At 41.8% G+C, this 576,716-nt stretch overlaps 1 protein-coding gene and 1 long non-coding RNA gene across 2 annotated transcripts; one reads left to right on the top strand and one right to left on the bottom strand.

The window, feature by feature from the left end:
• Positions 1-94,139: 94,139 nt before the first annotated feature.
• Positions 94,140-575,431, bottom strand: SVEP1 (sushi, von Willebrand factor type A, EGF and pentraxin domain containing 1). Its single transcript, XM_077475265.1, has 50 exons — positions 574,558-575,431; positions 436,707-436,962; positions 433,132-433,308; positions 370,629-370,787; positions 368,023-368,202; positions 355,699-355,878; positions 354,254-354,451; positions 353,645-353,763; positions 349,546-349,675; positions 345,826-345,933; positions 344,231-344,362; positions 342,451-342,645; positions 340,875-340,996; positions 336,602-336,710; positions 332,182-332,364; positions 328,178-328,411; positions 319,517-319,678; positions 306,445-306,606; positions 303,706-303,867; positions 293,147-293,238; positions 282,268-282,364; positions 271,451-271,564; positions 264,838-264,951; positions 242,742-242,943; positions 229,567-229,724; positions 226,033-226,234; positions 223,573-223,748; positions 223,156-223,280; positions 222,897-223,020; positions 222,639-222,809; positions 219,030-219,203; positions 215,604-215,723; positions 212,134-212,310; positions 206,146-206,230; positions 205,770-205,961; positions 203,987-204,154; positions 201,351-202,023; positions 186,672-189,442; positions 183,893-184,109; positions 181,394-181,549; positions 164,430-164,493; positions 148,989-149,165; positions 143,395-143,568; positions 142,257-142,430; positions 138,322-138,498; positions 135,726-135,896; positions 117,145-117,240; positions 110,774-110,869; positions 99,367-99,460; positions 94,140-94,686 (listed from the first exon to the last, which is right to left on the bottom strand). Exons 1-50 carry the CDS (start codon positions 575,062-575,064, stop codon positions 94,656-94,658), a joined length of 11,037 nt encoding a protein of 3,678 aa, XP_077331391.1. The 5' UTR covers positions 575,065-575,431; the 3' UTR covers positions 94,140-94,655.
• On the top strand, positions 355,512-452,718 carry LOC143974150 (uncharacterized). The gene is made up of 3 exons (XR_013272175.1): positions 355,512-355,597; positions 430,148-430,307; positions 452,046-452,718. It is a non-coding gene; the product is annotated as an uncharacterized LOC143974150 (long non-coding RNA).
• Positions 575,432-576,716: the final 1,285 nt, after the last annotated feature.

Genomic DNA, 576,716 nt, shown 5'->3' with positions numbered 1-576,716 from the left:
ACATTTGGGAGATTTTGACTCAGTTTCTGTCCCAATGACCACACTGGCACCAGGACTGGAAACAAGAAAAAAGTCTAACAGGCCGTTCACACCTGAACGTTTTGTAGCCCTACGCCTGAAGCTACAAAACGCTGGAGGGGAAAAAATCCATTATTCTCAATGGAGATGGTTCACATCTCCACTTCATGTCGCCTGAAGCCCTACGCCTGAAGCTCAAACAAGTTCCGGACCCTTTTTTGTCACGCGAATTGGGCTGATTTGGGCGTTTTCATTCCCATAGAAACTAATGGAAACGCTCGATTCGAGCGTTTAGCGCGACAACGAGCGTTTCTACGGGCGTTTTGACGCTGTATCTGCTCAAGAAAAAATAAGCAGAGGAACAATATTTTTCCTATTGGCTGAAAAAAAAAACGCCGAAGTTAAAAAACGCTCGTTGTCGCGCGTTGTAGTGTGACAAAACGCTCGTTGTCGCGCGTTGTAGTGTGACAAAACGCTCGTTGTCGCGCGTTGTAGTGTGACAAAACGCTCGTTGTCGCGCGACAAAACGCCGGTAAAAACGTTCAAACACGCTACGCTCAGGTGTGAATGCAGCCTTAGGGTCCTTTCACATGGGACGGATCAGTGGTGATCCGCCCCGTGGATATCCCCTTGCTCAGAGGGGATCGCTCCATTGATCCCTGCTGAGCAGGAAGATGACAGGTCTGTCTCTGCACACTGCACAGGGACAGACCTGTCACAGCGCCTCTCTCCCCTATGGGAGATCGGGTGACGACGGACTGCAGTGTCCGTCGTCATCCGATCCGATGATGGATGGAAAAATAGCTTTTTCCTCCGTCACACTTTTTTGGATCGGAGCGTCTCGGATGTCAGTGGACATGTCACCGCTGACATCTGACGTTCCATAGAGCTCTATGGAGCATCCGTTCAGGTCCGCCTGAAAAACTGACAGGAGGACCTGAACGGATCGTCCATGTGAAAGGGGCCTAACAGACACAATAGTAATAAATTAACTTTTTATTAGTAAACTAGACTAGAACCCCATTAGCCTTTTCATTGCTCTTTGTGATTCCACTGGAGTTTTCCCCAACACTCTATGCTATTGTGACAGTGTTATTATCAGGGAATGAAGTAAGGAGAAACCTCCTCAACAGGACACAGAGCAAAAAACAAGGACACTGCTACTGGACTGGAAACATTCTGTGTTTTAAATCCAAAACTAAAAAATTATTTGACTATAGATACACATTAATACATATTTATAAAAGATTCCTTATATGTTTAGTCTAAAAAACGTATCTACTGTTACTGTTCTGTAAAACTACTAGATTTTCTTTTTACCTTAAAGGCCTGTTCAGCTTGTTGTAACGCTCATGATCGCACCATTCCTTAAAGACCACCCTGGACATCATGAGATACTGCCGTGTACACACGGTTGGACTTTCCGGCAGAAAAAGTCAGACAGAATCATTTCATCAGATATTTCGATCGTGTGTGGGCTTCATCTGACTTTTTTTTTCAAAAATTCTGATAGACCTAGAAATAGAACATGTTTTAAACCTTTCCGATGGAATTAATTCCTATCGGGAAAACCATTCATGTGTATACTATTCCGACGGATCAAAAACGAGGCAAGGGCAGCTATTGGCTACTGGCTATTGAACTTCCTTTTTCTAGTCCCGTCATATGTCATCGTGTTGTAAATGAATGGAATTTGGTGTGATCGTGTGTAGGCAAGTCCGTTTCAGCGGAACGCCATCGGAACTCCGTCGGAAAGACCATCAGAGTTTATTCTGACGGAAAAAACGGTCATGTGTATGCGGCATTAGATTCAGATTAAAAAATATATATTTTTAAAATGGTACCAGATATGATTGCCCACCCAGAAAAGACTGACTCTGTTTAAATAACCCCTTCCCTACCTATATATGGGCTAACATGCAAACAAAAAAGTACCACACTTTGCCCAGGTATGTATAGGCTGGATAGGTGCTACAGATGGCATTCCCATACTGTACGCCTGATGCAAAAATCTTCTACTCTATGTCAGCACTCCACTATGGAACTTTACGGAACACTTTATTGCAAACCAAGGTAAAACATCAAAAGTGCAGTCCCCTTACATGTTTCTGTCCACAAAGGGCCTTAATCATATGAAGCGTAAGCGTACTGCACTTGTGATGTTTTACCCCTGTTTACAATTGCAATAAAGTTTTCCTTACCGTTCCATGGTGGAGTGCTGGCTTAGTTTGCAAGATTTTTGTATAAGCTAAAACACCTCTGCAGAAACTCCCCAGAAAAGTTCCATGTGCTATGTTCACCTTGGTTAGAGGCTGTAAATGGTAATAACAGGGGTGCCTGCTGATTTACCACTGTACGCTAAGAATGAGCAAATATAGACGAAATGCATAGCATATGTCCATCATATTAGATTCAGGAATCTAATATGATGGACAGATGGCTTCGGACTCGGCTTGCTCCAGAAATTTATGCTGTGTGTTATATGCTATATGAACATAAGGTTTCCCATTAAATTTGAACTAAATAATCTGTTAAAAATGTACTTAAGTAATTTTTTATTAAATAATTTGAGTAAAATTAAATAAAAAAAAAAAAACTTTTAACAGAATACATTCACACCTACTGAATATGAGCATAATTGTGCGCCTTGTAATGCGTTTCTTCAGATGCGGATGCTTTTTGGTGCACATCCATTTTCTCTAGGTCTTTATCTCATATTCAAACATAAAAAAATGAACACAGCACATTTTTTCCATCATATCGATATGCAGCCCAGGTGCCTCTTCGTGTATATATTGCTGTGTGTCAGGGCATTTTTAGCTGCATGCATGTGTGTTAGGCCGCGTATACACGGGCGGATTGTCTGGCCAACTAAGTTCGTCAGACAATCCGACAGACAGTCCGTTCAAAATTTGCATGAACGGACTTGACCACACACGATGAGCAGACAGTCCGCTGAAAGCGTGCGCGATGACGTCTACAGCACGTACGACGGGACTAGAAAAACGACGTCCTATACACTGCAATGCAACCTTCGGCCGTGTAAATCCTTTCTGAGCATGCGCCATACTTAGTCCGTCCAACTTGCCTACACACGAGCGGACTGTCCGCTGAAACCAAGTTTGGACGGACAAAACCAAGTTTGAACGGACTGTCTTACGGAAATTCCGTAAGACTTTGTTCATCAGATTGTCCGCTGAAAAAGTCCACTGAAGCCCACACACGAGCGGATTGTCCGCTGAAACACGGTTCAGCGGACTAAGTTGGACAGACAATCCGCCCGTGTGTACGCGGCCTTAGAAGCCCATTAGAAATAATAAAACTCACACATGAGGCACGTGAGTAATGGATGTGGACATGCATTACATAGAACATCCTTTTAACCACTTACCGACTTCCAGCACTACATTTACAGCTGGTGTGTGGCTCCCCCAGGCATTGCTCTGCCCCCCTGGGGTGTGTTGACGGCATGCTCTGCAACTGCTGTGTCCCCAGAACACAGCGGATTTTGGTGCTTGGTGTTAGGCCACTACGAGCAGTCCAGATACCACGTGATCAGTGTATGATCAAATGTCCAGTAGTAAACAAGAGTCATAAATGAAATCCATTCATGACATTGTTTACTACTGTGTGTGACCTGTTAGGGTCATTAGTGATCACATGGTACCTGGGCCAAACACAGCATCCTGTACCATGGGATAGTTGTGGGTCAATGAGTAATTTCTAATGAAAATGCGTAGGAAAAGAAAGTTTGTTAATTTTTCTAATTATTAGTGAGTGAAATTGACATTCGTTTTTGACCGCAGTGACAAGAAAATCCAAAGGAGCAGGATGGAAAATGAATGAATTTCTAACAGTGTATGCGTTCAGTAAAGTCCATTTGTTACAAAATCAGACTTTAAAAGCAAACGAAAACTCTTTCAAACAACATTTGAATGTTCTGAGAATGCTTTGAGAATTTGTGTACAAATTTTTCTTTCTCGTACACATGATCGGACTTTCCACCAACAAAACCATGGCTTTTTGGCCCAAAATTGTCTTGCATACACACGGCACACAATTGTTGGCCAACAATCACAAACATAGTGACGTACTACATGGTTTTTCAGCTCTTTAGCGCCACCCTTTGGGCTCCTTCTGCTAATTTCATTTTAGTCGACATTTGGCAAGTGTTGATTCGCACTTTTCATTTCATGCTTTTCAGTTTGTTTCTGATTGGCCGTTCGTCAACCAGACATGTTGCGGAATCAGAGGAGATAATGTGTTATTTATTATTGGCCTTGGAGTTATTGCTTTGACGTTATTTTTTTGGTTGAATAATGATTTGATTTGGTATATTTTCTATATTTTTGGATGCATAGAATGCACTTTTTGGTTAAGTTCTGTTGGCAGATAGCATGTCTATTTGTATTTGTTTTCTTTTTATGCACAATAAAAAAATGTGGAGAATAATACTTGGCTATGTGTTTTACTTCAAATGACAGTTTGGGAGTAGGCAGTTACATTTAAAAGAATACAATGTAAAATTGACAAGGAACACCAACATAGTTGTATCTTTGATCTTAAAAACGACGGGATATTGGTGTTGTGGTAACTTGGCCCAAAAAAAAAGAAAAGAAAAACGAATAATAATATTATTCTCTAATGTCCTGTACACACGGTCAGACTTTCTGACGGAAAATGTGCGATCGGATCGTGTTGACGGAAAATCCGATCGTGTGTGGGCTCCATCAGACTTTTTCTGTCGGTATTTCCGACACACAGAGTTTGAGAGCTGGGTCTAAAATTTTCCGACAACATGATCCGATCGTTTCAATTCTGATCATGTGTAGACAATTCCAACGGACAAAGTGCCACGCATGCTTAGAATAAATTACGAGAGGAAAGCTATTGGTTACTGGCCCATTTATAGTCCCGTCGTATGTGGTTTACGTCACCTCATTCTGAACGATCGGATTTTCCAACAACTTTGTGCGACTGTGTCTATGCAAGACAAGTTTGGGCCAAATCCGTCGGAAAAAATCCAACAGATGTTGACGTCAGAATGTCTGACCGTGTGTTCAGGGCATAATATTATTCTTGATATCACTAGAAAAAAAAGCCTTTGAAAATTAGTATGCAATAATTCCATCAGTATCATCAGCAAAGCAGCTTCATTATTATCCCATTAAAGAAGAAGAGAATGTGCGCTGCATTTGGAGATTTCATAATTTGCCACGTCCCAAATGTTAATTCTCCATTACGAACGCTAGTTTACAAGACCAACCGCTTCCGGCTTGTCCTTGCTTCTGAGCATGCGTGTTTGTACTTTGGACTTTTTTTTTTTTTTTTTTTTTTTCAAAAACATTTTATTGAAGATGCAATTCACAATACAGAAAGTATAAACAGTGCAAAATCAACAGGAGTCAATAAAGAACAAAAAAGAAGAAAAAAAAAATGAATCAATGGCATTTGTTACAACTTATAGGCGAACACAGGCGCCTTAAATGAAAGACAGGATATAATAGTAGACAACAGAATGTTCTGCGTGACTATAAAGGGGTGCACTAGCATATAAAAATATATACCATGTGACATACATAAGGTATCTAGCTTGCTACCTATGGATCATAGGTGTTTAATCGAGTCTCTGAGGATGTTATGTGTGATTTGGGCATCCCTGCTGAGGCACATTAATCGTTAAGAGTATAGACAGAGGAATAAAGCGATTTATGTGAATAACTATTGGAAAGTGTGTGTATAATATATCAACATGAATATTTAGCAAAATATATAAGGGGTTTTGTAGACTTCCGAATCCTGGGAATCTAAGAGGTTATGTGCTGTATTACAATAAATGATTTCATTTCAAGGGGTTAAATTCCTATGAGAGAGGTCCAAGCCTCATTCCTAGCTCTCAGGTCTGCATAAGACTTTTGTACTTGTCAGAGGTCTGAAAGTAAATCCAACAGGCCCATGTAGTTGTGAACTTTGCAGGGGTATCATTGGCCTGGTGTATTAGGTCCTCCATAGTCATTACATTGTTAATGCATTGAAGCCAATCCCTGAGTAGGGGGGTGTCAGGGGAGCGCCACTTCCGTGGAATGCAAGCTCTGGCAGCATTGACCATGTGCATGGCTAGAGACTTAAGGTAGGAACTATTTGAGTGGTCTGAGTGATGCAGCAAAAATTGTGCCGGAGTGTACTCTAAATGGTAAGTCGTAACTTCTTCTATTGTTTTATGTATTTCCGACCAATATGTTTGTATGGCCGGGCATGACCACCAAATATGCAAAAAAGTTCCAGTATCCGTGTTGCATCTCCAACACTTCTGGGAGATGGAGGGGTTAATTATGTGAAGTTTGTGTGGCGTAAGGTACCACCTGGAAGCTATTTTAAAGGCAGTCTCTTGCGTGTTGGCATTAACCGAACCCTTATGGACACATCTATATATACGATCCCAATCACTTTCAGAAACTTCCATTTGAAGGTCAGTGGACCATTTTTGCTGTATATGGAGGTTGTGCTTAGCGCTGTCCTGAAACAACAGTGAATATGTGTGCGAGATTAAGTGGCGTTGGGGTTCTTCCTGATTGCATAATTCTTCAAAAGCAGTCAAAGCTCTGGACCATTGTGGTCTGATTGTATGATTAAGTAGAAAATGGTGGATCTGTAGGTATGCCCATAATGGAAAGGTTTCTTGCTCTACGAGAGATGCCAAATCCTCCCTTGAGAGGATAACATTATCGCGGAAGAAATGTGTTGCTCTGACCGTCTTATATGGCCACCTTAGTGTAGGGAAGGATGGGAGGTTACCAGGTGGGAAATCTGGATTGCCGCGAAGGGGGGTCATTGGACCTTTTGTGGAAGAGATGTGGTGGTGGGTGTTCGCCCAGTGGAAAGAGTGTAGTGTTGGAGCTATCAGAGGGTGGGACTTAAATGTTCGCTTTTGATAGGTATGATCTAGCCATGGGAGAGAAGTTAATGGGTTAGGGGACATAGCCTGTTCGAGACGAACCCAATCCTTGAACGGAGCATGTATATGCCAATCGATAATCCTGGTAAGGTGGCAAGCCACCTGGTATTTGTAAATATCTGGGAGGCCTGTACCCCCCTTCAATTTAGGTAAAGTAAGTTTGGAGAAATTTAGGCGTGAACGACGTTTGTTCCAGACAAATTGTGTACATAATTTGCGATATGTGGAGAAGAATGTAGAAGGAAGTTTTATAGGGATAGTCTGCAATAGGTATAAAATTCGTGGGAGAATGTTCATTTTGATTATTGCTATTCTACCGAACCAAGAAAATTTTTCCGGGGACCACTTCTGAAGATCTGCCCCAATCTTTTGTATCAACGGGGCATAATTTAAGGAGTATAAGTTTGATAGAGAGGCTGGGAGTTGGATTCCCAAGTAAGTAATTGCAGTTTCTTTCCATTTGAACGAAAAGTTAGTACGGCATATCGAACACAACGAGTTAGGCAATGATATATTCAAGGCGCTAGATTTGTTAAAGTTGATCTGTAAGTTAGAAAGCATCTTAAAGTCCGAGAAGTCTTGCAACAAGTTGGGGATGGACGTCAATGGGGCGGAGAGGAAGAGGAGAATATCGTCCGCAAACGCTGCGACCTTGTATGTGTGATTTTTAATGTCGATTCCTCTAATGTCTGGGTTAGCTCTGAGCCGTCTTAATAGGGGTTCTAGCGTTAAAACAAACATCAAGGGGGATAGAGGGCATCCCTGACGTGTACCATTCGATATGGAGAAGGCGTCCGACAGACGGCCATTTACTCTAACCTTTGCTGTGGGGACAGAGTAAAGAGCTAGAATTGAATTCAACAAGCGAGGCGGGATATGTATAGCTTTCAGTACCTCAGACATATAGTCCCAGGCCACTCTGTCGAACGCCTTCTCCGCATCCAGTGATAGCATGAACCCAGGTGTCTTAGAAATTGATAGCCAGTGGCCTACATTCAGGGCTTTAAGGGTGTTATCCCTAGCTTCTCTTCCCGGAATAAATCCGACTTGATCTGGACTAATGAGTTGGGGTAGAAGTGGTAAAAGTCTATTAGCTAAGGCTTTGGCGTACCATTTAAGGTCTACATTCAGTAGAGAGATTGGTCTATAGTTCGTTACTGTCAGGGGGTCCTTTCCCGGTTTCGGTATAACCGCTATATGTGCTTGTAAAAATTCAACAGGGGGAGTGATAGGCTCAGCAAGTGAGCGGAAAGCCTTCAGAAAATGTGGTAAAAGGATGTCAGAAAACGTTTTATAATAGGCTACTGTTAGCCCGTCAGGGCCTGGGCTCTTCCCTGGTTTGAGCTGCTTGAGAGCTACAATGATTTCTTCTGACGTTAAGGGAGAGTCTAAATCTCTAGCTGTGTCATCTGAGACGGGATCGGGACTGTAGCGAAGTAAAAAGTCTTTAATTTTTCCTTGTCGTAAAGTCGATTGATCTTCCGTCTGTGTCGGGGGGGTTAGATTGTAAAGTTTTGTATAGTACTTAACGAACTGATTAGCTATTTCTTCAGATTTGTGTATTTTTCTGCCAGTGACATCGGACAGAGAATGAATGGTGTTGGCGGCTCTTCTAATTTGAAGTGCTCTGGCCAATAGCTTGCTAGTTTTGTTGCCATATTCGTAAAAAGATTTCTTGTAAAGAATATATTTGCGTTTGGTTTGTGTGTCTAACAATTCTAGGAGTTTTGCTCTAGCTTCCGTAAGTTCCGTAAGTGTAGCTACTGCTTGGGAATGTTTGTGGGCCGCTTCTAGTCTCTTAATTTGAGTGGTGAGGTCTAAATATATCTTCTTTTTTTCGCGGTTGCGTTTGGCCTTAAGAGCAATCATTATTCCCCTAATTACACTCTTATGTGCCGCCCAATTATTTAAAGGGGAAGTATCTTCAGCTTTATTTTCGGTAAAGAAGTGTTTCAAATGGGTATTGAGTTCTGCCTGAATGGATGTGTCGGTGAGTAGGGATGAGTCAAGTCTCCAAATTGGGGTCAGCGATTTGGCTATCGGGAATTGTAGGGTGATCGAAATTGGGTGGTGATCAGATATGACCATTGGGTCTATGGAAGCTTTTCGTAGTAGCGGTAAGTCTTTTTGTGTTAGGAATAGAAAGTCAATACGTGAATATCTATCGTGGGGGGCTGAATAATAGGTATAGTCTCTACAGTCGGGGTTCAAAGTACGCCAAGTATCATGGAGTAACAGTGTAGTTAGGGATGAGTTGATAGCCTTCAAGGCTCTATATGGAAGAGAGGACGTGCCGGTGGATGTGTCAAGGATGGGTACAAGGGGAGCGTTAAAGTCTCCTCCCAGGATCACAATTCCTTCCTGGAAGGAGATTAGTAAGGTCGTTATCTTTTTGAAAAAAGCCACCTGTTGAGTGTTTGGGGCATATATGTTGACTAAGGTAACTGTTGTGTCAGCATATTGACCTTTAAGGAAGATAAACCTGCCGTGTTCATCTATCAATTGATCAGTGAGTTGAAAGGGGCTATTTTTGTGAAACAATATTGAGACTCCTTTCGACTTCGTGAGAGGGGAAGTAGCGTGGAAGGCTGTAGGGTATTTATCATCCCGAAGTTTTGGGGTTGCGTTCGTCTTAAAATGTGTTTCTTGCAGAAAAATGATGTCTGCTTTATCCCTGTGCATAGTGAGGAGGAGTTTGGACCTTTTCTCCGGGATATTCAGACCTTTAGCATTAAGTGAAATTATTTTAGCTGTGAGGGGGACTGTTGGATTCAGGGTAGAAGACATTTTGAGATATTCCTCTGTCTATGTCGAGAGAGGGGATGCAGTGAGAGCCGAATCGACTCGAGGTGAGGGAAGAGGTTGAGTAACCGAAGTCTACCCAACTAAGGTATAACTGGCGTGGTAAAGTCCCTGGAAATCCTCAAAGGGACACCCGGACTGTGTATGTATAGTCGCCAGATAGGGTCAGTGGTGTTGTAGGGTAAGTGTTATTGTATACCTGAAAGGTACCACTGTAGTGGGGTTGACTCAACCCAGGACGAAGATGGAGCGCCTATAGAGTTGAAATTCTATCAAAATTGGTATTGTGACAAAAGGTCAACTTTCTCCGTTGGCCTGTACCAAAGAACTGAAATTTATACCTAAATCGGTACGGTATCCAAATCAATTGTAATCCGTCTAGCCTGCGGCCGGAGCAGCAATTGATAAAAAAGATTACCATCAACAAGTGTAGGGGATGTCATGCAAACCTCTGCTAGCCTTGCTATTTATGCCTAAGGTCGTGATAGGATATAATCCTCGACTTGAAACAGTAATGGGCTATCAGTGAAATAGATTACCTCCGCTCAGTTAGTTTAATTCTTGTGCATGTCGCTATGAGCGATGTTAGTGACATAGATTATCTAGGCCATAGATCACATCAATGTGTGAAAGACCTGGCCCGTGGACTTGTTATCAGCTACTTAGTGAAGCAATAGCTTGAAAAATAAGGTGTAAAACAGAAACCAGAACCAATGTCTAACTAAAATATTAACAAACAATATCAAAATCCCAAAAGGACTGTTTCACTCTCATGCGTTAATATCATCGTATAAACCCCCTCGCCTTTGAGATAATAACTCGGTTTAAAGAAAGACATAAATATGAGAACACTGAAGGTCAGGCGTCAAATATCACAGTGAAGAGGACAGCTCTATCATTATGAAAAATATTGTCACCTCCGGGAAGGCCCTCACATAGCATCATGGAGGAGCCCGGAGATGTCAGTGGGTGGCAATGAGCCTGTCACCCTTGTTGCTCCTGTGCAACTACTAAGCTCAGGCTTACATGAGGTCTGTTGTGTCCAACCCCTTGGGATAGAATAAACTTATCACTACCTCGTACCTCTTTAGCGTGGCTAATAGAGGATGGACACAGCAGAGCCCGCAGGCAATACTACATATGCTGTCCAAATCCCTAGTCTCAATAAAGCAGGATGAAGCCCCATTTACAAGGCGTTACCGTAATTCTGGAAATGAGCCCTTCAGTGCGAGGACATGAGCATAGTCCTATCCCTTGCGTCATATCTTCGAGTTTAGATGCAGTCTACGTTGCTGAATATGGATCCTGCTGTTTCCATGTATATTGAAGTCGGTCATGCTGGAAGGGTGCGGACGCCCATGTAAGGTATGGAGAGCAAAAGTTCGGATTAATGTTCAGGTTGTAACGACATCCTTCGATCGGAGGTGTAGAGTTCCGTGCATATATCCGTACGTGAGTACGTTCGCAGGTTAAGGTTCTAAAGTGTATCCTTCCGATCAAGTCGGTGGAAAGCTGTCCGAATGCAGCACCGACGGTGTATGACTGTCGTAGCGTCCGATCGAGTTTTCTAATTAAAAGGGACGTGTTCGATCTTGATCCGAGGGAACGCAGTTGAGAAAAGAGGTTCAAGGAGACGTGCTTGCGTCTTTCAGTGGGAATAGCTTGGCGAAGTAAACTGGTTAGTAACATTGAGATCGGATCAAAGACAACCATGTACATAGAAATTAGCGTATAACGGAGGGTATATACGAGAGTTTTAAATTGGAACTTTCGTGGTTTAACGACAGTCCGTAACTGGGGAATCAACAGTGTTAGACATGGGTTGCTCCAGAGGATGACATGTAGACCAACTTAACGATCCCTTCGTGCCCTTCTCGGTAGCGGTGCTGCGGAGGGGCTCGTTGGTGGGTGTCTGAAGCTGGAACCTCCTCCTGCCCTGCTTAAAGAAGGGGATCTGCGCCTCCGTGGATTCGGGGTTTGAAAGTCCATGCGTTCATGGTCTGGGTAGCTACGTACCGGGATTTGAAAATCCGCATACCAATTCGGGAGGTCTATGTACGGGATGTCCAGCACACGGCAAAACGAATCCAGCTCCTCCGGGACCCTCAGGGTGGCGGTGCGGCCAAGGTGTGTGGCTTGTAGAGCGAACGGGAACCGCCAACGGTACCGTATGTCCCTGTTCCTCAAGACATCCAATAACGGGCGTAAATCTCGTCGGTGCCTCAATGTAATCGCCGATAAGTCTTGAAAGATATTAATAGGGTTGTCCTCATATGTTAATCCTGGTCGGTCTCGGGCCTGTTTGAGGATCTCTTCTTTGATTGCAAACTCATCGATGTGACAGATTACATCCCTTGGTGGGTCTGCTTCTTTGCCTTTGGGCCTCAGTGCCCTGTGTATACGCTCCATAGCGATAGCAGTCTGTTGTGGCCTATCCAAGAGTTGATTAAATACAGAAGTCACAGCCGGAATCAACTGCTCTTGGTCGATGGATTCAGGTAGGCCGCGCACCCTGAGGTTATGCCTGCGGCCTCTATTATCAATGTCCTCGACGTGGCGCTGAAGGTCACGGAGCTGCATGGTATGAGTATCAACACGACGGTCGGTTCTGTGTATGGCCTGTTGGTGTTGTGAGGCCTGAGTTTCCACCGCGTGTACGCGGCCTGATATGTCATGGAGTTCTCGGCGGAGGTCGGAGATCGCAGCTGTAAGTGTGTCTTTTATGTCCGCCGCTACCGCCCTCAGGTCTTGTAGGCTGGGGTGTTGATGGAGCGGAGGGTGAGCGGGTCCTGGCGTTGGCGGTGTGTCCGTTGGAGTAAGTGTGATGCCGACATGGCCACGGGCGGGAGAGTTCAGCGCCATGTTTGCTCCTTGGGTCCGGAAAAGTTCCGGGATAGTAGGGGCTGAGCGAGTGCTAAGGTCTCTCGGAGAGCGGGAGCGGGATGTCGAACGGCTCCGGGAAGAGGTGCCCATGGTTTGAGCGGAGTGCGCTGGTGAAATTCCCCGGTAATCAAGTTATAGGCCACAGGCTAGACGGAGCTAAGGAGTCAAGCAGCCATCTTCATCCCAAGGCAAGCCACTGTACTTTGGACTTTTGTCCGGCGGACTTGTGTACACATGATCGGAAAATTCAACAACACACATTTGTTGGTGGAAAATTTGAAAACATGCTAGCCAACATTTGATGGTGGAAAATCAGACAACAATTGTACACGCGGTCAGATTTTCCGTCGGAAAGTCCAATCATGTGTACGAGTCATTAGACTTTTCCTAAGAATTTTTGTTCTTTTGAACCTAGGTTCAGACTTGTGCGATCTCCGACATCGCATGTGATTCAGGTGCCGATCACATGCGATGTCTGAGCAATGCGAGTTCAGCCAACTCGCATTAGATTCACACAGAAAAAGGTGCAGGGACTTGTTTTACCCCGCATCTGTGATCTGATTTCTGTACGAGTTCACAATTCGCACTGTGATCTGTAAACCGATCTGATTTTACTTTAACAGGAAGTAGAGGGGAGCACGTAAGAAGCTGCCCATTCCAACTTACAAGGAGCCTTTGGAGGAAAACTAACAGATAATACCAAGTCTAGTCCTGTTCAGTGCCTATCAGTTTATGTCTATGGGTACCTTTCCTCAGTTAATGCAGAATAAGGTCTAATAGCAGCCATATTTGGATCATAATTTGGCTGGTTCAGCAGAGACCAGCCTAATTTTTTATCCATTTATGGGCAGGCTGGATATACAGAGGTCAATCTATTGATCAACTTTAGTACAACCAACCTGCAGGGTCTTTCTTGATCGTTCAGTGTTGCCAACTATATCACTTATCACTGTATCCTGATGGCAAGGAATACAATGGGGGTTATTTACTAAAGACAACTCCACTTTGCACTGCAAGTGCACATGAAAGTAAAGTCACTGTAGATCCAAGGGGGACATGCAAGGAAAATAAAAAACAGCATTTTAGCTTACACATGACTGGATGATAAAAATCAGCAGACCTTCCCCTCATTTCAGATCTACCCCTCAGTTTTAGAGCGACTCCACTTCCAAGTGCACATTCAGTGCAAAATGGATTTGCCTTTCGTAAATAACCCCCAATGACTCAAAGGGAGTGATTCCCCTATACAAACGGGGGGTTATTTACGAAAGGCAAATCCACTTTGCACTTGCAGTGCACTTGGAAGTGGAGTCGCTCTAAATCTAAGGGGTAGATCTGAAATGAGGGGAAGCTCTGCTGATTTTATCATCCAATCATGTGCAAGCTAAAATGCTGTTTTTTATTTACCTTGCATGTCCCCCTCGGATCTACAGCGACTGCTCTTCTAAGTGCACAGTGCATTTTCCCTTAGTAAATAACCCCCATTGAGTGTGTGGTTGGGGAAATTGGCTCATTTTAAATACAAAAAAAAATGTATGGGCTGTCTAAATCTGACAGGGCAGACAGGTCTGATTGGTACACAGGTATCCCTTTTATTTCTTCTCTGCAGCCCTTAGTCCGCATAATAATTTCAAGTTTAATATCCGTAAGGTGTCTAAAGCACAAGTCAGTTGTTTGTCTTTAGATTCCACTAGATGTAAATTTGCATGAGAAGCTGTGTACTGCCATGGGGGACATATACTAATGCAAACAGTTTTTCAAAATACCATGAAGCAGGGAGAGGGTTTTTTTTAATGCACATTTGAGGCAACATTAAAAAATACACAAGACTTTTAAATAATAATCTTGGGGGATGCCTTAAAGCTGTATGTGGTGTTCTGTAATAGTATCATTTTCACAGACTCAATAACAGCATAAAATGGCAGCATATACAGTATTTGGCTGCGAAATAGATTTTATTTATTTTGCAAATGGCTTATCTACAACAGCAACTCTTAATATGAATAAAGTAGAACTAAAGACAACATTCTTCTTCTTTTTTTTTTTTTCACCAGCAATTTAAATTGGGCAAAACAGCCTCGGATCTCTTCTTCACCCTTCACAGAATTCACTCCGGATGACCATGCACCAGGATGCCAAAAAGTAATAAAATGCCACATAGCATAATGCCATAAAATAACTCTCCCATCGAAACAGCAATACCCAGGGTATATCCATTTTTAGCAGGGCTCGTCTCCCAGTCTTAATGGAAGGCAGCCATTATGTCCACCCGCTGCTAGTACTCCACTTACGTGTGAACTGGCTCAGCCCTTGATATTTTTCGCCAGAATGACGACTTCTTCTGAGGGTGACTAGGTGTAGGGTAAAAAAACCCACTAGATCTCCCCCCCCCAAACATTTGGCTCATGCTGCTGTTAGCCAAATCAGGAGGGAATGGGGACGTGACTGAACTGTGATGTGTGTCTATGGTGGAAACACACAGCCTGGTTTGGGTGCCTCCTTAGCACCTGACCACGAACCCAGTTCTTTTTCATGTTTTTTCTTTAATTTTGTAAATTTCTGTAAAGTTTTCCTTTTGTCTATTTTTACCTGGTGAGCCTGCCAATAACACATTTCCTGTCCTGTTACAACATTCACTCACTGTACTGTATGGCCCAACTGTGCTGTCACCCTAAAAAAGAACCCCCTTCCTCCAACATCTTCTCCAAAACACAGAATGGATAGCTTGGAGCAGTGGTAGCTGATAAGTCAGCACACACAGAGAGCACACACGATTTCTGTCAGGATGAAAAGGTGTCTTTTCGCACTTATCAAAATCCCTCCAATGGTATATTTAACAGAACAAAGGGGAGCAAATAAAAGAAATGTATTGTTAGTGTCATGTGAACTTTAAACATCATGGAGTGAAATTTCCCTATTTCTATAGAATGTCAGAGTGGCAAAAGGAATAATTAAAAGTGGAACTTCACCCTAAAGGAGAAGTTCCAATTTATGTCCTTCTCCTTTCTCCTCTACTTCATTTGGCATATAATAATTTTTTTTTGGGGGGGGGGGGGCAGGTACCTAGTTTTGATAAGTACCCACTTCCTAGGCGATCTGAGCAGAAGTACGCCCGCCCCCTTTGCCCACAGCCTTCTGGGACAAGTCACAGGTCAGAGAGGGCTGCTGAACCATTCACAAAATTCAGTGCATCTCACTGCGTAGTGGGCATCCAGATGTGAAGCCACAACAGTCACAGCTGGCTTCCCACACTACACATGCTGGTGCCTGGGGACCTGAAGACCGACGAAGAACCAGCCCCGATGAGGAAAGCGCTATCACTTTAAAGAGGAAGTAAACCCGACCAAAAAAATTCAAAGTCTGGTTTGGACGTCCTTTGCGGACGTCATTTCCGCCCTTAGTTAGATTTCCCTCAGGAAATCTCGCGCATGCGCCGTAGCGTCATAACAAATCCAAATCCAAATCCAAACCAAGGGATATCTTTACAACGCAAGACTTCTCCTCTGCTGCAATGAGGAGAATGCCTCGTATTAACAAAAGGCAGAGAATAAGGAAGATCAAAGGTGGCAATACAAGATACGCCGCATTCGCACACCAATACTGCGCAAGCGCGGCTGACGTCATCGACATCTAAACGGCGTTTTTTTCGAAAAGGACACAAGTAAGTGCACTTTCTCAGGCAGCGATCAGCTGCCTGAGAAAAGTATGATCTACTAAGCAAAACATGTTTAGGAGGGTTTACTTCCACTTTAAGTGTCCTTTAGTCAGCAGTTACATTATTTGTAGTTGTTTACTTTTTTTTTCTAGGTTAAAGATCCTGCTTAATATGGTAGATGGTTATCAGTTTATCAGTCATCACTATTTTGAAAAGTCTATGTCAGGCAAGTGTTTGTCTTTAAGGTGGCGGTGGTGTGTGTAGCGTTCTTTGTATTTATGATCACTTTTCAAGCACTTGTAGCATTTCATTTGAAAAGTGTATTTTGTTTATGCATTGGGTTTGATTATTGTATAAAAAAGCCAGTGTTTTGTAATGTAATTGTACTTTTCAATCACTATTCTATGTCTTAGATTAGCATTACATCTTTGTTATTCTACTAGTACATTCTGCTTCTACTGTGTGCCTAGCTAAAAGAAGTAGACTTTAATCATATAGTGAGCAATAATGTCAGAAGCTTTGATGAGCCTCTAGATCACTTTTAATGAACCCTTGATGCTTAAAATGGTAGATCATACATCTGTAAAATAAGTGCTCACAGCATTGACCGACCATCATATAAAGCAGGGATATGCAATTAGTGGACCTCCAGCTGTTGCAGAACTACAATTCCCATGAGGCATAGCAAGACTCTGACAACCACAAGCATGACACCCAAAGGCAGAGGCATGATGGGACTTGTAGTTTTGCAACAGCTGGAGGTCCACTAATTGCATATACCTGGTATAAAGTGTCACAGACTAGAGAGTCATTGTTCTCTCACTCAAGCCAAGTACATCTAGATAATGCTATACTCCTTATTGAGCATTACTATAACAGCTGCACCAGTTGAATTTAAGCGCAATGGGCATTTAACCATTGATTCTGAAGTGTCTCTGCTTCTTTTTGTAAGAGGGAAAAGGGTCATTTTTTTGGCCCATTGGACTGGTTAGTTAAGTGTAAAACTCATAGGTAATTACTTTTCTAAGAGGTCACTGTGCACCTTCTGGCAATGCCTTCATCTGTTTTTTCTTTGTCCATGATGTAATTTTCATTCAGGCATTATTCACTACTTTTTTTGTACTTGGATGCTGGCTCAGAGACTCAATAGTATAAATCCTGTTTCCTATGAAATTGTTATCTTTGTTTAAATGTACCCCCCCCCCGCCTCTCGCCCTGTGACTTCCTACATTTACAGTCTGATCATTATGGGAGAGGAGACTGAGGGATACCTGAAGCGGATAGATGACAACATCTCAGCCTAGGCAAAGTTGCATCACCTAGTGACGTCACTGCGCTCAACGCCTGAGTTCCACTATCGACCAGAGCCAAGCCTCGACCTAAGCCTCCAGAGACAGTTAAGGAAAGCCTGCTGGATGGGACTACCTACATTTATGGAATAACTATTCACAGGCTAAAAACGCTGGTTAGATGTCACTTAAAGAGGACAGTGTGCTGAAAATCTTCTTTCCTACATGTAAGTGAATGTATGCATTCGTTTATTTATGCAACAGACGAAAAAAACAAGCTCTGGACTGCCGCACTCCTCAGAAAACCACTTTCTTTTATTGGAAAATCACATCACAGCTCAACAAACACAGCGAACAAGGAAAAATTGCTGACGTTTCGCACTAACTGTAGTTCTTAATCATGATTAAGCATTACAGTTAGTGCGAAACGTCAGCAATGTTTCCTTGTTCGCTGTGGCGGCAGTCCAGAGCTTGTTTTTCATATGTTGCTAGTGGTAATAGCCAGCACCTGTGACTTCCCAGCTGAAGAGAACAGTTTACAGCCTGCATGTGCGCTCCTGGAGCGGTGAGATCCCTTCTCCTTCATATTATTTATTAAATGCAACTGGCTCTAATCTGGTGGCGCCTCTTCTGTAGGCAAAATTGCATTTTTTTTTAATGAGACATATCTTTTTTTATGGCTTTAAAAAAAAAGAAAAAAAAGTTTTATACTATTTTAACATTACTGAAAGGCCCAGCAAACACAGAGAATGAAGCCACGCACTGATGACATCACACAATGTAGTTTATTCAACCATACTGGCTTCCTACATAGTCCCCACCTGTAGCCACCCACCTCAGACATGTTTCACCCCACTTGTTCTTGCTTTGTGATTAAGCCCAGTTGGGGTGAAACGTGTTAGAGGGTTGTGGCTGCAGGCAGGAACTGTATAGGAAGCTAGCATGGATGAATAAACTACAGTGTACAACGGCATCAGCGAGCGGCCACGTTTTCTGTGGTTGCTGTGCTGTATTGAGCAGGACAAGCTTTCTCAGTCCACCATCTGGCACATTAAGGGGCTGGGAAATTGTACACAGGAGCAGCCCTTCCTTTTCTAAACCACATTACTGAAAGGCCCATTTTAATTTACACATGACCTGGGAGTTACTAAGCAGTATAGCGCTGCTCTAGGCCAGCCCACCATCTGAATCCCACACACACTTCCCACTTCAGTCATCACACTGAACACAATAAGAGCACCCAAATTTGGACTGATGCACTCCAAATAAAATCCATCTTTAATGTTACATAAAAGGCAACAAAATGCAACAAGGCACTGTGGGGGATGAGAACAAAATCAATGCGTTTCATGCTGTGTCAGCGCTTAACCCCCCTGGCGGTACGATTATTTCAGATTTTAGGTGCTGAAAGCAGTACAATTATTTTGCATGAAAATTTGGCGTTTTATATTGTAGTCTTGCAATTCTTAGGAATAACTCACTTAAATCTGTCCAAACCAGAGTCTAGCAGACATCCCGGGTATGATAAAGTTTGAAAAATTAAATCATAAATTATAATATAATAAATAGCTATAAATAATAATTTGCATATTATTTTATATATACTGTGATTCTGTACTTGCCAAATATGCTGCAGAAATCTCCCTCCACTAAGTCTGGCTGCATCCATTTGAAATGTGGGCAGCTGAAGCTGCTGCCTGTTCACTTCCTGGATTTACACACAGAGGCACACCTCCAGCTCTGCAGCTCTCATTGGCCCTCTTAAAACTCATCCCACTTTCCTTTCTGGCAAACTCTCATGAGAGGGAGAGAGAGAGAGCTATGCATGATGGCATAAGCCCAGGCTAATGACCAGACAAGAAACAGGAAATGGGCTGTATAATGTATTTACTGGCAAAAAAAAATGTTTTACTATCCAAAGTTAAAACAACAAGGGCAGAAGATTTAATAGATGGAAAGATGAAAAAATGCCTGAATTTCCACTTTAAAATCTACTAATTTTATTTGTTGACATATATTATAAAAGGATATAACCGTAGCAGTTACCATGAGGTCAGATTGTGTTATATATACAATGTATCCTTCCCATACCAAAACTGAAATACAGATGTTGTATACAGAAGCAAGGTCCAAAACAACACAGAACACGCACACAATGCCTTGTAATCATACCCCTTTATATTTTCCACATTTTGTCATGGTACTACCAAAAACCTAACATTTTTATTGGGATTTTATGTGCTAGACCAGCACAACAAAAAACCTCTGAGGGCTTCACAGAACAGCTGTATTTATACTGACATTAAATTACACACAGACTCTATTTACTAAATAGATGACTTCTGTAGGTAATTGGTTCCACTAGATTTTAGTTAGGGGTATCAGAGTAAAGGGGGCTGAATACAAATACACGCCACACTTTTCAGATTATTATTTGTAAAAAAAAATGTATTATCTTACTTCCACTTCACAATTATGCGCCACTTTGTGTTGGTCTATCACATAAAATCCCAATAAAATACATTTACGTTTTTTGTTGTTACATGACAAAAATGTGGAAACGTTCAAAGGGGTAGGAATACTTTTTCAAGGCACTGTAGCTACTGTATAATGGGGTAGGGATGCTGTATCCCAGCTTGTTTCCTTGTATACGCTTCTTCAGGGGATCTAAAGGTGCAATTGCCTAGAAAAAGAAGGTACAGTATAACTACAACACGATACAAAATGTGAAAATAATAAAAAAAATTTGTATACTAATATAATATATATATATATATATATATATATATTACTGGTATCACAATTGCAACGTGTGAAACAATACTCACATAAACCCAGAGATGGTGTCGTTCCCATCCTCAAAAAAAGCGGGCAGGAAAAAACAGGTGGAGACACAGAGAAAATGGCCCAGGGGAAGGAGGTAGGTCAGGCATAGATGTCATCCCAAGGCCCCAGCATTCCACAGGAGGTAAGTACTTCTAGAGTATAAAATTGAATATAATTGTATTTCATTTTTACACTACATTTTTTTTTTTTTATTGAACTTTATTGCTTTCACAAGGGATGAATAACATGGGCCATGACAGGTATTCTATATGGAGAGATCTGGGATCTATTAGACCTCAGATCTCTCCTCTGTCCTCCAAAGTAGCCAATCAAGCCAAGATCCTTCCCCCCCTTCTGTGAAACAGACCCCTAACAATAATGATTTTTCGTCACTTCCAGTAAAAGTACCTGCCTGGCGTTTGTTTTTAGCAGAGTCCAATATGCTATCCAATCTGGTGTACTAAAGTGTATGTATGGTCAAAATGTAAAATAATGTATTTATTTCCACATTGTATTTCAATTATTTCTAGCCTACACCTACTGTTTAAATCTGAACAATTTCAGAAATTTGTAAACTTACTTTGTGAAGATCCCCACACATTTACTTTCTTGAATTCTGTGACACCTGTTCCCTGTAAGTAGGGACTGCCCTGTCGCTGTCACACATTTCACAGAGCCTGCCTTCAGAACTACAGAGGTGCTAAGAGGAGGAGTTTCAGGAGGTGGAGTCAGTATAGGAATCACATCTTGCAGGCAGCAAGGTACCATGGGATATGTAGTCCTTAGGAATGTAAAGTAAGCAGTAGGAGAGAAGCTGCAAAGCATGCAGGGAATCCAGGAAGTTGTGGATGGCCAGCAGACCGGCAGCAATCACAACACGAAAGGAGAATTTTCAAATAAGCTTACATCACATTGTCAAAAATAACTATTTTTGTATTTCTATAACAATACTGATGTTATGAAATTGAAGTTTATGCACTGACCATAGATTTCCTTTAGGACTAGTTCACAGCACAATTACTGCATTGCGGATCTGTTTATGCATGCGTGTTTACATGCACTTTTGATACTTTTTTTGATGCATTTCGGTTTCCTTTTTTTTCATTTTTTTTTTCATCTCAATTCAGGACATATGTATTCTGGTATCTTTCCATGTGTGCCATGTGCATTTTCTATGCATTTTGCCATGTTCAAAATGCATTCCATACAGACAAAAATGCAGCATGTTCTACTCTTGTTGACTGCACTGGAACACTCTGCACTGGTGTAAACTAGATCCATTGGAATACATGGAAAACATTGTGCATGTGACTAAAAACGCACTGGACTGCATCTGGTGTGAACTAGCCCTTAAGATCATAAATTCTCTTTAGCAATCATGGTATTTTTGGAAATTTTAGAGCTCTCAGCTGCCAATTGCAGCTTCTTTTAAGGGACCTGTAGAGGGTGTCACTGAGTCAATCCTCCTCCAATCAAGAAAGGTGGAAACTAGGAGTGCTTAAGAATTTATTATAATTTAGAGGACCTTTCCTGAGGCCGGGTTTACACTATACTACACCACAGTAGAACGACTTTCATCCTACTTTGCTCTGCGACATCAGTCCTACATTGGTCCTACATCCATCCGACTTTCCTGAACAGGATACTACTTTGATCCGACTTTTCAGATAGTACGACTTGTCCTTTGACCAATCAAAACTAACACACAATGGGAGGAGCTAAGGCAGGGGGCAGGAAATAACACAATGTCGGATGCCAAAGTCGGATGGTTAGGACAAGAATCTGACTTTGATCCTAGTTCAGTGATAGTCAATGGGCTGAAGTAGGATCAAAGTCGGACCAAAGTAGTGCAGGGAGCATTTTCAAAGTCGGACCGACTTGTGTCAGACCAGTTAAGATGGCTCCCATAGGGAAACATTGATTTTCACACATCATGCCACATGAGCTCCCAATGTCGAAGCGTTTGTCGTACCAGTGTGAACCCGGCCTTAATGGCAGTTTTCTAGCTAATATTTCCAGCTGACCATATTTTACAATCCGACAACGAATGTAATATTAAATAGAATGAATGTCTATAGCCTGGCCACCATTCTTAGCCCTTGTACACACGGTCGGAGAATCCGTCGGAATGTGTCCTATCGGACCGTGTCGTTGGATAATCCGACTGTGTGTGGTATGCATCGGACTGATTCCGTCGGAATATCCGTCGGACCCAATTTTCCAACATGTTGGAAATATTTCCCGACCAACTGAGCCGATCGGACATACTCCGATCATGTGTAGAGAATTTTGATCTGACCAAGTGCCACGCATGCTCAGATCAAATTCCTACATCAAAGCTATTGGCTACTAGCCTGAATGTAGTCACATCGTAACGAAATTACGTCATCACGTTCTGAAAGATAGGATTTTTCGCCAACTTTGTCCGACCGTGTGTATGCAACAGTTTCGGACAAGATCCGACGGACAAAATCCGACGGATTTGGTTGTGGAAATCTCCGATCGTGTGTACAGGGGCTAAGGCTAGGTTGACCATACATTTCATCAGTAATGTTTGTGTAATATTTGTCGAGGCAGGTATCTGAACGCTAACTCCAATATCTGCAAAGAGTTCCAACATGGCAGAATTTGTGAACCATAAAATAACACCTTCACTTCACTGCCCACATGTGGACCATGTGGACTTCAAGAGTGTTGTAACCAAAGCACAGACTGAGATGGGGTGCAGACAGGGGGATTGATGTCAGACAGCCGAAAGAATATGAACAGGGCTGCATTTACTGGTACCAATCATCTTTCATACTGCAGCCGCTCTCCCTCCTACCTGGCATTCAGAGGCTGCAGGAGGAAAGAGGATCGGTGGGAGTAAATGCCACCCCTGCTGTCCAAGTTACAGGGGTGGCATGGGCGAACGTGGTCTACCCTTCACCTACCTGGGATCGATGGTTAGGTTGCCGATCCCCACAGTTGATGTTATGGTTGCATTCAATTTCTTTTTTTAGGCCTTTTCCCTCTGTTTTCACCTGGTTATCTGGCCAGTAACACAGCTCCTGTATTAGAGTGCCTCCATTCTGGATGAAGGAGCACAGAGGCGTCTTTGCATAGTATTATTGTTAATCTGGGGGCAAAAAAGTGTTATGCCCCCAGTCGTGTACACACGACTGGACTTTTTGACAGCAAGGTCTGACGGAACTAATCCGTCGGACAATTCGATCGTGGGCTCCATCGGACCTTTGCTGTCCAAAAATCTGACGGACTTTAGAAATAGAACATGTTTCAAATTTTTTGGCTGGAAATCCGCCAGACCCAGTTTATATTGAGAAATCCGTTTGTGTGTATGGTAGTCCGACAGACAAAAACCGATGCTAGGGCAGCTATTAGCTACTGGCTATGAATTCCTTATTCTAGGCTGGTCGTACATCATCACGTTAGAATCCGTCGGACTTTGGTGTGATTGTGTGTGGCCAAGTCCGTTCATTCTGAAAATCAGTCGGAAAAACCGTTGGACCTAGTCTGTCGAAAAGTCTGGTCGTGTGTACGTGGCATTAGATGTACTAGCTGATTTAGATTGAAGCAAAACTCCAGCTAACACTTTATAAGCAGTTACAACAAAAAAAATTTTTCCTTTTGAGATAAAGGTTATAGATAAATAAAAGCTGATCATTGTATGCACCCTTTTCAGTGGTAAATGGTTTGTCTCTTCCCTGTACATCTGCTTGAGAGCTTATTCTGTTGAAAAATAGCAAACTTATTGACTGGATCACCAGTTAAAAATAAGGGCAAGAAAGCCTAAAAAAAGAAAACAAATTCAGCCATGACATCGAAGAACTGGTAAGCTGCAATATAATAAATGTTGCTTTTGGGTTTATTGCCATTTTAATATATTTCAACAGTACAGCAACAGTGGTTTAAAGCACTTGTTTAACCTCCCTGGCGGTATGATTCAGTCTGGAATAAGGTGCTGAAAGCGGTACAATTATTTTGCATGGAAATCTGGCTTTTATTTTGTAGTCCTGTAATTCTTAGGAATAACGCTCTGAAATCTCTTCAAACCAGAGTCTAGCAGACATCCCGGGTATGATAACGTTTATAATATAATAAAGAATAATAAAAATTATTCAATAATGTAACCAAATCCAAAAAAAACTGAAAAAGGGACATGTTTTGGTTGCTATGGACAATCTCCAAATTCCAGGCAGTAAAAAACAGTATTTATAATATAAAAGTGCATGCAGGGCACTGCACAGACCACTAGGGACAAAGGGGGTGTGTATTTTTTACTACAGCACTGTAATCTGTAAGATTACAGTGCTGTGTGTGTTTTGTGTGTTTTTATTTTTTTTAATTTGCCGCCGTTCTCCGCTCCCGTGCGCCGTAACGTCGCAGGGAACGGAGCTCGGCGGCATTCGGCACTGTGAATCGAGCGGACAGCTCGATCACACAGCGCGGCGGACATCGCTGGATCCAGGGGACAAGGTGAGTAACGCTCCCTGTGTCCTCCCCTGCATCGAGCGATGCGATCCCGAGTCTGGCTCGGGGTTACCGCTCTTGTAATTAAAATCCCAACCCGAGCCAGACTCGGGATTACCGCTAGGAAGGTTAATTGCGTAGCGAGAACAACTTGACCTATTTACTAAGAAGAAGGCACTCTGCCAGTTCATACATTAATTGGTGCGCCGGAAAAGTAATTAATTGAACGTGCGAACCGTCACACATTGAAACGCAAATAGCGATAATAAATAACCACACATGTAACTGCAGCTGGAGCTAAGGTAATTGCAGTTTTTTTCATTGATAATAGCACACGCCCAATACAATTGGTTATTTTCATCTCATTGGATGTGTTTTGTTAGACCAGGGGTGCCCAACCAGTGGCCTGGGGGCCACATGTGGCCCACGGAGCACTCTGATGTGGCCTGCGACCTCCTGCTCTGGGATAGAATAGAAAGAATACTGTTATTAAAGGTCAGTTTATTACTAAAATCACAGTATATATATATGGCCATATCTTTTCTGCAGTGGTTACTGGGCTGCTTTCAAACTGATTCACAGGTGCAGAGCAGTTTACCTGCACTGAGCCATAGACTTCTATTATTACCTGTGAGTTTGGTGAGCTTTCTGAAAGTGCACCAAACCTGCAGAATATAATAGAAGTCTATTGCAAACTGCAGGAAAGCCAAAGGTAGACTGCATTGCACACATATTGCGGGTAAACCGCAGCACATCAGTGTCAAATCAGCCTTGGATCCCTTTCACACGGTCAGTCCGACAGTCCAACCAATTGGACCCTCAATTCACCTCTAAGTAGTGGCAGACATAAACCGACTTGTATTCTACCTCCAATATGATCTGCTAAAAAGTATCGTGGGCTGCTTCCGTGTCTGCTCTCCAAATGCAGAGTGGACACGGACATGCCATCCACCACTCCGCTCATTGTGGCCCGCGACCGGTTACCAAGTCGCTTAAGTGGCCCTTCCTCTTCAAAAGGTTGGGCACACCTGTGTTAGACAGTTAGTAGGTGTTCTCAGTTAATTAAAGCGGAGGTCCACCCTAAAATGGACCTCCGCTCATCGGAATCCCCCCCCCCCTCCGGCGCCACAATCGGCACCTTTCAGGGGGGAGGGGGGTGCAGTTACCTGGATAATCCAGGTAACTGCACCCACTTCCGGGCTAGCTCTCTGCGGAACGGGGCGTACGTTACGCCCCCGTTCCGCAAGCGCCCGCCCCCTTCAGCAAGTGCCCCGCTGCCTGCTGGGAAACACACAGCTCCCAGAGGCAGCGGGGACCGTCCGGATTGCGCCGCGCGGCTCGCGCATGCGCAGTAGGGAACCGGGAAATGAAGCCGAAAGGCTCCATTTCCTGATTCCCATACGCAAGATGGCGGCGGGACCCGGCAGCCGAGCGAGCGATCGGCTTCGGGTGCCGACATCGCGGGCGCGCTGGACAGGTAAGTGTCACTATTTAAAAGTCAGCAGCTGCAGTATTTGTAGCTGCTGGCTTTAAAAAAAAAAAAAAAAACGCGGAGTCCCGGTGGACTCCCGCTTTAACCCTTTTGATGCCAATCTCATTCCTATCACTTCTAATATATCTTTGAAATTTGTTTTTTTTTCTTTTTTTACCCAAATCTTTCAATACATTACAACGAACAGAGAAGTGTTTCTAAACCCAATAAATAAATATTTTCTGATCTTGATCTTTAAAGGTGACCATACACTGCAATCAGTTAGATCTTAAATTAGATTTAGTGCAAGAGCCTGTTTGATTTCCTATAATTTGAATTAATTGTTCAAATGCGTCTTCCTATTACCTACTTTGCCTACATATCGAGTTGTACAGAGATTGGCCAATCAGATTGCATGGTGCATGGCCATCTTAAGGGCCAAATTTGGAATGTAGATGTGCCATGATCCATTTGTATTTTCCTAATGATATTTCTTGGGCATTATACAAGGCACATGAAAAACCATCTTTTTTCAAGACATGCTAGAGTGATCAAGAATCTTCAAACTACGGCTCTCCAGCTGTTGTGGAACTACACATCCCATAATGCGAGCATATGTGAGGGCTCCTGCGCTGTATATGGAAATGGGAAAAATTATTCTAACTGACTGGGTGCTGCGAACACTTTATGAGTTGCACTCTCATATAAATATAAAATTGGTAAAAGAATTGATGTTGCGCTCCCACAAATAAACAAAGAATATGGGGAAAGGAAGTATATATCCCGCAGAAATATATCCTTATTTGAATAGTGTAAAGAAAAGGAAACTTATCCCACAGTTTCAGGTAAAGTGCTCAGGTGCATGGTATGTCTGTCTAAAATTAACAAAAATATCATACATAAATTAATAGACCAAAAAAACACACGCAATTAATGTGCAAACGGCAAAATATCACTCGTGCTGCGCTATAAAGCCAGTCATAGTGTAGTAGATTTAAAAGTTATTAATTTATTAAAATAATTAAAACTACTCCAGTGGAAGTCACGGGAAGTGACGTAACGCGTAAGATACCGGAAGTGACGCCTACACCCAAGCGGTACGCTCGTAGTCTGTTTACTGTGCGATCTATCCCTGATAGTTTGTGAGTAGTTTTAATTCTTTTAATAAATTGATAACTTTTAAATCTACTACACTATGGCGGGTTTTATATTTATCCTTTGAGTACCTATGCTGGCCTCATCTATGGAGTAACTATATGGATGGTGGTGACGCTATAGCAGTTTGAAGTCTTCTCCCTGATCCCCAGTGTCTTTTCCTCAGAGGCTATATATACGCTGTATACCTTACAGCAGTGAGGTAATTACCTGGTGCCTAGTGAACACGTGGATATCACCGAAGTGGAGAGAGTTTTGCACTGTGAATGTACAACTTCACTTTATATCTGCATCGTTTGTGACACCTTCACTTTATTACCCACCATTGGACTATCATATTGGTCACTTTGATTAATATTGTTTATTGTTGATTTGCTATAAGTGATACTATATGCACAACAACACTTTATTTGTTTGATCACTGGCTTTATATCACAGCACGAGTGATATTTTGCCGTTTGCACATTAATTGCGTGTGTTTTTTTTGGTCTATTAATTTATGTATGATATTTTTATTAATTTTAGACAGACATACTATGCACCTGAGCAACATCAATTATTTTACCAACATCCCATAAGGCATTGTAATATTCACAGACATGACTAGGCATGATGGGAATTGTAGTTTCTGAACAACTGGAGGGCCGTAGTTTAAAGACCCCTGTGTAGACCATTATTATGCCTTCAGAATTAGGAGTGTGGCATCTACCCAACTTAGTTAGCCCATGGATATCCAAGGGATTAGAGGGGGGAGACAAGAGCATTGGAGAATGGAGTGTGGAGTTCCCCTTTAAAAGCAAATGCTAGCCCAAGGAAATTATATGCATTAGAGGGGGAAGGTTAAATACCCTTTTAGGAGGAGCTAGAGGAGCGAGTCTTTTTACATCATTTTAACAAGGTGCATGTCACATGCTGGCAACGTGACATGCTAACATGACCTGTGTGCAAATCTCCTTAAAAAAATACATAAAGGGGAATAAACGTTAAAAAAAAAAAAAGTCAAGTTTAGAGGTGTGCCCGTTCAACCCACGTAATTGTATGTACATTGCTTAACATTCACTAAGATTTTGCCCACGCAGTGAAAAAACGCATGTGAATGAGCGCAACAGCTGCTTGTGCACAAGCACTGCTTACATTGATCTCACGCAGTTCTAAACGTACTTGCGGGCACAGCGAGCTTTCTCTGAAAAAGTTACTTTCTCAATCTATTTTGGGCATATTTGTTACTTGGGCAGTTGCTACTAAACTTCCTCACATTACCACATAATATTGGCACCTCCATCTTCTGTTAATATTGAATTGGAGATGCCGTGCGCCATGTTCATAGTGCATTCTATCGTGTGCCGAGATCACTATAGTAAATGGGGGATTCACGCTCCGTTACCAGCGCACCATTTCATAAATATGGAACTGTGCATTGCACCTCGCCGTGCGCCTCTACTGATGGTGCACGGCTTTCGGATATCAGCCCCACTGTATGAGTTTCACTTTGGCTATCTGTTAGGGAAACAAGTTAGCATGACTCTACTTAGTGCAGATATTATAAAATGCTCTATGAATCATTGTCCTTACCTGTACTATCTTATTGATTGTAACTGCTAGAGCAGACAAATGCATTATGTCTGTATCCTGCCAAGTTCAAACCAGGCTAATGACTGACAATCTCTGATCAGAAGCTTAGCCAAGAACATTTACCATAAATTTACATTACAGTATTCAGTAGCAAAAATGTCTTTTCATTTATGGGACATGAGCTCTCTGTCTATCTGAAAAAATTGCAATATTCAAAATGAATATATGTACCCAATCTACATATTTATCTCCTTCCCCTTATTCTGTTCTCTAATGATGCAATCATTTGTATTTTAGAACTGGCATAACCATATCTCAACATTGGCACATACCTGTATATTATACTGTATGTACACAGCATGTAAGAAACCAATGTAACCTATAGGCTTAATATGACCCAATTTGGGATGTAGAAGGTGAACTACAGTGCTAGTAGTGATTGGATTCTCCCAATTTGCCCATGTATATGAACATTACAATACCAGTCAGCCTATATGAAAGGACAGCTTTTACTGAAATCTGATTAAATATGTAGCATTACCCCATAGAGAGCTACTGGATTTTTGGCTCCCCCCTTTTCCTGCACAGCCAGGAAAAAATGCATTTTCCAACTTCCACACAGAGTCAGTGACCAGTCCATGGGCTTGTTTTTGTTCTTTTATTGAGCGAAAACAACTTGAATAGCTCAAAGTCCCAAACTGTATGCATGAGCACTATTGCCCCTTAGTAGAACTTCACTGTATGTAAGAGCTCTGTGTCCCCTTAGTAGAACTTCACAAAGTCCCAACGCTTGCAGAAAATATCTAGACTGCCTAGCTACCTTACAAAGTGTCCCAGAGTGGGGGATTTATGTTTAGCTGTGGCACTGTCCCTATAAAAGCATGCTGGATATTGCACTTGGCAGCCTTCTCCCTTGTAGGCCCTAGGGGTGTAAAGGTACTCACACTGTCCCTTGAATCCTGCTGCCCTGGATAAGACTGCTGTTCAGGCCTCCTGCTAGACAGATCTTCCCATACTGGACAGGGTGTCTCATGGATGAGACTGAAGGGTGGTGAAGATCCCTCCCTTCAGCTTCCTCTTCTTACTTCCTCAGCTCCAGTCTGACTATTGATGAAACTCTCATCAATATTCAGACCCTGCCTCCTTACCTCTGCCCACTAGTTTCTAGAAGTTTACATGGAGTTCCAGAACCTCCAGGTTTTAGCTCCCAGGGAAGCTTGATTTGAATAGCCTTCCAGCCTGACCTTAAGCTGAACCCACAGATAGTATCTCACAAAAATGAGTACACCCCTCCTCACATTTTTGTAAATATTTTATTATATCTTTTCATGTGACAACACTGAAGAAGTGACACTTAGCTACATGTAAAGTAGTGAGTGTACAGCTTGTATAACAGTGTAAATTTGCCGTCCCTTCAAAATAACTCAACACACAGCCATTAATGTCTAAACCGTTGGCAACAAAAGTGAGTACACCTCTAAGGCTGGATTCACACCAGTCTGGTGCAAATTCCAACCCCGTTTTCTCGGTGAAGAGAAAAAACAGCTGTTCAGCGGTTCCTCTCCATTGTAGGTGAGAATCAGCTGAGCAGGGAGAGGGGGAAGTGTAGTGAGGAGGGGGAGAGAATGCCTGTTTACAACGGAATGCATCTGCACTGACTAAAAAACACACACGGAGTGTGAATGCAATGCACATTTGTGAACCAGATCCATTCAAACTAATTGATTTTAAAATGTTATGCGAATTGGATGTGGTGTAATCCGCATCCAATTCCCATAGGTGTGAACCGGGGCCTAAGTGAAAATGTCCAAATTGGGCCCAAAGTGTCAATATTTTATGTGGCCACCATTATTTTACAGCACTGCCTTAACCCTCTTGGGCATGCAGTTCACCAGAGCTTCACAGGTTGCCACTGGAGTCCTCTTCCACTCCTCCATGATCACATCATGAAGCTGGTGGAAGTTAAAGACCTTGCGCTCCTCCACCTTCCGTTTGAGGATGCCCCACAGATGCTCAATAGGGTTAGGTCTGGAGACATGTTTGGCCAGTCCATCACCTTTACCCTCAGCTTCTTTAGCAAAGCAGTAGCCATCTTGGAGGTGTGTTTGGGGTCGTTATCATGTTGGAATACTGCCCTGCAGCCCAAAGGTCTCCAAAGGGAGGGGATCATGCTCTGCTTCAGTATGTCACAGTACATGTTGGCATTCATGGTTCCCTCAATGAACTGTAGCTCCCCAGTACCAGCAGCACTCATGCAGCCCCAGACAATGACACTCCCACCACCATGCATGACTGTAGGCAAGACACACTTGTCTTTGTACTCCTCACCTGGTTGCCGCCACACACACTTGACACCATCTGAACCAAATAAGTTTATCTTGGTCTCATCAGATCACAGGACATGGTTCCAGTAATCCATGTCCTTAGTCTGCTTGTCTTCAGCAAACTGTTTTCGGGCTTCTTTGTGCATCATCTTTAGAAGAGGCTTCCTTCTGGGACAACAGCCATGCAGACCAATTTGATGCAGTATGCAGCGTATGGTCTGAGCACTGACAGGCTGATCCCCCACCCCTTCAACCTCTGCAGCAATGCTGGCACCACTCATAAGTCTATTTCCCAAAGACCACCTCTGGATATGACGCTGAGCATGTGCACTCAATTTCCTTGGTCGACCATGGCGAGGCCTGTTTTGAGTGTAATCTGTCCTGTTAAACCACTGTATGGTCTTGGCCACCATGTTGCAGCTCAGTTTCAGGGTCTTTGAAATCTTTCTTTAGCCTAGGCCATTTTTATGTAGAGCAACAATTCTTTTTTCAGATCCAAAGAGAGTTCTTTGCCATGAGGTGCCATGTTGAAATTCCAAAGACAAGTATGAGAGAGTAAGAGCGATAACACCAAATGTAAAACACCTGCTCCCCATTCACACCTGAGACCTTGTAACACTAATGAGCCACATCACATCGGGGAGGGAAAATAGCTAATTGGGCCCAATTTGGACATTTTAAATTAGGGGTGTACTCACTTTTGTTGCCAGTGGTTTAGACATTAATGGCTGTGTGTTGAGTTATTTTGAGGGGACAGCAAATTTACACTGTTATACAAGCTGTACACTCACTACTTTACATTGTAGCAAAGTGTAATTTCTTCAGTGTTGTCACATGAAAAGATATAATAAAATATTTACAAAAATGTGAGAGGTGTACTCACTTTTGTGAGATACTGTATACACACATAAACATATATAGTTATTATTTATATCAAATCTCTAACCTCGTTGATGCTTATATTAGGAAGAAAGAAGCCCTTTTCCTCACATCACAGCTGCTTTTTACCCAGATTCTTTAGCTCTGGGCTGGAGAATTTGGGACGGAGATATTTTACAGAGATGGCCAGTGAGATCTTCAGATCTCACTTTCATAAACTGGTCATCTGTGTAAAAGGGAATGACCGAAGGTTGTGTTCTGTGATGAGAACTGAAGAACATGTTCTCCATTCCTCCCCTCAGCTTCATAAACTGGCACATCTGAGAAATCAGCTGTTATCATCAGGATCTCGGCTTTTCTCTGTTTCATAAATTTACACTTATACCTGGCCGGTGCCCCTGGAACTTGGAAATCAGTGATATCGCTACTCCTGTCATCTCGACTTGCTTCTGGTTCCCATGTTCGGCCACCCTCCTGCTAATACAGAAGGTTGGCTGCTTAGCATGGGCAGCATTCAGAGAACGCAAGGCATTCTCTGAATAAATGCAAAGCCCTCTTTGATTGTACAAGGTGGAGAGGTGGGGTGTTGACGTAAGTTAAAACAAAATGTCTCCATGTGCTCTATCAGCAAGCATCCAACAAAATCACATCACCTATATGAATAATTATAATTCCAAATCACGTATAGCCAGTGCTATTGTGGTGTGCAGAGGGTGTGACAGCAAGCAGTATCTGCAGGAAAAAAATATGGTGGGTTAGGTGGTTAGCACTTTCGCCTGGCAACATTGGGATCATTAGCTTAAAACCCAACAATGGCACTTCCTGCCTGGAGTTTACATGTCCTCCCTATGTCTGTGTGGGTTTCCTCCCACACTCCAAAGGCATGTTGGTGGGTTAGTTGGCTCCTGTCCAAATTGGCCCTAATACGAATGTGAGTGCGCCTTAGGTTGTAAGCTCCTTGAGGGCAGAGACTGATGTGAATGTATAATACATATGTAAAGATCTGTGTAAATTATAACTATACTGTATAAGTACCTGTAATAAATAAATAAAATATGATGGTGGGTAATATGTGCAGGAAAGTGTAGAGTGTATGAAAGAAACTTGGGATGTGTGATGTGAAGTGTGTGATGGTATGTGTAAGAAGGCAATCTGGAATATGTAGTAGTATGTGTAGGATAGAAATGTGGAATGTGTGACAGTATTTGGAGTGTGTACGGTGTTACAAAGGAGTGCAGAGAATATGACGGTGGGTAGTGTGCAGAATAGAAGCGTAAGAAGGGCACTTGTGGCGAGTATATGCAGGAGAGGAGTGTGAAGTGTATGATAACATGTAGTATGTGCAAGAGAGGGAGAGAAATGTGGAGTGTATAACAGCAGTTACTATGTGCAGGAGATGAGTGTATGATGGTGGGTAGTATCAGGGCCGGTGCTACCACTAGGCAAAATAGGCAGCCGCCTAGGGCGCAGTGCTGCCTGGGGGTGCCCGGCCACTGTGTCCCTACTCTCTTCTCTCTGCAGCAAGCAACTGAGTCTCAGCATCAGCAGGCAGTTGCCACTCCATTCGCACATAGTGTCAGAGGCACAGCGGTGGTGGAGGAATGTGTCCGACTTCTGAATTAATGGAAGCAAGCAAACATTAATTGATGGGCACTGGTAGGCTGCATTGATGGGTGCTAGCGAGGCTGCATTGATGGGCGCTGGTGAGGCTGCATTGATGGGCGCTGGTGAGGCTGCATTGATAGGCGCTGGTGAGGCTGCATTAATGGGCGCTGGTAGGCTGCATTGATGGGCGCTGGTAGGCTGCATTGATGGGCACTGGTGAGGCTGAAATAATGGGCGCTGGTGAGGTTGCATTAATGGGCACTGGTGAGGCTACATTGATGGGTGCTGGTGAGGTTGCATTGATGGGCACTGGTAGGCTGCATTAATGAGCGCTGGTGAGGCTGCATTATTGAGCGCTGGTAGGCTGCATTGATGGGGCGCTGGTGAGGCTGAATTAATGAGCGCTGGTAGGCTGCATTGATGGGGGCGCTGGTGAGGCTGCATTCATGGGCGCTGGTAGGCTGCATTGATGGGGGCGCTGGTGAGGCTGCATTAAATGGGCGCTGGTGGGTTGCATTTGATGGGCGCGTCATTAAAAAGGTGGGGTATACATGGGCATGGCAAAGGGGTGGAGCCAAAATGGGGCAGCAAAATGAGTCTTCGCCTAGGGTGTCAAAAATCCTAGCACCAGCCCTGGGTAGTATGTGAAGGAGAGGTGTGCGGAGAATATGACGGCAATAGATATATGCAGGAGAGAAGTGTGGAGTTCATGACAGTGGTTAGTATGTGCATGGAGAGGAGTGTGGAACTGATGACAGGGAATAATATGGGGAGGAAAAGGTGGGTGTGTCTTGACATAGCAATCTGGCTGTATGCTATGCACACAGCCACATCTACTGTGCTCATATAAGCACCCATTTCCATCTTAATGATATAATAATTTAGCTTACCTTCCAACCTATTCATCCCAATCACCAGACATGACCTGCATTCCTACATCCTCATTTCAGCCTGGCTGCTCCTCAGCCAGACCCCTCTGGTTCCCCATTAAAGAGACATCACCAGCATTCTTACATTTTCCAAACGGTCAGCATGTGTGTGCTCTCTGACCTCAACAAATCTTTTATTTACATTTCCACAGGAAGCCACGACCTGGAGGGTTTGCCTCCGACAGCTGAACACCTCCTACAAAGCTTGTGACCTCACAGCAGCAACACAGGATGTGAATGCCCATATAAGGACAATACAATGCAATACAGTAGAAAGTACCAATCACAGACATGTATACATTCAAATAGTCAGTGACGCAAACTGACAAAATGCTTTAAATGATGGAAACCATAAAAAAACAATGAACGATGACTACAATTCCGTTGATAGAAATCCTTAATATACATTGTTCCAGAGAACAATGTATAGCTGGATTATTCTACACCTCCTTGTGGATGGAAGGTTATCCACAGATGTGCACTGCCCATCTCCATGTGCTGATCAGACAGAGCAGAGACAATGAGCACACATCCACCTACAACCAATCCCTGCAGAGCAAGCATATGCCCCCAGACGATCGTCTGTACAGTGTACAGGTGCCATTTTGCTGGCGGACATACCCCCACTCTGCAAACACCTCTTTCCAATCCCAGGAAGTTATCCACTACCTAACGGATCTCAACCAGCGTCAGTCTGTCCCAGTCAGCTCTTTTAGAGCGGGCTAGGGGAGAATGAACACAGGAGGACTCTTATGACAATACATATAAAAATACATGTAAAATTTTCCACAACAGTCTGTGTGTGTGGTGTATGACAGTGGGTGATATGTGTAGGAGAGGTATGTGAAGTGTATGATGGTATGTGCATTAAAGGAGTGAGAGATGTATGGTGGTATATGCATTAAAGGAGTGTGAAATGTATGACAATATGTACAGAGAAATGGGTGTGGGGTGTATGACAGTGGGTATGTGCAGTAGAGGACTTAGCAGAGTACAACAGTGGCCATTATATACAGAAGAGGAATGTATGACGGCATTTAGTATGTGCAGGAGACAGTGCATAGTGCAAAGTTTTTAAAAGCAGGTGCAGGATTTATATCCACACAGTGTTAGTACAGGGAGAGGAGTGCAGATGATATGGAAGTGCATGGTGTGAATGAGCCCAAAGGGCTCTTTCACGTGGATGGCTGTGGAAATTGTAAAAACAGTTGGCTGAGGCATGGTTTTACCACCCCCAGCCCGCATACCTAATTTCTATCATCATAGCCTGACAGGGCAGCACAAATACCACAGTAGTGATGCTCTGCTTCACAGCCTCAACATTTTTAACTTGGGCACAGTTTGGCAAGCAGCACTGCCTGTCAAACTCGCCCATTGGGTTCAATGTTTATGCTTGGCTCAGCTCATGGTTGCAAAAATTGCTCAGAGGTTAAGAATCTGGGCCCAGTGGTGTATTAATTCAGTAGTAGCAAGAGCAGAGACACTGCAGCTGTATCTGAGCCTCTGATCCCAGGAGACAACTCTGGACACAACTGTGGCAGGACAGCTTACTGAAGAAAGGGACTGTCCTAGCGAAACCGGGACAGTTGGCAAGTATGCCTAAATGCTAACATTTTCCAAACGTTGTTAAACATTAAGTTAGGAAGCGAACCCATTCCCGCTCATATCAGTAACTAGAAGAAATTGCAGAAAGTCCTCCCTAAAGCCTCGTACACACGATCAGTTTTTCCACAGACAAAACCGCAGACTTTTGTCCGAAGAGCGTTGGCCCAAAACAAACATGAACGTCGTGACATACTACCTGTTTTTTCACCTCTTTAGCACCACCCTTAGGGCTCCCTATGCTAATTTCGTGTTAGTAAAAGTTTGGTGAGTGTTGATTTTTGCTTTTCATTTTGTGCTTTTCATTTCACGATTTTCAGTTTGTTTCTGAACGTCAACCAGCCATGTTGCAGAATCGGAGGAGATAACATGTATTATTGGCCTTGGAGTTATTGCTTTGACCCAAGTCCAGTCCAGGAACAGGAGGAGGAGGATTTCTTGGACAAAAATGAAAGCCCAGCTGGTAACACACCCCTAGGAACACTTAACCACTACACTGCCACCCACTGGTTAACCCCTTCACTGCCAGTGTCATTTACACAGGAATCACTGCATTCGTATAGCAGTGATTGCTGTATAAATGACAATGGTCCCAAAAATGTGTCAAAAATGTCCGATGTGTCCACCATAATGTCGCAGTCACAATAAAAATCACTGATCGCCGCCATTACTAGTAAAAAAAAATTATTAATAAAAATGCCATAAAACTATCCCCTATTTTGTAAACGCTATAACTTTTGTGCAAACCAATCAATAATCGCTTATTGCGATTTTTTTTACCAAAAATATGTAGAAGAATATGTATCGGCCTAAACTGAGGGAAAAAAATGTTTTTTTATATATTTTTGGGGGATATTTATTATAACAAAAAGTAAAAAAATAATGTTTTTTTCAAAATTGTCACTCTATTTTTGTTTATAGCGCAAAAAATAAAAACCGCGGGGGTTATCAAATACCACCAAAAGAAAGCTCTATTTGTGGGAAAAAAAGGACGTCAATTTTGTTTGGGAGCCACGTTGCATGACCGCGCAATTGTCAGTTGAAGCGACGCAGTGCCAAATCACAAAAAGTGGTCTGGTCTTTGGCCAGCAAAATAGTCCGGGCTGAAGTGGCTAAAAAATACAATGTAAAATTAACAAGGGACACCAACATAGTTGTACCTTTGATCTTACAAACTACGGGATAATGGTTTTGTGGTAGTAACTTGCACCAAAAAAAAAAATAACAAGCATAATAATATTATTCTTGATATCACTAGGAAAAAAAAGCCTTTGAAAATTTGTTTGCCACAACTCCATCAGTATCACCAGCAAAGCAGCTTCATTATTATCCCATTAACCACATAAGCCCCGGACTATTTTGCTGGCCAAAGACCAGACCGCTTTTTGCGATTCGGCACTGCGTTGTTTTAACTGACAATTGCGCGCTCATGGGACGTGGCTCCCAAACAAAATTGACATCCTTTTTTTCCCACAAATAGAGCTTTCTTTTGATGGTATTTGATCACCCCTGCGGTTTTTATTTTTTGAGCTATAAACAAAAAAAGAGCGACAATTTTGGGCCGTTACGTATTCTTAAACATATTTTTGGTAAGCGATTACTGTTGCTAGGCAGGGAGATGCTTGTTTACTTTAGCATCTCCCTGTTCTTCCTCCTTGTGAGACGATTGTGGGTATCCCCATGGTCGAGTCCACGGGACCCGCGATCGGACTCACAGAGCTCCTGACGCGCACGTGATGTCATGGCGGCAAATTTAAAGTGACGTACCTGTATGCCCATTTGCCTGTCCGTGCCATTCTGCGTGCGCCGGTCGGGAAGTGGTTAAAGAAGAAGAGAATGTGAGCTGCATTTCGAGATTTCATAATTTGCCACGTCACGAATGTTAATTCTCCATTACGAACACTAGTTTACAAGACCAACCACTTCTGGCTCGTCCTTGCTTCCGAGCATGCGTGTTTGTACTTTGGACTTTTGTCCGACAGACTTGTGTACACATGCTCAAAAAATCCGACAACAGACATTTGTCCGCAGAAAATTTTAAAGCTTGCCATCCAACATTTGCCGGCGGAATATCCAACAAAAATTATCCGATGGAGCTTACAAGCGGTCGGATTTTCTGCCAACAGCCTGTCATCACACAATTCCAGTCGGAAAATCTAATCATGTGTATGAGACTTAACTTTGGAATCAAAGTCAAAATACCAAACACAAAGAGAGGCCTGCTTGATCACCCTGATATCCACAGTCTCAGCAAGTAATACAGGAAAACACTGATTTATTAACTTTTTTTTACAAGTTTGCTGAGAAATATTGTATTATATGCTTTAATAGTTTTATTCTGCATAGTGGGGCTTGTGCATTTATCCCTTTTTCCAGAGTCTTCGAAAACTATTTTCAACTCAGTATGTACATTAGCCTGGTATCTTAATAATGGCTTTGATAATTATAGTCTGGCAGGTCTGAGCAATCGATCTTACTATGATACCTATTTCCTTTCAAAACAAGTTCTTGTCTTCCACACAAAATAATGGTTTCAATTATATGTATTCATTTTTTTCTGTTCTCAGCAGCTTTTCTCAGGTTTTCTGTCAATAGCTGTTTTTCTTTAGACTTTTCAGGGGGGTTTTTTTTGGCAGAAAAAAATCTATCTGCATCATGAATGCAATTTTGATGGTATTGGTTGGCAGAATGTTTTTCACAATATTCAATTACTTTTTTCCAATTGCATTTTTTTTTTTCTTACAGAGGCAAGAGGTGAAGGGCTGAGAGTTGATTCCAGCTCTTGATTTGGAAAAAGCCACAGTATTTGCAGTAAGCCCCATCCTCAGCAGCAGAATAAGATAACCACTTCCATCTAGACAGCTACTTGTACTGGAATCTTAACCTGCCCATTGATGGGTAGAATTTCAAAGTAAACAGTTTATGAAAAGAATGTTCTAAGAAAATGTGTTGATTTTTCTAATCATTAGTTGGTCAAATTGACTGCGGTGATGAGAGTATTTGAAAGAACAGGATGCAATATTTTTTACCGAATGAATGAATTTCTAACAGCGTATGTGTTTTTTTTTTTTGGTAAAGTATATTCATTCCAAAATTAGATGCTAAAGGCAAAAGAAATCTTTCAAATTACATTTGAATGTTATGAGAATTTTCGTACTAATTTTTAAAAATTATATCCATCTACGGCCAGCTTTAAATCTCAACCTTTCTCCTGATAATGTTTTGACAGTGAAAATAAATGTTTCATCTGAGACCAACAGATTCTGTCAAATGTTTCAGTATCGCTTGTGTTTTTCCTTTTTACAGAATTATATATGTCATTCTTCAATTGGGGTCGTGAACATAAATCAATAGTAGTTGATACATTATATTGCTCTGTATTTGCTGAATCAGGCGAAATCCCCGACAAAGAACTAGAGCTAGCTTGCTGGAAGGTTGATACATATTTTTCATCCAGTGATTCTCCTCTTGGTAGTTTATGGAAAAAGACAAACTAATTGGAGCTTTAATTTAATGTTTTCCTGTTGCTGTGTTCATTGTGGTCTCCTAAAACAAAACTTGGCAAAAAAGGGTCTCCTTATATTTGGAAACACAGTTTACATATAACAAATGGGCAACCATAATAATAGGCAGCAACTAGTGGGCAGTTATGACAATACGCAGGCAACAAATGAACAACATACGGTATTTCCAAACCGAAGTCAGCACCCCCTACAGATCTCCTTCCTAATAGACACAAAAAATAAATGACACAACCAAAAGCATTTACACAGTAATACAATCAGTTCCATACTAGAAATATGTTCACGGGGACTGAATCAGTACCCAACTGAAATATGCCCACACAACTAAAGCATTCACGGTGCATATGCATTACATAACCTTGTAGTGTTAAAGAAAAAAACTTGTATGGCTTAAAGGATAAGTTCACCTTTCATAACATGTTACACCCATATTAGGGGTGTAACATATAACATGTAATCAATGCACTGACCCCTGTACCTCCCCCGCTGTGACAGCTAGCGGGGGGATCTTCTCCCCGCTAGCTGTCAAAATTGTAAAAAATGACTCATTCACAGCACTCTGTGAATGGAAAAAGACAAGGTCTGGCAGCCTTTGCAATTGTCGGCTTGTAGTTTTAAAAGAACTACCATGGCGAGGCAGTTCATTCATTCTTCCTGTCAGAAAGTATTGGCTTCATCGTACGAGGTATGAGCAATCCGATACACTCTGATACAGATCTGCAGGAGACCTGCATGGCATCAGTGATCTGCTGATCACTAGTGCAATGCTTTACAGACTTCTAATACAAAAAATAATACATGCACATTTTTTTCACCTGAAAAAAAAATTTGCATTTATTATTTTTTGTCATAAGGTGAACTTATTCTTTAAAGATTTAGCTTAGGAAATATTTAGTACATATTTTCAAACCCTGGAATGTCACCTACATAAACTCCAATAAATTTGATAGAGCTAAAATTAAATATACAATAAATGTACAATACACATACATTATTTTCATTATAAATATACATTATCAGCAAAAAATTTAGCAATAACCATACAACATGAACCCTCCATTTGTCAAATGAAAGCAAGACAACAACACCACCATTCATGGATTCAGGTGTAATATTGTAAAACTAAAGTACAGTCCTCAGAAGATTGCACGAACTACACTTCGGTTCACGAACATGAGCCACAGCTGTCTTCCCTTCTTTAACACGTGGTCGTGACTTCCTGTAGGTGAGATTGAGGTCACAGAGAGACACTGAAAGTGTACTGTGAAGACACTTACAGTATTGAGAAGCTTTTTGGTGTGCTTTTTAGCACATACTGTACAGTACTGTACTGTACATCCCTGTGCACACTTGCTGTAAAGCTTTTTTTTGTGCTTTTTATCACATACTGTGCTGTACCAGACATCCAGTATGGCTCCAAAGAAAATTCAGAGCAAGCATGGTGGTAAGAAGAAAGTGCAGAGCAGTAATGAAGGTGACAAGACTGTGCAGAGCGCAGTAATGAAGGTGACAAGACTGTTCAGAGCAAGCATGTTGTTGAAAAGAAAGTGCAGAGTGGTAATGAAGGTGACAAGAATGTGCAGAGCGTGGTAATGAAGGTGACAAGAATGTGCAGAGCAGTAATGCAGGTGACAAGAATGTGCAGAGCAAGCATGGTGGTAAAAAGAACGCGCAGAGCGGTACTGAAGGCTACAAGAATGTGTAGAGCAGGAATTGTAAGAATAAGGTTGTGAAAGAAAAGTTCAGAATCGATTAACCTGATTTACATTGAACCCTATGGGAAAACTTTCCTCAGTTCGCGACCAATTCGGTTCGTGACCAGAGTCATGGAATGAATTAAGTTTCTGAGCCGAGATATCATTGTAGAGGAACAGTTGACAACTAGAGTTAAAGCAGAGTTCCACCCAAAAGTGGAACTTCCATTTATCTGATTTGTTTTGTTCCGCCCTCCGATACTACATTTGGCACCTTTTGGGGGGGGGGGGATGGGGTTGGGGGTAGAATATGTAGCTGCTGACTTTTCATTTTTAAAGGGGCGGGCAGAATTAGAGAAATAGAGAAAATAGTCCGACACCAAAAAGGCTAAAAACAATTTATCAGCAGGCCCTTTAGGTCTGGCATGGATTTATGAGAGACCCCATGAAAAACAACACCCCAAATTCCTTTTGAGCCTGTTATGGGGGAACCCTATGCAAACCCTATGCAAAGAACAGCCCAATGGTTGTTTGGGTCTGTAGGTTGGGGGCTTATTAGAATCTCAAAGCCCCCTATAAAAATAAGGGGGGCCCAGATACTTCCCCCCTTTGTGAGTGGGTAAGGGTAAGGTTAAAAATCATACCCACTGCATAATTTGCATAAAAGAAGGAAATTACTGGAAAACAGTGTTTAATACCATGAACGTCTGTTACGAATATCTGGGGATGCCCTTTGCCATCCGAAAACGCCCCAACAGTTTTCCAATACTTTATGCCTTTCTTTATGTTTTTGTAATTGTCTACCTGGATGACTCTCATGTTTTCCCCAGCTCTCCAGATCTCCTTACACGCTTTATGCTAAAATAGAAAAACGCAATCTACAATTAGGTGCCAGGTAGTTTGCAGTCACCTCCAGGGGTACTCCAGGAATGCATACATCCACCCACTATTAGGGCTGTATGTATAGAGTGCACTCAAGGACATTTATTTTTTTGGGGGGTTGGCTAATGTTGATACTTTTAACCCTGTTTCGTTGGTTAAAGCTTGGTTTAGCATTGCTGCAGTATATTTAATTGCCATAATATAGGCCGGTGTTCACCTTAAGTTCAGCATCTTGTTCAGTTGCCTGCCTACCGGGTTATGCCGTGTGTTTATCTTGCCTTATTCCAATATACTTTCTTTATCTAAAGCCTCATACACATGGTCAGACTTTGTACAAACTTTCCTGTGGACTTTTGTACAAAGGGCATTGGTCGTAAGTTTGTATTGCATACACCCGATCTGACTTTTTAGGCAACAAACACGAACATAATGTCGTTTCAACATACTGACGACACTTCAAAAGAGGATGTTCAATTACTCCAGCACCACCTTTGGTCAACTTCTGTATTGTTGTCTGATCTTTTGCATTGGTTATGAGTATGCGTGTTTGTAAAGTCCGATGGTTTTCTGTACACACTATCGGACTTTGCTCCATCGGACTTATGTTGTCAAAAAGGTTGTCTGTTCGCACAGCCAACAAAAGTCAGATGAAAACCAAAAAAGTTTGTCCGATGGATCGTGCACACGGTCGGATGTTGCTCCAAAACATCTCATTTGCATGTTTGTTGTCAAAAAGTCTGATTGTGTGTACAGGCCTTAACACCCAGCAGTCTGTGTACTATTATAGATTGGTAGCATACTAATGCTTATGTTACACAGATGTGAGCGGCCTCCAACTTATAACTAGTGGACTTTGAAAATGTGGACGAGATGCATTCATTTGACACTCAGGGCAAGTATTACAATACTCTCCAAAGACTTTGTACAACTGGGACAGAGAAAACTACTGATCTATCCACTCTTGTTTTTTTCTACCCTTAAATAACCATCCAACACATCGGAATGGGCCAGAGTCAAAACAATATTTGTATAAAACTGGGGTAAGACCAACTATTCCATAACTTGGTCCTGTTCTTTCTTTACACAATGCAATAAGTCATTAGTCAATGCAAATTTAGTATATAGCAAGCTAACTCGGCATCTGGAGTCTAATGATGCATCCCCTAGATATTAGGATATATTTGCCTTTCAGTCTCAGTTCCTAGGTGTGCTGAGGGAACAGGCTTGGTAAATAGTGACATATGCCTCCCCAGGTCACACTCCATTCTATGCTTACACTCAGGATGGATCGAGAGTGCGGCGTTCTCCATTTGTAATCTTGAGCTTGCCTATTTTTCCTCTTTTGAAGATAGGATACTCCTTGGCATCCTAAGGTTTGAAGTTAAAGAAGGCCTTCTGGGTTTTTCTTGACCATTTCCCAACCGATGTTTGTATATATACACCCTAGTCGGGAAGTAGTGATATCAGGATCATGACTGCATGCTGCTGTTTCTGGGCTCTCCCATCCTACCAGGTAGCCAGGGGACACTATGGGCAGTTGCGCTGGCTGACTATAGAGATGAAGGGGGAACTTCCATTCCCCAGTCATCTCTATGATGTATGAAACTGCAAGCAACAAGGATTTTTACACTTTTGGTTTTGACTGTTTGTTTATTAGCTACTACCGTCAAGTAAAACAGCCAATCAATCCAATCCCAGTTTGATTGATTGCTTTGGAGGGCAGAGGGGAGATCTGGGGTCTAATAGACCCCAGATCTCTCAGTAAAGAGTACCTATCACTGCCCATGCTAACTCAAGGGATGTTATTCATCCCTTGTGATAGCAATAAAGTTGATAAAAAAATGAAAGAGACAGTGTAAAAAACTCATGCTCACTTGCAAATGTAAAAATGCACATAGGTATGCACTGTGATAAATGATGTTTGCACCACACATGTTTGGTATCACCGCAAATGCTAGAGAGAAAATCAGTTCTAGCACCAGACCTCCTAATTTAACTTTAAACTGGTAACCTGTAAAGGCTTCTAAAGCATTGCCTATGTATAATTTAATGTACCATAGTTTGTCGTCATTCCACGGGTGCGCACAATTTTAAAGTGTGACATTTTGGGTAACTATTTACTCTGCAAAATATCATCTTTTATATCTCACAAAAAATGGCTATTATATTGTATTTGTGTTCCCTAAAATTCACAAGTGTATTTTTTTCCTGGAAATTTTTGCTGTTTTAAATATCATGCGGCATACAATATCGCAGTTACCAGTATTTCATTCTTCACAGCTTTTGCGGTCAGAAAATATATAATGTTTGATAGTTCTAAGTAATTTTCTAGCAAATAAATGCAGATTTTTACATGTACACTATATTACCAAAAGTATTGAGACACCTGCCTATACACTCACATGAACTTTAATGGCATCCCAGTCTTAGTCCATAGAGTTCAATATTAAGTTGGCATACTCTTTGCAGCTATAACAGCTTCAACTCTTCTGGGAAGGTTGTCCATAGAGTTCAATATTAAGTTGGCATACACTTTGCAGCTATAACAGCTTCAATTCTTCTGGGAAGGTTGTCCATAGAGTTCAATATTAAGTTGGCATACTCTTTGCAGCTATACCAGCTTCAACTCTTCTGGGAAGGTTGTCCACAAGGTTTAGGTGTGTCTATGGGAATGTTTGACCATTCTTCCAGAAGCGCATTTGGGAAGTCAGGCACTAATGTGGACGAGAAGGCCTGGCTCATAGTCTCTGCTTGAATTCACCCCAGAGGTATTCTATCGGGTTGATGTCAATGAGTTCCTCCACCCCAAACTCCCTAATCCATGTCTTTATGGACCTTGTTTGCGCATTCATGTGCACTCATGTTGGAACAAGAAGGGGCCATCCCCAAACTGTTCCCACAAAGTTGGAAACATGAAATTGTCCAAAATGAATTAAGACTGGGATGCAATTAAAGTTCATGTTTGTGTAAAGGCAGGCATCCTAATACTTTTGGTAATATAGTGTATGTGATAAATGTCAGAATTGGCCCAGTTTTAACCACCTAAGGACCATCCCACGCAGATTTAATGCGGCAGCGCAGCTCTCTTTCGCAAAATCACATACAGGTACGTGATTTTGTGCGCTGGGTCTGGGGCATGCGCACGCCGCCAGCGACCTGTTATTGCTGTGACTGAACACAAGGAAGCCAATCAACGGGTCCAGTGGCCACGATGGCCACTGGCCACCCGTGGTCGTTAACAGGAGGGGCAGAACGGTGGTCTGCCTATGTAAACAAGGCAGACCACCATTCTGTGAGGGAGGAAGATGGAGTTCTTGTGTTTCTGCTAAGCAGAAACATGGATCTCTGTGTTCCTCCAGTCACAGCATTCCCCCCCACAGTTAGAAAGCACTTCCTAGGAGCACACTTAATCCTTTGATCGCCCCTGATGTTAATCCCTTCCTTCCCAGTGTCATTAGTACAGTTACAGTGCATATTATTTAGCACTGATCACTGTATTAGTGTTACTAGTCCCCAAAAAAGTGTCAAAAGTGTCAGTTAGTTGTCTGATTCGTCCACTGCAATGTCACAATCCTGCTAAAAATCGCTGACCGTCGCCATTACTAGTTAAAAAAAAAAATCCATAAAAATATCCCCTAGTTTGTAGACGCTATAACTTTTATGTAAACCAATCAATATATGCTTATTGGTATTTTTTTTACCAAAAACTGTAGCATTTGGACTAAACTGATGAAGAAATTAGATTAAAAAAAAAAATTATTGGATATGTGCTATAGCATAAAGTAAAAAATATAACCTTTAATTTATTTAATTGTTTATAGTGCAAAAAATAAAAACCGCAGTGGTGATCAAATACCACCAAAAGAAAGCTCTATTTGTGGGAAAAAAAGGATATCAATTTTATTTTATGTACAGCACTGCACGACTGTGCAATTGTCAGTTAAAATAATGCAGTGCTGTATCACAAAAAATTTCCTGGTTATTAAGGGGGGTAAAACTTCCAGGGCTGGAGTGGTTAAAGGGGTTAAAAAGGGTGCTAGCACATCCGCCCACTGCTCCTTGGGTAGCTTCTCATGATTTTATCAAAAGGCATAGATTCAAAACCATCCTCCAGGGACGAATTTGGTAAAGTGTTCTGCACCAGCTGCCGGGGTGTAGACCTTGGCCCCTGTGCTATCATCTGTCTCACTAAAGCCTTCCACACAATTGGATTTTCTTCAGACAAAGCCTCTGACTTTTTTCCGAAGGGCGTTGGCCCAAAACTTGTCTTGCATACAAACGGCGCACAATTGTCGGCCAACAAACACGAACATAGTTCGAGACGTACTACGAGCCAATAAAGAGGAAGTTCAATCATCATACCCCACCCTTTGGGCTTCTTCTGCTAATTTCGTGTTAGTAGAAGTTTGGTGAGTTTTGATTTGCGCTTTTCATTTTGCGCTTTTTATTTTGCGCCTTTCATTTTGTGCTTTTCTGTTCATTTCTGAACAGCCATTCATCAACCAGCCATGTTGCAGAATCAGAGGAGATAACGTGTTATATATTATTGGCCTTGGAGTCCTTGCTTTAACCCAAGTCCAGGCCAGGAACAGGATGAGGAGGATTTCTTGGATCAAAAATTGGTTGCTTTAATAATCGTGACCAATTATGTCATATGCCTTTGCTGCGGGAGCTCCAGGAGAATAATCCAGATGATTTTTGGAATTATTTCAGGACAACGGACCCCTACTTTCATCAACTATTGGCATTGTTGACCCCTTATATTAAGAAGCAGGACACATGCATGAGGCTTTTATTTAATTTTTTGGTTGAATAATAATGATTTGATTTGCTATATTTTCTATATTTTTGGATGCATAGAATGCATTTTTTGGTTAAGTTCTATTGGCAGATAGCATGTCTAATTTTATTTGTTTTCTTTTTTTAATGCACAATAAAAAAATTGTGTAGAATAATACTTGGCTATGTGTTTTACTTCAAATGACAGTTTGGGAGTAGGCAGTTACATTTAAAAAAATACAATGTAAAATTAACAAGGGACACCAACATAGTTGTATCTTTGCTCTAACCACTTCAATACCTTCTAACCACTTCAATACATCTTCCTGCCCAGACCAATTTTCAGCTTTCAGCACTGTCGCACTTTGAATGACAATTGCGCTGTCATACAACACTGTACCCAAACTAAATTTTTATAATTTTGTTCCCACAAATAAAGCTTTCTTTTGTTGGTATTTGATCACCTCTGGGATTTTTTATTTTTTTTTGCTAAACAAATAAAAAATAGAACAAAAATTTGGACATTTTTTTTTATTTTTTTTGTTTCTGTTACAAAACTTTGTAAATAAGGAAGTTTTCTCTTTCACTTATGGGCACTGATGAGGTGACACTGATGATGGGCACTAATATGCGGGACTGATGGGGCACTGATAAGGCGGCACTGATGAGCACCAATTAGGTGGTACTGAAGATGGGCACTAATATTTGGCACTGATGGGTCACTGATAGGCAGCACTGATATGGAGCCCTGATATGCAGCACTGATGGGTACACATAGGTGGCACTGGCCACTGAAAGGCAGCACAGATGGGCACTGATAGGTGGCATGGATGGGCACCAATAGGCAGCGCAGAAGGACACTGATAGGTGGCATGGATGGGCACTGATAGGTTGCACGGATGGGCATGGATGGGCACTGATAGGTGGCACTGATGTACACTAATAGATGGTACTGATAGATGCCAATCAGTGCCAAACAATATTGCCTGACAATCAGTGATGCTCATTGTGGGCACTGATTGGCATCTATTGTGGGCACTGATTGGCATCCCTGGTGGTCTAGGGTGACATACCTGTTGGTGACTAGTTGTGGCATCCCTGGTGGTCCTGGTGGCATCCCTGGTGGTCCAGTGTGGGCATCCTCGGGGGGGGGGGGGGGGGGCAACGAGAGAATCAATCAGCACAGACCCGCCCATCAGAGGAGCAGCCGATCGGCTCTCCTCTACACGGGTCTGACAGACGCGAATGAGGAAAAGCCGATCAACAGCTCTTTTTGTTTGCATCGTGATCAGCCGTGATTGAACACAGTTGATTACATCGAAAAGAGTCTCTGTCAGAGACTCTTTACCTAGATTGGAGTTGCGGTGTGTCAGAATGACATACCGCAACAACGTTCGCTGTGATGCGCACCCCCGGGGGCAATCAGCGGCTTTATATCCTGGCGACATCATATGGCGTCCGGTCAGGATATTGAAACCACTTTGCCGCCATCATTTTGCTATATGGCGGGCAGCAAGTGGTTAAAAACGACGTTATAATGGTTTAGTGGTAACTTCCATCAAAAAAAAAAATAACAAGCATAATAATATTATTCTTGAAATCACTAGAAAAAAAAAGCCTTTGAAAATTTGTTTGCAATAACTTCAGTTATCACCAGCAAAGTAGCCTCATTATTATCCCATTAAAGAAGAAGAGAATGTGCGCTGCATTTTGAGATTCATAATTTGCCGCATCACAAGACCAACGGCTTCTGGCTCATCCTTACTTCCGAGCATGTTTGTACTTTGGACTTTTGTCCAACGACTTGTGTTAACACAATCGGAAAATCCGACAATTGCTATTTGTCCACGGAAAATGTATAAGTCTGCCACCCAACATTTGTCCACGGAAAATGCAACAACAATTGCGCGATGGAGCGTACAAACGAATGGATTTTCCACCAACAGTCTGTTATCACACAATTCCTGACAGAAAATCCAATTGTGTGTACGAGACTTAACAGTGCATTTATCTGCTATTGTGAGTAAGATATGCCGCGTACACACGGTCAAACTGTATGACGTACTTAGTCTCGCGGAAAAGTACGCCAGACTGTCCGTCGGAATTTCCGAACGGGCTACTTGCCCACACACTCACTTTTTGAGCGGACTAATACGGCGTACTAAGTCCGCCGTACTATCCGCCATACTTTTGAAATGAACGGACTCGCCCACACACGCGGAGGAAAGTCCGCTCATTTCGAGCGCGTCTCCAGGTAGGCGGGGCCCGCGAAGGAGACGTCGCTGGCCCCGCCGCCTGGTATGAACTTAAAGGGGAACCCCAACGCCGAAAAAAATCGGCGTGGGGGTCCCCCCCAAGTCCACAACAGACCCTTGTCCGACCACGCTACCCAGCCTGCCAAGAAAGGGGGGCGAGCGAGCGCCCCCCCTCCTGAGCCATACCAGGCCGCGTGCCCTCAACATGGGGGGTGCCTTGGGGAAGGGGGGGCCTCGCGGCCCCCCCACCCCAAAGCACCTTGTCCCCATGTTGATGAGGACAAGGGCCTCTTCCCGACAACCCTGGCTGTTGGTTGTCGCCGGGGTCTGCGGGCGGGGGGCTTATCGGAATCCAGGAGCCCCCTTTAATAATGGGGCCCCCGATACCGGCCCCCCACTATATGTGAATGAGTATGGGGTACAATGTACCCCTACCCATTCACCTGTAAAATAAAAGTACAAAAAAAACACAACACACGAGATAAAATACTTTATTGCACAGCTCCGGGGGTCTTCCGTCTTCGGGGGTCTTCTCGAAGGACTCCTCCGCTATCTTCTTGTAGCTCTTTTGCTAGCGGAGGAGTCCGGCTTTCTTCCTCACCGCCGGCCTCTTCTCCCGTCTTCGGGGGTCTTGTCCCCCTCTTCGGTTCTTCTGCCGGGCCACCGCGCCTTCTTATATCTCTTTTACAGGCGGTGGCCCGGTCTTCTGTCGCCGCCACGGCCGCTGCCTTCCGTTCTTCTTCTTCTTCTTCTTCTTCTTCTTTTCCTTCTTCTCCAGGAGATGTTGACTCGACGATCTCTCCGGCCACAATGCCAGGGCCGCGCTGTGTGGCCACTTATATAGGGACAAGGGGCGGTGTCACATGGCACCCCCCATGTTGAGGGCACGCAGCCTGGTACGGCACAGGAGGGGGGCGCTCACTCGCCCCCCTTTCCTGGCCGGCCGGGTAGCGTGCTCGGACAAGGGTCTGTTGTGGACTTGGGGGGGACCCCCACGCCGATTTTTTTCGGCGTTGGGGTTCCCCTTTAAGTCCATACCAGGCGGCGGGGCCAGCGACATCTCCTTCGCGGGCCCCGCCTACCTGGATACCCGCTCGAAATGAGCGGACTTTTCTCCGGGCGGGAAAAGTCCGCTCATTTCAAAAGTACGGCGGACTGGCATACACACGGCCGGATTGTCCGCCGAAATGCGAGTACGACGGACAGAATTTCGAAAAAAACAAAATTCTTAGTACGCCGGACTGCACGCTGAAAAAGTCCGCTGAAGCCCACACACGAGCGGACTGTCCGCTGAAATGTGTTTCGGCGGACTAAGTAGGCCATACAGTCCGCTTGTGTGTACGTGGCAATAGGTTCACTTGCTGCTGTCCCTTTCAGCAGGCCTGGTGGGCTTCAGTTAGTTTTTACAGCTGCTGGGCGTTTAAGCCCTTGTACACACGGTCGGACATTCCGACGGAAAATGTCCGATCGGACCGCGTTGTCGGATAATCCGACCGTGTGTGGGCTCCATCAGACTTTTTCCGTCGGAATGTCCGACAACAAAGTTTGAGAGCTGGATATAAAATTTTCCGACAACATGATCCGATTGTAGAGAATTCTGATCGGACAAAGTGGCACGCATGCTCAGATCAAACTACGAGACCAAAGCTATTGGCTACTAGCCACAACGTAGTCCCGTCGCAATGACCGAACGTCATCACTTTCCGAACGATCTGATTTTCCAACAACTTTGTCCAACCATGTGTATGCAACATCACTTTCGGACAAAATCAGTCGGAAAAAATAAGACCGTTTTTGTTGTCGGAATGTCCGACCGTGTGTACAAGGGCTAAGAGGTTTACCTCTTGCTGGTTAGCATTTGCCAATATGAGCTGTTTTACAAACCTCTCAGTTTTTGTTCAATAATAGGTGACTGCTAGCTTTCGAGCACAAGGTTGTAAAGAGGACAGCTGGTTTTGGCAGAAAGTAGAACCAAGCACAAAATAGGAACACTCACCATATTGGAATGGAGTGATAGAGATGATATATCGGATCAAACTTACATTAAACGCGGCATGCTGCTTACTTCACATCTCCAACTTTACCCTGAAGAAGTACAAAAACTCCCTATCCAGGCATTTGATAAATGCAGCCAGGTCGCTTATCCCATTATACTGGAAAACTACAAACACCCCCACCCTGAAAGAATGGCTACACAAAATCTCTTTTATATGTGAAATGGAAGATGCCAAGGCTCAATCAGAGGAAAAAGTTGAGCTCTACCATAAAACTTGGTCTCCCTGGTTTGAATATAGATTCTCTCGGGAGTACGAGACAATGGTCGGGTAACAAAGTTGATGATATATACTCGTTAGCCCTTTAACCTAGGGAAAATGTTGCCTAAGTACCAATCTAGAGAGACCTGTTAAAATAATTACCAATAATTCAATGGCAGTTTCCTCATTTAATGCTGCCCCAGGATGCAACATTGTATAGGAACCTTCACTTTACCTCTTAATGTACTTCTTTCTTTCTTTTCTATCCTCTCAATTCTGAACTCTCCACCTCTCACGGAGTACAGATCCATGCCCCGAAGTTCGGAGGCGATCATAACCCACACAAGCCCAATCTGTCTGATCTGACCTGCCAGCCTTGGTAAGGCCAGTCTGAAGGGCTACAAACCATCATTATAATGTAATTGTGTAAACAATAGTGCTTTGCTTGTTACTAAACACTTGTATGCGATTTACCTGTTTATTTGTACTTAAGTTTATATTTTTTTAATACTCTTCAATAAAACTTTTATGCAAAAAAACAAAAACAAAATAGGAACACTCAGGAACAGTCCAAATCAATTTTTCCTGTACTTTTGTTCAGCAAGGCCGCAAACAAACACAGTTTCCATGCAAGAGCACAACATAAAAAAAAAAAAAAACATACAAAACATAAGATAGTTCCTAACTGACAGGTTGTCCCATAATTTTTCCCCAAAAACAAACAGGCAGTACCTTTTTAGGCTCCATTCACATTTTTGCGCTGTGAGAATGCAGGGGTTCCCGCATACTTTTTGGGTTTAAATCTACTTTAAGTGTTTTGGGGATAGGGATGGTTAGAATTCTGCAAAGAATGTTATATTTATTTACAGGGATCGCATGTACTTATTAGATTTGATATTATATATATTTCTTTGACATTATATTTAAATTATGTTGTATCATTGAGAACACAACTATACAATTGGATAGCTCAGAACTTTAAGGTGGGCAATGCTTGCAACTACAGTTCAGAGACCTAGCTTTTGTAAGCTATCTCAGGCCTTTTGAACTCCACCTATAAATAAAATAAAATAAAACTTTAGGGTGCATTTTTAATTAGCAGCTTACTCACTGTTACATTTTCATTTCACTACTACATTGCATTTCTTACAGTTTTTATATTTTATTCAGTGTTTTTTGCTTTGTATTGTTGTTTTTGCTAAAAATGATCTCAAGTGCCCAGACAAGTGTATCATTTTCAGAATGATACTCTGTGCAGTAGATAAGTTCATGTGGCTCCTGGGATCCAGCACTGTGGCAGGCTAAGAACAACTGAGAAGAAAATGTTATCGCTAGAATCCTGAGGGGGTTTTGTAAATCTGAAGAGGATTTATGCAGAATAAAATCTCAAAGGCTGCAGAGAAATCACAGTCTAGTGCTTTCAGCTCTTTCCACAATGATTAGAACTCCCTCACTGATTCTTAATGGCTGTCAGTCTGCACAGGGATAAGATCAGTAAATAAATAATGCTGGTAGCAAACAAAAAAAACCTTAAAAGCTTTCCTAAATATAACACTTGAATTCAAAATAAAGTGATTTCTATATAGATATAGGCATGTATACATAAGCAACTATTACAGATACAAATTACTTTCATTTCTTAAAAAAAGGATAGAATAAAAGCTAGACGCACCCACCATTTAAGGAGATAAATATCGGCGATATGGTATCTCTAATTTGAAAGCCATATATCCAGAATAGACTACAAAATCAGAAAAGAACAACTATTTATTAAAGCTGAACTCCAGCCAAGATGTTTTTTTTCTAGATTTGGATAGGTTTGAGAAGGATTAAAACTTTTGCTAGGTTTTCATTGCTGTGTACCCAAAGGGGAGATTTTCTCTTGCTTCTTGTCTTCTTCTTCTAAGTAGGGTCGGGCCTGGTTAGTGCCCAGATGAGCGACCACCTGGAAATACCAGGTGCTGTAGGCTGGGTGCGCCGGAGCCACAGTTTATGGTTAATATCCAAAAATATACTAAAGGGAAAATCCTTCCTTCAGTTACCTGGGAAGTGGTTACAACATATGCCAGCCTTTTTTTGTTTAGGTTGGGAACAGTCCTGGAAGAGGCAACTGTCTAAGAGAAGTGGCCCAGATCAGAAATGACCTTTCCATTAACATTTTAGAAATTCAGGCAGAACTCTTGGTCCTTAGGGCCTGAACATTCAGTTTACAGTATTGTCCTGCCAGAATTTAATCTGACAATGCCACAGCAATGGCCTATATTAATCACCAAGGGGGCACAAGAAGTTGTGCGGGCCAGAGAAAGGTGAATCATATCCTATCTTGGGCAGAAAACAATGTACTTTGCCTATCGACAGTTTTCATTCTAGGAATAGAAAATTGGCAGGTGGACTACTTGCGTCACCAGCAGTTGTTCCTGGGAAAATGGTTCATTCACTCCGATATCTTCCTGTCAATATGTCAAAAATGGGGGATCCCAGACATAGATCTGTTTGCGTCTAGGTTCAACAAAGAAATCAACAACTTTTGTCAAGAACAAAGGATCCGCTAGCATGTGGAACAGATACCTTGCTATTCCCGTGGAATCAGTTCTCACTGATTTATGCATCCCTCCTATTCTGCCTGCATCCACAACTTCTTTGCAGGATCAAGCAGGAAGGGAAGTTGTTGATTCTTGTGGCCCCCAGCGGGGCCCAGGAAATCTTGGTATGCAGAGATCGTAAAGATGGCAGTAGGGGACCCATGGACCCTCTCTGAAGAAGCATGGTCTGTCAGGTTCAGTAGTTTCTACCTTGGTTAATGCAAGGCAGCCGGCCTCCATAATTATAGATTATGGAGTTGGGGAAGCATATCTCTCCTGGTGTGAAACCAGGAGTTGCAACCCCAGGAAATAAGTCAAAGGTAGAATCCTTGACTTTCTGCAGATGGGGTGAGAAATAAGGCTGGCCTTGAGTGCTTTCTAAGGACAGGTCTCGGGCCTTATCGGTATTATTTCAACGACCACTTGCTTTGCATTCTTTGTTTCGTAACTTTATTCAGGGGGTAACATGACTAAATCTGCGGCTAGGTAACCCCTGAACCCTTGGAACTTGAATTTTAGTTTTGTCGGCATTACAAAACAGCCTTTTTTTGTAACCATATCTGGTAACCATATCTGCTGCAATAAGTGTATCAGAATTGGCTGCTCTTTCTTGTAAAGAGCCATATTTTTATTGTTCACATGGATAAGGTAGTATTGCATCCTCATCCTAACTTTTTATCAAAGGTAATAGCAGATTTTTATCTAAACCAGGATATTGTTCTACCTTCTTTTATTCCAGGAATTTATTCTGTGGAAGAAAAATCACCACATTCTCTTGATGTAGTGAGAGCAGTCAAAGTCTACTTAAAGGCGACTGCTCAGATTCGAAAAATGGATGTTTGGTTCGTGTTGCCTGAAGGTCCTAAAAGAGGACAGGCAGCATCGAAATCTACTATTTCTAAATGGATTTAACAAGTAATCGTTCAGGCTTATGATTTAAAGAGGTAGTTCTACCCTCTCAAATCAAAGCGCACTCCTCTAGGGCTAATAGTGCTTTGTGGGCAGTGCATCACCAAGCCTCTATGGCTCAATTCTACAAGGCCGCAACTTCAATTCATACATTTACCAGATTCTATCTGGTGGATGTAAAAAGATGTGAAGATGTCGCCTTTGGATGCAGTGTACTGCAGGCAGCAGTATAAATATTCTGATCGCATGGTGTCCTACTTTGGTTGTGTCTCCCTCCTCTCAGTTGGCATTGCTTTGGGACATCCCACATAGTAACTACTATCGCTCTGTGTCCCGTGATGTACTTTAAAAGCAAAGGATTTTACAGGTAAGCTGTTCAAACCTAGAAGCTCTCAGATGCACCATGTTTCCCTTGAGGCCACGAGATTTCAACATGCGGACCCAAGGCGGTGACACAAACAGCAATGCGTCCTCCTCTGCAGGGCGGGGGCTCCTTCCCTTGCCAACAGATTGGCACAGATACTTTCTGGAAACTTTAGCACCCGTCTGTGTGCTTCTGCAGCATGCCAAATCTGGAATGGTGTCTGTTTTAACCTTCACAACACTGGCAGGAAGTGTCAAAAGACCAGGCTGATACTCTCCCATGAGCAATGAGACTTGTTGGTTCTTCCTCACATTGTTAGAATGCATAATAACACAGTCTATGAGAAGTACAGATGTTACTTGCCACTTTCCCACAGAGCCAGATGAAATCCCAATAGATCTGTGGCCGGTTGCTATGGGCAACTGCTGCGAGGATAATGCCCTTGCCCCACTTTGGAGGCCAAATGTAGCCAAGTCCTGGGTCCTCTTTGGTCTAATGAGAACCTCCATAGTTAGGACAGCTGACACAACTGACATCCTTCTGTGTAGAGTGGGTTATGAGGCATGGTGGGTGCAATGCAAGGTAGATTCATGGGTGCCAGACACTTCTTGAATGCAAACGAGATTTATTGTCTCACAGAACTGTAGGAGAGAGGATTTAGGGCTAGGACACCCTTAAATGGTTGTAATGTTAATTGGGAGAATCTGAGACTTCTATAGGTAGACAGCCAGACACCACATCTGCATGTATCAAGCGTCACCCCACTGGCCTGTTTGGTCCCTGGCTTTACACACAAGACTGCTCTGCAAGCGTCAACTTTGCTGGCTGGGTCCCTGGCTTGACACCTTGCTAAAGTTTCCCACTTCTTCACTGTCCCCGATTGGTGAGAACACTGCTCTGGTACTTGCTTCAGATAATGACTGTGGTCCCTGGTAATAAGGTAGATGCAAGCCGCAATCCCAACCCTACGCTGCTCTCTTGCTTCTGGATAGGCCCTCAGACAGCCTAACAGACAGATTTTCCTGGGATAGGCTTCAGGCTTTGGCCTAGCAGCCCTGGGCAGCACAACATATGTCCACCTAGACAGCCATCCAGGTAGCACAGAACCGTGACCAACTGACTCCACCCAAAAATATAGGTTCTCCCAGCAGGCCAAGGGATTTAAGAAAACCCCTGCTTATTGGCTGATATACCCCATATACACTTAATCTGTTCTTGCATTGCCCATGTCCTATCTAAGGTCGCCAGGTACCCGGCCACCTAGTGACAGAAGAAAGAAGTGCAGCAATTCCAGACTTAGGGTGAAGTCATGTGATCCCTAGCAATTAGCCCAGGCAGCTACACCTGGCAGGTAAATTTAAGAGCAATGCTGCCTAAACATCAGGGTGTTACATAAGTAACAGGGAGGATTATAACCTTAAACTGTTACTAACCCCAGGACTCTGCATTCACTATATCTGGTCTCCCACAGTACACAGAACATGGAATTTAAATTATTTTAGTAAATATAAACTGCTAAATATCTTTTCTCATCAGCAGTTAGAGCAGTCTTGTGATGTCTATCAGTGTCCAGCCAAGCACTAGTTAAAGCTTGTAGAAGGAGTTTTCTGACTGTCCCACCCATGAGACTGCAAGACCCATGACTCTCTGTCTGGACAATGCCGATTGGCCTAATGCTGATCACATTCACTCTCCCAAGAATAAAAAAAAACCTCTCTAGCAATACACACCAAACTGAGGACTCCATAGATTATGTGTTTTCAGGAAATTATTAGGGGGGCAGTGGAAGGAGGGGAGGATCACAGATGCCAGGATTAAACAGCCTTTTTACACAATGTGTGGGATTAAACCCTTAGGTTCCACAGTGAGTATAACAAACATGCTTTATTACATGTACAGACTGATTTTACTGTTGTGAGTTTAGTAACAATTTAAGGGGCCACTCACACCAAGTGCATTGGGATGGCGCTGGGCGGCCTTGCCCGCACGCACAGATCTGTACCGAACATTAGTGATAGGCCAAGGCACATATGGAGGCAACCATTGCTCCATTTGAAAGTTCTTGGTGTCCTCTACATTAATTAATTTCTGAGTTAACGACCAGAAATAGCATGCCAAAATCAACATGAAAGCAAAGTCAGAACTGATGATTTGCATTTTCCTTCTGGATCAATGACTCGGAATGTATTGAAGCCAATGAATTAGAATGACAGCCAGAAATAACCTACATAGTTTTCTTAATACAGGTTTCCATGAATTATCCTAGAGAACATTGTTTATGCATTTGTGGCCTTGCCAAAAATCCAGGCGTAAAACACATTTGAAACAGTTGGGTTTTTTTTTTTTGGCATAAAGTAATGCCTTGAAAGCGCCTCACATCTTTGTCTTCTTAGATCTGGGATTAGTTTTTACTGCTTAAGATTGTTTTGTGTACTCATTGTAGTATCTGTGTACGATTTGTATGATATAATCACCTTTCAACTCTCATTTTTTTCATGCTGCTGCTGAATAGTTGTATAGCAGAGATAAAAAGAAAGGGTATATGTACCAAACATTATTAGATAGTTATCGTCTCATGCCTGCAATTTCGACAGATTTAAATGACAATAAAGCACTAGCCTCCAGGATAGATAATGTTGTCACCGCTGTGAATACAACTGTAGGAATTTTGGAAAAGGATTGTCTTCTGTTCTCAATGTTATTACAAAGATAAGCCCCCATACCAGATTTTTTGCTCAGCGTGGGGTACTGTAAGGGCCGGTTCACACTGCAGGCGAGGCGAGGCGACTCCGACTTGCCTCGCCGCGACCTGCCGCGACCTCAGCGGCAACTTGCAGATGACTTCTGTATAGAAGTCAATGCAAGTCGCCCCGAGGTCGCCCAGAAGTAGTACAGGAACCTTTTTTCTGAGTCGGAGCGACTCGAGTCGCTCCTCTCAGAACGGTTCCATTGTACAGAACGGGGGCGACTTGTCACACTGCGGCGAGGCGAGTCGTGTCGCCTCGCATCGCCCGCAGTGTGAACCAGCCCAAAGTGAATTCTGTAATATACCTAATTCAAAGAAATTGCGCAGTTTTTGATTCACCTTACTATGTGTTTGTGTATTTGTCCAATCAAACATATAGGGGTTTATTCCAAAATAGTTTTTATTGAGTTTAGCGAACATACAACAATGTAAATACGCAGTAGGTACAAACGGTACTACAGGAACAGTAGTTATGATAGGTACAATAGGTACAATATAATGTTCATTTTAGTACATAACAGTCTATAATATCAGCTTATAAACAGCAATGATGGAAGGGCAAGAGATATAGGGGGGAGAGGAGTGGAAGGAGGGAGAAGAGAGGGAGCTTAAGGAAAGGAGGGGGGAAGAGAAGAGGAGGGGGGGGATAGGAGGGGAAGAAGCAAAAGAGGACGGAGAGTCATGGGGTTGTCCAGATTCAAAGAGTTAATCAAACATTGTGGTATTGGTCATACCATACCGACCAGGGATGCCAGAGAGTTTTAATGCGGTGATGGTTGTGTTTCCCTCTAGAGAGAACAATTTCATATGTATAGTGCGTTTGGACTACCATGATAATTTCATCCAGTGATGGGGCTGCAGCTGTCTTCCATTTTCTTGCTATTAAGAGTTTTGTGGCTAAGAGAATGTGTGTGGTGATTAAACGTAGGTCTGATGGAATGTCGTTAATGTTAATATTGAGGATTGCCAGAGAAGGAGTTAGTGGAATGTGTAGGCGCAGAACTTCATGTAGTAGTGTTTCTACTTTGGACCAGACTAGTTTTATACGCGGGCATGACCAGAAAATATGTAGGAGTGTCCCAGGCAAGTTACATTCTCTCCAGCAAGTATGCGGTGTTTGTTTGTTAAATTTGGCCATTCTATATGGTGTCAAGTACCATCTCATTGTAATTTTTTGGGCGAGCTCCCAAAGTGCGGAGCAAGCAGTGTATGTGTAAGTGGACTTAATTGCTTGTTGCCACTGACAATCTGAGAATTGTGTTTCAAGGTCTGTCTCCCAGTCTGTAAGGGGTTTGGACTTGTAAAACATGTGTTTTCCCTGCAAGGTGGAGTATACTATTGAGATCCCCTTAGAGATATGATCGTTAAGAAAGAGGAACTTCCAAATGTTTAGTGGTAGAGAACTTTCTAAAGAAGGGTGAGCAGCGAGGCAATGTCTTATCCTGTAGTATGTTAGATAGTCCGTCATATGGGTGGCCGACTGTTGTTGCTTGAGTGTATGCGAATTGGATTTAATTAGAGAGCGAAGTTCCGATGTGTAAGTTGCCATGGCCGATATCCAGACAGGAATGTGGAGGTCAGGAGTAAGTAGTTGTAGTGTTTCAAGGGGGATTGGAATGGGTCGTAGGGGAAGATTTGTCCAGTTAGTGTAGTGTAGTGTTCTCCAAGTTTTGACCGTGGCTTGTATGGCAGGTGAGTATAGAGATAATTGTGGAGTCTTAGTGGAGGTGCTAAAAGCCAGGTGGATAGATTAGTACCAGGTGTCATTGTGTTCTCTATAGCTCCCCACAGGGTGTTGGTGTGTGTGTTAAACCATTCTTTCGTTTGGGATATGATGGTAGCAATATAGTAATCCTTAATATCTATGTGTCCCATGCCACCTACTGATCTGTGTTTGATGAGTTTTGTGTGATTGCATCGTGGTTTCTTGCCTTGCCAGAGGAAGCATGTTAATGCAGATTATAGTGAGTTAAGATAAGTAAGCGGTACTGGTATAGGCAGTGTACGAAAGACATATAACAGTTTAGGTAACGCCATCATCTTGAAAGCAGCTAGACGACCTGCCCAAGAAAATTCATGTTTTTATATCTTTTCCATGTCTTGAAGTAGCGTTTGTTTGATGTCAGGATAGTTACGGGAAAAGAGTAATTTCGTAAATCTAGTAATATGTATACCCAGATAGGGTAAACCAGTGTCAGTCCAAGAGTAAGGGAACAAATTTCTAAGAAGGTTACCAGTGGTCGCATCCAAACCCATGTCTAGAATAACGGATTTATGTTCATTCACTTTATAATATGATAAATCACTAAACCTTTTCAATAATGATTGTACCGAAGCCAGGGAAGAAAGGGGATCCGTGATCATCAAGATGACGTCATCAGCAAATAAATTAATTTTGTGTTCTATTTGGCCAATAGTGAATCCTTTTATGTTGCAATGTGTTCTAATGTGTTCGGCCAGGGGTTCCATCATTAAGTTAAAAACTAGTGGCGATAAAGGGCACCCTTGGCGTGTGCCATTAGTGATCTGAAAGGGTTTAGATAACATTTCAGAGGTATATACTTGGGCAGAAAGTGACGAGTATAGAGCTAAAATTGCAGAGAATATCGTATCTTGGAATCCAAACTTAAGTAGGGTTGCTTTCATATATTCCCAATGTACTCTATCGAACGCCTTCTCTGCGTCTAAAGACAGAAGCAGAGAAGGCATTCTAGTGAGCTCAGCATGGTGTACCACATTAATTATTCTACGGGTAGCATCAAAGGCTTGTCTCCCCTTAGTAAATCCGGATTGGTCTCTATGTATTAAATGGGGCATTAAGTCTATCAGTCTGTTTGCTATAAGTTTGGCGTAGATCTTGGTGTCTACATTTAGAAGAGAGATTGGCCTAAAATTCTGTGGATGTGACGGGTCCTTCCCTGGCTTCGGCAATGTAATAATTAGAGCAGATAACATTTCTGGAGGTAGAGAGGAGGAGGAGGCAGCGTCGTTGCATACTCTGGAAAAGTAGGGACTGAGGAGCGAGCTAAATTTTTTATAGTATTCACCAGTGAGACCATCTGGGCCTGGATATTTGTTGGATGGCAGGGCAGAAATGGTGTTAATAATTTCCTGTGGTGTGAATGGAGCATTCAGTGACTGAAGTTGATCACTTGAGAGTCTGGGAAGTTTTATTTCTTGGAGAAAGGAGTCTATGTCCTGAGGAGAGGGTTGTGTGGTATTGGGGTCTGATTTTATAATTTAAAATCAGACCCCAATACCACACAACCCTCTCCTCAGGACATAGACTCCTTTCTCCAAGAAATATAGGGGTTTATTTACTAAAGGAAAATCCACTTTGCACTGCAAGTGCACTTGGAAGTGCAGTCGCTGTAGATCCGAGGGGGACATGCAAGGAAAATAAAAAACAACATTTTAGCTTGCACATGATTGGATGATAAAATCATCGACAGGAGTGATTTACCGCTCTGGCAATTCTGTGTAGCTGGCTTTGCTAGGGGGCAGTGTGGTGCATGATTTATCGAATCGCACTGCTCCCTTTTTTGTATGAGCTTTTTTTTGAAGTGTACAAAACGTACACTTCATTCACTGCAATATCCATCAGCACGCTGTGTTGCTTGACATTGCAGTGCTTTTTGGGCTGGTGAATTGCAAAAAAATGCGGCATGTATGCATTTTATTGCAGCATACTGCAGCGTAGGGCTAGGCTGCCTTGCAGTGTGAATGGAACACACAGGAAACACTTTTGTCCTGTGTGTCCCTGCAATGACAGATGTATGTCACTGCACATACTGTAGTCTGAACTGGCCCTTAGATAGAATAGAAAAGTCAAAATCTTTATCATTTATTTATTTTTAATTTATTTATACCAGTGTCCTGATGAAGAAATTTGACAGGAAGTAAGGGGAAATCTCCAGGGGGAAGGAGACAGCAATACAAACATTTATTCTATGCCTCTTCACCCTGCTAATAAAAACATTTTTTTATTGTCATCTTGTCCCTGTTCCTGTTATAGTGACATACCACCAGAAGAGCGAATGAGGGAAACGTGGACTTTTCACTATATCAGAATATTCTTAATTTACACTTCTGTTATTCAACTTCCAAGATTTTCCACTGATCCTTTGTGGTCACGAGTTCCCGCACTTAGATATCTCAAGAGTATATTAAACATAAAGAGAAGTAGAGCAAGGATTAGTTTCAAACGCTGTTTCAGTCAATACATCTTCCACCACAAAATGAAAACGAAAATACTTGCATTTACAGGATATGTTTATGCATAGTTAGTATTTCTCACAAAGATCACAGTGCTCCCCCTGACAATCCCTTCACTTACTGTTCTATGCAGAAGAGCAGAGTCATCTTTGGTCAGGCATCATCCAGAGTCATTATATACTTCCTGGACTAAGATGGTGGTTCACAGTTGATACATTCATGTAGCGCAACTTAAAGTGGTTGTGAACCCTGTAGTGCAACTTAACCACTTCAGCCCTGGAAGAATTTACCCCCTTCCTGACCAGAGCACTTTTTGAGATTCAGCACTGCGTCGCTTTAACTGACAATTGCACGGTCATGTGACGTGGCTCCCAAACAAAATTGGCGTCCTTTTTTTTCCCACAAATAGAGTGTTCTTATGGTGGTATTTGATCACCCCTGCAGTTTTTATTTTTTGCGCTATAAACAAAAAAATAGCGACAATTTTGAAAAAAACACATTATTTTTTACTTTTTTGCTATAATAAATGTCCCCCAAGAATATATAAAAAAAAAACATTTTTTTTCCACAGTTTAGGCCAATACGTATTCTTCTACATATTTTTGGTAAAAAAAAAATCGCAATAAGCATTTTTTGATTGGTTTGCACAAAAGTTATAGTATGTACAAAATAGGGGATCGTTTTATGGCATTTTTATTAATAATTTTTTTTTTACTAGTCATGGTGGTGATCGGTGATTTTTATTGTGACTGCGACATTATTGCAGACACATCGGACAATTTTGACACATTTTTGGGACCGTTGGAATTAATACAGTGATCAATGCTATAAAATTGCATTGATTACTTTAAAAATGTCACCGGCAGTGAAGGGGTTAACCACTAGGGTGCGGGGAGGGGTTAAGTGTGTCCTAGGGGAGTGTTTCTAACTGTCTGGGGGATGGATCAATGTGTGACGTGGACACTGATCGCTGCTCCCAATGGCAGGGAGCAGACGATCAGTGTCCTGTCATTAGGCAGAATGGGGAGATGCTGTTTACATCAGCATCTCCCCGTTCTTGAGCTCCGTGACACGACCGCGGGCGATCGAGTCCGCGAGTCCTGCGGGCGCGGTCACTGAGCTTGTGGCAGGCGCACGCACAGCAGGAAATTCAAAGTAAAGTACAGGTACATTACTTTGCCCAGTCGTGCCATTCTGCCGACGTATATATGCAGACATCGGTCGGCAAGTAGTTAAAGTGGTTGTAAACCCTGTAGCGCAATTTAAAGTGGTTGTAAACCCTGTTCCATATTATGCTCTATAACAAGGCTTACCTGTAGGTACCTTGAATATCTCCTCAACTTGCACAGTGGAAGAGATATTCAGTATATGCACTGCTGCCGATTTCATGGGAACATGCACACTGAAGAAATGAGCCGCTGGTGCAGTTTCTTCAATAGCTGTGCAGTGACCGATTGCTCCTGTGCACATGCACGGGAGGGACGTGGTCCCTCCGAGTACAGAGCAGACATCTTCCACCGGAGTTACTTCCGGGGTTCGTGGCTCCGGCTCTGTGATTGGCCGGAGCCACGGAGGGCCGACACCAATCCAGGGCATTGATCTAAGGTAATAATATAATAATGAGCTAGTATATGATGCATACTAGCTCATTATGCCTTTGCCTTGCAGGGCTTGTTTTCTTTGTTTTCCCGAGGTTTACAACCTCTCTACAATACAATAATATCCTCAAAATTTTTTTAAATATATTCAAAAATTGTGCAAATTATGTCACCAATGTGACATATATTGCTAAATGTGAATCCTCCACCCTTGTAGATACGCCTCTCACCTCACTGCTGTGACCCCTGTATTACCAGTAGGTCCCACCACATGTTTTTCCCTCTCTGGGGATGAAGACAAGCAGCTGCTACTTGAAAAATGCCTCTTTTTCAGATGGATAGGTTGATAGATATCTAACCCCCACAGGATGCATGCAGGAAGAAAAAGCACACAGACCTAGTGCTCTCCGTATAAAATTTCACATTTGTTTTTCAATGGGTTAAGTATTGCACTTACAAAGAATGGCACTGTAGGCAGTGCTAACCATAGATTGTGTGGCTGTCATATACAAGATCACTGGATGCAGAGATGGCTGCGGAATGACGTCATATACGTGAAACCTCATCCTATACGTACGTTACGTCCAAACCTCTGGACTTCCTTAGTAGTAGCCCCTAGGTGGAGCTTGGGGCATGCCGTCTCATACTGGATCTCAGCTTCTACAGCACCTAGAAAGATAGGACAAGGTTCTTTATGTACTTTGTAGTCTATGGGACATGAAGATCAAATAATATATGACGTGATAGTTTTTTTTTTTTTAATTAAGGAAGTATATGTATAGTTTATGTATGGCTTAAAGATTTGCTTTATTTGCATTGGCAACTTTTGTAAAAGGTGTACACATAAATCTGTTTTATTTTCAGGCGTATTGCTTGCCAATCGTCTGGGCTTACATCAAAGGACTAAAGCCATCTGTGAACTTTCCAGTATTGTATAGACACAACGAAGCAGTAATCTGATCCAGCAACCGACACACAAACATGGGTTCTTTGTTAATGGTTTGTCCACCTTGTCAGATTACACAATTAATAAGCACTACCAAGTGTACACATTATTATTTAATAGATAAGATTAACATACTGTATGCAAATATAGTATTTAATATATAGAAATTCTTTATTTTATTTTATATGTCTTTTTATATTGGCCTCTACATTTACATGCCAACAAGACAGGGAGGAGTTGGGACAAATTGTGACACTGGCAGCTTGTCAAAGATCAGCTTTGTAATGTCTGGCCAGATGTGGTCATGGAATTGCTGTGCGTCAGGAACAGAATCCAGTTCTAGGCTCAGGTGATGGCTCCATCAGTACCTAAGTTTCCAATACTGTATTACTATATAACCAAAATGCCTGTGATTACATGGGAATTTCTAGTGCAGGAAAGTCTTGGAAATTATAAATCAAAGTGGAGTCTAACTATAACTATTTCTAAAAAAAGTTACTTAATTTCCTGCCAACAGCGCTTCCCGTTTACCAAGCCTTTATAAACTAGTTAAACAAGTTAATTAGCATTTGAAAAAAGGAAACCCAGCTGTTTCAAGATGGTAGTTAAAATGTAATAACTCATATATTTATGCTATAAAAAAATCACGGCAATACAGCTAATTAAACTGCACATTTTCAGCACACAATTCATTGCTATGGGGCTCTGGAGTATATATTTACCCCCTTGCACAAAGACAAGTTGTGATCTGGTCCTCAACTTTCCATCCCTTTAACAATCTATGTATACAGCTCTTAACATTTTGGTATAGGTGACTTGTATTACACATCCTAAAGATAGCCCCCTGTAGCCTTAATGTATAACTTAACCCCCCCCCAGACTTTTTGACAGCAAAGGTCTGACGGAACAAATCCGTCTGACAATTTGATTGTGTGTGGTCTCCATCGGACCTTTGCTTGCCAAAAATCAGACGGACATTAGAAATAGAATATGTTTTACATTTTCCTGCCGGAACTCCGCCGGACCCAGTTCCTAGTGGGAAACCATTTGTCTGTATGCTGGTCCGACGGACCAAATACTTTGCGTGGGCAGCTAAGGCACCTGCCTGCGAGAATGTTTCCAGTGCGTTAGGTCCTCGGTGACAGGGTACTGTACATCTCGCACTGGCTGCAATAGGAAAAACACATTTTCCTATCGCAGCGAGCACAAGAGGGAATGCCTCTCCAAGGGCATACCAGGCCCTTAGGTCTGGTATGGATTTTAAGGGGAAGCCCCTACACCAAAAAAACAGTGTGGGAGCCCCCCCCCCAAATCCATACCAGACCTTTATCTGAGCATGCAGCCCAGCCGGTCAGGAAAGTGGGTGGGGACGAGTGAGCTCACCCCCGAGCCATACCAGGCCGCATGGCCTCAACATGGGGGGTGGGTGCCATAGCACCTTGTCCCCATGTTGATAAGGACAAGGGCCTCTTCCCAACAACCCTGGCCGTTGGTTGTCGGGGCATGCTGGGACTGTGACGTCATAAGGGGCAGGGTCACCGAGTGATCACCTCCTCAAAGCACCCACTCCCCATGTTGAGGGCTCAGGAGGGGGGGTACTCGCTCGCCCCCAGCCCCTTTCCTGACCAGCCGGCTGCGTGCTTGGATAAGGGTCTGGTATGGATCTTGGGGGGGCCCTTGCCATTTTTTTGGCGTAGGGGCTTCCCCTTAAAATCCATACCAGGCGATGGGGCTCGCAAGGTGTCAATCTCGCCAATATAAGTGGCAAGATGGACTTCCTTTTCTAGTCCCGTCATAACTCATCACGTTCAAAATTAATGGACTTTAGTCTGTGTGTGGGCAAGTCCATTCATTTGGAAGTCCTTTGGAACTCTGTCGGGAAGATCAGCGCACCTAGTCTGCCGGAAAGTCCAGTAAAGTGTGGGCAGGTCCATTTGTTCGGATTGACTTCCTTTTCTAGTCCCATCGTAACTCATCATGATCAAATTGAACTGACTTTAGTCCATTCATTTTGAAGTCCGTTGAAACTCTGGCGGGAAGTCTGTCGGACCTAGTCTGCTGGAAAGTCCGGTCGTGTGTACAGTGCATTATACTCACTGTGAAACCTAAGGTGTTCTTCTGTCTTCTGTGTGTCTTCTATATTGTGGGAAAAAAGCAGTTTGATCCCATCTTCTCTGATTCTCCCCTTCTTTAACTGTCCCCAAACCATCTCTTGATAGAACAGAGCCTTGGGGGCACATGCTCAGTTTGGTATGTATGAGAGTTTTTTTCTTGGGAAAGTGATTGGCAAAGGGCACGGTTCAGACATAGTCAGGAGTCAGACAGCCTTAAGCCCCGTACATACGATGATATTATTGGACACATGATTGTCTTTTTTTTTTTTTGCATGCTAATCTCAGATCGAATCTGATGCATGTACTAAAGTCACAAAAGTTCCCATACGACAGAAAAAAAATTCGGAAGTGATGTCATGTGTTGTAATGCATTTGTATTGCATTTTCGGACGATAGTTGTACTGATTAAACAAAAATCGTATGATCTGGCATCGTACGAAAAATATTTTCGTGGACGTCCGATAGAATATCAGATGAACTGTCATGATCACCTCTTGAAAGCTCTGTACTAACGATCTGATTATCGTATGATCGATTTGAAAGCAGTATTTTCCGTACAATTTTCTGATCGTGTATACGGGCCATTATAGGACAGGCAGAATGCTAAAATAATTGCATTGCTGGGTTTATATCGCTTTAAATTAACCTCTGTAATAGTTGGTGGCAGGTGACCCATATAGTACCCCTATTAACTTCATTTTTTTTCGGCTAGTCGTATGTGTTGGATGTCACCGTGTTTTTGACGTTTGGAATTTCCGACAACATTGTGTTACCATGTGTATGCAAGACAAGTTGGAGCCAACATCCGTTGGAAAAAAATCCCATGGATTTTGTTGTCGGAATGTGCGAACATGTGTATGGGGCATTAGAGGATGGTTCCTCTAACTTTGTGCAGGTTTCTTCTCACTTTCTGTTGTGTCTCTGGGATAGAAAGTCAATTAAAATCTCTTCAAGGGAGCACAGACTGCAAATAAGGAAATGAAACGAAATAAATAAATAAATAAGGGGTTTTAAACTCTTGTGCACTGTATTAAAAAAAAAAAAGGTTTTGTCTGTACATTTGTAGTGGAGCGGCATTTACAAATTTTTACACAACTACATGGGTTTCTCTACCTTCTCTACCGGGGCAGTGTCAGGACAAGGTCCTCTGGCATCAAAGGCAAAAGATGTCAATGTGTGCTCCATTCCTTCCCAAGCTGAGACAGGTCACTCTCCAGGACTGACAGAGGGTTCAGAAAGGACATGGACATGTTATACTTACCTGCGCTGTGCAATTGTTTTGTACAGAGCAGCTCCGAACCTCCTCTTCTCGGGCCCCGCCAGTGGTTTGAGTTCCTATTCCATTCTGAGCACCCTCATAGCAAGCCGCCTGCTATGTGGGCACTCGTGCATGCTTGATCCTGAGCTGGGCTGTGTGCATCTCTTTAGACACACAGCACTGCTTGGCCCCACCCCCAGCTTTCTTATCTGACAGCAGCAGGTGCCAATAGCTCCCGCTGCTCTTAGCGAAGCCTGTGAGAGCCAGGAGAGGGGAGAAGAGCTACTGCAGGCAGGGCAGTCCTGGATTGAGATTGGGCTCAGGTAAATTTTTAAGGGGGTCTGGGGGGGGGATTACTATTTTTACTAAATATATAAAGGTTTTTACTATATACTATAAAGGTTTTTTTACCTTGTAGCAGAAAATGCATTAGGATTAAAGCATTTTACCTTTACAACCACTTTAAATTAGTGTGACTAGCAGACAGTTTTTTTTTAAATTTCTTTTTCACAATATTGTTTTTTTAGTTACTTAAAGACCTCCACCCGTATATATACCTGTATGTCCTTTCGTGCAATAGATACAGTGGGAGCACACGCACACCCATTGAACAGAAACAAAGGAAGGTTTGGGACTTTAAATGAAGAGTGTGACCACCAATCGATGTAGTGTCCTTAACTAAGATATAAAACGCATATAAGTAGATGCACATGAAGGAGAATCTTTATTAAATTATCCATCAAAAATTGATGTGGAAAATGATGGGAAGCAATACATGAAACAGTAATTACAATATAATACAATACACAGATAAAATAAAAAGCAAAAACATTGATGTATATTAAAAGGAGTTCAAAGCATGATCAGTCAGTTAAAGTGGAGGGCCACCCTAAAAAAAAAGAAAAAAAAAGCATTAATATTCTTAAAAAAAAGTTTGAAAAAAATTGGAAAAAAAAAAATTTACCTGGCCAGAAATCCCTGTTGCTAGGCAGTCTTCCTAATCTGCCTTCTTCCTGCTCCTCGGCGATCTTCGTCTTCTCCCCTCCTCCGCGTTGTCTTCTGGGTAATGGGGCGCGCTGCGTTCTGGGAACTGTGTGTTCCCTAACACAGTGCATCCCATTCACAAAGCGCAGCACGACTCACGCATGCGCAGTAGAAAACGGGCAGTGAGGCCGCAAGGCTCCAATTTCCCTTAGTGAGGATGGCAGCGCTGGGACCCGAGAGCCGAGGGACATTTGGCTTCGGCTGCCGACATCGCGGGCGCCCTGGAAAGGTAAGTCTCCTTATTAAAAGTCAGCAGCTACTTTTGTTTCAGCTGCTGACTTTGAAAAAAAATTTTTTGGGGCTGAAACACTGCTTTAAAGCGACTCCATGCCGTATCGCAAAAAAAATGACCTGGTCATTAAGCGGGTAAATCCTTCCAGGGCTGAAGTGGTTAAAGAAAATACAAAGTCCACTTTACTAACAGCTCCATGTAGCCTTGGCTGCCTAATCAAAGCTGGGAATTGACTTTAAAGGTAAATTACGTTGGCCCCAGTTTCCCCCACTTCCTGTAGTAGCACATTACATCACTGTGTTTTACTGTTGGCAGCACATGATAGCAGAAGTCTATTCCCGTGGGATTGTGGTCCCTTTGCTTTCCCAGAAGGCAGCAGTGAGACATGCAAACAAACAAGAAGAGTACATTTTCAATATTAAAGCTTTTAACTCTACACCACTTAGTGTGCAGTAGAGTTAAAAGCTTTAATATTAAAATCGATTGCAAATTGGTCATGCACAAAATGAAAATAGAAAATGCATGTATTCAATACTCCCCAGTATGGGGGCTCTCGGTATTCATACTTGTAGTCCTGAATAGCAGTGCTATTGGGTGGAGGAATTAACAAAACAGATCAGAGGTCTGTACACAGGTACAGTACGTTGCAGTGAATCTCCTGGATAATGTCAAATGCAGTGGAGCAGTGGGTGTAGCCACACATTTTGAAGTACCATCTTCTTTGTCAAGCCTACCCAGAGGGAATACAGTAGTGTGATTGCCTTCTACAGGAAAATGGGGGGGGGGGGGCATGTCACAACACTGTAGTCTGATATTCTCAAATGCTGATGAGAAGAGCAGCCAGAGTCTAAGTATTAAAAAAAGAGAACAGTAGCCAGAGTAGTGATGGACGAACTTCCGATGGGACGTTTCGCGAACCGCGAACGTGGCCAAAAGTTTGCGAACCGCAAAGTTTGCGGCGGACCCCATTGACTTTAATGGCAGGCGTACCTTAAAAACCTACAGGTCATGTTTTCAGACACAAAATACTTACTAGCTTGGCACACATAGTCCCACAACATGGACACTGACATAACAAAAGTATTAAGTGAATCTGGGATCGACAACGACAAGCATTCTTTTTTTATCTGTGAAATTTTGACAATTCAGGAGTGCATGAAGGCCATGGAGGAGAGGCAAGGTCAGGCCAGGCTATGAAGGGGGTGCAGAAGATGATCAGTGCCACAGTCAGGGCAGAGCAGTCCTGTGCCAGTGTCCCAGTGTGCCAACCTGTGCTTGAGCCCCTCCCTCTTACCCCCACCTATGCAGGTCTCCACTGTGGTGGTCAGGAGGTGCCAGTCCAGTGCTGATCCTCAGCCATGGTGCTGGCACTGCCTGCTGATTGGCTTCTCCGCTGCTATCTCCCTCACTGTCTGAAACCAGCACCACGATAGAGACTGAGCACTGACACCAGCACCGTGATAGAGAGCACTGACACCAGCACCGAGATAGAGAGCACTGACACCAGCACCATGATAGAGAGCACTGACACCAGCACCGTGAGAGCACTGACACCAGCAATGTGATAGAGAGCACTGAGACCACACACCAGCACCGAGATAGAGAGCACTGACACCAGCATCGAGATAGAGAGCACTGACACCAGCACCGAAATAGAGAGCACTGACACCAGCACCGAGATAGAGAGCACTGACACCACCCTCAAGATAGAGAGCACTGACACCAGCACCGTGATAGAGAGCACTGACACCAGCACCGAGATAGAGAGCACTGACATCAGCACCATGATAGAGAGCACTGGCATCAGCACCGTGAGAGCACTGACACCAGCACCGTGATAGAGAGCACTGACAACCAGCACCGTGATAGAGAGCACTGACACCAGCACCGAGATAGAGAGCACTGACACCAGCACCGTGATAGAGAGCCTTGACACCAGCACCGTGATAGAGAACACTGACACCAGCACCGAGATAGAGAGCACTGACACCACACCAGCACCGTGATAGAGAGCACTGACACCAGCACCATGATAGAGAGCACTTATCTTTGGGGGTGCACACAGCAGAGAGTGAAGAGGGTGCAGAAGAGTAAGGCTGAGTGAGCCACTCAACCAAGTCTGGTGCATCCTTTGACGTAATCGCACGCACCTTCTGCAATTTTCCACTTTGGCTCAAGCCTGTTGCTCCCGCCCTACCCCTACCACCCCTGCAGAAGGGCCTGCCTCTTCCTCTGCCTGTCATTATTTAAATCACCCTGTGACAAAAGTCTCTAGAGAAGTGCAGTATGTATGTGGAAGAAGGTATATAACAACCCACTTCAATCTGTCGTTTTTGGGGACCACTGGTCTATCACCAGTTATAATACTTTTTTTAAAATTGCGTTTGTCACTCTTTGTAGTATCGCTGCAGAACCGCTCAGCAGTCACAATGCTGCACAGTGGAAATGCACTATACTATGCTTTCTATATGTGCAAGTATTTTATACGTGTATTACACCCCTATATACTGCACACCAAATAGTACACCTATACCAGTCCTTAAAAGGACCTTTGTGGACCTAGTAGCTAGTGATTTGCAGACTGTCCCTCAGTCCCTACACTGATAAAAGACAGCTGCAGAATCGGTCAGCACTCAGCTCAGCAGTCAAGTATAATAGGCTTTCTATATTTGAAAGAAAATATATTATAGGTGTACAACCCTATATACTGTACACCTATACCAGTCCTTAAAAGGACCTTTGTGGACCTAGTAGCTAGGGATTTGCAGACTGTCCCTCAGTCCCTACACTGATAAAAGACAGCTGGAGAATCAGTCAGCACTCAGCTCAGCAGTCAAGTATAATAGGCTTTCTATATTTGAAAGAAAGTATATTATACATGTACAACCCTATATACTGTACACCTATACCAGTCCTTAAAAGGACCTTTGTGGACCTAATAGTAATAGCTAGGGATTAAACTGACTGTCCCTGCTCCACACAGCGTCTTGTCCCTACACTGACAAAAGACAGCTGCAGAATCGGTCAGCAGTGCACTCAGCAATCAGCAGCACAGCAGTTAGCAGCAGTGCACCAGAACCCTTTATACTGTATACCTATACCAGTCCTTAAAAGGACCTTTGTGGACCTAATAGTAATAGCTAGTGATTAAACTGACTGTCCCTGCTCCACACAGCATCCTGTCCCTACACTGACAAAAGACAGCTGCAGAATCGGTCAGCAGTGCACTCAGCAATCAGCAGGACAGCAGTCAGCAGCAGTGCACCAGAACCCTATATACTGTACACCTATACCATTCCTTAAAAGGACTTATGTGGAGCTAATAGCTAGTGATTTGTGTCACTACAGTCTGTTCCTGCTCCACACAGCAACCTCTCCCTACACTGACAAAAGACAGAATGTAAAATGGCTGCCAGATCAGGTCTATTTATAAGGTAGGGGGAATGTCCAATTGTCCATGTGCTGAAATGTCTCAATTGGCTGTCCTGTACCCCATGATGGATGTGTCATCATGGATCAAAGTTCTTTCACAATGTAAACGCATATGTCCGCCGCGCGAACAGCGCCAGAAGTCCGCTGGTTTGGCGAATCGCTAACGCGCAAAATTCACTGCGATCCGAACGCTGGGCGAACCGCAAGGCCATCCCTAAGCCAGAGGATTAAATTTACCAACTGTACCTTCTAACATCTAACAATAACAAAAACTTTTAGTAAATGTACATAAAATACAGTGAACAAAAATGCTGTTTAGCATACATACAGTGTACTGGGCAGCAGCTGGCAGACTACATTACCCAGTGAAACTGCTGAGTTGGTGACTTGCTCAAAAATACAATAAATCTTAAAGTGATTGTTCACTCTGGGAAAAAAAAATCTGCACTACAAATCCTGTAGCTGCTGACTTTTAATAAAAAGAACACTTACCTGTCCAGGAGACCAGTGCCATCTGCACCCAGGCTGGTTCTTCGGGTTCTCTCTGCCAGCATCCTAACTGTGGGCAGCCGGCTATGCTGGTTTCGGCTTCACAGCCGGTTGCTCACTGTGCAAGTGCAAGCCACACTGTGCTTTGTGAATGGTCTTCTGGAATCTGTGACGTGTCCCAGAAGACTGCAGGGCAGGAGGGGAGGGGGAGAACCTCCGCTCGGATTGCCTAGGCATTCCAAGTGGAAGTGGGTGTGGATACCTGTCAAAACTAGGTACCCCACAAAATGATATGCCAAAAATGGCAGAGGATGGGGGAAGAGGACTTATAATGAAAGAGGGAAAAAGGGGAAGTTCCTCTTTAATAATATTTTTTATGTTATATATATATATATATATATATATATATATATATATATATATATATATATAAATATAGATGCCTAATTGTACTTATAAACCATATAATAACAAAAAAAAACATCCCCTTCAGTAGCCTTATGGGTTGGAGTTAGAATATGTCATCACAAAACTTTAAATATAAAAATTATAAAAGATTAAATAAAAAAAGTACTTTTTTATATAAAAATGCTAACTATGTAGGCATATGTTTTGTCTCATATGTCTATAATAAACTAAAGACATGATGTTAATTTGTAATTTGAAGCAGCACAGTGGCCAAGTGGCTAACACTTGCACTTAGCAGCAGCACCAGGGTCATCGGTTTGAATCCCAACCACAGCACCATCAGCATGGGGCTTTCATGTTCTCCCTTTACCCACATGGGGTTTCTCCAGTTTTCTTCCACACTCCAAAGATATCCTGGCAAATCAATTTGCCCTTGTCCAAAACAGCCCCAGCTTGTGTGTATGAATGTGAGCTAGGTATCTCAGACTGCAAGCTCCCTAAAGTCAGGGACTGTTGTGAGTGCACAACATACACGCAAAGCGCTGCATAAATTGTCGGTGCTATACAAATACTTGTGATAAACAGATAAAGAAATAACAATGGCAATTACTTATATGTGTTCTGCATATAATAGTCGGTACTCCAGCAGATCTGATACCAGATGTTTAGAACTGCAGCCAATCACTGTCATATGATGGTATCAGAACTTCCTGTCATTCTTCTGAGGTATCAGTAGCATGGTTGTAGACTATAATTTCCACCATATATTCTTTGTGTGTAGTGGTAGCAACACTAATACAATTGCGGTGGTAGAGATGTTTTTGCACCACCCTAACTCTGCTAAAACTTGCAATGTATGAAGTGGCTGCCTTGTCTGCCTCTGGGTTGACCCAAGACTGGTTTCTGGACATGCCCAGGAAGGATAAGTTCCTCTTTGTCCCTCCCTTAGGAGCTCAGAGAGCCCAAGTAATCTGCGGCCAGGTGAGGGGTCCTTTATTGTCACAACTTGTACGCAGGCATCCGGATCAGATCCTTATAGCATGCAGGTTCTCCAAAACACTCAGCTACTATGAGGAGTACCTATTTATATCAGAGCACTACAGTTCCAGTGGTGTTCCTCTTTGACTTGGGGCATGCATCCCTCCAGCTGTTCACTTGTGTTAGCAGAGCTACCCTGGCCTTCAATATGGCAGATGCTGTATATGGAGGTAATCACACGTAGTTGTGTATTATTTTACAGAAGTAGTGATTCTCAGCTTTATTCTCTGTTGTTATAAAGTCTTAGCCCTAGTACACACAGTCGGACATTCTGACAGAAAATGTCAGATCGGACCATGTTGTCGGATAATCCGACCATGTGTGGGCTCCATCGGACTGTTTCCATCGGAATAACCGACTGACAACGTTTTAGAGCAGGGCTATAAAATTTTCCAACAACATGATCCGATCGGACAAAGTCCGATCGTTTGTAGAGAATTCCGATCGGACAAAGTGCCACGCATGCTCAGATCAAATTCCTTGACCAAAGCTATTGGCTACTAGCCTGAACATAGTCCCATCGTAACAAAATAACGTCATCACGTTACGAACAACATCACGTTTCCGACAACTTTGTCCGACCGTGTGTATGCAACACGGACAAAATCCGTCGGACAAAATCCGACGGATTTTGTTGTCGGAATGTCCGACCGTGTGTACAAGGGCTTATAGAGACTTTGCTATGCAGCCACATAATTGTGTCTCAGAGACATTGCTATGAAGAGGCCATGTTTGTGCAACTTTCATTATTCTGAGGTGTACACATATATTTTTGCCATCCTGAACATGTTTTTGTTATTGCTTCTGTTTATTGTTTACTGTTTACTACAAGTTGCAGTTACTCTCTTTCTGTACATCCAACCAATTACCAAATTTCACTTTAAAGCCCAATTCCAGTATCCAAAGTAAAACATTTTGTTTTCATCTGCTGCCTATTGGGTAAAACAAACAAAGAATAAACTCTGCAATGAGTTATGTGTTCAAAACAGGTGAAAATATCAAAAATAAGAACATAATACTACCATTCAGGTAGGTCAGCGGGCAAATAAAAGAAGCGCCACAGTTTCCTTCCTGCTTTCAGAAACCATTTTGCTCTTTACAATGCTGGAATCCCGCCTCACATATAACAAGTTTAGTTTCAGGTCATATGCCATGATTCATTCCGTCTTTGTGTTCACAATGTAATTTTCTGTTTGAACATTGACATTGCTCATTGAGCTGCTTGTTGTGTTTTTTCGTGCTACAAAACAAGGTTTCAAGTGAGGCAAGTGGAAATCTGAAAAGCGAAATGTCTTTTATTTAGAAAGCTAGATTAGTCAGAACGGCATACAAATCCTGTGTGATGGGGCTAGCGCAGGGACGGACAGAAAGTAAAACAAATAATGTTCGCACAACATCAACAAAAGCTTATTTTACTCATTTTTATAGTCCTACATAAATGCAGCGGCTGGATTACATTTATTTTATTTCACGCACCTGCAGTCCTTAGCAAAAATGTAAAAAAAAAAACACAGCAGGTCTGTAGCAACTAATGTAATATGAGGACATGGAGATTTCACATTATTGTGACAAACAAGCACAGGCTAGAAGATGATTATGTTGTAAAATACATGAAAACCACAAAACTGCGAAGAAAATACTACATAATACATCAAAGCCGAACTGAAATATAATAGAGTACAGCTCCCTGTGACCTTTCGATTCAGTTTCTGGGTTTATAGCTATTTACCAGATACTGTATGTGTGTGCAACTGTTATGTGGTTCAGCTTTTGAAATAAAGGATATTAACAAATTGTAAATGTTAAGTCATTATTCAAAAGTTACAGCACCCAGTAAATTTCAGCAACAGTTGTAATTGATGGTATTTCGGATGTGTATAAACGTAGCGCCTAGATATATCCTACTACCTATCTTACTTTAGTAGTTACTCATATTTTATTAGCAGCTAGAATTACTATAACCAGACACTGGAAATGGTAACTAGCACCCAACCCATCCTCAACCTTCGCCATAAGTAAAACACTTTGCTTGTATGAAAAATTGCTGGCTTTAAGGAATGACGCCTACCCTATACAGGCAGTCCCTGGGTTACGAACAAGATAGGCACAGTAGGTTTATTCTTAAGTCGAATTTGTTTGTAAGTCAGAACAGTACCTTTTTTAAGTGCAACTCCAGTCTCGGAGACAGGAAGTGAGATTAAATCCATCTAATGAGGATACAGACAGCAGTAAAAACTTCAGTGGCTCCAACCCCACACCATACAGTACTGTAGGTACTAGCCAAAACTAATAAATAAATACAATGTAGACAGGTGTTTGCTTTAACATATGTTTTGCCACTGGAGATGTCCGAGCCTTGCATTCCCAGGAGCTGTGTTGTGTGACATAGGGCCCTCCCTCCTCCCTATGGCATTGGGGTGGGGGGCAGGAACCTGCTGCACATCGGTGCCACGCCCAACATACTGAATGCGCGGCATCATCTGACGCCACACGCCGTTGTGCTGGTCCTTCTATCAGCGTTGTATACATGGGAGGGTCGGTTGGTTACCACGTGACATTATATGTCCACAGGGGGTGTTTTTCTGGGTGCTTCTGGGTACACAGTCCTGTACTGTATGTAGGGGCGTGCAGTACATCCGCAGTACGAGATGTGTTCCGTTCTGCAAGATGTCTACTCTGCAGTTTCCGGGACCAGCGTGGAACTCAAGCGGCCGGCTGAGACGTCACACCGACTGTTCGCAAGTAGGACTCATTCGCAAGTCAGATGTTCGTAACTTGGGGACTGCCTGTATTTAAAGATGTGTGGAAATCCTGGTCCATTTGGATTGCTGAATGACTTCATTATGTAAAAGCTCTAGCTATTGACATTCTCTAGATATCGTCATATTCCATTTGATTCTTTTGTTTCTCTCAAACTGATCTTATTTTAATGATATTACACCACATAATTGTGCTTTTTTGTTTTTTGTATCTTCTTTGACAAATTCCACAAAAAAATGTATTTGCCAAAAAGAGAGGGAGAGAAAAACAGATCCCCAACGCCACATTGCAAGAGGTAAAAGCTCCTTTACATCTAGAAGTTGCTAAAAGCAGTTGACGGTCCTCTGCTCCTGCAGGCCACCTCCACACTGCAAAACTGGTCCTTGCGGTCTTCTCCACCCTATGCGCCAGCAGTCACAGGTCCTTTGCCATCATCGAGTCAGAGGACCTAACTTGATGATAGTCACCTGCTGGAACATGGGGATGTAGAGGAGAGTGTCAGCTGCTGCAAAGAAGAAGATCTGGAAAGTAAAACTGCTTTTTTGGCCTCCTACACATAAACAAGCATTTAACCCTTGTAGTGCAGGGGCAACTTGATCTTTCAGTTCCTGGGGGTGGGCTTTAAAGAAATGAGAAAGCAGACTTACCAGTTGGGAAGATAGGGTCACAATGTGGAATAATAGTATGCTTGTTCTGTGCCTGGGATTATAATACTGTTCTGATCAAAAATATTTGGGCACTAAGCCCTGGTTCACACTACTACTGCAGGTCGATATTTTTTTAGTCTGGTAGGGTAATGCTTATCAATAAAATGGCCACAGTGCTACTTAAAGAATAAGTTCACCCCACCCATATTCAGGGTATAACATGTAACATATTACAAATCCAATGGCCCACACACCTCCCTGGCTCCCCGATGTCACAGGTGGCAGGGGATCTTGCCCCCCCCCCTGCTCTCTGTCAGAATCTGCAGAGAACACAGTGAGGCTCCACCTGCCTGGATGCGTCACTTATTCACAGAGTTCTGTGCATTGAAAACTAGATGTTGCGGCAGCCTTTGCGGCTGTCGGCTTTTAGTTCTCAATGAACTACCACAGCGCTGTTGAGCGCTGTGGTAGTTCATTGATGCTTCCAGTTAATGTGTAATTGCTTGGCCATACAATGTATGGCCAAACAGCTTACACACACAGTCTACAAGAGCCCTGCATAGCACCCACGATCTGCTGATATTAAATGCACTTTTTTTTACCTGCAAAAAGATGTGCATTTATTTATTTATTTTTTAAAAGGTGAACATAACCTTTTCTTTTAAAGTGACACTAAACTCTGGTTCAGAAAGATTTATTCTATTCCAATATGTATTCTGAACTCAAAAAAGTACCTTCTTTTGCTCTTAACCTCTTCAAAATCTCCCAATTCCTTTTTGTTTTGCTTCTGTGATCTGACTTCCTTTTAGATGGTGGCTACGTTCATTCTCCATGGCCCCACTGTAAATAGTAGCGTAGCCACCTTCTCTCTCTCAAGCTCAAGATCAGGGCCGGTGCTACCACTAGGCAAACTAGGCAGCCGCCTAGGGCTCCCTGCTTCCTAGGGCACCTGGCCACTGGTTTTCCTACTCTCTGCAGCAAGCAACTAAGTCTCAGCATCAGCTGCCGCTCCGTTCACACATAGTGTCAGAGATGCAGCAGTGGTGGAGGAATGTGTCTGTGTCCCGACTCCCACAGCAAGCAAACATTAATTGATGGGCACTGGTAGCCTGCATTTGATGGGTGCTGGTGAGGCTACATTTGATGGGTGCTGGTGAGGCTGCATTTGTGGGGCGCTGGTGAGGCTGCATTTGATGGGTGCGGGTGAGGCTACATTTGGTGGGTGCTGCTGAGGCTGCATTTTATGGGCGCATAATTAAAAAGGTGGGATTTGCATGGGCAGGGAAAAGGGGACGGAGTCCTCCAAGGGGGGGCTTCAAAATTAGGTTTCGCCTAGGGCAGTGATGGCGAACCTTGGCACCCCAGATGTTTTGGAACTACATTTCCCATGATGCTCAGCCACTCTGCAGTGTAGTTGAGCATCATGGGAAATGTAGTTCCAAAACATCTGGGGTGCCAAGGTTCGCCATCACTGGCCTAGGGTGTCAAAAATCCTTGCACCAGCCCTGCTCAAGGTGATCTAGGGAGTAGGGACTATGGGAAGTGATTTTATTAAACATACATTACAGGGCTATTAAGTAGTTGATGCGTATAGATTATTTTTGAAAAATAGGGAAATTGTTTATCATCATTTTAAGGTAGCATAGTGTAGGGATCTGCTGCCCTCTACTGTCTGTTTTCGCTTGTTAAATACCACAGAGTTAGTTGATTACAAACAGGCACCTCCTGTTCCTGCTAGTTGGATCAGAACATCTTATTGGGAGACTGTGATGTTATATAAAGGGAGCTTCCAGGAAGTAAACACAGAGAACTGATCCACGTGACCCCACACACACACACAGGAGCTGGTGTATTTCAGCCAGGCCAGGAGCAGAGACTATTAGGCAAGTATTCCTATGTTCTACTGCAGCTGCCAATAGCTTCTTGAGTGTGTATCTAAAGCTGGCCATACAGTGGGTTGGATGGAAAAACGGATCCAATTCCTCCATCCGTGCATTGAATGTGGATGGGGGAATCAGAGTGATTCTGTGCTTTTGCGTTCAGAAGCGAGGAGCCTTCCCTGTTGCCGGCTATAGCCGATGGTGCTGATCATTCTGAAAAAACCCGACCCTACTGAATCGCTCAAATTTTAATCCATGTATGGCCACCTTAAAGCAGTAGTAAACCCTCATTAAAAAAAAAAAAAAAAAACTTTCAGTCCCCCTGCAATGGAGTATTAACATGTGTTAGTATGCATAACTAAATGTCATAATAAAAAAAAGTATATTGTAAAATGAATCCCTCCAGCAGCGAGCTGTCACCCCTTGCTTGGCTTCCATTTTCACCTGGCCTTCCTTCCGGGTTTGCGGGCGCCGACATTTAATGGCCAAGCCGTGATGGTGCCACTCCCATGAGCACCGGAGTCATGGTGACGGCACAGCTCCATGTCGTCCACTGATATCTCCTCAACAAAGCACATTTTGGACATATTGATTTTAAAAATAAAAGTGGCAGAACTGGACTTTACTACCACTTTAAATCTTTGTGACAGACTTATCTCTGCCCTGTTGTTATTATCTCCCATACAAAGTGGCAGATAGTTCTGTGATACTGTATGTGTAGTGGTCACCTTCCAGTATATTAATAGGTTAACCTGTTTATTGCAATAGAGTTTATATGCAGCTCCTGTTATTTTAGTTAACCCACCCTCTTCTGGTCTTGGATCCTATAGGTAGTTTTAGCTTAGGGCTTATTAACCAGCATTGGTTAGAGTCAGGTCCTATTGAAAGCCTGTGGCCTGCAAAACACACTCAAAAACTTCACCCGTGCCAAAAAAATGTGCACACACATAAATAGTGAAACACAAAAAAGTGCAATGGGTACACAAATCTTCTAAAATCAGAGGGCCTTGCCCTGAATCCCCTGGGGCGTTAGGCTCCAGACAGAGACAAGGACACTTAAAACGGTTAGAGGCAGGTTACACATTTGATGGCCACTTCTGGGGGTTAGAAGTCTAGTTGCATGACAGACTAGAAAGACGTAGAGTAGATTGGCTGACATTTCCAGTTCCAGTGACATCCCACAGTCTCTCTGGTAAGAATCTGCATTTCAGACTGGTCGGAACAACAGTTGGAAGATCTCCCCATCACTGCTGACCTTGTCTTCAGGCCTCCAACACATTGATGAACACTTAGGGGTCCCTGCAACTGAGCTTTGCTGCTACAGTCATCTGGAGGTAATAACTATGGTATATATACAAGGGTTTATGTGCACAATTCCACCAGTACTTCTGTTAGGCCCTTTGCTGATAATTTGTATATTGGATGTACTGGATATAAATCCAGTACATCCAATCCTCTACATCCATAATCTTTACTTATATATAGCTTGTATTATTTTCATATAATTGATATACCTATGGCTATGTTATATGCTGGTTGCAGTAGTTCATCCTGCCCCCAATTACTTTAAATAGATTACTGGTTAATTGCCCATGAAGGGAACACCCTCTGTTCACAGAGACCATGTCCTGGGTGGGCATTTTATTATCAAACACACTGTTCCACTTAGCGAAGGTTCTGGTTCTCCTATTTACCTACAGGTTTAGCGCAATATCATGTGTGGGATGGGTCGTTTCTCATAATCCCCACAAAAAGATGGTTGTAATAAGACTTTGCCAGTTACTGGGCAGGGAAGATTGGCAATTCAAGGCTGGAAGGTAAAGAAAGATTACACGCCTGTAATACTGAATGTGGCATAGGTTGAATTAACCAGTTTTTTCAGCTGCTAAAATCATTGTGCTTAGAGACAATGTGGAAAATATCAATGAGAGCCTTTTTGTTTTCACAGCACTTCAATTACAACCCCATATTTCAGTCTTCTTATCTTCGATCACAGTATCAAATACGTTTGAAGTCTTTGTTATCAGGTTGCTAACCAAGTCTATTATTCATTGAGAGTGAGTACTTTGAACATTGCTTAGATGCATGGCACACCACCGCTGCCAGGGATTCTACTAGCTGTCTTTTTTTTATTAAACAATTCAGAATTTCAATGCTGGATTATTTTCTGAATATTGATAAGCTTAATAGAGTTACCCCTGTAAGGTATATAAGTTAGTTCTGCGCAGTAGCATTTAACATTATATAGAAATATTCAGAACTAAAAAAAAATACATGTTAAATCCACACTGAGATATATATGAAAGTCAGCTTTTATAATCTGCTCTTTCAATACAACCAACCCTATTCAGCACAGATTTCATGACATCTCATATTTAACTTTATGCATAATTACTTTTTTGTGCTGCTCCAGTATCACAGCTAAGGGCTGTGTTATCATTACATATAATACAGAAATCATTTCTTAACCGTATTGAAGTCTGCCATTCTTTTCACATTAAGGAAGAACTCCAGGAAGCAATGTTAAACTGTTTCAAATTAAGTGTACTGCCAATGCCACAATAAATAGCACAGAGACATTTTAGACAATTGTGTGCTTCTAACCTTGTCTAAGAAGACAATTGTGTGCTTCTAACCTTGTCTAATAAGACAATTGTGTTCTTCTAACCTTGTGGCAACAGTTTGGTGAAGGCCCTTTTCTTTTCTAGCATGACTATGGCCCTATGCACAATGCCAGGTTTATAAAGACATGATTTGACGAATTGGGGTAGAGGAACTCAAGTTCTCACATTGCCCTGACCTCAACCCTAGTAACCATTTTGGGATGCATATAAAGGCGAGTTAAGAAGCAAGTTAAGAATCAGGTCTTCTCATCCAATATCACCAAACCACTTTACAGCTGCTCTTCTGAATGAATGGGCACATATTTTCACAGACACACTCCAAAATCTTTGTGGAAAGCCTTTCTAGTATAGTGGACGACATTACAGAAGCAGAGGAAGGGGCTAACTCAAGTTTCCTGGTCGTCCTCCCATCGGCACACTGTGGGTTAACTGTTCCTCATTAACCCTCAGGAAACCTTCCAGCATTATAAATCCCTGTCCCGCCCCCCCCCCCCCTCCTCGTGTTCTTTTTTCATTGGTCGCAAGGCCACCAGACTGAATTCCAGCTTACACCCCCATACCGAACCTTCCCCCACCCAGGTTGAGCCTCTCCTGGAGGAAGGGTCCAGAATGGATAGAGGTAAAACCTCTTATGACACTGGATGCCTTGTGTTAGGCTGTGGGCATCTGTTGTCTAAATTAGAAACTGTGGTGAGCTGAAGAGGATTTTACCTGCATCTTCCCCTCTGGAACCTAGGTCACCGCCGAATGACCTCACGGAGGGGTGGGGCTTAGCGGGAGCGGCCGTGCGTTGTTGGGGTAACCAGCACACTCTAAAGTCGGACACTACAGCAGTGGCAGGCGCCGATCGCTGTGTGTTGCAGAGGATTCTGGTAGGTGATTTCACGGTCCTTCTCCCCAAGCTTTTTTTAAATGACCTTATGTGCTTCTTACACTCTCCTCTTGCTCTTCCTTTCCAGCCAGGTTTGGCTGAATTGTTTGCTGTTACTATCATTGGCCTCTCTGTTATCCTGCACTTCTCAGCTTGTTGCTTGCTGCAGGTAAGATGGCCGAAGATTTAAAGAGGTAGGACACAAAAAATATATATATAGGGAGGGGAAAAGGATAGTTACTAGGATGTGTCTATTGTTTATCTTATTGTTCTCTTGTTCGTCTGTAGCTCAGATGAGCTTGCCACAGCAAGCATGAAGATCTACGGAAAGGTAGGATGGGTTTACGGGGGACAAAATACTGCAAAAAAGTGCAGCACACGCAAGTAACATGTTGCTTAATCTTTTTTTTAGGAGCAAGAGCCCTAAAAAAAGACATTCTCGAAATGTAAAGTCCCACCACCATTCTAGGTCCCACTCCAAATAGAGAGATCGATCTCCTAGTGGTCCAAGCTGCAGTAGATCCTCAGCGGTAGAGTCACGACAGTCCAGGAGACCGGCAGAGGGCTTATGCTGGGCTTGCACAGCACCAGCTATTGTTGGGAAACTTCTATGTGTTGAATGCATAAAAGATGTGGCCACAGATAAGGAAGCAGAAGCCCAGAGGGTTAAGGATTATATACTGGAGGCAGTGACTGAAAGTATGCAGCTAGCCTCCAGAGCATCCTGCTCTAAAGAGGAGCCTAGACGAGGCACCTCCACAGATCAAAGGCATCAAGGATCTGTGAGACCTTATCAGGTTCCTCATCAGAGACAGAGGACATGCCCAAGCATTTGTTCAACTATCGTCTGATTGAGCCATATGTTACGGCCATAAAGGAGGCCATAGAATGGGATCAGGACTCAAAACCTCCAGAGAAGGTTCTGAAATTTTTTTACGAATTTAAGGAAACAAGGGCCATCCTTCCCATTTATGGAAGAAATCCGGAAAGTGATGGAGGATGAATGGGAGAAGCCAGAGAGAAAGGCGAATCCAAAATAGCTTTAATAAACTCTATTCCTGTAACCCATCAGATGCCTCTTATTGGGAGTCGGCACCAGGGATTGATGCAGCCCTACAATGCCTTGCAAGGCATGTCTCCCTCCCAATGGAGGATTCCACAACATTTAGAGATCTGATGGATAGAAAAACAGACACTGATCTTAAAAGAATTTATGCTGTTGCAGGAGCAGCCTGTTGCCCATCCATAGCCCTAACATCAATCTCAAGAGCCCTAAAAGTCTGGGTTTCAAATGTGGAAATGGCACTTCAGGCTGGAGTGGAAGCAGCTAAAGTTATTGATGCACTGGAGGAACTTTTTGGCCGAGTCTTCGATTGATCTTGTAGGATTAATGACGAGATTGATGTCACAGTGACCGCAAAGAGGGCGTTATGGTTCAGACCTTGGATCGTAAATGCGGCATCTAAACAGGCGTAATGCAAACTTCCATACAATAGTAAGAAGTTGTTTGGAAAGACCCTGGAGGAGGCCATCAAGTGGGTCACAGGTGGAAAGTCGAGCCTGTTACCTCAGACCTCTAAGAAAAGACAGCAACCTTTTCGGTCAGGTCAGTTTGATTTCAGAAGACCAGGCTGGGAATACAATAGACCGCAATGGAGGGGTATACGGAGCTCTTTTCTGTGCAAAGTGAAGTTGGCCGCAGGACAGGCGGTGAAAAAGTCTGAAAAGTCTTTTTGACGGTCAACCCATCCAAACCCTCCTGGTTAGAGCCAGGTTGGCAAGATACTGGAGGAAATAGGCAACAAATGTGAAGTACTGCTGGACTCGACAGTCAAACATGGATGCAAGATAACATTTCGAAGGCAACCTCCAAACATCTTTGTCCAAACTCATTATCCACAGGATCCAAAGAAACACAAGTGTCTGCAGGAGTAAGTTGCCGAATTATCTCGGAAACAAGCAATTATGTCAGTGCCACAGGAGTGCCAGGGGAAGGGAGTATAATCTCCAATATTCCTAGTACCCAAAGCATCCAGGGAGCTCAGATCAGTGCTGGACTTGAGGTCTCTAAATCTTTTCATCATGCCCAAAAGATTCAAGATGGAAGCAATATATACAATAACATCAGTAGTTCAACAAGGAGATTGGCTAATCTCGATCGATTTGGCAGATGCCTACTTACATGTCCCAATTCAGTCCTGCAGACTCTTGCACACTGGTGGTATCTGACAATCAAGCTGGTCTTCTTGACAGCCAAGGGTATCGGAATTAGCAGCCTTATCCTGTGAAGAACCATTCTGCATTATTTATCCGGACAGAATGATCCTGAGACCCTCTTCAGCTCTAGCCTCTAAGGTAGTGTCAAGTTTTCATGTAAACTGGGAATCAGTGTTACCTTGCTTTACACAATCTACAGAGCAGGCAAACCAGTTAGATTTGAGACCTCTGGATATGGTTGGCTTGTTATTAACATATCTTCAGAGGGCACAATAGATATGCAAATTTAATAGTTTGTTCATCTTCCCTTCGGGACCCAAGAAGGGAGAGGCAGCACCATCCGGGGTCTTATCCACCTGGATCACAAGGACTATCTCCTTGGCATACAAGCAACAGCGCCTTGCTCCGCCGCAGACTATACGGCTCATTCTACAATAGGGATGGCAGCCTCTTTGGCATCCATAGCATGATCCCGGTGTAAGACATATGGAGGACTGCTAGCTGGAACTCCTGTGAGACTTTTACTTGGCACTACAAACTAGATTTAGTTGCCACTAGCTCTTTGACGTTTGGAGCAGCGGTAGTTTTGACTCCTTTGATCAATTAATTAATTAAAAGTGTGGTTAAGCACGGAGTTAGAAGAGTCTTTATCAAGTCTCTGGTGGGAGGCCGGGTTGCTGAGAGGGCGCCCCTTGCATCTGAGTGCAGACTACCCCTGGGAGTGGGACAGGGAATACGGTGCCCAAAGGTGCACGGGTTGCCAGGTATAGTTGTTGGGCTGCTGGGGAACGCAGGTAAGCAGGTTGGGCAACCGTGCGAGGACAGGTTCCAGAGGAGCAAACAGGAACAGGGTCAAGCCAGGCCAGGGGTCATACACAGCAGATCCGATCCGATACGAGGTACAGCAGGATGAATCAGGAGCAGAGTTGTAAGCCAGGCCAATGGTCAACATGTGTGGACAAGCGGAGGTACAGGAGGTGCAGGCGTGTGCGTAGTCAGGTCCAAGCCAGGGGTTGGTACAGGCGGAGATCAGGGAGAGTCAGGCAAGCTGGGTAGTAACGGGAATCAGGCAATCAGGTACAGGCAGCGGGTACAGGGAACATGGGAGCTGACGATAATCCAGCAACCTGCCTATAATCTGCAGCAGGCTTAAATAGACCAGCTGGCGCCAACTACCATGACCGTGTGCATGCACACGCGTTCGAGCGCGCCCGTGTGTGCACATAAGTCAGCGTGCGCGTTGGCGCGCATCCATGCGCACTGGCGCATCTGCGTGCACCTGCCGTTGTCGCGCACCTGTGTGCACGCATGCACCCGGGAATTTGCCCAGTGCGACCGTGATGGTTCCTGGCAGGAACGCCAGTTCTGCGATTGCATCCCTGACAGTCTTTGTCGTTTCTTTCCCACCCTATATTGAATTTGGTATATCCCATAGTGTGCTGACGGGAGGACGACAAGGAAAACGGAAAATTGTTATTAATACTCACCATAATTTTCATTTACTTCCAGTCCTCACGTCAGCAGAACTTTGCTTCCCTCCCTAAGCGGCCTATCACCTCTACAAAAGAACACGAGGGGGAGGGAGGGAGAGGGATTTATAACGCGGGAAGAAGGTTGTCCTGAGGGTTAATGAGGAACAGTTAACCCATAGTGTGTTGACGTGAGGACGGACCAGGACAGGAAAATTACGGTGAGTATTGATAAAAAATTTCCGTTATATTCCTAATAGCTAAAAATAATCCGAGTCAAGCAAAAATAGATGAAACCTGGCATTTCTTTGTTTCCCAACAGAAATCAGTATCTGCTTAAGTCACTAAAGGCGCATATTTACAAAGTACGTGATCATACAAATGTATATTTGATTTTCACTGACTCAGACAGAAAGTCTTTCCGCTAAAATATACTGTATATATGGGAAAAGTGCAAAAATGGTTGTTTCTACTTCCTGCTGGCACCAACTGAGTATGGTTTCTAAAAGCCCCAATCAGATTTAAACATGCACTGGAAATTATAGTTCAGTAGTATGATTCTGACTTGCTGATATCCATCTGGTTGTGTTTTCAACTCTTTTTCATGTGTTTTAATATGTCTCTTTACAGCTTGTTGGAAAAAAAAGCTAGTTCTTTACAGATCACCAACACTCAAGTGGATATGTGTAAACATACCAGACGGCTTAAGTGGGTCATAGATGGATAGAATTTTGCATGAATATTCTTAGGAAAAGAAAGTTCTAAGAAGGGTTTTTCATCTTTTAATCATTAATGGGTCAAATTGAAGTTAGTTTTCAACTGCAGTGACTGGAAAATTAGGAGCAGGGTGGAAAAATGAACACATTTTTAAAAGTTCATGTGATTTTCAATTGGTAAAGTCCAGTCATTCCAAAATCAAATGTTAAAAGCAAACAAAATCTTTTAAATGACAAAATAATGTTCTAAGAATTTTCGTTTGGGTTTTCCTAAGAATTTTTGTTCAAAATTCTATCCATCACACAGTACTTCAGTAAGCCATAATACTTGGGGAAATACTTGACCTCTAAACATTATTGGTTAGATGCCTAAACTGTATACTGTAAGCCACATGATCAATCATATCATTTGTATCAATGTAAAAATGCATACTTTTTGTCTTTATAGAAAAAGTTGCGCTACTGATAGATCTGAAAAAGCAATGAGTCAGCAGCTGGCATCCACAATATAGTGAATTGTACAAAAAGTTAAAAATATAAAAAATGCTGCGCTTGTGTAAAGTTAATAAAATCTCTAGGGCAACCCCCAGGGATGAGTATTGTATGGTACTCCAAACGGCATCTGTACCTTCAGTTTCTACTGACAGGTGACCTGACTAGGCTGGCCTTCTCATGTGATATACCATAGCAGTGTTAACAATAGACAGATCACAGTCAGCAGAAATTGGAGGTACAGATGCCGTTTGGAGTACCATACACCTTTTCCAGCTGGTGATCGACTTCCTATATAGGCATGTCTACCTGTTGGAGTTTCTGGTTTATATCATTCAACGTTTACCACCCCAGATGGGGTCATCGAGGTATATCATCATACCATTACCGATTCCTATTAAAGACCTGCTGGATCGGATGGTCTGAATGCCTGTTTGACCCACCGCTATAAGGCATGTGTGTCCATCTTCTGTGGTAAGAGTACCCAGTCTTCCTGTTATCTATGCATATTTGTGAATGGTATATGGAGAAATCCGTCCATCCTTGTCTACCATCATTTGAAGAGGCATTACTTCTATGTTTCCTTTAAATAGGACTATATATAGCAATTAAAAGAGGAAATTTTACTCACATTGTCTGTTTAGCACAGACTGTTTACTGGTCTGTTTTTTCACAGAAATTTTCATATTGTTTACACCACAGAAATATATATATTTTTGTTTCTTGCACATTGACACTTTTGTTGTATATTTGCATGATGCTGGTTTTTATTAATACGTAATCATCAGTACAAACTCATCCCTGGGGGTTGCCCTAGAGATTTTGTTGACTTTACACAAGCGCAGCATTTTTTTATATTTTTTATTTTTATAATTTCTGTCTTCACTGAAATCTGGTAAATTAGCTGAAAAGTGTCTGAATCACCCACTGGTTTCACAGATCTTCCAGAGATTTCTAGACTGCACAAGCACAATTTATCAAGTCTTCCCAAGGTGTTTCACTCTCTGCATATGCATAATTGTTTAATTAAAAAAAAAAAATGCAATAAGGAGGGTGCGTCACCCTATCAATGGTCACTAAAGATTAGCAACTGAGATCTGATGTGCAAAGATCACCACTGGAGTGTAAACTGTTGTAGGGAATACATTAGAAAGCAGTGGTGTAAACCAAGCCATGGATTCCAAAAATGATGTGTCTGTCAACTCTAAGTAAGGGTGTATCAGAAGCCAAAAATGAGATTTACCGTGGGAAGGATTAGATAGTCGGGCTAGGGCAGCATGTTTGAAACCATATTTAGGGAACTATTTTGCAGGTTCATTTCATTCTGCACCTGCATTTAATGTGTCATTTATAAAATGCACAGCACAGAGTGGAGTTTTTCTGTGCCAGTCAGAATGTACACTGGAGAGAAAACTCCATGATAGTAGGATATCCCAGTCACATGATTTTGACAGGTCAAATGACTGGACTCCCCGGCTTCTGACACATTTTCAAACCATTAAAATTAATTTTAGGCTTCCTTTGTTTGATGTCTTGAAGAAAATCAAAGTATAGTGCATATTCACATTTGCAGGGGGCTACATTTGCTGATGGGGTTCTTTCTATAAGTGGGGGTATTGATTTAAGTGGGAGCACTTCTGACTCTGCATCATCTGCTGTATCAGCTGTAGCTGACTCACATCACCTCAGAATTGAAAAACTGAAAAGTAATTGTTTTCCTTGTTTGTATGTTGCTATGGTATGTTGCAACTGACTCACATCCACCCACAATTGAAAAACGGAAAAGTGATTGCTTCTCTTATGTTTGTGTTAGTCTGGTATGTTCTTTCTGCTTAACCATCTGCAGCCCTCTCCCCATTCTGATGTTTATTTTTTTCTCCCTAATGTCTCACCTAAATTATGGCCTTTTATTATCTTTACAATTTTGCCCGTTGCTAGTCAGATTCTGAAGTGGAAATTTAGCCCTGCTGGGCAGCTATCCTTTATTAACTCCTGACTAGTAAATTGGCAAGCACCAACCCCACCCCCAACAGTATAAAACTAAAGCAGCTTTATGGGGAAGGCACATTTTCAAGGGGGCACATTTGTTGCTCGGGTTCTTTCTACAATGGGGGTATTTATTTAAGTGGGAGCACTTCTGACTCTGTACTTCAGCGAATGCACAAAGTGAAAGTACACAGGAAAATACTTTGAACAACACTACACAGCACGCAGGTGACCTTGTTTACCCCTTCAGCTCTCCTTCCACTCAACATGCACTCAATACCACTTCTTCTGACACTTGTGTCCTCTCTCCTTAAACTCTCTTTCCTTCATGCCTCTTCTTCACCCCTTCATCTCTCCTTCCACTCAACATGCACTCAATACCACTTCTTCCGACACTTGTGTCCTCTCTCCTTAAACTCTCTTTCCTTCATGCCTCTTCTTCACCCCTTCATCTCTCCTTCCACTCAACATGCACTCAATACCACTTCTTCTGACACTTGTGTCCTCTCTCCTTAAACTCTCTTTCCTTCACCCCTCTTCCTCACCCCACAGCTTATATATAATTCCCTCCCTCGCTTCTGTCTTTTCCTTATTACTGCAATCACCAACTCTTAATTCTAAATCCACAGCATAATAAAAACTCCAGGACACTGGGGCATGTCCCGTCATATAAATCACACTTCCACATTACCTCCCTCACCCTTCTGCTTATCCTAACATCTGGTGATATATCCCTGAACCCTGGGCCTCCATCACTTTACTGTACCCAACACACCCATCACCCTGCACCCTCTGACAGCAGCTGCAATCCACACAATTTAGTTTCCATTCCTCTTCTTCTTCCCAAAGCCAGACTCCCCTTCTCTTGTGCTCTTTGGAATGCCTGCTCTGTCTTTAACTAACTCACTTCTCTCCACGACCTCTTTATCGCTAGCTCATTTAATCTACTGCCATTACAAAAACCTGGCTTTATGAGTCCAACACTACTTCTCCTGCTGCCCTCTCTTATGTTTACCCTCTCTGGGCTCACTCCCACCAGACCCAATGAGTTGACAGAGCGTCCCCGTCAACTCTTCTCTACCTTCAACTCTCTACTTCCTCCTCCAACCACTAACTTACTCACTACCCAGGAGATCACCAATCACTTCAAACATAAGATTGATACAATCTGTGAGATCTCCACTGTACAGATACTTTCTCTACTTAACACCCTATGTCCCCATGTACAATCATTACTTCCTTCATTCAATCCCCCCACTATAGATGAGGTTGCTAAACTTTTCTCTAATGTCCACCTTACCACCTGCCCCATGACCCTGTTCCCTCACAAATTTTCACCCTATGTCTCTATTCTACACTCTCTAACATCTTCCCCAACTCTCTAAAACATGCATTAGTCACCCTCATACTTAAAAAGCCCTCACTAGACCCCACCAATCTTAACAACCTACACCCCATCTCCTTACTCCTCTTTTTATCCAAACTCCCTGAACGTCTGATCTACAACCGACTGAGCGACCACCTCACTGAGAATAACCTTCTTGATCCCCTTCAGTCTGGATTTTGCCCTCAACACTCCACAGATACTGCTCTCTTAAAACTCAAAAACAATCTGATAATAGCTAAATTCAATGGACACTTTTCTGTGCTTCTACTCATGGACCTCTCTGCTGCCTTTGACACAGTGGACCACACCTCCTCCTAAAAAAACACCACGCCTTTGGTCTCTGTGACTGTACTCTGCTGGTTCTCATCCTATTTATCCAACAGCACCTTTAGCGTTACTTACAATTCTACTTCCTCCTCTCCCTTTCTCTGGCGGGGTCCCCCAAGATTCTGTTCTTAGACCTCTCTTATTCTCCATCTACACCTCCTCCCTGGGTCAATACCATCTATATGTTGATGACACCCAAAACGATCTCTCTACCCCTCAGCTCCCTCCTTTAGTCTTCTCACGTATCACTAATTTACTAACAGATATATCAGCCTGGATGTCACACCACTTCCTCAAACTGAATCTATCCAAAACTAAACTCATGATTTTTCATCCACCACATGCCTCTTCCCCTGAATTCTCTGTCAATATTGATAGCACTATCATCAGCCTATCCCTGCATGCCAAGGTTCCAGGTGTAACCCTGGACTCTGAACTATCCTTTCGGCCCCAAGTCCAAACAGTCCAAATCTTGCAGCTTCAATCTCTGCAACATCCCCAAAATACGCCACTTCCTAACCAATGACACCACAAAGCTCCCTGATGAGGCCCTGGTCATCTCCTGCCTCAAATACTTCAACTCCCTCCTCACAGGATTACCTTTACATAGGCTATCCTCCCTTCAGTCCATAATGAATGCTTCTGCCAGGCTCATCCACCTTAAAAACTGTTTAGTGTTTGTCACCCCTCTCTGTTAATTCCTCCACTGGGTTCCACTCACCCAACAAATTAAATTAAAAATTCTAACAACACACAAAGCCACCCACAACTCGACCCCCAGCTACATCACTAACCTAGTCTCAAAATACAAACCTAATTGTTCCCTTCATTCCTCCCAAGACCTCCTCCTTTATAGTTCCCTTGTCTCCTCCTCCTATGCTCACCTTCAGGACTTTTCCAGAGCCTCTCCTGTCCTTTGGAACTCCCTACCCCAAGGATATGCAATTAGCGGACCTCCAGCTGTTGCAGAACTACAAGTCCCATAAGGCATAGCAAGACTCTGACAGCCACAAGCATGATACCGAGAGGCAGAGGCATGATGGGACTTGTAGTTTTGCAACAGCTGGAGGTCCGCTAATTGCATATCCCTGCCCTACCCCAATCTGTGCAACTAGCTCCTACTCTGTTTGCTTTTAGACGATCCCTGAAAATCCTTCTCTTCAGAGGAGCCAATTTTGCCCCTACCTAACAATTGTACTTTTATTTTCTCCATCAGATCATCCCCATAGTTATTACCTTTTGTTTCACTTGACCCTCCCTTCTAGATTGTAAGCTCTAATGAGCAGGACTCTTTGATTCTTCCTGTATTGAATTGTAGTGTAACTATACTGTCTGCCCTCATGTTGTAAAGTGAGGCGCAAACTGTTGGTACTATATAAATCCTGTATAACAGTAATAATATTCGTAAAGCACACCAATGTGCTTTATATGCACCTTTTTGTAAGGTCATACAGCTGCTTTATAACTGGACCCCTTACCGTTTAATATTTTGCTTATTCATTATTATGCAATGTAGTATATTAACAGAAAGCTGGGTAATTGAAATAAGCTACCATAACAAAAAAAAGTTCTGTCTTTTTATTATAAAATGTGTAATGTTTCGTATGATAACTGATATCAACAACACATTGAAAAAATAAAAATAAACAGGTTTTGTGCTGATTTCGGTTTTCAGTTAACAATAAAACAACAAAGATATATTAACATAGGTAAACATTAATCTTTTTCACCATACTAGTATTTGAATTGCAATTTTTTGTTTACTATAATTATGTGTCATCACAAGTATATTCCTTACAGTTGCCTTAGGCAGCAAAGTACATATAAACACACATAGTATTTAGATGAGCTGCAACACTGGGGGAAAATATATACACAAACCATCTTCAATTAACATTCAACCTTGAGCAGCATATTAATAATACATACATTTGCATATGAAAATACAGATGAACCTTAAAAAATACACAAGCATAAGAAAATATATCACATTATGGCACTCCAATTTGAATTAAAATGAACTCCAGATCAGATCCTGGGAAAAATAGAGTTTCTTTTGTGCAACAAAATCAATTTATGGCTAGAAAGGCGAAAACCCATTTTTTCTTTTCCTGAAAGAAACAAAAAAAAATGAGAGAAACAGTTAGGACGTGATGAGAACTACAGCTGTGGCACATCAAAGGGAAACACAAATTATATTCGAAAATAAATTAAAGCACACAAAAAAGTAAGGCAGTTGGTATATATTGCTATGCCGTGCTCATTTATATAAAGGGCTTTGTGAATCCAAAGTGAAAACCACAGACCTTGCATCAGACCTTGCATAACTTCCTATTTAATTACTTAAAACCTTCTAGTATTATAGGTCAGCGCAGTGGCATACTTAGGGGGGCATTTTTGTGTGTGTGGTGTTTAACAAAAAAAATCTGGGTGGCCACAGCACCCCCAGAGAGTCTGCACCCGATTAATATGGCACCCCCCAGGTGGCAGATATACTAGGCATGCCACTATATCAGGTATATATTAGTCCTGTTTAATGGAAACCTGTTTTTTATAGAAAAACGCAAACTACCATTACTGCTCTTCACTTCTGCAAATACTACAACCCCAATTTCAAACAAATTGGGATGCTGAGTAAAATCTACATAAAACAGAATGCAATGATTTGCAAATCTCAACAACCCATATTTTATTCAGAATAGAAAATAGAAACCATATAAAATGTTTAAACTGAGAAAATGTACAATTTTAAGAAAAAAATAAGGTAATTTTAAAATTGACAGCAACATGTCTCAAAAAAGTTGTGACAGGGCAACAAAGAGCTTGCAAAGTAAGTGGTACTAACAACAAAGAGCTGGAAGAATATTTTTCAACTGATTAGGTAAATTGGTAAGAGATCAGTAACATGATTGCGTATAAAAAAGAGCATCTTAGAGAGTCAGAGTGTCTCAAAAGAAAAAATGGTCAGAGATTCACCAATCTGTGTAAAAAAGCCTAAAAATTGTTCAACAATTTCAGAAGTGTATCATCATCTACAGTACATAATATCATCAAAAGATGCAGAGAATCTGGAGAAGTTTCTATGCGCAAGTGACAAGCCCAAAATGCAATATTGAATGCCCGTGATCTTCGTGCCCTCAGACGGCACTGCATTAAAAACAAGCATGATTCTGTGATGCACATCACCACATGAGCTCAGGAATACATTCAAAAATCTGTGTCTGTCAACATAACTTACCATGCAATCCAAAAATGGAAGGTAAAGCACTATCATGCAAAGAAGAAGCCATATCTGAACAAGATCCAGAAACACCACCGTCTTCTCTGGGCCAAAACTAATTTAAAATTGTCTGTTGTAAAGTGGAAAACTGTTCTGTGGTCAGACGAATCAAAATTTGACATTCTCTTTGGCAACAATTGGCGCTACCTCTGGACTAAAGAGAGGGACCTCCTGGCTTGTTGTCAGTGCTCAGTTCAAAAGCCTGCTTCTCTGATGGTATAGGGGTGCATTAGTGCATATGGAGCAGCTTGCACATCTGGAAAGGCCCCATCAATGTTGAAAGATGCATCCAGGTTTTAGAGCAGCATGTGCTCCAATCCAGATGATGTCTTTTACAGGGAAGGCCTTGCATATTTCTGCAGGTCAAGACTAAATTGCATACGTCTATATGACAACAGCATGGCTTCATAGTAGAAAAGTCCAAGTGCATAAATGACTTGCCTGGAGTCCAGACCTTTTACCAACTGAAAATATTTGGTGCCCTACAGTGAAGGAATGGCTGAATCAAATGGGTGATACTATCAGGCTAGAAAAATACATATATTAGCAGAGGGATAATGTGAAAAAAATCAACAAAATCTGGGCATCTTGGCTGGATGTTCCTGGTCTAGCTCCGGTTGATCTAATTATGGACCATCTGCTATTGTAAAGGGGATATAACAGTTAATGGAATGAGTATTTCAACTGGGGTCTCTATGCTTAATAGTCTATTGTTTGATTGTTTTTTTGTTCCTTCTGAGTCATATGCGGATGTACAGCTTTTATGTGATTTAGTGCTACATACCAATTGTTGAATATTTATGCTTAATATGTAAAAGATTTGGTATTCTGTACTGCTTCTCATTTATTGTTCGTTCAATACAGTTCTATTTGATGAAAAAAAAAATCAAAATATTTGGTGCACCTTGAAACAAAAATACAACAAAGAAGACCCAGGACTATTGAGCAGTTAGAACATTGTGTTAGGCAAGAATAGAACAACATTCCTACACCTTGTTAAATATCACCCTGTCCAAACTTTTTTGAGACGTGTTGCTGCCATCACTTTCAAAATGACCTTATTTTTCCTTAAAATTGTACATTTTCTCAGTTTAAACATTTGATAGGTTTTTTATTTTCTATTGTGAATAAAATGTGGATTTATGAGATTTGCAAATCATTGCATTCTGTTTATATGTAGATTTTATACAGCGCCCCAATCTTTTTGAAATTGGGGTTATAGTTGCTTGGCCATCCTGCCAATTTAATGGCTTCAGTGCTTTGTATTGCTGCTGATCTATTACAAGTTTACAAGAGTTTTCATTTGCTGCCTGTATGCTCAATTCAGTCCAGTAGCTGAAAAAGTATTAAATTCAAACACAGTCAGGCAGCTAGAAATCTTATGTCTGCAAAAATAGTTAACAATCCTTTTCCCAATACAGCTTTTCTTTAAATCAGACAGCAGTGTTCTTTGTAACTCTGCACTGGGCCTAAATAACAGAAAGGCTCTTTCCATTTACTGTTTATTTAAAGATGTATAGATCCTTTGATCCTGGAGAAGGATTCCTACCCCCTGATAAGAATATAATAAGATACCCTACCCCCTGATAAAACTATAATACGACCCCCCCCCCCCCCCCCCACACCCGGATATCCTACCCCCTGATAAGAATATATGCACTCCAGTGGCAATACAATGCATGCAATTGAAACTAAGCACCTTTGATCCAAAGTGACTGGAGTAATGATTGTTGTATACATTGTCCTGTTGTATATTAATGTGACACTCCAGAAATGTATCCATTTTGTGAAAAACGAAAGCGGACCTCCAAGCAAATCGCCTAATACCAGTTAAAACACACACACACATATACACTGAGCAAAATTATAAATGCAACACTTTTGTGTTTGCAACCTATTTATCACGAGCTGAACTCAAAGATCTACGACTTTTTCTATGTACACAAAAGGCCTATTTCTCTCAAATATTATTCACAAATCTGTCTAAATCTGTGTTAGTGAGCACTTTTCCTTTGCCAAGATAATCCATCCACCTCACAGGCATATCAAGATGCTGATTAGACAGCATGATTATTGCACAGGTGTGGCTTTGGCTTGCCACAATAAAAGGCCACTCTAAGGCTGGCCATACACCATACAATTTTCTTATTCAATTTCCTTTAGATTTACCTTCAACTGTGTAGTACAAGGGCCTGCCTGATTGCACACAAACTGAAAGTGTTCAGATTTGACCTCATTTTATATGGTTTTGGTAAATCAGCGGTAAAGTGGTGCTATTTTTAGCAGCGGTATGAGGCCACTAGCGGGGCGGTTTTAACCCCCGTTATTAGCCGAAAAAGGTTTAAAACCACCCGAAAAGCGCCACTGCAGAGGCACTTTGCCTGCGGTATAGCCGCGCTGCCCCATTGATTTCAATGGGTAGGAGCAGTGAATACACTGCTGCTTCACTGCTCCAAAGATGCGGCTAGCAGGACTTTTTTCACCGTCCTGCCAGCGCACCGCTCCAGTGTGAAAGCCCTCCGGCTTTCACACTGGAGTGAAAGGGGCCTGAAAAACGATCGGTGTGAAAGGGGCCTTAGAGGGCTTGCCATGCCCGTAGAGTCGGCGGTAAAACGTCGCTATTTTAAGTGCCGTTTTACCGTTGGATTTGAAGTGCATTTCAGCCGCTAGCGGGGCGCTTTTACACCCCGCTAGCGGCCGAGAAAGGGTTAAAACTGGCAGCAATACGCTGCAATAGATTTCAATGGGGATCAGCGGTGGAGGAGCGGTAAACACACCGCTCCTTTACCGCTCCAAAGAAGCTGCTTGCAGGACTTTTCCTGACGTCCTGCCAGTGCACCGCTCAGGTGTGAAAGTCCTCGGGCTTTCACACTGGAGACAATGGTGCAGCAGTTTGAGGGCGGAATGCAGGCACTATTTCTAACGCTATAGCGCCTGCAGAACGCACTCGGTGTGAAAGGGGTCTTAAGAGCCCTTTCACAATGTCAGTGCCCGAAAAATGTTTGTAAAGCGGCGCTTAAACTAGCAGCGCTTTACCAGCATTTTTTGAGCGCTATTGGGGCGCTTTTAACCCCTGCTAGTGGCCAAATAATGGGTTAAAACCCCTTTCCCACTGAGGCGTTTTGCATGCGTTTTGTAGGCGCGTTAGCGTTAAAAAAAGTGCCTGTAAAGCGCTTGAAAAAAGCCTCATCTGCAATCCCAATGTGAAAGCCCAAGTGCTTTAAGAGCCCTTTCACAATGTCAGCGCCCGACAAAAAATTGTAAAGCACCACTTAAACTAGCAGCGATTTACCAGCATTTTTCCAGCGCTATTGGGCGCTTTTAACCCCTGCTAGTGGCCAAATAAAGAGTTAAAAGCGCCCACAAAGCGCTGCTGACAAAATTGCTTTGCAGGCACATTTCAGGCGCTTCCCGTTGATTTTCTTGGGATTGTATTAACTAGAGAAGCAATGCATAAATTAGGCAGCATTTTACTTGAATGTTATTTACTATACAAAGATAAAGTACATACCTAGAACAGTCAGGTCCTGACCAGCTTGGAGGACAGTTGCACCTATTTGGTCTCACACATCGGCCGCCATTTTGACATGGTGTCTGACACACAGCTGTAATACAAAAATGTATGCTATAGTATGTGTATATAAAGGTGGCACACTTATTATGACAAAACTGAATGTCAATAATATGAAATAAATATTGAGAAATCAATGCGAGTGACTCTGTGGGGGAGATTTACTAAAACTGTCTCACACAGAATCTGGTGCACCTGTGCATAGTAACCAGTCAGCTTCTACATTTTATTGTCAAAGCTTAATTTAATAAACTGAAGTTAGAAGCAGATTGATAACTTTTCACAGCTGTACCGGATTCTGTGTACATCAGTTTTAGTAAATCCCCCTGTGTGTCACTAAAATTACTGATGAATACACAATATAGGAGTGTGATCAAATTTCACAAAGGGACATTTACTAAAATCGGAGCAATCAGAATCTCATTATTGATGTCTGTTTTGCAACAATGACATTTTAATTTGATGATATTGATACTTTGAGGGTCATTTACGAAAGGCAAATCCACTTTGCACTGAAAGTGCACTTGGAAGTGCAGTCGCTCTAAATCTAAGGGGTAGATCTGAAATTAGTGGAAGCTCTGCTGATTTTATCATCCAATCATGTGCAAGCTAAAATGCTGTTTTTTATTTTCCTTGCATCTCCCCCTCGGATCTACAGCGACTTTACTTCCAAGTGTAAAGTGGATTTTCCTTCAGTAAATAACCCCCTTGCATATTTGAGAATTTTGATCATACTATTATATTGTTTATTCATCATTACTTGTTAGTGACACACAGAGTAAGTTGCTGATCACCGCCATTACTAGTATAAAAACAATTACATAAATAAAAATTCCAATATGTGTCCCATAGTTTGTAGACGCAAACCAAACCAATCAATATAAGCTTATTGGGATTTTTTACCAATAATATGTAGCAGAATACATATTGGCCTAAATTTATGAAGAAATTTGATTTTACATATTTTTTTTATTGGATATGTTTTATAGAAGAAAGTAAAAAAAATATATTTTTTTCAAAATTGTCGTTTTTTTTGTTTATAACACAAAAAAAAAACAAAAAACGTAGTGGCAATCAAATACCACCAAAAGAAAGCTCTATTTGTGGGAAAAAAGGACATACATTTAATTTATGTACAGCTTTGCATGACCCCACAATTTTCAGTTAAAATAAGGCAGTGTCGTATCGCAAAAAACAGCCTGGTCATGATGGGGAGTAAATCTTTTGGAGGTCAAATGGTTAAAGGCTATATTTTTTTAGTAGACAAAGAAAAATTATACCTTCCTGTTCCTTGGCAGTCCCTTGCTGATGCTTTCTGCTCCTTCCTCCTCCAAGCACCCCTGTGGCAAGCTGGGTGCTAAGGGGCACCCATGATGGAGTGCTTATTAGCCGCGCTGTGTACATCTACAGACACACACACTGCCAGTAAGCCACCCCCACTCCCTCCTCACAGGAGTTTGTCTGATAGCAGCAGGAGTCTTCAAATAACTCTACACAAAAGTCACACGTGTCACTTGAGCCCTATACAGCAGCACCTGAACTGAAAGCAAAGAACTGGCAAATCAGATAAGTAATTTATCAGTTACTCATTGTTCTGCTTCCCGCCTGCTGCATGACGATATATGTTGGCAGAATGGCATGGGTGGGAAAAATGGCGTACATATACGTCCCCTTTGCACATCTACAAAGTGACATTTTTGCCCATTCTTCTTTGCAAAATAGCTCAAGCTCTGTCAGATTGGATGAAGAGTGTCTGTGAACAGCAATTTTCAGGTTTTGCCACAGATTTTCAATTGGATTTAGGTCTGGACTTTGACTGGGCCATTCTAACACATGAATATGCTTTGATCTATTCCATTGTAGCTCTGGCTCTATGTATAGGGTCATTTTCCTGCTGGAAGCTCCACCCCAGTCTCAAGTCTTTTGAAGACTCTAACAGGTTTTCTTCTAAGATTGCCCTGTATTTCACTCCATCCACCTTCCCATCAACCCTGATCAGCTTCCCTGTCCCTGCTGAAGAAAAGCATCCCACAACATGATACTGCCACCACCATGTTTTACAGTAAGGATGGTGTGTTCAGGGTGATGTGCAGTGTTCGTTTTCCACCACACATATCGTTTTGCTTTTAGGCTAAAAAATAAAATTTTGGTCTCATCTGATCAGAGCACCTTCTTCCACATGTTTGCTGTGCCCCTCACATGGCTTCTCGCAAACTGCAAACAGGACTTCCTATGGCATTCTTTCAACAATGGCAGATTCTCCCACCTGAGCTGTGGATCTCTTCAGCTCCTCCAGAGTTACCATGGGCCTCCTGGCTGCTTCTCTGATTAATGCTCTCCTTGCATACACTTTCCCTAAAAAAACTCTGAGGGCTTCACAGAACAGCTGTATTTATACTGAGAATGAATTACACACAGGTGGACTCTATTCACTAATTGGTTCCACTAGATTTTAGTTAGGGGTATCAGAGTAAAGGTGGCTGACTACAAATGCATGCCACACTTTTCAGATACAGTGGATATAACAAATCTACACACCCCTGTTAAAATGTCAGGTTTCTGTGATGTAAAAAATGAGACAAAGATAAATAATTTCAGAACATTTTCCACCTTTAATGTGACCTATAAAATATACAACTCAAATATTTTAGGTGGAGGGAAGTAAAAATAAAAAAAATAAAATAATATGGTTGCATAAGTGTGCACACCCTTAAACTAATAATTTGTTGAAGCATCTTTTGATTTTACTACAGCTCAGTCTTTTCGGGTATAAGTCTATCAGTATGGCACATCTCGACTTCTCTTCTTTGCAAAACTACTGTACTCCAAATCTGTCAGATTGCGAGGGCATCTCCTGTGCACAGCCCTCTTCAGATCACCCCACATATTTTCAATGGGATTCAGTTCTGGGCTCTGGCTGGGCCATTCCAAAACTTTAATCTACTTCCGGTGAAGCCATTCCTTTGTTGATTTGGATGCGTGCTTTGGGTTATTGGCATGCTTTAAGATGAAGTTCTTCTTCACATTTAGCTTTCTAGCAAAAGCCTGAAAGTTTTGTGCCAATATAGACTGGTATTTGGAACTGTTCATAATTCCCGCTACCTTGACTAAGGCCCCTGTTGCAGCTAAAGAAAAACAGCCCCAAAGCATGATGCTGCCACCACCATGCTTCACTGTGGGTATGGTGTTCTTTTGGTAATGTGCAGTGTTGTTTTTGCACCAAACATATCTTTTAGAATTATGGATAAAAAGTTCAACAAACCATAACACATTTTCCCACATTCTTTTGGGAGACTTCAGATGTGTTCTTTCTTCAAAAGAAAAGGCTTCTGTCTTGCCACTCTACCCCATAGCCCAGACATATGAAGAATACGGGAGATTGTTGTCACATGTACCACACAGCCAGTACTTTCCAGATATTCCTGCAGCTCCTTTAATGTTGCTGTAGGCCTCTTGGCAGCCTCCCTGACCAGTTTTCTTCTCGTCTTTTCATCAATTTTAGAGGGATGTCCAGTTCTTGGTAATGTCACTATCGTGCCATATTTTCTCCATTTGATGATGATTGTCGTCAATGTGTTCCATGGAAAGTCTACAGTAATGCCTTGGAAATTCCTTTGCACCCTTCTCCTGACTGATACCTTTTAACAATGAGATACCTCTAAGCCCTTGTACACACGGTCGGACATTCCGACAAACAAATCCATCGGATTTTGTCCGAAACTGTTGCATACACACAGTTGGACAAAGTTGTCAGAAAATCCGATCGTACTTAACGTGACAACGTTATTTCATTAGGACGGGACTACGGTCAGGCTAGTAGCCAATAGCTTTGGTCTAGGAATTTGATCTGAGCATGCGTGGCACTTTGTCTGATCGGAATTCTGTACACATCATCGGACAAAGTCCGATCGGATCATGTTGTCGGAAAATTTTATAGCCCAGCTGGAAAACTTGGTCCGTCAGATACTCAGACGGAAACAGTCCGATGGAGCCCACACACTGTCGGATTATCCGACAACTTGGTCCTATCGGACATTGTCCATCAGAATGTCCGACCGTGTGTATAAGGGCTAATGCTTTGGAAGCTCTCTGCAGACCATGGCTTTTGCTGTAAGATGCGACTTACAAAATGTCAGGAAAGACCTGATAGAACAGCTGAACTTTATTTGGGGTTAATCAGAGGCATTGAAGAAAAGGGAAAAATTGGTTGCGCACCATGAAAGGAACAGCTTCTGTAGAAAGACTTCTTTATTGACAGAGTGCCAAGGGACATTACAGGAATATTTGTAGATGCGTTTTGCACAAATAACTCGTGCTTGTTATTCCTGTAACGTCCCTTGGCACTCTGTCAATAAAGAAGTCTTTCTGCAAGAGCTGTTCCTTTCATGGTGTGCGACCAATTTTTCCCTTTTTTTAAATTACTATTGACAGTGGTGAGTCGGGGCCAGCACCCATGAGGAATTCTCTGCCTACAGTCTGAGCAGTGTTACACTCTTTCTGGACGTTAATCAGAGCCACTTTAAATGATGGCAGGTGTGTACTGACTCCTATTTAACATGGGTTTGAATGTGATCCCTTAATTATGAACACAGCTACATCCCCAGTTATAAGAGGGTGTGCACACTCTTGTAACTACATTATTTTTTTTATTTTTTTACTCCTCTAAAAGAATTCAGTTTGTTTTTCAATTGAGTTGTACAGTTTATAGGTCACAGTACATCCCTGGTGGTATTCCCGTGTCTGGCTTGGGGTGAGATTTCAGTACCAAAAGAGGTAACCCTGAGCCAGACTCCGGATTGCATCACAGGATCCATGTGGAGGTTACTTACCTTGTCCCCTGGATCCCGCAATGTCTCCCTGCTGTGATCTGGGAGCTGCCATGTCTTGCTTGATCTGTCACAGTGCCGAGCTCCGTTCCCTGTGAGCGTTGCAGCCTTGTTGAGGCCTTTTTTGTGCACTGGTGCACAGTCATGTTGGAACAGGAAGGGGCCATCCCCAAAGTGTTCCCACAAGGTTGGGAGCATGAAATTGTCCAAAATGTCTTGGTATGCTGACGCCTTAAGAGTTCCCTTCACTGGAACTAAGGGGCCAAGCCCAACCCCTGAAAAGCAACCCCACACTATCCACTCCACCCAATGATTTGGACCAGTGCACAAGCAAGGTCCATAAAGACATGGATGAGTGAGTTTGGGGAGGAGGAACTTGACTGGCCTGCACAGAGTCCAGTCCTGACCTCAACCCGTTAGAACACCTTTGGAATGAATTAGAGCGGATAATTTGAGCAAGGCCTTCTAGTCTGACATCAGTGCCTAACCTCACAAATGTGCTTCTGTCAAACATTCCCATAGACACATGCCTAAACCTTGTGGACAGCCTTTCCAGAAGAGTTGAAACTGTTATAGCTGTAAAGGGTGGGCCAACTCAATATTGAATCCTACGGACTAAGACAGGGTTGCCATTAAAGTTAATGCGCGTGTAAAAGCAGGTGTCCCAATAATTTTGGAAATATAGTGTATATATAATTTCTTTTTTTTCCCAATTTAATTATTTCAGCTCTCACACATATGCACTCCCTATGAAACAAAACTATTTTTATATTTCAGCTATGGGCCTGTTTATTTGGCAATAACTTCATCATTACTTAGAATAGCAAAATAATTAATGTATCTTTATTTTTTACTACAATATTTTCTTTTGGTGATACTGTCTTGAACCACCCCTGAAGAGCGAGTCACATCTCGTGAAACGCGTCAGTGTTACAGATGTTATGTATACTCATGTATTTCTAATGCAATGCGATCTTTAGGCTCGGTTCACACAGGGGCAACACGACTTTTGGAGGCAACTTGGACGTGACTTGATGTGATGTGACTTGACGTGACTTGGACGCGACTTACAACACTACTTTAAGTCGCCCCAGGCCAGGCGACTTGCCGTGACCAATCAGAGAATGAGCTCTCAGGTGGGAACTCCTTTTGAGAGCTGATAATTCTCTGAGAGTCGCCTCCGTATAGACGGAGATCCGACTTGGAGGCGACCTCCATTGAAATCAATGGGTACCAGTCGCCTACAAGTCGGATTGAAGTAGTACAGGAACCTTTTCTGAAGTCGGAGCAACTTCAGTAGTGTGCATTAAGACAGCTCTCATTCACTTACATTGATTTCTACATGTTGTGCGACCTGAGGTGACTTGAGTCTGAGTCGCCCCTGTGTGAACCGGCACTTACCATGTACAATTGTATCGGCTTTGCCTTTGTTTATGCTACTCTTTTATGTGAGATTATTTCTGCAATAAATGTTTTTATTGTATTTATATTTGTCAATTTCATTGGCCTATTGTGCACACCTCATATAAAGTCCCAAAGGGCGATACTTTTGTTTTTATTGAAATATCATGGATGTAGGTGTGTCACTGGTGACACCAGACCTTTCTTTTATTTACATCATTCCTGGGTTGAAGACACCCATTTAGCCCAACCTGGTCTGATGCCACCCTCATCCCCATAAACATATATTCTATACCACATGTTTAGTTCAGTATATCCATACAAATAGGCCACTTTTCTGCTGGTCAAAGCTTTGGCCTCTATCTGTTCCCCACGGCTGGCAGCGGTGGCTTGTTTGCGTGGGGAGCTGTGATGTGCACCAAGGGAGGTTATTCATACTTCCTGCTGTCTCCCTCTGCCCTTAGAGACAGACGGGGCCTCCAGCATATTGGTGATAGGTTTCCACGACCATCGCATGATGTCCACGGAAACTGCATCAATGCTCATGGGCATGGTTTGTCATCTAGGATGGTTGAGGGTAGCCCACTCTTGCGCACCCTCACTGGCAGCTGGCATTTCAGCGCCAGCGTGCCATGCCACCCCATACATGGTGTTAGGGCGGAGCCTGCTGGAGACCTTGTGAGGATTTCAATGGGGGAGCACACATGGCTGGGATTTCTTCTTCTTATTATATTCAGTTTAATATCACTCTTTTACTCTACATGGGACAGCTCATTCTGCTGCTGCAAGCCACTGATCTAACACAGGTACACAAACCATTTATCCTTCAAACCAAGCACTTCATGCAATGCCATGTGCCTGGCTATGTTTTTCACATTTTTTCACAATCCCTTTTCACACATCTGTAGCCTTGTACACATTCCTCCCTGGCCCCATTATCCGTCCTACCATCGTAATAGGTTGGTTTATATATACATTCATGCATTCCATTATATACTTCATGAACATTTTGCTAATTTAGCAATGGTCAATTATATACATATACGATATTATAGTTGATATGGGCGTCCGCAGGTAGGGGCAAGGGGGGTAAAGTGCCCCCCCCTCTCTATCAGGGTGCGGGCAGCCCTCACCTGGGTGCCACCCGCCAGTGGGGTGACACCATCAAGGTGCTGTCAAGCCCCCCCATCAGTGTAGTGTGACTGCTGGCTCTTTTCCCTGCTCAGTCCAGCCGAGAACTCTGCGGCGTTGTGACAGGAGAAAGGCGAGCTGCGGGCTGTCAGAGGTTTGCCCCACTCGCCTCTTCTCTCTCCTGTCAGGGAGAAGAGATGGCGGCTCTCACCAGGTTCCCCCACCCAGCTTCCTGTCCGCTCCTTTTCTACTGGCCATAACTGAGGGCCAATCAAAAGAGATTAGGTGAGGAGAGCATCATGAGACATGTAGTCTCAAAGACTGGTGGCCCCATTTTCCACAGGAAGGAGGCTACAGTTCGATCAAGAGAGAGATTGAGAGTGGTAAGAGGGCCTGTTGGCCATTATCCATTACTTATCCTAGGGACTGTACTATGCAGACTCTGACCATGATAATGTGATAATGACATTGTCGAAAAGGGGCGGTAAGAGGGCCTGTTGGCCATTATCCATTACTTATACTAGTGACTGTACTATGCAGACTCTGACCATGATAATGTGATAATAGCATTGTTGAAAAGCGGCAGTGCATGAGTGACCCTAAAATAATGCCCGCCCTGAAAAAAGTTCTGCAGACGCCCATGATAGTTGACACCTGAACTGATTATCCAGGGGCAGCGCCCGTTGGAGCCCTTGTGGGGTTATAAATGGGAGAGCATACATGGCTGGGATCTTTCATTTTACTCTCACTTCGCATAGGGCACTTCACTCTACTGCTGCAAGCTACTGATTCTACACAGGTATATATCTTTCATCCTTCTCATGCACTCTCTTGTGCCTGGTTATGTTGTTTATATTCATACTTTTTCACATTTCCCCTTTTCCTTTTAGGGTTTGCCTTATTTGACATCCCTTTTCACATATCTGCAGTTTTGAACACATTCCTTCTTTGGCCTGTATCTGTCTTACCATTGCAACAGGTTGGTTTATACATGCATTCCATTATATACTTTGTGTAGCAATGTTTAATTATATACTTATTATATCATACTATGTTATAGTTGACACCTGAATGGATCATTTAGGACCTCCAAGGTCTCTAATTTCCACCCATGTCATGTCCGCCTTCCCATTGTTCCTTGGTCGGGATTTTTGGCTGGTTGCACTCCCTCAGCTCCCTTCCCAAGCATATACAGTGGTGTGAAAAAGTGTTTGCCCCCTTCCTCATTTCCTGTTCCTTTGCATGTTTGTCACACTTAAGTGTTTCGGAACATCAAACCAATTTAAACAATAGTCAAGGACAACACAAGTAAACACAAAATGCAATTTGTAAATGAAGGTGTTTATTATTAAAGGTGAAAAAAAATCCAAACCATCATGGCCCTGTGTGAAAAAGTGATTGCCCCCCTTGTTAAAACATACTATAACTGTGGTTGTCCACACCTGAGTTCAATTTCTCTAGCCACACCCAGGCCTGATTATTGCCACACCTGTTCACAATCAAGGCATCACTTAAATAGGAGCTGCTTGACACAGTAAGGTCCACCAGAAGATCCTTAAAAGCTACACATCATGTCGAGACCCAAAGAAATTCAGGAACAATTGAGAAAGAAAGTAATTGAGATCTATCAGTCTGGAAAGGGTTATAAAGCCATTTCCAAAGCTTTGGGAATCCAGCGAACCACAGTGAGAGCCATTATCCACAAATGGCGAAGACATGGAACAGTGGTGAACCTTCCCAGGAGTGGCCGGCCGCCCAAAATTACCCCAAGAGCGCAGCGACGACTCATCCAAGAGGTCACAAAAGACCCCACAACAACGTCCAAGGAACTGCAGGCCTCACTTGCCTCAGTTAAGGTCAGCGTTCATGCCTCCACCATCAGGAAAAGACTGGGCAAAAATGGCCTGCATGGCAGAGTTCCAAGGAGAAAACCACTGCTGAGCAAAAAGAACATCAAAGCTCGTCTCAATTTCTCCACAACACATCTTGATGATCCCCAAGACTTTTGGGACAACATTCTGTGGACGGATGAGACAAAAGTGGAACTCTTTGGAAGGTGTGTGTCCAAGTATATCTGGCGTAGAAGGAACACTGCATTTCATAAAAAGAACATTATACCAACAGTAAAATATGGTGGTGGTAGTGTGATGGTCTGGGGCTGTTTTGCTGCTTGAGGACCTGGAAGACTTGCCGTGATAAAAGGAACTATGAATTCTGCTGTCTACCAAGAGATCCTGAAGGAGAATGTCCGACCATCTGTTCGTGTACTCAAGCTGAAACGAACTTGGGTTCTGCAGCAGGACAATGATCCTAAACACACCAGCAAGTCCACCACCGAATGGCTGAAGAAAAACAAAATGAAGACTTTGGAGTGGCCTAGCCAAAGTCCTGACCTGAATCCTATTGAGATGTTGTGGTATGACCTTAAAAAGGCCGTTCATGCTCGAAAACCCTCTAATGTAACTGAATTAGGACAATTCTGCAAAGATGAGTGGGCCAAAATTCCTCCAGGACGCTGTAAAAGCCTCATTGCACGTTATCGCAAACGATTGGTTGCAGTTGTTGCTGCTAAGGGTGGCCCAACCAGTTATTAGGTTTAGGGGGCAATCACTTTTTCACACAGGGCCATGATGGTTTGGATTTTTTTTCACCTTTAATAATAAACACCTTAATTTACAAATTGCATTTTGTGTTTACTTGTGTTGTCCTTGACTATTGTTTAAATTGGTTTGATGTTCCGAAACACTTAAGTGTGACAAACATGCAAAGGAACAGGAAATGAGGAAGGGGGCAAACACTTTTTCACACCACTGTATTGCTGCCATCCTCGGTGAACACAGCCAGAGGCACCCAGGCCTTGCCGATTGGTAAGTATGGGGTCTTTCCTTTTTCTTTGAGGCCCCTCTTACCGTTTGTCCACCATTTATTCATGTGTTACATTACCTTTTTGATCATTCATTTCCAGATATATTTTACATGCATCCACCCCTAAAGAGTGAGTGACATCTCGTGAAACATGTCGGATGTTATAGATGTTATGTATACTCATGTATTTCTAATACAATGCAATCTTTAACCATGTACTATTGAATCGGCTTTGCCTTTGTTTATGCTACTCTTTCATATGTGATTATTTCTGCAATAAATGTTTTTATTGTATTAATATTTGTCAGTTTCATTGCCTATTGTGCACACCTCATAAAAAGTCCCAAAGGGCGAGACCTTTGTTTTTATGATACTGTCTTGCAAACATCTTTTATTTTTAAGCAATCCATAGACCAATAACATGAAAAACTACAAAAAAAAACAACTTTTTATTTTGATCAAGATCAATCTAATATAATAGTGTCACTGTAGATAAAAGTATACCTTTATATTTGTTCTGTTTAAATAAAAATAAAATTTTGATTATGGCGCAAAACATTGCAATGTTATTTGCAAATAAAATAAAGGATTTTTTGTCCAATTTTGGGTCTATATTGCAACACAAAGTATCAGAAAGAAAAAAAATTGCTTGAAAATATTAGCTAGGGGAAAAATTAGTTAATTATGGTTGATTAGGGTAAACTAAATTTTTATTAAGAGGTCAAATACTTGTTATTTAAAATGTCTGCTTGCTTTAACCGACATCATATGATAGATCTCTAAATCCTGCAGCTGCACAGTATTTATAAATACTTTGACAGGTAGTATATGTCTGTAATAGTGGCTGTATTTACACAGCAAATTCCTGCTGTCATTTTTACAGCATGACATTTCTAGCAAATGAGTGGGGAGAAGGACAGTGCTACATGTGTATGCATACTTTAATAATGATTTTTGGGTGCGTGTAGCAAGCCCAATGTCCACAACTGGTTAATGTCAGATAAGTGTGAATATTTACCTCCATTCTGTACTTACTTTTTCAGTCTATAAAATATCAGAAAAATGCTTATGTTCAACTTTTAAACACTACATTTCCAAGCAGAACCATAAACAAAGGTACTCACCAAGATGACAGCGAGATCCATTCCATCCATTCAGACACTCACATTTGTATGGTGCTGTACAGCGACCACCATTTAGGCACGGTAGGATACAAATTGCTGCACAAGAAAGCACGCTCTGTTATTATTGTATTCATTTATCCTAACCATACATGCTACAGTCTTATTTATTATAGTCTGTTTTTATGGTTAATCTATAGAAAGTCATCAAAATGTTAATTCAACACAAGAATATTATAAAAATCATATTTAAAAAGCTAATGCAATTATATATGTAGTAAACAGATGTAACTTTTTAATACCTCTGCTATAATCAGCTTGAACCAATAAAGGTTTCAAAATCTCACAAGTAAAACTGCAAAATTTCAATTAAAGTGTGTAAGCTATTTTCCTGTTACAATAGATTTGTTCTTGTTACCAGGAACCTAGTGAAAATGATGCTGTTATTAAAGTTCTTCTGAGGAAGCCATAATTCTACTCTTGATATAAGTGAAATTGCTTTTTAAAAAGTAGCATCCATTAAAAGGCCTTAGTCTTTTCATGAACAATGGTATGTCTTAAAGCAATTCTAAATCATGTGTTGACCGTTCCATTCATAGAAGCCAAGAAACAAAGCCTAACAATTTCCAACCATATGCCAATTATGGTGCTTTACATCATAATGAAAAGTCTTTTACCCCATTATCCCTTTGGATGACAATATAGAAGATCATTCAGCTCATATGTTGTTATAGGAGGCACACAAACATGAGTGCAAATAATTTGAAGATACATAGTTTCATAGTTAGTAAGGTTGAATAAAGACACCAGTCCAACCTGAGTGAGTGTCTACAATTGTCCCTGTACATTGCATACTCACATCGGTCCCTACCCTCAAGGAGCCCACAATCCAAGGTCCCCATTCATATACTAGGGCCAATTTTGGACAGAAGCCAATTGGCCTACCTGCATGTCTTTGGGTTGTGGGAAGAAACCGGAGTACCTGGAGGAAACCCATGCAGGCACAGGGAGAACATGCAAACTCCAGGCAGGTAGTGTCATAGTTGGGATTTGAACCAGCGACCCTTCTTACTGCTATGTGAGAGTGCTAACCACTACACCACTGTGCCACTCATCATTCTCTAAAAAATGTCTATAGGGAATGTAAAGTAATTCTGAAGGAAATTTTTATTACAAAACAACAAACATGTTATACTAACCTGCTCCATGCAATAGTCTTGCACAGAGAAGCCCTGATCCGCTTCTTTTTGGGTCCCCCACTGGCGCTGCTGGCTCCTCCCTCCTGCCGACGAGTGCCCTCATTAACAAGCCTCTTGATATGGGGGCACTCGAGCAGGCTTGCTCTCAAGCTGCGCTCTGTGTGTTCATTCACATACAGAGTGAGGCTTGGCCCCGCCCTCACTCTCTCTTCGTTGGTTTACTGGCTGTGACTGACAGCAGCAGCTGCCAATGGCTCCCACTGCTGTATGAGCCAATGAGGAGAAAAAGAAATGGGAGTGAAGCTGCCCCCATGCACATTGCTGCATTGACTTGGGGCTCAGGTAAGTATAAGGGGGGGCAGGGGGGAGCTCCACCCAGAATTTTTTTTACCCTCAAGCATAGAATGGCTGTATTTCCTTTTTTTAGGCTTTCTTTCTTCTATTTTCATCTGGTAATCCAACCAACAAGTCTGTTGCATTTCACAGCACAAGCTCTCCAGCAGAATGTATCAGTTTACATGGATGAGACAAACCACTTAACAATGGCAGGGGTGATTAAAATAAACCGCTTTTATTTATTCATGAAAAAGCTTTATGCCAAAAGAAAAAAAAAATAAAAATAAACGGTTTGCTGCAACTGATTATAAAGTGTGAGCTGGAGTTTTGCTTCAAATTGTTAGTGGCTCTAAATCGGCGTATACATTTAACACTACCCTCCTCCTTGGACTGACAATGCTGATGTCTGCTGTATCTCCTGTGCTCAGTCCTTCAGATTTGTGTCTCACTAATACAGGAGGTGTGTTATTGGCCAGATCACCAGATGAAAACTGAGAGAAAAATGACAAAGAAAAGAAAATTGAAGTAGCCACCACATCTAATGATTGCTAAGCTGCAATAGAATACATTTTTGGTTTGGGGTTTAATACTGCTTTAAGAATTCAGGAATCCACCATATGCCATACAATTTGTAAAGCATCAAGATGCCTTAAATGGTGTAAAACACTAGAAAAACACTTTTAACTTCAATGTTCAAAACACATTTCTCTTAAATTACAGTGTCAATTATTATATTTTGCTACATCTTAGCAAATTTTACAAGCTTTTTTGCTTAATGGATACTTTTATTCTATGGTAGCATCTAGAGAATATACCAAGTACAAAACTCTTACAGGGAAGTTATCAAATTCAATAATAATTATGAAGGTAATTATGGTTCATTGCTGAACTGCAAACTTTTATTGGATCCCTAGGTAGAACTGTCTAGATTAAAATGAATTATTGAACTTACAGATCATTTTCATTATCGTTGGTTTAAGACATACTGGTCTTTGAATTTCAGAGACTTTTGGTTAAAGCTGAATTTCATGTATCAATTTTGTTGCATAGTTATATTGATCCAGCTTGGACCAATGTAAGTATGCATCTGCCATAACTTTGTGACTTCTGCAAAAGCAGAAAATCACAGTAGTATTTGCTAGTTCTACACTAAGCACAGCTGTCTTCTGGGTCCCATTCCAAGCGCTGGACTGATGCATAGTAACAAGTGGTCCCTCACTTGGCACGGGTGCAATAGCATTTTTCTTGAAGAATGGAAGATATTTTGTTATTGGTTGAGGTGGAGAGATGGAGTGGTATTGTCACAATCTCCACATCGCCCAATCAGAGAACTCTTTGCATTAAATGGCAGCCAGTGACCCCCTGTGGTTACAATGCAGCAGGGTAGCTGCTTCCAGACCAGGAAGACTTCTTCTGCTTCTGGACCAGGAAGACAATAACTGAAGTAGCAGCAACAACTACAGTATCTTTCCACTTCAACCGCAGTCGCACAGGTATGAGTATGCATACCCACATTGGTCCAAGCTGGACTAATGTAACTATATACAACACAATCCATACATGGAGTTCAGCTGTAACTAGGAGTGGAAGCTGAGACACATTAAGATTTCTGGGCCTGGCTATAAGTATGGAGCCAGCATCTGAACACACGATCCATGTGCAGAACTGTAGTCGGGTATGTACTGGGAAACTACCCAATGAGAATTTTCTAAGAAAAAACAAAGCTGACCTCAGTTCTCCATAATTCTTTTTCTTCTGTCAAAGTATGTACATCCTAAAAGGAACTGAAACATAGAACATTTCTTCTCACTGGTTATCCTTGCTGCTACAGGTTGGAGCTAAAATAACAATTTGTTTCTATTGACACCAACCCAGAATTTACTACATGATTAGCAATGAGCCCCCTATATTGGTAAGCCCAGATAGTACCCTTTTTGTACCTTTGCCTTTATATTCACTGCCTGAATATATAAAAACCCATTTTTTTACAGGTGTACTAGACAGGTGCTAATATACAACCTATAAACACAATATAAACTTCATTTATAAATTTTACATTCAGTTAATGGAAAAAATAAACACAAACATTCATAAATAAGAGAGATCTTTGCTTCAGTAAATTCCAGTAATGATGAGTTTTAAGCCTTTACTTGCAATAAATCTGGAATTTGTACTGTAGTCATTGATTTGCCTGTTTCCAAATCGTTTCTAGCTCCCTTCTCATGAAGTATCACTTCTAAAATAGTTTACTGCAACCTTTGCGATATGTCACTTCATGCTTAAATCATTGCTAAGAAATGATGCAACTGAGCAGTTTATAGCTGTAAAATACATTGCCGCTATGTCCTTCAACATATCTTTTCACAATACAAAGTCATTCGTTATTGACAATATAGATGTGATTTGTAATGTGTGTAGATCTCCCTGAAATTCAGTATTGATTTAACTTACACAAAAATTAAAAGATAGTCAGTGCAAGTATAAAATAGTGATTGTTTTAATGAATCTAACTACTTTTGGCAAAACTTTTTTTTTCACTTGTGTTGTTACCTTATTTTTACCGCATTGTCTCTCCTAGAGAAGAGGGAAAAAAGTATCCTTGAACATTACAGTATTGCATTGTCTTCAAAACTGGAGCTGCTTTTTATTAATAGTTCCAACATCTCATAAATATCTTCACCAAATCTAGCTTTCTCTCTCTCGCGCTTTTGAAGTTGAGGATTTATAATATTGATATCATTTCATTTTACATTGTATGTGCCCGTGGGAGGAATTATAATTGGGTAAAAATTTAGAATTGGAAAATATTGCCTTGAAATGCTACAGTACTTTTAAAGTTTTACCTTTTGCTCCTATTGTACTTCTCATTTGTTATCTGTTGCCTTTATGCATTAAAACATTGTTTTGAATGATTTATTATTTCTACTTTAAAAAATGTATATGCAGTTACGTAAAGTGTCTCTAAACCAAAAACAAAAATTTTAAGTAGTTCTAAACTCAAAACTTTTCTTATACCATAATGCATTTCCTGTATTACAGTAAAAAACACCCAACTACCTGTTCAACCCTCTCTTCCACATGCCTAAAGACTTACTTGACTCCCCTCACTGTTCCAGTGCTGTCTTGGCTGCTGCACCGCTCCTCTCACTTCCTGGTCTCACAGGAGACACTGAGAGTCTATAGACACACACAATCCAGTTCAGGAGCATGCATGCAAGGGTTCCCCCTGAGCACCTTGTTTTCTAAGGAAGCACCCAGAGCAGGGATAAGCAGAGAGCACCGGAGGGGGACTTCAAACGTGAAGGCAAGGGACTACTCTGTGCAATATCATCAGGTAAGTATAACATCTTTTTTTATTTTACGACACAAAAAATCATTTGATATAATTTTTATATTTGCACCCTTTTGGTCTCTTAAATAACCTTTGAAAGTGCTTGTTATACCTGTTTGATAAATAAAAAATATCTTTCAATCATGTCAGAAATTTTTATAGCTAAACTTTCTGTGCTCTCTGCCTATGCTGACTCTTAACATCTACATTGTTCTCAGATATCTCAGATGACTAAAGTACCCCACCCTTCTATATTATGTAGAATAGGATAAGGTAGGGTTTCACTGTACTATCTTGTTTCTATGGTCCTGATACAATCTGAATAAATGCTATCATGCTAGGACTAGAGCATGTTACTGGCAGAATTACCAGGTAAAAAAATTAATTCACATGAAAGAAATGCTGCTACCACAAATAAGCGCTGGTAAGATGCAATATAATACATTTTGTTTTTGAGCACCAATATGCTTTAAAAGGGGTTTTCCATATTCCAATAAACGTAGAAGTTTGATCCAGAGATCTCTTTGTAGTAATGTAGTGATATTACACCTACAATCATCTTGCATGCAGTAGTGGCACCCTGGTCCTACACTTGTTTATGTTGTCTCAGCTAGTCAGATATAACACCAATCACAGGGTGTCCTATAGATGAAATATAAGAAAACATCTTGCTGTCCAAAAAAAATGGAGTTTGGAGGGGAACAGCCCTGTATAATACACCTTGGAATAATGCACCTTGAAGGATGCTTAGCCAACCAAGATCACTCAATGTACAAATGGATTAATGGCATCCTGGACCTTTCCTATAACCTATCCAAGTTAAAATCCTTTAATAAAGAAAAAAACAACAAAAAAAAAACAATTTCATTGACTATTCTCTGACTGAGAGTGACTGTTACAAATGCTGGTTGCTTGGCTGTCAGGCTGGAATGCCTCCGGCCTGGCTGCATACACATGGTGAACCTTTTTAAATCCAGCGACCCCTCAAGGGGGTAGCGCTACAATAAAGAGCTGTATAAAGGCCCCACATACACAATATTTTATAGAGACCATTCTAAATACAATCTTTGTATAGCGCTCCCCCTACTTGTAATAACAGATATGGCTTAGTCCACTTTAATAAAGAGACATATAGGGGCCCCACACATACACTTTGTATAGAGCCCCCCCCCCCCCCAACTTGTTATAACCAATATGGTTTAGCCTACTATAATGGAGAGATGTATAGAGTGGCACACTTTATAATTTTATAATATATATGGCTTAGCTAACTATAAGAAAGAGACATATAGAAGCCCCACACACATTTTGTGTGTATGGATAGAGTCTGTATAGAGCCCCCCCACTTGTTATAGCAGACATGGCTTAGCCAACTATAATGAAGTAATGAAGAGACATGCAGAGTCGACCCCCCCCCCCCCCCCCCACACACACACACACACACTCCCCAAATAGTTATAACAGATAAGGCTTAGCCAACTATAATGAATGAGAAGATATATACATACGTTCTTCACAGAGCCGTCCCATCCAGCCTTCAGGGCATGAACATGCATTTGGTCTTTCACATACACCACCATTCTGACAGGGAAACCTGCACACAGCTTTAAAAAAAATTAACAAAAAATAAATAAACAATTTGTGGAAACCATAATATACTGACATAAAAATTGGCACTGTGTTTTCTGCAGACAGAGTATTAATCTTGGTATAGATGTACATTACACATAGTTTATTTGAAATCTGAAAATATTAGATATGAATTGATTAGCTAGATCTGTAGTTTTAACGACAATTGTGCTTGAAAATGCTTCAAAATATTTGGTGTTTCCTAAAGAACTAGTAAAATTATTCTAAAGTTGCAGTTGTACTAAGCTGCCTTTAGTAAAGTGATTACTTGCTGTAAAAGATAGCTTTGAATCAGATAGAAAATCATAGCATATAATTAACTTTTATTATATTGCTATAAGTTTAAATCCTGAGATTATACAAAGCATGAATAATATTAGATACAATTAAATTGCCATTTCTCGCAGACATTTGTGAGGTCTCTATATTCTTAAAACAATCAGCAGGGGTGCGATATCACATTGAGCGTTGCTCCTGATCAAATGCCATGGTATGTCTAGCAGAATTGTTATTTATTCAACAATATGAGAATGTACAATAGGCGATTATACTGTGTGGTAACCAACAGCAATTAATCAGAAATAGCTAATGACTGATTGAGCTATAGTAGACTGTAATCAAATTCCTATGGTTTACTACCACATTTACCACATGTAGTATTCCAAGGTTAATAAGATCATTGGTATAGGTCTCTGTGTCCGCTACTTAGGCTCCTTTCACATGGAGCGGAGTCTGCTCCAATTAGCAGCAGGTTTTGTGAGTAGATCCCCTGCTGATCAGAGCCCAACGGGATGGATGATACATCCATGCCTGTTCAGTTTCTGCCTGGTGGACACAGGCAGAAGGTGTAAATGGACCCCACTGTCCATTATCCCGGTCCAGCCCGAACTACATCCTTTTCCAGTTTTCTTCTTTTTTTTTTACCTGGACAGACCCGTAGGTAGGCAGGTGTAAACAGACACAAGTCTGTCTACATATGCCTGTCCATAGGGCTCCAAGGTTGACCTGAAAACTGATAGGTTGACCTGATCTGAATACCCATGTGAAAGAGGCCTTAACCTGAATATCATTAATTAAAATCTGTGAATTGTTGGTCTAATACTATACCTAATGCCAATGTGTAATTGACTAATAATCATTTCATTTAGTAGGAAGGAGCAGAAAGTGGCCTGTTCTGAACACATCAAACATAGCAAAGATTTTCATTAGTGAGTTGAACTATCATTTAATATCTGGCCTTATGAATGCAGAACTACAAGCTTCTAAGGTGGATCAACAGCTTTCAATTTATGACTCTGTAAACTGGGAAAGTGCTGGGGTGATCAAAAAGCTTAACCTGGGTATACACGGTTAGTTTTTTTTTTTTACTGTTCAACAGATTCCTCCATCCACATAAGGAATGTACATGTAAGAATTCTTCTGCTGTCAGAATACACTGAGCAGTGGCTTAAATCACTGATCAAGGAAAGTTTTACAAATTGTCTGTTCGTCAGAAGTTGGTCAAACGATAGACTTTTGTTGAACAGGGATGGCCAAGCACTGATTGAAATTGGGCAGAATTTCTTTCTGTCTATAGTCATCCTTATTCCCCAACAGTATGACATCACTCTATTGACTTTGCATCACACAGTACCGTAACATTCATTAGTAATCTGACATAGCAGTTGAAAATTACACGATTGGTAAAATACTTCACAATATATATCACATTATATATTACTGTATATGGTGTGCTCCCTATTGCACAATGGCACTGCTTTGGCGAGAGAACAATTTGTAATGTAACGATGTAGGGTGCCACATTAAAATACTGCATAGGCGACCAAGAAATTTAAGCTTCTGCTAAATCCTTTGACAGCACATATGTCAAATGTAGTGCTGAAGGAGTTTGGAGTAAAGTTGAGCTGGCTTTGTGGACTTGCCAATCAATATAAAGATGTATGAATTTTGCAGATGATTCTACTTGTCTGTTTACCTTTTTGTGCACCTGAAAATCCAACTATGGCAAGACAACAGCACTAATGGTTTAACCTAACAATGAAAGACTGTTTAATATTTCAGGCATAGCAAGGTAGCCCTAGTGATTTATGAGTCAGGCAGTCAATTATGCATAAGTCTTCTGTACATAAACCCAGGCTCTAACATACAAGCACTGCTGGCAAAGAAACGACTGAGCCCAGTGCCTGGCAATGATAGAAGGAATGTAAGGTATCCCCTGAATATTTTATATCTGTCAAGAGTTTAACTGCACTTGACTCTTTAATAAGACAAAACATCTTCTTACAGAAAAAGGTGGCTTATGATTTGTATAATACAGCCTTGCAAAAAGCTGTGAACTAGCAAATATATTCGCTTAAAATCTTGGATTACAATAATAAGTCTTTTGAAATGTAGCTTGAGGCATTTTTTTGCAGCCTGTGTCAACAAGAACAAAGAAAAATGTTCTGAATCAAAGCATTAGGAATGCCTGTTGCTTACTGCAGATATTCTAACAATTTGTTGTACAGTCCGATCTTTCTACTCGCCTGCCAGAATGTTTAAAGAACAAAATAAGAAGTAAGGAAGCAAGGAGAGTGCAGGAGGTGGGAAAAAACAGGTGAATTTAGTATTAATGGTTAGAATGTAATTGATGGGTATGCAGAGGTGTAAAGCATGTGTTTATAGTAGCACTTTCAACTTTCATAGAACAACGCAAAAACCTCTTTCTTGTAGTTATAGGAGCTTCTATGCTAATTTAGGCAGTGTGTGGTTACATAAATGCATCCCAATAAACTGAATGTATACACACTTTGGAACCTCTCTAATCTTGCAACTTTTTTAGATGGGAACAAGAGACACCTAGTAGCAAAAGTATGTAGGCATAGAGAAAATTATTAATTTAACCCACAAGTTTTTTACCATTACTATTTCTTTACACTGGCTTTTGAGATTTACAAATGCAACAATTTAGAATTTGGATGAAAGGTTTAGCACTATAAACACTACTTGAAATATAAATAGTGCATTTTGTATACAACTATATAGGTCAGACCAAAACTCAAGTTGGTTGCATCAAGACATTTTGCATGACATTCTCAGTCCTCCTTGAGTTATTTCCAGTTATAGTTTCAATAGTGATCTGGAAGGAAAAGTTTATGAACCGTAGAGTAACTTTGTATACAGATAACAAAGGTGTACTCTTTGCTATCAATATGCTACCATCTAAATCTGAACTGGTTATTAAACTGTTACGCTTCTTATGCCCTGCACACATGGTCGGACTTTCCGATGGAAAATGTGTGATCGGATCTTGTTGTCGGAAAATCCAATCATGTGTGGGCTCCATCAGACTTTTTCCGTCGGAATTTCTGACACACAAAGTTTTCAGAGCAGGATCTAAAATTTTCCCACAACAAAATCCGATCGTTTAAATTCCGATCGTGTGTAGACAATTCCGACGGACAAAGTGCCACACATACTCAGAATAAATTACGAGAGGAAAGCTATTGGCTAATGCCCTCTTTATAGTTTTGCCATACGTGTTCTACATCAGCTCGTTCTGAACGATCGGATTTTCTGACAACTTTGTGCGACTGTGTGTATGCAAAACAAGTTTGGGGCAAATTCCATCGGAAAAAAATCCGACAGATTTTGTCGTCAGAATGTCTGACCGTGTGTACAGGGCATTAGTGTTACATTGCATGAGATTCAATATCTGGTTGACAAGACACATATACAGAATACATAATAACATAGCTGACGCTTTATCTCGTTTACAGTTCAAGAGATTCTGGGAAATGGCTCCATTGAGGGATCTGTGCAGCACCCCTTGCCCAGAATTCCTCTGGGGCTTGATTTGGGATTGATATCTGCTAATCTCAGGAATTCTGTATCACAGAAGACATGGCTGGAATATAGGCTGGCCTGGTCCAGATGGTGTTCTTTTTGATCCATGATATCTCGTTAGCGTTTGTGTCCTTTCTAATTCAATCAAAGCTCAGTTAGTAAGGTATTGGCAAGTGTTTCATTTTTCTTAAATTTGCAGGCCTGCTAGCTTTGCCTTCCTTCTATCAGGTCAGCTTGATCCTCAAAGGATTCAGGAAATCATGCCCTAATCTGGATTCAAGACGTTATATTTCAGTTTATTTGCTGATTAACCTGCTTTCGATATTGGAAGCCATTTGTTTTTCTCAATATGAGCTCTTACTTTTTAGAGCAGCCTTTTCAGTTACTCTTTTTGGTGCTTTAAGAGTTGGGAAGTGTACAGCTCACAATAAATCATCATCTTCACATGTATCTCTGGAAGTGGAGTGTTTACATCTATTTATGTGTAGGTCAAAAACCTTTGCTTTGGGTAATGGTCAGTGGATCTCTCTGGGTAAATCTCCCAATCCTCTAGTGTGCCTGTTGTCCCATGTTGCCAGGTATATGTCGGTCAGACCCTCATCCAATAGTTAATTTTTTATCCATCAGAACTTGTCCCTTTTGACGAGATATCAGTTTTCTGCTGTGCTATCTTTATGCCTTCAGCACCTTAACCTCTCAGGTTTCAAATTCTCATCACATTCCTTTAGGATTGGGGTTGCTACTACAGCTAATTCATTGGGTTTCTCTCCAGTTGGTCTAAAAAGGGTCAGCCATTGTGCAAGTAGTAGATACAAAATATATGTCTAGCCAGAATTTTTAATTGTATGATTTTCTCTTTCAGATTCATTCAAATGCACAATCTGGATAGTAGGCCATTCCTAAGTTTTCTGGGCTGAGAAGTAGGCAGAATCCAGGATTTACTCAAGCAATTTAGGTCTGGATGTTAATAACTTCATCATTTTATGGTCAGGGATTAGGGGCCTAAGACCATGCAATCTTAGGGACCACTTAATTAATTTGTCCATCATTTGGCTTTCTCCTCAGGCTAGTTATTCACATCGAAGCAAATGACAGTAGTAACATTAAAAACTGGGAACTGTTATGCAAAATGAAAAGGGATCTTTAAGGGAATAGTCGTTCAGAATTGTCTGGATGGACACCGTGTGATATTTGTGTTGATGTATTATAGCCAGGATGGCTTCATAATTTATTGTTAATACATTATCAGGTTACACCTTGAACAACACCGTGGCCTATGTTACAATTTTGCCAAACAAATAAATATTTATAAAAGAAAAGAAATGGATGTTGGTCTCGGCGCTTTCACACTTTGAATGACAATTACTCAGTCCTGCAACACTGTACCCATATGAAATTTGTGTCCTTTTTTTCTCACAAATAAGGCTTTCTTTTGGTGGTATTTAATCACTAGTTGGTATTTTATTTTTTGTGCTATAAATAAAAAATAAAAAATTTTTTGTGAAAAAAACACCTTTTTCTTTGTTTCTGTCATAAAATTTAGCAACTTAGTAATTTGTCTTCATAAATTTTGGCCAAAATTTATACTGCTACATATCTTTGGTAAAAATAACCCAAATTAGTGTATATTATTTGGTCTTTGTGAAAGTTATAGAGTCTACAAACTATGGTGCCAATCGCTGAAAATTGATCACATCTGATCAGGTCTTCAGTACATCAGGTGTATCTCATTTCTTGAGACACTAACAAGTCTGGAAAGTACAAATACCCCCAAGTGACCCCTTTTTAGAAAGTAGACATTCCAAGGTAAAAATTACACCCCAAAATACATTCTGCTACTCTTCCCGAGTATGGTGATACCACATGTGTGAGACTTTTAGACAGCCTGGTCCAACACTGAAGTAGTACCTTCAGGCATTCTATGAGCATAAATGACACATCTCATTTCTCAACCACCTATTACACTTTTGAAGGCCCTGGAACACCAGGATAATTGAATTGCCCACAAAATTACCCCATTTTGGAAAGCAAACACCTCAGCGTATAATCTATGAGGCATGGGCTGCAGATAGGTACTCAGGTAATCTGATGGGCCGCAGATAGGTAGTTGGGTAACTTGATGAGCTGCAGGCAGGTACTCGGGTACTCTGATGGGCTGGTGACAGGTACTCGGCTACTCTGGTGGGCTACAGATAGGTACTCTGGGACTCTGATGGGCTGGTGACAGGTACTCTGAAGGGCGGTGACAGGTACTCAGTACTCATATGAACTGTGACAGGTACTCAGATGGACTGTGACCTGTGACAGGTACTCAGATGGACTGTGACAGGTACCCAGGTACTCAGATGTACTGTGACAGGTACTCAAGTACTCATATGGACTGTAACAGGTATTCAGGTACTCATATGGACTGTGACAGGTACTCGTGTACTCAGATGAACTGTGACAAGTACTCAGATGAACTGTGACAGGTACTCGGGTACTCAGATGAACTGTGATGGGTACTTGGATGAACTGTGACAGGTACTCGGGTACTCAGATGGACTGTGACAGGTACTCAGGTACTCAGATATACTGACGGTATTCAGGTACTCATATGAACTGTGACGGGTACTCGGGTACTCAGATGAACTGTGACAGGTACTTGGGTGCTCAGGTGAACTGTGACAGGTACTCAGGTACTTAGATGAACTGTGACAGGTACTCGGGTACTCAGATGAACTGTGACAGGTACCCGGATGAACTGTGACGGGTACTCAGATGGACTGTGTGTGACAGGTACTCAGATTAACTGTGACTGGTACTTTAATGGGTGATGACAGGTACTTTGATGAGTGGTGACAGGTACTTTGATGGGTGGTGACAGGTACTTTGATGGGTGGTGACAGGTCCTCTTTATTAGGGGGGCAATCAGTGTGTGTTGGTGTACACTGTAAGCCGTAATGAGATGTTACCGCATTCTCCTTCTCACACACGATCAGTGTGTGCGGAGGAGAACCTGGTAACATCTCGTTACCACTCTATGTTTCTATTTAGTGATCGAGCGTGAAAGAATCACAGCTGATCACATGGTAAACCGGCCAATGGCTGTTTACCAGCGTCGGTGACGAGCAGTGTTCCCGGGAACATGCTGCCACCAGCATGCATGTGCAGCGTGCTCACACGCATGCGCTGTGCAAAGTGGGGAGGTACCATCTGTGATCGGCCGTGACTTCATCATGGCTGATCACGTGGTAAACAGCCATGCTCAAGACCGTTCACCCCCCTCGGTGGCGAGCGGTGTCTCCGTGACATGCCGCCACTAAAGGTACAGGGCTTCATGGACACGATCGCGCGCATGCTCCGTTTAAATGGGCGGGAGCGCTTTTGCTCTATAAACAAAAAAAGAGAGACAATTTTGAAAAAAGCGCATTATTTTGTACTTTTTGCTATAATAAATATCCCCATTTTTTTTTTTAAAGCAAATTTTTTCACATTTTAGGCCGATATATATTCTTCTACATATTTTTGGTTAAAAAAATCTCAATAAGCGTACATTGATTTGTTTGCACAAAAGTTATAGCGTCTACAAGATAGGGGATATTATTTTTATTTTTTTACTAGTAATGGCGGCGATCTGCGATTTTTATCATGACTGTGACATTATGGCGAACACATCAAACTATTTTGACACATTTTGGGGACCACTGGCATTAATACAACGATCAATGCTATAAAAATGCATTGATTACTGTAAAAATGTCACTGGTAGTGAAGGGGTTAACACTAGGGGGAGATCAGGGGGTTAACTGTGTTCCCTGGGAGCTGACTCTAACTGAAGGGGGAGGAGACTGACTAGAGGAAGTGACGGAACGTGGTTCTTAACTAAAAGGAACACACAATCTGTCACTACTATCAGAACAGCATAGGGAAGTGTGTGTTTACATACACTTGTCCCTGATCTGTGTCTCCTGGTCATGATCGCTCGGGGTCGGTGGTCATCGTGAAAAAGGTGTCCTTTCCTATCTCAGAAAGCTGTGAGGTATGCATACAGCCGCAGCCTCATCATTGAGTTGTACAGGTGGCTGTACATAAACATCCATCAATCCCAGAACTATAACAAACTTCCCGCCTGTCTGGGGTCGCTACACTCACTCATCTATTCTATCTACATTTACTTTTTAAGGAGTTACAGCATTTTTTGTTTCCTTTTGTGATAAAGGTTTTACATAATTAATTAAAATCTGACCAGTACAAGCAGTGTTAAATGGTTTGCCTTGACTCTCTAGCTGCAACTTTTACTGTACAGCTTGGTTTGTTATAGAAAGCTGAAAATTCACAGACGTACTGGCAAGTTCAACAGATAATATAACTGTGTTATGGGGGGGATTCAGAGAAACAAAAAACACTGTGTTAATGGTAATGGTGTCATTTTTTATTTTGGCCATAGCTCCAGGTGTTTCTGATATCTTCAAACTCTTATGCCACGTACACGAGTGGACTTCTCATCAGACTGAACTCCGAAGGACTTTTCGATGAAGTTCCGTCTGAGTTCCGCCGAAATGGACTTGCCTACACACGCTCGCACCAAAGTCCGACCGTCTAGAATGCGGTGGCATACACCAGGTCCGACGAGACTATAAAACTGAAGTTCAATTGTGAGTGCACCACCCTTTGGGCCCCTTCTGCTAATTTTGTGTTTATCTCGTGTTAGCAGAAGTTTGGTGAGAGACGATTCACACTTTTCAGACTCGTGTTTTTTCAGATAGTTTAACTGGTTTGTCCAGTTTGTGCTTGTGGGGTTTATATCTGCTTTTCAGTGCGTGTAGTCAGTTTGCATTTCTTAATTCAGTGCCTTCTTGTCCGCTCGTTGCTGATTTTCAGCTCGCTCTTCACAGGCCTTGCTGTTCTTCAGTGCATTCTGTTAATTTCGTTCTGACCAGCCGACCGTTTTGAAGCCATGTTGCGTGTACACACTCGTTGTAGAGTTTGTGCTTTGCTTGGGCTTATTGTGTTTATATACATTTTTTCTTATTCTCTGTTTTTAACTTGAGCTAGTGTATATTACCTAGCAAATTTTTTAATAAATACCCTGCGGGTTTTACCTATAGTCGTTCCACCTTTCTTTTTTTCAAGCAAAACCCCACCATTATCCAGAGCTGTATTTTGTCCACTGCTAGTGGAAGAATATTGGGATTGAATCCAGACCGGGGGGCCACTCTTGTGAAACAAGAACTGGATGGTTCGGCATATCACCTGAAGAAAAGACCTAGACTGGGTAACAGCTATAAGCATTAAAGCATTGCAATCTGGTAAGCGCTTATTTCACTCATTCGGTGGTGGGACGCACTTATTAAGGTCACTACTATTGTGAAAAGCACTGGCTTTGACCATTCAACTATCAAGAACTGTGGAAATTCTTTGAACTATTGAATAATATATCACAGGAATGTATTGATTTTTCTTCACAGGATTATGTACGGACACTCTATTATATGGATACTTTGTAGCATGGATTGTTTCAGTTTGGAAATGCCTTTCTCTCACAGGATTCATTATAGGCATTGAAGAATCACGTTTTCACTTTTTTTGTGGTGTTGTTATATTTTTAATTTTAATTTTAATTTATTTATAATCTTTCTTTATATTTATGTCGTATTGTGTGTATCTCACGTAGTTTTGCGGCTTATAGATTTTGTTTAATTTTTTGGTCCAGCACAGTTTTTCTTTACTATACATATCAATTGACAGTAGTGGCCAAAAATGTTTGTCACCAGCTTGAAAAAATGCTGGGGTCAGAATGATACTCTTTTATATGTATTGACATTGAATTTGCCAGTCATGAGCTGAAAATTGTGTGTGATTGATGAACTAAAAACTAAAACTATGTCCCTTTTTTATACACAGGATGAGGTCACCCAGGAGGTGTGAAAAGTGGCAGGCAGGAAGAGGTCGGGCCCAGTGACAGCCAGGAGGAGGCCATGCCATCAGGGCACCTCATTAGGGAAGCTACGAATGTCCTCAGGAGCCCCCTCGACCCGAAGAGGCCTATGGCTGCTATATAGCCACCAGAATTCTAGAATTGGAGAGAATTATTTCTGATGCCTTTCAGAAAGGGCTGAGGGGCCAGCTAACTGAGACCAGCCAGATATCTGAGCAAGCCCCTCCTCCTCCTTCTCCTGCCACAAGTCCACCACCAGAACCACAGCCTCCAGGGAAGAAAGTGATGACCTGGGTTCAGTCTGGTCTGACAGAAGACGCTGGCTGGTGTAGTACCACAGTCTGGGGACATATATGTCATCTGCTGCTGGTCTTGATCTCTGGGATTCCTGGACCAGATTGTTGCTCCCTATGATATGGACTCCTCAAGATCCCAATTTTCTTTTCCACAGACTTGATATGTGCCCTGGGCCCAAAAGGCTTCACATATTCCAAAAATGTCCCCAGTGTTGCATCTTTATTTTGTTAACCAGAATAAATGGATATTTTATTTTCTGAAAATACTTGCCTATGTGTTTTTATTCAAATACATTTCTAAAAGACAATGTCAAATTAACAAGAGACACCAACCTCCTTGGGGTTCCAAAAAAATATATATATAATGTTATTGTGGTAACTTGACACAAAAAAAAAAAAAAAAACATTAATGTTATTGTGGTAACTTGACACACAAAAAAATAACAAAAAATATGGAGATCACTAGAAAATATTTTTTAAATAATCCTAAAAAAAGATCTTGATGAAGTCAAAAATAATAAAAGATGATTCTAAAAAAAAATTGTAAACATTATTATGGAGATTGGGCTTTTAAAAAATACAATATTATTCATGAGATCAGGAGAAATAATCCAGAAATCTGTTTGTGAGAACTCTGTGTGAATATGAGCAGCAAAAAAAACTTTGTTCTTCTGACATTATAAAGAAGACAATAATGCGCTGCATTAAACGATAACAGAATTTGCAACGTGAGGAATGTGCTAGCTCAATTATGAACACTAATTTTACCAGACCGAGCGCTTCCATCTCTTACTTGCTTCAGAGCATGCATAGTTTTTGGTCCGTCGGAACACCATACAGACGAATGGAAAGATTGGAAACATACTATTTCTAGGTCCTTCAGAATTTTGGAAAAAAAAGTCAGATGAAGCCCACACACGAGCGGATTGTCCGATGGAATCGTTCCGTCTGACCTTTTCTGCCAGAAAGTCCGGTTGTGCGTACGCGGCATTAGACTGATAGAAACATATTCAGCAGGAGGATCCATATAAATTAATATCCTTAGATTATCAGTCCAATAAACTAAAACATAAGCCATACTGCTTGGAGGACGCAAATTAAAAGTCACTCGCATACAAGCTATGTTGCCAACTCTCTGCAGAATCCCTCAGCATGCAGGTAATAAAGACTTTTAAGATTGTCTTTATATTATACATGCACAATGATACACATTGATTTAGGCTCTTAAGATTAATATTTACAGTGCTTGGAAAAAGTATTCACACTCCTTGAAATTTTCCACATTTTGTCATGTTATAACCAAAAACGTAAATGTATTTTATTGTTATAGACCAACACAAAGTGGCACATAATTGTGAAGGGGAAGGAAAATTATAAATGGTTTTAAATTTCTTTACAAAGAAAAATATATGAAAAGTGTGGCGTGCATTTGTACTTAACCCCCTTTACTCTGATACCCCTAACTAAAATCTAGTGGAGCCAATTGCCTTCAGGAGCCACCTGTGTGCAATTTATTCTCAGTATACAGCTGATCTGTGAAGCCCTCAGAGGTTTGTTAGAGAACCTTAGTGAAGCATCACAAAGGCCAGGGAACACACCAGTCAGGTCAGGAATAAAGTTGTGGAGAAGTTGAAAGCAGGGCTAGGTTATAAAAAAAAATCCCAAGCTTTGAACATCTCACAGAGCACTGTTCAATCCATCATCCAAAAATGGAAAGAGTATGGCACAACTGCAAGTCTACCAAGACATGGCCATCCCCTAAACTGACAGGCTGACAAGGAGAGCATTAATCAGAGAAGCAGCCAAGAGGTCCATGGTAACTTTGGAGGAGCTGCAGAGATCCACAGCTCAGGTGGGAGAATCTGTCTACAGGAGAGCTTTAGTCTTGCACTCCACAAATCTGGCCTTTATGGAAGAGTGGCCAAAAGAAAGCCATTGTTGAAAGATACCCATAAGAAGTCCCATTTTCAGTTTGCGAGAAGCCATGTGGGGGACACAGCAAACATGCGGAAGAAGGTGCTCTGGTCAGATGAGATCTATTTTTTTTTTTCCCATTAAAATTGTTATTGAAGATAAGCAAGGATAGTTGTACAAAATATCCAAATATAACAGTAGATACATGAGTCCAATGGATTGAAGATGTACACAAGTTTTACATTTTCCCAGTAAGAAAACAAGAACATCAACTGTGGTGACATCATAGCATATGGTGGTGTTTACATGAGGGGGTTATATTATGGGACCTATTGTGATCCGGGTTGAGGTTTAGATTTTCCATGTGGTGGGTTTGCCAGATTTATGAGAGGGTGCATACCTGTGGGGTATTATAGTCTTGGGCTGTGAACTGGTTTAATGAAATGTGCTGTATAGGTCTTTGGTGCTTTTGTGGGGAGGCAGGGTAGATATTTATCTGACCTTGGTTAAGACAACTGTGTGTGTCTTGTGTTTTGTGTAACAGTCACGGCCACCAGTCCAGCTGGTTGTCTTGGTTGATTCCATTGGTTGTGTGGGGGAAGATGGGGGGTGGGGTGGGGAATTTTCTCATTTGTGCATAGAAGTTGGGTTTATAGGGGGGGGTGTTAGGATGGGTATAGGATGAGTACAGCTGGGGAATGAGAGGGTGGAATTGGTCGAGTCGGGGGGGGGGGGGCATTTGCCTCCTATCTGGCCCCGGACTTCGACCCATTCCCCCCATCTCCTCTGTGTGTTTAGTATATGGAAGAGTGTTATGGGGATGTTGGAGGGATGTGGTAAGGAGTCTTATTAGCTAGCGCGTATTTGCATGATGTGTGTGTATTCTGGGGTGGTTTTGAAGTGGGACCAGCAGGCCCATCGGGTATTATGTTTGGTAATGTTTTCATGTGAGATGGCTATAAGTTGTTCCATTTTGGCAATTGTATTGATTCTCAGGAACCAGTCTTTGGTTGAAGGAGCCCAGGATTTACCCCATAAGACTGGGATGCATAGTTTAGCTGCGTTCAGCAAGTGCATTGTCAGGGATTTAAAGTATAGCCGCCTGGGTAGTGTGGTGTGATGTAGTAATAGTTGCACAGGGACAAAGTGCAAGGTAAGAGAAGTTATCTTTGATGTTATGTTGTGGACTTCCCGCCAGTACTTTTGGATTATGGGACAGGACCACCATATGTGGGTATGTAAGCCAGGTTCGGAATTACATCTCCAGCATAGATTTGAAGTTGTGGGTGTGTATTTGTTAACAAGGGTTGGTACTCTGCACCATCAGTTGAGGATCTTGTAGATGAGATCTAAATTTAACTTTTTAGCCTAAAAGCAAAATGCTATGTGTGGCGGAAAACTAACACTGCACATCACCCTGAACACACCATCCCCACTGTGAAACGTGGTGGTGGCAGCATCACGTTGTGGGGATGCTTTTCTTTAGCAGGGACAGGGAAGCTGGTCAGAGTTGATAGGAAGATGGATGGAGCCAAATACAGGGCAACCTTAGAAGAAAACCTGTTAGAGTCTTCAAAAGACTTGAGACTGGGGTGGAGGTTCACCTTCCAGCAGGATAACGACCATAAACATACAGCCAGAGCTACAATGGAATGGTTTAGATCAGAACATATTCATGTGTTAGAATGGCCCAGTCAAAGTCCAGACCTAAATCTAATTGAGAATCTGTGGCAAGACTTGAAAATTGCTGTTCCCAGATGCTCTCCATCCAATCTGACAGAGCTTGAGCTATTTTGCAAAGAAAAATGTCACCCTCTAGATGTGCAAAGCTGATAGAGACATCTCCAAAAAGACTTGCAGCTGTAATTGAAGCAAAATATGGTTCTACAAAGTATTGACTCAGGGGGGCTGAATACAAATGCACACTACACTTTTCACATATTTATTTGTAAATAATTTTGAAAACCATTCATCATTTTCCTTCCACTTCACAATTATGTGCCACTAACGCCACGTACACACGACCGGACTTTCCGGCAGACTAGGTCTGACGGTCTTCCCGACGGACTTCCAAACTAACGGACTTGGCCACACACGAACGGACTAAGTCCGTTCGTTGTGAACGTAATAACGTAAGACGGGACTAAAAAAGGAAGTTCAATAGCCAATAGCTTCCCTTGCGTTGTATTTGGTTCGTCGGACCAGCATACAGACGAATGGTTTTCCCAATAGGAATTGAGCCCGTCAGACAGAATTGAAACATGTTCTATTTCTAGGTCCGTCTGATTTTTTTTTATGAAAAACGATTGGATTAGCCCACACATGATCGGACTGTCTGATGGCCTGATTCCCCTTTGGACCTAGTCTGCCGGAAAGTCCAGTCGTGTATACGCAGCATTAGTTTTGGTCTACCACATAAAACCTCAAAAAAATACATTTACGTTTTTGGTTGTAAAGTGACAAAATGTGGAATGTTTTAAGGGGTATGAATACCCTTTCAAGGTACTGTGTCCCTTGCCGCTCCCTTTTAGTAATGTAATAGACATGTGCGATTAGTTTCAAACTAATCAAAAATTTATACGAATTTCCATAAATTCGTACATTCGGGAGGATCCGAAATACGAATTGCTATGCTTCCGAATTTGGTACAAAATTTAGTTGACGAATTTCGGATCCAAATTCTGTTACAACGGAGGGAGGGTTGGGAAAATGACCTTTTTTAATATGGGAGTGGGAGACTGGTACTGGTAGTCGATGGGAGATTCAGAATCGGACAAAATAAGAATGTTCATTAATTATGATTATTCGTTATGATGAAGTTAAAAACCCAGGAAGTCAGCACAGCACATGGATGGTGGGAGCCCCTCATAATGAGCACAGCACAGGGATGGTGGGAGCCCCTCATAATGAGCACAGCACAGGGATGGTGGGAGCCCCTCATAATGAGCACAGCACAGGGATGGTGGGAGCCCCTCAAAATGAGCATAGCACAGGGATAGTGGGAGCCTCTCATAATGATAAATTCATCATAATGAATGTCTGTAATTGTTATGGAAAGTTAACAAACCTAACGAAAATTTGTATTTTGCACAAATCCAAATTGAATTTTGGACATGAATTACGAAATAGGAATTAACGGCTAATACGGAACGGAAAGAAACAAAACAAATTTATTGATGACGCACATGTCTATAATGTGAAACATTCTTTTATCTGTGACGGAAATGGGTTTTTATATTGTGCACTTATCATTTTTATAGAATGGTATTTTGTTATGTTTGCAGAGGAAATTTTTACTGCATGATTTACAACATTCTCTTGTATTAGTCATTTTCTTACAGGAAAACACACATGTAAAACTAGTCATAAAATCAATATGCAATCAAGATGCAATCATAAATCTGATTACATTATAGGGTTAACAAGGCCCCAATTGTTTCTTTCTTGAGACAGAGCAAACCTGATTACAATATAATAAATATAATCACCACCTCTGCCTAAAACTGTATTTCTATTTTGTTTTTTTCAAACATGTTAAAGAGGTTGTAAACCTCCATTTTCAAGTTGTACCTATAGGTAAGCCCAGAATAAGGCTTACCTATAGGTACAGTAAATATCTCCTAAACGTGCACCGTTTAGGAGATATTTACTTTGTACTGTGCCGATGAAGTCAATCTGTTGGCTTCCTATATCTTTCAAGGAACCCAATGGTGAGCTATCTTCATTACAGTTTCACCGCTCCACGGTTTCACTTGCATCTTAGATTTCAGTTCTACTACACAGCCTTGGTCAACTAATGATGTCACACTTCCCCAAGAAAAATTCAGTAATGTAAAACAAGTGAATTGTGGAACAATCCAGCTGCAATAAGTGACAACTAACTGAACAAAATCTGACCATTACAAGCACCCCTGTCAGTGTTAATTGGTTTGTCTCGACTCTCTAGTTGCAACTTTTACTGTACAGCTTGGTTTGTTATAGAAAGCTGAAAATTCACAGACTTACTGGCAAGTTCAACAGATAATATAACTGTGTTATGGGGGGACTCACAAAAACACTGTGTTAATGCTTAGTGGTAATGGTGTCATTTTTTATTTTGCCTGTAGCTCCAGGTGTTTCCGATATCTTCAAACTCCTATGCCGCATACACACATCAGTTTTTCTGCTGATTTTTTCCTTCAGGTTTACCAAAACCATGTAGTGCAATGGCCTGCCTGATTGCATACAAATTGAAACTCCTAAGGTTTGACTTCATATTCTATGGTTTTGGTAAATCTGAAGGAAAAACTCAGCAGAAAAACTTATAGTGTGTACGGGGCTTATGGGTCCTTTCACACGGGGCGGATCAGTTCTGATCCGCCCCGTGGATGTCCGTTTGCTCAGCGGGGATCACTCCGCCGATCCCCGCTGAGCAGGGAGATGACAGGTCTGTCTCCGCACACTGTGCAGGGACGGACCTGTCACAGCGCCGCTCTCCCCTATGGGAGATCGGATGACGACGGACCGCAGTGCCCGTCGTCATCCGATCCGATCCGCAGACGGATGGAAAAATAGCTTTTTCCTCCGTCACACTTTTTCGGATCGGAGCGGGTCGGATGTCAGCGGACATGTCACCGCTGACATCCGATGCTCCATAGAGCTCTATGGAGCACCCGTTCAGGTCCGCCTGAAAAACTGACAGGCGGGCCTGAACGGGACGTTAGTGTGAAAGGGGCCTTAGACTGATAGAAACATATTCAGCAGGAGGCTCCATATAAATTAATATCCTTAGAATATCAGTGCAATAAACTAAAACATAAGCCATACTGCTTGGAGGACACAAATTAAAAGTCACTCACATACAGCTATATTGCCAACTCTCTGCAGAATCCCTCAGCCTGTAGGTAATAAAGACTTTTAAGATGGTCTTTATATTATACATGCACAATGATACACATTGAATTACTCTCTTAAGATGAATATTTATCCCTTGCCGCTCCCTTTTGGTAATGTCAAATATTCTTTTATCTGTAACGGAAATGGGTTTTTATATTGTGCACTTATCATTTTTATTGAATGGTATTTATTACATTTGCAGAGGAAATTTTTACTGCATGATTTACAAGGGATTAAATTCTCTTGTGTTAGTCATTGTCTTAGAAGCAAACACACATGTAAAACTAGTCATAAAAATAAAATAGTAAGTTACCCTGCTCCAGGTCCAATCATAATCATTAATCATTTCTGGGAATCATATCTGTTAGAAAGTTACTGTAATGCAGCACATACCATTTAATAGGCTCACTTAATAACAGCAGACAAAAAGCAATAGTAATGAGCAAACCACAGTAGCCCATAGCAACCCATCATATTTCAGATTGCTGAGGAAAAATAGAACAGGGCCATATTTTTCATATCTGTTGAGGTAAGCCTATATTTGGAAATGCTCATTTTCAGCAAAGCTGCAATTCATACCATTAAATGCAATCAAGCTGTAATCACAAGTCTGATTACATAATAGGGTTAACAAGGCCCCAGTTGTTTCTTCCTTGAGACAGAGACAACCTGATTACAATATAATAAATATAATCACCACCTCTGCCTAAAAATATATTTCTATTTTGATTTGTTCAAAAATGTTAAATCTGTTGGCTTGCTATTTGGAACAATGGTGAGATATCTTCATTACAGTTTCACCTCTCCACAGTTTCACTTGCATCTTAGTTTTCAGCCCTACTTCACAGCCTTGGTCAACTGATGGTGTCCCACTTTCCAAATAATTTGTTTCAGTAATGTAAAAAAAGTGAATTGTGGAACAATCCAGCTGCAAGAAGTTACACATTTAATAGGTGTAAAGAGGGCACTGCTGCCAACTACTATGGAGAGATTCCCTAAAGGTTCTTTGCCTCCTTCCAGAAATGTAACTTAAACTGAAGAACATTTTAGAAACTTAAAGTGATATTAAAGGCAATTATTTTTTTAACAAACATGTCATACCTGCTCTGTGCAGTGGTTTTGCACAGAGCAGCCCCTATCCTCCTCTTGTAGGGTCCCCCGCCAGCACTCTTGGCCCCTCCCTCTTGCCAAGTTCTCCTAGAACAAACATCTTGCTATGGGAGCACATGAGCAGTCTCGCTCCAGAGCTCTGCGTGTCCATTCACACACAAAGCTGTGGCTTTGCCCCACCCCCTCTCTCTCCTCATTGGCTTACTGGCTGTGATTGACAGCAGCAAGAGCCTATGGTTCCCACTGCTTTCTCAGCCAATGAAGCGGGAGAGTCCCTGGAGAGCCGAGGTTCCTGTGCACATCACTGGCTCAAGATGGGCTCAGGTAAATATTAGAAAGGGCTGTGGAGGTTGCTGCACACAGAAGGTTTTTTTACCTTCATGCATAGAATGCATGAAGGTACAAAACCTTGAGCCTTTGCAACCACTTTAAGGTACATGGAAAACCAGTCAGGTGTTAAACAACTATCCAGTTGCTTGGGAAGTATAAAACATATATATAAATGAATAATCGGTATTACCTTTACAGGATGGTGGTGTAGTCCATGTCTGATTTTCCAAGCAAACACTCCTAATTGATCCCTCTAACATATATCCACTGTAACAAGAATATGTCACCATGTCTCCATAATGGTGGAATAATCCACGCACCATTGCATTTGGCACATGAATTGGAGGGCCACAAGAAATTTCTAAGAAAGAGAAAAATAATACAAACATAGTCAAAATATTGTGTATTAATGAATAGCACAAGAATTTGAGGTCCACAAGAAAACTCCAAAAGAAAAGAAATAGTTATACAATAGAAAAAATTAATAAAAATGTTTTAATCAGGTAAACTGTTTATTGATAGGAAATAAAATACCTGTGAACACAAACAATCTTACATATCACATCACAGCGTATAGTATAAAAATAGACATAAATGATTAAAACAATTTTACAACCGCTTAAAAGCAATTAAAATTCAATAATCAAAGCAGCGCTCCAGTCAACATATACTATTGACATTAATGTGCATAATTAAAATATACACAAAAAGACTCAAAATAGTGCTGTAATCATAGTCATAAATACAGTGATAGATGTGTAGGAAATAAAACAAGTCAGTGAAAAATCTGAGTGGGTGAGTTTGTAGATAGATCAATCGGTAAGTACACTTAACACCGTTATCCTCAACACCATGCTCCACACGTCCCCCTAGGGGTTTAAACTCACCAAATTGAAGAATTCAACGAGCCTTACTCCACCAAACAAATCCCAGCCTCCACCTCTGGTTCAATCTCCAGACATCCGAAATAGCTGCAGCACATAAAAGAAAGCAAGCCGACTCCACATCGAGCAGATCCGTTTGATTCGTTTTATTTGAGTCAGAAAGCCTGCGACCCTCCTTGGTCAGGGAGGTCACACAGCGCTTCCAAGCAAAGAGGGTCGCAGGCTTTCTGACTCAAATAAAACGAATCAAACGGATCTGCTCGATGTGGAGTCGGCTTGCTTTCTTTTATGTGCTGCGGCTATTTCGGATGTCTGGAGTTTGAACCAGAGGTGGAGGCTGGGATTTGTTTGGTGGAGTAAGGCTCGTTGAATTCTTCCATTTGGTGAGTTTAAACCCCTAGGGGGACGTGTGGAGCACGGTGTGGAGGATAACGGTGTTAAGTGCACTTACCAATTGATCTATCTACAAACTCACCCACTCAGCTTTTTCACTGACTTGTTTTATTTCCTGCACATCTATCACTGTATTTATGACTGTGATTACAGCACTATTTTGAGTCTTTTTGTGTATATTTTAATTATGCACATTAATGTCAATAGTATATGTTGACTGGAGCGCTGCTTTGATTATTGAATTTTAATTGCTTTTAAGCGGTTGTAAAATTGTTTTAATCATTTATGCCTATATGTAATAGTGGCTGCTGTTTTGTTGCAAACCATATATGTATTTAATAGTTTGCATATTGTAGGTGGAGTGATACTTGAACCTTTAGCACTGAGGTGGGAGGAACTGGGTAGCGCGATTTTGAACTTTTCTTCCCCTGTGGTGTATAGTATAAAAAGGTTACAATGCACAGGTATGCCAATAAAAAGTGATTGATATGCTTATCAGTATAGAACCTACTTTAAACAATAATACTAAAACTTTTCAACCAACAGGGATGGCAATGTGTGATATTGAAAGAGAAGTATAGGTTTGGGGGTTATTGTAGAATCATAGTTATCTAGGTGGATGCAGCATGGGTCCAACTGCATCTGTCCCCCAGTGCCACTTTACTGAGAACAGAGCCACCAAACATTGCCGATGGCTCCATTCTCTCATATCCCCGAGCAGAGAGCTGCTGCCTGTCAATCAGCAGCTCTCCTGCTCTGTTCCTCCACGCTCATTGGAGCACTGAGCTGTGGAGGGATGGGAAGCCGTCGTCTCGGACTCCCAATGGCTTGCTGATAGGCTGAGACAGCCATCAGTCTAGGCATCTGAAAGATCCAAAAAGTCAGGATGACGCGGTGCCACTGATCTGTGTGATGTCAGCAGACCGCTCTCTGCTGAAAATGGGTCACAGGAGTGCAAAACGAATTGCACTCCTGTGACACATAGGAGAAGCCTAGCCAAATGAGCTCAGGCTGGACCTCTCCTTTAAAAGACTGTAAAATTGTATCTACCAAAACAAACATATAAGGAGTTGTTTTGAATACACCAAGAGTACCCCAAAAAATATTTGTATAGTTTGCTTTAGACAGATCACACACAGGTAAATTATTTTCTTTAATTCCAGTAAAGTATTGGAAATTCTGGCCAGGAAACAGTTCTGAGATGCATTTTTATGCATGTTCTACCAGGGTTTCCTGCTTACATCACTGACTACAATATCACCTTCATTATAATTTCTATAGTGGGGAATTATATAGTGCTTGCTTATTTATTAATTTGTAGTTTTATCCCAATGCGTGCCACAGATACAGAGGTTCTAAACAGCCATACAGTATGAATAGCACTTTCACTCAAAAAAACATAAATAGAATAGAATCTAATAGAATTATTCAGTTTGTGATCCTTCTAGTGAATTCTAATTTACACCTCCCTGAATAGCAGCAATTTATGGTCAACAATGAGAAGCTTACTTTCGCATTTGGCATTTGCTTCTGTCCAGGTTTCATCAGCATCGCACGTCATAACATCTTGGCCCACAAGTCGATAGCCCTTTCTACATTTTATATACAATTTCTGGCCAACATAAAACTCTGTCTCTGTCACAACTGAATTCTCTGGGATAACAAATGGCACAGGACAAGGATTTGCTGTTCAAAAAAAAAAAAAAAAGAAAAAAGTTGGATATTTGCAAGAAACAGTATTCACTAAGTCCTGATCCTTGTAGGGGTGGTTACTGAGAACTTGGAAGCAGAAGAAGTAGCTCTCTAGTGGCTCAATTTTATTAAGCTGGTTTAACCTCCCTGGCGGTATGATTATTTCAGATTTTAGGTGCTGAAAGCGGTACCATTATTTTGCATGGAAATTTGGCGTTTTATATTGTAGGCCTGTAATTCTTAGGAATAACTCACTTAAATCTGTCCAAACAAAAGTCTAGTAGACATCCGGGTATGATAAAGTTTCAAACATGAAATCAGAAAGGATAATATAATAAATAACTATACATAATTATAACAAATAATAATATAATAATAATAATAAAAAATATTCAATAATAATCAAATCAAAAACACAGAAATTTGCTCAGTTGCAGAATTGTCATGCCGCATACACACGACCGGACTTTCCGGCAGACTAGGTCCGACGGTCTTCCCAACGGACTTTTAGCAGAGTTGTGACGGACTTTCCGAACGTATGGACATTGCCACACACGAACGGACTAAGTCCCCTCGAAAGTCTGTTCGTTTTGAATGTGATTACGTAATACGGGACTAAAAAAAGGAAGTTCAATAGCCAGTAGCCAATAGTTTCCCCTACATCATATTTGGTCCATCAGACCAGAATACAGACGAATGGTTTTCCCGACAGGAATTGAGTCTGTTGGACAGATTTGAAACATGCTCTATTTCTAGGTCTGTCTGATTTTTTTTAACGAAAAATGATTGGATTAGCTCACACACAATCAGATTGTCTGACGGACTGATTCCGTCAGACCTAGTCTGCTGGAAAGTCTGGTCGTGTGTACGCGGCATTACTTTCATTACTTTCAGTGATTGATGATGGATTTCCCCACAAATCACTATTACTCAATTCTGAAAGTGATTCTTATTTATTATCACTGTGTTCTAGCTGGTCTAAAACCACTTTTGATGTAAAGGGACAGTTTTGGTCACTATGGACAATCTCCAGTTTCCAGACAGAAAGAACAGTATTTATAATATAAAACTGCAGACAGGGCACTAAAAAAACCACTAGGGACAAAAGGGATGTGAAATAAATTGATACAGTAATGTAATCTGTAAGATTACAGTGTACTGTATATGTATTGTATTTTTTACTTTTTGAACTTGGCACCGTTCTCTGTCCTCGTGCGTCGCAGTGCTAGCAAGGAACAGAGCTCAGCTCTTTGTTGAATTGAGCGGAGGACAGCTCGCTCACACAGCTGGTAGGACATTGCAGGATCCTGGGGACAAGGTAAGTAAGCTGTACCTGGATCCTGCAATGTGATCTCAGGGGTTAATGCTTCACCCCGAGTTAAACTCGGGAATACCGTCAAGGAGGTTAATGGCTGTGTGTTGAGTTATTTTGAGGGGACAGCAAATTTACACTGTTATACAAGCTGTACACTCACTACTTTACATTGTAGCAAAGTGTCGTTTCTTCAGTGTTGTCACATGAAAAGGTATAATAAAATATAAAATATTTCAAAAAATGTGAGGGGTGTACTCACTTTTGTTAGATACTATATATATAGTGGAACCATAAGCAATATGCATATTAATTATTAGGTTTTAGTGGTCCTGTAAGGAGACCGCGACACAAATTAGCCACCTTTTTTAACAACTATTTTGGAACTTTCACCAATCTTTGCCACTGCATATGCACATTCATAGTTTTTTAGATTGATTTATATGTCCCTTTTGCCACTTCCCCACTTTTCAACGTTTGCTTTAAAGTGGAACTTCACATGAAAAGGTAAGTTCTGCTCATCCTCGTTCTCACTTCCTCCTCTACCAGTTCTGGGAGTTTATTCATTTTTTTATCAGGAAGTATTTGTAGCTGCTGACTTGTAATAATTATTATTTTTTTTTTTATAACTGACTGCAGCTCCTCTTTAAGAACTGGGTACAGTAAAGCATGAGCAGAGCATAAGGTGAGTATATGCAGGAGGGGTTTGTTTTGCTTCAGGGATTCCTTTGGGCACTTAGGGCCACTTTAAAGGCTTAAAGTGGTATTAAACCCAAAAATGTATTATACTGCAGCTTACCATTCATTAGAAGTGGTGGCTGCATTCAATTTCTTTTATTTGGCTTTCTTCCCTCTGTTTTAACCTGGAGATCTGGCCAGTAACACACCTCTTGTATTACCGAGACACAACTCTAGATGAATGAACAGAGGGGGGCACAGCAGACAGCAGCCCTGCCAGTGTTAAGTGGTTTGTCTCATCCATGTAAACTTTACTTTCTGCTGGAGAGCTTGAGCTTGGGAAAAACAGCAGAATTAGTGGTTGGATCACCAGATGAAAATAGAAGAAAGAAACCCTGAAAAAAAAAAATTAATCCAGCCATAAAATCTAAGAAATGGTAAGCTGCAATATAATTAATGCTTGCTTTTGGGTTTAATAAAACTTAAAAAAGTATTGCCTTTAGAATAACTTTATATCATTTGAATTTAAATCTGCCAATACACACAAAGCATCATGTGATAGCAGTAGTTATAATACAGTAATAGCACAACATTTTCACTTTGTATAGCGTTAATCACGACAAAAATGGTAAAAAGAAAAACTGCGCTATGTAAAAAGGACCAAGCTGCAACTCAAAGCATTATATAATGTCTTTTGTAGTGACAAAACGCATAGGGGGGAGCGGCGTGCTGTCGTCACTGTGTGCTGCATGAGTCCAGGATGTGAACGCGCTGCTGTCTAGAGCCGGCCGGCTCAATTATTCTTTGCTGTTTTTATTTAACGAAACTGTAAGTGTCCATTTGACTTTTATATGATTAATAAATAGTGAAGGTTTTACACTATGCCAGCTTCCTTTTATTCTATAGGGATTTAACCTTCTGGCCTTACTTGGATGAGTACTACCGCTGTTGGGATAGAGGAATGTGGTGCTTGCCATTGAGATCCTAGGCTGGATTATTAGACACTTGCGCTCCCGGGTCCCCTGTAGCAAGGGACCATATTGTTCTGGTAAGTGGTAGTTTGTACTTAGGTGGAGGCACTTCTTTTTTCTCCTCACAGCTCTTGTGGTGTTTGGATTCATGTCACCGTGATTAAGTCACCTGTATAATGTGCATGGACATTCTTTTTGCGTTTATCAGCAATTATATGTCACATTGATTCACTGTTAGCTGATATTTTTTTTATTTTTTTTTGATTAGTGTCACATACAATTTTGTTTACTATTATTACTTATCATCTACCCATTATTACCATTCGTTATCACTCATATTATTGCATGATTGGGTTTCATTAACCACTTTGTATACACTCAGTGATGTTTGCGAATATATTTTTTCAATTAACTTACGTGTTTCTACTCACATACTGTCAGACTGTTTTTTTTTTATTAATTTTTTCAAATTAACCGTTTGCCAGTGATAAGTGCACTGCTCCAGCTCTCGTGGTTTTTTGTGTCCCATTAGTCACTCTTAGCGCAGCTTCATGCTTTTTTTAATTACAACAAAGCAACTTAGAAGGATGACATAAGTTTACCATTCATAGGGCTGGAATTTTTACATCAAATCACTTTTCTATACCGCTTACACAAAGGTAACCATAGATATACCTGCCACTCACTAACTGAGTTTTATGATATAAAGACTGTCATTGGCATTCTGTGAAAATATAAAAGGTGTTTCCACTATACAAATATAGGTATGTAAGATTTAAATAAACACACACGTTTACAGACAGGTGTGGGATAGCTCCATATTCCATTTCCTGTACACTCTGCTAGATGTTCACCATCCAGGCTATATCCATCAAGACAATGGTATTTTACACTGCTTCCAACAGTTACATTGTCATATTCAGTATATCCATTATCTAACTGACTTGGGGTTTCACATCTTGTTTCTGAAAGAAGAACATGTTGATTAGACCATATTACTTTGTGTACTGTATGTACATTTATATCAATGCAACTTTTCATGTTATTTTGCTATATATTATGAGACATACCCAAATGTTTGACTTGATAAAGATCAGTAATGCTTGCATTGTGTACACCATTAAGCAGATTCAATAAGGAAGAGTAAAATAATACAGAACACATCCTTGTAGCTAGGAATCAGCTTGACTAGTATAATATTTACTTTTTACTGGTGCTTACCTATGTTTCCTGGAACGCTGAGGTTGCTATGACCCATGAACCTTTGCTGCCAAACTCTTTTATACCTGATGTAAGCTTTAAATGATAGATGAGCTTTGGTGGGTTAAAGAGTAACTCTATTTTAAAGGATGCTTATTTAAATCTTACTTTTATTTGTATAATACAATTATCTTTTAAGTTGCCCCCATCCACCAAGCCAAAGTTTTACTCTCATCTGCCCACTGCAAGGTCTACTCGGTGCAGTCTACAGGGCACCCCACAGTCAGGCTAATACTTTTTGGGGTGCTGGGGGTAACTTTAAGAATACTTAAAGTATAAATAGCCTTTACTTACTTACTTAGCCTTTACTTACTTAGCTATCTATACTTACTTACTAAAGTATAGATAGCCTTTACACTAATCAGGAAATTATTTTAGCTCAGGCTCAGGACACTTTTATTGTTACATACCAATCCATTCTTTATCATGTTTAATAAATTAGATCCAAAAGGGAGATTAAGGCTCCATTGTAATGGGAACAGTATGTGTATGAAAATAAATCTCAAAGACAACACAAGAAATACAATTAGTGAATGGACCTGCTGTTGTCTCATACCTACAAATTATGCTAATAAAAAAGCAATATATGGTAATAATATTAACTGCAGATTCATTTCCCCCTTCGTCTGTAACCTCAATTCCAGGACTGGCCTAAACATCTACACTTACCCTTGCAAGACGGGAAAGGTTGACTCCATGTTCCATCAGCAAGACATGTCATATTCTCTGGCCCAACAAGATGATAACCAGGATTGCATATGTAGGTGATATTACTACTATATGTATTTCCTCTTGAAACAGAAATGGCATTCTCTATAACTGGGTAAGGCTCACAGGTTACAACTAAGCAGAGAAAGTAAAAAAGCAAGTTAATTTTCTTTGTAGGCTAAGCAATTATAAGAGAGAACATTACAGAATATTTAATCATAAAAAGTGAGGACCCATATAAGGCTCCAATTAATAAAATATTAATGTAGGCATATTTTCATTGCTGTGTGTTTTTGCTTGTTTTTCATCACATATGTAACTGAATGAACCATCTGTGCTTGTTATTTTATTGGTTGACTGTTCAAGTTAATTTACAAAAAATATTGCATTTGTTCTAACGTCTCAAAATACTGCTATTTATATATAACTACAAGATGGTTATAATCCAAAGCCAATCAGTTTAAATGAGGTGTATTTGAGGAAAAACAATGTGGCAAGTATAATCTGCCAAAATAAGCATTGGTTTCAGCCATGTGGCTGATATTTTACATAAGAAATAGCCTTAGATTTTTTAACATTGTTCTGCCTCCTGTGCGACAAAGTACATGTAGTATTAATCCAATTTAATTATTAGCCCCCTAAGGCTAAGTTCACACTTGGCATTAAAAGCAGACGTTTGAGAAGTGTTAAAAACGCCATTCAAATGCCTATGGAAATGATAAAATGGACAGCACACAGTGCTGTTCACAATAGCAACACATGAAATGTTAGCATCGCTACGCTTCAAAATTGAAGCCTTATGTCAAGTCAGGAGGCATTTGAGGCCTTTCAATGCCTCTCATTCTAGTCTATGGTAACTCTTCGCAAACGCTCTGGCAGGCAGTTGCGGTACGATTGTGGGGGATTCGTTTATGTCCTCTAATGAACTAGTTTATATCCTCTAATGAACGTTTGTAGAACAGCTTTGACACGCCTTAACTGTCATCAAATGCTTCAAAACTGCCCATAGGGTATTTTGGGAGCATATTTAACTTGTCGTTATCGCTTATAAAACAGCAGTCTAACACCCATACTAAAGCTCATTAACACAAGTCTAACGTCAATACTAACACTATAGGAACATTTGTTAAATTTAGTCAAGTGTGAACAAGCCCAATATCTAGTTATGAGGTCTGCCATGACCCCCCCCCCCCCACATAGGCTGTTCAACAAAAACTTGGAAGAATAGGTTACATCATAATGGCAGCTTGTCTCTGCTCAGAGCACTTTCCTGAGACATGAGGGATGAGGAGAGAGGGGTGAGGAATGAGGAATGAGGGGTGTGTGTCAGCCTCCTGTCTCCCTGCATTCTTCTTTCCACAGCTTGCTAAGGAAAATACTGAGCCAAGACAAGCTGCTGTTATGATGGATCAATCTCCTGCCTAGATGTTGTCATCTCCTCTCTAGATGTTGTGAGATTTGCCATGGGGAAAGGGGAGGGGGACAGGTCAGACTTCATAACTAGACTTAAAGTAGAATTTCACCCTAAAACTAAAATATGTAAATCCACTAGCATCCACAATCTAAGACTAACCTATCTAGCCCTGTCAAGAAGAAATCAATTTACATACCTTTTCTGAAGCCGATCAGGTTCGGTCTTCAGTGACGGAAGCTCTGTGCAGGAGACAGCCAACAACGGCTGTGAAGTGCCTGGAAAGTGACATCACCCATGAGATTATTATGGGGCTTCCGTTGTCAGCTGCCTCCTCTGCACCTGCCTACACAAAGAAGCTGGCGCTGACAGCTCAGTGTGGGACTGGCTTCAGAAAAAGTATGTATAGTGATTTCTTTTTTACAGGGCTAGATAGGTTAGTCTTAGATTGTGGATACAAGTAGATTTATTTTTAGGGTGAACTTCTACTTTAACCTCTTCATGCCGACCGTATGCAAATATGCAGCTTGGCATTTTTCTTCCCCAGGGGCTGCATATTTGTGTATCTCCCTTTGTGACTGGGGTCTTACAGAGAGCCCCGGTCCCTGCGACCCTGAACCCCTGGTTGGCCAGCACAGTGATCAGTCACTGTGAAGCCAGTCCCGTGTTTTCTGTGTCTGTGAAAGGATGAGAGAGATACATTATATCACTCTCTGTCCTTGCAAAGAGAAAAAAAAGTGTGTGTAGAAAAAAAAATAATGAAAAGAAATAAAATTACAAAAATACCTTGATCAAGGTTTCATCTAGGTCAGTGCCATGGTTAAGATGGACATTCATGGTCAAATTTCAAAATAATTTTCTTTTGAAAATCCAAAACTTCGTCATTTTGTGATCTGATGGTGCCATCATTGATTTCGAAATTCGACCAACCAAGCCTTCAATATCGCTATGCTACAGAAAAGAATTTTCGTGGCTGGGAATCTTGTTTTCTTTCCGGGAATTTTCTTTTCTTGCACATGTGCATTTATTTTTTGATTACAGTTCTCGCACGATTCCCCCATCACTGATTAGAAAATAGTTTGTTTTTCAAAAAATTTCCAACATGCCCGATTACTCAAATTTGATGGCCGCACAAAAATCCGCTGTTGCTGCAGCTCACTAATGGTGCAAAATTCGAATGAAAATTCTTAGATAAGATTTTCAAAAGAAAATTCTTTCTAAATTCGACCCATGTATAGCCTGCCTTAGTGTTTGGGTCAAAAAACGCGAAATGCGCACTATTGATTCTGTGCTGTACTACAGGTACAAACCACAACTAACATATACATATGTGGAAACATTGCAATCTTCAGGAGCAGGAGGATTTATTTAAGATTGTTGTTTGATGGTAGGTTATGGTAATAGCAAGAAATATACAGTTACATTTAAAAAACATTTTTTATATTTTGGTCCAGTTTTCCTTTGACAATAAAAAAAAATCAAGAAATATCCATTACCATTTGCCGTCAAATGAAAGCCCAATTTGTCCTGAAAAAAAACACGGTATAATCCACCTGGATGTACAAAGTAGTTGTGATGCTATGTACAGTTTTAATAATACATGTCAAAATTAAAAAATTGGGCTTAGGGATTTCAAATCATTTTACCCTTAGGCGCGAAAGGGTTAAACTGGGTACACATTGTGAGCTTTTTTTTTTTTTTGTTTTGTTCAAGCAGCAGACTGAATGAAAAAAAAAAAACTTCACAGAAGGGAGGTGGATGCAGGACTCTCCCCCACTACGGGGACTCCACCCCTGTCAGAATACACTGATTGGTGCTCCTGATCGAATGAAGGTTTTCCAGCAGGATCATTTAACAAAAGCTGATCTAACAACCGGTTTTGGTCAAACAGAGAGGGCTACGCACAAATCGAAATTCAGCTAGTTCCTGCTGAACCAGTCGAATTTCAATCCATGTGTACCCAGCTATAGGAAGCACCTAGCAACATGGCACAAAGTACTACATGTACTTTGTTACATGAGGGCAGAACAATGTAAAAAATTGTAATGGTAGTTCTACTTTAGGCTGGGTTCAGATTAGCTGCAGCCGCGGCTCACAGCAGGAGGTCCAGCAGGTGTCTGTTCACCAGTTCAGGTTCGAATCAGGTCTGAATTTTTGGCTGAATTCGCACCTGAAACTGGCCAAAAGACGCACAGGACCCTTCAAAAATTCCGAACGTGGCCGCCCCGGTTGAGAGCCAGTCACACTCTCCTGCCATACGAATTGGATGTGGAGCCCCGCGGAGTCTTCTGATGTGGCCCGCGACCCACTTATCTGAGATGGCGGGTCGGCAAGCCCAGATTGTGGGATGCTGATCTGCCATCCCAGAGCATCAGTGTAGTGAATGAAGCTGGCGGTAGAGGAAACAAGCGGCTGTGGAACAGAGCAGCATAAGCCGATGCCTCTTGTATAGCGCCGGAGTCACAGGCGGAGTGATACCAAATGCAATCTGCCTGGGACAGCAACAGCTGCTGATACCTGAATGAAAGACTGTTAATAAAGGACATTTTATTACTGAAATCACAGCCTATATACAGGCATATCTGTTCTGCAGTGGTTACTGGGGTGTTTTTAAATTGATCCGTAGGTGCAGAGCAGTTCACCTGCGGGTTACCTGCACTGAGCCATAGACTTCTTTTATTAGCTGCTGGTTTGGTGTGCATTCAGAAAGTACACCACACCTGCAGCGTATCAGTGTGAAAGCAGCCTTAGGCCCCTTTTACGCGATTGGTCGGACCCAATTGAACCCTCCATTCACCTCTATAGAGCGGCAGATGTAAATGGACTAGTGTCCATTTACACCAGCCTACCTCCAATCTAAAAAAAAAAAAAACAGAAGGGGATTGGATTGGAGGGCCCATAGAGTAGAGTGGGCTGTGTTCGTGTCCCCTCTGCATATGCAGAGCGGACATGGGCCTATCATCCGCCCGTTCCATTAATTGTGGCCCTTGACTGGTTACCAAGTCGCTTACGTGGCCCTTGTTCTTCAAAAGGTTGGGCACCCCTGCTTTATACTTTCAATAATTCAGCCACACCACAGATAGTATTATAGCTTTCTGAACTGAATCTTGTATTTACCAACCTAAACTTTTTTTTTTTTTTTTACAGTAAGACTAAGGGGACTGAACAGATAAGGGTTTAAACTATTCAATGCAAAAATGATCCAATTATTCGTAATGTATATGTATTCTGCTTATACAGCCACATTTAGGAAATATAGAGGGAGATTTACTAAAAGTTGAGCAAGCAAAATCTGTTGCAGCTCTGCGCAGAAACCAACCAGCTTCCAGGGTTTATTGTCAAAGTTTAATTGAACAAGCTGAATTTAGACGCTGATTGGCTACCATGCATGGTTGCACCAGATTTTCCCTGAGTCCCGATAAAAGGAACTCATAAAACTCTATTTAATATCCATCCTTAAGTAAGGAAAACTGTTCAAAATTACATCTTCTACCACAACTGCCATCACTGTAGGTATTCATGTCACACCAAATAACAGATAACAGAAAAAGGACTCCGCCAATCATAAAGTCTTATTTTATCATGCCCCGCTCAATTTTCCTTCACCCTTCCAACCTTTTTTCTTGCAGTTCGCTTACTCCTAATACAGTATATCACTCTAGCTCTTGGTGTCTTTCTTGCTTGACAGATACGTGGGTCCATTTCATTGAGTGATGAGAGACATTACTCTACAATCAAGCAGGAAACAACAGCCTTTCCAGATGACACACGGAGCTCTGATATTTCCAAACTCTCACGTTTTGAGATTTAGGCAGGGAATTTAGAGCTTTAGCACCAAAACAGGCTATGAAGTTAAATGTAATAACTACATTCAATAAGGGCTGACTCACTCATTGAGTAATTTCTCCTATTGCCCTGTGTTTTCTTCAAATGGGGGGAATGTAATTTCCTGACAGCTGTTGCACATAATTATGTTACCCGCTGAAAAAAAATAAGTAATTTCTCTACAAAGTGCCCAAGTAGTTGGAAGCATAGATAGTTATATATAAGACTGACGATAACATAAATATGAGCTCTCGAAGTAAAGAATAAACTTTTTGGAAATGTTGTTTCTTTTCACATAAAATGATCTTTAGTTACTTACTCACACACGTAGGAGGGGTAGAGGGGCGCCACAGTTTATCCACATGACAGATCCTTCGACTTGGCCCAAGAAGTTCATAGCCTTGATTGCAACTATAGTGAAGTTCATCTTCGTAAAAATAATTTATGCCTTGGATAATCCCATTCTCCAACGGTTCTGGAGGGTTGCAGGAGATTCCTAAACAAAAACATCTATTAAACAAAACAAAAAGTATGCTCCTCTCTCTGCATAATTATTTTTTCTCTTGGTGGATATTTTCTTATGTCTATATTTTAAGGGTGCTTTAATGGAAAGTCATAAAAAATATATATTTCTGAGTACACACTTTTTCAGCTGCCATTGTCACATGGGAAATTAAAACAAAATATATTGGAAAACTCCTTTTTTCAAAGGGTTACTCATTTTGTTACATTTTTGCTCAACAAATTGGCTTAGATTAGGAATCACATGCAATGCTTTGATATACCAGCAAAGCTTTCATAAAGTTAAATAATAAATGCTTTTTCCAAAAAAAAAAAAGACTCTTTGAGGGTGACATTAACATTTGATGCTCACAAGGGAAGGGTACGATTTCTTAGGTACAGGCACAAATTGGGATTAGGTATGAGAGTTTTTGCTGAAATTTTGTGAAATGCGAAAAGTTTTGGAGTCAAAGGGGAAGGCAAAATTAAGGTGTTGAGGGAGTTTTTTTTTTAGATCTCAAGAAGATACTTTGAATTATTCTGGACCTGCCCTTGTGGAAAAATCAAACATGGTATATTATAATGCCTTCTTATTTGTTACCTGCATATAGTAATACAGTAAATGTCCCATTTATTGCCTGTCTATTGTCATTGTGCTCATTTGGTGCCTACGTATTGTCACAACTTATTTTCCAGTGTATTGTGATGCCTGCCCCTTTATTACCCACATATTGTCACAATTGCTCATTTGTTGCCTGGATAGTGTCATAATTGTTTGTTTGTTGCCTGAGAAATGCCTTGATTACCCACATTTTTTAATTTCTGCTTGCGTGTTTTTATGATTTCCTATTCTTTGCCCACATATTGTAAAGTCTGACCATTTTTTGCCTGCATATTTTTTGCCTACACAGTAGACATGTGCAGAATGGAAAAATGTTTTAATTTCGGAAAGATTCATTATGTTACTGATCTCCTTTTTGTTTCGTTTATTCATTTTCTAAGGAAATGCAAATCTTCAGGAAACAATTTGAATTTGGATTGGTTCGACCGATTCAAACTTTGTGTGAAGAATAGCTAGTTGTTAGGGAGTGGGCCAGGAAAGCCATGTCCTTAAAAACCAATGACAGAACATGGCTCTGCCCTGCTCCCTCCTCACTGACTGTGATTGACAGCAGCAGGAGCCAATGGTCCTCACTGCTGTGTCTGAGCCAGGGAGGAGAGAGAGAGAGAGCCCCTGCTCTTATGTGTGGACCGAGATTGGACTTAGGTACATATTTGTGGGGGCTGGGGGGAGCTGTTTGCAGAAGGTTTTTTTACCTTTAGGCATAGAATACATTAAAATAAAATAAAAAACTTCTGCCTTTAGAACCACTTTCACTTTGCAACTTTCATTCCTACCAAAATTGTTACTCTTATGTCAAGAATAAGCGTATCTTCAATTATCAGTTTAAGGGTTATTAAGAGATACACAGACAAGGGACATCAAAAGGCATATTAAAGCAAGAAGCTGGAAGATCAAAGGACTACCCCTAGTGATGCGTTATAAGAACATATAAAGCATATACTGTAAACAAAGAATTGACTTACAAACTCTTTAGAATATTTGCCTGAAAAGCAGGTCCCCCACTCCCAGTTTATTTATATGCTCATCTATGTTGTTAGGCAAAGGTAAAGAAATTCTAGAATAAACTAAAGATGAGTGTGCAACTTTATGACTACAAAAATGTCCTTTGTGTTACAGATGATACGTTCATTGATGTCACATCTGTAAATGAAAAGCTGCAGTAATTTATTAGTTATGACAGCCCCACCATCACTTAAAGAATATCCAAACCCAAGCCTAAAACAATACTATATTTCAGTATATCGATCCCTAAATGTGGTGTCTGCTTTTGTTTTTTTAGGCTTATTTTCCTTTATTTTCACCTGGTGATCTGGCCAGTAACACACTTCCCTGTATAGGGCGTCCCTGCTCTGGATCGAGAAGCAATGAAGAGCCCTTTGGATGGCAGCATTGTCAGTCTGGGGAGAGTATTGTTAGATGCAATAGCAATTTTAGGAGAAATACTAATAAATTAAAGTTGAACTCCAGCTAACACTTTTTTTAACAGTTATAGCAACAGTTTTTTGTTTCTTTGGGGATATAGGTTTTACCTAAATGAATAAGAGCTGATCATTGTAAGCACCCCTGTCAGTGTTAAACAGTTTGTCTTGAACCTAATTGCCATTTTTCTGGGCAGCTTGGTCTGTTAACCCCCCTGGCGGTATTCCCGAGTCTGGCTCGGGGTGAAAATTTTCTACCATTAGCGGTAACCCCGAGCCAGACTCGGGGCCGCATCGCTGGATCCAGGAAGAGGTTACTTACCTTGTCCCCTGGATCTAGCGATGTCCCCCGCTGTAGGAGCTAGCCATCCTCCGCTCGATCTATCACGGAGCCGAGCTCCGTTTCCTGCGAGCGTTGCGATGCACGGGGGAGGAGAACGGCGCCAAATTCAAAAAGTGAAACACACAGTATACATACAGTATAATGTAATCTTACAGATTACATTGCTGTATGTAATTATTTCACATCCCCTTTGTCCTTAGTGGTCTGCCCAGTGCCCTGCATGTAGTTTTATAATATAAAAACTGTTCTTTATGCCTGGAAACTGGAGATTGTCCGTAGCAACCAAAACTGTCCCTTTACATCAAAAATGGTTTTAGACCAGCTAGAAAACAGCGATAATAAATTAAAATCACCATTCAATCCTTTCTAGCGGATATCAACCTCCCATCGCTAACTCAAACACAATTATCGAACCTCAACGAGCCCATTTCTCAAGTTGAAATTCAAAAAGCAATATACTCACTTCCACTTGGCAAATCCCCAGGCCCGGATGGACTTCCCAACGATTACTATAAGGCATTCCAAAATATTCTAACTCCTGCACTTCAAAAGATCTTTCCTCAATCCACATCTACCTCCTCTTTCCCTCCTGAGATGCTCAGGGCGTATGTGGTGACCATTCCGAAGCTGGGAAAAAGCCCTGATACTCCCCCCAACTTTCGTCCAATATCACTTTTCAACACAGACTTCAAAACTATGCAAAAATACTAGCCCAAAGACTATTGTATATCTTACCTACACTGATTAATCCAGATCAGTCAGGATTTACGGTGGGGAGGCAGGCGTCAGACGCTACCTGCAGAGTCATTAATCTCATTCACTATGCGAGAATCGGGTGCCTTCTCTGCTCCTATCTTTGGACACGGAGAAGGCGTTCGACAGGATACATGAGACTTGTTCTTAGTAAGTTTGGCTTTGAGGGCCCTATTTTGTCCGCTGTTCTAGCCCTCTATTCGTCGTCCTCAGGACAAGTATATACATCGAACATCCTATCCTGGCCGTTTCTCATCCCCAATGGAACAAGACAGGGATGCCCCCTGTCCCCCTCAATTTTTAATCATCTCATAGAGCCCTTAGCGGAAAAAATCAGATCACATGCCAAGGTCATGGGTTTCTCCTTTCAAGACCAGACCCACAAAATTAATCTTTTTGCTTATGGCATTATCCTATTCATTAATTCCCCACTTCAATCTCTACCCCATGCCCACCATATCCTAGACAGTTTCAGTAAGATCTCATACTATAAAGTTAATTATACCAATCATTAATTTTACCCATTGGCGTTCTATCAACGCTCCAGAGTAGACTGAGAAATGTGTTTCGGTACTCATGGAGCAGTGATGGAAATCCTTACCTAGGTCTTCAACTGACAACAGACCCACTCAAATTGGCAGATGCAAACTACTTACCATTATTGAATAAACTATCAATATAAACCAAACGATTATCTAAATTTGAACTAACTTGGTCGGGCCTCTTGACGTCATTCAGGATGCTTATACTTCCCCAAATTCTGTACATATTTCATACTTTACCTGTCCCCTTAAAACTTAGCCATCTTCAAACACTAAATATCCTCCTTATCAAATATGTGTGGAATCATAAAAAACCCAGATGCTCCAGAGTCCACTTAATTAAACATAGATCAGCAGAGGGTATGGGGTTTATTGAGCTACAAGACTACCCTAAAGCCTCCAAGCTTACCCAAATCAAAGTTTGGCTTACAAACACATCAGTTACTCCATGGCGCAGTATTGAGCAGATCTTTAGTCCCACTAAAGACCTTGCTACTACTTGATATGTGGAAGCCCTTTCCCCTAAAGCATCTCCCCGTAACCATACAAGCCTCGCTTATGGCCTGGAGAGACCTCTGTAGATATAAATCACCAACCATCAAACTAACGGAAATACCTATTCGTATCAATATATTAACCAAAGCAATTCCTGATATTATGATTAAGGATTGGTAACTCAGGGGTATTACCCATATTGCTGATCTACTTCAAGACAACCACCTTAAGGCCTTTAAGACTCTTAAGGCGGAATATAACCTTCTGCCTAGAGATGAATAAAAATACTTTCAAATATCCCATTTCCTAAACTCAGTGGACTCCCGGCGTTTATACCTACTAGACTCGATTTGGAAATTCTACACAACCCCATCCACACCACTTAAATGTATTTCTCTTTTCTATACTCTCCTTCAGAGTAAACTTGTTTTCACCAAGACTGCTCCCTTCCAGAAATGGGAGGAGGACTTGGGGAAATGTTTCACTCAACAGCAATGGAGAACAGCCCTTAACACAACCTACAAAGCCTACAAATGTGTAAATCATTGGGAACTGTCTCAGAAAATAACTCTGAGATGGTATCTTACTCCATATAGGATGTCTAAAATCTCCCAAACCAACTCTAGTCTGTGTTGGAGAGGTTGTGGTGACATGGGTAATATTAAGCATATTTTCTGGTCTTGTAGGCATTTAACCAGCTTTTGGCATAGTATCTTTCACCTACTTTCTTCTATTATTATTATTACTATTTAGTATTCTCATATCCCCAAGCCCTGAGTTAGCAATACTAAATCTTCGAATATACATTTTTCCCTCACACATTGGTCGTCACACATGTTCTCTTGGCAGCTAGATTGCTTATAACTAAAAATTGGAAAACAAATGTGCTACCTAATATATCTGATGTGATCCCTATCATACAAACTTACCACACCTTATTGGCTAACAGACTAGGCTCCAAGAGAAGGTGTGATGGGCAATGGAAAATATGGAGGCTAATATTTCAGTGATTGTGTGTGTGTACTTTGATAACATCAAAGACTTTATGTAAGGGATTATTGACCTAAGCAATGTTCATCTCTGGTTCTAGTTCTAGCTCTAGTTTTAACCTTATTCTAACTATAATGCTAACTCTGTTTCTAACTTAATTCTAAATCTGTGCTAAACTTTTACTCCAACTTAAACTCTACTCTACTTAATTGTGACAGTGAATCACCTAGTATCGTATCATCTGTTTGCTACCTACCATGTTATGTCATTAGGTTGTATTTCACCTAGAATATGTTTCACTCTTCTTATTACACTACATGTCAATCCATGTTAATACTGTTTGTTCCCTCTTTGTTACCTATTACTATGCAGGTGAAATTTGTTGGAGTTTGTGTTTTGTTTGTTAATTGACATCCACAGATACATGGAACCCTGGGCAATACCTTTCAATTATTGTGGCCTTGACATACTGTATATTCTGTAAATCTCTTAAAAATTCCAATAAAAATTGTAAAAACCAAAAAACATACTGGCTAACTGGATACAATGTTACCCGCATTTAACTGATTTAAATGCTCATATATATAAATACATAATGGAACACTATTATGTATTTGGCTTAAGGGAACAAGTATTTTTTTCTGTTCACATTTTGTTCAATCTACATGAATATCTTAAGGAAGTATGGAAAAATGTGTCAAGCTATAAATATGCAACAGCTTTGAGGTGTCTGACTCTTCTACCCCTCCTTCATTTTTCTTTTTTTGTCTCTGCCTCTATACTATATTATGAACTTTATTTACATTACATGGGTTGTAAAAATGTTTCAAGGTAGTCATTATTATTATACAGGATTTATATAGCGTCAACAGTTTGCCCAACAGTTAACAAAATGAGGGCAGACATTACAGTTACATTACAATTTGGTACAAGAGGAATCATATGGCCCTGCTCATTAGAGCTTAAAATCTAGGAGGGAGGGTCAATTGATACAAAAGGTAATAGCTGTGAGGGATGAGTTGATGGAGGAAGTAAAACAGTGTTAGTTAGAAGCAGGATAGGCTTCTTTAAAGAGAAGGCTTTTCAGGGATCTTCTAAAGATGAATAGATTAGGAAACAGTTGGACAGATTGGGTTAGGGAGTTCCAAAGGATGGGAGACACTCTAAAGAAATCCTGGAGGTGAGCGTGAGAGGAGATTACAAGGAAGCTAGAGAACAGGAGGTCTTGGGAGGACCGAAGAGAACAGCTTGGTTGGTATTTTGGGACTAGGTTAGTGATGTAGCTTGGAGCAGAGTTGTGGATGGCTTTGTAAATTATTGTTAGTACTTTGAGTTTTATTTGTTGGGCGAGTGGAAACCAGTAGAGCGAATGGCAGAGAGGGGTGGAGGACACTGAATGTTTGGTAAGGTGGATGAGTCTTGTAGCAGCATTCATTATGGACTGAAGGGGGGGGGGGTAGTCTATGTAAAGGTAATCCAATGAGGAAGGAGTTGCAGTAGTCGAGGCGAGAAATGACCAGGGAGTGAATTAGAAGTGTGGTGGTGCCATCGGGTGGGCAAAAGGGCATACAGGTAAGTCCCCTTTAAGATGCATAATTGTGGGCACGCGTGCAAGCCCGCCGCACACTCCATGACCGCGGGCCCGCAGACTGGATGTCCGCCGGGTGCCTGTGAACATGTCACAGAGCGGAAGAACAGGGAGATGCCTTGGTAAACAAGGCATTTCCCCATTCTGCCTAATGATATGACAGGGATCTACTGTTCCCTGTCATCAGGAGCAGTGATTGCTGTCATGTGTATAGTAGCTCATCCTCCCCACAGTTAGAATCACTCCCTAGGACACACTTAACCCCTTGATTGCCCCCTAGTGGTTAACCCATTCCCTGCCAGTGTCATATACACAGTAGTAAGTGCATTTTTATAGCACTGATCGCTGTATAAATGACAATGGTACCAAAATAGTGTTAAAGTTTCCGATGTGTCCGCCATAATGTCGCAGTCCAAATAAAAATCCCAGATTGGCGCCAATACTAATAAAAAATGAATAATAAAAATGCCATAAAACGATCCCCTATTTTGTAGACACTATAACTTTTGTGCAAACGAATCGATATTTACACTTATTGCGATTTTTTTACCAAAAATATGTAGAAGAATACATAGCAGCCTAAACTGAGGAAATTTTTTTTTTTTCTATATTCATGGGGGATATTTATTATAGCAAAAAGTAAAAAATATTGGGGGTTATTTACTAAAGGCACATCCACTTTGCACTACAAGTGCAAACTACAAGTGCAAAGTGCACTTGAAATTGCGCTGCAAATGCAGTCGCTGTAGACCCGATGGGGACATGCAAGGAAAATAAAAAAAAACTGCATTTTAGCCTGCATATGACTGGATAATAAAATCTGCAGAGCTTCCCCCATTTTTAGATCTACCCCTCAAATTTACAGCAACTGCACTTCCAAGTGCACCCTCAGTGCAATTTCAAGTTCACTTTGCGCTTGTTGCTTGCACTTGTAGTGCAAAGTGGATTTGCCTTTTGTAAATAACCCCCACTGTGTTTTTTTTCAAAATTGGCACTCTTTTTTTGTTTATAGCGCAAAAAATAAAAACCACAGAGGTGATCAAATACTACCAAAAGAAAGCTATATTTTTGGGGAAAAAGGGACATCAATATTGTTTGTGTGCAATGACCGCGCAATTTTTAGTGCCGAATCGCAAAAAAGTGCTCTGGTCAGGAAGGGGGTAAAACCTTTCAGGGCTGAAGTGGTTAAAGTAAAAGCCATTACATGGTGACATCTATTTGTTTAAATGCCATGCCAGTTCTTCTAAATGCCTGGACACTTTTCTTCAGCATTAATCTAGGGTACTTTGAAGTGCTACCTGATTCATTTATTATAGATGACACATCATGTTGCTGCATCAGGTCACGTCAGTTGTATTGCTCATTGTCATTATCTGCACTATAACACAACATCTAGACACTATATTTGACACTTGAATGTTCAGTAAACTAGTCCTATCTATGATACACAGAAGGAGGTGATGAACACATGTCTGTAATACTAGTTTAATATACCAAAAGGATACCAAAATTATTATGGCTGTAGTTATCTTAGTAAAACTAAATATAGTTTGCATTCAAAATTTCACAATAATTATTTAACTAGCTGAATCATATATAGTTTAATGGTAAACGGAGAGTTAATAATAGAGGGATACACTTTTCTTTACCTGGTGTATGATCATTCCTTAAAGAGGAAGTAAATCTTCCTGTATAATTTGTACCTATAGGTAACCGTAGAATAAGGCTTACCTATAGGTTCTGTAAATATCTCCTAAACGTGCGCCGTCATTGGCACATGTGCTCTGAAGCAACGGCTGTCCATGCCGTTTCTTCAGAAGTACGCACCGAATCTGCGGTCCCCGAAAGGAAGGAAGACGGGCAAAGATGGATGCGGCCTCCAGTGGGGACGACGCAGACTTTGTTTGCAGGTGTCACATAATGCAAGCCTGAAGCTACAAAATGCTTTCGGTGCTCTCACATTTTCAATGACAATTACTCAGTCATGCAACACTGTACCCATATGAAATTTTTGTCCTTTTTTTCACACAAATAGAGATTGCTTTTGGTGGTATTCAATCACCGTTTTTTTTTTTTGCGCTATAAAAGAAAAAAAGACTGGAAATTCTGCAAAAAGAATATTTTTTTTAAGTTTCTGTTAATAAAATTTAGCAAACTAGTAATTTTTCTTCATAAATTTTGTCCAACATTTATGCTGCTACATATCTTTGGTAAAAATAAGTACAAATTGGTGGATATTATTTGGTCTTTGTGAAAGTTATAGAGTCCACAAGCTATGGTGCCAATATCTGAAAATTGATCACACCTGAAGTACTGAAAGCCTATCTCATTTCTTGAGACTCTAACATGCCAGGACTTACATATGCATACGCTTCTTTTTCACTTTTTTTCCAAAAATTTCCCAAATTTTTTTTGATCACTTTTATTTCTATTACAAGGAATGTAAACATCCCTTGAAATAGGAATATGGCTATTTACAGTGAGATAAGACCCCACATCTCACCTCTAGGCTGGGAAGCCTAAAAAAATAAAAAGATCCTGGCTTCGATCGTATCGGTGAGTCGGTAGAAGCACCGGAGGGTGGGGGGGGGAGTCCCCTCTCGCCTCCCATAAGAATGATCCAGCAGTGGAACAGCCACTATGATCATTCTTATGGTGTAGGGAATCTCCGGCTGAAAAAGCTGATATGTGAATGATGCCTGTAGCATACGTCATATGACCATTTATACAATATTTCTAACACACAGCATGTACAGACACCCCAAAATAGATTCTCCTACTCCTCCTGAGTACGGTAATACCACATGTGTGAGACTTTCACAGCCTGGCCACATACAGAGGCTGAGTACAGCCGAGTATGGCAGAGCATGGCCGAGTATGGCTGAGCATGGCTGAGTATGGCAGAGTATGGCTGGGTATTGTAGAGCATGGCTGGGTTTGGCTGGGTATTGCAGAGTATGGCTGGGTATTGCAGAGTATTGAAGGGTATGGCAGAGTATTGCAGAGTATAGCAGGGTATTGCACAGCATTGCAGGGTATTGCAGAGTATGGCAGAGTATGGCAAGGTATTGCACAGGATTGCAGGGTATGGCAGAGTATTGCAGGGTATTGCAGGGTATTATAGATTATGGCTGAGCATGGATGGATGGATGTGGATCTGTGTCACAGAGCAGCACTGGGGGCACTACAGATCCAGCCCACAGCACGGCTGCCACCGATCTCTCCCCTCTCTGCTCACACTGGACGGAGAGGGGAAAGAGGAACCGGATATCACGCCGGTTTGTTTACATGCGATCGCTCCGTCATTTGACGGAGTGATCACATGGTAAATGGCCACTATCAGCCATGATCAGCAATGCACCGGGTCCTCTGGACCCGGCAGTCATGGATGTTCTCGGGTGCGCTTCCCAGGGGGCATGCGAGAGAGGGATTCTGGGAGGAGGTCACTGTACGCCCTTCCAGAGTTATGCAACCGCCCTATAGCTGTCAATTGGCTATGGGCCGGTTGGCAAGTGGTTAAAGGGGTTGTAAACCCTTGTGGTTTTTCACCTTAACTAACTTCAAACTTCTGTAGTGCTGCAGCCCCAACCCCCACCCCCACCCCACCCCCGTTTTACTTAGTTGAATGCTGTCATCCTCTGTCCAGGAATGAGCACACCATCTCTAGCTGGTGTCTTGTGTCCTGATTGGCTAGATTGATAGCAGGGCAGCCATTGGCTCCTGCTGCTGTCAATCAAACCCAATGACATGCCGTCGGGTGGTGGGGCCAAGTCCTGCATTATGTGTGAATTGACACAGATGTGGGACTCGGGAGCATGCCCGCACGGGTGTCCACCAAGGAGAGCCTTTCTCCAACATGGACACTCGATGCAGGGAGGAGCCAGCAGCGCCACTGAGGGACCCCAGAAGAGGAGGACCAGGGCCACTTTGTGCAAAACTAACTGCACAGTGAAGGTATGACATGTTTGTTATTATTTAAAAAAAACAAGGTCTTACAACCCCTTTAAGGCTGCATTCATACCTGAGTGTATTGTTTTCAGGCCGAAAAAGAAACGTTTTTACCACTTTTTTTGCTGCTATTTTGTACAGGTCAAAAGGTCACCAATGTAAAAAGCAGAAAAACGCCTGTAATCTGCCCAAAAAGAAGCCCATATACATTTTTGAGCTTCAGGTGACAAAACGCTCAGATGTGAACAGGTGCCATTGAAATGAATGGTTATGCTTGTAGGGCGTTTTTAAGGTGTTTTTTTCTGGTGTTTTACGAGCTGAAAACGCTAAGACCCCTTTCACCCCAGGGCGTTTTGCAGGCGCTATAGCGTTATAAATAGCGCCTGCAATCCGCCCTAAAAAAGCTGCACCACTGTTTGTAGTGTGAAAGCCCCGAGGGCTTTCACACTACAGCGGTGCGCTGGCAGGACGTCAGGGAAAAGTCCTGCCAGCAGCTTCTTTGGAGCGGTGAAGGAGCGGTGTGTTTACCGCTCCTCCACATTGAAATCAATGGGGCAGAGCTGTAATGCTGCCGGCAAAACGCTGCTATTGCGGCGTATTGCCAGCGGTTTTAACCCTTTCTCGGCCGCTAGCGGGGGGTAAAAACGTCCCGCTAGAGGCCGAAATGCTCTGCAAATCATAAAAATAGCGGCGTTTTACCGCCCACGCTATGGGCGGTGTGGTGTGAAAGGGGTCTTAGGTGTGAATACAGCCTGAATGTGTTAGTGATTTCTCATATTTCTACAGCAACAACATATTACATTCCAATTAATTACATCTAACCATTTACATAAATTCACAATCTAAGCCCTGATAACTCTTACCAAAAACACAGCTTACAACAAGTACAGCGCTAAAAATATTACCAATATCTATATGTCAAATCACACACATACTAAATAAAACTGCACTCTCCAGTGTATCACGGTGCAAAACAAGACAATATAATATTGTGAAAAAATATGTGGTAATCTGACTACAAACAGTCCTTGTAATAATCCATACAATGTTATCCTCTCAAGCAAGTTTCATACAACGTGTAAGATCTTCCCAAAAGTCTTCCCCACTCCAAAGGACTGAAGTGTCCCCACTCCAAAGGACTGGAACATCCTCACTCCAAAGGACTGGAACGCCCCCACTCCAAAGGACTGAAGCGTCCCCATTCCAAAGGACTGAAGCATCCCCACTCCAAAGGACTGAAGCGTCCCCACTCCAAAGCACTGAAGCATCCCCACTCCAAAAGACTGAAGCATCCCCACTCCAAAAAACTGAAACATCCCCACTCCAAAAGACTGAAGCTTCCCCACACCAAAGCACTGAAGCATCCCCACCCCAAAAGACTGAAGCATCCCCACTCCAAAACACTGAAGCATCCCCACTCCAAAGCACTGAAGCATCCCTAGTCCAAAGCACTGAAGCATCCCCACTCCAAAGCACTGAAACATCCCCACTCCAAAGGACTGAAACATCCCCACTCCAAAGCACTGAATCATCCCCACTCCAAAGCACTGAAGCATTCCCACTCCAAAGCACTGAAGAATCCCCACTCCAAAGGACTGAAACTTCCCCACTCCAAATGACTGAAACATCCCCACTCCAAAGCACTGAAGCATCCCCACTCCAAAGCACTGAAGAATCCCCACTCCAAAGCACTGAAGCATCCCAACTCCAAAGGACTGAAACTTCCCCACTCCAAATGACTGAAGCATCTCCACTCCAAAGGACTGAAGCATTCCCACTCCAAAGGACTGAAGTGTCCCCACTCCAAAGGCTGAGGCGTCTCCACTTCAAAGGACTGAAATGTTCCCACTCCAAAGGACTGAAGCGTCCCCACTCCAAAGGACTGAAATGTTCCCACTCCAAAGGACTGAAGCGTCCCCACTCCAAAGGACTGAAGAATCCCCACTCCAAAGCACTGAAGCATCCCCACTCCAAAGGACTGAAACTTCCCCACTCCAAAGGACTGAAACTTCCCCACTCAAAAGGACTGAAGCATTCCCACTCCAAAGGACTGAAGCGTTCCCACTCCAAAGGACTGAAGTGTCCCAACTCCAAAGGGCTGAAGTGTCCCCACTTCAAAGGACTGAAGTGTTCCCACTCCAAAGGACTGAAGCGTTCCCACTCCAAAGGGATGAAGCGTCCCCACTTCAAAGGACTGAAGTGTTCCCACTCCAAAGGACTGACGTATCCCCACTCCAAAGGGCTGAAGCGTCCCCACTCCAAAGGACTGAAGCGCTCCCACTCCAAAGGACTGAAGCGTTCCCACTCCAAAGGACTGAAGCGTCCCCACTCCAAAGGGCTGAAGCGTCCCCACTCCAAAGGACTGAAGCGTTCCCACTCCAAAGGAGTGAAGTGGCCCCACTCTAAAGGACTGAAGCGTCCCCACTCCAAAGGCCTGAAGCTTCCCCACTCCACAGGACTGAAGTGTCCCCACTCTAAATGATTGAAGCTTCCCCACTCCGAAGCACTGAAGTGTACCCACTTCAAAGGACTGAAGTGTCCCCACTCCAAAGGACTGAAGCTTCTTATATCCTCATTAAGGTTTCACATTCCTCCAATAGCATCCTGAAATGATACCTCAAGTTCTTCCCATATATCTCAGAACAAAGAATACCACTTTTAGCATGTGGGCTGTTATACATACTGTTTGTTGTGGGATTACAACAAATTATTGTTTCACGATATTGTATAATCTTGTTTTGCACTGTGATACACAAGAATGTGCACTTTGATTTATGTGTGTGATTTGACAGGTATTGGTGATATTTATAATACTCCACTTATATTGTTAGGTATTTTCAGAAGATGGGTTATTTATTTTGGGTGCACCATTTGACATTTACATACATACAATCAAAAATAATTTTTTGGTGAGTTTTAGCGCAGACTTTTTTTTATGCCTGATATTAAGATTGCAGAAGAACAATTTTGGAATGATGGCAATAAACCTGCCAGTGTAGCTTTGGATTGTGGGGAAACAACACTGCAAACATTCATGTCAGAATATGTCTATAGTATTCTGGCCAGGATTTGATCCTTAACGTGGTTGAAATCCCTTACATATAGCGAGTGAAGTGACTGGCCTCAGGTGATACACAGAGATGAAAAATCTCCCTTTATAAGTTGTATCTGTTTATTTGCAGCCATCTGTCCAGTACAGCCTTGTAAAACTCTGAGTTATAAAGGATTTTTCACAGACTCAGTGCAGGGGGCAGGGAGCTGAAGTTACATATTGTACCAAAGCTCTGAGAGATGACTGGAGGGAAGAATCACACCTCCCTCCTCACAGCACACAGACATGTTGCAGAGCTGAGGATATGAATCACACACTGTGTGCTGGAGCTCCCTCCCCATCACATTTGTGTCTCTTGGTGTAGGGAAAACTTGTCACACGTGACACATGCTGATAGCAGAGGTATGAAGCAGCAGACAGAAATGACACTTAAGCCAGCAAAAAGTGTCCAGTTCAGCAGGGACTGATCTATGGCTAGACTTGTGTACAACCAGTCTGTTCCTGAATGACCACTGCTGCTAGCTATAGCCAGCAACACTGATCACTGAACAGCGTGAAGATTCCCCCATCCACACTGAATGTGAATTTTTTTGTTTGCAGGTTAATCATGTATGGGCTGCCTTAGTGCTTTGGGCAGAGCCCAGCACACAGTATAGAAGGATATGTTTGTTCAGATTTAATATCTGAGGTTTACAAACTCTTTAAACCAAGCTGTCGAAGTATACACTGTTGTATATAGCTGATCAAGCTGAAGTGAATGTACAATATACATGTAAGTACCTGTTATAAATAAATAAATATGCTTAACAACTTAAGCATAAAGTTCCGTGCTGTGTTCAGATCCATAAGAAAAAAAAATAGAAAAATCTATGTCTGAGGTCCTGTGCATGGACCAAAAAATCTGCTGAATGCATGTAAACATTTATGCTAATGCTTACATGCGTACATTGTACAGCACAACCTACTCTATTAGATAAGAGACTCCTGTGTCCTAGCAAAAGGATGCTAGATAGCTTCCTTTAGTAGCTGTCTTTGTCCCAAATGTAACTGTAGGACCTTGCCAGCAGACGCCGCTTGCGGCTATGCAGCTTCTTTCGGAAGCCACCTGCAAACTAACAATGATGCTAGATACTAAACGCTGTCTGTGTCCTACCCACAGAGGATGCTAGGTGGCTTCTTTGAGAATGTACTGTACTGTAGCATAGGCTGTAAATCAGTGCTCTGAAGAAACTTTCTATTAGTAACAACAGAGGACTGCATATAGGATAACAAATATTGGCATTACAACTTGTAGTTTCAAACAGACAGTACAAGCTACAGGATGATAACACAGGAACACAGTTTGGAGATCATTGTCACCCCATAACAGCAAGTGCCTAAAAAAGGACCTTTATGGTAGGATCATTAGATGTTTAAATGCGGCAAATTTATTAAGCCTTTGTTCTTATCCATTTGGAAACCAATTGTAAATATTACTTTATATGTTACTGAGCAAAACATCTTACTTTTGCACTGAGGTTCTACTCCACTCCATGATTTGTTAGCTTCACAAACTCTTTCAGTTGGTCCCTGAAAAAAACAGAAGTAGGAATTAATAATATGCAAGTACACAGGTTCTCTCACATGTCTACCCTAGTAGGAAACCAACACTGCTCCTGATCACCTCTATAGTTTTATGACTATATACTACCAAACTTGGTCAACTGTATCGGTGGATCTGGAAGAGTTAAGCCCTCTCACAGCTTTTTTTATTGTCTAGAATATTCCAACAACTAGACTTGTCTTTAATAATTTCTTACCTTGCTGTAGTGCACCTCAAGGTTTTGGGTGTCACCTTGTGTGTGTTTCAGCTCATTCTGTTGCATTCTCAATAACATAAAATAAATAATAAATCTAACAGGTTGGACAGAAATGCCTCATAAGAGGCACAAAAGGTGTGCAGGTCCAGAGATTTCAAGGCATCATCAATATTTAATCAATACTCATGGAGATCTATAGCTGAACTCCAAGCATATAAAAGACACACATTAATAAGTAGTTCTGCAATCAATAATACATCATCAAGTAGTGGTAGTACCCACATTTAACTTGCATTAAACTGTACAGTGAAGCTAGTATGGAAGAGGGAAAAGTAGCACAAGGAACCATTCACCTGTGTCGCAGTGCTCACATGCTAACAAGGAACATGCTAATAAAAGGAGAAAGGTATCGAGAGACAGAGAGATGAGCTTATCAGTCTGATGATTCTCCTTTCATAGGAGGGGGAGGGACAGGATCTGTAAATGTTACTCAAAGCCCAACACCGGGCAAAAATGGTAACTAGTTCATTGTGCCATTACCCTGCTTACTCGATTCCAAACACCTTCCTAAGTTGTTCTGCAGTATAATGGATCTTAATCACTTTACGACCGGTGCACAACGATGTACGTCCATTATTTGAAGAGGGATATCTCGGTAACGGCAGCAGCTGCTGCCACAACCGAGATATCCATCTCTTCAGGCGCCGGTCATGTGTACAATAATGGTGGTCTCTTCGGCGAGTTCGCCACGTGATCACCATTATCGGCGGCGGGAGAGGTGCCACCCCCTTCCCACCGCTCTCCCACACCCTCCTAAGAAAAAAAACCAATATATAATGTTTGGGGGTTCTAAGTAATTTTCTAGCAAAAAAAAAACTGTTTTAAACATGTAAACACCAAGTCTGAAAAAGAGGCCTGGTCCTTAAGTAATTAATCAAAGTTCTCTCTATGGGCCAAGCTAATTTCCTGCCTTGGCCCTGCCTTTTATCTTTTTGGGAGCCAGTCCCAAAAAGAGAGAGACACTGCAAGCGTCATCTCTACTAATAGTAAATGTCCACAGCATGCAGGCAGTGGTGTGGACACCTGAGGTAAGCAGAAAAAGAGAGGAGTGTCATGTGACCATTGCTTCAGGTGAACAAAATGGGCATATGGATCGTTTTTTTTTTTTTCAGCATTTCTGAGCACTCTAACGCATCGTAAACACAATCAGATTTTCATCAGGGAATTGTGTGATGACAGACTGTTTGCCTAAAAAATGTTCACATGTTATCATGTTACAACCAAAAACGTAAATGTATTTTATTAGGATTTTATGTGATAGACCAACACAAAGTGATACATAATTGTGAAGTGGAAGGAAAATGATAAATGGTTTTCAAAATACAAATAAATATGGGAAAATTGTGGCGTGCATTTGTATTCAGCCCCCTTTACTCTGAAACCCCTAACTAAAATCTAGTGGCGCCAATTGCCTTCAGAAGTAACCTAATTAGTAAATAGAGTTCACCTGTGTGTAATTTAATCTCAGTATAAATAGAGCTGTTCTGTGAAGCCCTAAGGCCCCATTCACACCTATGCAAATAAGATGCGGATTACACCGCATCCAATTCACAGGACATTTTAAAATACATTCAAATGAATGGATCTTGTTCACATATGTGCGTTGCATTCGCACTGCGCATTGCACAGAAAACGTGTGTGTTTTCTGGGCATTGCGGTACGAATTACAAGCACATTATCCTCTATGGGAATGCATCTGATTCGCAGATGCATTCCGTTCTGAACACAAAATCTCTTTTTCTTTCTTTCTTTTTCTCACTACACCCCCCCCTCTCCCTGCTCAGCTGATGCCCACATAGAACAGAGCGGCACCACTAAACAGCTGCTTTTTCTCTTCACAGTGAAAATGTAGCTGGAATTCGCACCGCACTGGTGTGAACCTGGCCTCAGAGGTTTGTTAGAGAACCTTAGTGAACAAACAGCAGCATGAAGGCCAAGGAATATATCAGACAGGTCAGGGATAAAGTCATGGAGAAGTTTAAAGCAAGGTTAAAAAATAAAAAAAAATAACCCAAGGCTTGAACATCTCATGGAGCACTGTTCAATCCATTATCCGAAAATAGAAAGACTGCAAACCTACCAAGACATGGCTGTCCACCTAAACTGACATACCGAGCAAGGAGAGCATTAACCAAAGAAGTAGCCAGGAGGCCCATGGTAACTCTGTAGGAGCTGTAGAGATCCACAGCTTAGGGTGGAGAATCTGTCCATAGGACAACTATTAGTTGTGCACTCCACAAATCTGGCCTTTATGGAAGAGTGGCAAGAAGAAAGCCATTGTTGAAAGAAAGCCATAAGAAGTCCAGTTTGTGTAAGGCCATGTGGGGGACACAGCAAAGTGGAAGAAGGTACTCTGGTCAGATGAGACCAAATGTAACTTTTTTTGGCCTAAAAGCAAAACGCTATGTGTGTCGGAAAACTAACACTGCACATCACCCTGAACACATCATCCCCACCGTGAAACATGGTGGCGGCAACATCATTTTGTGGGGATGTTTTTCTTCAGGAGGGACAGGGAAGCCGAGTTGATGGGAAGATGGATTGAGCCAAATACAGGGCCATCTTAGAAGAAAACCCATTAGAGTCTGCAAAAGACTTGAGACTGGGGCAGAGGTTCGCCTTCCAGCAGGACAACAAATGGAATGGTTTAGATCAAAGCATATTCATGTGTTAGAATGGCCCAGTCAAAGTCCAGACCTAAATCCAATTGAGAATCTGTGGCAAGACTTGAAAATTGCTGTTCATAGACGCTCTCTGTCCAATCTGACAGAGCTTGCGCTATTTTGCAAAGAAGGGCAAAAATGTCACTCTAGATGTGCAAAGCTGGTAGAGACTTATTCAAAAAGCTGTGCAGCTGTAATTGCAGTGAAAGGTGATTCTACAAAGTATTGACTCAGGGGGGCTGAATACAAATGCACGCCACACTTTTTAGACATTTATTTGTAAATTATTTTGAAAACCATTTATTATTTTGCTTCCACTTCACAATTATGTGCCACTTTGTGTTGGTCTATCACATAAAATCCCAATAAATACATTTACGTTTTTAGTTGTAACATGACAACATGTGGAAAATTTCAAGGGGTATGAACACTTTTTCAAGGCTCTGTATACTCAGTGAAGTGACTATCCTCAGGTGATACACAGAGATTAAACAAATCCTCCTACATAAATTGAAACTTAGTGCTCTGGATTGGGACAAATAGACACTATGCTTTGTATTTATGTGGTTTACATCCACTTTCACATTATTGGAAGTATATGAAGTGTACATTGCATTTTTGTTTCCGCACAGCAGCATGGTGGCCTGTGCTGTGGTGGGGTGAACCTGTGGTGCCGTCCAGTTTTCTGCAGAAAAATTCAGCATTTCTGCATTTTTCTACAATATACATCAGTCTAGCACTAACCTGTGACGATCCTATGCAGAAAAACACCAGTTACTGTAGTACCATATGTGTGAATGAGCCCTCAAATAGATGATCAAACCCACAGAGTAAAACAAGCCTGTAATAGCTATATACAGTTGTGTGAAAAAGTATTTCAGATGTTTCTTTTTTTTTGCATATTTGTCACACTTAAATGACTCAGATCATCAAACACATTTTATTATTACAAGATAACCTGAGTAAATACAAAATGCAGTTTTTAAATGATGGTTTCATTTATTAAGGCAAAAAAGCTGTCCAAACCTGTGTGGCTTTATGTGAAAAAGCAAGTGCCCCCTAAAACTACCACCCTTGGCGTCAACAACTGTAATCAAGCATTTGCAATAACTGGCAAGGAGTCTTTCAGACTGCTGTGGAGCAATTTTGGCATACTCTTGTTTTAATTTAGCCTCATTGGAGGGTTTTCCAGCATGAACGGCCTGTGTAAGGTCATGTTACAGCATCTCAATTGGATTTAAGTCTGGGCTTTGACTAGGCCACTCCAAAACCTAAATGTTGCTTTGTTTGAACCATTTGGAGGTGGACTTGCTGTTGTGTTTCTGATCATTGTCCTGCTGCATAACCCAAGTGCACTTGAGTTTGAGGTCACAAACTGATGGCCGGACATTCTCCTTTAGGATTTTCTGGTAGAGCTCAGAATTCATGGTTCCATCATTATGGTAAGTCGTCCAGGTCCTGAAGCTGCAAAGCAGCCCCAGACCATGATGCTACCACCAACATGTCTGACTGTTGGTATGATCTTGTTATGAAATGCTTTATTCGTTTTATGCCAGATGTAACGGGACGCACATCTTCTAAAAAGTAACATTTTTGTCTCATCAGTCCACACAATATTTGCCTAAAAGTCTTAGGGATAATCAAGATGTTTTCTGGTAAATATGAGATGAGTCTTTGTGTTCTTTTTGGTCAGCAGTGACTTTGGCCTTGGAATTCTCCCATGGATGCCAATTTTGCCCAGTCGCTTTCTTATGGTTGAATCGTGAACACTGATCTTACCTGAGGCAGATGAGGCTTGCAGTTCTTTAGATGTTGTTTTGGGTTCTTTTATGACCTCCTGGATGAGTCATCGTCGAGCTCTTTGAGTAATTTTTGTAGGCCGGCCACTCCTGGGAAGGTTCCCCACTGTTCCAAGTTATGTCCATTTGTGGATAATGGCTCTCCCCATGGTTCACTGGAGTTCCAAAGCCTTAGAAATGGCTTTGAAACCCTAGCTAGACTATACATGTTTGTTTCTAATCTGTTCTTGAATTTTTTTAGATTGATGTGTGACTTTTTGTGATCTGTTAGCGTGCTTCACTTTGTTAGACAGCTTCTATTTATGTGATTTCTTGATTCAACAGGTCTAGCAGTAATCAGGCCTGGGTGTGGCAAGGGAAATGTAACTCGGCTTTCCAAAAAAATTGTGGTTAATTACAGTTCACTCATGATTCAGCATGGGAGGGAGCAATTACTTTTTCACAGGTTTGAAAATATTTTCTTCCCATAGTAAATTAAATAATTTAAAAACTGCATCTTGAATTTACTTCTGTTATCTTTGTTTAATATTATAATTTGTTTGATGATCTGAATCATTTAAGTGTGAGAAATATGCAAATACTTTTTCACAGCACTGTATATTTTGAGTTGAAGTTTAATTTTACAATTTTTGATTTTACTATTCTATTCCCGAAAACTTGAAACATTTTAATCTGTGTTCTGCAATGCTTGCAGATCGACCTGCTGGTTGTTAAGTTGTAACCGTGGCCATACTGTCACTTTAAATAATGTTAAAACTTTTTGCTGCTCAAACTTGTAAAATTATTAATTCACTACGTCAAAAGCATTCAGACTGTTCATAAAAAAAACATTTGGAGCTTTTGAAATATGCATGAGTGTAATTTATCATCAATTACTGTATTTGTTTAGCACTCACTTCAGAACTTCTGCTTCTGTAAATTAGGCAGTGCTTGGATGGTTGTATATGCATTCTGTTATAATATGTGAATTGAAATGAATCTTCAAAATGCAATAACGGCAGAAAATATTTTTTTAAGGTTAACAAGTCACTCTGAGAGAAAATACTGGAAAAGTTTTCAAGTTTACATTAAAGTAGAGCTACATGAAATAATTCAGCTTTAGCCGCATTTCAATGAAATCTTCTTGCATTGCTAAATACATTTTCAGACCTTTCCATCTGTGCTTTTCTCCGGCTTACATAGCTGGATCAGGTTGGAGTTTGCTTATCTTACCAAAACAAAGTTTATGATAATGTAGCACTTAGATGTTTGATGTTCTCAAAAAATAATGTTCTCATGGCATATTTCTAGCTGTGTTACTTCAAAAGAGTTATCTTTTTTCCAAGTCAGTAGGTTCACCTAATGGATTTATACCACTCTAGGCCAGCTCTGACAGTGGGTGAGACAGAAATAATGTATACGCTAACTGCAGTTGGTAGTACATGTTGGTTTGCAGCACAGGGTGTATCATAAATTTTAAATGTTGATATTCTCTCACCCCCACCCTTAGTGACCTCAGCTTGTCCTAATGCCAATAGCTGTCCAAGGCCTCATACACACAGTACGAAAATCAGAAGGGAAAAGTCTGAAGACGAGCTGTCTGCGGATTTTTAGATCGTTATTACGGTGTATTCGACAGATGATTTGACTTTTACATCAGACAAAAGCTGGATGTGCAGGCTGTAAAATTTTTGTCTGATGTGAACTTAACGTCTGATTTTCGGATGGTCAGTACAGAAATCCGTCACACAAAAGTCGAAAGTACAAACAAGAATGCTCGGAATCAAGGAACGACTGGGAAGAGTTTGGTCTTGTGAACTACTGTTCGTATTTTAGAGTTAACATTTGCGACGCGGCAATTGATGAAATGTCAAAATTCTCATCTTCTTTATTGGGATAATAATGAAGCTGCTTTGCATATAGTTATGCCAACCGTATTTTAAAAGGCATTTGTTTTGTACAATCCGAAAATCGCAAATAAACTTCTACTAACAAGAAATTAGTAGAAGGGACACAAAGGGTGGCGCTTGAGAAATGAACTTCCTCTTTATACTCTCATAGTACGTCACTATGTTTGTGTTTGTCAAACGACAATTTGCGGATAGTTAGTAGGCTAGGCAAAGTCCTGCACACGCCCTTTTGACAAAAATCAGACGCTTGGTCCTCCAACAATCAGACTGTGTGTATGAGGCTTTAGGCCGCGTACACACGCGCGGACTGTTGGCCCAACCTTGTCCGCTGAACAGTGTTTGGGCGGACAGTCCGCTCGTGTGTGGGCTTTCAGCGGACAGTTTCAGCGGACAGTTGGACGGACAAGGTTTTACGGAAATTCCGAAAAACTGTCCGCTGAAACCTTGTTTCAACGAACAGTCCGCCCGTGTGTAGGCTTGTTCGTCAAACTAAGTTCCGCGCATGCTCAGAAAGGATTTTCAAGCCGAAAGTTATAATGCAGTGTATAGGACGTCGTATTTTGCGTCCCGTCGTACGTGCCGTTCACGTCATCGCGCACGGTTTCAGCAAACTGTTCGTTCGTCGTGTGTGGCCATGTCCGTCCATGCTAAGTTTGAGCGGACTGTTCGCTCAAACTGTTGGACGGACAAAGTTGGGCCAACAGTCCGCGCGTGTGTACGCGGCCTTAGTCTCTCTTACCTTGTACTAAGGACAATACCTTTCTAAGTCATTGTTTGTATGGACATCATTTTGCAGGTAAAAATTCAAGCTTTCATGACATTTTTTAGGCACCCACAGACATAAGATGATTGTTAAATGAACTGCATTGGCATGGTCCCATAACTAATGCTAAAGTCTGATATCAGATCTACATGAAAAAAGATGAGAATGGGATTGGCCTAAATAATTTTTTGTGGTCTTAGGAACTAATAAAAGACAAAAAGTGATGATGCTTGTACCCGATTCATGTACCTAATTCTGGACACTCCTTTCTTGGTGCACTCTTTTCGCCCCTGGCCACTTTGCCCATCACACTGACAGATCCATGGATAATGGTTTGGTACTAGGGGTGGGCAGAGCCTGATGGGAAACTGAGAGACACCTATGGCAGTTGGAGGATTGATGCTAATTAGCCCAATAGGGGCTTTCAAATCCAACCATTGCCATGTGCTGGTAATCACAAGTAAACTGGACCTAATGGCAAACTAGTGCCCCATCAGGCTCGGCCCAACCAGTCTTTTCTCAAATATGGACATGTAATTTATTTATTTATTTATTTCAGGTACTTGTATAGCACCGTCAATTTACACAATGCTTTATTTGTACATTCACATCATTCCCTACCCTCCAGGAGCTTACAAGCTAAGGTATCTAACGCCCCATACACATGGTCGGACATTCCGACCACAAAATCCATCTGATTTTTTCCGATGGATTTTGTCCGTAACTTGTGTTGCATACACACGGTCACACAAAGTTGTCAGAAAATCCGATCGTTCTGAACGAGGTGACGTCAAACACTTACGTCAGTACTATAAACAGGCCAGTAGCCAATAGCTTTCGTCTCTTAGTTTATTATGAGCATGCGTGGCACTTTGTCCATCGGAATTGTCTACACACAATCAGAATTTATGCGATCGGATTTTATTGAAAATTTTAGATCCTGCTCTCAAACTTTGTGCGTCAGAAAATCTGACAGGAAAAGCCAGGTGGAGCCCACAAACGGTCGGATTTTCCGGCAACATGATCCGATCGCACATTTTCCGTTGGAAAATCCGACCGTGTGTATGGGACATAACACACATTCATACATATATATATTAGGGCCAATTTAGACAGGATCCGATTAACCTACCAGCATGTCTTTGGAGTGTCGGAGGAAACTGGAGTACCTGGAGGAAAACCACACAGGCACAAGGAGAACATGTAATGACATCACCATTATCCCCGGCTCCCTTGTTCACATTTAGTTTTTGGCAGAATGGGGCCGTGGATACTATATTGTGTGGGAAGTTGTCGCATCTATGCTTCTCACTATAGACATGCTCCACTCTGAGCACCTGGATACCTCTGTACACCAACTCAGAGCTGGTCTTAACCACAACAATTTTGGGCAAATTCTGACACTTCTCACATATATGTAAAAATCAGCATTTTTTTTGCTAGAAAACTAGAACCCCTAAACATTATATATATGCACAAAAACACAATATAATATCCAATTATTTTGTAAAATATAAAAGATGACGTTCCATTGAGTAAACAGATACGTAACATGTCATGTTTTTAAATTGGGCACGCTCATTGAACTAGGCCAAACTATGGTACTTAAAAATATCCTTTTATAATCTTGTGTCTCTCTTTAATTATCCCAGGTGGATGATATTCACCTCATGTATAAAAGGTATGGGTGGCAAACTTGACACAGACTCTTCCCTACGTGTTACGTCACAGCACACATGACTTCATCAAGGGTCTGACCCCTGATGAAAGTCACATGTGCTGTGATGTAACACGTAGGGAGGAGTCTGGGTGAAGTTTGATCTCCAAGTTACGGCCGGACCATGGGATCTACATTTATCGTGCATGCCGTTTATTTCTATATTAACTATGAGTGATATATTGTCACTTTTATTTCAATAATTTGCGGTTTTACACTATAGAAGAAATGTTTTCTTTGTATATGAGCTAATGTGGGAGAGACCTGGAGAAGAGTGATTGTACAGGACACAAATGGGCAGACCATTGGCATCATTGCCACTAAGGAGAGACCTGTAAACATGCGTGGTTTGTATAGACCACGCTTTGAGGTGTCCTGCCACCCACACCTTTTATACATGAGGTGGATATCATCACCCTGGGATAATTAATGGGAGACACAAGATTATAAAAAGAGCACTGTCACTGTAAGTATCCATTTGCACATGTTTAAAGTGGAGTTCCACCTAAAAGTGGAACTCTCGCTTATATGCTTCCTCCCCCTCTTTGGTGCCACATTTGGCACCTTGCAGGGGGGAGGGGGGAACGGGGGACCTGTTTTTGACAGGTCCTGTTCCCCACTTCCAGAGACGGGCCACGGCCCAATCTCCTGGAAATTTGGCCCCCTTCTTCCTTCCTCGTTGCCGGGCCAATTAGAAAGCACATTGCGCTTCATCCTCTGTGAAGCTGAAAAGGCTTCACTACTGGGTTCCCTTACCAGGAATGGCAGCAACAGCACCCGGGAGTCCAAGATCGACTGGGGTGCCGACATCGCTGGCTCCCAAGTGCCTGAATATTAAAAGTCAGCAGCTACAGTATTTGTAGCTGCTGACTTTTAATTTTTTTCACCCAGGCTGGACCTCCTCTTGAGGGATTTTTTTATAAACTTTTATTTGGAATTTCTTTCTGGGACTAATTAATTATACTGATTGAATCAATTGGAAAATCACAATTTAGTTGTCTACCCCCCACTTAGCACCAATGTTCCCCCTCTTCACCCACTTAGCACCAATGTCCCCCCTCTTGCCCTACTTAGAACTAATGCCCCCCCCTACCCTCCAATTAGCACCAATGTCCCCCCTCTGCACCCACTTAGCACCAATGCACCCCCACCCCCCACTTAGCACCAATGTCCCTCCTGCTCTCCCACTAAGCACCAATGTTCCCCCTACCCCCCACTTAGTTGCAATGTTCCTCCCCACCCCCACTTAGCACCAATGTCCCCCCTACCCCCCACTTAGCACCAATGTCCCTTCTCCTCTAACACTAAGCACCAATGTTCCCCCTACCCCCCACTCAGCAGGAATGCCCTCCAACTTAGAACGAATGTCCCCCCCACCCCCTACTTACCAGCAATGTCCCTCCCCACCCCTACTTAGCACCAATGTTCCCCCTACCCCCCACTTAGCACCAATGTTGCTCCTCTCCTCCCACTAAGCACCAATGTTCCCCCTACCCCCCATTTAGCACCAATGTCCCTCCTACCCCCCACTTAGCACCACTGTCATTTCTCTCCTCCCACTAAGCAGCAATGCTCCCCCTCCCCCACTTAACACCAATGCCCCTCTTCTCCTCTCACTAAGCACTAATGCCCCCCCCCCTACCCCCCACTTAGCACCAATGTCCCTTCTTTCCTCCCACTAAGCACCAATGTTCCTTCTACCCCCCACTTAGCACCAATGCCTCTCCTCCCACTAAGCACCAATGTCCACCCTACCCCCCATTTAGCGCCAATGTCTCTCCTCTCCTCCCACTAAGCAACATCACCACCCCTACCCCCCATTTAGCACCAATGTCCTACTGCTAAACACAAATGTCCCCCCTCTCCCCCCACTAAGCACCAATAATCCACTTAGCACCAGTTCTACCCTCATTTAGCACCAATGTCCTCCCTTCCTCCCCACTTAGTACAAATAGCTCCCTTCTCCCCTCCCCCACTAAGCACCAGCGCCCCCCCCCCCTTAGCAACAATAGCTCTCTTATCCCCCCATTTGGCACCAATGTCCCCCCTCTCCCCCCACTTAGCTCCAGTGGCACCTTCTCTTTAGACATGTGCATTCACTATCGTCCAAATGGATTTTTGTCCAAATTTCAGGGATTTTCGTGTTTGTTTTAACAAACGATAACAAATGCACAGAATCTGAAATCTGAAAGATCCTAAATAAAAAAAATGCTTTATTTTCTTATCCATTATATTTTTGCATCATTGCGACAGCAGTTCGATATAAATATATAGAAGATTTGACATGATGGTGACAATAGCGATTTGTGTCTATCGAACCTGCGGACGAATGTGCCTAACTTAACTCTATTAGTCCAAGAATATTCGACATAGAGAGAAAAGATTCAACATTATAGAGACAAGATTCGACGAAGTAGCTAAAGCCATACGATCGCAGCGAGCGTACATGTATGGTCAAATGCTCTGCCCATAGGCTATAGAAGAATTCTAATGTTTTTTGACTAGTAATGATAATGAATAATTAGAATTATTACTAGTCAAACAACATTAAAATTATACTATAGCTTGTGGGCGGATAATTCGCCCGGGAAATGTGCGATTGTAGCGTCGTAGTTTAGCTGCTTCGTCTAATCTTCTTAGAATATCCGACAGACACCATAGATCTTCAATTTACAGATTCTACCTTAATTAAAGGGGTTGTAAAGATAAACATTTTTAGAATGCATTAAGGTGAAGAAACATCTGACAGTGCCGGCCTCCCCAGCCCCCCTGTTTTACTTACCCGACCCCTCGAAAGTCCTGCGCTCGTCCCCGACATCCTCTTCGCCGCTCAGCCTGGCCATTGACTGGCTGGAGTGTATGGATTGAAAGCAGCGCAGCCATTGGCTCGCACTGCTGTCAATCTCATCCAATGACACGGCGCGGCGGGGGGCGGGGCCGAGTGATGCAGTGAGCGGCTATAGCCGCTGGCTGTATCACGGGAGCATGCCCGCAATTGCTTCTCACCATGCGAGGGAGCTCGCATGAACGTGAGAAGTACTTGCGGGGGGGGGAGCAGAGACAGCTGCCGAGGGACCAGAAGACCAGGTTCGGGGCCACTGTGCAAAGCGAGCTGCACAGTGGAGGTAAGTATAACATGTTTGTTATTTAAAAAAAAAATTCTCTTTACAACCCCTTTAATTCGGATTTTTTCGTACAAATGCATTTTAAACTAAACAAAATAAATAAAAATGAATTTCAGGAGTAAGTAAATAAATGTATTTTTTGGACGAAACCAAAATTCCGAAACAAAATATTTCAGAGTGCACATGTCTACTTCTCTCCACACTGGTACTGAATGTCCCCCCCTCTCTCACCGCTTAGCACCAATGGCCCCCCTCCTCCACTTATACCCAATGCCACCCTTCTTCCCCACTTAGCACCAATGGCTCCCCTCTTCCCCCACTTTTTCTCAATGTGCCTCCCTCTCCCACTTAGAAACCAATCTCTCCCCCCACTTGTCATCAATGTTCCCCCTCTTATCCAAATTAGCACATTGCCCCCCCCTATTTAGCACCAATGCCCCACTAACTTAGCACTAGTGTCAACTCTTTTCTCCCCTCTTAGCACTAATACACCCTCTCCCCACTTAACATTGCACTCTGCACTACTTTAAGTTGTAGCTGCTCTTCTGCAGCAGCCCCTCTCTCTGATATTCTGTAGGTGGGGGAAAGAGGATTTGAAGGTGGAAGAAGAGCTATGTACTATAAGAAGGAATTGTAAACTGGCCTGTGAGATATGCATTCCTGAATCCTGCACTCTGTATGTAGCGCACTTCTGAACCCTGCAGTCTGTACGCAGTGCACCTCTGAACCCAGCACTCTGTACGTAGCGCACTCCTAAACCTTGAACTCTGCATGGTGAAAATTCACTCGAAAAAAAATATCCAATCACGTACAAGGAAACAAAAAAACAATATTTTTGCTTGCACATGTTCAGATAAAGGAAGTCATCAGAGCTTCACCTCAATACATACAAAGTGAACAGCTTATTTGTCTTTTGTAAATTAACGCTGTTGTGTTTGTGAGTCATTAAGTATATTAGCTCTGTTGTGTCTGAGACTCATTCTTTAAAGAAGTAGATACGATTAATCTTTACCCTAATCAGCAGTCATAAGGATGCATTAAACCCTATGAATGCACCCTGCTCTCAATTAGATGCCAGAATCCTTTGATTAGCTGTGAGTAGGCAGCACTACAGAAAGCATTGGGAGGTTGCCAGCTTTTGCAGCTAATTGCGCCCACTTGATCATGCAGCGATCACATGCAAGTTAATGGCCCTGAACACAGACTGCCTGGATCAAGGACCGATCACTTGCATGTGGCCACTGGTTGAGAGATTACATGCAAGTGGGTGTGATTAGCTGTGAGAGCCATCAGCCCCCCATTGCTTTCGATGGGCTTGTCTACTCACGCCTAATAGGGTTCGAATTGCAGGCAGGGTGCATTCGCAGGTGTGAATGCACCCTTATGACTGCTGATTATGGGCAATATTATTACTGGACTAGTGGGCTCTCAGGAGACCCAGACACACACCTCCTGTGGAGCTTCTTTGATGCCATGGATGTTAGTGCAGAACTTCCCACACTTTATGGACTGGACATTGAATTACATACCTCCTGTTTTGGGTATGAAAGTGCATCAATTTTTATTGATGTTGCATCTAGACATGCACTCCAAGCTTGTTTTTCATCCATTAGAGTTTGAACCAATGTGCTTTTGCCACCCCTCTATACAGGTATGCTTTTTAGTATAAATATAAACATCAATAACAAAAGTGAAAATTAATAATCATAAACCACCTCAAGTAATAATCACTATCGCCATAAATTGAAAAAAAGCAGATAGTTGCAACAAAATAAATAGTGATATAAAAACATATAAAAAATGATAATAAAGTCCCACTTAGATACTAAAAAAACAAAAATATCCAGAGTCCAAAACAGTGATTCGTTCAGTGGAGAACTCCATCTAAATCCATATGCCAGAAAGCGGCTGAAATCTTCTACAAAGTTGTGACACGTCCCTTCACCAAACTTTTTTTGGACACAGAACAAACACCCCAACTGTGAAGATAAAGTTGTCTTCTTACCAGATGCTGTTGACTACTTTACTGAAAAAGATAGTCAAATAGGCTTATGCAGGTGAATTCCCTGCTCACCTGGAATGTGCTGGACCTCTTATGGAAAAAACCTTCTCCTCATAGATTCAGACAGGTCATAAAAAAGGAGAGCAAACAAAAACCATAGTGTGACACCGTTTAATAATAAAATAAATTAAAAAACATAAGGCCAAATGGCTGCTTACATATGCCGATGCCCGACCTGGCACTGGGGCTGCTCGCTTAAAACAATCGTTTCGTAATGGATGCGTAGTTCCTCGTTGTGTAGGGCGTGCGTTCCACCAGGAAACAGCCGACAACCAAAAATGACCGGAACTGTACGTGTACGAACATGACTAGGTACCGCCTCAACGTACGTTTCGTTTGACACGTCATCAGGAAGCGTACCTAGTCACAGAGTCAACGTTCTTTATGGTGTCTCGATCGATCAAACGGACCAATCGAGAAACACTTAATCTGGAACATTGCGGGCTAATTGATTTCTCAAAGGACAATATATGCGATTAAAACGGAACTGCGAGTGTCACACTATGGTTTTTGTAAAGTAGTATCTTTTTCAGTAAAGTAGTCAACAGCATCTGGTAAGAAGACAACTTTATCTTCACAGTTGGGGTGTTTGTTCTGTGTCCAAAAAAAGTTTGGTGAAGGGACGTGTCACAACTTTGTAGAAGATTTCAGCAGCTTTCTGGCATATGGATTTAGATGGAGTTCTCCACTGAACGAATCACTGTTTTGGACTCTGGATATTTTTGTTTTTTTAGTATCTAAGTGGGACTTTATTATCATTTTTTATATGTTTTTATATCACTATTTATTTTGTTGCAACTATCTGCTTTTTTCAATTTATGGCGATGGTGATTATTACTTGAGGTGGTTTATGATTATTAATTTTCACATTTGTTATTGATGTTTATATTTATAATTTTTCAGCGCCCCTACTATCACTTTATCTTTAGTATTACAAGTTTTTCTTCTTGTTTCTAGGGAGCAGCTATTAGTGTTTTCACTTGGTATATTTGATTCACTGATTAATTATTTTTTTATAAGTGGCGCGGAGTTTATTAGCTGTTGTTTTTCAGCCATATTTTCACATGCTTTTTAGTATAATCTACACTTTATACGGTGACCAAGTCTCAAATATGCTCCATATCAGTGAGGTGACGTGTCTTTTTCCTTTCTTGGTCTCCCCTTAGCCAGAATGCTATATAGATGTTTTGTGATTCACATATGGAAGATTAAGCCTTGAAGAAGCGGTAATGACTGCAAAACATGTTGGCATATCCCGTACAAGTCATGTGATACCATATTTGATATATGTGGGATATGTTCTTTACATATATTTGGGCTTTAGTTGCCTCTTGGTTTCTCTTTTATGAACACTATATATATATTATTAAATAAACTTTTTTTATCTTTATAATAATGATTGGTGTATATATGTTTTATCTTAACCATGGGGGCTACCATTTAAAAGTCCATCTTCTACAATACTTTTTTATTTCTTATATATATTGGGCTGGTGCCCCCTAGGTGTGGAGTGTGTAGAACAGGGGTTTCCCTCTCTATTAAGCCCTCATCCTAACAACCCAATATTAATATTATCTCCTTCTGTGAAGAATAATGCCGCTTACACACGACTGGACTTTCCGGCCGACTAGGTCCGATGGGATCAGTCCGTCTGACAATCCGATCGAGTGTGGGCTAGTCCGATCGTTTTTTGGGAAAAAAATCAGACGGACCTAGAAATAGAACATGTTTCAAATCTATCTGATGTACACAATTACGACGGACTAAAAATCAGGAAAAAACTGTTTGTCTGTGTGCTGATCCAACAGACCAAATACGACACAAGGGCAGCTATTGGCTACTGGCTATTGAACTTCCTTGTTTTGTCTTGTTTACGTCATCACGTTCAAAACAAACAGACTTTGAAACGGACTTAGTCTGTTCATGTGTGGACAAGTCCGTTCGTTTGGAAAGTCCGTTAGAACGCCGCCGAGAGTCCGTCGGGAAGACCATCGGACCTAGTCTGCTGGAAAGTCCAGTTGTGTGTACGTGGCATAACTCTCAGACACAACATGATTAATATACTAAATTACTCTCAAACACAAAGGGGGTTAATTTACTAAAGGCAAATAGGCTGTTCACTTTGTAAGGGAATTTTCACTTTGTATTGAAGTGAAGCTCTGATGACTTCCTTAATCTGAGCATGCACCTTAAATGTTGTGACATGTCTTTCACAAGAAAAGACATTTGAGTTCTGCAATCCTTGTGTATGTCTATAGTATAACAGAGAGAACATACCAGGTTCTGCAAATCTACCAGTATTGTAAATATAATTTCTGGGTGCAGTGATATGGGCAAATACTGATTTTGCAGAATCATGTATTCTACAAGAACTGGATTACCACTGCAGAAATTTTACATGTTTGACAGGAGTGAATTTATAATTAAAGTAAAATGAAATATAGCATTTATTTAGGTCTTTTCTGCAATATAAATATTTTTTTACTCCAAAGTATCAACTGATTTTTTTTTTTTTCTGGACGGAGAGGAAGTTAACCAGACAAAATGCAATTACAGACCGTGAATTATCAATTAGGTCAAATAATAATTTACCTCTATTTCATATCCGGCATCGCACTGGTACAAAACTGTGTCTTGGTACAGGAATCGCGTTCCAAGCACTGATCCATGGTTTGGGGCTGCTGGCTTTTCACATGATATCGGAGAGCATATGTCATCACTCAATGGAGGTAACCAGTTACCATCAGTCTAAACGAAAAAAAAAAATGGTGTTTTGGTCAGCTGAACTCAAACGTATAATATATGTATTTCTGCATAAAATCTCTGCCTTTCATAGACTGCATATCATCAGCACACTAATATGTTCCCTATGATGATCCCGGGGGACTCTGGCTGCAAAAGGGAAAAAGAATTTAGCAGTCAGGCTGTCTGTATATATAGTTGGTTCCTTAATCTAACTTTATTGTAAAGCCACCAGAAGAAGCAACATATAGTGTTTTGGGGCCATACAGGGTCCCCGGTATCAGGCAGATGTTAACTAGAACCGTTTGGTTTATGGCTGGCAACTCCTTTTAACTCCCTGCTTTCAGCCTTGCTCTAATTGATGGAAACCTCAGAATAAACCATTGGGAAAAGGATGACTAATGCCCTGTACACACGGTCACACTTTCCAACGACAAAATCCGTTGGATTTTTTCAGATGGATCTTGACCCAAAGTTGTCTAGCATACACATGGTCGCACAAAGTTGTCGGAAAATCCGATCGTTCTGAACACGGTGATGTAGAACACGTATGATGGGACTATAAACGGGCCAGTAGCCAATAGCTTTCATCTCGTAATTTATTCTGAGCATGCGTGGCACTTTGTCCGTCGGAATTGTCTACACATGATCGGAATTTAAACGATTGGATTTTGTTGTCGGAAGATTTTAGATCCAGCTCTCAAATGTGTGTCCAAAATTCCAACAGAAAAAGTCAGATGGAGCCTACACGCGATCGGATTTTCCAACAACATGATCCGATCACACATTTTCCATCAGAAAGTCCGAACTGTGTGTGCAGGGCATCAAATTTTGTGTCGGATACTCAGACGAAAAAAATGTGATGGAGCCCACACACGATCGGGTTTTCCGACAACACAATCGGATCGCGAATTTTCCGTTGGAAAGTCGGACCGTGTGTACAGGGCATTACTCCTCTAATTCAATCACTTGTCTATGTAAAGTTCAGATTTAGCTATGGCTCTCTGTATACAACAGGCTTTATACAACAACAGTGCTAAGGAGACAGGTGATAAAGGAAAATGTGAAAAATAATAAAGAGCTTTACTAACTGATGAATAGATTATATTATATTAATGTGTTGTTTTTTTCACATTTACCAGAAAAAAACTGGTTAAGATTGACAATAAACAAAAGTTTGCCACTGGCTTTGGGTACACTGGGAAGCTCTGCAAGGTATGTCAGCAGACATGTTAGCATCTCGATCAGCATGCTTTACATCACTAATGTCAACTTGTTGTGCCTATGTGGATGGACTTTTCTTCTTCTTATTATTATTATTACTATTATTATTAAACAGGATTTATATAGCGCCAACAGTTTTTTTGGTTTTTCATGTCAATATACATAAAGTCTAAAGCCTTGTACACACGGTCGGAGAATCCGTCGGAATGCGTCTTATCGGACCGTGTCGTTGGATAATCCGACTGTGTGTGGTATGCATCGGACTGATTCCGTCCGAATCTCCGTCTGACCCAATTTTCCAACATGTTGGAAATATTTTCCGACCAACTGGTTTGATCGGACATACTCCGATCATGTGTAGAGAATTTTGATCGGACCAGGTGCCACGCATGCTCAGATCAAATTCCTACATCAAAGCTATTGGCTACTAGTCCCATCGTAACGAAATTACGTCATCACGTTCTGAATGATCGGAGTTTTCGACAACTTAGTCCGAACGTGTGTATGCAACAGTTTCGGACAAGATCCGACGGGCAAAATCCGACGGGCAAAATCCGACGGATTTGGTTGGCAGAATGTTCGACCATGTGTACAGGGGCTTAGAAAGTAAAATTAGCTTGAAGCAGGTTAAATGCAGGTAGGTGAGTTCAAATTCACCTGTCAATGAATTTTGAATGATATCTGAAGTGTCTGGACTGATGCCAGCGACACAAGCCCAAAGCCTGTTGACCCAGACCTCTAAAGTAACCACAGGGTCAGGTTTATCATACTCGTTGCACAGATATGATATCAATGCAATATCAGTACAATTTTTGTATGAAAAATATATGGGTGAATTTGTCTTTTAATTTTATGGTACAGCAAATTCTGTGTATTTCTAAAGTAATATAAAGTAATTTACCTTTCTCGGGCTTGCCCATTGTTTATTAATAAGTTTACACTTTTATTATTACACAGAAATAAAATTAAACATCTACGGAAGTTTATTGCATCATAACCAACAAGAATAAAAATTTGGTTTAATTCACAATTATTAACATTATTTGTGCATTTTATAGATATAATTACGAGAAATGCAATTTTATTTCAATTACTTTGAACATTAAAGTAATAAAAACAATTTACCATACAAGTTGAGGTACTTGGTCCTGATAATGTATAGCCAGGTTTGCAATCAACAGTTATTGTTTTATTAATATCATAATCTGCCTTTAGTTTTACAGTGTTTGCCTGTAGTGTACATTTTCTGGGAATGCATAAAATTTCCTCTGTTGACCAAGAACCATCTTCCAGACAAGTTTTTGTTGCCGTATTTGAATCCATTATATAGCCATCTTGGCACCTTAAAGAAGAATTATAGGCATTAATAACATCTCTAATAATAATACTGTATACAAATGAAACCACATGTAGTCACTTCTGTAGTCAACAAAATCTAGCTGCAGGGTACAAAAATGCTCATAGATATTTACACCTTCCACTTTTGAGATGCACTAAGATTACTTCACTGTCCCATATATATAGTAATACAAAAGCTTATGGGCAATCCTCTGAGACTAGAGGATTGGGAACACACACAAGTCACTCACCTCTTCCTACTTCTCTGGGGTTTTATATGCACTTAAAAATGGAACTGCCCCTTTAGTTAGACAAAATGCACTAAACCATAGTAAACAGTCATTAATCATTGTAACAGTAATGAGGTTGAGACACTCTAAAAAACTGAACAAGAAAAATGAATGGTACCTTTACTCTGTTAAAAAAAAATCACCAATCTGTGGCATAAGTTACATTCAAATTTCTGTCTGTAGGAAACAGGCACAATTCATACACCTCTGGCCTACAGACATCCTGAGAAATTACAACCGATATGCCATTAAAATTGACTGAACATTTTTGAAAATTTAAAAGATCTTCTGTTTCTCCTCAGAAATGGCCATTAATAATTCTTCCATAACATGACATAGCAGACCACTGACAAACAGAGATTTGCTAATGAGGCCTATTATATAACCCACCCCAGCCTGTTTAGCCAGGCCTGGGTTATAAAATCATTAAGACATGTCATAAATACCTTGGCAATATCTCTGACCAATACCACGTACACACACTATCGGAATTCCAGCCAGAAAAAGACCGATGAGAGCTTTTCATCGGAAAATGTGACTGTGTGTATGCTCCATCGGAATTTAGCTGTCCGAGTTTCCACCAACCAAAAATTGATAGCATGTTCTCAATTGTGAGAAATTATATTATACAAGGCCACGCTTAGATTGAAAGAACCGGTTGCTGCCGCCCTTAAATCTACAACCCCCTAAAGGGCTGAGGATGTGCAAATTATATAAAAATAGGGTCAAATGCGCTACCTCAATGATGTTTAAATATAAATGTATGATTTATAATTATGGAGGGACTCCCTCCAGACACAACTCTTCCCCGAAATCATCTCAACCAACAATAAACCAAGAAGGCTGGGTGGAGGGGGAGAAGGAGAGGACTGGGAGTATCCAATCACTAATACGTTTCCCAAGGTTCAGAGGGCATACATCAAGAACCCTTTAAAACTTTTTTTATATATACTATTGAGGTATGCATTTACAATCCTTTGATTATCAGTTACCATGAGTGTAAAAAAAATGTCGATGCTAATAATATGTATGTCTGCGTACCTCATTCAATGTATGTAATCAGGTTTTTTCGATAGATAAATTAAATTTTCCTAGTAGCTACCTTTGTCTTTTATTCTTAACCCCATGCTTCATATAAAGTCCCGACATGTTCTTGTTTTTAATTTATGCTTTATAATGATAGGGATGGAGGCTATGACCTCATTTAAAGTGCCAATTTTCCCCATTCCCCTTTCCCTACTTATTTGACCTTTAAAACTGTGTTACCAAAGAAATGTGTTTAGTATACTCCACAGGTGCCCAAACTAAACAACACACACCTAAGTGTAGACAGCAGCTCATATAATAATGTGTGCCAAACCTGTAGTGTCCTAAATCCAAACACCATATATGCAATATGCACAATAGGAGTAAGCTAATAAGTCAACCATAGGTTATCCACCTGTTTGTCCCTAGATTAAACATATAATGCACATACCAGATACCATGCTATGTGATTTATTGTTTATTTATTGCTTTCCGATGAGAATTCCGATCGTGTGTACGTGCCATTAGTGTTTCTCCTCACAGAGTTTAAGGCATATCCTAAATGTTTTATACAGCAGTGGAATGCAGAATCAACATTTCATGGCTGAGATAAAATCTATACACCCATTTTGTGATTAAACTAGGTGAATTTAACAAAATGGAGCAGACCACTACTATTATTTTAAGACTAAACATCCTCATTTTATAAAGGGCAGCAGGCACGTAAGATACACTTCTTCTTAGGAAGGCACATTTCAAGGTTAGGCCACAAGTCATCTTGTTTAAAAAGTAATTTTATGCTGCACAATAAAATCTGGAATATTATACTGTGGTATGCGGTATGCTCAAAGTATTAATGCATTTGAAAAGCTGTATGTGAGGGAGTGGCTGCTGCATTATCATGAACATTTTGGCACTTTTTTATTTTCCATTTGCTATTTGCATATACACCTTGTGAATGCAGGAGATGTTCGAAGTAGTAAAACGGCTTATTACAGGTCAAGAAACATGAAACATTTTTGTCTCTTATTTGTTGTTCCATGTAGTTAAAAAGTAGCTGTGAATTTAAAGTAGATGCCCTGCTTCATCTTCTGGAATGTTTTAGTATTTTACAAAAATGATTGCATGCAATAAGGCAGTGCTTCTGCATAAGGCCCTAATTATTCAGGTAGCATAATATCTAAGTACAGCCCTGTCAAGCATATTTGTGTTATGCAAATTAAAACTCTATATATATATACTATTCTTACCGGTATTCAATAATGCTTCCATAGGTATAAGAATCACCAGTTGTAAAAGTATTAGGAAGTTCAGGTGGTGGTCCACAAGATAACAACAGACAGTTGGGATATAGTCCACTCCATTGCCCTTCTTCTGTGCAGATGAGATCTGATAATCCTTGCATTACATATCCAGTCTCGCAGCTGTATGAGATGGCATTCTTAGCAATTAAGCTGCTTCCATTAACAAAGGCATGAGAAATAATGGGTGGAGTACCACAAGAGACCTTACCACAGACTGGAAAACCCAGGCTCCACTTTCCAGCTGAGTGACAGCTGAGTTCAGAAGGTCCAAGCAGCTTGAATCCATCCTGACATTTAAATCGAATTAGTTGTCCACAGCTAAAATCTTCTCCAATGACCACTGCATTTTGAATAGAAGGTTTGGGGCATTCACAAGGTAGACAAGTGGGGGGAATTCCACTCCACAAACCATTTGCTAAGCACTGTCGTGTTGCACTTCCATGTATCTCATACCCAGAGAAACATGAATAGTGAACCTGTTCATTGTAACTAAAGCTTGAGCCGTTAAGAAAACCATGTGAAATATCTTCTGGAGGTCCGCAATCTATTGGTTCACAGAGGGGTTCCTGCGCATCCCATGTCCCATTTTCCTGACATGTAAGCAATGATGCACCTTTCAGGTCATACCCCTGATTGCATTTAAAAAGTATTTGTTTTCCAACACCGTATTCCATTCCAGCTATTTCTCCATCATTCAAAGCATTTGGCTTTTCACATATGATCTCTGAGCAGGATGGCATTACTCCACTCCAGTGTCCATTTTCAAGACAGGTCCTCTTTTTGTCTCCTTTAAGCATGTAGCCTTCATGACACTCATATTCAACATCTTTCCCATAACTATAATCTGTTCCTAAAACATGGCCATTTATCAGTGCTGGTGGCTGCCCACAGGAAACAGGAACGCAGATAGGTTCCTCTCCATCCCACTGTTTATTTTCTTGGCATGTTCTTATGCTTGGTCCATGTAATTTAAAGCCCAACTCACATTTATAATGTACTTCACTCGTAAATGAATAATTTAATGCTTCTGTGTATCCATTTAAAATTACATTGGGTACCTTACATAAGATCATAGCACACTGTGGCACTTCATTACTCCATTTTCTGCTAGACAAGCATGTGCTCTTATCTGATCCAATAAGTTCATACCCTGAATTGCATTTGTATTGCACAGTTCTATCAAGTGTTGTTTCTGTGTAATGTACCATGCCATTTTCAGGAGCTACTGGTATGCTGCATTCTATAGGTGCACACACAGGGGCACTTCCATTCCAAGTTCCATCCTCCTGACAAGCTAAAAGTGGTATACCCAGAATTTCATACCCATGATAACAAGTATATAAAACATATGTACCATATAAGAAATCTGAGACTTCATTGATCAGCAGGTTATTGCCATTTGGATTTTGGGTAGTTACTGCACCATCAAACATTTCATTCTTTAAATGTTCATTCAACATATATTCCTGAGCCTTAGTATATTGACCAAAGTCAATATGGGGTGGCAGACCACAGTCTGTATGCACACACGTCGGTGCAGAACTGGACCAGCCCAAGTCTTCACAAGTTTGTATGGCAGGCCCAGTCAACTGATATCCTGGCATACAACTATAAATAATAACAGCGCCATATCTATAGTCAGCTCCCTCTACAAATCCATTATCAATAGCTTCAGGAGGATCACAGAATATCTCTTTACAATTAGGGGTAACAGCATCCCATTCTCCTGTTTCCAAACAAGTAAGAACATGCTGTCCTTTAAGCCTAAATCCTTTGTTACATGAGTAAGTTACAGTTTGTCCAAAATGAAGGCTTTGAGAGGAACTTCTGCCATTTGGAATTTCTTTGGCTGGAGGGCATTTGATAGGTTTACAGACTGGTATCTCGCCAATCCAGTGACCATCTGCTCCACAGATTAATTTAGTGTTTCCCATTAATTCAAACCCAGGTTTGCAAGTGTAATGAACTGAGCTGAGAAAAGTAAGTCCTTGAACATCAACAATTCCATTGAGAATTTCATCTGGTTGAGGACACTCTACAGGAACACAGCTTGGAAGATCGGAACTCCATATACCATCTGCATTACATGATATTACAGATTTTCCTTTAAGTAAAAATCCATCCATACAAGAATAATTCACCTTGCTGCCGTAATGAAAAGTAGGCATTAACTCTGGCTCTTCAAAATTTGGGTCTCCAAAATCAACGTCTGGAGGCTGGGGACAGACTACAAGTTTACACACAGGAAAAGTGTCATTCCAGAGCTGAGAAGGCAAACATCGCAACACAGAGGAGCCCTGCAGAACATAGCCCTCTCTACAAGAAAATTTCACAACTCCTATTTCACTTGTTATTTCTTGTAAGACCAGCTGGTTTTCTAACAATGGTGGATCTTCACATTTTGATGGAACACAAGTGGGCACTTGTTTTCTGTCCCACTTTCCATTTTTTTGGCAAGTCCAACTAGTATCCCCAATAAGTTCATATCCCTCATCACACACAAATTCAACTTTTGAACCAACTTCGATAGTTGCTCCTTTAACATATCCATGTTTAATAGGTGGTGGTTTTTCACAGCTCAGTAGAACACAGCTTGGTGCGGACTCACTGTACCACTGTTTGTTAGACTGACATACTCTTTTAGGGTTGCCTACTAGTTTATATCCAGGTTTGCAGGAATAAGTAACCTCATCCTCAAACACAATTCCAGTTTTGTTCTGCAGAAAGAAAAGCATATTTAATATATAACTGAGTTGGTTCACAATGTGTACAATATAGTATATACAGATAACTATATACTTAATCACTATACTTAACTATAAGAAATGAACAAATATACCATTGTAATTTAAAAAATATAACATATTATGTTAATAAATGTTATGGAATGGAAAATACCTATATATATATATATATATATATATATATATACATATATATACACACATATATATATATATATATATATATATATATATATATATATATATGAATATATATATATATATAAATATATATATATATATATATATATATATATATATATATATGAATAATGGTCATATTAAAGAATGCCCAATGCTTTTAGACTGAATGCAGAGTATATATATATATATATATATATATATATATATATATATATATAGAACTGCCTGCACGCCACTAACCTGCTTCTCGCTAACGTTTTCTCAATCATAACACTGTGTAAGCAGCCTTATATAGTGTGGGGTGTGGACTTAGCCCCCTGAGCCATGATTGGCTGAAGGCACCCTGCCTTTAGCCAATCATGGCTCTCACAGCAGATCTCGTAGTTCATTATGGGGCGCTCCGCGTCGCTTGAATTTGCCGCGAACGCACCATATGTTTGTTTCCTTTGCAAGCAAATGAACACCCGATGTTTGGGTCGAACTTACGTTTGACTCGAACATCGGGACCATCCCTAATCTACATTATGGGGTTGATTTACTAAATCCGGAGGGTGCAAAATCTGGTGCAGCTCTGCATAGTAATCAATCAGCTTCTAAGTTTTTTTGTCAAAGCTTAACCACTTGCCGACCGCCGCACGCCGATGTACGTCGGCAGAATGGCACGGGCAGGCATAAGCACATACATGTACGTGATTTGCCTCCCGCGGGTCGGGGGCCCGATCGGGCCCCCGCCTGGTGCCTGCGGCGGTCGGTTTTCGTTCGGGAGCGATCCCGGACGAGGGGACGGCCATTCATTCATGGCCACCCCCTCGCGATCGCTCCCGACGAATGGAAATCCCCGGTGACATCACTTCCTCTCCTGTAATGTAAACACAGGAGAGGAAGTGATGTATTCTCTCCTCCGTGTCGGTATTTTTCGTTCCGACACGGAGGAGAGCGGATCAGTGAGTTGCACCAACACATCCCACACACAGTAGAACATGCCAGGCACACTCACACCCCCCCTTTACCCCCCGATCACCCCCCCAATTACCCCTGCCCCCCAGTCACAGTGACACCAATGTCATTTTTTTTTTTTTTTTTTGCATTGGTGTCATTTGTGACTGTAATAACTGTTAGGGCAGTTAGGGTTAGCCCCCTTTAGTTCTAATGTACCCCCCTAACCCCCCCAATAAAGGTTTAACCCCGTGATCACCCCCCGTCGCCAGTGTCACTAAGGCTGGGTTCACATTGCAGCGGTTTATGAGAACGAATGTGATTCGCACCGCACTGCAGTGCAAATCACATCCGATCTCTGTGCGATTCGAGTTCAGCCATTCGCCGCACCCGCCGCACCCGCCACACCCGCCGCACCCGCCGCAAATTCGCACGGGACCCTTTTTTTGGCCCGCAGCAGAATCGGATCGCATGGGTGTTCACACCATGCGATCCGAGTTTGCAGATCGCACTGCGATATGCGAACTGATCTGGGGGTGTCAGTAACATTTCACTGACACTCCCAGCAGTTCGCATAGGGCAGTGTGAACTGCCGCCGGGAGGCATGCGATGCGGGAACCCGCCGCAGATTCGCGGCGTTTCCGCATCGCTCCAGTGTGAACCCAGCCTAATAAGCGATCATTTTTCTGATCGCCGTATTAGTGTCACAGGTGACGCTAGTTAGGCAGGTAGGTATTTAGGTTCGCCGCAGCTTTTTATAGCGCTAGGGACCCCCATATACTACCGCATAAAGCCCCCTGATTGCCCCCTAGTTAACCCTTTCACCAGTGATCACCATATAACTGTTACAGGTGACGCTGGTTGGTTAGTTATTTTTTTATAGTTTCAGGGCACCCGCCATTTATTACCTAATAAAGGTTTAACCCCCTGATCACCCGGCAGGTGTCATTTGTGACTAATAACTGTTAGGGCAGTTAGGGTTAGCCCCCTTTAGTTCTAAGGTACCCCCCTAACCCCCCCAATAAAGGTTTAACCCCGTGATCACCCCCCGTCGCCAGTGTCACTAAGGCTGGGTTCACATTGCAGCGGTTTATGAGAACGGATGTGATTCGCACCGCACTGCAGTGCAAATCACATCCGATCTCTGTGCGATTCGAGTTCAGCTATACAGATAGTATGGCTGAATTCGTGTCGCACCCGCCGCACCCGCCGCAAACTCGCACGGGACCCTTTTTTTGGTCCGCAGCAGAATCGGATCGCATGGGTGTTCACACCATGCGATCCAAGTTTGCAGATCGCACTGCGATATGCGAACTGATCTGGGGGTGTCATTAACATTTCACTGACACTCCCAGCAGTTCGCATAGGGCAGTGTGAACTGCCGCCGGGAGGCATGCGATGCGGGAACCCGCCGCGCATTCGTGGCGTTCCCGCATCGCTCCAGTGTGAACCCAGCCTAATAAGCGATCGTTTTTCTGATCGCTGTATTAGTGTCACAGGTGACGCTAGTTAGGCAGGTAGGTATTTAGGTTCGCCGCAGCTTTTTATAGCGCCAGGGACCCCCATATACTACCGCATAAAGCCCCCTGATTGCCCCCTAGTTAACCCTTTCACCAGTGATCACCATATAACTGTTACAGGTGACGCTGGTTGGTTAGTTATTTTTTTATAGTTTCAGGGCACCCGCCATTTATTACCTAGTCTCACTAGTGTACCCCTAAATTTAGGGGTGTCTACTTTCTAAAATGGGGTCATTTGGGGGGGGGGGGGTTTGTGCCATCTTGGCATTTTATGGCCTTCAAAACTGTAACGCCCTTAGAAAGCCTGAAGGCGGTGCTTGGTTTTTGGGGCCCCGTACGCGGCTAGGCTCCCAAAAAGTCCCACATATGTGGTATCCCCGTACTCAGGAGAAGCAGCAGAATTTATTTTGGGGTGTCATTTCACATATGCCCATGGCATGCGTGAGCAATATATCATTTAGTGACAACTTTGTGAAAAAAAAAAAAAGTTTGTAATTTTCCCGCAACTTGTGGCAAAATATAAAATATTCCATGGACTCAACATGCCTCTCAGCAAATAGCTTGGGGTGTCTACTTTCTAAAATGGGGTCATTTGTGGGGGTTTTGTGCCATCTTGGCATTTTATGGCCTTCAAAACTGTAATAGGTAGTGAGAAGTGAACTCAAAAAATTACGCCCTTAGAAAGCCTGAAGGCGGTGCTTGGTTTTCGGGGCCCCGTACGCGGCTAGGCTCCCAAAAAGTCCCACATATGTGGTATCCCCGTACTCAGGAGAAGCAGCAGAATTTATTTTGGGGTGTCATTTCACATATGCCCATGGCATGCATGAGCAATATATCATTTAGTGACAACTTTGTGAAAAAAAAAAAAAAAAAAAAAAGTTTGTAATTTTCCCGCAACTTGTGGCAAAATATAAAATATTCCATGGACTCAACATGCCTCTCAGCAAATAGCTTGGGGTGTCTACTTTCTAAAATGGGGTCATTTGTGGGGGTTTTGTGCCATCTTGGCATTTTATGGCCTTCAAAACTGTAATAGGTAGTGAGGCGTGAAATCAAAAATTTACGCCCTTAGAAAGCCTGAAGGCGGTGCTTGGTTTTCGGGGCCCCGTACGCGGCTAGGCTCCCAAAAAGTCCCACATATGTGGTATCCCCGTACTCAGGAGAAGCAGCAGAATTTATTTTGGGGTGTCATTTCACATACGCCCATAGCATGTGTGAGCAATATATCATTTAGTGACAACTTTGTGTAAAAAAAAAAAAAAAATTTTTTTTTTGTCATTATTCAATCGCTTGAGGCAAAAAAATAAATATTCAATGGGCTCAACATGCCTCTTATCAATTTCCTTAGGGGGTCTACTTTCCAAAATGGGGTCATTTGGGGGGGTTTTGTACTGCCCTGTCATTTTAGCACCTCAAGAAATGAGATAGGCAGTCGTAAACTAAAAGCTGCGTAAATTCCAGAAAACGTACCTTAGTTTGTAGATGTGACAACTTTTGCGCAAACCAATAAATATACAATTATTGACTTTTTTTTTACCAAAGACATGTGGCTGAATACATTTTGGCCTAAATGTATGACTAAAATTGAGTTTATTGGATTTTTCTAATAACAAAAAGTAGAAAATATCATTTTTTTTCAAAATTTGCGGTCTTTTTACGTTTATATCGCAAAAAATAAAAATCGCAGAGGCAATCAAATACCATCAAAAGAAAGCTCTATTTGTGGGAAGAAAAGGACGCAAATTTTGTTTGGGTACAACATTGCATGACCGCGCAATTACCAGTTAAAGCAGCGCAGTGCCAAAGTGTAAAAAGACCTCTGGTCATTTACCAGCAAAATGGTCCGGTCTGAAAGTGGTTAACTGAACAAGCTGAAGTTAGAACCTGATTGGCTACCATGCAAAGCTGCACCAGATTTTGTACTCTCCAGTAAATTAGCTCCTACGTGTAAACTCTGAGCTAAGCCTACCACTGATTAAGCAGCAACATATTTGGGTGTATGCAACATAAAAAAGATAAAGTCTTTGTAAAAAAAAAAACCCTTGCCAGAAAAATTCCAGAGGTATGGCGATTTAAGATTTGAGTATATTAGCACACTGAAATATTAATTTTGGGTGGGTTTGCCCCTGAATGTTTTATAACTAATTGAATTAAAAGATAAGTACACATATTATCTTCCTAAACAATACTGCACCTATTTAACTTTATGTCTTCCCTGCTGGGAGAAATAAATAATAGATTCTATATCCCACTGTATTCTTAGAAAGTACATCAAATAACTAAATATAAAATATCAAGCAATGCAGAATAAAGCAATCTGAATACAGAATACAAGTTTGTCTAAACCCCAACTGTTCTTTCATCCCATATGAGTCTAACCAGTCAACTGTGGAAAGCCATTCCACAATGCAGAAATCCTGCAGGTAAACTGAAGTGGCGAGAAGTGTAGACTACAGATGGCTGAATGTAAATGAAGCAATGCTTACTGGGTCTGGTCTGGGCCTATGATGGAAGCTCTCAGTGAAAAGAATAGTTAAAGGTAGTAGGTTACATTTGCATTTTTAATTGGTGTCCCGGAAATGTTTTATTGAAAGTAAAAACAAACATGTATTCCATCTGTAGCAATTCTTAATGCTAAACTTTTAAATGACTGCTCTGTAGTCAGGATTTTTGATATGTCAATCAATACATCTAAAATTTATATTTTATATACAGTGGGGGTTATATACTAAAGGCAAATACACTTTGCACTACAAGTGCACTTGGAAGTAAAGTCGCTGTAGATCCGAAGGGGACATGCAAAGAAAATACAAAACAGCATTTTAGTTTGCACATGATTGGATGATAAAATCAGTAGTGCTTCCCCTCATTTCAGATCTTCCCCTCAGATCTTCCTTACAGATCTTCCCCTCAGATTTAAAGTGACTGCGCTTCCAAGTGCACTTTCACTTGCAGTGCACTTGTAGTAGTGCAAAGTGAATTTGCCTTTCGTAAATAACCCCCAGTATCTCACAAAAGTGAGTACACCCCTCACATTTTTGTAAATATTTTATTCTATCTTTTCATGTGACAACACTGAAGAAATTACACTTTGCTACAATATAAAGTAGTGAGTATGCAGCTTGTATAACAGTGTAAATTTGCTGTCCACTCAAAATAACTCAACACACAGCCAGTAGCCTACCTAACGGTATTCCCGAGTCTGGCTCGGGGTAAGATTTAAATACCATAAGCGGTATTCCCGAGCCAGACTCGGGATCGCATTGCTGGATCCATGAAAGGGTTTACTTACCTTGTCCCCTGGATCCAGCGATGTCCCCCCGCTGTGATCTGCGAGCCGTCCTCCGCTCAATCTGTCACAGTGTCAAGCTCCGTTCCCTGTGAGCGTTGCGACGCACGGGGACGGTGTTCGGCGCCAAATTCAAAAAGTTAAAAACACAGTATAGATACAGTATAATGTAATCTTACAGATTACAGTACTGTATCAAATAATTACACATCCCCTTTGCCCCTAGTTGTTTGTATAGTGCCCTGCATACAGTTTTATATTATAAATACTCGCAGAATTGAGCGATAGTAATTTGTGGGGAAATTCGTCATAAAACACTAAGTAATGACAGCGACAATTCTGCAACTCAGCATATTTCAGTGTTTTTGATTTGATTACATTATTGATAAATTTTTATTATTATTATATTATTATTTTTTATAATTATTTATAGTTATTTTTTTATATATATATATATATATATATATATATATATATATATATATATATATATATAATTTATGATTTCATATTTCAAATTTTATCATACCCGGAATGTCTATTAGACTCTTGTTTGGACAGATTTAAGTGAATTATTTCTAAGAATATCAGGCCTACAATATAAAACGCCAAATTTCCATACAAAATAATTGTACCGCTTTCAGCACCTAAAATCTGAAATAATCATACCGCCAGGGAGGTTAATTTCTAGACCGCTGGCAACAAAAGTGAATACACCCCTAAGTGAAAATTTACAAATTGGGCCCAATTAGCCATTTTCCCACCCTGGTGTCGTGTGACTCGTTAGCGTTACAAGGTCTCAGGCCGCGTACACACGGGCGGACTGTTCGCTCAACTTTGTCCGCTGAACAGTGTTTCAGCGGACAGTGCGCTCGTGTGTGGGGCTTCAGCGGACAGTTTCAGCGGACAGTTTGACGAACAAAGTTTTTCGGAAATTCCGAAAAACTGTCCGCTGAAACTTGGTTTGAGCGGACAGTCCGCCCGTGTGTAGGCCACTTTCGAAATGAGCAAACTGTTCCCGCTCGGAGGAAAGTCTGCTCATTTCGAGCGCGTCTCCAGGTAGGCGGGGCCCGCGAAGGAGACGTCGCGGGCCCCACCGCCTGGTATGGACTTAAAGGGGAACCCCAACGCCGGAAAAAATCGGCGTGGGGGTCCCCCCAAAGTCCACAACAGACCCTTGTCCGAGCACGCTACCCGGCCGGCCAGGAAAGGGGGGCGAGCGAGCGCGCCCCCCCTCCCGAGCCGTACCAGGCCACGTGCCCTCAACATGGGGGGTGCCTTGGGGAAGGGGGGGCCGCGCGACCCCCCCCCACCCCAAAGCACCTTGTCCCCATGTTGATGAGGACAAGGGCCTCTTCCCGACAACCCTGGCCGTTGGTTGTCGGGGTCTGCGGGCGGGGGGCTTATCGGAATCCGGGAGCCCCCTTTAATAAGGGGGCCCCCGGATACCGGCCCCCCACCCTATGTGAATGAGAATGGGGTACAATGTACCCCTACCCATTCACCTGTAAAATAAAAGTACCCAAAAAAAAACACAACACACGAGATAAAATATTTTATTGCACAGCTCCGGGGGTCTTCCGTCTTCGGGGGTCTTCTCGCCGGACTCCTCCGCTATCTTCTTGTAGCTCTTTTGCTAGCGGAGGAGTCCGGCTTTCTTCCTCCCCGCCGCCGGCCTCTTCTCCCGACTTCGGGGGTCTTGTCCCCCTCTTCGGTTCTTCTGCCGGGCCACCGCGCCTTCTTATAGCTCTTTTGCAGGCGGTGGCCCGGTCTTCTGTCGCCGCCGCCTTCCGTTCTTCTGCCGGGCCACCGCGCCTTCTTATAGCTCTTTTAGAGGCGGTGGCCCGGTCTTCTGTCGCCGCTGTCGCCTTCCGGTCGCCTTCCGTTCTTCTTCTTCTTCTTCTTCTCCAGGAGATGTTGACACGTCGCTCTCTCCGGCCGGAATGCCAGAGCCGCGCTGTGCGGCCACTTATATAGTGACAATGGGGCGGTGTCACATGGTATATGTCACATGGGTTGGTCACATGGTGACCCCGCCCCCTTACGATGTCATAGTCCCCATGTGACATCAACCCATGTGACCAACCCATGTGACATATACCATGTGACACCGCCCCATTGTCACTATATAAGGAAGGCGACAGCGGCGACAGAAGACCGGGCCACCGCCTCTAAAAGAGCTATAAGAAGGCGCGGTGGCCCGGCAGAAAAACGGAAGGCGGCGGCGACAGAAGACCGGGCCACCGCCTGCAAAAGAGCTATAAGAAGGCGCGGTGGCCCGGCAGAAGAACCGAAGAGGGGGACAAGACCCCCGAAGTCGGGAGAAGAGGCCGGCGGCGGGGAGGAAGAAAGCCGGACTCCTCCGCTAGCAAAAGAGCTACAAGAAGATAGCGGAGGAGTCCGGCGAGAAGACCCCTGAAGACGGAAGACCCCCGGAGCTGTGCAATAAAATATTTTATCTCGTGTGTTGTGTTTTTTTTTTGGGTACTTTTATTTTACAGGTGAATGGGTAGGGGTACATTGTACCCCATACTCATTCACATAGGGTGGGGGGCCGGTATCCGGGGGCCCCCTTATTAAAGGGGGCTCCCGGATTCCGATAAGCCCCCCGCCCGCAGACCCCGACAACCAACGGCCAGGGTTGTCGGGAAGAGGCCCTTGTCCTCATCAACATGGGGACAAGGTGCTTTGGGGTGGGGGGGGGGCGCGCGCCCCCCCCTTCCCCAAGGCACCCCCCATGTTGAGGGCACGCGGCCTGGTACGGCTCGGGAGGGGGGGCGCGCTCGCTCGCCCCCCTTTCCTGGCCGGCCGGGTAGCGTGCTCGGACAAGGGTCTGTTGTGGACTTTGGGGGAACCCCCACGCCGATTTTTTTCGCCGTTGGGGTTCCCCTTTAAGTACATTCCAGGCGGCGGAGCCCGCGACGTCTCCGTCGCGGGCCCCGCCTACCTGCACACGTGCTCGAAATGAGCGGACTGATGCCTCGTGTGTGGGCGAGTCCGTTCATTTCAAAAGTTGCGCGGACTTAGTACGACGAACAAAGTTTGCCGTATTTGTCCGCTCAAAAAGTGCCGTGTGTGGGCGTGTTCGTTCATTCAAAAGTTTGAGCGGACTGTTTGACGAACTTAGTTTCGGCAGACAGTCCCCGCGTGTCTACGCGGCCTCAGGTGTGAATGGGGAGCAGGTATTTTAAATTTGGTGTTATCACTTTCACTCTCTCATACTGGTCACTGTAATTTCAACATGGCACCTCATGGCAAAGAACTCTCTGAGGATCTAAAAAAAAATTGTTGCTCTACATAAAGATGGCATAGGCTATTAGAAGATTACCAAGACCCTAACACTGAGCTGCTAGTGACCAAGACCGCATTTTAACAGGACAGGTTCCACTCTGAACAGGCCTCGCCATGGTCGACCAAAGAAGTTCAGTGCATGTGCTCAGCGTCATACTCAGAGGTTGTCTTTGGGAAATAGACATATGAGTGCTGCCGGCATTGCTGCAGAGGTTGAAGGGGTGGGGGAGTCAGCCTGTCAGTGCTTAGACCATACGCCACACACTGCATCAAATTGGTCTGCATGGCTGTCTACCCAGAAGGAAGCCTCTTCTAAAGATAATGCACAAGAAAGCCTGCAAACAGTTCACTGAAGACAAGCAGACTAAGGACATGGATTACTGGAACCATGTCCTGTGGTCTGATGAGACAAAGATAAACTTATTTGGTTCAGATGGTGTCAAGCGTGTGTGGCGGCAACCAGGTGAGGAGTACAAAGACAAGTGTGTCTTGCCTACAGTCAATCATGGTGGTGGGAGTCTCATGGTCTGGGGCTGCATGAGTTCTGCCACCACTGGGAAGCTACAGTTCATTAGGGAGCCATGAATGCCAACATGTACTGTGACATACTGAAGCAGAGCATGATCCCCTTCCTTCGGAGACTGGGCCGCAGGGCAGTATTCCAACAGGATAACGACCCCAAACACACCTCCAAGACGACCACTGCCACGCTAAAAGGAAGGTGGAGGAGCGCAAGGTCTCTAACATCCACCAGCTCTGTGATATTGTCATGGAGGAGTGGAAGAGTACTCCAGTGGCAACCTGTGAAGCTCTGGTGAACGCCATGCCCAAGAGTTTTAAGGCAGTGCTGGAAAATAATGGTGGCCACACAAAATATTGACACTTTGGGCTCAATTTGGACATTTTCACTTTGGGGTGTACTCACTTTTTTTTTGCCAGCGGTTTAGACATTAATGGCTGTGTGTTGAGTTATTTTGAGGGGACAGACAATTTACACTGTTATACAAGCTGTACACTCACTACTTTACATTGTAGCAAAGTGTCATTTCTTCAGTGTTGTCACATGAAGATATAATAAAATATTTACAAAAATGTGAAGGGTGTACTCACTTTTGTGAGATACTGTATATTCATATTCATTTAAAACCACACATTTGTGCACAAACAAAAACAGAAAATAAGATTAAAGCAGCAAGCACAAAAATAAGATATCCCTTCTCGTGTATGCAATTATTTTCTAAGAAATAGCTAAAAGGAATTACTATGCTGGAATCTGTTTATGTGTGTACAACTGACGGTGTCCCTGCTCAGCACTGAGGCTGTTTGGAGGGCAACCTCAATGTCAAAGGAGATTATATAAGTGCTTTGTCACCATTCTTTATTTAAGGGGGTCATGGAAAGTTGGTGTGTACCTCATTATCACTTTGGATAATAGTGACTTTTGGGTAACTTTATCAATTCAGGAAGAGACAATTGCCAGCACATCTTTGATAGGGTCTTTCATATGGACTTTTTTTTCACTCGTAAGTTTTTTTTCACAATTCATGTATTATTGTGTGCTTATTCTCAATTTGTGCACTGTGAACATGCATTGTTTTATTAAAGCAGAGTTACACCCAATTCTTGAAGTTCAAGCCCCCCCCCCCCCGCTAATCACATTGCCATCAATCAACAGAATGTTTTTTTTTTCAAAGCTTATCAACTCTTATGGTGATTGGACAAGTGCACTTCTGCTGCACCTCACAGCAGAGAGGTACGTCATATCCGGCCACCCATTGGCTCCTAGGATATAAGTGTCATCAATCCCAGGAGTCAATGGGTATACTCTGCAATACAATGAGAGTGCCATGCTTTGTACGCAATGCACATGTGTGAGATTGGAAGGTGCATGCTGGGTAGCCAGCAGCACCGTATCCTGGAAGGAGCTTTGAGTGGACTTCAGATGCCCTCACTGAAGATAGGAGCATACTTGCTAAGGAGGTGACAGTGAGTAATTTGCAGAACTATCTTACAAAAAAGACTACATTTACTACATATGCCAGAATGTATTATATAAGATGCGACCATTGCGGGGGAGTTTGTTGGGGGGGGGGGGGGACTGGAACTCCACTTTAAATACATCTAAAACTCCGATCTGGATAATAGTTTCTATGGGGTACAGTTGTGGCTTCATAAAATAAGGACAGCTATTCTACCACTTCCAATGCCCCTAGGAATTAGATGGGAACTAGAGGTGCAACCTTCTCAGGACATTAGCATCACTTCTTCTTATAGATGCTGGTTGACAGTGTGGTTGCTCCCCAATCAAATCTCCTCCCAGTAGTAATCTGCCTAACTCACATGTTAACTTGAGCCTCTGCAGCAATCCTTTCATCTAGGCTTTGTTTTTGGCTATGGAGTCCTATTTTAGAAGATAATTTGTGGTACTTTTACAATTTATAAGTAAAGGTTAATGCACAACATCAGTCCCTCGTGAACTACTATATGTCTTTGTTCTTCCCTTCTGCTTCAAAGAACTAATAAACAAGTCTTAAAGGTGCATTTATCCTGTAATGATGGTCATTTTGATAATAAGTGTTACTTTATCATGAATGCAAATGTAAATTAATACACAGTATCAACAACAAAGTGATATTTAATAATCAGAAGTGAACACACACACCTCTATAACTCCATTTTCAAGTTCAGGTGGCTGACCACAGGATACTGGATGGCAAGTTGGCAAACGGCCACTCCATTCTCCAGAGGCTTGACAGGTTCGTTTCTTTTCCCCTTTTATGTAATATCCTTTATTACAGCTGTAAGCTACTACAGCATCAAAGCTGTAATTGTTTCCAATGACATAACCATTTTTCATCCGAGGTGGTTCTCCACAGCGGACAGGTATACAATGGATAGTGGATGGTGATGGGTTCCATTCTCCACCTCGCAGGCACTCAATTTTTCCTGTTGTGTTTAATACAAAGCCTTCCATGCATTTAAAGCTGACTGTTGTGCCAGATACAAACTTTGCTTTGCTGATAGATTCTAGGATGCCATATGGAACCTCCAAGGGCTTTTCACAGAAATCAGCAATGCAATGGGGTAGTGCTTTACCATCAGGTGGTACCCACTTTCCATGCGCATTGCAAAGCATTTTACTGTTATCAGCCATACTGTACCCATCAAAGCAGTAATAATATGCAGTATCTCCATACAGCCGATGTGCACTGTCTGAGGAAGCATGGTTCACATTTGGGGGCTCATCACAAGATACAGCCATACATTGTGGAATGCTATCACTCCATTTTCCAGAAGACAGGCAGGTTATAGTTTCTGGACCAATTAAAGTGTACCTGTATAAATAAATGAAACAACAGTTTATACAGTATTATGCTACATGATATCTATATTTAAGGCACTATTGAACATACAATATAATTTTAAATAATATATATACGCTTTTAAGCATTTAAATTAATGGTAACTATGCATGTTTCAACAAAGGCTTCTAAATAAAAATAAAAATTGCTGGTTGGATATTTAAAAAAATATAAACTACAACTTAAATCCATGGGTATCGTAGTGTATGTTAAGCCACAAATTTTATTTATTTTTTTGTTTCTTGTTTCTGAGATTTTCCCTCATGTCTTGCTGATAATGGTTTCACCAGACAGGATGATATGGGTTCTAATCCTTCCCCTCTCTATCAAAAACTAAGAAGAAAAATATTTTAACCACTTCCCGACCGTCTCACGTACTTTTACTGCGGCACAATGGCACTGTTGCACGAAACCCCGTACAGGTACGGGGGTTTCCTTTAAGAGCCGCGGGGGGGGGCGCAATGTGCGTGGCCGTCAGACGCGATTGCCACTGGCAACATGCGATCGTGTGCACGAGAGTCAGCACGGGGATTTGTGTGTGTAAAGTGTAAACACACAAATCCCTATTCTGTCAGGGGAGAGGAGACATATTGTTTGTTCCTACTAAGTAAAAGCAACGATATGTCTCCTCCCCCAGGCAGTCCTATCCCCACACAGTTAGAACACACAGAGTAAACACACATTTAACCCCTTGATCACCCCCCTAATGTTAACCCCTTCCCTACCCATGACATTTACACAGTAATCAGTACATATTTATAGCACTGATCGCTGTATAAATGTCAGTGGTCCCAAAAATGTGTCAAAAGTGTCCGAACTGTCCGTCGCAATGTTGTACTGCTAAAAGTAAAAAAATATATATAAAAATTGCATAAATCTTTCTCATAGTTTGTAGATGCTATAACTTTTGTACAAACCAATCAATATATATGCTTATTGCGTTTTTTTTATACCAAAAATATGTAGAAGAATATATATTGGCCTAAACTGATGAAGACTTTTTTTATTTTTTATTTTCGGGTTATTTATTATAACAAAAAGTAAAAAATATATTTTTTTCCAAAATTGTCGCTTTTTTTTGTTTATAGCGCAAAAAATAAAAACCACAGAGGTGATAAAATAGCACCAAAAGAAAGCTCTATTTATGGGAAATTTTGTTTGGGTGTAGCATTGCATGACCGCGCAATTGTTAAAGCAGCGCAGTGCCAAATTGTAAAAAGTGCTCTGGTCAGGAAGGGAGTAACATTTTCTGGGGCTGAAGTGGTTAACATCACACTTTGACGTTACTCAATTGTTTATTTGTAGACAGGTGCAGTCTACTTTCTCCACTGCAGGTGGTGCTTATTGCAGGGGGAGAGGAAGTCAAAAGGAACATGGTTCCTCTATGGTTTCCAGGGTCATTGGGGAATTTATCAGATTGGATGCTGCTGCCCCATGTGACTCTAGCAGCCACCTTGGGTCAGGCAGAGCCTATTTAAGACCATGACTCCCAGGTTTGGCATGCATTTCACATTTGTAGGTAGTGTAGAGACAGGTCACTCTTCTGACAGGGACAGTGATTAGCAACAGGGAGACTTTTCAGACGAGTAGGTTAGGGACATGCCATCCTTCTGGAGATCTCCCTATTTGGGCTTGGACTAGCCAGGCCACATTCCACCCCTTAAGATGGGAGCTGTTAGCATATCTGAAACCTGCTCTGCTACACATTGCTGTGATAAGCTGTGAGTGTTTCTGGTCAGGTGTCTACCCACCGGAGTTGTTGTGAATTACTGGATTCTGCATTAAAACATGCATTAATACATGTTCAGTTCGGCACAATGCTGCACCTCCCCACATGTTGATATTACAGTCTCAGACTCTGAAAAGCTTTATGTACTCATCATGGAAAGGAAAGTTTGCATTAAAAACAATGTCTAGTAAATCCTGATTTTCGTACCCTTCTTTGCAAGTGTAGGTCACTAAATTTCCAAATGTGAACTCTTTTCCTTTGGAGATGGCATCTTTAACAATTGGAGGAGGTCCGCATGATAAAAGCTTGCATGTTGGAGCATCATTACTCCATTTCCCTGAAGATTCACACACCAGAGACGAAGCACCCTGCAAGCTAAGAAATAATTATGTTAATCAAATCAAAACAGGCAAAGTTGATACATATACACTCACTGCCCACTTTATTAGGTACAACTTGCTAGTACCGGGTTGGACCCCTTTTTGCCTTCAGAACTGCCTTAATTCTTCATGCAATAGATTTAACAAGGTATTGGAAACATTTTTCAGAGATTTTGGTCCACATTAACATGATAGCATCACACTGTAGCCCATCTACTTCAAGGGTCGATGTGTTGTGCATTCAGAGGTGGTATTCTGCATACCTTGGTTGTAACGAGTGTTTTTTTCTTGAGTTACTGAGTTACTGTTGTCTTTTTTAACATCTTGAAACAGTCTGCCCATTCTCCTCTGACCTCAACAAGGCATTTTCGTCCACACACTGAATATTTTCTCTTTTTCGGACCATTCTCTGTAAACCCTAGAGCTGGTTGTCCGTGAAAACCCCAGTAGATCAGGAGTTTTGGAAAAACTCAGACCAGCCCGTCTCTCGCCAACAACCATGCCATGTTCCAAGTCACTTAAATCTCCTTTCTTCCCTGTTCTGATGCTCAGTTTAAACTTAAGCAAGGTGTCTTCACCATGTCTAGATGCCTTAATTCATTAAGTTGCTGCCATGTGATTGGCCGATTAGCAATTTGTGTTACCAAGCAATTGAACAGGTGTACCTAATAAAGTGGCTGGTGAGTGTATATATATATATATATATATATATATATATATATATATATATATATATATATATATATATATATATATATATATATATATATAGATAGATAGATACCGTAGATATAGATATATATCTATAGATATAGATATACCAATCATTAGATGTGGTGGCTGCATTAGTTTGCCATCTTTTTAGACTTTTCCCTCGGTTTTCACCTGGTGATCTAGTCAGTAACACACCTCCTGTATTAAAGTGTCCCCACTCTGGATGAAGGAGCACAGGGGACACATAAGATAATGGCATTGTCAGTCTGGAGGGGGGAGTGTTAAATGTACTATTATATTCAAATGCACTGACAAACTGAAGCCAAACTACGGCTAACACTTTATAATCAGTTACAGCAAACTGTTTGTTTTTTCCTTTTGAGGTAAACGTTTTACATAAATGAATATAATATGATCATTGTAAGTACTCCTTCCAGTGTTGCATGGTTAGACCCATCCCTGTAAAGGGCTGGGCTCTGAGGAAGAAGGCATTCCTTTGAAACGCGTCAGCCGGCAGTGGCCCTTGTTATCTCCTCCGTGACTTCTAGAGTTTAATATTTGTAGACCAATTGCTGCTATTCGGTGACTATTTACATTGCAAGAGTTCTACAGATGTTTGTGGGTAGTGTTCCTTTTATTTACTTTTAATAAAATATATCCAAAGGATAATGCACAAGGCTGGTGCGCCCTTTTTTTCCTTTTCTCTTCTACATCTAGATCAACGGACTTAATGGCTGAATAACCAGATGAAAATAGAAGAAAGAAAACCTAAAAAAAAAAACTAATAAAGACATCACATCTAAGAATGGTAAGCTGCAATATAATAAATGTTTGGGTTACTGCTTTAAGAAATACATTTGTAACGTCTTCTTCTTGCAATTTATCTTGTGCATTACCTGTATCCTGTGTCACATATATATGATGTAATTGACTGAAATGTTAAGCCACTAATGGTAAGATTTCCGAAAGCTATTTCCTTTGGTTTAGGGCATGTTACTGATTCACAGGTTGGTGCTCCATGACTCCAGGAACCATCGGCAAGGCACGTACTCTCTTCATGACCAGTTAGGATGTATCCATCATTGCATCTGTACAGCATAAGACAAAAATACTAGTCACAATTCTTGGCTCATACCAATGATTTAGGCAACGCGTTTCAACAGGTACAGTCACACCTCTTCCTGAACCCTAAATTTTTCTTCACGCTGTTGTGGAAACCAAATTTCAAGCTATACGCTACATTTCTAATAAAATAATAAAGCAGCAATTTACCTGAATATAACTTTTTTTCCGTAAGTGAAGTTGGAGCCCACAATGCTGCCATGTTCTGGAACTGGTGTTTGATCACAAGACACAGCTATATAAAATGAATATAAGCACAAACGTGAACCAGAGGGTTTCATAAAGAATAGAAATGTACAGACTACACGTATATATGCCTAGACTGCCACATAGAAGATATCTGCCTATGAAAAAACAAACAAAAAACACTGAATACTTCTAACAGCTAATAAAACTGTATGCCTGCATGATTCATATAAGCTGTGACGATCCAGGAAAAGTAACCAGCAGCATGTATTAAATTGTTTCCATTGGGAAATTTAGAGGGTATTTGAGGGAGATGAATAAGGGGATTTTTAACAAATATTTTATTGCTTTTTTCCCATTAACAAATAAAATGAAGACATTGATTTGTGACAGAGTGTAGGATAGTTAAATGACATGTCTCAAGAGATGCCTCTTCTGAAAGAACAGAAAAGCTACAGCTCGACATCAGTAGTGCGAGGTAATAGAATACTATTATTATCTAAGGGGATTGTATAGCGCCGTCAATTTACGCAGCACTTTACATATATATATATATATATATATATATATAAAAATTATTTATATATATATATATATATATATATTCACATCAGTCCCTACCCTCAAGGAGCTTATAATCTAAAATCCCTAACTCACATTCATACATAGTAGGGCCAATTTAGACAGGATACAATTTACCTACCAGCATGTCTTTTTTGGAGTGTGGGAGGAAATGGAGTTCCTGGAGGAAACCCCACACCCAGGGAGAACATGCAAACTCCAGGCAGGTAGTGTTGTGGTTGGGATTTGAACCGGCTCTTACACACCACTTTTCCCTACAGGTAAGCCTATTATAAGGCTTACCTGTAGGTACTGGAAATATCTCCTAAATCTCCAGGATTTAGGAGATATTTACCATATACGCTTGCGCCAACCCCATCGGCACATAAGCACTGAAGAAAGGGCACAATGGTGTCGTTTCTAAAGGGCCCGTGCCGAGACCATCGGCTCCTGCGCGCATGAGCGGGAGTGACATCACGCGACTCCGGCCAGTCCCAGAACCGGAGTCCATGCCCTCGGAAAGAAGGGGGGTAAAGATGGACATTGCGGGCTTCGTTTTTCAGGTAAGTGCAACATAATGGGCTAATATGTGATACATACTAGCTCATTATGCGTTTACTTTGCAGGGGAAAAAAGAGGAAGTAAAACCCATCAGGGTTTACTTCCTCTTTAAGTAACCATTTCCCAGAACTGTAAATCATTGAGGCAGTTCCATAGGACAGATAAGAGGTCAAAATGTTTTGAAACATTTTATGAAAAAATATGGAATGCATACATTTTTTTAAAAATCTTATAAAAAAAATATGGGATGCATAATATGTTCTGTATACTAAGTCAAATTAGGTTTCCCTCTAAGTTTAATAAAGGAGATTTTTAATGTGTCACAATATATACACTACAGTGGTGTGAAAAAGTGTTTGCCCCCTTCCTCATTTCCTGTTCCTTTGCATGTTTGTCACACTTAAGTGTTTCGGAACATCAAACCAATTTAAACAATAGTCAAGGACAACACAAGTAAACACAAAATGCAATTTGTAAATGAAGGTGTTTATTATTAAAGGTGAAAAAAAATCCAAACCATCATGGCCCTGTGTGAAAAAGTGATTGCCCCCCTTGTTAAAACATACTATAACTGTGGTTGTCCACACCTGAGTTCAATTTCTCTAGCCACACCCAGGCCTGATTATTGCCACACCTGTTCACAATCAAGGCATCACTTAAATAGGAGCTGCTTGACACAGTAAGGTCCACCAGAAGATCCTTAAAAACTACACATCATGCCGAGACCCAAAGAAATTCAGGAACAATTGAGAAAGAAAGTAATTGAGATCTATCAGTCTGGAAAGGGTTATAAAGCCATTTCCAAAGCTTTGGGAATCCAGCGAACCACAGTGAGAGCCATTATCCACAAATGGCGAAGACATGGAACAGTGGTGAACCTTCCCAGGAGTGGCCGGCCGCCCAAAATTACCACAAGAGCGCAGCGACGACTCATCCAAGAGGTCACAAAAGACCCCACAACAACGTCCAAGGAACTGCAGGCCTCACTTGCCTCAGTTAAGGTCAGCGTTCATGCCTCCACCATCAGGAAAAGACTGGGCAAAAATGGCCTGCATGGCAGAGTTCCAAGGAGAAAACCACTACTGAGCAAAAAGAACATCAAAGCTCGTCTCAATTTCTCCACAACACATCTTGATGATCCCCAAGACTTTTGGGACAACATTCTGTGGACCGATGAGACAAAAGTGGAACTCTTTGGAAGGTGTGTGTCCAAGTATATCTGGCGTAGAAGGAACACTGCATTTCATAAAAAGAACATTATACCAACAGTAAAATATGGTGGTGGTAGTGGGATGGTCTGGGGCTGTTTTGCTGCTTCAGGACCTGGAAGACTTGCCGTGATAAAAGGAACTATGAATTCTGCTGTCTACCAAGAGATCCTGAAGGAGAATGTCCGACCATCTGTTCGTGTACTCAAGCTGAAACGAACTTGGGTTCTGCAGCAGGACAATGATCCTAAACACACCAGCAAGTCCACCACCGAATGGCTGAAGAAAAACAAAATGAAGACTTTGGAGTGGCCTAGCCAAAGTCCTGACCTGAATCCTATTGAGATGTTGTGGTATGACCTTAAAAAGGCCGTTCATGCTCGAAAACCCTCTAATGTAACTGAATTAGGACAATTCTGCAAAGATGAGTGGGCCAAAATTCCTCCAGGACGCTGTAAAAGCCTCATTGCACGTTATCGCAAACGCTTGGTTGCAGTTGTTGCTGCTAAGGGTGGCCCAACCAGTTATTAGGTTTAGGGGGCAATCACTTTTTCACACAGGGCCATGATGGTTTGGATTTTTTTTCACCTTTAATAATAAACACCTTCATTTACAAATTGCATTTTGTGTTTACTTGTGTTGTCCTTGACTATAGTTTAAATTGGTTTGATGTTCCGAAACACTTAAGTGTGACAAACATGCAAAGGAACAGGAAATGAGGAAGGGGGCAAACACTTTTTCACACCACTGTATATTTAAAAAAAGTATTGGGATGCCTGCTTTTACATGCACATGCAACTTTAATGGCATCCCAGTCTTAGTCCGTAGAGTTCCATATTGAGTTGGCCCACCCTTTGCAGCTATAACAGCTTCAACTCTTCTGGGAAAGCTGTCCACAAGGTTTAGGGGAGTGTCTATGGGAATGTCTAACCATTGTTCCAGAAGCGCATTTGTGAGGTCAGGCACTGATGCTGGACGAGAATGGCCTGGCTCACAGTCTCCACTCTAATTCATCCTAAAGGTGTTCTATTGGCATGAGGTCAGGTCTCTGTGCAGGCCAGTCAGGTTCTTCCACCCCAAACTGGCTCATCCATGTCTTTATGGACCTTGCTTTGTGCGCTGGTATACAGTCATGTTGGAATAGGAAGGGGCCATCCCCAAACTGTTCCCACATAGTTGGGAGCATGAAATTGTCCAATATGCCTTGGTATTCTGATGCCTTAAGATTTCCCTTCACTAGAACTAAGGGGCCAAACTCAACCCCTGAAAAACAACCCAACACCATAATCCCCCTCCACCAAATGATTTGGTGTATGTTATGTATATATCTTTCTTCACAATATTAAAAATACATCATTATATAGGATAGATAAAAGGAAGTTTTGTAATATATGTGCACACCTCCTTTTTTGAGAAGCATAAACTGAGCATTTTGAGCTCAATATAAACACTCTGTCATGCAAGTCAGCACACTTTATCTCGCAGAATGCATACATGTTTTGATTGCAAGGTGGTAGTTATATGTTCAATTTTTTTAGACCCAGCCTGCTTCATCAGACCATATGGGACTATAAAAAATCATCATAAGGTATGCCTATATAGTAGCATATGAGGATAAACAACCCCTGGGAGGACTGCAGGGGACACAGAACTTAGTGGAACATATTCCTCCAGGAAAATTGTCAGATTATTTTCCAAGATATCACATTAATATTACTGATACATTTTAGGGGTACATTGTTTCACTAAAGTAGAGGATGGATACCTATTTAAAGGTTGTCACTAATATATGCCATTAATCAGGCTCAAAGGTTGTAAACTGGATCAGCCACAAGAGGTCAGTATTGTCATGATGTATCTAGGAGGGTCCAAGCAAATGTCCGCAAGACACAGGAGAGGAGGAAGCTAAACTCCAACCCCCTTGTGACCGATTCGGTTTACAACCTTTGAGCCTGGTTAAGCACATATACTAGTGACAAGCATGGAAAAATGATATATAGCCATCCTCTACATTATTATATCAATTTGGCCCTAACACTTACCAGGGGGAATTTATACAAGCTGGAGCAGACACAATCTGTAGCAGCCACACATAGTAACGAATCAGCTTCTAGCTTCAGCTTGTTACGATAAACTTTTAAAGTGATGGATAGAAGCTAAATAGATGTCATATACAATTTCTCTAGATTCTGTCTGTTCCTATAGTACTAAAGTCCCATCACAATATTTCGCCCAGTAGTTGTGCGCTCTCTCTGGTCACAGATATGGACCCACATTATTTTTTAAGTGGAAGCAGTTGATAAGTGAAAAGACATTGCTGAAATGTCTTATTCAAAATCCCAGTTTGCTCTGAAAACTGAAAGTTATGGGTATTTATTGTTTATTCGCATGCAGCAAAAAAAAAAATGTATTAAAAAAAAGTAAATAATATTGGCCAACATCCATCAGAGTTTCCCATTATATTTATTTGCATGTACTAAAATTTTAATTATTCACAAACATAAATGCACGTAACATCTAACCCCTATGCCTTAATGATTCATAACTGCTTGCTAAAAATAATGCCCCGTACACACGGTCGGACTTTCAGATAAAAAATATGCGATCAGATCTTGTTGTCGTAAAATCCAATCGTATGTGGGCTCGATCTGACTTTTTCTGTCAGAATTTCCGACACACAAAGTTTGAGAGCTGGATATAAAATTTTCCAACAACAAAATCGGATCGTTTAAATTCGGATCGTGTGTACACAATTCTGACGGACAAAGTTCCACACAAGCTCAGAATAAATGACGAGACGAAAGCTATTGGCTACTGGCCCGTTTATAGTCCCGTCGTACGTGTTCTACGTCACCGTGTTCAGAACGATCGGATTTTCCGACAACTTTGTGCGACCGTGTGTATGCCAGACAAGTTTGGGCCAAAATCCGTCTGAAAAAATCTGATGGATTTTGACGTCGGAAAGTCCGACTGTGTGTACAGGGCATAAGACTTTTTTGAGTTAAAGGGTCATTCCACCCAAAAATTATATTTTAGTCATCACTGGATCCTAAGTGGCTGAATGAGACAATCGCTTCTTATATCTTAGTTATTGTAACAGTAATAGCTTCCTAATTCCAAACTCTTATACCTGGGATGTTTGCGTGTTTCCACCCACCTTTGTGTGTTCCAGCACCCAACTGTGGCATTCTCCATAGTATAAAGTAACTTTTAGAAAATAAGAAAGAGAGCATGGCAACTCCTCACAATGACCACAGCAGGTGTGCAGAGCCAGGAACAAAATCTAGGCATTTTCATACAAACAGTGGCACCAAGAGATATAACAAACTGTTGGTTTACTTTTACAGAGTCTTCCAAAAAAGACATATCAGTTTTGAGTGGACTGATCCCCTTCAGGGTGGATTCACATCTATGCAGTTTTAGTGCTTTTTGCATTTTGCAGATTTGCACTACAGTCCATTTACCATGGTTTCCTATGGAACACGTTCTGTAGTGCAAATCTGCAAAATGCAAAAAGCACTAAAAATGCATAGGTGTGAATCCAGCCTGAATGTCTTTTTTTTATCCTGGCTAACACAGTGCAATTTACTTTTTACCTATGTAATTCAGAATTATTATGTACCTTGGCAGTGTGGTATTTCAGCATTCCAGTTACCCGACTCCAAGCATATCACCTTATCTCTGCCAATCAGGATGTAACCCTCATTGCATGCAAAGGTCAGCTCACTCCCAACACCAAACTCTTTACCAGTAAAGTTACCATTTTCAAATTCACCAGGGTCTTTACACTTCAAAGGTTCTAAAAAGATAGAATTACATTTTTTTTTTAGGTTTACATTTCACGCATATACACAATCAGACACACACACACACAGCCATGAAAGAACACCAAGATTTGTGGGTAGGTAACATGGGGAAAAGCAGTATGAGTGCACTGCCTTTCCCTGGATCATTTTGTAAAGATTTATCTTGATTCTATTATCTACTCCCAGCATTAGTGCACTGGAGGGGCTGATGTTATCGTATCATACAAAAAAAGGGATCCTAGTAGAAACTGCCCAGGAGGAAAGTGGCTACTATGGCAACAAAGGGTCAATACAACATTTATTGAGTTAAAAAATTACAGCTAAAATTACGTGCAGTGTGGAAAGCAATACTGTTGCAACTTCACATACACTAGATCAAGAATTAAAACACTACAATAATGAAGTGTAGATATGGACAGAAGACAAAAAGGGCATTTCACTCAGTATCATTTAGTCAGCTGTTGTCTTGCAGAGGATGCAATGTTTACATGGACATTCGATCTTTTATTGATCTTGTTATAAGGTAAGTGGAGATCTGAATACTATGGGGTGCATAGTCTTTAATAATCAAACCCAATAGATAGCCTAAAGATGGCCAAACATTGAGCACATTTTCACCCAGTTCCTGATGAACTAGCCAAAATTGGAGCCATGGGTGACCTTTTGGAAAATTGTGTGTGAAACAGCAGCTGCATCCAATCAGATGAAGCCACTGTTCAGGGTATGAAATTTATCAATGTTAGGCCAGCTTCAGTCTCCCAAAGGCTAGAATCAATTGTGGGGTAATGGGTTTAGAAAAGTGGGAAAAGAGAATACAGCTCCTGATTGTCCTATATAGATTGTTAACTAAACCTCATTTAGAGTACCGGGGTTGGGTTACGAAATCTGGAAAGTGCAAAATCTAGTGCAGCTGTGCATGGTAGCCAATCAGTTTCTAACTTCAGCTTGTTCAATTAAACTTTGACAAAAAAAAACCTGAAAGCTGATTGGTTTCTATGCAGAGCTGTACCAGATTTTGCACTCTCTAGTTTTAGTAATTCCACTGTGTCCAGTTCTGGAGACCTTACTTACAAAAAGATATTGATAAGATAGAATGAGTCCAGAGTTGGACAACAAAAAGGGTGAAAGGTCTGGGGGACAAAACATATAAGGATAGACTTCTTGAGGAAAGAAGGGAAAGGGGAGACACAATTGAAACCTTTAAATACATCAAGGGGATAATTGCGTTTCAGGACAGTATTTAGATAAAGAACATGGGGGTATGACCTCAAACTAGTAGGAGGAAAGTTCAAAATTAATCTTAAAAAGTATCATTCTACTGAAAGAGTAGTTGATGCTTGTAATAGACTTCAAACAGAGGTAGTGAGTCATTCAACAGTAAGTGGATTCATACATTCTTGGAACATACATACTGTAGATCTATACTCTACTATATATACTATATATATATATACATATACATACATACATATACATATATATACATACATATATATATATATATATATATATATATATATATATATATATATATATATACATAGTATCTCACAAAAGTGAGTACACTCCTCACATTTTTGTAAGTATTTTATTCTCTTTTTATGTGCCAACCCTGAAGAAATGACACGTTGCTGCAATGTAAAGTAGTGAGTGTACAGCTTGTATAACAGTGTACATTTGCTGTCTCTTCAAAATAACTCAACACACAGCCATTAATGTCTAAACCGCAGGCAACAAAAGTGAGTACACCCCTAAGTGAAAATGTCCAAATAGGGCCCAATTAGAAATTTTCCCTCCCCGACATCATGTGATGTGTTAGTGTTACAAGGTCTCAGGTGTGAATGGGGAGCAGGTGTGTTTAAATTTGGTGTTTTCGCTCTCACTCTCCCATACTGGTCACTGGAAGTTCTACCTGGCACTTCATGGCAAAGAACTATCTGAGGATCTTTTTGCCCTACATAAAGATGGCCTAGGCTATAAGAAAATTGCCAAGACCCTGAAACTGAGCTGCAGCATGGTTTCCAAGACCATACAGCGGTTTAACAGAACAGGTTCCACTCAGAACGGGCCTCGCCATGGTCGACCAAGGAAATTGAGTGTACGTGCTCAGTGTCATATCCAGAGGTGGTCTTTGGGAAATAGACGTATGAGTGCTGCCAGCATTGCTGCAGAGGTTGAAGGGGTGGGGGGTCAGCCTGTCAGTGCTCAGACCATACGCTGCACATGGCATCAAATTGGTCTGCATGGCTGTCATCCCAGAAGAAAGCCTCTTATAAAGATGATGCACAGAAAAGCCTGCAACAGTTTGCTGAAGACAAGCAGACTAAGGACATGGATTACTGGAACCATGTCCTGTGGTCTGATGAGATCAAGATAAACGTATTTGTTTCAGATGGTGTCAAGCGTGTGCCAGCAACCAGGTGAGGAGTACAAAGACAAGTGTGCCTACAGTCAAGCATGGCGGTGGGAGTGTCATAGTCAGGGGCTGCATGAATGCTGCCAGCACTGGGGGGGCTACAGTTCATTGAGGGAACCATGAATGCCAACATGAACTGTGATATACTGAAGGAGAGCATGAACCCCTCCCTTCGGAGACTGGGCCGCAGGGCAGAGTTCCAACATGATAATGACCCCAAACACACCTCCAAGATGACCACTGCCTTGCTAAAGAAGCTGAGGGTAAAGGTGATGGACTGGCCAAGCATTTATCCAGACCTAACCCTATTGAGCAACTGTTGGGCATGCTCAAATGGAAGGTGGAGGAGTACAAGGTCTCTAACATCCACCAGCTCTGTGATGTTATCATGGAGGAGTGGAAGAGGAATCCAGTGGCAACCTGTGAAGCTCTGGTGAACTCCATGCCCAAGAGAATTAAGGCAGTGCTGGAAAATAATGATGGCCACACAAAATATTGACACCTTGGGCCCAATTTGGACATTTTTACTTAGGGGTGTACTTACTTTTGTTGCCAGCGGTTTAGACATTAATGGCTGTGTGCTGAGTTATTTTGAGAGGACAGCAAATTTACACTGTTATACAAGCTGTACACTCACTACTTTACATTGTAACAACGTGTCATTTCTTCAGTGTTGTCACATAAAAAGAGAATAAAATACTTACAAAAAGGTGGAGTGTACTCACTTTTATGAGATACTATATATATATATATATATAAAAAATGGTGGAGACAACTTGGTCCTCTTTCTGCCATCAATCTTTTATGTTCCTATATTAAAAAACAAAACAAACAAAAACAGTACAGCCCACCCTTTTATTTTGAAGTTACCTAAACATATTTTTCCATCGCCAGTATAAGGAGAGATACAGGTACATATGTAGGAGCCTTCAGTATTTGTACATGATGCGTGTTTATCACAATCCGACCCAACTGCACATTCATCAACATCTTAAAAAGAATACATATAAAACAAATAAATTACTTATTTATATATGAAGTTGCTGGTTATTTTTTAACAAGTTATTCAATTCAAGAGCATTTCTCCAGGTGTCATTTAACATCAAAATTGCTTTTTGTTTTACAGGTATAACATTTTATTTCTAGGTAATATTTAAGCAACAGATAAAAAACATTAAAATACAAGAGTATGTTTTTTTTTTTACAAATTGTAATTTCATACTTCAACAAAAACCAGACAAGAGGGGTCATTAATAATAGCAGTGAAAATAAAAATCATGGTTCCTGCTCAGCAAGCGGGCTGCAGGTGTAATTTTCCATAAATTATTCGAGCGTTGTTCTATGTGTATTGTAATAATTTTTCACCCAGTCATCGAGTGATGAATTAATTCATAGGACTTCCATGTCAAAAGCAAAACCATAATTGATAAGTACAGTATTTTTATTTAGCTATTGCTTGTTTGCCTGGAAATAAACTGCATTTATGAGTAAAAAAAATGGTCAGCATTTTCTTAAAGTTGAACTCTTTGCTAGCATAAAATATACCCCTCCAGTGCCCCCCCCCCCTCCCCCCAAATCACTGCATGGGTAAATGCTTGTTTTGTCTAGATGGTGATGAGCAAGGTGAACTACTTTATTTTTTGCTCCCCAGGTGCTCTTCTCCTCTCTCTGACAGTCCCAACTGGTCAGCAGGCTCTAAAGTCTCGTACACACGGTATGATTGTTGGGCAACCAAGAGTCTGTTTTTTTGTTCAAAAGGGCGTGTGTGGGATCTTGTCTTGGATACTAACGGTACACAATTGTTGTGCCACAAACACTTACAGAGTGACGTACTACAAGGAATTTCAGCTCTTGAGCGCCACCCTTCGGGCCCCTTCTGCTAATTTCATGTTTGGTGAGCACTGATTCCGAGCATGGATGTTTGTACTTTTGACTATTGTGTGACGGATTTGTGTACTGACCATACGAAAATCTGACATCAAACCGTTATCCGCCGAAAATTTACTAGCCTGTCATCCAACATTTGTTGGCTGAAAGTTGGATGTCAAATTGTCAAAAGGAGTGTACTAACGGTAAGATTTTAGGGCAACAGTCTGTCAACAGACAATCCCCTGCCAACAATCATACAGTGTGTACGAGGCTTTAGGGTCCTGATGGTTCTGCATTGTATGTGATGTTGGGCAGCTGTGACCGGCTGAGTTGCAAAGAAAAGGTTTCATCAGACCAGTCAAAAAGCCTAGAGCAAACCTGTTGGAGCTAAGAATAAGGTAAGAAATTCACCATATTCATTGTCCTCTAGACAAAACAAACATTTAACCCATGCAGTGTGCCAGAGAGTGGGGGTAAGGGGCTATACCATGGTTACAATTTACAGCAGCCTGAAGTGGGGCTTAAAAGATTACATCTTGTAGTTTGGACTAATGGCACTGGTTTGGTTCAATGGTACTTTTCAGACACTAGTAAAACGGTTCAGCGGTTAGTCTTGAAATCTTTTGTTTCAGTGATGGTGACCACTGCTTATAAAAGCAGATGTCAGCACTAATGGAAGGTCATTAGTTATGTAAAAGAAATACCGGTATATATCAAAGAGTAATACTTGTTTCTACGTTTTTTAAAAAGAAAAATTGTTGCATTCCTGGGTTACTCATCTTTGCAGTTACTTCCTGTCTAGATGTATGCACTTTTGTTCACCAGTGGAATAATGTGTAACAGGGTGACTGTGACAGTAGATCAATTGGGAGTACTGTCACCCTAAAGATGCCTTAACAAGTACCTTAATGGCAGGATTACCAATTAAAATTTTAACCACTTGCTGCCCGCCATACAGCAGAATGACAGCGGCAAAGTGGTTTCAATATCCTGATTGGACATCATATGACATGATCCGGTTATTAAGCCGCTGCGCGCCCCCGGTGGCGGGCAACGTGGCGATCGTTGTTGCGGTGTGTCAGTCTGACACACCACAACTACGATCTCGGTAAAGAGTCTCTGACAGAGACTCTTTATCACATAATCAGCCGTGCCCAATCACGGCTGATCACAGTGTAAATAGGAAGAGCCGTTGATCGGCTTTTCCTCACTCGTGTCTGTCACTCTAGACCACCAGGGATGCTAGTCAATGCCCACAATGGTTGTGGGCATCACTGATTGGCATGCATTATTGTTTGGCACTGATCGGCATCCATCCGTACAATACTTTACACTACAATGCCACCTATCCATACCCATCCGTGCCACCTATCCATGCCCATCCATGCTGCCTATCCATGCCAATCCATGCCACCTATCAGTGCCTATTTGTGCCACCTATCAGTGCCTATCTGTGTCGCATATCAGTGCCACCTATCAGTGCCACTTATCAGTGCCACTTCATTGGTGCTACATCATCAGTGCCGCCTTATCAGTGCCCGTCACTGCAGCCCCATCAGTGTCCATCAGTGAAGGAGAAAACATACTTATTTACAAAGTTTTGTAACCGAAACAAAAAAAAACATTTTTTTTTTCAACATTTTTGGTCTTTTTTCATTTGTTTAGCAGAAAATAAAAATCCCAGGGGTGATCAAATACCACCAAAAGAAAGCTCTATTTGTGGGAACAAAATGATAAAAATGTATTTGGGTACAGTGTAGCATAACCGCACAATTGTCATTCAAAGTGTGACAGTGCTGAAATCTCAAAATTGGTCTGGGCAGGAAGGTGTATACAGTAAGTGCCCTGTATTGAAGTGGTTAATGACAGCAGCATATTTAAAAATATTAAGGGTCCATGCACACTGGTTTAAAGAATGCTGCTTCTACAGGAGTTTTGTGTTTTGCCTGTAGAAGCAGCTCACATTAGGACATTTAGAGACATATTTTAATCTCAGCATTTATAGACAGGAAAAACACCCTTCTTGTTTGCGTTTTTCTGGCAGGTAAAACGTTAAACATTCCGAAGCTCTTCTAAACTCCTCTCTCCCTCTCTATATAAGCATTTTTTTTCTGCCAAGGGAGCAGGTATTTTTTTAAGCCCAGTGTGCATGGAGCCTGAAAACGACTTTTAAAATGACATTAACATGTTTAAGGCATGCAGTATATGAGATTGTAGTAACTTGGCATCGTTTTTACCTTCATGTTCACAAATTTCCTTTGTGGTGTGAACCACATAAAGGCACTATGAGATTTTCAGAGTCTGACAGACAGATCTCAATTACCACCACTTACATTTGTTTTTTACCTCTGTATCTATATGCTAATGGTGGACATCACAGCTGAACATGTATCTATTACAAAGAAAAACAAGCAAAGGTGAACATACCAAGACATTTAGGTGAAGTGCCAACCCAGCTTCCATTATCTGTACAAAACATCCGGGAGTCTCCCAGGAGGTAGTATCCACTGTTACACTGATAGGTCACCGTGCTTCCAGCAAAGAAATCTTCATCACTGTTAATGCCATTTCTCAAATGAGGAGGTTTTCCACAGCTGATCCCTTAGGGAAATTAGAATTTATGGAGCAACAAAACAAAACTGACACATCATTAAAAATGAAGCAGAAATGTCAGACATATTCAGTACAGGTATTTAGAGGTTCTTGTAAATATATGTATACATGATCACAAATACTTCATGTAAGTTAAACATCCAGACAGGCTCAAAAATTAATTGATTAATTAATCCAAGCTATATATGTATTCTCATATCTCCAAATAGTCCTGAATCCCATGTATCTGGGCTATTTCACTGTAGCAGCTGAATACTGGAATGCTCATTTCTGCACCTAACTTCAACTACTTTGCTGTTCTGTCGATGGGTGTGATCTCCTGCCCAACATGAGCACTAGAGCTCCAGCGGAGGGGAGTAGCAGAGCAGAAAGCAGAGCATAAACAGGTAAGTAATTCATTTAACACCAATGACCCCCACAGTCACCAATTTCCACCACCCTAACCTCAGAAATCACTAATGCCCCTTCCACCTCCACAGTGTGCCAGCGTCCCCCCCCCCCCCCCACGCAAAGTGCTGGGTCTCCTTCTTTTGCCCGACAGAGCACAGAAGTCCCCCCTCTCCCAAGACTAAGCACCAATTCCATCCTCCCCTACATCCACTAAGCATCAATGCCTCTCTCCCCTCACCAACCACCAGTGCCCCCTCTTCCTCCATCTGTGGCATTTTATCTCCAGTTTACCATCAAAGTCAAGCATTTAATTTCTCACACTGACTCCGGGCAGCTTTTCCTTCCACTGACCACCAATACCAGGCATTTTTCCCCATGTTGACCACAAAACTTCAGACCAAACCATGACTATTCAGACAAAGCCATAACCGAGTCCTTACCAACCAGTGACATCCCCGGTTGTATAAGCAAAGGAGCTGAAGATAGTTTAAAAAAAATGTATCTATATAAGTCGTGCCGCAACGTGTCCCCGGCATTACAGCGGGAGAGAGCATCATGTCAACATCGGAAGAAGAGAATAAGGAAGAAGAAGATGGCGACGACGAGCGAGAAGACCGGGTCAATGCTAGTAAAAGAGCTGGAAGAAGATAGCCGAGGAGCCCGGCAGAAGAACCGGAGAGCAGGAGAAGAGGCTGGAAAGCGTGGAGAAGTCGGAAGAAGACCCCTGAAGTTGGAAGAAGACCCCCGGAGCTGCCTAATAAACTACTTTAAAAACCTGTGTAGTATGTTTTTTTGTTGACACTTTTTCCCCCAGGTGAATGAGTAGGGGTACGATACCCCATTCTCATTCATATAGGGTGGGGGGCCGGGATCTGGGTGCTCCCTTATTAACCTCCCTGGTGTTATGATTATTTCTGATTTTAGGTGCTGAAAGCGGTACCATTATTTTGTATGGAAATTAGGTGTTTTATATTGTAGGCCTGCAGTTCTTAGGAATAACTCATCCCAGGTATGATAGTAGTTTGAAACACAAAATCAAAAATTATAATAAATAACTATAAATAATTATAGCAAATAATAATAAAAAAAATATTCAATAATGTAATCAAATCAAAAACACTGAAATTTGCTCAGTTGCAGAATTGTCGCTGTCATTAGATTTATTTTTGATGACGAATTTCCACAGAAATCGCTATTGCTCAATTCTGCAAGCGATTCTAATTGATTATCGCTGTTTTCTAGCTGGTCTATAACCACTTTTGACATAAAGGTACACTTTTTGGTTGCTATGGACAATCTCCAAATTCCAGGCAGAAAAAACTGTATTTAGAATATAAAACTACATGCAGGGCACTGGGCAGACCACTAGGGACAAAGGGGGGTGTGTAATTTGTTTATACAGTACTGTAATCTGTAAGATTACAGTACTGTATGTGTATTGTGTGTTTTTACATTTTTGAATTTGGAGCCGATCTCCGCTCCCGTACGTTGCAGGGAACGGAGCTCAACAGCACTTGGGCACTCTGTAAGTAACTCTCCCTGTATCCTGCAATGCGATCCCGAGTCTGGCTCGGGGTTACCGCTTATGGTACTGAAATTCAACCCCGAGCCAGACTTGGGAACACCTCCAGGGGGGTTAAAGGGGGCTCCCAGATTCCGATAAGCCCCCCGCCCGCAGACCCCGACAACCAACGGCCAGGGTTGCCGGGAAGAGGTCCTTGTCCTCATCAACATGGGAACAAGGTGCTTTGGGGTGGGGGGCCGCAGGGCGCCCCCCTTCCCCAAAGCACCCACCCATGGCATGCAGCCTGGTACAGTTCAGGAGGGGGGGGGGGGGCGCTCGCTTGTCCCCACCCCCTTTCCTGACGCTGCATGCTGTTTTTCGGAGTAGGGGTTACCCTTAAAACCCATACCAGGCGACGGGGCTCGTAAGGTATCAATCTCGCCGATGGAATAAGCGACATTGACTTCCTTCGCTAGTCCCATCGTACCTGAAGTCACGTTCAAAAGGAATGGACTTTAGTCCGTGTGTGGGCTAGTCCGTTCATTTTGAAAGTCCTAGTCCACCGGAAAGTCCGTTCATGTGTGGTCGTGTGTGTGTGCAAGTCCGTTCGTTCGGAAAGTCCGGCGGACCTCCGCTGCAAAGTCCGGCGGATTGTCCGCCGGACTAAGTCCACTGGATAGTCCGATCGTGTGTTCGGGGCATTAGTAATACACTGATAATAGTAGCAGATCCCACACCCAGTGCAGTTTAAACGTGGTGCTGGAAAAGCGCAGGGATTGTGGATTTCTCACTCCACATTCTGTGCCCTCAAGCTAAAAAAAAAAAAATGAATCTTTAAAAGATATGCATCATAGCGCAGCAAATATTTTTACAATCTTTTATGTAAAATAATAACTTTTTTTTATAGCTTCTTACTGTTCGCATGTTCTGCATGCTGCTATGCCCCATACACACGATCAGTGTGTATTTGTGAGTTTGTGTGAGTTTTGGTCAGAAATTCTGGCCGTGTGTATGCTCCATTGGACTTTTGCTGGCAGAATTCCAGCCAGTAAAAGATTGAGAGCAGGTTCTCTATTTTTTGGTCAGAAAAAGTTCCTATCAGAAAATGCATTAGTCTGTATGCAATTCGGACGCGCAAAAATCATGCATGCTCAGAAACAATTTGACGCATGCTCGGAAGCATTGAACTTAATTTTCTCGGCTCGTTGTTGTGTTGTACGTCACTGCGTTCTTGACGGTCGAAAGTTCAGAGAACTTGTGTGCTGTGTGTACACAAGGCAAGCTTGAGCGGAATTCCGTTGGAAAAACGTTTTACGGAATTTCTGATCGTGTGTATGGGGCATTACTTTTAATTTATTATTTATCATGTATTTAACCATGAGCATCTGCTAACATTAACACAAATTTCTACTGCTCACAAATATCTATAAACTTGTACCACTAAAAGCCTCCAACATTACTGCATAATGCTGCCCCAATCCATGCTCATTTCTATGATATTCTACCATTCTGGGGAATAGGATACTAACTTTCACATCTTGGCCGGGGTTGATCCCATTCTCCCAGATTCTGGCACCGTTGTTCAGAACTGCCTACAATCTGATAGCCTGGGTCACAAAACAGACTGATCCTGGAACCTGGCTTAAGGTCACTGGTCAACATGTGCAAATGTGGTGAAAACGCCTCCAAGGATGGACAGTCTGCATGGTATATAAAAGGTAACATGATAAATGACAATAACTCTTGTATTGAAAGAAACAGGTAGGAAAACATTTCTACATATTTACCTGAGCAGAATTTACTCTTGTGGTCCACTTTAACCCTTCCAACTACGCCTGGGAGGAAATCAGCCCAAGCCAACACATTTCCTTTTTGGAGGTCATGTGGACATGATGTAGCTAAAGATCTCACCTACAGTAGTAGCATACAGATTACTCAATTGTCAAACAACTCTGTGTCATTAATTATTTTTCATAGGCAAGTTGTAATTCTTGATAGTTATTTATTACATCTACATCATTATTATGGCTTTTTTTACTCATTTACCTGTTCTGGTGAAAGTGGGTAATCCCAAATATTAAGCTGACTGAGTGATCCCACAAAAGATTCGGCTGGGTTAAAACCTTCTCCCCTTTGATCTTGCTCTTGTGCAAGGACTAATGCTCCCCCACCTAGATGATCAGAATATCACATCCAACATTAGAAAGTGTAAAATGAAAGGATAATTAAAATAGGAGAATTACAAGCACATTAAAAATAACAAACTTTTGCTTGCTCTGCAGGTGCAAACACTAGTTAAAATAAGTTTAGACTGGAAGGTTTGCTCTAAGCTACAAAATAACAGCAGTTTGACACCTCACCAGTGCTTGTATAAGCATTGACTTAATTGTTGCAAAGGCAAACGATACTTGAGCACACAACATTTAAATAAATGTGTAATAATAATCTACTACTTCTACCCACCAGGGATGTTCATTCCTACAGATAGTCCTTTTCCACCATCAGACAGTCTTCCATCAATGTACACTTTCCAAGACCCATCACTATTTGTCCAGGTGACTGTAATGTGATGCCATCTACCATCATTCACTGAAGGGCAGTCAGTTATTCTCTCCTTGCCATTGACATAAAGTACCCACCTGCATAGTAGGTAGTTACTGTTCGTTAAATGAATTAGTGTAAAACTGTACACACATAAACATCTCTTTAAAAGGCAGAGTATGAATTTAGAACACATTTCAAATGAAGGTCTTTTGTCAGTAATATAGTAATAAAATATGTGTCCATGACTCATTGCAACCATTCAACACATCTGCAGGCTATGAATCCTGCTTAGTAGAACTGCAGAATGATTGTGCTTTAGGGAAACCTACACTGAGAGAAACAGGGGCTGACATGTTTTACCTTCTTTTCAAATACTAGTTATCTAGTGAGCTTCAATGCTTTTTCAACTACTAACCTAGAGCAATTATTTAGATCAGGCCTTTCTATGACTTTGTGGGATATTACCAGAGGTTTATGTCTAACTTCTACTATTGCAGCTCCACTTACTCATCCCACCAAAAGGAGCACATGGTGGTTCCATGGTGAAATGGTATGAAGAGGTATTGCCTTTGGGGAAGACAGTTTAGATTGATTGCAGACTATTTTTTACTACAGTGGATTAAGACTTTAACACTTATGTAGAACACAGGCTTGGGATCCAGAAAGAAAAGGCTGATGGAATATCATGAGTCCACTGTTTACTGGCAAATTGTAATCATCCCCATCGTTTGAGCCTGAGGGAGAGAGTATGTGAGGCACTGTCTGGTAGAGTTGTGGATGGTGTCACCTTGATCCTTACCAACATATGGTGAGGGTCTCTAGGGTTTGTGACTGATATGGAGAAAATAGGCTTTTCGTTGGCTCTGAATCTTAATAATTTGCTGTTCTAGGTGTTCTAAGTTCTAGACCCTGGAGACTTTGAAGAGCTTTGGGTATGAAAAGGTCTCCATTCCTAGGTTTACATCTTACCTCAGATATTGTGATTAGTCTCAGCTGTGCACAGGTCTTTATAAATGTGAGCTAACTAATGCTCAGGGCTCTCTCTCTGTCAGAGGATTAACAGAAATCCACATTGCCAGCGTTGGCGCTTCCCTGTGCGCCTGCGGGGTAGAACTGCGCAACAACACAAATGCGCCAGTTAGCAGGTTCGCGCACAAGGGTGCATGATTCAGTGGGCCGGAGCACGCGGGTGTGCTATGCGGCGCAACAGCGTGCACACGATTGTGGGCACAACGTGAATCCCCCTGGCAGGCCTATAAAAGTTAGCTCTGTTTCCTGTATCGTTGCTGGTTTGTCTTTTCAACTCCAGTATTCCTGTACCTTGCCTGTGTTCCTGTGCTTACCTGTTGTGACCCGGATTGACCTGACTACTCTTGAATCTCTCCTACACCTGACCCTAAGCTCACCTTAAGGACTTCTCTACCTGCTTGATACCTGTTTTTAACCCCCGGCTTCCTGCCGAACCTGCTTCTGTCTGCTCCTTGTGTTTGATGCTCGGCCTGCTGCTTGACTACTGTGTATGACCCTGGCTTGCTTCAAGACTTTGTTCCTGTTTGGACTTTCTTGTGTTTGACCCCCGGCCCCCTCATCTGATCCTGCTTCAGGCTCCATCACCAGTTCCAGGTGTTTGAGCCTCAGCTCAGGCTTACTCCAGCCCAGTGTCAAGTTCGCCCTGCACGGGTCTCCCTTTTACTAGAGGACCTTCCAGAAAGCCTCACCTACCCGTGCGTCTCTGTGCCTAGTACCCGCTGTTCCACCCTCAGGGGTACCGTACACCCAGCTGAAAGGGGAGCTGTTCTCAGCAACTCGGCCCTGGTGAGTACCTGGCACTCTTTCTTGTTATCCCCACTATAAGAGCATGCTGCTGTGTGAAAAGACTAACTGCTCACAGAACACTAAAATGTGTAAGTGTAATTTGCTTGTTTTGAGGAACCCACTGGGGCACACCCTGTTAGTCAACAACTGACCCGAGTTTAATTTTTTTCTTTTGCTATGGACTTGATATACAAAGCCCTCTTGCACCTGACATCTTTGCAGGTGTGGGCCCCCAAATGCACTCTGTCTGCATTTATGGACATGCAGCTGTACCTGCACCAATGTCAAATTTGGACCGGGGGCTGATCCATGCAGTCACTGCATCCCAATTGACATGAAAGGGATTATCTGCACACGGAGGCATAGAAAACCCGGGCATCCCATGCAGACAAAGACATCCTTTAGTTGGGTGTATGCATTGAAAAACCCTATGTGAATGAGGCCTTAAATACAAAACTGAACCTATTTGTTTAAAGATTGCACTGTAAACAAAATATTATTCAAGCATTTAAAAAACAAGTATACAAAAAATGTATTCATTGATATATATTAAACTTTATTTACCCATTATAATCTGTGAGTAGGAACGCGTTATCACTGCCATTTTCAATGGCATATGATATTGGTGTCCCATAATTTGTGACATCTGTGGACCTCATCCAAAAGGCACAAGTGATGGCATCCAACGTAGGTAAATGGTTATCAAGCATGACATAGCCATATATACCAGAAACCTCAAAATCCAGATTAAATCCAGAAGGCTGTTCTGCAGCAAACAAAAACATATCAGCATTTCTGTGAGAGTATTTAGAATAAACTTGCTTAAGTTTATGCACTGGATGCATTGAGTTGCATGTAATACCAGGATATCTTGGGGCATAGTCACGCAAAGATTTCTGACATATAGAATAGTCAGAGTTGGAAAATGTCACCCTATTCTGTCAATGTTTTAATCTAATGCTTGACAGTTAGCCTCCACCATTATCATTAATCTAACTCTTAGCCCAACCCCTTCAATTCTTCTTTCTTAACACACAATAGGATTGATTTACTAAAACTGGAAAGTGCAAAATCTGGTGCAGCTGCGTATGGTAGCCAATCAGCTTCTACCTTCAGCTTGTTCAATTAAGCTTTGTCAAAAAAAACTGGAAGCTAATTGGCTACTATGCAGAGCTGCACCAGATTTTGCACTCTCTAGTTTTAGTAACTAGAGAGTGTAACATGTAACTACCTCCCCTAAACTTAAACCCCAGTCTCAACCTTCTAACACCTACAGGTGCATCTCAAAAATTAGAATATCATCAAAAAGTTAATTTATTTCAGCAATTCAGTTCAAAAAGTGAAACTCATACATTATATAGATACATTACACACAGAGTGATATGGGTATGCAAAAAGGAAAGAAGAGGGGGATTTTTGCGGTGCTTTTGTACCAAGAAATAACGAAATGTAATAAAAAATGTATATAGATTTATTGATACAATAAAAACAGCATAGATAATATGCAGTAATAAAGAAGTATATTGATATTGGTGATTAATAATGGATAAATCACCATTAATCACCAATATCAATATACAATTGTGTATGTAATTTTTTGTTCTTTTGTATACTAAGTATTATAAATGTATTGCTAGTTTGCACTTCCCCTGATGAAGCTAATTGCGAAACATGTTGGGACAAGGTGCCGTCTGCCTCTCAATTTTCACCTCTGGGATTCCTTCCTTCCTTGAGTAATTGTTTGTGCAGAGTCTTCTGGATTACTGCATATTATCTATGCTGTTTTAATTGTATCAATAAATCTATATAAATTTTTTATTACATTTTGTTATTTCTTGGTACAAAAGCACCGCAAAAACCCCCCTCTTCTTTCCTTTTTGCATATCTGTAACTTTTAGGGGATGAGGTGCCTATCTTTTTGGGTGTCATTGGGTTGACAGGACCCAGAGTGATATATTTCAAGCATTGCTTTCTTTGATTTTTTATGATTATGGCGTACAGCTAGTGAAAACTCAAATTCCAGTATCTCAGAAAATTTGAATATTACATAAGACCAGGCAGGTTTGCTGGGCAATCAAGCAACTTGCCATTGATATGCTTGGATACAGCACTCTGTGAACAGCCATCTTCATTAGCAATAACCTTTGGTGACTTACCCTCCTTGTGCAGGGTGCCAATGACTGTCTTCTGAACAATTGTCAAGTCAACAGTCTTCCCCATGATTGTGTAACTGACTGACCCAGCCTGAGAGACCATTTAAAGAAAGGAAACCTTTATTTTTATTTATTTATTTCAGGTACTTATATAGCGCCGTCAATTTACGCAGCGCTTTACATATACATTGTACGTTCACATCAGTCCCTACCCTGAAGGAGCTTACAATCTAAGGTCCCTAACTCACATTCATACATACTAGGGACAATTTAGACAGGATCCAATTAACCTACCAGCATGTCTTTGGAGTGTGGGAGGAAACCGGTGTACCCGGAGGAAACCCACGCAGGCACAGGGAGAACATGCAAACTCCAGGCAGGTAGTGTCGTGGTTGGGACCTTTACAGATATTTTGAGTTTGTCAGCTGATTAGAGTGTGACACAATGAATCTACAATATTGAACTTTTTCACAATATTTAAATTTTCTGAGATACTGAATTTTTGGTTTTCACTAGCTGTAAGTCATATTCATCAAAATGAAAAGAAATAAGTGCTTGAAATATATCACTCTGTGTGTAATGCATCTATATAATATATGAGTTTCACATTTTGAATTGAATTACTGAAATAAAATAAGTTTTTGATGATATTTTAATTTTTTGAGAGGCACCTGTAAGTCAAATACTAAAGCAATCAAAATCAAAGCATAATGGAGACAGCACTTCTGGAGAAAAAGTCTTTATACTGTTTATTCCAATATGACCATGTGCAAAATGGTGAGGGCTAACGCGTTTGGGCTGGAGCCTTGTTCACAGAGATACTAAAGCAATCTCTTACACAATGTAACATATTCTACAATACAGTCAGCTCACCCTGGAAGGTGACTATCATGGCTGTTCAGAGCTCCTAAGCGAAAACTACAAGAGTGGAGAAATCCTGGCACTAGAAGCTATTGATCCACAATTAGTACACATGAAAATAGTTGTGTTCATTACTTGAGTGAACCTGTATTCCATTTACACAAAGTCTTACCTAAGACCAAACACTCTAAGATGCCTCCATTTTTTTTTGTATCCGTCGTCTGTTTTTTTAAATATGTAACTGAGGCCTGACTTCACTTATTTAGACCATACATTATGCAAATTTCTTTCCTTCAATCACAGGTTAAACGAAAGAAAATTGCTTGATTCTTCCATCCACACAGTCAGTGGGGATGGGGGAATCCCCCCACTGTGCTATGGCATTCTGACAGAGAGAGGTTTCCCAGCTGTCGAAATACAATGATCAAATAAAAAAAATTACAGGCTGGTTGTACAAAAGTCAATCTACAGATCGACTTCAGTACAACCACCCTGCCCATAGATGCTAGCTAGGCTGTTAAAATTGCAATTCTATTGTCCAAATAGTCTGCCCAATTGGACATAAAGAGCACACTTATCGGACAATGGCACATTGGTTGGGGCAGCTTAGCCTTAAACCACACACATAGATCATAACCAAATTAGACTGAATTAACAATTGTTTTAGATTGTATGTGTGCCTCTTGATAATGCATGTTTCTTAGTTCCTGTTACAGGATCAAAAGGTGCAGCAATAACTTGTATCGGCATGCTTCTTCTACAGTGTTACTGATTAATTCACTTTAGCTGCTGCCCCAATGTGGGCAAAGCAAGACCTGGCTAGCAGCATATTATAATATTCTGGTAAAATAATTGGTAAACAACCAAAAGGGTCTAGGAATCCTATCAACCACATTTATTGAACCAATGAAAAAAAAAAGTTAAAATATCCTGAAATGTCCCGGGTGTTTGGCCGGCATAATTGTCTGGAGTAAACTTGCTTACAAGACAACATATGAACATGTTATACAATGTAGTAAATAAATAAATCATTTAATAGATGTAAAACCAGTGCTTTTACTGCTGCAATCAAAGTGAGAAATACCTGTTTCACACCTGCTTCCAGAAAATCCTGGTGGGCATTTACAAATGTAGGAGTTTATGCCATCTATACATTTTGCATGGTTAAGACAGGGGCTAGATACACATTCATCAAGGTTAATTTCACAGAACTGTCCAGTGAAGCCATCAAGACAACGACAACTGAAAAAAATGTGAAAGGAAATAAAGGACAAAACTTGATGTTGCAGCAATTTACAAAGTAGCAATCTGTCAATCTGTAAAACATTTCTTGTATACCATATTTAGAAGAACATAAGGGATGAACATTTCTATGGTTTTTCTTTGCTCTGTTCCTATATGTATATACAGGCAACATTCTTTATGAAACAATGAAAACTCAGAAGAGAAGGCAACTTAAAGCAGTATTAACCCCAAAATCAAAAAAGGTAATATATTGCAGCTTACCAATCATTAGATGTGGTGGCTATATTCGTTTTTTTTTTTTTTTTTTTTTTGGGGGGGGGGGGGGGTCACTTTGTTTTCAAATGATGATTTAGTCAGTAACACACCTCCTGTATTAGAGTCCCTCCACTCTGGATGAAGGAGAACAGGGGACACCTTTGGACTGCAGCATTGTCAGTGTTAGCCCACGTACACACGGTCGGAGATTTTGGCAACCAAATCCGTCGGATTTTGCCCGTCGGATTTAGTCCGACGGATTGTGTCCGAAACTGTTGCATACACACGGTCGGGCCAAGTTGGTGAAAAATCCGATCTTTCAGAACGTGATGACGTAATTTCGTTACGATGGGACTACATTCAGGCTAGTAGCCAATAGCTTTGATGTAGGAATTTGATCTGAGCATGCGTGGCACTTGGTCCGATCAAAATGCTCTACACATGATCACTCATGATCGGATTAGGTCCGTCCGGCCCAGTTGGTCGGGAAATATTTCCAACATGTTGGAAAATTGGGTCGGACGGAGATTCGGACGGAATCAGTCCGATGCATACCACACACAGTCGGATTATCTGACGACACGGTCCGATAAGACTCATTCCGACAGATTCTCCGACCGTGTGTACAAGGGCTTAGATATACACTCAGTCAGTGTTAGATATACTAGCAGATTTAAATACACTAATAAATTGAAGCCAAACTCCAGCTAACACTTTTAACCACTTGCCTACTGGGCACTTTTACCCCTTTCCTGAATTTTCAGTTTTCAGTGCTGTCACACATTGAATGATAATTGCACAGTCATGCTACACTGTACCTAAACAACATTTTTATTATTTTTTTACACAGATATAGTTTTCTTTTGGTGGTATTTAATTACCACTTGGTCTTTTATTTCTTGTTAAATAAACAAATAAAGACCGAAAATTTTGAAACAAAAACGTTTTCATGGTTTTGAAATTTTTAAAAGAGGTAATTTTTCTCCTTCACTAATGTGCGCTGATGAGGCTACATTTATGGGCATTAATAGGCTGCACTGATGGGCATGGATGAGGCAGCACTTATGAGGTGGCTCTAGCGGCAATGATGGATACTGCACTGATAATCAGGACACTGTAATCAGTGCCCTGATTATCAGTTTAGATGTCCCTTTTAGAGAAGTCAGTTATCGGCTCTCTTCTCTTCCTTTTGGGATAAAGGTTTTACATACATGAATAAAGGTGATCACTGTAAGCACCTCTGTCAGGACAGCCTGTTCTCTTGAGAAAAAAAAAAAAAAAAACACTAGCTAACCAGGTGAACATAAAAGAAAGCCTTAAAAAGAAAACAATTGCAGTTGTTTTGGGTTTAATACTGATTTTAGCTTTCGTGCTGGCTTTGTATTCCTATAGAGTGCAAGTGCACTGAAAAATCTTGACAGTGCTGTTGGCTTTGGTCTTGCCCCCTAGCAGGTGGCTCTAGTTCTGCCCCCTCCTGCTTCATAGACATTAATAATATTTAATGAAGATGTCCGTCACATAGATGAACTAACAGCAGTGTTCATGAGGTGGGAAGGCAGGACCAAGGCAGAACCAATGGGGCTGTGTAATACAGCATAGCTTGGGTTTTGGGGTACTTGGGGGCTATACAGAAGACGAGGAATGAGATATGGATTGGGGTCATCATGAGTTCAACCTGAACTGTTCATCAAAAAAGTGAACTAAATGGTCAGGTTTGTCCAGTTTGCCATTACACCAGACTCTCTGCCTTCTGCAGCTGGAAGTCAGTCATCACTAAACGACAATTTCCAGCCATTACAATTTAAAACAAGCCAGCGGGCATCCCAGGTGAAGTCACTGACCAAGCATGGCCATGACCATAGGTTATCAATAAGATCAGTCAACATCCGTGGCTGTTTTGTTGACAGTCAGCTGCTAGTTGGGGAGCTGCCATCTATGGCAACAGTCCAGCAGGAAAAGATCATCAGCATGGGTCATGAGAATTGCATCAGTGGATCACTGTTTATCTTGATGGACAATGAATCTACATCACTGATGTTGGATTTACATCATGGGACTTTTTTTGTTATAAAATAACTTACATGGTGCTTATGTGTTAATTTAACTTATTTTTTGTGAATGATTAATAATGGGTACTATACACCCAATACTCATTAATTTAGAGGGGGGGTGGGGTAGTGTGTGTGTGTGTGTGTGTGTGGGGGGGGGTCCGATATCTATGGGCCCCCAATACTAATGAAACTGCCAGATTCTGATATTTCCCCTCCCATCCCACAGACCCCACATCCATCGGGCTAATGATGAGGTCCTTGTCCCCATCAACATAGGAACAAGGTTACTTGTCAGAAGAGGGGTCCTTTGCAAGGCACCCTTCCAATGTTGAGGGCATGTGGCCTGGTATGGTTTAGGCCTGGAAAACAGTACTGTATGTCCCCATATCAATTTTGGGGAACCTCACACAACTTTTTTTGTGAGAAATCCCTCTTAAAAATCTATTTCGGAACATCTGATATGGTTTTTAAAGTGGGCCCAATACAATTTTATTTTTGCTGGGGATGTGGCCTGGGAGGATGTCCTGTCAGAAGAGCCCTACCCTGGCAAGGCACCATGTCACAATGTTGATGGTTGTGGGTGGGTGTGGAAGTCTGCGGGGGGGAAGGATTATCAGAATCTGAAAATAATCTGTTGTTACTCACTGACAAAGTAAACACAAGACACCATTAAAACAGTTTATGGTATTTTATTTCACAAAAATGTCCCATGATGTAAATCCAACCACAGTTATGTCATCCAGCCATGTAGATTCATTGCCAATCATAATGAACGGTGGCCAGCTGACACAAACATGACGTTCAACTATTGGCTGACATCACTGACCACTTGCCCGCTTTGTTTACAAACAGAGGCTGTCATAGGAACAACTGCTTTTTTTGTTTATTTATTTCTTTTTGCTGGAGTACATCCTACACAATCACTACTTCACATGCAGGTTTAAGACATCCTCTAAGCATCTCTTTAAAGGAATTGTCTATTTTTAATGTTGACTTTAAGTCTTATTTAAAGTTCCACTCCCTGCTAAATGGTATTTTTTTTTTATTGTTTCCTCTTTTGCCAAATATGTGCAGGCCAGAAAATAAAAATAACAGAATTCTGCTTCCATTGACTTCAATGAGGTTCAGGCACTATGTTCAGGGTTTGCAGATTTCAAGCTGGGTTCACGAATATTCCCACAAACGGATCCCAGGCCAATTTTCTCATCAATACAGAGAACCAGAGCTGGGGTGCCTATTGTTCAGAGTAAGAAAAAGTTTATAACATTTTTTGGTATGCGGCACTGCGTCGCTTTAACTGACAATTGCACAGTCGTGCGACACTGTACCCAAACAAAATTGATGTCCTTTTTTTCCCACAAATAGAGCTTTCTGTTGGTATTTGATCACCACTGTATTTTTTATTTTTTGCGCTATAAACAAAAAAAGAGCATCAATTTTGAAAAAAATAATGTTTTTTTACTTTCTGCTATAATACATATCCAAAAAAACAAAAAAAAACAAAGTTATTCATCAGTTTAGGCTGATATATTCCTCTACATATTTTTGGTTAAAAAAAAATCGCAATTTATTGGTTTATGCAAAAGTTTTCACATTTACAAACTTTGTGATCGATTTAGGGGCTTTTATTTATTTTTTTATTGTTTTTACTGGTAATGGCGGTGATCTGCAATTTTTTGTGGGACTGCGACATTGTGGCAGACAAATCTGACCCCAAATTGCACTTTTTGGCAACCAGTGATGTTATTACCCTGATCAGTGCTATAAAAATGCACTGATCAATGTAAAAATTACACTGTCAGGGAAGGGGTCAACATAGGGGGCAAACAAGGGGTTAAGTGTGTTCCCTCAGCGTGTTCTAGCTGTAGGGGGGGCGTGTTTACTGGAACATGACAGGGATCACTGCTCCCAATCACTGGGAACAGAAGATCCCTGTCATGTCACTAGCCACGGGGGAATGCCTTATTTACATAGGGAGTTCCCCGTTCTGCCTCCTCGCCATGATCACGGGCCACCAGCGGACAATGAGTCCGTGGGACCCTGCACAGGAGAATTATGCTGCCCAGGTATATTGGTGTGAGCCGGTTGAAAAGTGGTTAAAGTTAGCATATAAAAACCGGCATAATGTGATTTGCTCTTGTAAATGGAACCCATGCCAGTTCGCTCATACCTATAGAGAACCAGAGCGGAAGTGCCTGTTTTTAAGGGTAAGAGAAAGTTTATAATTTTTATCTTATTCCATACACTTAGCATATTGAAACTATAGTATTTACAAAATCTGCAAATGTGAATTAAATACAGGTGCATTTAAAAAAATTGAATGTCATCAAAAAATTTATTTATTTCAGTAATTCAATTCAAAAAGGGAAACTCATATATTATATGAATTCATTACACACAGAGTGATATATTTCAAGCATTTTTTTCTTTTATTTTGATGATCATGGCTTACAGCTTGTGAAGATCCCAAATTCTAATTTTAATACATTACATAAGACCAATTAAAAAAGGATTTTTAATACAGAAATGTTGTCTTACTGATGAGTATGTCCATGTACAGTATAGTATGCACTGAATACTTCAATACTTTATCAGGGCTCTTTTTGCATGAATTACTGCATCAATGCGGCGTGACATGGAGGCGATCAGCCTGTGGCACTGCTAAGGTGTTATAGAAGCCCGGGTTGCTTTGATAGTGGCCTTCAGCCCGCCTGCATTGTTGGGTCAGGTGTCTCTCATCTTCCTCTTGACAACACCCCACAGATGGGGTTTAGGCCAGGCGAGTTTGCTGGCCAATCAAGCACAGGGAAACCATGATTAAACCAAGTATTGGTACTTTTGTCAGTGTGGGCAGGTGCCAAGCCCTGCTGGAAAATGAAATCAGCATCTCCATAAAGCTGGTCAGCAGAGGGAAGCATGAATGGCACTAGAATTTCCTGATAGAGGGCTGCTCTGACTTTTGATTTGATAAAACATAGTGGACCAACACCAGCAGATGACATGGCTCCCCAAATCATCACTGACTGTGGAAACTTCACACTTGATCTCATGCAACATGGATTCTGTGCCTCTCCACTCTTCCTCCAGACTCTGGGACCAAATGAAATGCTACATTTACTTTCATGCAAAAAGAGGACTTTGGGCCACTGAGTAACAGTCCAGTCCTTTTTCTCCTTAGCCCAGGTAAGAGACTTCTGACATAGTCTCTGTTTCAGGAGTGGCTTGGCACACGGAATGCGACAGTTGTAGCCCATGTCCTGGATACATCTGTGTGTGGTGGCTCTTGAAGAACTGATACGGTAGTCCATTGCTTGTGAATATCCCCAAAATTCTAAAATGGCCTTTGCTTCACAAACCTCTCAAAGCTGTGGTTATCTCTGTTGCTTGTGCATCTTTCTCTGCCACACCTTTTCCTTCCACTCAACTTGAGTGGACTTGACTTGACTCTACTGCATTAATATACTTGGATACAGGGCTGGTGCAAGGATTTTTGACACCTTAGGCGAAACCTAATTTTGCCGCCCCTGGCTCCACCGCTGATTCCATCCCCTTTTCCCTGCCCATGTATACCCCATCTTTTTTAATGAAGCGCCCATCAAATGAAGCATCACCATCACCCATCAATGCAGCCTCACCAGTGCCCATCAATGCAGCCAACCAGCATCCATCAATGCAGCCTACCAACACTCATCAATGCAGCCTACCAACGCCCATCAATGCAGCCTACCAATGCCCATCAATGCAGCCTACCAATGCCTATCAATTCAGCCTGCCAACGCCCATCAATGCAGCCTCACCAGTGCCCATCAATGCAGCCAACCAGCACCCATCAATGCAGCCTACCAACACTCATCAATGCAGCCTACCAACGCCCATCAATGCAGCCTACCAATGCCTATCAATTCAGCCTGCCAACACTCATCAATGCAGCCTACCAACACCCATCAATGCAGCCTACCAATGCTCATCAATGCAGCCTACCAGTGCCCATCAATGAATGTTTGCTTGCTTCCATTCATTCGGGAGTCGGGCCACAGACACAGTCCTCCGCCGCCGCTGCACCTCTGACACTATGTGCAGAGATGGCTGCCTGCTGATGCTTGCTGCAGAGAGAAGAGAGTAGGAACACCAGTGGCCCGGCGCCCCCAGGCAGAAGTGCGCCCTAGGCGGCTGCCTAGTTTGCCTAGTGGTAGCACCGGCCCTGCTTGGATACAGTAGTCATTGAACAGCCAGTTTCTTTAGCAATGACCTTTTGTGACTTACCCTCATTATGGAGGGTGTCAACGACTGTCTTCAGGACAACTGTCAAGTCAGTAGTCTTCCCCATGATTATGTATCCTACTGAACCAGCCTGAGAGACCATTTAACCACTTCCCGACCAGCGCACGACGATGTACGTCGACAGAATGGCACGGGCAGGCATATTGGCGTACATGTACGTCCAATATTCGTTGCCGCCGTGCCATCGGGAGCGCGCCGCCGGCGGCGCGCTCCCGCGCTGGTCGGGACCCCCGTGAGTCCGGTCGCAGGACCCGCGGACTCGATTGCCGCGGGCATCCCCGCGATCGTCTCACGGAGCGCGCCGAATGGAGGAAATGCTGTATAAACAACATTTTTCCATTCTGCCTAGCAACTAGTGACGCTGATCTCTGCTCCATGTGATTGGAGCAGAGATCAGTGTACACTAAATGAAAGCCCAACCCCCCCACAGTTAGTAACACACCCCTAGGAACACTTAACCCCTACACTGCCACCCACTGGTTAACCCTTTCACTGCCAGTGTCATTTACACAGGAATCACTGCATTTATATAGCAGTGATTACTGTATAAATGACAATGGTCCCAAAAATGTGTCAAAAATGTCCGATGGGTCCCCCACAATGTCGCAGTCACAATAAAAATCGCAGATCGCCGCCATTACTAGTAAAAAAAAAATAATAAAAAATCATTAATAAAAATGCTATAAAACTATCCCTATTTTGTAAACGCTATAACTTTTGCGCAAACCAATCAATAATCGCTTATTGCGATTTTTTTTACCAAAAATATGTAGAAGAATACGTATCGGCCTAAACTGAGGGAAAAAAATGTTTTTTTATATATTTTTGGGGGATATTTATTATTACAAAAAGTAAAAAATAATGAGTTTTTTTCAAAATTATCGCTCTATTTTTGTTTATAGCGCAAAAAATAAAAACCGCAGGGGTGATCAAATACCACCAAAAGAAAGCTCTATTTGTGGGAAAAAAAGGACGTTAATTTTGTTTGGGAGCCACGTCGCACGACCGCGCAATTGTCAGTTAAAGCGACGCAGTGCCGAATCGCAAAAAGTGGTCTGGTCTTTGACCAGCAAATTGGTCCGGTCTGAAAGTGGTTAAACTAATTAAACCTTTACAGGTGTTTTAAGTTAATCGGCTGATTAGAGTATGACACCATGAGTCTACAATATTGACCTTTTTCACAATATTCTAATTTTCAGAGATACTGAATCTTGGGTTATCACTAGCTGTAAGCCATGATCATCAAAATTGAAATAAAGAAATGCTTGAAATATATCACTCTGTGTGTGTAATGAATCTATATAATATATGAGTTTCGCTTTTTGAATTTAATTACTGAAATAAATTACCTTTTTGATGATATTCTAAGCTGCACATAGTTCACCAAAAAGAGAGGGATGTCGGAAAGCATATGTATAGCAAAACAGTAATTGATACTAAAATGTTCACTAACATGATCAATATTCAACAAGTATATTAAAACTATGCCAGCAAGACTGTAAATACAATAATTGAATGGTTAAATAGTATCATCATATTTTTCGCAACAAATTACATGTGCTATGTAGGGTGCTTTACTTTTCACATCTCTAATTTGTGTTAATGTCCCCTGCATAGCTGTCATTGTAGGTGAAAATCTTCTGCAGGTGTGAAGACATCTGGAACTTTCATAATAACTGCAAACACAAGTCTGACAAGGAATAAACTTTAAATATGCAGTTTATATGACCTAAATTTTTTTATTATCTTTATCGCATCATAGCAGGTAGGGAAATTAATATTGTTCTTCAAAATGAAAATCATAAAAAAAAAAAAAAATAACCCAAACTTACTATATTAGGTGCAGAGTAAACGTTTAGCCCATGAATGTATTTGTTATAGCTAAATTAGGTTGCACCCACAGTCAAAAGATTGCTTAGCAGCCCACTTCTCCAGGTCGACCACTGAAGGCACATCTACTGCTGGTCTCTGGAGCCCGTCCATGTCCGTGTGAATATAATTTCAAGAAAGAAGGGCAGGGGCGCCACCTCCCCTATCCATTCATCTGGCCCCCTAATCTACATGCTGGGTGCCGGACACATGGATTCCAATGTTTTTTTTTTGTTTCTTTTTAAACACATGATTAGAGCCGGTGTCTCTAGTAGGTTTCAAAAAAGGGTGAGCTCGGGGTGCAGAGCCCACCTAGTTGTGTGAAAATAGCAAATTAATATTCACTATTGTCACACTGATTCTACTCCTGGCCAATCATGGAATCGTGAGACCTGTTTCCTGATTGGTCAAAAGGAGAAGCAATCATATTGGTCTAGGAGGAGAAGGGAGGAGGTGAGAGGAGATGTACAGCCACCGTGATGCCGAGGAGGAAAAGCATTGGAAGCTGTCGCCCAGAGGGAAGCTCTGCCAGCGCCATAGGTGGGATAAGTGCGGGCTGGTAACCAACTGTGGGGGGGGGGGGTGTGGGTGACATGACCCATGGAGGAGGGACTGGGGTGTGGGTGAGGAAAAAAAATGGAGCACACCGTTGACATCACCAGCATGGCCAAACGTGTTCAGCCATACAAGCTATGCTGCATAATCTAGTCCATATCTGAAGACCGCACCTCTGATGCACTTCACCCTTACTGGCTTAATTGTAGAGTCCTAGGCAGTGGTAGTGTTATATTTTGTGGGGGGATGGCTGTGGGTGCATTGTTTTCCGCCCTCTCCCCCCAAAAAAAAAAATATAACACCAGCTGCCACTGCCTAGGACTCAACAATTAAGTGGTCTTCAGGTGGGGACTTGCAGGATAGATTGTATGGCTAAATACATTTGGCCAAGCTGGTGATGTCAACAGTGTGTTCCCTTTCTTTCTCAATGTACGATGCACCTACGTTTACTATAAATCATTAGAGTATTAATTAACCCAAAACCAAAAATTTTATATATTGCAGTTTACCAATTCTTAGATGTGGTCGCTGCATTTTTTTTTCTTTTTCCCCTTTATTTCACCTTGTTTTCTTCCTGTCTTAGCCCTTGTACACGCGGTTGGACATTCCGACAACAAAATCAGACCGATCGGATCATGTTGTCGGAATTTTTTTATATCTAGCTTTTAAACTTTGTTGGTCGGACATTTCGACAGAAGTCTGATGAAGCCCACACACAATCGGATTATCCGACAACACGGTCCGATCAGACATTTTCCGTCAGAATGTCCGATCCTGTGTACAAGGGCTTAGAGTGTCTGCGTTCTGGATGAAGTAGTAAACCAGACACCATTGGACAGCAGAATTTTCATTCTGGGTGCAGGGTAGTGTAATGGCGCGTACACACGATCAAATTGTCCGGTGTACTTAGTCCGCCGGACCGCATTTCACCGGACAATCCGATCGTGTGTGGGCTTCAGCTGACTTTTTCAGCGTAAAGTCCGGCGGACATAGAAAGTAGTTTTGCAGCCCAATCTTTCCACCGGACTTGGGTTTCAGTGGACAATACGTTCGTGAGTATGCTAGTCCGGCAGACTAAGAATGACGCATGCTCAGAAGCAAGTATAAAAAGGAAGCTATTGGCTACTGGCTGTTGAACTTCCTTTTTCTAGTCCCGTCGTACGCGCTGTACGTCATTGCGCTAGCAATCGCCGGACTTTCCGTGCGCCCGTGTGTGGCCAAGTCCGTTCGGTAGAAAGTCCGCCGGACTATCCACCGGATTGTTTGCCGGACTAAGTACGCCGGACAATTCGATCGTGTGTACGCGGCATTAGATGTACTAACAGTTTTAGATGGATAGCGTAACAAACTGAAGCTGAATCCGAGCTAACAGATTACAAGCAGTTACGGCAAACTGCTTTTTTCCTTTTGGGATAAAGGTTTTACATCTATGAATAAAAGCTGATCATTGTAAGCATTCCTGTCAGTGATAAATGGTGCCCCAACCCGCTGTTACCTTGTCTGGACAGCCTGGTCTGTTAACCTCTTCAGGTCTACGCCTTAGCAGTTTTACTGCTATATGGTGGCAGCTGTGTGCCAGGTCATGTGTATGTATATATCTATATATATATATATATATATATATATATATATATATATATATATATATATATAAACCAATTCTTCCGGGTAGGGAAGCGGCGGGTACCTATGTAAAGGCAGAGCAACTTTCTGTCAGTAGGCCAAGCATTGATCCCATGTCTCTGCCAAGCAGCCCCCATTCCTTATTCCCCCTCCCAAATCTCTACTTTCGATATCCTTTATGGAAATTTTTACCTACAGACTCCTAACATATATGCACACCCCAGCAAATGTACAATCACACCTACTTTCAACCTAACCACACAGACCGCACTTAACGGTACTCAAGCCCACATTTTTACATGCTGAGTTTTTGGGAACATAAGTGGAAACTCCGCATTTATAGTAAGCTAAGCTTCCACCTGCTAATATGACCCAATGATGAGTTTGGCTCCTAAGGCCCCTTTCACACATGGCATATCCATTTTGACGGACTCCGCTTACTCAGCGGGGGATCGATCCGATGATTTCCACTGAGCGGGCGGATGACAGGTCCGACTCTGCTCACTGTTCAGAGACAGACCTGACAGAGTCTCGCTGTCCTCTATGGGAGAGCAGATGAAAATGGATGTGCCTATCTGTTTTCATCTGATTCCATCTGATGCAATCCACCAGACGGATTGAAAATAGCATTTCCATCCATCTGGATTTGGTGGACCAGATCGGATAGCGCCATAGAGGTGAATTGAGCATCCAATCAGATCTACCTGAAAAATAGACAGACAGACCTGATCGGACAGCATGTGTGAAAGGGGCCTAAAGATTGTAGGATATAGCTCTATACATCTTTATAGATGTATGTTGCACATCCTTGGGGACGAATCCTGATATCAAGAGGAAATTGTAATTAATGTTCAATGTTTTTTTGTTTGTTTTTTAACATGTACAAATTAACACATTTTCACAGCTGTATTTGATTTATTTGCAATGCGATATATTTGCTTTTGACAAATAAAGATTTTGGGAAAGAAAAGAAAGTAAAGAAGCCTGAAAAAAAAGAGAAATAATGCAGCCACCATCCAAGAATTAGTAAGCTGTAACTAAATTTAAATTTTAAATAAACAAATTTTCTGTAGAATCAATGCCACTTTAATGGTTCATGCATATGGAGATTTTTAGGCAATTTATTTGTCTAGTGCAAATATACCAGTACTTTCTTCCCCATGCCCAGGGAGACACATGTTCTGCATACAGCCTACCATACAAGTGAACAGCTGTATGAGGCTATACTCTTGTAAATACTGGTGCTTCTTTGCATCGGGGTTTACTACACATGAGGGTCCGATGTATTTTCCTGAGATGCAAATACTGCATTTAAAGCTGTACTCTTGGAATTTGACAAAGTCTTAAATGCTCATTTCCTATATGGGTGCAGGGATAAGGTATAACATGTACTGTATTTCTAGCTTCAGCAGACAAATCCCGTGCTGCTGTCTCTCTACATCCCGCCACGTTTGCAAGCTTGCCCCTAACGTAGAGTGCAGGGTTAACCTTGTACTACAAGTGATGAAGCTTCAGGCAAATTAGAACAATGCTGAAGCTTGCCAAACTGAGCAATGTAGTAAGTAATGCAGTTGAACCCACGGACTAAATGAGCATTTAATCTTTGCAGGGCCTGGGGGCCCCACTGCAAGGGTAGATTGTGTCTAATTCCCAGAATGCAGAGCTTTAAAATGCTGGTTTGACTTTCCCGAAGGAGTTCAAACTGAAGTAACTAAAGACAGCAATAACTCTGAATCTTACAACACGAAACAATCTCCTGCGATCAGGAGCTAAGTCCATATGTAAGTGGTGTAGCCAACCCTTTGGATAAAATATGGAAAGTTTCAACTCTGAAGCCCCATACACGCTATCATTTTTTTCTGCTGATTTTTGTCTTCAGATTTACTAAAACCATGTAGTGCAAGGGCCTGCCTGATCGCATACAAATTTAAACTCCTAAGGTTTGACCTCATATTATATGGTTTTGGTAAATCTGAAGAAAAAAGAAATTTAGGGTCGGAAAAAGTTCATAACGGTCAGAGCTGGCGATCTGCCTAAAATGTATAAACAACCTATATTACTTTATAAAAATACATGAAATGTTGTAATTTAGTTTACAACACATGGATGGCAAAGACATTTTGTGTCTGCAGAAAGACTGCAGCGTCTGCATGGGGGGGGGGGGGGGGGGCATCTGAAAAGTTGGCATACTGAAAAGTGGGTGATTTGTGCACATTTCTATTTCTGCTAAACCATGTCATTTATAATAAATGTACTTTCTTCTATTGTGTGAGGTAAATACTGAGCTGAATTGTATTTCATTTGAAAGGTGCAGAAAAAAGCTTGGATTTCAAGAAGCCCTTTACAAGACTCAGTTCTCTAATGGACAAACAGTCATCACCTGTAGCTGTCAATTCCATCTGTGCAGGTGGCTCCATTCTTGCAAGGACCACTGTGGCACTCGTCAATGTTCCGCTCACACACTTTGCCCCCATACCCAGGAGGACAAACACACTGGAAATCTCCTTTCAGGTCTCTGCATTCTCCATTGTTTAGGCAAGGCTTTGACAAACACTCATCTATTTCTATCTCACAACGCGTACCTGGAAAAGAAAAAGCATAGCCTAGTAAGACTACTAAAAAATGAACTTATTAAAAATAAACTAAAAACACCACATCACTTGCCTAGACTCTTTTCACAATCCATGTATTATACATATTTATAAAATCTTATTTTTCTCATCTTCCTAGAGCATGTGTAATGAAATTGGATAGATTTGCTACCAAAAATGTTTCTATTTCAATTCAGGGCTGTACATTTTGGGGTTTCATGCTGCTTTCTGCATTAGAGTCAATGGTATAAAAGACAAAGTAGTAAAGGTGAATCTCACCACCTGGGTCATAGATAATAAGAACCTGACAGGGGTTCTAACCCTTACAAACTCTAACCAAAACTCAAATAAAATAAAAATGTTGGGCTTTAGAACAAACTATATGGTACATCTTTTTTTATCTTGCTCATCTAAGCTGCCGTTCTCCCAAAGAAAAAAAAATGGTGGCACAGATGTCCCAAATGTGTACAGCCACACCAAATAACCATGACTGTCATAATTTGCCATCAAGCTATCATAGATAGCAGAACGGTCCACCCGCATTCAACAAAGAGGAGTGTCAGGAAGTGTCAGGAAGCCCGATCCGACACAACATTTGAAGACTCACTTACATCATTCCATACAGTGGGTATAGGAAGGAATCCCCCCCAACACACACTTTAAAATAATCACATTCTATTGCTTTGCAACCTGAAATAAAAACAGACACCATTTTTGTTTTATGCAGCTGTATTTACTAGTGCAACTTATAACATCCAAGTGAAAGTTATAACACCAACATGTTACAAAAAATAAATGAAAATAAAAAACTGAATCACTGAGTTGGAAAAAGTATTGCCTCTCTTATGTCATTATTTTGTTGGACCACATTTTGCCTTATTTACAGCCTTTAGACTGTTGGGATATATCTCCACTGGTTTTTCACATCTAGACTTTGCAATATTTGCCCACTGTTCTTTGCAGAACTGCTCAAGTTTGGTTACATTTGATGGTGACCATTTGTGGTCTGCAGTCATCAAGTCATTCCACAGATTTTCAATGTGTTTTAAGTCTGGGCTTTGACTAGGGCAAGGACAATCACCATCACCTTTTTCTCCTTCAACCACTGTGTGGTCATTTTTGCTGTGTGCTTTGGTTCATTGCCATGTTGGAAGGTAAACCTTCTTCCCATTGACTACTTTCTGGCAGAGAGCATCAGATTTTCCTCAAGAATTTGATGACATTTTGACCTATCCATTTTTCTTCTATCCTGGCAGGTGCTCTAGGCCCTACTGCCGAGTAACACTCCCATAACAGGATATTACCACCTTCATGCTTTACTTTAGGAATGGTGTTATTTGGATGGTGAGCTGTATTGGATTTCTCCCAGACATTGTTTGGTGTTGAGGCCAAATAATTAAATGTTAGTCTCATCTGACCACCTTAAATGCACCTTGAAGATTCCGAGGTCACATAGAAAAAGGTGTTATGGTCAGATGAGACTAAAATTTAATTATGTGGACTCAAAACCAAACAATATGTCTGGCGGAAATCCAATACAGCTCATCATACAAATAACACCATTACTACAGTAAAGCATGGAGGTGGTAATATCCTGTTATTGGGTGTTTCTCTGCAGCAGGGACTGGAGCACTTGTCAGGATAGAAAGGTAAATGGAAAATATCATGAAATTCTTGAGGAAAATCTGCTGCCTGATTAGCTGAGACACACGCTTTTTTTTTTTGCCCATATATCGCTTAAGAATAACCACATGCTGATACCTACCGAAGTGTCTGCATTCTACAACTTTTGACTAGTAGTACATGTACAATATATATTAGATTTTCCAGAACATAACATGTATGACCAGCTCAAACTTGCCCCTTAAAAAAATAATACATAAAAAGTGCTACATAAAATAATAACATATCCTACTCTTGTAAAACATGACAGCACATTCCCACAATGGCACTGAATCTTCAGTGCTTTTTCAACTATTTTTTATTCAGATAACTGATATAGGATTACAATGTTCAGGTATACTAGCTAATGTAAGCTCCTTGGGGGCAGGGACTAATGTGAATGTATGATATATAAGCGCTGCATACATTAATGGCGCTATATAAGTACCCGTAATAACAAATAATAAAACGTCTTATCGCAGTCAGGGATGTAAGCAGGGAACCATAGGGAGCCACCTCATAGTTCCCTATGTCCCACAAATCCTTTTTTGCCAAGACCTTTGAGATTAAAAAAAAAGGAGGTTTAACCTAAAAATGTACTAAAAATGTAGAACTCCCTCCCCAAGAAGTGGCACTAGCTCTTAGCCCTTGTACACACGGTCGGAGATTCCAACCAAATGTTTCCTATCGGACCGTGTGTGGTCTGCATCGGACTGTTTCCGTCGGAATATCCAAGTTTTCCAACTTGCCAGTAAAATTTTCAGACAAAATGCTCCTATCGGACATACTCCGATCATGTGTAGCCTAATCCGACAGACAAAGTGCCACGCATGCTCATATCAAATTCCTAGACCAAAGCTATTGGCTACTAGCCTGAACGTAGTCCCGTCGTAACGAAATAACGTCATCACGTTATGTACAATCGGATTTTCCGACAACTTACAACTTAGTCCAACCGTGTGTATGCAACATCACTTCCGGACCTCTTCCGGAATTAATCCGTCGGAATTACTCCGACGGATTTGGTTGTCGGAATCTCAGACCGTGTGTACAAGGGCTAAGAGTGTTGACAACTTCCAAAAAATGTCTAGATGTTTTCCACAGGAAGTAGAATATTCAAGGCTATTGTTAGAGGATAAAAATCACACATAGATACACATAGGCTGAACTGAAAGAATGCGCCTTTTTTCAGCCTTATAAGCTATGTAACTATGTAACCTCCCCTCCTTCCCCAACTGAACACTGAGAACACTCCAAAGATTAATTGGCTTCTGTCCAAAATTGGCCCTGGTATATGGGTGTGAGTCGGGGACCTTGGATTGTGGGCTCTTTGAGGGTAGGGACCGATGTGAGCGTGCAATGTATGTGTGGAGCGCAGCGGCGCTATATGGGTACGTTAAATAAATAATAATAATAATAGATGAGCACAATGTACAGGGATAGGGCCAGTTGTAGACATGTACCCACCCTCACTCAGGTTGAACTGGGTGGACTGGTGTCTTTATTCAACCTTACTAACTATGTAACTACAGGCATACCCCACTTTTAAGTACACATTGGGGTTTATTTACTAAAGCTGGAAAGTGCAAAATCAGGCTCCCTTCAGCATAGAAACTAATGGGCTTCTAACTTTGGCTTGTTCAATTAAGCTTTGGTAATAAAACCGTGAAGCTCATTGGTTTCTATGCAAAAGTGAGCCTGATTTTGCACTTTCCAGCTTTAGTAAATAAACCCCATTGTGTACTTAAAAGTGGGGTATGCCTGTATGATGTTAGGGGTATTAATATAATGGTCCTCTACGGTTTATCCCGCTGGGAATCAGAAGAAGATTTAACAACACAGTTTACACTAAAATTCTAACTGAAAAATACTATTGAAAAATAAAAGCAATAGAACATTTTTCAATACATCTATATTTATGTAGCACACTTGGGTGTGTACATCTGTTAACTTTTTTAAAATCTCTCTGTAGTGCCTATGGACAGTACTGTACATATTGCATGTTACTATTCATTTAGGCAGGCATCTGATTAAAATTCCGAGCTTGAATGCAACATGACTAATTATCTACATGCATATGTTTCCAAAATAATTTGTTAGCGATCAATCATGCAAAAACGTAGAAGCAATCTCATGAAATATAATTATCGCATAAAACTTTGATTTGATACAGCAGGCTCCATATCACAAAACATAAATATCGTAAGGCTTTCAAAAGCAGGATTTGTCAGTTAAACAGTAGAGGTGGTGTAGTGTCCTGGTGGGGATCGCCAACTGACAATTGTATCATGTGAGCATCATAATACACCACTCACAATTGTTACATAGTACCCTCTATTTGTATGATTTATACCTTATCCGTGGTTATCAGACATGCATACAGATTGTTTTTCTTTGTCTCTTGAGAAACCTTCTGTATTAGACATATACAGAAGCTTCAGGTCATACTATCTGTTCTGGCAAGTGTTATTGCTGGCATAAATTGGTACGTTATAAATGAGTCCGCCAGGCTGTATATTTCAAATGCTATAACACTAATCAATGTTTTATTTGCTCTGGTCATAAACTGCACATAAACACCACTTAATTCAATCCAAGGTCACTTGATTCATGTAATATCATGGAATAAGTAACCTTCAAGCAAGGGATGCTGTAGGATCATAACAGCTATTTTGTCTGTTATTGAGGATTAATGCTGAGAGCAGACAATAGACATTTGCAGTGAGCCATGGTGCTGAGAAAATTGGCATTTACTGCTCTTGCTCTGCGGGTGCCTAAGACAGAATATGGAAGCCAGTTATATCTACAGGTTGTTATTATGTGTCTCCTTCATTTTTTTTTATACCTTTAATATTACAGTAAAAAAAACTTTTATGATTGTTTTCCAAAAGTCATATCATTTACCTTGTATGCATGAATGCTACAGTACCTATGTAAAAAGAAGGATTATCTAACAAATAAAATGTATTTTACTTTTAATGGTTAAGGTATTACAATATTCACCAAGGTGATCTGATTAACATTGAATATCAGCAGGGTATCCTGGGCTTAAGCCGCAACATACACACACATTATCCTACAGCAAGAGTTAATTTGAGGCCAAGGCATACTTTTTATATTAGAACAAAGATAACCTACATAATCAGTCTAGAGTAGACTATGGAGATTAGGTAGGACAAAGAGGATGCCGGATAGAGAGGCATTAAGCATTAAAGTGGAACTTTCAATAACTTGCATGAATTCTCTGCATGAATAAATTCCTGACATGTCACTGCATTAAGTAATAAAAAAGTTGTATCCCTTGCCATTGGAGGTCACCCTCACTCCCTACGAAAAAAGAATGGTTCAGAAGGATTAATTTTATTGAAAACATTGAGGAACTTATAAGTATTTCACAAGAAAGAATGTTAAACTTTACTTCAACCTGGTCGACATGGCTTGCATTCAAAGATACGCAGGAATATAAGTCTTTCATTTAGTAATGACTGCTGTTGAACCTTCATCATATAGGTTACTTTTTCGAGGACCCAACAACGCTGGCCCGTTGCTTGGGAACTCTCCTTGCCTACTCCTTTCTTCTGCAACTATATTAAACTAATTCCTTACCCTCTTCCTTGCTTCCCCTCTCCCCCCTTTTTTTTTTTTTTTTTTCTTTTCTTCTCTTCTCCTCTTTCTCTCTCTCTCTCCCCCCCCCCCCTTTTATACGAGTGATCCCGACTTATCACTATATTTGCTTAAGATTTCTATCTTATCCATAATGTTAAATTAATCGCAAAATAGTCATTAATGGTCTACTGACGATTGTCACTTATATCTTGACAGTTCAAGTTACTGTTTCTACACCTTTGTAACCACCTGTAACAATGTTTTACTATGCTACCATTACTGTGCGATATATTGTCGATTGTAATTTCCTGCAATTCCTCAATAAAACTTTTGTGAAATAAAAAAAAAAAAAAAAAAAGTCTTTATGATATTAATTATTATTTTTTATTAAATTATTTTTTTATTTTATTTTTTTATTTTTATAAAAAAACAAAAAGGGGTTTATACTTACCTGCTTTAATGACTTTGCGACTTCCTGCTATACATATACTGCGGCAAGGTGGCTCAAAATCACGTATCTGTACGTGATTTAGTCAATGGCCACTGGGGGGGGGGGGCATGTGTGCGGTGCCAGGACCACGATCACAAACTGATTTGACACAGGACAATAAGAAACATGGATTAGAGTGTCCATGCAGTGAGCCCATTCCCCCACACAGTTAGAAACACACTGAGAGAATACATTTAACCCTTTGATCGCCCCTGGTGTTAACACCTTCCCTGCCAGTGTCAGTACAATGTCAATGCATATTTTTAGCAATGATCACTGTGATATTGTCACTGGTTCCCAAAAAAAGTGTCAGCTAGGTGTCCAATTTGTCTGCCAAAATTTCACAGTCCTGCTAAAAATTGCTGATCACCACCATTACAAGCAAAAAAAAAATCCATAAATATATCCCCTATTTTATAGACATTATAACTTTTGCACAAACCAAACAATATACACTTATTGGGATTTTTTTACCAAAAATATGTAGCAGAATACATATTGACCTAAATTGATGAAGACATTCGATTTTAATTTTTTTTTTATTGGATATGTTTTATAGCAGAAATTAAAAAATATATTTATTTTTTTCTCAAAATTGTCCTTTTTTTGTGTTTATAGTACATAAAAAAAAAAACCGCAGAGGTGATCAAATACCACAAAAAGAAAGCTCTATTTGTGGGGAAAAAATGACATACATTTTGTTTGGGTATAGTATCGCATGAATGCGCAATTCTCAGTTAAAATAACGCAGTGCCGCATCCCAAAAAATGGCTTGGTCATTAAGGGGGTAAAACCTTCCATGGCTGAATTGGTTAATGGTATTGCACAGAACGGTACCTTACATCCTCCTCTGTAGACCTCCCGCCAGAGCTGGCCCCCATAGCAAGCCATATGTTATGGGGCACCTGTGCAGGTGCACTCCCAAGTCAGACTGTGTGTATCCATAGACACACACAGTGCTGCTTGGCCATGCCCCTTGCTCCTTCCTTACAGGATTTGACTGACAGCCCATGGATCCTGCTGCTGCCTGTGTCTCCTGTGAGACCAGGTAGTGAAGGCAGACCTGCAGCCAGGACAGCACTGACAGGACTGACAGTTTTGGTCCGAATACAAATTTGGACGCATTTCTGTTTTTTCGGAGATCCGTGTTTTTTTGGTGCAATGGGCAACATGATTGACGATGGATTTACATGGGGGGGGCATGTTTTTTTATTTTTTAATAAACAAATTGTTGAAAACTGTCTTTCAGACCCCCACAACTACCAGCCACGGTTGTGGGGATGAGGCCCTTGTCTCCATCAACATGGGGACAAAGTGCTTTGGGGTTGGGGGAGAGTCTGTCCTGCCCCAAAGCACCCACTCCCCCATGTTAAAGGCATGTGGCATGGTATGGTTCAGGAGGAGGGGGGCACTCTCTCATCCCCCCCTCTTTCCTGTCCTGCTGGGTTGCATGCTCGGATAAGAGCCAGTTATGGATTTTGGGGGGACCCCACACCATTTATTTTTAAAAAATGTCAATTGCCGGAAATAATATAGTATTGCCGGAAATGTAAATATGATTTCATGCATTGTTTTTCTTAAGAAATATAACTTTTGCTGCAGTGTGTTCTATACATGCTATCAATGCGCCACTTTACAGGAAGACTAAGGGGACCCCCCTAGACACAATATTTAAAGGAATTTTTGATTTGTATTGTTTCATTTAAAGTGGGAACCCCACTTTAAGTGGAACAATAAAAATGAAAAGTTCCTTTAAATAGGTTCAAATCACATTTAAATTGACTCGCGGTTGCAATTGCTGGCCCAGCTATTTAAAACAAATAGAAAGAAAGAAACGGCATTGCCCCCCCCCCCCCCCCCCCCAAAATCCATAACAGACCCTTATTTGAGAAGCATGCAGCCTGGCAGGTCAGGAAAGGGGTGGGACAAGCGAGCCCCCCTGAACCATATCAGGCCACATGCCCTCAACCCCCCACTCCAAAGCACTTTGTCCCCAAGTTGATGGGAACAAGGGCCTCATCCCCACAACCATGGCCAGTGGTTGTAGGGGTCAGCCTGAAGGGGGCTTATCAGAATCTGGAACCCTTTTAACAAGGGCCCCAGATCCTTCTCCCCCCAATGTGAATGAGTATGGTGTACATAGTACCCCTACCCATTCACCAAAAAAGTGTTAAAAAGTAATAAAAACACAGAGGCAGTTTTTGACAATTCCTTCCATAGTAAACTGTGTTTACATCTTTGAAAGTGAGGCTGCAAAGAAAGGGACTGACACATATATATCTTTAGTCAATTTTGGCCGGGTGGGGGGTCCTGTCAGGTAGGTTGTATGGAGCCTCGTGATTTCTAACAGCAGCCCTAGTCCTGCCACTCCACCTTGTTCAGTCAGAGAACACTTTGCATTTGCAGAGGGACCAACTTCCTGTATTCACAATGCAACTTGTTGGACGTTCAACACAGGCCGGTCCGCTGTTAGGAAACACGGACCCCCATACAGCCTACCGGAGCCCCCCCCCCCATGATATTTTCACAAAAAGAAAATTAAAATCATCATTAGTGGGCACAAACATTCTGTCTCACCCCAAAAAATCACCTGCCTAACACACATAAGACTTTCTATCCTAGCACAAATCTTCTCCCCCAAATCCCCCCTCCCAGCACAAATCTTTGCCCCTCCAATCCTGTACCCCAGCTCAAATCCCCCCGAACCCCCCCTCCTAGCACAAACATCCCCTCTCCTTTTTCAACACCCGCCCTCCCCCAAACACTCCTCCTAGCACATATCCCCCCTCCCCAAATCCACATTACTTTTCCCAACACAAATAGCCACTCACCCCCCCCCCCCCAACTTACAGGGGGAAGCCACTACAAAGCCAGCAGGAGGTGTGCTGTGTTGTGCAATCCCTTCCTGTCAGAATACAGCACATGAGATCAGATCTTACTGTATATAGGTCTGCACTGTATACACATAGCGCCCCAGACAGCAGATCTGCTAAGGAAGACCAATCAGAGGTCGATATGCATGCAGATGGGGAGTAACCAAGCCTGGGACGTCACGCAGCCACTGTGGTGAGCCAGCGGACACTCTTATAAGTGACTGTGAGTGTTTGTTTTTTATCTTGTAAGTGTCCTCTCAAGTGGTATTTTAAATAAATTTGAAAAACAGAGAGCACTATGTTTGCTGTATTTTTGATTACACAATACTGGAAACGAGAACTTATGAGTAGCGGAGAGTCTAAGGAGAGAGGCTTTCTGTATGGGAGATCAACCCTCTATCTATGTGAATCACATTGGGAGTAGCTGAAACTGCAAAAAGGGTGGATGGTGAACAGCTGATCCACAGTGAAAGCGAGAGATCATTGAGGAGTGAAAAACAAAGAGTTATGTTTGAGTCTGCCTGACTCATTATTGAAGTGAGCAGGTAAAATAGCTGGTGGATGTGTGCACAATATTAAGTGTTTAAAGAAAAGCACAGTGGTGAAAGAATATCACAGAAAATCACAGCAATCAAGAATTGGGTAAGGACTTTTAAGTTGTGAGATATTGTGATGATTGTATTTTTATAATTGCGTACTATTTGCACAAGGTGGGGTATTACACACATATATATATATATATATATATATATATATATATATATATATATACAGTATTTTACAAAAGTGAGTACACCCTCAATTGTTTGTAAATATTTTATTCTATCTTTTCATGTGACAACACTGAAGAAATGACACTTTGCTACAATGTAAAGTAGTGAGTGTACAGCTTGTATAACAGTGCCAATTTGCTGTCCCCTCGAAATAATTCAACACACAGCCATTAATGTCTAAACCGTTGGCAACAAAAGTGAGTACACCCATGAAAATGTCCAAATTAAACCCAAAGTGTCAATATTTTGTGTGGCCACCATTATTTTCCAGCACTGCCTTAACACTCTTGGGCATTGAGTTCACCAGAGCTTCACAGGTTGCCACTGAAGTCCTCTTCCACTCCTCCATGATGACTGAGCTGGTGGATGTTAGAGACAGATGCTCAATAGGGTTTAGGTCTGGAGACATGCTTGGCCAGTCCATCATCCCACAGATGCTCAATAGGATTTAGGTCTGGAGACATGCTTGGCCAGTCCATCACCTTTACCCTCAGCTTCTTTGGCAAGGCAGTGGTCATCTTGGAGGTGTGTTTGGGGTCTTTATCATGTTGGAATACTGCCCTACGGCCCAGTCTCCGAAGGGTGGGGATCATGCTCTGCTTCAGTATGTCACAGTACATGTTGGCATTCATGGTTCCATTACAGTACATGTTGGCATTCATGTAGCTCCCCAGTGCCGGTAGCACTCATGCAGCCCCAGACCAAGACACTCCCACCACCATGCTTGACTGTAGGCAAGACACACTTGTCTTTGTACTCCTCACCTGGTTGCCACCTCACACGCTTGACCCCATCCGAACCAAATAATTTTATCTTGGTCTCATCAGACCACAGGCATGGTTCCAGTAATCCATGTCTTTCGTCTGCTTGTCTTCAGCAAACTGTTTGCAGGCTTTCTTGTGCAGTTCCCTCTAGGACGACATCAATGCAGACCAAGTTGATTCAGAGTGTGGCGTATGGTGTGAGTACTGACAGGCTGACCCCCCACCCCTTCAACCTGGAGCAATGCTGGCAGCACTCATATGTCTATTCCCCAAAGACAACCTCTGGATATGACGCTGAGCATGTGCTGAGCATGTGCACTCAACTTCTTTGGTCGACCATGGCGAAGCCTGTTCTGAGTGGAACCTGTCCTGTTAAACCGCTGTTTGGTCTTGGCCGTCATGCTCAGCTCAGTTTTAGGGTCTTGCCAATCTTCTTATAGCCTAGGCCATCTTTATGTAGAGCAACAATTCTTTTTTTCAGATCCTCAGAGAGTTCTTTGCCATGAGGTGCCAAGTTGAACTTCCAGTGACCAGTATGAGAGAGTGAGAGCGATAACACCAAATTTAACACACCTGCTCCCCATTCACACCTGAGACCTTGTAACACTAATGACACCAGGGAGTGAAAATGGCTAATTGGGCCCCATTTGGACATTTTCACTTAGGGGTGTACTGACTTTTATTACCAGCGGTTTAGACATTAATGGCTGTGTGTTGAGTTATTTTCAGGGGACAGCAAATATACACTGTTAAACAAGCTGTACACTCACTACTTTACATTGTAGCAAAGTGTAATTTCTTCAGTGTTGTCACATGAAAAGAGTGAGATACTGTGTGTGTGTATATATATATATATATATATATATATATATATATATATATATATATATACAGTATCTAAAGTGAATACACCCTTCACATTTTTGAATTCCCTTATTGATATCTTTGGTCATGGATCCTGCCTTTGTTACATATGTATGGAGATTTAAAGAAAATTAGGTTTAAATGATTTCAACTCCGACAATATTTTGCCCATCTGCTCATACCTACAGTATAAAGAACTATGTACATAGTTACGCTGGTCCAAGCTGGACCAATCTAACTACAATATGTAAAAATATACCATGCCTGGAATTTGTCTTTATACTGTAGATATGGACTGATGGGAAAAATATTCTCAGAGATGAAATCATTTAAACCTAATTTTCTTCTCCATACATATTTAACAAAGGCAGGATCCATGGCCAAAGATATCAATAAGACAATTCAACATACGATTGTACTGAAACTGCCTGTGTGGTTACTGTTAAGCTGGCCATAGACCTGATATGGTGAGAAGACAATATTACTTCTGTAGCAGTAGCTTGTGACTCACTGTGACGTTTCTACGAGGAAACAATATATATCAAATAGATTGAAACAAACAAACAGATGAAAACCTTGACCAATTGTTTTTTTTATTTCCTGATAAACTGTTGCCAGGAACTGTCAGCCTGTGCTCGCTCCTCCTTCTTAATCCATTCATGTTTATGTGACAGCTAGCCAATAGACATGTCTTTGTGCAGTCAAATCCTTCATGACCTATTGCCATTGCAAATCTTTTTTGACATATCACATATCAAATCATCTTTCATATGACATCTCATGTTTTTCATACTAAATAACATCGCATGTGCACAAATTGTTCTGTAATTCAGCAGGAACAACAAAGAGAAAGCCAAAAAACTTAAGTAGAAATACAAGCTGTAACAAAAAGGGAAATCATTAGGAAAGATATATGGGAGCTGGCAATGCTCACTTTGGGGATGTCAATAAGTTCGAACACAAACATGTATCTAACTCTAGAAAAGCAATGACTAGCGTCAAGTAGCTTAGCTTAGTGTTTATCCACCTTTTTTTCAGTCAAGGCACCCTTTTGAATCATGCACAAGCTCGTGGCAAACCAGTCTAAGGGCTTGTTCACACTAGGAGGTGCCTCCATGCTTGCTTTTTTAGCATTCTTGTGCGTCATATTTTTTAATGGGGTGCCCTAGGCATGTGAAAGACAAAAAAAAAAAAAAGCTGCACGCACAATTTTTAAAACTGTGCCACACAAAAATGCACAATACTGCAGTGCCCTGCATTTTAGCAGGCACTAATTCATGTGCATTTGCTAGATGCATGGGCACACCATTAGAAACTCATGTACATCTTTAAAAGTCAAAGTGTTGTGGTGTGGGAAATAGCGCCTGGTATGGACAAGCTCTAACATGTAGTTTGTGAGGCAGAGTTCAGTGGTCAGTAGGTTGTTATACAGAGTTGCCTTGTAACTGCAGAAATTAAAGAACAGCACGTGGCAGCAGAATAGGGCAGCATGCAGTGGTAGGGTGGTTAGTGAACAGTAAGTAGTGGCTTTCAGTGAGTTCAAACAATCAAAATCTCCTGCACCACAAAAGTGATGTGACGGCAGTAGATCTTGCCTAGGATTTCTATGGCTCCCAGTAAATGCACAGACCTTGCTGCCCTCTAAGTGTCGGGGACACCCAATGGAAACACTGTAAAAAAAGAAAATGAAAAGTGAGTGCACCAACCTTGCACATTGCTCAAGTGGTGTTTATTGGTATAAAAAGAAAGGATATATATTCACAAACAAGTAGCTAATTAAAACATTTCAAAGTCCACAATGGACACAAAGCGACCAGGTCACCGGGACCGTGTCCATCACGCCAGAGATCAATCCAGATGGCTAATGCGTTTCGAGGGGAGATCCCCTCTTCCTCAGAGCCCCTTCCTAAGAGCCTTTCAGTGAGTGGTATGTAGTACGGGCATATGCAGTTTTAAAGCATGACATCTATTTTATTTACTCACCGTAACATAATCTTTTATATTCTACCAAACGATCAGGTATTATATCGTGTTTTTGTGCATTTAAACTTATTAAAGTGTATTTTTTCCAAAATAATTGTGTTCGAAAAACCATTGCACAAATATCGTGTGACATAAAAATATGCAACACCCACCATTTTATTTTCTAGGGCTTCTTCTAAAAATATATATACAATAATACAATAATGTTTGGGGGTTCTAAGTAGCTTTATAGCATTGTGGGAGTCTCAAATGAGCATCCATGATGCCCCAGTTGAAGACCACTTGTGTCAAAATGCCTCGGGCTTGCTCATTTGAAACTCCCACATTGGTTTTTTATTGTTTTTATGTTACCGTGTCTTATTTTGGATTGTCCCTTTTTTAGGTGTCCTTTGTTGTGAGAATATATTCCAATAAAACGTTAATTGTTGATCTGCACTATATGGAGCTTTTTTCTCCCATCTCTTATATTTCATTTCACCACCCGTAAAACTGGATGAGTTGGAGATAACCCCCGGATGTTTGTCCACGTTCCTATGATGTGCCTTCTCGGATTAGGATCCGCCTTCCACATACTCCAGGTGTTACCAACAGGAAAACCACAAGCGCATTTGACCCACTGCCATATGGTACGTGTGTCCACCACTGCTGGTAAGCGTATCCTATCGTGTGCCTATAGTTTCTTGGGATTCAAGCGATACACTTCTGTGCCTATAGTGTCTTGAGATTCCAGTGATATATCTCTGTTTGCACCTGAGTTCAGGAAGGGAGACTCCTATGAACTGTTTCCAATCATTTCAATCACTGTTCACTGGACTTTGTTTCACATTTATATGTATCATTTTCACTTTATTTGTCATGTGTATTTGCATGGCCTTAATTTCATAAGCGCTACACATTTATGTTTCACATGCTTGTTTGACTTTGTTTGAGTGTTAGCAGCTTCATTTTTCAACTTATTTTAGGTTTAGCGGTGTAATATTCCCCCCTTTTTATCAAAACTCCACTTTTGGACTTTTACCTACAGGTACACCTATAATAAGGCTTTCCTGCAAGTACAGTGAATATCTCCTACACTTACACTCTTTAGGAGATATTCACAAGCGATGCTGCCGGTAATGCCACCACACATGCTTTCTGAAGGGATGGTATACCGTCCGACATAGTGATGCCACCGTGGCTCCAGCCATTTATGCAGCCGCAGTCCGTGAACCCAGAAGGAAGACAGGGTGAAGATGGCTGCACTGGGGATCCGTGACAGTGCTGAATGGGAGGGATCTGCTTTACAGGTAAGCCTGCCATGCAGAGCATACTAGTACATTATGACTTAACCCTAAAATAAAATATATATAAATATTAATTTTAGTGGCAGTTTGCTACCACTTTAAGTTCCTGAAGTCTTACCTAATATGTTTTATCCCTCAGACCATTCACCATTTTTGTTGCCTGTCTCTGGACTTGTGTCAGTCAGTGAGCATTATGTAGTGCAAGTCAGTGGACACATGGAATTCCTGCTCCCTATTGGAATCCAGAGGACTTTCTTGACAGCCCGGCAGTTAGCGTTTTCAACCTCTGTATTCCTCTGATTTATGATTACAAGAGCTCATGTTTAAAATCAAGGTGAAAGAAAAATGGGGGTGTTGTCTATAGCAACTATATATAGGAAGCTGCAGTTAATAAAAAAATAAAATAAAAGCATATTACTGGTTGCCACTGGCAATATCATCATTTTCCTTTTCCCCTGTTATTATACATCTGCAAAATAAAGCAGAGCGCAGTCTTTCTTCAGTTTGCTCCCATGGGTATGTATTTCAAACTCATTCATGCAGCACCAAGCACATTTCTCAGACTTGCCAGCCGCCATTCAACCATGCAGAGGCCTGATAAAGAGAATGCAGTTCTGGTATCTGTCATACATCTGACTAACACATTTCAACAGATTCAATAGTCACATCTCCTTTGTACTGCAGACCGGCTTCTGCTTTACAATTAATTCCTAGAGGAGTGTGTGTATGATTTTCTTTGTTAATAAACGTCATAACAAAAGCAGTTGAATCTATTATATATTGTACAAAGAACTATCATTCAATGTGACCCATGTAAATAGAACAGCTGTCATCTGTTAAAGTGGGCTGCCTATTAATTAAGGGGGAAAAAAAATGCAAAACAAAATCCGGTTTAAACTGTAAACACACATAGGGCTTCTTCACATATGTGTTGGTTATGAAAAATGAAGCAATGCTCATTAACGCTACTATAGCATTTATGATGTGTTTATGAAGCGCTGAAAAAGCACGAAGAACGCTTGAAAAATACTCATGGAGATGTTGCCTTTCTAGTGAGAAGTGCTTAAAGGGATGTCATAGCAGACATTTTGTGAATTCTCTGCAAGATGGTTTATATACTTTGAACTCTATGACACTTGGTTTGGACCAGCTCAACTTTGCTGAAACAAAAAGCTTTGTACAGGCATACCCCACTTTTAAGTACACAATGGGGTTTATTTACTAAAGCAGGAAAGTGCAAAATTAGGCTCACTTCTGTATAGAAACCAATGAGTTTCCAGGTTTTATTACCAAAGCTTAATTGAACAAGCTGGGGTTAGAAGCTCATTGGTTTCTATGCAGAAGTGAGCCTGATTTTGCACTTTCCAGCTTTAGTAAATAAAGCCCGTTGTGTACTTAAAAGTGGGTTATGCCTGTAGCTGGTTCTCTCCCTTCTCAATGCTAATGACTGGGGCCCTGATCTCTGTATTTAGGTCGGATCCAACAGCTATGGGGCCGCCCAGCATTTCAATTCCAGCTGCCCATCTTCCATGGTGTGTTGGTTGGCTGGAGCGCATGGAGGACAATCTAGGAGGTGCTCTCTCCCTGGCTGGCCTCTCCTTTGCCGCTGCCTCATCGGCCCGTCACTACTCGCTGCTCAAGTGACATTGATGACTGCGGCACATGCGCGGCTTTTGGGGGTATGTGCAGTGGCTATTGACTGGGCCAGATGCCGCCATTACTGGCTACACCGGTCGAGCGTCCCGGCTGGGACAGATACACAAATAGGCGCATTGGCGCCCTGTACAGTCACCATTACCACGCTGGATGGTACATGGATCGGGGGATGTCATAAGCGGAGGCTCTTTCTTTTTGGTACGTCACCAATGCTAGTCCTTAGTGCGACTCCTTGTTTGATACAGGAGTGAGTTTGTTCTTGCCGCTTTCCTGTTCTTATGGGACCAAATGATTTTCCCTTCTTGGTGTCTTGGGGCAGCCATCTTATTACCATAGGCTCTAAGGGCCACTTGACCTAACCTATCAAAATTGTAGCTACTATACAGGACCTGTATTCTGCTATCTTGCTACTGTTAATTACCAATGGTCTTCGGTCAAATATTTCCCCTATACCTGCTGGGTAAGTCGTTTTCCCTATATTAGAGAGAGAGAGAGACTGCTTGACACTACCTGCACAAGGAGAGAGAGAGAGAGACAGACTGACACTGCCTGCCCAAAGAGAGAGACCGCTTGTCACTGCCTGCCCAGAGAGAGAGACCACTTGACACTGCCTGCACAGAGAGAGAGAGAGAGAGAGAGAGAGAGAGAGAGAGACCGCTTGATACTGCCTGCCCAGAGAGAGAGACCGCTTGACACTGCCTGCTAAGAGAGAGAGATGCCACTTGACACTGCCTGTACAGAAAGAGAGATACCACTTGACACTGCCTGCACAGAGAGAGAGAGAGAGAACCACACCACTGGGCAAGCAGAGCAGCCGAGAGTCAGAGGGAGCGCAGCACTCTAAACATGCAGGTCCTGCTTTCTCCAGATTCCCCAGGCTGAGGGCTCCTCCTGTGTCAATTGTGGGTAGTGAGAAAGGCACATGCAGGCACAGGCCATTGTGGGCTTGGTGCTGCAGTGGAGCAGGTTTAGGAGTGGCAGGGATATGAGGTAACGTCATATCCCAGCTCTCCTCTTACTGGCCACCCTCCTGTGTTTCCAGGAGCCTGTGCTGGCTTGTGCCCAGACTTGGTCGCAGCCACACAGGTGTAATACTAGAGAAGCCTGGCATTTGATTTACCAAGCTTCCGTAAGAGCCATGTGTTGGTGTGTGTGCTCTGAGGTGAACATTTCTAAGCCATCAGAATACAGAATACTATAGCAGCCAGCAGTGATTACCAAAAAAAAAAGACACTGGTTGTGCTAAAGTCAATTGATAGATCGAGTTCTGTACAACCAGTCTGCACAAAGATTGAAATTCTGCTGGTTCAGCAGAAAATTCAATCTGCCTATGGTGGCCTAAGTCCACCAGTCTCTGGGTTTAATAATATCTTCAAATCTTCTGAAAGAGGTGCTCCACTTATGTGTAGAAATTCACTTTGAACTCCGCCTTATTTCCGGAACTCTCGTTGGGTATTAGCTGTTCAAACAATATGGTGAGATCATTTCTAATACCTATAGAGAGTAATGGAAATAAGGTGGAGTTCAAAGGGAACCTGGCATTAAGGGGGTTAAAACAGGCAAGGAGGAAATTAGATATCAACTCCTCGCTGCCTGTCACTTTTCAGAGGAGTGGCAGTGCCTACTGCAAGTGAATACAAGCCTTTGGGCTCACACTGGTGTGCTGCAGCTGTGGGTGTACTGGTGGGTTTCCTTAGCCGCAGTCCCTCAGTCTTCTTTTAGGGTGCACATTTTTGCTGCATTTTCTGGAATTTCACCAAAGATGCAGCATGCAGGATGTTTTGTGCACTTTCAGAACATGCAGTAAAAATGTGCAACCTCTACGGGACCAGGGGCAACATGCATTAAACTGCCAGTACACCAGCACTGCAGCCAAACCGCAGCATGCCAGCGAGAGCCCACATCATACCACCTAGTGCATGGTTCTGCACAGGCTGCTAGAACAAAAAAAAACCTCTTTAGCTGCAGAGAGGGGGAGGGAGGAGGAGCTCACTTACTTGGACGGTCTCAGCTTCCCAGGAGACTCACTGGATTCGAGCCGACTGCTCAGATCTAACTTTCCCGCCCATACATCCTCTTCACAGACAGCACACGGGCTGCCCAAGGTGTGGGCGGGGAAAGAGAGAGCAGGTCCTGCCTCTGCCAGCCATTCGTGTGTAGGAGGGAGGGGCAACCCTGTGACAGAGAAGGCATCACTGGCTCACAGTACTGGATGGAGCTGCCGCACTCGGCCAGCTCAAGAACTGCGCATGTGCGGTTCTAACCTGACGACACAGCAGCCTTTATACAGCACATAAAAGCGGCCCACTGGGGAAATTGCATCCCTGCCCCCTGGCCCAGCCCGCCCCTGATGTCTTGGTATTTTGGACAGCTATTTTATTTAAGAGAAATTCCCAAAACATGGCCTGTTGGGGGTACTTGAGGACTGAGGTTGAGAACCACTGGTGTAGGTGGAGGGGTTGATACATGCTTCTTTCTTCACTGCCCAATCACACTTAACCGCTTAGACTGTATTAGAAGTCTGCAAAAAGATCCAGCAACTGGCAAGGTTTATTGGATCACAAGACTGGCTGAAAATCATTTTAAATATAAAGCAGTTTGTGTATATTTGTTTAAAATTCGTATTTTGCTGTGTGCATCATGGAGTGATTGTAAAGGCTTGATTTTTTTCACTAAAATAATATGTTTTTTTTATACTTACCTGCTATGTGAAATGTTATTACACAGAGCAGACTCCAACCTCCTCTTCTAGGGTCTCCCGCCAGCACTCTTAGCTCCTCTTCTTCTGCGTGTGCTCCCAAAGCAAGCTGTTTGCTATGGGGGCACACATGCAGGATAGAATCTGACCTGGGCTCTGTGTGTCCATAGACACACACAGCATGTTGGGCCCCGCCCCCTGTTCCCTCAATGATTTGGTTGACAGCAGCAGGAGGAACACAGACCAGCATCGCTGCAGGTGGGCACAGTGCTGTATCGAGAAAAGATTCAAGTAAGTACAACTTTATATAGGGTTGTGAGGGGGTGATGTAAGTAATGGGACATTTTTTACGTTAATGCAAGAAATGTATTAAGGTAAAAAATATCATGCTTTTACAACCACTTTCCATTTTAATGAGAAGTCTGCCTAGAGTGTATCACAGGAAAATGAAACACAGCTTACTGGATAAGTGAGCACCACCAATACAGCATGACTGAACTTCAAAGAAACAGTATACGTTTACAGCTTTCATTAAAACTTACATTTTATAACACATTCCATAAAAGAGTACAGTGAGTAAGCAGACTAGTTCCAGCATAGTACTGTTTTTGTGCAGCATGTCAAACTTGATCATTGTAGATATACATATGAAAGATGGTTTTGAATGGAATATATAAGTTACTTAATTTTAAACATGGCTCTTTACTCTACACATAATCTTAGTTAACACTTATACTAAAATATTCAATTATTACATGTTATCATCTACAAAGATGCTGAAAAAAATATTGGTTCAAGAATGTATAGCTATTGGAAAAATATACATCACACTGGAGAGGTAGCAATTTAAAAAGACACATCCCCTGTCAGGAAACCCGGTGGATTTATGACTTAAGTCATATAGTCCCCTGGGTCTCAACATGGAATTAATTGCTATATTAATAATAGATAATATCCAGTTAAATATCCTGATATACACGTATGGTAATATAATATCCCATAGAGATGCCTGTGGATTTGGTAAATTTGTTTTAATATTTTTTGTTAGTATATATAATCCTTCCCTAGTTTGTTCCTATATAGTTATTTGATTAGGGATATTACATGTCTAGGATGGGGTATGTTTACTACAACCCTTATATACTTTACAAGATTGCATTTTTAAGGCGTTAGCTGTATGTGTATGCGTGATGGTTAGTTTTTATGCAGTATGCATAGTAGTACTGCTATAGAAAGATAGTATGCTGATTAGGGGGATGTAAATAATATATAAATGGATGATTTTTGGGGATTAGAATAAAGGAAAATTCCTCTATTCCTCCCCTTTCTATGTATACAGTTGTTTTATATACATTTGTTTTATTTTTTAAATTATATATTTTGTATGATACATATATATATATATATATATATATATATATATATATATATATATATATATATATATATATATATATATATATATATATATTTTTTTTTATTTTTATTTTTATTTCAATACATTTTTATTTACGTATAATGAGTAACAATACAAATATACATTTTCAAATACAATATTCAACAATTATAGTGATAATATATTTTTTTGAATTTATCATGTATATATTGGAGCATGTTTTATTTAAAGTACCTTCCGGATGGATGCCACATGGAATATTTTTAGAAAATACTTTCATAAAATATTTCCATTGCTTATATGTTTTTGCATGTAAATAGAAACTGTTGGAATGATGTTCTGTAAAGTACTTTTGTTAGGCTTAAATTGTATATGATGTAAAATTTGGATGCTGAATGTAAAATTCTAGTATTCAGGTGACACCGAAGCAGAGGAGCTGATATCGGCAGTTCCAGTGTCTTTCCTGCCTGTTATAACATTTAAAGTGTGGTGAGTGATGTCTCAGGAGAGCCTCCATTCCCAGACGATGCCTCTTACAGGAAATATGTGGGGTGGAGCCACATTCTGTGATGTCACCACATACAGTACCAGCCTGCAGACTAGTTCTGTATTTTATTTTTGTGCTTTCTTAAGTTTGTCCTGATGTAAGTGTAATGGTTACTTTTAAATAAATGGTAATTTTACATACTGCACTATGAAGTTTCTTCCTTTTTAAACCCTCTATGTTGGAGAACTTCTGCAGTAGGATGACCCGTGGAGCCAGAGATGTTTGAAAGATATACTGTATACAAGTGAAGCTGACCTCTTACCAGGCAGGAGATTTCTCATTGGGGCCTTGGGAGTGGAATACCCCAGCTGGCCAATATAGACATGAGCGAGTTAGATCCTTATTATTTGGGATCCAGCTTTTCTGGTAAGAGGCAGACAGTTTTTTTTTTTTGTGGGAGAGAGCACCATATGAAGCACTGATGTTTTGTGAATCACTTTTCATCTGCATAAGAGCACCTCAAATTGCCTTTTTTTTCACTGGGATTTTTCCTATGATGGTTTCCCTATATGGACTCAATAAGCTGTTGAATATTTAGCATTGGCATATACATTTATTTTAGGTTGCACACTTATCTGTTTTATAAAAGAATGTATTCTTAACTCAAAAAAGTACCTTCTCCCAACCTCCTCTCAATCACCAAATTCCCTTTCTCCTTTTTTTTTTTTTTTGCTGCTGTGATCTGACTTCCTGTTAGAGGGTGGCTATGTTCATTCTTCATGGCTCCACTGGTGGAGATTTACTAAAACATGTGTACTGTATTCAGAATTTGGTGCAGCTGTGCATGGTAGCCAATCAGCTTCTAACTTCAGCTTGTTCAATTAAGCTTTGACAATAGAACCTAAAGTTTATTGGTTACTATGTAGAGCTGTTCCAATTTTAGTAAATGTTCCCGTTGTGTGTAGGAAAATATCCACCCTCTCTTGCTTGCTACTCATATACACTATGGACTATGGGATGTGCAGTGTGCATAGAGCAGTGAACGTCACCGAAATTAACATGCACTGCTCATATCAAACAAAATGGAAGTGAAGTGGAGAAGGAGAGGTTTTGGAGCCCATGGAGGATGTGGAAAGGTGGCAGAAGGACACAATAAGAAACTATTTCCTCAAAAATTGATTACAGGGCCATTAAGTGTGGGATGTATATGAGTTATTTTTGGAGAATAAAGATATTGTTTAGTGTCACTTGTTTTCTAAAGTCTATAAAAATACCAGTGTTCAGTTTGCATTTCCTAGTTTCATGTACTAGTTATTTTTTTTAAATCCAACGATAGATCATTACACTTACCCAGAAATCCATTTGGACATCTACAATGAAACATGTTTACTCCATCCACACAGCTTCCCTCATTTGTACATGGATGTGAAGCACACTCATTAATGTTTTCTTCACACAAGGCACCTTGGAAGGAAAAAAATATTGTTCTTTTAAGAAAGAACTGCAATAACATCATATATCAAATATCAAGGTTTGTGTAAGGCTGAGCAACAGTCTCCAGTGAAAACACAGTTTATGCTGCAGACCATTTCATTGTTTTATGTGGTATGAGAAAAAAGAGTTATTGTTTTACTGAATAAGTACTTACCTTTTATTTTGATGATTTGATTTTCTTGGCAAAGCAGCTTTTACTTTATATTTGAAGGCAGACCATGAGTATCTACTCAGAAGATATCACCTCCATAAAAATATAAAGTTCCCTTTACCAATCCCCATTAAAATGCATAAAAGGTTGCAATTAGTTCACTCGTTGGAAAAATTGGAACCAGGAATGTTGCTGGCATCCTATGGGTCCTCGGGTATTTCTTGGCCTACTCTAGAGGGTGCTTTGCACCAACCTAAGGACTTGCCCAGAGCCATATTAAAGAGAAAGCTTAGGTATGATATTTTTTTACATAGTTACAAAGGTCTAGCTTGGGTCAATATAACCATGTATGTGTCTGGCCAATGCTCCTGGAAGCTGAAAATCACTGAAGTAGACATTGATACTCCAGTGATCTCCACTTGCTTCTGGGTCCCATGCTTAGTGGCCAACCTCCTGTGTTCATGATGCCAGCCACTCAGCATGGGACTCAGGAACTAGTGGAGATCATTGAAGTAGCAGTGTCTACTTCAGTGATTTTCAGCTTCCAGGGGCATCGGGTATGCAATTCACATAGTTGCACTGGTCCAAGCTGGAGCGATGTAGCTATTTAAAAATATACCATGGCTGGAATTCCCAACCTCGTATTTTTTTGTTATTATGGCCAATTCTCTTTCCGATTCTCTGGTAGATTCACAGCAGGATCACTTTTAGAAGCAGCGGGAGGGGTGTCCCCTCCCCCTGTCCACCCTCTCGTTCCCAGGCTTACCTAACGGATCAGTGAAGCCCGGAAGCAAACTGATGTGGCCATTAGCTGGGTATGGAGAAGAGTTTAAAGCATGGAATGTTAGGTATCTAATTACTCGGCACAACATCATCATCAGTATATATATATATATATATATATATATATATATATTACCTTGGTTTTTCAGTACATTTTACATTCTAAAGGCTCGTACACACTATAAGAAAATCAGGAAACATTTTCGTCCAAGATTTTTCGCATGATTTTTGCATAGTGTGTACCCAACTTTCAACAGCCGATTCTGACTTTTCGTATGAAAATTCCCAAAGGGACAAACTCTAAAATGTTTCTTGTATGGGAACAGAACGCACGATTTCCGTTTAATGTGTATCGTTTATATACAATTTTTGTACAAGAAAAAAAAAAAAAGACTGCGCATGATCAGAAACAATAAACACCAACAATAAAAAAAAGCCTTTGTCGTACAAGAATTTTCGTATGCCTTTTCATTCATCAGTTCTGATTTGTAAAACTGAGGAAAATCAGTCGATCGTTCACCTGATTTTCTTATAGTGTGTACCCCACTTAAGTTTTGCCTTCAGTCTACCCCTTTCTAACTGAAAGGTACATAGCACTAAAGAGAAAACTGGTTGTAAAAGTAAATTGTTTTTACCTAAATGCATTCTCTGCCTTAAAGTAGAAACCCTTTCATGTTTTTGCACCCCTCCAGCCCCCCACCTAAATACTTACCTCAGCCCGATCACAATTCAGCACTGTGTCCGAGAGCCGCTTTCTCTTTCTCTCTTCACTAGACATGGAGGCAGCAGCAGGATACATTGCCACAGCCACAGCCTGCGAGGAGCAATTGGGGGGGTGAGGCTGAGTCACATTGTGTATGTCAATAGGTGCACACAGCCTGGCTCTGGAGTGAGCTTATATCAGTACCCCCAAAGCAAGCTGCTTGCTATGGCGGCACTTGGAATGGAGGGGAGGCCAGGAGCAACAGGGGACCCCAGAAGAGGTGGATCAGGCCTATTTTGTGCAAAAAAACATTTTCCAGAGCAGGTAAGTATGGTATGTTTATTAGTAAAAAAAAAAAAAAGACATAGCTTTACAATCACTTTAAGCTTCCCATACACTGTTTAAATCTTGGCTGGTTCCTGATAAACTATTTGATCATTATTTTGTCAAAGGACCCTACTGGGATGAAAAGCAGCTGCATCCAATCAGACACAACCATTGCGTGCGTATTTTGTCAGCTCCTGGGGCTAGTTGTCAAATTACAGCAGGTATGACAGTAGATTCATCCATCCGTACTGTATAATCTGTTGGATGTTTTATTTTTATTTTTTCCAGCCTGCAGTGTCTTGACAACTTTTAATCAGCTGAGTGTGCTATTCAGCTTGATCAGAAGCAGTTATGATTAGTCTCAAAACATGTAACAATGGGGATTATTTACAAAAGATAAATCCACTTTGCACTGAAAGTGCACTTGGAAGTGCAGCCGCTTTAAATCTAAGGCCGCGTACACACGCGCGGACTGTTCGCCCAACCTTGTTCGGCAAACAGTTTCGGCAAACAGTCCGCTCAAAATTTGCATGAGCGGACTTGCCCACACACGAGCGGACTGTTTGACGAACAAGGTTGGGCAAACAGTTCGCTCAACTTTTGAAATGAACGGACTCGCCCACGTAAGGAGGAGGCAAATCCGCCCATTTCGAGCGCGTGTACAGGTAGGCGGGGCCCGCGAAGGAGACGTCGCGGGCTCCGCCGCCTGGAATGGGCTTAAAGGGGAACCCCAACGCCGAAAAAAATCGGCGTGGGGGTTCCCCCCAAGTCCACACCAGACCCTTGTCCGAGCACGCTACCCGGCCGGCCAGGAAAGGGGGGCGAGCGAGCGCGCCCCCCCTCCTGAGCCGTACCAGGCCGCGTGCCCTCAACATGGGGGGGTGCCTTGGGGAAGGGGGGGGCCGCGCGGCCCCCCCACCCCAAAGCACCTTGTCCCCATGTTGATGAGGATAAGGGCCTCTTCCCGACAACCCTGGCCGTTGGTTGTCGGGGTCTGCGGGCGGGGGGCTTATCGGAATCCGGGAGCCCCCTTTAAGAAGGGGGCCCCCGGATACCGGCCCCCCACCCTATGTGAATGAGTATGGGGTACAATGTACCCCTACCCATTCACCTGTGAAATAAAGTACAAATAAAAACACAACACAGGGGGAAAAAATATTTTATTGCACAGCCGGGGGTCTTCCGTCTTCGGGGGTCTTCTCGCCGGACTCCTCCGCTATGTGTGTGTAGCTCTTTTGCCAGCGGAGGAGTCCGGCTTTCTTCCTCCCCGCCGCCGGCCTCTTCTCCCGACTTCGGGGGTCTTGTCCCCCTCTTCGGTTCTTCTGCCGGGCCACCGCGCCTGGTCCGGTGGCCCGGTCTTCTGTCGCCGTCTTCCGTTCTTCTGTCGCCGCCTTCGGTTCTTCTGCCGGGCCACCGCGCCTTCTTGTAGCTCTTTTACAGGCGGTGGCCCGGTCTTCTGTCGCCGTCGCCGCCTTCCGTTCGTGTTCTTCTTCTTGTTCTTCTTGTTCTTCTCCAGGCGATGTTGACACGTCGCTCCCTCCGGCCGGAATGCCAGAGCCGCCCTGCGCTGTGACTTATATAGTGACAATGGGGCGGGGTCACATGGTATATGTCACATGGGTTGATGTCACATGGTGACCCCGCCCCCTTACGATGTCATAGTCCCCATGTGACATCAACCCATGTGACCAACCCATGTGACATATACCATGTGACCCCGCCCCATTGTCACTATATAAGTGACCGCACAGCGCGTCCCCGGCATTCCGGCCGGAGAGCTCGTCGAGTCAACATCGCCTGGAGAAGAACAAGAAGAACAAGAAGAAGAACAAGAACGGAAGGCGGCGACGGCGACAGAAGACCGGGCCACCGCCTGTAAAAGAGCTACAAGAAGGCGCGGTGGCCCGGCAGAAGAACCGAAGGCGGCGACAGAAGAACGGAAGACGGCGACAGAAGACCGGGCCACCGGACCAGGCGCGGTGGCCCGGCAGAAGAACCGAAGAGGGGGACAAGACCCCCGAAGTCGGGAGAAGAGGCCGGCGGCGGGGAGGAAGAAAGCCGGACTCCTCCGCTGGCAAAAGAGCTACACACACATAGCGGAGGAGTCCGGCGAGAAGACCCCCGAAGACGGAAGACCCCCGGCTGTGCAATAAAATATTTTTTCCCCCTGTGTTGTGTTTTTATTTGTACTTTATTTCACAGGTGAATGGGTAGGGGTACATTGTACCCCATACTCATTCACATAGGGTGGGGGGCCGGTATCCGGGGGCCCCCTTCTTAAAGGGGGCTCCCGGATTCCGATAAGCCCCCCGCCCGCAGACCCCGACAACCAACGGCCAGGGTTGTCGGGAAGAGGCCCTTGTCCTCATCAACATGGGGACAAGGTGCTTTGGGGTGGGGGGGCCGCGCGGCCCCCCCCCTTCCCCAAGGCACCCCCCATGTTGAGGGCACGCGGCCTGGTACGGCTCAGGAGGGGGGGCGCGCTCGCCCCCCTTTCCTGGCCGGCCGGGTAGCGTGCTCGGACAAGGGTCTGGTGTGGACTTGGGGGGAACCCCCACGCCGATTTTTTTCGGCGTTGGGGTTCCCCTTTAAGCCCATTCCAGGCGGCGGAGCCCGCGACGTCTCCTTCGCGGGCCCCGCCTACCTGTACACGCGCTCGAAATGGGCGGACTTTCCGAGCGGGAACAGTCCGCTCATTTCGAAAGTACAGCGGACAGGCCCACACACGGGCGGACTGTTCGCTCAAACACAGTTTCAGCGGACAGTTTTTCGGAATTTCCGAAAGACTTTGTCCGTCCAACTGTCCGCTGAAACTGTCCGCTGAAAGCCCACACACGAGCGGACTGTCCGCCCAAACACTGTTCAGCGGACAAGGTTGGGCGAACAGTCCGCCCGTGTGTACGCGGCCTAAGGGGTAGATCTGAAATTAGTGGAAGCTCTGCTGATTTTATCATCCAATCATGTGAAAGCTAAAATGCTGTTTTTTTTTAAATTTTCCTTGCATGTCCCCCTCGGATCTACAGTGACTTTACTTCCAAGTGCACTTGCAGTGCAAAGTGGAATTTTCTTTCGTAAATAACTCCCAATGTGTCTAGAGATCAACCTCACCTAACCATATGCAATATTTCACACTGGCCTGACTAAATAAATATTTAAATGTGCTTTTTAGCCCAGAACAAATATTTAAAAAATATCTACAATGATGCATATTTCAGAGGACATAAATGGAAATAGTGCTTCAGCTGGAAAGTCTTTAGGTTTGTACACTGCACATCACTGCACTAGAGTATATTAGGGCAATCGGAACCAGACATTTTTGGAGATTTCCAGGTTACTGCAAGGAGTCATATACTTCTGGTGAGTGTGGGAAAAGTTGGTGGGGGGGGTCACAAGGAATGAGCAGTGAAGTTTGGATACCGAGCATATTACAAGCAATCTTCATTTTTTTGAAAGTTTTTGTTGGACTAATGGGAAATAACAGGTGACACTGAGCACTTAATGTGTAGATTTATGTTACAAAGACATTGGTTATGAGTTTAAAGTACTGTCTGTATTTGCACAATATGTCGGTATGTTTGAGTAGTATAGCTTGGGTAGATAGCTCTTTATCTTTTATTGTTATTCTATCAAGTAGATTAGGCATCTTGTGATAGCAGCTGTCCGGATAGTAGTTATCAATTCACATCACACATAAGATTCATTTATATTGTGCAGGTGTTTTTAGTATTCTTTTGAGTTTTCTCAAAAAACAAAACAAAAAAAATGAATCTTGCCAGAAATCCAGTAAACTCCTAATTCATTGTTTGAGCTGACTCTGCCTCTACAGCACTGAAATCCTAAGCGGTATTATTAGCCCTGCAGGGACAACAGAACTCCTTCTCCTTGTGATATAAAGACAGGGAGAGTGGAAGCTGTTCTGTAGCTCAGGAGATGAGAACTTGGCTGGGTTGACAACACTGCCTGTGATTTTAGTGCAACAGATACACTGGAGGTTATTTACGAAAGGCAACTCCACTTTGCACTGCAAGTGCACTTGAAAGTGCAATCACTCTAAATCTAAGGGGTAGATCTGACATGAGTGGAAGCTCTGCTGATTTTATCATCCAATCATGTGTAAGCAAAAATAAAATTTTTTTATTTTCCTTGCATGTCCCCCTCGGATCTACAGCGACTTTACTTCCAAGTGCACTTGCAGTGCGAAGTGGATTTTCCTTTAGTAAATAACCCCCACTGTGTTGTCACTTCAAACAAGCTAGGAGCAAGATGGAGTACTGGTAGATCAACAGGTAAAGTCAGAATTTTTTTTAGGGGAGAAAATGTTAAAATGTGTATGTATTGCAGACCTGTAATGAACTGGTTTTATTTTTGCTCAGACATGCAGCTAAAGGACAGCAGAAAGACCACAGTAGATAACATGTATAAACTATGCCTCAATACACTGTGTGAACTGGGCCTGTCTTCGAGTATTTGTTTTTCTTGAATGTAAATAGGGCTATTATTTTTACCTTTAAAGCCAGCAGCGCATTGGCATTCAAATTTTCCAATGCCATCTTTACAAATTCCATTGTTTCTGCAAGGCATGGATTTGCAGTCATCAATGTTGATTTCACATTTTGTACCTGGAAGAATAAAAAAAAAACTCTAAAGCACCAAAGCACATAAACAGTTGGCTAATAAGAGAAAGTGCATGCTTCAAACTGCTGAAATGAATGTACTCTGCAAATGTGCCATTCCAATATAGATATTTCGGGTTCACAGCCAAGGGACAATAATCATTTGTAGAAAGGTAGTGTTTTATTAATAATAAATCCATGCAACATATTAATTTATGTTGCCTTTTATATTTAACCCTAGATCCAAATTTCCATGGTTGTTAATTGTTGAGCACAGGCATATTATCATTTATTTCCACAACAATAGATGCAAATGGAGCCTTGGAAAGTAGTTCAGAGCAAAAAGAAAGTATTATTTAATTAGAAGGATACTATAAATCTGCCAACCATCCTCTCTAGAGGCAGATTTCTAATGGTGACATCACTAAAATGGCTTTTCAGCCATCTGCTCCTCACATAAAACATGAATTAAAAAGAATAATGTTTATTTCTATGTGAAACTTCAGCATAATGTCCTAAAATGAGCTTCACGTTCTGTCTGATTCCTACTCGTGATAATTCTTGTGTTTGAACATAACTTGTTGGCAGCATCCAGGGCAGTGTTAATACAGAGGCCAAAAGGAAGTGCGCTTTGGGCACACGAAAACAGCTTGCCCATCAAGACTTGCGAGTAACTAAATTTCACACAATAGAATGAACGGACTCTAATTCTGTCAAACCAAAATCCACTCATGTCAGGATAGATTCTTACTATTACTGAGGCAGCTGGAGGCCTTAGATGGCTGAGGAATAGAATAGGTTATATGACTTTTCATCAACTATCATTTGGTGTTAAAAATGTGATCCGTAGCTCTAAAAGTTTAGTATAAAAAAAGTAAACCTGTACTGAGGAATTATGGAACTATCCTTGCAACCTCTCTTTCTACACATTTTCATTGCCTATGTTCTTATTCATTTACTTTAATACTTTGATGCTCTGTCCTGGAACAAGACGTTTTAAAAAGTATCTAAGCCAGAAACTGCCCTTAAAATTGTACCTTTAGAAGGAGTTTAGTAATAACACTTTCCTTATTTCTGTCCTCATAGGTTCTCTAAGTGTAGGTTAGGTCTAAAGCCTAGTACACATGGGTCCAATATTGGCCAGCATCCCAGCATTGGTCTGTTTAATAGAAACCAGCCGACATTTGGCCTGTGTGTATGGCAGCTGGTCCAACTGAAGCCGGCTTCTGTCGCAGACTAACAGCCAAAAAAGGTTTGCTTACCAAAGTGTTCTGGCGGGAGGGGGGGGGGGGGGTTATTAGTACAGCGGCTCCGACCTGAGCTGTCAGTTTTTTTAGTATAACCTGCTGGGTTGAATGAAAAAAAAAATAGTGGTTTGTACAAGGCTTAAGAGGCTGAATAACTACTGAAGTAATGTTTACTCTAGCCCAGTGGTGGCCTGCTTACTAAATAAAAAGAGACCTGAACTGTGACCCCAGATATAACCATAATATGACTGTTAGGAGCATATCATATGCTCCTGCACCATATTTCTCTGCAACTCAATTTAGATTCTAACCCTAGTTACCTAGACTTGACCATTGCCTGCTACTGGATTATTTTTTTAAACTTCCTCCCCTGACCTCTGTCTGTCACTGTGCTGCATTTATAGTCTGCCTGATCTCTGCCTATCCATGGATTACATTTTTTGTCTGCTGACTGCCCTGACCTTTTGCGTGCTCCTGGTTATGTTTATCATCTGTTACCTGCACTGAACTTTGTGTGTACTTGAATTAGGCTTATCATCTGCTGCCTGCCGTGGCTTCTGCCTGTCTCTGGATTACACTTACCACCATCTCTGACCACCACTTGCCTCTGGATTTTGTTACTGGCTACTCTCCTCCCTGCCTAATGCTCCTAAAAATCATAATATTCTACCCTTTATTTTTGCTCAGTCCCCTGTGCCACTTAGCAAGAGACTATAGCACTGTATACTAAGCCCTAGGGGCATCCATTACAGTAGACCTGCCTGCCTTAAAGTGGTTGTAAACTCTTACAAACCACTTTGACCTACAGGTAAGCCTAGATTAAGGCTTACCTGTAGGTCCAAGAAATATCTCCTAAACCTATATGGTTTAGGAGATATTTGCCCGAAAACGGACACCGCTGTCTACGGTGCATGCGCCGTAGACAGCGGCGCGCAGGCGCACTGAGCGCGGCATTTCCAAGAATGGAGCTGCCGTGCGTGTCGACTCCTGTGCGCATGCACGGGAGTGACGTCATCGCGGCTTCGCCGAATGACAGCGGCGGAGCTGCGAGACGCCACCAACAAGATGGATGCGGCGGACTACAGGGGACAGTGGCGACTTCGCTGGCTCCTGTGTCAGGTAAGTGACACATAATGGGCTACTATGCGATGCATAGTAGTCCATTATTCTTTGCCTTTGCAGGGAATGAAAGAGGAAGTAAAGTCATCAGGGTTTACTTCCTCTTTAAGGAAACAGGGTCTGCTAGAGGGGAAGTTAGACTCGCCAGCTATAGTCTTTGACCTCTGCTACTAGGGTGAGCATTGTGTAAAGAAAGAAAAATGTGCAACCAAAAATAAATATAAATTATGAATTGTGATGTTAAAAAGTATTACCAACAATGTAACAATGAAACTGTGAATAAACACTTAGTGACAATTGCCGAAAAAGGGTGGAGCTATAGATCTTGATGTATCTTTCTCATGCTGGATGTCAGTGCTGATGGAAAAACCCTTTTTTTGAATAAAACTTTCTTAAAGTACTGCACCATGAAGCCTCTCTCTTCTATTTCATAATATACATCCTTGCATGGAGTGTTTCCCTTGGAGGATCCAGGAAAGTAATACCGCAGCAATGCTGAGTGGGAGTAGGAGGAAGGTCTTTGTCACCGCTGATCGTTTCATCCTTTGCCGAACCCTCCCCCACGTGTGCTCGTATGATCTCTATAATTTGAGCTCCACCTGATCTGATAAGTGGCACTGTTTGCCTTGATTATTGAGGAATGTTTTTTGATGCCCCATGAAGTTTTATGTTTAACACCTATAACACCTATAGCAGTCTATGGACTATATTATATAGGATTGTTCTATCTTTTTTTCAGAAATTGCCACTAAGTGTTTAATCACAGTCATATATATATATATATATATATATATATATATATATATATATATATATATATATATATATATATATATACATATATATATATATATATATATATATATATATATATATATATATATATATATATATTAGTTTCAATTGCTACATTGTTGGTATGTTGGTAGTATAAGTATTTGTTCACCTTTCGGATATGACACTTACAGCAGTCTATGGACTATATTAGATAGGATTGTTTCATTACTTTTTTTGGAAATTGTCACTAAGTGTTTAATCACAGTTTTCATTGTTACATTGTTGGTAACACTTTTCACATCACAATTCATAATTTATATTTATATTTGGTTGCACATTTTTCTTTCTTTACACATTTCTATAAGCTTGATTTTCTGGTTTTGTTTGATGCTGCACCTCCCCTTTTCTTGTCCATGTATTCATTTCTGTATATTTTTGTATCAATTTTTTATATGCACACAGTTGAGGTTTAATGCAGATTGTCCCCTTTATTTACTAGGGTGAGCATTACAATGACATACTATTTAGTGTATGCAGCGTAACAGTAGTAGCCTTTTAAAGACATGCACATGCTACAGATAAGGCTGAAAACAGGACATGTTGCAGAACACAAACAGAAGCCAAGGTTTTGGCACATAAGACTACTAAAGATTGTTACAATTACAGCTTTACAAAGCATAGCTCTCACTACTGACTGCTGGGGCCTCTGGAACACACAATACAAATTAAAGGGTAGTAAGCGGCCCTTTGAGGTGCATCTATGGCACCTGGGCAATGTACTGGCTCCTGTGTCAGGTAAGTGACACATAATGGGCTACTATGTGATGCATAGTAGCCCAGTATGCTTTGCCTTTGCAGGGAAACAAATCAGGGTTTACTTACTCTTTTTGGGTGTTGCTAGGAAAGGAAGCAAACAGGCTGTGAAGTAACATGTCTGCAGGCAGGCTTGAAGCCCTTAAACCTACTTTTAAGTGCAAGGACTACCTCTCTGCAAGCTCTCTGCTTGAAGCTGAACCCCAATATATATATATATATACAGTATCTTAGAATAAAATCTTTACAAAAAATGTAAATCACTATCTTTTCATGTGACAACACTGAAGAAATTACACTTTGCTACAATGTAAAGTAGCGAGTGTACAGCTTGTATAACAGTGTAAATTTGCTTTCCCCTCAAAATAACTCAAAACACAACCATTAATGTCTAAACCGCTGCCAACAAGAGTGAGTATACCCCTAAGTGAAAATGTTCAAATTGGGCCCAATTAGCCATTTTTCCTCCCCGGTGTCATGTGAATCATTAGTGTTACAAGGTCTCAGGTGTGAATGGGGAACAGGTGTGTTAAATGTGGTGTTATCACTCTCACTCTCTCATACTGGTCACTGGAAGTTTAACATGGCACCTCATGGCAAAGAACTCTCTGAGGATCTGAAAAAAAAGAATTGTTGCTCTACATAAAGATGGCCTAGGCTATAAGAAGCTTGCCATGACCCTGAAACTGAGCTGCAGCATGGTGGCCAAGACCATACAGCAGTTTAACAGGACAGGTTCCACTCAGAACAGGCCTTGCCATAGTTGACCAAAGTAGTGAAGTGCTCAGGGTCACATCCGGAGGTTGTCTGTGGGAAATAGACATATGAGTGCTACCAGCATTTCTGCAGAGGTTGAAGGGGGGGGGGGGGGGGGTCAGCCTGACAGTCCTCAGACCATATGCCGCACACTGCATCAAATTAGTCTGCATGGCTGTCATCCCAAAAGGAAGCCTCTTCTAAAGATGATGCACAAGAATGCAATTTGCTGAAGACAACAGACTAAGGACATGGATTACCAAAACCATGTCCTGTAGTCTGATGAGACCAAGATAAACTTATATGGTTCAGATGGTATCAAGCGTGTGTGGTGGCAACCAGGTGAGGAGTACAAAGACAAGTGTGTGTTGCCTACAGTCAAGCATGGTGGAGGGAGTATCATGGTCTGGGGCTGCATGAGTGCTGCCGGCACTGGGGAGCTACAGTTCATTGAGGGAATCCATGAATGCCATCATGTACTGTGTCTTACTGAAGCAGAGCATGATCCCCTCCTTTCGGAGACTGGGCCGCAGGGCAGTATTCCAACATGATAACAACCCTAAACACACCTCCAAGATGACCACTGCCTTGCTAAAGAAGCCGAGAGTGAAGGTGATGGACTGGCCAAGCATGTCACCAGACCTAAACCCCACTGAGCATCTGTGCGGCATCCTCAAAAGGAAGGTGGAGGAGCACAAGGTCTCTAACATCCACCAGCTCTGTGATGTCCTCATGGAGGAGTGGAAGAGGACTCTAGTGGCAACCTGTGAAGATCTTGTGAACTGCATGCCCAAGAGGGTTAAGGCAGTGCTGGAAAATAATGGTGGCCACACAAAATATTGACACATTGGGCCCAATTTGGACATTTTCACTTAGGGGTGTACTCACTTTTATTGCCAGCAATTTAGGCATTAATGGCTGTGTTGAGTTATTTTGAGGGGACAGCAAATTGACACGGTTATACAAGCTGTACACTCACTACTTTACATTGTAGCAAAGTGTCATTAGTTCAGTGTTGGCACATGAAAAGGTATAATAAAATATTTGCAAAAATGCAAGGGGTGTACTCACTTTTGTGAGATACTGTATATACAGTATATATACATTTGTTTTCATCTAAACATTTAATAAATGACAAAGCATACCAAGAGCACTATGGGTTAGCTTAAGATATAGCACAGGAGAAAACACCTGCCTTCCAAGTATACGTATCTGTTTGCAACACTGAGCACAGTCCAATAGAGGAGGGGGGAGAGGGATGCATCACTGCTCTGAGTCTACACTCTGGAAATAACAAACACTCTTAGAGCCCATTCACACAGGGGCAACACGACTTATAGGCGACTTGAGTCAGGCAACTTGGACACGACTTGAGTTAAGATCACAGCGCGACTTGGGACGACTTCAAAACGACTTGTGATGACTTCAAGCGAGACTTGGGACGACTTACAAGTCGCCCCAGGCCAGGCGACTTTTGCCGAGGCCAAGCAGAGAATGAGCTCAAGGGGGAACTCCACGGCAAATTTCTGAAAAAAATTTGGCGTGGGTTCCCCCTCCGAGAGCATACCAGGCCCTTAGGTCTGGTATGGATTCCAAGGGGAACCCCCTACGCCGAAAAAACGGCGTGGGGGTCCCCCCCAGATCCACACCAGACCCTTATCCGAGCACGCTACCCGGCCGGCCAGGAAAGGGGGTGGGGACGAGCGGGCGGCCCCCCCCCCTGAGCCGTACCAGGCCGCGTGCCCTCAACATGGGGGGGTGCCTTGGGGGAGGGGGGGGCGTGCGGCCCCCCCACCCCAAAGCACCTTGTCCCCATGTCGATGAGGACAAGGGCCTCTTCCCGACAACCCTGGCCGTTGGTTGTCGGGGTCTGCGGGCGGGGGGCTTATCGGAATCCGGGAGCCCCCTTTAATAAGGGGGCCCCCGGATACCGGCCCCCCACCCTATGTGAATGAGTATGGGGTACAATGTACCCCTACCCATTCACCTGTGGAAAAAAAGTACAAAAAAAAACACAACACAGGGAAAAAATATTTTATTGCACAGCTCCGGGGGTCTTCCGTCTTCGGGGGTCTTCTCGCCGGACTCCTCCGCTATCTTCTTGTAGCTCTTTTGCTAGCGGAGGAGTCCGGCTTTCTTCCTCCCCGCCGCCGGCCTCTTCTCCCGACTTCGGGGGTCTTGTCCCCCTCTTCGGTTCGTCTGCCGGGCCACCGCGCCTTCTTATAGCTCTTTTACAGGCGGTGGCCCGGTCTTCTGTCGCCGCCGCCGCCGCCGCCGCCGCCGCCTTCCATTCTTCTTCTTCTTCTTCTTCTCCAGGAGATGTTGACACGACGCTCTCTCCGGCCACAATGCCAGGGACGCGCTCCGCTGCCACTTATATAGGGACAATGGGGCGGTGTCACATGGGTTGATGTCACATGGGTTGATGTCACATGGTGACCCCGCCCCCTTACCAGGTGACATCAACCCATGTGACCAACCCATGTGACATCAACCCATGTGACACCGCCCCATTGTCCCTATATAAGTGGCAGCGGAGCGCGTCCCTGGCATTGTGGCCGGAGAGAGCGTTGTGTCAACATCTCCTGGAGAAGAAGAAGAAGAAGAACGGAAGGCGGCGGCGGCGGCGGTGACAGAAGACCGGGCCACCGCCTGTAAAAGAGCTATAAGAAGGCGCGGTGGCCCGGCAGAAGAACCGAAGAGGGGGACAAGACCCCCGAAGTCGGGAGAAGAGGCCGGCGGCGGGGAGGAAGAAAGCCGGACTCCTCCGCTAGCAAAAGAGCTACAAGAAGATAGCGGAGGAGTCCGGCGAGAAGACCCCCGAAGACGGAAGACCCCCGGAGCTGTGCAATAAAATATTTTTTCCCTGTGTTGTGTTTTTTTTTGTACTTTTTTTCCACAGGTGAATGGGTAGGGGTACATTGTACCCCATACTCATTCACATAGGGTGGGGGGCCGGTATCCGGGGGCCCCCTTATTAAAGGGGGCTCCCGGATTCCGATAAGCCCCCCGCCCGCAGACCCCGACAACCAACGGCCAGGGTTGTCGGGAAGAGGCCCTTGTCCTCATCGACATGGGGACAAGGTGCTTTGGGGTGGGGGGGCCGCACGCCCCCCCCCTCCCCCAAGGCACCCCCACATGTTGAGGGCACGCGGCCTGGTACGGCTCAGGAGGGGGGGGCCGCCCGCTCGTCCCCACCCCCTTTCCTGGCCGGCCGGGTAGCGTGCTCGGATAAGGGTCTGGTGTGGATCTGGGGGGGACCCCCACGCCGTTTTTTCGGCGTAGGGGGTTCCCTTTGGAATCCATACCAGACCTAAGGGCCTGGTATGCTCTCGGAGGGGGAACCCACGCCAAATTTTTTTCAGAAATTTGCCGTGGAGTTCCCTCTTGAGAGCTGATAATTCTGTCAAAGTCGCCTCCGTATAGACGGAGATCCGACTTGGAGGCGATCTCCATTGAAATCAATGGGTACCGGTCGCCTACAAGTCGGATAGAAGTAGTACAGGAACCTTTTCTGAAGTCGGAGCGACTTCAGTAGTGTGCATTAAGACGGCTCTCATTCACTTACATTGCTTTTTAAATGTTGTCCGACCTGAGGCGACCTGAGGCGACTAGGGGCGACCTGAAGTCGGATCAGGAGTTGCCCCTGTGTGAATGGGCTCTTAATAAGGAGATGGGGAGAAACTGGAATGTGACCTGACCATAATAAACAAATACAATTTACACATAATCATCACACCTTCCCCTTTAAATACTGGGGAGGGTGAGGGGGGTTCACGGCTGCACATTGCTGTACATTGCTAAACAACCTTGTTATTAACAGTGAAGGCTCTAAGCCCTGGTCTTAAACTATCCTACATTTTAACCAAAATCAAAATAAATGCACAGAATAATTCCTACATAAACAATTAACAGTTAGGACACATTTTATTAAATGCTTTATCCATACTGTAGCTTAGTATTAATACTGGAGGTATTTTTTTCATGCACAGGACATTGAAACAAGGCTAGGCGACTCAACTTTGCACAAAAACATAGGAACAGGGGTGCAGAAAAATGTCAGCAGGTGCTTTGGACTAATGAGTGAAAATCTAAAATCTTTGACAGTAGCAGGAGGGCTGGAGATTGGTACAATAATGAATGTAGGCAGCGGTGATGCATGGTGGAGGTTCATTGCAAGTTTGGATCTGCATTTCTGAAAATGTAGCTAGAGATTGGGTCAGGATCAATTGTGTCCTCAATGCTGAGAAATATGGGCAGATATTTATCCGTCATGCCATACCATCAGGGAGGTGTATGCTTGGCCCCAAATTTGTTCCTCAGCAGGACAATGACCCCAAACATGCAGCCAATGTCATTAGGAACTATATTCACTGTAAAGGAGTCCTGGAGATGATGGTTTGGCTCCCACAGAGCCCTGATCTCAACATCATCGAATCTGTCTGGGATTACATAAAGAGATTCCTGCTGAATCACTTAAAATTTTGAGCTGCCGGTGGCCCTTTTAGCACCATCCTGTTTGGCAAACTTCAACTGGAAAATGGAAGGTGGAAAATTGTTGGGTGAATAATGACGGCATTCTATCAGATGTAGTCACTATCCAGGTATTGTTGTTGCTGTCTGAATGAAATACCTGGCAGGGGATATTCCTCCATTTATGTTGTTTAGCATGGATGGAGGACTCTATTAGACTGATTCCTGATTGGCTGGTCTGATGATTCCTTTGATGTTACATAAATTAAAATAATCAGTTGTGTACATCATCAACCTCGCTGCATTAAACAAAATTGTTTTTTTCGAGGGAAAAGCTTTCATAGCTATTTCCGTTGTGTAGTCAATGAAAACAGTTTTAATTAATACAGGTCCAACTGGTTAGGATCTTTCTCACAACAAATACCTACCTAGTTAGCCTAAGACTTGGGTGTCCTAAAATATTAGCAGCTTGCCAATATATAGTATATACATACTATATTACCAAAAGCATTGTGACGCCTGCCTTTACATGCACATAAACTTTAATGCCATCCCAGTCTTAGTCTGTAGGGTTCAATATTGAGTTGGACCACCATTTTCAGCTATAACAGCTTCAACTCATCTGGGAAGGCTGTCCACAAGTTTGGAGTGTGTCTATGGGAATGTTTAACCATCCAGAAGCGCATTTGTGAGGTCAGGCGCTGATGCAGACGCGAAGGCCTGGCTCGTAGTCTCTGCTCTAATTCATACCAAAGGTGTTCTGTTGGGTTGAGGTCAGGACTCTGTGCAGGCCAGTCAAGTTCCTCCACCCCAAATTTGCTTTTATGTGTCTTTATTGACCTTGTTTTGTGCACTAGTACGCATTCATTTGGTGGAGGGGGGATTATGGTGTGGGGTTGTTTTTTAGGGGTTGGGCTTGGCCCCTTAGTTCCAGTGAAGGGAACTCTTGAGGCGTCAGCATACCAAGACATTTTGAACAATTTCATGCTCCCAACTTTGTGGGAACAGTTTGGGGGTGGCCCCTTCCTGTTCCAGCATTACTGCGCACCAGTGCACAAAGCAAAGTCCATAAAGACATGGATGAGCGAGGTTGGGGTGGAGGAACTTAATGGTCCTGACCTCGACACCTTTGGAATGAATTTGAGTGGAGACTGCGAGCCAAACCTTCTTGTCCAACATCAGTGCCTGACCTCACAAATGGGCTTCTAGAAGAATGGTCAAACATTCCCATAGACGCACTCCTAAACCTTGTGGACAGTCTTCTCAGAAGAGTTGAAGCTGTTATAGCTGCAAAGTGTGGGCAAACTCAATATTGAACCCTACGAACTAAGAGTGGGATGCCATTAAAGTTTGTCGAAATGTGCGTGTAAAGGCAGGTGTCACAATACTTTTGGTAATATTGTGTATATATATATATATATATATATATATATATATATATATATATATATATATATATATATATATATATTGCAGGCATACTTACAATCATAAATATCCTGTAACTTACAACAACTAAAATACCTGTGTAGCCTTTAAGACATGTGCAAGTGTATCCACTTCCAACTTGTTTGCAAGTTCCACTGTTTTGGCATGGACTTAAAAAGCAATCATGAAAAACCTATTAAAACAATATATAATTGCAGAATATTAGCAAAAGAAAGACAAAGTTTAGCACCATTAAATAGCTTGAAAAAGTGCATACTGCAATTTTAATAATTTCGGTATTTAAAGACGAATTCCGTACAGCACCATTTGCATCAAAACTGTCCAAATATCCCCATTGTAAAGTCAGCAAAGACCCTTTTATACATCATGTAGCGCACACATTTTCATTAATTAACACGCATTGCCTAGGATATGTTGTGGAAGGGAGGTGGTTATACACAGGATGAACCATTTCAATCCCTGTCGAACTAAAGTGGTACCACCACCAGGAAGCTGTTTTTTTATTTTCACAAACAGGGTTGCAATTTTTCTATAATTTTTATGGTGTTAAATAATGCTTGATATAGCTTTATTATAAATGCACAAATGTACATTGTAATTACAAATGCAATACTCATAGCAACAGAACTCCCTTTTGTACAGGCCTTCACTTGGTTCGGTGCTTATTTAATAAGACTGTCAAAGTTAATCTGCTAAATGTGACATAACTTCAGTGTTGTCGAGCCAGTGTAGAAAACAAATTTACTTTTAAAAATAAACCTGTCACAAATCTTGGCAATTCAAACTGAACATATAATAAAAAGGAGAGGTTATGTTCAACATAAATCACAATTCAAAATTATTAGTAGATCCGTAAAACGGTATAGTTGTAATTATAGGCAAATCCTGTTTAGTTTTTTTTCCTTCGAAAGTCAGGATTGCTCCCAAGTTTTCCAACTGGACAGTAAGGCTCCCTATCACATTAAAGCAAAGACGGGCATGCCCATGCAGAGCAAGCCAACATGATCACTTTAATCTCCCTACTCCCTAGTAGCACATACTCACCTTGCCTTTGTTCCCTTTGGCAGTTTTCACTGAAAGTAACATCTGCGTAAGCATTTTTACACTTTTACCTAAACTCGCCCAGACTTGGTGTAGCGATGCTCAAACCGGAAGAATAAATGGTTTATTAGCTTTGTTTTACCTGAACATTTCCATGAATATCTGCTTATTCTGTGAGAAATCATGCAATTTAGGAATAGTGTTGAGCCAAAAATACCTTGGTTCGGTTTGGAACTAGTTCACAGAACATTATTTAAAGTGGAGGTTCACGCAGAAATTGAACATCCACTTTTCAGAACACTCCCCCCCTCCAGTGTCACATTTGGCACCTGTCGGGGGGGGGGGGGGGGGTTGCAGATACCTAAGACAGGTATTTGCACCCACTTCCGGGCATAGACTCCCACAGGAGTCTACGTCTCTTCCCGTTCCCCCCACACTGTCTGCTGGGACACACACGGGTCCCAGGTGATAGCGGGGACCAGTTAGGACACAGCGCGACTCGCGCATGTGCAGTAGGGAACCAGGAAGTGAAGCCGCAACGCTTCACTTCCTGATTTCCTAACCGAGGATGGCGGCGGCAGCTGCCGAGAGCTGAGCGATTGATCGGCTTCGGCTGCCGACATCGCTGGACCCCGGGACAGGTAAGTGTCCATTTATTAAAAGTAGTATTGTATTGCAGTATTTGTAGCTGCTGGCTTTTAATATTTTTTTTTTTTTAAGTGGACCTCCTCTTTAAGTTTGGGAACCAACTCTAAACCTCACTGAAGTCAATAGGAGACGAATCTTAGGAATCTTTTCTATGAAAGAGATTGTCAAACAGAACAAATTATATGGGGATAAGGGGGTATATGCCAAAGTCAAATAAAAATAAAAAATCAGTTTGGCAGGGGACAGCAATATTAATAATGTGTAAAAGCTGAACTCCAGGCCGTGGCCACATTACAAAGGTTAGTTGCTCATTTTTGTCTAGGGGAGAGATTGTCTGATCTTCCTGACACAGGACCGGCTCCTGTACGCAGCTACCACACCCCCATGCTCTAGCGCAGTGTTTTTCAATCTTTTTTTCAGTCAAGACACCCTTTAAAATTCTGCACAATCTCAAGACACCCCATGCTAAAATGTGAAAAACTAAACTGCAGTAATTGTTTTCCATAACGCAGCAACATCCACCTATGAAGGACATCCAATGTTAGAGGTGATTTATTCTTCCAAAACAGATACACCTTGCACACTGGTACTGACTAATACTCCAATATTTTTCTTCTTCCTCAGTTTTTCTTCCTCACTTCACAGCCAATGTGAACCCAGTGCTGAGGGGGAGGGGCAAACAAGGATGTTCTGTAGGAGCACAATGTCCTCCTTATCAACCTATGACGTCATTGGTGGTTAGGACACTAGCAGCTAGAAGGTTGTAATGGTGAACAATGAAAACCTGACTTTGAATAAATAAAAGGCAGACTTTATCCACCTGCAGAATTGTATATGATGTTTGGGCAATTTGTAGGCATTTTTCCAAGGCACCTCTGAAGAAACATGAAGGTCGCCCTTTCTGACCTAGTGGTCTTGAGCCCTATAGACCAACTCTGGACGTGAAAACGTCAGGAATAGTCCACCACTAGATTGCAAGAAGAGTGCCGTTTGCCAGTGGAGCAGAGAATCAGCTGAGTATAAAGCTTTCTCCTGTCCCATAGACAAAAAAAACACTTAATTCTTGCAGTGCGGGCACGGCCCCACTCCAAAACTTTTTTTGCCAAGAGATGGGCTTTAAAATGCACAATTTCTTTAAATATCATACTTAGGGGATGGCCCTAACCTGCCTGTAAAAAGGTACATCTGTATAATCTATACAACCTACTACAACTAAAGTGGCATTTGCAAAGAAAGAAACTTCTGTATAAATTGAAACTCCCGGCTGTCTCATTCTGTTTGTAAACAAAGCAGTCAGGGATTCCCTTATCTTTAAATATATCTAAAGATAATGGAATCCTAGATAAAGATCTGGCATAGATGATAATGGGGGACCCTACACACAAAAATGATGAAGGTTGTTGCCCCAAAATTTCATACCAGACTTTAATTTAAAGGCAACACCACATAACAAAAAAAACAAGCGTGGGGTGCACATCAAAATCCTTACTAAACTCTTATTCAAGTATACAACTTGGCATGCCAGGAAAAATGGGGGAGGGGGGGTGACAGTGCATCCCTATCCTTCTTCCTTCTGACCCATACTAAGTCACATGCCCTCAGCATGGGGAGGGTACCTTGCCAGGGGGATACCCATGGGAAACCACCTTGTCTCATGTTGATGAGGACAAGGGCCTTTTCCCTACACCCTGGCCCAGTGGTTGTAAGGGTCAATGTGCAGGGGTTTTTGCAGAATCAGGAGTGCCCCTTTAAAAATAAGGGGGCCCTCTTATGATCAATTAAAGGGTGCATAGCAGCCCTACTATTTCACAAAAAAATGAAATAGTAAACAAAGTCTTGCTATTTAACAAGTCCCTTATTAAAAAATAAAGAAAATTCTAAAATATCCTACTATGTAAAACTATTGTCAATCACGTCATCCAGCATGCCCAGCTTTGCTTTAATGTGATAGAGATCCTAAGACCCTATATACACTATTAGATTTTCTGCAGATTTTTGTCTTCACATTTACATTTACCATGTAGTGCAAGGGCCTGCCTGATGACATACAAAGTTAAACAAATTTAAGGTTTGACCTCATAATATATGGTTTTGGTAAATCTGAAAACAAAAATCTGCAGAAAATCTATTAGTGTGTATGGGGTCTTATTGTCCAATAGGAAAACTCGGGGCACCATTGAAAACAATGTGATTTCCAGTGTCATATAATCCTGTGCAACTCACATCACATCTATAATCACACTAGTGTGAACAAGCCTTAAAACATGGCATGACAGCTAAGATCACTTTATGGAGTTAAAAAGTTCAGAAGTGTGAAATAGAAGTAAATCAAGCCCATTCGTTGCCTTCATTTTTTTCCTTATGTTTGTTTCACTCTTCTCACTGAACATTTCCCAGACAAATCATGCATATCATCAATGAGAAGTACATTTTTGAATAGGGTGCTCCTTCACATATTGCATAACATGCATTGAGCTTGGGATAGGCTTTGTTTCTGTTGGCCTAAATGTGAAATTATTTCTTATTGCTACAAGAGCAAATAAAAGGAAAAACTAAGATAAGCCACAATCACACAAACATTTACACTAAGATATTATACTAAAATCACTTCTACAACTATGAGTACTTTAAAGGAACCTGAAAATATATCGGGTATATATATTTCCATTATAGGCCATTATAGGCCTTCATAGACAGCTTATTAAAATGTAAGTATTACCATAGAAAATACGAATAAGCTCCTGTTACTCAACCAACATTAATATTCAAGCAATGTTTCAATACATGTATTTTGCAAAAACACATTAATTATTATAATAACCGTATATGACAAAGCACAATGATGTCACAAATTATGTGTACATGCTGTTTAGAGTGAACCCAGCTGGCTATCAGAAAAGGAATGCCAAATGCAACACCAAAGTGAAGTAAGTATATGCATATCACCTGATAATCAGATACTTGTTTAAAATCAATGATACTCAAGCTAGAGAAAGAAGTATTGGGATGATAAATGTTTTTTTTTTTTTTTTGCATTTTTTTTTTATTTTGACTAATCTTAGGATTTAAATTAGCAGGAGATATAGATGCATATTTTTAGTGTATGCATTGCCAAAACTATTTTTCTTCAGTTTTGGATACTGTAGGAAAGGGTTAAAACCGCTGCCAGTTTATTTGCTACTGTCTGTGTATCACTGGTTGAAATTTCCCTTCATTTCCTGTCCCAGAGACGCAGGATGGAAGATAGAAAAAAAATAGGGCAATTTTCCTCTTAGAAAGTTGTCCCCAGAACAGGTATCACTATTGGAAGATTTACCCTTGTTTCTTGTTTTGAGGACACGTTAAAAATAAAAAAAAAACAAGGTTTTGGCTACTGAATCAAATATTTTTTTGAGGGGGCAGAATATGACAGAACTATATTATACAATGATACTGCTTACCCTTGCCCTGTCAATGCCATGCACTTCTTAGAAATAATGATTAAAATAAAGCATTTGCCAAAAATGTTACCTCTACCAGTAGACCCTCATACACACTATTAGATTTTCTAAAGATTTTTGCCTTCAGATTTACCAAAATCATATAATATGAGGTCAAACCTTAAAGGCCCGTACACACCATATGAAAAACAGATGGGAAAATTCATATGACGAGCTGTCTGCCAAGTACGGTGCTTTCGACAGCCGATTTCACTTTTTCGTCAGACAAAAGCTGGATGAGCAGACTAGTAAATTTTTGATGAAGGACAGCTCAACATCCGATTTTCAAATGATCAGTACAGAAATCTTCACACAAAAGTCAAAAGTACAAACATGCATGATTGGAATCAAGGAACGACCTAGAAGAGTTTGGTCTTGTAAACTACAGTTCTTAATCTAGAATTAACATTCCTGGAGCAGCAATTGATGAAATGTCAAAATGCAGTGCTATTCTTATCTTCTTTAATGGGATAATAATGAAGCTGCTTTGCTGGAAAAATTGATGTAGTTATGTCAAACGTATTTGTTTTGTAGTGATATAAATAATATTAATATTATGGTTGTTGTTTGATTTTTTTGGGGAAGTTACTACAACACCATTATCCCTGAGTTTTTAAGATCAGAGATACAACTATATTGGTGTCCCTTGTTAATTTCCCATTGTGTTGTTTTTAATCTGACTGCCTACTCCCAAACTGTGATTTGAAGATCAGGGACGATCTGAAAACCGTGAATCAAGGCGCATCAAACATCTACTAACACAAAATTAGCAGAAGGGGCCCAAAGGGTGGCACTCGAGAAATGAACTTCCTTTTTATACTCTCGTAGTACGTCATTACGTTCGTGTTTGTTGAACGTCAATTTGCAGATAGTTAGTATGCCAGACAAAATCCTGCACGCACGCTTTTGACAAAAATCAGATGCTTGATCGTACGTCAATCCTTACTAAACTCTTATTCAAGTATACAACTTGGCATGCCAGGAAAAATGGGGGGGGGGGGGGGGTGACAGTGCATCCCTATCCTTCTTCCTTCTGACCCATACTAAGTCACATGCCCTCAGCATGGGGAGGGTACCTTGCCAGGGGGATACCCATGGGAAACCACCTTGTCTCATGTTGATGAGGACAAGGGCCTTTTCCCTACACCCTGGCCCAGTGGTTGTAAGGGTCAATGTGCAGGGGTTTTTGCAGAATCAGGAGTGCCCCTTTAAAAATAAGGGGGCCCTCTTATGATCAATTAAAGGGTGCATAGCAGCCCTACTATTTCACAAAAAAATGAAATAGTAAACAAAGTCTTGCTATTTAACAAGTCCCTTATTAAAAAATAAAGAAAATTCTAAAATATCCTACTATGTAAAACTATTGTCAATCACGTCATCCAGCATGCCCAGCTTTGCTTTAATGTGATAGAGATCCTAAGACCCTATATACACTATTAGATTTTCTGCAGATTTTTGTCTTCACATTTACATTTACCATGTAGTGCAAGGGCCTGCCTGATGACATACAAAGTTAAACAAATTTAAGGTTTGACCTCATAATATATGGTTTTGGTAAATCTGAAAACAAAAATCTGCAGAAAATCTATTAGTGTGTATGGGGTCTTATTGTCCAATAGGAAAACTCGGGGCACCATTGAAAACAATGTGATTTCCAGTGTCATATAATCCTGTGCAACTCACATCACATCTATAATCACACTAGTGTGAACAAGCCTTAAAACATGGCATGACAGCTAAGATCACTTTATGGAGTTAAAAAGTTCAGAAGTGTGAAATAGAAGTAAATCAAGTCCATTTGTTGCCTTCATTTTTTTCCTTATGTTTGTTTCACTCTTCTCACGGAACATTTCCCAGACAAATCATGCATATCATCAATGAGAAGTACATTTTTGAATAGGGTGCTCCTTCACATATTGCATAACATGCATTGAGCTTGGGATAGGTTTTGTTTCTGTTGGCCTAAATGTGAAATTATTTCTTATTGCTACAAGAGCAAATAAAAGGAAAAACTAAGATAAGCCACAATCACACACAAACATTTACACTAAGATATTATACTAAAATCACTTCTACACTTATGAGTACTTTAAAGGAACCTGAAAATATATTGGGTATATATATTTCCATTATAGGCCATTATAGGCCTTCATAGACAGCTTATTAAAATGTAAGTATGACCATAGAAAATACGAATAAGCTCCTGTTACTCAACCAACATTAATATTCAAGCAATGTTTCAATACATGTATTTTGCAAAAACACATTAATTATTATAATAACCGTATATGACAAAGCACAATGATGTCACAAATTATGTGTACATGCTGTTTAGAGTGAACCCAGCTGGCTATCAGAAAAGGAATGCCAAATGCAACACCAAAGTGAAGTAAGTATATGCATATCACCTGATAATCAGATACTTGTTTAAAATCAATGATACTCAAGCTAGAGAAAGAAGTATTGGGATGATAAATGTTTTTTTTATTTTTTTGCATTTTTTTTTTATTTTGACTAATCTTAGGATTTAAATTAGCAGGAGATATAGATGCATATTTTTAGTGTATGCATTGCCAAAACTATTTTTCTTCAGTTTTGGATACTGTAGGAAAGGGTTAAAACCGCTGCCAGTTTATTTGCTACTGTCTGTGTATCACTGGTTGAAATTTCCCTTCATTTCCTGTCCCAGAGACGCAGGATGGAAGATAGAAAAAAAATAGTGCAATTTTCCTCTTAGAAAGTTGTCCCCAGAACAGGTATCACTATTGGAAGATTTACCCTTGTTTCTTATTTTGAGGACACGTTAAAAATAAAAAAAAACAAGGTTTTGGCTACTGAATCAAATATTTTTTTGAGGGGGCAGAATATGACAGAACTATATTATACAATGATACTGCTTACCCTTGCCCTGTCAATGCCATGCACTTCTTAGAAATAATGATTAAAATAAAGCATTTGCCAAAAATGTTACCTCTACCAGTAGACCCTCATACACACTATTAGATTTTCTAAAGATTTTTGCCTTCAGATTTACCAAAATCATATAATATGAGGTCAAACCTTAAAGGCCCGTACACACCATATGAAAAACAGATGGGAAAATTCATATGACGAGCTGTCTGCCAAGTACGGTGCTTTCGACAGCCGATTTCACTTTTTCGTCAGACAAAAGCTGGATGAGCAGACTAGTAAATTTTTGATGAAGGACAGCTCAACATCCGATTTTCAAATGATCAGTACAGAAATCTTCACACAAAAGTCAAAAGTACAAACATGCATGATTGGAATCAAGGAACGACCTAGAAGAGTTTGGTCTTGTAAACTACAGTTCTTAATCTAGAATTAACATTCCTGGAGCAGCAATTGATGAAATGTCAAAATGCAGTGCTATTCTTATCTTCTTTAATGGGATAATAATGAAGCTGCTTTGCTGGAAATATTGATGTAGTTATGTCAAACGTATTTGTTTTGTAGTGATATAAATAATATTAATATTATGGTTGTTGTTTGATTTTTTTGGGGAAGTTACTACAACACCATTATCCCTGAGTTTTTAAGATCAGAGATACAACTATATTGGTGTCCCTTGTTAATTTCCCATTGTGTTGTTTTTAATCTGACTGCCTACTCCCAAACTGTGATTTGAAGATCAGGGACGATCTGAAAACCGTGAATCAAGGCGCATCAAACATCTACTAACACAAAATTAGCAGAAGGGGCCCAAAGGGTGGCACTCGAGAAATGAACTTCCTTTTTATACTCTCGTAGTACGTCATTACGTTCGTGTTTGTTGAACGTCAATTTGCAGATAGTTAGTATGCCAGACAAAATCCTGCACGCACGCTTTTGACAAAAATCAGATGCTTGATCGTACGTCAATCAAACTGTGTGTACGAGGCTTAAGAGTTTCAATTTGTATGCAATCAGGCAGGCCCTTGCACTACATGGTTTTGGGAAATCTGAAGACAAAAATCTGTAGAAAATCTAATAGTGTGTATGGGGCTTTAGTGTGTATTGCAAAGTATGGTTAAGGAAGGTTAAACCAAATAAAAAAAGAGAGAGGGAAAAATCGAGAAAGAGATGAGGAAAGGTAATGAGAGGAAATGGGTGAAGATTAAGGGAGGTCAGCTACCATTTGGCAGAAGCCAGCAGTCCCTGGCAAATGTCTATAAATAAAACAAAATATCAATATCTGCAGGAAAGTACAATTTGTCTGAGGCTTCCATATTTGTGAAAATTTAGATATGGAAAGTAAAAGCTTAGTCAAAGGTCTTTTCATTAACTTCTTTCAAGCAAGACTCACTTTGACTTAAGAAAAGTTGATAGAAGGGGAATGTTGTAGCTTTTCAGTCTTCCCAAGAATATATGTTCAAAGAAAGCAAGAAAAAAAAGACAGTGCAAAGAAAGTGAAATTGTGACCCAGCCCCATGCTCTAGTGGAAGGAATAGTGCCCCATCACTGGTATCAGTGGAAGGAATAGTGCTCCGTCGTTGGTGTCAGTGGAAGGAATAGTGCCCCATCATTGGTGTCAGTGGAAGGAATAGTGCCCCATTGTTGGTGTCAGTGGGAGGAACAGTGCCTTACAGTTGGTGTCAGTGAAAGCAATGGTGCCTCATCATTGGTGTCAGTAGCAGGAAATGTGCCTCGAGGGCCAAACCAAGGCAAGCAAAGGACCCCATTTTGGGGACCACTGACTGGCTTAGAGGATACAATACACATCAAAGACTGAAAGGGTACAACTTTGATAGTATTACAAACATGGAGCTCTCAGTCTGCAACAGAGTGTGTGGGTAGGGTGGGCTGCCTCTAAGTTCCACTTCCTGTTTTTCTACTTTACCATAACTAATTTATACATAATAATTACTTAATATCAAAATAATATGTTCTGTTTAATTTATATTCCAAAATGCAATAATGTGCATTGCAATTTCTTTAAAGAATTGCTACACATACAGTAGCTGCAATTGTGCCCCTTGTTATTCCAGTTTGTGTACCATGCCAGATATCTGAAGATGACAAAGCACGCAGGCACCAATGGCCACTGTGCAACTCAATGACAACTACACTAACCTTGTCTAAGCATAGCCTCTTCTGGTAAGGAGGCAACTTTGTCTACTGCAGCTATCGATATGCTATTCATTAGCGTTTGCTTTTTTGTAACAGTCATTCATACATTTTTATAAATGCGTCAAGTTCTTCATATCATGTAAATAACAAATGTAAGAGTGGTGGTCAGGCAATTTCCCAATAGCTTTATTCGACACAGATCAGTGCTATTTTACATATGAATCATGTTTTATTCTCCAATACAAAGCTACACAGGAGAAAGCTAAGCCTAAAAGCTGAACAAAATGTTGATTTAATAGTTAATTTTTTTTTATTAGAAGGGAATTTGCCAACATGTTGCTTTGAATTGAGCCTATGCCGTATTTCTGTAGCTGTGTGACAGTCTTATTTATATTATAATTTCGGGGAATAATGCTCTGGCTCTCTGCGTTATTGTTTTTTTGTAATATACAGCGAATGTTTATCAAGCTCAATGTGCCCGAATGCATTTCCCACAAAGCATTAGGCTATCATTTTAATAAACTTCACACTATCATTGGAATTAAATCTAGCTGGTTTGACTTTAATATTAAAACATTGATTCAGGTAAAGAGGTTACAGTTACATTAGCGTTATGTATTAGTTGCTTAGCTTGGCTAATGTATTCAAAATACTCGCGTTATCTGACTTTGCTGCTAGACCATTAAAAGGAAACACAATGAAACAAATGGTATCCTTGCCTGACTGCTGACTTTGTATTTGCTGTTGACATTTTGTGGAGAAATGGGAATCATTACGCTTTCTTCCGCTGCTGAGAAGCTGGAGCCAAAACCTACAAAATAACATTATGCGAAACACGTGTTATCAATCTTGTGATTAGTTATAACATCTGTGATTAAAGTACAAAGACCAGCTCTTCCTTTTATAGTAAGGAAAGGGAGAAAAGTGCTATGCCACTAAACCACTATATTATTGCCATTTGTCTTCACAGCTTCATGCCAGGTACATAAAGAAGTTTTTTTTTTTAGGACCACATGAACTATGACAAACAATCGAGCTAGCATGCTGAACATTTCAAATCGCCTTTGGAATTTACTTGGCAGCCACTTTGCTTTCTTTCAATGTGTTACACAGAAGTACTGTATGTTCCAATGCTACGAAAAACATATTTTCACACACCACAATTCATTTTTTTTTGGAGAGAAAACAAAGCAGGTCATGGGATGATGCACCTTAAAGACACAAAAGTATATGTCTATGGTAAATAAAAAGTCAAATATTGGCAGTTCTGAAATGCTCATTTACTACTGAATAAAGAAAACACATCATTTTCTATTGGTTATGTGGACATATTCGAAATGAGTGGGACCCATATCTGATTATGCATAATCACAGCAAGTTGCATTTGTAAAAATACAAAAAAAAAAAAAACACATAACTGTTAAGAAGACTTATTTCAAGTGGATGTATCATTAAAATTCAATGTCCATTTACTCCTTGTACAGTGCATTCATTCTAGAGTTTGGTACACTCAGAACCAGACTGCTAGCAGAATAGGGTAAACGTCTACCCTGCTTTTGTAGTTGTGAACTTTAGTAAACTAGCACAGTGCAAATTAATTGCGTCTTACAGTTTTTTGGGCTCTCAAATCTTTGTGAGCCTTATGGAGCTATGGTGTCTTTTTAGCGTGATCATATGGCTTGTCTACACACTGGGGTAAGAGACAGCACAAGACAATTACCCTATAGGGACAGAAAGTATTAATCACCAAGGATTATGGAACCTAGAGTAATTTATATAAAATATTTTGTCAATAACATAATACATACCGTAAGTTAGACTATTGTTTTCTCAGCAAAGTTTGTATCCCCTCTAAAGAGAACACCCAAGTCATAGTTTTATTTTGCCACTGGGAGATATTGCCTCCTTTACACCCCTTTCACACCAGGGCGTTTTGCAGGCGCTATAGCGTTAGAAATAGCGCCTGCAATCCGCCCAAAAAAAGCTGCACCATTGTCTGTAGTGTGAAAGCCCGAGGGCTTTTCACACTACAGCGGTGCGCTGGCAGAACGTCAGGGAAAAGTCCTGCCAGCAGCTTCTTTGGAGCGGTGAAGGAGCGGTGTGTTTACCGCTGCTCCCCATTGAAATCAATGGGGCAGCGCTGTAATACCGCCGGCAAAACACCGCTATTGCGGCATATTGCCGGCGGTTTTAACCCTTTATCGGCCGCTAGCAGGGGGGTAAAATCGCCCTGCTAGTGGCCGAAATGTGCCGCAAATCCGGCGGTAAAACGCTGCTAAAAATAGCGGCATTTTACTGCCCACGCTATGGGCGGTGTGGTGTGAAAGGGGTCTTAGTGAGTTCTCCTCTTCCTTCCTCTTCTACTCCCCATCTTTTCCACTTTATTGGCCTATTAGACATCCAACGGTCTTTCCATCTGATTATCATCCAGCCCCTGTAGTTCTCCTTCTACTAGTACCTGGAGATCCTGTAGATCCTCTGACCACTTGCTTGAGGAGGATGTCAGCCATTTCCCCATCTGGCCAAACCCTCTTCCTGAACTATAAGTAAGCATCACTTTATCACTGAATACTTCCCTGCACTCTCAGGCAGTTTTCACTGTACTCTGAACACTGAGCCCCAACCCCCTTTGCAGCAAGTCTACAGCACTTCCTCTCTTACCATGTACCTGAAACTCACCGTGCCTGAACAGCCTTCTCTCAACACCCAATGTGGGTGTAGCCCTCCTTTTCTTAATACCCAGTGTGTAAGCACACCTTCTCTCAACACCCCTTAATTCTTCCACCCCCTTTCTTTCACACCTATCACGTTCTTTTCTACTTCTTTTTAAATCCACTGTGCCTGCATTCACTTTTATATGTATTCAGTACAACTACAGCCCTCCTTCTCTCATCATCCACCAGGTTTACAACCCCATCTGCTCACCATCCACAGCACTTGCAGCACTCTTTCTCTCACTACCCAACATGTTGCACCCACCTTCTCTAAACATGCCTGCAGCCCCCCATCTCTCATTAGGCTTACACCCTCTTCTTCAAGAACTCACTGAATCTGCCCCCATCCTCAGCACTCACAACCTTACTTATATCAGCATTCACTGCACCTGAAGTCCCCTTTTGCATAGCTCCTGCACTCCTTTTTCTCACCATCCTCCACACCTGCACTCCCATTCTCTCACCCCCATTGATGCCTGCAATCCCCCTTCTTACCACGCCTTGTACCTGTGCATGTTCCCCCACACTCTTACCAATACACCTGCATCCCACTTCTCTCTTACCACTATTACCGTGAATATCACCACCCAATGTCTGCATACCACCTCCCGTACCCTTGCTACTGTATTGTACCTGCATACTGCTCTTACCCCCATGCCAAAAACCCCATTACCACCCCACTCCCAACATCATCTGATTCACATAATCCACCCTCTTGCTCTCAACACCACACCTGTACAACCAGCCCCCCCCCCCCCCCCACCATTTCACCACTAAGCCTGCACAGCCATGCTCTTGAAACTGCCATAACTGCCATGCTTCTTAAGCCTCATACACACAGGCCAAAAAAAAGGCAGACATTCAGGATGTGTGTATGTCGGCTGGTGCTGGTGCTGTCAGACGAGCATGCTGGAAACCCAGCGGCTGACTGGCTCCCGATCAGTGCTCTCAGCCAATAGGAGCGCTGACCAGAATGTTCTGGCGGTCAGAACACAACAGCTCAGAGGGGGAGATCGTTGTACTAGCATCTATTTATTTGTACAGTGGCACCGAATGGAGCTGTCAGTTTTTTTTTGTTTTTTTGCTGTGTTGAACGAAAATAAACTATTAGTGTGTACCAGGCTTTACTCCCCTTACTCCATGCACAATCCACCCCTCACTGCACCTCTGTTCCCATACATTCCTGTTTCACTGAACCCCTTCACTCTCACCAATGCACTTTCACTGCCATTATCTCACCTGTAGGCCCATCTCTCCCCCTTTTGGTAATCATATACTGTACATCAGCTATATACAAAATAAAATGCATACTGCACATGTACACCTGTAGCTGTCAAAATGTGTGTAATTCCCTTCAGCTAGTTTTGTAATTCACATACCCCTGTCACACTGCAAAGATAGACAATGGCACCAATATCTTCTAATCAAACTTTTCAGTTTCTAGTGTTGTCACACATAAATTCTGAGGATGGGTTCACACTGCCTTGCGGCTCACGGTAGGGGTCTGATGCATCCCTTTTCTCCATTTCAGGGACAAATCAGGGCAAAATTTTAGCCTGAATTTGAACCTGAAACGGAGCCAAAGACACACACAAACTCTGTGCAATCCGCTCTGCAGCTGCCACAGAGATGTGTGAACCAGCTCCATTGGGAGCCAGTCACAATTTCCTGTCATGCGAATTGGATGTGGGGATAAACCACATCCAATTCGCAATACTGTGAATCCAGCCTGAAACAACACTGTCAGCTAATTCCAATATGCTGAGTATTGACACTGAAAGCTGCAAAATGAAACCAAAAAGGATAAGACTGATCTTTCTGGCAATGCAGTATGGGAAGGGTTTGCAGATCACAAAATTGTCTGGATTTCAAATATTTTTGGTAAAGCAGTTAAATATGGTGAAGCAGGCAATGCCTGAATACACCACAAAACTAAAGCAATATCCAATAGAACCATCAATGAGCACTCAAAAGGGCTGGACAGAAGACAAAACTGTGTCTTTATTGTGGGCAGCCTGGAGAAAGGTGGGTTTGCCCCACCAAAACGTTGGATGTCAATTTTGTCTAGTGTCAAGTCCTGATGAGTGATCGCTGCTTAAAATTGAACATCTTCACAGTTTAAACATTTGATATGTTTTTGATTTTCTATTGTGGATAAAATATGGGTTTATGAGATTTGCAAATCACTGAATTTTATTTTTATGTAGATTTTACACAGCATCAAAATATTTTTTGGAATTGGGGTTGTATATATAGTATATAATATCTGTTTGCCTGGAGTTCTGCTTTAGATATGTCTTTTTTAATGTTGACTAAATAGGTAGCAATTTCAAGCAGAGAAATCAATTTACTTTTAACGTGGGATTTACATTTATATTGGGCCTAACCACACTTCCGTTAATCCTGCCAAAAATTACCTGTTAGTTTAGGGAAATGCTTGCTATATTCTACATATTTATAATACCCATATATAAAGAATAAAAATTGCAGTTTTCAACATAGTCATTTTGAACTTGTGGGTATAAATAGCTCTTTAAATAAAACTAATGTCATACTTTGTACTGTAATTATGTCCTTAAATCTACTGTTTGAAAAATCCTATGTCTCCTACAGGGCTGTGTGCTGTATAGGAAATCATTTAATTCCCGTATAAGTTTTGGCATAGTTATGACAGAAAGGATGTTTTTTTTTTTTTTTCCCACTGGCACGGAGTTTTGTTTTCTTTACCAGTGATATTGATGCCAGGACATTCTTACTGCTGCTATCCACCAATGTCAGGGGATTCTTAAAGCGGATCTCAAATCCAGTACATTCACCTCCCCTCTAGCAATGTGACCTGCCTGATTTTCATTCGGCCTTCTTTTGGGTTCAGGATTTTCTTGATTAGCTCAGGATAGTGTAGCTCCTGCACATGCACCCAAGAGTTGATTATTCTTGGTACAAGGGCAGACTGAGAATGTAAACTGAACTGCAGAGGTGCAACTCAGTGTACATTCTAAAGATGTTTTCAAGCAGGAGGGTAAAAAAGGTTATATTGCAGAAGAGACGTATGTCTTTTCTACAATACAATGTTTTCCTGCTTGCATTTTTTTTGTTTTAACCACTACAGATCCGCGCTATTGCCAAATGACGGCATTAGCGCGGACCTACATTTCCGGGACTACGTCTATTGACGTAGTCCTGGTTACGAGCGGCCTGCGCGCCCCCTGAGGGGCGCGCGCGGCGCGCTCTGTGATCGGCGAGTCCGTGAGACTCGCCTGATCACCGATCCGTGTAAGGGGTCGATCCCGACCCCTTATCACGTGATCAGCTGTCAGCCAATGACAGCTGATCATGTGATAGAACGGAGCCGGTAATCGGCTATTATTCCTCCTCGCGCTGACAGCGCGAGGAGAGAAAAAAAAAGCCGATCGCCGGCGGCCGTGATCGGGACATCGGTCCCGATCACGGCCATGAAAAAAGGGACCACCTGCCACCTGCCTGTGCCCACCTGCCTCCCGCAGTGCCATCCTGAAATAAAATAAAAGCAAAAGTAAGTGCCCCCCGTCAGTGCCCCCCCTCAGTGCCCACAGTGCCCACAGTGCCACCCACAGTGCCACCCACAGTGCCACCCACAGTGCCACCCACAGTGCCACCCCACAGTGCCACCCACAGTGCCACCCAATCTGCCTCAAAGGTGCTGCACCCCAGTGCCGCCCATCAGTGCCCAGCAGTGCCGCCCATCTGTGCCCAGCAGTGCCGCCCATCAGTGCCCAGCAGTGCCACCTATCAGAGCCACCTATCAGTGCCACCTATCAGTGCCCATCAGTCCCATCTATCTGTGGTACCTATCAGTGCCCATCCGTGCCACCCATCCGTGCCACTTATCTGTGCCACCCATCCGTGCCATCTTATCTGTGCCCATCTTTGCCCATCAGTGCCGCCTTATCTGTGCCCATCGGTGCCGCCTTATCTGTGCCTATTAGTGCCGCCTTAACTATGCCTATCAGTGCCCACCGGCGCAGCCCATCAGTGCCCACCGGTGCAGCCCATCAGTGCCCACCAATGCAGCCCATCAGTGCCCACCAATGCAGCCTATCAGTGCCGCCTAATCAGCGCACTTCAATGAAGGAGAAAAATGACCCGTTTGCAAAATTTTATAACAAACTATTAAAACATGATTTTTTTTTTTTTTTTTTTTGCATCTTTTTTTGTTTGTTTAGCAAAAAATAAAACTCCGAGCTGTAACTAAATACCACCAAAAGAAAGCTCTATTTGTGGGAAAAAAATGATAAAAATTTCATTTGGGTACAGTGTTGTATGCCCGCGCAATTGTCATTCAAAGTGCATCAGCGCTGAAAGCTGAAAATTGGTCTGGGACTGAGGGGGGTTTAAGTGCCCAGTAAGCAAGTGGTTAAAGATAAAGTTCTACTCTAACCCCACTGATTACCAATGCTGGTAATAATGTTGAAGTATTAGGTTTTACAGTTATTTGCTAAAAGTCCTGCGAAGCAATATCAGAAGCACAGGGCTGATTTGTTCAGCTACTAGGCTAGATGCTGGATCACAGCTGTCACTGACTGTTAACAGTTTTATCCTGTACCCAGGACCTGCACTGGAGTTGCCATTGACTCTGATTCCTGGTACCATTTTAAAACAGCAAATAGCACTCAAGCATTAAAAATATATATATATATTTTTTTTTTTATAAAATAGAATATAGACCATGAACTTTGTCTGAGCCTGCATTAATGAATCCCATGGTTCATTAATGTAGGCTCAGAGTTCATGGTCTATATTCTATTTTATATTTTTTTTAAATGTTCTTTTTGATCCATTCATGTCTGTGAAACTCTCACTCATAGCATAGTAATGTAGGTGTTCTTTGTGGGTACAGGGACTGTGTACAGTGTATGTTATAGACCAGGGGTGTCAAACTGGCGGCCCTCCAGCTGAACTACAAGTCCCATCATGCCTCTGCCTGTGGGAGTCATGCTTGTAACTGTCAGCCTTGCAATGACTAATGGGACTTGTAAATCTGCAACAGCTGGAAGGCCGCCAGTTTGACACCTGTGCTATAGACTCCGTTTAACCCCTTCTCATCGACTGGCTCTTTAAGAGATTCTAAATGCTGGGAGGGGGAGGAGGGTATTCCAATCATGTGACCATTGTGATTGGCAGTCACATGATCGTAAAGCTCGCAATCGCTAGTATACATTGTGAACTTTCCAGTACCTGTAGTTTACTGTGCTGGGTGCGCACAGGGATTGCACACTCAGTACAGTAACATGTTTACATAGGGCTGCATATATGTGGCTTCTTGGTGTTAAAGCCCACCTCCTGAGAGTCGGCATATATGTACAGCCAGCAGGAAGAGGTTAACAATGCCCCTTTAAGCCATGTACGCTTTCATTTCAGAATGTTGCACCTGTTTTTTTCCCTTTTCACATGTGCCTCTTTATTAAGTTTTGATGTTGAAAAATATGGTGCAAGTGAAACTTCACCCAGAAGGGGCAGTTCCATTTCACGTCCTCCTCCCCTTCCCCTTTTTCTTTTGGAACTTCTTCTATACTTATTTTTTTTTTTGGGGGGAGTACCTACTTTTCTCAGGTACCCGCTCCCACTTCAGCTGGAATCACCTAGGCGATTCCACCGGTAGTCTACCCCCAGCCCCCGCCTGCAACCTTCTGGGACATATCACAGGTCTCAGGAGGCTGCAGGGCCATGTACAAAGTGCATCATGGCTTACACATGAGCAGTGGGATACAGGCTGTGAAGCTGCAAGAAATCACAGCCACCTTCCGACACTAAACATGCTGGTGCCAGGGACCTGCAGACTGGAGAAAAAAACAGTGGTCGATCCCTGGACAGGTTAGCCTTTGTACACACGGTCGGACATTCTGAAAACCAAATCCGTTGGATTTTGTCCGACGGATTTTGTCCGAAACTGTTGCATACACACGGTCGGACAAAGTTGTCGGAAAATCCGATTGTACATAACGTGATGACGTTATTTCATTACGACCGGACTAGTAGCCAATAGCTTTGGTCTAGGAATTTGATCTGAGCATGCGTGGCACTTTGTCCGTTGGAGTAGGCTACACATAATCGGAGTATGTCCGATCGGAGCATTTTGTCGGAAAATTTGACGGACAAGTTGGAAAACTTGGTCCAGTCTGATGGAGACCACACACAGTCGAATTATCCGACAAAACGGTCCAATAGGACACATTCCGTCGGAATCTCCAACCATGTGTACAAGGGCTTAGTGTCCTTTTATTAAAAGTCAGCAGCTACAGTATTTGCAGCTGCCGAGTTTCATTTTATTTAAACCTGACTGAAGAACTGCTTTAAGCAATACAAAAGCCCACTCTGAAAACCTACCTTGATTGGTGATTAAATAATGAGTAGTAGCTCAATAATGATATCACCCTTCCTTTTCTAATATGTATACGGGGCAGACTGACAGCATTTAGAAATGAAATTGGCAAGAGTTCTGACTGGCTCAGGACACGGGATGTTGATATTAAGATATATTCAGCTATAAATGCTATTTAAATGTAAAATGACACTTTGATTTTAATTGATACTACACTATTTGAATTAAGCTGTTTTTATATTTGTATGGCGTTCCATTTTAAATAAGTGACCTGGGGCAACACTACCACAACAATTATATCTAATTTTTAGGCATTTCATTCTCAACTCTTTCTGCCTTTTATGAGTTTTGCACTAAAGAATTCCAAATTCTTTGGAATAAATCTCTCTCAAAGTGGCTTATGATGAGTGGGAAACCATACATAGTTTTGTAATAGCCTTAATCTCTATTTGTATGATTTGCTTTAACATTCTGCCCTATTACTCATAGGCAATTCATAGGCAACGACATCTACCAAGAAGCATTTTGCTAATTCATAAAGCAGACATCATTGTTATTTATTGTTCCTGAGAAATCCGCATGGGCCACATTAGTGCATTTAACATCATTTATCACTGGGGCAAACACAGAGTGAGCTGTTTACAAACCAGGAGGTTCCATTTGTCAACCGACCCTCATCGTATTATGATTAATCTATTGTAGAGTGAAAAAAAATCACTTAACACATATAAACTTATTCAGTATAGCAGCGCAAAAGCAACAATCATGTACAACTTACTTAAATTCATAGCAATCAACAATTCGGTTTTAGGCAGTCACATCTCTAGCAATTAATGTTGAATTAAATAATGTTGAGCTCTAAGCAAACAAGTAAATATGCAGACAAAATACAAGCTGTATAAGGGAGCTGTGTTACCTGCCAAAAGATGTGAATTTCTGCCATTCTAGTCCTGAGAATTACACAGCCCCTCCTTTTGCTGGAGTTCCCTACTCTCCCCTGTAGCCCAGCTGGCTGAGACAGGGGAGCAGGATCAAGTGAAGAGACCAGAGTGGCCTGTAAACAGGTAAGTATACAGATGTTTCTTACACCGTTTAGTCAGCACAGGTGTTAGGAGGGGGGGAAGGGACAGTTTTAAGGATAGTTAAGGTTTGGCTGGAATTCCACTTTAATTCTTGGTAGTACATTGGCACTAAAGTATGAATGATTTCCTTGTGCTGTATCCCCTTTTCCCAGTCTATAGCCGGGCATACAGTGACTGCAAGCCTCTACCATTAAACAAACACATCTATAGATGTATTAAGGAACACAAAGCTTTTTACTGGGACAAATTACGTTTTGTGTCTTTTCTACCTGTAAAACAGTTTATACAGTTAATGGCACATTTAAGCAAGTGATAACATATGGATATATTAACAAACTGCACTTTATGAATGCCAAACATCTACAATTCACAATTACAAATACATTTCAAATTACAATTACAAATACATTTCAAATATGCACATAGTGCTATTTGTTCTTCTAGATTTTTTCTTCTGTAAGTTCTGTGCATTTTAATATATTCGGAATACAGTGACAATGCTGCACAGAACATATAAAAGCTTTGTATTTTACATTTTACTTTTTACTTTTTAGCTTTTTACTTTTACTTTGTATTTTGATATGATGCACTTATCTGTACCCTGCCAGATTAATGGGCATTCAGAATAATTCTACAAATACCCGATATATTATGTATAGGCGGTACTGAAACTGTGCTATTACAAGTTGTAATTTTTGCTCTGTTCTTTCTCAATAAAAACCTTTGTGAAACAAAAAAAAAGAACATATAAAAGCACCGCTATAGTCCCTTCCCAAAACCTTTCCTTCTTTCCGAATAATATAAAAGCATTGTTCACATCATTGTATGTGCAGGATGCAACAAATATAAGTGCATGTAACATTTTTTAAGAATTAGAAACACGTCCATCATGATAGACATAGCACAAAGTGAATCCTACTGCATTGCATTGATGGCAATGTACCCTGACAGATTAATAATACTCTGTAATAAGAAGTATGGTTTAAAGAAATATAACTTACTCAAAGAACTAATTATGCTTTTAGCAAGATATGCTACCTGTATAGCTCAATTCATCACACAACAGGCTAACAAGTTCTGCTAACACAGACACAGAATTTCAAAGAGTACAAAAGGCAGCTTACTTGAACAGTCTGTTATCGACCTGGCACCAGTCATAGTTGTTGTTCCGTAAAACGGACATGACAGGCAATACGATTTCCCTGGTTCTGGCTGATAGTAGTCCCTGGGACAAGGATAGCATGGCACCAATCCAGTCCGAGAAAATTCCCCAGCGTGGCATGGAACTTAAAATAAATAACGGATGTTAAAATCAAATGCTTAAATCTCAATCTTTCATAAATAACAAAAATGAAATAATTTGTTCCGTGAAATAAATGCAATAGCAACAATGAGAAATTGTGATTACAGTCACAATTTATTTAAGTACAGGCAACACACTAGATTATCTACTGATCAAATAAAAAAACAGAATGCTCATACTGTATATATATATATATATATATATATATATATATATATATATATTTATTTATATATACAGTATCTCACAAAAGTGAGTACACCCCTCCTTACAAAAGTGAGTACACCCCTTATTATATCTTTTCATGTAACAACTCTGATGACATGACACTTTGCTACAATGTAAAGTAGTGAGTGTACAGCTTGTATAACAGTGTAAATTTGCTGTCCCCTCCAAATAAAACACAGCCATTAATGTCTAAACCACTGGCAAAAAAAGTGAGTACACCCCTAAGTGAAAATTTCTAAATTGGGCCCAATTAGTCATTGTCCCTCCCCGGTGTCATGTGACTCATTAGTGTTACAAGGTGTCAGGTGTGAATGGGGAGCAGGTGTGTTAAATTTGGTGTTATCGCTCTCACTCTCTCATACTGGTCACTGGAAGTTCAACATGGAACCTCATGGCAAAGAACTCTCTGCGGATCTGAAAAACGGAATTGTTGCTCTACATAAAGATGACCTAGGCTATAAGAAGATTGCCAAGACCCTGAAACTGAGCTGCAGCACGGTGACCAAGACCATACAGAGGTTTAACAGGACAGGTTCCACTCAGAACAGGCCTCATCATGGTCAACCAACGAAGTTTAGTGCACATGCTCAGCATCATATCCAGAGGTTGCCTTTGGGAAAAAGACATATTAGTAATGCAAGTATTGCTGCAGCGGTTGAAGGGGTGGGACGGTCAGCCTGTCAGTGCTCAGACCATACACTACACACTGCATCAAATTGGTCTGCGTGGCTGTCGTCCCAGAAGGAAGCCTTTTCTAAAGATTATGCGCAAGAAAGTCATTAAACTGTTTGCTGAAGACAAGCAGACTAAGGACATGGATTACTGGAACCATGTGGAACTGAGACCAAGATAAACATATTTGGTTCAGATGTTGTCAAGCATGTGTGGCAACAACCAGGTGAGGATTACAAAGGCAAGTGTGTCTTGCCTACAGTCAAGCATGGTGGTGGGAGTGTCATTGTCTGGGGCTGCATGAGTACTGCCTGCACTGCCTACAGTTCATTGAGGGAACCATGAATGCCAACATGCACTGTGACATACTGAAGCAGAGCATGATCCCCTCCATTCAGAGACTGGGCCTTAAGGCAGTATACCAACATGATAACGACCACAAGCACAGCTTCAAGACAACCACTGCCTTGCTAAAGAAGCTGCGGGTAAAGGTGATGGACTGGCCAAGCATGTCTCCAGACCTAAACCCTATTGAGCATCTGTGGGGCATCCTCAAATGGAAGGTGGAGGAGTGCAAGGTCTCTAACATCCAGTAGCTCCGTGATGTCATCATGGAAGTGTAGAAGAGGACTCTAGTGGCAACCTGTGAAGCTCTGGTAAACTCCATGCCCAGAGGGTTAAGGAAGTGTTAGAAAATAATGGTGGCCACAACAAGGTGTACACTCACACATATGTATATATATATATATATATATATATATATACATATATATATATATATATATATATACATATATATATATATATATATATATATATACATATATATATATATATATATACACATATATATATATATATATATATATATATATATATATATAGCTGTCAAGTCTTTTTTAAGTTTATCCATGTACATTGTTGCAATTGTCATGTATTATAAAGTATACCTCTGTGCAGATAATGTAATATTTATCACCAACCTTCATGCCCTCCTTCCTAATAATGGCTGTAGGCTGGCTTCCAGGTAGTGATAATGTGGAACATGCCTACAAAATTTGTGTTGACTTGCCTGTTTACAGTGTTTATAAGTGGAGCATGTGACAGTGTGACAAAGAAGGGCATATTTGAGAGACAGAACATAGACCTTCATGGCAGGATCACCAGGTATAATTATAAAGAAGAATCCCAGGTATGGATATGTTATACATGGTTACATTGGTCCAAATGTGATGTCACTGCCCTGCCCACTTCTTTCAATCAGAGGCCACTTTCCATGCATTTAGAAAACTGTTAAGCATTCTCAGAATGGCATCTGTGCCAAGCGGCCATCCTCCTTAGTTTAAAATGCAGCAGGGCAGCCACTCGGCGTGGGAACCGGAAGGAGATCAGTGCAGAAAAGTGCAAATCACTGGAGTAGCGATACCACAATGATTTCCAACTTCCAGGGAAAATGACTAGATAAGGTATAATTGGTTCAAGCAGGATCAATGTAACTATGTAAAAAATATCCAAAGCTGGATTTTTTTAATGAAAGCTACAGATATAAAAAAGGCTAGCACCAACATTTAGGATAACAGAATTACATAAACCATTTACTGTATATGTATTTGTAGTACCAAAAAGGTTATTATGCCTTATTAATTATTTCTCATCGTACCTCCACATTCCGAGACATCCACAGATCCCCTTTTAACTGTTGACATTCCTTTTGGACAGGCGAGACAGAACTTAGATCCCATCACTGGCTGGTATGTGCCATGTGGACAAGACTCACAGGTCTCTAGACCATTTGATGAGTAAGTGCCTGGCTTGCATTGAGCTAAAATAAATCAAAGATTAAATATAAGAAAACGTATGTGTTTACATTTTACAAGTGTAATTTATATCTGCTTTATCTGGTCATGGCGATGTTACTCCTTTTTATTTTATTGACTGCGTTCAAATAAAAAAAGCTGTGGTGAGCCAGACTAACTGGAATTAAAAAGATAATTCTAAAAAGACCATTACAACACCATATTCTGGCACCTTATATGCATGTGTAACTGATTTTTTTTTACACTTTACATTGGCTTAAATACAGCAATATCACACCAATCTGATTGATTTCAACTTGAAAAAAAATGTTTTTTTGGAACAACTGGCTGTGACGCTAAATTTTTATCAAGGCCTGAATTGACTAGTAAAAGTAACAGCAACAATAGATCTAAAAGGTATAGGAAAGCTTCCTCTTAAAAATTACAGCCAAATAAAGCTAAAGTTCCAAACTTCATACACAGTTTAATAGAGTAATTTGTAAGCTTTGTTTGTAGCACCACACTGCATTGTCCTAATAGTTTAGTTTACATAAAATATTCATAACCACATCCCCACATTCACTAACCCCTTCCCATCCTTGTATTTCCAACTATTTCCCAACTATTGAAAATATAGAATTTTCATTTGCAATATTTTTTATTAAAGAGATTGCAGAATGTACATAGTAACAATAACGCTCAATGTGTATGTGGTAAAATAAAAAAATAAAAAAGGGCGAAGACCATAAATATTGAAAGAATAATTAAAATCAAAGGCTAATGCCCCATACACACGGTCGGAAATTCCGACGGAAAAAATCTGATCGGATTATGTTGTCAGAAAATCCGATCATGTGTGGGCTCGGAAATTTCTGACAGAAAAAGTTTGAGAGCCTGATTTAAAATTTTCCGACAACAAAATCTGATCTGACTTTTTCCGATCGTGTGTAGAGAATTCCGACGCACAAAGTGCCACGCATGCTCAGAAAAAAATTGGAGATGAAAGCTATTGGCTACTGGCCTCTATGTAGTCCAATTGTATGTTACGAACGTCACCCCATTCCGAACTATCGGATTTTCCGACAACTTTGTGCGACCGTGTGTATACAAGACTAGTTTCGGTCAATATCCGTCAGAAAAAATCTGACGGATTTTGTGGTCGGAATGTCCGACCGCGTGTATGGAGCACAACAGAATAATGTTTTCTTATAAAGAAACAGTTATGCCGCGTACACACGATCAGACTATCTGGCGGACTTAGTCTGGCGGACAACCCGCCGGACTTTGCAGCAGAGGTCCGCCCACACACGACCTGTCTTTTGAAATGAATGGACTTGCCCACACACAGAGTAAAGTCCATTAATTTTGAACGTGGCTCCAGAACGGGACTAGCGCAGGAAGTGAATGTCGTCGCCTTCATCGGTAAGATTGACACCTCGCGAGCCCCGTCGCCTGGTATGGATTTGAAGGGGAACCCCTATGCCAAAAAAATTCCATAGCAGATCCTTATCCCAGCATCCTCCGGGACTGTGACATCATAAGGGGCGGGGTCACCATGTGACACTCACGATGACCCTGCCCCTTATCCCTATATAAGTCGCCGCACAACATGTCCCTGCCATTAAGGCTGGAGAGAGTGTCGTGTCAACATCGGAAGGAAGAAGAAAAGAAGAATGCGGCAGTGACAGCGACAAGACCGGGCCAACACTAGTTAAAGAGCTGGAAGAAGAAAGCGGAGGCCCGGCAAGAAGAACCGAAAAGCGGGACAAGACCCCCAAAGTCGGAAGAAAACCCCCGAAGTCGGAAGAAGACCCCCGGACGGCGGCGACAAAGGAGAAAGCCGGGCTCCTCCGCTAGTAAAAGAGCTAGCAAAAGAGCAGAAGATAGCAGAGGAGCCTGGCGAGAAGACCCCATGAAGACAGAAGAAGACCCCCGGAGCTGTCTAATAAAGTACTATAAAAACCTGTGTTGTGTTTTTTTATGTATACTTTTTTCCCCAGGTGAATGGGTAAGGGTACATCGTACCCCATACTCATTCCCATAGGGTAGGGGGCCGGACTCTGGGGGCCCCCTTATTAAAGGGGGCTCCCGGATTCTGATAAGCCCCCGTCCGCAGACCCAGACAACCAATGGCCAGGGTGGTTGGGAAGAGGCCCTTGTCCTCATCAACATGGCGACAAGGTGTTTTGGGATGGGGGGGCCGCAGGGCCCCCCTTCCCCAAAGCACCCTCCCATGTTGAGGGCACGTGGCCTGGTACGGCTCGGGGGGGGGGGGGCGCTCGCTCATCCCCGCCCCCTTTCCTGACCAGCAGGGCTGTATGCTCAGATAAGGGTCTGCTATGGACTCTCACCGATGGAGGCAGCAACATTCACTTCCTGCGCTAGTCCCGTCTACCTGGAGACACGTTCAAAATAAATGGACTTTACTCCATGTGTGGGCAAGTCCACTCATTTCAAAAGTCTGGCGGGCTAGCACACAGATGGGTGGTTTGTCCGCTGCACTGCCGAGACCGACGGACAATTCTGAGTCAAGACTTCTTTCAAAGTTTGGGAAGAAAAGGTCCGCCGGAGCCCACACACGGGTGGATTGTCCGCTGGACCAAGTCCGTCAGATAGTCCGGTCGTGTGTACACGGCATTAGTCTTAAATGGGGAAAGGATAGGGGCCCAAGCCCATCTTTACATGTATTATGGACAAACAAGCAAAATATAGACTTTTTAGAAATTGGCAAACATCAGGAGAGTACACAGGTATTTGAATAAGCAGCAAATAAGATATAGTGTATTATCTGGGAGCCAAATGCCACAAATATTATACAGTCACTTGACAACATGTAAGCAGTTTAGTTAGGCCACAGTATAAGAGGGATAAACAAGGCACATTTTATCTTGAAATACACATTAGAATCTATTATCCGAAAGACAATAGCCACATATATTTTTGAGTGCTGGAGAACCGGAGCAGGCGCAACAGAGGATTTACATTGCAGTAAGCATTACAAATTTTGCAGCTGTGGTTGAGCTGCGGAAACACTATTAAGCACCTTTTCAATGCTGGGGCACCTGGACAGGCCACAAACTCTAAACGCGCAACACAGGATTTAAAGCTGCATTTGAGCTGAAAAAACATTATGTGGCATATTTAAAGTGCCAGACCACTGAAACAGGATGCAAACTCCGAGGCTGAATGCAAGATTTACCCTCCAGCAAAACAAAAACATTTTGATGCTGCAAGCAAACTGTATAAACATTAAGTGGCAACCAGAATATTTTGCAAATGCTGGCAGGAGCTGAAAATAGCGGTAGGTGGTATTGATGTTACTTAATCAGCAGAAGGGGTTCTGTAGTTACTGGTAATCCAATATTGGTTCATTGTAATAAAAGTGAAAGGAAAAACAGGAAGCAGCTAACAAAACCTCTTGCTGAACTTCCGGTTCCGGCGCCGCATGGAGTAGCTGTGCCTCTCACAGCTCCCGCAAACCGCCCTCCACATCGGCCTGAAAATCGGCGTTTTCCGCCCCAAAAAGCCCCACCAGCCTTCTCCACGTCCCCGGCCACGGGATGGACCGGTTCGTCGAAAAAACCGGGCCGCGATCGTACGCGGCCGCCGCCGCGCGGCCGGCCCAGCCGCAAATCGAGGCCCCGGCTTCGGCCTACACGGATCCGGCCTGTGCGGCCCAGCCTGAGGAGACGTCGCCTGCTATGGAGGTAGGGGAACGGCCTGCTCATCCATCCAGTATGAGTGACTCTTTACTACCACAGATCCAGGCCCCCCCTCCTCCATCTAGCCCTGAAACATCTTCCTTCATCCAGCAGCCACACTTACCTCCACTGCCACGAGACCATCACACAGAACTCCTGGCACAGGCTGTGGCTGCTCTCCTCTCTCCTATGATAGCTGCATCAGTGGAGAAAGCTGTCAGCTCAGGTATGCAGAAAGTCCAAGCCCAGCTGGGGGAACATGCATCCAGATTGAATGAAGCAGAGCATCGCATATCCACCATTGAGGACGAGCTTTACCAGACGCAATCCCTGGAACATGCACAGGACAGAACGAACAAATTTATTCTGGAAAAACTCGATGACCTCGAGAACAGGTCCAGGAGAAACAACCTGCGTTTCGTAGGTTTTCCTGAATCGCTCCATCAATCTGCCCTAATGGAATTATGCGCTCGTCGCATCCCTGAAGCTCTGGGTCTGGGAGGCCCGTGTATCGTGGAGCGCGCTCACCGCATGGGGGCTTTCAATTCGGAACGCAAGTTACCGCGCCCGATCATAGCCAAATATCTCAACTACTCGGACAAAGCCGCCATACTGCAACAATACCGGCAAGCAAGATCCCTACAGATAGAAGGAGTCCGCATCCTGATCTTCGCCGACTATTCGGTAGATGTTTCTAAACGACGCAAAGCTTTCCAGCATGTTTGTGCAGAACTTCACCAACGGCAATTCAAATTCACATTGGCATTCCCGGCTACCCTACGGATCAAAACACCCTCCGGTGAACAACTATCCTTTCAAGACCCGGAGGAAGCATCTGCCTACTTGAAATCGTCGCGCTCAGGATCCCTCCTCAGCCCCACACCTAAGGCCCCACCACTCAACCGGGCCCTGGATCAGAGGAGCCCGCGCAAGGACTCTCCCAAGCGCTTCAGGGCCTCGGGCCCAACTCATCATGGCCTCACTACACGCTGAGGGGCACGCACTGGCCCCGCTGTTTCCACACGCAAGTGTTTCTTTCTTTATGGCTCTGTTTGGCCTTCCTCCGTACCTGGTCAAGGTGTTCTGAACTTTGGACTCTCCCTCCTGGACAGTCCACACCTCACAGGTAATATCTGTTACTACTTGTTCGGACTTGTTGTTCTGTCTGCATACATCTTGAACTGACTCTTTGCTGACGAACTTTTTTGTTATGTTCCACTTTAGTTGTATTTTCACCCTTCCTCAGTGGTTCATGGCTATAGAGGTATTTTGCTTAACATGGCAACTTATGTACTCTAATTTGTGGTATCTATATCTTCATTTTTGTACACATTCGTACCCTCTTCCCCCTGGGTTCTCTGTGCAGACCTGCGTCCATGTGCTGCTCTCCCGCATGCCCTGCCGTTGCCTTATACTCCATCTCTAAGGGGCGGAAGCCTCTGACATGATGCAGGGCTGGTTATGGGAACTGGTCTTCGCAGTGATCCCCATGCGGAAAAAAGTTGGTTAGCGATTATGTTTATTTCTGCTTATCTTATCTTTGGCTACTGCGACAGTTTTATCCTTCCCCCTCCTCTCCTTTTCCTCTACCCGATAGGTTTTCTATTAGTGCACGCATACTCATCATCCCCCTTCTTAGGGCTTTGATCTCATGCTCCAGTATAGATAACTACTGCTCACTACACTTAACCACACACATCCGAATGATTTCACTACTAGCACACCATATCCCCATCCTAATCCCATCATGCTGCGAATAATTTCGTGGAATGTGAAGGGCCTTCGTTCCCCTGCTAAGAGAATGAAGGTTCTTCGCCATCTCAAACGGCTCAAAACAGATATAGCTTTGCTTCAGGAGACACATCTTTCTTCAACCGATTTTGTTCGGATGAAGAAACTCTGGGTGGGGGCGGTGGCGGGCTCAGAAGCTCTCGGCCGTAAAGCGGGAGTCCTTATCCTTATTCATAAAAATCTCCCTTGTACCATACTGTCAACGGATACGGATACTCAGGGCAGATTGCTCTCTATTCGTATCCGCATTGGGACAAAAGAAATAGTGATATCCAACATATACGCCCCAAACAGTCCTACGAAGCAATTCTTCACCACACTGACAACCTGGCTCCTGCGCTACCCCTCCTTACCTCAAGTCGTGGGGGGAGACTTTAATTCCGTAATACACCCACTAGCTGATAAATCTTCGCAACGACGACTTGACTCGTCCTTGACACCGACCAACACTACATTGTAAGCGGACACAATGGAATCCCTTCGTCTCCTTGACCTATGGCGCATACACCACCCGACTGATAGGGAATTCTCCTTCTACTCCCATCCACACAACTTATTCACTAGAATTGACTACATATTTAGCTCGCATGACCTACTCCCCTTCATCCCGGACGCGGAGATACATGATATTGCTATCTCTGACCATGCTCCTATATCTATATCTCTAGAGACTCCTGATATCCATCCGAATCCCAAAATTTGGCGATTCCCCGCCTTCCTCCAGCACAACGCGGACTTCCACACCTACATCACCAAAGAATGGCGTTTATACGTACAAACTAATGCGGACCATGCGGACAACCCTAATCTGCTATGGGACGCAGGGAAAGCTTTCCTCCGAGGACGCATTATCTCTTATGCATCCTCCTTCAAAAAGAATGCACATCTTAACTACACTACGGCCAGTTCCAGACTCCATCAGGCTCAACGTACACTCTATACCCATGACACACCTGAAAACCGGGAAGCTTGGCGAATAGCCAAACAATCCTTTGAAACTTGGGCCGACACACTAGAATCGATTAAGAGAGCTCACTTTGATGCCACTCTCCACAAATTCGGGAACAAAGCCGGTAAACTGCTAGCCAGACTATGTAAAGGAACCTACCGCCCAACTATCATATCTGCTATCCGGGAGCCCGACGGCTCTATAACAACGTCGCAACAGGGCATAAACTCTGCCATGCTGCGCTACTATACGGCCTTGTATGCGGCCGACCCTATCGACGAGCAAACGGCACACGAATTTATAGGCAAAGTGACTCTGACTCAAATATCCCCCTCACAACTAGACTCCCTGAATGCCCCCATATCTCTCGCGGAAATAACCAACACGATTCGGACTCTAGCCTCTTCCAAAGCCCCTGGCCCAGATGGACTAACGGGCGAATTTTATAAATCCCTCAATTCACTCCTAGCACCCACACTTGAAAGGGTGTACCAACACATGTGGACAGGGGGCCCCTATCTACCCACAGGCAACCAGGCGATAATAAAACTTCTAGAAAAAAAGGGGAAGGAACCTACAGAACCAGGCTCTTATAGGCCCATATCGCTCCTAAATCTCGATGTCAAGATTTTATCCAAAATCATAGCCACAAGGCTAGCTAACATCATCCCTTTTCTGATCCATCCTGCCCAGTCAGGCTTTGTGAAAGGCAGAACGGCGACGATCAACATCAGAAAGGTGATGATGGCACTAGAGCACGCTAGATGCAACCCGGACGGGGACTTTGCCATCATTACTCTTGATGCCGAAAAAGCTTTCGACAATGTTAGTTTTGAATGGCTGTCTCTGGTTCTGAACAAAATGGGTTTCACCGGCCCTTTCTTACATCTAGTAAAATCTATGTATACCTCTCCGGCCGCCAGATTGGTTGCAGCTGGCCTGCTCTCAAATGAATTTCGCCTCCATAAGGGTACGAGACAAGGCTGCCCCTTATCCCCTCTCCTCTTTAATTTGGCCCTGGAACCACTATCTAGGTTTTTGTCCACAGTAGCCCCAATCCATGGCATTCCGATAGGCGAGCTACAACTGAAGACGTCTCTCTTTGCAGATGACGTCCTCATATTCTCCGCAAATCCTTCCGCAGATATGCCCACGATAAAGAACACATTTGATCTATTCCGAAAATGCTCCGGTTTACGCATAAACTATTCCAAGAGCGAGATACTGCCCCTCGGTTCCCTCCCACCTCCGGCCTGGTCTCACAATTCCATCTTCTCGATAGCTAAATCACACATCACTTATCTGGGTATTAAAATAGGGAAGCTTCCCTCCTCACTTTACCATCTGAATTATCCTCCCCTTTTTAACAAGCTCACTCTGGAACTTGAAAACTGGATGGATCTGCCCCTCTCGCTCCTGGGAAGATGTCACCTGATAAAAATGGTCAGTTTCGCACGCCTGCTATACCCTCTTCAAACGATACCTTTACTCATCAGACACAAGGATATTCAAATTTTAAACTCTGCAATATCAAAATTTCTTTGGCGAAACAAAAGACCGCGCATTGCCTTCTCGAAACTTCATCTTCCCAGGACCGAAGGCGGTATTAGTCTTCCGAACGTTAGACTGTATAATTTAGCATGTCTCTTGAGGGTGAGTTTAGACTGGATTACCCAAAAGTCCCAATGTTCAAATTTTCACTTGGAAACGGCAATGGTCCATCCCTATTCCCTTACTGCCCTTCTTCACTGCAAGTGGAAATCTCTAGCAACTCCGCATCAACACAACCTCCTGCTGAGGGACACTGCCATTGCCTGGAGGGAGGTAAGGAAAAGTCTCCGTCTCTCTCCTTTCATCTCTAAATTTCTTCCAATTCAAGGGAACCCAAATTTTACTCCGGGTTTGGAACGACAACCTTACGATGAATGGCGCCAAAAGGGTCTTGCTACATTTTTCTCCATGTGTGATCCAGATTCTGGCAGGGTGCTGCCATTTAGCTCCCTAGCAGCAAAATTTTCTCTTCCGGATGCCTCAAACTTCCATTATCGCCAATGTGTCAGCTTTCTTCAAAAAACCTGCAGGACCGAATCCGTCAGATTCACTACATCGTTCATGGAAACTCTCATCCGGAATGACACCTGCAAAATTTCTGACATATACAAACCACTACTTTTGAAAATTACTCCATCCTTAGCCTCGTCATCAGTGCTGAATTGGGCGAAGGACTTTCCAGAGGAGGACATAGTAGACAAAATCCTGCAAGGCCTCAATTCTGTGTACAATCTGATCCCTAATGAATTATGGAGGGAAACCCAGCTGAAAATCGCCCACCGCGCCCATATTCCTTTTCTTCCCACTCCCAACCATTCTTCGGCCTCTTCCTCTCCGTCACTGTGCCCAATGTGCCAACAACCCAAACCTTCTCTCGTACACCGGTTCTGGACTTGTAACTTTATTGCTACTTTCTGGGATCAAGTTTTGGCCTATATCTTCAGGATTACGCTGTTGAAACTCCCCAAGAATCCGCTCCTCCTCATCTTTGGGCATTGGGACTACACTCTACTTCCCTGGTCAACCGCCCCCAGCCCACCGGGAAAGGACTGGTCCTTGATCTGCCTCCTATTAGCCAGAAGGGCCATACTGGCCAACTGGACCTCCGCATCCACGCCCTCCATTTCACAGGTCGAAAGGGATCTCCTACAACTCCTTTTTCGGGACAAAATTAATGCCAACCTGGACCACCAGAAAGCCTCCAAACGCTTTCATGACAGATGGGACCTTTTTATTTCGATGCACCTCTCTCCACACGACCGTACGCTCCTTGATAAACATTCATTTGTGTACAAAGATCCTCATCAAACGTGAACTCTTCCACTATTGGATGTCTTCCTTCAATGGAGTATTGGACCTAAGCCCACTTTCCCCCCCTCCCCCCTCTTCCTCCCCCCCCCCCCCCCTTCTCCCATCCCCTCTCCTGTTTTTGCCATATTTGGTTAGTTCCATGAGGTTAATTTTAGAGCCTCCGGGCTAGTTAGATCCATCCAGTTACAGTCTCCTCATGTCTGTCTAATCCTATGAGGGAGTGGATTAGCGTCCGCTCTCGTTCAAGTTTTTAAGTCTTTTGTTTTTCCTTTCTTTTCTTTTACACGCCTTCAAGATGATGAAAATCTCGTCTTGTGTTATAGTCTACTTTGTACACTGTACTTATATAAACAAGAAAACACTTGTATCTGCTGATGATGATTTTATGTACTGTTCTAACACTTTTTCAATAAAAATTTATTCAAAAAAAAAAAAACCTCTTGCTGCACTGAAGCTCTTCTTAGATAGCATAGTGGCTGCAGGGCAAGCCAGAAGCTACTGTGTAACCTCTGGTCAGTAGTCCAGCCCAGACACCTCATGGGGGCCTCACTACTGAGAGTTTTCATGCCAGCCTGGGACCCACTGTAGTCAGCAATCATATGGTTCTGGCACTGCCTATATGGGCTGCCTGCAGCTGGGACTTGGCTGCTGTGGAGTAAAATAACCATGAAAAGCAGAGCTGAGGCACCACTGCTGCACTTCCTTTTAGAGATCAGAGAATTGGAGGCATCTTGGTCATTCTGCCACTATCAGGCAACAAAGCAAAGAGGTTCTTATGCAGCACCTTTTCAAAGTGCAGCATTTTGGACTCTGTCATAAACTAGAAGTGACCAGAACTGTGTGACTGCGACAAAGCGAACCAGGCATAAATAGGTGAAAGTAAGTTTATTAAAGTAAATGCATATAAATGTGAACACACCACCAATACAAAACTGCGTGAACAAACCAAACAACCAAACAGTGAAGATAAACAAACACACCAGCATATGTAGCAAAAGGGAGTACCAGAATCGTAGTCAAGCCAGGCCAGGGTCATAAATAAAAGGTCAGCAGATGGGGGGACAAGGAGAAAGGGAACAGGTTGCAGGATAAGGTTCCAGGGATGCAGGAATAGATAGGATCAGGTACAACAGGTTCAGGAGGCAGGAGCAGGATGCACGAATCAAGGTTCAGGATCAGGTATCAGGTAAACAGGCTGCAGGTCAGGGCACAAGGATAATACCAGGGCAAGGTGTGTGTGCACTTACTGGGTATTTATATAATGGCTGCTATCAGTCATGTGACGCCTGACTGCAGAAGGTAATACCTGCTCCACACTGCCAGGATCCCTCTGCTGGTGGACGCCAGTACTGTGGACCAACGATGACCTAATTTCAGCAGGGAAAGCTCTTCTGACAGCTCCAAACTGCCAGGAGACACCTGCTGGTGGATCTCAGTACTGCACGCCAAATGATCGCTATTACCAGCGGAGGGAACCTTTCCTGACAGACTCCCTCTGGGACAGTGCCAGCATATTAGCCATTTTATCGGGTGTCTAATAGGGTGGCTACCCAATAGTGATCCCTTACCTTGATGACACAAATTGAACACTAAAAGACTCTATTTCACAAGACATCCCCTGCAGCATAGGACTCCGAGTCCTTGTGTTGCTTAGTACAACATTGTTCTCAATAATCTCACCTCATTCATATTTAACATTTAGAGTTTGGAAGGTAGGAAAATCCCCTGGAAGACTGCCCAATTTCCTCGTCTTTGCCTTACAGAAATGGAGGAAGTAGGAAAAAAAAAATTCTTGCTGGCCTTCAGACAGCCTTCTTCTTGCTGCTGGGCCTCCAGTGCCCAGTCTATCAGGCCACATAGTGTGTGCTTCAGGAGGAACATAAGATAGAATACCCTCCTTAGCATGGCTCACCATTTTGGTTGCCAGTTTGATATCAAAAATGCTACATGCATCCTAAATGTTAAGCCATTTGCCGATGGGTGATGGGAAAAAAAATCACAGCTCCCCAAAGCCTGGCAACATATCACAACTGCACAGTTATTTATAGACTGAACACTTCTACAAGTGTAACCTCTGAAGTATAGCCAGCGTTGAACTCTTTTGTGTGGGGGTGTCACAGATGAGGTGGTTTGCAGGCAACTGATGTTGAACCTGCCGGTATAGCGCAGTGATGGTGAACCTTGGCACCCCAGATGTTTTGGAACTACACTTCCCATGATGCTCATGCACTCTGCAGTGTAGTTGAGCATCATGGGAAATGTATTTCCAAAACATCTGCAGTTCCAAGGTTCGCCATCACTGACCACCTAAAGTAACTATAAACTCTTTTGGTCTGACAAATAAGTACTAGCCAGAGTTCTTTAAAATAGGACAACCACCATTGAAGAATGCAAAAAGCATCACAGGCAGTGTGGGGTACAGTTAAAGTTGACGCGTTTGGCGCTGTGACTATCGCTTACTCACAATAATCATATGAGGATATTAGTAAGCATTACTTTTACTGCACCTCGCACTGTTTGTGATGTATTTTACATGAAGTATCAATAAAAGTGAAGTTTTGCAGCGAATTTCATATTTCTTTTGATTGTCTACTGTTTGGAAAAGACTGATGGTTAGTTGTAAAATTATTGTTAAAATGTAATTGTCTCCACTATCAACAACCAATTTTCCAGTTACAGTATGCCCATAACTGCATAATGGAATAGGTTATGAGACCTTTCAATGTCCCTCTCTTTAACATGTAAATGCACATAATCACCAGCACATCAAGGATCTTCAAATGTCGTCCAGAGATTTTTATTGCAGGATGATCACATCCCAAGTGAAAGTGCAATGTTTTGGAGCCTCACAGGACCCGTTCGTCAGGCTTTTAATGATTATTACACGGTAGTCACTGCAGCACCCACTACTGATGAGCCTTGTTCCCAGGAACGTGTGCGAGGGGAATATAGACAAGACTCTATGTAACATAGCTTGTAGTTACTGAAATATAGTTGATGTAAGGTTAGGCACAGGTGTCTGTGTCTTAAAAAGAATATTAACTGCTAGGCTTACAGAAGAATCTGAGTATTCACTCTTGAATCATCATAACTTTGCAAGCTTACTTGTAAATCATTGTATGTGCCCCACAATTTCCTTAATTTAGGTACGTTGTCCAGAGAAAACTCTGGAGTGGAGAATCCCCTTGACATTACAGTTTCTACTTTGGCAGCTGCCTGCTTTATACTAATGGCACGTCTTCCATATTAGCTCTATAGTTAAAAGACAATGCCAGACAACTATTTGTGATCCATGTATACAATCCAGTGAACACTACAACAGTGCTAAAAAAAATAAAAAAAATAAAAATAAAAAGGCTCGCTCAGTTTCCCTTAATCTTCTCATCAAGTCTAGACAAAACATAGGGAGCAAACGGTGACTGGAAGAGTAGTTCTTTGATGTCTGTGCTGCTTCCTATTATCAATAATATTCATGGTTCTTCTGATTGGTGGCCATGTGTACCTTTTTTGTACTGGCATTTGTAAAATAGTATTACATTTCAACTTTATTGTCCTGTTATTAATACATTTCACAATATATCAAAATGATAATAGATAGCAGTTAATAACTAGTTTCCATTGTGTTTTACATACCTTTGCATTCAGATATACGCTTTGAGTGGAGGTACTCGGTGTAAGTGCCAACAGGGCAGCTTTTGCAGTCCATTTGGCCCTCTTCATCCTGGTATGAGCCAATCCAGCAACTTTCACACATGTTATGTTCAAGGGAATAAAAGGTACCCTTTGGGCAGTTTACTGTGAAAACAATGAAACAAGGCAATGATACATTCATGAGACAATTCATGATACATAAAGACTGGAACAAATATTACAGAGCTGCAAGTAACCATATCAAACACAAATCTACAAAGTCTTAATTGCCTTTCTTTAGTTAGATCTTTGTAACCAGAATAGGAAATTCACTAAGATTTATTACAGGTGCTCTTAATTTTTAAGTAATGGTTATCTGTCTATTCTAAGTTGCCATCAGAGATATCAAATGAAGAAGGACAGTAATGGTAGGATGACTGTCGCTGATTTATCTTAATCCTGTAATGTGACTCAAGAGTTCAGTATTTCACATAGATGAAGACATTCTAAGGGAAAGGAGCATTGTGTTTCTCACTATTTATCAAGGTATTCTGTTATGTTGCAGCACTTTACAGATTATGGGGGGAAAAGTGCAGTGGTGAAAACATTTAATGTGCCCTAGATATACACCTAGGGCAAAGGTGAGCACAATAAATGGTTGTGCTGAAAAGTGCAAAAAAAAAAAAAAAAACTACCCAAAGATATTTAAAAGTGTTTTTGTGAAGGTGAATATTAAGTGCACCAAAAATAAACCCAATGGGTCACAAATGTCAACAGGTCAAATGACATTGCATGATCTATTGATACTTTCAAACTATATAATCTATTAATACTTTCGTACAACAAATATATATAGAAACCAATCATGGGTGTGATGTTACATTAGAAAGAGGAATATGCATATAAACTTTGAACTCGAGACAATGTCAAAGTCCATCAAAAAGTAAACAGCATAGTAGATTCAGCCATCACAAGTCATGGAAGGCATGGATCACAGATATTGGTAAATCTCTAATGCGTGCAAGGTGATATTCACAAACGGCACCCAGTACTCTACTTCCAACACCCAGGGGAGGGATCGGTACTCTTACCCTAACATGTGGACACACTCGCCAGCAGTGGCGGGTCAACCAAGCATGAACGGAGGTCAGGATCACAAGCCACAAACTCCTATAGTTGGACTGATGTGAGCATAAACTTGCACCAATCCAATCGGACCGCAATCCAGGGAACAAGGACCACGATATTCCTGCTACATGTAGCTCCTTCCGTCAAGGAAAAAGTCCAACTATAGGAATTTGTGGCTTGTGATCCTGACCTCCAACCATGCCTGTTTGACCCACCGTCGCTGGTGTGTGTGTCCCCATCTTAGGATAAGAGTACCCATCCCTTCCCTGAGTGTTGGAAGCACAATCCTGGGTGCCTAATCAGGTCACCTGAGACCGTAGGAGTCAGGAGTGCACCGCTAAGGTACTGGACCCTAGGACTGACTGCTATGGATTGAAACCTGGGAGGTTCAGGAAGCAGATCTATTAGATCACTAACACAGATCCCAGTGAGAGCTAGAGCATAGATTCCCCAGGGCGCAGAATCTAAAAGCCAGCAGGTATTCACCAGAGCCTCTAGTGGTGAGGATGGACTGTGCTGCAGTCTGGCTCCAGGTTGCGGCCCCCAGGGTCGATCAGCTCACGCTCACGATAGACTACAGGAGATAGAGGAAGGAAGCAGCAGACTGGAACAACAAGGATAGTAAGGGAATATACAAAGGTCAGGGTGACTAGCAGACGAGAAAAAATATAGAACACGCCAAGGGTCAGGGTCACAAGCAAACAGGGATAGTCGAGAACAGGCCAATATCGATAACTGGAATCAGACATAGGAGACACAGCAAGTAGCACACAAAGGCTAAACACACAATGGTTGATCAGCAAGGCTGGCTTTCAATGCACAGGTTAATATAGTGTTCCTAATTAGAGGCTGAGGTGGAGCTATGCTGAAGGAAGATCATATAAGCAGTCAGGTGAAAGTGGCTGGGCCTTTAAAGGTGAACACATGAGGAGAGGTAAGCTGACAGACAAATATTACTGCATAACCATGACAGCCATGTGTGAATATCACCTTGCATGCTTTGAGACTTTCCAATATCTGTGATCCATGCCTTCCTTGGGTCATGTTGGATGAATCTAATATGCTGTTTACTTTTTGATGTACTTTTTCATTGTCTCATTGAGTTCAAAATTAATATGCATATTCCTCTTTCTGATATAACATCACACCCGTGATTGGTTGCTATATATATGTATTGTACGAAAATATTAATAGATTATGTAGTTATATGAAAGTATCAATAGATCATGCAATGTCATTTGACCTGTTGACATTTGTGATTCCATTGGGTTTATTTTTGGTGCACTTAATATTCACCTTCACAACAACACTTTTAAATATCTTTGAGCTATTTTTTATTTTTTGCATTTTTCAGCACAACCATTTATTGTGCTCACCTTTGCCCTAGGTGTATATCTAGGGCACATTAAATGTTTTTAGCGCCACACTTTTCCCCCCATATTTGATATGCAATTAGTCTTACTGCTGGCAGCTCACTTCTCCTTATATGAGTAGCGCAATAATTTTCTATATTATCACTTTACAGATTAACCTGAACATGCACATTATGGAGCAAGATTATAATTAGGATGCAAATCAAACTTTTACAAGAGTTTAGTAAAAATATAATGGAGGAATTTAAAGAGAAACTGTCAGGACTTCAGGCAATGGTAGCGGAGGCCAAAGCACATTCACATAGTGAATAATGACTGCTCCATAATTCACTCAGTAAAATTTCCTTAGACAACATACTATCATTAGCTAAAACAATCAGTCCTACATAATATAAAAGTTACACAGTGTGTGTGTGTGTTTACATATAGCAAAAGTATCAGGACACCTGCCTTTACACGCACATGAACTTTAATGGTATCCCAATCTCAGTGTGTAGGGTTCAATATTGAGTTGGCCCACCCTTTGCAGCTATGGAAAGGCTGTCCACAAGGTTTAGGAATGTGTCCATGGGAGTGTTTGACTATTCTTCCAGAAGTGCATATGTGAGGTCAGCAATGATGTTGGAGAGAAGGCCTGGCTTGCAGTCTCCACCCTAATTCATCCCAAAGGTGCTCTGTCAGGCTGAGGTCAGGACTCTGTGCATGCCAGTCAAGTTCCTCCACCCCAAACTTGCTCATCCATGTCTTTATGGACCTTATTTGTGCACTAGTGCACAGTCATGTTGGAACAGGAAGGGTCAATCCCCAGACTGTTCCTACAAAGTTGGGAGCATAAAATTGACAAAATTTCTTGGTATGCTGATGCCTTAAGAGTTCCCTTCACTGGAATTAAGGTGCCAAGCCCAACCCCTGAAGAACAACCCCACACCATAATTCCCCCCTCCACCAAATGATTTGGATCAGTGCACAAAGCAAGGTTCATAAAGACATGGATGAGTGAGTTTGGAGTGGAGGAACTTGACTGGCCTGCAAAGAGTGCTGACCTCAACCTGAGAGCACACCTCTGGGATGAATTAAAGCGGAGATTGCAAGCCAGGCCTTCTTGTCCAACATCAGTGCCTGACCTCACACATGAGCTTCTGGAAGAATGGTCAAATATTCCCATAGACACCCTCCTAAACCTTGTGGACAGCCTTCCCAGAAGAGTTGAAGCTGTTATAGCTGCAAAGGGTGGGCCAGCCCGATATTGAACCCTACGGACTAAGACTGGGATGTCATTAAAGTTCATGTGCGTATAAAGGCAGGCATCCCAATAGTTTTGGTAATATAGTGTGTATATATATATATATATATATATATATATATATATATATATATATATATATATATATATATATATATATATAATTTAGCATTAATCAAGACCCTTTTGAGAAACATAACACTTAGCTAATAGTTGATGATTCTGTTAGTTTTTGACGTACAACACCCTGGGTAGTATTAACATATATTACATTCATACCTGAGACTTTTTAAAATACAATTATATATAAAATGTAGCATTAATCGAGACCCTTTTGAGAAGCATAATATTTACTTACAGCCCCTATGCAAATAGTTGGTGACCCTGTTAGTTTTTCACGTACAAAATTCTGGGTAGTATTAACATATATTACTTTCATAACTGAGACTTTTTAAAATACAAGAACACGTTTAAAGAACAATGGAATGAAGTAATTCTAAATACAGTGTGTGCATACTTAAAACAAGATTTTTCCTTACGTGCTTATGAACAATGCTTGCTATTTATTACCAATTGAATTCAGTTCTCTTTGACCCAGAAGTGCCCAGATTTTTCACCTGGGACACATTAGGGACTAGCAATTTTTGAATCCGGAGGCAGATTATGAATTCCTTATTTTGTTTTCTATTTAAAGATTTCTACCAGGTTTTTGCACAATGCGCTTAAAAAATGCTTGATTAATGTTTACCTTTCAAAACCTTCCGCTTTATCTATACTAGTCATGAGCAAAAGCTGTTTACTGTGATAGCAGGCGAAATGCAATGTTTTACTGCAAAGAAATACTGCCATCTGCAGTTTGAATGCAAGCAGTACTGGCATTTTGTTTTCAGCAAGCCTGTTCTTCAAATAAAACGAGTACAAAAAATAAATAAATAGTGTCTATTTTATAGTGCATGTATAGTGTCGTGAATCCCATCTTTTTATCTATTTAGTTAATAAAAAACCTTGAGCATGGAATCAAGGTCACTAATTGCTGCTGCCACTAGACAAGCTAACCTCGGGATTCTTTTAAAACATTTTACATAATGATACAGTATAATATAAACGATATTGGGCTGATTTAATAAAAAAAGTATCTATTCTCCCCCATAGCAACAAACACATTACAGCTGTTGTTGTTGAACAAGTTACATTTTAGAAGAATTTACATTGATTTGACTGGTATTTATGGGCAGCTCAGAAACCTTTTTTACCATCATAGTTTTTTCAAGTAAAATACAACCACAATAAAAAAAAAAACAACGGACTTTCAGTATAAGGACTCTGGAGCATTGTATACTGCTATTAGGCTCTCTGCCAAACAGGCAACCTTCACACCGATCCAGTCATATGCTATGCTGATATTCCTTTGCTCACCACATGGGTTCTTTGATAGACAACTGCAGGGTAGCATTGTTAGAGGTAGGGCATGTGACCATTCATTTCAGCATCGCTCTTCAAGTTTTTGCAGTAAAATGCATACGAGTTGCCTTTACAGACGTATGCCTCTGCTAGACTAATAACCTCAGAGGAAACTTTATTAGTGATTAAAGGTTATAAAACAGTAAAAACTCCAGGTTTCGATGGCTTCTTCAACCTTTTCTATAAAACAATTCCAATTAATCACTAATATGAAAAGGTTGTTTCATAGCTTGCAAATATGAAACTCACCAGAAGCAAACCTTCTAGAAGTCTATATTGCTTTACGACACAAAAAACTCAGGCACTTATAATTAATTACAAAGATCAAAAGATACCTATAAAGACCCTAGTAGGTAGCTTCAACCCTTTGCTGCCTCGCTTTATGCACTCAGACCAGGTAGGATTTATATTAGTTAGGCCAACCCAAAACAAGGTCATCAAAGGCAACTCTAGGCTACTATCTATAGATGCCAATAAGGCATTTGATAGGGTGTTGAGTAGTGTTTTTCTGTTTGTAGTTCCCAAGAGCTAAAGCCTGCCAGACTCTTGTTTCTTTGCAAATGTCCTGTTTTCTAGCCAGAAATTTAATTTTGCACAATGGGAGCACTGTCTCTATATTTCTATATTCTCAATGGTACTTGACAAGTGTGCCAACTTTCTCTTTTACCATTTGCACTTTTCGTTAATGATGGGGCTTAGGTTTTGTAGCCACACAGGAATTACACAAACATCAGTATGGTAAGCAGGTAAAACTGAATAAGGTGCACCCCTACTCACTGAGTTGAACCTTTGGCTACAGTCAGAAGTCATTCAGTTAGTGGCGGTATTACTACTGCCACAAAATTATAACCTTTTACTTTGCAGACTGCACGTGTCTTTGGATGCTAGAATGCAAGCGGTCTGATGGCTGCCTGCCTGCGTTCTAGCAGCCAATAAAGTAATTGATTGCGAGGATGCCAGCAGCTATATGGTTATTGGTTGTTATGGTAAAAAAAACAAATTCCCACAAAATTCATACCAGACACTTAGCCATTAACATGCGGAAAAGGTGCTATGCCAAAAAGGTCTTTCCTGGCAAGGTATCATCTCTATTTTGAGGGCATATTGCCTGGCATGGCTTAGGATGGGGATGCAAGCTTGTTGCCTTCCCACCCTTTCCTTGCAAGCCCAACTGCATGCTATGTATCGGGGGGGGGGGGGGGAGGGAGTTGGGGTTGGTTTCTTGTTTTATGTGTAGGTTCCATCCCAAGTTACATGCCAGACCCTTATCCAGGCATGGGTATGCCTGGCTGACTAGGAAATCAGGTTTATGTTTACAGTTTTCTATCATGACTATAAACACATTATTGCTTCTTGTTTAAGACTACCTGTAATGTACAAAGAGCCTGCACCCACCCCACTTGAATCATGCCAGGCCATAAATCCATTAATTCCTGAACTTCAATAAGAGATGAGGCTTGTAATAGTGCTTCTGCAGTAACTATCAAGAAAAATGCCTTTAAAATACTGTAGAAAAAGAAAATTAGTTCAGTTAAAATATTGAAGATCTCTAGTAATCTTCCATCTGTGTTCTTTAGGCTTGGTTTCTGCAGTTATTTTTTTTTGCAGTGCCTTTTGTGTTTTTTCACACGCTTTTGATGCATTTTTCACACTTTTTTTTTTTTGCCTGATTTGTTGTTGGGTGGATTAAAAAATGCTAATTGAGGTAGAATTGTGGCAGAAATGCACTACGTGCTTTTCTGCTTCTTCTCCATTAAAGTCTATTGAACCAAAAATGCACCATTCTGCTTTAAAAAAAGTCCCTGACCCTTTCGAAAAACACAGCAGCTGAAAAAAGCATAGATGTGAATGTGTCCCATAGTAAACTATGTTAAATGGATTGCAGTGCGTTTCTGCAAAAAGCAAAAAACATAAAAAAAAACATAGGTGCCCCCAAGGCTCTGTATTATCAGGAGATGGATTAAGAACGGTGGAAGAAGAGGAGGATCAGAGAAGACAGGATCACACAGCCTTTTTAAACAATGCACAGGATGAACCCCTTGGGTTCCACAGTGAGTATAACAAGCATACTTTACTGCATATACAGACAGATTTTACTGTTGTGGGTTTAGTAACAATATAAGTCCATCTTGTTAGAGGCTGTTCAAACAGATGTCCTCTTACCATATCAACAATATCAAAATGATTTATTTATTGAATTTTTTTTTTTTTTATAAAGTATTATATGATTTGAAACATCGGACACATTTTACAAATAATTGACATGTTTCATACTAGTTGTGCTTAGAACTTATTACACAGAACCCTATGCTGCCAAAGTAAAAGCAACATTACCACCAGACGGCAAATAATATGCAAAATCCCTCACATTAATCAGTTTGAGTAAATGAGATCCATTAAGGATGATAAACCACCAAAAATATTTTGAGATGGTTTTACTAATGCTGTGCTTTTTCATTTCTGTCTAGAAGCTTTTGAAGTCTTAGCTAAGGTATATACCGTATTCTTACAATTAAAGCCAAATATACAAGGCTCTTCACAGCAAAGTCTAGTTCTTACTACTTTTTTTTTTTTTTTGTTTCAGTCTGTATTGTTTTTAAAACCTGATGCAATTATCATCAAACGTTTACTGAATATTACAATATAGCATAGAAGTATTGCCACACAGTACATTCAACTGTGTGAAGTAATTGAAAGACAGTCTTCAGCCCAAATCCCCGCTCAGTGGTCATGCTCTTCTGACATGTTTCCTCTGCGTTTAAGCTGAGTGTGGGTGAAACATATCCCAGAGGCGTGACTGATGGACAGGGATTTGAGCTGATTTCATTTATTTCACACTGGAGTTGGATACAATGTGCGGTGGTTCTTGTATGCTATATTGTATCTTGGAGCGAGATGTGCTCTGTCTTTGTCAACGCCTGAATGCAGAGTGTAAACTGCAGGCTTTATGCCAAAGAGGATGGTATTTGTATGTACTGAATGTTCTTGCTTTAATAAAATAAAAATTAAAAAATGCATTAATTTCTGTTTTAAGGTTTAAGATCCATATTCTGAAGGCAAAAAATTCTATTGGTGAAGTATCTTCATACTTTTAACTATCCCCTCTTTGGCACGTCAATTTTTTTACATGAACATGTGTCTTTTGTGTGTTCATTATAATTTGTCTGGTTTTGCTCTTTACTGGGGTTGTACTAAAAATGTTTATTTAAACATCAAATTTTAGGGTTAAAAAGGCCCCTCTTTCCAGCATGCTACTTGGCTTTTTCTGTAAATAATTAAAATGTCAGAATGTCAGAACACATGGCGGTATTAGGAATGTACTTTTTTTTCTCTGTTATATGTACTTTGTGCTTTGCTGAAGTGCGTAATAAAAAAAAAAACTATTGTGAAAAAAAGAAAAACATGGAGGTGAATGAAATATTAGGCAACATTTTGCACATAAAAGAAAAGTTCCCTTACCGCACATCCGTCCTTTTAAAACAGAACCTGGCCTGCAGAACAGAACTGCTCTTCCTTCCTCCAGTGAGTTACTATCTGCAATAATCATCTCAGAGGAAAACTGGAAGGAGTAAAGGGGGGCCTTTCGAAGAGTCCTCTTTAGCCGATTTGTTATGGTTTCTAAAGTTTTAAGAAGGCGCTGTTGGTTATCTGATTCTAGAGAATCATTCCTTCTATTTGGCAAAGGTACACTTGCTGTAAAAAAAAAAAAAAAAGAAATAGGGTCAACACATCATAATAAATATAGTTTTTTATTCCTGAAAATTACTGACACACATATATTTGGGTGGCATAGTGGTGTAGTGGTTAGCACTCTCACCTAGCAGTAAAAAGGGCCACTGGTTCAAATCCCAAACACAACACTACCTGCCTGGAGTTTGCATGTTCTCCCTGTGCCTGCATGGTTTTCCTCCCACACTCCAAAGACATGCAGGTAGGTTATTTGGCTTTTGTCCAAAATTGGCCCTAGTATATGAATGGGGACCTTGGATTGTGGGCTCCTTGAGGGTAGGGACTGATGTGAGTGTGCAATGTACAGGGATAGGGACAATTGTAGACACTCACTCAGGATGGACTGATATTATTATATGTTTTATGTCAAATATATTGCAAGGCTATTTTTTAAAGCAGCCTAATGACTAATAGACACTAACACACTAAACTTGTGCCTGGAACGACATCCCTTAGCTAATTTTTTTTTTTTATAATTTTTTTTTTCTTATTTCCCCATTTACTCGTCAGTATGATGCAGCATGCAACTGTCTTTATCTAGGCAGATTTTAAAATGAATAAGTATGATGAAGTGTGAGCTCTGAGACTGGTGCAAACTGGGATTGACAGTTCAGGCTTGTGACTGGTGATTTTATACTCAAAAGAAAAAAAAACATAGCCACATTTAACAGCTAACTTTTTTTTTGTGGTGAGTACAACTATCAGTAAGCTTACACTGTATTTATTCTGGCTATTGTATTATTTCTACACCTTTTCCATTTTTCTTTCCCAATTATAAAACTGCCGGAGATGTACTCCTGGTAAATCAATTTGAAAGCATGTCAACCTGACAACTCAAGCATGCAGTTTGTGTTTATATAAAAATACAAGAACTTATTGCTGAAAAACTCAAAATCAGCTGTGTTTTTTTTATTGTTGGACAAAATCACCTCAACTCTTTGGTAATTATGTTAAGATAACTCTAGATGTACGACACAGACTAACAGAGAGTAATGATGCATGAATATGAATATTATATACCATACTTTGTACACCATATGCTGAGTTTTGAAAAGTAATGCTGTGACACCAAGAAGCCGATTTACAAAAAGGCAGTGATTTGTTTTGTATGAACTTGCCGGCAATTTCTCCAGCAAGGCGTAGAGCTGCAAAACCAAGGCCACCAAACTCTAGCAGTAAAAATGTGAAGAGTCAGTATATTTTTTATGTCAAATTGGGTGACAGCATTGTAAAGATGCCTGTTTTTTTTTCATATAGAATATTAGTTATAAAAAGAATTATACTAATAAACAGTATAAATAGTCCCAAGGTAATGATGATTATGATAATAATAATAATAACAATAATATCCATATTTTTTTATGGAAAAAACGCAATAATATTAGCGATAATAATTATTTATATTATAATTATTATTATTTTAAATTATATTTACAATTATTAATTTAAATTATATTTTAAATTGTAATAATCTTTTAAACTTGTTAGTTCTATAATTTACCCATTAATTTCCATACAGAATCACCTTAAAGTAGATCTTTACACAATCCCTTCTCTCCACCCTTCCTCCGGTCCTCTGCAGGAATAGGACTGTTTGTTTTTTCTTTATTTACCATTTCCATTCTGTCCATCCCCCTCCCCCTTGCATGTCATTTGCCTAGACGAATGACATGCACTCTCCTTCCTTTGCTTCCTGGGATATGCATGTCACAAATCCAAGGAAGCATAGCCTTTAATTGAGAAAAGGAGATGGGGCAGGCCTGTTAGCGCATCATCGGAAGGTATGTCGGCTGAACCTGGAACAGTCAGCAGCCTATCGATGATGTCACAGGAAAACATAGCAGCGTTGGACCTAGAGCTGCCAGAAGAGAAGAGGATCTCAGCTGCACTGGATCCACTGGGTGGGTGAGTATCTAAACTTAGCAAAACTCACCACCAGGTAAGTTGGGGGGCTTAAAAAATGGAGGGGGGTGGAGGGTGAAATTCCTCTTAAATGTTCTATTACCATCCACTTTATGACAGCTAAATCAAGTACCAAATTCAATTAAAAATGAGAAGCAAAACCATTTTAAAGTAAACAAAAACTACCTTTGTCTTCCCTGACTGAGCCAAATTCTCCTTGATTTGTGTCGCAGACCCTCCCTCTCCAAGACACTGCAGCCCACAGTGGGATAGCAGCAAAGGCAGTTCTGCCAATTCAGAAAGGGTAATTGGGCAAAACTAGGGTGTGGCCATGTGCTCAATGGCAGGCTACAGGCTTGTGAATCAGCAGTGGCAATGCTAATAGCTACATCCCCTGCAACATCTTCTTGCCCCATTGTAGTTCAAGCAGCCCACAGCCTACATGATAGTGACAACTCTGCTCTGAATTCAGAAGCAGTTAAGCATCTTTGCCACCCCATCACAGGAAGCTGTGTTAGAAGGAATTCACTGACAGATATTTGTGAGAACCACTTCAGCTCTGTCGCACTTGCACCCTAACAAAATTTTTATCATTTTGTTTCCACAAATAGAGCTTTCTTTTGGTAGCATTTGATCACCTCTGCGGTTTTTATTTTTTGCTAAACAAACTAATAAAAAACACAATTTTTGAAGAAAAAAAAGTTTTTCTTTGTTTTGGTTATAACATTTTGTTTTCTCCTTCACTGATGGGGCGGCACTGATGGGGCAGATGAGTTGACACTGATGAAGTGGCACGGATGAGGATGCGCTGATATGTAGAATTGATGGGCACTGATAGGCAGCTGTGATGGGCACTGACAGGTGGCACTGATTGCCAGATAGGCGGTACTGATTGGCAATGACAGGTGCCACTGATGGGCAGCACTGATGTTGAGGTACTGACAGGTTTTACTGCTGGGCACTGAGATGGGCACTGACTGGCACTGTGGTGGGCACAGATTAGCACTGATAGGCACTCTGATGGGCACTGTGAGCTGTGTTTTCATGGGGCACTGCCAGCTTATGGGTACATTTTAAAAGGTGTGGCACATCTGAGGGGGCTGATAATCAGACCCCCCTCTGGCAAGGATAGTCACAGATCGGCTATCCCTGTCAGCGCAACCCAAGAAATGCCATTTATCGGCACTTCCTGGTTCACACCATGATCACCTGTGATTAGTCACAGCTGATCATGTGGTAAGAAGCCTCTGACAGAGGCTTCTTATCACGATCGGAGATGCGGGGTGTCAGACTGACACGCCACACTCGCGATCGCCGTGCTGCGTGTCCCCACGGATACGCGCCAGCATGTTATCCTGCTCAACGTCATATGACACCCAGTCAGGATAACAGAGCCACTTCCCAGCCGACATTCTGCATAGCTCTGCTTTAATCCCAACAGACAGATGTGCATATATCAGAAAATATTTCTCTATAAAAAGAGGTTCCCCTATTTTAAAGTGCATTAAAGAATTGCTTCTTACCAAAAAATACCTGGAATTGAATGACTAAGAACAGGAGAATTAATGGATTGAGTACTTAAATTGATATTCTTTATAAATCGCTCCAACTGAAATATGTTTAACCCATGGGGAACACTTACTGAGAAAAATTATATTACCTTCAGTAAAAAAAAAAAAAAGGTATGCAGTACATTTAAATAAAGGTATGTTCTTTTCTTCTCATGTTGATATTGATATAACGTTCCTGCTTCAGGATTCAGACATGTTTATTCATCTAAAATGTTCTATAGCTCAATCTAAAAATGTGTTTCTAATGGAACCTGTACGAACCTGTTATGTTAAAAATAAACTTCACTTTCTGATCGGTGGCAGGGATATTCAGTTTTTGCCTTTTCACTCTTAGTAATGATGTAGAATCAGATGCAGACTTTTCCCTCAGTTCATCCTCTGTCACATCAAAAAAGTCACCATAGGAATAATCTAGTTTATTGGCAGCTCCCCATCCACCTGGTCCTGGAAGAATAACAATTAAATGTATGTATCAATAATGCAGCATATCCTCAATATTTGGCTAAACACCATTTCAGTCTTACAGAATTTGGCTATACTATCACAAGACCATATATTAATTTACTGTTTTAAAGCTAAAATATACATTTTATAAAAAATAAATAAAAAAGATGAAGAAAGAATGTTTTGAGATCTGACACAACAGATTTTACCGCATTAAAACAGAGATTTGAGATCTAATCAGTTCATTGTTAGGTGACAGGTGATTGTTCATTCCCTTCACTAAAGATAATATATACCTTATTGGCCATAGATTGTGAGACCCACAAATACTCACCTACCATTTGGTAAGTACCACAAGTGCCAGATTGATCATATACTATATATCCTACTGTGAATAAGTTCTCAAACCATTTTTTGTTATGCCAAGACACATAGTGAGTTATGATTTTCTTAACGTCTCAACTTTTCTCAACTATTAATTATCTATGAAGGGTACAATATACTTATACATATATTTGAAAGATCTGCAACCCATTTTACAGCTTACCTAATAAGATAAGCAGCCTAATTCAATAAAAAGTCATGATTCTTAATAGCTGATACCTAAAGTAGTCTTACACCCACTAGAAAACATCTCTCCCCCACACCAACTTTTTTTCATATCGCAAAAACTACCACTACCTTCATCAGCTATGACCTGTATGTAGTGAATAAGCATAGTTTGGCAGTACCCTAAGGAAGCCAGATACTCTTATGCTATGTAGACACGACCGAACTTTCCTTCAGAATGAACTCTGACGGACTTTTCGACTGACTTTTTGATGGAGTTCCGACGGAGTTCCGCTGAAACGGACTTGCCTACACACGATCACACCAAAGCCCGATAGTTTAGCGCAATAACGTATGACGGGACTGAAAAAAAAGAAGTTCAATAGCCAGTAGCTAATAGCTGTCCTTGCGTCGTTTTTGGTCCGTCGGAACAGCATACAGACGAGCGGATTTCTCCATAGGAACTGGTTCCGGAGGAGTTCTGGCGGAAAGATTTGAAACATGTTCTATTTCTAAAGTTTGTCAGATATTTCGACAGAAAGGTCAGATGAAGCTCACATATGATCGAATTGTCTGACGGATTCGTTCCGTTGGAACTTTGCTATAGAAAAGTCTGGTTGTGTGTACACTGCATTATATACTCCTACCATTATGGGGCTTCCTTGGAGTACTGCATGCTATGCTTGCAGTATCTACCAGTACCTTTTAATCACAAGAGCAGATTATGGTCCTTCAGACTGTTGGGGACCATGGAGTTAGTGAAATAAAAAAATTGTTCTAATATGGGTTTGCAGTAGGTGAGATTGGATACACTGTGGGCAAGCTCCACAGCTTGCCCACAAACGTTGCAGTTTGCCCTGTTTTATATGTGCAAATTGCCATTTTTTTGTTCTGTTTTATAATTGCAGGTTTAACTTTTTTATATGCTGTACATGGGTTGGCCTGGTTTTAAATATGCAGGTTGTCTTGATTTATATGTGCAGATTGCCCTATCTTCTATCTGAAGATTGGCCTGTTTTATATCTGCAGGTTGCCCTGTTTTATATGTGTAGATTGCTGTGCTTTATATGCACAGGTTGTCCTGTTTTATAGCTGCAGGTTTCCCTAGTTTAAACCCAAAGATCACTTATATCACTTTATATCTGCAGGTTTCCCTGGATTATATATAAAGATTGCTATATTTTATATCTGCATGTTGCTTTGTTTTATATATGCAGTTTGCTCTGTTTTATAGCTACAGATTGTTATGTCTTATTTCTGCAGGTTGCCCTAGGCTATTGTTTTTATATTAAGGTTGCCCTGTATGTGATTAGCATGCAGAAACCTTCACTGGAACCCACAATCATTAAGGGGACTGCAGGCTTGGAGAACCACCTGACTTAAGTCACAGATTTGTGACCTGTCCACTCCACTGTACTCTTGCTGCACATTCTGACACTGTATTAATGAGTAGTAAAGCACTGGCAGCAACATTAGAAGGTGACAGTGCTGGTTTGTAGTAGCAGTCCACAGCATGTTCTTCCCATCTTTCTGGCTTGTGGCTGAATGGATGGGTTACCTTCACTGCTGCTACCACGCTACTCATTCATCCAGCGTTAGGTTGCGGCAGCACTCCAGAGCACACTCCTGTGTTTTATTATGGACTCCAGCTGGATGCATACATTGCATGGCAGCTGAAGTAACAGTGAGGACCCCTGTTGCTTTTGTTTACTTCAAGAAGCTTTTTCATTCCCATACAAACAAATGAAATGCAAAACCCACTTGAAGTAGATCAACTGGAATGTAGTCAACTGGAGGTCAAATGTACTTGTTAATGAATTCTGAATATTTGCAGAAGCATCTCAAACAAATGTCAAACTGTTTCCACTGACACAAGCCCAAAGCTCATAGACAAGACCCTAAGGTTACTGCAGGTGTTTAGCAACCTCATTCTATCACTCACAAGCAGAGAAAAAAATGGGAGTAGGTCATATGTCCCAACCCACAGGCTGTAGTTTGAGGACAGTTTATAGTTATAGTTTTCTGGGTGTTTGGTGTACTCCTATAGCTTTAATTAAGGGTGGCACCCCTTCAGTCCACCTGCCCTCATCTATCATGCATGTGCCTCCACTGTGGGGACACTCGTATTTTAGTGTTAGGACCACAGATACCAGGGTGCCATGACATGGCTCTGTGGCTCACGCATGCGTTTGCAAATGCGTGCGGACTAGACCCCTGTTTTTAAAGCATACTGTTAGACAGGTTTTTTTCGGTTGTCTGAGAGCTGCTGTGAGTAGGCTTTGGTTTTTTTTCCTGGGCATTCCCCAGGCTTTTGTTGTTACCTGTTTTAGCCCTCCATTGCCACTTACTGTGATAGCCAGCTATAGATGAGGGTGGTGGCAAGTTTTTTGTTATAACATTGGTGTTTGTATTGGTCCAGCAATGCACCAGCACCTTTGCAGCCATTGTGCTATTTGCTGGGTGTTTTGTGTGCTCCTGTACCTTTGAGAAGGGCTGGCTCCCCCTCACTCCACCTGCCCTCATCTATCCATCAGAATGCATGTGCCTTCACTGTGGGGACACTCATATTTTAGTGTTAGGACCACAGATACCAGGGTGCTGTGATGTGGCTCACGCATGCATTTGCAAATGCGTTCAGACTAAACCCCTGTTTTTAACGCAAACTCTTAGCCCTTGTACACGCGCTCAGACATTCCGATGGACAATATCCGAAAGGACCGTGTTGCCGGATAATCCGACAGTGTGTGGGCTCCATCGGACTGTTTCCGTCGGAGTATCCGACGGACCAAGTTTTCCAGCTGGGCTATAAAATTTTCCGCCAACATGATCCGATCGGACTTTGTCCGATCATGTGTAGAGAATTCCAATCCGACAAAGTGCCACGCATGCTCAGATCAAATTCCTAGACCAAAGCCATTGGGTACTAGCCTGAATGTAGTCCCGTCCTAATGAAATAATGTCATCACGTTAAGTACGATCGGATTTTCTGACAACTTTGTCTGACTGTGTGTATGCAACAGTTTCGGACAAAATCCGACGGATTTGGTTGTCGGAATGTCTAACCGTGTGTACAAGGGCTTAGACAGGTTTATTCGGTTGTCTGCGAGCTGGTGGTAAGTAGGCTTTGGTTTTTTCCGATAGGACCGTGTTGCCGGATAATCCGACAGTGTGTGGGCTCCATCGGACTGTTTCCGTCGGAGTATCCGACGGACCAAGTTTTCCAGCTGGGCTATAAAATTTCCCGCCAACATGATCCGATCGGACTTTGTCCGATCATGTGTAGAGAATTCCAATCCGACAAAGTGCCACGCATGCTCAGATCAAATTCCTAGACCAAAGCTATTGGCTACTAGCCTGAACGTAGTCCCGTCCTAATGAAATAACGTCATCACGTTAAGTACGATCGGATTTTCTGACAACTTTGTCTGACTGTGTGTATGCAACAGTTTCGGACAAAATCCGACGGATTTGGTTTGTCGGAATGTCCAACCATGTGTACAAGGGCTTAGACAGGTTTATTCGGTTGTCTGCGAGCTGGTGGTAAGTAGGCTTTGGTTTTTTCCTGGGCATTCCCCAGGCTTTTATTGTTATGTGTAGTTTGAGGATGCTTGTCCTAAAGAGTACCAAAAAGTAAAAATGTTTTAATTTGTAAAATTGTATAATATATATTAATACTGTTAAACGTTACCTATAGCAAATCCATTCTCATAGTCATAGTTGTATTCAAGACACTGCCTTTGATACTGATCCTCAAGTCGACAATCAATATCATCAACATCATTGCAAAAGGAAGGGACCTGTAAATAAGGACATGATTTGTATACTTGAGTCAAAGGCAAATATATGTTCTTTAAATAAAATAAGTTACATATCTTGTATGCTAGGGAGTTGTGGATTAAAAGAGAGAGCCATACAAACAAATGTATTGAAACTAAAGATAAACAAGAGTTATAAGCTAGTATAAGTATGTAAATTGCAATGCTATACCCAACTTATTTGTAGGGTACACATTTTGGCTTATTATGCTGATTATCTGGTTGGGTTTAGGAAGAAAACAGCAGCCACAAATGATCCATATAGACATTTTGTCTTGGACTACCAAAACAGAACACAACGACATACTATAATCATAACAGATTTCTCATCTGATCTTGCCCACCCTTCCCCTCCAAGGCTGCATACTTACCTAGCTCTGGTACCCTGTGATGCATTCTCCTGCCATAATGTTTACCTCTGCCCTGTCCTCTGCTTCCCACTGCCTGCATGTGCATAGTCTATGAGTTCTTTCATGCCATAGGAAGTAGAAGGCCAATTGGCAGGAACTATACAGTGGTGTGAAAAAGTGTTTGCCCCCTTCCTCATTTCCTGTTCCTTTGCATGTTTGTCACACTTAAGTGTTTCGGAACATCAAACCAATTTAAACAATAGTCAAGGACAACACAAGTAAACACAAAATGCAATTTGTAAATGAAGGTGTTTATTATTAAAGGTGAAAAAAATCCAAACCATCATGGCCCTGTGTGAAAAAGTGATTGCCCCCCTTGTTAAAACATACTATAACTGTGGTTGTCCACACCTGAGTTCAATTTCTCTAGCCACACCCAGGCCTGATTATTGCCACACCTGTTCACAATCAAGGCATCACTTAAATAGGAGCTGCTTGACACAGTAAGGTCCACCAGAAGATCCTTAAAAGCTACACATCATGCCGAGACCCAAAGAAATTCAGGCACAATTGAGAAAGAAAGTAATTGAGATCTATCAGTCTGGAAAGGGTTATAAAGCCATTTCCAAAGCTTTGGGAATCCAGCGAACCACAGTGAGAGCCATTATCCACAAATGGCAAAGACATGGAACAGTGGTGAACCTTCCCAGGAGTGGCCGGCCGCCCAAAATTACCCCAAGAGCCCAGCGACGACTCATCCAAGAGGTCACAAAAGACCCCACAACAACGTCCAAGGAACTGCAGGCCTCACTTGCCTCAGTTAAGATCAGCGTTCATGCCTCCACCATCAGGAAAAGACTGGGCAAAAATGGCCTGCATGGCAGAGTTCCAAGGAGGAAACCACTGCTGAGCAAAAAGAACATCAAAGCTCGTCTCAATTTCTCCACAACACATCTTGATGATCCCCAAGACTTTTGGGACAACATTCTGTGGACCGTTGAGACAAAAGTGGAACTCTTTGGAAGGTGTGTGTCCAAGTATATCTGGCTAGAAGGAACACTGCATTTCATAAAAAGAACATTATACCAACAGTAAAATATGGTGGTGGTATTGTGATGGTCTGGGGCTGTTTTGCTGCTTCAGGACCTGGAAGACTTGCCGTGATAAAAAGAACTATGAATTCTGCTGTCTACCAAGAGATCCTGAAGGAGAATGTCCGACCATCTGTTCGTGTACTCAAGCTGAAACGAACTTGGGTTCTGCAGCAGGACAATGATCCTAAACACACCAGCAAGTCCACCACCGAATGGCTGAAGAAAAACAAAATGAAGACTTTGGAGTGGCCTAGCCAAAGTCCTGACCTGAATCCTATCGAGATGTTGTGGTATGACCTTAAAAAGGCCGTTCATGCTCGAAAACCCTCTAATGTAACTGAATTAGGGCAATTCTGCAAAGATGAGTGGGCCAAAATTCCTCCAGGACGCTGTAAAAGCCTCATTGCACGTTATCGCAAACGCTTGGTTGCAGTTGTTGCTGCTAAGGGTGGCCCAACCAGTTATTAGGTTTAGGGGGCAATCACTTTTTCACACAGGGCCATGATGGTTTGGATTTTTTTTCACCTTTAATAATAAACACTTTCATTTACAAATTGCATTTTGTGTTTACTTGTGTTGTCCTTGACTATTGTTTAAATTGGTTTGATGTTCCGAAACACTTAAGTGTGACAAACATGCAAAGGAACAGGAAATGAGGAAGGGGGCAAACACTTTTTCACACCACTGTACATCATGGTAAGATGTGGCTGAACATGGTACCAGAACTAGGTAAGTATGCAGCTCATAAGGGGGAGGGTTGGGTAAGATCAGCACAGTGGGGTGGCAAAACCAGTTAGTAAACAATATCATTTTAATTGTACTTTAGTAACAACTAGCTATAAGACACATATAGTGCCCCATTTATTCTACTTTTATTTCCCTATATCCTTGTGATATACTGTAGTTACAGCTGCTGTATATACTGCATAGTTAGACTGAATTAAATACACACATTTTTGGTTAATAATTCTATATAGCCGGAGAGAAAAAAAAAACAAGCATTTCAAACATTAAGGTGTGCTTTTCTAAATTCTTTATTCTAATTTTAAATATAAAGACATTGTAGTTTTTACAGATGCAAGAAGAGTAATCAAAAATCAGGAGCAGATTAACCAGCTATTGCTCCTTATTAGTGAAACTGACCTTTTTCCCCAATATAAACTTCCTGCTCCGTTGATTTTTTTCTTGACAAATGGCTAAAATGAAATTGTGCCTGAAGTGTGATCACTATATTATTATCTAAATGTATCCTATTATAGCTGAAGTGATCACTGGGTTCTAATTTTCTTTACTTGAGGCTAGCCCATAGGCATATTCAAAAGGCTCAGAGATCTTGAGAAAAATGTAAAGTTAGGTTCCTTTGTTTTTGTCTTTATGAAGGCAATTTCAGCCCTGGAAATGCATGTTTTTGTAATACAACTGGGGGGAAAACCATCTTTATATAATTTTCTTAAGCCTGTTCAAGGCAAATAATACATGTAAATAAAGGAGTTGAGGGAGCGAGAAATCATACTTTTTCTGTGCAGGTTATAATGTGAGCTTCTTTGAGGGATTTCATCCTAAACAATCATGGTCGAGGGCTTGGACGTTGCAGGCTCAGTAGCAGCAACTTCTGCAATTACACCCTACATTAGCCATGCACTGCAAGTTTTGCCACAATGCAAATTAACTGAGTCTTATTAGCAACAATTTCCTAATGTTGAATATAACGCAGCCATACAAGAATTGTATGAGTTGAGGTTTATATTTGCTGCCCTAAAATCAATTGACAAAATGTCCAGATGTCAGTCATCTCTTTGCGTATATCAAAAATCTGACAGTGTATCACAGGATTACTGCTCGCCACACTGGATTGATTTAGTAAGCGATGGTCAGCCAATCCTTGGTGAAAAAATATTAAATGCTATATAGCTCCATATCTTATACTTCCAGCTTCCATCATTTATGGAAAGGAAAACATTGCAAGTAAGCATTTAGAATTCTTGATTTTATTGTGTTTACCTGCTTTTTCAAAATTTGATGAGATGATCTCTTTAAAGTATATTTTAAGCCAGATATTTTTTTTTTAAGTTTTGGGTAGAGTGGAAAGGGGTTGTATGTCCTATTATGCAGTCTTGATTAGAGAGATGTCCCTGTACTTCCTTGTCCTGACAACATTTATCAGGCAAGAAGTAGGGAAATTTCTCCAAAAGTAATACATACAAACATAAAACACCTTTCGTTTGTAAAAGAGTAAAAGGTAGAACACCTGTCAGATTATTTCTGAATGTGTCTCTGTTGCATATTTTTCCTCAATTCCTTTTTGGTAAAACATCAGAGCACAAGAGGAACTGATGGACAACCTGTCTAACATAGCCCCATAACAAAAACCTGATGGGAGTTCCTTGTTCTATTCTTGTTCTATCCAAAACTAAAAAAAAAAAAAAATCTAGACATACACATTAACTGTAGTATTCAATGTTTTTAGAATGTATATAACAGTTTGCACAGTGCTATACAAAATGGAGGGAGACAGTACAGTTAGAATACAATATAACACAAATGGAAATGGAGGGTCCTGCTTGTTAGGGCTGAGAATCTAAAAGGATTATAGACAACTGCATATGTTATAAGAGTACAGTGTTACTGAAGGGTGCTAATGGCACCTTTCTGATCTCGCCAACAATAAACAAATTTGTGTAACTAATTTATTACCAACATACCATTTTACCTAGTGACGTCTGAAAGGCATCTGCAAAGTTCTTTAGTAGGTTGGAGTCATCACATCGTGTGGCCTTATACAGCATTTCAAAGGATTTAAATCCATGATTAGCAAACCGCTTTACTGAAATTATAATCATAGCAACATAAGGACATGGAAGTAATAGTAACATTCAGCAATAGATAACCTATCAAAGTAAGAGAGTTTAAAAAATAAGGGTTATTGATATTTCGAGGCAAGAAGAGGATGTCTTCTCAGGTGGTTCTTATTTGTACACAAACATTTTGCAACCATACCTCTTGGCCCCCTGGTCTGCCTACTCCCATGTACACTGGAAAACACAGTGTGACAATGGAGTGCCTGCATCTGCCCATAAACTTGAATTTGTGAAAACCTGACAGATTCTTGCCACCATTTTTTCAGCACATAGTATAAAATAAAGGGTATAATCTGACCTTTTTATTGCCTTTTCCAGTTTTATTTGTGTAGTTAAGCTTAATATGCAGCCAACAGGATTATATTATTCAGGTTTTAAGCTCAGCCTTAAGGCACCAAAAAGCTAAGTATTCTTTTCTTAGTTATGAACAGGTGTTATCACATAGTAAAATCATCAAATTATGACCTGTTTTGGGAGAGCCAAGAACTGGACTTGGTGATCACCTCAGTTTCATATAAGTCATATGGTAATCTTGCAATCACTGTACGTTATAATATTATAATAGTATACTTCTTTAATGCTGTTGAACTAAATATCCTATTAGGTTGGGACTTGGTTCACCCTCATTGGATAGGCACCTATAGCAGAAATCTTCAGTTGTAAATTTACTTAATTAGGTGAACAGCTCTTTTTTACTCATCCTACCTAGCATTGCTATAAATGTGTGCAACAAACCTCTTTATAATGCAATTACTTTTCCCAAACAGGTCAGCTGCTAAAAATGTTAAAGATTCTCCAAGAATCTGATAATTTTTCTATATCGAGCGAAGTTCAATTATTAAAAGCTTCAGCTTGCATCATCCAGTTAAAGAGTAAGTCCATGTTTAAGATGACAACAAACTACCGTGGTGCACCTCACGCCTGGTTAAAATTACCATTTCTATAAACTTTCTATCAGCTTTGTAAAAAGTTAAATTACTCATGGTAAGGAAGGAAAAATTGACAGGAAATGTGTTCTGGACTGCTATGAAAGGAGTCATCCCTAGCGGTCCTTTTGACAGAACACTCCAATTTCATCACTGACAGCTAATCAGTGAGCTACCCCCAAGCAGCATGGACATCTAAAGGGATGATGGGGGAAGCAGAGAACCTAGTATCTGCAGATGGATTTATTAGGAACAAAAGGACATTTCAACTGGCAGGACTTTAATGCGCCAAGCAAATTTGTAATGGGAGGAAAAAGTGAGAGTATCTATATGTGTCGGAAAGTTGAATTTCCTTGACAGTATTCAGGAGCTAAGGTATTTTAAAATTGCCTTTATGCTTTAAGACATTTTGTTACCGCTTTATTTTTTTTTAAACTAATAAAGATGATACATTATTACAGTAACATAAGATGAAATCAATGTTCAACACTTACCAGAACAATCTGGCCAGTCTGCTGACTGAGGTGGCATCCACAGACCATCTTTAAAAGTGCAGTAGAAATTCTGGATTGCCCCTTCTGCAACTTCATATCCCTCCTTACACTGTATTGTGCAATTAACGCCATCTGTATCCTTCGAACAGACAAATTCTCCATTCTGAGGAGTGGTGGGAATCTCACAAGGTGAACCTGTAAGTTGACACCCAAACAAATGCATTTATTGAACAAAAAAAACAATATTATTAGTCGACACAAACAATTACTGTAAGGGCTGGAATAGCTATGCACATGCAGCAAGCATTCACATACATTTAACATGCATTTTAGGTGCTTCTGGGATCTTCTGAGTTGCTTCTGACCTCCTTGGAAAGTAAAGCAATTCGGATGCATGCTAAAACCAATGCACAAAAAGTCTTAGATATCCATGTAGGAAAAGCCCAAAACCCATTATTTAAATGCTTGTTGGGTTTAAAGTGATTGTAAAGGTTTGTTTTTGTTAAAAAAACAAACATGTCATGCTTACAAGGGTTTTGCACAGAGTGGCCTCGATCCCCCTTTTCTGGGTCTGTGTCCAGATGCCGCTCCTGGCTCCTCCTCTTCATAAGGTGCCCCCACAGAGAGATGCTTTCCCTGGGTGCACCCGTGCGGGCACGTTCAGCAGGACTCGGCCCCGCCCCCTGGTTCCAGTGTCATTGGATCTGATTGACAGCTGCAGGAGCCAGTGGCTCCTGCTGCTATCAATCTATCTAATGAGGACTCGAGACAGCGGCTGGAGCTGCTGGGCTCGTGCTTGTCCCTGGAACGATCAGGTTCAGGTAAAAAAAGGGGGGCTATGGGGGGCAGCTGCAGCGCAGAAGGTTTTTCACCTTAAAGCATAGAATGCTTTAAGGTGAAAATCTTAAGGGTTTTACAACTCCTTTAAACTATTTTGTGCTTTCTTATACTTCTTCAGGACTCCAGAGGTTAGAGCTCTGTGGATGAGTTTCTAGCGCTCTGCCTCTGTCAATGTGAATATGAGGAAGACTCATATGAGAATACTGCAAGAGAATTCAAAAACACTGCTGCTTTATGGAAAGGCATAGGACTCCAGGCTGGGTATGAATGTAACCAAGACAAGCCTCATCTTCCATTGTGGTCAGGTAACCTTTAAGGTCTGTAAATACCTATTATTTTGTTGGCATCACAATGTATTTAAGTAGTTATAAACCCCAGTCATGAAATCTGAGCAACGCACATATATCTGTAGTGTTTAGTTCTCTCTCTCCAAAGCTCTAAGTGTAATTTCTCTCTGGTGCCCCGTTCCTCTGTTATCCGCATGAGTCACTTTTGAGAAGTTTTCCTGACAAATGAGATAAAATTTGTGTCGGGGAGGGAGCTTAGCATGCAGCTTATTCACAACAGGGTTCTTTTGCTGTGTGAAGAGATATGCGTTTGTTTCCTCCAATAAGCTCTCACACACTGTAACTGCAGCCTCTCTGCCCTCTCCTCTGTGATACTAACAGATGAAGAAAGATTATAACATGATTCTGCCCTTTTGAAGGGGTGTAGGGAAGATAAAACTGCAGATAAACAAGTAAAACCTATGGAGCAGGATATGTTTCTTCTCTGTGTATTTTCTGAAGCTGTTCACGTATGAGAGAGTTTACAACATCTTTAATCTTTCTGTGCATTAAGTATTTACTAAAAGATTTATAACAGCATATTGCTAATTTTACATTTTGGAATATTATGTATACAAGTCAATATCCAGAATAAACTTAAGGTTGCACTCTACCTTTAATGACAATATGAATTTGACAAGTTCTGCTGTTGCCAGATGGATCGGTTGCAACATACTCCACAATCGTTTCGCCTTGGGGGAAAATATCTCCAGGTGAGTGTGTTTTTGTAATAGTTAAAGGAGAACCTAAAACACATTAAATAAATGCATTAAAGAAATGTATCATATGAGGGTGGAATTATATTATATGAATTAAGGTAAAGAATATAAAAGACATCAGTTTTTTCATACTATTTGTAGTTTGTTTTTTTTGCAAACACCCACAACATCACTTACATAAAATACACAAATTCATTTAATTAACTATAAAAGAGGAAAAGAAACTGCACTAGGGAGAAAACCATACCAGAGTACAGAAAAATATAAAAATAGATGGATCTATTATATAAATATATGGGAAGCTGCGACTCTACTGTACAAATATATCTTACAGTGAAAATAAACTAGAAACGAAAGAGCTGCGCTAGACCCAAATTACCGATGTGCAAAAAATTATGTGAAGGAATTCTCATGGAATTTTATTCCACACGGGTGTGGAATAGTTTTTTCTCCCATATATTTTTTTAATAATTATTTTTATTTTAATTTTAATTTTTTATTTTTCTGATGAATGAGACATCTCAGTTCACTATATGTGGGATTATATACAATTAATTGATGTATTTAACCGTATTGTGATTCACAGTTGTAGATGACAATTGTTTGGGTAATTTTTTCACAAAATTTCCTGAGAATTCCTTCACATAATTTTTTGCACATCGGTAATCTGGGTCTAGCGCAGCTCTTTCGTTTCTAGCCCATTTAATTAACTAAATCTTCAATAAATTCTTGCATGTATTTATCTCCACTTGAAAGTTTGCCCCTCACTTCCTATCTGCAGAAGAGGCAGATGATGCAAGAAGTTGCAACAGAAATAAGATAAAATAAATGGGGTGTTAAATTTAATATGCTATGATTTCCTTTAACTGCAATTAAAGAATTCATTGGCAAGAGGAACAGTGTCAACAGATAGCTATTCCTCTTTAAAGTTATACTTACCTACCTATACCCCCATTCTGCCTTCCACAGTGCTGGAGCCCTCACTAACAGGGCAGGGTTTCCAGGTATAAAGGAGCACAGAACTTCCTGCATGTGACAGTACTTTTTCTTTAGTGCATTGTGCCTATATCTAAGCTCTGACACCAGCCAACCTCAGAACTTAAACAGTCTAGTGCACTGCAGTGAGGTGGGAGCACTGCTCAGTAGAAAAGTCGGTGGGCAGACACTGTCAGTTTGCCCTACTTTTGTGACAGTATCTCTTTAAGTAGCACTTGTGGGTCCTGTTACTCCCCAGTCTGTGACAGTGACATAACAGTGAAAGAAAATATTTCTCAACTAGAGAGGAACCAACAAATAATGTAAGGAAATAAGACTTCATGAGTTAAGCTGTTTTGGAATTTTATTGATTTTTAATTCCAAAAGTGGCTGAATGTCAACAAATAATAGGAGGGCTGTGTGTGACCCAAAAATGATCAGTGTTACATGTTTGCTCTATCAGAATAAGCTTTGTGATGCTAACATTTGCAGAAAAAACTTTTATCGAAGCTCACCCGAGTTGTCAGAGAACTGTGGCTCCTCCCATGTTGCACGTTGCTTGATGTCAGTAGCTTGAATTGCTGGAGGTGACCTGCATCTGTCAATAACAGGAGGGTCTACATCTAAAAAGGCATACAATACAAATCAGTTACTATCCAAACCAACCATGTACAACAGTGAGCACATAGGGATTGATTTACTAAAACTTGAGAGTGCAAAATCTGGTGCAGCTCTGCATAGAAACGAATCAGCTTCCAGGTTTTATTGTAAAAGCTTAATTAAACAAGTCGAAGTTAGGAGCTGATTGGCTACCATGCACACTTGCACCAGATGTTGCACTCTTCGGTTTTAGTAACTCAACATCATAGTATACATTTATGATGTGCCATAGTGTGCAATTGTACATACTCACTGAAAATTTGTTATTCCTGTAGCTACATTGAACAGTTTAAATTAAGAAATTGTATGGTTGTTGTTATAGGAAACCAGGCTCTCAAAATCGAAAAAAGGAAAAAACATAACAAAAAGAATAGAGCATTTCTATGTTGCAAATTATGTACACTTTTCTCAGTCAATGGGGTGAGTATGTGTTTACTCTGAATACCAAATCACGTACACACACAAATCCCGTTTTGTATTTTATGTTCCTTGGACATGACTCTGTGTGAACCTTACCATTTGAGCATCCCTTAAAAAAGATATATGGGTTTTGCTTTTTTTCCCCCATTATACTTATTTAGGTGGATGCAGCAGAGGTTCCAATGCTGCATCTGTCTTTCGCCATCTTTACACTGAGAACTGAGCCACCGAACATCGGCGATGGCTCTGTTCTCACAGCTCTCTGAGCGGAGAGTTGCTGACTGTCATTCAGCAGCTCTCCTGCTCTGCTGCTCCATGCTCACTGGACAGCTGAGCTGTGGAGGGGCCAGGAGAGGGCGTCTCAGCGGTTCACTGAGAGGCTGAGACAGCCATCAGTCCAGATGACACAGTGTCTGGACTAATCTGTGTGACATCAGCAGAGAGCTGACTTCAGGCGAAAATGAATTACACTCCTGTGACCCGTAGGAGAAGCCCAGCCAAACACGCCCAGTCTGGACTTCTCCTTTAACCATATGAACTAAGCTAAGGGCACATTCACCTTGGTAAGTCAACATCTGTTGATCCAATGGTAAATCAGTCCTAAAGTGTGCCAAGGGCATTTTGATCTGACCAAGATGAAGTAGTAGGTATTACTACATGCACAGAGTGGATTATATCATAGAAAGAATCAATGAAGGTGTAAACTGTAACCAGATTGAAGTCTGCCCATCTAAGAATCAAGACAGAAGTTTGGAGTTGTGAAGAGTGAAAGGTGAAGGGATGGGACACAGAGAGAGTCAGATAAAGTACAAGGACAGTATATTTAAATGTATCCACTAAGTGTATTTCCTCAATGGAATGTCAACATGGTGACATCTATATTACAGCATTCCTACAGAAAAGAGTGAGATCTAAAACTCCACATTTAAAAAAAATATACATATAGTGTGTGTGTGTGTATATATACAGGGCTCAAAATTTCACATCCTGAGCCACTTGCCAGGTCTTAAGAGTTACTTGCCACCAATTGCCCCTCCCAACCTCTCCCCTGCCCCGGCTCTAAGTCCGCCCCTAAACACGCCCTTGTAAATTATCTCATGAAATTACACTGTTAAATGTTTTATGCACAATGAGGTTCCAAAAGTAAATATTAACAACAATATTAACATAAAGCATATCAGTTCATCCTCATCAGTGCAACCTTACTGTGCCTATCAAATGCAGCTTTATGGTGCCCATGAATGCAGCCTCACTGTACCCATCAATGCAGCCTCACTATCCCCATCATTGCAGCCTCACTGTGCCCATCAAATGCATCTTTACGGTGCCCATGAATGCAACATCACTGCCCGTGAATGCAGCCTCACTGTGTCCATGAATGCAGCTCACTGTGCCCATAAATGTAGCCTCACTGCCCATGAATGTAGCTCACTGTGTCCATGAATGCAGCTCACTGTGCCCATGATTGCAGCCTCCCTGTGCCAATTATTGTAACCTCACTGTGCCCTTGATTGTAGCCTCACTGTGCCCATGATTGTAGCCTCACTGTGCCCATGATTGTAGCCTCACTGTGCCCATGATTGTAGCCTCACTGTGCCCATGAATGCAGCCTCTCTGCCCATGAATGCAGCCTCACTGTGCCCATGAACACAGCTCACTGTGCCCATGAATGCAGCTTACTGTGCCCATGAATGCAGCCTCACTGTGCCCATCAAATGTAGCTTTACGGTGCCCATCAATACAGCCTCACTGTGTCCATCAATGCAGCCTCACTATGCCCATTATTGCAACCTCACTGTGCCCATCAAATGCAGCTTTACAGTGCCCATGAATGCAACCTCACTTCCCGTGAATGCAGCCTCACTGTGCCTATGAATGCAGCTCACTGTGCCCATGAATGCAGCTCACTGCTCATGAATGCAGACTCACTGCCCACGAATGCAGCTTATTGTGCCTATGAATGCAGCTCACTGTGCCCATGATTGTAGTCTCACTGTGCCCAATATTTGAAACCTCACTGTGCCCATGATTGTAGCCTCACTGTGCCCATGAATGCAGACTCTCTGTGCCCATAAATGCAGCCTCACTGCCCATGAATGCAGCCTCACTGTGCCAATGAACGCAGCTCACTGTGCCCATGAATGCAGCTCACTGTTCCCATGATTGAAGAATCCCTGCCTGTAAAAGCAGACTCCCTGCTCAGGAATGCAGCTCACTGTGCCCATGAATGCAGCCTCACTGCCCATAAATGAAGCTCACTGTGCCCATGATTGTAGCCACACTGTGCCCATGAATGCAGTCTCACTGTGCCCATGAATGCAGTCTCACTGTGCCCATAAATGCAGCCTCACAGCCTGTGAATGCAGCCTCACTGTGCCCATGAACGCAGCTCACTGTGCTCATGAATGCAGCTCACTGTGCCCATGATTTTAGCCTCACTGCCCGTGAATGTAGTGTCACTGCCCATGAGTGCAGCTCACTGTGCCCATGAATGCAGCTCACTGCCCATGATTGTATCCTCACTGTGCCCATGATTGTAGCCTCACTGTGCCCATGAATGCAGCCTCACTGCTCATCAATGCATCTTACTGTGCCCATCATCAATACAGACTCACCATGGATGATGGATCACACACACAGCAGGCATCTTCCGCTGTTTTTCATGGAGCTGGGTTCAGCAGTGCTGTAACAAGGTCCTGCCCCCTAGACCGGCTAGTGTGATAGGCGTAACACTAATTCACTCCGTCATCCATCTACTATCACATGAGCCGGTCTAGGGGGGTGGGACCTTGTTACAGCACTGCCAAACACAGACCCAGCTCCGTGATACACAAGAGGAGGAGGAGAGAGGGAGGGAGGGGAGCGCTGCAGACTCAGCTCAAAGTGGCCCCAGGGCACTTCAGCTGACAGTTTCCTGGCTGATCGCTTCTGGCAGAAGCAGTGCAGGCTTTTTTACAGGACATCAGAGCAGCGGGGGGCAGGGAATCCCCCTTCCAGGCCGCTCTGATGTCTGCACCGCCTGCATCAGCCAGGAAACTGTCAGCCTGGTCCGCCCCTGCTCCTCACTCGTCCTGCACTAAATCCCACTCAATGTATATATATATATATATACTGTATATACTGGAGAATAGGCCCACATAATGCTGGAAACTTACCTATTACCTTGATGTTAAATGTGCAGCTACCTTGATTGCCAGAACTGTCAGTTGCTGTATATGTCACAGAGACATTACCAATCGGAAGCATGTGAGGTGGTAGAAAGGCTGGGCTGACCTCAATTGTCACCTACAGATATATGGAACATACAAAATGTGAGAAACAAAAAAGTCCCCCCTTCCCTACTTAACATACCCTGTCTAACAGCACATCCAATATTTTTCTCTATTGACCCAGCTACTACTGAAGAGGTTACCCAACTTTTCTCAGATGCCCACCTAACAAATTATCCCCTGGATTCTGTTTCTTTGGAAATACTATGGTCACCCTCTTCTTCTATCCTATGTTCTCCCACTCAAATCTTCAATCAATCCCTGTCTACTAGCACTAGTACTTAAAAAGCCCTCACTGGACCCCACAAACCTGAACAATATAAGCCCTTGTACACACGGTCAGAGAATCTGTCGGAATGAGTCTTATCGGACCGTGTCGTCAGATAATCCGACTGTGTGTGGTATGCATCGGACTGATTCCGTCCGAATCTCCGTCCGACCCAATTTTCCAACATGTTGGAAATATTTCCCGACCAACTGGGCCGGACGGACCTAATCCGATCATGTGTAGAGCATTTTCATCGGACCAAGTGCCACGCATGCTCAGATCAAATTCCTACATCAAAGCTATTGGCCTGAATGTAGTCCCATCGTAACGAAATTACGTCATCACGTTCTGAAAGATCAGATTTTTCGCCAACTTGGCCAGACCGTGTGTATGCAACAGTTTCGGACACAATCCGTCGGACTAAATCCGACAGGCAAAATCCGACGGATTTGGTTGGCAAAATCTCCGACCGTGTGTACGTGGGCTAAGACCAATCTCCTTGCTCCCATTCACCTCTAAACTTTTAGAATGCTTAGCCATGAGTTCCTACCTCATTAAAAACAACCTTCTTGACCCTTTACAGTCTGGTTTACAACACTCCACAGAAACTGCCATACTAAAACTCACTAACAATGTATTAACCGCTCAAACCAACAGCCACTACTCCATATTCTTACTACTAGAACTTTCTGCAGCCTTCAATACTGTTGACCACCCACTCCTCCTCAATAAACTCCACTCCCTTAGTCTCCAAAATGTTGCTCTTTCCTGGTACTCATTGTTGCTTTCCCTCAGTATTACCTACAACTCTGTCTCCCTCTCTCCAATTATTCACTCCTTGAGTCTCCTCCCACATTTTTAATGTACTAGTTGACATATCAGCATGGATGTCACACCACTTCCTAAAACAAAATCTTTTTAAACTACTGATCCCTTCCCTCATGCCAGGGTACTAGGTATAATCATAGACTCGGACCTTTCCTTTCTACCCAAAATCCAACCAATCCAATTCCAAATCCAACCGCTGTCAAAATCTTGTAGACTTCACCTTCATAACGTCTCTAAAATTCTCCCCTTTTTAATGAATGAAACCACCAAACTACTCATTCACTCCCTTGTTATCTCTCGCCTTGAGTATTGTAACTCCCTTCTCATAGGCCTACGTCAACATAGGCTGTGCCCTCTTCAATCTATCATGAATGCTGCTGCCAGATTCATCTACCTCTGCCAATCCCTCCCCTAGCTTTGGATTTTCCAGTGATTGAAATTCAAAATACTAACAACATCATACAAAGCCATTCACAACTCGGTCCCGAATAACATCACCAATCCTGTTTCCAAATATCACCCAAACCACCCTCTCCACTCCACCTAAGACCTTCTCGTCTGGAACTTTCTACCTCAATCTGTATGGCTCCCACTCCGGCCACCTTTAGGCAATCCCTGAAAACGTATCTCTTCAGGGAAGCCTATCATGCCTTGAACTAACAACTGAATTTTTAAGGCTGAGTTCACACTGCCATAAGAACGGGCATTTGACAGGCGTTAAAAAACGCCCCTCAAATGCCTATGCACAATATTCAATAAACAGCACATTGTGCTGTTCACATTACAAAAACATGAAGTGTTAGCATCGCTTCGCTTCAAAATTGAAGCTTCATGTTCAGGAGGCGTTGAAGCTTTTCAATGTCTCCCATTCAAGTCTATGGTAATGCTCCGCAAACGTTTGGCAGGCATTTTTGCTGTGGTTGTGGGCCAGTTGTGGAGCATTAAAATCTGTCACTTTCCATTGTGGAGTAGTTTTAATGCTCATCAAATGCTATGAAACTGTGCATAGGGCGTTTAGGGAGCATTTTAACGTTTGGAAAATGTCCCATTCTAAAGCGCCTGTCTGATGCCCATACTAACACTTTACAAACACTATAGGAGTAAACGAGCCCTTACTCTTCCATCAGCTCATCCCACGCAGTTATTACCTTTTGTACCGCTAGTCCCACCCTATGTGATTGTAAGCTCCTTTCAGCAGAGCCCTCTTAACCCTCTTGTAATTTATTTTATTGTAATTGCACTGTCTTTCTATTTATTGTAAAGCACTGCACAAACTGTTGATGTTATATAAATCCTGTATAACATTAATAATAATAATTCAACAAAGGCGTGTCAACGCATCAGAAAAGTGTAAACCTGTGCGCCAAAGGTATTCAAGCATAACTCCAGATAATTGTATTTATTTTTTTGTTTTGGATAGACGAGGGAAGATTTAATATATCTATTAGGTTTTAAATTCTAACTGTGACCCAACTGAAAAGGTCCCCCTACCTTCTTGTTCCTACAACCCCTGTTTATGATCTGGAGGGAGTGACAGTGTTCATGAAGGCATAGACCAGCAATTCAGATATTTTCATAGATTATAACCCTTCATCTGCATCGCTAAAAATTTGATTATTTTTTCATCTGTTCCCCAATTTCAAGAAATTCCTCATCACTATCTGTTCTGCCACAACATGGCCATAAATCTCCTTATTAAGACAACATTAAAAACCTAACAGAGGATCCAACCACTGCCTGGAATCAGGCTTTAATATAATGTGATAATCTCTTATACTGAATCTAAAATATATAAGGTTTATTTATGCCTGAGATTTTTCTTATTAATCCTTTTTTTTCCATTTCATTTACATCTTTTTCCAGTGAGTCATGAAAAGAGTGCATAATAGAACTGACATCTACACTCATCTTAGGAAAAAAAAAAACAGGAAAGCAAAAATAAAAAAAAAATCGATAGAATTATAGTGCCATAATAATTATAGAATTATAGTGCGTAATACAACCACTGTAAAACTGAAGAAATTATTAGGGATACAGTATACCTACACATTACACAATATTGAAGCGTTTCTTTTTTGTTATTAATTCATTCTGTCATATATATATATAGAATCTCTGCTATAATGTATTCTATTAAATCATTTAGTATGAAATGAGGGTGAAAGACTTTTCTAATGTATATATATCAGACAGCGGGCTGCTGTGAGCATATGATTAATAGATTTTTGTACAGAAGGGCACAGAGTCTTTAAAGGTTAAAGATAATAAAAAGGGAAAAGGATTTAAAGGGGTCATTGGGTTAAATTATTACTGTTCATGTTAATTATGTCCCATACTTTCTTTTAGGCTGGGACTAAAGGGTGAAAGAAAAAGTTAGGATGCCTGTTACTGAGTAACAACTTTGCTTTAGTTTCTTTTGAGTATACAGAAAGGTTAAAGCTGGTCATACACTGATCAAAATTTGGCCGTCTCAGAAGGGATTGGATGGATTTTGATTAGTGTGTAACATTTGGGACAATGTTTCACCAGACAAGAAAATATGGGTATCTTTTCAACAGCAACACAAACAGAAATAAAAAATACTTTTAGTTAGTAGAGCTGGGAAAAGCTAAAGCTTCCGGGAGATTCATATTGCTGTCCTTGTCCCTATTGTTGATTTTGCTCTCACTTCCTGCCTAGGCAAACCATTGACAACTGGACAGGAAGTAAAGATATACAGAGCCCCTGGTAGCACCGCAAATCCACCAGAAGTTCTAATCCTTCCCAACTATTATTAAAACTAGTAAAAATTAAGAAACAAAATTAAAATTAATATTTCTTTAACTACATAGTCAAATAATAATAACATAAACAGTCAGTACAGGGGGGTTTGAAATCTTTTGCAGTCACCTCTTCTCCAGAATTATCTCTTGCTTGTGGAATTTCCCAATTGACTTGGGCTACATTCTGATGCTGAATGTTCTCGATATGAATATCACTTGGACATGTGATTTCGGGAGGTTCAAAATCTGTAAAATAGAAAGAAAGTGCATGAACAGCATACAGAGTAATGCAGAATGAGAAAAGCAAAGAACAAGATGGTTAATATAACATTAAAATTGAAAATGAAAACAAAATTATATACATATATACATACACTTTTTATTTTGTTTTATTACATAAATAACATTTCTAAACTGCTGACAGCAAAGAAAAATTAAGCGGTCCATTCAGTCTAGTCATTAATATTTTCAAAGTAAATAATATGGATTAGCAAGGACTAGCATTTACTTGACTACCTGAATAACTACAAAGGACAATATTTTGTTTGTAGTGATTAATTGGTCTCTTATGGGCATGATGATGCTGACTAAGACATTTTTTTCTTATCCCAGTTGTAATTTGTGGTTACATAGCGTGTACATATGTACTGGATATATTCAGAATGATAATGAGCTAAATGCATGCATAATACATCTATATCAACCCTTTACATCAGTTTAGATGACTGAATCTCACCTTTGCATATGCCGATTTGGACATCTTCACTCCATTTACCATTGGAAAGACATTTAATCTCTTCCCTGACTCCAGATAATACAAAGCCCTTTTGACATCTCAGATAACAGACTGATTCATATGATGCAAGCGCTTTGCCACAAGTTGTTGGTAATATTAGGATATTTTTAGGCTTTTTAAAAACAGGGCAATGAATCTCTGCACAAAAAAAAGTAGTTCAATTAGATGAAAACATAAGAATTTTATTCCATTTTGAATATGTCAAAAGTCCTTAACTGTTAACTCTAAATGGTACTATTTAGATTATTTTAAAATGCCTCACTAACCTAACCTAAGCAAAAGTGATAGTATTTTTTTTATGTACAGTGCAACAATATAATCAAAATCTTGTAATGAAGATCTAAACCCAAGAACAAAAGTGCAATATTTTTACAGTACTGTATGAAAGTCCTTATTATGTAGTTTATCAGTCCTGATTGCTAAATTTTTTTAAACCCTTTTCCCTTGAAAATCTTCTGACGATCCTCTCTTTATCATAGTGTGACACTGCTCACTCACTGTACTGTATTTATAGATGTGTAGCATTGTCATCTTAGTAAAGGAAATTACATTATTTTATGTATTAGGACAACCAAACACGCCACTCTGTACAATAGAGGGGATATGTTCTATTACTTTATAGACCAGAGTTCTATTATATTATAGTTCAGGGTTCCAGTGGTCAATACTGATACCCAAGTGTTAATGGGTCGATAAAATGGCTGGGGGTCGCAATGTGGTCAACAAATGATGAAAATTATTATGAGTCAATTCATCTTTTGAGGTCCCTGTGGAGCCACACCACAGTGCTTAGTCCCAAAGGTGAGGTAGCTAGGGGGAAGTGTTATATAGGATGGACTGGTCAGCCATCAGCAAGAGTGAACTTGAGTTGTCTCTATCAGCTGTGTTGTTACTTGCCTTGTTTACCTGAGTGCTTTGCATTGTGTGTCTATGACTTTCTATTATTATTTTAATATTATTATTAGTAGTGTTATTTAATGCAGCATTTATTAAACTATTTCCATAAGATAAATGCTCGAGGGTATAAAAAGAACTACACACTTCATGAAAGACTTGATGAGCTGAAGAGATTGGAGACCAATGTTATAGACAATATGTTTTTTTTTCAAGTGAAGTGAATATTTACTGACCATGGTAATTAATAACTTGCTGCCCATGTAAAACATATGTGCACCAACAAGGAAGGTGAGCTTTAACAACCACACACAGCACATATGCATCCACGGACAGCACAAGTTTCTGTGCTGAGAGTGCGCTCACGGCGGAAGGGGAAAAGGAGTTAAGGTGAGCCCACCTTTATTTTGAATACAGTTTTTCCTTGCCCATGTTTTTTTTTAATGCTCAGTGAACATTCACTTTGCTAATGTGACACTATGACAGTATACCTGTGCAGCGTGGTTCCCTTGCATCCCACTGTGCGTTTCCTTGGCAAACCAGTTTAGAAGTCCCTTCCAGCTTATATCCATCCTTACAAGTTACAGAGCACACAGAGCCATAGGATGTATCACTGGATGTACAGTTTGTTCTGCCATTTTCAATCTGCCGTAATGTTGGACATGTGCGAACTGTAAAAAATCAAAATACATTATATATCTCCACGCTCTTTTAGATCTGTTGTTATTCATGTGCTATTAGCAGCCCGTTTGTGTGTCGAAAATGGAAATTGAATTACTTACTCAACATCTCGGAAGTAATACTCATCTAGCAAAACTATACTTATGAGCCCTAATGGATATTAACTCCCTTATTCGTGCAAAATTTGAGCAGGCTTGGTGATATGGACAGATAAATACAATTGGTTAATTAAATAAATATAACCGTTGAAATTAATATACCACTGTTATTATTGTCTTTATGTGTACCATATCCACGTACTGGCTGAAGTGCATTATCTTGACTTGTGTACCTACCCTGTTTGTATAACCTTTAGGCCTCATGCACACTGGAGGTTATAAAAACACCAGTAGGTTTGTAATACGTTTTTCAACGTTGTTTAGCTTTTTTCAGCATTTTTTAACATTAGCATTTTTAAGCATGTTTTTTTTCAATGGGATCAAAAAAAATGCTGGTGAGTCACGTTTTTGAGCATTTATCAGCATTTTTAGGATTCTTTTAACATTAGAGCATTTTTACAGTTGAAAAACTCCTCTGAGAACCCACTAGTTTTGTGTTTTTTTCCAGCCAAAAACAGACTATGGACACGTAGGATAACATGCTGGAGAGTTTATTGACTATAGAAAAAAATGTCTGAAGCCAAAAACAGCAGCTGTAAAAACGTCCAGTGTGCATGAGGCCTTACATATTTCAATAAACATTATTGGTTAAAAAAATACAGAAAAAAAAAAATCTGAAAGGTATTTAGTAAATGTACTACAAAGGAATAGCGGAGAGGTTTCCCCTATCTACCTCAAATGTGTGGATGGGGAATCGGGTCACTTTTTTTGTTCAACCCCCTTGCTGAACGAAAAAACTGACCCATTTATGGCCAACTTAAAAGTCACAATGACTCCTAAATAACATTTCCTCTATCATTTCTGAATTACATTCTTTTCACTAAAGTTGTTGCTGGTGATGCCACAGGCATAACTTTACCAAGTTCTCACCATAAATCTCAGGAATTATAGAAATACAAATTATTTGCAGGTGGAACAATTCCTTTATATGTACTTAATCAGTGGATTTAGCCATTTGTCAAGTGTTCTGCTTTAATTAAGAGGTGGTCATGGTGGATAGACCTGGGTGACTACACAGCTACTCAACTTTACGGCATATTATTAATAAAAATTGTACATATTTGTTTTCAGATAACATGTTTGGAAAGTAATCAGTTCCTTTCTGTTCCTGTAAATGAATACAGATGTGGAAACAGTAGCAGTATTCAGATTGCGTTCTGTTTTTGCAGCAAAGAAGTGTGAACATGCATTAATAATGCTACTGCAGACTGTAACCGAATGACCAAATGTATTATTCCTTTCTGTCAATGATTATATTTCTATTAAGCTCACTAGAGTTTCAGGGCAAAGTCTGTTCAACGTGATTCACCTTAATATAACTACAAAACAAAGCATTTGAAAAAAGAATAGCACATAGGAAAGGTTCTGACAGTTTAAAAATTGATATAATACGTAACCCAAATGGTGTATGACATATTTACAATATACTAAATTAGCTTTGACAGTCTGAATTCAGTTGTTTGGTTTTTGGCCGTTTTGGTTTCTGCAGCATAAACTTTGCTTAGTGACGGTAGCTTGCAATTACAATCTTTAGTACTAAATATTATGGCAAACACATTGTAGAGATATTATAAAGATGTTTCAAGATATAATAAAGATATCTGACAAAACAGCTTAAGTCCTCCATCAGCCTTTTTAGCAGATTTAATACTAAGTTGGGTTTGCTTTCATGAGCTCCATCTCATTCAAGCTCCATAGCTCCTGTGCTATTGTTATTTAAAGGGCAAGTCTAGTGTGTTTTCATCTAGCATATATTTTGAGTTGTTTTTGCATTATTTATCGAAAATAAAAATGTCAAGAATAATTGCACCCTTGTAATAAAAGTAAAAATTAGGTTTTATTTTTCCTTGTTACCTGGTTGAGTGGATGGCTTAAAGTGGTAGTAAAGGCTTTTTTTTAAATGTTATACCTACAGGTAAGCCTATAATAAGGTTTGCTGTAAGTACAGTAAATATCTCCTAAACGTGCACCATTTAGGAGATATTTACTTTAGCAGTGCTGGTGATGTCACGGGCACATGAGCACAGCTCTCTCAATAGAGGTCATACCGTCCATAGAGAGCAGCACCACGGCCGTAAGATGGACGGCGAAGATGGAAGCCTGGTCAGCAAACTCAATTGCTTTGACAATGCTAAAATGTATTTGCTCTTGCCAATAAAGCTACTTGAATTAGAAATGTAAGAGGGAGAGAGGAAGAGTAAAGGAAGGAAAAAAAGATAGAGTGGGAGGTATGGAGGAAGAGAGGGAGAGAAAGAGAGGGAGAAAAATAGGGAGTAAAAAGAGAGAGGGGTATAGAGGGAGAGAGAGAGGGGGAGGGAGAGTGAGAAGGAGAGGGAGGGAGAGGAAGGGAGGGGAGATATAGAGAGTGGAATAATATAAGGGATGGAGGAGAGACGGAGAGAGAGAGAGGGGGAGAGAGGGAGATGGGTTGGGAGAGAGAGAGCGGGGGAGGGAGAGGGGGAGATGGGGTGGGGGGAGAGAGAGGGGGGAGAGGGAGATGGAGTGGGAGAGAGAGAGGGGGGAAAGAGAGAGGGGGGAGAGAGGGAGACAGTAACAGGGAGAGAGAGGTGAGAGAGGGAGGGAAGAGGGGGAGAGAGGAAGAGAGGGAGGGGAGAGAGAGGGAGGGGAAATGGAGTGGGAGAGAGTGAGAGAGAGAGAGAGAGAGGGGGAGAGAGAGATGAGGGAGAGGGAAATGGAGTGGAAGAGAGAGAGTGAGAGAGAGGGAGGGAGAGAGGGAGGGAGAGAGAGGGGGAGAGGGAGGGAGGGGGAGAGACCGAGAGGGGGAGAATATAAGGGAGGGAGGAGAGATGGAGAGAGAGGGAGGGATGGAGAGAGAGAGAGAGAGTAGGAAGGGGAGGAAGAAAGGGGGAGAGAGGGAGATGGGTTGGGAGAGAGAGTGAGGGAGGGAGAGGAAGATGGGGTGGGGGTAGAGAGAGGGGGAAAGAGGGAGATGGAGTGGGAGAGAGAGAGGAAGAGAGAGGGAGGGGTGGGAGAAAGTAAGGGGGGGAGAGAGAGGTGAGACAGGGAGAGAAGGGAGAGAGAGGGAGATGGAGTGGGAGAGAGTGAGAGAGAGGGGGAGAGAGAGAGGAGGGAGAGGGAAATGGAGTGGGAGAAAGAGAGTGAGAGAGTGGGAGGGAGGGAGGAAGAGAGAGAGGGAGGGAGGGAGAGAGAAAGGGAGAGAGAGAGAAAGGGAGAAAGAGAGGTAGGAAAAGAGAGAGGAGGGAGGGAGAAGGGAAGAGAGGGGGTATCGTTTTTCCTGTTTTAGTATTCCAATACATGTACAAGATTCTCTGCTTATCATTATAAGCAATTACTAAGCTAGACTAAGTAGCACATTTAAAAGGACTGCAGAGATGTAATTTTCAATTTACCTCCAGACCCTGAAAGCCCAGTGTCAGTGCACAACTTTCTTAAGAAACAGAAGGAATCTAACAGCTACGTAAGGCTCTCTATTTGCTGTTCTCATAGAAGGATCTTATTCTTCTTTTTGTACATAAACATTAATTACATTTTTCGTATTTGCCTTGGAATGCAACAGCAGTCAAATTTAGTCAAATTTTGTGTGCTGCAGCAGAAGTTAAGATTCTAAACTAAGGGGTAGGAAACTTATGCAAGTAGATCTTACCACATAAAATCTCAACTTGCTACATCTTTGGAGCATGTTTGGGGAGCTAAAGAAAACGCACCAAAAACACTCCTCTCCGTTAAAACGAATGGAAACCGCATCAAAAATGCCCCCACTAAGCATTTTTGGTGCCGTTTTCACATGTCCTTTAAAAACCGTACCAAAAGTGCAGCACAGGTGCTCCATTAACACATAGGTGTTTTACAGGCAATTTTAAAGCGAACCAGTGTGAAAGTGCCCTGAACTCCAGGAAAACAGCTTAATACACAGTATGCAAGTAGTAGAAGTACCAAAATTTGACCTAATATTAGCCCTTTGCACTCCCTGTATTGTAACGCTGGTAAAGGCAGGGGATGGACTGGGAGCAATTCAGATGTGCTGCAAGCAAATGTGTTGACAAGGAACATGATAATGTTCTGCTGTCCGCTGTTTTACCTACCAAATGATTTTCCATTTACGTAGGATTACTGAGATTTACACAAACACCTTTCGCTGTACAATATCACAATACAGTGAAAACCTAGACTTTTTTTTCCACTATCTCTGCGCTGTGGAGTTATTAAATGTTATAAAAATTTAGACCATTCAGTAATCACAGTGATTTGGTTTTTCACGGTGATTCAAAGCGTCAGCTTAAAGTTCAAAATGCAAAACAATAATCCATACAATATAGTAAAATGTCCACAGGTACTCCAAAGGTGCCTCTGATTACTGAAGCAGCGCTACTGTCATTGCTCACTATGGCCTGCTTTCATATGATAATGGCACATGAGAAAATTGAAGAATGACAGATGGTGATAAAAGTCTAGGAAGACACAGATGGTGGTCCTAATGTGGTATTAAAGAAGTGTACCTCACACCAGAATCCGCAAGTTGTGACTAATATTGCAGCTGCTGACTTTTAATAATATCACACTTACCTGTCCCAGGTTCCAGCGATGTCGGCGGCAGATAACGAGCGATCGCTCGTCTCGCTGCAGCCACCGCCGCCATCCTCTGTCAGGGAATCGGGAAGTGAAGCATGAGGGCTTCACTGCCCGGTTCCCTACTGCGCATGCGCGAGTCGCGCTGCACTTCTCTTATGGTCCCCCGCTGTGTCTCTGGGAACTGTGTGTTTCCCAGAACACAACGGGGGGGCGGAGTCATGTGGGGGTGGGCGGAGCCATGCGGCGGTCTGGCCGGAAGTGGGTGCAGATACCTGGATTATCCAGGTAACTGCACCCCCTCCCCCCCCCGAAAGGTGCCGATTGTGGCACCGGAGGGGGGGAGGGATAATACTAGCGGAACTTCCCCTTTAGGGTGAAGAACCGCTTTAACCACAGCTGTCATACACATCATGGAAGGTGTCAGAGCTTGTACTGGATCTACAATCGGAACTCAAAATGACATGTTCCATAAAATCCATCAGTCAATTAGGTCTTAAATTATCAGCACTATGCACTACATAGTTGAAGGTAAATCTGTACAGCCAGTCAGCCAATCACCTGCCAAGATATGAGATTCTGTGCCATTACCATATGAAAGCTGGCCATAATAAGCAATGGCAGTAGTGCCGCTTTTGTAATCAGAGGCACCTTTGGAGTACCTGTGGACATTTTACTATATTGTATGGATTACCTTTCACTGTACAGCCTGGTGAATAACACTACTAAGTGTCTACTATTACTACTAATGCCACGTACACACGATCGAATTGTCTGGCAGTACGCCGGACAATTCGATCGTGTGTGGGCTCCAGCTGACTTTTTCATCGTAAAGTCCGGCGGACTTAGAAAATAGTTTTGACTAAAAATTTGTCCGCCAGACTTGGCTTTCAGCGGACAATCCGTTCGTCAGTGTGCTAGTCCGGCGGTCTAAGAATGACGCATGCTCTGAAGCAAGTACGAGAAGGAAGCTATTTGCTACTGACTATTGAACTCCCTTTTTCTAGTCCCGTCGTATGTGCTGTACGTCATCACATTAGAAATCACCAAACTTGCAGAGCATCCGTGTGTGGACAAGTCTGTTCGTTATAAAGACAATTTGATCGTGTGTTAAGCGGCATAACACTCATTGGTGTCCTCTCTCCAATCCCAGCTTTATAATGGAGGGACTAAGGTCTCATTTGGGCTCCCTTAGCTCTTTCCTCCTATCAGCATGCATTCAGAACACCTGGTTGGTTATCAGTCCTTCCTGTTTGAACGCTACTGTATAGGGGCGCCAAGAGGCTAATAATATAACTATAGGTACGTATACAAGTTGCAATTTTTAAAGTATATGCTTTATATGTATATGTTTTTGAGATATATGTATATATATATACACACAGTGGGGGAAAAAATAATTGATCCCCTGCAGATTTTGTAAATTTGCCCACTTACGAAGAAATTAAGGGTCTAGCATTTTTATCATGGGTGTATATTAAATGATAAAGACAGAATATTAACCAAAAATCCAGAAAAATCACATAATACAAATCCTATAAATTGAGTTGCAATTCAGTGAGTAAAATACTGTAAGTATTTGATCCCCAAGCAAAACATGACTTAGTACTTGGTGGAGAAACCCTTGTTGGCAAGCACAGAGGTAAGATGTTTCTTGTAGTTGGTTATCAGGTTTGCTCACTTCTCATGAGGGATTTTGGTCCATGCTTCTTTACAGATGTTCTCTAAATCCTTAAAGGAGAAGCTCATTTGTTTTGCACTCCTGTAATCCATTTTCAGTAGAGAGCAGACTGAAGTCCGTTTTCAGCAGAGAGCAGACTGAAGTCCACCCTCTGCTGATGTCACGGATATCAGTCCAGGCAACACAACAATGGAAGTCTGGATACACCAGGTGCCTTGACTGACACCTGTCTCAGCAGCTCATCGAGACACTGCGAGCCTAAGACTGCCCGTTCCGCCCCCTCCACAGCTCAGCGCTCCAATGTGCATGGAGGGAGATAAGCAGAGAGCTATGACTGGCAGTCTATAGCTCTCTGCTCATGGAGCTGTGAAAACTGAGCGATCTGCTCGGTTTTCAGAGCAGAGAGGCCAGGGGACAGATGCAGCATCCTCCTAGGTAGGTATGAATAGGAACAGTAAAAGAAACCCATATTTTTCTTTTAAGGTTTCTTGGCTGTCGCTTGGCAACTCAAATTTTCAGCTCCCTCTATAAATTTTCTATAGGATTAAGGTCTGGAGAATGGCTAGTCAAGTCCATGACCTTAATGTGCATCTTTTTGAGACATTCCTTTGTTGCCTTAGCCTTTTTTTTTTTGCTCATTGCCATGCTGAAAGACCCATCTACGACCAACCCATCTACAGTGTTCTGGCTGAGGGAAATAGGTTCTCATCCAAGATTTTACAATACATGGCCTCGTCCGTTGGCCCCTCAATGCGGCAAAGTCAGCCTGTACCTTTAGCAGAGAAACAGCCCCAAAGCATAATGTTTCCACCTCCTTGCTTGACTGTAGGGATGGTGTTCTTAGGGTCATAGTCAGCATTTTTCTTTCTCCAAACACGATGAGTTGAGTTAATGCCAAAGAGCTCAGTTTTGGTCTTATCTGACCATAGCACTTTCTCCCAATCCTTCTCTTTATCATTTAGATTTAGATGTTCATTGGCAAACTTCAGATGGGCCTGTACATGTACCTTCTTTAGTAGTGGGACTTTGCAGACACTGCAGGATTTCAATCTTATTGTGTTACCAATGGTTTGGTTGGTGACTGTGGTCCGAAATGTCTTGAGATCATTCACAAGCGTCTCCTGTGTAGTTCTGGGCTGATCACTCTTTTCTCATGATCATTCTTACTCAATGAGGTGAAAGCTTGCATGGAGCTACAGAACAAGGGCAATTGGTTATTTTCTATTTCTTCCATTTGCACATAATAGTTTCAACAGTTGTCTCTTTCCAACCAACCTTCTTGCTGATAATCTTGTAGCCCATTCCAGCCTTGTGCAGTTCTACAATCTTGTCCCTGACATCCTTTGCCCATTACAGTGAGGTTTGAATGGAAGAAAGATTTTGTGGACAGGAATCTTTTATACACACAAGTTGTTGTAAGGAGCACTTTCTAAAATTGACAGGAATAACATGAGCACTAGACATGTGCATTCGTTTTCGTCCGAATGCATTTTCGTCCGAATTTCAGCTATTTTCGTTTTGACAAACGATAACGAAAGCACAAAATCCGAAAAACGAAAGATCCGACATAAATAAATGCTTTATTTTCATTTTCATTGTTACAACAGTTCGATATAGAATAGGAGATTCGACATGACTCTGACAACAATCTGTGTCTATAGAACCTGTGTTCGAATGTGCCTAACCTTACCTCTATTAGTCCAAGATTATATAGAGAAAATATTCGACAGAGAAAAAAGATTTGACAGAGAGAAAAGATTCTGCAAGATACTGTCCTAAAAAGTGTTTGGGGACCCGGGTCCTGCCCCAGGGGACATGTATCAATGCAAAAAAAAGTTTTAAAAACGGCCGTTTTTTCGGGAGCAGTGATTTTAATAATGATTAAAGTGAAACAATAAAAGTGTAATATTCCTTTAAATTTCGTAGGGGGGGGTTGTCTATAGTATGCCTGTGAAGGGGCGCATGTTTCCCGTGCTTAGAATTGTCCCTGCACAAAGTGTCATTTATGCAGGAAAAAAAGTCCTTTAAAATCACTCGCAGCTATAATGAATTGTCGGCTCCGTAATACAGAGAACACTCATTGAAAGTCATTGATAAAAAAATAAATAAATAAATAAATAAAAAAGCGTGGGGGTCCCCCAAATTCAATTACCAGGCCCTTCGGGTCTCGTATGGATATTAAGGGGAACCCTGCCTCAAATTTAAGAAAAAATTTGACGTGGGGTTCCCCCTAAATATCCATAACCAGACCCTTCAGGTCTGGTATGGATATTAAGGGGAACCCCGCGTCAAATTTTAAAAAAAATTGACGTGGGGTTCCCCCTAAAAATCCATACCAGACCCTTTATCCGAGCACGCAACCTGGCAGGCCGCAGGAAAAGAGGGGGGGACGAGAGAGCGGCCCCCCTCCCTCCTGAACCGTACCAGGCCACATGCCCTCAACATTGGGAGGATGCTTTGGGGGTCTGTGACCCCTCAAAGCACCTTGTCCCCATGTTGATGAAGACAAGGGCCTCATCCCCACAACCCTGGCCGGTGGTTGTGGAGGTCTGCGGGCGGGGGGCTTATCAGAATCTGGAAGCCCCCTTTAACAAGGGGACCCCCAGATCCCGGCCCCCCCCTGTTTGAAATGGTAATTTTTTGCATTGATCCATGTCCCCTGGGGCAGGACCCAGGTCCCCAAACACTTTTTAGGACAGTAACTTGCAAATTAGCCTTTAAAATGAGCACTTTAGATTTTGAACGTTGGAGTCCCATAGACTTTAATAGGGTTCTAAAGTATGCTATATACTAGCTCCGTCGAATCTTCTTTATACATTCGACAGACACCATAAGCCTTCAAAGACAGATTTGACCGTGATTCATGTGGATTTTCGGACGAATGCAATTTTTGAACGAAAAACGAAATAAATAAAAACGAATTTCGGGAGTAACTAAATAAATTAAGTTTTCAGACGAAAACGAAATTCCGAAACAAAATATTTTACTCTGCACATGTCTAATGAGCACATACTTTAGCCAGTATGTGGAAGCCATAATTATTGTTGGCTGGTAGAGGATCAAATACTTATTTTACACACTGAACTGCAACTCAATTTATAACATTTGTACCATGTGCTTTTCTGGATTTGTGGTTGATATTCAGTCTCTATAATTTAAAATATGCCTATGATAAAAATTAGAGACCCTTAATTTCTTTGTAAGTGGGCAAACTTACAAAATCTGCACTGGATCAAATAATTATTTTCCCTACTGTACAGTGCCTTGCAAAAGTATTCACCCCCTGGGCTTTTTACCTATTTTGTTACATTGCAGCCTTTAGTTCAATATTTTTTTAATCTGAATTATATGTGATGGATCAGAACACAATAGTCTAAGTTGGTGAATTAAAATTAGAAAAATATATACATAAAACTATTTTTCAGAAATAAAAAACTGATAATTGGCATGTGCGTATGTATTCACCCTCTTTGTTATGAAGCCCATAAAAAGCTCCGGTGCAACCAATTACCTTCAGAAGTCACATAATTAGTGAAATGATGTCCACCTGTGTGCAACCTAATCTGTCATTACATATACACACCTTTTTGAAAGGCCCCAGAGGCTGCAACACCTAAGCAAGAGGCACCAATAACCAAACACTACTATGAAGACTAAGGAACTCTCCAAACAAGTAAGGGACAATGTTGTTGAGAAGTAAAAGTCAGGGTGTTAGGTTATAAAAAAAAAATATCTAAATCTTTGATGATCCCTAGGAGCACCATCAAATCTATCTTATCCAATTGGAAAGAACATGGTACAACAGCAAACCTGCCAAGACACAGCCGCAAACCAAAACTCACAGACCGGGTAAGGAGGGCATTAATCAGACAGGCAGCACAGAGACCTAAGATAATCCTGGACTTTGCTACAATGTAAAGTAGTGAGTGTACCGCTTGTATAATGGTGTAAATTTGCTGTCCCCTCAAAATATCTCAACACAGCCATTAATGTCTAAACTGCAGGCAAAAAAGTGAGTACACCCCTAAGTGAAACTGTCCAAATTGGCCCAATTAGCCATTTTTCTTTCCCGTTGTCATGTGACTTATAAGTGTTACAAGGTCTCAGGTGTGAATGGGGAGCAGGTGTGTTAAATTTGATGTTATTGCTCTTACTCTCGCACACTGGTCACTGGAAGGTCAACATGGAACCTGATGGCAAAGAACTCTTGGAGGATCTGAAAAAAAGAATTGTTGCTCTTCCTAAAGATGGCATAGACTAGAAGAAGATTGCCAAGACCTTGAGACTGAACTGCAGCATGGTTGTCAAGACCATGCAGTGGTTTAACAGGACAGGTCCCACTCAGAACAGGCCTCGCCATGGTGCACCAAAGAAGTTGAGTGCACGCGCTTAGCGTCATATCCAGAGGTTGTCCTTTGGGAAATAGGCGTATGAAAGCTGCCAGCATTTCTGCAGAGGTTGAAGGGGTGGAGGGTCAGCCTTTAAGTACTCAGACCATACGCCATACACTGCATCTAATTGATCTGTATGGCTGTCATCCTAGAAGGAAGCCTCTTCTAAAGATGATGCACAAGAAAGCTCGCAAACAGTTTGCTGAAGACAAGCAGACTAAGGACATGGATTACTGGAACCATGTCCTGTGGTCTGATGAGACCAAGATAAATGTATTGGGTTCAGATGGTTTCAAGTGTGTGTGGCGACAACCAGGTGAGGAGTACAAAGACAAGTGTGTCTTGCTTACAGTCAAGCATGGTGGTGGCAGTGTCATGTTCTGGGGCTGCATGAGTGCTGCTGGCACTGGGGAGCTACAGTTCATTGAGGGAACCATGAATGCCAACATGTACTGTGACATACTGAAGCAGAGCATGATCCGCCGCCTTCGGACACTAGGCCGCAGGGCGGTATTCCAACACAACGACCCCAAGCATACCCTCAAGACAACCACTGCCTTGCTAAAGAAGCTGAGGGGAAAGGTGATGGACTGGCCAAGCATGTCTCTTGACCTAAACCTTAGTGAGCATCTGTGGGGCATCCTCAAACAGAAGGTGGAGGAGCGCAAGGTCTGCAACATCCAACAGCTCAGTGATGTCAGCATGGAGAATACGAAGAGGACTCCATTGGCAACCTGTGAAGTTCTGGTGAACTCCATGCCCAAGAGGGTTGAGAATTGACACTTTGGGACCAATTTGGACGTTTTCATTTGGGGGTGTACTGACTTTTGTTGCCAGTGGTTTAGACATTAATGGCTGTGTGTTGAGTTATTTTGAGGGGACAACAAATTTGCACTGTTATACAATCTGTACACTCACTACTTTACATTGTAGTGTAATTTCTTCAGTGTTGTCACATGAAAAGATATAATAAAATATTTACAAAAATGTGAGAGGTGTACTCACTTTTATGAGATACTGTAAATATATACATGTCAATTTGGATGTTTTGTCTATTATACCTGCTTGGAGTTCAACTTTAAATCTTCATATACCTAAAGGCTAAAATATGATTACAATGTTCTATACCTACGATAAAATGCTAAATTACAGCATTCACGTACTTTTCTTTCTGCCTAAATGCTTTGCAAACCCCTATACAGAGTATCTAAAGTGTCTTTTGATAAGGATGCCAGTTCTTGGTGAATACCAGTCCAGATTTGTTTGTTCAACCTTGCATTATAAGCGACTCATTGCTCGTTATTTTGCTACCGTGTCTCCACTGGAAAAACAAAAGTTTATTCATTGCTATCTTACCTCTGCAGGTGGCGTCTGAGCCAGACCATAGTCCATTTGGTTGACACAGCCGAATGCCGCTTCCAACTAATTCAAACCCTGTCTTGCATCGGACTCCACAAGCTGCATCAAATTGATTGTTGCAGATGTTCTGTATGAAATAACCATTCTCTGGGGGCAGCAACTCAGGGCAGCGAACAACTAATGGTGTTTAGAATACAAAAACAATTGTTATATGGGAATGATTTGCATTCCTATTAACCTAGAATGTAATCTGCTTTGTGTTAGCACAAGTTTAATATACTGTAAGAAAATACTTTCAGATTCCACCTTTGTGTAACTTGTACGCCTTTATGTTATTAAATGTGTCATTGCAGGGAAGATTTGCAGGCAGCTACAATTTATTGAAGAAAACATCACAGAGATATACTTGGATGATTTATAGTCACGCATAGAAAAAGAAAAAAAGAAAAAGAAAAAAAAAAGCATTTATTTTAATCTTTGCTTTTTATTATCTCTTATTCTCAATTTTTTTTTCTAAAACAAGATTGCAGTTAAGCACAAATGTATATGTTTGTTATTACTAGGAAGGTGCCACCTTATTGTTTGTAAGTCATGGGGGAATGAGGCACAATATGGCTTACTGCTAGATGTTTTTTTTTAACAGTAAAATAATAAACAATGAACTGTGAAAATATATGGTATTTCATTGTCCCTACTGGGGTAAGCCTCACTCACTCCTAAAGTGGACCTTTCCACCCAAAACAATAGAAACACAGTTGCATGCAACTCTGCATGCCCTTCACTAGGCAGAAAAAAACTGAGCTGCAGGAAGCAGGCTGAGGGGTTATAACCAGAGGGACCGCCCCCTGGGCGGAACTGTATGGTTCTGTTTTTTTTTCACATGTATTACATGTTCTGCCTAGTCCTCTCCTGAAGATGGCGTAATAACCTACGGTCAAGATTACTGGAGCTGTGTCAGTCAATGAACGAAAGAGAAATCCTTTTTTACCATAAACATACAGAATTAACTTCTATACTTCCACCACTCCTGGAGCACTGGTGACATAGTCCTGACTTTCCAACTGCCTCCTGGGAAGGTTATGTCACTAGTGCCTTCTAGGAAGCTCTTGATGCTTTTTGCAGCTAAACTTATCTTGAAAGATTCTGGGAATGTTTCACGATATCTGGTCTCCCACAGTACACAGAACATGGAAATAGTTTAGTAAATACCGCATTTATTGGCGTATAACACGCACCTCCAATTTAAGAGGGAAGTTTCAGGGGGAAAAAAAACTTTTATTTTAAATAAACTACTTTGAAGCAAAATAATGGTCAGTTCCCATCATTGCAGCCTGATCAGTGCCCATCTGCAACCTTGCCAATTATTGCAGCATGATCAGTGCTCATCTGCAGCCTTGCCCATCATTGCAGCCTGATTAGTGTCCATCTGCAGTCTTGCCCATCATTGCATATGATTAGTGTCTATCTGCAGCCGTGCCCATCATTGCAGCCTGATTAGTGCCCATCTGCAGCCTTGCCCATCATTGCAGCCTGATTAGTGCCCATCTGCAGCCTTGCCCATCATTTCAGCCTGATTAGTGCCCATCTGCAGCCTTGCCCATCATTGCAGCATTATTAGTGTCCATCTGCATCCTTGCTAATCATTGTAGTCTGATCAGTGCCCATGTGCAACCTTGTCAATCATTGCAGTCTCATCAGTGCCTATCTACAATCTTGCTCTTCTTTTCAGCATGATCACTGCGCATCTGCAGCCTTGTTATTGCCGAAATAAACAGAGCCGGATCTCCTGTGTACTCGGCTCATCTCGTAGTCCCGTCCAGTCCCACCCCTTGGCCCAGCTCTTATGATGGACATAACACCGGTCCAATGGCAGAAGTCAATGCTAGGAGGCAGGACTGGGCATGACTACAAGCACAGCCAGGTACACAGGAGATTTGGCTCTGTCTATTTCGGCTGCTCTCGTTCCCTCCTTCCCCTCTGAGGTAACCGTTCAGTAAATAACATGCACACACAATTTTCCCCCGATTTTAAGGGGAAAAAAGTGTGTGTTATATGGCAATAAATACGGTATACACTGCTAAATACCTTTCTCATCAGCAGTATATAGCAGTATTGTGACCTCTAACAGTGTCTGTTTAAAGATTGCAAGAGGAGTTTTCATTCTCCTCTAACTGTCCTGTGAGCCTGCAGGACCCCTGACCCTCTGTCTGGACATTGCTAAGTGGCCCTAAACCGATCACATGCACTCTCCCCCCCCAAAAAAAACCTCTCTAGCAATACACACCAAACTGAGCATGTGCAGAGTGCCACCAGTGCTCTATACTATCAAGAGCTGGGTTGGGGACTGTAGAAGAAGGGGATGATCAGAGATGACAGGATCAAACAGCCTTTTATCCTGGTATTTAGATAATAAACCATATAGATGCGTTTGACTCCTGCTACCCAACAGTGAGGCCAATGTACGAAGTGGACAAACGAGAAGTTTGTGCTGCCAATATCAGTTAATTAAGAGCTAGTAAAGATGCAAAGCTGCACGTATTCTCTATAATTTGTGACTAGTAAAATGTTAGGAGCACATTTTGAAAAAGAAACATAATTCATACCTTTGCAGGTGGGGCCATCTTGTTCATATCCTTCTTTACATACACAATCCTCCACTGATGTGCTTCCAGGTGGTGATGTGTGATTTGGATCAGGACAAGAAATGCAGGTGCTCACTCCTCCAGGTGAACCCTCAGGTTTGTAGGTTCCAGATGGACAAGCTAATTTAAGGAAACAAAATCATTACTAATACTGCTCATACAGTATATCACCTATAATTGGTTTTACAGCTACAGGGCTGCTCCAAAAAATTACAATTACAATTAATAATGCAAACATATAGCTATATTTGCCAGTTAATGATGAACATCCTTTAAGTCTGTGTTCACTATACAACCAACTTCTGTTTTTATTTTATAACCCTACCCTAGTCTAGAAATGGCCTCTGAATGGCTGCTATAGGCAGTTTCCAGACTTTTTAAGACTTGAATTTCAAGATGAATTACAGTGAGTTACAATGTTGTACATGACAAATAGACTGTCCTTTGAATTATTTTGTTACAGTGGGAACCATCTATTTCCACTGGTTTGCGTTGCGTTACACGCAGTGCTGATCCCGGCACATCGCACTGTTCAATTTTATTTTTTATTCAATCAAACTTTATTTGATTTTAAAAAATCTAACAGCCGGGGCTGGAATAGCCGCCCGAATAGCCGCCCCATGCAGTCCCACCACACTTAGTGTGAAGAGCTTCTCTAATCATTTCTAAAACAATTTCTCGCAAAGCATTTTCAAGAATTTTAGCTGCAGTTTACCCTGTTTTGGAAAAACTTACATTTTATTATGTCATAGAAACATTGATGAGTGCTGATAGGAAAAAGACAAAGAGGTCCATCAAGTCTGCCCTTTTTTCTTTGGAGGTTTTTTTTTTTCTGGTCTAAATATAGATCTGGATTTGGCAGGGATCTGGGAGCAGCAAAGCACCCCCGTGTTAAGGGAATGTGAGTTGGCATGGTTCAGGAAGAGGGGGCGCATGCTTGTTTCCTCCTCCCTTTCCTGGCCGGACATGCTGCTAAGATAAGGGTCTTGCGTGGATTGTAGGGGGACTCACATAATCTTTTAAAACATTTTGGCATGATACTGCCCTCCCCAAAATCCATACCAGACTCAAAGTGCCTGGTAAGGTTTGGGGGGACGGGAACCTCACTTTTTTTGGGGCTCTTTTGTTTATATTCTGCTGTCAGCAAGGAATCCCTGCTGACAGCACATGAGTCACTGGTTGGTAAAGATGCAGCAGGTACAGGCTCCTTAACAACTAGCTATACACTCTTCATTAAGGATGCCGGCAGGTACTGGCTCCTTAACAACCTGCTAATATTCATTAAATAGCACATGGCTAGATTGTGACAAATGCTTTTGTTTATATTTTGTTAGTGAACTGACTTTTAACTAGGTGTATACAGTATTTATCGATTGTTTCCTATTTTGGGTTAAATACCACACAAACCTATAATAAATTGAATTTTTCAATATCGCTTGTGATATTTGGATAAATGACCCAAATATCGCATGTGAACTCTATTAGTGAATTGAGCCCAAACCACTATAAAAGCAAACATAATGAGGTAGCTGGGAAACAATAACATTATAACAACAAGAGCAAGTAGTAATACTTGAAGCAATCCATTAAGTGTAAGCTTTCATTTTTTTATTTTTATTTTTTTTGCACCTGCACTAGAAAATGACTAGCTTGATAATAAGGCAACATTTGTTACAAATTGTCTGGAGCTGTAGAGTTCAAGTGGAAATTGATTAGCTTGTTAGTTTGTGACGATGACAAAATAGGAAAAGATAAAGAGACCTTTCTACTGAAACAAAAGCTGAAGTTTATTCTGCTTAAAGTGGAAGTCCAGACTAGAAATAACTAAGCGTAAAACTGCTCCAACCCTCCTTCTAACTGCTATACTAACTACCCTGTAGAAGGAAAATGCTTATATTTACCTATTCTAAGAGCGTTCCAGTCTGGTCACGTGATCTCCCCAGGGGGCGGTTTCACGAGAGAGGAGAAAGCAGCAACAATGGCTGCAATGCCTGGGCATTGGCGGCTGACATTGGCGGCTGTCCTTCCTCTCTCTTAAAACTGCCGCTGGGAGACAATCACTTGAGCGGACCCGAAAGCTCAGAGAATAGGTAGGTATATGCATCTTTCTTCTACAGCAGTGGTCATCAACCCTGTCCTCAGGGCCCACTAACAGGCCAGGTTTTATGTATTACCTTGGGGAGATGCAGACTAGAATACTGCAATCACTGAGCAGCAAATGATATCACCTGTGATGTATTTCAGTTATCTCGCAAACCTGGCCTGTTAGTGGGCCCCGAGGACAGGGTTGATGACCACTGGTCTACAGGGTAGTTAATATAGATATAAGAAGGTGAGTGGGAGTAGTTTTAACCTTAGTTCTAGCACAGACTTCCACTTTCATTTTACATTCTCTTCCCAGACTGAAAGTGGGGCTGGAAGTCAATTTTAAATGTTGATCGGTATTTGAAAGCAGTACAGAAGGGGTACTTAAACATTCATTTTTATTTAGCTCCTAAAAATACATTGTAGACTTTGTATACATTTCAACAGGAAATATATTTACAGAAGGATTGGAAGCAGGTATTAGGTTTTTATGCGTAGAATAGCACTAAACACACACAATACTTGGGTGTATATTTCTAAATGTGTTTATATCCATACACCATTCATCCTGGATTCACAGGTTTTCCTAATTGGATTTAATCGAAAGCAAATGTGTAAATCCTGGGTAAAAGCTATGATGGCCTTTTTCACTGAAAGAAAACCAGACACCACCAGGACACATAGAAAACAATTGTTTTCTAAAAGCCTTGTTCTCACTACAATGCAATCCGGAGGTGCGGTGCAGTGAGGTGAGATGATATGCAGACAGTATAGGTATGAAGTGAGGTGCAATAATGTGCGTATGGATCAGTACGCACTTGTGAATGAAACCTAATGCCCCATACACACGATCAGAATTTTGGTCGGAAAAAGCTATGATGGTTTCCCCGACGGAATTCCGATGGGATTTTGCTCAAGCTGTCTTGCATACACACGGTCACACCAAATTCCGGCGCAGTGACGTACAACACGTATGACAGGACTAGAAAAGGATGTTCAATAGCCAGTAGCCAATAGCTTCCCATCTTGTAGTTGAATCATGCATGAGTTTTTGCGTGTTGGAATTGCATACACACAAACGGAATTTCCGATAGAAACTTTTTCCTTCTGAAAAATTGAGAACCTGCTCTCCATCTTTTGCTGGTGGAAATTCAGCCAGCAAAATTCTGATGGAGCATATACGCGGTTGCATTTTCTGACGAAAAGCTCTCATCTGTCTTTTGCTCACCGAAATTCCAACCGTGTGTACGCGGCATAAGGGTTTAAAGAGGCACTGAGAAACACCTGCCCATGTCTTTGTATGTTTCCTTGGGACCCCTGAACTTTAAATCCAAAGTAAGCTATTTTCAGTTTTAAAGCTGAAGCCTTGTTCCTCCAAATTCCTAAATGTAATATGTGTTGGTTCTCTTGCCAAAAAGGAAAAAGCACCTTGAAAGGTAATGTGCCTTCTGAGTAAATAGTCTATAGCAGGGGTCTCAAACTGGAGGCCCTCCAGCTGCTGCGAAACTACAAGTCCCATCAAGCCTCTTCCTGTGGGAGTCATTCTTGTAAATGTCAGCCTTGCAATGCCTCATGGGACTTGTAGTTTTGCAAGAGCTGGAGGGCTTCCAGTTTGAGACCCCTGGTCTATAGGGTTCATTTACAAAGGCATTTGAAACTGTTCTCTTAGCAGAATGAATGAACCCATGGCTGCAAGGAAGAAAATCACTTCATTTATGACTTGCCTAAGCTTGGTGAACAATCAAAAAGTTCAAATATCTCATCCAGTAACATGTTTATAATGGATACATTTCAGAACAACCAAGAGTCTTCTTTTACAGTAAAAGTATGTGTTTGTTGGCTGAGTAACCTGCAAAGCATTTTTCAGATGGTATGTGTGTGTGGCTGGAGGTTTTTCCTTAAAACTTGCATCTGATATTTATACTGCTGAGAATCAGGTTTATAAACTCAAAACAACAGTCAGCTATTTAAATATGGATATTTTCTCAGTGAGAAATTCTCACTCCTTATCTGACCCCTTATGTTGTGAGAAGTAGCCAGTTATCTGGCTGGAACGATCGGGGACTGAACGATGTCTGGGCGTTTCTCAGTTCATCACGCTGGACCACAGTTCACCCTATTAACCGTAATTTCACATTTTTCCAGGAGCAAGCTTAAAGAGAAGGAATCTCTAGAGATCATTTAGCTATCATGTTAAAAAAAAAATTCACAGTGGTTTCCTAACAGGCCAAAGTGAATATAACTCATAAACTAATTAGTAATTTATAGACGAATAAGTATTACAGAGTATACTAAAATAGAGTTTCATTTATAAATTTGTTTTCTAGTAAGCTGCTTTCTCATACATTTTTCACTAGATCCAACAGGTAGGTCAGATACCTGGTATTTGTCTTTAATACATACCAACCCAGCCAAACGCTTTACAATTGCTGACATGTTTGTATTGTGAGAAATAAAATAAAATAAAAATTAATGGGAAAAAACATTTTATTCTATAACTCCACCTTTAAAGTCATCTTTAACCACTTAAGCCCTGAACCAATTTGCAGCTAAAGGACCAAGCCCCTTTTTGCGATTCGGCACAGCGTCGCTTTAATTGACAATTGCGCAGTCGTGCGACGTGGCTCCCAAACAAAATTGGCGTCCTTTTTTTCCCACAAATAGAGCTTTCTTTTGTTGGTATTTGATCACCTCTGCAGTTTTTATTTTTTTGCGTTATAAACAAGAATAGAGCGACAATTTTGAAAAAAAATCAATATTTTTAAAATTTTTGCGATTTTTTATTGTGACTGCGACATTATGGCAAACACATCGGACATTTTTGACACATTTTTGGAACCATTGTCATTTATACAGCAATCAGTGCTATTTAAATGCACTGATTCCTGTGTAAATGACACTGGCAGTGAAGGAGTTAACCACTAGGGGGCAGTGCAGGTGTTATGTATGACGTTATGTGTTTTTTTTATTGTAGGGGGCGTGGCCTGGCATGTAACATCACTGATCGTCCTTCCCTATAAAAGGGAACAGACGATCGGTGACAGCCACACTAGGAAACACGGGGAGAGGTTTGTTTACACAGACCTCTCTTCGTTCTTCAGCTCTGTGACCCAATCCCGGGACACCAGCGGCGATCGGGTCCGCTGTTCCCGCGGCCACGGTCACGGATCACAGGTCCGGGCCGACCCACGGCTGGGCACTTAAAAAGCAACGCACAGGTACGTGCTTGTGCCCAGCCATGCCATTCTGCCGACGTACATTGCCGTGAGGTGGTCCTTAAGTGGTTAAGCAATCATGCTTTATATTAAAAAACTAAGTGACAAATTGTTACAACTAACCACAAAAATATATTGATAATTCCAACCTATCAAAAGGGCGGTAAACAAAGTTCCCCATTAAAAACGCACTTCCCCCTGCAACATAATACACAACATCCAATATACACTAAAATACCAAAAGTATAGGGACACCTGCCTTTACACGCGCATGAACTTTAATGGCTTCCTAGTCTTAGTCCATAGGGTTCAATATTGAGTTGGCCCATCCTTTGCAGCTATAACATCTTCAACTCTTCTGGGAAGGCTGTCCACAAGGTTTAGAAGTGTGTCTATTTGAATGTTTGACCATTCTTCCAGAAGCGCATTTGTGAGGTCAGGCAGTGTTGTGAATGAGAAGGCCTGGCCCACAGTCTCTGATCTAATTCATCCCAAAGGTGTTCTTTTGGATTGAGGTCAAGACTCTGTGCAGGCCAGTCAAGTTCCTCCACCCCAAACTCGCTCATCCATGTCTTTATGGACCTTTTCTTTATGCACTGGTATGCAGTCATGTTGGAACAGGAAGGAGCCATCCCCAAACTGTTTTTACAAAGTTGTAAGCATGAAATTGTCCAAAATGTCTTGGTATGCTGACGCCTTAAAGCCCCGTACACACGAGCGGACTTTTCAACATCCAAAGTCCGTCAGACCGAGTCCGTCAGACTATCCGATCGTGTGTGGGCTGCAACGGACTTTAGCTTCGCAAAAGTCTGACGGACTTTAGAAATGAAGCATGCTTCAAATTTTCCCGACGGAACTCCGCCGGACCCGGTCCCCTTCGAAAAATCCGCTCGTGTGTATGCTACTCCGACGGACTAAAACCGACGCTAGGGCAGCTATTGGCTACTGGCTATGAACTTCCTTATTCGAGTCAGGTCGTACGTCATCACGTTCGAATCCGTCGGAGTTTAGTGTGATCGTGTGTGGCCAAGTCCGTTCGGCCGAAAAGTCTGTCAGAACTCCGGCGGAATTCCGGCGGAACTCCTTTGGAAGTCTGTCGGACATAAGTCCTCTCGTGTGTACGGGGCTTAAGAGTTCCCTTCACTGGAACTAAGGGGCCAAGCCCAACCCCTGAAAAACAACCCCCCACCATAATCCCCCCTCCACCAAATGATTTGGACCAGTGCACAATGCAAGGTCCATAAAGACATGTATGAGTGAGTTTGGGGTGGGGGAAATTGAGTCCTAACCTTAACCCGATATATAACACCTTTTTTTCGATGAATTAGAACTGAGACTGCGAGCCAGGCCTTCTTGTCCAGCATCAGTGCCTGACCTCACAAATACGCTTCTGGAAGAATGGTAAACATTCCCATGGACACACTTCTAAACCTTGTGGACAGACTTCCCAGAAGCATTGAAGCTGTTATAGCTGCAAAGGGTGGGCCAACTCAATATTGAATCCTACAGACTAAAGCCCCATACACACTATCAGATTTTCTGCTGATTTTTATCTTCAGATTTACCAAAACCATGTAGTGCAAGGGCCTGCCTGATTGCATACACATTGAAACTCCTAAGGTTTGACCTCATATTATATGGTTTTGGTAAATCTGAAGGAAAAAAATCAGCAGAATATCTGATAGTGTGTATGGGGCTTAAGGTTAGATTCACACCTATGCATTTTTAGTGCTTTTTGCATTTTGCAGATTTGCACTACAGAACTTGTTCCATAGGAAACCATGTTATATGGACAAATCTGGAAAATGCAAAAAGCATTAACCTCCCTGGCGGTATGATTAGTTCTGATTTTAGGTGCTGAAAGCGGTACAATTATTTTGCATGGAAATTTGACATTTTATATTGTAGCCCTGCAATTCTTAGGAATAACTCTCTTAAATCTGTTCAAACCAGAGTCTAGCAGACATCCCGGGTATGATAAAGTTTATAACATAATAAATAATGATAATAAATAATAATAAAAATTATTCAATAATGTAATCAAATCCAAAAACATTGAAATTTGCTCATTTGCAGAATTGTCGCTGTCATTAGATTTAGTGTTTGATGACGGATCTCCCCACAAATCGCTCAATTCTGCAAGTGATTATAATTTATTATCGCTGTTTTCTAGTTGGTCTAAAATCACTTTTGACATAAAGGGACACTTTTTGGTTGCTATGGGCAATCTCCATATTCCAGGCAGAAAAAAACTGTATTTATAATATAAAAGTGCATACAGGGCACTGCACAGACCACTAGGGACAAAGGGGGTGTGTAATTTTTTATACAGTACTGTAATCTGTAAGATTACAGTACTGTGTGTGTTTTTACTTTTTTGAATTTGGCGCCGATCTCCGCTCCCGTGCGTTGTAGCGTCGCAGGGAACGGAGCTCGGCGGCATCCGGGCACTGTGTGAATCGAGCGGAGGAGCTCGCACACACAGCGCAGGGGACATCGCTGGATCCAGGGGACAAGGTAAGTAACTGTGTCCTCCCTGTATCCAGCGATGCGATTCCGAGTCTGGCTCGGGGTTACCGCTTATGGTACTGAAATCCCAACCCGAGCCAGACTCGGGATCACCGCCAGGGAGGTTAAAAATGCATAGGTGTGAATGCATCCTAAGACCGGGATGCTATTAAAGTTCATGATAGAACAAGAAAACCCCCTGAATGGGACTCTGACAGACCACCAACACATTGAATAGGACTAATAAAATATTGATTTTTATTGGTACAAAAAGTCAAAACTTCACAGGCTAAAAACAGACCACTATCATCTGAACAATGTGCAATACAATACAAATGGACAATAGGACATCACAAATAACACTTATGCTCACATTAGGGTAGGAGCCTTCTTTTTTGTCTATTAAAGTTCATGTGTGTGTAAAGGCAGGTGTCCCAATACTTTTTTTATTGCATAAGATGGAGCTGTATATCCATGCAGCATAGACTCCTACTGGTAATGTATGGTATATATGGTTTGTATATGCATCTTTTGTAGACTGTCTGTTAAGCAGGTCTTTCTTTTCCATTTTTTTGTGGTATATTGTTGTAGGGAGATTTTAATACAGAAGTAAAATAGTAATTGAAAGGGTATTTGCTTTGCGTGAAACTTATTGTAATTGGATCTGGATATCAGACTTTGAAAGTGAAAATTATTCCATCGAAATAAGAAAACAGCACCAAGAAAAGTGTATTTCCCTTCATTCATTTTGTGTCTGTGCCATTACATTTCTTTGATACTGACATAGTACGGTAGTATGAGACAGCTACTATAAAGTTACAGCTTGTGTTCTGTTAATAAGAAAATTCATCTAGTGTGACAGGGAAAGAATAGATTCTAATTTCCACCACCTGCTGAGCTAAACCAGTAGTTATCAGTGAATTGGAAATACAGTTATTCATGTTATTTAAAAAAAAAGCACAGGGCTTGTCTGACTACTTTAGAACTAGGCACATTTATTATTGAAATATCAACATATAAGTAAATGAACAAAGAAATATTTAGCTAACTATTGCTTGACTTTCTTCTGATCTAATATGCAAGACTGTTTTAGTAAATGTTCAAAAAGGGCATTTGCCCCAGCCACTGGGGGACAGTGGGCCCAGCCAACGTTTCTACTTTTTCTTCTGTCGGTAAATTTTGTAACCAAGTATTTTTTCACCTTCACTGATGTGCGCTGATGAGGCGGCAGCGGTGGGCACTGATAGGCTGAACTGGTGGGCATTGATGAGGTGGCACGTATGGGCACTGATGAGGTGGCACTGATGAGGAGGCACTAATATGCCGCACTTGTGGGCACTGATAGGTGGTATTGATATGTGATACTGATAGGCGGCACTGATGGGCACTGTTAAGTGGCACTGATTTGCACTAATAGGTGGCACTGGTGGGCACTAATTGGCAGAAGTGGCGGGCACTGATAGGTGGCACTGGTGGGCATGGATAGGTGGCATGGATAGGCAGTACAGATGGGCACTGATGGGCATTGATGAACAGCAGTGATGGGCAGCACTGATAGGCGGCACTGATTGCCCGCACTGACTGGCATGGCTAATGGGCACTGATTTGTGGCACTTGTGCGCAGTGGTGGGCACTGATTGCTGCCACTGGTGGGCACTGTATGCTGGCATTGATGGCCACTGTATGCTGGCATTGGCGGGCACTGTATTGTTACACTTTATTTGTTTATTGTAATCTAGGCACTGATGATCAGTGCCCTGATTACATCCCTAGATGTCCCCCTGTGAGGAGATGCTACTGATTGGTTCTCCTTGCTTTACACACTGTCAGTGTGAGGCGAGAAGAGCCGATTGCTGGGATCTCCGTGTTTACATGGGACCGGCTGTGATTGGACATGGCTCTTTACACAGATCGGGGTCGCGGTGTGTTCTAGCAGCGTGGGGCAGCTTTCGCACCCCCGTGGCCGTTCTGGGCCGCCATCATATGACGGTGTCCCAGAACAAGAGCTGCACTGCTCCGCTATCATTTGACAGTGGGCGTGTGGCAAGCATTTAAAGCCCCTTGATTTTTCCTCACTTGTTTTTCTGTTTATGAAATCACGGTGAAACTAAATACTCTTCATTGATCTAAAAAAAGTAAACATGCAGTAAGCATCTGTCCATGGTCCTGATCTGACACCTGGCAGAGCATTTCAATTTGCCAGCCAATCAAGGCTATAAGGGAAATCTGTCCATTACTATTGGCCTGGTTCAAACCTATGCATTTTTTGTGCATTTTTTTAGTTTTGCGGAAACACACTACAGTCCATTTATCATGGTTTGCTATAGGCCACGTTCACATCTATGCATTTTATGGAAAGGGCCAGGGACTTTTTTATAGTTTTTGGTTCCACAGACTTCAATTGATCTAAAATGTGTATTTAAAAACGCAAAATGCACCTGGAATATGCAAACTGCATCCTGCATAGGTGTGAACCAGGCCTTAGAGGTAGTGGAACCTAGGAAACACTAGTGGGCAGAATGTTTATTCACCAACATCAAACTAGTTGTTTCAAGATATTAGCAGGATTTAAAGCATCTTTCTATATCTCAGGTATGCTGTATGATGCAATGGGGGTTATTTACGAAAGGCAACTCCACTTGCAGTGCATTTGGAAGTGCAGTCACTCTTAATCTAAGGGGTAGATCATAAATGAATGGAAGCTCTGCTGATTTTATCATCCAATCATGTGCAAGCTAAAATGCTGTTTTTTTATTTTCCTCGCATGTCCCCCTCGGATCTACAGCGACTTTACTTCTAAGTGCACTTGCAATGCAAAGTGGATTTTCCTTTAGTAAATAACCCCAATGAGTAATTTCAATAAATACAACCAAACTCATGAGCCCTAAACTATGTATTTTCTTTAATGCTCATAAGATACTCTCACGGGGTGCTACCTGTTTGACAAAGCTGATGTGTTTGGCCCACTTGCATCTTGAAACCATGCATATTACTCTTACTGATTTCTTTATAGGAATAACTACAGATCAAAAAGAATCTATATGGCCACACTGTTATTAGGTGGAGCAAAATGCAATGATAGATGGTGGAAGCAGAATCCATGCAGGGGATATTACTGCCACACGTTCTGCCTGCTATAAAAAGGGCAAAGGGTGAACCTGTACTCAAGCAACTTTCTCCTTCAAAAAGTGTATAACAACTGATTTACAGCAGGCATTCTGCAGATGCCCTTTTACTTAGGGCCACTTGTTCATCCATTCCGCAGCACCTTTTTGAACGTGAAGCAGCCAACATATTAATGGAGCAATTACCAGACAGCTTTCCTTGTTCCTGGAACCTACCCCCTGATGACATTATCAATATAATCCAGTACACAGATGCAGGAGTGGGTGGGACAGGCATCTAATAATGTCAAAGTCCTGACAAGCACCTGTGAGGCTAGAAGAATAGAAGATGTCTAGGCACAGTCGAATGTGATTAAGTGCTCTGCTTCTTCGAGCCATGGATTATGCTAAAAGTATGTTCTTTTAGCGATTACTTTGTCACAATAAACTGTGCTAATGAGTCCCTGTTAGACAGCCAAACTTTAGATTTTGAGTAATAGGTCTGCCTTAGACCTGTCTATCCAACGCTATGTTATCTTTTTATGCAGATTTACATTTGAATTAAAAGAGCTTTTGTGAACGAAGGCCAAGAAGCCCCAATCCACATACTCTGCTAATATTTTCTTGCTGAAAAATATGTGCATTTTCATGTAACTTTCTTTTATTTTCAGGATACTTTCCTCTTTTATTTCTGGACCTTCTAATTAAGCCATAGCATCACCTGCTACTTGTTAAACAGCAGCAGCACTCCTTCTACTAGTAATATGGCATGCAGGGATAATGATTCCTGAAATGCCATTTCAAAATGAAATCTATCAGGAGCCAGGTCTCATTAGCCTGGCAGGCTCAACTACACAACATGCTATGACTATAAAAATAGCAAATTAATCACTTTGCTAGAAATACAAGTAATGCATTACTTTTCTTTATCCTATCCATTACACACAGAAAGCAAGAATTGTAAAAGAGGTAAATATGGGTGTTTTTAAACAAGTAAAAATTGTTCCTATTTTGTACATTCTAAATGAAAAAACAAAAAGAGACGCCGTCTAGAGTGTAGGCTCCAATGAAATCAGATTTACCAGAAAAGGAAGTGATTAGGCCTGCTGACTCAATAAATGACACTGTATAGATGGCCTTGTTCCTTACAGTAATTCACAAACCTTATCTAGTTAGAAAGTAAGCAAAACCATAGGCTATTACGAAATGCCATTTTGGAATACAAGTGTTACTAATGATGACTGCATGTGGTTATGCAGCTGATAATAATGAAGCCAAGACATGCTTAAACCTCTTTCCTATTGGTCTGGATTAGGCTAGAACAACATTATCAGGTGAAAATTCCCTTTAGGATTAAGCAGACTTCCTAGTGCTAAACCCAGACTGGATCCTGCTTAATATATAGAACAGTGACAGTACAACTTTTTATTAAAAAAAAAATGATGTTGGTAAATTAAGAAAGGAAAAATAAATAAAATGCTTAATTATATGAGGTGTGTCTAAAAAGTTTGGTGAATGGTGTCAGAAAACAAACAAAACAGAAGATACAAACAAATTACCTTTATTGACTTTCAAAGTTAATCGCCATGCGTTACAACACACTGTTGGCAATGTTCATAAAGCTTCTCTCGCTCAAAGGTCTCTTTAGGAATTGATCACAGAACCGCTGTCACGCATTCTTGGATTACTGCTATGTCCAGCACTTTTCAGGTGGGGAAACAGAAAGAAGTCACACGTGCCAGATCAGTAGAGTACGGTGGATTCTTCTAGGATACTAGATCGAACTGGTAGCACCAGGTCTCAACCCCTGTTCGGATGGTTTGAATAAAGGATAAATCCTGGTCACACATGGTAATGAAATCTCCCGCAGTTTCCATCTGTTTTGCTTTCCGTTCATCTGTCAGCTTGTGTGGCACATACCGGGAACAGATTTTCCTCTTTCCAAACGATGGTGCGCACTGTGTTCTTGCTAATGTCCAATTCCTCCACCATCAATCACAGAGACAGTAGCTGATCTCGTGCCAGAATTTGTCGCACTTGCTTGATCATGCCTGGGGTTCTGCTTGTCGATGGCCGCCCCACATGTGGCTCATCCTATGTTGTTTCCTTCCTGTCACAAAAGCGTTTGAACCAGTAGTAAACACATTTTCTGCTCATGGCTTCTATCCCATACACATTTCATGCGTCTCCAATTTTCTCCAATTTGTAGCAGAACTTGATGTTCACTTGTTGCTCCATTATACTGACTTTGTTCGACTGCCTGCAGTGGGTTTACCCTGACTGTGACGTGTACTCCATGCTAGGTAGCCCTTTTCGATGTGTCTTTGCATACACGCACATCTGCTCCATGTTGACATTGAGATATTGAACCATTCACCAAACTTTTTAGGCACACCTCATATTTTAAATCTGCACTGCTACAGAAGATGTAGAACCTCCAGATGAACAAATTTAAAAAGTTAAATAAGCACTAGTCAGAAAGAAACTAGCTTTGAATGAATCATAAAGAAAAACATTCATATGTTCCAGAAGTACACATTCCAGTCTCTGCTCTCATTACTATTATGAGAGATATGCACACTGTTGCAGCGGGTATATGGAATTTGGCAAAGGTGCATTTAAGTATTCAATACCTTTTGATCCCCATATCAGTATCCTCAAAACCTGAGGTGCTATGTAGTTCTAATATCAGCCATCTTCTTTGGTTGCTGGCTCTGGACCATTTCATCCTTTCATTAATGACCTATTCCAGTGATGGTCAGCCTCACTAGCCAACAGTAAAATGTAGCATTCAGCAGCATGCAGTTAGAGATCATTATAGTTGGCCAGAGTTTGAATTGCACAACACCCTGAGTTTGAAGGGTACAGAAGGATCAGAAAGGGCATACTGAGGTTGTGGTATGGGTGATGAAAAGGAATGAGAAGCAAGCCATGGGAGAGAGGGCAATAAAAGAGGAGACGAGATAAGTAATTTAGAAGAAACAGAGAGAGGAGAATTTCTCATGGTATATGTTAAAAGCATAGGGCCACCTAGATTTATGCCATCTTTATTTTTCCATACCACATGTGTCATGTCTGAATGTGAGAATATAAAGATGAATGGATGTTTGAATAAGAAGATAAAAAAATTATAAAACAAAAGGGCATACATGCACATGTCCCCCCATCCCCACAGATTTGCATTAAAGTATATCTAAAGCTAAAACATTTTTATTAAAGTAGGGAAGAATTGTTAGAAGCCCAGTCAGTTTTTTCCTGTCTGTGTCCCATTGAGAATATTTCTCTTAACATGACACTAAACTCTAATTTAAAAAATATATTCTATTCAAGTATATATTCTTAACTCGAAAAGTACCTTCTTTTGCTTTTAGCCTCCTCCGTATCTCCAAACTTCTTTTTTTTTTGCTGTTGAGATCTGATATCCTGTTAGGGGATGGCTACATTTGTTCTCCATAATCGCACTGTAAGGAGCATAGGCATCCTCTCTTTCTAAGACAGGCCATACGCGGTTCAAATCTGCAGGAACTGGCCAAGAATGTACCAAGTTGATTGATCAATTAACTTGGGTAGTAGAACAAGCCTGATGGATTTTCTTGTGATTATCGCTAGCGGCTGCTATAGCCACTAGTGATAATTACTGTCTCCTCCCGGGCGGGGGTGGCTTACATGCAATCCATGGTTGCTGGAAAGAAATTTGCACCGTGTATGGCCTGCCTAACTGTTGAGATAGACTTTGGACTATGGGATGTGTAGTGTGCACAGAACTGTGCACATGACTGCAACTAATGTGCACTGCTTGTTTAAACCAGAAGTGTGGGGGGGGGGGAGAGTTTGGGAGCTCACAACTGGGCCCCCAACTATATCATAAACCTAGTCTCAAAATACCAACCTACTTGTTCCTTTCATTCCTCCCAAGACCTCCTGCTCTCTAGTGCCCTCGTCATCTCCTCCCATGCTCGTCTCCAGGCAGAAAAACACATTAAGAAATTATTTAATAAACAGCAGATTACAAAGCCACTTAAATAGTGGATATACATGGATTATTTTTGAAAAATAATGATATCACTTAGTGTCTCTATACCTTCATGTCTTGGAGACACAACAGAAAGGGAGAAAATCTCTCCAAATTGAAAGAAAATCTCTCTAAGCCCTTGTACACACGGTCGGACATTCCGACAACAAAATCCGTCTGATTTTTTGTCTGAAACTTTTGTTGCATACACACAGTCGGACAAAGTTGTCAGAAAATCCGATCGTTCAGAACGTGAAGACGTTATTTCGTTACGACGGGACTACATTCAGGCTAGTAGCCAATAGCTTTGGTCTAGGAATTTGATCTGAGCATGCGTGGCACTTTGTCCGATCGGAATTCTCTACACACAGTCGGACAAAGTCCGATCGGATCATGTTGTCAGAAAGTTTTATAGCCCAGCTCTAAAACTTTGTCCGTCGGATATTCCGACGGAAACAGTCTGATGGAGCCCACACACAGTCGTATTATCTGACAACACGGTCCGATCGGACATTTTCCGTTGGAATTTCCGACCGTGTGCACAAGGGCTTAGACAGATATCCCTGTAAAAAATTATTTACATATATTTTTGATTCAGTGTTAGCTCCCCAAATCTTTTTCCTTCAATATCAACCACTGTGGTAATAGTCAGTAAGACAAAGAGAGGGGTAAATCTTCCCAGAAAAAACCTACATTCTTTTCAAGATGAAAAAAAAGTTGGCTTCAGATGCACTTTAATGAAATGGTGTTTCTATTTGCAAGTTTAAAAAATACTGTTTTTACTGAGAACGATGGCTACTGGGATTTTTTTTCTCGCTATATTTAAGAGCATTAAAGCGTTAGAGCAAGAGCGTTCATAAGCATGTGTACTTTTTTTTTGTATCTGATATACAGAAAGGTTTGCTTTAATGAGTACATAACTGCAGATATTTTTCATATCTGTATGGAGTCAGGCTTTGTGCTTCATTCAGTCTATTTAGTGCATTTTAATATTATTTTTACGTCACTGTGTTAACCCCCTTAGCTTTTTTTTGTCTACTTCCAAAACAAAAAATATAATTATATTCTCTTTTATATTACCTCCTTACAAGAAATATCAAAGACTTACAATAAAAGAAAAAAAAACCTCATACATTATGTCTAGCAAAAAAAGCAAAAAAAAAAGCATTGTTATATCACTATAGTGTACAGCAACCCATTATGTTGATTTAAAACACCATTTACATTTACAGTACAAGCCAATGTGGTCTATAATAAGCCGTGTATATGCATGAGGATATTTCCCCATTAGAAGTCTGCTTTATAGGTATCTTTAAAAGACTTTAAAAAAAGGTAATGGGAAAATATTACAGTAACTGTTTTCTAAAGCTAGCTTTTATTAGCCAAGTCCCATCAAAAATCAGTATCTAAAGTGAACTTGAAAGTCAAACATTCATTATAGGGTTTTTCTGTGTAACTAGTTCACAAAGAAATCTTAAAATAATATTCTTGGAGGCTAAGAATATTCATGCATCATGCATCTTAGAGGGAATACAACTGGGGGAATCCGTGGTGGAGTAGGATCTGGGGGTTTTGGTAGATCATAAGCTCAAAAATAACATGCAAAGCCAGGCAGTTTCCAAAGCGAGCAAAGTTCCTTCTTGTATTAAGAGAGGTATGAACTCCAGAGAGAGAGATATCATTTTGCTCCTGTACAAATCATTAGTAAGACCTCATCTGGAATATGCAGTTCAGTTTTGGGCACTAGTTCTCAAAAAAGATATCGGGGAACTGGAGAAAGTGCAGAGAAGGGCAACCAAACTTATAAGAGGCATAGAAGAGCTCAGCTATGAGGAAAGATTAGAGGAACTGAATCTATTCCCTCTTGAGAAGAGGGGATTAAGGAGGATGTAATCAACATGTACAAATACATAAGTGGTCCATATAGCGAACTTGCTGTTGAGTTATTCACTTTAAGGTCATCAGAAAGGACAAGGGGGCACTTTTTACGTCTAGAGGAAAAAAGATTTAATCTCCAAATACGGAAAGGTTTCTTCACAGTAAGAGCTTTGAAAATGAGGACTAGACACCATCAAGAACTGGTTCTGGCCCGCTCAGTAAATTGCTTTAACCACTTGCCAGCCAGCCACCATCATTATACTGCAGCAGGTGGGTGAGTTCCCATGAGGCGTCGTAGCTGTATGTCGGCCCTCTAAGCGGGGATAGAAGGCGCACGTGTGGCTGCGGTTGCGATGACCACGCACGATCGCTGGCATGAGAGCCAGAACAGGGTTGTTTGTAGACACGCACATCCCTGTTCTGTGAGGAATGGAGAGACAGATTGCCTGCTCCTACTAGCTAGGAACAATTATTTGTCAGTTCCATCCCCCTACAGTTAGAATACACACTAGGGAACACAGTTAACCCCTTGACCCCCCGTGTTAACCCCTTCCCTGCTAGTGACATTTACACATTAGTCAGTGCATTTTTGTAACACTGATCGCTGTATAAATGTCAATTGTCCCAAAAATGTGTCAAAAGTGTCCTGATCTGTCTGCCATGTCACAGTTCCAATAAAAAATTGTAGATCACCTGCCATTACTAGTAAAAAAATAATAATATTAAAAATACCATAAATCTTTCCCATAGTTTGTAGAAGCTATAATTTTTGCGCAAACCAATTAATATACAGTTATTGCGATTTTTATTACCAAAAATATGTAGAAGAATACATATCAGCCTAAACTGAGGAAAAAAATTGCTTTTTTAAAAAACAAAAAAATTGGGGATATTTATTATAGCAAAAAGTTAAATAAGAACCGCAGAGATGATCAAATACCACCAAAAGAAAGCTCTATTTGTGGGAAAAAAGGACAATTTTATTTGGGTACAAGATCGCACGTCCACGCAATTGTCAGTTAAAGAGACGCAGTGCCGTATCCCAAAAAATGGCCTGGTCATTAAGCAGCCAAATCTTCCAGGGCTGAAGTGGTTAAAAAAGGCCTGTATTCTTTCCTAAATGTACATAGTATAACTGGGTACTAATTTATAGGTAAAGTTGATCCAGGGAAAATCTGATTGCCTCTCGGGGGATCAGGAAGGAATTTTTCCCCTGCTGCTTGGAACATGCTTTGCTGTGTATTTTCGCCTTCCTCTGGATCAACTGTGGGTGAAGGATTGCGTATATGGGATTGTATTTTTTCTTTTTTTTGGGTTGAACTAGACTGGACTTGTGTCTTTTCTGACTAACTATGTAACTATGTACATACCAATTTAGCTTACCGTATATACTCGAGTATAAGCCGAGATTTTCAGCCTCTTTTTTGAGGCTGAAAGTGCCCCCCTCGGCTTATACTCGAGTCACCGCTGTCTGACTGCCCGAACAGCGTGTCGAGCAGACAGACAGCGGCCATTCTACCTTTCAAAAGCCGCGCCTCCGCCTCCGCCTGTGATAGGCGGAACACTCAATTTCCCAGCAGTCAGTGTTCCGCCTATCACGGACATCGGCTCATCCTCGGATGAGCCGATGTCCGTGATAGGCGGAACACTGACTGCTGGGAAATTGAGTGTTCCGCCTATCACAGGCGGAGGCGGGGCTTTTGAACAGGGGAATGGCCGCCAGGGCGCCGACGAAGAGCGGCGATCCTGGCATGGGACGACACGGAGGCTCGGGACGGGACGACACGGAGGCTCGGGACGGGACGACACGGAGGCTCGGGACGGGACGACACGGAGGCTCGGGACGGGACCGGACGGGACCGCTCGGGACACAGGTAGGCTGGACACACAAGGCTGCACGGACACACACACACACACACACACACACACACACACACACACACACACAGGGATGGATGGATGGATGGACACACACACACACACACAGGGATGGATGGATGGATGGACGCACACACACACAGGGATGGATGGATGGACACACACACAGGGATGGATGGATGGACACACACACAGGGATGGATGGATGGACACACACACAGGGATGGACGGACACACAGGGATGGACGGACACACACAGGGATGGACAGGCATATCTCACCCTCGGCTTATACACGAGTCAATAGGTTTCCCAGTTTTTTGGGGGTAAATTGGGGGCCTCGGCTTATACTCGGGTCGGCCTATACTCGAGTATATACGGTAACACAAAAATACAGCTTCGCCGTTAAAACAATTGCCTTGCAAAGGAAAGAGCTAATAAACAGTGGTAGTTAAACAGTGGTAGTTTCAGTGTTCTAATTACATAGACTTGCAAAAAAAGGTAAATATTAGGTCCCCTATACAACACAGGGTGAAGAAGTGTCACTAGCACACCAAAGATCCAAAGATTTATTCACATGGTTCATATTCGGCAAAGTTTCAGCGCCACACAGGTGCCCTTCATTAGGCAGGTGACTTGCTTGACAAAGGGGCCCTGCGTGGCTCCAAAACGTTGCCGTATGTGTACCATGCGACCATGCGAATAAAGCTTTGGATCCTTCTGAGGAATTCTTGGTGTGCTGATGACATTTCTTCCCCCTGATTGTCTGTGCTTTCCAGCTGGTGGTCATTACAGCATTGTTAAAGCCATTTTCATGAATGTGTGTGTGGGGAATATTGTGTTTAGACTATACAAGACGGAATATTTCATATGTTGATATATTGAGAAGACTTTTATGACTGGTGCAATAAACCCTTTAATGCAGGTGTTCTAATACAGCCGTTTTCAACCAGGGTGCCCAGGCAACCAGGGGTTCCTTCAGGTTTCTTCAGGGGTGCCTTGGTAAAATGCCTGAAAATTGCTCAAAAAATGTTATACAATACCACAGGTGGCTCAAGCCTTCCTTTTAGTTACACAAAGCCAGCAGTTTTTAATACACACAGGAGGAGGTTTGGTAATTAAAAAAAAAGTTAGTGGCCATTATCTTAGTTCAATGATGCTACAGTGATGACAAGTCTTAGTTGCTGAACCTGTTTGTATTTTTGTACAGTACTAATTCTAAATGCCTTTTGAACTGTGAGTTTAGCGATGTATTCCATGCAGTTTTCCCATTTTGCATTCTATTTCATAATTTCAGTAGGATTCTGTGCAAAATTGGGTGTATGTTAAGCATATGTTAGCTATCTTTTATCACTACAAATGAAAGTTACAACTATCCACCAGTTCTTGTATAGTGGGATTTTGTATAATTTACCTTTTCTTCAGAATTCTGTTATTTTGCCAAATATGCTTATACGGGACCTTCATTACATCATAATATATTTTGTACAACAAAATAAGAATACCAATTATTTTAGATAACAGTATTTCAACTTACCAGAGTCAGTTTCACTTAGTAAGATGAGGAACTAGTATATTGACTTTCTGCACAATGTAATTAAAATGAAATCAGTTTTATTGCATTATTATATCATTCTTTATTATAGGAGCTTTGCTCTGATGTGCATCTCATTAGTTTAAGAATATAATAGCAGAAGCTGTAGACATTCCTCCATCAGGAACATTCAATGGTGCCCCATACGACACTTAGAGCATTGTTCCCCCTTCTCTTTCATTCTATTCAAATAGAACCCAGCCACTTCATAAATCAGAGACTGATTTGAAAAGTTATTTCTGTCCTCTCTATTATGTCTTGCTAATAAGTTCCCATCTGTAATGAGTGCCTTGTGACTAAACTATTTCTACCAGACTCAAATATAGAGAAGTTGGGTGGAGTTGTCAAGTGATAAATAGACTTAGGAAGTAACTTCATCTCTGCCCCCTCCACAATGTGCTTGTTAAAAAAAAAATTGAAGAATTGATCCCGTGCAACATTGTGCAAGGTGTCACTTAAGAGAAAACTGTCATACAACCACAAGTGCTCTAGAAGCCATGACATCTTCTAGTGCTAATGAGTTTGGTACCACACCAGAGACGTATTCTATGGAACTATGCTTAGGCACACCATAGATGATGTGAATTTCTTTCCTGCAGCCCATGGAAATAAAATTGCTCGACTGTGTTGATGGGGCAATGACTCCCGCTAAGCTATTGGGAGAACACAGGGATTATTACTAACGGCTATAGCTACCGGTAAAAATAACATGTAAAAATCCAACATGATGATTGTAGCCAAGTCGATTGATGAATCGACTTGGGTACAATTAGCATGCCAAAGATGGATTGAATCTTGGCCAGTCCCTTCTGAACCAGACAAGATTCAAAACATCTAGGGCCTACTGGCCCAATATTATACCAACAATCAACACTAAGTACTGCATATCAACATCTCTGCTCTTTGAATAATCTGTCAATTCCCTGGCTTTCTTTTAATATGTGCTTAGTTCAAACCGACCTGTGAACTTTTAATTTCCAACTCATTTCCACATATCCCCTCCTAATACCTTGTGAATATATTGTGCCACACTAAAGCTAGGTACACACTGTAAGAAAATAAGGTGAACGATTGTTCGGTTCTCTTTGATGTTTCCCAGCAAGTCAAAACTGAGGATGGAAATAATGTACACAAATTCTCATATGACAAAGGCTTTCTTGTTGCTGTTTATTGTTTCTGATCATGTGCAGTCTTTCATATCTGATTTTTCATAGGAAAACCACACAAAAAACAGTACACATTAAAGGTTAAGTTCACTTTTAAAAAAAAGTATATGCACATTTTTTTGCAGGCAAAAAAATGTGCATTTATTATTCTTTGTTGAAGGGAGCCTGTAAAGCATTGCACCAGAGATCAGTAGATCGCTGGTGCCATGCAGGTCTCCTGCAGATCTGTCAGTGTATGGGCTTGCTCATACCTCGTATAAGGAAGCAGATACATTCTGACAGGAAGACTCAATGAACTACCACAGTGCCCCCAGCGCCGTGGTAGTTCATGAAAACTACAAGCCGACAGACGCAAAGGCTGCCGGACCTTGTAGCTTCCATTCATAGAGTACTATAAATGAGTGGCGTAGCCAAGTTGGCGGAGACCCGCACAGGCATGTCATGCGGGTGCACAGAAGATCCCTGGTCTGCTGTCACAGCAGGAATTAGGAAGGAGCGGGCCCCAGTGCATTTATAACATGGTACATGTTACACCCTGGATATGGATGTAACATGTTATGAAAGGTGAGCTTATCCTTTAAATGAAAATCACTCATTCTGTTCACGTACAAGAAAAATGTGTCCATTTGGAAATTTTTGTTTGGAAAGTCTGAATAGGATGTCAAAAGTTGTGTACATACTATACGAAAAACAAACGCTCATGCTTCGTATAGAATTTGTTTCCAATTTTCTCATAGTGTGTACCAAGCTTTAGTCTTAACTATCAGCATGGTGCTCACCTCTGTTCCTTGCATAGGATACAAAATGGAGACCACTTTACTAAAAATTGGAAAAATTGGGATATATGATGCCAGTATCAACCAAGTTGCTAAAGAGAAACCTTTTTAGTTACATGTTTTAAAATATCTGCTTCATTTTGCCCTTTATATGATTCACTTTTTGATAAATCTGTTATATTTTATTAATTGGCAAAAATATGTTTATAAGGGTCTCTTATAGAAATCACAAGTTAATGCAGGCCATACATGGTCGAATTTCAAACAAATTTTCTTTTCAAAATCAGAAAATTCTTTTTTTTTTGTGATCCGATGCCACCATTGATTTTCGAAATTCGGCTGACCAAGCCTTCAATTTCACCTCATGTTGCTACAGAAAAGAATTTTCTTGGCCGGGAATCTTCTTTTCTCTCCGTAAATTTTCTTTTATCTCCGTACATTTTCTTTTCTTATTACATTTCTTGCACGATTCTCCCATCATTGATTAGAAAATTGTTTGTTTTTCAAAAAATTTCCAACATGACCGATTCCTCAAATTTTATTTCCACACGAAAATCGCCTGTTGCTGCAGCCCACTAATGGTGCAAATTTCATACGAAAATTCTTAGATAAGATTTTCAAAAGAAAATTCTTTCGAAATTCGAACCATGTATGGCCGACATAAGTAATAATAAGTTCTGTTCAGTTTAACCACTTGCCGACTGTCGCACGACGATGTACGTCGACAGAATGGCACGGGCAGGCATATGGGCGTACATGTACGTCCCTGCCTTCCCGCGGGTGGGGGGCCCGATCGGGCCCCCCCCCCGGTGCCAGCGGCGGTCGGATTCCGTGCAGGAGCAATCCGGGATGAGGGGGCGGCCATTCATTCATGGCCACCCCCTCGCGATCGCTCCTGACGAATGGAATTGCAGCATTGCATCACTTCCTCTCCTGTAATGTAAACACAGGCAGAGGAAGTGATGTAATCTCTCCTCCGTGTCGGTCTTTTTCGTTCCGGCACCGAGGAGAGAGGATCGGTGAGTTGCACCAACACTACACTACACAGTAGAACACGCCAGGCACACTTTCACCCCCCCTTCACCCCCCGATCACCCCCCAAATCACCCCTGCACCCCCAGTCACAGTGACACCAATTGCATTTTTTTTTTTTTTATTATTGCATTGGTGTCATTTGTGACTGCAATAACTGTTAGGGCAGTTAGGGTTATCCCCCTTTAGCTCTAGGGTACCCCCCTAACCCCCCCAATATAGGTTTAACCCCGTGATCACCCCCCGTCGCCAGTGTCACTAAGGCTGGGTTCACATTGCAGCGGTTTATGAGAACGGATGTGATTCGCACCGCACTGCAGTGCAAATCACTACCGATCTCTGTGCGATGCGAGTTCAGCCATACAGATAGTATGGCTGAATTCGCATCGCACCCGCCGCAAACTCGCACAGGACCCTTATTTTGGTCCGCAGCAGAATCGGATCGCATGGGTGTTCACACCATGCGATCCGATTCCTGTCCGAGTTTGCAGATCGCACTGCGATATGCGAACTGATCTGGGGGTGTCATTAACATTTCACTGACACTCCCAGCAGTTCGCATAGGGCAGTGTGAACTGCCGCCGGGAGGCATGCGATGCGGGAACCCGCCGCGTATTCGCGGCGTTCCCGCATCGCTCCAGTGTGAACCCAGCCTAATAAGCGATCGTTTTTCTGATCGCTGTATTAGTGTCACAGGTGACGCTAGTTAGGCAGGTAGGTATTTAGGTTCGCCGCAGCTTTTTATAGCGCCAGGGACCCCCATATACTACCGCATAAAGCCCCCTGATTGCCCCCTAGTTAACCCTTTCACCAGTGATCACCATATAACTGTTACAGGTGACGCTGGTTGGTTAGTTATTTTTTTATAGTTTCAGGGCACCCGCCATTTATTACCTAATAAAGGTTTAACCCCCTGATCACCCGGCGGGTGATATAAGTTTGAGGGTCAGATAAGGTCTGCGTCGCCCCAGGCAGCGTCAGGTTAGTGCCAGTACCGCTAACACCCACGCGCAAAGCATACACCTCCCTTAGTAATATAGTATCTGATCAGATCTATATTAGCATCGCCAGCAGTTTAGGTTTCCCAAAACGCATTGTTAGCGGGATCAGCCCAGATACCTGCTAGAACCTGTGTTTAGCCCCTCCGCCAAGCCCAGCCCAGCCCACCCAAGTGCAGTATCGATCGATCACTGTCACTTACAAAACACAACACACATAACTGCAGCGTTCGCAGAGTCAGGCCTGATCCCTGCGATCGCTAACAGTTTTTTTTATAGCGTTTTGATACAGTCGCTGACAGCCTAGGTGCTTTTTTACCTGTGAGTCTCACTAGTGTACCCCTAAATTTAGGGGTGTCTACTTTCCAAAATGGGGTCATTTGGGGGGGGGAGGGTTGTGCCATATTGGCATTTTATGGCCTTCAAAAATGCGATAGGTAGTGAGGAGTGAAATCAAAAATGTACACCCTTAGAAATCCTGAAGGCGGTGCTTGGTTTTCAGGGCCCCGTACGCGGCTAGGCTCCCAAAAAGTCCCACACATGTGGTATCCCCGTACTCAGGAGAAGCAGCAGAATTTATTTTGGGGTGTCATTTCACATATGCCCATGGCATGTGTGAGCAATATATCATTTAGTGACAACTTTGTGAAAAAATAAATAAATAAATAAAAGTTTGTAATTTTCCGCAACTTGTGGCAAAATATAAAATATTCCATGGACTCAACATGCCTCTCAGCAAATAGCTTGGGGTGTCTAATTTCTAAAATGGGGTCATTTGTGGGGGTTTTGTGCCATCTTGGCATTTTATGGCCTTCAAAACTGTAATAGGTAGTGAGGAGTGAAATCAAAAATTTACGCCCTTAGAAAGCCTGAAGGCAGTGATTGGTTTTCGGGGGGCCCCGTACGCGGCTAGGCTCCCAAAAAGTCCCACACATGTGGTATCCCCGTACTTAGGAGAAGCAGCAGAATTTATTTTGGGGTGTAATTTCACATATGCCCATAGCATGTGTGAGCAATATATCATTTAGTGACAACTTTGTGAAAAATAAATAAAGTTTGTAATTTTACCGCAACTTGTGGCAAAATATAAAATATTCCATGGACTCAACATGCCTCTCAGCAAATAGCTTGGGGTGTCTACTTTCTAAAATGGGGTCATTTGTGGGGGTTTTGTGCCATCTTGGTATTTTATGGCCTTCAAAACTGTGATAGGTAGTGAGGAGTGAAATTACAAATGTACGTTCTTAGAAATCCTGAAGGCGGTGCTTGGTTTTCAGGGCCCCGTGCGCGGCTAGGCTTCCAAAAAGTCGACCACATGTGGTATCCCCATACTCAGGAGAAGCAGCAGAATGTATTTTGGGGTACAATTCCACATATAACCATGGCATGTGTGAGCAATATATCATTTAGTGACAACTTTGTGTAAAAAAAAAAATATATATTTTTTTTGTCATTATTCAATCGCTTGAGGCAAAAAAATAAAATATTCAATGGGCTCTACATGCCTCTTATCAATTTCCTTGGGGTGTCTACTTTCCAAAATGGGGTCATTTGGGGGGGGTTTTGTACTGCCCTGCCATTTTAGCACCTCAAGAAATGAGATAGGCAGTCATAAACTAAAAGCTGCGTAAATTCCAGAAAATGTACCTTAGTTTGTAGATGTGACAACTTTTGCGCAAACCAATAAATATACAGTTATTGACTTTTTCTTTACCAAAGACATGTGGCTGAATACATTTTGGCCTAAATGTATGACTAAAATTGAGTTTATTGGATTTTTCTAATAACAAAAAGTAGAAAATTTAATTTTTTTTCAAAATTTGCGGTCTTTTTACGTTTATATCGCAAAAAAAAATCGCAGAGTCAGTCAAATACCTTTAAAAGAAAGCTCTATTTGTGGGAAAAAAAGGACGCAAATTTTGTTTGGGTACAACATTGCATGACCGCGCATTTACCAGTTAAAGCAGCGCAGTGCCGAAAATTGTAAAAAGACCTCTGTTCATTGACCAGCAAAATGGTCCGGTCTGAAAGTGGTTAAAGATGCCCTATCAGAAAAAGGTGTATACATACAAACACTACTCCTCCTGCCTGCCTTGTCAAACACCACTCCCAGCGAACCTCTTTCTTATGTTTTATGTTCATATCCCCTGCGTGGGAATTTGTCACCTGGTTCTCTCTTTTTTATATTTCAATAAAAACATTGTAAAAAAAACACCACTCCCATCATGGGAACTTTTCCTCTCCAGTCTGTGAGAAACCAACACTTCCAGTGGTTTCTCCCAGCCATCTCTTTGTAACTACATGAAACAGCAGGACGAAAGCAAACAGCACAGCATGTGACCAAAAAGGTTGACACTGTCAAGAAGAGTTGGTTTCACAGCAGGCTTTAGAGGAAGGTTTGACTTTAACACAGTTTTTTGGAAAAAATGTTTGGGGAAATGTTTGTTCCTGACATGGTCACTTTAATGGGAACCTGTCATGAGTACAATTGTTGACCTTCACTAACAAAAAATGATAGTTCCCTGGCTAGTATACTTTGAATACCTGGCCCAGAACAAGTATAAATCTAAGAACTTCTGATCTATCTTTGACTCTCCAGATCTCCATACTTTTTTCCAGCTCAGAAACTTTCAAGAGACTGAACCTTGATGTTTTTAGCATAACTTCCAGGCAATTAGCATTTTCAGAAGGAAATCAGCCATGGCAGCCTCATCTTTCTCTAATGAGAGGTTCCTTTTAACCGATATGAGATGTACTGTACGTGGCAGGAAGGAGCTACTGCCGCTGTTCAGGAATACTGGGGAAAAAAAGCAAGCTGAGATCCTTAGTTAGCACTGTGGAATGTACCCCCTGGCTGCTTTCCTTGTAGGAAATTGTACACTTCCTGATGAGTACAAGCACAGTCTCACAGGACAACATAAAGAAAGTGATTTCTTTGCTTTGTCATACATATTGCCGGCAGCTGTTTCCTACCACGAGAAATCAGCTTTATAGTCATGCGGAGTACGGCATCTGCAAGTAAATGTGAGAACAGGGAACTGCCAATAGTATTATTATTATTTATTTATACACTGGGAGCTTTCATAGTGAGAATCTATGCAAAGAAACGTGAAACAATAGAAATGTGATAAGTGCCCAAATGCATTCTACTCTAAATATCATTTATAATTATTGTAAGCACGCAAATTCAACAATAGAATATACACACCTGACACAGTCATATCTGTGTCCAGCTGTTTTATGAACACGATGTATGGAAGCTAGTCTCATTCACATCAGCATTCTTTGAACCACCTGCTGCTTTGATGTAATATACCAATCTATATGTTCTGCATTAGTCTTATGTTACCATACTGTGAACAGGATTACTGCCAGAAAAAGCCGTCTTTCCATTGGTACTGTATCTATTAGGCATGTAAATCAGAACAGCATAATACACAGTTTCACGTACCATACAATCAACAATCCCACTACTGTCTTTGAGGTTCCAAGCTTTTTTTTTATCATTCATAATTACTTTTATGCCTCTTTTTAGAATGTATACAAAGCAAAGCTCCCATTTACCCCCACCCCCTTTTTGATTGACACTAAATGCAGTTGTTACTTTATTATAATTTCTAATAAAACTATATATATATATATAGATAGATAGATATACAGATATAGATATACTATATATATAGTATATCTATCTATCTACCTATACAGAATCTCACAAAAGTGAGTACAGGCATACCCCACTTTAAAGTACACAATGGGGTTTATTTACTAAAGCTGGAAAGTGCAAAATCAGGCTCACTTCTGCATACCCTGTTTCCTCTAAAATAAGACCTAGCGTGATTGTCGACGATGGCTGCAATATAAGCCCTACCTCCCAAATAAGCCCTAGTTAAGTCCTTCTAGGTCTTATTCTCAGGGTAGGGCTTATTTTCGGGGAAAGAGGGTGGGGCTTATTTGGGGGGTAGGGCTTATATTGCAGCCATCACCGACACTCACGCTAGGTCTTATTTTAGGGGAAACAGGGTAGAAACCAATGAGCTTCTAACCCCAGCTTGTTCAATTAAGCTTTGGTAATAAAACCTAGAAGCTCATTGGTTTCTATGCAGAAGTCTGATTTTGCACTTTCCAGCTTTAGTAAATAAACCCCATTGCATACTTAAAAGTGGGGTATGCCTGTACACCCCTCACATTTTTGTAAATATTTTATTCTATCTTTTCATGTGACAACATTGAAGAAATTACACTTAGTTTAATGTAAAGTAGTGAGTGTACTTTATAAAATAACTCAACACACAGCCATTAATGTCTAAACCACTGGCAATAAAAGTGAGTACACCTCTAAGTGAAAATGCCCAAATGTGGGCCCAATTAGCCATTTTTGCTCTCCAGTGTCTTGTGAGTCATTAGTGTTACAAGGTCTCAGGTATGAAAGAGTAACAGGTGTGTTATATTTGGTGTTATCTCTTTCACTCTCTCATACTGGTCACTGGACGTTCAACTTGGCACCTCATGGCAAAGAACTCTCTGAGGATCTGAAAAAAGAATTGTTTCTCTACATAAAGATGGCCTAGGCTATAAGAAGCCAAGACTCTGAAACTGAGCTGCAACACAGTGGTCAAGACCATACAGTGGACAGGCCAAGACCAAGACCAACAGGACAGGTTCCACTCAGAACAGGCCTCGCCATGGTCAACCAAAGAAATTGAGTGCACGTGTTCAACGTCATATCCAGAGATTGTCTTTGAGATTTAGTTGTACGAGTGCTTCCAGCATTGCTGTAGAGGTTGAAGGGGTGGGGGGTTAGCCTGTTAGTGCTCATGCCATACGCCACACACTGTATCAAATAGGTCTGCATTGCTGTTGTCCCAGAAGGAAGCCTCTTCTAAAGATGATGCACAAGAAAGCCCCCAAAAAGTTTACTGAAGACAAGCAGACTAAGGACATGGATTACTGGAACCATGTCCTGTGGTCTGATGAGACCAAGATAAACTAATTTGGTTCAGATGGTATCATGCATGTGTGGTGGCAACCAGGTGAGGAGTACAATTGAGGGAACCATGAATGCCAACATGTACTGTGACATACTGAAGCAGAGCATGATCCCCTCCCTTTGGAGACTCGGCCGCAGGGCAGTATTCCAACATGATAACTACCCCAAACACACCTCCAAGATGACCAATGCCTTGCTAAAGAAGCTGAGCATAAAGATGATGGACTGACCAAGCATGTTTCCAGACCTAAACCATGTTGAGCATCTGTGGGACGTCCTCGAACGGAAGGTGGAGGAGCGCAAGGTCTCTAACATCCACCAGCTCCATGGTGTCGCCGTGGACGAGTGGAAGAGGACTCCAGTGGCGACCTATAAAGCTCTGGTGAACTCTATGCCCAAGAGGGTTAAGGCAGTGCTGGCAAATAATGGTGGCCACACAAAATTTTAACACTTTGGGTACACATTTGGACATTTTCACTTAGGGGTGTATTCATTTTGTTGCCAGCAGTTTACACATTAATGGCTGTGTGTTGAGCCACAGCTGGGCTCCACCCCCTTTCTCTCCTGATTGGCTCAGTGGCTGTGACTGACAGCAGCGGGAGTCAATGGATTCCATTGCTGTCTCAGTCAATGAGGAGGTAGAGTTCCTGGAGAGTCAGGGCACTCCACCACATTGCTGGATTAAGATGGGGCTCAGGTAACTATTGGGGGGGGGGGGGGTGGAAGACTGAATACAGAAGGTTTATTACCTTTATGCACAGAATGCATGAAGGGAAAAACCTTGAGCCTTTACATCTACCTCAATAGCCAATACCTCATAACCTATATGGTATGAAAATGCAAGTCTTTACACACAAACGCACATCCAATTTTCTCTGAACTTAGAAAATGCTACTATTTGACCTTATGGTTAAGCTAGAATGGGATTGTTATAGTAAAAGTGGTTGAGAATAGTTTTGGTCCTTTAATGATATTACTTATCTCTAAGGCTTAGCTCAGACATTTGCTCAGAAAATGCTCCTATTTGCCCTTATGGTCAAGCTAGGATGGGTTTGTTCTAGTAAAAGTGGTTGAGAATTGTTTTGGTCCTTTAATGACATTACTTATTTCTAAGGATTAGCTCAGACATGTTTGTACGGGCCAGTACATGAGACAGCTTAAAGGGTAACTCCACTTTTGTGGGGAAAAAATGCAAATAAATAGAAATAATATAGCATATACAATTGCTAAACAAGTCATACTGTATTTGAATGTTTTCTAGAACATTATTTCCTTTTAAATTTTCAGCACTGTAATTTTCTACAAAATACAATGCATTGCAGATGGTGTACAGAACTCCCCTCAGATATGTCCTTTCCTGTTTGTGTGATTGGCTCACTGATCTTCCCAGAAGTCTGCACTAAGATACAAGTCAGATTTCTGGCATCTCCTGCAATAGAAATTGAATTTTTGGTGAAATACGCCCAAAGGGAAATCCCATCTAAAGGGATACAGACTCTGCCATTTTCCTTGTTAGAACCCTGCAAGTGCAGCAGCTGATTGATAATTATAAAAACACCCCCATACAGATTCATTTTCTCATAGACACAGACAAACACACAGCTATTTCTTCAGAATAACAAAAGGTAGGAATCTGCAGTAAGGTTTTGTTAAAATCCTTGAAATGTACATGGATCACCCAGAGGGGAATGATTTTCTCAATAAAAGTGGAGTTACTCTTTAATGGCAACCTTCCCGACACACCCAAGCTCTTCACTACTTATTGCATATGTGTTTGCAGTGACCAATGGCAAATGAGGGAAGTAGGTTTATCAAAGTGAACAATACAAATGCATTAAACAATCAGTGTGTGTGGCATTTAGGCTGGATTTGCAGTACAGCATTAAAAGAGGCACATTTTACTATGATTTTCTGCTCTTTGTCACATTTCCTTCAGTTTTTCTTCTATTTTATGCATTTTGCTACATTTATAAGATGCAGTATAACACACATTAAAACCTGTTCTAAAAGAAAGTAACAGTCACTACATTATTATTATTATTATTATTATTATTATACAGGGCAGACACAGGAGGAACTAGAGGACCCTGCTCGTTAGAGCTTACAATCTAGGTGGAAGGGTCAAGTGATACAAAAGTTGGTAACTGTAGGGGATGAGCTAATGGAGAAAATAAAACTACAGTTGTTAAGTGGGGGGCAGAATAGGCTTCTCTGAAAAGGAGGGTTTTCAGGGATTGTCTAAAAGTAAACAGAGTAGGAGATAAGCGGACAGATGGGGTAGGGAGTTCCAGAGGATGGGAGATGCTCGGGAAACGTTCTGGAGGTGAGCTTTGGAGGAGGTGAGTGTGGGAGAAGGTGACGAAGGAGCTAGAGAGCAGGAGCTCTTGGGCAGAAGGAAGAGAACGAGTACAGTAGGTTGGTACTTTAAAACTAGATTCGTAATGTAGCTGGGGGTCAAGTTGTAAATGGCTTTGTAAGTTGCTGTTAGTATTTTGAATTTAATTTGTCAGTAACTTAAGGATTGTATCTGTTTTTTCTTTTTTTTTTTTTGTAAATGTCGATGTGCAATACTCACTATTAATCATTCTGTTTTAGCCCCTTGCACTTTCAAAAAAATACAGAGATTACACAATCTTGAAATAAATGAATTGCCTTATCATGCTGTGTTCCATTGCATCATTGGTATGGAAATTGCATTATGTGCATACAACAACCACACACATTGATAACACCAATTTACCGTTGGTGTGTAAGTAGTGATCACAGGCTAAATGTGCAGAGCCAGTCTGTGTGGCCCTGTCCTTTGTGATCGCTGTGATGGACAATGTTGGAGCTAACATAGGATGATGATGTCCTCCTGTGAAGGAAAAGTTTGGGTGGCTGCACTGCTGAAACCACTTTTATTAAGAATAATCCAAATGAACAAGTAAAAACATCAAACAACCAGAGAAGGGTAAGGAAAACCCGTAAATGTAGCACTTACTCCTGCTGATCTCATCCTCGCAGTGTTTGAGCCTGGTGATATACACTCACTGCATACTTGGAGGTGTTCACGTGCTCTGTTACTGTATAACCAAAAGCTCTGGGTATATGTGCATGCTTTGGTCAGGGTTTGGCTATGGTAAAATCATATTTTCATTTTTATTTAATAAATTTGTTCCTTATTTTAATATTTTAATTAAAACAAATAAAATACAAAATAGTACAAGCCTAGAACCATTTTTGATCTGATTTCTTTTATATACACATTGCCAATGCATGTACCTCTAGGGCAGTTCTTCCAATGTGATCAAACTGACGACATACAAGCTGATTTTGGTGCCAGAGAAAGGACCTGAAAGACATTAGAGCAGCTATTTCTGTGCAGGAATAACGCTTGAATGTAAGAAAACCTGAGTTTCGAGTTCCTGAAGAACAGCATTGATCACAATTTCACTGTCTTACCACTTCCATCGCCCCTCAAAGTAAAGAGGTTAAGAAAACATACTTCTCTGGTACATGGTTCATATCAGCGTTCTCTAATTAGCTGTCTTGTATTGCAGTATTTATACATTTCCTGTCTTGGGCTTGGATGAAAGTATATAGAACCTTGGCAAGTGGTACAAAGCAAAGAATTTTACAATGAGCCTTTTGCTAAGAGTCGAAACAGATAAGACAAGATATTTGTTCCTCGTGACACTTAAGCTAGTCAGCAAGTATCTTATATTTGAAAAGAAATAGTACAAATGTTGAAAAACTGTTTTCATGCTGGGAAACAATTAAAATGCTATGAAGTACAATAAAAAGAAAAAAATCATTAAATGAAATGGCGCTGAGAGGTAAATAAACCCTAATGGCTAGCTAAAAGTCCATAAGTAAAAGTCCATATATATAGTGGGTCCATAAATGTATAGACAAATATGTAAAATTAGGCAACGCCAGCGGCAACTCCCCATAGAGTGAAGTAATGACCCTGTAAAAAACACAAATACAGTGATTACTGCTAAAAATATACACTGTCACTGTACTAATGACACTGGCTGGGAAGGGGGTTAAACATTTAGGGCGATCAAAGGGTTAACTGTGTTCCTAGGCAGTGTTTTTGTGTACTGTATGTGGTACTTTTACTAGGGGAAGAGATTAATTTTATCCCCTGCTTTGGAGGAACACAATATCCATCCCTTCCCCACTGTCAGAATGGAGATTTGCCTTATTTACAAAGGCAAATCTCAGTTCTGTGTGTTTTACTGATGATCAGTGGGTGCCAGAGGACATCCAGTGACCGGCACTCGCAGATCGGCTTCTGTTGTGATTAATCACAGCAGAAGCGGCCTGCCAGAGGCACTCGATGCCCCCTGTAGCCAGAGGATGATCAGTGGGTACCAGAGGACATCACGTGACCGACACTCATAGATCAGCTTCTGCTGCGATTAATCACAGCAGAAGCGGCCTGCCAGAGGCACTCGATGCCCCCTGTAGCCAGAAGAGCACAATCACGTATACAGGAGGGCCATCCTGTAGCAGTATATCTGCTATGGGGCAGTCCGAAACTAATATTGCAAGGAGTTTTTTTAGTACTGTGAGCTTGAAATAGGGGTTTGGTGTGGATACCTCCTCTCACAATAGAAATGGTCATATTATATAGCTCACATATATAAAAGTCCAGGGGTCTTTGTGTACAACAGCCTTTTTTGAACCAAGGTTCTCAGGCACCCTGGGGTGTCTTAAGGTTTCTTTAGGGGTGCCTTGGCATAATTTCTGAAAATTGCCCAAAAATGTATACAAGCAAGTAGGTGGATCAAGCCTGCTTTTTAATTACAAAAAGCCACAGGTTTTCATTGAGCACTATAACATTTTTAGCCGCCGATGTCCTAACAACCAATGATGTTATTGGTGTAGATGGAGGATGTTGGGCCCCTGCACAGCATCTCTGTTTGCCCCTTCCCATCAGCACTAGGGTCACATTAGCTGAGTGAGGGAGAGAAACTGAGGAAAAAGAAAAACTCTAGAATACTAGTCAGTATCAGTGTGCAAAGGGGTGTTTGTTCTGGAAGAATACATCACTTCTAACATTATACGTGTGTGGATGTTGCTGCATTATGTAAAATGTTGCATGTTTTACATTTTAGAATGGGGTGCCTCAATACTGTGCAAAATTTTAAAGGGTGCCTTGACTAAAAAAAAGGTTGAAAAACACTCGTGTACAACATGCTGTCCTGGTCACGTCACTTTTCATAATATATATAGAAGCATTTTCTAATGTTTTTTTTCTGCCCAAGCCTTCCCAGTGTACTTATCTCTCACTTACCTAGTCCATGGCAGCTTTGAATTTTCACCTCTCAGTTCAAAATATAAAAAAAAAAATTCTGAGACCTGACTTCCTGTTTTATCACGTGTCCGGGAACTTAATATCCCTTCATGCACTTCCTTACGTGTCACAGAAAGGGTGTATTTACCACACTGGACAACATTTTTTACCACGCGTTTGTCGCACGTTTTTGCACTCGACAAAATGCATGTTTGCTTCCGTGTTTCAGGTGATGTTAACAAATAATGGTACTGAAAGCACAACTAGTTCATTTTAGGTGTATAAATGTGGCCATCAGTGTTGCCAACCATCAGTATTTTTAATGGCAGTCAGTAAAAAAACAGGCACCTTTCTCTTGGCAGTAAATGCCAGTGAAAGGAAAAGGCTGCCAGTAAAAAATACAGCTGTGATGCCCAGCCAAGACCATCCGAGTGCCTGCTACAGTGTGTTCAGGCGGCACCAGCGGACGCAGGTCTGGCAGAGATTGTGCCTGAGCTTGTTGTGTGACATCATGGCGCAAGGAAACCTGAGCGGAGCGGCCGGACCCTTGTGTTCAGGTCTGCGGGCGGGAGCAAGGGTGCCTGCCCATTCTAATTTATTTTGCTATATTGAAAATAAAATAAGAAATATGTTTTTGTGCCCTAATATCTTCCTTAAATCACATTGCTGATTGCATATCCTACTTGTTTGTAGCCTAAATACTAAAATTTGCACTTAAAACATTTATTTTTGTAACTTTTGGAAAGGCCAGTAAAAACTTGGCTGTGCCAGTGAATTTTGGGTGCTGTGTCGGTAAATTTCAATCTGGTAGGTTGGCAACATTGGTGGCCATATACGATGCAATCTGACTTCTCCTTTAGGTTTACCAACACTAATGTATATAATAGGAGGACACATGTATCTATTCAGTCACTCTGTAGCCAATCAAGCAGGCTCTTGCCTTACTTATTTGCTGGTAGATCTAAAGGAGATTGTACAATCAGATTGTATAGTGCATGGTGCGCTTTACAGACTTCAAGGGACACACTTCTCCCTCCTATTAGCTGCTCCACCTAGGCTGTTATGTGATTGGACAGCTCCTGCACACTCTGTCAAATGAATGATCTATGCAAGAAGAAGGTACAAACAGAGAACAGTGCTCACAGGCACGGTCTGTATTGAAGAAGCATGAAACTATGGGGGGGTTTGAGGGAGCAATCTCCTGGAGGGGGAGGGCAGGTGCAGGGTGTGTGTTAATCAGGTCAGCTGTTAAACTCCTTTCTTAGTTCACAGTTTTCCTGTCTCAAATACCAAATACCAGGAAGGAACAGGAAGTAATAAAGGAATATTCTATAGGAGACACTGCTGTAAATTCTGCTCTAAAATATAGAGAAAGCTTTTTCATTTCTGCAAAAGAGGTACCTTAATGGTATATTGGTGCTTAGCAAAGGTTGAATTTAGAAAAAGAAACTATAGCCTTTCAGCTCAACAGTTTGTTCTCCTCTAAATTTAATTTACCAAATTCATGTTTAAATGAAGTGCATATCAAACCCACTGAGAGTATATAAAAACAAACATAATCTTATTTTTTTCTAGACATTCGCTAAGCTAGGATGATGCCAAATACTGTTTATAATGTTTTCCTTTATAAACCATTGATAATTTCCCCAGTTACTGGGAAAATATATTATGCTGATATAATAGCACACAGTATCTTTAGCAAACACTGTACAAGTTTCTACTTATTTTTCTTAGTCGCTGCAAGCTAAACAAAGCAAGCCTATGAAAATATAAGCAATGAAGTCATAAGAAAGACAATTTATATTTTGTTATAACTGTATGATAGATTGTAGATAGATTGTAGATAAATATTAGACGCATACTTTAGCCATGCGATAATTTTTCTTATTCTATATAAACTATTACATGATTAAATAAGCCCCATCTGTCATTACTAGATACGATGGTTTACATTACTTATGCATCATGTAATAGCTAATGAAATAGAGTATAACTCACTTACAGGGCATAAATGTAATGGTCACTTGGGCATGTTTAGGACCAACAAACTAAAAAACAAATGTCGTTGACCTGATGATACCCTAAAATAAAGTAGATTGATCAGATTCCCATAGTTTTTAGTCTCTCGATAGCAACGATACAAATAGTCAACAGAGGTACAGAACAGGAAGTTATAAAAATGTACGCAGGTGTCATAAGAACAAATATTTTTTCATACCGCTGCAGGCCGCTGCAGGCCGCCATCATTACTCCGCTGACTGGCAGCCAGGTGGGAGGTATATCTCCTCTCACCTAAATCAAAAAGCATAGGTGATTCATGTGCTGAATGGATTCTATTTCCTTATTTTAACTAAGCTATTTCTGAACTATTTCTTTGATCATGTGAATCGATGTTGATGTGGATAAGGTTTATGAAATCAGATTGTTGAGATGCAATTATCTACTATTTTGGACAAAGATTGAACACAGGCAATGTTCCAGTCTTCAATTTTCTCTATTTTCCCTGAAGAAGTGGATGCTGGTCAAAGAAACGCATAGAGATTTTGTATTGTTGTTGTTATATGATTAAAGTGATTCTAAAGGCAGAAGGTTTTTTTTTTATCTTAATGCAGAGATAAAAAAAAGTCTTCTGTGTGCAGCAGCCCCCCTCAAACTTATCCGGGCCCTGTCTCCATCCAGTGATGTTGCACTAGAGACTCAGCTTTCCAGGACTCTCCCTCCTCAGTGGCTGAGACAGCAGCAGGTGCCATTGATTCCCGCTGATATCAATTAAAGTCAGTGAGCCAATAAGAAGACACAGAGCAGCGGCTCAGCTTGGGTGCCCCCATAGCAAGCTGCTTGCTGTGGGGGCACTCAGCAGGAGGGAGGGGGACAAGGGACCTGAGAAAATTAGGATTGGGGCGGCTCTGTGCAAAACCACTGCACAGAGCAGGTACAGTAAGTAAAACATGTTTGTTATTTTTAAACAAAAAAAAGCGAGACTTTAACTTTGAAAATAAAGTTGTATAGCACCCTTGTTATAGAAGATTCATAACACATAATAATATACAGTACATGTTTATAGGTGTATAATATATAATAACATAATTTGTAAAAGTTTGTTTTCTTAGATGTATAAGAATAAACCTCTGCGTAGCTGCATCATCTTTTCCCCAGAGCCGGGTCTCCTAGGTCTGTGACGTGAGGAACGGTGAGTACTCTGGAGGGGAACCTCCAGATGATACAGCTGCGCAGAGGAGGGTAGGCGGAACATTAGGCTCCGCCTCTGCCAGTTACCCTACCCTACGTAGACCCGGTATGTCTGGCCAGTCATCAGCCATCATGGGGGCGCCTGTCTTTCCCCTCCCCAACGCCAGTGCTAGGCCAAGTAACTACTTGCAATGCTAGGTGAAGTGCCATGCCACGCTCCAGCAGGCCAGCCGCAGCGCTGGGGGCTAGATTAGTGCGGGAGTTGGTCGCGAGAGGACGGTCTGGACTTTTTTTTGTGTGGGGGGAGGCTTTTTTGCCACCTCCACCGCATGGCGCCCATGGCACATACCATGGCTGCCATAACTTGTATACACCACTGGCTCTGAAGGAACGGCCACCCAGGCGGTTCCTTCAGAGTCCAGTGCCATAAATGGGGGTGCCATCGTAGCTCTGGCCACTCACAAAGCCGGAGTCCTGTGCCAGAAATGGTGATGTCATTGCAGCTCTGTCCACCCACAAAGCCGGAATCCACGAACCTGGAAGTAAGACTGGGTGAAGATGGGAGTGCCTTCAGCGGTGACAGCCTGCTGCTAGAGCGCTTAGTTTTCAAGTCAGTTTCACATAACGTGCTAGTATTTGATGCATACTAGTACAGTATGACATTGCCTTTCAGGTTTTTTGAAAAAAAAAAAACACCCAGTGGTTTACTACCGCTTTAAATATGGACTGAGCCAAATAAAAAAATATTGTTCAAAAAGTGACAGCTTTGATGGGAGTATGGAACATCTGTTGTTGTAGTGCAGTAGGAAAAAGAAGGAAAAAGGCTGGGTTGGGCATGTAGTAGCACATTTTTAGTTGTATGTCTGTATACTGCATTTGGTATAAGCAATACTCTTTGTGTTGGAGTAATGAAAAGATGGGCTATGGGTTGATTTATGAGATGTCTGCCCTGGACCTGCTAAGTTGTCTATTAAGGTCCGTAAATATGGCACATTTGTGCTTCTGCAATTTAGGTAATCTTTGCAATCTTTTGACCTGTGTTTCCTTCATACATACTCTGTGTACTGTAATATTTTCCTTTAACACTTTGTGAAGTGCTATCTCGCACACTAAGCAAATCTTTATAAAATAAATGTTACACTGTATTTATTTGAGTAATTGGCTTAGAAATGTGTGCATGTTTTATTTCTTAGCCTTCGTCACAGTCTGTGCCCAACTGATCCAAAGTGCCTGTTCTCAATCACGATCCAAATAATCAACAGATGTTTTAAGCACAAAAAGGATTTTGGTGTTCTAGCATTGTTGGAACTGTTCAGTAGGTTATATGATGGTTTATAACATAGTGCTACATGAGTTGTGTGTCCTTAAAGTGTGTAAACAGTGAACTTCTCACTTGCCATCTTCTGCTTTGTTAAAAATACAATTGAAAGCTTTTTGTCGTATCTGTTGATGCTGTCAGATATCCAGCAAGCTTTTAATTTCCTGTGTACTCTTAATCATTTAAGAGACATTTCAAACATTTCAAACATTATCAAGACTGCTCAGTTCACCTTTGTGGCCTAAAGAACACCTTCCTCTATTTTATGGAAAGGGGGAGGTTTTCTGTAGTCCCAACACACTTCCTGCCTTAGGCCACTTTCACCATGAGGCGCCTTACAGGCGTTTTAGAGATAAAAATAGTGCCTGTAAAGTGCCCTGGCTTTCACACTGGAGTGGTGCACTTGTAGGACGTTAGAAAAAGTCCTGCAAGCAGCATCTTTGGGGCGTTTTAGGAGTGGTGTATACACCGCTCCTAAAACGCCCTGCCCATTGAAATGAATGGGCAGCACTTCCGAAGCACCTGCACAGCACTTTGGCAGCACTGCTACATGGGCACTGTTAACCCCTTCTTTGTCCGCTAGTAAGGGTTAAAAGCTCCCCGCTAGCGCCCAAAAAGTGCCACTAAAATGATGGTAAAGCACCGCTAAAACAAGCGTCGCCTAATGCCGCGTACACACGACCGTTTTTTCCATCAGAATAAACTCTGATGGTTTTCCCGATGGAGTTCCACTCAAACGGACTTGCCTACACACTATCACACCAAAGTCTGATAGTTTAGAACGCGGTGATGTACAACACGTATGATGGGACTAAAAAAAGAAAGTTCAATAGCCAATAGCTGCCCTTGCATCGTTTTTGGTCCGGCAGAACAGCATACAGACGAACGGTTTTCCCGATAGGAATTGATTCCTTCGGAAAGATTTAAAACATGTTCTATTTCTAGGTTCGTCAGAATTTTTGAAAAAAAAGCCCGCTGAAGCCCAAAGACAATCAGAATATCCAGCAGGCAGGACACAGTGACGGCATGGCACTTCACCTAGCATTGCAAGTAGTTACTTGGCCTGACACTGGCATTGGGGAGGGGAGCGTCAGATGCCCCCATGATGGCCGATGACTGGCCAGACAGACCGGGTCTACGTAGGGTAGGGTAACTGGCGGAGCCTAATGTTTCCCCTACCCTCCTCTGCGCAGCTGCATCATCTTTTCTCCGGAGCGGGGTCTCCCGGGTCTGTGACGTGACCGTGACGTGAAGACTGGCGAGGACACTGGAGGGGAACCTGGAGGCTGGAGAAGAAATGAGAGTGACCAGAGAGGAAAAACTGGATGACGGGGAACCCCCAGGTAGCAGTAACTGCAAGGATTGGCATTGCAGCCGAGCAGGTACTAGTACTTAAGTCATCATGATCTTGATCATCATCATCATGTGCATGTGTACCAGTGCCAACTGCCAAGCAGAAGTGAAGCAAGCAGCCAATCAAATATAGTGCTCAAACAATATGGATTAAATAAATATGCTTAGCCATAGATATCATAAATAAAGTGTAATAAAGTGATTTGTGCAGGTAGTACCTGCTGTTGTACAAATCACTTTTTTACACTTTATCTATGATATCTATTACTAAGAATATTTATTTAATCCATATTGAGCAGTATATTTGATTGGCTGCTTGCTTCTGCTTGAGCCTGGCATGCACGCATGATCGCACATGATGATGACTTAAAGTGGAGTTCCACCCATATAAAAGTCAGCAGCTACAAAAAGTGTAGCTACTGACTTTTATTAATCGGACACTCACCTGTCCCACGGTCCAGCGATGCGGGGGAACTAAGCCCTGCTCCTCTCCCCCTCCTCTCTGTGGCGCCGACATTGTCACTGTGGGCGCTCGGCTGTGGCTTCACAGCCAGACAGGCACTGTGCATGCGTGAGCCGCGCTGCGCACTGTGACTGGCTGGGCAATCATCTGGGACTGTGACGTGTCCCAGATGGTTGCCAAGAGGGAGGGGGGAGAGGTGAACCTTCTTCCAGCGCCGCGGTGCCCTGGGAGGAAGTGGGACCTGGATTCCTCTAAAAAGAGGGTATCCACTGCCCCCCCCCCCACCAAAAAAATGACAAGCCAAATGTGGCATGTCAGGGGGTCATCTTCACTTAAAGTGGAAGTTCCATTTTTGGGTGGAACTCCACTTTAAAGTCATCAGGTGCGATTGTGCTTGTGTGCCAAGCAGACAGGGCCGGTGCTTCCAATAAGCAGCCACCTAGGGCACACTGTCTCCTAAGGCGCCCAGCCCCTGGTGATCCTACTCCCTCTCTACCTCTGTACAGTGTCAGAGGCGCTGGTGCAGAATTTATGGGTGCTGGTAAGGCTGCATTTTTGGGTGCTGATGTTACTGCATTTATGGGTGCTGGTGAGGCCGCATTTACGGGTGAACTGACTTTGAGCACATCAAAGACCAGTTTGCATCAGTGAAAGCAAGGAAGGTGCAGTTGTAATTTTTATTTAGTGTGAATCCATAATTTGTTAATTGGAAGATTAAAGAGTTTGACTTGTAGTTTTGTTAGCTGTTTATTTCTGTTAAGGTTATCTGAAAGATGGGTTTCAAATGTTTTCACATGGGCACAGTTTCTAAGCTTGCCATAGTCGTCATTTTCACTAGACACTCCTCTGTTCAGAGCGACATCGCCAGTTGCATCTGCATCTGCAGTAAATATCTCCTTAACAATACATGTTTAGGAGATATTAAAGTGGTTGTAAACCCTTACAGACCACTTTAACCTACAGGTAAGCCTAGATTAAGGCTTACCTGTAGGTGCAAGAAATATCTCCTTAACCTATACGGTTAAGGAGATATTTTCCTAAAAACAGGCACCGATGTCTACGGCGCATGCCGTTAGTGAAGGTGTGCTGTTAGTGAAGGCAATCATATGATCACTGATGGCTCCGGCGTGCATGCGCCGGAGTGACATCATCGCTGCTCCAGCCAGTCACAGTGCTGGTGCAGCGATACCCAGATGTCACTCCAGGTATAATGCCGGCGACGGAGGAGATGGACGAGGGTTGCTTCGATCTCAGGTAAGTAAAGCATATTAGCTCATTATGTCTTTGTCCTGCAGGGTGTTTTTTTTTTTTTATAATGCCGCGTACACACGAGTGGACTGTATGGCGTACTTAGTCCGTCGAAACACATTTCAGCGGACAATCCGCTCGTGTGTGGGCTTCAGCGGACTTTTTCAGCGTGCAGTCCGGCGTACTAAGAATTTTGTTTTTTTGAAATTCTGTCCGTCGTACTTTGGTTTTAGCGGACAATACGGTCGTCAGTATGCTAGTTCGACGGACTAAGAATGGCGCATGCCCAGAAAGGATTTACACGGCGGAAGGGTGCTTTGCTGTGTCTTGGACTTCCTATTTCTAGTCCCGTCGTACGTGCTGTACACGTCATCGCGCAAGCTTTCGACGGACTGTTTGTGCATCCGTGTGTGGTCAAGTCCGTTCAGTGGAAAGTACGACGGACTGTCCGTCGGATTGTATGACGAACTAAGTACGCCATACAGTCCGCTCGTGTGTACGCGGCATTAGAGAGGGTTTACTTCCTCTTTAACAGCAGCTATAGGTAATCCTTATTACAGGCTTACCTATAGGTAAAAATCATGTATGGAGTTTACACACACTTTAAATCAACTTTTGTCAAGTCAAGAGGTGCTTGCAGGGCCCCCATGGTTCATATTTCAGCCAATCCCTGCTGAATTTGAGTCGTCTATGGAGAGATTTTTTAGGTTAGAATATATTTTGTTTCCTGCCCCTTTCTAGGAAAGCAAGTCATTTCTCTTCTGTGCTGGCATAAAATTGTTTCTGTTTGTCGAGCGGTACATTCTTGCTCTGCAAAGCATTGCAGTATCATGGTTATCAGTTATGATTTTTGGGAGGAATTGTTGACCTCACTCAGGCAGACAAAAAACATTGACAGGAATATGCATGACTGTTTGCACTATTGCTCAACAAGATAATGACATTAATGACTTCAATACGTTTGTTGCATGGCCCTTATTTATCGCAGAATGCAAAGAGATCAGGTGGAAAATAGTATTGTGGATTCTTACATAACAAAGTGTTCTGGACACACTTCTCAGACGGCAGTTGGTTCCAGTACTGCCAGTAACCAAGGGAAGCATCTAACAGCTATAAAAGGATTTTTATTACACAACTGCCAGGGTACAATGGGAGGACATTCTGAAAATAAGCTAAAATATTTAGGAAATTCGTAACATGAGTTCAGTTTGGAAATGCTGCGAGTTATGCTAAATAAATGCAGCTGTTTAGTAGCAGAATAAATGAACAAACAGGGCACCATCCATTAAAGCCAAGCTCCAGGCAAACCAGTTAAATACACAGCTTAGACGCACATGTGAGATCTGTTTAACCGGCCTAGGATTTGTATTTCTATACATCCACTACCGAGATTTACAAAGCTCGGCCACACATCACAGTCCTGCGACTGGACAATGAATGAAGCAGCTTGATGATGAGCTCATTGACCTGTCAATCTGCTCTCACCTCCTGTCAGAGTGGCTCCTTGCACTGCAGCACACCTGACTCATTCACTAATCCCTCTGCCATACAGACTGTACAGTAGACTGCAAAAGACTGATTCTATAGCCCCATACAAATATATTAGATTTTCTGCAGATTTTTGTCTTCAGATTTACCAAAACCATGTAGTGCAAGGGCCTCCCTGATTGCCTACAAATTGAAACTCTTAAAGTTTGACTTCATATTCTATGGTTTTGGTAAATCTAAAGCCAAAAATCTGCAGAAAATCTAATAGTGTGTATGGAGTCTAAGGCCGCGTACACACGGGCGGATTGTCTGTCCAACTTAGTCCGCTGAACCGTGTTTCAGCGGACAATCCGCTCGTGTGTGGGCTTCAGCGGACTTTTTCAGCGGACAGTCTGGCGGACTAAGTCTTTCGGAATTTCCGTAATTTTGTCCGTCCAAACTTGGTTTTGTCCGTCCAAACTTGGTTTCAGCGGACAGTCCGCTCGTGTGTAGGCAAGTTGGACGGACTAAGTATGGCGCATGCTCAGAAAGGATTTGCACGGCCGAAGGTTGCATTGCAGTGTATTGGACGTCGAATTTCTAGTCCCGTCGTATGTGCTGTACACGTCATCGCGCAAGCTTTCAGCGGACTGTCTGTTCATCGTGTGTGGTCAAGTCCGTTCATTCAAATGTTGGACGGACTGTCTGTCGGATTGTCTGACGAACTTAGTTGGGCAGACAATCCGCCCGTGTGTACGCGGCCTAAGGCTTGTCATAGGATAAGAGCACTTGGGATTAAAATTTAGAAAGGGAAAATGGGATAAGGGTGTTTTCTGGAAGACAGCGGTAAGCAGCCATCTCAGGATCCACCCCTTAACAATATTTAAAGATTTAATTATTTACACATTTTTTATTCAACCCTCTTGGTCACCAGAGCTTCACAGGTTGCCACTGGAGTCCTATTCCACTCCACTTGCGTTCCTCCACCTTCTGTTTGAGGATGCCCCACAGATGCTCAATAGGGTTTAGGTCTGGAGACATGCTTGGCCAGTCCATCACCTTTGCCCTCAGCTTCTTTAGCAAGGCAGTGATCGTATTGGTGGTGTGTTTGGGGTCGTTATCATGTTGGAATATTGCCCTGTGGCCCAGTCTCCAAAGAGAGGGGATCATGCTTTGCTTCAGTATGTCACAGTAACCACCTGTAATCATCTGTAATCGCAGATTCACATAATTACATGTGATTCGGGACATTCCAAACTGCGTGAAATTGCTTGGTTGTATGGTTACATCAGTACATAAAAAGAACCTGTCTAACAGACTCAATTATCCACACAACCAACTGTGTTCCAGTTCACTAACCAAGAAGAGAAAAAGGAAAAAACAAAAACAGATGCCAATAACCACAACATGTTTTTGTGGATATACAGTTAAACATACTGCTTTGAGTTACTCAAGATATGTTGAAGTTCTGACATTAGAACATGCAAACAATCTGAATATAACATGCACGGGGATTTCCCAATATGCATTCATATCCTTAGCAATCCTTGACTTACGTTTCATCATCTTTTGACTATTTCTCAGGAACTAAATGTGATATGTTCTTTAACAGGAGTGATTAATGACAGAAGGACTGATTACGTTGTATTTATAACATTTTGTATTTTGTGAGTGATGTTGCTTCTTTGGAAATGGATTTCCCAAGAAAATGATTTTTTTTTTTTTGTGTTTTCGTTCAGATTCCCCTTTATATACAAATTCAGTTTCCTAATGCTGGAGACTTTGAACCACCTTTTTGTAAGTTCTAGTTTAGTTTTTCTTTGGGACCTGGAGTTAAGCTTTATTTGTATGTGCAGTTTCATGCATACAGCCATGGCATCTGTCAGCTTATCATTGATTTGTACAGTCTGCTGACCGTGGCTGAATACTAACACCTGTGATACCTAGCCGTAACAAACACGCTAATTCCTGGCAGTGTACGGTCCTCTGCGGCTGTGTGAATGAGGTCCAAGAGATTCGACTTTGGCATCATTTCACCAAAGGCAAAATTGGTCATTTTGCAGCCAGATCAATTTTGTTGCAATCTCTCCACTAATTGTAAAGAATTGCTTGCTACTGATAGATATCTTTTTCTTTCCATACTTTAAAAAAAACAAAAAAAAAACTTACATCTATAATTTTATATCCTGTAAACAAGCCATAGCTGATATTAATGAAAGGTCAAAAAAAAAAAAAAAATGACAGACTAAACATTTATCCAACAGTAAGGGCCAGAAACTATTGTTTGTATTCCCCAAAATCCAGTTTGGGCTTAGAAATCTAAACCCTTACTTTATCTAACATGTATATCTGCTATTCAGAGCATGTTGGGTAAACTTCACATTACTGCAATCAAGAGAATGTACTGTCTGCCCTCATGTTGCCAAGCGCTGCGCAAACTGTTGGCGCTATATAAATCATGTATAAAAATAATAATAATCAGGTTATTTTTTTATACTAAAGTTCATAAATAGTGCAACGTTGTAAAAATAGTCCATATAATAAATGAATAAAGTGCTAGTAGTGTAAAGTATATTATAAATATAAAAATAAAAAAATGTAAAATTCATATACGAAAACATTTATATATCCAAGTGTCCAAAATAAGAATGATTCCAATATAAATATCACTGAAAGTTCTTCTTAATGCAATGATGATGTCACACGTGTATCAGTGCACTAATTCTACCACCACTATGCACTCACCAGAGCAAGTAAGGAAAATCAGCCTGATACAATCATATTATCACATGAAACTTCCTTCCTGATCATGGCCATAGGTTACTTGGTAGCGATCAGAGACGTCCCAGCAGCTCCTCTTATACAGGGAATAGTATGGTGAAAACAGATCCATGTGCTTCGATACTCACACCGGCAATACCACATACCCGGCATCGGTGAGGAGCCGCACATTGAATGGTATTGCAGGTGTGAGTAGTGGAGCGCATGGATCTGTTGTGGAGAAGACTATGGCCCGGCAGGAGGGATTCCCACACATCAACACTGTCTGGTTGGAGGAAAGAAATTTGCTCTGTGTATGGCTTGTCTTAGTCTCTTTAATGCATCTTGGACCTCTTTATAGTATTTCCCTACACAGCATACAGACTATAACCACAAAAGTATATATGGAATCATCATTAATACATTTAATGAGAATAATAGAGGGCTGCTATTGCTGATCTCCTTCAATGCTTCATGTGTCAACCAGCGGAACAAGCACGTATCAATAAAAATCAGCTGGAACATCAGACCGGCATACTTGTTCCAGGTAAGCAACGGCAGTCACTGCATTTCTCCCATACTGGGTTTCTTGTAAAGTGGATTTTGCATTACATGCAAGGTCCTGCTATTTAACTTACCTTAGACCTCAGCATCTGGTCTGCTTGCCTAGGTGCCAGTGACACCTCTTAAGGCTGGTACACATGGGCTGAATATCAGCCGGTTCAAAAGAAACCAGCCGACATACAGCCAGTGTGTACAGTAGCCTGTCCGACAGAAGCCGGACTAACATCTGGCTTCTGTCAAACGGACATCCTGAAAAACTAGCAGCCAATTGGCATTCGATCATCGCTCACAACCATTGGCTGCAATCGGTGTGTTTTGATGGGGGGGGGGAGGTCAGTCTGGAAGATCTGGGAGATGGGTGTAACAACATCATATTGATAGTACAGCGAGCTCCTCCTGAGCTCCTCCGTTTTTTTTCATACCACCTCATAGTGTGTACCAGGCTTTAGATTCTCATCTCATGAGAATGGGCTTCAGCACCATGCTTTTCTTGGATGACACAAGAAAGTGACATAACCAGCACCTAGGTGGTCCAAAGGGTGGCCTTACACAGGGAGAAATTTGCTTGATTGTCCCATCAACACAGAAAGTGTTGATGCAGAGGTCTCTCCTGCCAGGCCGTTGTCTTCTCCCAGCGGGGGTTGGGGAGGGCGGGGGCAGCCATCCCCCCTAGGAGAAGACAGTGATTATTGCTAGCGGCTATAGCGGCCATTACCAATAATTGCATGTAAAACCTGTCATGCTGGTTGTACCCAAGTTGATCAATCAATCTACTTGCTACATTTAGCCTGCCGATACATGGTCCAAATCTCGGCCGATTCAGCAGGATTCAAACTGAGTATGGCCTGCCTAAGTTTTCTTTTTCTTCTTTACTGCTTTTTATTTTTACTGAGCATTTAATTTATCACTTTAAGCAAACAGCTGAGATTTAAATAAAAAAAGAAGTGATAATACCATACCACAGAAAACTCAATTAAGAACTTTTGTGCTGAGGTGAATAGCTCTTATCTGTTTTCTTTGTGGTCGGTACAAAAGTAAAAAATGTAGCATGTACTCACAAATGATATGTCAGTATTAGTTCACCTTAAGATAAGAAAACCAAAACATCTGGTATTCATTACAACAAGTAATAAAAAACATGTGTTAAACCTTTCCATTCTGTAGATCCAATGGAATATATAAAAAGAGGACAACGCTCCCTGATATCTTTTGTATGGACAATGCAGGTGGCGTAAAATGAAGAAACACCAAAAGTGGTGTTTGTTACAATTGTCACTTATATATTTCCTTTATTGTTTAGCCTGTATTCCAGTATCAGCGATAACTTAGTACTGCATTCTACACATTCCTTACATTTAATAATTGTTTTTTTAAACATTAGGGAGTGTAAAAAAATATATATATATAAAAGTATGGGGTATCTATGTTACAAAATACTTGTACTTTAACCACTTAAGCCCCGGACCAATTTGCAGCCAAAGCACTGTGTCGCTTTAACTGACAATTGCGTGGTCGTGCGACGTGGCTCCCAAACAAAATTGGCGTTCTTTTTTTCCCACAAATAGAGCTTTCTTTTGACGGGATTTGATCACCTCTGTGGTTTTTATTTTTTGTGCTATAAACAAAAATAAAGTGACAATTTTGAAAAAAATTCAATATTTTATAATAAAGATCCCCCAAAAATATATAAAAAAAAAATGTTGTCCTCAGTTTAGGCCGATACGTATTCTTCTACATATTTTTGTTAAAAAAATCGCAATTAGCGATTATTGATTGGTTTGCGCAAAACTTATAGCGTTTACAAAATAGGGGATCGTTTTATTGCATTTTTATTAATATTTTTTTTTTTTACTAGTAAGGGCGACGATCAGCGATTTTTATTGTGACTGCGACATTATGGCGGACACATTGGACATTTTTGACACATTGTTTGGGGCCGTTGTCATTTATACAGCAATCAGTGCTATTTATGAGTTTTGTATGACGTTATGTGTTTTTTTTTATTGTAGGGGTGCATGGCCTGGCATGTGACGTCACTGATCGTCCTTTCCTATATCAGGGAACAGACGATCAGTGACAGCCACACGACCTCTCTTCATTCTTCAGCTATGTGACCCGATCGCGGGACACCAGCGGCCACGGTCACAGAGCTCAGGACATACATCGGCGTGAGGCTGTCCTTAAGTGGTTAACAAAAAGAAACATAATCTAAAGACTCCCCAGTGCAAGGTCAATTAGCTACTCAAAAATATACAGCAAAATATTCAGCTAGGCTGATCTCTCCCCATCTGCCCTTATCCAGTGGTCTTGACGCCCCCCCCCCCCCCCCCCCCGATTTCCCCCTGCCCATAACCCAGAAGCTTTCCACTAGTGGTGTGCAAGAGGAACCATATATATTTAGAAACTTCTGTCATTGGATGGTGTACAATTTATTATTAGCGGGAGCACTGGCAATTCCCACTGTTTAAATTTTTCGATACACTCAATTAAGGGATCATATATACTTCCTCCTTAAATTCCAGGTGGACTCCCCCAAGCACTTGACTTCTTCTGAGAACAGGTGCCAAAAGGATTACTCATTAAAGGGGCTGGTCTCGTACCTCTAAGGTTTGCTTACGGATGCCCTGAGGTCTTGTAAGCTCTCTTATGTTTCTAAGTGGGAAACTGACTTGGGCAAAACATTTTGGATCAGGCCACCTGGAACCAGACATGGCTGAGCTCTTCAAAAAATGTTCCAGGAATGATGGTACATGAGCCCGGTATGGGTGGCGGTGTTTGTCTCCTCTGCCTCGTCCCCTTTTTTTTTTGAGGCTGTAAAGAGCCAGGCACCCTTTTCCATGTCAGTTTTGAGTTTGCATACTTTTTGAACTTGCCCTCGGTTGGAGAAGAGAGTTGAGTATAGTTATGTAACCATTTGGACTTGATCTCATGTCTTTGTATTAAATGCTGTAATCCTGCGATCTATGCCTGTCATTTTATTTGTGAATTACTTTTATACATTTTGAAATTTTACATTGCAAAACTCAATAAAAATCTTTGTAATGCAAAATTATACAGCAGTTTTGTTTGTTAGCAGATGGTCCTTTGCATGATACCCCAGATTATTTTATTTTGTGTAATGCACAGTTAATGTTATAATGTTCAGAATCGTTTAAATTGTATCATTCTGTAAAAATAACTTTGAAAAAAAAATGTTATTTAGAATGTGTTATTCCAACTATGGCAATCAGTGTTCCATTTCCACTAACATCCTCATATGTGAATTGCAGTCAGGTTAAAATCACCATTAAACTAACATAATAAAATCGATTTACCTAGATTGTCAGAGGAGGACAGTAATGCTTTGGAAACAGGTATCACGGTGGAGGAGGCGGAAAAGGCGATTGCCTCTTTTCCCCCTAGAAAATCTCCTGGTTTAGATGGCCTCCCTTCGGAATGGTACAACACTTTTAGGTTTGATTTTGCCCCACGACTACTGAGGCCGCGTACACACGGGCGGACTGTTCGCCCAACTTTGTCCGCTGAACAGTGTTTGGGCGGACAGTCCGCTCGTGTGTGGGCTTTCAGCGGACAGTTTCAGCGGACAGTTTGACGGACAAAGTCTTTCGGAAATTCCGAAAAACTGTCCGCTGAAACCTTGTTTGAGCGAACAGTCCGCCCGTGTGTAGGCTACTTTCGAAATGAGCAAACTGTTCCCGCTCGGAGGGAAGTCTGCTCATTACGAGCGCGTGTGCAGGTAGGCGGGGCCCGCGACGGAGACGTCGCGGGCTCCACCGCCTGGAATGGACTTAAAGGGGAACCCCAACGCCGGAAAAAATCGGCGTGGGGGTCCCCCCAAAGTCCACAACAGACCCTTGTCCGAGCACGCTACCCGGCCGGCCAGGAAAGGGGGGCGAGCGAGCGCGCCCCCCCTCCTGAGCCGTACCAGGCCGCGTGCCCTCAACATGGGGGGTGCCTTGGGGAAGGGGGGGCCGCGCGGCCCCCCCACCCCAAAGCACCTTGTCCCCATGTTGATGAGGACAAGGGCCTCTTCCCGACAACCCTGGCCGTTGGTTGTCGGGGTCTGCGGGCGGGGGGCTTATCGGAATCCGGGAGCCCCCTTTAAGAAGGGGGCCCCCGGATACCGGCCCCCCACCCTATGTGAATGAGTATGGGGTACAATGTACCCCTACCCATTCACCTGTAAAATAAAAGTACCCAAAAAAAAAACACAACACACGAGAAAAAATATTTTATTGCACAGCTCCGGGGGTCTTCCGTCTTCGGGGGTCTTCTCGCCGGACTCCTCCGCTATCTTCTTGTAGCTCTTTTACTAGCGGAGGAGTCCGGCTTTCTTCCTCCCCGCCGCCGGCCTCTTCTCCCGACTTCGGGGGTCTTGTCCCCCTCTTCAGTTCTTCTGCCGGGCCACCGCGCCTTCTTGTAGCTCTTTTACAGGCGGTGGCCCGGTCTTCTGTCGCCGCCGCCTTCCGTTCTTCTGCCGGGCCACCGCGCCTTCTTATAGCTCTTTTGCAGGTGGTGGCCCGGTCTTCTGTCGCCGCTGTCGCCGTCGCCGCCTTCCGTTCTTCTTCTTCTTCTTGTTCTTCTTCTTCTCCAGGAGATGTTGACACGACGCTCTCTCCGGCCGGAATGCCAGAGCCGCCCTGCGCTGCCACTTATATAGTGACAATGGGGCGGTGTCACATGGTATATGTCACATGGGTTGGTCACATGGGTTGATGTCACATGGGGACTATGACATCGTAAGGGGGCGGGGGTCACCATGTGACATCAACCCATGTGACCAACCCATGTGACATATACCATGTGACACCGCCCCATTGTCACTATATAAGTGGCAGCGCAGGGCGGCTCTGGCATTCCGGCCGGAGAGAGCGACGTGTCAACATCTCCTGGAGAAGAAGAAGAACAAGAAGAAGAACGGAAGGCAGCGACGGCGACAGCGGCGACAGAAGACCGGGCCACCGCCTGCAAAAGAGCTATAAGAAGGCGCGGTGGCCCGGCAGAAGAACGGAAGGCGGCGGCGACAGAAGACCGTGCCACCGCCTGTAAAAGAGCTACAAGAAGGCGCGGTGGCCCGGCAGAAGAACCGAAGAGGGGGACAAGACCCCCGAAGTCGGGAGAAGAGGCCGGCGGCGGGGAGGAAGAAAGCCGGACTCCTCCGCTAGTAAAAGAGCTACAAGAAGATAGCGGAGGAGTCCGGCGAGAAGACCCCCGAAGACCCCCGGAGCTGTGCAATAAAATATTTTTTCTCGTGTGTTGTGTTTTTTTTTTGGGTACTTTTATTTTACAGGTGAATGGGTAGGGGTACATTGTACCCCATACTCATTCACATAGGGTGGGGGGCCGGTATCCGGGGGCCCCCTTCTTAAAGGGGGCTCCCGGATTCCGATAAGCCCCCCGCCCGCAGACCCCGACAACCAACGGCCAGGGTTGTCGGGAAGAGGCCCTTGTCCTCATCAACATGGGGACAAGGTGCTTTGGGGTGGGGGGGCCGCGCGCCCCCCCCTTCCCCAAGGCACCCCCCATGTTGAGGGCACGCGGCCTGGTACGGCTCAGGAGGGGGGGCACGCTCGCTCGCCCCCCTTTCCTGGCCGGCCGGGTAGCGTGCTCGGACAAGGGTCTGTTGTGGACTTTGGGGGGACCCCCACGCCGATTTTTTTCGGCGTTGGGGTTCCCCTTTAAGTCCATTCCAGGCGGCGGAGCCCGCGACGTCTCCGTCGCGGGCCCCGCCTACCTGCACACGCGCTCGAAATGGGCGGACTTGCCTCCGCCTTACGTGGGCGAGTCCGTTCATTTCAAAAGTTGAGCGAACTGTTTGGCAAACAGTTCGCTGAAACAGTCCGCTCGTGTGTGGGCAAGTCCGCTCATGCAAATTTTGAGCGGACTGTTTGCCGAAACTGTTTGACAAACAAGGTTGGGTGAACAGTCCGCGCGTGTGTACGCGGCCTGAAAGTATTCAATGCAGCCAGGTCGGACGGTAGACTTCCCCCTTCAAGGAGGGAAGCTTTGCTTGTCCTGATCCCTAAAGGGGGTAAAGCCCCTCGAGAATGTGACTCCTATCGTCCGATCTCGCTGATGAATGTTGACACAAAAATTCTGGCAAAAAATCTTGATCAAACAGATTTTATCCAAGGCAGATATGCTCAGATGAACATTAGGAGACTCTTTGTAAACCTCCAGACTACTCATGACAACTCTGGGACTAGAATAGTGGCCTCCGTGGATACAAAAAAGTCCTTTGACTCTGTCAAGTGGCCATTTTTGTTCCACCTTCTAGAGTCTTAAGGATTTGGCCCTGTCTTTATCTCTTGGGTGCGGCTTCTGTGTACGGATCCGTTAGACTGAGGGTTAATGGCATTGTTTCAGATGCATTTCCTATATTTCAGGGCACCAGGCAGGGGTGCCCACTTTCACCCCTCATGTTTGCCCTGGCTATAGAGCCTCTAGCAGTTAGGTTGAGGACTACTCCAGATCTGACAGGACTGTGACTTGGGAAATTTGAGAGAGTGTTGTTATATGCAGACGATATGCTTTTATACCTGCAGAACCCAGGGCCCTCGCTGTTGGAGGCTTTTTGATTGATTCAGGAGTTTGGGGATTACTCCAGATTTTCAAATATAATTGGACTAAATCCTCCCTCTTCCCTATTGATGAAGCTGTGGCGGTCTCGTCAGATTGCCCCATTCCTTTGTCCACCTCTTTTAGGTATTTGGGGGTTGAGGTACAGCTCCCTATGTCTAAATTCCTTGAAATAAACCTGGCACCAGTAACGCCGAACTTTAGAGAGAAGGCACAGAGGTGGCAGAATTTGCTGATTACCTTGATGGGACGGATAAATCTGTTTAAGATGATTTTTCTTCCTAAGTTCCTGTACATTCTCTCAAACTCACCAGTCTTTGTAACCATTAAAGTTTTTAAGCAATTTGACTCCATTATTGTCGGTTTTCTGTGGGGCTCTAGGGCGCCCAGGGTATCATTGGAAGTTCTGAAGATGCCAGTTAGGATGGGTGGAATGGCCCTACCTGATTTGAGGTCCTGCTTTATGGACTCTCAGCTTATCTTTTTGCATTGGCGACTTTTTCCAACACCACCCAATGCTACTACCCTGTTGGAGGCGGCAATTGCCACCTCATAGGAAACCCTGCAAAATGTGCTATATAGGAAGGGGATCCCAGGGAGGAAGATGGGTATGGTCATGGTACTTCCTGGAAAGGTGTTCCACATATGCTCTTAATGGAGGAAAGACAACCCTTTGTGGTTGTTCCCTAATAGCCCCCTGTGGTATAATAAAACCCTAGAGGAATTCCTTAAAATAACTGATGGGCATAGCACCTGGACTAAATATTGTATAAAGTATCTGCACCAAGTCTACCAAGACAACCATCTTTGTACCTTTGATCAATTAAGAGAACAATTTGGAGTGTCTAAGACCTGGGTCTTCCGCTATGCGCAGCTGCGGCATGCAGCGACCACACAGTTTGGGAAGGGGGAGGTTGTAGTACAGAATACAGAGCTGGAGAAGGTTCCAACTGATCCGGATCCAGCTAAGCAAATTTCCAGGTATTATGTGTCAGTGGGCCCGGGAGTGACGGTTACAGCTTCTAGACCCATGGAGAGGTGGGTGAAGCTTGTCCCCCGAGCTCTCGGAAGGAATGTGGCTGAGGTACTTGACACGTACTTGGGATCTGTTGTCTCCTCCACTGACAAAATGATCCAGTTCCGCTACTTACATCAACAATATTATACACCAGCTAGACTTTATCGAATGCAGAGGAGGGACTCGGCTTCTTGCCATGAATGCAAGGGGGCGGAGGGTACTTTCCTATATATGGTATGGGAATGTGAAAAAGTGCAGCCATTAATGTCCCAGGTGACTGAGTTTATTTTGGATCATTTTGATCTCCCCAACATTTGTTCTCCTCTGAGATGTCTCCTAGGAATCTTCGAGGAAGAAGAGCTGAAGGCCCCACACAAAACTATTTCTTAGGGTCCTATTTTTTGGGGTAAGGAAACTCATTGCCAGTAGATGGATACACGATGAGCAGTTGACGCCGGGGATGTGGAAAAAAATAATAAATGCAGATGTGTTGATGTATAGAATGACCTATGAGGCTAGGGGAGCCCCCGAGAAATGTAGGGAAAGTATGGTTTAGATGGGATGACTCCGAAAATACATTGGAGGATGAGGGAGAATAGGGCGCTTTATTGCGTAGATTTAATCCTTCTTGAAACTTAGACAGAGGGAAGAAAGTGTTTTTCTAGTATGAGCAGAGGTGGGCTATTTTCATTCTGTCAGGTCACCTTGAGGCGAGGTGACAGGTGCACACCGTAGGGATCAGGAGTGCACCGCAAGGTTGTGGACCCTACGGCTGACTGCTGCAGACGGGGGACAGATCCCACTGGGCTTAGAGCGTAAGATTCCCTGGGGAGCGGAGTCTAACAGCCAGCAGCGCCTCTAGTGGTGAGGATGGACTTGGCTGCAACTGGCTCCAGGTCGCGACCCCCAGGGTCCCCCAGCTCACACCCACAGTAGGCAACAGGAGGATAGGGATGGTGAGGGACAAAGCCAAGGTCGGGGCCACAAGCAGACAAGAATAGTTGGGTACACGCCAAAAGGTCAGGATCACAGGCAAACAGGGATAGTCAAGACACGCCAAAGTTGGTAACGGAAAACAGAAGCAGAGCACACGGCAGGAAACAGGAAGCTAACACACAAAGGAATACACAATGGTTGATCAGCACTGATGGCCTGCAGTGCACAGGTTAATATAGGGCTCCCTGATAGGGCCTGGGGTGGAGCCATGCTTAGAGGAGAGGTTATAAAAACCACCAGGTGGAAGTGGCTGACCTCTTAGTCTGAAGACATGAGGGAAGGTAAGCAAACACAGGAAGATCACTGCATAACCATGACACATTCTATCTAAAGTGACACTGAAGGCGGACATCCCTTGGGCTGGGAGTTTCTTTTTCCTGGGGTATTCAACTAGTTTTAGGTTAAAAAAAATGGAAAGCGCATATCTGGGGGAATGGCAGGGTTGGAAACATATTTGGTTCGGATATGCCATGGTTAATATGTACGATGTTACTATTCTTAATGTATCTTTTTGTGTTTTTTTTCTCTCCATTGTTTTGGATGTAACCCATGTCAGATGTATTGTCTGTAAAATACTTAAGTGCGCAACAAAAATCTTTTAAAAACAAAACAAAAACTAACATATTAAAAGGTATTGCACTTAAAGCAGACCTAAATTGTATCTGAGCACTACAAACTGAAAACACTATTGGAAGCAAACTCACCCATCTATCCATGTCTCTGGGTTTTATGTTGTTGAGAAATCACTTTGAGGGAGTACAAAATCACAGAGCAGTCTGTCATAATGTGCAAATATAACAAAAACAGGAACTGAAGCACCACATCACTGCTAAGGTCCAGATACACCTTTATTCCAATAACAGTCAGAGGGACAATCCAAAAAGTAGCCAATGCATTTTTGGGGGCGGGGGGCAAAGAGCACCTTCATCAGAGCTTAAATAAAAAAAATTGAATAGACTAGAAGTGAACTGGACCTTATATATTATGAATTTTTCGAGCGTGATTGCAAACAAAGGCTTTGTCAGCAATGGCATGGAGCTTCAATTTACATTTGTGTTACATTACACTACAAGCCAATGAGACTATGGGGATCCTCTGGGGTGTAAAAGCTGCCTGACTGGGAACCAGATCATTTATATCAACATCAACCCTTTAAGATAGCAATACCAGTTGGATAACCCTATGGGCCGAGTGCTATTTTCCCACTTTTTCTCATAATTTGCAAATATCCTGTGAATAATTGAAAATTATGGAAAGAGCTCCTGGAGGGCCCCAAAAGTTTCATTTTTGTTCCACTTGAAAATGTCTTAGTCAAGTTGAGTAATTGTATAAGTCTTGGTTTCAAAAAAGTATTTGAATCAGATTCCAAAAGGAAGTGGTTTTCTAACTAAAATAAGTCATATCAATCTAGCAAGCCCTGAGCACAGAATATTATGTTTTCATGCCAAAGGAAACACAATTTGTTCAGGTTCACACGAAGCGGAATCTAGGCAACAAGTAAAGCTAATCAAAGAATGTTTCATGCTATAAAGAAATCACTATAATGGTGCTAAATTCACAAAGCCCACGCAATATTACTGTTAAAGTCGAACTCCAGGCAACAGCTAAATACATAGTTCAAATACTGTACATATGAGTTGACTGTTTTACCTGCCAAAGGTTGAGTAATCATGGCAGCTAGTCAGGACTATCACTGCTTCTTTCTGGTTTTTAAAATACTGTTACCTGCACCAGATTTACTGGATCACCTCCCTGCTCACTGGACAGAGCTAATAATGATGGTTCATTGGCCAATGACAAAGGCAGAGCAGTGACACCGGGAAATACAAAGCATATTCACAGAAAGAGGAAATAAATGTGTCACTGGTCTTGCTGTGCAGTGCGCTAGAGATACATCAATCACAAGACTGGCTGACCAGAATTACAAAACCTTAGGAGGGTAAAACAGAAAATATGAATGGATGTCATTAGCTGTTTTCTTAGATCTTCGTTTAATTAAATGTTATTTAATCTTTTGTGACTAAACTCAATAAGCTTTTCACATGTAGCATTGGGAGGCAAGGGGCTGAAGCCATAGTGGGCTCAAAAAGGTTGGTCCAGGAGCCTTTAAATACAGAGGACTGTATTTTTTAGGCTGTATTTTAGAGGCATTCAGAGGAATTTGATGCCAGAAATGGTTTTGCTATTAGGGTAGCTGAGCTGTAGCGAATGAAAGCAAGAATGGAAATTACAGGTAGGACCCTGAGTTATCCTGCCCATTCCTACCTTCAGCCCTTCCTTCTCTGAGCTAGCCGCTCAGCTGTCGGCTAATTGCCAGTTCCCATCTCTCTCCACAGTTATTTAGCTGTTGATGATATCCTGCTCGTCAGTCCTGCCTACTTAAGCCGTTCAGCCAAGAGGATCTCTGCCTTCACCTTGGTCAACCTCATAGAAACTATCTCCTGCGATCCTGTTAAAGACTTTCTTTGCTAACATCCCTTCTGGCTCCAGATCCTGCTTGCTGTTCTGCTACATTGATCTCTGACTTCTGGCTTGGTTGACTATCCATTCTGGAACTTTGGCTATATTTTGACTTTTTACTTTTATTATTGAACAAGTGTGATTTAACTGGTGATTTAACTGAACAGCAAGCAGGATCTGGAGCCAGAAGGGATGTCAGCAAAGCAAGTCTTGAACAGGATCGCAAGAGATGGTTTCTGTGATGTTGACCAAGGCAAAGGCAGACATCCTCTGGACTGGACAGCTCAAGTAGGCAGGATATCATCAACAGCTGAGTAACTGTGGAGAGATAGGAGCTGGCAATTATCTGACAGCTGAGCGGCCAGTTCAGAGAAGGAAGGGCTGAGCCCAGCCCTGACAGTTAGTGAGAATACTGTCTCATTTTTCCTATGCACCCATCAAACATAGTGTACACATTTTAAAACTAACCTATCTATATATTTTCTACAAACATAGATGCAATTAAACTTAAAGGTGTTGTAAATACAAAAGTTATTTTTTTTTTCATTCTATGCATTAAGATAAAAAGCCTTCTGTGTGCATCAGCACCCTAATACTTACCTGGGTTCCCTCTCTATCCAGCCATTTTCTAGGATTGTCTTGGCGGTCCAGGACTTCCATCCTCATTGTCAATCAAAGTCAGTCAGCCAATGAGAAGATAAAGTGGGCAGGGCTGGACCGCAGCTCTGTGTATCCATTCAGGACAGCTCGCCTCGGGTGTTCCCCATAGCAAGCTGCTTGCTGTGGGGGCACTCATCAGGAGGGAGGGGCCAGGAGAGCCGAAGAGGGACCCCGAAAAGAGGAGGCTCTGGGCTGCCCTGTGCAAATCCACTGCCTAGAGCAGATAAGTATAACATGTTTGTTATTTTTAACAAAAAAAAAAGCAAGGCTTTACAATCACTTTAAAGTTGCACTGCAGGCAGATTGAAAGGTACAAAGTAATGCAGCTTTGTAATGCATTTAGAAATATATTTTTAAAGTGCAGCCTGTATAGGAATCTGAATTTATCTTGGAGTCAGTCCCTAGCAGGCTATGTACAGCAGAGCCCAGACTGGGACATAGTGAATCAGCACACGGATCCAGTTGTGCTGCAGTGCAAGTTACAAGCAGGGGGATAGACCAGACCTTAAAGTGATATTAAAGCCAAAAGCAAACATTTAGTACATTGCAGCTTAGCAATTCTTAGATGTTATTGATGCATTTTTTTTTGTTTGTTTTTTTTAGGCTTTCTTTTGTTTATTTTCACCAGGTGATCCTGGCAGTCTGTTTTTCAACAGAACAAGCTCTCCTGCAGATGAAGCAGTTAGAGGATTGAGGCAAACCCTTTAGCACTGTCAGGGGTGTGTACAATGGTCAGCTTTCATCTATTTATGTAAAATATTTATCCCAAAAAGGAAAAACAACTGTTGCTGTATGTGCTTATAAAGTGTTAGCTGGAGTTTAGGCTTAAATTTGTTAGAGTATTTAAATCTGATAGTACATCTAACATCCCCCTTTCCCTACAGAGTGGCAATGCTGCTGTCTAAAGGTGTATCTGTTACTCCTTCATCCAGAAAGTAGGCACCCTAACACAGCAAGTGTGTTACTGGCCAGATCACCAAGTGAAAACAGAGGGAAAAGAAGCCTACAATATAAAATGAATGCAGCCACTACATCTAATGATTGGTAAGTTGCAATATATTACATTTTTGGTTTTGGTTTAATACCGCTTTAAGGCCCTATGCACAAAAGCATCAAAATAGATGCATCCAAATATATATGGAGCTCATTTCTAAAGGCATCTGGAAGAGGTTGCTATTGTTGAATTGACACCTAGATGTTTAGCTGTGTCTAAGTGGTTTCATACAAATCGCGATTATAAAAAATGAGGTCTCCTGCCCTGCCAGACACGCCTGTACTCTATGGTAGAGTTGCGTGATCTCAGTAGATAGAGCCACATCCAAATTATTTGCCAGGTAAAAATCACTCTCATATATTTATATTACATGTGCTTAACGGTTTGCTTGGCATTCAGCTTTAAAAATGGCTTCCCCAATTTTAGATGTTTCCCAGTGTATTTATACTTTTCATAAAACTATTTGTTCATAAAACAATATTTTTTTATAAAATTCACCTATAAAAAAGAAGATTAGGACATGCAAGCACAGTATTTAAGAAATAAATGCTATTAATAATAAGATCATAACAGAGTGTGAGAAACAGTAAAGCACAATCTTTATGTAGCAAGGAAGCAAAGCCTGCATATGTAATAAACAAACATGACACCTTGCATTCATGTACATCTAGGAATTGATTTAATACCTGCTGCCACGTTACTTCTGTTGCAGTAGGTGCAAAATACCCAGTGCTTTTGTGCATGCAGGACCTTCTTCTATGATGTAATATTCATCAAAGTCCTGAAACTGATGTCTATACCATAATTCAGTAGATGAAGATCAACACACTTCAGCCTATTTCCAGTGATGCTTGGACACTAAATGTGCACATGGAAACACTTGCTACTAAGCACATCCACGTTAATATACTATGGTACAAAAAAAATGCAAATGGGCAAATTGATGGAAGGGCTATATAGCTGTCAGATTCCATCCATACTTGCGGAGAAGAACCTTATGAAAGAGTGTCGTTTAACCACTTGAGGTCTGGGCCATAGCCGAATGACGGCTACAGCGCAGACTTCAATTTCCGGGAGGCCGTCATAGAATTTCCTCCCTTGTGCACGCTCCCTGTGCACACCCTGCAGGGCGCACGGGGAGCACGCTGTGATCACCGAGTCATAGAGACTCGGCTGATCACCGATCCTAGTAAGGGGCCGGTCCCGGGCCCTTACCATGTGATTAGCTGTCAGTCAATGACAGCTGATCACATGATGTAAACAAAAGCTCAGTGATCGTTTTCTTTTTCTCCCCACACTGGTAGCGTGAGGAGAAAAAAAAGCCAATCACCGGCTTATGTTAAAGGGACATTGGTCCCGAAGAGGAAGGAAGCACATCTGCCTCCTCTGTGCCATTTAGTACCCCCTGCCATTGTGCCCATAGTGCCCACCAGTGCCACCTATCAATGCCCATGAGTGCCACCTATCAATGCCCACAGGTGCCACCTATCAATGCCCATCAGTTGTGCCAATCAGTGCAACCTAGAAGTGCTGCCTATCAGTGTAAGCAATCAGTGCCCATCACTGCCCATCACTGCCACCTATTGGTGCCCATCACTGCTGCCTCATCAGCGTACATCAATGAAGGAGAAAAATTACCTGTTTACAAAATTTTATAACAAAATATAAAAAAAAATTTTTTTTTTTTTTAAATTCCGTCTTTTTAAATTTTTTTAACAAAAAATAAGAACCACAGAGGTGATCAAATACCACCAAAAGACAGTGTTGTATGACCGCGCAATTGTCATTCAAAGTACAACAGCACTGAAAGCTGAAAATTGGTCTGGACAGGAGGGGGGTTTAAGTGCCCAGTAAGCAAGTGGTTAAATGCATCACAAACAAAAAAGATTTTCCAGCACACTTACCAACCAATCTGCAAAAAAACAAAACAAATTGGCCCTGTTTAACAGTTTACATTAAAACAGAGGGGTTTGTTTGCACACATTTGCAAATATATGCGTAAGTTGCAGGCTGGCTGGTAAGTGTGCTGGGAAATCTTTTGCTTGCTTGTGATGTGTGTTGCCCTTCTATGTGCACCTTACTGTATACGCCAGTTATAGGTTGGAGTGGTTGCAACATTTTTGTACAGTTGGTTAAATTGGGTACAGAGACGCACGTGATGCCTTTGCGTCCATTGCGCTCTTGCTGGGCTTCAAGTGCATCCCTGTACCTTTAAGGAAGGTGGGTTTCCTTCCCTCCTTTAATATATTAATGTTATGTATGCTCCTACTAGAGCACCTTACTGTATAGGCCAGTTATAGGTTGGGGTGGTTGCCACTTTTTTGTGCAGTTTAAATGCAGCTTCAAGGTCACCAAGGAGACTTTGAGGTGGGAGTAGGGAGAATACTTATACTGAGAGTACATATATATTTCTAGATGTCAGATTCTGAACTGCTAAAAAATACTCTTAACAAAGAATACACCTATATCATCAAGCATGTTTACTTAACCAGTAAAAGTGCATTAGGACTGACTAATGACTAATTAAGACTGACTAATGACTACCAAAGGTCTTGCATCCACAATCTGTCCAAGACAGAAAAGAGGGGTTCATATATAAAAACTTGATCAAAGCAGCCAATCAATTTCTTGGTCATGTGTACTGGAGGTTAGAAAATCAAATTTAACACTGAATGGGCTACAAAAGTCACCTGTATTTTAGTGGCATTTTAATTTTTATGCATAAAACGCAATGTCTCTGTAAAGTGTTTTAGATGCTGCTGAATTACACATAAAAAAATGTCAGATGGGACAGTAATAAGCACAAGATTCACAAGTTTTAATTTGAATTGCCAGTATAATGTCTAGTTTTATGTAATTTCATGTAGTACTCACCCGTGCATTCATACTGTAAGCCTTTTCCATAGTATCCTTTTTCACAAATGCATTCATATTGGCCAGTGTGAGTACCACACTTACAACTTGCCATAACGTCACAACAATCTTTTTCAGCATCACACAAATACGAGCAATGAGATATGTCCTCTTGAATGTAACTCCCAGAGGGTAGATCTGTAACCAGAAGAAACAAAGATAGTCATATGCTTTAGGAGGTTATATACCCATGTAGTTGTATGTTAGATTATACAACATGAATAAACAGTATTTCCCAGTCACTTGACTTCCTTTTGTGCTGCTGTGTGCTTCATACGAAGTCCCACCACTTGCTCTCAATTTTAATATATATATATATATATATATATATATATATATATATATATATATATATATATATATATATATATATATATATATATATATATATATATATATTTCAAGCTGATGTTTGTATATGGAGCATAGTAATATTGAAAACTGAATGGAATCAGATATACTATAGGCATGGTGGATCTGTGTCAGACATTTGTGAACATAGCCAAGAAGTGCACAGGCACCATCATTTACATGATTATGTAATTTCTCAAGCAGCATATCAGTCCAGGAAGAAGAAGCTGATCCTGGGAAATGCCCGTAAAAGCCCATAAGAGCTGAAAAGTGGTAGCAAAAATGGCTGCGACAGGCTCGGGTGAGAACTGCATATGCACAGTTCCAGAAATCCCAGAGCCAATACTACCCGATCTTGAGTCCGCACCACCTGGGCCACCCGCACCTAATGATGTCATGCTGCATGCCTTTGAAATTCCAGGAGCTGAGCGGGCTGACAGAGGAGCCTCAGAGTGGGCAGTGGAGCCAAAGGACTGATGGCAGCAGCACCAGCAGTACCGTGAGATGATGGACAGCGTGGCCCAGACGGATATACAAGGCCCTGACCAGTGCCACTGGCCAGCACAGAGCCCTGGCTGCAGCCCTTTGGTGAGTGAGGGGAGTGAAGCTGTGCATGCATACAAGCCAATTTGAACTTAGAGTGAGTCCCACCACCGGACTCCTGGCCTGCAACATCCATCCATTGCTTAGCTGGCTGCTATCTATGTGATGGCCACAGACAAGCACAGGCAGCAGTTACCAGACAAGAATGGCAGTGGTGAGATTGTACAAAATCACAATGCTTACAATCTCTCTTGCTATCTCCTGTACCCTGTCCACATCCTCTGACCACCTCCTGTACCCTGTCCACATCCTCTGACCACCTCCTATACCCTGTCCACATCCTCTGACCACCTCCTGTACCCTGTCCACATCCTCTGACCACCTCCTGTACCCTGTCCACATCCTCTGACCACCTCCTGTACCCTGACCACCTCCTGTAGCCTGTCTACATCCTCTGACCAAATCCTGTTCCCTGTCTGCATCCTCTGACCACCTCCTGTACCCTGTCCACATCCTCTGACCTCCTCCTGTACCCTGACCACCTCCTGTACCCTGACCACCTCCTGTAGCCTATCTACATCCTCTGACCAAATCCTGTACCCTGTCTGCATCCTCTGACCACCTCCTGTACCCTGTCCACATCCTCTGACCACCTCTTGTACCCTACCGGCATCCTCTGACCACCTCCTGTACGCTGTCAATATCCTCTGACCACCTTCTGTACCCTATTCGCATCCTCTGACCACATCCTGTACGCTGTCCACATCCTCTGACCACATTCTGTACCCTATTCGCATCCTCTGACCACCTCCTGTACGCTGTCCGCATCCTCTGACCACCTTCTGTACTCTGTTCGCATCCTCTGACCACCTCCTGTACCTTGTCTGCAGTCTCTTACCACCTCCTTCCACATTGCACCTGAGAGGAGGTCAGTGATAACACTGGTAGGTCAGTTTTAGGGGTGAGGGGTCACTGATGTAAGGGGGGAGTGAATACAATGATGTAGGGGGGCACTGATATAAATGTTATCCCTTATATCAGTAACCCCCTCCCATACCTTAGTGCATCCACTCTGCAGAAGGTGATCTCTGGTCACCAGAATCTCCCCCCCCCACATCAGAGTTCCGGTATTCCTCTTTACATCAGTCTGCAGGATTTTCCCTTAAAGTGTAAGGGAGAACTCTGCGGTGGACCCTGATGTGAAGGACAATGCTGCAGACCCTGATGTAAGTGGGAACTCTGATATAAAGGGGAATGCAGTGGACTCTGATATAAGGTGGTCTCTCATGACCAAAGCCCTCCCTTACATCAGAGTTCCCCCTTAGATCATGGTTTGCAGCATTCCCCTTTACGTAAGAGTTGCCTTGCACTATAAGGGGGAATCCTACACACTCTCCGTCCTGGCTGGGTTATATTAATCTCACCTTCATGTAAATGGAGAAATATGTTTTTTGACTTTTGTTTAACATACACATATTGCTAATTGCACTAGCTACAGTACATATTTATAGTTTAAATATTGATATTTGCGCTGTTTTTCACTGAAAACTGCCATTTTAGGAACTTATTTGCAGTGTCAGCAAAAAAGGTGGCTCTGTCAGTAAATGTCATGATTTTTGGTCAGCAAAAAAAAAAACTGGTGCTTTTTGTACATTTCACTTTGGGGGGTTGGCAACACTGCCCCCCCCCCTCCCTAATCTACCTCTAAGCTCCCTCCCTGACATAAATTTTCAGCTGCTGTTATCTCATGTGTCGGAGAACTTGTTAGAAGTGACTCTGATGATAACAGAGCAACGGAGCAGCAGAAAGACACCACACTTAGGGCTTTGGAGAGAGAGATGTAAACACTACAGATATATATGCTTAGGTCAGATTTCATGAATGGGGTTTACCTCCACTTTAAAGTGGAAGTAAACTCTCCTTTTATTTTTACCTACAGGTACGCTTAGAAAAAAAGCTTACCTGTTGGTAAAATGAATATCTCCTAAATGTGCACTGTTTAGAAGATATTCTAGCAAACAGAAGCCGGTGACATCATCGGCGCATGCGCTCTGAAGGAATGGCATACACGTGGCGTTCCTTCAGAGCTGTGCGCTGAGGCCAAGATTCCTGTATGCATGCGTGGGAGTGACGTCAACACGGCTCAGCCAGTCAAGCGGCTGCAGCCTATAAACACGGAAAGGAAGACTGGGTGAAGATGGAGGCCCTGTCAGCAGTGACAGTGCACCGCTGGCTAGATTTGTTTCAAGGTAAAACTTTTATAATGTGCTGGTATGCAATGCATACCAGCACATTATGGCTTGCAGGTAGAACTTTTTTTTTCTATCTAGAACTTTACTACCACTTTAACTTGTATGCATTAATGTGTACAAAATATGTCTGATGCTAGGTCTGCTTTAAAGTCTTTGATAAACAATATTTCATCAACAAAATATTACAGTATACTAGTTCCCAATTCACCATATCAATATATTGTTTTTTTCTCATTTTTTTTTTTTTTTTTTTTTTTTAAATGTCTATAAATTCAACCCAATAGGAATTAGGATAGATTAGGTTAACATGACTTTTTGAAGAATATACTGTATTATAAATGTTTCCCAAAAAATTTTTTTGTAATAAAAAAATACACATAAAGAATATACCTTCATGCAATGCACGTCGAGCCAGTGCCTCAAATTCAGCGAAACTATGTAACAGATAACAATGCTCCTCCTTTGGTTGAGATGCCATGTCATGCAGCTCCCGGATATTGCCCTGCCATATTCCAAATGTGAAGATTTCCACTCCAAGCTCTCGAAGACTGGCAGCCACAGGTCTAGGGTCCCCACCATTTGAGTAGCCATCGGTGATAAGGAAAATAATTTTGTCTGAATCACTACGGGAATGCCTGAGTATTTGCTGTAAAGAAAAAAAATCAACCAATTAAACACTGAATAGAGAATGAATGCTGTCAGATGAATATGGGAAACACAAAACTTATATTTGGCCCTCAACAGTGTTTTTTTTTTTTTTCAGAATCACAGATTAGATAGTTTGCCTGTTTCTTCTAGTTGATATTAATTACCAATGCTCCCTAAAGTCTAGAAAACATGTACTGCTGGCAGCTGCTGAGGATTAGAATTGGGAAGCACTTCCATGAACTTACATGCAAACATCAGAACTTTCGGAGTAATGGATTATATTAAAGTGATTGTAAAGGCTCATTTTTTTTAGTTTTTTTAATAACAAACATTTCATACTTACCTCCACTGTGCAGCTTGTTTTACACTGCGGCAGGTTGGCCCGATCCCGCGAACCATCGCTGTACATCGGCTCGCAGGAACGGGAAAGCAAGCACACGCTTGCTGCACAGCGGCGGTGCCAATGCTCATGGCCAATGGTCGCGAAGACCGCCAGCCACGAGCGATCGTGACCAGGAGACACAGAACAGGGACGAGTGTGTGTAAACCTACACTTTCCTGTTCTGTTCTGACAGGAGTGACAGATTGTGTGTTCCTATTAGCTAGCAACCACGAGCCATCACTTCCTCTAGTCAGTCCCCTCCCCCTTCAGTTAGAATTACCTCCCAGGGAACACAGTTAACCCCTTGATCGCCCCCCTAGTGTTAACCTCTTCACTTCCAGTGACATTTTTACAGTAATCAATGCATTTTTATAGCACTGATTGCTGTATAAGTGTCAATCGTCCCAAAAATGTGTCAAAATTATCCGATGTGTCTGCCATAATGTCGCAGTCACAATAAAATTCACAGATCGCAGCCATTACTAGTAAAAAAATAAATAAAAATAAAAATGCCATAAAACTATCCCCTATTTTGTAGACGCTATAACTTTTGTGCAAACCAATCAATATACGCTTATTGCTTTTTTTTAACCAAAAATATGTAGAAGAATACGTATCAGCCTAAACTGAGAAAAAAATTGCTTTAAAAAAAATGGGGATATTTATTATAGCAAAAAGTACAAAATATTGTGTTTTTTTTCAAAATTGACTTGATTGAAATCCGGCTCCTCTGCTAGTAAAAGAGTGGTAAAAGAGCAGAAGATAGTGGAGGAGCCCAGCGAGAAGACTCTCGAAGTCAGAAGAAGACCCGCGGAGCTGTCTAATAAACTACTTGGTTTTTTTTATTAACTTTTTCCCTCAGGTGAATGGGCAGGGGTACCATGTACCCCATACTCATTCACATAGGGTGGGGGGCTGGGATCTGGGGGCTCCCTTATTAAAGGGGGCTCAATGATTCTGATAAGCCCCCCGCCCACAGACCCTGACAACCAACGGCCAGGGTTGTTGGAAAGAGGCCCTTGTCCTCATCAACATGGGGACAAGGTGCTTTGGGGTAGGGGGGCTGTAACGCCCCCCCCCTTCCCCAAAGCACACCCCATGTTGAGGGCACGCATCCTGGTACGGCTCAGGAGGGGCGCCGCTCGCTCATCCCCACCCGCTTTCCTTAAGGGTCCATACCAGGCGACAGGGCTAACAAGGTGTCAATCTCGCCGATGGAGGTGGCGACATTGACTTCCTTCGCTAGTCCTGTCTACCTGGAGTCACGTTCAAAATGAACGGACTTTACTCCAAGTGTGGGCAAGTCCGTTCATTTGAAAAGTCCAGTGGGCTAGCAAACAGACTAGCAGATTGTCCGCCGGACTGCCGAGTCCGGCAGACAATTTTGAGTCAAGACTTCTAAGTCCGCCGGACTTTGGGAAGAAAAAGTCAGCCGGAGCCCACACACGGGCGAATTGTCCGGCGGACTCTGGTCTGCTGGACCAAGTCCGCCAGATAGCCCGATCGTGTGTATGCGGCATAAGTTGGTGCAATAAAATTAGAAAAATATATACATAAAACTATTTTTTCAGAAGTAAAAAAATGATAATTGGCATGTGCATAATCATTCACCCCCTTTGTTATTAAGTCCATAAAAAGCTCTGGTGCAACCAATTACCTTCAGAAGTCACATAATTAGTGAAATGATGTCCACCTGTGTGCAATCTAAGTGTCACATGATCTGTCATTACATATACACACCTAAGCAAAAGGCCCCACTAATCAAACACTGCCATGAAGACCAAGGAACTCTCCAAACAAGTAAGGGACAATGTTGTTGAGAAGTACAATCAAGGTTAGGTTATAAAAAAATATCCAAATCTTTGATGATCCCTAGGAGCACCATCAAATCTATTATAACCAAATGGAAAGGATATGGCACAACAGTAAACCAGCCAAGAGATGGCCGCACACCAAAACTCACAGACCGGGCGGGGGGGCATTAATCAGAGAGGCAGCACAGAGACCTATGGTAACCCTGGAAGAGCTGCACACAGAGTTCCACAGCAGAGACTGGAGTATCTGTACATAGGATGACAATAAGCCGTACCCTCCATAGAGTTGGGCTTTATGGCAGAGTAGCCAGAAGAAAGCCATTACTTTCTGCAAAAAAACAAAATGTTACGTTTTGAGTTTGCGAAAAAAGGCATGCAGGAGACTCCCAAAATGTATGGAGGAAGGTGCTCTGGTATGATGAGACTAAAATGTAACTTTCTGGCCATTAACAAAAATGCTATGTCTGCGCAAACCCAACACATCACCCAAAGAACACCATCCCCACAGTGAAAAATGGTGGTGACAGCAGCATGCTGTGGGGATGTTTTTCAGCAGTTGGGACTGGGAAACTGGTCAGGGTTGAGTAAAAGATGGATGGTGCTAAATACAGGGATATTGTTGAGCAAAACCTGTACCACTCCGTGTGTGATTTGAGGCTAGGACAGAGGGTCACCTTCCAGCAGGACAATGACCCCAAACACACTGATAAAGCAACACTTAAGTGGTTTAAGGGGAAACATGTAAATGGGTTGGAATGGGCTAGTCAAAGAAGAGACCTCAATCCAATAGAAAATCTGTGGTCATACTTAAAGATTGCTGTTTATAAGCGCATACCATCCAACTCGGAGGAGCTGGAGCAGTTTTGCAAGGAAAAATTGGCAGAAATCCCGGTGGTAAGATGTGGCAAGCTCAAAGAGACTTATCCAAAGTGACTTGGAGCCGTGATAGCTGCAAAAGGTGGCTCTGCAAAGTATTGACTTTAGGGGGGTGAATAGTTATGCACATTGACGTTTTCTGTTATTTTGTCCTATTTGTTGTCTGCTTCACAATAATAATAAATAAAAAAACAACTTCAAAGTTGTGAGCATATTCTGTAAATTAAATGATGCAAATCCTTAAACAATCCATGTTAATTCCAGGTTGTGAGGCAACACAACACGAAAAATGGTGGGTGAATACTTATGCAAGGCACTGTAATGTAATGGTTTTCTAATGAAATGTTTTTTCCCCACTAAAAGACAAACCATTGTACTAGTGGCTGATGAGTTCTTTTTTATTTTAATTATGCTTTAGGGTAAAAACAATAAATTAGGATATCAACGGGTTTGTTTGATTAGGAATAACCTAGAATGCATTAAGGGATCATATAGAAGGCAATTGTTCACCTTACTTTCAAACAGAAAATATCTCATAAAATGTGATACAGTGTCACCAATCCCTTCATCATCAAAAAAAGATAAATTTATTTTCCAACTGTCCAGTTATTTTTTTCTTGATGCTGGTGCCCTGAGGTTATCTGCTCTGATACACTAAATAAAATCACTATATGCTACAGGCTGACCATAAATAACACGAACATCATGTCAACCTATCAACATTAAAGATTTAAACTTAGATTCAGTTTAGACAAATTCATTCATTTCTTCCCATTTCTCTGTTGGCGTAAGAGAGATAATACTAGTATCACTCAGTAGTCAAATCTAATAATGTGCACTATTCATAGTATGTACATTTCAAGAGGAAACAAAATCTAAGATACAAATTGTAAAAAGCTCTAATGTGCTATTCTTTAATTTCACACAAAGTATTCCGATCATATAGCTCTTAGATCCCATACCTGAGTATTTTAAAGAAAAATAACAGTGAAAGTAAAAGCCATTGAACATTATATTGGAAAACGAAAATAAATAACGTATAGGCATATAGGGAAGAGGTTAACCATGAGCTTAAAGTATTAGTAATATCTATTAAATCTTCTGCCCTTGTTGGTTTAACTTTGGATAGTAAAACGTTTTTCTTTTTTTCTGCCAGTAAATACCTTATACATCCCACTTGCTGTTTCTTGTCTGGTCATTAGCCTAGGCTTATGAAATCATGCACAACTCACTCTCTCTCTCTAGTGAGAGTTTGCCAGGAAGGTAGAGGGTGAGTCATAAGAGGGCCACTGAGAGCTGCAGAGCTGGAGGTGTGCATCTGTGTGTCTGTGTAAATCCGGGAAGTGAACAGGCAGCAGCAGCAGCAGCTTCAGCTGACCACAGTTCAAATGGATGCAGCCAGACTCAGTGGAGGGAGATTTCTGCAGCATATTTGGCAAGTATAGAATCACAGTATATATAAAATAATATGCAAAGCGGTTGGAGGGAAGCTTCAGAATGCCAAACAGTTTCTCTTTAAGCAGTTTCTGAACCATAGGTTGGTCCAGATTACAACAGAATTTTAGTGGCTAAAAGACTGCCTTCAAATCTTAATCAGTTTCCCAGGGATCGAGTGCTGGTCAGAAAAGAAGCCATCTGCACTACGAATACACCGTGGGGCTGATTTACTAAAACTGGAGAGTGCAAAATATGATGCACTCTGCGGAGAAACCAATCAACTTCCATGTTTTTTTTTCAAAGCCTAAGGCTGCTTTCACACTGGGGCGGGAGCGGCGTCGGCGGTAAAGTGCCGCTATTTTTAGCGGCGCTTTACCGTCACTTTAGCGGCGGTCTGCGGGCGCTAGCGGGGTGGCTTTGCCGGCGGTATTGCCGCGGTGTCCCATTGATTTCAATGGGTAGGAGCGGTTTAGGAGCGGTGAATACACCGCTCCTTCACCGCTCCAAAGATGCGGCTAGCAGGACTTTTTTCACCATCCTGCCAGCGCATCGCTCCAGTGTGAAAGCCCTCCAGGTTTCACACTGGAGTGAAAGGGGCCGTTTTTTTTCAGGCGCTACACAGGCGCTATTTTTAGGGCTGTAACGCCTGAATACCGCCCCAGTGTGAAAGCAGCCTAACTGAACAAGATGAAGTTAGAAGCCGATTGGCTACTATGCACGGCTGCATCAGATCTTAAACTCTCCAGTTTTAGGAAATCAACTCCATTGCCTAACTTTAGGTTTAGAGCAGCTTTTCTCAACCAGGGTTCCTCCAGAGGTTACTAGGGATTCCTTGAGCAATGAGCAATTTCTACCTCTAGGTTAAATTCCCACTGACACCATTGATCCATTTGGTGATTCATGTAACAAATAACCTACACTTTAAAAACAATATGCAGAACTACCGGTATTTGTCATATAAGAACGTTTTTGTGTTGCAGCACATTTTGTATTTTTAGCTGTACGCTCCACCTCAGTATGAAGCCCAAATTGTGGGAGTTCCAGCAAAGCCCAGTAGCGAAAACAAAAAGAAGAATCCAGGCATGGGTGCGGCTCAATATGCAACCATATGCAAAAATTTAACAAAAAGGTCCAGGTGGCCGCACTCCAATAAAAACGATTTCTTTATTATTATAATAAATTCATGCAACAAGGATAAAACCACTGACGCGTTTCACACATAGTAGATGCTTATTCATAGCTAAATTTTAAAATAACGATAAAGACATATATTCAAGCAGACAATACCGTAAACTGGTGTAATTAGGCATCGTGTGCGCCCACTACAGGTGATACAATGCTCTTAGTTGATATAAATTTGAGTTCTCTCTCACATGATCACAAGGCTAACTCTTCAGACAAAAATAAAGACAAACAAGCCAAACCCATGAAAAATATACAAATAAAGACCAAAAATTTGATGGTGATGCATGCTTAACATAATTAAACCACCTGAACAGGAGGAAAATATCCCACTCAAGAAAGTCTTCTAAAAACAAAAGAATGTTTAAAAAACTTTCCATAAACCTATGTGTGCATATATGTACTTTGATAAAAATGCCTGTAGATTTTCCTGGCAGAAACACTTGTGCATGCCTAGCATTAGAATTCTCATGTAAACATATAAATATGCAAGAAGAAAAATATAGAAATATTGCTCTTGCGCATGCACTTGCAAAGCCCAGTAGCTACCTAGAAAAATGGGGCAATGTGCTACATGTACTTTGTCAACTGGGGTCAAGAGTAAATATGAAACATTTTGGTAAAACATATTTTTCAGATGCAGTTTAGGTATGAATATTTTTGCATAGTTACAGGGACCATTTGGACTAATGCAGACTTTTTCAATCAGGGTGCTCAGGCACCCTGGGGTGCCTTGAGGTTTCTCCAGGGGTGCCTTGGCACCCCTTGCTCCAAAATTGTATAAGCTGGTGAGTGAATGAAACCTGCCTTTCAACTGCACAAAGCCACAGGTTTTCATTGTACACCAATACAACCTTCTAGCTGCCAACCTCCTGACGACCAATGACATCATAAGTTGATAAGGAGGATGTCGATTGCCTGCATATCATCCTTGGTTGACCCTTCCTTGCCTCTGTCCATCAGCTTTGGGGTCTCATTACCTGAGTAATGGAGAAAAATTGAGGGAGAAGAAAAACATTGGAATACTAGTCGCTCGGCATGGTGCCCAGAAGCTAGTTGTGATCGCTGTTGTAGAAGTACTGTATCTATTACATTGATTTTCAGCTTCCATAGGGATTGGGTAATTATGGCACATGCTACTACATTGGTCCAAGCTGGACCACTGTAATTATGAAAAAATATCTATACCTAAATTTCAGCTTTAAATAATTTGTCTAAAAAGAAAATGCAGCTACATCTCAGTAGCTATATACTCCTTGATCTACACTAAAATTCTACTCTGGCACACGCTGAGGGATACTCTTAAATGTTAAACACGACAGTAAAACAACTTTTTCTTAAACTGTTATGTCAAAGAGCTATAAATATAAGACCCCTTTCACACTGGGGCGTTTTTCAGGCGTTTTTTACGGGCGCTTTAGCGTTAAAAAAAGCGATTGAAAGAAGCCTCATCTGCAATCCCAATGTGAAAGCCCAAGTGCTTTAAGAGCCCTTTCACAATGTCAGCACCCGAAAAACGCTCGTAAAGCACCGCTTAAACTAACAGCGGGCGGTTTTAACCCCTGCTAGTGGCCAAATAAAGTGTTAAAAGCGCCGACAAAGCGCTGCTGCCAAAAGTGCTTTGCAGGCGCTTTTCATGCGTTTTGCCGGCGCTTCCCATTGATTTCAATGGGAAGGGGTGCTTTAGGAGTGGTGCATTCACCACTCCAAAAGCACTGCAAAGAAGCTGCTTGCAGGACTTTTTTTGACGCCCTGCCAGTGCAGCGCCTCAGTGTAAAAACAGTGGGGCTTTCACATTGGGATTGCAGTTGTGGCTTCTTTCAGGCACTTTACAGGCGCTTTTTTTTTAACTAAAGCACCTGAAAGACTCCCCAGTGTGAAAGGGATCTCAGTGTGAAAGCACTCAGGCTTTTACATTGGGATTGCAGATGAGGCTTCTTTCAAGCACTTTACAGGCACTTTTTTTAACGCTAAAGTGCCTGAAAAACACCTGAAAAATGCCCCAGTGTGAAAGGAGTCTAAGTCTACATACTACATTTCAAAATAAGACATTTGGAAGCAATAAGGAAACCCAGAAAGAGGAAATAGATTTGAAGAATTAAAAGTACAAATAAATGACAGGAGTAAAAAAATATAGAGCAGACATGCTTAAACGTCAACTAAAAATGATACAGTGTAAGTGGTCTCTGTGGCGGAGGGGACTTTACTGTTCCTGGGTAATTGTAATGTGGTCTCTAATGCTTCTAATGCTGCGTTGGATTGTCATGGGTGTTTTTCAGGATCCCCTCCTGCTTTGGAAGCATGGCTGGGGAATTACACTCTAGTTGATGCTTGGAGAAATGCACACCCTGAAGTCAGGGAATTCTCCAGCCATTCTGAGACTCAACGTACGCTTTCATGTATTCATATGGTACTTGCTACAATGGATGGTCTTCCCTTAATACAAGCAGTTAAATACTTACCGCAGACTATTTCAGATCACTCCCCCCATGGAAGATAGTTGGCGGTTGGGTGCCCAATCAGGTATTAGACACTGGTGTATGAATGCTGGGTGGTTGCAGGAGGAATATGTGAAACTTGTTGTCCTAACCCCTTCAACCTTAAGCCTTTATCTGACACTTGTTGCTTACAATTTGAAATCAGTATTTTTTGCTAGAAAATTACTTAGAACCCCAAGATATTATACTTTTTTTTTTTTTTTTAGCAGAGACCCTAGAGAATGAAATGGTCCTATTTTATGTCACATTTGTGTATTTGTGCAGCGGTCTTTCAAATGCAATTTTTTTAAAGAAATACACTTTCATGAATAATAAAAAAAAAAACAAAAAACAATAGTTAGCCCAGTTTTTTAGTATAATGTGAAAGATAATGTTATGCTGAGTAAATAGATACCTAACATGTCATGCTTTAAAATTGTGCACACTTGTGGAATGGCGACAAACTACGGTACTTACAAAAATTAAATTTCCATTAAAAAATTTCTACAAGTTACCAGTTTGCCGTTACAGAGGAGGTCTAGTTCTAGGATTATTGCCCTTGCTGTAACGATCGTGGTGACACCTCACATGTGTGGTTTTAACGCTGTTTACATTTGTGGGCGCAACTTACATATGCGCTCGCTTCTGCGCGCAAACACGGAGGCATGGGGTGCTTTCATTTTTTTTGCTTAACTGTCCTTTTAATTCTTTTTTTTTTTTATCACTTTTATTGCTGTCACAAGGGATGTAATTATGGCAGTAATAGGCAGTGACAGGTAGTCTTTATGAAGGGAGCTGGGGGGTCTATCATTTCCCAAATCCCTCCTTTGCACGTAAAATCATTCAAAACGCCAAGTTTAGCTGTTTTGAATACTGTCTTTTTAATTTTTTTCTATTTGGCGGCTTTAAGGCTTCAGTAAACTGGAAGTGATGTCAAAGCCTATCCCATACCCACCTAACAACTGACCCCGAGCCACTCCCATCAAATCATCCCCTGCATCTATTACCTTTTGTACTACCATCCCCTCTCTTTAGAATGTAAACTCTACGAGCAGGGCCTTCCTGTCCCTTCTGTATTGACCTGTACTGTAATTGTGCTGTCCCCCCTCTACATTCTAAAGCACTGCATAAACTGCTGGCGCTATATAAATTGTGTAATAATAATAAATACTATAATAATACAGTGTAAAGTATAAAATTGTGCCTGTGTCTACTGAAAAGATTCACTGTTAGGCTGCTTTCACACTGGGGCGGGAGCGGCGTCGGCGGTAAAGTGCCGCTTTTTTTAGCGGCGCTTTACCGTCGTTTTAGCGGCGGTCTGCGGGCGCTAGTGGGGTGGTTTTAACCCCCGCTAGCGGCCGAAAAAGGGTTAAACCCGCCCGCAAAGCGCCGCTGCAGCGGCGCTTTGCCGGCGGTATTGCCGCGGTGTCCCATTGATTTCAATGGGTAGGAGCGGTATAGGAGCGGTGAATACACCGCTCCTTCACCGCTCCAAAGATGCGGCTAGCAGGACTTTTTTCACCGTCCTGCCAGCGCATCGCTCCAGTGTGAAAGCCCTCCGGCTTTCACACTGGAGGGAAAGGGGCCGGTTTTTTTCAGGCGCTACACAGGCGCTATTTTTAGTGCTGTAACGCCTGAATACCGCCCCAGTGTAAAAGCAGCCTTATTGTGGTTGTGTTGTGGTTACTACCATTTTTTTCTACAGGGCCCTTCAGAAATTATATAATTATTTGGGGCTTCAGGTAACTTGTAGGCAAAAATGCAGATTTAACATTGATCAAAAACCAACAGGGAGACAAAGACCCACATTCGTTTGTATAGTCCGATGTGCAGATCTGGAAAATCCCAGAGATATAACCATTTCAGTCCTAGAATGGTATAAAGTAAGAATCTGCTGCTCTGCTGTATACCAAAACTTGTAATATCAATTTTGGTTGCCTGTCTATGTTTAACCACTTGCTGACCAGCCATCATCATTATACTGTGGCAGGTTGGCACGGCTGCGTTAATCGCTATAGGTGTACATCGGCTGCTTTAAGAGCTCTAGGGGGAGCGTGCGATGTTTGCCAGCCACTCGCGATCGCTCCAGAGATAGAGAGACAGAATGGGGATCTGTCAATGTAAAAGGGGAGGAGAGAGAGATCTGGTGATTAGGAACAGCGATCTCTCTCTACTCCCCCCTCAGTCCCACCCCACACAGTTAGACCCCTTTCACACTGGGTCGTTTTGCAGGCGCTATTGCACTAAAAATAGCTCCTGCAAAGCGCCCTGAAACAGTCGCTGCTATGTCTCCAGTGCGAAAGCCCCAAGGGCTTACCGTCGCTTTATCGGCGTTATTCGGCCGCTAGCAGGGGCGGTTTTACTGGAGTGGTGCGCTGGCAGGACGGTAAAAAATGTCCTGCTAGCAGCATCTTTGGAGCAGTGAAGGAGCAGTGTGTATACACTGCTCCTGCCCATTGAAATCAATGGGGCAGCACGGCTATACAGCTGGCAAAGTGCTGTTGATGCAGCACTTTGCAGTAGTTTTAACCCTTTCTTGGCTGCTAGCAGGGGCGGTTTTACGATATAGCAACGGTAAAGCGGCACTAAGAATAGCGCAGTTTTACTGCCGACGCCGCTCCCGCCCCAGTGTGAAAGGGGCCTTAGAAACACTACCTACGGAACACTTAACCCCTTGATCGCCCCCTAGTGTTAACCCCTTCCCTGCCAGTGACATTTATACAGTAATCAGTGGCTATTTTTTACCTCTGATCGCTGTATAAATGTCAATGGTTCCAAAAAAGTGTCAAAAGTGTCCAATCTGTCTGCCGCAATGCCGCAGTCCCGCTAAAAATCGATGATCACCACCATTACTCGTAAAAAAAATAATAATCATAATAAAAATGCCATAAATCTACCCCCTATTTTGTAGACACTATAACTTTTGCGCAAACCAATCGATATATGCTTATTGCAATCTTTTTTACCAAAAATATGTAGCAGAATACATATTGGTCTAAACTGATGAAGAAATATATATATATTTTTTTGGATATCTATTATAGCAAAAAGTAAAAAAATAATGTGTTTTTTTCAAAACTGAGGCTCTTTTTTTGTTAACAACACAAACAATAAAAACCACAGAGGTGATCAAATACCACCAAAAGAAAGCTCTATTTCTGGGGGGGAGGACAGCAATTGTCAGTTTAAGCGATGCAGTGCCATATTTAAACCCTCGTATATATGATCAGATTTTCGGATGAATGTTCGTTCATTTTTTGTTGCATGCTAGTCTCATGTCAAAAGTGTAGAAGTTACTCATCATACAAAAATTCTCATACGAAGTGACGTTATGTGTTGGCTAGTTTTGTACGTACTGTATCATTTAGTTTCTGAGCATGCGTAGTCTTCCTCTTACGTTTTTTTTTGTACAAAAACCATACTAATTAAACAAAAATCAGATGATCACCTAAAACAAAAATGTTATAGTCTGCACATCCAGCTTTTTTGGACAGAAAGCGGAATTGGCTGACGAAAGCACCGTACTATTTGAAAATCGGCAGATCGTTCGTTGGACTAAATTTTTCTTCTGATTTTCATATCGTGTGTACAGATCTTTAGGGGGCAAATGCTTTGGGTCCTTAACCACCTCCCATCCATGCTATAGCCGAAAGACGGCTGCAGCATGGACCTAATTTGCCGGGAAGTCGTCCATAGGCTCCCGTGCTCTGTGATCAGCGAGTCTATGAGACTTGGCTGATTATAGATCGGAGTAAGGACTCGATCCTGACCCCTTACCATGTGATCAGTTGTCAGCCAATGACAGCTAATCATGTGATGCACACAGAGCCGATAATCATCAATTTTTTCTCCTCACGCTGGTAGCGTGTGGAGAAATAAAAAAGCCGATCACCAGCGGCTGTGAGAGGGACATCAGTTCCGATCATGGAGAGCTTCTGCAGAGGCTTCTGTGCCACCTACCAGTGCCCACCAGCGCCACCTACCAGTGCCCACAGTACCACCCATAAGTGCCCACAGTGTCACCTATCAGTGTCCACATTGTTACCTATAAAAGTCACCAAAGTGCCTCATCAACAGTGCCACCTTCCAGTACCCATCAGTGCCACCTATCAGTGCTCATCAGTGACATCTATCAGTGCCACCCATCAGGGCCCATCAGTGCTGTCTTATCAGTGGCTATCAGTGTCGCCTTATCTGTGCCTATCAGTGTCGCCTTATCTGTGCCTATCAGTGCACTCCATCAGTGCCCATCAGTGCACTCCATCAGTGCCCATTAGTGCAGCCCATCAGTGCCCATCAGGCATCCTCATCTGTGAATATCAATGAAGGAGAAAAATTAATCGTTTGCAAAATTTTATAACAAACTATGAAAGTTTTTTTTATTTTTTTTTATTTGTCTTTTTTTTGTTTGTTTAGCAAAAAATAAAAACCCAAGTGGTGATTAAATACCACCAAAGGAAAGCTCCATTTGTGTAAAAAAAATTGTAAAAATGTAATTTGAGTACAGTGTAGCATGACCGTGCAATTGTCATTCAAAGTGACAGCGCTGAAAGCTGAAAAGAGGTTAAGTGGTGAAAGCAGAACTAAACTCTATCAATCAAGATGAAATATTTTGAATCTGTATGCTACTAGGATTAGGAAATAGATAGGAAGTTATAATATATTTGCTTGTTATAAACTTTTTTTTTTTTTTTTTTTACATTTCTTCAGTTGCTTCCTAGTTTCTGTCCTAGGCCACAATGATGTCATACACCCCAGGAGACTTTATGGGCATTTTTTATTTCATCTGAGGGGAGGAGGGGCTTAGCACACCCATCTTCCCTCTGCCTGCCTGCATGCCTGAGCTAAGGCAGGTGGATTCCTGGAAGTAATTGCTACAAGAATCATCTGCTCTTACTCAGGAAGGCCTCAGCTAGAAATGCAAAGGAGGTGTTTTTGAAAGTGATTTCTCAACAAAATAAAGCACGGAGACAAGGATGGATGAGTGATTTTGCTTTGAATATTAATAAAATGAATTAAATAGCGTTTTTTAGTTTGTGGTTCTAAGATACAGTTAAGTTACACTTTAAAGAAACAAAAGTTTGCTGGTCTGTCAGATTTTAGCAAAGCCTTGCCAGCAAATTTGTTTTTCATTAAACTGTCCAGGAGTGTCCCTAATGTAATTATTTTGTTACTATACAGCAGAATTGAAATAAAGGAAAGCTGCATTGACAGAAATACAGACTCTGTCATTGCTGGCTTCCTCCTAACAACACAAGCTGCCAAGCTGATCCAATGGCTTCAATACTACTAACCCAGGGCAAGCATCCAGTTTCGAAAAAAATCAAAGTAAAGTCAAAATTCCTGATCTGCATATTTGTTCTTGGTCAGTGATTCAGACATGACCAATTTAGCCAGAAATGTAGCATTTTCAGAATAAGTCAGCAGTGACAACTTTTATACTTCAATGTAGATTTCCTCTAAATTTTCGGATCTTTATATGCTTAATTACTAACGGTTTCATAAATTTATTATGTTGTCTACAAGAACATAAACTACATTTATGACACAATAGCTTACACATGACAGTCTTATAACAATTTTTATATTGAGCCTTCACATGGTGCTAAATCTAGACTTTAATGTGGAGTGATCTTGACCTACGCCATAAATAATTATGCTACCAAAGAAATGCATAGAAAATCACATGCCGTAAAAATGTAAAACATTCTCATTAACACATACACAGTATGTGCACACGCGATCATGTCTTTGTGTATGTATATGTGAGAGGCAACGCTTTTATTCATCTGAACCTTTCACCTTATTATTTTTCGATGCAGTCCTGCTACTGCGAACTTTCAAGTATCGCCCACACAAATAATAATATTGTTTTACCATTTCTGCAAACGCAACATGTACTGGAGCACTTCATAACTCTGCGATGTCTCAGACATCCTTTAGAGATCACAAAGATTCCCTTTGCAGCAGCTGTTTCAATAGCTCCACACTTCCACTTTTCATTTCATCAGTACGAGGCAAAGGCGTTTTGTCTTGTGTGCTGTTATTCATTTTCATTTCAATTTGGCCTTTTTTAGACCACCCAGATCACCATGAAAACACTTTCGTGCCAGACATAGTCATAAATTCAGTTTAATTTTATGGGGTCTAATCTGATACACTATAACTAATATCCCTTAATACACAGATGTAGTAAAAGGAGATCTGTTACTGTATCTGGACAAAAGAGCTGCACAATTAATCGTTAAAAAATTGTGATCTCGATTCAACCCCTCTGACGATCTCTATTGCAGAGTTTGCAGATTATTTCATATAACAAGTGGAGAGACTTATCTGCTCACTCAAAAGAAAAAATCTGGGCAGTCTGCCCGGTTTTTAACATGAAACATTGTAACTAACTCTTCCTTCTTAGATCAAAGGGATAAACTTCTGTGTAAAGAAAAAATCCAGGCAGTCTGACAAGTTGTTAACATGAAACTTTGTAACTAACTCTTCTTTCTTAGATCAAAGGGATACACTTCTGTGTGAACAAAAAAATCCAGGCAGTCTGCCAAGTTTTTAACATGAAACATTGTAACTAACTCTTCCTTCTTAGATCAAAGGGATAAACTTCTGTGTGAAAAAAAATCCAGGCAGTCTTTACAAGTTTTTAACATGAAACTTTGTAACAAACTCTTCCTTCTTAGATCAAAGGGATAAACTTCTGTGTGAAAATAAAATACAGGCAGTCTGCCAAGTTTTTAAACAATGTGTATATGCAGGTTGTTTAACCACTTAAAGAGGAAGTAAACCCTGCCAAAAAAATCTTATTTTTCTATTATTTAAATGTCTTTTTACATTGCCAATCAAGAGACAAATAAATTACTCCTAAACGAGCGTTAGAGGTACCTTTTTTAATTGTTTGATTTTGCAGTATCTTCCAGGTATCACCCGCGCCATTCTTTGTTCTGTTTTCCGAAGCCGATGCAGACGTCATTTCCGCCCTAAGTTCGTATCCCTGCCGAAACCTCGTGCATTCACACTAGTGTCGTAACCAAGCCTCAATCGTGATTACCATTACTACGGCAACAGAGCATTCTCAATGAGAACACAAAATGACTATCATGGCTGCATCACGAGACTTCTCCTCTGTGTCGTTCAGAGGGGAATCTCGCTCACAGTAAATTCCCGACATGCAGGAAATAAACAAACGGCACAATATACATGCCGTTAATAAAAGAGCTTACTGCGCAATCGCACATGACGTCATCAAAGATAAACAGACGATTTACATTGAAACTGCACAAGTAAGTGCACTTTGCCTGTGTTATCTAGTATCTGCAAAGATTAAGTTGTATCTGAGGAATTAAAACCACTTTAAAGTCTAAATCTTTTTCTGACACTTGTTTCTTAAGTTAAAATCAATATTTTTTGCTAGAAAATTACTTGGAACCCCCAAACATTATATATATTTTAGCAGAGACCCTATGGAATAAAATGCCAATTGCTGTAATATTGCTGCAATATTTTATGTCACACTGTATTTGCTCAGCGGTCTTTCAAACACAATTTTTTGGAAATAAATACACTTCAATGAATAAAAATAAATAAATGAAACAGTAAAGTTAGCCCAATTTTTTTGTTTTAATGTGAAAGATGATGTTACACCACGAGAATCGTGAGAGAAATGTGATCTATCTTCTAAGCCAGAATCGTGCAGCTCTACTGGACATGACAAAATTCAGGAAAGTCTGTGACGGTGTCTGTTAGCATCTGCACTTAATGCAATGACAGGGTCACTTTTACCCAATAGGACTCCAGGGCTGTCCTACAGTGTGCTCAGGACAGATGAAAGGAAGACAAGAGATTATTTTTGTTCAGGAAACTGCTGGCTGAGAAGCCATCTACACGATTTTCTATCTAAAAATCTACCCCATTTTAGGTTCACTGTTGGAGTTGGTCTTCTGGTAGGAGGACGTGTCCATTGTGACAGTTCCCCTTGGGTGTGTAGCCCTACAAGCCTGATTGACCCATTGGGTATATACCTATAATGCCCCGTACACACGAGCGGACTTTTCGACATCCAAACTCAGACGGACTGAGTCCGGCGGACTATCCGATCGTGTGTGGGCTGCAACGGACTTTAGCAAAGCTAAAGTCTGACGGACTTTAGAAATGAAGCATGCTTTAAATTTTCCCGACGGAACTCCGCCGGACCCGGTCCCCTTTGAAAAATCCGCTCGTGTGTGTGCTACTCCGACGGACTAAAACCGACGCTAGGGCAGCTATTGGCTACTGTCTATGAACTTCCTACGTCGAATCCAGTCGTACGTCATCACGTTCGACTCCGTCGGAGTTTGGTGTGATGGTGTGTGGTCAAGTCCGTTCGGTCGAAAAGTCCGCCAGAACTCCGTCGGAACTCCAGCGGAACTCCGGCGGAACTCCTTTGGAGGTCTGTCAGACTTAATTCCTCTCGTGTGTACGGGGCATTAGAGTTCAATCTTTCTGGTAAGCCTTTTGATGCTCTGGTGGTGGATCAGCAAGTTTGGGAACGTTCTTTTATACCACACTGTTTCTGAGTTCATATGTCAAGCACTTAGAACCACGTTTTGGAATGTATAACTTCATTATAAGGATTTGTTTCCTTTTTTTGGACATTAATATTGGACAATATTCACATAATTTGTATCTGCACATGTGTTGATATGACACTTAGTTGATCACTATCCTTTTAAAGGTTTATTACATTTGTATATTTTAATGAATATTTATGTGTATCTATACACTGTTCACATATTTTTTTGAGTTAACTTTCAAACTATTTGTGTGCAGCTTTTATATTTATATGTATTCATGTATATATAAATTGTTTCATATTGTTTTCAGTTCACTTTGAGATCAATTTTTAGTGCTGCACTTATTTTCCACACACTTTTACCCAATAGCCCACCTGTAAAAGAAGCGCAAATATCTTTATCTTTCCAGCGGCCCAAGTCATAAGGCCCCTTTCACACTTGTGCAACTTGTCCTGCGACTTGGGACTGCAAAGTCCCATGACAAGTCGTACCCCATGATCTCCAATGAGTACCGGTCATATCTGTGCAAGTTCAAGTCGTCGCAGCGACTTCAAAGTAGTCTCAGTACTACTTTGGCCTAACAGCATCAGTCACGTCAAAGTCGTGTTAAAGTTGCGTGACTTTCATGTCGTACAAGTGTGAAAGGGGCCTTAATGCTGTAGCATCTCCAGTCCCCAGCTGCTCCAATTATTCAACCAGGTGGATGTATCAAATATTTTCTCCCCCACTGGCCAGTGAGGTTCCACCTGCCAGCCTGCTTGTCCTTTAGTGAGACATGAGCCGGTGAGCAAAAACCAGAGCAACCAGAGGATAAGCAACTATTCTACACACATGGGGTCTATAATACTTGGAGTAATTGGAGAGCTGAGAAGCAGGGGCATTCCAAAACACGGGCCACCGCAAAGGTAGGTATAGTCATATTTTCTTTGTACAATATTACAAAACTTTAACATGACAACAGGTTAAAGTGATTGTAAATATCCTCCCCTTCTGGGGTCCCCTGCTAGCGCTGCTGGCTCCTTCCTCCTGCCAAGTTCTCACCATAGCAATCTGCTTGCTATGGGGCCACTTTTGCATGCTCCCTCCGGAGCCAGCTCTGTGTGTCCATTGTAAAGCATGCTCAGCCTGCCCCCTTCTCACTGGCTGTCATTGACTGAAGTGGGAGCCAATGAGAAGGGAGAGAGCCGCTGCTCTGATGCACATTGCTGGATTGGGTTCAGGCTCATGTAAATATAAGAGAGGGCTGAGGAGGGGGTGAACTGCACAAAGAAGGTTTTTTAACCTAAATGCAAAGAATGAAAGAAATTTTTTTTTTGTACCTTAACTTGCTGACCGCGCTATATCTGAATGTTGGCTACAACTCGGCCGGCTAATTCTGGGATGCCATCATATGACAGCTGCCTCACGCTCACTTTTGGCGAGGGCAGCGCGCTCTGTGATCGCAGTGTCCTCCAGACACTCCGGACTGGTGCAGTCCCAACATGCCCACCAGTGCTGCCAATCAGGGCCCACTAGTGCTGACAATCAGTGCCCATCAGTGCCTCCCCAACAGTATCACCTATCAGTGCTGCCTACCAGTGGCCATCAATGTCGCCTACCAGTTCCCATCAGTGCCACATATCACTGCCCATCAGTGCTACCAATCAGTGCACATCAGTGCCCATCAGTGCTGCCTATCAGTGCAGCTTCATCAATGCTTCCTCATCAGTACCCACCAGTGCCGACTCATCAGCATCCATCAGTGCAGCCTATCACTGCCCATCAATACCCATCAGTGCAGCCTAACAGTGCCCATCAGTGCAGCCTCATCAGGGCACATCAGTGAAGGAGAAAAATTACCTGTTTGCAAATTTTTAGAACAAACTATGAAAAAGTTTTAGTTTTTTTCAAAATATTCTGTCTTTATTTGTTTATTTAGCAACAAATATAAAAAACAGCATTGATTAAATACCACCAAAATAAAGCTCTATTTGTGTGAAAATAAAGATACACATTTTATTTGGGTACAGTGTTGCATGACTGCACAATTGTCATTCAAACTGTGACAGCACTGAAAGCTGCCAGGGCAGAAAGGGGGCAAAAGTGCCCTGTAGGCAAGTGGTTAAAGTGTTATTAAACCCACAACAGTAAAATCAGTCTATATATGCAGTAAAGCATGCTCGTTATACTCACTGTGGAACCTAAGGGGTTATTCCTCTGCATTGTATAAAAAGGCTGTTTGATCCTGTCTCCTCTGATCCTCCCCTTCTTTCACAGTCGCTAGTCTATCTCCTGATAAGACAGAGCCTTTGGAGTCACTCTGCCATGCTTAGTTAGTTGTGTATTGCTAGAGAATTTGTTTGTTTTTCTCTTGGGAGAGTGTGTGTGATCAGCACAGGGCCAATCATCACTGTCCAGACAGAGGGTCAGGGGTCCTGCAGCCACATAGGACACTTAGGGGAGAATGAAAACTCCTCTTCCTACAAGCTTTAACTAGACAATAATAGAAGTCACAAAACTGCTATATACTGCTGATTATAAAAGGTATTTAGCAGTTTATATTTACTAAAATAATTGCATTTTTATGTTCTCTGTACTCTGGGAGACCAAATATTGTGAATACAGGGTCCTGGGTTTAGTAACACTTTAATGTATAGAATGCATTAAGAAAAAAAAAACTTCAACTTTAACAACCACTTTAAATTCACAAAAGTTTAAAGTGGTATTAATGTCCGCAAAATAAAACTCTTAAAAACTGGGCCCCCTAATAAGGTCTATGCTATAATGTGCTGGGTTTGCACATGGGAGACTTACATGTCAAAATGGAGCCCTCCAGCACTGTACTGTCACTGTTCTCGCTGGTCTTGGCGCTTCCATCTTCACCCGGTCTTCCTTCTGGGTTCTGGCTCTTTGGCCGTGTGAATGACTGATGCTATCACTCCCATGCATATACAGACAGGCTGCTATAAATGTGGTCTGAGCTGCGCAAGGGTAGGAGAGGCATTTATGACAGAGCCGACCACTAGGGTCACTTCTGTTATAAAACCCCTGCCTGTCAGCAGCTTTTCAAAAAATGACTTCAATACCACTTTAACACAATTTACAGTCATTGTAATATAAAAATCTCTTTGGAATCAGCTGAAAATAATGGTCACTTTTTCAAAAATAAGGTTCCTTTTTCTGGTATATTAGCTTTGCGAACTAAGCAAAAATTCAGTCTATCCACATTAAGGGTCATGAAGTGCCTACACTGTCCATCTACGTGTCAGAGACATAGAGAAGAATACCATCTTTACTAGAATTTTGTCATTTTTACTTTAAATCCATACACCAATCATATAACTATTTTTTAACTAAAAAATATTATTTTATGCTGTTAAGCTGCAGAGTTGGTAAGAACCAATAAATTACTTTAACTGAGCTTTTGTACTAGTTGCCACATATATTACTTCCCTGGAGTGTTCGGCTTTTTTTTTTTTTTTTTACTTTGTACCTCCAAACATTTTCTCCACCACTCACATAATAAATCTCTCCTATTTCTACTTTCATATAGTACGATGCTAATCTTAAAGTACTTTTATCTCTATATAATCTTCCTCTAGCAGTAATAAACTATGAATCTCCTGACTCGCATGCCTTTTGCTTTGGCTCTGCAGTCTTTCAAAATGTTGTGTCTCATCGCACACCAGATGCTTTGTTCTTCAGTATTTTATTTTATTTCATTTGCTGGATCACCACAGGACCTCCATGCACAAACACTAATAGGAACTCTAACGAGTGCCCAGTACGCTAGAACTTTCTCTCCTTGTGGCTGACGGCTACCAGCCAATCAGTGTTTACCCCATGCCAATCCTTCTCCTGCCCCCCAGGAAACCATTAAGAAATCAGCGCCAAAGTTAGTAAGACAGAAATGAGACCAGTAATTGTATGAAGTATAGCAATAAAGTAGCCAGCTCTGAGCTAAGCACAAAATAAGGATCTGTCCACCACTGAACAATCAATTAAAGGTCTGAATAATTAGTTACAAATATATAGATAGAGAGAGAACAAAATATAGCATATGCAAAATAGTAATAACAGGTAATAAGAAAAAATAAAATGCACTTTAATCGAAAAAAGAAACTAGTATGCGCCCTTTATATCCTAAAGTCCCTAAAAAATAAAAATAAACTAAAGAGTAACTCCACTTTTAGCTAAAATAGCAATAAAAAAAAATTGGGGCCTCAAGAAATGAGTACATCAGGACTGATCAATTTTCAAACATACAGTATCTCATTGTATGGCGCTGGGGAGCTACAGTTCATTGAGGGAACCAGGAATGCCACCATGTACTGTGACATACTGAAGCAGAGCATGATCCCCTCCCTTCAGAGACTGGGACGCAGGGCAGTATTCCAACATGATAATGACCCCAAACACACCTCCAAGATGACCACTGCCTTGCTAAAGAAGCTGAGAGCAAAGGTGATGGACTTGCCAAGCATGTCGTCAGACCCTATTGAGCATCTGTGGGGTATCCTCAAACGGAAGGTGGAGGAACGCAAGGTCTCTAACATCCACCAGCTCTGTGATGTCGTCATGGAGAAGTGGAAGAGGACTCTAGTGGCAACCTGTGAAGCTCTGGTGAACTCCATGTCCAAGAGGGTTAAGGCAGTGCTGGAAAATAATGGTCACCACACAAAATATTGACGCTTTGGACACTTTGAACATGAATGGCTGTGTGTTGAGTTATTTTGAGGGGACAGCAAATTTACACTGTTGTACTAGCTGTACACTCATTACTTAACATTGTAGCAAAGTGTAATTTCTTCAGTGTTGTCACATGAAAAGATATATATATATGGCTGGTATCATAACGAATCACATGTGCAGCACCATAGCAGTTGAAGATTAAACAGAGGCAAATATGGCAGCTTCCTTGGCTGAAAACGATAGGGGAGTTTACTTCCACTTTAATACACTTGTTGGGATTTATTTTTTATTTGTACCAAAGACATGTAGCAGAATACATTTTGGCCTAAATCTATGAAGAAATTTGATTTTATTGGATATGTCTTATAACAAAAAGTAGAAAATATTGTTTTTTTTTTTATATTTTGTACTTTTTTTGTTTATATTACAAACATGAAAAACCCAGTGGTGCTCTAATACCACCAAAGGAAAACTCTGTGTGAAAATAATTTGCATTTGCACTGACTATAATTGAAGGTGCCTTTTTCAAACAAGGCAGTAAAAATGAAGAAAGCAGGATTTTTTTTAAACAGTGTACAGCACCCGCCTATCATCCAGCACTGAGACAGAATGGCGGTCTGCCTATGTAAATAAGGCAAATCGCCGTTCTGACAGAAGGGAAGGCATGGATCCTGAGTCTCTGCAAAGCAGGTACTAGGATCCATGTCTTCCCCTAGTAAAAGCACCTCCGTAGTTTAGAAAAACACAGGCTAGGAATGCAGTTAGGCCCCTTTCACATGGGTGGCTGTTCTGCCACTGTTTTGTTAGTCTGAAATTCCAAGACTCCAGGCACAGCGATCACTTGCAGTTGTACATTGCGATTAGCAGCGATTACATGCGGCTACGTTTAGCTGCGTTGGAACATTCTTGCCATTTCTGATGTGCTTCCTGTTGTTTTTCTTTCCTCGTTGCTGCTGCTATCCGCAGAAGAAATAGTACACTGCGATTACCTGCAGTTATGTGCAGATAGCTGCAAAAAAATCAGTCCTGGACGCAGTCAAATCAATTTTTTCAAACGGCGCATGTTTAGGTGCAGTAGATAACGTGATCTATGCACAGCTAAAAGCTGAATTCTATCTGCCCGTGTGAAAGGGGCATTAATCGTTTGGTTGCCTCTGATGTTAACTCCTTCCCAACCAGTGTCATTAGTACAGTTACAGATCATATTTTTTTAGCACTGATCATTGTATTAGTGTCCCTGGTCCCCAAAAAGTGTCAGTATCACAATATCGCAGTCCCACAATAAGTCGCTGATCGCCGCCATTACAAGTAAAAAATTTAATTAAAAATATATATATTCTATAGTTTCTGGACGCTATAACTTTTGCGCAAACCAATATATTGTTATTGGGCTTTTTTTTTTTTTTTTTTTTAATCAAATATATGTAACAGAATACATATTGGCCTAAATTTATGAAGCGATTTGATTTTTTTTCCATTTTTTTTTATTGGACATAGCAGAAAGTATAAAATATTGTTTTTTTTTCTCAAAATTGTTGTTTAGTTTCTTGTTTATAGCACAAAAAAAAAGGCAGAGGGGATCAAACACCACAAAATGAAAGCTCTATTTGAGGGAAAAAAGGACATAAATGTTATTTAGGCACAGAATTGCATGACCGCGCACTTATCAGTTAAAGTATTGATTTGCCATATCACAAACAATTTCCTGGTGATGAAGAGGGGTAAATCTTCGGAGGTTAAGTGGTTAAATTGTAACTGAGGGAAAAAACATTTTCTTTAGTTTTGGTTAGAGTGGAGACGGATTAGAACACCTGTCCTTTTTACCATTATCATTGAAAGTGAAAGGCAAAAGAAAATAACAAATTTTGGGTTGTCCTCAGAAAAGTAATAGAGGGAAAATCTTTCAATGAGGACACTAGTTCTGGTAACCTGGGGGTCCTCAAGGGATTTTGTTAATTTGCATGGATTTACTTTCAGTTCCTGTTTGGCTTTGGGACAGGAAGTGAAGTAAAATCTCTCCAATGCGACACAGATGGTGGAAAAAAGCCTAACAGAGGTTTATAACCATCCCTTGCTCTATCTGAAAAAACAAAACAAAACGGAAGCTTGTATCAAACCATTGCAGCATACTAGTGATAGAGCTCTGCCTCTGGACCACTCCCTCAGGACCAGTGAATAGCATGTACAAGGGTGGGCCCATATGCTGCCATGGTTTGGTGTCAGGAAAGGAAAATTACATAAGTATTTGGTACAATTTTCTGTTTTCCTGATGCCAAAATGGCAGCATACTAATGATATTTAACTAGCTGCCAGGGCGGCTTCTGCATGTCAAATAATTTTTTTTAATTAGGATGGAACAGAAGACTGTATAGTCCTTCCTCCAAAGTCCACTGTTGACAAGGCACCTGGGTCTACTCTTTAATGCTTAAAAAACGATACTGGTGCGACCATGATACCTCTCTACAGATGGATTCCATAGATTCTCTCGAACGGACTGCCCATGAGGCTGCATCCACTCTGGCAGAATGCACAGCCACTGCTGACAGAGGATCACAACCTCTCGTCCTATATGCACAACCAAGCCTACTAGAGTTCAGGCAGGAGCCTCTTATTCTTGATTATTTCCAGCTGGAATGATGAAAGACTTATTAGATAATCTGAAAAGAAGCAAATGCGGACAGATACTTCTTTAAAGTTCTGAAAACGTCCCATTCGTGTGACTGTGTGATCTTCTGGAAAGTTATGTAATGCACAGATGTCTGTTAAATGGAGTATGAGGAAAAAAAGAAGAATGGGGGGGGGGGGGGGGGTTTAGGCTATTCACTGGTCCTGAGGGAGTGGAAGAGAGGCGGAGCTCTATCACTAGTATGCTGCCATGTTGGCATCAATAAAAAGTTTTGCCTATAGTTCTACTTGCCCCCCCCCCCCATCCTGACCTGCCAGGCTTCATGCTCGGATAAGGGTCTGTTATGGATTTTGGGGGGACCCTACGCCAATTTAGTTTTTATTTCACTTTTTCCTTGCTCATGAAAAACAAGCAAGCCACCAAATAAATGCTGCAGTTTATAGCTATTAAAACACAAGTTTAGATTATTAACTTGACAGACATTTATTTCACGTTTTTACTTATTATTATGCATTTAAAATATATATAAATTAAAATACTTTTTGGAAGACAATGCCACCAAAAGAAAGCGGCCCAGCACATTTTCCGTCTTAAAAAACTTGGATGGTTTTTCCGTCGGAATTCCTCTCAAGCTTGGCTTGCATACACAGGGTCACACAAAAGTTCTCTGAACTTTCGACCGTCAAGAATGCAGTAACGTACAACACTACAACGAGCCGAGAAAATTAAGTTCAATGCTTCAGAGCATGCGTTGAATTGTTTCCGAGCATGCATAGGAATTTTGTGCGGCGGAAATGCTACAGACGATCGGAATTTCCGTTCTGAACTTTTTCTGACCGAAAAATTGAGAACCTGCTCTCAATCTTTTGCTGGTGGGAATTCCACCAGCAATAGTCCGATGGGGCATACACACGGTTGGAATTTCCAACCAAAAGCTCACATCAGACTTTTGCTGGTCGGAATTTCTGATCATGTGTACAGGGCATAACATTGTGTCCCACTGGCAACAGCTTTGTTGTAACAGGGAAATCACAAACCTTACTTACTTGACATAACTGCACAATTTGCACATCAGTAAACACAGACTTATATGACTGTTTATTTGAGTAACATTTTAAAGGAATGTTTAGAATGAGATTTTATGAGTGCACCAGCTGGAATTTGTTGAAGTCACTTAGCACAGGTTAAAATGCTATGGTAAGGCACACAATGTAGTGGATCGCACTAATACATACCAGACTGCAAATGCTTTCCATAATACGATTGCTAATCACTTACACTAGGTTGTGCATTTTGTTCAATTAGCCGGCAAAGAGTCAAAGCCGGTTTCCCTGAGTAAACATGCCAGTGCCAGGGACCCACTGTCCCGAGTGAGGACATCACGGGATTCCTGGACAGGAAGGTGTCCCATTTTATTAAAAGTCAGCAGCTACAGTAGTTGTTTTGTTTTTTTTGTTTTGAGGGGGGTGTTGAAAATCCTCTTTAAGTTATGTGATAATTCTATAGGCTATACTTTTGTAGCTATCCAGTTTAAATAAGCTTGTCGTAAACCAAAGTAGTTTAAATGAAACATCAGGTTTGTAGTTATATGTTATAAAAAGTGTTCCATTTAAGTGTTCATCGACTCCTTTTGGTAAGTTTCCAATTGTGATCAATGCTCTCTTGCTGGTGCAGCTTTTCCATGACTGACATACACATTCACTGTTTTTTAGATGGCTCCCCTCAAAGGAATCTAGCGCTATATATGTTTTTTATCGTCAGGACAAAAAAAAAATTGTTTTGGAAAAGTGGAAGTTCACCGAAAAAAGTTCTAACGCTAAATAAACTCTCAGCCCCATTCTAAAACAAATCTATCTAACCCAGTAAATAAAAAAAATGCTATATCAGTTTTTTTGAAGCTGGTCCAGTCTGGTCTCCAGTGGTGGAAGCTCTGTGAAGGCGAGAACTGACAATGGCTGTGAAATGGGAAGTGACATCACCCATAGAGTTACTATGGGGCTTCCATTGTTGGCTGCCTCTCCTGCACACTCCCACACACTGAAGATGCCACTGACAGCTCAGCGTGTGACCGGACCGGAGCGGCTGTAGAATAGGTAATAGTGATTTCTTCTTTACAGGGCTAGATACTGTAGATTAGGCTTATGCCCTGTACACACGGCCGGACATTCCGACGACAAAATCCTTCTGATTTTTTCAGACGGATTTTGGCCCAAACTTGTCTTCATACACACGGTTGCACAAAGTTGTCAGAAAATCCCATAGTTCAGAACAAGGTGACGTAAACCACGTACAATGGGACTATAAAGAGGCCAGTAGCCATTAACTCAAGTATCGTAATTTATTCTGAGCATGCATGGCACTTTGTGCGTTGGAATTGTCTACACACAATCGGAATTTAAATGATTGGATTATGTTGTCGGAAAATTTTAGATCCATATCTCAAACTTTGTCTGTCGGAAATTCCGACGGAAAAAGTCCGATGGAGCCCATACGTGATCGGAATTTCCGAGAACAAAGTCCGATCGCACATTTTCCGTCGGAAAGTCCGACCACGTGTAGAGGGCATAAGAATCTGGCTGCGAGTAGGTTTAGAGTTAGTTTTGGCTGAAATTCTACTTTAAATATTGCATATTATTGTTCTGTGTTTTCCCTTTGAACCTACTGTTGGAGCTCCAATCTCTAGTCTACTTTTTACATTTTCTAGACTTTGGTTTTGCTACTTTGATGTAAATTCTAAAAGAAGGTCATTGTTTACAAACAAGTAGTGACTCATCCCCTATAAAATGACTTAGTGGTAGGTTTCAATCAGACAAAAGGAGCTACAAAGCCTTGCAGCATTTGCAATACTATCTGTTTAGCTAACCCATAGTATCCTGCAAAGCTTTTTATCTAAAAGACGCACAAGGAGAGATTTACTAAAACTGGATAGTGCAAAATCTGGTGCAGCGTTGCATAGAAACGAATCAGCTTCCAGGTTTTTTTTTGTTTTTTTTTGTCAAAGCTTACTTGAACAAGCTGAAGTTAGATGCTGATAATGCATAGTTGTTTTTGCACTCTCTACTTTTAGTAAATCAACCCCAATGTTTTGAAGATTTGGATGCAATGTGAAAGCATTAAAAACCCTTGAAGGATTTTTATATTGCCAGTGTCTCTGCTGGAAAGATTCACCCCATTGTCATCAGGATAGAAAACTGTCCCAATAGAGGGAAAATCTTTCAATACTGATACTTATTCTTATAGAGAGAGCATTTCCCTGCACTTTGGAGAGATGTACGCCCTGTCTTGTCTCTAGGACAGAGAGTAAAGTGAAATCTCCAATGGGACACAGGGAAACAAAAAAATAAATAAATGAACAAACAAACAAAAAAAAAAATACATATGGGGTTTAATCATTCCAAACTATATTGACCAATGCACCTACAATTTAGGAACCCTCTGTTTGAATACTTTAGAGCTCTGTTGGTTGCCTCATGTTGTTTTCGAATGGTCGACCATCAAAGTAGTAACCGTCATATCATTTTTATAATTAACATATACTAGTAACTGTCAGTCCCCGTAATATCATTAAAGCGGAACTTTACTCATAACAACTTGATAAACAATGTTCTTTAGCAAGGAACATAATGTATATTGCACATAATAATGCTACAAAATAAGTGTGTGCTGTAAATTTCCTCCAGCATTGCTCCTGTTACTTCTTGCTGGAGGTTGCCATTTTGCGGAAGCCCAAAGCCGCTGAACAGCAGTAAATCATAAAGCAGAACTAAACCCATCAATTTACCGGTTTAAAAAAACAGTTACATTCCTGGAATGCTGGAACTGCAAACTGTCTTAGCTTGTGTCCTCAACCAAACTGTCAAACCATCAAATGGCTGGTGTCATCACATGTACAGCACCATGGAAGTTGCAGTTCAAACAGAAGCAGCTTCCTTGGCTGTAAAGGATAGAAGGGTTTAATTCCACTTTAAGGTTACTTTCACACTGGGCAGGGGTGCGTCAGCGGTAAAGTGCCACTAGCTTTAGCGGCGCTTTACCATTGTTTTAGCTGCGCTTTTCGGACACTAGCGGGGATCTTTTAACCCCCCAGTGGCCGAAGAAGGGATTAAAAGCACCCCTGTTACAGCACTGCCAAAGTGCTTTGCAGGCGCTTCCGCAGTGCTGCCCATTCATTTCAATAGGCAGGGCATTTTGGAAGAGGTGTATTCAGCGCTCCCGCACTGCCCCAAAGATGCTGCTTGCAGGACTTCTTTTCCCGTCCTGCACGCGCACCGCCCCAGTGTGAAAGCACTCAGGCTTTCACACTGGGGAGGCATGAAAATCGCTTTATAGGCACTATTTTAAGCTTTAAAATGCCTGAAAAGCACCCCAGTAGGTCTAAGGCTGTCAGCAGATTGACCTCTACAAACTCAGCAGTGCCTAAAAATGGAGAGCAACTGAGCATGTGCAGAGCAGATCGAGACAGTGCATTACTGGATTATAAACAGTATAGACACTTATTTTTTTTATGTTTTACATAGCTATACCTGCAAGAGGGTCCGGCCTGAAGTCATCTAGCAGGACTTAATTTTCTGACTAAACTTTCACTTTAATGTTTATATACTGTATGTGTGTGTGTGTGCACAATTGTGATTTTGTTACTTTTTCATGCTGTGTTATCTTTGTAAACGCTCATGTTTCTTAGTCAGCATCCACAATGTTTACCCAGCTAACACACGCCGACTTTTTTTGTTGGTTTGTTGCTGATACTGTAACCTTCTTAGCAATGCTGAAATAATAACAATAGTACGATCTTGAAATACTTTTTGCCATATTTTGTTTTATTTCTCTGCCAAAAAAGCATTTCTTAAATTGCAGTTGTAAAGTGAAGAATGAGAAGATGGCCACATGCTACTAAAATGTTTACACAGATTTTCTCCAAGAATCTGCTCCCTCCAATTTCTTCCTCTGTAGTATAAACAAGGGAATTCTCGCCTAAACAGAGCAATCGTAGCAATCGTATTGTGTTTTGTCAGAAGAAAACAGCAGCAAGTACCATGTAGCTCGAACACACTAAAATTATGTTTATTTGGTAGGACTCCATCAGTAAAATATGCAATTCAATGACATTTTAGATTTGTTTTACACAGTTTACATAGGAAATTAATCACAACTTGGAGGAGCTTTTACAGTGGTCAGACTGGCAATAAACAACAGCCCAGGTATAGTAAGCACTCTAGGCCTCCTGTGTAGATGTATGCAGTTTTCCCAACTTTGTATGGCAATACTGATTATTTACTCATTTACGTCTGTGTTTAGTCAGTAGTAAATTTTGCTGTATTTAAAAAAAATCTATCCAAACAACCCTGAGCGGCCTACATTGGCTGTTACCAGTTCATAAGGCAAACAACCCTTCAGACAATTGCCAAAAATGTTCACATCACCAGTCCAAGACTGCTTTTTTAATTTAAATTAGACCTAGTTTAGTCTCAATGAGGGGTGAGTGTGGTTTCCTCATGCCTACCAATTTATGACCTAAAAATTGTACTACTTCAAATCATCCTTTTCGATACAGTTGGGACCCATTTACACTGGGTTCACATATGTGAATGTGCAGTGCTGTTCATTTATAACCACCTGAAATCCAGGCCTTTTCTGGCACTTTTTGTTTACAAGTTTAAATTAGTATTCTTTGCTAGCAAATTACTTCTAACGCCCAAACATTACAGTATATATACAGTGGGGCAAAAAAGTATATAGTCAGCCACCAATTGTGCAAGTTCTCCCACTTAAAAAGATGAGAGAGGCCTGTAATTGTCGTCATAGGTATACCTCAACTATGAGAGACAAAATGTGGAAACAAATCCAGACAATCACATTGTCTGATTTGGAAAGAATTTATTTGCAAATTATGGTGGAAAATGAGTATTTTGTCAATATCAAAAGTTCATCTCAATACTTTGTAATATATCCTTTGTTGGCAATGACAGAGGTCCAACGTTTTCTGTAAGTCTTCACAAGGTTGTCACACACTGTTGCTGGTATGTTGGCCCATTCCTCCATGCAGATCTCCTCTAGAGCAGTGCATGTTTTGGGGCTGTCGCTGGGCAACTCGGACTTTCAACTCCCTCCAAAGGTTTTCTATGGGGTTAAGATCTGGAGACTGGCTAGGTCACTCCAGGACCTTGAAATGCTTCTTACGAAGCCACTCCTTCATTGACCGGGCGGGGTGTTTGAGATCATTGTCATGCTGAAAGACCCAACCACGTTTCATCTTCAATTCCCTTGCTGATGAGAGGAGGTTTGCACTCAAAATCACACGATGCATGGCCCCATTCATTCTTTCATGTACACGGATCAGTCGTCCTGTTCCCTTTGCAGAGAAACAGCCCCAAAGCATGATGTTGCCACCCCCATGCTTCACAGTAGGTATTGTGTTCTTTGGTTGCAACTCAGCATTCTCTCTACCAAACAGTTCTACTTTGATTTCATCTGACCATATGACATTCTCCCAATCCTCTTCTGGATCATCCAAATGCTCTCTAGCAAACCTCAGACGGGCCCGGACATGTACTTGCTTAAGCAGGGGGACACGTCTGGCACTTCAGGATCTGAGTCCCTGGCGGTGTAGTGTGTTACTGATGGTAGCCTTTGTTACATTGGTCCCAGCTCTCTACAGGTCATTCACTAGGTCCCCCGTGTGGTTCTGGGATTTTTGCTCATCGTTCTCGTGATCATTTTGACCCCACGGGGTGAGATCTTGTGTGGAGCCCCAGATCGAGAGAGATTATCAGTGGACTTGTATGTCTTCCATTTTCTAATTATTGCTCCCAGAGTTGATTTATTCACACCAAGCTGCTTGCCTATTGCAGATTCAGTCTCCCCAGCCTGGTGCAGGTATACAATTTTGTTTCTGGTATCCTTCTACAGCTCTTTGGTCTTCACCATAGTGGAGTTTGAAGTGTGACTGTTTGAGGTTGACTGATAACAAGTTCAAACAGGTGCCATTCATACAGGTAATGAGTGGAGGACAGATGAGCCTCTTAAAGAAGAAGATACAGGTCTGTGAGAGTCAGAAATCTTGCTTGTTTGTAGGTGACCAAATACTTATTTTCCACCATAATTTACAAATAAATTCTTTCAAAAATCAGACAATGTGATTTTTACAGGTTACTTTTTTAGAATTACAGAGGAGGTCTAGTGCTAGAATTACTGCTCTCGATCTAATGTTTGCGATGATACTTCACTTGTGGTGAAAACTCTGTTTACATATGCATGTGTGACTTACGTATGTGTTCGCTTCTGCCTGTGAGCACTGAGGGATGGGGACGCTTTACACTTTTTTTTCTTATTTATTAAATTTTTTTATTTTTACACTGTCCCTTTAATTTTTTATTTATTTATTTTTATCACTTTTATTCCTATTACAAGGAATGTAAACATCTTTTGTAAGATAAATAAAGAAGACAGGTCCTCTTTATGGAGAGATCTGGAGTCAAAAAATCTCTTCTTTACTCTTGTTTACTTCTGTCCTAGAGCAGAAGTGACCTCATGATATCGCCCTGGTCCCCCAAGGCCATAGAGGCAATCATAGACAAGCTAGTCTCTCAGTGCCTCTGTGACCAGCCGGCCACACTGTCGGAATATTTCTAGGGCATGCCGTAAAAAATGGCAAGCTCAGGAAAGTGGGAGAGGGGAGAGTCCCCTTCCGGCGTTTTGGAAACCAGTGGCTACTGAACCACTCAGATTGCTTTCATGAGAAAGCCAGCTCTCCGCTGAAAAAAAAGATCCTGGGTTATAAATGATAGCTTCAGCCATAACACTGGTAAACCACTTGCAAACCACAACGTATATATGCGTATTGTGGTCGGAAGTGGCTAAAGTAGAATTCCAGTCAATCTAAAAAAAAATGTAACCTAAAAACGCTCCCTCCCCTCTGCTAACACCTATTTTGACTAACCTATTTTACCTATTTCCTGGCTGCTCACTTGATCCTGTTCCCCTTTGTCAGCCAGAAGTAGCTGCTGTGGAAATGAGGGAGGGTAGACAATGGATGGGTGATGCCACCGCTCCTAGGCATTACCAGCCATTGTCAAGCACTCTTTCCTTTCCCCTGCAGTCAGGCCATACAGTGGAGATTACGTGACCGGACAGGAGAGGGCTGAAAATAGGTAACTATACAGATCTTTCTTAAAAAGGTTAGTAAGAATGGGTCTTAGGAAAGGGAGTAGTTAGGTTTGCCTGGAATTCTACAGTACTTTAAAGCGGGAGTAAACCCAGTTTCAAAAAACACTTACATTCCCGGCATGCCGGAAATGCTAACTTTCACATTGGTTGTGCTCTCAACCAAACTTTCAAACCATCCAATGGCTGGTGTCATAACTGATCACATGTGCAGCATTATGGCAGTTGAAGAATCATTAGAGGTCAAGATGGCAGCTTCCTTGACTGAAAACGATAGAAGGGTTTACTACCACTTTAATAAACACACCTTGCTAATGCAAATTTTTCAAATGTTTCAGCACAGCACAACACACCGTAAGGCATTAACAGGCATTGTAGTGTCCCTTTCAAACTCACCAAAAAAGTACATTTTCCTTTTTTTGGTGTGTTTTCGTGTGCTAGATGGCCCATTTTAAAGAATGGGCTGCCTTAACACAACACACATTAATGCATGTGAATTCACCACCAAGATGCGAACGTAGTCACAAATCCACTGGCAATTTTTTTTTTTTTTTAATCTGTGTCCCATTAGGAAGACTTTCACTCACTTCCAGTAATTTAGATACAACAGAAAGTGAGAAGCAATCTCTCCAAAGTGAGGGAGATGCCCTCTTTGACAGCTGTCCCTGAAACAAATGAGCCATCAGAGGATATCTTCTCTATTAATGTTCTCGCAGATTTTTCCTCACTTTCACTCCTGGTGACAGTATTTACCATTCCAGAATAGCTAAAATAAATCTCCAACACAGACAGCGAATAAAAGCAAAGTTCTGTGACTTTATATACATATATAGGAGTTTTGATCCTTGAAATGCCAAAAAATTTTACTTTTTCCAAAGGAAAAAGAACATTCATTTGCTTCCAATGCCTAAATATTACTACAGCAATAATATGTAGAGAAATATTATCTTGTGTAGTTTGTTAGAACGGCAGTATTGTTATTTCCTCCCCAATTAAGCATAAAGGTGGACAATAAAATCAGGGCATTGTTCACATAACCGAGAGATGAAGAATCCTTGTGAATTTATCTAACCAGTCAGCACGGCAAGGAAATGAAGGCCTCCACGGCCCTTCGGTGTGTGCAGATGCAGACCCAGATGTATTATCTCTCTGCTATTATAAAACAGAAGAATGTACAGTATGTAACCCATTTAGCAGTGCAAAGCACAATGATGTATTGCTGTGCCATTTGCAGCCTTAATACTATCTATATGATGAGAGAAACTCATTTCATATAACAAAAGCATTCTGTTTAAGAAAGCACGGTTTTTGCAGCTATTCAACTTTTGCTTTTCTTTACCTTAAAAAGTCTCGTCTATGTGACTTTTTTGTTTTGTTTTGTTCTGGCCTAGAAATTCCTAGAAATGACCTGTTGATGCTGCCAAACCTCTCTCCTTCATGTAATTTCCTTTCCTGGGAAGCAACGCTCTACAGAAATCAGGGTAGTTTTGTCCCCCTCATGTCATTTGCATTCACAAGACACAGGGAGGGGACATGAACAATACTGTAGTAAATGCTCATAGACATGCTATTCGTTTGTCTATCAGACACAAACCACGTGTGGGAGGGAGAAAAGGGATCATGTCCCACTCTGTCCAGAATAAAAAAAAGAAAACGTTAAGCCCCATACACACTATCAGTTTTTCAGTTGAGTTTTTCCTTCAGATTTACCAAAACCATATAATGTGAGGTCAAACCTTAGGAGTTTCAATTTGTATGCAATCAGGCAGGCCCTTGCACTACATGGTTTTGGTAAACCTGAAGGAAAAACTCAGCAGAAAATCTGATAGTGTGTATGGGGCTTTAGACTTATACAGATCTATAGACAATCCTTATCACCTGAAACATTGTTTAGGCACCACATGCTGCATTGTTGGAAGAAAGAGAGAGAGTCACATGCGCTCCCACCCAAGCACGACGCAAGCGTATAGATAGTATATGCAGTCAGAGGTGTGTGCTATTAGGTGAACCTATTTCATGTTATTTTCCAGTCTATATTATAACTGTATTTATTCAGAAATGTTAACACTTTTCAACAACGAAAATATATCAATGCATTTTGTGAGTAAGCTGAGGCATAATTGAAAAAAATAAAAATAATTATATATATATATATATATATATATATATATATATATATATATATATATATACACACAGTGCCTTGCAAAAGTATTCACACCGCTTGAAATTTCCCACATTTTGTCATGTTACAACCAAAAACGTAAATGTATTTTATTGGGATTTTATGTGATAGACAAACACAAAGTGGCACATAATTGTGAAGTGGGAGGAAAATTATAAATTGTTTTCAAATTTCTTTACAAATAAATATGTGAAAAGTGTGGCGTGCATTTGTATTCATCCCCCTTTAGTTTACTCTGTTACCCCTAACTTCTTCTCTTTTTTCCATATATGTTACTCCTAAGTAAGATCTAGTGGAACCAATTGCCTTTAGAAGTCACCTAATTAGTAGAGTCACCTGTGTGTCACTTAATCTCTGTATAAATACAGCTGATCTATGAAGCTCTTAGAGGTTTGTTAGGGAACCTTAGTGAACAAACAGCATCATGAAAGCCAACAACTATTTGCTGCAATTACAGCTGCAAGTCTTTTTTGGGTTCGTCTCTATCAGCTTTGCATATCTAGAGAGTGACATTTTTATCCATTCTTCTTCACAAAATAGCTCAAGCTCTGTCACAGTGGATGGAGAGTGTCTGGGCCATTCTAACACATGAATATGCTTTAATCTTAATCATTCGATTGTAGCTCTGGCTGTATGTTTATGTTCAAATAAAGGGGAAAAAAACACGCTAATGTATCAGTTAAAAATGAATTATTCAAAAATTATAGTCCAATGAAAAGCAGATAAATGTGAAATATAGACAAAATAAACATAGATAGGTGAAGCCACGCTGTCGTTCGTGGTCCTTCTGGACGGTGAACCTCCACCCAGTCTCAAGTCTTTTGCAGACTCTAATGCCACGTACACATGATCGGACTATCCGGCTTTCCAAACGAGCGGACTTTCTGGCAGAGGTCCGCCGGACTTTCCAAATGAATGGACTTGCCTCGGGACTGTGACGTCATAAGGGGCGGTGACCCCGTCCCTTATGCCTATATAAGTTGCAGCGTAATGTGTCCACGACATTACAGTGGGAGAGAGCGTTGTGTCAACATCGGAAGAACAGAAGAAGGAAGAAGAAGAAGAAGACGGCAACGGCGATGACGACAAAGGAGAAAACCCAGGCTCCTCCGCTAGCAAAAAAGCGTCAAAAGAGCAGAAGATAGCGGAGGAGCCCGGCGAGAAGAACCGGAAAGCACGGAGAAGTCAGAAGAAGACCCCCTGAAGTCAGAAAAAAACCCCCAGGGCTGCCTAATAAACTACTTTAAAAACCTGTGTAGTGTGTTTTTTTCACATATGGTGGGGGCCGGGATCTGATAAGCCCCCCACCCGCAGACCCCGACAACCAACGGCCAGGGTTGTTGGGAAAAGGCCCTTGTCCCCCTTCCCCAAAGCACCCACCCCCCATGTTGAGGGCATGCGGCCTGGTACGGTTCAGGAGAGGGGGTGTCGACCATACCAGGCGACGGGGCTCGCAAGGTGTCAATCTCGCCGATGGAGGCGGCAAGGTTGACTTCCTTTTCTAGTCCTGTCGTACCTGAAGTCACGTTCAAAATTAATGGACTTTAGTCCGTGTGTGGGCAAGTCCGTTCATTTGGAAAGTCCGGCGGACCAGCATACAAACAAGCGGATTAACCGCTTAAAAGCCGAGTCCGGTGGACAATTTTAAGTCAAGTCTTCTTTCTAAGTCCGCTGGAGCCCACACACGATCAAACTAAGTCCACCGGAAAGTCTGATCGCGTGTATGCGGCATAACAGTTTTCTTCTAAGATTGTCCTGTATTTAGCTCCATCCATCTTCCCATCAACTCTGACCAGCTTCCCTGCTCAAATTGTAATAAGTGCCACATTGGGCATTCACTAATCTCCGAAGAGGACTACTTTCCACTGGAAAACAAAGAGTACATACACATTCTACTCCATGTCATACGTTAGTGCTGTGATTTGCACAGTCTTCCCCTGCTCCACAGGGGAATATTCCATAGAACAGCAGTCCATATGTTATGCCCCGTACACACGGTCAGATTTTCCGATGGAAAATGTTCGATGTGTAGGCTCCATCAGACATTTTCCATCGGAATTTCCATCACACAAAATTTGAGATCTGGATCTCAAATTTTCCGACTACAAAATCTGTCATAAATTCTGATTGTGTGTACACAATTCTGACACACAAAGTTTCACACATGCTCAGAATCAAGCAGAAGAGCCGCACTGGCTATTGAACTTAATTTTTCTCAGCTCGCCGTAAGTGTTGTGCGTCACCACGTTCTTGACGTTTGGAAGACAAGTTTGAGCCAACATCCGTCGTAAAAAATGCATGGATTTTGTTGTCGGAATGTCCGATCAAGTGTACGGGGCATTACTGTACACACTGGAAGTTGGTACCAAGTTGATTATGATCTAACCATCACATGGATTCAATCATTGGGTAGATCGCCAATGACCTGTTGCTGAACCCTGAAATAAATAATGCACTGATTGATAGTGTGCCATCCTAAGTAATGTTTTTATTACATTGGTGGTCAATGGGGAAACCCAGTAACATCCCCTCTTATACTGGTGGTCGGCAGGTGGTCCCAGTAGTATCTCAAAGGTTCTAACCCTTCTTCATGCTAACAAAAATAAAATGCTTTCCACCAAGTATCATTTTAAAATATAAGTAAACCCTATCAATGCAAATAAATCTCTTCACTATTCTGAGAGCATTGCTGTGTTTATTTCAGCTAACTTTATTTGACAAAGTTAATAAGCAGTGCACAGCTCTGTGCTCCACCTCGTACTATGTGTGTGCATGTCGTAGCGGTGGGTGGTACAGAAGCTAGAAGCAGTGCAATAGCCTGGCCCCACAAAGGAACCAGTCAACTGGCAGACAATGCTAATCCTGCAGAGTATACATTATAGAATAATATAAATAAAATACTAGGTAAAACATTAATAGAATAAAAATAGGTCATAGAGAACACTATTTCACCAGTAGAAATGTACTGTAAAGTATAAATGTACCACCATTTAACATACATCTGTACATCATGCACTCCAGCCGTCCATCTCATTGCAGTCAAAAGACTATGTTTGAACTCCTAGTAACTTATTTCGTACAAGAAGTTGAAAAGCCTGGGACACGGTCTACCACAGTCCTGTCTGTTCAGTTTCCAATGGCTCATTACTTAGCATCTATGACTCCATCTAGGCAGCAGGACATCAGTGCTTTATTTCTTAACAGACAGTGGAAATGAGGAGTTCAATAACAGGTAACACATACGGCTCAAGCAAAGCAAAAAGCTGTCAGGTGAAAACTGTATTTCCTGCAGACATCACAGAATTATAGGTATAACAAAGAATGATTTATATCCTCCTCAGTAATATTCTTTTCCTTACCGTTAACTGCTGGTGACAAAGACATGAAGTATAATCTAACAGAAATACCAACTGAAACATTTACTCTAATAGTTTTCTCTACAATGCAACACGATTTGCACTGTGCCTTGCTGAAATAAATCAAATCCTTTTTATTAGTTTGCAAATACCAAGTGTTAAAAGATTAAAGCAACAATTTGTCAGCTTCTGAAGAACAAAGTGTTTTACTGAAAAAGAAAAACTTCTCACAAGACATTCAGCAATAACCTATATTGCTTTGCCTATATGCACACACTATGTCATATTTATATGGTGGCATAGGTTAATAAAATAAGGATGCTCTCCTCGTTATTTGCAAAATGTACACGTACAAGTGTATGCTAAATTATGAAGGAGGATGGAAGAAAGAAGAAGAAAGAATATCTATCTTTCTATCTATCCATGCCTTTTTTTCTCTCAAAGAAAAGTTGCAGTTGCTCCCCCCAGTTGAATCATCTTTTGCCTCGGCCCCCTACCCACCTCTAAGCACCATCCATTGGTTCCCCACACTCCCCCAGTACCACCCTCTTTAGAGAAAACAGGATCAAATATTATGTTATGGTGATAAGTAATTGGTATGGAAGGTGTTAAAGTTAACAAGAAAAGAAGCAGTAAAACAGATTCCCTGCAGCCAGGAACAAAAGCCACCCCCCCCCGAAACAATAGTCCCGGCGGCAACAATAGACAATAGACTCTCCGCAACATCAATATCTCTCCCAGCAACATTAGATCCCCCAGCAGCCAGCATCAATGTACCTTCCAGCATTCCTTGCCATTACATATATTCAGTGCTAGAGGTGCTGGAACTGCTTTCCCTCACTGTCTTGAAAAAAAAGCCTATTTATCTATCAACAGTATCTCACAAAAGTGAGTACACCTCTCACATTTTTGTAAATATTTTATTCTATCTTTTCATGTGACAACACTGAAGAAGTTACACTTTGCTACAATGTAAAGTAATGAGTGTAGAGCTTGTATAACACTGTAAATTTGCTGTCCCCTCAAAATAACTCAACATACAGCTTATAATGTCTAAACCGCTGGCAACAGAAGAAGATTGCCAAGACCCTGAAACTGAGCTGCAGCACAGTGGCCAAGACCATACAGCAGTTTAACAGGATAGGTTCCACTCAGAACAGGCCAAAAAAGTTGAGTGCATGTGCTCAACATCATCTCCAGAGCTTTTCTCTGGGAAATAGACGTATACGTTGTACTTTACATTGTAGCAAAGTGTAATTTCTTCAGTGTTGTCACATGAAAAGATATAATAAAATATTTACAAAAATGTGAGGGGTGTACTAACTTTTGTGAGATACTCTATCTATCTCCATATACCATCTTGTACTTTTAAGTAAAGTTGAATTTGTGCACTTCCATTTAGATTTTTGGTTCAATTTCTTGTAATGTAATGTACACACGATCTGAATTTCTGACAACAAATGTTCTATGTGAGCTTGTTGTCGGAAATTCCGACCGTGTGTAAGCTCCGTCAGACAGTTTCCGTTGGAATTTCCGACAACAAAATTTTGAGAGCTGGATCTCAAATTTTCAGACAACAAAATCCATTGTCAGAAATTCCAATCGTGTGTACACAATTCCAACGCACAAAATTCCACACATGCTCTGAATCAAGCAGAAGCACCACACTGGCTATCAAACTTCATTTTTCTAGTCCCATCATACGTGTTGTACGTCAGTGCATTCTTGCTGATTGGAATTTCCAAAAACATTTGTGCGACCGTGTGTATTCAAGACAAGTTTCAGCAAACACCCGTCGGAAATAAATTCATGGTTCGGTTGACGTAAATTACGATCTTCTGTACGTGGCATAAGGGAGAGTTATTTTTTTGGGCATTTGTGCCCCATTGTGGAGATTTACCTTCACTTCCTGTCCCATAAACAAAAAAGAAGTGATAGGACATCTCTGCAAACTAAGGGAATCCATTGGGCCACCCTAGATCACCAGAACTACTGCCCCCTTTGGAAGATTTCCCCTCTATTACTGTTTTGGGCACAAATGTGGGGTTTTCCTTTACATTCACTTTCAATGGTAACACTAAGAAAAGGACAAACAGCAAGGGTGAATCTTCCTAAAGGGGCCACAGACAGCAATAAAAACTGATAGGTGTTCTAATCCCTCTTCACTCTATCCAAAACTAAAAAAGATAGAGTAGGTTTTTGTCTTTACTGTAGGTATACTTACATTTTTTATTTACTGTAATCAAAAACTACCACTCCGTTTTAAAATGCATGATTCAATGCATGATAAATTATCTTCTAAAGCTGACATTTTTTATTATTATTATTATTTTTTCAAGCATGGAGGAGTTTCATGTTTGTGGACAGGATATCAGAGTCCTTCAACCATCTTTTCCTGTAATCAGTTATCTGCTTTCCCTAGAAGTCCACAAAGAACTAAAGATATTTCCAGCAATGTCTATGGATTGACAATGATTCTAGTTACAGCACTGGGATTGTGATGGCAGCAAAGCCAAATTTTACCACTAGCCATGCATTTTGTTTTCAGCGCGTGCTGTGGAATGGTCTTAATATTAACAGGAAAATATTTTTGCAAGGTGTTTATCTAGAGTTCATAACATTTTCCTCCACAGTGGAGTATGGTCTGGAGAAAAGATTAAAGTGGAACTAAAATATGCCCCACCCAGCAGGCTGCTTGAATCAGTGTGATTGGTCTAGTATTGTAATGATGCCAAAGGACTACCCACAGTGTGTGTCTTGATCACTCCTTATTGCTTGCTAAAGAAACTGGAGGCTTGCAAAATGGAAGGGAGTTATATGTGCCCAATGTTCCATATAATCAGAGGGAGAGAAGGAGAGTGCTGGAGACTGATGAAGTAGAGGTAAGGTACAGCCTCGTTAGCTCCTCCAGACCTAATTAACATTTAACCCTTGCAGTATGGGGGGCCCTGAACAGGTAGATTTTATATAATTAATGGATGTGGGCTTTAAAGAGGAATTTCTCCTCTGTCTTTTACTTTCCTTAGTCCACTTACAGTACCTTTGCTCCTTTATGCAGGATAAACACACATAAAAACCCAGTAAAGCCAACTATGACCACTTGCCACTTCACAGCTTCCTACTGCACATGCACAAGCGTGAATGGTCCAGCAGCCTTCTGGGACCTGTGACGTGTCCTAGGAAGCTGCAGGTGAATAGAGGAGGGCTGAACTGTCAAAACTAGGTACCCCCTCACCCCCTTCCCTAAACAAAAGACAAATTGTGCTTGAAAGCTGGGGGGGGGGGGGGGGTAGACTTAAAGCAGAACTTCCCTTTTTGAGTGAAGGACTACTTAAAGTGGATTTAATGAGACTGTAAATTTGTTGAATCAAAGCAAATTAGAGATTTGCTTGAAAGCACAACCTACCATTCACTGAAACAACCTCTCACCTTCCTTGTATTTCCCATGGGCCTTGTTCCTCATTCGGAAATGTGAGCCCTAACCCTGTGTGAGTTCCATGTCAGATGTGTTAGCGCTTTCAAAGGGTTAATGTCCTTCCCTTTCTGACATGACAGTTTTCAGACTTGAATAATCAGGCCCAAGCACTATAGCCTACATTGTTTTTGTTTATGGAAGACTCCAGTGAAGGACTGGAGCAGGGGGACAGCATGATGAAGCTGAGTATCAATAGGTGGGGGTTTATTATTTAAAAAAAAAAACTTTTATTTTTGTCATGAATAGGCCAAGTAGGGCCTCTGCTGATGGGCTTTTGCTCACATTAAAAAAGTTTTGCATTTCCATAGAAGTCTAAACCAATGTAAAAAGCAAGTTAAATGGACCTGTCAATGAATTGCTGATAATCTTAGAAGCTTCTCAAACTGATGCTATCAATAGAAACTCAAAGCCTATCAACACACCATGCCTTTACCACTCGCCACCCACCAACATTTCATTTACTGCAAGAGGGTGGCAGCTAAAGGTACCATGACATGGTTTCATATAAACAAAACAGTCATAAATGGCTGCTTGTTTACTATCGTGATGCTGTGATTGGCCCACAGCTATCCCATGGTACCTGGCTCCCTGTACCATGGGATTAGCTGTAGCCAATCATAGATCACAATAGCAAGCAAACTATCATAATTGAAAGCCATTCATGACAGTTAAACCATTGCTTATAACAATGATCATCACTGTTATAAGCAATAGCAGTGTAAAAAAATATAATCCCTGATCACCCTACTTCCCCAGAGTAGTACAGTGTCACTATGGTGACACTGAACTACTCTGACGAGAGTATGTAAAAAAAAAAAAACTATAAAAAAAAGCACTATACTGTACTCGTGACAGTATATAAAAAAAAATGAAAAAAATAATTTTATTAAATTTCTCCATATTCCAAAAAATCGTGACGAAAAATTACAACTTCAAAAAACTCACCATAACTTGTAATAAATACCTTTGGCTGCCTTCTTTGCAAAAAAGGGGGTCATTTTGGGGGTATTTGTACAGTCAAGCCATTTTAGGGCTTTAAGAAATGAGATAGGCCGTTAGTACATCAGGATTGATCAATATTCAAATACCGGTATATATAAAAAAAAAGTTCAAATGCGGAGCTGAAATGGAACTGTAGCAACAGTCTTTGAAGGAAAGATGAAATCCCTTCACCAACTTCAGTGTGAATTACAAAGCACACAACACCATAGTATCACTCCAATCTCCTTACCAGAAGTAAGTATAATGCAAGCATTGACATAGAACTCAACATGGGCTCCCGCTCCACCTCTGGTCAAAATGACTCGATATCCATTGGAAAAGACCTGTATCAACACCCCTCAGGCTACCAAGATTCAACACCAGGTGTATAAATGTGTCCTCCCATTCACAAAGATGACATCACCAAGGAAATGATAAAGCAATCATAGTGAAGCCCGTACCGTAGTACAAATAAATAAATTAAGATCACTTACATAAAAGAACAAAATGAACATCTGCAGTAAAATAGCCGTAGCTTGTGTCACTGCCAGCCTAAGATGTTTCATCTCATTGGACATCATCAGAGGCGTGGTTATAGGGCACAAGCACTACTATGTGAATACTTCACCAATGACACATTGGCAGGAAATTATATAAACCAAAGTTTGTAGACTATATAACTTTCACACAGACTAAATAATATACGCTGATTTGGGGTATTTTTGCCAAAGAAATGTAGAAGAATACATTTTGGCTTAAATTTATGAATGAAGATTATTTGTTAATAACATTAAAAAAAAAAAAAATATATATATATATATATATATATATATATATATATATATATTTTTTTTTTTTTACATTTTTGATATTCTTTTTTATATAGCAAAAAACAAAAAGCCTAGTGGTGATCAAATACTACCAAAAGAAAGCTCTATTTGTGTGAAAAAATGATATAAATTTAATTTGTGTACAGTGTTGTATGGCCGAGCAATTGCCAGTTAAAGTGGTGTTGCCACCAAAAAAATAAAACTACTTAAAATTCGTAAAAAAAATCAAAAAAAAATAATTGGCAAAAAAAAAAATGTTTACTCACCTCTAAATACCGGTTGCTAGGGGGTCCCTCGTAGTCTGCCTTCTTCATTGCCCGGGCTGGTGACATCACTTCCCCTCGCGCCGCACATTCACCTGGGACCTGTCATGTGTCCCAGGTGACTGTACGGCGTATCACGGCGCCCTGCGCCGCTCGCGCATGCGCAGTGGGTGCCCGGAGCGGGGAGCGAGGGGGGGGCTTCGTTCCCCCGCATCGCTGGACCCTGGGGCAGGTAAGTGTCCGATTATTAAAAGCCAGCAGCTGCAGTATTTGTAGCTGCTGACTTTTAATTTTTTTTTTTTAGGGGGTACCCCACTTTTAAGAGCATAATGCTGAATAGTAAAAAATGTCCTGGTCATAAAAGGGGTAAAACCTTTCAGAGGTCAAGTGGTTAAACAACTCTGATCCTAAATAAAAAACGCCCAGCCTGTAAAAGAAAAGGGTTAATACTTTTGCTGCTGCTCATGCCAACAATCTTTGCTTGATTACAGAGCTAAACTTGCTGAATCTAATGGGTGTGTTAAATGCCTGGTCCCCTGACTTGAGCTGTGGTTCCATTCGCTGTCTCCTACATCAATACAGAAGACACAGTTTACACTGGACATACCCGAAATTGCGAAATAATTATTAGCCACCATCTCTTGATAACCCATTTCTTTACAGGCTGGGATTTTTTTAGTGCAAACAGTTGGTGCTATATAAATTCTGTATAATATAAAATAAATAATAATCTTGTGACAGAGTCGCTTTAAAAAAATGTAAAGATTGGCATAAACAGATCTCCAGCTCCCCTTATCCCTTTCATTCCCAACCCACTCTATCTGGTCGTGTAAGGGACTGTTGGGGGCTTGCAAGCAAGAGGGACCCAGATGGCAGACTTAGGTGAGTATATTTTTCTGCACAAGGTAAGAAAAAAACATGCATGATGGCTTAGATGAGGATTGGAGGGATGGGGGGTTATATTTGCCCAGAGATGAACTTTAAGAAAAACAGCCCCTAAGCAACTGATAAAATAAATGGTCTCCCAAATCAAAATTGTTCTAATTTTTGGTGTTGGTTTACAGGAGGTCTGCTAAAGGGGAGGATCGTAATTCAAGCAGAACACACAATAAGACAATTTGCTGGAGAAAATGTCACCGACTGTACTGGTGATCTGGCAATAGGTCACATGACAGACTCAGGAAGATAAAAATGACTGAATTATGGAAGACAGCTAAGTATTTTTCACTTATCTTTTAATATCCTATGCATTACTTAGGGCTGATATTTTTTTTTATTATTATTCAACTTTAAAACAGACTTAAAATTGAAACTTCTATTCCTAAACCTGGTATAGCACTCTTGCAGTCAGGAGAAAAAAAAGAAATCTGCAAGGTCGTGCCTATTAATTATTTAAAAGAGGGAACACTGACTTAGATTAATTCTCCAGTGAAATGTATAAAAAATGAGACAAGATTAAAAATCAATTTGGTCAAGCAAATTACAAATTGAGAAAATACATAGCCTGGAATACAAATGAGATGAAAGTAGAAAAAAAAACTGTCTGTTGATACTGCAGACAGCGTGCCAGCAAGGTATGCCCTTAAATAGTAGCATAATTAGATGGCTAGTAGAAAAAAAATATCCTTAAAGAGACCAAGTATTGTTACCAAAATCGAGATATGCTACCTGAAGGCTGACTTGAGTCTCCTATTAGTTTGTAGGTATCAGAGGTTAATTATGAAGCACCAACGTCCCATCTTTAAATCAAACATTTTATGCACCACAGTATCTATTTATCTAGCTTTTAATGTATGCACAAATACACGAGCCTAAGAGCCTGAGCATACAAAAAGAAAACTAATCTTTCATGTAAATTTTATACACAGGTTTTTTTCCCTTAAAGCTTCATAGGTTCAGCACTGACCTTTTGAGTGATGGTTTTTCATTTTGTATAGCATTTCTATTTTTACAAATAAGCATTTATTGTGTACATCTATAACACAGGGTTTGCATCTAGTTCTGCACTTGCTGACTCCTGCTAAAAAATGAAAATCCAAATAGATAGCATCTCAGCTGGGAAGAAAAGGAACAATTGTCCCTCTTCTGTCTACTTCAGCTGTTTGTGCGTGTGCAATCTCAATTTCTGCTATTTAGGTAAAACACGGGCTATTTATTGTATAGTAGTAAAATAACCTGGTGCTTTGTTGCTTCCACACTGGCTGCGCAAGTACATAAACATATATGAGCATAATAAAATATCTGCAACTATACATTAACTCAATGACAGTTCAATAAATGCTAGATTGCAGTAATAAAGCAGAATGCTAAGAATTTTTGTAAATTTACATTACACAAAACGTAATTTTGTTTTTAATAAATACAAGTCATTCTGTACTGTGTTTTCAGCATCTTTGCCGGACTTAAAGTTCTGGTGTAAATACACTGAGCAAAATTATAAATGCAACACTTCTGTGTTTGCTCCTTTTTTATCATGAGCTGAACTTAAAGAGCCATGGCTTTTTCTATGTACGCAAAAAGGCATATTTCTCTCAAATATTGTTCACAAATCTGTCTAAATCTGTGTTAGTGAGCACTTCTCCTTTGCCAAGATAATCCATTCACCACACAGGTGTGGCATATCCAGATGCTGATTAGACAGGATGATTATTGCACAGGCGTGCCCTAGTCTGACCACAATAAAAGGCCACTGCAAAATGTGCAGTTTTACTGTATTGGGGGTCCTGGCGGTTCAAAAACCAGTCAGTATCTGGTGTGACCACCATTTGCAGCACATCTCCTTTGCATAGAGTTGATCAGGTTGTTGATCGTGTGTGGCCTGTGGAATGTTAGACCAGCCCTCTTTATTTGTCCTGTTTACCATTATCAGTGAAAATGAAATTAAAAGAAAATCCCAAATTGGGTTGTCTCCAGAAAAATAATAGATGGGAGATCTATGGGGACACTAGTTCTGGTGACCTGGGGGTTCCCAAAGAATGCCCTTAATTTTAAGGAATTTCCTCCCACTTCCTGTTTGGTTGTGGGACAGGTGGTGAAGAGAAATCTTAGCAATGGGACACAGATTGCAAAAAAAAACTGACAGAGCTTATAACCCTGCCTTGCGCTTTCCAAAGTGGAAAAAAAAAGTGTTGTCTATAATCCTACTTTAAACCATGCAAGACCAATATAAATTTACAAACAGATAGTTCCTGGAATAGTTGCAGTACAAGGGTCCTTGGTTTGAATTCTAACACTATCCGTGTACTTGTGTGGATTTCCTCTTTTTTATTATGCAGGTTAGGGTCACCTTGTTGCACAATTAAAATTCTTCCAGGAAGGAGAATGATTTAATTTCATCCTGTCAGAATCATATAAATACTCTGGGTGGCGCTTAGCTAAAGGCAGACCAGCCTTGCCAGTGGGAAGATGGTAACCAGAGTTGAGAGAAATTACCTAAGTAGATATTTGTTTTTAAACAACACCCCAGGGATGGGCAGCTCCAATATTGGGCACATCAAGGTACACGACCAGCTGAAACAGAACTGTTGAATGACTGATTGAGATGTGATTTACTGGACTTTTGAAGAAACTTGCTCAAGTAAATTGAGTCTGGAGGCGCACGCGTGGACGTCTCCAAGATGGCCGCTTAAGCCAGGAGCTCCACGCTGCCACGGCCATACGGCGCACCTAGCAGGGGACACAGGGTCCCGGAGCCCATCACACTGGCACAATCCAAAGGCAGAAATCCCCGGGAACGGACACATGTCAGCAGGCTTGGCCCAGAGAGACATGGGGCTACAATTCAACACTGCAGCCAATCAGGCCAAATCCAAGATGGCAGTCGCCACCCTGCCACACACTCCAGGCACAGAGGAGCTCTCCAGACTCAGGCAAACCCTGGCCCCAACTACCCTAATCTTCACCCCAGGGACCCACGTGAGTAACCACCAGATCGTGGCCCCCTCCCTGGCCTCCACAGAATCCCTCATTGAACACTCTATAGAGGATCTCCTGGTCTCCCCTCTGCCCCCCCCCCCCCCCCATCCGATCAACAGATCAATTAAAACCTTTATTAACTGTAGTACAACACTGGTGCTTTACATATTGGAATGCCCTTGTCATAAACTCTATGTGGGAAAAACGAAGCGCCAATTAATGATCAGATTTACTGAACATCTTAAAAGCATTCGGTTAAAAGAGGAAACCCCAATAGCACAGCACTTAATAAGCACACTTACCTGTCCAGGGCGCCCGCGATGTCGGCCGCCCGAGGCCGACCCGTCCCTTGGCTCTTGGGTCCCGGCGCCGCCATTCTGTCTAAGGGAAACAGGCAGCGGAGCCTTGCGGCTTCACTGCCCGTTTCCTACTGCGCATGCGCGAGTCGCGCAGCGCTTTGTGAATGGGGCGTGCTGTGTTCTGGGACACACAGTTCCCAGAACACAGCGCGACCTATTACCCAGAAGACGCCACACGGAGGAGAGAAGATCTCAGCGGTGGAGGAGGAGGAAGAGGCAGATTAGGATGATGTGCCTAGCAACAGGCTTTTCTGGTAAGTTTAAAAAAAAAAAAAATCATTTTTTTTTTCAGATTTTTTTTCTAATTTTTAATGTATTTTTTTTTCAGTGTGGCCCTTTCTCTTTAAGTTTAAATGTATCTGTAGGGTGTGAATCCATGCAAAAGATGGCGCAGCAACAAAAATCATTGATGCACATGTATCTTTTTGATTGGCTAGGTTGCCCTATATAAACTAAGTATTTATCCCTGCACATTGTCCAGATGAAGTGCCTGTATATAGGTACGAAACACGTCGACCTAGCATTGTCATAACGCTGCTGTCGCCCCCCCACTACACCCCCTGAGTGACTCTACACCTTGATGGCCATTTTGGATAATTGCATAGACTTTTTTCTTTTGACACAACTATACTGGTGAATTTTTCACTTAGGCCGCGTACACACGCGGGGACTGTTCGCTCAACTTTGTCCGCTGAACAGTGTTTCGGCGGATAGTCCGCTCGTGTGTGGGCTTCAGCGGACAGTTTCAGCGGACAGTCTGACGAACAAAGTTTTTCGGAAATTCCGAAAAACTGTCCGCTGAAACTTGGTTTGAGCGGACAGTCCGCCCGTGTGTAGGCTTGTTCGTCAAAAAACTAAGTCTCGCGCATGCTCAGAAAGAATTTACACGCCGAAGGTTGCATTGCAGTGTATAGGACGTTGTTTTCTAGTCTTGTCGTACGTGCCGTTCACGTCATCGCGCACGGTTTCAGCGGACTGTTCGTTCGTCATGTGTGGGCAAGTCCGTCCATGCTAATTTTGAGCGGACTGTCCGCTGAAACTGTTTGACGAACAAAGTTGAGCGAACAGTCCCCGCGTGTGTACGCGGCCTTAGAGCTCCCCCTGCTGGATGCCTGTGTGGACTTATCCCTTTGGAGACTATTGATGACCTGGATGTGTTTCGTCCCTCATGCTGACCAACACTGTTTAGCGAGTATCTGTCTGGTAACAGCTCCGCCTGTGGTCTGTCCACCTGCACTATGGCGGCCATCCTCTACACTGTGGATTAATTCCCCTTGGACTCTTCCTGATGGCATGATTGCGGTGATCTGATGGACAGCTGAGCGACATGAGCAATATGTTACCGGTATATTCAGAGTCTCTATTCATCTATATGACCATATAGCCAGTTGGCAGCTGATGTGTGTGTCTTCGGATAGGACAAGACCTATGGACTTATACCATGCAACATAGATCCCCCACTCTCCATATTGTTTGAGGGGTTTTACACTGCTATACTCTTTGGAAGTGTTTGGGAACTGACTTTTCAGTTATGCATCAGCAGACTATATACTCTCCATTTACTGGACTGCCTTTTTGCTCCATACTTGTTATACCAGCTATAGACTTGCAAAATAAGATTTTTGACAAGTGATTATGTGGGAAGTGAACATATATTTTCCCTCCTGCTGGATCTTTATGGCCTATAAATATATTCCATATTATGGGTCTGGTGTGGTCAATTAGGAGATTATGAGAAAGTACTTCTATGCTCTATACCTGGCTTAGTACATTTTTATAAGAGTGTAATATCAGGGTTACAAGGTAGTGGGGGGGTTTATATAGTTGACAGCAGCATATTGTATTGTTTTTAGTACACAACGTTGTTTTGTTTTGTTTGTTTCATTTTTCTCTACAGCTTCATGTTTTACTTGACTATGTGGTATTGTGAAGGAAAGGATCTCACAGGTATGGGTATGTGATACACTTGTGGGATTTGTTTTTTAGATGTCTGTGCATTTTTTTCAATAAAGTTTACCTTTTGATGATCAAAATATGCTATTTTGTTGCTTTCTTTTCCCGTTGTGAGCAGTCGTGAGCCCGCTATGGTCTCATTTCTCCCTTTTTCTGTTTAGCCATCTCCCTCTGACCTGTTCCCCCAACTCTATCCTCACAGCTCCTGACCTTTTCATGAAATTGTCAGACCTGCTGGACAGAGGACTAGCACAAACAACAGCCAAAATCACCCATGATATCCAGGAGGACTTCTATAACTTGGGATCCAGGATGGAAGCTAAAGCAAATAAGCTGGATATAACTGTCTCTAAAACTAAACAGAACTCTGACCATATTCAGGTTCTCCAGGACCAACTGGACACAGCCTTATCCAGGATTGACGACCTGGAAAACAGATCCAGGAAACAAAATTTCCAAATCAGAGGCCTCTCGGAATCAATCACTGGCACCATGTCTGTCGTGCAGGATTTCATCAAACAATTGTTTCCCAACATCCCTTCACACAAATTGGAAATAGACCGGGCTCACAGAACCTTGGGCCCTCCAAGAAAAGATGACTTCCCCAGAAACATAGTGGTGAAACCCCATTTTTTCTCCATCAAGGAGGAAGTGATGAAGCTGTGTCACTTCCAATCTCCCCTAACTTGCCAAGGACATGCCATACAGGCCTTTGCTGACATCTCGCCAACCATGATTCAAAAAAGGAGAACCTTGAAACCCCTTTCTAACAGTGCTATCTCAACCTGACATCAAGTACAGATGGGCTTTCCCTTTTGCTTTAAAGTTTGATTTCAATGGCAAGACACATTCCTTCCACAGCCTTCAGGACTGTGAACGTCTCCTTCTGGACCTGAGACTCATCTCGCAAGAAGAGGCAATGGACTTTGCTAATTCCAGCTCTGGATCTGCCAAGCATCCCTCTCCCACGAGCCCCCTCACGACTGTCTGGAACCTACCTAAACGCCTCAAGGACACTAGGTCCCCTTATATCCCAGGCCACTGACACCAATTTTTTATTTTTTTCAAGACCAGGAGGTCGCAGGGCAGGTTGCCCTAGGTTACCTATTTTACTACTCCCTAGTTCCTAGCTTATCTCATGTTATTTGTTTTTGACTTTACACAGGTTAGAACTTTGTTGCCTGAACACTTCATTTTTGTCACTTTGTTTGGGTCAACCCGCTGATCCACTCTGTGCTGCGAACCTGAATTTCTGGGACGTCTCCCCGGTAGGTTTGGATCCTTCCCCCCCATAGGGGGAGAAGGCAAGCCCCCGGGACCACGTGTCTAGGACCAAAAGGTCCCCATACAATAGCAATCTTATACAGTTGTTATTTCAGTGCGCTGAGACCAAGGTAATTTTGCTGTGCCTCTCCCTACCCCATGGACTTGGTTTCACCTTCTCCATGGGTTAGGTTTCCACCCCCGGAGGGAGTGGACATTGTTTGTTGTTTCCGAAAGCAGCAGGACCCGCTACACCTTCTGTCTTCTCAGGCGTCCTGGAGGCCTGAGTTCCTTACCCTACCTTCTCCTCTTTTTCTTCTTTTTTACCTCTGTCTTTTTCAGCCAACTGCCAGACCATGTGCAGAATTCCCATCTTCTGGGAGGTTACAGCTTCCGAGCATGCAAGCCACCAGGAGCAGTCCCACAGCTCCCCACAGGTAAGTGACGGTGAACTGGGTATAGGTCTGACGCTCCAGCTCCATGACAAGTAAGGCACCACAAGCTGCTCCTTTGAGAGTATAAACTCATAACACCAAAGGGTTAAACTGGCCCACCAAATGCAGAAAGGTCCTTGACTACACGAGATCCCAAAAAATAGACGTTCTATTCCTACAACAAATGCATTTTCTGATGCAGATACAAACAATTGTTTATCCACGCTCATTTTCCCCTATTTTTTCTATCTAATGCAGAGGATAAAACCAGAGGGGTAGCTATTCTCATCTCAAGGAGATGTAGATTCTCTTTGAGATTGGATCACAGAGATCCCGACGGCAGAGTCCTCCTGATTAAAGGGACCATAGACGGTCACCTCGTCACCTCTACTCCTTTGTGTCCTACTACGCCCCTAATCTAAATTTTTTCGTACACTCTTTAAGACCTTAGGCCCCCAGTTAGAAGGTTCTATACTCTTCGAGGGGGACTTTAGTACGGCCTTCAACCAAAGCCTAGACAAATCTAAACCTCTCCACAATCAAATTATTTTCACAACCAGGAGCAGTTCCAAGATTGACAAAATGATCTTTCAGCTGGGACTCACCGATATCTGGAGAGAATTGAAACCCACAAAAAAAGACTACAAGCACTTTTTGATCACCTCCTGGTCTCCAATGCTTTAATCCTTTCAGTGCTTAGAGCACATATTACAGATACTGTCTGGTCAGACCACTCCGTGGTCGTTATTACTATCCGTAACCAACCCCCCCAACCTATATTTCCCCACTGGAGACTTAATGAAACCATCCTAAATTACCGCATCAGAAAAATCGAGATAGAAAAGGGCCTCATAGAATATTTCACCCTCAGAGATGTTGACAGTGTTTCAGCGAAAACTTTATGGGCTGTGCATAAAGCCACAATAAGGGGCAAGGTCATACAAATTGCTGCCCAACAGAAAAGAGCAAAAAACACAGACATTGAGAAATTGGAGAACTTCTCCTCTCTCTGAGTAGATCACAAGAAAGACCCATCTCAAGTCTCCATCTCCCTTATAGACGCAGCCCATCTGGAATTGAACTTAGCACTGACAGCCAATGCAGAGAAAAGCATTAGATAGAGTGGGGCAAGAAACTACCATTAAAGAGACAAGACAGGTTCCCTTCTGCTTTCCAGGCTTACACCTCATGCCCGCACTTACTCCTTCCCTAAACTTAAGATTGCAGCTAGACCCCTGATGGTGAACCCCTTGAGCATTATGCAGCCTTTCACAAGTTCTATGAGAACCTATACAGCATACAGCCAAAATCGAATTTATCTAGCATTCTTGATAATCTCCCAATCCTCACTTTGGTGGCAGAACATAGAGACAGACTCGAAGCTCCCTTCTCTACAGAGGAGGTTTTAGAGGTGATTAAAAATTCAAAGAAAAACTCAGCCGCAGGACCATACGAGTTTTCAATTCCCTACTACAAAGCCTTTGCGACCATGGTAGCACCCTGCATGACTAAATTTTTTAATGCCAGAACCAAAGGCGAGCTTCTTGACACACAGTTAAACTCCGCGTTTTTAACAATCATCCCAAAACCAGATAAAGATTCAGATGAGGTGAGCAATTACAGGCCAATATCCCTGATCAATAATAGTTTAAAGATCATGACTAATGTCATGGCCGATTGCCTTGCTTCCTTTATAGGAGCACACATAAAGATCAAGTGGGGTTTATACCAGGAAGACAGGGCCCGGACCAAATTAAGAAGGCAGTAGTCTCCATCCTACAATCAGGTCACCTCCCTTCCTGTCATATGCAAACTCTTAGGAGAATTTTCCAAGGTCTCAGGACTGTGGGTTAACCATGGTGTCCTATCATTCACAGATTTATTTAGGAAGGGTTGTAAGGGCCGGTTCACACTGCGGGCGAAGCGAGGCGACACGACTCGCCTCGCCGCTATCTTACAAGTCGCCCCCGTTCTGTACAATGGAACCGTTCTGAGAGGAGCGACTCGAGTCGCTCCGACTCAGAAAAAAGGTTCCTGTACTACGTTCGATCGACCTCGGGGCGACTTGCATTGACTTCTATACAGAAGTCATCTGCAAGTTGCCGCTGAGGTCGTGGCAGGTCGCGGCGAGGCAAGTCGGTGTCGCCTCGCATCGCCTGCAGTGTGAACCGGCCCTTAGTAAATTACTTGTAATTAAGTTTCTTGTTTCATGTGGGTTTTTTTTATTTCAAAACAGGCTGGGACATTTCAGACAATTCTCTCCAATTCTTACATGTTAGAGTAAATACACTTTATAGGGTGTGGGCTGTTTATCTGCTATGTACTGGCTTCAATTTGCTGTAAAGTAAGTTAAACAGTTTTACCATGCTTGAGAAATTTGCATTACAAAATCCCCCTATCTGACTGCATATTTTGGAGCTGAGAGTACAGAGATCCAATAAATTAAGGATATTTTAAAGATTAATCTACAAAAGTTTAAAAAACATATAAATGATTACAGAAAACCAACGCCTCTGGAATAGGGCTATATAACCTACCTATAAATCTAAAAGACCAGATTTAAAATCAATACGAGCTCTAATTATGAAAGGTGACCATCAATTCCAGACAGCTGCTGTAATCAAAGTAAGTGCTTACAAGAGTACTATAAACAGTGGGACATAAACACCTTCTGACACATATCCCAATGATTTCCTTGTCCAATCAATATTCAAGGAGATGATTTATGTAAAATCAAGAGTGCAGTGTACTTGTGAACAAAGCGATGTACAAAAGGAGTTTGAGGGGTTTTTTAAGCAAATAGCAAACAGGCCTCATTCACACCTTCACATTTTGTAAACACATGCAGAAACGCGCATTTATGCACAAAGGAGTTCAAGAAAACATGCAAAAACCATGCCAAATTAAGCATTAATTCTTAAAGTGGAAGTTCAGTCTGAAACTAAAATCTCTAAATCTACTTGCATCCACAATCTAAGACTAACCTATCTAGCCCTGTAAAGCAAAAATAGCTATACATACCTTCTCTCCAGTCCGATCTCCAGTGGTGTAAACTGTGCAGGAGACAGCTGACGACGGCTGGGAAATGCCTGGGAAGTGACGTCACCCATAGAGTTACTATGGGGCTTCCGGCGTTGGCTGCCTCTTCTACACATGCCTACATAGAGAAGACACCGGTGACAGCTCAGCATGGGACCTGATCGGAGCAGCTTCAGAAAAGATATGTATAGCGACTTTTGATTTACAGTGCTGGTTAGGTTAGTTTTAGATTGTAGATGCAATTTTAGGTACCCCAAATGCAGGTAACCGTCACATATTTTGTTGCATGACAAAACATGCAAAGAAAGCACCAAAATGTGCATTGCGAAAATGCAAGAGGCTCACTGCCAAACTGTGTCACACATACGGCAGTCCATTCAAATGAGTGGGCTACCCTATGCTGTTGCACAACAAACATGCAAAAACAGAGCAAAAAAAGAGAGAAAAAAATGGGGCTTTATGGGTGAAATAAAATGTAAACAAATGTGACTTTCTATATCCTGATACATTAGTGGCAATGGTCTGCAAGTTAAAGCAGAACTTCACTCAAAAATTGAAGTACCGCTCATTTTCTCCCTCCCTCTAGCCTTCAGCCTTTTTTGAAGAGAAAGGGGAAGCAAATACCAGTTTTTGTCAATACCCATTCGCATTTCCTCTTAGAAAATACACCTAGGTGGGGATGACATTGCTTGCCTTGCATCTCAGGAGGCTGCAGGACCCATCTCCCTGAGCTTCTGAGCTTTGTGGTCTTGTGCATGCGCAGTGGAAAGCCGTCTGTGATTCATCGGGGAGTCATAGCCAGCCCCTACACCCAAGATGGTAGCCTTGGGGACTTGCAGAGATGAGAAAAATCAGCTGTAGGAAGATACTGCTGCAAACCATGGACTGTAATTGCCTGATTTTTAAATATAAGCAGCTACAGAATTTGTAGCTGCTGACTTTTATTATTTTTTAAACCTGGTGAAGTTCTCTTTAACCACTACAGATCCGCGCTATTGCCAAATGACGGCATCAGCGCGGACCTACATTTCCGGGACTACGTCTATTGACGTCGTCCCGGATACGAGCGGCCTGCGCGCCCCCTGAGGGGCGCGCGCGGCGCGCTCTGTGATCGGCGAGTCCGTGAGACTCGCCTGATCACCGATCCGTGCAAGGGGTCGATCCCGACCCCTTATCACGTGATCAGCTGTCAGCCAATGACAGCTGATCATGTGATAGAACGGAGCCGGTAATCGGCTATTATTCCTCCTCGCGCTGACAGCGCGAGGAGAGAAAAAAAAAGCCGATCACGGCCAGCAATACAGCTGACCACCTGCCCCCTGCCAGTGCCCACCTGCCCACCGCCGTGCCATCCTGAATAAAAGTAAGTGCCCCCCATCAGTGCCCCCCATCAGTGCCCATAGTGCCCACAGTGCCACCTACAGTGCCACCCACAATGCCACCCACAGTGCGATCCAGCAGTGCCACCAACAGTGCCACCCACAGTGCCCACAATCTGCCTCAAAGGTGCTGCGACCCAGTGCCGCACATCAGTGCCCAGCAGTGCCGCCCATCAGTGCCCAGCAGTGCCGCCCATCAGTGCCCAGCAGTGCCACCTATCAGAGCCACCTATCAGTGCCACCTATCAGTGCCCATCAGTCCCATCTATCAGTGGTACCTATCAGTGCCCATCCGTGCCACCCATCCGTGCCACTTATCCGTGCCACCCATCCATGCCATCTTATCTGTGCCCATCTTTGCCCATCAGTGCCGCCTTATCTGTGCCCATCGGTGCCGCCTTATCTGTGCCTATTAGTGCCGCCTTAACTATGCCTATCAGTGCCCACCAGTGCAGCCCATCAGTGCCCACCAATGCAGCCCATCAGTGCCCACCAATGCAGCCCATCAGTGCCCACCAATGCAGCCATCAGTGCCGCCTAATCAGCGCACTTCAATGAAGAAGAAAAATGACCCGTTTGCAAAATGTTATAACAAACTATTAAAACATGATTTTTTATTTTTTATTTTTTTGCATCTTTTTTTGTTTGTTTAGCAAAAAATAAAACTCCGAGCTGTAACTAAATACCACCAAAAGAAAGCTCTATTTGTGGGAAAAAAATGATAAAAATTTCATTTGGGTACAGTGTTGTATGCCCGCGCAATTGTCACTCAAAGTGCATCAGCGCTGAAAGCTGAAAATTGGTCTGGGACTGAGGGGGGTTTAAGTGCCCAGTAAGCAAGTGGTTAAAGGTTTTTTGTTTTTTGTTTTTTTTAGCTTTAGATTGCATAGTAAAATGTTAATGACTCTACAGGGTCATTTTTGGGGTCTATGTTCCACTGGTGAGATTTTCCTCTTTCTGTCCTAAAGATGTAACAAGGGGGACTTCCCTCTTAGTTCTTGTTTACATACGCTCTGAGTGATCCATGATCCATTATATTTGCTCCTTTATTACAAACAATTTTTTTAAGTGATTGTGAAGTCTCGTTTTTTTTTTTTCTTTGTTAAAAATAACGAACATGTTATACTTACCTGCGCTGTGAAATGGTTTTGAACAGAGCAGCCCAGATCCTCCCCTTCTGGGGTCATTCTTCAGTGCTCCCTCCTGTCGAGTGCGCCCACAGCAAGAAGCTTGCTATGGGGGCACCCAAGCCGAGCTGCAGCTTCATGTGTTCATTCAGACATAGATTCGTGGCCCCTTTCTCTCCTCATTGGCTCACTGACTTTGATCGACAGGAGTGGAAGCCAGTGGTGCACGCTGCTGTTTCAGCCAATGAGGAGAGAGAGCCAGGTCTCTTGTACAAACATCGCTGGATCTAGATTGAGCTCAGGTGATTATTAAGGGGGTTTCTACTTTTTATCTTAATGCATAGAATGCATTAAGATAAAAACCTTCTGCCTTTACAAACACTTTAAAAACACAACTTGACCATTTGAGGGTCCTAAAATCAATTGCCCTATATACAATCCTCCTGCTAATATGCAGTAACTATCAGCTGCTATTCATCCACCACAACTGGGGCCTATTTCATTCATTGTTGTAGCATTTAATTCACTGGCTGTAGCATACAGGTTGTAGGATGTAGAATGCAGTATAATATAAAATGAATAAAATAATTACTGAATATTCCTATGTATATATTCAATTATGATAGAATTTACATCAATATATTTTATTAGTTCTTCTTTGCATTTAGTTACCTCTGCATCTATCCTCCTGTCCTAAAGAAGCTACCTAAGAAATGCTTTGATGTAAAAGGATTTATCTACACAAGGCCATACATATGCTACAACCAAGAGCGACTCAAAGTGGTTCTAATGGCTGAGGGTAAAAAACCTTCTGTGTGCAGCTGCCCCCCCCCCCCCAAACCCCCCAATCCTTACCTGAGCTCCCTCTGATCCAGCGATGTTCATGATAGCCTCGGCTGTCCTTGACCCCCCTCACCTTAACTGGGGGGGGGGGGCACAGCTCTATGTGTCTTATTAACACATCAGCAGCTCAGGAGGGAGAACCCAGTGGTGCCCTTGCGTTCTTTAGGGGCACTGCTTGAGGGGGAGGAGCCACGAGAACCAGCGAGGGACCCAAAAAGAAGAGGATCAGAGCTGCTCTGTGCAAAACCACTGCACAGAGCAGGTGAGTATAACATAGCTTTAATACCACTTTAAATAGGGCCCAATTGTGGTTGATAATTAACAGCTGATGCAGTTACTGCATATGAGCAATATGATCAAGAGGATTGTATATGCAGTTACTGCATATGAGCAAGAGGATTGTATATACAGTAAGTCCATTACTTTTAGAACCCCCGAGTAGGTCTAGTTTTGATTTTCTATATTGTAATAAAGTTTGGTTATGTTTCTACATACTGTAATGCATGTTCCTTTATGTACCAGTAAAGCCTGGCTATTTTTCTAGTTAATCTGTATGTGCATTACAGATATTGTACTATAGTGGTCTTATTATATTGAATATTTATGCAAAGGATTCACATATTGTTTATGTATACACAGTTGGTATTTCATAGTTTAATTTTAGAGCTGCACTTTATGAGTGTTTCTTATATCTGTTTTTGCCATCTGAGTTGCTACATTTGAAATGTACGTTATCCATTTACCTACATAAACTCATACGGAACTATACTTTATATTTATATGAACACTGTGGAATGAACTAATTTACCATCTTGCCTTCATTTTAATAAATAAAGAATTTATAAATAAAATAAAATAAACTATTTTGAGACAGGACATCCATATTTTTTTTTTCATTCTAGCATAATGCTCTTAAAACAGAGGAATAACAATTATAAAGAGAGCTACATAACTGTAATGTGAACAGATACATTCTTATTTTATGACTGTCTGGGCAAACAAGTGACACATCTGGTACTGTTTTTAAAAAGTAATGCAATAAAACTTCTCTCTTTTTTTATTTTCATTAAAAGCAAAACTACATTTTTTTTTACTCAAATATTCTGAAATTGCAAGTTCGAAATAGTACATGCATGTTTACTTGAAAATCTGTGCTTCCTATGGCTTTCTTTTGTGTTTTCTTTCTGTTGTGAAGGTATAGCAGCAGAGCCTAAGGTTTTCTATCACCTCTCAAGCTTAAAATTATATTAAACCCTCAGTTTAATATGCACTTTCAGAAACTGACTTAATCACTTACTGAGTATGCAGATTTTTTATCTTTTGATACTTGCCTATATTTCTGTTTAAAGTGGTTGTAAACCCTTACAGATCACTTTTACCTACAGGTAATCCTAGATTAAGGCTTACCTGTAGGTGAAAGAAATATCTCCTAAACCTACACAGTTTAGGAGATATTTGCAAAAGACAGGCACCAATGTCTACGGTGCATACGTCGTAGACAGCGGCAAGCAGGCACACTGAGCGTGCCGTTTCTAACAGCGATCGTGCCGGAGCCGCGATACCTGGAGGTCACTCCGGGATATATGGTAGCAACGGAGGAGGGGAACGAGGGCCGCTTCGGGGCTTCGATCTCAGGTAAGTAATTTATAATAAGCTAGTATGCTATGCTAATATTGTTTTAGTTGTATGTTTTTGTATACAATGGGACCTAGCTATGGAATTTTTCTTTCAAGGGGTTCGTATATGATAGCCCCTTCCAATATGGAGACTAGTGATCCTTGCATGGGATAATCCCCTGTTCTAAATGTTAAGTGAAGTGAGTTGACATACTAAGAAGCAGTGGTGTATATGGTGTGATGTTAAGAATTAAGGGAAGTTACATTATTAAGTGTTAAAGTAATGTGTTTTAGATCATTTATTATGGGGAGTTTTCTTTGATGTTTCAGGGTGGCATCTCCTTTTATCACTGAAGAAGAGACTGATTGAACAAATCTCAAAACGTGATGGATGCCATAAAACAAGCAACTTGCAGAATATCAAAGCTTCACAAGTCATGTGATTTGGGGGAGTACCACCTCAATCTGTATTGGGTATTGGTTCACCAATGTTTCTTAGGCCAATTATGGCTGCTTGTGTTTTTTTTTTTTTTAAAGAGAACTTTGTCATTTTAAATAATTGTGTATTAAAGAAAACAAATTCAGTGTTTTGTTGGTTTGGTTGCCTGCAAAATCCCATAGAGTTTATAGTTTAATAGTTTACTAGAGAATTGGCTTTCTACACCTCCCATTTTTATGTCATTATGTTACTAAATGTACTAAATATAATCTAATAAAGAGGCAGAGAACCTTCCTGTACAGAACAGCGTGGTTCCTCCCGATTCTCCCTTCTCAATTGATAAAACAAGTAACATCATAAAAGAGCTGGAGAGAGGGAGGGTGGAGATAAAACCTCACATGGCAAAGAATGAAAGAGGCTCCTACAGAGAACTTCTTGCGAGGGAATGATAACATCACTTGCTTTAGACATTAGTTGACCTGACTATGAAAGATGTCATAGAGATAAAATAAAATAAAGATCAAGCAACAGATAACACAGACTTGGAAGTGTGCATTCATAATTTTCAACTTGTAATTTTGGACTGTTTGCATTAAAAAATATTTTATTTATTCTTCGAAGTAGTACTTAAGTCTAAACATTTCTATTTTAATGCATTCTCTGCATTCAGGTAACAAAAATGCCCACTACCTGTCCTAAGCCCCTCCACTCCATGTCCCTAAACACTTGCCTGGCTCCATGTCTCTGATTCCAGTGTCACTACCCTCACTTCCTGCTCTCAGAGAAAAAACTGAGGGGCGTGAAGTCATAGGCTCCTGCAGCCATCAGTCAAACTCCCGAGGAAGGAGCAGGGGTGTGGCTTACTAGAGCGTCTATGGACGCACGCAGCCTGACACAGGACCCGACCCTAAGGTCACATGGGTGCCACCTTAGCACCCACCTTGCTACAGGAGGCACCCAAAGGAGGGGATGGGACCATAGTGCTAGTCTGGACTGTGAAAAGAGGAGGAAAACAACATTTCTGTGCAATATATTTCCACAGAGCAGGTACAGTGCCTTGAAAAAATATTCATCAACCAAGTTACAAACAAAAGCATACATTTATTTTATTGGGATTTTATGTGATAGACCAACACAAAGTGGCCCCTGAGTCAATACTTTGTAGAACCACCTTTCCCTTCAATTACAGCTGCAATTTTTTGGGGGTATGTCTCTACAAGCTTTGCGCATCTGGGGAGTGAAATTTTCGCCCATTTTTCATTGAAAAATAGCTCAAGCTCTGTCAGATTGGATGTAGAGCATCTGGGGCATTCTAACACATGAATATGCTTTGGAGGCATGGTCTGGCCCGAGTCTGAGATGGCCACTTAACTCCGGAGCTCTGATACCTCGAGGTCCTGCATCCCAAATGATCATCACTCATCAAATGATGGGAAGAACACACCATAGAGCTTCTGCCACCAGGTCCCGATCTCCTAGAGATATGGGAACCCAGCTAAGTGGAAATATTCTGGAGTTATTCCGCACTCAGCAGCAGAGGGACAACATGTCTGCCTCACATGCTTACTCCCAGAGATCCCGCTTCTCTAGCAGAAGCCCACTCCGATCACAGGATACAAGTTCTGCTCCAGCTCCTCTGAGCTCAAGAGAGACGAGAGCCCCAAGCCTAAATTACCTCCATGAGTTCGCTGCCGACATCAAGAATACACTCTCGGCAGCCATCTCTGACCTCAGAGAGGACATACATGACATCAGTGCCAGAGTGGGGGAAGTGGAAAGAACAGCAGCCCGCCATTGTGCCTCTCTCTGCCAGATGTAACAAATCACCGAATTCCATGCCATACATCTGTATGACCTCAACAACCGTGGCAGGCACCACAACTTAAAGGTAAGAGGCATGCCTGAAAACATTGAACCCAATAGGCTCGCCCAAGCCATAGTAGCCCTTTTTAATGATCTCCTGGAAAGGCCTCTGGATGCCCCAATAGAAATGGAGCACATACATAGAGCGCTCAGACCATGAGGCAGAGACACTGATCCTCCAAGGGATGTGGTATGCTGTCTTGTCAGCTTTCCTATGGTGTCCTATGTCCTTGTCTTATGGTGCAGAAGTTAAAATCTACCAAGATTCATCAAACATCACCAATGCAGAAAAGAGCTGAGGCCCCTCTAAGACCTCTTACGCTCTAAATCTATCAGCTACCAGTAAGTATATTACCTGCCCTAAAGCAAATCAATTATTCTAGATATGACATAAGGGCATAAGCTTTTACCAGAGAATATACTTAATCCATTGATATGCACACTCTGTTTATCAAACTGGAGAAGTCTCCAAGGGAAAATAGGATTAGATATCTTTAATATACACCATCCCATAAGGCTTAAATAAACCTATTATCTAACCTCCCTTATAACCAATAAAAGTTAACAAAATAGAGAGGGTTGCTTGTCCCATGCAAAACGCTTGACGAGCAATCTCTCTCACAATTTATTTCTTAATTTTATCATCCTCTGATCTCCCCCTCAGAACCCCCTCCCCAAATACTCCAATATATGTTGGAATGTCATTACATGTTATTACCTGTTCTTTACATTGAAGAGTTTACCTAGATATGTTTTACACACCTTATTTACACATCATATGATTAACCTCAAAACTGCACTGCTATACCAAATCTTAGACAGCTCTGGCTACCTTAACTTCCTGCTTATTTTTATTGCTCTCTGTGGAACAAAACCCTCCCACTGACCCTGAAAAAATGTAAGATTCCCACCACAGAAGACCCTCCCTTACTTAGCCTGTCCGACACCTAATAGCTCTACCTCAGTCACTATACTCATATGCTCCTCTAATGCCCCGTACACATGGTCGGACATTCCGACAACAAAATCCGTCTGATTATTTCCGACAGATTTTGTCCGAAACTGGTGTTGCATACACACGGTCGGACAAAGTTGTCGGAAAATCCGATCGTTCGCAACATGATGACGTTTGTTCGTTGCGACGGGAATAAGTTGCGGCTAGTAGCCAATAGCTTTGGTCTCGTAATTTGATCTGAGCATGTGTACCACAATTCTTTACAAACGATCAGAAAAAGTCCGATAGGATTTTGTTGTCAGAAAATTTGAGGTCCTGCTAAAAGTCTGATAGAGCCCACACACAATCGGATTTTCCGACAATATAATCTGATCGGACCTTTTCCGTCTGAATTTCCGACCGTGTGTACGGGGCATTACCCTCACAGGGACACTCACAAGTAAAGCACATATGTGCTCACCCCCCAATACAGGGAAACCCGATTATCGCACCCGCCTTCTTTTTCATATACCTACCCCCCTACACAGCTGATACAGAAGAATCTGCCCATTCTGTTTTTCCCTACAATACCATCACCATATACCTCCTCATATGTACCCATAACCTCCCTGACATCGCCCACACCCAGCGAACTCTGGTAGTTCTTGCTGACCTATTCTAGACTCCCCTTTACTAGGATGAGATAGCCAGCCTATCCTCACCTCCGGACTTGACCTCCACCCCCCCCCCAACTACCCCTTTTCTCTATCTCCCCCCTACCTTCGCCTTTTCCTCTGTCTCTCTCTCTACACTTCCCGCCCCTCCCCCTATTACTACCCCCTACCTAACTTTCCTACCCCCACCCCCCCTTTCCAACCTCTTCGACTTCAAACACCCACATCTCCCCTCCCCACTTTACCCACCCTCACCTCTCACTCCCAGCCTCCATCCCCCTATTGGGTGAATATTAACCACGCTACTCGATATACCTACATTTATTGCCACCTGATTTGGCCTCCACTACATTAAACATGGCTCGTTTCATGACTTCATCCATACCCCATTCACTTAAAATAGCTTCCCTGAACGCAAAAGGCCTAACGTTCATGAAAAAAGGTTAAATCCTAGTCAACATGTATAGTTTAAAGACAGATGTCATATTCGTACAGGAGACCCACTTTAAAGCGGAGGTCCACCCTAAAGTGGACCTTCCGCTCATCGGAACCCTCCCCCCCTCCGGCGCCACAATTGGCACCTTTCAGGGGGGAGGGGGGTGCAGATACCTGTACAGTACAGGTATCTGCACCCACTTCCGGGATAGCTCTCTGCGGAAAGGGGCGTAGATTACGCCCCTTTCCGCAAGTGCCCGCCCCTTTCCGCAAGTGCCCCGCTGCCTGCTGGGAAACACACAGATCCCAGAGGCAGCGGGGACCGTCCTTATTGCACAGCGCGACTCGCGCATGCGCAGTAAGGAACTGGGAAATGAAGCCGAAAGGCTCCATTTCCTGATTCCCATACCCAAGATGGCGGCGGCAGCACCCGAGAGACGATCTAGAGATCGGCTTCGGGTGCCGACATCGCGGGCGCGCTGGACAGGTAAGTGTCACTATTTTAAAAGTCAGCAGCTGCAGTATTTGTAGCTGCTGGCTTTAAAAAAAAAAAAAAACGCGGAGTCCCGGCGGACTCCCGGCGGACTCCCGCTTTAAAGCAAAATCCATCCCCAAATTAGAAAATACTCATTATCCACACATATGCCATGCCACATCCCCCACTTCCAAAACCAAAGGGACATCTATTCTACTATCCAGAAACCTCCCAATCCAAATAACAGACACTTTAGCAGACGATCAAGGACGCTATATCTTCATAAAAGGTACTCTCTGGGACAAACCGATCACCTTAGCTAACATATATAGCCCTAACACCTCTCAGGTCCCATTTTTCAGATCAATTACCTGTCTATTAACTTCATTTCAATGTGGAATTCTTATCTTAGGAGGTGACTTCAACGTCCCCCAGGATCCTCTTATTGACACCTCTACAGGAACCTCCCACCTACCATTCCATGCCCTGTGACAAATTAAACTCTCCCTCCAAGAACTCTCACTTCATGACACGTGGCGAACCCTTCACCCCCACAAGAAAGATTTTACATACTTTTCAGGCCCCACACAACAAATATTCTTGCTTGGACTACTTCTTCCTCAGCCAGCAGGATCTACCTTTCCTATCCAAATCAACAATCGAGCCAATGATCACTTCAGATTTGTTTTTTGCTTTATTCGTTTGCATACTAGTCACTGTATGCACCATTCACCTATGTTCTATATATATTGCACAGTGATATAGCCACCTTTAGCTACATTTTTTTGCTGATATTATTTATATCACTTAGATATTGTTTATTTTGTCTTTTGTTGTTTTTAAAACTATTATGCTTCTTTAACACACTTGTTAAGTAATTTTAGATTATCTATTGATTTTGCACTTATGCACCTTACCGCCAATTGTGATAAAGAACAGTCGGGCATATAACTGATACTTTGGCAATATCGTGGTAACACACCACAAGAAAAATATATTAGAAGGAGCGCAACACCACCCCCCTCTCTCCACAAATGTGGAATTCTTATCTTAGGAGGTAACTTCAACGTCCCCCAGGATCCTCTTATTGACACCTCTACAGGAACCTCCCACCTACCATTCCATGCCCTGTGACAAATTAAACTCTCCCTCCAAGAACTCTCACTTCATGACACGTGGCGAACCCTTCACCCCCACAAGAAAGATTTTACATACTTTTCAGGCCCCATACAACAAATATTCTTGCCTGGACTACTTCTTCCTCAGCCAACAGGATCTACCTTTCCTATCCAAATCAACAATCGAGCCAATGATCACCTCAGACCATCACCCAGTTACTCTTAACCTAACTTTCCTGGAACACAGCCACACCTCAAAAATTTGGAGACTTGACTTCAACTTACTGACAGATAAATAAAGAATCTGTGGGGGGGGGGGGCGTGGCCAGCGCGAGAGCCGAATGGACGCTTTGTGAGAGAGCTCCGTGACACAAACGGGCATATTAGCGACAATTCACAGCGAATATCAGTAAAAAAGATACGAACAGACGACGGAAGAGTTCCTGAATTCGAGGGTGATGTTGAAAAAGCGGAAAGACGAACGGAAAATGAAAAAACTAACAACGTTCTCCTCTCAGTCAGCGGGAGGGAGAAAAAAAGATGGCGCAGATCCTCTCACAGCTGCTGTACCAGCAACGGCCTCCTCAGGGAGAGCGCACTACACTGACATGCCTGATGCTGCTCTAGAAGAATCCACTCATAAAACACATCTGGAATCTCATGAGGAAGATTGCCTCAGTCCTACATGTCGCAGCCTGGCTAAAACTCGTATCAAATTGGATTTCACAGGCCAGGAGGTAAGCCATAAACTACCTCATATTAGTCAAGAAGACATGGCCATAACTCCTATAGCTTCCCCTATAGCCGCATTCCCCACTAATAACCAGCCTATTCTGGACACCCAATTAAAAGAAATGCTATTGACTTTACATACTTCACTTCATACGGATATTTTACAACTCACAAATCAATTCTCCAAAGCAGTGAACTCCTAAGGTGAAAAAGTACACACTATTGAGAACTCTATGGGAGACATGACCAATACTATTAATGACTTAATAGATGCTCATGAAGAAAATAAGGCTGAAAAAGAGTGGCTTAAATTTAAAATCGCAGATTTAGAAGACCGCTCAAGGAGGAACAATCTCAAAATCAGGGGTATCCCTGAAAATATACAACAGTCTGATCTTAAAAAATATGCCACTGACTTATTTTCCAACTTGCTGCCAGCTATACCAGCCTTAGAGCTCACAATAGATCGTATCCATCGGATTCCGAAACCGTCATTTCTCCCTCCACAAATACCACGTGATGTACTACTTAGAGTACATTTCTACCACGTTAAAGAACAAATCCTATATAAAGCGCGACATCTAGGACAACTTCCACAACCATATAACACAATCCAGATTTATGCTGACTTGTCTAAGCATACCCTAGATATGAGAAGACAACTTTCCACGATTACAAAAGCTCTGCGTAATCATAAAATTGAATACCGTTGGAAACAACCATCCAAACTACTGATACAGAAGAACGACACCTACCATACAATCACTTCTGTGGAACAAGGCATTAAGTTACTTCACACATGGGGTATTATCCCCAAACCAACGCCACCCATCGGAGCTAAGAAGAATCCGGAGAAACTTACGCCACAATGGCATTAACTTTCATTGACTAGATCCGGTCAAACTACAATCCTAACTATAGGAAACCGATCTATCAGCTTGCCCGCCGTGCCGTGCGATACTAAATCTTTGGAACAGCTGACCTTTGAACTAATTCCCCATTCCAATGTTGCAGTATTCATTGAAATGTTTACCACTGCAAGTTAAGTTAAATGTTTGGTTATATTTTGGTTTGTGCTTTTACTTTTTTTTTTTCTCCACAGTATCTTATACACAACTCATAGCATTCAAAGAGACAGGTATGTTGCGAACCTACGAAATTTGAATCAAAACTTTCCAGTCACTAAATTTTTGAACATTCATAGTCATTTCAGACTACAAACTGTTCACATGGAAGTAGGGTTTAAAGCTATTATCAGGCTAGTATGTATTTACTTTTTCCATCTTATTAATATCCTTTTATGAGTATAAAGTTAATATCTTTAAATACGAATGGACTTAACCATCCAGCAAAAAGAGCGTCGATGTGGCAAATGGCTAACACCCAGCGATGTCAAATATTGTGTATACAAGAAACCCATTTCAAAACGGGCGCTATTCCCACATGTACCCATAAGAACTTTCCCCACATCTTTACAGCCTCAGGCCAACAGAAAAAAAGAGGAGTACTTATTGCCATACATCATTCAGTTAATTTTCAATTACATGAATCTATTGTAGATACCAATGGACGATACATCATATTAATATGTACCATTGATAATACACTTACTACATTGGTAAATGTATATGCGCCTAATAAGAGGCAATCTCATTTTCTGAATGGCCTGATGAGAAAAGTAGGTAAATGCCGAAAAGGTTCCTTAATAATTTGTGGAGACTTGAACACAATACATGAACAAGAACTAGACACTTCTAATCCCAAAACCAGAACCAACTGTGCACTTAAATTTTTTTTGAATAAAAGCGATCTCTATGATGTATGGAGATGCCATCATCCTGGAGATCGTGAATACACATAAAATTCCCAGGTGCATAATACCTATACCCGTATCGATTATATTTTTACGGATAAGTGGTTATTACAGCGGGTGAGGGAGTCTGACATTGCACCTATCACCTGGACTGATCATGCCCCAATTAGTATGATTATTCTACCTAAACACTCTCAAACGACTCATTTTTTATGGAGAACAAATGCATATCTTATTAAAATGCCTACCTATGCTACAGCTATACAAAACCAGATAACGGAATTCTTTAAATATAATGTGGCATCGGTGTCAGACTCCGCCACCCTATGGGGTGCTCATAAGGCATTTAGTAGGGGAATCCTTATGCAACTGAATGCTCAATTCAGGAAAAATAAAACGAAACTCATCGAGAAACTTACTGCTGACATTAAAACACTAGATTCCCAAAACCAATCTCATCCATCACAACAACTGAAAACTAAACTACAAATATTACGCCAGGAACTCAGAACGACTTTATTGGATACATTTGAAAAACATACTAGAAAACTTAAAGCTAAATATTACCATACTAGCAACAAAGCAGGAAAAAACATGGCACTACGGATCAAAGGCAGATATTCCAAATCGAAGATTCCATATCTATACCACCCTATTACTAGAGAAAAATTGCAAGACCCCCAAGACATAGCGAATGCATTTAGCTCTTATTATAGATTCCTCTACAATCTTAAAGAAGATTCTCAAACTCCCACACCTACCCCAAAGATAATAAGTGATTTCTTAGATACTATTAGTCTCCCATCATTAACTACCGATCAAATCTCTGACCTTAACGTCCCATTTTCAGTGGAAGAAATTGCAAGAACTATAGACTCCCTGCCCAACAATAAATCTCCGGGCCCAGATGGAATGATAGGAGAATACTATAAATTACTTCGAGATATACTAGCTCCCCACTTATGCTCACTTTTTAACGAAGCGGCATCCAAATCAGAATTTCTGGCTCAGATGCTTCAGGCCTTGATCATCACACTGCCGAAACCAGGCAAAGACCCCAACGCTCCCCAAAATTTCAGACCAATTTCATTATTGAACATTGACATCAAAATATACGCCAAAGCAATAGCGAATCGATTGATGAACTACATACCAGACCTCATTCACAAAGATCAATCTGGCTTTACTAAAGGTCGACAATCTTCAGATGCAACAAGACGTCTGATTGATATTATACACTTCACTGAGAGACATCAAACGCCTTCTCTGCTCCTTTCTTTGGCTGCAGAGAAGGCGTTTGATAGGGTCCATTGGGGCTATTTACAGACAGTGCTTTTAAAATTTGTCTTTCATGGAAATATTTTATCTGCAATTTTTGCACTGTATAAAAACCCCTCAGCGAGAGTATACACAAATGATATGATGTCCAGGCCCTTTGGCATCTCGAATGGAACACAACAAGGTTGCCCCTTATCTCCTTTAATATTTAATTTAGCCATCGAACCTCTAGCAGAACGTATACGATCTGACACAAAACTATCTGGAATAAAAATTGGGCAAATAGATAATAGAATAAGTCTGTTCGCAGATGACATTGTGCTTATAGTGTCTGATCCTATTTCATCTCTCCCGAATCTCCAAAATATACTAATGACATTTGGAGCAGCATCATATTATAAAATCAATGAAACCAAGTCCCATATTTTAGACCTAGGATTAGATAACACAACCAGGCAGTTATTGTCTAATAAATACCCCTACCACTGGAAAGACGAGGGGATTTCTTACTTAGGAATCATTCTCACTAACAAAACTAAACAGTTATTTAAAACAAACTTTTTACCATTTAAGAAACATTTTGAAACAGATCTGACAACACTTAGTAAATTCGAATTTACATGGGCTGGTCGCCTGGCAGCTTTCAAAATGATGACTTTACCAAAATTATTATATCAACTCAGGTACCTTCCAATATGTATCCCTAAATACTACTTTAAATCCTTACAAAGCAGTTTGGGAAAATATCTATGGAATGGCAAAAAATCTCGTTGCGCATACCATATACTAATTAAACACAGAAATATAGGTGGAGCGACCGTACCTGATCTACAGGATTATTATGACGCAACTATTTTGACCCAATTGCAAGAATGGTTCTTGCCTACTCCTAAAACTTTATGGGGACAAATTGAGAAAGACATCACGCGACAACCTAACATGCAATTCTGGTTGCTTAGTAGGAAAATTAAGTCCACTATTACGGCTCAATTCCCACCAACGGTGAAAGCGACGTTACACTCTTGTCAGAGAATCATCACATACAAATGGGATAAAACTCCAATCACTGTGTTAAACCCTCCTCTAAAAATCATACCAACATTAATTCCTGGCGTACAAATAGACGACTGGAATTTGGGTCGGGATATCAAACTTGGTTCCTTCTTCCAACAGGGCTCATTAAAGTCTTTTTCTCAGTTAAGTCATGAATTACAGCTTCCAAAATCTGAGCAATCTACATATAATCAAATAGAAAAGTGTCTGCTACACAATCCACAACTCAGAGCTTTAATCCCGATTAAAATATGGTCTTTCCTCAATAACCATACCACATCACAGAAAGGAGTTGCTACAGTATACCCAATTCTAGGGGAAAAAAACATACCCAGCAAACTACCTTTCTTCCTTAAATGGGAACAAGACTTGGGGCAAGAATTTTCAATTAAACAATGGATGGCTTCCCTACAAAGCATATATAGGGCCACTGCATGTGTTACACTATGGGCACAAAAAATTGTTCAAAGACAATACCTGACTCCACATATCCTAGCAAAATTCAAGGGGAACTTTTCACCTAATTGCTGGAGAAATTGTACCCAATTAGGGACCCTATTTCATATTATGTGGGACTGCCCAAGTTTACATAACTACTGGCAGGCAATCTCCCATTTACTTACTTCAGTAACAGGTATTGTCCTACAACTTTCACCAGAAGTAGCCATTCTGAATATGAATTTACATACGATTCCCAAACAATATCGTAAAGTAGTTACACATATACTTTTAGCTGCGAGACTATCCATAACTAGAAAATGGAAAACTGACTCTCTTCCTACTATGACAGAAGTTATAGAATTAACCCAACTCCACCATTCCTACGAATTGTTATTTCCTAATGACAAATCCCTATATATTAAGGAACAACAACTATGGGAACCTTGGAGTATATGGTACAAAAATTATACTTCCACGATTTAGATAATGCTGATTCTTTAATCATATAGACGAAAAAACCCTTGTGCGTTTTAATATTTTTTGGATGGCTTTAAAAATAATTTCATAACAAAATGACAAATATATCACATGTCTGTTTATCTAAATTGAGTTGCGGAGTAAGAATAGATCTTTACTTTCCTTCATGAACGATAACTACTGTGTTTGAATTTCCTTTAGGATGTTGGCCTGGGTACTCCAGGACACAGACAGATCCCCGAGGGGTGTCTTGGGGATCCAGAAGTGGCCATTATCCATATCGTTATTTATAATTCTTACAATAATTATATTACGGACTTTATTACACAAGTTCTAAGAGACTTACTCTTGTTCGAGTCCCTTTATGACTATGAATATTAGATACTTGGAAATACTACTTTATTCTTTATTGTGGACTATTTGTTACTATGCTATATTGTGCTGAGAACACCCTGTCACTACATTATACTGTGTTATGTTACTTTTGTTACTATATATTATTTCTTTTGTAACCCTTGTTGTAACTAAATCTGCTAAAAATCTCAATAAAAACATTTGAAAGAAATAAAGAATCTGTAAACTCAACACCATTATCATCAATTACTTCCAAGACAATGACACCCCTGACACTTCAACCCTCACTTGATGCGTGATATGTGGTCGACTCATATCTCTAGCTTCTGCATTAAAACATGAAAAATGGAAACACATGTATGACCTACTATCCAAAATACAAACACTGGAGAGGGCGCATAAACTTGACTTAGCCCAACACACCCACCACAAACTTACTGGGACCTGCAAACTCCTTCTTGAGGAACTCGGACAAAAGATGAGGAGAAAATACACCCTGTTTCAGAAGCTCTTCTATGAGTACAGCAACAAAAGTAGCAACCTAATAGCACAAGCTCTACACGCTAAAAAACAAAACAAAGCAACAGTCCACCAACTAAAGACCTCATCGGGAAACACGTTAAAAATAGTCTAGACATAGCACAAGAATTTGAACACTTCTACGCAGACTTTTACAACCTCTCTGCCTCTGAGGCACAGATGCCCACACCTACACTCAGGCCGTCCCTTATACAGAACTTCCTAGAGGAATACTGCCCTAAATCACCCACTTTAGACACCACAGACAAACTTGACCTTCCAATAACAACAAAAGAATGGGACTTAGCGCTCAAACATCTGAAACCAGGGAAAAGTCCTGGCCCATGAGCTGTTTACCACAAAACCTTTTCAGGTATACTATCTACGCCCTTTCTCAATGCATTCAATCTGCTCTCTACAGATAACCCACTCACACCAGGTATGTTAGAAGCACGCATCTCTGTGATCCCCAAAGAAGGAAAAGACCCCACCCACACAGCAAGTTATAGACCAATACCCCTACTAAACTTAGACATCAAAATGTTTGCAAAACGTCTAGCTAATTGTTTGCTCCCTCTTCTCCCCTCAATTATAACCCAAGACCAAGTGGGTTTTGTTCCTGGCAGGGAAGCCAGGGACAACACAACAAAAAAAACAAAAGCAATAAACCTACATCATTTCTTGACCTCCTCCAATCAAGCAGGCTTTTTCTTATACTTAGACCACGGAGAAAGCGTTTGATGGGACTACATGGAAGCAGTTCTCAAAACTATGGGCCTGGCTAACTGCCTATTAGCGTTATAATGGTTCTCTACTCTAAACCCAATGGCGAAGGTCCGAGTTAATGGCCTCCTGTCAAATGCTTTCTCCATCCATAATGGAATGAGGCAGGGTTGCCCCCTTTCGCCCTTACTATTTGTACTCACCTTAGAAACATTCCTACATAGCCTCAGACATAAGCCAGACATTAGAGGTGTGCACACCCCCCACAAAGAGTACAAACTTGCTGCTTTTGCAGGTGACATCCTCCTCTTTCTTACAGAACCGCATATTTCACTTCCGAACCTCCTATCAAAATTTCAGCAAGTTAGGCTAATCTCCAATCTCACGATAAACGTTTCCAAATCCTACGCTCTGAATGTATCTCTTCCAAACCAAATCATTACTCGTTGAAAACTTTCCCTTTCAATGGGAAGGGGATGCAATAACCTCCGCAGGCATCCAACTCCCTAGATCTTGTAAAAACATATATCATAAAAATGATATTACCCATTCTACATAATCTTACCAATGATCTCAAGCAATGGAACAAACCCACCTTCTCTTGGTCCTGTAGAGCAGCCATCCTAAAAATAAATGCTCTGCCTCGCCTCCTCTACATTTTACAAGCAGCCCCAATCCACATCCCTCTAGCTTTTTCCGAACCTACAAAAACCTATGTACTAGATTCCTATGGGGTAACCGAAGACCGAGAAGCTATTCACATCTCTCTCTACCTATGCAAAAAGGAGGGATAGGCCTGCCAGACCTAAGAAACTATTATCGTGCCTGTCATATGTCCATAATCCTGGACTGGAATATTCATGATGAACTCAAAGATTGGGTCAACATTGAGGCCTCCTTCACCTTATCCCCCTTACACTCACTACCCTGGATGCTCCCAGATTCCGACGAAATCCACACCCATCCGCTATTTGGCCCAACCCTTAGATGCTTCTGTGAAACCTGAAAATTAACTTCCTTATCTCCCACTCCAGGCCTGCTTACCTCTCTTCCCCTCAACTCTGACTTCCCCCTTGAATGCACGGCAACTTCTTAAAAGATACCTGGACCCTAGATAGGAAGTTCAAGGTCTCCAGACCCCTTTCACCTTTTGAAATCGTATGTATAATGCAATCACCCCAACGCTACTTAATCTCCACAATGCACTCTCTCTTATTCTCAAATGTCCCTTCCAATATAGGACGAGCTTGCACAACCTGGGAAAATTACCTCTCTTTATCTCTCTCACTGGAAGACTGAGAACAAATCTATCTGCACATACACAAGGGATCTGTAAATGAATCCACACAAGAGAACAGCACAATTCCTCCAACACCATTCCACTCTGTCACACAGAAACTATTTTAAGTCCCTAGCAATGCACATGATAAATACTGCAAAGCAATGCATACCAGTCCACTGGGGTACCACACATAACCACATGCTCAGCTGAACAAAAATACGCGCTACCCGACAACTTCATGGCCATAACCAATGACTTTTCCCATAAGCTTAATACATACGCCCAGACAATTCGGACAATATCCACCAAGCAGCCTCTCTAACAACATACCTTAACCTAATAAGGACCTAAAATAATTTACATGACACATATATGGGATTACGTCAACCCACTTGATACCCCACTCCCATGTTTTTACTTTAACATTTAGGACTCCTGGAGACCAAGAAGTTCCTGACATATTTAAAAACAGCTACACCCTATACACCTCGCTACTAGATCACACCAAGATGTTTATTGTTCTACAGTTACAAATGTTAAAGTATCATGTTACATACCATATATCTTGTAATGTATGTTTCTGTATTGCATCTCATGTGCTTGTTCCCTTCTACTTCCAATAAAATCTTTTTTGGAAAAAAAGAATTTGCTTTGATCCAAACCATTCAATTGTAGCTCTGGCTGTATGTTTAGGGTCGTTGTCCTGCTGGAAGGTGAACCTCTGCCCCGGTCTCAAGTCTTTTGCAGACTCTAACAGGTTTTCTTCTAAGATTGCCCTGTATTTGGTTCCATCTTCCCATCATCTCTAATCAGTTTCCCTGTTCAAATTGCAATAAGTGCCACATTGGGTATGCACCAATCTCTGAAGCCAGAGGACTACTTTCCACTCTGGTGGAAAACAAAGAGCCCATACACTTTCTACTCCATGTCATATGTCACTGCTCTTATTTGCACAGCCTCTCCTGCTCCTCAGGGGAACATTTCAAGTCTTGTCACAGATTATCAATTGGATTTAGGTCTGGACTTAGACCGGGCCATTCTAAAACAGGCATATGCTTTGATCTAAACAATTCCATTGTAGCTCTAGCTGTATGTTTAGACCAAATTTGTTATATTATGTTTTATTCCCCTCCCTTTTCCCCCTTCCTGTCTCTCCATCTCCTTTCTCTCCCCTTTCTTTCAGCTACAATACACACTACGATTTTGCTGTGACAACTGTTAGATATTTTATATTCCTGTTTTTTGAGGGGCCTTTGTACCACCTGCAATGCAATACTGAAGTACATTGTCACTCATTCTTAACTGAATGAAAGTTCATGTGTGTAAGTTTATGTTCAACTGTTTATTTAACTACAGTCTAAACATGATAGTTTGATGTTTATTGCACATGTTTTTTGTATATCTTAAAGTGGTTGTAAAGGCAGATGGTTTTCTTTATCTTACTGCATTTTATGCAGTAAGATAAAAAGTCTCCTGTGTGCAGCAGCCCCTCTCAGCCCCCCTAATACTTACCTGAGTCCTTCTCGATCCAGCAAAGTTGCACAAGAGGCTCGGCTGTCCGGGACTCTCCTTCCTCTTTGGCTCAGAAAGCAGTGAAGCAGCATTGGCTCCCATTGCTGTGAATCAAAGTCAGTGAGCCAATGAGAAGAGAGGAGGCGGGACCAGGCCACGGCTCTGTGTCTGAATGCACACACGGAGCTGTGGCTCTGCTACGGTGCCCCCATAGCAAGCTGCTTTCTGTGGGGGCACTTAACAGAAGGAAGGGGCCAGGAGCCCTGAAGAAGGACCCAAGAAGAGGAGGATCTGGGCTGCTCTGTGCAAATCCACTACACACAGGAGATAAGTATAACATGTTTGTTATTTTTAAACAAAAAAAAGACTTTAGTATACCTTTGATGTCCATATTTCATTATTATGTGATGTGTGGAGACATGTTTATGGTGTTGTTAAAAATTAAAACTAAAATTAAAAATTAAAAAAAAACTCCTAAAATGTAACCTGACAAAGCATTAAGGGAAAAGCTCCAGGTTGGCTCACCTGCGGGGCATAAGGGAAAGACAAGAGGGAGGGAGGATATGACAGAAGGGTAGGGTACCTTAAAAAAGGAATTAGAAAAGGGGAAAAGTCTCAGAGTGTTAGTCCTGGTAAACACTAGCCTAAGTGTAGAAAATCTATGATGGAATAGAATGTCTATGTCTTATAGTTTATTTGCCATGTATAATGCTGATTTACAGGATTTCACCCATGAATGGGTGCTTAAGTTGTTTCAGTCTATTGAGTTTATAGTGCATAATGGATTCCATCTTAAAAAAGTAGTCAACCTGATCTATCCAGTTCTTCTTTGGAGGCACTGCAAGTGTCCACCATAGTTAAGGGATTAAGCTGTGTGCTGCATTAACGAGATGCCTAAGTAAAAGTTTGGCCTGTAAAGGTGCTCTTTGTCAGTGTGTAGCAGATATAGATCAATGGAGTAGAGATGATGAGAACCGATAATTCGTCCTTTAATATTGTGTCATTTTAGAGTTAAAGTATTAAGGATTAGGTTTTAATTACTGGGCTAATAATATGAGTTTATTGTTAGGAGATTATAATTTAAAATAGGACTAAGGACATTTTTTTGTTTAAATGTAGATAGTGTAATGAATGGCTATAACCCCTGTCAGGGTTTTTTGTCATCTGTGTCCCATTGGGACGATTTCCCTTCACACTGTCCCACACTGTCACATAGTCAAAACATGACGTGAAAGGAAATCCCTCCAAACTGAGAAAATCCATGGCTGTCACCAGAAATAGTGTCCCCATTGCAAAATATGATTTGTAAAACTTTCACTTTCAATGATTTTGGTAAGCATGACAAATAGAGAGGGTGAATCTCCTTAACTGGGGCACAGACAGCAATAAAAATCCAGCAGATGTTCTAGTTCCTTTCCTCTCTTCCAAACTAAAACTAAAAGCTTTGCTTTTAGTTACACATTAAGGGTCTTTTTATAGATCGGGTCAAGTTTTAGGGTTCAGATGGAGGGATAGTTCTAGGTTGGGTGTTAGGGCAAGCCTAATGCCGTGTACACACGGTCATATTCTCCAAGGGGAAATGTTGGATGTGAGCTTGTTGGCTGAAAGTCTGACCCTGTGTACACAAGTCCGGGCACAAAAGTTCACGCATGCTCGGAATCAAGTACGAGCTGGAAGCGTTCGGTCTTGTAAAATTAGCATTTGTAATGGAGATATCACTATTGAACTTCCTTTTTATCGGCTCGTCGTACATGTTGTACATCAGCACATTCCTAGGTTCGTAATTGTTGGCCAACATTTGTCTGACCGTGTGTATGCAAGACAAGTTCGAGCCAACAACCTTCGAACAAAAATCCACTGTTTTGTTGTCGGAAAGTCTGATCGTGTGTACGGGGCATAAGAGTTAGATCATGGTTAGGGTTCAAAGTATATGGGGGGTTTCTCACACTCGTTTCTTTTTTTTAAAGACCTCTAACTTTTTGTTAGTCTATGTAAATCTTCAGCAATATTCATGGCTAACAAATTAAAAATGAAGGCATAACTGTATGAAATATGTTAGACGAAAACCAACATCATGTTTTGAGCTTTAATTTTGTCAAACATGGCTGCTATCCAACAGAACGCAGTTACATAATTTATATTAGTTATATAGTATTTCCTGTGCACGTACAGGACATTTTACCTAAATTAGCAACTCTTCATCACTATTTTTTTTTTTTTGGTATTGCCTTGCTACTGTAGTAACAACCAAAAAAGTAATGCAGAAACTTTCCCATGCCTAATGTAAAAAAATACATAAAGTTACTGAATTTCCTACAAGACAGGTGTGAGCGTCAGGAGATTATGATTCCTGGCAAACAATCCAGCTCTATCTTCTCACGATGACTGTTCCACAGTGTTAAACCTCCAGCTGAATGATTTTGGAATTTGAAATTGGATTCAAGAATGCATTAGGCATTTGACCAAGAACTCTACCGCCGTGCTGAAGGATCAAGTTTCTGTCTTCTTACTCCAGAATCCTACTCTAAAAAATACATGTGTGAGAAATTGTTCTTATCACACTAAAAGATGCACACAGCTTAGCGCCCTTTTTACACCAGCATAAAAAAGTGACATATTATGCCTAGTTAAAGTGTCAGTCTAACCAAAACTAACGTTTTAGATTAGGGAAGGGGCCAATGAGTGGCATCACCATAAATCATTCAATAATGCTCATATTTGTGTAGTTTCAACATATTATGCAGTGCATTGCTAAGTACAGATGAACCATTCACATCAAACATTCACATCAATCCCCATCAAAGCTCACAATCTAAGATCCTTTACCACTAGGACCAATTTGGTAGGAAGCCCGGTAACCTACTAGATTTTGGTAAAACAACACAGCACCCAATAAAAAACCCATGCAAATTGTGGGATGTAAACTCAGGACTTAGAGCTGCAAGACAAGAGAACAAACCACTTAGCCCCTGATGTCAAATCTGCATTGACCTGGAACAGGTATTACAAAATAATTATTATTAATTTAATTAAAATTCGATAATCATCAGCAACCTATTTGATACTCCATGGCAAGGCATTTTTACAAGTCCCAAAACTAAAGTGTAAAGTGCAGTCTACTGATATTCATGCATAAATAAAACATACTTTTGGGGGTTCTATGTATTTTTATGGGATAAATAGAAAACGTGATGTTTGCTCTGCTAACTGGAGTCTCTTTTCAATGTTAACAATGGGCCCAAACGCATGCATTATAAATCTATGAGTTGTTATGAATCACACTTTACAGCCCATCTTGACACAAGAAAACTGTGGATTTATTCAAAGCCACTCAGTTTCAGAACTGGGAGCGTGTTCCATTAAAACAGAACTGAACTAGAGAATGAGGGGAACTTGCAAAAATGTGAACTATGCATAGCAAGCTGGCAACTTATTGGCAGCTTACCTTTAAATTTGTCCAGTTCCCCCATTGCAGCTCCGTACTGCCTCTCACTGATGCATAGATGCTGATGCCATCTTCTTGGAAGCTTCTTCGCATACTAATCGGTTGGCCTGTGTTCATGCAACTCCCACAAATGAGTTGCACCAACACGACACTAGGCTTAATTTTTTGGCATCTCACAGATGCCAGGAGTACACACATTACACTGAGTATAGTGTCTTCTACCCAAAAACTGGGCATGGTGGCAATTTTTTTAAAGTAGAGTTTAGATTTAATATATTAGGGTTAGAAATTAAATACAATGCTAAAAACAATGTTAAACGTTCTCAAACCTTAAATGAAGAAAGACCAGTGTACAGGTCACCCAACATTTATCCTTTAGTGTGACAGACACCCCACATCTATTTTTTTCCCTGAGGTCCCTGAGATGGGTTGGTTTTGTTTTCTACAAGTTTTTTGCATTGAAGACTATCCTTTTACTTAATACTGATTTTTTCATTCATAAGACCCTAATGTGCTAGCAGATGTGGATGCCTATGCTATGCCTATGCTTCTTCTTTGACCAAACTGACTTCAGCATACAGAGATCTAATTGTTTTAAGCTTTGGTAATTTGCAAATCATCATGGCTCTTTGCACTTCCCTACTTAATGCATTTTATTGCTTATTAAGCCACTCCTTAAATTGACATTTAGTTCCAGTATGCAAGGTCTGAATGAGAGTTTCAAATAACCACTTCAAGCACCAAAATAAGTTAATGATGAATTTCTAGTAATTAAAAGTCATCAAATGAAAAAAGATGTGCAGTATATCTAACCAAAGCCTGATGCCACGTACACACGAGTGGACTTTTCGACGGACTAGGTCCGACGGCCTTTCAGCGGAGTTCCGACGGACTTTCCGAATGAACGGACTTGGCCACGCACAATCACACCAAAGTCCAACGTATTCGAACGTGATGACGTACGACCGGACTAGAATAAGGAAGTTCATAGCCAGTAGCCAATAGCTGCCCTAGCGTTGGTTTTTATCCGGACTAGCATACACACGAGTGGATTTCTTGATAGGAACTGGGTCCGGTGGAGTTTCGGCGAAAGTTGAAACGTTCTATTTCTAAAGTCCGTCAGATTTTTGGACAGTAAAGGTCCGATGGAGCCCACACACGATAGAATTGTCCGACGGATTCGCTCTGTCGGACATTTGCTGTCAAAAAGTCCAGTCGTGGCATTAGCCTGGTATACACATCTCCATGTTAAACAATGGTTGGGTATGAGAAACACAGTACCACCAACACCTCTATACCTTTTACTGTAGTGGTTCATGCTTCCAATGACAGAACTTTGTAACCACCAGACTATTTCACGGACTATTTGTAAACACATTAGGGATGCATCGAAATTTCAAAGGCCAAAACATTTCGGTCAAAAATTGTGTTTTCGGCATATTGCCGAAAGAAAAAAATGGCGATAATTGCACATGCGCAGTAGCGGTGGCCGTGCCTCCAGTTAATGCCCATTGCGGGCTGTCATCCTGGTGGCTCAAGGTCCTTTCCTCCCGTTCCTGTCCTCCCCTCCCTCCTCTTCCCCTCTCTCCTCCTCTCCTTGCAGATTGGCGATCTCCCTGTGTGAGGGAGCTGAATTGCCCGGGCCGCAGAAACAATGTCCCGCCTCCTGTAATAGACGGTACAATGATCCAATGCCGGGACATTGAATCAGTGTGACATGATCAACGGAGGCGGGACATTGTTACAGGGGCACGGGCAATTCAAATCTAGCTCTGTAACACAGTGGGAGATTGCCGCTCTGATCAGGTAGGCTGCATCTGATGGGCACTGGTGAGAGGATGCATATGACGGGCACTGGTGAGAGGCTGCATATGACGGGCACTGGTGAGAGACTGCATCTGATGGGCACTGGTGAGAGACTGCATCTGATGGGCACTAGTGAGAGGCTGCATCTGACGGGCACTAGTGAGAGGCACAGGCAGGCTGCATCCACAGGCAGGCTGCATCCACAGGCACTGGTGAGGCTGAATCCACAGGCACTGATGAGGCTGCATCTGACAGGCACTAGTGAGAGGCTGAATCTTATGGGCACAGGCAGGCTGCATCTACAGGCACTGGTGAGGCTGAACCACAGGCACTGATGAGGCTGCATCCACAGGCACTGGTGAGAGGCTGCATCTGACAGGCACTGGTGAGAGGCTGCATCTTATGGGCACAGGCAGGCTGCATCCACAGGCACTGGTGAGGCTGAATCCACAGGCGCTGATGAGGCTGCATCTACAAGCACTGATGAGAGGTTGCATCTGGCAGGCACTGGTGAAAGGCTGCATATTATGGGCACAGGCAGGCTGCATTCACAGGCACTGGTGATGCTGAATCCGCAGGCACTGATGAGGCTGCTTCCAAAGGCACTGGTGAGAGGCTGCATCTGACAGGCACTAGTGAGAGGCTGCATCTTATGGGCACAGGCAGGCTGCATCCACAAGCACTGGTGAGAGGCTGCATCTGACAGGCACTAGTGAGAGGCTGCATATTATGGGCACATAGAATTAAGGATAAGCTATGGCGCTAAAACCCTGTGCATGTGCAACTCTGTGCATACAAATATGTGCTTCAAATATAACCGTGCTAACAAGAATATTGCTTATCTATATCTATATAAAGTGCTGGTGCTACCGTACAGTGTGTGTACAGTGCTGCATATATACTACTAATGTTATAAGTATCACATACATAGAAAATCCCAAATTAAACAAGAAATTACAATTATACAAAATTGCTGTGCAAAAGTGCAAATCAATTGTTCTCAGCAGTCCTATAAAGAATTGTGCAACAACATGTGCAAAAATGCAAGAAATTTTGCAAAAAAAATTTTTAGTGCAAAAAATGTGTCCCAGAAATTAGCTCCAGAAGACGTCGCCCTGATGAAACGCGTAGGGCGTGGCCACGGACGTGCACCTTTCCATTGACAGTAATAGCAACGGCCGGCAGAGTTTGTTTTCCTCGTTTATACACGCGAACCATTGTAAACACTTTGTGAGTAATTTTATTTTTATGGTGGAATAAAGATGTTTTAAAAAGACGTATTTGCACTATGGATATGCTTCTCTACTCCCTTATGCATATAAGATTTTGTCCGAAACTGTTGCATACACACGGTCGGACAAAGTTGTCCGAAAATCCGATTGTACTTAACGTTATGACGTTATTTCGTTACGACGGGACTACGTTCAGGCTAGTAGCCAATAGCTTTGGTCTAGGAATTTGATCTGAGCATGCGTGGCACTTTGTCTGTCGGAGTAGGCTACACATGATCGGAGTATGTCCAATCGGAGCATTTTGTCGGAAAATTTTACGGACAAGTTGGAAAACTTGGTCCGTCAGATACTCCGACGGAAACAGTCCGATGGAGACCACACACAGTCGGATTATCCGACAAAGCGGTCCGATAGGACACGTTCCGTCGGAATCTTCGACCATGTGTACAAGGGCTTAGGCTTTCTTTCTTTTATTTTCACCTGGTGACTCAGCCAGTACTTCTGTTATACAGGATTGAGATAAACCCTTTACCACTGACAGGGGTGTTTACAATAGAGATATACACCACCGCTCAAAGGCAGGTCCTGGGAACTCAGAGATAATTGCTCCAGGTAAAGGGATCCGGGTGCGAGCCACAGCATGCAGATAATGTGGATAATGACAGAACTCTGGATGGCCGCACTCCAATTCTAAAACGATGCTTTATTCAAATAATATTTAGGACACAGCAAATGACATCACAGCGAAAGATGCCAAACTGACGCGTTTCGCACTAAGGCTAGTGCTTACTCATAGCTCACTAAGGCTAGTGCTTACTCATAGCTAGCTATGAACTGCTAGAACTGTTAGCATCTTTTGCTGTGATGTCATTTGCTGTGTCCTAAATATTATTTGAATAAAGCATCGTTTTAGCATTGGAGTGCAGCCGCCCAGAGTTCTGTCATTATCCACAGGGGTGTTTACAATGTTCAACTTTTATTTATTTAACTGCTTATCTGCTTAGTCAAAAACTGAGTTAAAAGCCTGACTTAACCACCAGAGGAAGTAAGAAACCATATATTACAACTCATTGGGCTAAATTAAATCATAATTTTATTAATCGTATCAACAACATGCAAATTTGTAAGTTTTAAAATGGTACCAAAACCACACTATTACATTATACACACCTAAAACCATGCATCCACCTGACTCACATAAAAAAAAAACGTTATAAATTGTACCTGTATAGTGGTATTTAGAGTGAGATTAACCATATATATATACATTTGTATAGTAATGAGTGAATGGGGTACAGGGCCTGGTGATCGTAAGCAAGAGTATTGAATTGGACTAGGGATTGGTCACAGGAAGAATCTATGGATGTAAACTTGAATCTATGACACCAATCTGGAAATGTATACCTGTCAAACAGAGCAAAGAAGAATCCGGATAGTCCAAAGTATATGGTGGATGAAGGACAAATCCTTGGTTGATGTATACCGGTAAAAACATATACAATCACTGGCTACTTTATTAGGTACACCTGTTCAATTGCTTGGTAACACATATTGTTAATCAGCCAATCGCATGGTAGCAATTCAATGCATTTAGGCATCTAGATGTGGTGAAGACGACTTGCTAAATTTCAAACAGGGCATCAGAATGGGGAAGAAAGGGGATTTAAGTGACTTGGAACATGGCTTAGTTGTTGGCCTTAGACTGACTGGTCTGAATATTTCAAAAACTGCTGATCTACTGGGGGTTTCCACACACAACTATCTCTAGGGTTTACAGAGAATGGTTTGAAAAAGAGAATATATCCATTGAGTGGCAGTTGTGGACAAAAATGCCTTGTTGATATCAGAGGTCAGAGGACGCTGGACAGACCGATTTGAGATGGTAGAAAGGCAACAGTAACTCAAATAACCACTGGTTACAACCAAGGTACACAGAATACCATCCCTGAATACACAAAACATTGAACCTTGAAGCAGATGGGCTACAGCAGCAGACAAAGACATCAGGTGCCACTCCTGTCAGCTAATAACACAAAACTGAGGTTACAATTCACACAGGCTCACTAAAATTGCACAATAGAAGAGTGGAAAAACTTTGCCTGGCCTGATGAGTTCTGATTTCAGCTGGGACATTCAGATGATAGGGTCAGAATTTGGCATAAACAACATGAAAGTGTGTATCCATCCTGCCTTGTATCAACAGTGCAGGCTGGTGGTGGTGGTGTCATGGTGTGGAGGATATTTTTTGGGTACACTTTGGGCCCCTTAGTATCAACTGAGCATCATTTAAATGCCACAACCTATCTGAGTATTGTTGCTGACCATGTCAATCCCTTTATGACTACAGTGTACCCATCCTCTGATGGCTACATCCAGCAGGATAATGCACCATGTCACAAAGCTCAAATCATCTCACCACTGGTTTCTTGAACATGACAATGATTTCACTGTACTCCAATGGCCCTCACAGTCACCATTGGGAATGTGGTGGAACAGATTGGCATCATGGATGTGCAGTTGACAAATCTGTAGCGACTGCGGGATGCTATTATGTCACTATGGACCAAAATCTCTGAGGAATGTTTCCAACACCTTGTTGAATCTATGCCATCAATAATTAAGGCAGTTCTGAAGGCAAAATGGAGTCCAACCCAGTACTAGCAAGGTGTCAGCTTTAACAAGCAGAGCCCTCTGATCCCTCCCATTTTGATTTGTATTGTAAGTGTGCTGTCTGCCCCCATGTTGTAAAGCGCTCCGCAAACTATTGGTGCTATAAAAATCCTGTATAATAATAATAATAATAATAAAGTGGCATGAGTCTATATATGGTTAATTTCACTATGAATACAAATATATGGGTACAATTTATAACAGTTTAACCACTTAACAACCGCCCATTGCCGATTAACGGCTTCAGGGCGGTTGTTTAACTCTGAGAGGCCGTTAATTAACGGCCTCCCAGAATTCTGCTCTCGCGCGCCCCCTGGGGCACGCACACGAGAGCATCCGTAACCGCTGGGTCCAGTGGACCCGGTGCATCACGAATCACGGTAAACGGCCGCTCATCGCGGCCGTTTACCACGTGATCGCTCCGTCAAATGACGGAGTGATCACTTGTAAACAAGCCGGCGTCATGTTATGACGCCGGTTCCTCCCTCCCCCTCTCTGTACCGATCGGTACAGCGGAGGGGGAAGAGATCGGTGTCAGCAGCGATGTGGGCTGCATCTGCAGTGCCCACATCGCTGCTCACCGAAAATTAACCCCTCAATTCCCTGCCAACACTCTGCAATACCCTGCAACACTCTGCAATACTCTGCAATACCCTGCAATACTCTGCAATACCCTGCAACACTCTGCAATACCCTGCAACACTCTGCAACACTCCGCAATGCCCTGCAACACTCCGCAATGCCCTGCAACACTCCGCAATACCCTGCAACACTCCGCAGCACCTTGCAACACTCCGCAATACCCTGCAACACTCTGCAATGCCCTGCAACACTCTGCAATGCCCTGCAACACTCCGCAATGCCCTGCAACACTCTGCAATGCCCTGCAACACCCTGCAACACTCTGCAACACCCTGCAACACTCTGCAATACCCTGCAACACTCCGCAATACCCTGCAACACTCTGCAACACTCTGCAACACTCCGCAACACTCTGCAATACCCTGCAACACTCTGCAACACTCTGCAACACTCCACAATACTCCGCAATACTCCGCAACACTCTGCAACACTCTGCAACACTCTGCAACACTCCGCAACACTCTGCAATACCCTGCAACACTCTGCAATACTCTGCAACACTCTGCAATGCTCTGCAATGCTCTGCAACGCTCTGCAATACCCTGCGACACTCTGCAATACCCTGCAACACTCTGCAATGCTCTGCAACACCCGCCAATACACTGCAACACTCTGCAATGCTCTGCAACACCCGCCAATACCCTGCAACACTCTGCAATGCTCTGCAACACCCGCCAATACCCTGCAATGCTCTGCAACGCAATACTCTGCAACGCCATACTCTGAGATACCCAGCCATACTCTGAGATACCCAGCCATAGTTGGTGATACCCTGCAATACCCAGCCATAGACATACCCCCCCCCCCCCCCTCCCGCCGCCCTCCGCCCTCCGGTGCTTCTACCGAATCGCTAATACGATCAAAGCCAGAATCTTTTTTTTTTCAGGCTTCCCAGCTTAGAGGTGAGATGCGGGGTCTTATTGACCCCACATCTCACTGTAAAGAGGACCTGTCATGCCATATTCCTATTACAAGGAATGTTTACATTCCTTGTAATAGGAATAAAAGTGATCCAAAAAATTATTTTTGGGGAAAAAAATGTCAAACTAAAATAAATAAAGTAAAATGAACAATAAAAAAATGTTTTTTTTTAAAGCGCCCCTGTCCCCATGTGCTCGCATGCAGAAGCGAACGCATACGTAAGTCCCGCCCACATATGAAAACAGTGTTCAAACCACACATGTGAGGTATCGCTGCGAACGTTAGAGCGAGAGCAATAATTCTAGCCCTAGACCTCCTCTGTAACTCAAAACATATAACCAGTAAAAAAAATTAAATCGTCGCCTATGGGGATTTTTAAGTAGCGACGTTTGGCGCCATTCCACGAGCGTGTGCAATTTTGAAGAGTGACATATTAGGTATCTATTTACTCAGCGTAACCTCATCTTTCACATTATGCAAAAATTGGGCTAACTTTACTGTGTTTTTTTTTAAGCACAAAACAGTTTTTTTTACAAAAAAAAGCATTCGAAAAATTACTGCGCAAATACCGTGCAAGATAAAAAGTTGCAAATACCACCATTGTATTCTCCAGGGTGTTTGTTAAAAAAACATATATAATATTTTGGGGTTCTATGTAATTTTCTAGCAAATAAATGATGATTTTTACATGTAGGAGAGAAATGTCAGAATTGTCCTGGGTGCTCCAGAACACCTGATGGCGCTCCCTGCATGTTAGGCCTCTGTATGTGGCCACACTGTGTAAAAGTCTCACACATGTGGTATCGCCGTACTCGGGAGTAATAGCAGAATGTGTTTTGGGGTGTAATTTGTGGTATGCATATGCTGTGTGTGAGAAATAACCTGATAATATGACAATTTTGTGAAAAAAAAAAAAGTAAAAAAAATCTTGATATTGCAAAGAATTGTGGGAAAAAATGACAACTTCAAAAAACTCATCATGCCTCTTACTAAATACCTTGGAATGTCTTCTTTTCAAAAAGGGGTCATTTGGGGGGTATTTGTACTTTTCTGGCATGTTAGGGTCTCAAGAATTGAAATAGGCCGTCAGTACTTCAGGTGTGATCAATTTTCAGATATTGGCGCCATAGCTTGTGGACTCTATAACTTTCACAAAGACCAAATAATATCCACCAATTTGTACTTATTTTTACCAAAGATATGTAGTGGTATAAATTTTGGCCAAAATTTATGAAGAAAAAATTACTAATCTGCTAAATTTTCTAACAGAAACGAAGAAAAATTCATTTTTTTACAGAATTTTCGGTATTTTTTCTTTTATAGCACAAAAAATTAAAAACCCAGTGGTGATTAAATACCACCAAAAGAAAGCTCTATTTGTGTGAAAAAAAGGACAAAAATTTCATATAGGTCCAGTGTTGCATGACTGAGTAATTGTCATTCAAAATGCGAGAGCACCGAAAGCTGAAAATTGGTCTGGTTATTAAGGGTGTTTAAGTGCCCAGTGGTCAAGTGGTTAATAAAGGTGGATGCATGGTTTTAGGTGTGTATGATGTAATAGTGTGGTTTTGGTATAATTTTAAAACCTACAAATTTACATGTTTTTGATACAATTAATAAAAAATTATTTAATGTAGCCCAGTGAGTTGTAATATATGGTTTCTTACTTCCTTGGTGGAAGAGTTAAGTCAAGCTTTTATAACTCAGTTTTTGTCCATTTGCTCTTACCAATGACTCCCACCATTTTGAGGAAATACTACTAATTATGATGTTTACATAAGCTACTAATGGGGAGGACCTGAAGCGTCCACATTGAGTGTATTTATCTGCTTATTGTTAGCTGGCGTTTGGCTTCAAATTTCTTTTGAGTATCTAAATCTGCTAATGCATCTAACATTCCCCCCAGATTAATATAAATGTATCGTTCTAGGTTTCAATCTATTTTCTAGTACCTTCATTTGTCTCATTAACTACTTGTATACCTGCTACTACATGTTGTAGATAGACTGCCCACAGAATCTCCAATAATGTGTTTGTGAAGCTTCAGATTCCCAGCCTGAATCTCTGCACCCACCCCTGCCGAGCGAAAGTGATTTCACATTATTCACAGAGATTGACTGGGAGCAGCAGGGAGCTAGAAGTGAAAAGAGCTAGGTAAAAAGAGGGGTCAAGCTCACTTCTTTCTCCATTCAACATATCTGCCCATGTTCTAAGCTGGGAAACAGCAAGAATCTTTAGCTGAAATTATTTTACAGACATCAATAAATTTCCCACTACAATTTAATTAACTCCTTTAAGCTAGGCATATAAACGATGGCAGATGTGTTTTGTACACCCCATTTTCTAGTACTAGGAAGGCATAGGATATCCAATTACATTCTGAATAAGCATGATTTTGAAACTGATTGTGTTACAATCTAAGAAATTATGTATCCTAGGTTGTCAGGGGTTAAATCAATGGGATCACCTTCTCTGGGAAAAAGGCAGGTTTTCATAACCCTGTATGGGGATAGGACTGACTGGGGGAGAGACATATCGTTGTTCCTACTTAGTAGTAGTAGTAGTAGTCCTCTCCCCTGACAGAACAGGGATTTGTGTGTGTAAACTCATGCCTACGATCATGCGTGAACGGTAACGACTGTGCCCACAGGCCATGCGCATCGGGTCTTGAAGAGCACAAGGTACCCATACAGGGTTTCGCCCAGCAGAGTCATTCTGCAGATGTATATCGGCATGAGCCGGTCAGCAAGCGGTTGATTTAACACATTGAGCACAATAAAATAAACAATCCACTGTAAAGTGTGGACAGTGCAGTCTTCAGCCAGTCTTTTAGCTTGAAGAAGGAAGGGGAGATGAATGATCAGGGGAGTGCCTTGCCATTGGCAGTACTTTTCCATCTGACAGCCCCATAGAGAACAGCGGGGCTGTGCCTGTGTCCCCTCTGCAACCTGTCACCTGCCTGCTCAGTGGGGATTAGTAGAGAGATCCCCTGCTGGGCAAGCAGACCCTGCTTTACAGGGGTGCCTGTGTGAAAGGACCCTTAGGCAGCTTTGGTCTGCTGTTAAACTATACATAAAGGCAAAACTTGTTTTATGCATAGATTAAGGGAGCGTTATAACCCCTATCATTTTTTTCCATCTGTATTGCATTGGGGGCTTTACCTTCACTTCCTGTCCTCACAAGGAAAAGACAGTGATTATCACTAGAGGCTATAGCAGCCCCTAGCTTCAATCATAAGATAATCCAGTGGGCTGGTTGTACCCAAGTTGATTGATCGATCAATTTGGTACATTCACCCTGCCCGTTAGTGATTCGACCTGTGTATGGCTGGCCTTAGACCCTTGATCTCCCCTCTGCCCTCAAAAACCCCTGATCAAATAGAGATCAGTTTAATCAGATGCTTGCCTAGCCGGTGTAGCTTGTAAATACTGGCAACAATGCCAGAAGTGACAAAGTCATGATCGCTTCCAGCTTCATTTGTCACATAGGAGAGAAAGGCACACATATTCTCCTTACCCTCCTCTTTACTCAGCCAGCCAGACAGGTTACAGCAGTCATGGGCTCCCCAATGCAAGGGACAGGCTGGGAACAGCAGTGGGGGGGGTTATCTTCCACGTCCTGTATAAGTGACAGTACAGCCACTTTTATAAGAAATAAACCATTGTTGGCTGCCAATTTTGATGCCAGGATCATGGCTGCACCTGCACTGTAAACCTGGTATAACCACTTCTCAATGAGGATGTATATGTATGTGTGAGAATTGAGAAATGATTAAAGTACACTGTCCGACATACGGGAAGCCATAATACGAACGCTGTCATTTGCCTAGACTACGATTTTTAAAACTGTATACTTTTGTATATGCAAATTTGCTTATTTTTGCTTTGCATAATTTGAAAATTTAGTTCAAAAATATTATCCCTTTAAAAAATATATATATATTATATATATATATATTTTTTTTTTTTCTTGCAGCAATCCCTTTTTGTTGTTTCCTATATTATATATATATTTTTATATATATATATATATATATATATATATATATATATATATATATATATATATATATACCCTATAATGTTAAAATAACAAAAAAATCTGATGGGTGGTTTAAACATTTCATGGGTTTGCAGTGCTGGTACCCTGTATTAAATCATGCTTAGGTGTGGATATTCTATGTGAACCCAAACACATGTTATTTAGATTCCTACGGACAGATAAATGAGCTGTTAAACTTAAGGCCTATTCATGCAGTTTAAAAACAGATAAAAGGTGTGAGGATCTCTTTAAACAAACATGAGACACTTTGGTGTGCACAAACCGTTTCATTGCCCTGTATATTGTCCCATGGAGTGCGGTAAACTGCTTCCTTTGGAATTTCTTGGATCACTGCTTATGCCTTGAAAAGTAGACAGCATGGCCTCTATGCCCTGCTGTTTCTGTGTGACTCTAGAAAATAGCTTTGTTTCTGTGTGTGGAATCACTGGAACAAAATTAGTTGACCCTTTTGATCATCACTATTACTACTCACAAAACCATCATGTTATTTAGCTTGTATGACTGTTTTACAAGAAAATTTATTAGTGAAAACCTTGCGTGCTGTGTGTGAGGTTTGATTCTGGTGGCATAAGGACAAGTCATAGTGATGCCTTCTACTGCAAAGCAAGCCATTATCTCACTGACTGCTGTCTCCTTACAGCATAAATATACAAAAACCTTAAAAAAATAAAAAAGCGAAAAACTGCGAATCGCGGCTCCATCTAGAATAGTTTCTACCAGGAACACATTTTGGAATTATTTTCTTACATAATATCACATCCACCTTTAGATGATGAATTTATGAAACTAATAAATGAACACAGATGAACCAGTGCATTTATGTCCTGGTTTAAAATGGCCCACCGACCATATATCTTTGGAATTTAGGGAAGGGAGACACTTTTCTAACCTCAACACCTGGTCTTCCAGCTTCCAACTGCTGGGCATTAAGGATGCAGGTGCTGATAATGACAACCAGGAGTGGCTGGGATCTTGAGACGTTTGGCATAACTTAAAAGAGAATTATGGTATTTCATAGTGCCAACATCCTAAGTTAGAAGCAGAAAATGTGACATGGTAGTGGTATGGAAGAGATATCCTTGGGTGAAGGATATCTCTTCCATACCACTACCATGCCACAGTTGTAATACCGTTAGTTGTTTGTTGTAGTGTACACTCTATGTTATTATTTTAACTATGTGTTATGAACCTACTTTATTATAAGTATATAAGTGCTGTTAAAGTCTAAGGCCGCGTACACACGGGCGGACTGTTCGCCCAACTTTGTCCGTCCAACAGTTTCGGCAAACAGTCCGCTCAAAATTAGCATGGACGGACATGGCCACACACGACGAACGAACAGTTTGCTGAAACCGTGCGCGATGACGTGAACGGCACGTACGACGGGACGAAAAATACGACGTCCTATACACTGCATTATAGCTTTCGGCGTGAAAATCCTTTCTGAGCATGCGCGCAACTTTGTTTGACGAACAAGCCTACACATGAGCGGACTGTTCGCTGAAACAAGGTTTCAGCGGACAGTTTTTCGGAAATTCCGAAAAACCTTGTCCGTCCAACTGTCCGCTGAAACTGTCCGCTGAAAGCCCACACACGAGCGGACTGTCCGCCCAAACACTGTTCAGCGGACAAAGTTGGGCGAACAGTCCGCCCGTGTGTACGCGGCCTCAATCCAAGGAGCACTCATTCTCTGCTTTTAGAAAATCAAACAAATATTTTTACCTAGGTGGATGCAGCACCAATCAGATGCTGCATCTGTCCCCCGCCAGCTCTGTAGTGAGAACTGAGTGATGGAACACCACTGATTGCTCAGGTCTTCCCTCCACTCTGAGCAGAGAGCCTTGAGTGTCAGTTTTCACTTCTCTCCTCTCTCATGTCCAGCACTCACTTGATCGCTGGAGCAATGGAGGAGGCAGGAGGGGCTGGCTCTCGTTGGATCAATAGGAGGCTGAGCCAGCATCCGCTCTAGGGTCCTGGGTGGATCCTGACAATATGGTTGGGATCTTTAAAGAGCCTGGACCAGCTCTGTGACATCAGCTGACAGCGGGCTTCAGCCTGCTGTCAGCTGAAAGTAAGCCACAGGAGTGCAGAACAAATGGCATGCCTGTGACCCATAGGAGAAGTACAGCCAAAAAAGCTTTGGCTATAGTTCTCCTTCAAGCCTAATCTTTTAATGTAGTTCCTGAGAGGATATCATGGAAAATCCCCCACTACAGAAATAGATGGGGGAAGGAATTTAAACTCTTCTCCACTCTAACTAAAACTAAAAAAACAACACATTTGGCTTGATTTAGCTTTTAATGTAAGGGCATCTAGAACCAAGGTCAGCATTTCATGTCTGAAATAATATAATGGAGCCCAATGCTCCTAACGTTTTAAACCCTTCTATTTGCACTAGTGATGTTTTTCACCAAGAAAGAAATTGAGGGGATATACAAAGTTTTAGAGCCGTAAATACTACAACCAGAGGTAAGGGGAAAACTTCTAGTGGGGGCATTTGTCTAAAAGGGAGCCCCTGACTTTGTGAAATACAGCAATAGCACCCCAATTTTATTCATTACAACTTTGAAAAAAGGCTTATTTATTTAGGTACTGCACATGACACCTGATTTTTTATTTTTATTTTTAAAGCGATAACAGACTTAAATTGAACAGTGGAAGTAGTCACAACTGATCTAAAAGTTATAATAAAGTTGTTGTTTTTTTAAAGACAAAGCTATACCCCTCAACCTGGCCAGAATTTCAAACTGCCAATGACAAAGCAGATTCATAGCACATTTTCTGAGCTTCTTCTTTTGCAGTACTTCATTTTATGTCAAGTTTAATTTGTGAAAACAGAGTACAAAGAACATTTTGAAATCACACCACAATCTCTGAATCCAATTCTTGTGTCCCCAATTACTCTCATTTTATTTTAGAGACTACAGCGACAAATATTGTACAGTTGCAAGTATGTGAGCAGCTACTTTAGGCTGCAATTTAAGAGGGAAAGAGAGGGTAGGTTCTAGCCTCAAATAAAAATTAGAGTGTATTATTTCAGGGACAACAGCCCCACATATTGTATAGAAATATAGGTATACAGACATACCCCACTTTTAAGTACACAATGGGATTTATTTACTAAAGCTGGAAAGTGCAAAATCAGGCTCACTTCTGCATAGAAACCAATGAGCTTCTAACGTTGGCTTGTTCAATTAAGCTTTGGTAATAAAACCTGGAAACTTATTGGTTTTCTATGTAGAAGTGAGCCTGATTTTGCACTTTCCAGCTTTAGTAAATAAACCCCATTGGGTACTTAAAAGTGGGGTACGCACCCAAATACTTCACCCAAATGCTGGAGAAACTGCGACAAAATCGTATCTCTCTTACATATATGGTGGGAGTGTCCCCCTATTAGGAAATTCTGGGACAAAGTGAAGAACCTAATCTTTTCCATATCTGGTATAACCCTCCCAATGTCCCCATTGGATCTACTCCTGGGACTCGATACTCCTACCTGGCCTAAACACCTACAGACTCTGGTGACCCACATTCTTATTGCAGCAAGACTGGCGATCGCGAGAAAGTGGAAATCTACATACCCCCCTCTATTGAAAGAAGCCATTCAGATACTCAACCAGAACTTCCTAATGGAGTATTCTTTTGCCAAAGCTGACCACAAACCGTTTTTCCAAAATCTGGGAACTCTGGATCACGAACTCTAGAAGTGTGCCTTTATGTTAGATCTCCTTCTCTCCCTGGTAAAAGCCTCTCACAGCCCTATCCCACTGTAAATCTCCAGTACAGTACCAACACGCTTTCTCATAGTGATACCTTGTACCTATTTGCAGCTACGTTTTCCATTTTCTGTTTTTGTTTTTCTGTTTAACAATGTCTACCCAATATCAACCCCATAAGTCTTTGATGTAACTACTTGGGATACTACAGGTTAAGACACCTCATTCCTTGTTACCACTTACCCTTTTTACATGCACAATGATGCCAGGGTATGCCCAATTGGCAATGATTTTCTTCTGCTATATTGAATTTTTAATAAACATTTAACTTTAAAAAAAAAAGTGGGGTATGCCTGTATATAAAAATCTGAGTGGGAAACATATTTTTGCTGTTGCTTAAAGTGCTTAAAAGCAAACATGCATCATATTGCAGCTTACCATTTCTTAGATATGATTGCTGTATTTGTTTCCTTTTTAAGGCTTTCTTCCTTCTACTTTCATCTGGTGATCAAGCCAGCAAGTCAGTTGCTCTTCAAAGGCTCCAGCAAAATGTATCAGTTTGCATGGTGAGACATAACACTTAGCGCTGGCAGGGTTGCTTACAATGATCAGCTTTTATTTATTTACTGTATTCAAAACCTTTAGCCGAAAAGGAAAAAAATGTTTTCTGTCACTTATTATAAAGTGTGAGCTGGAGTCTGGCTTTAATTTGTTAGTGTATCTAAATCTTCTAGTCCATCTAACACTCCCCTCCCCAAGACTGACAATGCTGCTGTCCAAAGGTGCCCCCTGTGCTCATTCATCCAGTGTGGGACACTCTAATACAAGAGACATGGTACTAACCAGATCACCAGGTGAAAACAGAGCCTGAGGCTGGATTCACACCTATGCAGTTTTATTGCTTTTTGCATTTTGCAGATTTGCATTACAGTCCATATAACATGGTTTCCTATGGAACACGTTCTGTAGTGCAAATCTGCAAAGTGCAAAAAGCACTAAAACTGCATAAGTGTGAATCCAGCCTAAGAAAAGAAAACAAATGCAGCCATCACATCTACAGTGGTGTGAAAAAGTGTTTGCCCCTTCCTCATTTCCTGTTCCTTTGCATGTTTGTCACACTTAAGTGTTTCGGAACATCAAACCAATTTAAACAATAGTCAAGGACAACACAAGTAAACACAAAATGCAATTTGTAAATGAAGGTGTTTATTATTAAAGGTGAAAAAAAATCCAAACCATCATGGCCCTGTGTGAAAAAGTGATTGCCCCCCTTGTTAAAACATACTATAACTGTCGTTGTCCACACCTGAGTTCAATTTCTCTAGCCACACCCAGGCCTGATTATTGCCACACCTGTTCACAATCAAGGCATCACTTAAATAGGAGCTGCTTGACACAGTAAGGTCCACCAGAAGATCCTTAAAAGCTACACATCATGCCGAGACCCAAAGAAATTCAGGAACAATTGAGAAAGAAAGTAATTGAGATCTATCAGTCTGGAAAGGGTTATAAAGCAATTTCCAAAGCTTTGGGAATCCAGCGAACCACAGTGAGAGCCATTATCCACAAATGGCGAAGACATGGAACAGTGGTGAACCTTCCCAGGAGTGGCCGGCCGCCCAAAATTACCCCAAGAGCGCAGCGACGACTCATCCAAGAGGTCACAAAAGACCCCACAACAACGTCCAAGGAACTGCAGGCCTCACTTGCCTCAGTTAAGGTCAGCGTTCATGCCTCCACCATCAGGAAAAGACTGGGCAAAAATGGCCTGCATGGCAGAGTTCCAAGGAGAAAACCACTGCTGAGCAAAAAGAACATCAAAGCTCGTCTCAATTTCTCCACAACACATCTTGATGATCCCCAAGACTTTTGGGACAACATTCTGTGGACCGATGAGACAAAAGTGGAACTCTTTGGAAGGTGAGTGTCCAAGTATATCTGGCGTAGAAGGAACACTGCATTTCATAAAAAGAACATTATACCAACAGTAAAATATGGTGGTGGTAGTGTGATGGTCTGGGGCTGTTTTGCTGCTTCAGGACCTGGAAGACTTGCCGTGATAAAAGGAACTATGAATTCTGCTGTCTACCAAGAGATCCTGAAGGAGAATGTCCGACCATCTGTTCGTGTACTCAAGCTGAAACGAACTTGGGTTCTGCAGCAGGACAATGATCCTAAACACACCAGCAAGTCCACCACCGAATGGCTGAAGAAAAACAAAATAAAGACTTTGGAGTGGCCTAGCCAAAGTCCTGACCTGAATCCTATTGAGATGTTGTGGTATGACCTTAAAAAGGCCGTTCATGCTCGAAAACCCTCTAATGTAACTGAATTAGGACAATTCTGCAAAGATGAGTGGGCCAAAATTCCTCCAGGACGCTGTAAAAGCCTCATTGCACGTTATCGCAAACGCTTGGTTGCAGTTGTTGCTGCTAAGGGTGGCCCAACCAGTTATTAGGTTTAGGGGGCAATCACTTTTTCACACAGGGCCATGATGGTTTGGATTTTTTTTCACCTTTAATAATAAACACCTTCATTTACAAATTGCATTTTGTGTTTACTTGTGTTGTCCTTGACTATTGTTTAAATTGGTTTGATGTTCCGAAGCACTTAAGTGTGACAAACATGCAAAGGAACAGGAAATGAGGAAGGGGGCAAACACTTTTTCACACCACTGTATTCATTGGTAAGCTGTAATGTATTAACTTTTTAGTTTGGGGATTAATACAGCTTTAACTAATTATTGCATGATGTCTACAGCATTGTAGCTGATTTGGTGATCTCCATGTGCCTACTGATTTACATTCTCCTTATCTTGTTATTCCTTTATTTCAAAACCCAGTACACATTAGAGAATAATTCATTACTAGTACTCACCTGTTCATTTAAGTCACTTTATGCAAAAGTTGCAACAAACTGCTTGTTTCAGAAATGTCAAAACATGGCCAAGGCTTTGTCCTTAATTACCTGCGCTGAGCCTGTACAATGCAATGGCAGGATGATGGTGGCTGCAACTATTTGTGACTGTTTGCACAGCCAGCGATTACCTGTGGTGATCGTGGATGGAAGCACTTTGTCTACAGATCAATTCTCAATGTTACAAATATACTTATTAACATTATCACTGTTTATCTTATATAAATCTCATTGAATTTTAGATGCATTAGGGTTGATTTACTAAAACTGGAGAGTGCAAAATCTGATGCAAATCCACATAGAAACCAATCAGCTTCCAGGTTTCATTGCCAAAGCTTAACTGACCAAGCTGAGGTTAGAAGCTGATTGGCTACCATGCACAGCTGCTCCAGATTCTGAGTGTACCAGTTTTAGTAAATCTCCCCCATTGCATCTTAACCACTTAAGCCCCGGACCATTTGGCTGGCCAAAGACCAGAGCACTTTTTGGGATTCGGCACTGCGTTGCCTTAACTGACAATTGCGCGGTCGTGCAACGTGGCTCCCAAACAAAATTGACGTCCTTTTTTTCCCCACAAAGAGAGCTTTCTTTTGGTGGTATTTGATCACCTCTGCGGTTTTTATTTTTTGCGCTATAAACAAAAAAATAGGGACAATTTTGAAAAAAAAAAACATTCTTTTTACTTTTTTTACTTTTTGCTATAACTATCCCCAAAAAATATATAATTTTTTTTCCCTCAGTTTAGGCCGATACGTATTCTTCTACATATTTTTGGTAAAAAAAAATTGCAATAAGTGTTTATTGATTAGTTTGCGCAAAATTTATAGCATCTACAAAACAGGGGATAGTTTTATGGCATTTTAATTATACTTTTTTTTTTACTAGTAATGGCAGTGATCAGTGATTTTTATCGGGACTGTGACATTATGGCGGACACATCAGACACTTTTGCTGCGATTTTGGGACCATTCACATTTATACAGCAATCAGTGCAATTAAAAATGCATTGATTACTGTGTAAATGTGACTGGCAGTGAAGGGGTTAACCACTAGGTGGTGCTGTAGGGGTTAAATGAATCCTAGGGAGTGAGTCTAACTGTAGGGGGGAGGGGCTGTGTGTGACACAACACTGATCACCGCTCCCGATTACAGAGAGCTGTGATCAGTGTCCTGTCACTAGGCAGAATGAGGAGATTATTATTATTATCATTATTATTCACGATTTCTATAGCGCCAACAGTTTACGCAGCGCTTTACAATGTATAGGGGGGACAACACAATTACAGTACAATACAAAAGGTACAGGAGGGCCCTGCTCATAGAGCTTACATTCTAAAGGGAGAGAGTGGTGGTACAAAAGGTAATAGCTGCAGAGAATGATTTGATGGGGTGGTGGGATGCTTGTTTACATTAGCATTTCCCTGTTCTTCCTCTCCATGAGACGATCGTGGGTATCCCCGCAGATATTAAGTCTACGGGACCCGCGATCACGCTCACGGGGCTCCCAGCAGGCGCACGCGCACCCGCAAGCCACCTCTTACAGGGCGACGTACGGGTACGGGATTCTGCCTGTGCGTGCCCTTCTGCCGCAGTATATCTGCGTGAGGCGGTCGGAAAGCGGTTAAAATGTGTTATTAGTGCATGAGACACGGAGAAGGAGAAATTCAAAATTGTAGCTTTGCCAGCACAGCAAGAGGTGAGAGAAAAATCATCCAACTGGGACAAATGTTTCAGTGATAACTGTCTAAAATGATAATTCTTCACCCTTTCTGTAGATGTCCTTTCATTTTCCTTGACAGGAAGTGTTGGGAAATCTCCCCAGCACAAAAAAAGAGTGAAATATAACCCAATAAAGGTTTTCCTATTCTATCTAAAAGTCATTTTGGTTTTAGCTATATGTACTCTTGAACATTTCTAAACTGCATACTGTGTTTGGTATCCAGTGGAAGAAATGTGAGAGTGTTGAGCTGGAGCCATTTTCCCCCCCAAATGAATTTGTTGTAGCACAGTGACATCTATGCAGATAGAATTCAGAAATAAATGTTAGTTTAAATGACCCTGAAACATTAGATGCTCTCAAAGAGAATTAGGCACTTACTTCATATACTCAGCAGCTGTAAAATAACAATTAGCATATGGAAAATTGCTTTCTAATACAGCTGGGCTGTGAAATGTCATGTAAACAATGACAAGCTCATATTAGGTGACATAATACATCACAATCTTGTCTTGTTAAACCAGCACATTAGCCACTTCGTTTCTATAGCCATGGTTCCCCAGTATTCAAAAGATCAGGGTTTATACAGTAACAGAAACATGACTGAAGTGTGCTGCCACTTAAATTGGGAGTAAACGCCCATACACAATTTTTACCTATAGGTAAGCTTATAATAAGGCTTACCTATAGGTAGTGTAAATATCTCCTAAACGTAGCATAGATAAATATGCATGTGGGAGATATCTGGAAATTAATAATCAAAAATTAATGTAACACATGAATAAATGATGGACAAACGGTAAGAGGGGCCTCACAGAAAAACCCCACACTCACCAATCGGCAAAGCCTAGGTGGCTAGGTTCACCGAGGATGGCAGCAATATATCTTTGTGCTTTTGATGAAGGTCTAAGGCTGAAACACATCAGCATATTTGGATGATGTTATTGCTGTAATGTTTAAATAAATCTTTTCTATGGAGAAGCTGTCAAGTTGCCAGCCTGTACGTTCTATGGCAGCAATATATGCCTGAACAGCGAGCCAAATCTCGCAAAACTCATCGGTTGTTATAGATGTCATGTATACTCATGTACTTTAAAGCGGAGCTCCACCCTAAAGTGGAGCTTCCGCTCATTGGAACCCTCCGGCGCCACAATTGGCACCTTTCAGGGGGGTGCAGATACCTGTACAGTACAGGTATCTGCACTAGGGCTGCAACTAACGATTATTTTCATAATCGATTAATCAGTCGATTATTTTTTCGATTAATCGGATAAAAAAAAAACTGAAAAAGGGGAGAAATATATATATATATATATATATATATATATATATATATATATGCACGCGCGCACGCACGCACACACACACGTGTCCCCCCCAGTATAGATGACACATTCCTCCCCTCTCACATGGTGTCACTGCCCCACCTCCTCTCAGTGCTCCCCCCCCCCCACTCACGGATCGTATCGTTCCTCACATCAGAGTCCCGGATCGGATCAATTTTCGGATCAGCAAAAAAAAAAAATAGCACTATCCCCGCCCCCCACAGCCACATTGTTTATTTAAATAAAAGGTATAACACTATCTCCCCCCCCCCCCAATAAAATGCAGCTTATTACAAGCATAAAAACATAGTCAGCATATCACTGATGATTTGCGCCAAGCTCACCACTGAAAAAAGTTCCTCCAAACAGACTGCCGTGATTAGTCCCGGGATGCCTATTGGCGCAAATTGTCAGTGATATGCTATGTTTTTATGCTTGTCATAAGCTGCATTTTATTGGGGGGGGGGGGATAGTGTTGTGCCTTTTTATTTAAATCAACAATGTGGCTGTGCCAAGTAAGTGGAAAGGCATAGATAGGATTAGATAATAACTAACTACTATCTAATAGATAGCAGTTAGTTATTAGGTTAGATTAGGTAATAAATGTAGTGGTACCTGAATAAAAGTTTTGAATGAGGGCAGGCAAGGCATCCAGCGTGACTCCTCCAGAATTCCTTCACTTGGGCTGACACAGGCTGCTCGCCGCCGCCGGGTGTACCAAGATGGCCGCCAGCTCCGGAGCTAGGCCGAAGCCGCGGTCTTTCCTAAGGTCGTGGCCCGCTCTGTGGATCACATGGTGCGGACCAACTAATCGATAATGAAAATCGTTGACAACGATTTTCATTATCGATTATTATCGATAATATCGATCAATCGTTTCAGCCCTAATCTGCACCCACTTCCGGCATAGATATCCGAAGAATCTGCGGATATTTACACCCCTTCCCGCAGGTCCCCCGCTGTCTGCTGGGAAACACACGGATCCCAGAGACAGCGGGGACCATCCTTATTGCGCAGCGCGACTCGAGCATGCGCAGTAGGGAACTGGGAAATGAAGCCGCAAGGCTCCACTTCCTGATTCCCATACCCAAGATGGTGGCGGCAGCACCCGAGAGACGATCAAGAGATCGGCTTTGGGTGCCGACATCGGCTTTGCCTTTGTATGTTACTTTTTTATGTGTGACTATTTATGTAATAAAATACATTACTGTATTTACATTTGTCAATTTTATTGGCCAATTGTACACACCTCATTCAAAGTCTCAAGGGCAACATCCATGCTTCTATTGTATTATTAGGGATGGATGTGTGTTACTGGTGACACCAGACCTTTCTTTTATTTATATTGTGCCCAGGTGGAAGATACCCATTTAGCCCAACCTGGTCTGCTGCCACCCTCATCCAGATAGATATACATCTTATACCACATGTTTTATTCCAGCATATTCATACAAATAGGCCACTTTCCTCCTGGTCAAAGCTTTGGCCTCTTTCTGTTAGTCATGGCTGGCGGTGGTGACCTGTTTGTGTGGGGATCTGCAATGTGCACCAAGGGAGGTTATTCATACCTCCTGCTGTCCCCCCCTGCCTCTTGGGATGGGTGGGGCCACTGACACATCGGCACCATGTTTCCACGACCATCGCGTGATGTTTGCATCAGCAGCGTCAACAAGTATGGGCATGGTCTGTAATGAGGGTAGCCTACGCATTGGGCACCTCCATTTGGTGGTTGGCATTCCAGTGCCAGCATATCCTGCCACCTCATACATGGCATTGGGGGCAAAGCCTGCTGGAACCCATGTGGAGATTTTAATGGGAGAGCACACGTAGCTGGCATTTTTTATGTTTTTTACATGGGACAGCTCATTTTGCTGCTGCAAGCTACTGATCCCACACAGGTACCTTTCACACCAAGCACTCCAATGTGCCTGGCGATGTTTCTAATATTCACACTTTTTCACATTTTCAATTTTCTTCTAAGGATTGCTTTTTTGACATCCTTTCTACAAATCTGCAGTCTTGTACATACTCTTCCCTGGCCTCATTACCTGCCTTACCATCAGGTAAGGTTGGTTTATATATGCATTCAATTATATACTCCATGATCATTTTCCTAATTTAGCAATGTCTGTTCATATAGCTATTATACTTGACACCTGAGCGGATTATCTAGGGGCAGACCTCACATGGGACAGCTCATTCTGCTGTTGCAAGCCATTGATCCTACACAGGTAGACATCTTTATCCTCCACATTGAGCTTTTGTCTGTGCTTGGTCAAGTTTTCTATGTTTCTTATATTCACATTTTTTCACGGTTTCTCTTTTTCCTTTCAGGGTTTGCCTTAATTGACATCCCTTTTCACATATCTGCAGTGTTGCACATATTTCCTTGGCCTTATCCGTCTTACCATCACACCAGGTTGGTTTATACATGCATTCTATCATATGTTCTGTTATTATTTTGCTAATTTAGCAATGTCTGATTATATATATATCACATTACATTTTAGCGGACACTTGAACGGATTATTTAGGATCTCCAAGGTCACTTATTTACACCCATGCCATGTCCGCCTTCCCATTGTTCCTTGGTTGGGGTTTTTTGGTTGGCACCTCTTCCTCAGCTCCCTTGCAAAGCATATATTGCTGCCATCCTTGGTGAACATAGCCACAGGCATCTAGGCTTTGCCGATTGGTGAGTGTGGGGTTTTTCTTTTTTCTGTGAGTCCCCTCTTACCATTTGTCCATCATTTATTCATGTGTTACATTACTTTTTGATTATTCCTTTCCAGATATATCCCACATGCATCTACCCCTGAAGAGCGAGCCACATCTCGCGAAACGCATCAAGTGTTATAGATGTCATGTATACTCGTGTACTTTAAATGCAATGCAATCTTTAACTATGTGCAATATTGTATCGGCTTTGCCTTTTTACAGTAATACCTCGGATTGCGAGTAACGCGGTTAATGAGCGTCTCGAGCCATTATGTTTAAAAAGTCTTGACTTGGTTTGTAAGTGTTGTCTCGCCAGAAATGCCAGTGCTTTCGATTACAAGTATTTTCCTGGAACGGATTATTTTCGTAATTCAAGGTTCCACTGTATGTTACTTTTTTATGTGTGACTATTTCTGTAATAAATACTTTACTTTATTTACATTTGTCAATTTTATTGGCCAATTGTGCACACCTCATTTAAAGTCCCAAGGGCGACATCCATGCTTCTATTGCATTATTAGGGATGAAGGTGAGTTACTGGTGACACCAGACCTTTCTTTTATTTATATCAACAAAGCCCAGAAGATCCCCAAATTTTCCACTTCTTATTAAAGTGGTTGTAAACCCTTACAACACACTTTGACCTACAGGTAAGCCTAGATTAAGGCTTACCTGTAGGTCCAAGAAATATCTCCTAAACCTATACGGTTTAGGAGATATTTGCCCGAAGACAGGCACCGCTGTCTACGGCGCATGCGGCGCGCAGGCGCACTGAGCGCGGCATTTCCAAGAACGGAGCTGCCGCGTGCGTCGGCTCCCGTGCGCATGCGCGGGAGTGACGTCATCGCGGCTTCGCAGAATGACAGCGGCGGAGCTGCGAGACCCCCACCGACAACATGGATGCGCCAGACTACAGGGGACAGCGGTGACTTCGCTGGGTCCTGTGTCAGGTAAGTGACACATAATGGACTACTATGCGATGCATAGTAGTCCATTATGCTTTGCCTTTGCAGGGAATGAAAGAGGAAATAAACTCATCAGGGTTTACTTCCTCTTTAAGTGATTGAACAGAACTGACTGGCATATTCAAGGCTTTGGATATCTTTCTATATCCTTTTCCATCTTTGTAAAGTTTCATTACCTTGTTACGCAGGTCTTTTGATTGTTATTTTCTACCTCCTCATGGCTCAGTGTCTAGCCTGTTTAGTGCATCCATGTGAGAGCTAACAAACTCATTGACCATTTATACACAGACACTAATTGTGATTTAAAAAGCCACAAATGTGGCTTTTTTAATTGCCATTTTAACCTGTGTATGCCACCTTCTGTGTCTGTACCAAGACCAAACATTCCAGGGTATGTAAACTTTCTATCAGGGCCATTTGGGTGATTTCTGTTATCATTATGATTTAAAAATGATCCAAAAATGTGATAATAAATGGCTTCATGTGATTGCTATCCTAAAATAAAAGACAATTTTTTGGCACGATCAGTGATATTTTCAATATTAATTCCCAAATTTCACAATTTCTGCCAAGGTATGCAAACTTTTGAGCACAACTGTATGTTTTCTAATAAAACACCATTTAATACTATAATACACTATTGGAGCCCCTTTGCTTGTATATTAACTTACAGAGGAAACCAGGTGAACATCTCAGAATTACAGCTTAGGGGGTATAACTATACACCCAGCCCATAGGACAGTGTTTTATTACAGAAAGGTTCCTAAAGCTAAGAGGAAGCACAAGGATCCCCCAGGAAAGATATCTATCTAATGCTGTAACCTTACAGCAGTAAGGTGAGAGGCGTGTGAGCACGGGGGTCTAACATATATTATAAGAAGAGGCACCAATCACCTTTTACTTTCACCTTTTGAAATGTGCAATAATTAAAACACCCTCACCTCCATTGCACTTTTTAAGAAATTATAAAGAAATTATATTCATCTTCCCCGGGACTACTTATTTATCACTATTCACTTTAGCAGCTACTGTATTACCAATTGATTATTTATGGACATTTAGAAGCAATCATCATCTATTTATTTGTTCATGCTAATACTTATTATGTTGTTTATGATATTTATTGCTTAATTTTCATTTTATTGGGAACAGCTTAGCATCATCTTTTACTTCAGTGCAGCATCATGGCCACCCCATCACAGGAAGCTGGTTAGGTGGACTTCACCGGCAGGATCAACAGCTATTTGTAAGACTTCACAGGGGGACTAGGAAAAAATACATGTGCAGATGTGCTTGTAATTAAATTCTACAGCACATATTTTTTTTATAGTGGTATTAAAGGACTTTTGTTCATATCTTACCTACAGGTAAGCCTATAATAAGGCTTACCTGTAGGTACTGTAAATATCTCCTAAATGTGCACTATTTAGGAGACATTTACTTGCAAAGCCACTGGTGACGTCACCCGCACAAGCGCTCTGAAAGAGCGGAATTCCCATACTGCTCTTTAAGAGCCCTTTACCGTAAACAGTGACTCCCACGTGCATGTCAGCATGGCTTAGCCATTTAAAGGACTGGAGCCCGCAAACCTGGATGGAAACCCAGTCAGCGGTTACAGCGCACCGCTATGGGGCTTCGTTTTAGGTTTCACATTAGAGCTGCACAATTAATTGTTAAAAATCGAGATTGCGATTTCCCCCCTTGCAATCTTAAGAAAGAATTTTCCCAATTCTATGCAGAGAGTTCTCTGCTCAAGCCAATAGCTGTCAAAAAAAAAAAAAACAGGCAGTCTGCCAACTTTCACAACATTCCTCGTGGATCTAACTATAAACACTGTAACGTTTTGTTCTTTAGATCAAAGTAATGAACTTCGGTCTGTAAATGAGGGCAGTTTAACCACTTAAAGACTAAACCTTTTTCTGACACTTGTTGGTTTCAAGTTAAAATCATAATTTTTTGCTAGAAAATTACTTAGAACCCCCAAACATTATATATATATATTTTTTTAGGAGAGACCCTAGAGTATAAAATGGTGGTTGTTGCAATATTTTATGTAACACTATATTTGCAGAGAGGTCTTTCAAATGCAATGTTTTGTGAAAAAAATACACTTTAATCAATTAAAAAAAACAGTAAAGTTAGCCCAATTTATTTGTATAATATGAAAGATGATGTTACACTGGGAGAATTGTGAGAGAAACTTGATATTTATTCTAAGCAAAAAAAATGTGCTTTTTATTTTGGCCAGAATCGTGCAGTTCTATTTCACATATGTTTTAAGTTTCACATGATGTGCTAGTATGTGATGCATATACCATATTATAACATTGCCGCCGCTGGGGAAAAGTTTTTTCAACTTTTTTTGTATTCAAGTTTACTACCGCTTTAATTGAAAGCTACAATTTCATGTGCATGTATTTGTAATTTCCTGTAGTACCACTCCTGTCACCTACAACACTATAGCACAGCTCCCCTATAATGAAAGAGGACAGCCAAAATTTCAAGGTATGTGGAAATACAGACAAGAATTATGACCATAAGTTATTGCCTCTGGAATCCCTAAAAGATATTTGATATATCATTTTGTGATTCAGACCACCATGCTCATACTATAACCCAAATAGAGTTATTCCTTGAAAAGATGTATTTTTTATATTTTAATTGAGCAATCTCAAACTTCTATGATCTATGTACTCTGATGTGTAGTGACACCAAACTGAACTTTTGTGGTGTTAAGTAAATTTGTATGGAATTTGTTAATGATAACAAGAAAAGCTGTAAAATAAATCCCCTCCAGCCAGCAACAATAGATCTCCTTAGCAACAATGAACACCCATAACAAAATACCCCCCCCCCCAGGAATAACAGACCCCGGCAGCAACAACAAATCTCCCAGCAGCAAGCAACCATAGACCCCTTCCTCAACAGCAGATCCCTTCCAGCAACAATTAACCACCCCAGCATCAATAGACCATTATGTAAAAATAGACCCCCAGCAGCTACAATAGATCCCCCAGCATCAGTAGGCCCTCCAGCATACCCCTGCACCCCTTTGCCATTACATACATTCAGTACTGGAGGTGCTGGAATTGCTTTCTCTCATGTTCGTGCCTCGACCCCACCCAGCTTCGTCCTCACTGGCTGTAAATGATTGGCTGTGTCTCAGCCAATGAGGAGAGAGAGAGCAGAGAGATCCTTGACTCTTGTGCACCTCGCTGAATTGAGAATGGTTTAGGTATGTAAGGGGGGTCTGAGGGGGAAGCTACTTGAAGAAGGTCTATTACCTTTTGCATATAATGCATAAAAGTAAAAAAAAAAAACTAAAAACTTTTGCCTTTAGAACCACTTTAATGTACACCGAAGAAGCACCCCTGAAGGAACTCATAGGATACACTTCTTTGCAGGAAAGTTATGTGACTAAAGCTGTGTCCCCCAAATTTTTTACTGAACTATAAACGTTCCAGATGCACTACTTATTTTCTCAATTTTCCAGCTCTGTCCTCTGTGCTCCTCCTCTGATACTGGTCAACTCCCCACTTCAAAGTAGAAGGATGCCAAGCTTCATCCACGTACTGTGGGCTCAGGCTGTCTCCATATCCCTTGGGCAAAGCATCATCACAAAAACTGGGCTCAAAGTGTACTGCTGCATAAAATGGTGCTCACGTGTTTGGGCTGAATTCAGACCTAAAACAGGCCAAAAGACGCACAGGGCCCCTATGCAATTCGCACCGGAGCCGTTGCTGAGATGTGTTTAAACCGGCTCCATAGAGAGCCAGTCACAACCTCCTGCTATGCGAATTGGAATGCTGGGAAACCCCCATCTAATTCGCATAAGTGTGAACCTAGCCTTACAGGGTAGTTAGAATAGGCTTAGAATGCGGGGGAGTGTATAAACATGTATAGGTAGTATTTGACTGGAATTTTACTTCAAGAGAAACCAGGAGTATTCAGCGCAAGAAATAACCCTGAGAATCGACTAAATTCCAGACATAAGGTAGGTGCACCCCCATTTACAGAGCATGTTCCATTCATTGAAAACAATGTAAGGATTTTTATGAATTTTTATGAATGGAAGTGAGGACATATCGGGACGTCTTCAATGTACTGCCGAAGCAAATAAGCCTTATGCCGTGTACACATGATTGGAATTTTGGTCGGAAAAAGCTCTGATGGTTTTCTCGACGGAATTCGCACAAACTGTCTTGCATAAACACGGTCACACCAAATTGCGACCGGCAAGAACGTGGCAATGTACAACACGCACGACGGTACTAGAAAAAGGAAATTCAATAGCCAGTAGCCAATAGCTTCCGTCTTGTAGTTGAATCTGAGCATGTGTGAGTTTTTGCACGTCGGAATTGCATACACACTATTTTTGGATAGGAACTTTTTCCAACGAAAAAATTGAGAACATGCTCTCAATCTTTTGCTGGCCAAAATTCGGCCAGCAAAAGTCCAATGGAGCATACACACGATCGCATTTTCCGACCAAAAGCTCTCATCTGTCTTTTGCTGGCTGAATTTCCGATCGTGTGTACGCGGCATAACAGCGATAGATGTTCAGGGCTGTAAAGAGGACCTGTCATCACTGGGGAGAAGATTTCTAAGGCGCAAAGAACAGGATGTGGGATTCACTTCATTACAAGCACGTTATGTGGCTAAAGATGTAGCCAAAAAAAAAAAATATAACTAAACTCTGAAGGGAGACAAAACGCATGATGTTAGATGAACATCATGAACTAATATGTGTTTTTAAGATGTGGATCTTTTGAACATTATCACTGTCTACAACTAGCTATTTTATTTTTGTCAGCAACTGCTTTAACTGACTTTCAAGTAAATAGTACAAAGATGATAACATGGCGTAATTACAAAATTGACTTAATGGTCAGATTGACATTCTTCTTAAATCATTGCACAACTTCCTCACTGACTTAAAACGGTTAAAGCCTATAGTCTATTCAGAAACATCAGCTTGGTATATGTTTTTATATACCAAATATGATGGTAACTATTTTTCAGCAGAAAGATATATATACAGCAAGAGTTCTGTAAAGAGTAAACATCGGAGCTAGTAACAGTGTATGATGTGTATCCCTAGAGCTACTTCTGGCAGAAGAGACACTTCCATTTGCTGAACTCAGAAAAAACAGTTTAATGTGTTAGAAAGCTGTGCACTTGAAGTAAAACAAACTGGGAAAGATATTGTTTTAATCCCTTGTGTCCGCTCACCCCTTGCATTTATTCTTCCTCTTGTAAGAACTTTTGTAGACACATTTAGGGTGCAGACATTTTCTGGTGTAATTGGACTGCATTCACCATGTGGAAAGGGTACATCACAGCTCCAAACAGACCTTATGTCTCATACACACAACCGGACTTTCCGGCAGAAAAGGTCAGACGGTCTTCCCGACGGAGTTCCGAACAGACGGACTTGCCCACACACGAACGGACCAAATTCCATTTGTTTTGAATGTGATGACGTACGACGGCACTAGAAAAGGAAGTTCAATAGCCAGTAGCCAATAGCTGCCCTTGCGTTGTATTTGGTCAGTCGGACCAGCACACAGACAAACGGTTTTCCTGACAGAAATTGATTCCATCTGACAGATTTGAAACATGTTCTATTTCTAGGTCCGTCTGAATTTTTGAAGAAAAAAGTCAGATGAAGCCCACACACGATCGTAATATCCGACGAAATGATTCCGTTGGTCCTTTTCTGCCGGAAAGTCCGGTCGTGTGTATGCGGCATTGGCCTACATAAATAGCCTCATACACACGATCGGACTTTGTACAAACTTTCCCATTTACTTTCGTTCAAAGGGCGTTGCCCGTAAATTTGTATTGCATACACACAATCTGACTTTTTAGGCAACAAACACAAACATAGTTTCAACGTACTGAAAAAGAGGACGTTCAATTACTCCAGCGCCACCCTTTGGTCAACTTCTGTATTGTTGTCTTTGCATTAGTTCTGAGCATGCGTGTTTGTACTTTGTACAAAAGCCTGATGGTTTTGTGTGCGCACGATCGAACTTTGCTCCATCGGACTTTTGTTGCCAGAAAGTTTGTCCGTTCGCACAGCCTACAAAAGTCAGATGAAAACCGAGAAAGTTTGTCCGATGGAGCGTACACGGGGTCGGATGTTGCCTTAAAACAGTTAATTTAAATGTTTGTTGTCAAAAAGTCTGATAGCGTGTACGGGCCTAATGACTATCATTATGCAAACAACAAAATACAAAGCTAAAAATACATATACAGGAGCTGTCTTGACGGCCAAACTATGTGAACCTGTTCCATTCTTGTCATCGTGTCTTGGCATACCTGCCAGACAGCACAGCCAGGGCAGTGGCCTTTCTTTATCCACTGTGAAAAAGCACACCTTGCATTTCAAAGTACAGTAAAACCTTGGCTTGCAGCATAATTTGTTCCAGAAATATGCTTTTAATCCAAAGCACTTGTATATCAAAGCAAATTTGCTCATAAGAAATAAAAGAAACTAAAATGATTCGTTCCACAATCATTTATTCATAAGTCCTTCAGTTTATAGTCCACATAAAAAGATTATATCAATGTGATAGGTTGTGTAAACATAAAATGTCCTTCCACAAATGGCATCCAAAGGGATTAGAAGCAAAATCCAGCAGGAGTTAGAGTATAAAAGAGAAGAGAGATGCCTCTCTATTGCCACGTACACACGACCGGACTTTTCGACAGCAAAGTTCTGACGGAACGAATCCCGCCGGACAATTTGATCATGTGTGGGCTTTATCAGACCTTTGCTGTCTAAAAATCAGAAGGACTTTAGATTTAAAACATGTTTCAAATCTTTCTGAGGGACTCAAGTCCGGTCGAAAAATCTGTTCGTCTGTATGCTAGTCCGACGGACGAAAACCAACGCTAGGGCAGCTATTGGCTACTGGCTATGAACTTCCTTATTCTAGTCCGGTCGTATGTCATCACATTTGAATCTGTCGGACTTTGGTGTGCTTGTGTGTGGCCAAGTCCATTTTTTCAGAAAGTCCGTCTGAACTCCGCCGAAAGTCAGTCGGGAAGACCGTCGGACCTAGCCTGTCAAAAACTCCGGTCGTCTATGCACAATATAAGTGTAACAATGTGTTGAACCTTCATTAAATGTAACCATATTTCTACACACAGGGGCCCCTCTCTTCTCTTTTATACTCTGTTGTGACATGACGCTACTTGAATATCAAATTAAAATGTATTTAAAAATTTTGCTTGTCTTGCAAAACAAACATTCTCAAACCAAGTTACTCTCAAACCAAGGCTTTACTGTAAAGTCCACTTATTTGCTTCAAATCCAAAGACCCCATTCACATTTGTTAACGCATCCAAGGCCGATAATCTGCAGGTATTTGCTGTATGTGCAATCACATACAAATGGCCATGAATAGCAGTGAATCCCTACTGAGTCTACCAAGGGTAATTGCATACAGCCTCATTCACAAGTGTGAATGAGACCTATCAAAAAAAAAAACAACATATATTGCAGCTTACATGTCCTTAGTTTCGGTAGCTGTATTTGATTCCTGTTTTCAGGGGGGTGGGGGGGGGGGGTTTCAACTGTATTTTAAACTGTGGATTCTGCCTGCCTTCCTGTCTTTGGATGACAACACTCTCTCAATCACTGTATCTACGGATTAGCATTCTAACCTTAAGCTACTCTCTTGATGTGGCCTACAAACACCTCCCTGACCACCCTCTCCCTTCTTCTCCATTACACAGGGTGGAAGGGCTGTGTAGTTCACAGAAGATAGCTTGTAAGTTGGATAACAGTAAAAGAGAATGCAGCTCAGTATGCAGGAATTTACTGGGTTTCTATCAGGATCAACAGGTATTTTGTGTACTTGCATGCAATGGGGTTGATTTACTAAAACTGGTGCATTTAGAATCTGGGGCAGCTGTGGAATGCAACCAATCAGCTTCTAACTTCAGCTTCTTCAATTAAAGGGGTTGTAAAGGTTTGTGTTAATTCACCTTAATACATCCTATGCTTCATGTTTCTCCATTCTGTAAAGACATGCATTGATTAGCCGTATTATTGCATACAACAAACTTCCAGCATGATTTCAATACTCTGCTAACAGGGGGATCATGTCACAGCTCAGTCAGAGCTCATCACAGCATCAGACAGTTTTCTTCTTTGTTCCTGAACTTCACTTGTAGGCAGAACAAAACGTTGGTGACTTGGACAACATGCTGTCCCATCTTAGAGGGGCCGCTGTGGCCAGAGGCCCTGAGTGATTACAAGACAGACTATCAGACTTATTGCAGGAGCCCAGGCAGGTCTTTCCTGGGCCCTCTTTTAGTCATCCACATGCTAGGAGGTCTAGGCCTTGTAAGTGCTTAATTTCTGAGTCTGGGAGCCCCTCAAGGGACCCTCTGACTCTACCAGCAGAGCACATGCCTGCTTCCCCTGGTGTGTGAGTCAGGAGGAATTCCCATCTACGGCGAACGGAGTGTTTTCATCTGGCACCCAATCCCCTGCCCTCACACCTTCACAGTATGGATGGTGCAGCTGGCTATGCAGGCTCCCTGCCTATGTCTAGTGCGGCCCAGAATTGGAGTGGCAGAGCAGCGGGTGCCGGCCAGGTCCCAGGAGCGGCCAGGGCTCTCATGACAGAAGGGGCAGGTGGCACCTTTTCCCTGTGTCCAGGCATCATGGATGGAAGGAGCCGGGCATTGGCTGGTGAGGCTTTCTCCACCCCTCACAGAGCCCCGCGTGGGAGTAGGAGAGGGAGACTCTGGGGTTCCGTTGTGGCGGCGGTGGCTGCTGATATCTTCAGCGGGCGCCCGCCAGACTCTGGCGCTGGAAACTGCACCCTGGAGCCTGCTGAGGGAAGAGAGCGACAGCACGGCTTGGTGAACAGAGCCAGTCTGAAGGGGTACTCAGTGGATCTGAAAATGTGGAACTCCTGTGCGCTGTGTGGGAATCCTGAGGGACAGAAGCAGCCAGATGAGCCTTTTGTTTCATGTGACCTTTCTTGTTCTTATTCAATCTCTATTCAATGGGGCTCTGGGGGGCTTAGTTGACAGCTCAGCAGGGATCGGTTGTGGGACCATCAGATTCCTCCAGTCAACGGTTGGCAGCATCTGTGGTAACTACAGCCAGTAAGACTATGGACAACAAAGCGACTGACAAAGGAGTCGCTGGGGTACATCTGGCAAATGCTGCGAAAATGCTATGAGTATGCGTGTTTTGAAGGGCCTTTGGGTGCTCATCTAAAACTGGAAGTGAAGGAGCGTATATGGAAGGGTGAGTATGTGGAAATGTATTTCTTTTTTGCCATTGGAGTCCATGGTGGGGTTGCTTGATTTCGCTATATCGAGCAATTTTTTCAGTGCAAGGCAGTCCGGCCCTCTTTACTGTGAGACCACAAAAATGTAATTCTCTGGATGAAACTAATATCGTCTCCACAGAGTTTGATTCCTCCCTTCCAGGGTGGGGCCAAGGGTGCAGCAGCCTCTTCACAACTGGTCACAAATCGCAGGGGGTTATGTTGGCATTTAAATTCCGGATCTTGCAAGTTTAGCACCACATGCTGTTTCCATCATAACTATTCAGGGTGTGGAGTGTCTGATGCGCTGTCCAGATGCTTCAAGCATGGAAAAGGAAAAGGAGGTGGCACTGGGAAGAGGGAAGTGAAGGTAGAAAAGATGGTGCCTTTCCTAAAGCGCTATTCTAACAGGAAGGCAGCTTGTGTATTGCAGCTGGGTTTCTCGTAGGGTTTTTCTGATACCTTACCAGTTGCTGGTTGTTCCTTCTATGGATGATAGCTTGCAGCCATCTCATTTACTTCCAGTGGTCCTTTTCAGGAAAACTTTTCGAAGTAGTTGGTTTGGGTCGCATGGCTGGCCCCCTTTTGATTCACCACCAGTATTTCCCCTTTAGGTATTATCCCCAAAAAAGAACTGAATAAGTTACACCTCATTCATTACTTGTCGCATCCTAAAGAGGGTTCAGAATTTTGTTAATAGATGTTTACCAATGGTCTGTGCCATCTCTTGTTTGTTGTTTGAAATGTGTAGTTCCTTTTAGGAATGGGCAGTTCGGGACGCTTCCAGCCTAATTCAGTCATTCATGACTTATGCTGTGTACACATGATCAGACTTTTCGACGGACTAGGTCCAACGGTCTTCCCGATGGACTTTTGCCGGAGGTCCGACGGACTTTCTGAACGAGCGGACTTGGCCACACATGACTGGACTAAATCTGTTCGAAAAACCGTTCATTTTAAACGTGATGACGTAAACGGGACTAAACAAGAAAGTTCAATAGCCAGTAGCCATTAGCTGCCCTTGCATAGTATTTGGTCCATCGGACTAGCACACAGACGAATGGTTTTCCCGATTTTTAGCCCGTTGGACTTGAGTCTGTCGGATAGATTTGAAACATGTTCTATTTCTAGGTCCATCTGACTTTTGGGGAAAAAAAAGAATGCTGGAGCCCGCACACGATCAAATTGTCCGACGTATTCCGGTCCGCCGGACCAAGTCTGCTGGAAAGTCTGATCGGGTGTACGCGGCATTAGATGATTTGTTGTGGATAGGGCCTGCTGAAAGTACTATTTATGCCTCACTTTTGGCCACGGTCCTTCATGTTTTCCAGTTTTTTGGTGTGCCATTGGCCCCTAACAAGACAGAGGGCCCGGCCACTGAGTTGTGGTTTCTGTGTATTGCCATTGACATCATGGCGATGGAATGTCATTTGTCTTTGGACAAACTTGAACATCTGAAGGGGACGTTTCTGCCACCGGGCAAGGCAAACAAAATAAAAAACTCAACTTCACGCTGTGCAATCTCTCTTGGGCATGTTGAATTTTGCTTGTTACAGTATGCCCATGGGCCATGTTTTTTTGTAGACGACTGGCATCTGCTACAGCTGGCATTAAGGTGCCACATCCTTATATTGGGCTAGGGCGGGATCAGCGTGAGGACTTGTGAGTGTGGGATTTATTTCTGGTTTCTTACAATGGTCTCTCTTTGGCTGGAGCAGGTGATTTCCAATTTTGATCTAGACCTGTTCACTGACGCAGCAGGCACTGCTGGTTATGGAACCTGCTATCAGGGTCGTTGAAGTGCTGAGAGTTGGTTGGCCAGTGGAATGGAGGGAGGTTGGTTTAGTGCGTAATTTGGCTGTTCGAAAACTGTTTTCCCATTGTATTCTCCATGGAATTGTGCACGTTCCAGAAGCTGATAACTCATGGCTGATGCTTTGTCCTGTTTCCAGTGGGACAGATTCCATCAGTTGGCACTGGAAGCGGAGCAGCGTAGAATTCCATGCCCCAAGCAGCTGCGGAGCATTGCATTGCCGCTTCCAAGTTCTCAATTCGTCATTTAGTATGGGTGTTAACTTAGCCCTCACATTGCAGTGTGTGTCAGGAATGGAGCGATCTGGTGAATGAGGATGGGGGGTGTTCTCGTAAGGACGATGATGTACACGTTGTTTTTCCGCCTATGAGGTTACCTTGTTCTGGGCCGTCTTTGTGCTGCCCATTTTTTTGGGGAGGGGGGCTTTTCGGGTGAGGGAATTGGTAAGCCGTAACAAACGTGGTGAGGGTGGTTTGAAAGTACAGGATGTGTGGTTATGGGACACTACTTGGGTATTCTGTTAAAAAAAATCTAACACTGATCAGTCGGGGAGGGGTTCTTGGATTGTGTGGGGTTCCCTCTTCTCCAGTTTGACCCTGTCTGGGTTATGGTGTTTTTTTTTAACCAAAGAATTTTATTAGATTTTGTATAAAACAAGTATGCATCAGTTGACAAAGAAATATGTAGCATTATCATACACATTTAAGGCAGTGTACCACATACTCACAAAGAAAATAAAAAATAAACAGTAGTATCCTATTAGAGCTATTATAGGTTGAAAACCTTAAATGGCCTACTAGTAGGCCTAGCCTGTCACCCCATACGGGTACACACTGTGAGCAGGCTTAGCGCTGGAGTAGGATTACCTGAGTATTAGTATCCTTTGACCTTACCGAGGGTCAAGGGCGATGGCACAGGTAAGTACGCAGCTCATTTGTTTTAATACTTAGTACAGCAATACTTGTTCATAAGGCATAGGGAAAACGGTAAACAAGAAACTTCAACACAACATAGATATAGATTCCTCTTTGGGCACTACTCCTGGGCTAAAATGGGTGCTATTACCTCTACTTACACTGTAGTTGTATGAAACGCATTTTGAGTTCAGGCAACTTAATTTCAAGATATAATTCAATATGAAAATCTATGAATTAGATCACAGATGTGGAGAGGCGTATTTGGAGGAATCCCAGGTCCCCCAGTATTTATGGAAACCCGGGATTGCCCCTTCTTTGTATGTTAACATCTTTTCCATAAGATATATGTTGTTTACTCTGGTAATAACCTCCTCTAGAGAAGGGGGTGTGGGGGTCTTCCAATGTCTTGTCTACGAAATTCTGGCAGCAAAGAGAATATTAATCACTATTTTTCGCATCACTGGAGGGAATTGCTCTATCGAGAGGCTAAGAAGAGCCAAACCTGGGTCAATATTACACTTAGACTTTGTGATATCTCTGATCAGGGATTCTACTTTCTTCCAATATGGGGTAATAATTTCACAACTCCATAATATATGAAGAAGATTCCCCATGTGCTGGCAGTTCCTCCAGCACAGAGGGGCTGTGTCTGTATGTATTTTGTGGATGCGTAGCGGAGTTAGGTACCATCGGTGTAGTATCTTCTGGGCATTATCCCAGTGATCTATACAAGCAGAGGATTTCCCACTATATTTTAGTGCCGTTTGCCATTGCGAGAGTGAGTATTCCTTCCTCATTTCTCTTTCCCAGTGTAACATGCAGGGCAGTTTAGAGTTCAGATACAGAGGGTTTGCTAGTCTATAGAAAAGTGAGATCCCCTTTCTACAGGTAGAGCTTTTGTTTAGAAGGAAGTCCCATAGTGCTTGCGGAATTTCTACCGGATTAGAAGTATTGGACACATTGTGGTGCCGAATTTGGTATAGTCTATAACGGTCAGTTAAGTCTCTTTGTTCGTCAAGGGGCGCAAAAAAGTGATTGCCTGATTGTTTCCATCGCTGTGTGGAGAAGTTGGGTATTAGGTATTGGTAGGTTGCTAATGGAATTTGTAGTCTGCTCATCGGTATGTCAGTAATTTTACTTTGAGTCAGGCCCGACCATGCCTTAATTGTGGCTTGTATAGTAGGGTAGTTGGGGATAGTTGGTTTGTGGTGAATGCTAGCCGCCATAGCTAGAGCAGGGAGGTCATGCCCAGGGGTGACAGTACGTTCTATGTTCGACCATTTATTGTCGGATTGACAGGAGAACCAGTATTTAATTTGGTCCAATATAGCTGCATGATAGTAAGCCTGGGCGTTAGGGAGACCCATTCCACCAAGGTACTTTGGCTTATAGAGTTTCGCTAAGGCTAGTCTAGGTTTTTTACCTGCCCATATGAATTTGTTTAGGTGTTTGGATAGTTGAGCAAAGAACTTACTGGGTATAGGGATTGGTAACGTCCTGAAATGGTACAGTAGTTTAGGCAGTACTTGCATTTGATAAGCCGCTATTCTACCCACCCAGGAGAGATGTAATTTAGCTATGTGATTCATTTCTTCAGCCAGTTTATCCAACAGGGGAGGATAGTTGTGCAAGTATGTGTCAGAAGCGGAGGGGGAAAGTTGTACTCCTAAGTATGTGATTGAGGGAGGATTCCAGTTACACTGGAAGACATTTTTTAGTGTGCTTAGGGTACCCGATGATAAATACAACCCCAGGGCATAGCATTTATTAGTATTAACCTTATAAAAGGATACCCTCCCAAAACTACTAATCAGCTCTTGAATTTTAGCAAGGGATGTGACAGGGTCAGTAACTGTGAGAATGACGTCATCAGCAAATAGCCCTATTTTATGGGTTTCTGCACCTATCTGAATACCTTTCACAGCTGTCGCGTTCCTGATACTTTCTGCTAGTGGTTCTATGACCAGTGAGAAAATTATAGGAGACAATGGGCACCCTTGTCTTGTGCCATTAGTTAGATTAAAGAGGTCGGAGAGAAGGCCTGAGTTATAGACTCTTGCTGATGGATGAGAGTACAAGGACATGATAGCTGTGTGAATTTGGCCCGACAGTCCGAATTTTTGAAGGGTCTTAGATAGGTATGGCCAGTGTACCCTATCAAAGGCCTTTTTTGCATCTAAGGCTAAAAATACGCTAGGAAGTTTGTTAATTTCAGAATATCGTAGGAGTTTGATCATGCGTCTTGTTCCATCGGGTGCTTGCCTACCTTTAACAAAGCCTACTTGATCTAAACCTAGCAGGGTAGGGGTAACATTCATCAGTCTATTTGCTAGTACTTTAGCATATATTTTTAAATCTGAGTTCAAGAGTGAGATCGGCCTAAAGTTCTGGGGGAGGGAGTTGTCTTTTCCCGGTTTCGGGATCGTGACTATGATAGCTTGTAGCATTTCTTTGGGAAAGGAGCCTGTGGATATAGCAGAATTGAAGACATTCGCAAGTTTGGGGGTCAGGATAGTCGTAAGTGCTTTGTAGTATTCGGCTGAGAAGCCATCCGCCCCTGGGGATTTATGCATGGGCAACGTCTTAATTACTGCGGTCACTTCCTCACAAGTGATGGGGGAGTTTAAAGCAGTCAGTGTAGGGGTATCTATTTTAGGCAACTGCAAAGTGCCAAGGAAACGATCAATTTCCGTGTCAGAGGGTTGGTGAGTGTCAGGGTCCTGGTCAAGGTTATACAAGGAATGGTAGTAATCTTTAAAGGTGTTCGCTATGTCTTTAGGATTATGAAAAGTCTGATGTGAATGATGGTGCTTGATGAAAGGTAGGTTAGCTTTAGCCTGTCTTTTTTTAAGTTGGGAAGCCAGCAGCTTACTAGCCTTATTGCTTTGTGAGTAGTATGAAAGTTTCAGTCTTTTGAAGTACAGGTCATGGTCAGTTTTGAGCTCCTGTCGTAGATCTTCCCGACATTGAGTGAGCTGTTGGAGTATGGTGGGAGAAGCGAGGGTCGGGTTTTTATGCAGGCTCTCCAATTCAGTAATTTTATTTTGGAGCTGTGTTATGCGGCGGGTTTTATTTTTGCGTTGCCTCGAAGCTATCTGTATGAGGACACCTCGAGTAAAGGCCTTGTGAGCGCACCAGACCATTTCAGGGGAGGACTCTTCATTTTCATTTAATTGGAAAAATTCCTTGACCTTCGCTTCTATCTCGTCCCTAACGGTGGGGCGAGACAGGAGGAAGGTATTGTTGCGCCAAATTGGCCTACTATTAGACTTGTTAAAGTCCACAATTTCCAGTGTTATAGGCGCATGATCTGACCAAGTGATGCTGTGGACCTCCGATCTAAGCACATTTTGTAGTACATGCAAATCTGTGAGGAAATAATCAATCCTCGAGTAACTGTTATGCATTGCAGAGTAGTACGTATAGTCCCTCTCCGTAGCCCTGGTGCAGCGCCAAGGATCAAAAAGCCTTTCTTCATGGCAGAAGTTGTCTAGACAGGGGCGCTGCCTGAGGGCTACAGAGGAGGAATCAAGATCAGCATTCATTACCATATTAAAATCACCACACAAGATTAGTCTACCCTTTTGCATAGATTTCGCTTTGTGTACAACTTTGCGTATAAAGCGTGTAGGTCTAACATTTGGGGCATATAAATTCACTAACGTATATATGGAGTGATTAATTTCAGCAATCAGTATAATATACCGACCACGAGGGTCAATGTAATCTTGCAACAAAGAAAAGGTGACAGTGTCTTTTACAGCTATTAGTACCCCATTCTTTTTCTTCAGATCGTTGGCAGTAAATATATGGGGGAATTTTCCATGTGTGCATCTAGGTGGATTAGCACTGGGGAAGTGAGTTTCTTGTATACACAGAATGTCACAGTGCATATCGATAGCAAACTTCCAAAGTGTTCTACGCTTGTAGGGGCTGTTAAGGCCTCTCACATTGTGAGACATAACTTTAATGTTCATTCTGAAACAGTACAGCTGATCGTCGCCATCCAAATGTAAATGGTAGGAGTAGAGCCAAAGATGTGATCGTAATGCTCAGGAGGATATTACGTGTCAATGACACCGATAGACGTGGTTGGGAAGTCAGAAACAGGGGAATGGGCCTCCAACGGCCAACAGTGAACTTGGGGAGAATAGTCATAGGAAGGTCCAATTAATTGTGTGCAGGATTCATCCTGCAAAACTACGTGGGGGAAAGAAACGTACAACAGTGGCCGTTCAGCGGGTGCTCAATTGAACCGATGCCCGAGTAGTCAACTACATCAACTAAGGCACTTGGGCGATGGCCAGTATGAGGGGTAATAGAATGGTGCAGTCCGGAGACTCAATAGCCAATCACAATGGTATCAATCTTGTACTTATCTGTTTCTTCTGTTGAGTCGGTGATAGCTCCTTCTGTCATGAAGGGGGTCCGGATCCGCCGTTTCTCCATTGGTAGGGAGTAGGCGCCATTTTCTGAGGAGCTCCATACCTTTCTCTATGGAAGCAATCACATGTGTTTCATTATACATTTCCAAAACAAGTTTAGCTGGAAAACCCAATTTTGTACAGAACCTTATGGTTACGCAAAATCTTGGTGATGGGGACTAGGTTGTGCCTAGCCGCGAGTGTAGCTTGTGATAGATCTGCGTATAGAGCAATCCCTGTATAGGGGTCCGGGAGAGACGGGTGTTGTCTAGCAAAACGCATTAATTGATCCTTTACATGGAAGAAGTGGATGCGTGCGATCACATCCCTGGGGACCTGCTCAGATAGAAAAGAAGGCTTGGGTAGCCTGTGCGCTCGGTCAATAATAAGATCAGCCGGCCCTAATTCTGGTAGAGCGGTAATCATAAGCTTTTGGAGATAGGCAGTAAGGTCAGATGGTTTCACAGTCTCAGGGACTCCTCTGAATTTCACGTTGTTTCTGCGTGCCCTATCCTCAATGTCCGCCATTTTGAGGCGCATAGATTTAATTTCACTCTCAACATCAAAGTGAGCATCAATCAGCTCATTGTGAGCTAATGTGAATTCCTCCATCTTGTTTTCCACATAAGCTACTCTTTCTTTAACTGCTGACAGTTCTGTTTTAGTGGAGCGTACAAACGAAGCCATGTCCTGTTGCAAAGCCCCCCTCAGCATCTGCAACATCTCTTTCATAGTGGTGTCCAGGATGGGCTGCCCTGATGTGGGGAAGGCATCTAACTGCTGTGTAGCCACTGATGATTCCTCCATCTCCTCCCCTTCAGCTTCAATATCTGCCTGGGTGTTCCCCTTCTCTCCTAGCTTTCTTTTTTGCTTGGCTGGGCTTGTGAATGGCGAGGAGGGTGGCGGAGAGTGTGAGGGATGAGACTCACCCGGGTCTGGTCGTTCTGTATGGGCAGCGCGTCCCGGGGAGGCCGCTGCACTGTGTGCTTCACGGGCGCCATCTTGGGCCTCTCTGCTCGTCGCCGGCAGGAAGAATTCGGTCAGCCTACGTGGCCCCTCTCTCTCCTTGCGTTTGGACATGATGCTCAGCGTGTGCCTGAGGTATTCCCCTGCCGGAGGATACCGAATGTGGGCAGAAAAGGTTGCTGTGAGCCGCTGATTAAGGTCCGCTGATACGGAGCTCTCTCCTCACACCACCATGCGCTCCGGCTGCCGGCTCCGCCCCGTTATGGTGTTTTTTTCACGGTTTTAGGCAAATCTTTCGGAAGTTTTCTTTATGCATTCGGAAGGCACAGCAATGTCTCGATTCCAGTTTAGGGTGGTGTTCTGGAAATGCCTGTTGTCCGCTGGTTGGAGTGCAGACAACTGTTCTTCTTATTACTTTATCTGTTGGGTCGGGCTAAAGTGTGTGGTCCGATATAGTTGCTAGGTCTGCGTGGTGTATGGCTCGCTCTGTTGAAAAGATCAACAAAGCCAGGATAAAGGTGAACTAGGAGGTAGCAAGTTTTATGCAGCATAGTATTCAGCGGGCCTTCCGGTTTTGGGGGGCAACACGTGCGTAAGGTGTCATGCTCATGTGCTGTGGCAGGGGGTCTGGTTAAAGGCAGTGCTGGTTAAATAATTGTGGGAAATTGTGGGTTGGGCTAATCTGAGGTATGGATGTCCCTTCCTAACTTCCTGGTAGTGCGTAAGTAGTTAATTGTCCCTGGGGGCCTTTGATTGGGTGGTAGATACAACCGGTTATTCGTGAGTATATAGGCCTTCAAAGACCTTAGACTGGGCATAAGCTGAGGTTGGTTTATATGGTATGCATTGACTGTATTATATGCATTAAACTTGTTTTCTTGTGAATGTTGTATTTAATGGTTTGTAATAAAAGGCTGCTATGGCCATTTGACTCCAAATAAAATGCGTTGTCTGGTCATTTTGGAAGGAGAGATTGGTCAAGTGTTTAATGTTTTATAGATAATTAGAGCCTCTACACTCTGCAGGTCCTTCAGTCATGAATACAAGGAGTTGCTCCAATGACACTTCCACTATTCAGAGAACACATTGTATGGTTTTCAATGAATACAAGGTGTTCTCTGATTGGACAAGGATGATGTTATGACCTTTGCCTCATCCAATCAGAGAATGTCTTGTACTGACTGAACAAGATAAAAAACGTTCTCTGAAGGGTGAAGGTGCAGAGGAAGCGACTCCTTGTATTAAGTATACAGATGTTAATTCGCTTGAGCAATCTCAAGAAGAGACCAGCGCTGAATGTATGTAGTACAGTCTATTATAGTGCATTTCTACATCTCCAGCAGCCCAGTTGTGACACATGGATAATTTTATGTAACCAAGTTGGAACAATGTAAGGGCCCTTTTGATCAGGTCTACCTGTCATTTGTTTCAGACCTGAACAGAAGCTCATGGAAGTCTAAGGGCAGGCAGATGAAAAGATATGTGTACTTTTTACATACTGTGTGCTGTTATATATAAACAAAATCAAATTCTGAAAAACTAAAAATAAAAATATATGTATAACTGCTGCAATGTCCCTTTAAATAATAAATATGAATCAACAATGTGAAAATAACAATATGTGAATAATGCTGCCTCACACTACACCATACAAATAATCAGTGTATGGATCAGGGTGGATTTGATTTAAATCAACTCGATTTAAATAATAATTTTTAAAGAACAATTGTCATCTCTGTCTCACAGCGGCTCCTCTTCTGACCCACTGTTGACTCACTTTAATGGGACGGCTGGAGATGCAGCAGTGACACAACAAGGTGAGGGATGTGGTGGCAGCAGGTGAGTGGATGCCCGCTAACAGGTGTTGCCATGATGGATCTAAAATGACAGGTGCTCTTTAAAAGTAAAGACATAACTAAGATCCATTTTATGCTGAATAAACCAAATTATCAATGTAGCTTAACCACTTCAGCACCGGCGTATAGTCATATGACGTCCACAGATGGGATCTCCCATCCTGGGCGGGCGTCATATGGCGTCCTCTCATTCCCCGCTGTCTAGGGGGCGCACGCGCGGCTTCGCTCGGGACCCAGTGCGCGTGTACGGTGGCTACGATGTCCGCCGGGCACCCGCGATTTCCCGAGATCACAACAGGACTGTGGATCTGTGTATGTAAACACACAGATCCACGTCCTGTCAGTGGAGAGGAGACTGATAGTGTGTTCCCAGTACAGAGGAACACCGATCAGTCTCCTCCCCTTGTGAGTCCCCTCCCCCCACAGTTAGAATCACTCCCATAGGGAACATATTAACCCCTGCAGCGCTCCCTGGTGTTAACCCCTTCCCTGCCAGTCACATTTACACAGTAATCTGTGCAATTTTATAGCACCGATCGCTGTGTAAATGTGAATGGTCCCAAAAATGTGTTAAAAGTGTCCGATGTGTCCGCCATAATGTCGCAGTCACGAAAAAAAAAAAACGCAGATCGCCGCCATTACTAGTAAAAAAAATAAAAAAAAATAAAAATGCCATAAATCTATCCCCTATTTTGTAGATGCTATAACTTTTGCACAAACCAATCAATATACGCTTATTGCGATTTTTTTTACCAAAAATATGTAGAAGAATACGTATCGGCCTAAACTGAGGAAAAAATTATTATTTTTTTTTTAAAAATGGATATTTATTATAGCAAAAAGTAAAAAATATTGTGTTTTTTTCAAAATTGAAGATCTTCTTTTGTTTATAGCGCAAAAAATAAAAACCTCAGAGGTGATCAAATACCACCAAATAAAGCTCTATTTGTGGGACAAAAAGGACATCAATTTTGTTTGGGTGCAACGTTGCATGACCGCGCAATTGTCAGTTAAAGCGACGCAGTGCCAATATATATATAGCTTCCAATAGTGGTCAAAAAACCTGCTTTAGCGCCTAATTCGCCAATGGGTGCTGTGTCCTATGCAGAGACCCTAGGGAATAAAATGCTGATCGCTGCAATTTTTTGTCACACATTCACGCTTTAAATTTGCGCACGGTCATGGAATGCTGACAAACTACGGTACTTAAAAATCTCCATATGCGATGCTTTAATTTTTTTTTACAGGTTACCTGCTTACAGTTACAGAGGAGAAGCTAGAATTATTGCTCTCGCTCTAACACACCGTTTACATATAAGTGTGTGTGACTTACGTATGCGTTCTTTGTGCATGCTAGCATGGAGTAATGAAGGGGCACTTAAATTTTTTTTTACTTATTTATGTTATCTTTTATTTTTACACATTTTTTTTGTATCACTTTTATTCCTATTTCCTTTAAACATCCCTTGCAATAGAAATAAGAATGACAGATCCTCTTTATGGAGAGATCTGGGGTCAAAAAGACCCCAAATCTCTTCTTTACCTTTAACCACTTACCCACTGGGCACTTAAACCCCCTTTCTAACCAGACCAATTTTCAGCTTTCTGTGCTCTTATATTTTGAATGACAATTACTCAGTCATGCAACACAGTACCTATATAAAATGTCTGCCCTTTTTTTCAGACAAATAGAGCTTTCTTTTGGTGGTATTTAATCCCCCTGGGTTTTTTATTTTTTGCGCTATAAAAGTAAAAAAAACTGAAAATTCAGTAAAAAAACGCATTTTCTTCATTTCTGTTATTACATATTGCAAATTAGTAATTTTTCTTCATATATTTTGGCCAAAATGTATACTGCTACATATCTTTGGTAAAAATAACCCAAATCAGTGGATATTATTTGGTCTTTCTGAAAGTTATAGAGTCCACAAGCTATGGTGTCAATCTTGGAAAATTGATCACACCTGATGCACTGATGGCCAATCTCATTTCTTGAGACCCTAACAAGCCAGGGAAGTACAAATACCCCCCAAATGACCCCTTTTTGGAAAGTAGGCATTCCAAGGTATTTAGTTAGGGGCATGGTGAGTTTTTTGAAGTTGTAATTTTTTCCTACAATTCTTTGCAAAATCAAGATTTTTTTTTCTTTTTTTTTTCAAAATTGTCACATTAGCAGGTTATTTCTCCCACACAGCATATGCACAAACTACACCCCAAAACACATTCTACTATTCCTCCTGAGTATGGCGAAACCACATGTGTGAGACTTTTACACAGTGTGGCCACATACAGAGGCCCAACATGCAGGGAGCGCCATCAGGCGTTCTTGGAGCATAAATTACACATATAATTTTTGGAGAACCTCTTGCACTTTTGAAGGCCCTGGAGAACCAGAACAATGGAAACACCCCAAAAATGACCCCATTTTGGAAAGTAAACACCCCAATGTATAATCTATGAGGCATAATGAGTCTTTTGAACATGTCATTTTTTTCTACAAGTTTTTGGAAAATGTGGAAAGAAAATGAAAACGCATTTTTTTTCTTTACACAATGTAAACAATAAGGTCCTGTAGTGGCCTAGCCAGTCTCCAGACCTTAATCTCATAGAAAATAGGTGGAGGGGGCTGAAAATTGGAGTTGCCAAATGTCAGCCTCGAAACTTTAATGACTTGAAGAGGATATGCAAAAAAGAGTGGGACAAAATCCCTCCTGAGATGTGTGCAAACCTGGTGGCCAATTACAAGAAATGTATGACCTCTGTGATTGGCAATAAGGTTTTTGTCACCAAGTACTGTCATGTTTAGCGAAGGGGTCAAAAACTTATTTCTCTCAACTTTTTTAAAATGCATTTTTCTGTTGTTATTCTGTCTTTCACTGTTGAAATAAACCTACCTTTAAAATTATAGACATGTTATTTCTTTGTCAGTGGGCAAACATACAAAATCAGCTGGGGATCAAATACTTTTTCCCCTTACGGAATAGACATGGAGTTTCTCACCACACTTCCGTTTTGAGCGTCACCATGGGGTGGAGCCCTGTATTGTCACTTCCGTTTCACGCGCAAACCAGAAGTGTGGTGAGAAACTCCATGTTTACATTGGGATACACTGCCTAATGCTTTTTATTTATTTGTATAGAAACAAAAAGACAATATCCTACCATAGTATGGACTTTATTGGCGCCTACGTGGGACAGACACAAAAGTGGCCACTAATAGCTGGAAAGTGGAGTCACAACAACTATATAATAAAGCACAAGTGACCTATAATATAAGGTCAAATATTAAAGGTGAGCGGGCATGGCACTCATTGGTGGCTTGGCAAATCGGGCACTGACGCACGTTTTTTGATCACTGTTGGATGTTATATATTTATTTCACAAAGTTAACACTTATATTACCTGGACATTTGATTTAATGTTTAAGGACATTTGTCATGGTCAAAAGTGATTCTTTGCACCAAGTGATGTTTGTTTTTTTTCAATGTAAATGTTTTGACTGAAAATGTGTTTAGCTGTACTGGTTGATATTTGATCCATACCCTGATTATTTGTATGCTGTAAGGTGAGGCAGCATTATTCACATATTGTTATTTTCACCTTGTTGATTCATATTTATTATTTAAAGGGACAGCGCACCATTTAGTACATATTACCATTATACTATTTACCTTCACTTACATCCTAGTCCATCCAGATTCTGAAAAATATAATTGAAAAAGGACTGTGTTCTTTTCCTTTTTTCGGACCTAAATGCAACAGATGATGGGTAGTCTGATGTAAACAGACACAATCATGTTTTCATCTGGCCACCCATAGATCCAACATGGATCCGCAAAGGTCTGGTTGCAAACAATAGAAAGAAATTGAACAGGCATGGATTGCAACAAAAGTGTTATACACCCTTATTATCAGGCCGCGCACCTGGCACACCTTCCCAAATATCACGCAACACAGGAAATGGCTCTGGAGTCGGTAGATTGTGAGCCCCATCTTTAGCCAATTTATTGTAGCTCCACCCAAGAGACTGCAGATTACTAAGCAACCCAATAACCTGTCACTCCCTAGCTATTTGGGACAGACTCAAAAGCAAGTTCGGCTTCCAATCTCCTCACAATCCACTCCTATCATTTCTCTGCAACCCAGCCTTCCATCCTGCCTGGACCCCACCTCATCATTTCCTCGGCTAACCTTATTCAGGCCCACAAGTTTACAACTCCTGAGGCGTTTAAGTAGTTTCCGACCCTCTGTGAATCTCATGGCATTGCCAATTCGGAAATTTTCCGCTATCTCCAAATTAAGCATTTTTTCACCTCCTGCCTCAGAAGAAACACATCCCCACACACTATGTCAACATTCGAACACACATGCAAAAAAGACCCCATGCTAACAATCTCCACCATATATGCCCAACTTTTGGACCCACCACCTCAAACGCCTGAACCCTATGCAGCTGAGTGGGAGAAAGATCTGGGTCTCCATCTGGACATCAAAGACTGGACGGAGATCTAGGAGGCTATTAAGTCAGCATCACAGAATATAGTGGCGCTGGAAACAAATTATAAGGTTCTTATGAGCTGGTATCTGGTCCCTGCCTGGATTTCCATATTCTATCTCGCTTACCCCCACCTCTTCACATGCTTCCGTGGCTGTCCAGATGCAGGTACCCATCTCCACATCTAATGGATCTGCCCACTGGCCCAAACATTCTGGACTGAAATTTTCCATATTCTCTCAGCATTGTTCAAAGGGCCAGTGGACCCTAGCCCGGCCACAGCCCTACTCAATAAAAAGCTCCAAGAAATAACCAGTCCACAATTGAAACTCCTCTTAGGTTACTATTGTGGCAAAGCAAGCCATCACGAAGGTCTGGAAATCTCCCCACCTTAGCATCACTGAAACTAAAAACAGGGTCATTTACAGCGATCTGTGAATGAGATCACTACAAGTACCATCATCCATTGCAGCTGATGGCTTGTAGTTATCAAAGAAACTGCAAGGGCGCTGATGAGAGCTCTCTCATAGCTCATTCAGAAGCCCTTCAGCTTGTACACTTGTATCAGAGGTACGAGCTGAAATCTGCAGGCCTTGACATTGCACCTCCAGAACTGTGACCGAGCTGTCACCAAGACTCCCGATGACACCAGTACAATGCAGCCAATTACAGTGCAGAAAAATCAGGAGCCCCTCCTACCAGCCTTGTCTGTCAAAGCCTATTTAAAGCTCTGTCTACAACTGACATAAAGGAGTTAAAGTGTCAGAATGTCCGATCGTGTGTAGGCAACATAACAGCACATTTCACCTATGGTATGTTAGATATACCATTGAAAGCATTTTTTTTATATCTGTTCAACAAGTGCAAATAAAAAAAGTAGTTGTTCATCCAGACAGAAATCTTATGAGCTGATAACTTCCTGTACTCTTCATCAGCAGACAGTTATGGCTTAGCCTTGTTTTCAGTTAGCTACCTTGGTTAGCTACAAAACACCTCCACTCATGTTATAGAAAGTGGGAGGTGTTATATAGTCTTAGCCACAATTTTAGCCACCATATCTAAGAAAAGCTGAGTTGCAATACATCCAATTTTTGTTTTTGGGTTTAAATACACTTTAACCACGTAACGACCGCTCTATAGCTGATTTACTGCTACAGGGCAGCCATTCTGCGCAGGATCACGTATATATACGTGATTCTGCACTTCCGCCTAGGGGTGCGCGCATGCACCGCTTCTTCTGTGATTAGTCACAGTAGAAGCCGATCAAAGGGTACCAGCCAAGAGATCTCTGCCAGAACCTGCCGATCGTCGGGAAGACACACAGGATGGAACTCTGTAAGCAAGGCAGAGATCCATTCTGATAGCAGGGATGTGATGTATTTTCTTTCCCTGCAAATCTGGGAAAGAAAATCCATCACATCCCTTAGTAAAAGCACCTCACAAAGTACACAAAAACACTGGTTATGCACACATTTAACCTTTTGATTGCCCTAGATGTTTAACTAGTTGCTGACCGCCGGCCGTCAAATGACAGCCAGGTGGTGCACCTATTGTGGCGGGAGGCCGTCATATGACACCCTTCCATTTAAACAGGGAATGCGTGCGATCGTGCGCGCGCATCCCTGTTCCATGACACGCCGCCACCGAGGGGGGTGAACAGCCATTGGCCATGGCTGTTTACCACGTGATCGGCCGTGATGAAGTCACGGCCAATCACAGATGGTTACACCCTCACTGTGCACGGCGCGTGCATGCGATCGCGAGCACGTCAGTGGCGGCATGTTCCCGGGAACACTGCTCGTTCCCGACACTGGTAAACAGCCATTGGCTGGCTGTTTACCTACGTGATCGCTGTGATGCTTTCACAGCCGATCACTAAATGTAAACAAAACGAGTTGTTACCGGGTTCTACTCCTCACACACCAATCGTGTGTGAGGAGGAGATTGAGGTAACATCTCATTACCACTTACAGTACACACAAATCACACTGATTGCCCCCGCCCCCCCCCCCCCCAATAAAGGGGACTGTTCACCACCCATCATAGTACCTATCACTCACAGTCCATCATAGTACCTGTCACTCACAGTCCATCAGAGTATCCGAGTACCTGTCACAGTCCATCAGAGTATCTGAGTACCTGTCACAGTCCATCAGAGTACCCGAGTACCTGTCACAGCCCATCCGAGTACCCGAGTACCCGTCACAGTCCATCAGAGTACCGCAGTACATGTCACAGTCCATCAGAGTACCCGATTACCTGTCACAGTCCATCTGAGTACCCGGAGTACCTGTCCCAGTCCATCTGAGTACCCGAGTACCTGTCACAGTCCATCTGAGTACCTGTCACAGTCCATCTGAGTACCCGAGTACCTGTCACAATTCATCTGAGTACCTGAATACCTGTCACAGTTCATCTGAGTACCCGAGTACTTGTCACAGTCCATATGAGTACCTGAGTACCTAATCCCAGCCCTTCAGAGTACCCAAATACCAGTCACCAGGCGATCAGAGAACCTGTCACTAGGCCATCAGAGTACCCCAGTACCTGTCACCAGGCCATCAGAGTACCTCAGTACCTGTCACCAGGCCATCAGAGTACCCGAGTACCTGTCACCAGGCCATCAGAGTACCCGAGTACCTGTCACCAGGCCATCAAGTACCCGAGTACCTGTCACCAGGCCATCAGAGTACTCAAGTACTTGTCACCAGGCCATCAGAGTATCCGAGTACCTGTCACCAGGCCATCAGAGTACCTGAGTACCTGTCACTAGGCCATCAAGTACCCGAGTACCTGTCACCAGACCATCAGAGTACTCAAGTACCTGTCACTAGCCCATCAGAGTACCAGAGTACCTATCTGCAGCCCATCAGAGTACCCGAGTACCTATTTGTAGCCCATGCCTCATAGAATATACGTTGGGGTGTTTGCTTTCCAAAATGGGGTCATTTTGTGGGTAATTTCACTGTCCTGGTGCTCCAGGACCTTCAAAAGTGTGATAGGTAGGAATGAAATGAGATGTGTCATTTATGCTCCTAGAATGATAATAATTTTGGGGCGCTCTAGTTAATTTAAAAAAATATATATGTATGTGCTAATGTGAATTAACTCAAAATAAACACAATATTCAAAATTACTGAACAATATATGTGAAACCAATATTTAAAAGTTTCCCACTCGTGATCCAGTGACCATAAGGAATCCCTTCAAAAAATGTACTTATAATTCAATCACACAAAGTACCATAGATATGTCCCTCCAACTTCTTTGATAAGTGATCCCAAGTCCACCAAGTGCAAGAGATCTTGCAAAGTGTGATAAAAACAATTCCAGAAAGCTTGCATATGCCTCCACCAAAGAACAACGACACCCATTCGTGAAATGAAGATACAGTCTGCTTACAAGATTCGCTTGACCACTTTAATTAAAAAGTAAGTCAAACAAAGCCTGCACAGGTAAGTGCCTGTTCACATGAATGTTGACATGGATACATAGGATAACATATCCCCCTATGCTCCTAGAATGCCTAAAGGTACTACTTCAATGTTCGGCCTCTCTATGTGGCCAGGCTGTAAAAGTCCTACACATGTGGTATCGCCATACTCGGGAGGAGTAGCAGAATGTGTTTTGGGGTGTAATTTTTGCTATATACATGCTATGTGTTAGAAATATCTTATTAATTTACAACTTTGTATTAAAAAAAATGCGTTTTCATTTTTTTCCACATTTTACAAAAACTTCTGGAAAAAAATGAACCGTTCAAAAGACTCATTATGCCTCACAGATTATACGTTGGGGTGTTTGCTTTCCAAAATGGGGTCATTTTATGGGCAATTCCATTGTCCTGGTACTCCAGGGCCTTCAAAAGTGTAATAGGTGGTTGTGAAATGAGATGCGTAATTTTTGCTCGTAGAACGTCTGAAAGTGCCACTTCAATGTTGGTGCTCTGTATGTAGCCATGCTGTGTAAAAGTCTCACACATGTGGTATTGCCATACTCGGGAAGAGTAGCAGAATGTATTTTGGGAAAAAATTACAACTTAAAAAAACTCACCATGTTACTTACTTAATACCTTGGAATGTCTACTTTGTAAAAAGGGGTCATTAGGGGGGTATTTGTACTTTCCTGACTTGTTAGTGTCTCAAGAAATGAGATACACCTGATGTACTGAAGGCCTGATCAGATGTAATCAATTTTCAGTGATTGGCACCATAGTTTGTAGACTCTATAACTTCCACAAAGACTAAATAATATATACTAATGTGGGTTATTTTTACCAAAGATAAATGATTAGCAAAGATTTTTACCAAGTATAAATGTTGGCCAAAATTGATGAAGAAAAATTACTAATTAGCAAAATTTTATGACAGAAACAAAGAAAAAGGCATGTTTTCACAAAATTTAATTTTTAAATTTATAGCACAAAAAAAAAAAACCCCACTAGTTATTAAATACAACCAAAAGAAAGCTCTATTTGTGTGGAAAAAAGGACGCAAGTTTCATATGGGTACAGTGATGCATGACTGAGTAATTGTCATTCAAACTGTACGAGCGCTGAAAGCTGAAAATTGGTCTGGTCAGGAAGGGGGTGTAAGTGCACTGTATTGAGGTGGTTAACCCCTTCCCAGCCAGTGTCACTAGTACAGTGACAGTGCATATTTTTAGCACTGATCACTGTATTAGTGTCACTGGTTCCCACAAAGTGTCAAAAGTGTCAGATTGTCCTTTGCACAGTAAGTCACTGACTGCCACCATTACTAGTGTAAAAAAATATATATATTCCAGCATATACCCCATAGTTTGTAGATGCTATAAATTTTGCGCAAACGAATTAATATATGCTTATTTGTTTTTTTTTTTACCAAACCTATATGGCAGGATACATATTGGCCTAAATTTATGAAGACATTTGAGTTTTTTCAATTTTTTTATTGGGTATGTTTTATAGCAGAAAGTAAAAAATATTGTTTTTTTTTTTTCAAAATTGTCAGTCTTTTTTTGTTTATAGCACAGAAAATGAAATAGGTGATCAAATACCACCAAAAGAAAGCTCTATTTGTGGGGGGAAAAAATGACATAAAATGCATTTGGGTACAGTGTTGCATGACCGCTCTATTGTCATATTTCCGTATTGCAAAAAATGGCCTGGTCATTAAGGGGGGGGGGTAAATCTTCTGAAGGTCAAGTGGTTAAAGTTGAACTCAGGGGAAAGTAAACCTTGTCTAAAAATAAGACATGTGTATTCTTCTTCTTGAATCTTCATTTGCTTTGTGTAATTCTTAAAGCTCTGTGTATGAATCCAGTGTGAAACTCTGTCTTTGTGCAGAACTTTACTTTAAAGCTGAATTCCAATGTAAGTATACATATTCCATACCTGAGGGATCCCTGTGAAAGCTGAGAATCACTGTAACAGATGAGAAAAATATAAGGTATTTTTTGAAAGGCTCATAGTCCAAGCGAGTGATCCCTTGAGGCACAGGATCTGGAAACAGCAAGGATCACTGTTTTCTCGGCTTCTACAGAGATCAGCTTTATTCATCAGATTTATTTTTTATTATATAAACAAAAAAAGATCGAAAAATGTGAAAAAACAAAACAATATTTTCTACTTTCTGCTATGAAAAATATCCAATAAAACCAAATTTCTATATAAACTTAGGCCAAAATGTATTCTGCTACATGTCTTTGGTGGAAAAAAAAAATCCCAATAAGTGTATATTGATTGTTTGTGTGAGTTATAGCGTCTACAAACTATGGTATTTATATTTAAAAATTGATCAATCCTGAGGTATTGATGGCCTATCTCATGTCAAGCCCTTTAAATGTCAGGACAGTACAAATACCCTCTAAATGACCCCTTTCTGGAAAGTAGATAGTCTGAGGCATGACGTGTCTGTTGAAGTTGTAATTTTGTATCACAATTTACAGTACAGTGTTATCATATAGCTGGTGTGGTGGTGATCAGGGATACTGGCTGGTGACAGTATGTAAGAAAAAAAAATGTTATTACTTTTTTTATTCAGTAAATTCTGTCATCAAAGTAGTTAAAGTGATTGTAAAGGTAAAATTTTAAAAAATGTAAATAACAAACATATCATACTTACCTCCACTGCGCAGCTCGTTTTGCACAGTGGCCCTGAACATCCTCTTCTGGGGTCCCCCAGCGGCTGTTGCGGCTCCTCCTCACATCTGATAACCCCCTCAGTGAAGCACTTCCCCGAGGGGGTTACCTTGCGGGCGTGCTCCTGAGTCCAGCATTCCGCGTCCATAGAGGCCGAATGCAGGACTCGGCCCCGCCCCTCGGCACTTGTATCATTGGATTTGATTGACAGCAGTGGGAGCCAATAGCTGCGCTGCTATCAATGTATCCAATCAAGAGCCGAGGACCCCTGGCAGAGAGAGAGAGAGAGCACATCCCTGTGGGACAAGTTTGAGGGTTCAGGTAAGTAAAACGGGGGGGCTGGGAGGTCGGTCACTGACAGGTATTTTTTCACCTTAATGCATAAGATGCATTAAGGTGAAAAATCACAAACCTTTACAACCTCTTTGAGTGTCACCATAGTGATGATCACTGTATAAGCCAGTGATGGCAAACCTTGGCACCCCAGATGTTTTGGAATTACATTTCCCATAATGCTCACCTACACTGCAGAGTGCATGAGCATCATGAGAAATGTAGTTTCAAAACATCTGGGATGCCAAGGTTCGCCATCCCTGGTAAAAGCAATGGCTTAATTGTAATTAATGGGTTAACATTCATGAACAGCTTATGGTTTTGATCTGTGATTGGCTACAGCTAATCACATTGTACAGGTAACCAGGTGCCATCTGATTGCTGTGGACCAATCACAGATCACAACTGTAAGCAGGGGCGTAACTATAGGGGGTGCAGCAGTCGCGACCGCAACTGGGCCCTGTGCTGCAGGGGGCCCATGCAGCCCCATCTACATATGGCCGGCAGCAGCATAGGCAGCTAGGGGTACCAGTGCACCATGCACACGGGTGGCTGTAGGTGGAGGGTGACTAGCAGAGCTCCATGCTCGACTATGGAACTGGCTGCTCTTTAGTTGTGCATTCCTCGCATGACCTGTGTCCTCGGCTGGCTCCTCAGAGTACCCCTCTCCTGCTCCATGCATTGTCGCTCAGTCCGATGTCTGTTCTCCCCAGCCAGAGTCCGGCCACCCCCCCCCCCCCCGAGTCTGGCCCACAATGCACTGCATACTTCTCCCGGGTAAACAAACTTTAAGCACACAGATGCAGTGCAGCCCTATGAGAGCCGGCTCCCCGGAGGACACTGCAGGCTTGTCTGCCAGCCCCCCTCCTCCCCCGTCATACACAGATGATGAAAGGTCTTTCTGGGAGATATGCTGATCACCCGTCCAGCACACTGGATGGAGCCCAGGCCAACATGGATGAGTTTGCGGCCTGCAGCTTGGTCATGGTGAGTGAGAGGACCCCACCCCCCACACACCATACCCCCTCCATCTCCCCTGGGGACAGGGACCCCTTCTCACCTGGGGGCAGTAACTTCATCTGCCCTGGAGAAAAGGACCTCATCTCTTCTGGGGACAGGGACCCCATCCTGCCTAGGGACAGTCCCCCAATGGGGCACCTAAAAATAAAAAAATAAAAAAAAACTACTGATGCCAGTGGTGGAACTACAGGGCTCACAAAGGTCATACCTGTGATCACGCCCTGGAGTTCCACCGCCGAACTCGGAGGGAAGGGCCCTGGCTGGGGTTCAGGGGGGCCCTTCATGGTTTCTTGCATCGGAACCCCTGAACGTTCTAGTTACGCCACTGACTGTAAGCAAGCTTTTCATAAATGGAATTCCATTCATGACCGTTTATTTACAATGGTATCATGTGATTGCTATGATCAATCATAGTGATCATATGATACCCCCCCCCCCCCCCCCCCCATTACATGGCTACTGGTAATTGTGATCTGCTGTGTCCTGTAGACATGTTGGTCACAGGAACGTTACGCAGTATACATGATCCAGCCTGGTCATGCTGCCGTGGTCCAGAAGCAATTAAAGTAGAACTACGGGAAAAACTTTTTTTTTCATTTTGGATAGAGTAAGGGAGGGTTATAGCCCCTGGCAGATTTTTTTTTTCACCATCTGCGTCCCATTGTGGAGATTTCCCTTCACTTCCTGTCCCATAGCCAAACAGGAAGTGAGAGAAAATCCCTGAAAATGAAGGGAATTCCTTGGTGACAAAATCTGGGATTTTCTTTTAATTTCACTTTCAATGATAATGGTAAACAGGACAAATAGAGAGGGTGAATCTCCCTAATGGGGGCACAGACAGCAATAGAAACTGAGAGGTGTTCTAACCCTCTGCACTCTATCCAAAACTAAAAAAAAAAAATTTGTATGTTAACCTATTCCCATCCATGCTATAGCCGAAAGATGCCTACAGTGTGGGCTTTCAGTTCTGGGAGGGTTTCCACGGACCTCCTCACAGAACCTTGCCTCCCACCCCTTGGGCATGCATCCCGTGCGCTCTGTGACTGCTGTGTCCTTTGGACCCAGCTGATCACAGATTGCGGTAAACAGCCAATTACAGCGGCCCTTCACCATGTGATCAACTGTGCCCAATCACAGCTGGTCACATATAAACAGACTTTCCAGTTATCGTCAGTCTTTTCCTCCCACGCTGTGTCTCTGTGGGGAAAGGAGTGCCTATCAATGGAAAGACTATTAGTACATTGTTTACACCGATAATCAGTAGGGATGCACCGAAATTTCAGCTGCCCAAACATATCGGCCTTAAAATGGTGTTATCGGCATTTTACAGATAAGAGAAAAAGGTGCCGGTAATGGCACTGAAAACACATGCGTTTTTGCTGCGATTTTACTGCGCTTTTGGTGTGTTTTTCATTGGTCATGTGACTCAGAAACCGCATCAAAAATGTAACATGGGTGCGTTATTGATGTGCTTCTTTTCAATGCATTTCACCAGGGAGGTGCTTTTTTATAACTAACCAAAAATGCAGCAAGCAAAATTTTTAACACTACAACGGAAGAGCAATGGACCATTGTGAAGATATACATAGCATTTAATAGGATACATATTTCTTGAGCTTTTCTTGCACTAAAGGTACAAATAATAATGACCGACAATAAATTATTATTCATTTAAATTCATGATATTAACTAAAAAGAAGAATATAATACAATTATAAATAAAAATGTAATTTTTTTTAAAAAACTATCATTTTTGGTTTTCAGCCAAGTGCGTTTCTGGTTTCAGCGACCAAAATTTCCATTCGGTGCACAGGGCACTGCTCATCAGTGCCCTGATTATCAATGCAGCCCAATCAGTGTCCGTCAGTGCCACCTATCAGTGCCCATCAGTGCACATCAGTAAAGAAGAAAAATTACTTATTTGCATTTTTTTTATAAGAGAAACTAAAAAAACACTTTTTTTCCCAAAATCTTTTTTGTTGTTTGTTTAGCAAAAAATTAAAAACTCAGTGGTGATTAAATACCATCAAAAGAACTCTATATCTGTCTCAAAAAATGATAAAAATGTTGTAAAGGTACAGTGTTGCCTGACTGCACCATCGTCATTCAAAGTGTGACTGCGCTGAAAGCTAAAAATTGACCTGGGCAGGAAGGGGGTGAATGTGCCCAGTAGGAAAATAGTTAAAGACCAGTCATTGCTGCTCTCTGTCTTTGTGCAGTGTGACTGGTCTTGCATCCACCCCCTCCTGTAGTTTTCTGCATGCAATCTCTAGTGGGTGGACCTGCTGGGCCCCTCCTACAGCTCTGCTTTCTGCCCCTCTGATTCCTCTTGTACTGACTTTATTTTGTTAAGCGCTGCGCAAACTGTTGGTGTTATGTAAAACCTGTATAATAACAATAATAATAATAAGAGTGTATACAATTCAGTGTACAATACAGTAACGGTGTTCCTACTACACTTACAAAATAATATCTAGGTTTGCAATAGCATTTAGTGCACGCAAAGTGGATTTATAGGCTTTATGGCTATTGAGGAATAGGGATGAGCTCAGGCGCGTTCGCATGGTCCACGTGCAGAGCTGCCAGGAAGTCGGCGCAATGCTGCGCTAATCACAGGCAGTGAGACATTGCCCGATCTCTGCAGCCGCGCATCGGGGCAATGTCTCACTGCCTGTGATTAGCGCAGCGCTGCACCGACTTCCTGGCGGCTCTGCACGTGGAGCATGCGAACGCGCCTGAGCTCATCCTAATTGAGGAATATTCAAGTGAAAGTTTTTTTGTGTCCAAAGTTTAGCCTTAAACAAATGATAACTTTATAACTTTGTAAAAAAAAAAAAAAAAAACAATGTGCCAATCTGTGTTATGAGGTTGGTACGAAGTTGGTGAAGCTCTTACCGCTGCTTGTTGGAAGGCCCCCTTGGTGTAGGTCCCTCCACCCTTGTAGGTGATGGCTGGGATTTCTGTGTTGAGCAGAGAACACTTGTGTTGGTGAGAGTGGCTGCTGGAGATATAGTCCACCCTGGTCTGCACATTGTTCTTGGACGAGAAGGTGACAATGGCCACTCTGGTGGCAGAAGGCACCACTGGGAAATCAGAGAGCAACTTCTTGACGAACCTGAGCTCGCTGACGAAGTTGGCATGGCCCACGCTAGAAGACTCGTCCACTAAGAAGACCATGTCCAGGTGGCGGCTGTTCTCCCTCAGCCTCCTGATGTTCTTCTTGAAGGACTGGCCCAGCTTCTCCACTTTGTTCTCCGCGCTCTCTGACAGCGAAGGGCTCTCTGCAGCCATGTGAAAAACTTGGGAGGAACTCCTGTAAGTAGCCGGGATCTGGTGCTGAAAACTTGTCCAGCCATGGAGCAGAGGAGGCAGGCAGAGACAAAGACAAGCCAAGAGGAACATGATCACCTGGAGAGGAGACAACTGCTGTGCTAGGACTCTCCACCCTTCCTCACACTAGACTAGTCTTCCAGACAATGTGATCCGGAGCATAGTGCTGTCCTCAGGATCACTATTCTTCCCTCCTCTCCATTCTTCCACCCCCAAAATATGCAGACAATCCCAGGCTGAGCTATGTCCTCCCTCCCTTCACATCTATTGTCTCAGCTCTACTTTCTGCTCACTCTTTCCTTGGCTCTGCTGGAGGATTGTGCCTGCCTTCTCCTAAGTCTTCCTTCCTTCACTCCCTCCTCTGTCCGCCTTTCATTTGCTGAGCTCTTCTTGTCACCGGAGCCCTGCCTGTGTCTATCGGGCTGTCAACATTCCCCAAAGCCAGCATCAGCCCCTGATTGATCCCACATGTCCTCCTCTCAGGTCCTCCTCTCATGTCCTCCCAGCAGACTAACAGGCGTGCAGATACCACGAGTGCCACTCTAATTGGAAACACTTCTAGGATCGCTACAGTCCATCTACAGGCACCTTCATACCTACTCAACTTCTTCACACTTATGTAACCACATCGTCTCCTAGCTGTCCAGGGACTCATCATGGGGGCTCATTCACAACTACAGGCATCTCTTTGTTTTTTTCTATTTACTACTTTCTCTATTTTCTATTTTATTTTCTATTTTTATTTTCTATTTTCTATTTTTATTTTCTATCTTCTATTTTCTATTTTTATTTTTATTTTCTATCTTCTATTTTCTATTTTTATTTTCTATTTTTATTTTCTATCTTCTATTTTCTATTTTTATTTTCTATTTTTATTTTCTATTTTTGTTTTCTGTTTTCTATTTTCTATTTTTATTTTCTATTTTTAATTTCTGTTTTTCTATTTTACTAACGCTGAACTGACCATAGAAAGTAAATGGGTGTGGGTCAACTCCATACAGATTTACCTGCACAATCGAGTTCGGCAGAGATGGGTGCCAGTGATGCCAATCGATCAGATTGAAATGCACTGACAGGACACCCCAAATTTACTGGCATAGCCAAGTTTTTGCTGCCATTTCCAAAAGTTACAAAATTATAGTTTTAAAGCGGGAGTCCGCCGTTTTTTTTATTTTTTTAAAATCCAGCAGCTACAAATACTGCAGCTGCTGACTTTTAAAATAATGACACTTACCCGCCCAGCGTGCCCGCGATGTCGGCACCCAAAGCCGATCTCTCGATCGTCTCTCGGGTGCTGCCGCCGCCATCTTGGGTATGGGAATCAGGAAGTGGAGCCTTGCGGCTTCATTTCCCGGTTCCCTACTGCGCATGTGCGAATCGCGCTGTGCAATAAGGATGGTCCCCGCTGTCTCTGGGATCCGTATGTTTCCCAGCAGACAGCGGGGGACCTTCGGAAAGGGGCGTAGATTCTGCGGAAAGGGGCGTACCTTCTGCAGATATCTATGCCAGAAGTGGGTGCAGATACCTGTACTGTACAGGTATCTGCACCCCCCTCCCCCCTGAAAGGTGCCAATTGTGGTGCCGGAGGGGGGGGAGGGTTCCAATGAGCAGAAGCTCCACTTTAGGGTGTACCTCCGCTTTAAGTGCAACCTTTTAGCCCTTGTACACACGGTCTGACATTCTGACAACCAAATCCATTGGATTTTGTCCGACGGATTTTGTCC

This window comes from Lithobates pipiens, unplaced genomic scaffold (genome assembly GCF_037356315.1).
Source record: "Lithobates pipiens isolate NorthernLeopardFrog02 unplaced genomic scaffold, aLitPip1_a1.2 Scaffold_13, whole genome shotgun sequence".
Classification (NCBI taxonomy): Eukaryota; Metazoa; Chordata; class Amphibia; order Anura; family Ranidae; genus Lithobates; species Lithobates pipiens.
This window is presented reverse-complemented; position numbering and strand designations above follow the sequence as displayed.

Coding starts and splice junctions, on each gene's coding strand:
- SVEP1 (XM_077475265.1), bottom strand. CDS start 575,064: ATGTTCCTCTTGGCTTGTCTTTGTCTCTGCCTGCCTCCTCTGCTCCAT. Junction 342,646..344,230: donor AATTCATATTGTCATTAAAG/GTAGAGTGCAAC, acceptor GTCAACTTACAG/GTTCACCTTGTGAGATTCCC. Junction 223,749..226,032: donor CTACTCACAGATTATAATGG/GTAAATAAAGTT, acceptor CCTACTATGCAG/GTGGGTACTTTATGTCAATG.